At 45.3% G+C, this 576,716-nt stretch overlaps 1 protein-coding gene across 1 annotated transcript; it reads left to right on the forward strand.

The window, feature by feature from the left end:
• Positions 1-25,747: 25,747 nt before the first annotated feature.
• Positions 25,748-476,234, forward strand: LOC147726517 (sodium channel protein type 4 subunit alpha-like). The gene is made up of 8 exons (XM_086963476.1): positions 25,748-26,125; positions 70,783-70,889; positions 163,766-163,805; positions 293,840-294,025; positions 294,140-294,304; positions 455,240-455,248; positions 475,402-475,584; positions 476,196-476,234. The coding sequence occupies exons 1-8, from the start codon at positions 25,748-25,750 to the stop codon at positions 476,232-476,234; spliced, it is 1,107 nt and encodes a 368-aa protein (XP_086819602.1).
• The last annotated feature ends 100,482 nt before the right edge of the window (positions 476,235-576,716 follow it).

Here is a 576,716-nt window from a genome sequence, read left to right on the forward strand (position 1 = left end):
AAACATCAAGCATGTCATTAGTTTCCAGATAGTTTGATAACTGTTTGTTCACTAGTTTCTCCAATACTTTTGAAAGATATGGCAACTGCGAAATGAGCCGATAGTTGGCAGGATTGTTTATGTCCGCACCCACTTTTTTAAGTAAGGGAGTCACTACTGCTGTTTTCCAGATAGCTGGAAATTCCGCTTGGTCTAATGACTGGTTTAGTACTTGCGTCACTATTGGACCAATTAAGGGAATTTATTGGACCAATTAAGGGAATTTAAAGAAGACCTGTATCATATCATATTCTAACTTGGGTAAACATCTAAGAAAGACCTTGATCCCTAGTCTAATGAAATACTCTCTGATCATAAGGTACCAAGGAATGGCCCCTTCCCAAATTATTCTTCTACCCAAACTACTTTGCACAGCCCTTCATCTACATTTTTATCCTTAATATATTTGTAACAGTCCTGTATTGTAAAATCAAGCACTTCTATTGTATCTTTAACTTATGTTGGCAAAATCTAACTGGCCAAACGCAAAATAAAACAATAACATTACATTTATACTCTAGAAAGGAGCAAAGCGCAGGTTATGGAATGCTACACCAGAGCAAGATACTGCTATGCCCAGACTGAGCAGTTTTTTTGTGAAAGACCACCTATCCAGAGATACACTGTCATTTTTAGGTCGAGCGTGGACATCCCACGCTCCGCCCTGCTCACATGCTGGATTCAGGTATGGACTTGAAGCTCCGCCCCTTCTCCGCCCATCTTTTTAATTGGCTCCTGTCACTGTCCTTTGTAAACTGTGGCTTTTCATTGGTCAATAGGCTTAGTAGTCCCTTGTGTCATCTCGTAACCTCCCATCAGGACTGGCCCTCTTAAGTGCGTTGTTACTCGGTAGGCTTTAATTGCAGCCTCCAAGCACGATTTTCTTTAATGACTTTCTCCTGCCTGCCAATGCAGGCAGGAACTGCCCTCAACTGATTGCATTATTTTAAACCAGCGCGCGCCTTTCTTTTTGCGTCCCTTCCATAGTAATACTTTTTTTTTTAAAGCGCTGCTACGCGTCGCTTTAGCTTGAAATATTAGTGAAAGAAAGGTATGGGGCGCTTTTACAAACAAAAACATTTGTTCGTCAACTTGACAATCAAATGCATTTTTTTGTAAAAGCGCCCATACTGCACTTTCACTTTAATGGCGGCTTCGCACCTTTCTTTAGACACTGGTCGTCTAAAGAAAGGGCGTGGCCACCAGTAAAGTGACAGCATGGGGCGCTTTTACAAACAACCATTTGCAGTGCAATTGGTCTCAATTTGCAAGAACTTAAGCTATTGGCATTATAAATGACAATGCCTTGTAGTTATGTTTAAAAAACCAACACATAGATAAAAGGCATTGACATTTACATGTCAATAGCTCAAACTCTCGCAAATGCGAGACCTATTGCATTGCAAATGCTTGTTTAATTATGGTATAGAGCTTGTAAACACACCGCTAATAACAAAGTGACTGGGACTTTCACTGTGCGAAGGCCTCTTTGAAAACAGCTGCTTCTGCAGGCTGCAGTCATTGTCATTTGACAACATCAAATGGAACTTGGCTGGGTTACCCAGACACGGATAGTCAAGACCTGTCTGACATCAGACACCACTTATGGGACAAGGATGTAGCCTTATGGCTAAAGCGGTGTACCTCAACACTGGGGAACCCGGGTTCGAGTCTCTGCAACGACGCTCAACATCCTTTGATTCCTGTACCTAACAAAAATGAATGTACACTTCTGTAACGAAACTGGAGCTCATGGTAAACCGCTCTGAAACCTGATGTCTAGTTCGCACTATATAGAGCAACCATGGGTATGCGAAGCTGGGTGGGTGGCGCTTGATATTGTGTGCTAATCTGGACTGGTAAAGGAGTTACAAGCACTAGGATGTTATTCTGCAGTGTGCTAAGTCTGCAGTCAGAACAAATGCCAGCATCTTGTCAATAAAAACATCACCATTTGAGCAAGCATCTCCTACTTGACTGGCTTTTCTGAGAATGGAGGAGCAAATTAATGTGAGGTGGAACTTTGGGTGCATAGCTGCTTGTTTAAAGTCTGTGTTGTAAAGGCATTTCCTGCAAAATATGCAAGTGATAGGATCAAAGAAAGACTGAAATTCTTATCTATCCTAATATTCTAATTCTATCTATTTCAATGGACCCAAAAATACATTGCTTGTTGTGCATGGCAATCTCTTGACCACTTTGTATCCTGACACTTTTACTAACAAACATTTTTCCATTGCTCTGTTGCATCGCCTTTTTCAGAAATTGTGTTTTTGGTTGGCTAGGGTATGCACCTAAGCCAGGCACAACCCAACACTCTAGTCAGGGCAAGTAAGTCACACACCAGAGATAACCTGTGCTCACCCCCAGTATTTTGGCAAAGGGCAGGCTTATCCCCAGAGGTAATGTGTAAAGCGTTTATGCAACACACTCACACCAGTCACACAATGAATGCACCACCAAGGGAGACTCCACACAGGATTGTGTAAATATATGTAATATATTGTACAAAATAACATAGATCAAAAGCAACATACTGCACAAATTATGCAAATTCTGAGGAAGCACTGACCAGGCAAGAATAATGACCACATACATTATAACATCAGGTAATAAAATGCAACAGTTAGGTTATAGCAAATAACATATGAATCACAATGTAGCATTAGTACTGTGCATGCCTTGCATTTCCTGAAATGGGGCTCGTTATCCTGCATAAACAAGAACCAAAACAGTATGCGTCATAGTATCAGGGCATGTAATGAAACAGTTTATGGAGTAAGATCACATGAAGCATAATACATATCATCATGAAAACACAACACTACAGTGACACAGCACTTCTACTAGGCCCGTTAGTGTACCCAATACACCTTGGGGCATATTCTCAAGGACTTATCGCCGAGTTAGCAGCACTTTATTGCAACCAAAGTGGTGATAATTCATCGCCCCATTCACAAGCTGGTGCTAACAGCCCACATCATCAGTCTCCCCGGGATAGCAGCTGCAAAAAACATTGTCAGAATGACCCCAGCAACTAACGCTAATGATATTCAGAGTAGTCGTTCATGTGCAAAAAGCCACAACAACACCACATCACTACATTCTCAACGACCAGCCAGATCTGCAATAAGATCACAAAACAGGCGATAAGGCGCATTAGCAGCAGGAATTTAACATCTGCTCTTACCTGGTGTAAAGTCGGACGACAACCTGCACCATAACAGGGATCCCAACTCAGAGCCACACCTGAAGAACAACAGATGCCATGGAGATAAGAAGATAATATAAGAAGGTGTGTCATGCACTCATAAAAGAACAGACAGAGAGAAAGAGAGAGAGAGAGAGGTAGAGAGAGGGAGAGAGAGAAAGAGAGGAAAAGGGAGAGAGAGAGGGACAGAGAGGGAGAATGAGGGAGAGAGACGAAGAGGGAGAGAGAGGGAGAGAGGGAGAGAGAGGGAGAAAGAGAGAGATTGTACAAGGAGTGCAAGGCCAATCAGGCTCTTGGCTCATACATGCCAACTGTTGTATGTGTATCGCTATTGGTACACCATAGGTCTAAGGCCTGGCATCAATTGCAGCACAAAGGCCACATCACATTTCAAAAATGCAAGCAGTAGTCGAACTAACATTAGATATGAAAGCTCCTTTGTATCAATACATAAGGCAAAAGGACATCTGAACCTCCGACCTTGGTCTTGAATGTGGCTGGCATCCCCTGAGAGAGATACCTTACCAGATTTTGACAACTCCCACACCACAAACTGCGCTAATGAAAGACCAACTTGTCCACAGCCCACACACAATTGTCCCTGATTGAGGATGCCATTGACACACAAGTAAAAAACAACCCATACGTCCAAACGTTGCACACACATACGACTCATTGCTCCGAGCTGTGGCATTTCATCCACATAACTGCCACCGGTCTAAGGAGTGCCGGTTCTACGAGACCAACAAACGCAATGGCAGGCCATCCCGGGCACATGCACAACCCCTGTCACGTGGAACTGTACCATGCATGAATGCAGCTTCTGTTGGGATCACTACCACTGGCAGTGTTGCGTATCAGTTACCTTTTGAGTTTCCATCTTGCATACATCCCCTGCGTCCAGACCTGGTTCCACATGCACATTTGAGTGGCCCATGGATGTCTGCCTATCCAACAAAACGGTAGCTGAAATGGATTATGACTTGTCCGTGCGCCCCCTGTTAGCCCACGACCAGGAGTGCAACTGTGATACTTGTGCATGGGATGAGCTGATATTTGGGGTATGTGCTGGCAGTTGGGGATGGGAGATTGCACAAGTCATCGTGTGCGGTGACCACATCGAGGCTTCTCCCTATTGGACTGTATTGCGGTTTGGTGAAACGGCGTGGATGAAGCACAGCTGTCCAGACCAGTTAATGGATTGGCTCTCCCTCGTGTTCGTTGAACACGAGAATGACAAACTCTTGGAACTGATTGCCCATGAAGCTGCGCTTGCATTCATGGACGATTAACTACGTTCCTGCAGCCACAACTGATTGTCACCCAGAGCACAGGTCCCAACAACTTGTTGCATCTTGGAGCAATGGTTGCATATCTCACCACAACAGTGGACATGTCTGCATTCGCCTGGACTCAGAATACATGTGCGTGCACCTACGCGTTGACAGACACCTGTGCAAGGTGATGCCTTCCCATCGGTGGAGCTGCACAGCATCTTTGGCATATTCCTAAAACTGACATACTGCTGAAGGGAGAGTACACACATGGCAATGTAGTACGACAATTTACCTTGTTGGACCCTTTCACCTGCTCAACGTCAGCAGAGCACACAGTTGGCGCAGTCCTGTGGTACAGCACTATGCAGATCCCATGGGCTGTGAGTCATATCCCCTGACACGGGGCAATGAGCAGACACCAAACATCACATGACTCATCCAGCAAGGCAAGGTGTGCTGAGTGCGTTGCCATCTGTAATGATTTGTGTTCATTTTTGCCTCCCCATTTCTTGCACCTCATCATGTTCCTATGCTAACTGTCAGTGTCTTAAGCATTGGTCTGCATGTTGTGGCCCTTGCCTTGCCCGTGCAGACGCACATGTGAATAAAGTCCTTCACTAGTGATGAGTGTTGATTAGAATGACAAATCGTGTGCCTCAATGAGCATTGCCCGTACACAAGGAGGAACTGACTGACTCATTTACATAGGGGGTGAGTCCATATTGACAGCTCCACCTCTGTGAGCCAGACATTGTGGTTGGGATAGTTGCTGGTAGACCTGTGCTCTTACGTGTCTTCAGCAATGTGAGTATAGTGTTCGACTACATGTGCATTGATGTCATTTACCAGGGTGTACCTTTTAGTGCAATCAATGTCCCTTTATTCATCCATACTTTTATACCTGAGTGAACATAGACATGACACATCTGTGTGATTTGGAATGTTTTATTCACATTCTGTGGAGTGTCGGAGCTGGAGTAGTACATGGCCATGCCAAGCCCACATTACATGGTTGCCCAGTGGTGGGCCAACCTGAGTCTGTGGGGGAATGAAAAGTCCATCAGAAGAGGAATAGTTCAGTCCACAGCCGGATTGCTGTGTCATTGGTAACCAGAGCAGATATGGCAGTCCATGTTGGGGTCCAGGTGAATGTCGCAGAGTGTTTCAGAAGACAGTGGGAGGTGTTGTTCTAGGGCATGATGCATAGGGCTGAACCAGACAGGGACAGCCATATGGCAGGGATGGATGCTACTACCTTCTTCCTCACACAGTCATTACCATCCACATCTTACTCCTCTGATAAGTCTTCTGTGTCCAGTGTGTCAGGTGTGTGTGGTGGTGTATGGCTGCATCACATCAGGGGGCGAAGGTGGTAGGACTGCCTCACTATGTGCCAATGACACATCAGGGGGCGGAGATGTGTGTGTTGAAGTTCCTGCAGCAATTATCTGGGACCGGCTCTGTGGCAGCAATGGCAAGATGAGGATCTGCAGGGCATGGAAGATCCCAGCTTCATCTCGCTGGTGTTCAGCTGTGGCTCCATGGTTTCCATTGTCCTCCGCATCTGTGCCAACTCTGTGCTGTCATCGCTGGAGCCTGTCTGACTAGACAGTTCTTGAATCTGCGTAATGTCCCCAGCAATGTCAGCCAAGGATAGTTGGAGAGCATGGAGTAGACAGTGGGTTTCCCTTAGGGACTGTAAGTGGTCCCTGATGGGACTTAGACACCAATGTATGGCATCTAGTTTTGCTGCCATGAGTTCGAACCCCACCCGCAGCTGATCAGCCATCTTCTCCTGGCACCCTAACATACAGCGTTGGAATGCCATATGTTGGTCATGGGGGTCCTGTGAGCCAGCAGTGGTGGCATGCATGGCATGGCAATGTACATTGTGACTGTTTCGGAGAAGTTGGCTATTTGATGGGAGACAGTGGACATTTCGACTACATGACGGATATGAGGTTGTACTCGTACATTATCATCTCACAGTTTCATGCAATGCCAGATATGATTGGCCAGTTTCTACGCACAAGTGGGACTCACCCTGTTGCTGTTGGGTCAAGTCATATCGAGCTGTGTCTGGACCCCCAACTCCTGCCACTGTCTCCACACTGATGACTGTGGCCACCATTTCCTCCAGCTTATCCAGCTCCTCCTGTGACGCAAGACTCTCACCTCCAGTCGCCTTTGCTGCCTTCCTGTTGGAAGTGAGTTTCTGTTAGGTTTGCCTTTGCACATCATGCCAGCACCTCTTGACCTCCCTAACACTCCCACTGCATTCACGTTGTTCACGATAAACTGCCATATTTCCGTTTGTGTTGCCAATGATGCAGTGGAGGTGACGAACAGTTGATGGTAGTGTTCTATCACCTCTGTGATGATGATCCGGTCTTTCTGCGGACTGAACCCCGTCTTCCTCTTCTCCTTGCCCTTCCCCAAACATGTGATTCCTGGCTGGTCCTCTGTGGGGCTTGTGGTGTTCGGGTTGTCCTCTGCACTCGGTCCGTGTGCATCCATGGTGCTATGCAGTTTTATTTGGTTTTGGTGGGGTTTTATTTGTTGCTTTTATTGTGCATTTTCTCATATGAAGCGTGGGAATTGCAGGCCTGTCGCTGTTTGTCGCTGATTTTTGTATCTCGATTTGGAGCATCGCAACTTTTTTCGCATTCGTGTTTTGCATTTTTTAGGCGTCGCATTGAATTTTGCGCAGTCATTTGGCACTTTATCCTGCTACTATCGCATGGTACCGCTGGGTTGGGAATACAACCTTAACACAGTATTATTTTGTCACGATAGAATGTGATGTGCAAAGTTGCATTAAGCTAGTTTTGCGATGATTATCACACGTTCTTGAGAATACCCCCCTATGTAGGGTGCAGAAGCCTCTGGGCACCCATTAGATGGAGTATGATAGTTACTGTTTCCCAAAATAAATGAAGCAGGGACCTCTGTCGAAGATTCACCCGTCAAACATCCACAAGATTCAGGGGCATATTACCAACAACTAGCGATAATTTTTGTCTCTAACTTGTTTAGAGACAAAAATTATTGCCGCACATCGGCGATTTTTATCGCAGATAAACCTTGCTATTAGCAAGGTTTATCGCAAATGCGATAAAAAACGGCCACAATGCATGAATATCGCTGAAAAGTCAGCGATATTCATGCATTATCGAGCAAATGCTCTTAGCCATGTTATCCACCTCCCATTGGATAACATGGCTAAGAACTGCTCAGGGCAGGTGTTAGCTTTTGGAGATATTCGCGCTTAGCGCGAATATCTCCAAAAGTTGGTAATAGGAGATAGCGATGTTAGGGACTGTTTCCAGTCGCTAACATCTTGGCACGCCCACTTTGCATGTCATTAGTGATAAATATCACTGACATGCAAAGCGGGGCCCAAGATGGTCGCTATCTCCTTTTAGCTGTTACTAACTGGTGTTAGCGACAGCTTGGTAATAGGGAGATAATTTTATCTCCGCTTTCTTGGCTTTTAAAGCCAAAAAAGCGGAGATAAACCCCCTTGATAATATGCCCCTCAGTGCCTTAAGTGTTCCCAAGTAGGTGCAAAAGCAGGTGGGGGGCCCCACGCTGCCGAATTCTGCGAGGCGACCTCACTGGGTCCATGCAAACTGAACAAGACAGCTGCTGATCATCGCAGCCTTTTGAAGCAAAATCCGCTCTGAGCTTGCAGCTTGTTCGGGACCCCCTAGGACCTATTTGACAGCTGTTAATAACTTTCAAAGAATAACTGAGCCACTAGTGTCCTCTCCCCAGCACAGGGTGGCTATGATTCTCAACCACTGGAAATGCTTGAAACCAGCTGCTTGAAACCTGTAGGTTGACTGTAGGTATTCCTGTGAGCGGGACATGGTGAAAAATTACATTGATAGAGGTTTCCCCAGGCACTGCGGCGACTCTCTTGGAGCTTAAAGGGTGCTGCCCTGCTCTTGGGAAGGACTTTCTAGAATAGCAACGTCTTCCTGGTTCTCCCTTTGGGCCAGCGTGGGAGCTGGAGTCGGTGCACTGGGCCAACTTCCCTCAGCATAGAGTGCCCATGTGGTAGCAACAGCAGAAGGGGATAATACAATACACTCTCTCCTCTCTCCTGGCACTTGATCACAAATAGGCGCCATTCTTCAGCCGACAGAGAAACTCATGGGCGAATGGTGCAAAGGAGCTGTAATGAGGCGCTGCGCCATGGGGGAATTTCCCTGAGAGTGCCCTCTTTGCCAGAGGAGTGCGGGGCTATGATAATGCACCTCACTGGTGATTTATAAAGCACTCCTAGTGTGCTCTTTGCAGGTGAAGCCAAGTAGCAAGAAACAGCGCTCTCCACGCGTGAACCCAACTGTCAGAGAGCAGCTGGCAGCAGGGCAACAAGCAGAAAAGCAATCCAGAGATTCCGTTTGGCCACCCAGCGAATAGCAGGCAGCTGGACAACAGCAGAAGAGCAGTCCAGATGAGTCCTTTGTGCAGCTGTACATCTGACAGAGGTTCAGCCCCAGCTCCAAATCTGCTCTAAAATCATTGGGTCAGAGTCCCTGTACTTATACCATGGTGCCTAGCTTCTAGAATGTGGGAGATGTATCCAGCAAGGTATGTGAAGTTCTAGGAGTTTCAACCTCCTCCCCTGACCTGGCTCCAGACATCAGTAGGGGTAAATCAACAGTTTTTTGTGAGGGCAGGATACAGCCTCTACAAATGTAGTTGCTCTCCTGCTCCTTCTCTTCCTGCTCAGGAAAACTATCAGCATGCAGATGGATGCAGATGCCTCTCATGTCACACCCAGGCCTTCTCCTGTGTTGTGGCTTTCTTGAAAGTATTCACAAAGTGTAACTGTCACTCTGCTTTAGACGAGGATAGGAGTCAGGTTGCACAACTCTCGAGTTATAAGCTCAGAGAAATGCCCACGTTGTAAAAGTGGCATTTCTAAAATAGTAATAAAAAAATCCAACTGCACCATTCAGCAGGATTTCTCACTACTATTCTAAACATAGCAAACATGGCAATGATACTCCTTTCAAATCACAAATTACCACTTGAACACATATAAGGGGATTCTCAATACTAGTCTAGGGGAGGAATAGGCCTCACATTAGTAAGAAACAAAATACGGTGTTTGTCACTTCCAGGACATGCCACATCAATAAAGGCACATGGTTTACCTTTTACACACACAGCACCCTGCCCATAGGGCTACCTAGGGCCGACCTTAGGGGTGACCTATATGCAGTAAAAGGGGGATTTGGCAAGTAGTTTTAACTGTCTAGTCAATGTGACAGTGAACTGTGCACACAGGTCCTGCAGTGGCAGGCCTGAGAGAGGTTGGAAAGGCTACTTCTGTGGGTGGTGCACACTGCACTGCAGGCCCACTAGTAGCATTTAATTTACAGGCCCAGAGTATATCGGATACCACTTTAAAAGGAACGTACAATTAAATTAAATATGCCAAATAGATGTAAGTGCATCACACCAAATTTCAGTAGAGCAAGAGCATGCACTTCTGCACTGATTAGTAGTGGGAAAGTGTCCAGAGTTCAAAAGCCAACAAAAAGGTCCGAAAAATTGGAGAAGAAAGTAAAAAAGTTTGAGGATAACCCTGCGGAAAGGGCCTTGGGGTTGGACGAGATGGGTTTTGGAGCAGACAGGGGCTATCAGCCCCCTCTATTGGTATATGACATCAATTGCCACTGGTGTCCTAGGGACCATTCTACTAGGGATCTGCACGTTGGGCCAAGTACACCATTACCATTTGACTCTCAGGGTAACAAAGAAGAGTAAGTTAAGGGTTTTCTGGGAGGTAGTGTGGCAAAGCACAGAACTCAATAGTCTACCATGAGCCATAATAAAGTATTGTCCAATCTAGTGCTAATAAATTACTTTTATTCAGTGGTGGCTGCTGTTAACGAAAAGTGGTAGGGCAGCGACGGGGGAGAATAATGATATAAAAGGAAAGAAAACATACTTGCCACCTGCCACTCCGGTGCTCTTCTTCTCGCTCCTCTGCTGCTGGTGAACAACAGGCTCCCAGAATCCCCTATGCCAAGCCAGATGCTACTCACATGCTTGTAATATCCAGCATAAGAGAAGAGATGGGATTGGTGTGAGCAGGTTGGTTTTGCACTCACACAGGCCTGTGCCTGCTGGTCTCCACCAACTGTGCAGCTCAGGTTGGAGAAGTCTAAGTGTTCATGTTGGTGTGGCCCTCATAAGACAGCCAGCTAAACCGACATGCATACTTGCAGTGCCCATCACTGTTTCTCCATGCTGCTGTCGTCAGAATGGCCCAGATCCAAAGACTCGGCTCTCAGTTATGAAAATAAAAAGATAACATTGTTTTATTATCTTTGGTTTTTTTCATGCTTGCATCTGCCTGCTGGCTCTCAGAAGTGCTGTGACGCTCCTCTGCCATAATGGAGTAGGCACCTCTGCTTCATTTACACAGGACAACAAAATACCGCATAGCACAATTGTGGTAATCATAGAGTTGTATTCCTATGTATGATCTCCAGTAAGGCGCTTCCCCCTTTTGGCTACTGGAGTTTCCTAATGTCTACAAACCCAAGTGAAACTCTGGGGTGTAACACAGGAGTAGGCATGGATTAGGCACAAATGCCATTCACTCAAAAGTACCCAAAAGTGTAGATGTGCACTACCGTTCAATTCACCTTTCCCAATTTAATTTCAGGTTCTAAAGGTTTTAAGTTTGCATGGCTGTATTCCTTTGCTGTCTCAGTTTCTGATCCCATTAAAAGTTTAAACAGTGTGGTTACTTTAGCTGCAGTTCTGGCAGTGTTTTATATAGCGTGAACTTGACCCTAAGGTATCTGGTATCAGAGTGCTTTACACGAGCACCAGTTGCATTACAAGAGGACACATTCATGTTTATTAGGCACGGGGAGATTAAGTGATTTGCCCAGAATCACAGGATGTTATGCGTCCTTGCGAGACTCGAACCCGGTTCCCCAGATTTGAGGTTCACCCCCGTGGCCGTTAGGCCAACTCCTCTCTCCTTTCCATGGCAGCTTCGCTTTAAATGTGGAAGCTGTACCACTGGCCTCACTCACAGCTTTACCAATTGGATGCTCAACTAGGCAGTTCAAAACCATGACACACATCTTCAACTGTAATTGTCTCTCTGACAAGGTGCAGATGGGGCACTTGGATGGGTAAATGCGGCCTTCAGGTCAGTCCTTCGTAAATAGGGGCGTTCCGCTGTTACTGCTTATGCAGATCAGGGTTTCTGCATTAATGGGGACATGGGACTTCGTCAGCAGCAGCAGCACTAGTCTCTTGGACAAACGGCTTTATGCTGATAACTCAGCTCTCCTTCCTTCTCTTTGCAGACAGGCCTGTAGGCTCTAGAGTGACTCTCTGCCCCTCCAACAGAAAGTGCAGACTTTAGGTATTGTCCGTTAACCTCTGGGAGACTGGCCGTCATGCAAACACAAGTCCTGGCAGACCCAGCAAAGCACAATGCATCTCCTTGAAGCTCCACTTCCGAACCACCAAAGTGAGATTAATCCTGATGCTGGACCTTGCATAGCAGCCCGTAGTCTCTTCCGAACCTGTTCTGCACAACACATCCTCCACATAGGCCTTCACATAACAAGACCCTTGTGGACAGCATCTTCGACAATCATACAGGTCCCTGCATTGCAGCTGCACAGCTCCTCAGAATCACTACTGTGTGATGCATACTAGACGCTTCATTAACTAGGATTTAAGGTACACTGCTTAGCGGGCCTCATTTGATCCCTGTATCTGGACCCTTCTTCATCGTAGTTGGCCTGAACTTGTGACTTTGTCCTGGTCCAGCGTGTCTAAATAACCACAGTTGGTGCATTATGCCTCTAAACATTATTATTTACTTAAACGTTAAAATTGCATGTCCCTGGTATAGTGAATGGATCTTTGTCATTTTGGTTTCAATTTTTTTTTCTTGTGGTATGCTTTCACTTTATAACTGTTTGTGTGCTCAATGCATAATTTACACATTAAACCTGACTACATTTGTTCCCAATCTAATAGATGGTTAAGCACAGGTGAACAAAGTGCCTTTAGTGAGTTAATCTGACAGGGATTATGGCTGTTTTTTGAGCAGGGTTAACACCCCACTCAACCACAACCCAGTTTCTAACAGGAAAACATGCTAAGTTGATAATATTTACTTTATTGTGATATGACCCAACGCTTGGGCAACTCTTCAAGACTATGTAAAGAGAGCATAAGAAATTGGGATACTGGTTAAGGGGGTGGTGAAACCATTCTCAAGCAGCAACCACAATTCTTCTCAGGGTGTAGTCACAAGCAAACCCTAAATTAACCTCTGCTCAACCCTTGGGTAGCTTGGGACAGAGCAGTCAGGCAGGGGCCGGCTCAGACATGTGCAAGCTGTGCACCTGCACAGGGCCACCAAACCCCAGGTGCCACCACGCCAATATATATCCTTAATATAATAATCCTCTGAGGATGGATACATATTTGCGTGGCGGCCCCTGGCAGGGATTTGGGGGCCTCCGGCTCTGTTCCACTTCTGAACACCCTGACCCCCCCTCTTCACTGACCTCCGCGCTCCACCCCACCCGGACCCCTTCTTCCGGGGCCCCCTACCTACGCTCCCTGCCCAGGGCCGCCATGAGCCTAGAGCCGCCCCTGAGTCAAGCTTAACTCAGAGGCAATGTGTAAAGCATTTGTGCAACCCTTAAAATAGTAACACAGTGAACAAACACCACAAAGGATCCAACAACAGGTTTTAAAAGAAGTAGTTTTTGATAAATAAAACAAGACCAAAACAACAAAAATCCAATCAGTAGAACCAGAGACATTCTATTTTGAAAAATTAAGTAAAAAAAGTGCCACAAACCACAAAGTGCCAACTATGGATATCTGATCCTGCCAGACTGGAACAAAGTCACAAGTTCATGCCGACCTTGGTGGAACGTTGGCCGGCTATAGGGACTCAGCCAGGCCAGGTTGAACACAGTACCTTAAATTCTGGTTTGCGGTGCGCTGCGAGAATCCACATCTAAGATCCGCCGAGCAACCAAAATAAAGCGCTGGTTCCAAGCTGTGACGAGACTGAGATGTGAGTTCCTGTGTCACCATTGAGGATCCTGTCGACAAGAGCTTGCAATGCATTGCTTGGCGTTGATGATTCGCTGCGCAGTTTTGAAGATACATCAGTTCCGAGGAGCTGCTAGGGTGTGATGCAACATAGTTGTTGAAGCTGCCATCAATGAGGGATGTGAGGGCATATGCCGAGAATGCATCATGCTGTGGTTATTCTGAAGAGACTGCGACCTACGAAGGCGATGTGGGTCATGCTTAGAGTCCGATCCACTAAGCAGCTGTGATGCGTTGGTTCTGCTCAGGTTTGCATTAGCACAGCAGAAGAGGTGTGTTAGTGCCACTGGAAGAGCACCTTAGGCCCACTTCCAAGGGCAGCACTTGGCATGGTAGGCTTACAGAGTCCAGACACTGGGTTCAAGGTTTTTTGGAGCCTTCTGTCTATGAGGCTCTAGTTAGGAGGCAGGCCAATTATTACTTAGACTCAGTGGAGACCTGGGTTCAACAGATTCAGTACCAGTGTTTCTTACCCAGGCAAGAGGGCAGCAGGTCAGCACAGCAATGCAGAAGTCCAGCAAAGTGTCCACAGGGCCAGAAGTGTACTGAAGAGTTGGTGTCTGAGGTCCAATATGTATATTTGGTGCCCTTCCTCTTGAAGGTGGGAGAAGCTTCTATAAATTCCCTTTGAAGTCCCTTGGCATCCACCCTTCCCTGTCCCAGCTCTTTAAAACTACAGGAGGCATGTAGACTTTTCTGTGGAGGCAGGGCAAAGCCTATTCAAGTGTAAATAGGGCTCTGCCCAGCTCAATCTTCCCATTCTGCTAGTGGTGACCTATTGATATCTGTAGGAAGGGCTTTAGTGTAAAGGGAACAATGCGCTCTGCAGGATAAGCAGTTGTCAAGTGGACATAGGACTAGGTAACATGGTGCTAACAGGAAAGGGGTGACCCTACTAACCCCTTAACTAGTGTTTGGAACTCCAAACCCATCTCATGAAAGCCAAAGACCTGGGCACACATAAATCAAAAACAGTGTCTGTTCATATTCAATACAATTAGACAAAAGAAGTTCACCACAAGTTATTCTTGTTTCTTTTAATGCAATGTTTGCACAAAGACCAGCCAGCGGACACGTGTTTCGTCAAAGCAAATTCCACTTTACTCTTCAGGGTTGGAATGGAACAAAAGAAGCTCACTCAGTACAACAGAAATACAGTATAGTATGCCACAACTTTACAAAACAGGAAATTCTGTGAGATTATGCCATGCTTGAACCGGCAACCGTGGAAACAAAAGCAAGGTTTCTTCAATATTAGTCATACTAAGTCAACAGGTGATCAATGTGGTACCTCAGAGTGGTAAAGAGCACCATCCGAAATCCAGCGGCATAGACCGTAGTGCGTTGTTAATGCACCAAAGACAAAACAAGAATTTAAGGTGTATTTGTTATTGTTATTGTTATAGCGGGTTTATATAGCGCCGAATCACCTGCAGGTCTCAGGGCGCTTTTGACCACAAAACATAACAACCGGGATACTGAAAAAAGGGTGGAGGGAAGGGGCAGGACTTAAGCTAAGCTGAGTGCTATTTATTGAGGTTCTGAGTCATCATAAATGACCCGTGCGTGTAAAAAGAAGTGCTGCTAAAATCTTAAATCATCATGCACATACATCCAGGTGCTACCATTGTTAAAGATCCACGTGATTTATGGCGTTCTAAAACGTGAGAGACATAAAAAACACACATACGCTCGTCTTAATAGACGGAATCAGTAATCTAAAGATAAAAGTGAAATGTAAAGAGAAATGTAAAAATAAAGTTCCTCTGTAGAAAGAAACGGAGTGAATAGGGTAGTGGGGGGGAAAAGTACAAAAGAAAGTAGAAAAAATAGGAGCTTACCCCCTATCCGGTGATAATTCCAACCCGGTCGGGGTCTGAGATAACAGGAAATGGACCATATACAAGATAAAAATCAGGAATCTTCACTATGCACAAGACGGAAGGAATAATGAAATGACTGGGACAAACTCGAAAGTAAAGTGAATACACCTGAGAAGCTAGAGGGACATACCTGATATAGCTGCTTGTAGTGTGTGCTCCAGCTTTCCGATGTCGGCGTGTGACGTAACACGCCATGTCGGAAAGCCACGATGCTCTGCACATGCGCAAACGGCGGTTCGCGCTTCAGAGCAGCCGAGCAGCGGTACAGTTAGACGCTAGGCGCTCTTTCTATAACATTATCTAATAAACCATTTCAGGCAGCACAACTGCGTACGAGCCTTCTTTGGGGGTGAAAGTAAGGCTTCACAGTGGCGACGAGGAGTGAGACCTCCCACATATCACCCTCCCTAATATACAGAGGACGTAGAGGGTAGGAAGAGAGCCCAAAGAACAATGTGGATGTGCACTGGGTACCTTGCAGAAGGGTGACCCATAACTGGAAGAACAGAAAGAGCGCGGCAGAAGCGTTAGGGAGAGAGAAACACCCCACTAGTGCTCCAGAGCCAGAAGGCAAGAAAAACAAGCACTGGCGTTGCCAATAGGTCTCGCAGTAGGAAAGTTTGAGCTATTGGTTGTGTAAATGACAAAGCCCTTTATGTATTCAAAATGATAACAACAGTGAAAGGCATTGTTATTTGCCATTGTAATAGTTCCACCTGTCGTACTGCGAGATCTATTGGCAACGTGAGTGTTTTTCGTGTGTGAGTGGCGTTGTGTGTGTGAGTGGCGTTGCGTGTGTGAGTGGCGTTGCGTGTGTGTGTGGCGTTGCGTGTGTGAGTGGGGTTGCGTGTGTGAGTGGGGTTGCCTGTGTGAGTGGTGTTGCCTGTGTGAGTGGCGTTGCCTGTGTGAGAGGTGTTGCCTGTGTGAGAGGTGTTGCCTGTGTGATTTGTGTTGCCTGTGTGAGTGGCGTTGCCTGTGTAAGTGGCGTTGGCTGTGTGAGTGTGGTTGGCAGTGTGAGTGGCGTTGCATGTGGCAGTGGCGTTGCATGTGTGCGTAGTTGAGTGGCGTTGCGTAGTTGAGTGGCGTTGCATGTGTGAGTGGCGTTGCATGTGTGAGTGGCGTTGCATGTGTGAGTGGCATTGCATGTGTGAGTGTCGTTGCATGTGTGAGTGTCGTTGCGTAGTTGAGTGGCGTTGCGTAGTTGAGTGGCGTTGCGTAGTTGAGTGGCATTGCGTAGTTGAGTGGCGTTGCGTAGTTGAGTGGCGTTGCGTTTGCTATTACTTTATATTTACATCGGAAGGATGAACCGCCCAGCTGACATTACTTGAATTCAGAATTCTAACCGCAGAACGCATGTTGGTCAGTAGCAGCGTTTAACTTTAGCTCGTTGACCAATCTGGGTATTGAAATTATCAACACATTGTCAGCTTGTTGCAGTTTTGGCAATTCCGCCATGCCTTCCTTATAAGCCACCCCCGTACTATTCACATTTATTAATGTTTTAATTGTGTGCATTTTTTTTTTATAGCAGCTCAGGTTGGAAGTATTTAGAACTGGATAAATAACGCACAGCTCTACAAATTGCGGCCACTTGAGCGTACATTAGGAGCTGTTAGGAGTGGCGCTGATGACTTCCTTCTCTGCTTGCATGCGCCGTTTCTTTTTTGAGCCCTCATAAAAACTAATCTGCGGTCGGAAGTAGCTCTGAAGTTTTATCGTGATTTACTGAGCCAAGAACCCGATGCTGAGATGGGTCACTTGTAGGTCATGGGTTCGGCTGCGCAGATGAAAAAATTACGCACTTTTTAAGTGGCTCTACGAAAGAAAACAAGCATTGGCCAATGTAGAGCATGAAAAGAGGTAATTACTAGGCCGTGAGGGATGTTAATTAGGGGGGAGGAGAAGTAAGTGAGGCCGAGCCTGCTGGGGGAAGCAACAGATGGCTTTGGCACATTCCAATGAAGTCTGGTGGGGGGCGGGGGTGGGGAGCAGGCATATGGTGTTTGAGTGAGCAGCCTTTGATGTGCGAGCGAGATGTCTAGCGGAATGCTCCTATAAGAATGCTTCACATTTTAATAAAATCAAAAGGACTGGGCTAACGCCAGGCCATATAATAAAAAATAAGGTCTATTTCCTTGTTTGCTGCTGCTTGCTAATAAATTCCCGCCACATTGCTCGAGGCTCTTAATTATTTTTCAACACAGAGTTGTATTTTTCGTCCCTTGTTCACATGGCAGGACCTTTCGAAGGCGGAGCCCGGGCACGCCCTCTCAGCATACCTGCCGGCTACCGGCAGGATGTGTGTGGGAGGTTTACGGACAGGCCGTCAGGAGGAAAGATAACGCCAGCTGGATTGCACTGTAGGACATCCCAACATCCAAGTGAGTCAGCCGACAGGGATGTGTGAAGGCCCTGCTGGCGGGGAGTGAGCAGAGGGGGTGGGCGGGGATGACGCGCCAAGCCGAGGGGCTGGGGAATTCTACAGAGGGCACGAGCACAAAGGAATGACGTGCAGTGCAACACGGAAACAAGTATTCCCGCAGCTTCCAGCTTCAACAGGCACTTCGCTCCTTTCTGTCCTGTGTTGATCCTCTGCGGAACACTATGCAGGCCTAGCAGGGCTGACGTGGTTGAGAATCTGGGCGATAATAGGTTTCAGTGTACCTTTGTCCCAGAGAGCGAGGCAGGCAGGAGGGGAAAGAAAGACTTGAGAGGGAAATAGATCACAGATAAAGAAAGAGATTGGAGATAGAGAGAGAGCGTGTTGGAGAGAGATCGAGGGAGAAGCATCATGCAGGGAAAAGGGATCGAAAGAAAGGGAAAGAAAGAGGGAGCATCATGCTGGGAAATGTCCACATTAAAAGAACATGAATGGAAATTTTAAAGCTTGGAAGTGTAAACGGGAGACAGATGTTTTTTGGTTGTTAATAAGTATTAATGGTGTAAATAGCAACTCATATGCAGGTGGGGGTCAAATGGGTAGAGAGTGTTGCGGAGCCATTGTACCTCTTCTACCAGTGGTACCTGCACCCTTGGAAATGTGGGGCAAAGACTTGGGGTGGGAAAGGCCTAAGGGTATGGGTTAAATACAGCAGTGATTTTGTTTGAGTGGATTTGTGTGGGGCCCGGTGCCACTGCACCAGGTGCATAGAAGGAAGGCGTGGAATGGATTAGTAAGTGTTGTTTCATAGGCTACAGGGGGAGAGGGGGGTTCAGGGTTTTTGCCCTGCAAAGGAGGTGATAGATGGAGGTGTTACAACAGCACAGGCACGAAGCACTTTATGTAGTAAGCCACGGAGCCTGGTGCAAAGTGCATGATAGTGCGCAGCGGGGTAGGCAGCGTGTGATGGCCTGTAGTGGTACATGGAGATAGGCTCCTTGGCTAATGTAAGAAATCTGAAATGAAGCAGTAATAGGCGCTCAATAGCTCCCAGCACCGCCAAGGACCTGGTGCAACTGCCCCTCCTACATGAAGTGTGTGTGCCTGCGTGTGTGTGTGTGTGTGCGTGAATGCATGCGTGCATGAATGCGTGTTTGTGTGTGTGTGTGTGCGCAAAGGAGATGGATGGGAGAGGGAGTGGTGTGTTAAAGGGCCCTAGAAGAGTGATGGTGTGTTGTTTCAGAAGGACATGTTCCCATTATTTGTAGGTCAAAACGCAGCACCCATCAAATGTTTTACAAAGTGCCTGCTTCATTCAAAGCTGTTGACTGCAGGTTGTCTGAAATTCAACCTAGCTTCCTGTTTGTCTGGGTCTCCAGCTTTATATGTTTTTCCGGAAACACAATGTGTTAGGATGACTTTCAAATATCTTTTTTCCTGGGTAGGCTAATTTGGCTCTGTCCTGTGAAGAGGAGAGTAGGCGGGACTTACAGAAGCTTCTCCTGAATTTTTTAGGATGGAGTATATTCCTATGGAGCTGGTCTTACTGTAACTGCTGTTCACTCACCGGGAGACATGGTCAGACATTGCGGGGAGCTTTGGCACAGGGTCAGCTCGCATAAGTAACTTGATATATACAAGGGCAGACATATGAGAAGATAGACAGATATAGAGGGCTTGGATCAGATGGTGAGACAGTGAAGCTTTTTTGAGGACAGTGTAACGGTTCTGGGCTGCATGGATGATAATCTTACTTCACAAGAACTGATGAAGTGAGAAAGTTGATGCGCACGAGGAGTGAAATGTGGTGCTCACGAACAGAGCGTGAGAAGCTTTGGGCACACGAGCATTCACAGTGAGGAGTATGGAGTACTTGGTAGACAGTGTGAGCAGTGTAGGGTACATGACAGACCGACAGTGGGGGGGAGCTTCTGCACACGTACAAATTGAAGTTTTTCGGGAGCAAGACAACAGCTAGAGGCGCTTAGAACACTTGACCTGATGAAGCAGAAAGATTGATGCGCATGGATAAAAAACACGAGGTCCATGTTACTTAGTCTCAGACATATACATTTAGAGGTGTGTGCACATGGGCAGGCAGTGTGCTAGCTTGGGGCACCTTGAAAGACACTGCAAGGAGCTAATTGCATAAGACAAGAAGTTATGAATTGCTGTGGGTACATGATAGGCCACGGTGAGGTAATTGAGCAAAAAGATAGAGAATGTGAGGAGTTTGCAGTGCCACGATCAAGGAATTGGCCTGTAACTCACTGCAACTAGCACTTTTCACAAGTAGCCCCAGGTGACTTTTCTACACGAGTGTAATCTCACGTAAATCATTATTGTGTTTAGTGTGTCTCTTAGATTTCGGGTGCGGGTGCTTGGCTCTCAAATGTAACAAGAAGCCAACATTTTAGAAGGGAGCGGCCGCGCTCGTAAAAAAAAAAAAGAGCTGAGGCTGGAAGGGGTTAATATACCACAATGGCTGCATAAAGGTGAGAGGAAGACGGAGCCTCAGTGGGTCCGTAAAGTGCTGGGAGGGCGCTGGAGCAACAAAGCAGCAGGGCGTGTGGTTTGAGGAGGCCTGAGGCAGTATGGGGAGGCAGGGACATCAGACGCTGGGGCTGCCCATTCATACCTGGGTGAGAGGAGCCACAAGGCTGCATCAAACTCTGATTACCACTGAAACTGTTGGCGAGGAAGTAGAAAGCGGCACACACGAGTTTGGTGGGGGGGGGGAGGGGGGTGAATCAGATGTTGAACATGCATTGGCGGCCGCAAAATTAAATTAAAAGCATGCAGGCATGTGTGACTTTCTACGTCATGAGCTGGAGCAGTGCGTTCCTGCGGGGTGCAGAATCAAATCATGTTGCAGAGCTGGTTGGATTCAGCTGCCTAGGAAAGCTAATTATGTAACATGTTATGCAAGTGCATTCTCTGTTGTGGAACATTCTGTGGGATTACTTTGTAGTGCGATTTAGTGCATGGGGAGGGGGCATATTTACAAGGCCAGGAGAGAAAATAAAGAGAAACAAGCGGAAAACGAAAGCCGCCGGGAGAGCCTGGGTCGGGAATGCGAGCGAGGGGAGGCAGGCAGATTACGAGGGAAGCCGGATGGGGGCGGGAGAGCCTGGTGGGGGAGCCTGAGGGGGGAGGAGAGAGTGCGATGCGAGCAGCAGCAGGGAAGGCAATCAAGCGGAAAACGAAAGCCGCCGGGAGAGCCTGGGTCGGGAATGCGAGCGAGGGGAGGCAGGCGGATTGGGAGGGAAGCCTGATGGGGGCGGGAGAGCCTGGTGGGTGGGCGTGAATGCGAGAGAGGGGAGGTGAGCACACAGGAAGGTACCAATGTAAAAAGTAAAAAAATTAAACAGACAAGCGGAAAACGAAAGCCGTGCAAAACTAGATGGGCCGGCCAGCAGTGAAAAAAGTAATGTTTCGGGAGAGCCTGGTGCGGGAATGCGAGCGAGGGGAGGCAGGCAGATTACGAGGGAAGCCGGATGGGGGCGGGAAAGCCTGGTGGGAGGCGTGAACGCCGGATGGGGGCGGGAAAGCCTGGTGGGAGGCGTGAATGCGCGAGGGGAGGCAGGCGGGAGGCAGGCGGATTGGGAGAGAAGCCTGATGGGGGCGGGAGAGCCTGGTGGGTGGGCGTGAATGAGGGGAGGACTGGGCTGGGCTTGCATGCGATGCGCGTGCATGTACACGGGCACTGCATGAAAACCGCGGGGCTGAAAGCCCTTTGGTTTGAAGATGTTTTCGCCACATGAATTCTCGCTACGCTCGATGCGCTTGCGCGCATCGATAGGTCGCGAGACCTAAAAACGGCAAATAAGCGAGGTAGGAGGGCAGCAGCGCCCCACCAGGGCCCCCAGCGGAAAGTGGAAACAAGGCAGAAGGGGGTGGAGGAGAACCCCGTTCTCACACAGAGCGGGAGGAAAATACCAGTGCGGCAGGAAGCCCCAAGAACCGGGGAGAAATCGCAAGCGCGCCTAGCAGCCCCAGAAATCAAAGGGAAGAACCAGAGTGACAGGCGAAAATGAGCGCCCAAGCGACCTAGCTCACAGCACTAATCCCATTTTTGCCCAAACCCGGTCAACCCCAGATGAAGTGGGAAGACTGGAAGGAGTACTTCAAAAACTACCTTGAAGCACTAGAAGACGAAAGTAGGGAAGAATTTGGGAGTGCTAGGAGAAGACGCATACTGCTGCATAACCTGGGCCCAGGGGGAATCAGAGTGATCAAGAACATAGATCCGGCGCCCCGACTAGCGACTGACGACGATGTCTACAAGAATGCCCTGGAAGACCTAGACATGCACTTTCGCCCAGCGGTCTGTGTCTCAGTTGATCGCTTCAACTTTCAACAGAGGAAACAAGGAGAAGGTGAACCCATTGAGGATTACGTTGCAGCTTAGAGGAGGCTAGCGATCACGTGCAAGTATGGTACGCTCCAAAATGACTTTATCAAGGATCAAATTGTAATGCACACCACCAACAAAGCTGTCCAAGACAAGTTGTGGGCTCATGGGGAAGCTACGTTGAAAGAGGTAATTGCAATGGTAAAGAAAGCAGAGCTTTCAAAATGCTGTGCAGAGGCAGCGAAACGAGAGAGTGCACCGAGAGTGATGGTCAACAAGGTGGATGATGCGGAGGCGTCAGGAAGAAGCAAAATGGCGCCGGGAGAGAGCAGAGGAACCAGCAGATGGGCGGGAAAACCGGGACAAGCAGGAAAGCAGGTGGGAGGCGGCAAAGCCGCATGCTACAGATGCGGAAGCACAAACCATGCAGCCCAAGACAAGTGATGCCCGGCCTTCCGTGCAAAATGCATTTATTGCGGCCTGATAGGCCATTACGAAAAGGTGTGCCGGCGGAAAGGGAAGAAGTCGGTGGTAAAATTCATAGCACAAACGGAACCAGAAGAGGAAACTGAGGAAGTATCAGATGAAGATGATCGAGTGCTGTGCATCGAAGAACAGGTGTTGGGCATTGACAACAAACAATCGGACAAACCACGGGCGGACATGCTGACCGGGGGAGTGAAGATAAGAATACCAATAGACTCGGGGTACCCGTACACCATAGTCCAAAGATCAGTATGGGAAGAGGAATTCATGCCAAGCCTAGGCCCCAAAATGGAACACCCGGACATACGCCCGATCTCGTACATGGAAGAGCCAATCCCCATGGTAGGATACCGGAGCCTGAAGTTCGAATTCAGAGGGAGGTCTGCGGTGTGCAAACTGTACTTGGCGGAGAAAGGCCCCTCTGTGCTAGGTTGGAGAGATCAGGGGGATCAAGGGATCAAACTGGACCCAGGAGGAAAGGAACAAGTTTTGCTGACGGAATACGGCAACTGGCCAGAAGTGGAGAAGGTGAGAAGGGACTTCCCCAGAGTGTTCAATGGGAAAGTGGGAAAATTGGATAAGTTCATGCACAAGATAGTGCTAAAAGAGAACTCCCAACAAAGTCCGCAACATACCAATAGCAGTAAAAGAGGCGGTGCGACTCGAACTGCAAAGACTGGAGGAACAAGGCATTATCGAACCCATTGACAGCTCAGAGTGGTTGGCGCCCTTGGTAGTGGCCAGGAAACCTAATGGCAAGGTGAGATTTTGCGTGGATCTGCGCGAGCTGAACAAGTGCCTAGTGGTGGAGAAATTCCCTTTGCCAAGGATAGAAGAGATGCTAGCAAAAACGAGGGGGTCAAGTGGTTTTCCACGGTGGACCTCACGTCCGCCTATCATCAAATAGATTTACACCCATCCAGCCGGAAATTCACATTGTTCATCACGCCCTATGGGTGCTACAGGTTCCGCAGGATGCCCTTCGGGTAGGCGTCCGCCGCAGCGGTATTCCAGAAACGAATGAACCGCCTGTTCAAAGAGGTCGATGGCATACAGTATTTCCAAGACGACATCCTGGTCATGGGGATGGACCGGGTGGACCACGACATGAAACTCAACAAAGTACTGAGTGTCCTTCAGGAGAAAGGTCTAACGGCGGAATGGGAAAAATGCAAAATAGGCATGACAACGGTCACATATCTGGGACACGAAATAGGCGGAGAAGGGATCACCCCAAAGAGAGAAAATGTGAAGGCCATTTGTGATGCCGGAGCACCAATCAACAAAGAAGAAGTGTGGTCCTTCCTCGGCATGGCCGAGTACTATAGCAGGTTCGTCCAGCACTTTGCTACGAAGACCCACCGGCTGAGGCAGTTGGTCAGGGAGAAAACAGTGTTTCAGTGGGATGATGAGGCGAAAAGGGAATTTGAGGAGCTGAAAAAGGACATTAGCCTAGCGGTGCCGTTACACGGACACGACCCTGCAGGAGAAACGATTTTGACCACGGACGCCAGCGAAAAAGGGCTAGGTGCGGTACTAGAGCAAGAGAGAGAAGATCACACAGAGGAAAACATGAGTTTTGCGTGCAGGGCGTTATCATCCACGGAACAAAAGTTCAGTGTAATTGAGAAAGAAATGCTTGCTGCGACATGGGCCATGGCGAAATTCCGACAGTACCTATGGGGTACGAGATTCAGGTTACAGACCGACCACAAACCGCTGATCAAAGTGCTGACCTCGAGTGGACATGATACGGCCACTCCACGCATAGCCAAAATGACACTAAAGCTCTTGGACTACAGATACGACGTAGTGTACATACCTGGCACACGTAATAAAGTTGCAGATTACCTCAGCAGGTCAGCGGCCATGGAGGAAGCACCCAGTCCCGATTTGGAAAACGAGGAGATGGTAGCAGTGATGGAGAACACTGAAAAGGCTATCAGCAGACAAGAGTGGGCACAGGCGTATGAAGAGGATGAAGACCTGTTAGAAGTCAAGGTCTGCCTCATGAAAGGGTGGCCGAAAAAGAAGAGACTAAGTGAAATGCTCAGAAAATTCTATGAGGTACGTGAGGAATTAACGGTGAGCGATTCAGGCATTTTTTTGTATCGAGGGGACAAAGTGGTGCCCCCGAAATCGTTGGTAGCAATCCTCCTGTGCCAGCTACATGAAGGTCACCTAGGCATTGTCAAAATCAAAGGGAGAGTGAAACAAATGTATTGGTGGCCGGGCATGGATATTCAAGTGGAACGGCATGTGAGAGACTGCGTCAGTGCCATGATTCGGACAAAACGTTGAGACCACTGAGACCAGCACTAGGCAAATTTGAACGCCCGTGCAATCCCTGGGAAGACATATCGGTCAACATTCTGGTACCGGTGTTGGACGACCAAGGGACAGCGAAGTACTTGTGTGTCATGGTGGACAAACACTCCCAAGTGGCCAGAGGATCATGTACAGAAGGAAATGGAGTCCGATACCGTGATAAAGTTCTTGAGCTCGGTGTTCCTCAGGGAAGGGATTCCAAGAACGATCCTGACAGACAATGGCCCGCAGTTCACATCAGAGAAATGGATCATGTACACTGAGAGAAATGGAATCAAATCCAAGCACACTTCAGTGTACCACCCCGCGAGCAACGGACAAGTAGAAAGGTTCAACCGGGACTCATGGGATCCATACAAGCCGCCCTAATGAAAGGCAAGGACTGGGTAGCAGAAATCCAGAGCATGATGTGATCATACAGGATCACACCCACTTCGACTGGCTACAGCCCCTTCCAAATATTGAGGGGTAGGCACCCCTTCACAAAAGACAATGTGATTTGGAGAGTAAAAAACCCTCACCAGCAAGTGGTCACCGGCTGTGGTTCAGCACAATCTAGAGAAGGCACAGAAAGTGTACACTGAACATTACAACCAAAGGAGGAATGTGAGAGAAACGGATTTGGAAAAGGGGGAATGGGTGAGATTGAAGTTGGCAGTGATGAAAAGGAAAGGAGAGAGCAAGTACAGCCCACCCCTGCAAATGGAAGAGGTGTATGACAGAGCTGCATTACTCAGTGATGGAAAAGTGTGGTCACATGACCGCATGGCAAAGATAAACAAGATCATGAGATGGACTACAGGAGATAGAGGCAACCACTCAGACAGTACACACGAGGGTGGTGCAGACGGTGTAGACGTAGGAGATTACGACCCGGAAGGCGAAGGAGAGCACGTGATGAGAGAAGAAAGGGAAACACCGAGTGGGGGAGAGACAATGGTTGGGAGAGCTGTCACGCCCAAGAGAAGTGAAACAAGTATGCAGAGAGATGCAGTGGTGAGTCAAGCACCCGAAGGAGCTCGAGAGATCATCTCCCCGGTAAGACACACACGGGCAGGAAGAAGGGTGGTCAGACCCTCACACTTCAGAGACTTTGTAATGGAAGACAAGTGAAGGTAGAACTCTTTATTGTGTGTATAAAAAAAGAGAGATATGTAGTGTGCGCTCCCGCTTTCCGACGTCGGCATGTGACGTAACATGCCATGTCGGAAAGCCATGATGCTCTGCACATGCGCGAACGGCGGTTCGCGCTTCAGAGCAGCCGGAACAGTAGTGCAGTTAGACGCTCGGCGCTCTTTCTACAACGTTATCTAATAAACCAGTTCAGACAGCACAACTGCGTACGAGCCTTCTTTGGGGGTGAAAGTAAGACTTCACACTGCTGATAAGGGATATATCCGAATTACAAAGGACGATGGGTATATTCAGTCAATGAAAAGTCCAACGTAGAAAGTACTTCACTGTTATGGAAAAAAGTGAAGTGTCAGAAAGAGGAGTCCTATAAGGAAAAGCTCTCAGCAGCCGATAGTAAGAGAAAAGGAACTGTCTCACCCACACTTATTCTACATACCTCAATGGAGAGCTGAGGACGTGTAAGTAGGCGCCGCAATGGGGTCAAGGAGGACGGATAAGTCCTTTGAGGTGATCTGCACATAAAAAGCCAGGAAACCTAGTAAGAGGCTGAAATGTGAATATACCATGTTGGAAAAGTACAAAACAACACTCACGATCGTGTTACAAAGCAATGGTCATGTGACCTCAAAGATACCGGAATGCGGTCAGAATGCTGAAATCGGAAATGAATACAAATTAACACGATCATCACAAACTGCAAGTTCGGACACGATAAGCGCGTGAAAACTTAAAGCTGATTCTGAATCAAAACTGGGCGCATGGAAACGTGCTTATCGAAAGGAAGAGGAGACCTCATGTCTCTGCAGTGTTTGCAAAGTTGCCCGGAAGCTGGAGTAGCGGAGACCCGGACATGTGATGGAGATCGTTTAAATACAATGACTAGACCGCATAGAGCAAGTCCGGCATGGTGAGCAGGAAGTGCGGCCGTCAAAGGTGATGTCCGAACTACAGAAAATGGTGTCCTGTTGAATGGAGATTTACCAGACAGAGGGAGTCTGTCTACTCTGTCCATGAAATGTGAGTGTGTCTCGGAAATTCATGTGAAGCGTGGTATGACCCAATCAATATAAGTAAGGACCATAAGGATAAAATCATTATTAGATAAATTCACATAATAGCATGCCCCCCAAAATTACCGCACTACTAGAAGAGCAATTCTAATTAGGTAGGCAAAGAAACATATTAACAGGAAAATGAATGAAAAGACCTAATCGTCAAAATGTAATGACAGTACTAAAAGATCATTAATGGGAGTGAAGTGCAAGAAGAAGAAAGATAAAATTACAAATAGATTTATGAAGTACAAAGTAGACGGCACCAACTAAGCCGTCAAAGGTTGTAAACCCGAAAAGAAAGAGATGAACAATACTCTTGACTGCAATGTTGTAGTCAGTAGCGAAATTATTGGTAAACAGTAAAAGAAGGAAATGGTTACACGACTGAGTCCAGAAAATTACAAGAGTCAGAATATGTAATGGTAGGCATGTTAATGAAGGGATTTATTCTATAGAGTTCTTGATCACCAACAGGAGACAACAGGTGTTCCGATGGTTTATGTCTTTCCTCTCGAATCGTCAGCAAACGATCTGGGCCCCCCCTTTTTCTGCCGCTATGCCGCCTTTGGAGGTCTGACTCCCGCAGGGCTCAATTTTGAGCCCTTCGCTCTTTAACATCTATATGACCCCTCTGGCGGCACTGGCGGAGGATTTTGGGGCCCAGATCGTGTCATATGCGGACGACACACAACTCCTGTTTACCTGCGATAGGGGCCGCGATTTTGATGGGGCGTCTATCCGGGGCTGCCTTGGGGCTGTGTTTGACTGGTTTAGTCGCAACAGCCTCAAGTGCAACTCTGACAAGTCCGAAGTGCTTTTCTTCGGCTGCCCTGCGGACCCCAGATGGAAGGAATGGTGGCCTGCTGCCATGTTCCCTCCTGCCAGCGATTCAGGGGATGCAAAAAATCTGGGTATCCAGATTGACAACAGCCTCTCTTTTAGGGCCCAGGTGTCTGGTCTGGCCGGCAGGTTTTTTACGATCCTGAAGATGCTGAGAAAGTTTCTGCCGCTCTTATCCTTAGAGCACAGAAAGATCACGGTACAGGCCTTGATAGGCTCTCGCCTGGACTACTCCAACGTACTGTACCTAGGCCTCCCGGACTTCCTCCTGGCGCGTCTCCAGGTTGTGCAAAACTCTGCGGCCCGGGCCATTTTTGGCCTCACTAGGAGAGCCAGGGCCAGTGAACTTCTTAGAACCCTTCACTGGTTGCCCATTATGAAGCGGATCACTTTCAAGGCCCTGACCATTGCCTTTAAAGCCCTTCATGGTACAGGTGCCTGTTATCTTTGGAAACGGATCAGCTTCTACTTGCCTTCTAGATCCCTGCGCTCCTCTACCCAGGCCAAGGCAGTCACCCCTGTGATCCGACGTGCACGCTGTGGGGGGCGTTCTTTCAAACATCTTGCCCCCCCGGCTATGGAACGCTCTTCCTTTGTCACTCAGATCCAACACCAATCTGCTGGCATTCAGGAAGGATCTGAAGACCCTGCTTTTCACGCAATAAATCATTCTATTCTGAGCCATGCTCTCTCTCTCGTTCTACCTTCTACTCTGGATCCGTGTGGTTCTTTCAGCGCCGGGACACTCTTCGGAGTAGCCGTGCGCTATAAACGTACACCCTTTAACATTAACATTAACATTAACACTAACAAAGGCACCCGAAGAATTCTGAAAGCACAAGAGTATCTAATAACATAGATTGAGACACTGATCATGGGGCTGCGTCAGTGGGGTGACCAGATGTATAGTGCAACTGTGTGATGAAACGTAGTGGCAATGCTAAGCATAATAATCCAGAACCCACATTAAATTCAATCACTATTCATTGACATGAGAAATATTCACAACATCATCCAGACAACACCAAAATACATACAGATCTGGACTAAGGTTAATCAAAAGGCAAGACCCTAATACATAATGCGATGATATAAGTCGCAATTATTAGTTAGTATGACAAATGTGAGAATTATTGGGGAACATTATTACCCACAAGCAGCTGTCATATTAAGAAGTCATGTTGCATATTCAAATCCTGTAAGACGACAGATTGGTACAGGCATCACTTCAAGCAATTGTAATATAATATGATGCGGAATTGTTAGTTTCCTAGAAAATATTGCATTTCTGAATCACAGTTTAACCCGTGTTGGACCGACTGTAGACGCATGATGCACATTGCTTCAGTTCTGCTCAAAAGGAGTTCCCTTTTACCTCCTCTTTGGTGTTGGTCTATCCTTCCAATGCCAAAGAGCGTGAACTCCTTATGTGCGGGACACAAGGCTGCGGGTGTTGCCACTGGGTATCTGGCATCAACTTGTTTTAATGCCCTCATACGTTCTGCAATTCTCTCCTTCAATGGTCTTATTGTACTGCCTACGTACTTTTTCCCACATTTGCATGCAATGAAATAAACAACAAATCTAGTTGTGCAGTTGATATTGCTCCTAATGACAAATACCCGGTTGTTAGGGCTAGTGAATGTTTTGACCTTATGTTGGGCCCATTTGCACACCTCACAAAACCCACATTTATGGAAACCCTTAGAATGTGGAGTTAGCCATGTGTCTGGATGCTCTGTTTTGGGCAGGGTCGGGTTTAGTCTAGAGCCGAGTAATATGCCCCAATGTGTAGTCATGCTTTTTCTTAACAAGTGGTTCAAACCTTATATGCCGTGGTCATACTTACAGTAGTGTCTTTCTCTGGTGTTTTGGGTTTCGTTGTGAGAGTGTCTTCCCTTCTAACTTTGGTGATTCTCTTAGCTGCTTTTGTTAGGGTGTTTTTGCTATAGCCTCTACTGTGAAACCTGTGTTCCATGTCTTTCACACATTTGTGAAATTCAAGGTCTTCACCTTGAATTTCACAAATGTGTAAAAGACATGGAACTTTGCCACTGGATTTCGAATGGTGATCTTTACCACTCTGTGGCACCACTTTGATCACCTGTTGACTGTGTATGACTAATATTGAAGAAACCTTGCTTTTTTTTCCACGGTTGCCGGTTCAAGCATGGCATAATCTTACAGGATTTCTTGTTTTGTAAAGTTGTGGCACACTATACTGTGTTTGTGTTGTACTGAGTGAGCTTCTTTTATCCAAGTCCAGCCCTGAAGAGTCAAAGTGGAATGTGCTTTGACGAAACATGTGTCGGCTGGCTGGTCTTTATGCAAACATTGCATTAAAATAAACAAGAATAACTTGTGGCGAACTTCATTTTTCCAATTGTATTGAATAATAACAGACACTGTTTTTGATTTATGTGTGCACAGGTCTTTGGCTTTCTAGTGATGGCCTATCCAGGCACACATAAGCTCTCTACTATGTGTTTCTATCTAGGAGAAATAAAGCCCAGCAGTCAATTACACCCAGTCATACGACTCAAAGAGAGGCTGCAGGCACTAAATGGCTAAGGCAGGAAAATGGCAATTATATAAAAGTGGCATTTTCAGAATTGTAATTTAAAACTTGACTTTACCATAAAAGAGTATTTTTCATTACAATTCCAAAGACACCAAACATGAACTGGTGACCTATAACCATTTGGAAATCACAGTATATTAAATGTAATAAGGGGACTCCAATGTTGGAAAAGTAGGCCTTGTAGTATTGACAAATTATTCTGAGAGTTTTTCACTACCAAGACACGTAAAGCTTAAAATTACATGTCCTGCTATTTAAACAAGTTGCACCCTTCCCTGTGGGCTGTTTAGAGCCTATCGTAGATGTGACTTATATGTATTAAAAAGGAAAGTTTGGGCCTGGCAACAAGTTTATTTTGGCAGAATGAAATGGCAGTTTTAAAACCGCACACACAGGGTGCAGTGGCAGGCCTGAGACATGTTTGAAAGGGCTACTTTATTGGGTGGTACAACCAGTGCTGCAGGCCCACTAGTAGCGTTTAATTTACAGGCCCTGAGTAAATGTAGTACCACTTTAATAGGGACTTATAAGTAAATCAAATATGCCAATTGGGGATGAGACAATGTTAGTATGTTTTAGGAAGGGAGCATATGCACTTTAGCACTGGTCAGCAGTGGTAAAGCGTGCAGAGTCACAAGGCCAGCAAAACATATATCAACAAAATGGGAAAGGAAGGCAAAATGTTTGGGGGATGACCACCCTAAGCTGACAGGTCTGACAGTGAGTGATTTAGCTCTTCAAGAAAACGGTTTGAATGTTGCTGCCTAGGTCAGCATGCCATGTTTCCCAGGTCCAGGTGCGAGTACCTACTCCAGTCTAGTCCCATTATAAAACCATGAATACAGAATGCCGAGAAAAAAAACCTGCTATGGCGAAGCTCATTACACATGGACCTGGGATTGCAACCTTTTCTGAAAATATTTGCTGATCACACCTATTAAAATGCCACTTTCCAAAAACAAAAGAATATTGTTGCAGTAACTATCCCACTCTAGCATTTGCACAGGACACGTTTTTATTCTGTTACCCTTCTTCTCAAATTCCTCCCCCAATCCTTCTCTTATTAACAAAAACATATTTGGATGACTAGAGCACATGAGGATAAAACGGGCTAACACATTAAATTAAAATATAGACATTCGCCTCTTTAAAATTTCCATTTCCTGGTGAAGGATAGTAGTTGTAGTGCCCTTCACCATGGTTTTGTTTACATAAGTCTCCACCCCTTCTTAATTCATTAGGTGCCTCTTCTGCAGCATTTGTGCTCGTGGTCACATGCAAGTTAAAACAGGGCGCCCAATTTGGAAACTTTTCATTGATATTCCCTGGAGAACACCATATTTCCTTCAAGAAAACTTGTTAAAGTACGACTGAAAACGAATGTATTTTATTGTCATAGATATGATTTTTTCACTGACATCTTATCTTGTCTGTTTAAAAAGAAGTTTCAGGGCTATTTTTCTTAGCTTCAAGTGTGAGGAACTCATCCACAATCATGTACTTTTTCCTTTGCATGCTGGAACTTGCGCTCCAGTTTATCTCATTATAATTCGATACTACACACAAGAATGTAAAGAAAGAGCCAGCCTGCAGCTGAGAACGCTGATAACTCGACAGTGTTTTCTCACTGCGACAAAGCAATATCGCATTCATTTGAAGGGTAAGGCCAGAGACTGCCTTCACTCAAACTCTTAGCCCTACTCTGAAGAATACACAGGGAAACTACTTTTCCTGTCACATTAGTTTTTTCAGGGATAGATAATATACATTTCAAGCAGACTCCGTAAAACAAGTATCCTGCCTTTCAATTACGAAGCATAAAGCCTATGCATGTTAGAAGTGTGCACAAGGAATTTAATATGAGATGCCACTGGCTCTGTGCCAACTGTTGCCACATCAACTGTTGGCAGTTTTTCTTTGGTCATTATTTCTCTACCCCATGAGCATAATGCAGGTGCGCTGTAGAGCCCTGGATCACTGCATTAAGTGAGTATTACAAAACATAACAGTCACGTGTGCTTATGTTTGTCAGCAGCAGTGATAGATTCATTTCAACTCTGCTAATATTATCTGTCTCAGATGTGGAATGTGTTGTCCGCAGCTTGCTATCTGCCAGTGGATGTTTATGGCTGATGGTCACTTTGAGTACACTGTCTTCTGCAAGACCAATTGGCATCACAGGAAAAGTTGGCTCCACCTAGCCTTGCCTTGCCTGAGTTGTATGTTGGCATATACTGCGTTTCACCCTTTGTAGGTAATTGCACTCAGTTATTGGTCATTCTTGCCCTTGGAAATTGCCCTAAGATGAACGTGGGGATTGCTAAATTTGCAATGTCATGATTCCGGAACATTGAATGGCAGTCCATTCCTTAGAGGGGTACAGCCCCATCAATGTTCAAGTCATGGATATGTGTTGTCTTGCCACCTGGGGTCAGACTACTCCAAAACACATTGCCACACTTGCAAGTACACTACACACGCATGGGTATTGCTGGTATTGTGACTTTAAATGTCCGAGTTATGGGGACAAGAAGGGAGATGGCGTCATTGTGATGATATATCTGGTTGTGCTGAGACAAACATATTACACTGTAAGCAAACACACATGTGACACTGGAACAGTACACCCAGTTCCATAAGCGTTTGCATTCTCTACGTTTTGGTACCTCTGTTCTTGTTTTGCAAGGGTAGCCCTTGGGTGTGCCCAAGCAGGCTCCCATTGTGCCCATTAAATACTTCCTTAGGGCCTGATGGTAATATGTGTTTTTAAAGGTCTCCTTGATGTTTTTATTGACTTTATTCTGCACATGTCTTTCATCCTCACAAGATGTACCCATATGCCATGGCTTGAAGATAACAATGTCAATAGCGTTGGTGGGCCACAGATTGAGCCACCCCTCCAGCATCCTCACCCGTGCAGGCAGCTCATCTTACACAATGAGCTGTGCAATAGACACACCAACACTGTTTTTGAATCCTACATCCTGAGACTCATGCATACGACATTCCATAAAGATGACTGTAGATGAATATAGATTGGGGATTGTGTGCACCAGCACCAGTCCACACATGGGGACTGTATCCTACATTGTTGTTGGCCCATGCTTCTTTCAAATCCAAGATGGATTTGGTCTACAAATATTTCCATGATGACTTTGACACAACCACTTCTGCGTTGTTGTATTTGGAGACACTGAAATCAGTAATGAGTGGCTGAGTCTGTGGACATTTGTGTGTTCTAGGCTAATGTCCTCTGTGTTTTACTGTACACAGACGCATTGCAATGTCATACTATTGTGAGTACATTGTAGTTCTGTTGCCCTGTGATGTTTAAGTGTGTGTTGTTGTGGAGTCATGCATTCACTTTGTGATATATACATATGTGTGGTTATGGCAATTGATGTTCCACCGTAAAATGTGTTTCTCCTAGTATTTAGCGTACTAAGTGTACCTTCCTGATGATGACATTCCCTCATTGTACATACATGACATGCTATGGACTCATGTTCTGATTGGGATCACAATGATGCTCAGGCTCTCTGAAAGTAATTGGTGCACAATCTGTGATCATCTCTTTTATTCTGGCCTCTGCGCTTTTACCTGTCAAGTGTTTTTAAATAAGGCATGCTGCTGATCAAGCGAGTGGTGTGTAGGTCAGACTGCCCAGATGTGACTTGCCTCCTTGCAAGGCCCCTACATACAACACAGTCTCCCTGCACCTGCCATGACCTGAAAGTGATGGTCATGTGGGGTAGATGACCTCTGTCAAGGCATGTATGGCAGTGCAGTGCACCAAGTTGAGTATGCTTCAAAGGCTGTCCCCCGGTCTCAATGTACAACACAGCTGGTGAGCCAAGAAAATCTTGGCACCACATTGTAGTGGCGTGTTGCACACTGTGTAAGTGAGTCAGTCTCTTGGTGTGATTTGCGAAGGCCCCAAAACAGAGGCCCACAGGTGACGCTGTTGCACCAGCCCATCAACCAATTGCCAGCATAGCCAATCCAAGGGTAGGCTGAACACTTTCTGATTGGACTCAACTCCCAGAGGGCTCTACGGTCTTCAACCCCCATCATGTGTGTCATTCCAGGGTGAGACAGGTTCTCCACACACACATACAGTCCTAGAGCTGCTGTAGGTGGCTGGTCTGTCTTTTTTGCCCATCAGCCCCCCAGTATTTCTCAGCTTTTTAACGGGCCATTTAGTAGATTATGAGGCTTTGTTTGTTTTTTAACGGTTCCTAGAACACTTGCATCTCCACTCTGCCCATTCATCAATGCTGCCAGTTACTTTTGCTGCAACGGTATGCGAATGCATTTCATGGAAAATTACTTTTGTGTTTGTTTATTTAGACATTCCTGCAGCATGTACTCCACCTGTAGGTAAAGAGGCACTTGGCATGTGCACCAGTAACATTGTTCACACACACATTGCTGGGGGTATTTTCCCCCAAACCCCAGATTGCATCTACATTACTGGGGGTTTTGCCCACCAAACCCCAGATTTGCATCTAAATTGCTGGGGGTATTTGCCCCCAACCCCCAGATTTGCGCTACATTGCTGGAGGTATTTGCACCCAAATCACAAATTAGCATCTACATTAATGGGGGTTTTGCCCCCCAAACTCCAGATTTGCATCTACATTACTAGGGGTTTTGCCCCCAAACCCCAGATTTCCATCTACATTGCTGGGGATATTTGCCTCCAAACTCCAGATTTGCATCTACATTACTGGGGGTATTTTTTTTTAAGAACACATTTTATTTGTCAAATAACAAATATAGCACAGAGCACTGTACCCCAGCAACTTCTGCATACAAAATGTACATTTAACTGACTTTGACAGTTTCAATAATCAAAATAGGACAACTGAAAAGCAATACATATGAAATATCATCAAAGGAAAAATAAAACAAGAACCCCACGAACACACCCCCATCTTACTTGCACCTACTCCAGAACAGCACCACCACAAAAAGAACAGCATTGTTCACATAGACATGATCTGTCAGTGCCCAAGGGGCAGTATCGGTATAAGTATAAGCTGGAAGTGAAGCCGGGTTGGGGAATGTCCTACAGGGATAACAACCCTCCTCTGTGCTTCCCCGGTCAAGGTAAGCATATCAAAGACCCATAGAGCTAAAGCACCCCCAAAAGTTAGTCTGATGATGTAGGCAGTCGCTGGGCCGACATAGCTCGGGAGGATGTGCCACACAACTGGGACCGACGTCTGGACATGGAGCGTCTGTTCCCCCTCCCTTTCTGCGGTGGCTGTTTTCGCATCTCGCTCGATGAAGAATCTGATTTCCTCCGGGGCAGCGTGTGTGGGCGAAGACGCACCGTCTCATCTGTCCCCTGGAAGAGCTCCTCTGGTGAATCAAAGAAATGAGTGCAGGATCGGTTTACCACCCGCAGTCTGGCCGGTTACAACAAGGCATAGGGACACTTGACATCTCGGAGACGGGCTTTCGCAGCCATGAAGGACTGCCTTTGTTGCTGGACCTGTTTAGTATAATCGGGAAATATTAGGATACAGGCATTTTCAAACTGCAGAGGTCCCTTGGACCGAGCTTGCTTCAGGATAATGTCCAGGTCATGGTAATTGAGCAACTTCGCAATAAAAGGTCTTGGGCGGGCACCAGGTGGGGGTTTCTGAATCAGTGCGCTCTACTAAAAAACATTTTGACAGTGACCCCGGAGGGATCCAACTCTCAAGTTCTGAGTAAGGAACCACTCCATGTTCCCCTCCTCGCACTCCTCCGGGAACCCTAAGAAGCAAATGTTGTTGCGCCGGGCCCTCCGCTCAGCGTCCTCCACCCGGGATGCCTGTCCACGTTGGATCATCTCCAATGAGGCTACTCGATTCTGTAAAGTGTTGACCATGTCCTCCACCCAGAGACCCTCGTCTCGGTCTCCGTAATCCGCGCTTCTGCATTGCATAAGTCCTGGCGCAGCAGCATAATGTGGGAGCCAACCACCCCAATCTTGGCATCCAGGGCATCTCTCAACTGAGTGATGGCAGCCATGAGAGCAGCATTATCAGGCACATCACCAGGCGTCCCCCCAACACCACTGCAGAGGCTCCCCCGGGCCCGTGAATTTGTCCATTGCACTCTGCCTGACCGATCCTCCACCCGGTTTGTCTCTCGTCATGGCAAACTTAGGACCCCTCCCCGTCCCAGAGAATGTCTCACCTGCCCCTCGTGCAGTGCAGTCCGGATACTGCAAGACTCAAATCTCTGACAGGGGATGGAACATAGCGCACCCTAACATTGACGTCAAAGGGGTCCAGCCCAGCCAGCCCGACCTGGCCACCGATTGCTGGGCCATCAACAGGACAGAGGGGAAGGGGCCCAAGGAATCCCACACAGCCGGGGACCACACATGATAGGGGCACTACTCACCGGTCCGGTCCGCAGTCCAAAGCCCCTCTCCAACCGCTTCTCCCAGCCGGGAGCTCGAGGGGGGCCCCCAAAAACCCCACTCCACTCCCTCAAGGGCCTCCACGCAGTGCACTGAGGAGGTTGTTGCAGCCCTGGGGGGCCAAGCGGAGGCTTCGCAGAACGCTCACGCAGCCCGACCGACCGGCGAGGCAAGCAGGCCACTCCACAGGAGATGAAAGAGGTAGGGGGTCCCTCATCCGGCCGCCGGGAATCCCACGGCGTCACAGGAGGTGCTCAGGCCAAGATCCACAAACAGAGGCCCTGGATGCTGCCACATGGTGCAGCAAGCCGCTGGCTCAGGCCCTCTGTGCAGCAAAAGGGAGAGAGGCCCTGGCGAGGCCCTCCACCAGGCCCTGTGAAATCCACAATCGCCCACCAACACAATGGCCGCCACTTCCTCTATCCAACCGCACTCACAGACGACACTCCTCGTGGCCCGATTTAACCGTCAATCGTCGATGGGATGCTCCCGGAGGGTAGGGGAGGCAGCGGGAGGATGCACCCTGGCAACCAGGGAATGTTACCTAGGAGTCTATCACCTACAACAGTGGTTCCCAAACTTTTTTGGCCCGTGGCTCCCTTGACCTAACTGGCAGTTGGCCGTGGCTCCCCGCCATTTTTTCACCGGTGCGCGGGATGGAAGCCCGACTTCGGGAGTACTTCCTGTTGTCTTCCTTAAATTAATTAGGATGCAATGAAGGTATTATAATCATATTTGTAACAAAATAAAAAGATAACAGTTGTTTAATAAAAACTTGTTAAGTGAAAACGATACAAGATTCAAGCCAAATATGATTAAATGTGCCCATTCACCATTGGCACCATGGGCGGGCGTGGCTGTGTGGCATAATTTCACTGATTTCGCAGCTAGCAGGCTTTGGGCCTGTCGCTGCAGCTCTCAAAATGCGGCCGCCGTAATGAATTGACTGTGCTGGTGGTGAGCATGATGACTACTGCCTCAGCTGCTGCCAGCAGTCCAGTCGGTTCGGAGACTCAGTAGTCTGTGTCTGATCCAGACTGCGGCTGTGGCACTGGCTGGGACTGTCTGTGGTGCCAGTGCAATCGTCGCACCTGTACCATCAATGGGGTCGGCGCTGGCTGAGTAAGTGAAGTGTACTATCTTTTTGTCTTCCGGACCAGCAGGCATTTTGGCAACTTGCATCCTGCACGCGGCGCCCCCCTTTAATTTTATGAATCCCTGTTCACCCCTACACGCCTTCCTGAGCTTTTGAATTCGGACATTGTAAAACTCAGAGCTGGCCCTTATATTGCCACCGCCAGCCTTCACAGACCCTCATCGCCACCCTGCCCGCACCCAGAGTCTCTGAGACTTATAGCTGTTAGAGTCCATAACCAGCTCTGAAGAGCACCACTATCAACTGTTAGAACCCATCACTGTCCATGAAGATTACTGCATCAGGCTCATGGACCATCCCTCTGGCCCTCACATATCGTCAACACACCTTTGCTTACTCTGGCCTAGGGCATTGTGTGTGACTCAAAGGGTTAAGTTGGGGGTGTCAGGACTGTGTGCACATTACCATTTATGGGAGAAATACTCTCTGTTTGAAGTCCCAGCTGTGGGAAGGCTCTTGTTTGGTATAGCAGAACCGAAGGACGACTCAGATCTTTATGAAAATTAGGCAATCACACCCTAAAGAAAGTGGAGCGGATTAGTTGTAAAATTACTGATTATCCATTCGGGGAAACCATTTCGTGGAAGGTTTATAGAAAATGGTTTTGGTCAAACAGTCTAGGACTTAAAAGTATGTGGTTACTATTCGCTTTAAACGATGTATTCCATTGGTGCTGGCTGTTGTTTTCGGGCAGTTATCGCAGCTCGGTGGTGAACAGAAACATATCACAGGATTACCAGCGCGCCCAGACTGCCCTTCTCTTCGTTTAATGAGGGTCATTTGTACCTGTCTGCCCACCGCGCACGCAAAACAATCTACCAAATGTCTCTCCGCTGCGTCGTCTGACAGGAGCTGTGGTCCGAGGGTGGGCGCCGCTCACGGGGGGGTTAACAGATACGTTTCATCTCTAGTGCAGCAGTGATCCGGATGTGCACCTCTCACCTCAGCAGCCTCTGTCCGGCGCGGCAGTGGGGAGGTGAATTAACACCTCCAGCTACTCAGTGATTCATAGCCCGCTGCAACCTATTTCCCACATGGTGCGTGGAGGCGCAGCGCCCCGGGCTTCTCATCACGGCGCACCGGGGCGCCGCGGCGCACAGTTTGGGAAGCACTGACCTACAAGATCCTCCACCGTATCGCACACGGTTCAACAGGCTGCTGGTATAAGCCCCCCATGCCACAGGGGGGAGGAGAGTGCAGCGGGACCCGGGGCCCGGGGGAGCCGCTATCACCGACACAGTCTGAAAATCATAAGGCAATCACCGGCCCCCAGCTCAGTCACGCACGCCCCGGGCTCTCCCCCCTGCAACCCGGTATGGCCGCCGACCAGAACCGCTCTCCGATCGTTGCGGATCGGTTCTGGGAGCTCCTGCTACATCACAGATGGCCACTGGGGAGATCTCACAGCCGAGGCAACACACAGGTTCCCTGTCCCGTCAAGGCTCAGTCCGATCCAACGCTCCGGACTCCATCGACGTCGCACTGCTCCGGGTTGTTTGAGCCGAGACTTGGCAGGTAGGTGCAGCGCCGGGTCGCAACACCTCTGAGGCACAGTCTGGGAGCAAAAATGGACCGGGGAAGCAGGATAATTCAGGATTTTTGTTCAGGCTGGATGGAGCTCTCCTAGCACACGTCAGCCATGATGGCTCGCTAGGCCACGCCCCCCATTACTAGGGGTATTTGCCACACAAATTCCAGATTGGCTCACCAATCCTAGGGGTATTTGCCCCACAATCAAGAATTTGCCTAAACATTGCCAGGAATATTTGCGCTCAACCCCAGTTTTAACTCTGCATTGCTGCGAGTGTTAGACCTCCACCTCTCAATTTTGGCTGCATATTTCTGGGAGTATTAGACCACCTGCCCCTCCCTTTGTGTCTGAATTGCCTGAACTATTGGCTCCCACCCCAATTGCCTCTATATTGCTGCAAGTATTCCCCCCACCCCAAAAATTAACTTTTGTTTCGCCCCTGCTTTCTCTTCTGTTGTCTTTCGCGGGGTAGTTACGTTATTCTGTATGGGTAGCTGTTGTACTTACCTTCTGCGATGACCGCGTTGTTTGGGGTTGTAGTAGTGATTGTAGATGTAGATTATAGGGATGACATGTGCTATGGGACACATGGCTGCACTGTCTCGTTCACAGGATTTGTGTTGTGGCTCGATTTGGAGCTGAAACACTCCCCTTCAGAATGCTCCAACGTGCTGGGTGTGGAGACTGATTTGGCGCATAGGAAGTACGCATCGTTCTTGGGCATTCGTTATTGGACTTGGGAGTGCCTCCGTACAACTCCATACTGCGTTTCTGAAGGTTTCTCGTTTGAAAAATGAAGACGGAATTGGAGTGACCGAGTAGTTTGCTAAGTAAAGGATTTTGGGCATCGTACTTCGTCGTTTGTAGTAACCGGTTAACAATATGGGTCGGTTGGAACTTCCAACTCCAGACGGCTTTGTGATGGCCTCCCTAAAGACATCGAAATCAGGTCCTTAGTCTTAAAAGGCTGGCAACAGTGCACCTCCAGATCTCTTGCCAACCTCAATGCAATATAGCTAGTAATTATAAATTCATAGATTAAGGTTGATCATTTCATAATTATGGGCCTGACCGTCCTGTTTAACGACTACTGTATCAGTGAACACTACATGGCAAATGAAACACTTATAAAGAACATATCTGGGGTGGCAATCTTTACGTGGCCTTTCTTTATATACAACTCACGCCTTTGATTTAGTGGATGAAACAAGCCTGTGGTCTACTCTGGCTAATCCTCAACTCACTAAGGCAATACCTTTGACACCTAAATATGTAGCAGCGGTGGTGGTGGCCAACTAGGGTCTGTCCTTCAAACATGGCTTTAGATGCGTGTTGGTTTCAAACTTGTTAATCCTGCCTTTGGCCCATCTTGACATAAGGGCTTGTCTCCAATCTTTTGGATCTCAAGGGTAGATTTAGTAACATTTTACACAGGGTTAGCATCACAAATGTGATGCTAACCAGCACGAAATGTTTTTTCCTAATTTACTTTTCAGTGCGAAACTTGTTTTGAGCTCGTAAGTACCCTGAAAGTAATGCAAAGCAGCACAATCCATAGCTTTGCGTTTCTTAGCACCAAAGTACATTACATGGATGGTACATGGGTGTTCCCTACCACCCATGCCTCTTGATGCAAAACCCTATCTACAAACAAAAGTTGATAGGGATTAGAGCCAAAAGTTAACACTGTTTAAAATGGGGCGTAAAGAGGAGAATTCTTTTATTTCTCTTTTCTTTTCTGGCTTTGCATGTGTAAACTTCCTGTCAAAACCCATATTAGACTTAGGCACACACCTTAGAGCTATGGGCCTAAGATGTGTGCTTGGCACACAGCAGCTAAAATTAGCACCAACGATAGGGAGAGGGGCAGAGAGAGTCACATATCTGTAGATATGGCGCTCTCCTGTTCTCTTCCTGTCACGCAAAGCAGCACAGCATTTTTGTCTGCTTAGCTACGTTCTGTACCTTGGAGCTTATTTATGTGCCTTTGAGCCACTTTTGCACTGCCAGTGCATCAACTTTTGTGACGCACCAGCAGGGTAAAAAATGCACAACATTGTGTCATATTTACAAAGTGACGCATCTAGGTAGATGCGTCACTTTGTAAACCCCTGCGCCACATTGTATATGCGCCAGGTATAATGTATACAGGGTGGGCGTTCTGACGCAAGAAAGCCTCGTAGAAGTGACACAGTGTATTCTATACCAAGGTTTATCTGCGATAAAAATCGCCGCAGCGCAGCGGTACATTTTTGTCTCTAACCAAGCAATAGCGATAATTATCGCTATTGCTTGGTAATATGCCCCCATCTTCCTATAGGAATAAAGGATTTTTGGATACAAATACTGGGGCCCAGACCCCTGAACTTTAGAATTCTTTCAGATCAATAAAACTGCCAAGAAGAAGAGCTGTAGAAGCTGTGAGGAGGGACTACCACTTTGCTGTGTGCTTTGCTGTGTTGGCCTACAGTGACTGCTTCTGTCTAGGGCAGTGACAGGACTGGACTGAACTTTCTGCAATCTTCTTTGTGAGTTTCTGCAAGGGCTTGAGGTAGAGCTTGCCCCCCTGTTCAAGAAGTCTCAGGAACAACAAAGACTTCAAGCTCTTCTGCCCTCAGCACTGGGGACTGTGGGGCAGATTTACAAGCCCCTTACATCACTTTTGCGCCGCCATTCTGTCACTTTTGTGACGCAGCGGCAGCGCAAAGCTAGCGCCATGTTGCGAGGTATTTACAAAGTGACGTATCTAGGGAGATGCCTCACGCTGTACAGCCCTGCGCCACAGGAAACTTGCGTCAGGTTTCATGTGAGCGTTCTGGCGCAGGGGAGCATTCCGGCGCAGGAATACCTCGGAAAAGTGGCTGAGTGAAATCTCCAAGATTTCAATCAGTCACTTTTCCGACCCCGCTGCGTCAAAACCTTACACATGCTTGTAGCAGGCATAAGGAGTGACGCAGCACAGCTAGTATAGGGCGCCCCCGAGCAGTGCTGGAGTTGCGTCGCACTTGCGACACGACTCCAGCACTGTACCTTTACGGCATCAGATGCGTCAAGCATCTATCTATTCTTGTGCCATGATGCGCCACATTGTAAATGCGGCACATCCAAGGTGGCGCAAGAGGTGTCTGCCATGACACAAAATAACTGGCGCATCCCTGGTGATATGTAGGGATGCACCAGTTATTGTAAATCTGCCCCTAAGTGTTTTGGGCTGCAACAGAAGAAAAGCAACCCGCCGACATCTAGGATGCTGCTGCCGACTTCATGTCCTGAAGGCATGGCAGAGGGCACCACCACAACGCTGCATCGCGACACATCAGCACTTTATATTGTTAGACCTTAATTACATTTATCATATTTTTTATAATGGTATTGTAAACCAATATGGACGAGAGTATAAACTAACTCTACCTAATTCATAAAATTAAGAAAATTGGGCACTTTGTCTAAGCACTGTGCCACTTTGATACTTTGGACCTAAACATTTAATAGCGTTATTTCAAACTGATTACATGTTTGTTGAGTTGTTTACTGCTAACATCATTATTCTCGATGTCGGGGTGAATTGTATCTAAATACTGGTATGAGATAATTTGCTGTTTTTAAAGTTTTATCTCTTTTGTACTGGTTTTAATTAAGTGACAAATGAAAGATAACAGCATTATGTATGTTTTCATGTACTGTATTTACTTACAATTTAATTAAAAGATGAAGATAGAAAGCAGGGCTTGTCATATTCCTCTTTCTTCACAAGAGGCTTGCACAAACTTATTCTGATGTTCCACGCCAAGCACTCCTTTGTCAAATCACAGATTACGCTAGGTTCCCCCAGAATGCACTGGACTATTTATAACAATTGAACTTAAACACTGAAGAACTCAAAAACATTCCCATGTAATTTGTTTTTCCCAATGCATATTGGGTAGAGGATGTGTTCTTCAATTGGAATCCCTTATTTCACATATCTTGGAAACTAAGCTGTCTAACAAAATGCGAACTGGTGCAAGTGTTTATGCTGGAGGCTACATTTGTATGTGCTTTCCCACTTCTGACAGCATGTAACTAGCATTTGAAAAGGTGTTAAAAAGCTATATAGGGCCTCCCAAGACCAAACAACGTGTTCACCTGAATAAGCAGGGATAGCTCCTCTGAACCTCACAGAATATGCAGGGTGAGCTTCCTTTATGTCCTTACAATGTCAAATCCTGTTTGAGTGTCTGCCTTGGGTGCACTTGAAAGGCAGAGAACAGGATGCCAAGATAATGTTTGTGTAGCCACTATCTGGTTGCTGAAGAACTTGCTTTACCCCACCAGAATGGCCAAACAATTCTTGCGTATCTGTTGTTTGATTGCTAGGAAGAGGTCTGCTTCCGGGGTTTATTGCTATACTAAAACTCCTCGCCAGTATATTTCCCTGGATACCCCTGGACTGCAGATGCTCAGTCACACAAGCCCTATTGGTCAGTCACCTAGACTATGGCAATGCATTATTTGAAGGGATGAACGAACAGTTATTCTCCCGCCTACAGGTTTTGCAAAACCTGGCGGCCAAACTCATTTGCAATAAAGGCAAACAAGACTCGGCATCGGAGTGCTTAAAGAAACTCCATTGGCTCCCGATGCGCCAGAGGGCTGCCTTCAAACTGCTTAGCCATGACCATAGGGCTTTACATTAAACTGGCCCCACAATTCTTCAAGGGAAGATCGATTTCTATGTTCCCAATAGGAACCTACATTCATGTCAATCAGCTCTGGCTAAAACCAAACGCATCTACAAAGTCAGAACAGGCGGTCGCTCCTTTTCTTACCTGGCAGCAAAAAGGGGGAATGACCTGCCCACTGACCTAAGACATACCACAAATTACCTTCAGTTTCGAAAAAAACTGAAAACAAACCTCTTCCCTAAATCGTAACCTCTCAGCATACGCCATCAGTAGTCCTTTCTAGTACATAGCGTTGTGATATCCCTAGGGATGAGTGTCGCGCTCTATAAATGCCACAAATAAAAAATAAATAATAAAGAGGTTACCCCCTAACTGGATTTTAGTGTTAGATGTGGGAGGACACTATGATTACCAACATACTCTCTAGACACACACACCCTAGCCCTCAGACCCCATGTTTAATGTGGATAAATTCTTTTGCCATCTTGAAATTGTCCAAAGTGCATAGGGTAACCCTAAGCACTTTTACCTCATCAGCTAGAGCGCACCTAGGAGGGGAAACAACCATGACAACGCTGTCATTACAACGCAATACCTTTACAATGCTGTAATTGCAAGGCAACATCCTTTACATCGCATGCCATTACAACGCATGCCACTACAACGCATGCCATTACAACGCATTATAAGGTAAATAATTGGAAATAGTCATTTTCTCCCCTACACTATCCAACACTTACCCTATTGTTGCACTCACTGGAGTGGGAATAGTATTTGTTACCCCTAGACTATCCAACACTTACCCTACTGTTGCAGTCACTGGAGTGGGAATAGTAATTTTTACCACTACCTGTCCAACACTTACACTACTGTTGCCCTAAAAGTATTATGCATTGTAATGGTATGCGTTGTAAGTGTAGTTTCTATAAATGAGTTGTGATGGAATGTGTTGTAAAATCATGCATTGTAATGGATGTTATGATCTAAAAACTACATTGTAAAGGCTTGCGTTGTAAAAAATTGCGCTGTAATGTGTCCTATTCACCCAGGAGTCATCCCCACAATCGCTCATACCAGACTTAAATGTGGCATCTCCAGGCACCCACTTCAAAACACTCCTGGACCTGATGAAAAACAGAAGAGGACTGGACCTGCTTTCTGTGACCTGAGAGAAGTCTGAAGGACTAGACCCACTCCCTCTGGCACCCAGGACACAGAAGTGGACTCAAAGAGACATAAGACTCACTGCTTGTTAAAGCTGCACAGGAACAACAAGCTACAAGAATCCTTTTCCCGCAACTCCCCAGCTGACAAGTGGCAACTGGACCTGGACTGTACACTGGTCTTGGCATTTGCCTGACTCCTCTGAGTGCCTTCCCTGTGATCCAAGGAGGATTTAGAATTGTACTCCTATGGTGGTTTTGCACTTAAAGGACTAAAGTCAGAAGGTAAATACCTTCACAAGGATGAACCTGGTCTGTATATCCATCGTGGTCAGCAACAATTTGCATCTAAGTCATAGTATACCGGGACCATTGGCTATCATTGGCACTTTATGCTTCTTGGAGCTAATCCTACTTAAAATGTTGAAAAAATAATTTCCCCAGTTTCCTTTGTTTATCAATTTTTCTCTATTCTTCTAATTCACTTCGGGATTTTTATTTTTGAGAAGTTTGACTTTATTACTGTTTGGGTACAACATAAATACTTTACACAGAGCATGTCTGTTGTGTGCATCAGTTGTTCTGAGGCTAATGTAGTCAGTCTGGGGGTTCACCCTGACAAGGGTTGTTATTATTCCTTGTGGTGGGTAGTCACCCCACCCAAAAAAATAAAGAAATTCTATTGGTTACAGAACAAATCAAATTCCATATTTCTGTAAGAGCAGGACTGAGGACAAACTTCTGATTCAGGTGAAGAGAAGATATACAATTTTCGTGGATATATCTCATGCACAGAAATACACACAAGGCCAACATCCATCTAATCATGTTTTGAACACAGTACCTAGTAATAGTGACTCTATTATTTGAGAATCTTTTCTGCTCATCTCTACAGAGATTCTGTGAAATCACAGAACTATGCTTGGGACCATAGACCCTTAGTAGGCAGGAACTGAGTTATTCTACCACCTTAGTACACATGAGCCCGAGGCCAACTCACTATAGTGTCTCACTTGCCCTACTATACACTCACAGAGGAACAAGTGATTAGACACCCCAGAACACAACACTCCTGACCTTATCAGGAATTGCGGTGACAGAACATACCCTTTTTACTGTCACACTCGTACCTGTCCACAATAAGATCTGACAGAGACACGAGAAAAGTTTAAAATATTAATTTAACTATTGTGCTCTAGTATGCAGTATACGTGCCAAAATAAGTTAGAAGATGCCTAACACAATTACGGTCAGCATACTAAGTAATCCATACATCACAAAAGGAGCTGTCATTGCATAAGACAGGGTACCCTAACCCCCTTGCTTTCTACAGAAGCAAAGTTATTATGTATCAAAAGATCTCTGGGTGTTTGTAGTGGACCCCGTATCATGCCATGCACAGAGGAAGGTTCTACATCTCAGATGTAGTCGCCATCTCCACTGTCTGTTTGCATGGCTGTGCATACCGAGATTACAAACAGTATGTGTTCCCAAATAACAGCTGCATTTGTGTGTTTTGTACATGTTCTGAAGCCTCACAAAAACAAAATAACAAAAGACATTTTTGTTTGAACTTGTCTACGGTTTTCAGACTAAATCCTAAGAAAATACAGAAAGCAAAAATAACAGTAGGTTTTCTGTGAAAGTACAGTGTGCCACAAAATAAAATAAGTGTGCAAAGCAAAGTGAAGACTGTAACATGCTCATGCTAACATAGGGAAAACAACAATGGGCCTGCACAGGACACATGACAAGCCTGTGGACAGTTCTTTATTTCCTCTCAATTTCATGTGATGAAAACTGGAGTTACCAAACACTGCTCTTCAGAAGAAATTGCTACATACCAAATGGAAGGCAGCTCATTTTGCAATAACTGGACACATACATGTATGTATGTGTATGGTATTTCTATGGTACAAACTTAGCCAAAAGGCAGCATAGTGGTGCACTGGTCTAAAGATATTCATATAGTAAAGGAATGATGTGAAAGGTAGCAGATTTATGGATGGTTAATAAATCGAAATGTATTGTTCTTTTTAAATTAGTGAGTCTTCAGCGCTTTTCTAGATGGTTGCTACTTTGGGGCATTCATGATGGATTTGAGGATTATCTTCCCGATCTAGGATAGGTAGATTGAAAAGGTCTGCTGCTGTGTTTTTTCATTTTTACACCTCTTGGCCTGCAGTATGACGCTGTCCTCTCTGTAGGTGTGTTATGAACCTCCAGAGATGTTGAGCTTGCATGCAAGATAAACAGGATTGCTAGTCATGATGAAATATAGCACTTTACAACGTGGATTTTAAACCGCGATATCACAATGCGGCTGTTACAACGACTGCGTTGTTACAATGCAGTGCTATTACAACGCAAGTTGTTACAACGACTTGCGCTAGATGGCGCGCTGGAATTAGGAATAGTATGATTTACTATTCCAACTCCAGTGTGTGCAAAAGTAGGGAAGATGTGGGAATAGTAAATCATACTATTCCTTAGTTTAGAGCGCCATCTAGCGCAAGTCGTTGTAACGACTTGCGTTGTAAAGGCACTTCGTTGTCAAAACATGGTCGTTGTAACGACTACGTTGTGAATGTATCGCGGTATAAAATCCATGATGTAAAGGTTGTTTCCAGTCAGGATGTCTATGTACATGATGCAACTGGTTTTGAAGAAAGTGTGGGTTGGCTATGTAATGAAGTACATAGAGAGGGGTAAGATAACCTGACATAAAGGAGAAAAAGAGTTCTAGAGAAACATTTTTTGTGAAGATTGTTCTTCAACTAGTATGTGATTTATGTGTACATCAAAGGAGGGTTCTTTGTGTTGTCCAAATCTGGGTTTTATATGGGAGAAACCTATAAACTTAATAGGTTGGTTTTTAAAGGTTAGTGCAGCCTAAGGAAGTCTCAATGAAATCGGCAGACTCCCTCTTTTAGAACAGTTTGAGTAAAATATAAACTTTTTTTATTTGCTCTAGGGAAAATTTATTTGCAAAATGTGCTTGCCCATGACTACACTAAATTTCAGGGAAATTACATGAAATTAAACACAATGATAGAAAAGGCAACTAAAAATTTTAGTGGAGAATGCATCCTTGCATCAATTTTTGACACAAGGATGTGTTATGTGCTAAACAATGTACAAGAAACGCAATTACGACAAACAACAGTCATTTTCTGGTTGTTCATGTTGCTCCCATGCTATTATTTTGCTACAAACAGCAGCATAATTACACTGCATGGTGTAACAGCATAATTTCAGGAATTTTCTGTAACAAGTTTAACGCAAAGTTTCAGATATTTCAGAATTTATGCCTGTGTAATATATATTTTCCCAGGGCCTACTTACTAGAAAGGCATTTCTCAAGTCCCATATCTTCTCTAAATAATGCAGTTACTTTCAAGAGAGAAGGGTGAAATATCAGGGAGACCTGGGGCCGTCTACATAGGTGGCGCATTTTCCTGTTCTGTGCAGGGCACATCTTTCAAAAAGGGTGCCCAACACTAACCAGGAAAATGCACAGGATTATAGTGAATGAGCTGCCCCAGGGCAGCCGCAAACTTGTGCTGCTGAAGGGGCAGTGCATTCAGGTGAAAAATTGAGCGGCTGCTTAGAAGCCCCTCTTTGTTTCACTGTACAGGAAGGGGGATTAGAGATTCCTTTGTAAGTGAGTGACTGCACCCGCATGGGGCTGCCATCAGGGGTTGCACTGACAATGCACCTCCTGACAACTTCTTTGCCTCTGCATCTGTAATAAGGCACAGACGCAGAGGTAAAGGTAGATCCTCATTTGAATGGAGTCACTCTCACATTTAAATGAGGGAACGCCTTCTGATGATAACTTTATGTGCGCCTGCGCTATCGGTATTACAGAAGGTGGATACACAAGCATCTGCACACCCTTCTTTAATACCAAAGTGCCCAGGGGGCATGCAAAGCGAGTGAAAACTCCCCTTGCGCCCGCAGAGCACTCCGGGGATAAGGCCCCAGGTCTTTCATGTGGGCGGATCAGAGGGTCAGCTAACATGGGGGACACAACTAGTACCCACAAACAAGCACAGTAAGGTTGAGACTGTTATCTTGAATGCTGAGCCAGGATCCCACTGAAAGGAGCTTGTTTTTGTAGAGGTACTTGCTATACACTTCTTTCATTAAAGGAATTTCTTTTGTTCTATTCAAACAGTGCTTCATCACTTAACTTTATAAGAAAGGGTAGCAGCCAGATCAACATCAAAAGTAGAACATAGGCCCATATTTATGACCCGGTTTGCATTGCTGTTGCACCACAAGGTAAGGCAGGAGCGACGCAAACCTAAATTCATAACTTTGACTTTGAATGGCATCAAAAATATTGAGTAGTGAAAGCAATGGATATCGCAGTGTTGAATTGCTCAAGGAAAGCATTCCCAGATAACTCTCATTGTTTTTGGTACATTTGCAGATTTACCAAACCTGGTAAAGCACAAAAAAGATACGCCTCCTTAGATAAGGTATAATGAGGAGAAATACCTCATATATCTCCTCGTTTATTTCCTTTTTCTATGTGTGATGTAGTCTGTAACACCCATAAAAAGAGGAAAAAGCTTCTCCAAATTTTTTTTGTGCAAGAAGATGGCACTTTCTGCACAAAAACAATCCTGCCTACAACACAGACATCCTTGTACCATGGTGCAAGGGTGCCTGCATTAGCATTAGGTTCCCAACCCAGTGCCAGCACCACTTTTAGAAAGCTGGCATTTTTCTGTCGAACCCAAATTTGCCTTTCCGTCAGAGTCATGGGTCCCATAACTCTAATGGCTCTCCCATGGTGTGATGTGTATTCCCTCCAGACAGGTTACAAGAGGGCCTTGTGTGTGGGAAAGGGTGCTGAGCAGAATGGCCTTGGGTTATACTCAGCCCTTTCTGTGCTTCAAATGGTAACTTGAGAGTAGTGCCACCCCTTCCTGTCATCTGAGGCTACCTACTTTGTCACTCTCAAATGTAGCTTGCATCTGGGCTTGCCTGACCTTTGTTACTCTAGACTGTTTGGTGCCAAAGCCAGGGTAAGGTCAGAACTGACCAGGTAGACAATGAGAGGCATCCCACTCACAGACTGGCACTGGGTAAAAAGGTAGCACACTCAGAATCTCTCATCAGAACACTCCTGGACATATCAGCAGAAAGGACTGCCCTGGTATCTGAAAAAGGAAGATTGGACCTTCTTGCCTGGAACCAAGGATCCCCAGAAGTGACTCCAGGGGTCCTTTGGTTGCCCTCCTGTTTGAGATACAGGGTTACAATAAGCCTCCGGAGGCCTTTCATGCAACTGCCCAACTAACCCCCACAAACTGGATCAACCTGAGCCATGTTGGCCTCTACTGGAGTGCATTCTGGTACCCAAGAGGTGACAAACCATGCCCTGGACCCCTGGTTGGCATGAGAGTGTACTCCTCCTACTCCAAAACCTCAAACACTGAGCTACAGGTGAAAATCCAAAAGATCTGAGCTTTTTCAGGACCACAAATAAATTCCTCATGTCAGCAATGACCACCACATCTCCTGCCAATGCAAAGTTAAGACAACAACCTGCTCTTCATGCCAACAGCAATCGCTCCTCTGTCTTCCACCAATGTTAAGGTCCAGCAGCAACCTTCTCTTTGCACCAACAACAATGTCCTCCTGACTCTGGCCAAAGTAAAAATCAGTCTAATGCTCCTCGCATGAATGTGGACTGAGAGACAGTGACCAGATAACTGCAAGTGGGGCTTTGTGTCTTTTGGTGCTATTTTCACCTCAAAATTTAAAAATTCTTAGCTCTAGTTCCACTGAGTGGATTTTTGTCATTTTTGTCATTGTTTATTAAAATGTACTCTATTAGATGGGAACGTCCTCTACGCCCGAATCAACAAATCTCTACACAAACTCCAGACAGTCCAGAACACCGCATCCGGACTCGTCCTCAGCATCCCATGACAAGACCACATCACCCAGCATCTACAAGACCTCCACTGGCTCTCCATCTAAAAGAGTGACCTTCAAGCTGCTCACACATGCCTTCAAATCCCTACACAACACTGGACCCCAATACCTGAACAAAAGACTCTCCGTTCTCACCCCCAAAAGAAGCCTCCGCTCCACCGACCTCGCCCAGGCCGAAATCCCTCACATATGGAGAGCCAAAACAGGAGGAAAAGCCTTCTCCTACATCGCGGCCAAGACCTGAAACAAATTCCACTTCAGCATCAGACAAACCCCTACACTGCAAGCATTCACAAAGAGCCTCAAGACCTCGATTTTCCCGATAGCCCCATATCCGCTGTGCCTTGAGACCCTCACGGTGAGTAGTGCGCTTCACAAATCCTATATTGAGTGATTGATTTTTCTCAGTTTGGGATTTTTTCCTGTGTTGTATGTTCACTTCATTACTCCAGCTAATAATCCAAGTTCTTATGGATTTGAACACCACTTTTGTAGCAGGTGGCAGTTATTTTCTCACAAGGGGCTTCATGGTATTGGTATTAGCTAATGTAATTCACTTGAGAGTGGATCGCCTGCATCTATCGCTCTAACCTTCTTGTCATGGAGCTTCTGGCGGACACCACCGATTCCTGCAAATACCTCGCCCTCTGAATCTGCAGTTCCACCACCCAACTCTGCAACCTGCACATATTTTACCACCCCCCAGGCATGAATGACTCCTTCACTGACCACCTCATGGAAATTCTCACAGCAAAGAGTTCCTCCATGGCCAAAGACATTTTCCTCGGCGATTTCAACCTGCACTGGAATGATCCCAAGGATCCTCATGTCAACACCATTAAAGACCTCCTGGCCTATCATGCCCTGACCCAAGCTTGTTCACTCCCAACTCACTCGAAAGGGGCCACTCTTGACTGGATCATCTCTAAGGAAGCAACCTTCAAGCTTATCTCTATAGACCCCTGTGACTGGTCTGACCACGACGCCATTGCCTTCCTTCTACCTGGTACCCACAAGACAAGGGCACCACAACCGGTGCTTCCTAAATGCTGGGTCAGAGACACCAAGAACCTGGACCACAAGGAACTTGAGGTTCGCTGCAAATCTGACCTCCACCCCGCATGTCACATCAGTCAGTGACCTCAATGATAACTACTCTGCCAATGTGTCGAACATTCTGGATGACCTTGCCCCTCTAAAACTAAAAAGAACTCAAGTCAAAGATAGAAATCCATGGTTCACTGGATCCCTCAACAATGAGAGGAGATCCTTCCGACAAGCCGAAAGAATCTGGATACAGCACCCCTCTGCCCCTCACCTAAAACTTCTCCGCCAGGCCCGAAAAACACACAACAAGAACATCCTCAACTCAAAAAAAGAATTCTTAAGATCGGAACTAGGGAATGCCCAGGGCAGACCCCGCAATCTCTTTGAGCTGGTCAAACACCAATCCAACAAATTGGCCAAAATATCTAAAGAAAACCCCAAGTCTCTAATTTCATCCGAGGAATTCTCCTTGTTTTTGTGGACAAAATCAAAACCTTAGGTAATGAACTTAGTTCTGCCTCATTCTCTCTACCGCCCCCTGACCTGCCTCCTCCACCCACGCCGCCTCAACAGATCTTACGGAAGAATCAAGCCCACTGGACCGACTTCTCACAATCCTTTCCACCTCAAACCCGAACAACCATTTCAAGACCCGCTCCCCTCTAACTGTCTAGCAGCCGCCGTCCAATCCATTATTCCTAGCTGGACTGCGATAATTAACGCCTCTCTGGCAAGGATCAATCCCTGACTCTCTGAAAGTGGGCCAGAGTCCTCCCCATTCTGAAAAAGCCGTCGCTGGATCCAGCCTCCCCAGACAATTTCAGACCCATTTCCAAAATTCCTCTCTTAGCTAAAGTGCTGGAGAAGTGTGTGCAATTGCAGCTAGGTTTTCACATCAACAACTTCCACCTACTCGATGACTGCCAATCTGGATTCCGACCTGAATACAGCACTGAAACCCCCATGCTCCACATCGTCGATGATGCCCTCCAAGCCCTTGACCAAGGCAAAACCTGTCTTCTAATCCTCCTAGATCTATCCTCGGCCTTTGACACAGTCAACCATGGGAAGCTACTTGAACGCCCCAAATTTAGGATGGGATTAGATGACCTTTCCTTGACTGGTTTAGATCTTTCCTCCAAAACCGATCTCAGATATTCCTAATCAACGGCAACCTGTCCGCTCCCTTTTTTGTCAGGGTTGTTAGTCCCTCAAGGATCAATGCTGTCCCGCACCCTTTTTAACCTTTTTAACCTTTATTTAGAACCCCTTGCCGAAGTTCTTTGCGCCGCAAATATCTCTTACCATATATACACCGACAACACTCAGATCTACATAAAAATCTCTTCTCTCATGGAGAGTCTCTCCCTGAATGAGGCCCTTAAGCTGACCTTCCAATGAGTCTCCTCCAACCAACTCAAACTCAATGCAAAGAAAACAGAATTTCTTCTAATTTCTTCGCCTAAAACCAACGCGGAGATCCAGACATTGATTAAAGCCATCACAGCCTTAAATTGTCCACCGACCATCGTGGAGTCAGCCAAATCTCTGGGAATAACCTTGGATTGCAGTTTGAACATGCGTGACCACATCAACTCACTGGCCAAATCTGCCAGATCCCACCTGAGCTACCTATGGAAACAGAAACCCTTCCTTGACGCTCCCGACCTAAAACTGGCAGTCCAAGCACTAGTCATTTCTAGACTGGAATATGGCCGTGCCACCCTCTCTGGTTTACCCAAGATCTCCTTAGCACCTTTAAAAGCCTGCCTCAATGCAGCCGCCAGACTACCTACAGATCACATCTCTCCTCATCTGAAAGCGCTGAACTGGATTCCTCTCGAGGCCAGAATACAACTTAAGCTGGCATGCATCACACACAATGAATGAATGAATGAATCAATCAATCAGTCATGACATTTGTATAGCGCGCTACTCACCCGGAAGGGTCTCAAGGTGCTGGGTCAGAGGGGTTCGTTACTGCTCGAAAAGCCAGGGTTTGAGTTGCTTCCTGAAGGAGAGATGGTCCTGGGTTAGCCGAAGGTATTTGGGGAGGGAGTTCCATGTCTTGGCTGCCAGGTAGGAGAAGGATCTTCCTCCGGCGGTGGCTCTGCGGATGTGAGGAACGGCGGCGAGGGCGAGGCTGGTCGATCGTAGCTGACGGGTGGGCGTGTAGAAGGTCAGGCGGTTGTTGAGGTACTTGGGGCCCAGGTCATGGAGGACCTTGTGTGCGTGGGTGAGGAGTCTGAACGTGATCCTCTTGCTGACGGGGAGCCAGTGCAGGTCTCTCAGGTGGCCGGATATGTGTCTGTGTCGGGGGATGTCCAGAACGAGTCGTGAGGAGGCGTTCTGGATGCGTTGGAGTCTTTTCTGAAGTTTGGCTGTGGTTCCGGCGTAGAAAGTGTTGCCGTAGTCCAGTCGGCTGGTGACACAAGGCCCTACACTCAAACTCCCCTGCATATCTTGCACAGAAACTGGTGGTACCCGGAGGAATCAGAAACTCAAGATTCTGCCAGTGCCCTCCTACTCCAGCCTGCAAGCTTTCGGTAAAAAAAAATATAATCGGGCGTTTGCTGGGGCTGCACCAAGAATATGGAACTCCTTCCCACCCACCATCAGAAGAATCCTCTCTCTTGCACGTTTCAAAAAGGAGGCTAAATCCTTCCTCATGGGTAAATTCCTCGGCTAAACCCCGTCCCACAACCACAACAGAGACTATTGCCTCCCTCCTTCGACTTTCGACCCACCAAGAAACCTAGGGCCTGTCCTCAGCAACTGTAATATTAACTGTATTTGTATACTTCCATCCCTCTTGTACTCAGTAATCCCCCCACCCTCCTTAATTTATGTTATACTCTTGTGATCCCATGCCTCTTGTACAACTCTATGACTCCGTAAAGTGCTCTGATACCCCAACGGGTCAAGTTTGCGCTCTATAGAACACAAAAATAAATAAATAAATAAAGCAGAAAACCATGAGTTTGAGAAATGATGCACGCTCTGATCATTTGCTTAAGTAGAACAAACAATGATCAAGACAATAGGAGGTTTTTGTATAGTGCATGCACAGAAAGACACAACATGCACACTTCCAATCATCATAAAGGCACCCATGGGCACAGACCTATAGAATTTGGTAACCATGTGATGCATGGGGCATAGAGTGAGGTGCATGAGATCGGCAGTGGGTGTTGTGCTTCAGATGAGAAAAAAATGAAGTGCCATTCCAGCACATAGGGCTGCATGCATTATTGGGGCACAGGGAGGTGTGTAACAGCTGACAGACCTTGAGGCTCAGAATGATGGCACAATGTAATTTACAGAAATGGGGAGCAGGGCGATGTGCCCCAATGTTATAAGCGCTTAGAGACCCCTGGGTGATAAGGCGCTCTATAAATCCAAATACAAATACAAAATACATGATATTCAATGACATTCATGTTTTTTCAGCAGATGAATCCTTTCTTTTCTTTTTTTATTAAGGCAAGTAGTGGATACAATTAGTTAAAATATGAATATCAATAAGCAACTCAAAGTAATGACTGGAAATGGAATGTGCTCCATCATTTTCTCTTTGCATGTGGATAAAGGAAGCATGTTGTGACTGTTGTAGACCAGTAATCAAATGAAACTATTTTGGAAATAAGTTTAAAATCATGTTAGTTATAAAACCATTTAAAAGGGTAATATAGATGTTATAATTATATGTTTAAAGTGCATTATAATTTAGCAAATGTTTTACATGCCCAAAGAAAATGTAGGGAGTAAATCAGTGGAATTGGATGAATTTAAATTTAAATGCAATATGTCAGTTTGTAATATATTTACTGATTGTTTTGGAATTGGTTAGGAAATATTCAAAAACAGCCTTCTGGGCAAACTAGGCTTGCCAAGTTTAGAGATTAATGACTGTAGGAGAATGTGTTGTTTTGCATAATGACTACTATTTGACTGATGCTGCTGGTTTTCGCTGCACACTGTGACTGTGTTACCCAGGCACTAGTGTATTTGCTTTGACCAATACCACATGTTGAAGTTGGCTATACTTCTAATTTGCACATTTAATGTACCTAGAAGTCCCTAGTATATGGTACAATGTGTACCCAGAACCTGTAAGTTGGATATCGGTAGTTGACTGCAGCACCCATTGTGCCACTACTATAGTGAAAGTGCAAAATATTAATGCAGGTATACAATTTAAACTTGGCTGTAAGGTTTTAAAATATCAAATTATATCTGCCATAATAACCTCTTTTGACAGTCCTAAGCCCTCCTTTTCAAAAATCAATAGGTCACCCCTAAGTAGGCCCTAATGACAATAAGGCAGGCTCAAAGTTATTTAAACATAGGACATGTAAACATTCTGGGGCCGATTTTGATGTCGGGTGGATTTGCTTCCGCCCATCAACGACTCGGTCCTGGGATCGTTCGACACTGAGTCGGTGGTCCCGACTGACTAATTTGGATGCAACCGAACACTGTTCAGAACGAAGTGTCTGCCTGAGGCCTAGATCTGCGCGAAGGCCTGTGAAATGGCTTCACAGCTCCCCATGCCTCCTCGCCTTCCAACAGCACACAATGACCATTTATAAAACTAGATTATAAATGAATTAAAGAAATGTGTCCTGTCTCATGGCCAGCTGTATCTGCCGCCTTGTTATAGTAATCCCGTTTTTTCTCAGCCATACATATCATCGTTGGGTTACAGATGAAGCACTCAGTAGTCCAGCCTTCCTTCCATGACCAGCTCACAACATTGAGAAAAAAACTGGCCTTCATTCTCCTGTGCCCTTCGTTCACAAGAACGTATGGTGAGCATGCCTCAGAACCCCCGTGGCTGCTACTCCAAGGCCTCTGATACATATGCAAAATTCAAAATCTCAATGTACAGCATGGAGGTGGGGGGGAGACGGTGGCAAGAGAAAGGGGGCATAGGTATTGGGAAGCAACATGGAGGTTGGAGGTGGGGAGGAAAAGCAACATGCCAGAGAGCAATGTAGAGCGGGCGGGGGAGAAACACAAGAGCAAGCAAGCAAGGGAGTGAGAGTAGGAACAATAGGCGTGCGAGGAGAGTGTGGAAAGCAACACATAGGTTTTGGGGTGGAGAAGAAGCAATGGGCAAGTGGAGTCTCACAAGGGAGAGAGGTGGAAAACAGATGAAGGAATCTAATGAAGTGGTGCCTCTCAAAAAGTAAAGAGTTCCCCGTAAGCGAGCATAGGAATCAAGTAATCAAACACACTGTAAAGACACGATGATCCATGGGAGGGACAAACACAAGATTGACGAACATGCCATCAAACAAGAAGCTTAAAAATGAGAGTGACAGTAATGCCAAACAACAGTAAGTAATGGGTGGGTTTCTAGTTCCTGTATGTTCTTGGTAAGTCCACAATATATCTCACAACAGACTGAGCATGCACTGTCTAGTAGGCTCGACCTAAAATGTGATTCGTGGGGGAAATTATGTCACATTTGGGGATGGAGAAAATCATAGATACGGGTTCTGGGAGAGGTAAAATGAAAAATGATATTTGCTTTTCTGTAATGCAACCAAACCTTGATTTTATGTTTTGGTAATTTTATTTGTGAATTTCCCAAATTGAATTAATTCATCTTTGTAACAAGATATGTATAGAATTTGTGGACATCAGTGACCTTCTCGGAAGCAGGTGCATGAGGAAGAGCATACATACCTTGAGGGACCCATGAATACGAACGGATAACGCTTTCCGGGAATAACTTTTTTATTCTAAAAGTAGTGACTGCTTTTCAAGCTATCACAGGCGCAGTTGTTCAAATAGTCTCAATAAGATATTGCAAATTGTGCATCTAATATAGCTTCCACTTTGATTCCCCCCTCTGCAGTGCTCTCAAGCCTTCAAGGAAAAGACCCATGTAGCAGCTGAGAATGTTTCATAGACTGTTTAAAATGATGTTGAATGACAGTCCAGAGGTTTTGATACTGCCCTTGCACTAGAAGTCTCTAACAAAAACCTTAAGTACTCCAGACGAATTTCATTGTAGTCTCAGCACCTGAATGTCACTGTTCATTACAAGCATCATCATGGACTATATAGCACTCTATAGCATTAGGCATAAAATACTGGAACAGAACATTTGTCACATTAACGCTTGAAAGGCTAATTTTTAGTGGTTTTAAAGGTCAAACACTGTTCCATATTTCAGGTAGTCAGTTGGAGGTCAGGTGGAAAACCTCAGCTTCCAAGAATACTTTTTATTTGTTAGGTCAGGTCTTAATTAAGAGTTTAATGTGGTAGTATGGCAGTGTTCTATTTTTAGGTATATTGGAAAATAGAGAGATGGATGCTAACACTTGTGGACTTTTGCACGACGTGAGCAATGGTGTATTTTGACTATGCTAAGGTATTTTCGTCCTGGCTCTGGCTGACAGGTTGTGTGAGCCTTCATCTAGTTGTTATTTTTCCTGGAAAAGCCAACAATCTGTGAGTTGCAGTGTTTATATTTGACATAAATGAAGGCCCATTTTGAACTGGTTGAGCTTTTGAAAGTAATTTTAGATGTTCATTGGACGAGACAACCACTGGATTGGTCTGGACCTCTCAGGATAATTTAGAATAAACCATATTCTCACGTTTTCCACCTCATCTTTACACATATTGAAGATTAACCCACACAAATCGTGATGCTTCTTTCTCTTTCATTCTTTCAAATGGCTTCCACATCGATGAATAACAAATCTGTTTAATTTAAATCGGGCCAATCGCTATGCATCCATCTGTGGAGAAGATGAAACACTACTTGAGTATCACCTGCATAGTCGACACTGGATAAACTAAAACACAATAGAGGATTAGAAAGAGCCATGTGGCAGTCCATTAAGTATTCGGATAGAAATTGATGATGCTTCCCCTTTGGAAGTTCTAGCATATCCCTCTTCAAGTAGGGATTTGACCTAGATTATTTCTATTTCTGATACCCCTTACACATCCAATAGCTTATTCAGATAAAGAGAATTGTCAAGAGTGTCAAAGGTTGCTTATAAAGCCAGCAAGTTAGCGTGGATATCCAGAAGGGTGGTTTGTTGCCCTTATCGGACCAGAAACTTGAACACTAATAACCAAGGCAGTGGCGTAAGGAAACTTGCGGGGGGCCCCCCTGCAAAGTGCGTGAAGTGGGCCCCTCACACTCCGTACCCTGTCAGGAGCTCTCAGACCCACCTGTGTACAGTGCTAGAGGGGGCCCTTGAAGCTTGCGGGTACCCCCGCACCGCGGGACCTTCGAGGCTAATGTTAGGCCACTGAGACGACCTGGTGATATTTGCTTTTATTTTAGGTCTTCTTGTTTTGTAATTTAACATATTAACTCTGCCCACTCTAACAGCTCCTATATATATTCAACAAGGACGCCCCTTTATGACATGAGGCAAGGGGTCAAAGTGTATTCTTGTGTGCATAGGGAAATCGCATCTGGACATTAGTGGAATCCCAAACAAATAAGAAATTTAGTTCTGTTCCAACTGAATTGCATTAGGAAGCAAATCTGCATTTCTGACATCAGTATTAAATCAATCCATGTGCAGTACAATATAATACACAGTCATACAACAGAATAATGTGCAGATGATGCTGTGCTCACATAGTGATCATATTTGCAACATATAATATGCAAGACACAAATGCTTAATTTGAACCAGTGCCTTCCGGTGCTCGGTACCAGCACTTAATTGGTAGTGACTGTCCACTGCATGGTGGTGTTGTCTGTTTAATTTTGAGATGAGTATACAACACCCATGTTTATTAAGTCAAATAACATTGAGGATGAATGATACCATCCTCTCACACCATTATTATAGCTCTGTGTGGCCTGAAGTAGTCTGCATTGTCATACTTGTAAGAGTGTGATAGCTAGGTGTTATGTTGGTACTGTCCTTGACAGCGCTGGCAAAGGCAATGCATGGTGCAGGCTGCAATGGCCTTCCGAAAAGGGCCCGGCACTTATTCCTTTACAAATGAAGCACTGCAAGACGCTGTACAAAGCCCAATGGTTATATGTTAATCCAAATAAAAGAGAAGGGAAAAGGTTTTTTCAAATGTGGTGTAGCAAGGATACAATGGGTTCAGTAAGAGCAAGGAAAATGTCCTTTTTGACTGCTGTTGGAATAGTAACATACAGCAATTATCAGATTTTAATGAGCCCCCTCGAGCTTTGTGCCCTGGCGCCACTGCACCTGCTGCCCCAACAATAGCTAAGCCCCCTACTCTCTCATCTCTCTGTCCTTGTCTCCTCTTTCTGTCTCTCTTCTAAAGTGCCTGATGCGCCTGCTGTAATTACCTGGGGGAGCTGGAGGAAAAGGCAAAGGTGCCAGAAGTGGCCCTATGCCCTCAAAAACTGGCTTCCTATGGCTCCAACCCCCATGGGGAAATGCCCAATGGAATAAATGGTAAGTCCAGCCTTAGTAGCGAGTCCTCTTGGAGAAGAGGGTGCTTATTAAACCAGTCCCCTCTCATTTTCTTTCAGGCACATTTCCCTACATTATGCGTGCAAATACTTGGGCTTATTTAGAAGACCATTCGCCGCCGCCGCAAGTTCATTGATGCACCGGCAGTGTAATGGGCTTCCCCATATTTACAAGGCCATGTAAAGTCATCCTACATGACTTTCATATCTTTGTAAATATGTTTACCCTTTCACTCATAAGTCTGCGTGAAAGGGGCATTCCATGGGTGTTGCTGTGGGTGTTCCCACTCAACATCCATGGAAGTTGACACATTCATAGACTTACATTTTGTAAAGCTGGAAATGCGTCAGAATCCTACGCCTCCCCAGGAGAGGCGTAAGGAGGCACAACAAGGAAAAAAATATTTATTTTCCTCTTTCTATGCGTACTGCATTCTGCAGCATGCATAGAAAGAGGAAAATGCCTTCAATGATTGTTTTTGTGCAGGAAGGTGTACCTTCCTGCACAAAAACAAACATCTCCTCACTACTGGCACCGTTGCAAAATGAGGTAAGGGTGTCTGCTCTGATGCTCACGAAATTGCATACCACGCACATTGACCTTCAGCCTAATCTCATTGCCTCACTAATAGAGCAGACCCACCCACTTGGACCTACAGCCACCCTTGTCCTCTCAAGTCTATCCGTCCGCCTCCATAAAATGTCCTCTCCACCTATGCCTCCTTTGTCCTCAGGCTACCCCTCAGTACCTATCTGTCGCCCCTCTCCCATCTGATCTCAAAGTTAACTTCGTAATTACCTTTTGAGGTGGGATTGTCAATTTTTATGCCCACCCCTAGCAGACTGGCCTGTCAGTCCAGAAATAAAATAAAGTATAATTCATACTAAAAACTCCAGCAAGTAGTACGCATTCCCCCAAAAAATACATGCAGGCATCATTGTCAATAAATTACACATAGTCCTCAAATTCAATCTCCCTGTGAATTCTGTCAGTCCTTTCCAAATCATAAAATACCCTAATTTTGCAATTGGCATCCTTCTTGGCCTTGCTGAAAGTAGCAGGCCTGAAAGCTCCCATCCAAACTCTCTTAGGAGCTAGTTTAGTCAATAACAAATATGTCCTTGCACAATGGTCCTTGTATTAACCCGTTCGATGCTGATGACGGAACCGCTCCTTCATCAGCTGCGGTTGGGCTGTGCTGATGACGGAGCGGTTCTGTCATGGCCCTGCCGCCGCGCCTGCGCGGTGCGCTCTATTGAGCGGGCGGGGCCATAACGGAACCGCTCCGTCACAAGCACAGCCCAACCGCGGCTGGTGATGGAGCGGTTCTGTCACCAGCATAAGGCCGCCCCGCCCACTTAGCGCTGCGGCGGAATAGCCGCCGCAGCAATGTGGTTAAATATAACATGTTTTTTAAATTAATCATTCACCACCCACAGGAGCCCATATTCACTAATGGTATGTATATGGTTTGTGACACTTTTGTGACACAAACCTCTCACGAAGTGTTAGGGTGTGATTTACTTTCCACGATTTGTATTGGATACTATCCCAAAGTAACTCAAAGTTGCGCTGTGCACTGCTTTGCGTTACTTTCCGTCTACGGGGCATTCTGTGTTTGGTGCATGGGCGTTCCCATGTGACCACTGATAGGCTTTGATGCAAATTCTTATCTAAATCATTGGTAGAGAGGGGTTTGTGCCAAAATCTTACACCTCCTCAAGGCAGGTGTAACGAGGAGAAAGGTTTTTTAATTCTCCTTTTTTACCCCATTTTACATGTGAGCTGCATTGTACAGCACACATACACAGTGGAACAAGCCAACAAGCCTAAAAGCATAGTTTTTGTATTGGAAGGCTCTCCTGCCAGTACTAAAGCTATGTTTTAGAGAACGCACACACCCTGGCACTATGGCATAAGGGTGTGTGTGTTGGCAAATGGCTTCTATAAGCAGTAGCATAGCCAGTGTGTCATGGGCCTTGGTGCAAGGAAGGAAATGGCCCTCTGGCTACTGTAGTGGGCCCGTGCCACTGTACCTGCAGTACCAATGGAAGTTGGGATGCTTTCCTAAGGTGCACCAGCACAGATAGAGAGAAAAAAGGAACCTTATCTTAGTAGATACAGCACATTCTTTCTCTCTCCCTTTGAAACAAAACAGTGAAACAACTTTAATGCACTGTTGCCTTGTCTCTAAGAATAGCAAATTTGTGCCTAGACATTTATTGTCATGCAGCTCAGCAGCATTTATTGTATCAACCTCAGAAGGAAGAAGGCTGAGTGGGCTCACTGAAGTTTAAATGTGTGACCATGAGGACAAACACAGACTCCTAGAGTATGTCAAAAACAGGCTAGTAGAGTAGATGCATATGTCCACTGATCCAAGGAACCCATCACCTTCATTTCTCACAAATCCATTTTCATTTGTTAAAGCAACACCATTCCGAGTCACTGAGCCAAATTGTGTATTCCTAAGGTGAAATACTTAAGCCGCTCAACAATAGTAGGCAAATGACAACATTGAATTCCATTTGTTCACTGAAGCGCTTGCATTCTCTGAATATTAAACCCATCGGACTTTACAAAGTGCTTCTTCTTGGCCTGCATTCTTGCCGCATTTCACAAGGTCTTTTGACTGCACAATAGAAAATACAATTTTTGAGGCAAAGTTTCAACTCCTAACATAAAAAGGCCTGCCCCCAGCCCCAGCCACACATACTACCTAAAAAGCATACATGGGCAGACGAAATCCTCCTCACCATTTCCTTACCTTGTCCATAACCCCCGCACTCCCCCATACTGTGGAAGTATCTACCCCAAGACCAAGACCCCTGTTATCCCAATACACTTAGCCAACAAGGTTGTAGTTGTTGTGGTGGTTGTTGGCCACAGTTTTATTGGGATCATAAATCATATCTGGGTCATATGCATGTCAACACAATATCCCATAAATTATATCTGGGTCATAAACATGTCATACAACATATCCGGGGTCATAAATCATACATGCCATTGCCGTGGTCATAAATCATATCTGGGTCATAAATCATACATGTCATCATCATTTACATAAATCATATCTGGGTCATAAATCATATATGTCATCATCATTGTCATAAATCATATCTGGGTCATAAATCATACACGTCATCATCATTGTCATAAATCATATCTGGGTCATAAGCATGTCAATCATCATCTTGTGCAGATCATATCGTGGTACATTCAGTTCATAGATGGCACGCCTACCAAACAAGTTCTTTTGTTGTTCCGTTGGTATTCCTCATTGTCGTGTTACCTCTGGGACCGCCATTTGGCTGGTCACCCACGCCCTTTGCGTGTAGGGAGGGGTAGCTTCTCCAAGGAGTTAGGCCCCCAACTCGCTACCTTTATGTGCCCTGCCGTCCGGCCGGGTCTGGGCCGCGAGCGCCATCTCTGTTCGCTACTCCCCTCCTTGGCCCGGCCACCTCACCCTGCCGTGCGGCATTCCAGAATGAGTGGCCTACTTCTACACACCGCCCTGCTGGTGTGTCTCCTTATCCATCCGTTGTAACAATTTCGGCCGATGCTTGTGTTGCTGACCAGCACTGCGACAACTGCTGGTTCCTAAGTGTGGGTGGGTGGGTCCAAAACTTCAGGTGCGCCGCTTCCCCCGCTCCACGAAAATTGGGAGCTATCTGGGGGGAGCGGTGGCTTATATCCCCCCCTTCTGCTCGTCCGTTCCGTGCAGCTGGCCCCCCATTGGGGGGTTTGTATCATGCTGTCCCCCCTATTGGCTGGGGGTTCCTTGGTGCCAACAGGATGTTCCCCTGCGAGGTGTTGAGCCTTCCTGCCGCTTCTGGTCGCCCAGAACCTGTTCTTCCACTGGGGCTCGGCGTGGATTAAGGCACCGGCCCTTGAGCCCCCCCCCTTCGGGGGGGGTGCGGTGGCCTCTGCAATAACCCCCGCACTCCCCCATACCGTGGAAGTATCTACCCCAAGACCAATACCCCTGTTATCCCAATACACTTAGCCAACAAGGTTGTAGTTGTTGTGGTGGTTGTTGGCCGCAGTTTTATTGGGATCATAAATCATATCTGGGTCATATGCATGTCAACACAATATCCCATAAATTATATCTGGGTCATAAACATGTCATACAACATATCCGGGGTCATAAATCATACATGCCATCGCCGTGGTCATAAATCATATCTGGGTCATAAATCATACATGTCATCATCATTTACATAAATCATATCTGGGTCATAAATCATATATGTCATCATCATTGTCATAAATCATATCTGGGTCATAAATCATACATGTCATCATCATTGTCATAAATCATATCTGGGTCATAAACATGTCAATCATCATCTTGTGCAGATCATATCGTGGTACATTCAGTTCGTAGATGGCACGCCTACCAAACCAGTTCTTTTGTTGTTCCGTTGGTATTCCTCATTGTCGTGTTACCTCTGGGACCGCCATTTGGCTGGTCACCCACGCCCTTTGCGTGTAGGGAGGGGTAGCTTCTCCAAGGAGTTAGGCCCCCATCTCGCTACCTTTATGTGCCCTGCCGTCCGGCCGGGTCTGGGCCGCGAGCGCCGTCTCCGTTCTCTACTCCCCTCCTTGGCCCGGCCACCTCACCCTGCCGTGCGGCATCCCAGAATGAGTGGCCTACTTCTACACACCGCCCTGTTGGTGTGTCTCCTTAGCCATCCGTTGTAACAATTCCCGCTACGCCGCAGGGAGGCGCACGTCTTCCTGCGGCTCCCCCAGCTCCCGTGATTATTGTGGCTCACATGCACAATTGCGTCACCGGACGGCACCTCGCTGACTCTCATCCTTCCTTCCGTCAGCCCCCCTCGGTCGTGGCCGAAAGGTTCTGGGTGACCAGGGCAACCCAAGGTGAAAAACCGCCATACATATTCTGCGCCGACCTTGTCCGCGGCTGTGCTTTTTTCCTTTTATTTGCGAGGCCGGCCCCCTTACCCAGGCCGAAGTGGGCGCAGGATCTGCGCTCGGGGCCACTCGCGCCCAGCGCAACATTCGTTCCCTTTGGCCTTGGAGACTAAGTGATTTGCCCAGAATCGCGGGATGTTTCCTCTGGCCTTATTTGGCCGCGCCATGTCGTATGCATTTCTATTATTTATTTATTTATTTATTTATTTATTCATGTAGCCATTACTGTAATTTGGGTTCGGCTCCAAAGTCACCTTTTTAAGTCCGAGTAGGCTAGCCCAGCCTTTCATCTTTGAGAGGTCGATAACGCACCTGCCATGGCGCTGGCAAATCAAGTGATTAGCCCAGACATCGTGGATGTTGAGCATCCCTGCTGGGACTAGGCACTGATCCCAGCTTACCCTCTCGAAGAGATTGTCTAATCTAAGGCCCATTGTTTACTTCCCAGTGTATCATTTTCCATAACCGTTCAGCCTGAAAACCAAGGCAACTAGCCCTTGGTAAAAATGTAAAGTATGCCGGTGTAAGTGTGAGATTTTGCGTTTGCCTGTTATATGAAATTCCTGAATAACACCACTATGCTGTTTTGGGTAATTGTGTGCCATTCCAACTATACTTGTACGGCAAAAGGCCCCATTCGGGCTAAGAATGTGAGCAGCTGTTGTGCTTTTGCTAAATGCATTGTCACGCCAACAATTGCTCTGAAATTTCCCACAATTGCATGACAGCAAAATTGCATGAGATTTGCACCACCTCATTGGGGAAATGATGTACGCTCTACAAAAACGTCAAATGCATGGCTAGCATAGAATGACCTTGCTTCACCCTTAATAGCTATACAGGTCGTTTAAGAAGATAAAACAGAAAGTTGATAAATCATATCTGGGGCACATTGTAGTTAACTTGTGACCATATATTCAAGGCATACTTCTGGGGCGGCTCTTCTCTAATGATAGAGTAGAGTCATGCCACTTTTAAAAAGGCAGTTGGCAAAGCGTAACGATAAACAAGATTCTCATTCATTTTTTTATTTTTTAATTCTAAACTGCCGTCGGTGAAGAAACGTATTTACAGCTCTCATTAAGAGTTTTTCAACATCCATACGTATATAGCGCGTACTCGCCGCGGAGGTATTGGAGCACTTTACAAGAGCACCTGGTACGTAACACAAAGACACATTTTAGACACAATTTTTTGGCACGAGGAGCTTTGCCCAAAATCACAGGTTGTGGACACTGCCCCGATGGACCACGTCCTCTCACGTTTGGCCGGCGGTCTTAGGCCGGGGTTCCGGTTGTTCAGATTCATTCGCCTAACATAACTGAATTTTAAACGCGCATTCACTTGGGTGCTGAATAACAGATGTGTCTTGTTACCCAACTCGTACCCACTTTTTTTACACGGGGGTGCTCCTCCCCGTTGCCCTTAACCACAACCATACATTGGTCTTCCATTAGCTTTCGCCTGTCGCTCTAACATTAACCAGCCCGGGGTCCTTCAACCTCATCATCGCGCTTGCCATGTGCCACCAAATTCGTACTTCCTTTCCCCGTTTGAAATTAACGTTGGGGCCCCCTGAGGCCCGGCGCACGTGCTATAGCAGAGTGCATTAAAGATATTTAACAGCTTAACTCATGCGCTTAAACCATTTTGAAAACATTGCCGAGGGAAATATAAGCCCTGGCCTCCGTGTACTCTCCATCTCATCCTTTTTGGAATTGTTTCGGGGGTTTATCCAGCTATCACCAGCCGTAGGAGCAGTGTGATACCCGCCTGGATCTCTCAGATCTCGCTCGATCGCGCGCTGCCAGCCTGCTCCGGGCCCGTACTCACCACGCCTTTTGTCGCCGTCCTTCTCTTGCACGTTTCCGCCACGGGCAGCTGGGCTCAGTTTCCTTTTCTGGCGGCACCCTCATCGCTGGTCCCTCGTGTCTGGCCTTGGAGAGGTACAACCCTGCCACTGCTGCTGTTCTCCGTCATCCACCTTCCTTCTGCCCTTGGGTGACGAGGGGGAGGGTGGGGTCCATGTTCTTTGCCTCAGGCCTTAACCGCCGCTCTGCCGCCATCCCTTCTCGCAGGCTCAGCCGTGTCCTCGGATTTCTTTCTTCGCCCGCTGGGCGCCCCAATTCACCTCGGGTTGCTCTTCTGAGGCGGGAGGCGCCGCTTGATGATCCGGGGGAATACGCCAGTGCGGATGGCCTGTCCGGGCATTCCACCAATTCAACGCCTGGGATCCCCTCGTGGAGCTTAGGGGGGAAGCTCTTCCCACACCCTATGGCGCACTGAGTCCTCCGGCTGGACATGGATGAAAACTTTTAACCTGACCAGCTTGTCCACGTATCTTCCGTCCAAGGGGGTATGTTTTTCTCTTTTGCTCCAAAACTTCAGGTGCGCCGCTTCCCCCGCTCCACGAAAATTGGGAGCTATCTGGGGGGAGCGGTGGCTTATATCCCCCCTTCTGCTCGTCCGTTCCGTGCAGCTGGCCCCCCATTGGGGGGTTTGTATCATGCTGTCCCCCCTATTGGCTGGGGGGTTCCTTGGTGCCAACAGGATGTTCCACTGCGAGGTGTTGAGCTTTCCTGCCGCTTCTGGTCGCTCAGAGCCGGTTCTTCCACTGGGGCTCGGCGTGGATTAAGGCGCCGGCCCTTGAGCCTCCCCCCCCCCCCCCCCAAAGTGCGGCGGCCTCTGCAAGTCTGAACCCACCTTCGATTTTTTTAAACGAATCACCACCTGTTTACCAGTGCATATCCTCCCATTGCAAACACAACACCACCTCTTGCTCAAGTAATTCTGGGACCCTGGGGCCACAAGATCACTCAATCACACATAGCATGGATACCGTCCCCTCCCACTCTGAGATGTCGCACTTCCCTACCGCATGTTCCTTTCGGTTTCCCATCCTTGCCAGCATTATTCACCCCATCCCCACCCTGACAGCTTGTTGATGGTCGAGGTAGTCGCTATGTTGTGAGCACAGTTAGCTACCAGCCAGGTCTCAGTTTTGTTTTCTTTTATGCAAAAGGTCTAGGGCTTGCAGTCACCTGCTACAATGACTCACGTTAAACTGCTAATCAGAAAATGCTGTGTGCTCTTGACTATAAACCCAGGATATCACTATCAGAAAAAATGTGGTCAGATGGCTGCAGACGTCACTGAGCTCAGTAAACCGTACGTCACCCCAAGGAATAGTCTGTTTATCTGCACACAGACCACTCTGTTTTGCTTCCCACGCTGTCCCCAAGCACAGATTTGTTGGAAAGGAGAAGTACAACAAATATGGGGTCAGCGCGCTGTGACATCACAAATAGCAAGTGCAAACAACAGCAACTCATCACTGGCAGTCTGTCTTTAGAAAGCGCCACGTCGCACTAAATGGCCAACATAAAGTGTTTCCCTTAATTGTTCAATTACCTTCGAATCTTGTCCCGCCGCGGAGGGGGGCCCCTGGAGCACAGGGGCCTTTGTTATGCCGCGCCATTGGTAGTGCTGCTCCTCCCACCGGCTCTTTTTGAACGAGACTGCACTCACCCACACCACTGGCTGCGTGGCCGTGCCGCCGCGTAGGGGGCCCCCTGGAGCGCAGAGGCCTGTGTTATGCTGCGCCATTGGTAGTGGTGCTCCTCCCGCCGGTTCTTTTTGAACGCGACTGCTCTCACCCACGCAACTGGCTCCACGGCCGCGCTGCCGCGGAGGGGACCCCTGGAGCATGCCCCCCCCCCCCCGCAATGCAGGGGCTGCGGGGGCTTGTGTTATGCCCCTGAACCAAGGGCCAGATTCATCAAGGAGTTGTGTTGCCCTTGCATCATGAAAAGTAACTCAAGGGCAAAGCAACACTGACAATGATCTCTCTTCTTCATGCTGGGCCACAGTTTGCATGTTTGCTATTCTCCGAAATGTTCCATAACTCTATCAATAGGCATGTAGCCCTCATGTACAATGAGGTCTCATGTACTGATGAGAATTACCCAGCTGCCATTGTGGCACTTTGAGATGACACCTTGAACCTGAATCCCATCAGAGCCGTATTCGATGGCTGCCAGCCAAGATAGGCTGATGTTGTTCCAGTGGATCCGTCAATGCTTTCTACCCCTCCCCCACCACGTTTCTACTATCACAGTAGAATCTGTACCACAAACAGCCTCATCACGTTCTGTTTTTTCACACTACTGTACTTTGTCTTTGCACCCTTACACCCCTCTTTGTCCCGATGTTACTGTTCATGCAGTATATATTGCATGTCTATTTTTACAGAGTTCCTTGTGGTAGGGCTTACTTACCATACATATTTTGTTATCTTATTGCTCTGGCAATTAGATGTGTTAGTCTGAATCGTCAAACGTTATTCAACATGTTTTGCAGAAAAGAGGTATTGGATATTTAGCTGTAACTTAAAAAAAAGTTCGGTTGGATTCGAGTGGCCTTTTAATCCGGGCAGGCACAATGATCCCTTTCCGAGCATTTGCTCCAAATGCAAAATATATATTTACCATTTCAAATGGGATTGCAATCAAGGGTTCACCACATTCTTTAAAAAGCTCGTAAGAACACATGGAAAACATCACCTTTCTGTATTGTAATCCATTAAGAAATCCGCTTACATTTTCAATGTGTTTGTTTTTTCTGAAACGTGTATAAATATATTGTCTGTTTTTTTTGTAGGAAAAAAAGAAACACAGAAGACTGAAAACCCCAAATGGCGAACATTCAAGAAAGCTGTAAATCGAGCATTCTGTTCCTGGACGTGTTGTCCATTGTTTTTTAAGTTTCAAGAGCAGCTGTTGGCTTTTGTTTCACATTTTATTTTCAAAAGCACACTTGTGCTGTGTATTATACTCAACACCATCGTGCTGTCCATACAGTACTACAATGCGCCCTATCTGGCTGACCTGGAGAGGATAAATATGGTAAGTCTGTTCTTTCATCATTTTATCACAGTTTAAGTGCCAGGCCATGCTCAGAAACCTCACTTTACTCGTTTTATTAAAGCGCCCTCTCAGGCTGCGCTCTGTTCATCTGGGGAACTCCATGGTTAAGAGGTAGAGGCCCGGAGGTGGATTCCCCTGAGAAGACCTGGTAAGTCCTGCCATTACTGGAAGATTGAATCCAAGAGATGGCTCCTCCTGCTACCCCAGCTCTTCTTAGCCTTTCAATGTGAACATTGAAGTTGACCGTGTCAAAGGCTGTGTTCAGGGCTAGGTGGATAATGGCCACTACTCCATCTTCAGCACATATATTATCTAACCCTGGGCGCAGTACTACGCTACGCTCGTGGAGCGTGCGTAGTTTGGGGTACTACGCACTACACAACTTGCACGTAGCACAGTGCAAAAACGCATAGTCTAGCATAGTGTGGATTTTTTGCTTGCTCGTGGTCCTCGACGTCAAATTGGCGACCGCGAGCGAGCACAATCAACATCCCAGCGAGACTTTTTCCTCGTTCGCGATCAGCAATATCAAGTTGCCAATCGCTAGCGTGGAAAATAAACCTCCCGGTGAGATTCTCAACCCGGGGAGGAGAGGTATGTGGTCGCGTATGCTCGCGACCACTCGCACTGAGAAACTACCAGTTCGCGTTGAGAAAGCTGCTGCTCGAGTACAAATCTACTCGAGCGGCAGAAAATGACTGCTTGCACTGTGCAAGATGCCGTTTGCAATCATTGCACAGTGCGGACAAGCATCCAGCACTGTGCAATCAGTGCAAACAGCATTTCCCTACCGCACTACGCATTTTGCGTAGTTATGCGTAGGGTGCGTAGTGCGAAGTAACTACTCGTAGCGCTACTAAGCAAACTATGCCCAGTGCTAAAATTATCTTGTCACATCTCCGAGTTAAAGCATGGGTTGCAGGCAGTGGCACTCATAACCACATGGTAGAAGTTATATTTCGCATTTCTAAGCTCTGCTATAATCGAAACATGCAGTAACTCGGGGTCTCTTTGAGTGTATTCTCTGAAGATGCGAAAAAGAAATTCGTAGACACTTTTTGTGCCAGCGAAGTGTGGACAATGGGATCATGATATGGCCCTATATGTAACATCTGCTAGGATTCATCAGGGCAACACCAATCAATGATTAGTAAATGAGGGGGTCTATTGTTCTGTTATAATAATGGGAAAGAACAGGTAGAACCATGGTTTGCACATTATTGTACCGTTTTGCATTCTGTTTCATCATTTTAGAATATTATGTTTTTAGACAGTGCTAAATATCACACTTCTGTCCTTTCTGAACACTATTAATAACATGCCTCTCAATGTAGCCATCTCTAAAGGATTGAAGGCTGAGTATGCCTTGCCTGCGTTCAATATTTTCCCATGGGCGGCTCTTCCAAATGGGTGGAGGAGCGTCGCCCTACTGCTTTTCTGCAGTGCTTGAAGCAGAAACATAAAATGGTATTACAAATACCATTTTATTTTTCTGCTTCTCGCACTGCGAGTAAGCAGAAGGGTTTGGTTGGTGCGGGTCTGCTCTAGGGCAGGGGAGGAATGGCTTGCCCACTACAGTCTTGCGCACTCTGCCTTTTCTTCATGTAGGCTGCATGCAGCCTACATGGAGAAAATGGCCTCCCTATAGACGCCTGGCTGGTCGGCATCTCGACCAATCACAACGCTGCCTTTGCAGCATTGTGATTGGCTTAGGGGAGGGGAAGGAGGCTGCCTGCTTCCTGTTCAGGAGCGGAGCGGAGCAGAGAAACAGAGACGATTTGGGACTAGGCCGGCCACTGCTGCCACCCTGAATGTCCTTGCAGACTGCATACAGTAGCCCTACCATTTGACATACCAATGCTTAAGGATGAGGGGAGAGCCGGTTACCTGACCACCTCGGGCCCCTTGTTCTTTGTTTGATGCTGTTGTTGTTCACTGTATGGCGCTGTTGATGTGTGCCTCCTGTGCCTAATACTGTTGTGGGTGGGTGGAGTTCAGCTGCTGAAGCATCTATGACGGCTGTTGTTGCCACTGCCCCCGCTTCTTAACGCTTGCCTATTGGGAATATTTTTATTGTGCAATGGCTTCTGATTGGCCTGACCTTCTTATTTTGATCTGCGGTGATCCCTTTCCTAGAAGTGTTCATCTTCCCATTTAGCCTGCATTTCCCTCAAGTTGGGGAGGGTGCAGCTAACCCCATTCTCCTGCTAGAGGAGGGAAGCTATGCTAGACGCGCAGTGTGGGTTAATCCTCCAGTCCCTCTTTGTCCCCTAGTTATCCCACGGCCTTCGCTAAATGATTTATTCATTCATCTGTATTTTGCTGCAGTAATATTTCAAAGAATCGAGCAACTCACTGCAGTGTTCTACTTTCAAAATGTTCTCAGGAATTTGAATGGGTATATCATAGTGACAAAGATTTAAGTGACACATCTTGTGAATGATATAGTGGTCTACCTGCTATTTTCCTTTTGACATTAAAAAGTTAATTGCCATAGCATAGGCATCTGTCACAGATGTAGCTAACAACTACAACCTGATAATAGAGTGCCAATTTTGCCAAAGAATGGACAAAAACAAAGTCCACTAATGGACCACTCTGAAGACACTTGGGTTGCAGACTGCAAAATTTTGGACACATACACCAACATGAAGTCCAAATACCATGGTGGGATGTCCACGACAGGACCATGGCTCAACTTGCTAAGACCAACAAAGCACTGAAAGGATGGCACAGTGCCTTCCAAGCCACACTAGGAAGAACCCTGTTAACAAAATACACATTCCTAGAAGCTCTCATAAAAGAACAAAGCTGCCAACGACTAAAGATAGAACAGTCAGTAAACTAAATCAAACCTAAATTAACTGAAGAAACCACTGAAATGTAATAAATACTGCAATTCAAAGTCAGACTCTGTAAATAATTAAAGAGTAGACTACTAATAATATCTAGATCACTACTGTAAACTACCTACTAGTTAACTCACAACTAAAATACAACAAAAACCAACACCAGAACAAATATAAACAATTACATAAAAATCTATATTAAAAATATGAAGTGCAAAATAACATTTATACATACAAATAATTTATTTAATTTAAAATGCACATTAGAACACCAAAATAATCCATACATATGAAAATATACAATGCAGCTCACAAATTAAAACCCACACATATAAAAGAAAAGCAAACTACATATATAAAATATTAAAATATAACATTTCCAACCCGAAAATAAATATTTTGCACTTACAGTTGCGAAGCTGACGCTCGTGACTCCACCCCACTTCTAAAAAATCATAGATACAAAAAGTGAGAAATGAAAATAATTAAACCCAAAACAATGCAACAAAAATTAAATCTCTACATGACATCTATCAAAGTAATCCACGGACATTTATCAAAATAAACACGATATTCCAAGTAGAAAGCACTCTAGGTAATCTGAAAAGTCATAGAAAATAAAAAAATAATGTTGGTTTTAGTCACACCAAATTAGTTTCCATAAAAACATACATTAAAGGTAGTTGCAAATGTTGCACCAGTAAAAAACACATAACATACCCACCCTCACAAAACAAACATACCAAGCACAATGGTAACATAGCATTACTAATATACATAAATTAAAGAAAATATGACAATAGGTACATTAACAAAATACTGCTTGAAAACAATAGTGAGGCCTAACACACTACACTACATAACTTACAAAACACAAACTGCCACTAAACTAGCTTACCAAATAAAACTGACACCCGCATAACACCTACCGCAAATAACCTAAGTACAAACTTAAAAAGAGTCTTAACTTGTCTGTCAACCAGCAACAATCAATCACGACTGATACAAATGTAATTCACTTCAACATGACACTAACTGAGGGGCGTGGTCTGATCCTGATGGAGTGAGCAGCATTTCTCGGAGCTCCACTCGGCTGATCTACATCCAGCATCATCCTGACAAGATGAAGCCTGCCGAGAGCCCTAAATACCCCCTCTATACTGTTCTACTGCTAAGGGAGACACAGCAGAGCAGCAGCGGTTTCTACATGGGGGCGTTTGGGCGCCGCCCCACCTGATTTCTCGCCGTGCGAAAAGAAGGCAGAAACAAATGGTAGTTATTTATTTATAACTACCATTTGTTTCTGCCTGCCCTTCTCGCACGGCGAGAAAGCAGCGAACTTCCTGGTTACTAACTCGAGCCTCAGGGCAGGGGGGAGTGGCTTGGGGGAGTGGCTTGCCCACTGTTATTAATACTGACTGTTTGGACAGCCTGAGAGGCTGTCCAAACAGACAGTATTAGCAACAGTGGGCAAGCCGCTCCCCCAAGCGTCCTCCCACTCTTCGTTCTGCAGGATGCAGACTCAGAGAAATGACGCAGTTAGGGCAGCCGGCCGAACCAATCAGCGCCGGCTGCCATGGAGGGGAGGGAGGCTGCCTGCCGCCTCCAGTGACGACGAGAGCCCACACGACCACGTCAGACGCAGCGGCGGCACGGGCATTCTAAATCCAGGAAGGCGGGAGTCTGCACTGCAGTCTCGGGACGGGACTCGAGTCGGGAAGCCAAGGTAAGTTTTTTATATTTCTTTGCCATTTGGGCTGACCTCTGGCCTCCGCCTTGAGGGAATGAGAGTGAATGATCTTGGTGCCTCCTCCTGACCGCGCTTTTATTGGGATTGTCTCCTCACTTATGTTTAATGCAGGCTGGTTACAGTTTTGAGCATGCGTTTATTATGTGTATTGTTCTGTGATTACGGAAGACGACACATATTTGTCTACCACCAAGCCACTCAGAGAGTTCAAACTGCAGCGCCTCTTGCAGTCACCCCTTCCCGCACTCCTCACATGACACTGCCATGCGTTGGGCGGTTGGACGAGTGTCTGCTCCTGTCCCGCCTGTGTCTCGAGTCATGTTTCTGTTTCCGTGATTCGCTCGACGCTCCCATCACTTGAACACATCAGCTGGTGCGAGTCCGCGCTGGTACCCCGTTCTCTTTCCTCACGCGGTCACCTCAATGTCTCACAATGTTTATGTTTCTTTAACCCCTTCCATGCTTGTAACCAGCACACATCGAACTGCATTTTATTGTATATGTATTCAGCGCTCCCTACTTCATCACAGGGCGCGAAGCGCGTTATTTGTCTGAGACAGTCACCCTATCCTCTGCACGTCACCCCATCCCTCACAGTGTTTAAGTTCATTTATACCCGTCCTCACCGTGCCAGACTGCATCGACCACCCCTTACTGCTACGTGACGTACATACCTAGGATCCGGTACCTATTGTTGAGCCGGATCCAGACCGAGTCAGTGAAATATGCTGACGCTGTTCCTGTGTAATATGCCAGTGACAGCCCCCGATGTATCCAACATACAACATTTATACAACAGTTTGGTGCAGTCTCATGCTGCCTGGGAGCACCCTGATCCCTGCCAAGGGCCCGATCTTGGTGGGTTCGCTGTATCCCGACCTGTCCGTAAACAGGGCACGGGTTGGAATTACAAGTATTTGCCAAACATGTGTTTTGCTTAGCTCACGCGGTGAGGGCTAAGCCTAAGAAATGCCGTGTGTTTAGGATGGGGCAGGATCTTTCAGGGTAGGGTTCATCTTGTGAAACCGTGGCCCTAACTTCCTATCGTGCTGTGCAACTTGAGCGGCGAATAAATCGGTGCCATCTACAGGATTAGTATGACACACAGAACCCGTTTAGAAATGTATAATTGTTGTTTGTAATAAGGCCCTCAGGTAACAGGCGAACAGGGAGTGTGGTGCCGGCGGGGAGGTGCGCCCAGGAGAGTGAGTGCTCTGGTACAACCACGAGGAGGGCAGAGGCGAAGACGGGCCAGAGAGGGAAGAACGAGGGTGTCTGAGAGCTGCACCTCTCTTGCAGCATCTGGCACCAATCATTGAGGATCAAACAGCGGGCAGAGGTTACCAGGGACCAGGTGAGGAGAGTTTCCTTACCCCTCAACACCCCTTTCTGGGTAGCTGGCCCCCTGTGCTCTGTGGCAGAATCTCCACCAACACTTATATGGCAATATATAAATGGGCGGGTTGAAGGTAAGGGGTTCTCAGCAGCCTTCCAAACACCCTTTCTGTTAGTCACCCATGCGCACTTCGCACGCTCGCGATGTAAGACTCATACGCAACACTTACGCCCTGCCACTTTCAAATGTCACCAGCCGCCACTGTAGCAGCGATAGCAAGATGCAATTTAGGAGCGATGCTGCTGTAATCAGGTCTAATCAGCGAGGCCCGAGCCCAAAATCGTGGTGACTGCTTGGCTTAGTGGTGAATAGGGACTTGGGCACTTGGAGCCCCGGTTGAGGACTACTACAGGGCGGTGGACCCTATCTGCTCTACACCAGTAATCGAACAGCCCTGGTACTGATGGAACCTTAGCGAACCGGTCTGGAGCCACCATGTTCGAGAGTGGAGGACCTCTGCAGGGAGACACACACAGCTTGCAAGCACTGTGGAAAACTGCGAGATGCGCAGAAGAGGATGGCTATGAGCATGGCAGCACGTGCACCACAACCTGGATGCCCCCACTGAAGAGAGTGCTGCCATGTGGCAGCTTCCGTGACTGGTGCGACTAGAGGAATCGGCCGACAGGAGACCTGTTGGATTGTTCTTGTTATGAGCGGAAAGATGTGTTAGGTTCTACTCACCATGGTTACAGAATGTTGAAGATAAATTCTGTGGAATGTGGGTGCGTGGAATCCCATGGGTGACAGTTGGTTTGGGAGGAGGTTGAAGGTGCACCCAAGTGCGATCCTGCTGTATTTGTTGTACTACAAATCTCAATAAATACTTTATTGAATCACTGTCTTTATATTGGCGATGAGAATGGGATGTTGATTTCATACAGCAGGTTGGATAAGGAGCAGCTCACGTGTACTCGGCATTCTATAGGTGCAATTTCCAGACAATTATATGGGAGACTGTTTCTTCATCAGGAGATATTCTCTGCGGTGAGAGTTACAACATAATGGTACTGCGCTTTTGACGTTTGTCAGCACCATCTTTTTGTTTTTGAGGCTGCCTGGTTGCCTGACCTTGTACGTCATCCCGACGTGTGCAACCATTGTGATTGGTGCGTGTCGCGCACGCCAGCTACATATGTAAGTGGAGCTCAGGGAGATACCTTTGTTACATATGTGCAGCCATTTTGCACCTGGCTGCAAGTCACATTCAGTCTCTGCACACACACCATTTTGCTATTACTGCGACTTTGCCATATTGCGCCATTTTCATTCGGGATTAACCCAAATTGGATACCACATCACATCATCGGTGCGCACACTACACTGTGTTGTCTGCAACATACCATTGTGAGACATTTTTGGTTGGGCTCTTTTGGAATAGTGTCATCTTCATTCCAGGTTTTAAGTGCTAGTATTCCATTTATACTACAGTCAGCATAGTTTTCTTCAAATTCTTGCACCAATTTTAGGATCTACTTTATTGTATATATTACAGTGGTGCTCATATCATATTTTCACACTTCTGTGGGGATTCACACACCTTTGCGAATTCTTGTGCTTCTTTCAACAGAATTGCACTGTGCAGTGTACTGTGCAAATCACAGAATGCATTAATCAATTATACCACCTCCGAGTTTTTCACCCAACTCAACAAATCCAGAGCAAGACGTTGAGCAATGGAAAGAAGGCTTTGAGGCTTATATAGATGCTCTAGATAGAGAGTCATTCAAACATAAGAAAAGGTTTGTTATTCTAAAACATTGTTTAGGACCAGATGGACAGAAAATATTGAAACACATACAGAGGGAAGCTGTTCTGTTGGATGAAGAAGAATGAAGAAGATAATGATGGTGTTCGTGGAATATAAGAATATGTGTCTGCTATAAAATCCTTGGACATTATGTTCAAAGCCTGTAAAAACGTCATAATGAAAAGGCACAAATTTCACAAGAGGGTACAAATGTCTGCTAGGCCTTTCCCTCTGTGCTAAGTCTTATTTTGGCTATTTGGGACAGTTCGCAATTAGGCCCCTGTAGCTTTTTGACCACATAAGGGATCCACGTCAAATTTGCCCCCTTTTCTTCCAACATTATGGGGATTCGAAAGGTATCTAGGGTTTGTGGATTACTCTGGAGGGGATCCTGAAATTAGCCAAAATACAGCAAAACATTTGTTTAAAAATGTGAATGAAGTGCTGCAAATGAAAGCGTCTGTTTCTTCCCTGGAAATGGTATCAACAAAGGGTTTGTGGGAGGAGGAGCTTCGCGGGCAACCAAGATGGCCGCGTGAGCTTGGAGCTCCGAAGACCCTCCGATCCTCCGAATTAATCCTGTCGCCTATCCTGCCCCACGGAAGTGGGAACACGTTGTTGAACTGCTGCTGACACGGGACTCGTTTTCCGATTGAAGATCCGAGGTCCCTAGGTGGAATTACACCGTGTGGAAGTTTGGGGACGACGACGCCATCAGTGCCCGGGCTTGTATGGGCGACTGCGGAGCTGCTGCACGGAGGTGGTCTGGGGAGTGAGAGATTGTCCCACCTCGAAGTGTCACCCGAGTTACTCTGGAGACTGTTGGAGCTGTTCGAACGGTGCGCATGACTGCTACCTCTTGCCGATTTGGTGATCCGGCAAGGGCCAGGGGGTCTTCCCGACCGAAGTGGCTTCTTGCCTAACATGGCTGGCAGAGGTGATTCCGATAGAGGGAAGCCCTGGGTCAGCAGAAAATCATCTTTCTCCCAGTCCACCAACACAGACCGCTACGCCCACCCAAAGGGTTCGCCCGGAGTTACCGCGAGGCCTAAGGACATGCATTGGGATGTGTCGCCGGACGACTCGGCCCCAACCCTCCGGGACGTCATGGGCGCTATTGCGGGCATCAAAGCAGAGATGCACAAGCAACATGAGGTACTGACGCACAAGGTCGACACGCTGGCTATTGAAATCAATTTGATCAGGGCCGATCTGGGCAAGACTAATGACCGGGTCAAGTCACTCGATATAAAATCGTCGAGCCTGACCTCGGACGTAACGGACCTGCAATCGGAGATCCGTGACCTAAAAGCTGCGAACTCGCTGTTTGCCCGCAGGCTTGATGATTTTGAAGGACGGGCCAGGCGCCAGAACGTCCGAATTGTAGGTGTCCCGGAGGGATCCGAGGAGGACGCCACCGATCTCTTTGTTGAGAACTTGGTCCAGAACCACCTGGCCCCCGGTGGCCTCAGCAAGTTTTTCTCGGTGGAGCGAGCTCATAGACTGCCCGGAGGCCGCCCGAAGCTAGGGGCCCCTCCGCGTCCTATCATCGCCCGAGTTTTCAACTTTAGGGACAGGGACGCTAGCCTGCAGGCATCGAGGAGAGGTGGGCCGCTGAAGTTTCAAAATGCTGACGTTAACTTTTTCCCGGACTTCACCCAAGCGGTGCAGAAGCGAAGGCAAAGTTTCACGGGCGTGAAATGTAGACTGCGCGAGCTGGGGATGAAGTACTCCATGCTGTTCCCCGCGAAATTACGCATTGAACATGATGGCCATGCATTGTTCTTCGACATGCCTGAGGTGGCCGGGGACTGGCTGGACACTTTGCCTCAGCACCGGGAGGAACCCGAGGAACAATCAGAGGGGGCAGCTGGTGGCCCGGATCCTCAGGAGTAGACAATGAGTCTGCCCAGGCAGTTAGTTACACAATATTGTATTTTTTTTGCTGATATCCTTGATCTATGAATGGGGGAAACGGGGGGGATAGGTCAGCCTCCTTTCTCCTCTAGGGGCTTTTCGTAGAGTAGTTTTTGGGGCGACAGGCACACTGCTAGTTGGGGGGGCTCTTTAGTCTAATGCAGGGGTGCAGGGCGGGGGGTGGATGGGTTGTTTGTTCTCTATGTGTTCTTTGTTTCTCTCTTTTTTCCATTTCTTGGCAAGGCAACTGTTCTGCTGTTGATTCTGTTATAGCGACGCCACCCTGCAGGGCTGGCATGGGCCTCCACATTGATGGTGGGGGGTAAGAAGTTAAATGTTCTGAGTTGGAATGTTAATGGGCTGGGTGATCGTATTAAGTGAGGGGTGGTGCTGCAAATGTTTAAGAGATGCATGCCTGATGTCATCCTGTTACAAGAAACTCATCTGATTGGGAATACGTGCCACGCACTCAATAGAAAAGGTTTCAAAATGGTGGCCCACTCGGGGTTCTCTTCGGGGTCCCGTGGGGCGGGGATTATGGTGCGCATGTCACTCCCGTTTGAGGTGGAATCCAGCGTGATCGATGAGAGGGGACGCTACGTCGCCGTCACGGGTAGGTGGGAGGGGCGTACCCTGGTCTTGGTCTCTGTTTACGTCCCCCCTGGTTTGCAAACAACTACGTTTCAGGATCTTGGGGGCGCCATTTTGAGTCTGCCTGAAGCGTTGCTTATAGTTGGTGGTGACTTTAATGCAGTTGGATCTGGGACTTTAGACCGTCATCCATCCAGGGATCTTCGGAGCACGCAGTCCTGGCTTCCTGACTTCTTGGATACCATGGGACCTATTGATTGCTGGAGACTGCTTCATCCTGCTCAGCGTCAGTACTCCTTTCACTCCGGAGCGCATGGTAGCCTCTCCAGGATTGACTATGTCCTGGCATTGGCTGCCCACGCGTCGGCCGTCTCTGAGGCCCGTTTGTTGGCCAGGGGCATTTCGGACCATTCCCCGGTCTGGGTGTCCTTTGACTTTGACATCGTGGTGGCTAAGAGGGTGGTGCCAGTCAATCCGTGGTACTTCCGTAACCCTAAGACTCGTGACCTCCTGGCTATAGCCATTGAGCTCTACTTTTCTGAAAATACGGGCTCAGTAGCGTCGGCCATATCCCTATGGGAGGCCTTTAAAGCTGTCTTGAGAGGTGAAGCCTTCTCCTTAATAGCCGAGGTGTGCAGACGCAGAGATGAGGATGTGGTGCGGTTGGAATCGGAGATTGAGGACCTTGACTCCCAATTGGAGACTGATCCGACTCCCGCCCTGCTCCACGCTCTTTCCATTAAGCAGTATCGGGCCACTGCTACTGCTACTGACGCTGCCAAGGCAATGAGTAGAGAACAGCAAGGGAGGATCTACGATGTCAGGGACAAGGCAGGCAAGCTTATTGCGTGGCTTGATAAGAAGGAGATGGCCTTCCGGGTGGTCCCTGAGGTACTGGGGGAGGACGGCTTGGCCGTCACCGACCCCAGTGCTATAGTCACGGTCTTTGCCGATTACTTTGAGTCCGTATATACCTCGGCCTCTGTCATGTCCGAGGTGGACTCTGCCGCTCTTCTTGAAGAGGTGGGCCTTCCGTGTTTGTCGGGTACCGAACGCGACAACATGGATAGGGGTATAACGGCGGACGAGGTCGCACTTGCGATACGCTCTTTAAGGTCCGGTAAGGCACCCGGCCCTAATGGCCTCCTGGTGGCGCTGTATAAAATAAAGGCTGACGCCATTGCTCCGCCCCTGCGGAACATGTTCCTTGAGGCGCGCGAGATGGGTGAGCTCCCCCCGGACCAAAGACTGGCCACCATAGAGGTCATTCACAAGGAAGGGAAGCCCAGAGACCTCTGCCGGTCGTATCGCCCTATCTCTTTGCTGAACGCCGAGCCTAAGATCCTGGCTAAACTATTGGCCAATCGGCTGGTGGGTGCGATTAGCGATTTGGTCCATCCGGACCAATCGGGCTTCATTCCTCACCGCAATGCCGCCCTTAATCTAAGGAGGCTTCACGCAGTTATGTCAAGGATCAGCACGCTCCGGGAGCCGACCATCTTGGCGTCCCTGGATGCGACGATGGCTTTTGATTCCCTTGAATGGAATTACCTGTGGGCGGTTCTGGCGAAGTTCGGGTTTGGCCCTGAATTTATTAGATGGGTCAAGCTTCTGTACGCTAATCCACTTCCCAATGTTACGGTCAATGGCCAAGTATCTGCATCTTTTACCCTTCGAAGGGGCACCAGGCAAGGTTGCCCCTTGTCGCCCTTGCTATTTGCGTTGGCGCTGGAACCCCTGGCTGCTTGGTTAAGGGTTCACCCTGATATCAATGGGATACGGTGGTCTTCTGGCTTCGAGGACCGCGTGTCCTTATACGCGGACGACATTCTGCTCTACCTCACCTCTCCTTGCAGATCCCTGATTGTGGTTTGTGACGTGCTGCATACCTTTGGCAGGTATTCGGGCCTGGTTATTAACTGGTCAAAATCTCACTTATATGTTTTGAGTGGTGAGACTCCGCGACTTCCCAGGGGCTTTGCCATGCAGATTGCGAGGCAGGGGTTTAAATACCTGGACATCTATATTTCAACCGATGCCCGGACACGTTATGCGAACAACTTGCTTCCCCCTCTTGCGCGCCTTCGGCTCGACGTAGAGGGGTGGCGTAAGCTACCGCTTTCCCTGCTTGGACGTGCGGCGTTGTTCAAAATGATGTCCCTGCCCAGATTCTTGTATGCGCTCCAGAATACTCAGGACCCAGTCCCCTCCGGGTATTTTAGAGAGGTCGAAGGTTTGCAGCGGACCCTTCTTTGGGATGGTAGACCACGGATTGCTATAACCAAACTGACGTTTCCGTGGTGTGATGGCGGCATCGCTTTGCCTGATATCCGACGGTACTATTGGGCTTCCCAATTGGCCACCCTTAACCATGGTTTCTACGGGCCGGCCGATAACCCGGGGTACGCCATGGATCGGTGGCTCCTCAATGGCGGGAAGTACTACAGGGCGTTGTATTAGAGATCTCTGGATGGAGGAATGACGGCCCCACTAGGACAGCTGTGCACATAGGGAGGGCTATCACAAGGGCACAGGGATGGAAGGGGAGGCTTACGTTGGCCACCCCGCTCTACGACTCAGACCTATTGGGTAAATTGTGGCACACAAAGGGGTTTGATCGGTGGGACCTTATTGGTATCTCCAGGGTCGACGACATGATGGCTAAAGGCGAGATAAAGTCTTTCGCCGCTTTACAAGCGGAGTTTCAGTTGGGAGAGATGGAATTCTTTAGATATGCCCAACTGCGGCACGCCCTTATGGCTGTACTGCCGGAGGGTGAGAAGGTCCCTGAGTCGTCCCCGCTAGAAGACAGGGTGTTGGATGGTCATATGCCGGACAGTGCCATCTCATTGGTCTACAAAAAATTGATCAACGTCCGAACGGACCTCCTTCTGAGTGTGAGGGACCAGTGGGTGCGTGATGGAGTTGAACTGGATGATGAGGATTGGCAGTATGCGGTGTCTTCTCCCAAGGAAGTGGCAATCCCAGCTAGATTACGCTTGGTCCAATTAAAAATTTTGCATAGAGTGTATGTGACCGGCCCCCGGTTGATTCATATGGGCCACTCGGTGGACGGTCTTTGTAGGCGTGGTTGTGGTGAACTGGCCACATTCATGCACATTATCTGGGAGTGCCACGCCGTCGCCTCTTACTGGAGGCGTGTCCATGCGGTGATGCGTGAGGTGACTGGTGTTGATTTGCCGTCGGAGGCCCGGCGCTGCTTGCTGAATGTGTGGGGCCCCACGGACTACAATAATGCGCAAACCCAATGGGTCACCTTGGGAAACATGGTGGCGAAGCGTGACATCGCTCAGAAGTGGGGCGCCCCGTCACCTCCCTTTGTGGAACTGTGGAAGACCAACATGGATTGGTGTATGGTTCGGGAGAAAAAGGTGTACGTCGCCCGGGGCAAGCCCAAGAAGTGGAATATGATCTGGGGGGCCTGGAACGAGTACAGGGGTGATATCTGTCTCCCTCCCGATACTGCCCCATTGGACATACAGCTTTCTCCCTAGCCTTTAGTTCCAACACACTCATCATTTCATTGCCATCCTGGTTTCCTTTCCTCCCAATATCGTCCACTTTGTACTGCTCAGTTGCACTCTGCGGGCATAAGGCCCTGCCTTCTCCTGTGTTGGGTATTGTCGCATTTATGTACTTATTTCTTGCCTTTTCACATTGGTTCCGATGTTTCTTTAGGTTCTTTAACTCATAGGTTTGCCGTTATTATAACATAAAACTAAACCTGATACGATTTTATAATATGTACTGTGTGCACTGATCATCCTTCTTCTAATAATGCTGCCTAGCCTCTGGGATGTAAGGCTAAATAGCTGTGTGCCTTGATTTTTCAATAAAGGTTTTCCAAAAAAAACAACAACAAAAAACAAAGGGTTTGTGGGTCTGAAATCAACATTTTTCCAGTTTCAGGGACTGACAGACTTTGTCAGAAACCAACTTTTTTAACACAGTTTTGGCATTTTACTGGGATATTGCCTATTTTTGCTATTTTTTGTACTTTCAACCTTCTTCCAAATAATGGTAGAAATGGGTAAGAAAGCAAAAATTATTCCTGGAAAGATATCCATTTTAGGAAAGTAGACAACATTCCGAATTCAGCAAGTGTTCATTTGTGTAGATCCTTCAAGGCTTCTTTATAGAAACTAACAGTTGAAAATAGGATCAATTGAAAATTAGTGTAATAAAACAGCCATTTGTCCCAACGTTTTTACCTGTAACTTCTTCTAATCATGACAGATGTTTGAAAACAATATATCCTTACATATGCTGGACCTTTTTGGTTGTAGGGATGTATAGGACTTGAAGGTTCACCAAGAACCTGATGAACCCAGAGCCAAAAAGTGAGCAGCATCTTTCAATGGTTTTGTATTATTTACTGAGTATATAGCAATTAATTTGGGAAAATATAAATTATGAAAAATCAGGATGAAAGACACCTATGTATTTCTAAAATTGGAACAAAATATAGAGTTTAGAAACACTAGTATTGCACATTTCCGAACTTGTGAGTACCCATACTAGCATGAGTATTATAGGGCATTTTACAAAGTTACTTCCTTTTAAACATTGTCTTTCATTTGGAAGCCAGAAATGCATAGAAAGCCAATAGGTATTAACAGTTGCTCTACATTACCTCAACTCTCCCGATACAAATGCTACATCAGTTTTGTGGGTAGGCCTAGTGCCCGCAACAGGAAATGGCTCAAAATGCAACGTGGACACACTTCATTTTTACAGTGAAAACTGACCCTTTTTTTGCAAAGTGCCTAGCTGTAGATTTTGAGCCCTAGCTCTGCCGGCCCCTAGGGAAAGCTAGCAAACCTGTACATTTTTTAAAACTAGACACCCAGGGAAATTTGGGATGGGTGACTTGTCTGGCTTTCATCAGGTTCTGTTACCCAGAATCCCTTGCAAACCTCAAACTTTATCCAAAAAACACATTTCCCTCACATTTCTGTAGTGGAAAGTTCTGGAATCTATGTGGACCTACAAAATTCCACCCACCATGCATTCCCCAAAGTCTTTCGAGAAAAATGGTACCTAACTTGTGTCAGTAGACCTACTGGCTGCATGAGGAAACGGCACTATTCGCAACGTGTACACACCACATTTTCACAGTGAAAACAGACCCTTTTTTTGGGTCTGTTTACCCAGAATCCCTTGCAAACCTCCAACTTTGTAATAAAAAACAAATTTTCCTCACATTTCTGTGGTGGAAAGTTCTGGAATCTGCGTGGATCCACTAAATTCCACGAAGCCCATATTCCCCAAAGTCTCCCAAGAAAAAAGGTACCTCACTTGTGTGGGTAGGCCTAGTGCCAGTGGCAGGAAATGGCCTAAAACGCAAAGTGTACAAACCACATTTTCACTGTGAAAACTGACCCTTTTTTTGCAAAGTGCCTAGCTGTAGATTTTGAACCCTATCTCTCCTGGCACCAAGGGAAATATAGCAAACCTATAACTAGATACCCAGAGAAAATTCAGGATAGGGTGACTTGTCTGGCTCCCACCAGGGTCTGTTATCCAGAATCCCTTGCAAACCTCAATTTGTTTAAGAAAAAGAAACACTTTTTCCTTACCTTTCTGTGGCGGAAAGTTCTGGTATCTGTGTGGGTCCACAAAATTTCACCCACCCCGCATTCGATAAAGTCTTGCGAGAAAAATAGTACCTCACATCTGTGGGTAGGCCTAGTGCCAGCGACAGGAAACGGCCCAAAACGCAATGTGGACACACCATATTTTCACAGGGACAATTGACCCTTTTTGGCAAAGTGCCTAGCTGTAGATTTTGAACCCTAGCTCTGCCAGCACCTAGGGAAACCTAGCAAACCTGTACATTTTTTAAACATAGACACCCAGGGAAACCCAGGATTGGGTGACTTGTCTGGCTCTCACCAGGTTCTGTTACCCAGAATCCCTTGCAAACCTCAAACTTTGTCCAAAAAAACACATTTTCCTAAAATTTCTGTGGTGCAAAGTTCTGGAATCTGCATGGATCCATAACATTCTACTCACCCTGCATTTCCCAAAGTCTTCTGAGAAGAATGGTACCTCACTTGCATGGGTTGGTCAAGTACCCATGATAGGCAAGGGCCCAAAACATATTCAGGAGACATCAAAATTACCTATCGCAAAACGACCTGGTTTTGCTAGGGAGGTCCCCTAGATTTTGGCACTGAGCTCTGCAGCCATCTTGAGAAAACCTACCAAACCCACACATTTCTGAAAACTAGACACCCCGGGGAGTTCAACGAGGAATGGCTTCCGTGGATCCCCTAACATTTTCCTGCCTAGAATTCCCTGTAATTTTTATGTCTCCACAATAGGTTTTGGACGCTTGCCTGTCGCAGGTACTTGACCCACCCACAAGAGCGAGATACCATTTTTATTGGGAGACCTGGGGGAACCACAAGCAAGATCAAAAAACGTATTGAGTAGACATCAAAATTACCTATCACAAAGCAACCTTTTTGCAATGGGGATCACCTGGGTTTTTGGCCCCGGGCTTGGCGGCCATCTTGGAAAACTACTAAAACTACACATTTCTGAAAAGTAGACACCCAGGGGAGTCCCATGAGGTATGGCTTGCGTGGATCCTGCAGCATTTCCTACCATTCATTATACTACTTTCATAACACTGGAAGGGTTATACCAATTCAAACGTATGCGCTTTGCATTGGCAATGTGTTCCAGGTGTTGTTGGAGGATTTGTTTAAGGAGATAGAAGGTGTCATTGCATTTCAAGACAATGTGTTAGTCTTGGTGAGGACCATGTGCAGCATGATGAAAGGGTGTGTCAAATAATGTCCATTCTTAAGAGTAGAGGTGTGACATTAAGAGGGGAAAAGTGCAAGTTTAACACCCCTATCATTGAGTATTTGGGCTACCAGTTGCCAAGCAAGGGTGTCAAACCTTAAGCGAGTTCGGTGAAGGCTATAGATGATCTTGTTGCTTCGGTAAACAAGGATCAGTTACGATCCTTTATGGGGTTTATTGAATTTTATACTAGATTCCTCTCCAATTGTGCTGCAAAGACATACAGCATGAGGAAGCTTTCGAAAAAGAATTCCAGGTTTGAATGGTGTAAACTGTGTGATCAGGAATTCAAAATGATTAATACTGAAGTGGTACATTCTATTCCTGTGAAACCTATTGACACTCAAGATGAAACCATAATCATGACTGATGTCAGTCAGTTGGGTTTGGGTGCAGTTCTCATGCAATGAAGAGGTAACAGAGATTAAATTGTTGCATTTTGCATCGAGCCGGTCTGAGAGGAGCTGAATCGTCTTATTCAGTAATTGAAAAGGAAGCACTAGTGTGGTGGTGGAGCATTGCTCGTTTTATACCTTATCTCTGGGGAACTCATTTTATTGTATGAGTTGGTCATAAACCACTAGTGCAGTTGTTTACCACCAAAGGAGGGGAAAAAGCTATGCTTAGAATTGCTAAGTGGCAGTATAGGCATCAATAGTACATTATAGTGTTGAATATGTTTCAGGTGCCAAAAATGCATTACCAGATTTTTTATCCTGCATTACAATTTCTAAGCAAAATGAGGAGGAAGGAGAGGTGTGTGAGTTTGAAGAGGATGTGGTGTGCACTGTCGAGGGTTGCTCAGAAGGAGCCATGTCACACAAAGAATGGACAGTTGCGTGTGATGCGGATAAAGACATGTGTGAGATAAAGGAAGGCATTTTACATGGGTGGTGCAAGTGGAAATCAGAATTTTACGTTTGTAAAGGATATAAGCATGTCTTTGACGAGTTATCCATTGTGAATGGAACATTGTGATGTTTGGATCTTTTAGTGGTGCCTGAGGGAATGCTGAACAAAGTTTTAACAGTTTTAACAGAGATAAAGGAAGGCATTTTACATGGGTGGTGCAAGTGGAAATCAGAATATTACGCTTGTGAAGGATATAAGCATGTCTTTGAAGAGTTATCCATTGTGAATGGAACATTTGCATGTTTGGATCTTTTAGTGATGCCTGAGGGAATGATAAAAAAAGTTTTAACAGTAGTTAAGGAAGAGCATATAGGTATGCATACCATGAAAATGAGGATATGTGTGAATTTGTGGTGGCCTGGGTTAGATAGGAGCGTGAACCTCTACATTAGGGACTTTGTGAATTGTGCAATAAGTGACAAGTCCCAAGTTACTGTTACTAGCCCCATTGAAGCTGTGAGGGTTCCCAACAAAGCAAGGAGAAAATGAGTGATTGACATTATTGGTCCTATAATGTTATCAGGAAATTCAAAAGGGGAGCGTGGATGAACCTGTCATGATGGCAGACATGTCCTCTTAAGGCTCCGTGTTTTAGCCCGACAATCACCACCCATCCGTAACGGTGGGGCATCATTGAACAATTAACGGAAGGCTAAACAACAGCAGCACATGAGTAGACATTCTAGAAATACCAGCAGGGAGCACATGAGATGATCCGCGACCTGAGACGGCAAAGGGAGCACACATAACGGTACACAATATGGTGGCACCCAGAAACCAGTAACCTACCAACAACCAGCATCTGGGGAGGACTGGAGATGACAAGGGTTCGACTAGCAACCCAAACCCCCTGACCAGAGACACATTCGCAGAGAGGGATGAGTGAAACTGAGACCGGCACAGACACATAGCCAACCCAGTGGAGGTGGATGCTGCAGAGGGGAAACTCATACCCCGAGCACTGGTGGCTACAGTACTCTGGCAACCAACTGCAAACAAAAGTGTGGCTTTCCACTCGCAGAGAAAAGGGACAGAATACCTGTGTTCATTCCACCACAGAGGCCCAGCCATCGACCGCCATTGGGAGTCTGCCATGGTGGAGCCGACCGGGACCCTCCCCTTGATGACTGGGCCTTCAACCCCCCAGAGGTGACAGATCTCCACGGCTGGAGGAGCCTGGTTGCAGGCTTCTGCCAGGAAACCTCGGTGGGAGATGACCAGAGGTTAGCCTAACACCCCCCCGATCCACAACTCGGCACCCGACCTCAGATAGCAGAAATCTACAACCAGTAGCCCGCATCCACAGTGTGATGAAGGGCAGGGAGTGTCCCCATTTAAGAACCCATGACCCGAACTGGAGGCATATATCCAGGCGAAGAGGAGTAGTCAGGCTCAGAGTATAGGCAAGACACCGGGTGGGTGACGGCCCCGTACTCTTCTGAGCCTATTAACCCTTCACTGAGGAGTGGGGAGACAAACAATGGCCCCCTCCACCCTGCAATTCAATATAGCCCCCATTTCAAGTCACCCGTAGAGTTTAGCTACGGCTGCCACGACCTGTATTATCTACCCGAGGCCTAACCTTCACCACCTCAAAAGATGACAGCTTTCCTTACCCGGAGGAACCGGGACGTGAACCCCACGGCTGAGGGAACCCCAGAAGGTGACATCAGAAGTGAGCTTCAGCCCCACAAACCGGCAACTCAAGGTGTAGAGGAAAAGATAGAGAGCCCCTTATCACCCACTAATGACAAGGGTATAGGCGGGGAGTTCAGATCCCAGTATTACATAGGCAGCACTCTGAGACCCCGGCATATTGTGGGAGGATTGCCTGACCATATACAGACTCTTGCCCTCCCCCTTTTGGGCCGACACCACAGTTAAGGCATGTCTCAGGGGAGTGGAGTGGCAGAGGAACTCACAGGTACAACCGCCAGACACTGAGTAACAATGTTGGTAAAGTCACCCACCCCACTGGCTACAGCACACACACTGATCAGGAACCAGATGCTCGGAAAACCAACCGCAAGGTCATACCCTGCCCCAAGCAGAGGAAAAGCACGCCCTGAAAATCATCAGAGTGTCTACACCTCCCAATACATGTTGCTAACCATTTGAAGGCTGCGATCGAACGTGGGGCAGCAAATATCATCCTCCACACAAACACCTGCCCCAGCAACAGAGGACCAACGAACAGATATGGAGACCACCCTCTCAATGTCCAAATAGTTAGACAAGATACTGGCCGCAATTGAACACTTGAGAGCTACAGGATCAAATAAGAACCCTGGCCACTGCCTTCAACATCCTAAGAGATGAGAAAGCCATCTCCACGCTGCAATCCCTAGCAAAAGCATAACAGGAATCCCTACGGGATCTACACTCCCGAGTCTTGCAGCTGGGAGACAGAAAGGATCATTTAGAAGGATGCTCCCACTGGAGCAATACTCAAGTGTTAAACCTACCAGAGGAGCTGCAGGGATCTGACTCTATTAGCTACGTCGAGACCTGGCTTAAATCATTCACACCCGCCTCAGCACACACGCCCTTCTTCTCAGTTGAGAGAGCCCATTAGGTCCCGGTGTGGCAGCCGCCTTATGGGGTCCCCTCCCTGTCCGCTCTTAGCCAACCTATTCCATTTCTGTGACAGAGACCCAGTACTATGAGCTGAAAGGCAAAACAGGCTCAGCACTGTAGAAGACAAACGCATAATGCTCTTCCCAGACTGCTCTCGAGTGCATTACCAAAGATCATCCTTCCTAGAGATAAAGCGTCTCCTTTGTCAAAAGGGAATACAGTACTCATCATTATTCTCTGCATGCCTCAAAATAATACACAAGGAGGTCACAACCTTCTTCACTGATCTGAAGGAGGCTTTTGACTGGATGGAACTTTACCTGTGGAAAAAACAATGGTCAAAACTCCCTCAGAAGGTACAACCACAAGAGACCTGGAAAAGACGTCACCACAATGGGGGAAGACTCACCAACGATCCAGGTCTCAACCTCGCAGCTCAACTACAGGATCCACAGCCTACAACAAAATATTGCAGAATGCTGGAGTGCCTTGCAGGCGGCCCGGACTGTGGGATCCGTCCCGGAGATCTCGGATGAGGAAAGAGGTCCCCATATATTCACATCCGAAGCAGACCCCAGTGACTCAAGCACCTCTTGTGCAGAATCAGTGACATCTCCACTGGTGAGTGACCCCATAAACAGCAGACACTCTCATATGATGAACACTTGAAAAGACTCTTGCCCCTTTGGCTACACTCTTCCTCACATAGACCATTAAAACCCCAGCCACTTACAAATACCCATCACCACAGCCTTTAAGAATCACAAGCCCCACCACACCACCAGTTGTCCTATGTGCCTCATATATTGCAAGGTTCATACTCACACAAGCACAGCTCCCATAGTACACTAGTGTGTTTGCACTATGCTTCATTGGACATACTGCCCACTGCAGTAGGTCCCCAGCATTGGGATCATGTCCATTTACAGTTGTTACCGCCCCCCAGCTTTACCCAATCCCCAAACCAGACACACGTGGTAGGTGAACGTTACAACCAATTTTCACTTGTCACTCACAGGGCAGGAGCAACTGTGGCGCTGCGTCACCCACCCAGCACTCCCTCCGCCATTGCCACTAACACTCTGTCATGGCCCATACAACAGACACTAATTTCATCACTCTGAACATCCAGGGAATGCATACGGCACCTAAGGGATATGCCATTTATTTCTACATTAAACAACAACACGCACAAATAGCACTGCTACAAGAAATGCACCTCACCCTCAGGGAGCTAGACCGACTTCAAAGGCCCTTGTGGGGCACCTTCTGAGCTACCACATACTCAGCATATGCGTGTGAGGTGCTGATCTGGCTCAGACCCGGGGTACCCTTCTGGGAAACCCATAGTATGATAGACAAAGAGGAGTGGTACAAACTCCTCGTGGGGGTCCTGGATGGCAACAGATACTAAAAGGCAGCATTTATGCACCAAACACTAAGCAGGTGAAATTCTGGCACTCTCTGTTGGTGTCCTAGCCCAGTTCACAACATCACCATTAACCTTGGGAGGGGAGTACAACTATGTGCAAGATCTTCCCTGGACAGATTCTACCCTCCCCATCTCCCAAGTGGGGGCACAGATGGAACGGTACCACACATGGACAACTCATTGGTCCCTCCTAGATGTGTGGAGAAGCCGACACCAAACCACCAAACTTTACTCCTTCCAATCTATGCCCCACAACCTATGGATGCATCTTGAGTGATTTTTATGCTCACCAGCAGTCATCCCTCTGATTCAAAGCACAGACTACCTAGGATGGTCCTATCAGATAACAACGTGCATGTCATGGCCATCAAATGGAACCCCCCATGAACAAGAAAACCGCATCCAGAATGATCACAGAGAATGCCCACATGGCATCCTCTAGGATGCTAAAATTGGACACCTTTAAGGTAGGCATTTGAGGAGCATGTATCAGGCAGATAGCGGGGTCCGAGTGACATTAAAGCACAAGCTGCAGACAACAGAAACAAAGTTAGCCACTCGGACCAAGGCAGTGGATGCCAGCGTGGTGACTGCGACTCAGGTCGCAGACACAAAGACCTTATACGTGGAGACTCTGGCAGATCTTCGTAGATACAACTTCAAAGCATATGCAGCCAGAACACACACAAAGGGAGATCGATCTGGAGCATTGTTGTACTGGCTAATAAGTCAGGACACAGGCACATACCCAATCACAGCAACAACTGATCCCACAGGCACCACGGCTCACACACGCTGATATCTTACAGGCCTTTAACACCCACTTCACCAGGGTTTACAGAGCCCCAAGACAGGAGGCCCCAGAACTCACAGACAGATTTTTGGCCCTTCTCACTTAACCATGAATCTCCCTGTCCGATACTGCTACCCTAGATACCCAAATCACATCAACAGATATGAAACATATGATCCAAGCCCTGGCACGTAATTAGGCCCCGGTCCAAGCCGGCCTACCTTTAGAATATTATATCACATTCTCCTAGGCTGGAAGATGTACAGACCAGCGCTGGCTCGCTTCGTAAGTCTGTCCTGGTTTTTTTCCCGAAGTCAGACCTTGACCCTAAGCTATTGACCTCTTGCCAACCAATTACACTCTTGTTGACAGACTGTAAGATCCTTGGTAAGCTCCTCGTGGACCGCTACACCCAAGTCTTCTCAGCATTGGTTCACCCAGACCAGTGTGGGTTTGTGCCGGAACACGTCCCATAACATCTGGAGGCTGTTCCACAACTAGGAGTGGGCACAGCGTTGGTTTCCCTACGCGGCCTGCCTAGACCTGGAAAAATCATTTAACACCCTGACCTGGCCCACCCTTTTCACAGTGCTGCAGTGTATGGGACTGGGCTCCACGCTGCTAGCATATACAAGACCAATGTATACAAAACCTTTGACCCGAATAAGCCTTGGCCATCTCGTCTCAGCCCCTTTCCCCGTGTCAGGAGTGCCCACTCATCAATCTCCTCTTTGCATTTGCAATGAAACTTCTGGCAATCCACCTTAGGGAGAGAGTGCAAGAATGAGGCCTCCCCATAGCAGACATTACCCACAGCGTGTCCTTGTATGCCGATGACTTGTTATGCATGCACGACATCTGATAAACCTCACACCGATATGGGCAGCACTCACAGACTTTGCGGTTGTGGCCAGACTGAAAGTTAACTGGGCGAAATCCACTGTATACCCTCTAAGCCCCAGCCTCTCCCCACAGGAGATCAATGTTGGTGACACCAGGCTGCATTGAACAAGCCCCTCAGTACCTCTACCACTCTCCCAATGATCTCTATGAGGGCAACCTCCATAAGGCACTTGCAGGGATATGAGCCTAAGTAGGCTTTTGGGTGACACTACCGCTGGCCCCAACCAGAAGAATAGCCCTGGCGAAGATGCTCATAGTAGCCCACCTTCTCTACCACTTTGCAAACTTTATTTATTTATTTGAAAAGTTTTATAAAGCGCGAACAAGACCCAAGTGGGTATCAGATCGCTACACAAAGAGAAAACTGATGTTGAAGTGAAGAAACAGTATTAGTGTAATACAATAAAGCAGCATGAGAGGCACCTGAAGGATAAAAATAAATGCAGGTGCTAGGGGAAGAAGAGGTAGCAAGTGAACAACAGGTAAAAGACCAACTAGATGAGCCGAGCAGTTTCAGCATTGAATTACTACCAAATGAGCAACAAAATACAGTTTAAACCCCAAGTAAAAATGATTGTCCAGCACATATTTCAAACGCAAAGTGAAAAAAATTGTCATGCATACATTTCAACCCATAACGTAAAAAATATTGTCAAGCACGAAAGGGAAGTGTCTAGCAAGAGTCATAGAGGGTATTGCTGAAGAAGCCTAGATGGACCGAGCAGTTGCAGCATCAAACTACTTCCAAAGAGCGACAAAAATGCAATTTAAAACCCCAAGTAAAAGTAATTGTCTAGCAGCTGACATAGAGGCTATTGCTGATGAAGTTCTACCAATAGAAGCCATTTTACCTGTTTTTGTAATGAAACAGTCGAGGGGTTGGCTCTGATCTCCATTGGAAGGGTATTCCACATTCCTGGAGCCAGCCCTGAGTAGGTATGATTGTAAGTTCTTTTTTTTGTTGAATTTCGGTGGATTCAGTTGTAGGGTATTGGAGCTTCTAAGTTTCGCCTTGATCCGGAGAGCTCGAGTTTTTCTGCCAGGTAAACTGTGCTATTTAAGTGTATAGCTTTATGTGTCAGACAGGCTATCTTGAAACAGATCCTTGCTTCAATGGGAAGCCAATTAAACTGGTTTAAGTCAGGTTTAATATGATCATGCTTTCTGGCCCCTGCGATGAGTCTGGTCGAGGTGTTTAGAGTAGCTTTTGGCGGCGCTAACCTAGATTTATGAAGACCCACTAGGGTCACCAATCCATATTCTTCTTGTGAGATAACTAAGGATTGGACTGCTGACTGGAGTTCCTCGGGAGAGATCACTGACTTAATATAGAATGACAAAATATAGACTTACCAAAATATAGTCACCAAAATATAGAATGCCAAAATATCGAATTCCTATCTACAAACAGGTAAGTACAAAAATATCGAATCCAAAATATAGTCTGTAAAAAATATAGTCAGTCAAAATATCGAATTTTTTTAAATGGCTTAAAAGTAATTTAAAATTAATGAAATAATAAATATAATTAACTAAAACATTCTTAAAAATACTCAAATAACCTTAAAATTAAGATATAATTAATTTAAGTTATTATTAAAAAATGTACAATATTTTACCGTAGGATAGCAGGAGGGTAACATTTAATATTACCACTCCAGTGAGTGCAACAGTAGGGAAAGTGTTGGATAGCGTAGGGATAAAAAAATACTATTCCCACTCCAGTGAGTGCAACAGTAGGGAAAGCGTTGGATAGCGTAGGGGTAAAAAATACTATTCTAACTCCAGAGAGTGCAACAGTAGGGAAAGCGTTGGATATCGTAGGGGTAAAAATTACTATTCCCACTCAAGAGAGTGCAACAGTAGGGAAAGCGTTGGATAGCGTAGGGGTAAAAAATACTATTCCCACTCCAGTGAGTGCAACAGTAGGGAAAGCGTTGGATAGCATAAGGGTAAAAATTACTATTCCCACTCCAGAGAGTGCAACAGTAGGGAAAGCATTGGATAGCGGGAGGGTAAAAAATACTATTCCCACTCCAGTGAGTGCAACAGTAGGGAAAGCGTTGGATAGCGTAGGGGTAAAAAATACTATTCCCACTCCAGAAAGTGGAACAGTAGGGAATTCGTTGGATAGCGTAGGGGTAAAAATTAATATTCCCACTCCAGAGAGTGCAACAGTAGGGAAAGTGTTGGATAGCGTAGGGGTAAAAAATACTATTCCCACTCCAGTGAGTGCAACAGTAGGAAAAGCGTTGGATAGCATAAGGGTAAAAATTACTATTCCCACTCCAGAGAGTGCATCAGTAGGGAAAGCGTTGGATAGCGGGAGGGTAAAAATTACTATTCCAACTCCAGAGCGTGCAACAGTAGAGAAAGCGTTGGATAGCGTAGGGGTAAAAATTACTATTCCCACTCCAGAGAGTGCAACAGTAGGGAAAGCGTTGGATATTCGAAGGGTAAAAATTACTATTCCCACTCCAGAGAGTGCAACAGTAGGGAAAGCTTTGGATAGCGTAGGGGTAAAAAATACTATTTCCACTCCAGAGAGTGCAACAGTAGGGAAGCATTGGATAGCGGTAGGGTGAAAATTACTATTCCCACTCCAGTGAGTTTAACAGTAGGGAAAGTAATGATTCGATATATTATTAAAAATTTATTAAATATCAATCCCAATAAAACATTAATTGAAATTAATAACCAATTTAATATTATGTAATAATTAATTAGAAATACAACTACATATTAGTTATTAAAAATTAATAACCTATTCATAATTATTTAACAACTAATTAATTTTCAATAACAAAAACTAATTAATAATACAAATTAATACCAATTAAAAATTAACAGTAAATTAATTATCAATACACAAAAAGTATTTTTAACATGTAATTAATTACAATTACATTACTTCCCACCCTATTCCCCTATAAACCCACATCCCACTACAGAAAATACATTAATACAATTATCATAATTATCAAATATTTAATTGATACAAAATAATTACCAAATAATAAAAATTAATTGCCAATTAATAGAAATTAATTACCAATTAAAAATTAATTAACAATAAATTCAAAATGAATACCAATAAATAAATAAAAATATTTAATTAATTACAATGAAATTACTTCCCACCCTATTCCCCTATAAACCCACAACCCGCTACAGAACTAAAAAGCAAAATTTAATTAAAAATTAATAATAATTGCTAAAAAATAATATTACATTTAATATAATTAAATTACTTCCCACCCTATTCCCCTATAAACCCACAACCCGCTACAGAATTAAATTATGCAAAAATTAAATAACATAAAATTCATTACTTAAAATAAATTAAACATACATTACCAAAATTAATATACACTTTTCACACATATACTAACATACAAAACACTTTAAAAAAATGTATATTATTAAAAAATCGATATATTCAATGCCTATATTGTATACTTCGATATTTTGACTTCTATATTTTGAAAATCGATATTACTTACCTTAAATTCGATATTTGTAACCACTATATTGTGTCCATTCGATATTTTGTCCATTCTATATTTTTACTTCGATATTATGTCCATTCCATATTTTGGAATCAATATTATGACTGTTTACCCCTCGGGAGGTAGGAAGGGTTTGATTTTCCTAAGAGTGTTGAGCTGATGATTGGCACTCTTGATGGTGGCACTGATGTGGCCTTGTTTAGATATTTGTCTAGGGTGACACCTAAAGAGCAAGCAGAGTCCACCATATGCGGGGTGCAGTTGAGTGCAGAGATTTGTTTGTTCCGGTTTTGCGTGGGGGCCTTTGTGGTTACAGGGGGTAATCAGGAGAAATTCTGTTTTGAGGGAGTTGAGTAATGGTTATGTGTTAGCCATTGTTGAGTTTTTTGAAGCGCTTCATTAAGAGTTTTCATGTCATCTGGAGAAGAGATCTTCAAATACAGTTGAGTGTTATCTGCATACATGTGGTACTGAATGTTTGAATCGTTCAGAATGGCAGTTAGAGGCTCCATGAATAGATTGAAGAGCGTGGGCGAGAGTGCAGATCCTTGAGGCACCCCAATAGAGACCGAGGTGCTGGCAACCAAAGATTTGTTGACTTTAATTCTTTGTGTTCGGTTATGCAGGAAAAAGGAGAACCAATGTAGGACAGGACCAGATAACCCCATCCTATATTGAAGATTTTTAATCAAGTTATCATGTTTGATAGTGTCAAAAGCAGAGGACAAGTCCAGAAGAATTAGTAGACAGGGCGTATCTTGGTCAAGAGCTCTCAAGGTGTCATCAACAATGTGAGTTAGAGCAGTTTCTGTGCTATGACCTGCTCTAAATCCTGATTGGTGTGGATCTAGGAGCTGACATTTCTCAATGTGGTCGCAGAGCTCAGTGTGAATGCAATTCCCGAGCAATTTCACTAAAGACTTGATGTTGTTGATTGGCCGGAAGCTATTGGGATCTGTTCGGTCTGCAATGGGCTTCTTGGGTATGGGGGTGACTTGTCCCATTTTAAGATAGTCAGGCATCCTCCCCTGAAAGAGAGATTGTTGGATGATCCTGGACCAGAGAGGCAGAATGGCCACGTTGAGGTCTTAGAGCAACTTATAGGGGAGTTGATCCTTGAAATGGTTGGATGGTTTAAGAGAGGCCTGGGAATGTGACAGCTGCTCCCAATCCGGGAGCCGGAAGGTGTTCCAGCAGGCATTGTTTTTGGGAGTGAAATCTGTGGGGTAAAGTGGAACACAGACTACCGTGGGTACAGTCAAACCCAAAGAGTTCATAGACAACAGGTTAGCAGTAGCACGTTTCAGCTCAGGCTCAATACTTCTAGACTTTTCAGAAAAGTGCGCTGAGAAGTCCACCCCACTGGGTCCAGCGGATTTGATTGCAGAAATTGTACTAGGCGGTTGTTTGATGATATCAAACAGTTTCTTCGGCCGGTTTTTAGCACTCTCAAGCTGAACTCTGAAAATATCTGATTTAGCAAAGCGAATGAGTTTGTTATAAGCTCTTCTCACCTTCCTTAACTGTTTGAGACTTGTGGTGGAGGGGGCATTTCTCCGTCTCTCCGAGAGCCTCAGTTGCGACGTTCATCATTAAGGGCACCATTGAACCAAGGTTTGAATTGTTTGCAAGGAATCCTTTTGAGTTGCTTCGGAGCTGCAGAGTCGAGAATATTTGACGTGACGTTGAAGTAATGATCCGTCAACTCTTCCAAATTATTCATGTTAGTGGGAGGTTCCAGAAGATTCTTGTTCAAATTGGATAGGTTAGAGATGTTGATGTCTCTCAGATAACGAGACAGTTGCTTTTTTTTGAACGGTTGACCTTGACTAAGCAATACCTTTTCCGGAATGTGAACGGGGATTTGGTGAGGATCAGACCAATCACATGGAATGATGTTTTCAGTTGAATGATGTGGTCTTTAGCTATGATGAGGTCAAGGGTGGCACCCTTGCAGTGGGTTGGTCTGTTGCAGGTCTGTATATAGTTGAGGTCAGAGAAGAAAGTCTTAAAAGAGCAAACTAATGGATCATTAGAGTCATTCCAGTGATGGTTGAAGTCACAGAGGAAGATATGGTTAGGATGGAGGGCTGAGCTGGCAGAGATGGATTCCATTAATTGTTCTACAAAAAGACAGATTGAGTGAAACACACACACAATCTTGCCCTTGTTCCAAATTTCAGTGACTAGTAGCTCACAGGAGGACTTAGAGGTCCTTATAAGTCTGCTTCAAAATTAGGCTGGACAGATGGATGGAGGCAATCCTCCCCCCCCCCCCCCAGTTTTAATAGGCCTATCACATCTGATAATGTCATAGCCAGGTGGAATTAAAATGTCAAGTATTGGGGAGGAGGAGACATTAAGCCATGTTTCCGTAAGAATCAGGAGATCTAATCCTTGTGATAGGATGAGTTTGGGATATCTGCAGTGTGCTTCACTGCTGGTCTGCAGTTGATAAGCATTGATTTGATATGAGAACTTGCCCATCATGCCCCATGCTCCTTCTTTTGAGAGCTGGACTATGTTTATTGCCCTCATATGGAGTACAGGTCCACGAAGAGTAGCACTAAACAAGATGCTACTACCAATAAAGCAGGGAGGTCTAGGGGCCCTAACATTCTAAACATATTTTCTGGCAACACAACTACGGTGGCTGTCACGCTGAACTGCCAGACATGGCTTGGGAGAGACTAGCTCAGAGACAGGACCGATAATGATCCTGGCGCTATGCCGCCTACTCCTGCCCAGTACTCGACCACTCTCAACGCACCCACTGCGGGTATCAGTAGCTAGGTCCTGCATACAATGAGTATACTGCCAATCCTGTGGAACACAACTATACACATCTTTGTTGCCACTAATCTTCTGTATCCAGTCTGATGGCTGAAAAATTAAAAGGGAAGGAATATGCAACTAGATCATGTCTCTACCAGATAAGGTATTACCAACGGTAAGTAACTTGTTCATTAAAAAAGCAACTTTTAAAATAAATACACTGTTTAAACATAAGCTATCAATAGTTCCACAAATTACTCCAAAATATTTTTTTTTTACCTTAATGTATAATTGCCCCAACCAAGATGGTGGACCACTACACATGGAAGGTCGTGATTTCATATAATACTTAAATTATAGGTTTAGTCATGTTTTTAAAGCAAATAAATTCAAGCTTTCAGAAGCATATTTTTTAGAAAAAAATACTTTTTACTTTTTAAATGTTATATATACTGGTGTACACCATTTTGTAATTAGTATGTCATTCACCAATGAGGTGACTACACACAGGAGCGAACAGCAGCGCCCATCTGACTGATTTAATTTTCATGGCACCATCTCTTACTCTATCGCTGAACGTAAATAGCATTTTACACAAACAATAATACTCAAATTGAAAACATTTGACAATTGAAAACTATTAACAATTAAAAAAAATTCTTAGGTGCTTTTCCAAAACTGCTAAAATACTTTTCTCAGACGGAGACATGAACATTCTGTGAAAAACAAATGAATAAAAAACAGTCCTAATAACAAAGTAAGTCAGACAACTGGGAGAAGGTGCTGGACACTGGTTGGGAGGGGCAGATTTTTGATTCCCAACTCCGCCCTGTGCCACCTCGGGGAAGGAGCTGGATACTGGTTGTGTGGAAGATATACTATCCCCAACTCCACCCTGTACCAACTAAGGGACGGTGCTGGACACTGGTAAGGGAAACAGATTTACTGTTCCCCACTCTGCCCTGTTCTAACACAGAAAAAATGATTGGCACGGCAGTAGCTGTTTTTTCTCTGTGCCAACTTGAGGAAAGTGCTGGGGACTAGTTGGGGGACAGATTTACTATTCCTGACCATGCCCTGTGTCAACTTGGGAAAGGTGTTTGGCACTGTTTGGATGGCAGATTTAGTATTCCCAACTATGCACTGTGCCAACTCGAGGAAGGTACTGAACACTGGGAGAAGGGAAGATTTTGCACTCCCAACTCTGCCCTATGCCAACTAGGGAAACATGCTGGCCCAGGGAGGGAGGCAGATTTAGTATTCCCAACTCCTACCATGCCAAGTCGGAGCAAGTTCTGACAAGTGAGGGAGGGGGGGGGGTAGCATTTTTATTCCTAACTCTACACTTTGCAAACTCAGGTAAAGTTCTGGGCACTGCTTAGGGGTCAGATTTACTATTCCCAACTCCACACTGTGCTAACTCAGGAAAGTTGTTGTACAATAGTAAGAGGGTAAACTTATTGTAAGAAACTATTCTCTTTATTTTACAGCATTTTTTCAAGCTAAACATGCTGACAAGAAATCAATGTTCGCAACCAAAATCCAAACACTAAACCATCTGGTAAAATGTATATCACAAAGTGCTACCAAAAAAATAACCATGTTTTTCATTTGAAAACAAGCAAATATTTTTAATTACTGTATTCCTTAAACCAGAATTAAAAAAAATGTAATGCAAGTATATTTTAGCCATTTTAAAAATGGATTACCATTCAAACGTCAGCCGTTTCAGGAAACTAATAACAAAAACCTCAAAGAAAAATATTGGAATAGGCCATTCTAATATGTTCTGCACCCAAACTCTAGTTTCCCCATACAAAAACAAATTTTCTTAGATTTTGGAAAAAAAATTAAACGTTAATTATTTTTCCATCTACCAAAAGGAAAATAACTGCACTTAACATCTTTTCTACAACAGAATTCCAACAATGAACGTTTTTCCATTTTTCTGTCAACTAAATAATTAAATAGCTTTTTTATTCTGTTCAGAGGAGAAATTAAACCATGTAAAACATTCAATGTATATTTGCAACATATTTTCTTTTGTCTATCTTTCAGTTTTTCAACTTGGACAATATATGGCAAACTGCATAGATCTATCCTAAAAGTGGAAATAAACTGCTCAAATATAGATTGAAGACTTTTTGAGCACAGGAATCATTGGAGGTGTATGGATCTGTAGCAAAGGCAGAGCTGTTACACTCAGTGGCTTAGTTGGAAAAACACACAGAATATAACCACTATGCCTCTGCGACTTGGAAGAAAGAGCAAATGTACTGCACATTAAAGCACTTATGCCACCTCCAATGAACCCTGTGGCTCAATACTGAGGGTGGTAATCCTGTAAATCCCTATGTTGGTACTATGCCCACAATTAATAACCTTAGAAGAATGGTGCAGTGTCAAAAAAAGATGTCCAGTACCTAACTACCAAGTCCTCATACCAACTCTGAGTCTTTCAACCCTGAACTGTATCTTATCTATCACAATTAACACTGTGAAACTATCAATCAATCAATCAATCAAAGCATTTATATAGCGCACTACTCACCCAGAGGGTCTCAAGGCGCTGGGGGAGAGGGGTCCGCTACTGCTCGAACAGCCAGGTCTTGAGTTGCTTCCTATAGGCGAGGTGGTCCTGGGTCAGGCGGAGGTGGGTCGGGAGGGAGTTCCATGTCTTGGCGGCGAGGTAGGAGAAGGACCGTCCCCCTGTGGTGGCTCTTCGGATGCGGGGGACGGCGGCGAGGGCGTGGCCGGTGGATCGAAGCTGGCGTTTGGTAGCGTAGAAGTTGAGGCGGCTGTTGAGGTATCCTGGGCCTTGGTTGTGTAGGGCTTTGTGTGCGTGGGTGAGGAGTCGGAAGGTGATTCTCTTGTTGACCGGGAGCCAGTGCAGGTCTCTCAGGTGTCCGGAGATGTGGCTGCGACGGGGGATGTCCAGGATGAGTCGTGCTGAGGCGTTCTGGATCCGCTGGAGTCTCTTCTGGAGTATAATAATCTGTGCTGCCATTCAGAAACACTGCTACTCTAGGAGACAGCAAATTTTGGAAGATGACTGATACCTTCAAATTCACACCCCATACATTGACCTAGCTTTACACAATACATGCGTAGATTAGTATTACACTTTTTTATAGTTTACTTCTTCCTAAGCAATCATCAACCTGTCCTGAATTTGCACCAGTTGTCATATAAAAAACAATAAACAAATGTCCTTGGAAAATTGTAACTGATTTTCAATTACAGATGATTAACACTATTGTTACACTTCAACCAAATAGTCAAGGACGTTTTTCTCAGGTGCACCACCACTTTTACAATTACAATTCTTAATTAGAAAGTTAATAGCTTTGTGTTTTGTTTCTACTGAATGTGTGAATGACTTCTACACATCAATTATTCAATATGGTGCTTTTACACAAAGTAAGAAAAGATTGGCATCCCTTTTAGATTATTTTGAAGATACATGGATTGAATTGTCAGAACCTCATTGAGAGGGCCATGGAGAAATCAGGAACTCGTGGGCCCAACCATGTGAATTGAGGCCTTTTACTCCTTAAGTGCCAGGGCCCAACCTTTTATGAAAAAATTAGTATTTCTATGCAACCGGAAAGTAAAATACAACTTTCGCAAACAGTACACACAGTCCCCTGTGATCAGGGCTTTAGTGTTTCAAAGGTGGGCCCCTGGATTCCACTCCCCTCTCTTTAGTGGTAGAGATTATTTCCCATTCACTATTGTGGATGTTGAGGTTAATCCCAACTAGTAGTCTGAGTCACTGGAGTCCCACTCTGACTCTTTAATAAAGTAAAAAGTATTCCAGCACCAAAGTGCTTTATAACATACAAGTTCCCCTGGGGGCCTTCTGGTCCGATAATCAGTTTTACCCCTAGCAGCAGGATCCTTAGCGACAGATGTCTCTCAGTGCACCCCTTTTTTTTGGGCGGTGAAGATGCAGCATCTATCTTCAGTAAATCCTTTACATGGGTAGCGTGGAAGGGCTGTGGTCAGATGTCCTTGAGTTCCTCACACGCAAGAATGGCATCCACCCTTGCCCTGAGTGCCTCAGCTTTAAGTATGTTTGGATCACCATGCAAAGGACGCTTCTGGCCCAACAGCCATCTGAGCAGGTTGGATCCCAGTGGGACACTTCACTTTCCAATTAAATGGAGGAACTGATTCTCCACTTGCTTAGCGGAAAGTGCAAAAACAAATGATGCCATCAATGGATGGCATAACTCCTTTAACAGTTCTATCGGTCAACATCATCCCAACCTTTATAATTTCCTGGAAATTTTTCAAAAAGGAACAGAGTGTTCAGGAAAGGAGACAGGCACAATCTTCAACACACAGTCTGACTCCTCGAGAATCAAAAGAAGTAAAGAAATGTCCTGAAGTCTGTTGGGAAAAAAGCAAATAATTTTTATGTTGGGAGGTTTACACTACCTGGAAAACATTACTTACATCTTACAATGTTGTTTTAAATGCTATTTTTGAAATTGTCCTCAAAACATTTGTTTTTTAAAATGTCTTACTTGTAGAAGTGTTCTTGCTTCAACTCTTGTTGATTTTTTGACGATCCACTAATGAAGAGTCTGTGTTAATCCAATTCATGTAAATACTAACAAAACCCCCCAAAATAAGTTGTTACTTCAAAAATCACCAACCCATTTGTTTACCACACTTTCTTAGTTCCACCCAAAAAATCTCCTCCCAAAAGCCATAAAAAACTAATTTTTATTGTCAACAATGAACTTTCATAAGCCCAAGAAACATAAATCCAAATCATCCAAAATCTAAGATCTCTTCTTTTCTTAGATGTTTTCTTCCTCTTGAAAGTTAATCACATGTACAAAAACATGACATGAAAAATTCAAAAGTCGTTTCATCTAGGTCAAATCAACGATCCTTCTCTCAAAACCATACATTTAAAAAACAACAACCGTCCAGATGTGCACATAGAAACTCAGCCTGTATGGGGATGTAAAACTTGTTAAACTTAACATTTCATACATGTACACATCTTTTAACATTGACATACCTCCCTCTCTCTCTCTCCTTACAATAAAGTGCCTAACCTATATTTGATTTTTTTTTACAAAAATCAATCTTACCTGACTGCAGCTCCTCTGTGCTTTAAATCTTGTCCGCAACACTCCACCAACTGTAGAAACAGACGCACAAGCAGGAATATCAAATTTACAAAAGTAAATACTAAGAAAGGACAATGGGAAAGTGTTGGAAAAGTTAAAACAATGATTTGTGTTAAATGCTAAAAATGAGTAATTTATTATACTAAAAATATATTTTAATAAGTAAATATATATATTTCTTTTATTTGCACTTCTACTTTTAATTAAACCATTTATTGCCTGCATTTTATTTAAAATGTTTATTTCTGGTTTAAAAATCGCTTTAAATATAATACTTATTATTATTCCTAACCTTGATTATTTTATGTGTGTAAGCATTTTAAGATTTTCTAAAAAATATGTTTTATTGACATTTACATAAATATATTGTTTCTTAAAATAATATTTTAAAATAAAAATCAATACCCAACTATTAATAGCTAACACCTAAGTATTGCTAGACTTCTCTACCTTATACCCCTATATTCCTTGCACCTCATCCATAAAAACTATTATTCATATTTTTAAATGTATTTAAACAGTACTTTTAAATATAGTTTAAGTTAAACAAATAATATCCAAGTATTAATATGCTAACCACCCAGCACCCCAAATTGCCTTGCATCCCATCCTTAAATACTTGTATTCAAATATTTACATTAATTTTAGCTATACTATTTAATATATTTAACATTCAGAAATTAACATTCTGTCCCTATAATGCATTATTCCTAGTTTGAAATGTGATTTAAACAGTACTCTTAAATATATACATATATTTGTTTTATTCTTTCTTCTCAGAAAAGTAGTAATTTCACTTAATACAGAAAAAGAAAATAGCAAAACAAACTTTTCTATACATAGGACATATAGCCTTTCAACCAAGTAATTCTTAATATAAATATACCATACCTAGGAAAAAAAAGGACCCAAAGAAAAAAAGCAAAAGAAAAGCATTTTAACAGAATACTGTATTCTTAAGGAGAAGGAAAATACACCAAAATACCATATTTTCTATTGATCGATCAGCCGGCCCCAAACTTGGCTGCCCCTTCTCCTTACCCTACGGCCTTTGCATTTATACAAAGCCATCTCCAAATTAAATACATGAAACAATCTGGCATACCAAGCATCCGTTGGACGATCCTTATCCTTCCATTTTGATGCAATCAATATACGGGTTATTGCTGTTACCATGAAACAAAAACATACTTGTGTTGGTTCCAACTCTAAGGTCTCATCACAGCCTAATAGCGTCATGGTTGGTAAGAGAGACACATCCCGCCTTAAAACTTTATACAGAAAGGTTTTGATCCCCTGTTTCAATATGTTTAGTTTAATTTTGTCGGAGAACATATGGGTCATGTCTGCAGGGCCCTGTCCACAGCTTGGGCAATGATCATTTTATACCTTTTCCCCCAAGCGAATAATTTTGCCGGTGTAAAGTATAAAATAAATACTGTTTTAAAATGTTGGGCCTTTCAGTTGACTGATAAAAATACCTTCTTAGACAACATTAAAGATCTGCTTAGATCCACATCCTGATTCTCCAGTTTGCCTGCCGAGGGTGTTTCGATTCTGGTTATGTCATCAGAGTTGGAATTTATCAGGGTGGAATATAAGTCCTTGATTCAAGTTTGTTTATACAAAATGTACTCTAACAGCGGGATTCGATCCGTATTGATAATTTGCTATGCAACAAATCTAATTGTCTCCCTAATTTGAGCATACTTAAAAAACGATCGGAGTCCACACTGTATCGCTCCTGCGGCTCTGCAAATGACATAACTTCATTCAAATCAATAACATCACCTATGCTACTAATTCCAGCCTTTTCCTAAAGTTTACCTGTTTCATCATATAATGGGGCCGGAAAAACTGGCAATCGCCACAACAGTAGGTATCTCTGAAGCTTGGGGATTTCTAGCAGGTTACACAATTTTTGCCAAACGTTCCAGCCCACACTGGCTTGAAGCGTGTTTTCATTTAATAACTACCCTCTAACTACCCTCTAACTGCCTCAATAAGACCCCTGGTGCTAACCACCAATGGCTAACTCAAAGATTGAAGAAGGGGTTTCACTTTTTCATCCTCCCGGGATTGTTTCTGCCCCTGTTTTAGATTTAAACAATATAGCCATTTGCTGCAGCGTTATGGCCCAATAATAATATAATGGGTTGGGAGCTGTCAGCCTCCCTGGTCTTGTGGCAGAGTCAGAAATGTATCCTGATCTTCTTATAATTCCTGAAAAATTGTAAAAAAATCCCTTTCCATTTCTTAAAGAAAGCATTTGCAGGTTCCAGTGGGATACATCGGAATAGTTAAAAGACCTTATGGAACATTCTCAATGTATGCACACTGCACCTTCCTATAATAGAAAGATGTAAATTATCCATTGTTCTTAGATCTCTACTTATCTTTTCTATAAGGGGGGTCGAATTAATAGCCCATATGGATCCAACATCCGCAGAGATATTTATCCTAAGATAAGTAGCAACCTCCGTCTTACATGGATCCCGGCATGCAGTGGTTTCAGTACAAACAGTCCAAGTTTTGTCAGTATTCAAACCATACCCAGATTGCCTACCAAATTCCAGGGCCAAAACTTTGATCCTTGCAATTGCTACCATTGGGTCAGGGGTGGTGACAGTTATATCTTTAGCATATGCTAGCACCCTGGTGTTAAACCCCCTGACCACTATTTGTTTGATTGCCTGATCTTGTCAAATTGATCCAATAAGTGGATCTATATAAAGTGCAAAGATGATTGGAGAGCAAGGGTAGCCCTCTCTTGTACCTCGAGCTAGCGGAATCCTTTTGGACTCCCTACTCATCAATTGAATCCTTGCAAAAGGTTGTACATACATAGCTCTTGTGGCCATTAATATAAGAGGTACGAACCCCTTGGTTCTTAAGTTACCCATAGGTATGCCCATTCAACCCGATCGAAAGCTTTTTGTGCGTCAAGAAGGATTAGGAACATCTGTTCCCCTTAGGCTTCCGCTATCTCGAACAGTGATATTACCTGGCGGAAATGGTCTGTAGTCCCACTCCCTGGTTTAAAGCAATGTTGCCATGGACTCACCAGAGAGGTGATAATTCTAGCTAGTCTGAGCGCAATGATCGTAGAATATAGTTTCTCATGGATGTACATCATGACAACGCGGGCTTTACCCCGCGCTGCCATTACGACGCATCCATTACAATGCAAGTGGTTACAACGACTTGCGTTGTAGGCGCTGGATTGTGGAATAGTTTAATTTTCTATTCCAACTTCAGCCCACGTAACAGTAGGGAAGGTGTTGGAATAGAAAATAAAACTATTCCTTTACCAAGAGCGCCCTCCTGCGCAAGTTGTTGTAACGACTTGCGTTGTGATTGCAGCGTCATAATGGCAGCGTGGTGTAAAGCCCGCGTTGTCATGGCTGTCTCCCGTTTCTCATCAGCGTTTATCAAGGAGGCTGGATCCTCTGCCCCTTTCCCTTTATTCAAAAAAATGACAATGTTAGTCTCTTGCCAGGATTGAGGCGAGATCCCTTTCTGCTGTACAGCCAGGAACAAATCTAAAAGAAGAGGGGCTAGCTCTACCTTTAGGGCCATATACACTTCCATCGGGAATCCATCAGGGCCTGCCGCCTTACATGAGGCCATCGCCTGAATAGCCTCAATAACTTCACTATTTGAAATATCTTCCTCTAACTCCTGCAGGATAGGGGAAGTCACATCGGTTTCCGGGCCTACTGCCATTAATGTCTCATCCCCAGTCTGATACAAATCCCCATAGAAATCTACAAATATTTTAAGAACACATTGAGTTTCTGTAGCCATGATCCCACCCTTCCCTTTTAGCCTCAGGACATTATTTGCCGCTGCCCTTTGTCTTAATCGAAGTGCCAGGTGTTTTCCTGCGGCCTCACCATACTCGTAATTATCCCTAGCGTGGGTTTGAAATGCTTCGGCCACTAATTTGTATAAAACCCATTCATTTTTTCCTTAATCCTTATCACTCCAAGTTCTATCTGGTTCTATCTGGTTGTCGCTCCATCTGTTTTTGAGCAATAGCTGCTGTATGTTCTTCCTCACAATTGGACAACTCATTCGTTAGTTGATAAATTTTCTCCCTCTGCCTCCTCCTATGTTGTCCAACAAAGCTAACAATCTCCCCCCTTAACCCCGCCTTAAACACATCCCAGACAATTTCTCAAGAGGTGCTGAACCTATTTATATCAAAGAACTGTCAGTTTCACCCCCTGATGTGTTCTATGAAAGTCTACTTTGTACGAAGTTGTTCATGGCCCTGTACCATAATTTCCAGGATCAGAGGGTTATCATCCAACAGTGACTTAGGCAATTTCCTAATATTGGCACCCTTGATAAGGGAAGCGGAGGGTTAAAATTAATTGAGCCTAACATATTTTCTACGTGGGCATGAAAAAGATGTATAGCCTAAATCTCCTGACTTCCTGAAAGACCACATATCATCTAGCTCATGGCTAGCCACCAGAGCTCCTAAAACCTTTAAACCTGTGGCTTCCTCCCCCAGTATTCCTTTCTAGAAGGACCATTTGCATCCAATAGGATATTGAAATCACCACAAATAATAAGAGGGGATGGCCAGAAAGCCAGCTTTAGTTGTAGTTCTTCCAGCAAGCCTGGGTCATCTAAATTCGACTCGCAGACCGTGCATAATGTTATGCCACTCGATATTGAGGCGATTGCCCACCGGCCCCATTTGTCAGATAGTGAAAGCCCTCTCTTTTGCCATGGGATGTGAGTTTCTTGTAGGCAGATGATATCTACCCCCAAGGATCAAATACCTCACTTACCCTGCCTCTCTAACTCCTATCATTCATGTTTACAGAGCAAATAGTCAGCCTGCTATCACTGAAGCTTTCTAGGCACCCAACTTGATTTTCATACCATTTAAACATTACCATTCCTACCTCCCTCCTTAAATTACACCAACATTCTGCTTTAATGAGTTTTCCCCCTTCCCACCCAAGCCCTCCCTTCCCTTTTCCCCTCGTTCTTCTCAAAACATGGATTTTCAATCTTCCCGACGATTGGACCAAAGCTTCCATTTAGCATCCCCCCTACCACTCTGCGACCTGGTCTCAAGGACTTTCAGCGCCATGGTGCTCCTTCCGGAGCGAACGCCGCGCTCTATAAATACCCCTCCAAATATCCAAATATCAGCCTCCCACTCCTTCCCCCACCCCGATCTGCGAACAGACCTATCCCGGGCTGTGAAGGATGGTCGGTGATGCCCTCCCAAGTGGTAGCATATATTAAAAATGTGTATCAATCAATCAATCATTTCATTTGTAAAGCACACTACATACCGCAAGGGTTTCAAGGCACTGGGGGGGGGGCTCTACTGATCGAACAGCCAGGTCTTGAGTATCCTCCTGAAGGTCAGCAGGTCTTGGGTCTGTCATAGGCTCGGTGGGAGGGTGTTCCATGTATTGGCGGCGAGGTGAGAGAAGGATCTCTCACCGGTGGTTGTTCTTCGGATGCGCGGGACGGTGGCGAGTGAGAGGTCGGCGGAGCGTAGCTGGCGGTTGGGGATGTAGAAGGAGAGCCGTCTGTTGAGATAGGCTAGGCCGGTCTTGTGGAGGGCCTTGTGTGCGTGGGTGAGGAGCTTGAAGCTTGAGGAGCTTGAAGGATATCCTCTTGTTGACAGGGAGCCAGTGCAGGTTTCTCAGGTGGGGGTGATGTGGCGGTGGCGTGGTACGTCGAAGATCAGTCGTGCCGAGGCGTTTTGGATGCATTGTAGTCGTTTGATGAGCTTGGTCGGGGCTCCCGCGTAGAGGGCATTTCTATAGTCGAGTCTTCTGCTGATGAGGGCCTGGGTGACTGTCTTTCTTGTATCTGTTAGGATCCATCTGTCGATCTTGCGGAGCATCCAGAGGGTGTTGAAGCAGGGGGAGGATACGGCGTTGACTTGCTTGGTCATTGAGAGCGTTGAGTCGAGGATGATTCCCAGGTTACGTGCGTGGTCGGTGGGTCTCGGGGCTGCCCCCAGTGCCGGCGGCCACCAGGAGTCGTCCCAGGCTGAAGGGTTGGAGCCAAGGATGAAGACCTCCGTCTTGTCCGAGTTCAGCTTCAGACGGCTGGTCTTCATCCAGTTGCCGACAGCCTTCATTCCTTCATGGAGGTTGAATTTGGCTGGGATAGGGTCCTTGGTGAGGGAGAGGATCAGAGTGTGTTGAAGCAGGGGGAGGATACGGCGTTGACTTGCTTGGTCATTGAGAGCGTTGAGTCGAGGATGATTCCCAGGTTACGTGCGTGGTCGGTGGGTCTCGGGGCTGCCCCCAGTGCCGGCGGCCACCAGGAGTCGTCCCAGGCTGAAGGGTTGGAGCCAAGGATGAAGACCTCCGTCTTGTCCGAGTTCAGCTTCAGACGGCTGGTCTTCATCCAGTTGCCGACAGACTTCATTCCTTCATGGAGGTTGAATTTGGCTGGGATAGGGTCCTTGGTGAGGGAGAGGATCAGAGTGCCGTTGGCGTAGGAGATTGTGTTGAGGTCGTGCTTTCGGGCTACGTGTGCGAGCGGGGCCATGTAAATATTGAACAGCGTTAGGCTGAGGGAGGATCCCTGGGGTACGCCGCAGATGATCTTGGAGGCTTTGGAATGGAATGGAGGTGGACCAATCCAGAGCCTTGTCTCGGATCCCTGCGGCGTGGAGGCATGCGAGTAGTGTGCAGTGGCAGACGGTGTCGAAGGCGGCAGAGAAGTCTAGGAGGATGAGTGCTGCGGTCTCGCCATTATCCAGCAGGGTCCTGATGTCGTCGGTGGCGGCGATGAGGGTAGTCTTGGTGCGGTGGTTGCTGCTGTTGTAACGTATCTAGGGCTCTAGTGTAATTTTCCCGATAAATGCCCTTATATAGGTATAACTTATCATATCCTTATTATTATTATTATTATTATTATTTATTTTTGTAAAGCGCGTTGTCACCCGGAGGTATCCCAGCGCTGGAAACCCTAATTCTACAGACCAGTGGGCCAGGAGCAGAGAGAGCAGAATGAAGGAAGGGATGAAGATTCAGAAAGAGGGGAGGGCATAGAAAAAAGCTAGGGGAAGAGATGAGTCTTTAGCTGCTTCCTGAAGCGCAGATATTGTGATTCAAGTCGCAGGTCGCGAGGGAGTGAATTCCAGAGGCGAGCAGCTTGTACCGAAAAGCGTCTTCCTCCTGATCGGGCTTTCCTGAATCTTGGGGTATTGATGAGTTTTTCTGCGTTTGAACGGAGGGATCTAGTGGTTTTATAAGGGGTGATAAAGTTGTTAAGGACTGGGGGGCCTTGGTGATGCAATGTTTTGTGGACGAGGCATAAGGCCTTGAATTTGACTCGCTCCCTTATGGGGAGCCAATGAAGGAGTTTGAGAGCAGGTTTAGCAGATGATCTGGCCGGGGTGTTAGTGATAATCCGGGCAGCGGTGTTCTGGATTCTCTGAAGTTTATTGAGGGTCGCTTCAGGAGCGCCCAGATAAATCACATTGCTATAATCCAGTCTCGATATTATGAGGCCTTGGATTAGCAATTTTTGGGACTTGGGGGGTAGAAGGGGCAGGACTTTCCTCAGAGATTTTAGGAGACCAAAGCAGGTCCCTGCTACCTTCTTTGCTTGCGTAGCGAATGAAAGATCGGAGTCAATCCACACACCCAGACTTTTTACCTCTGTTTTTGGATCAGGGGGAGGGCCCAGACAGGCTGGCCAGATGTCCGGGGGGAGTGAGGTTCCTTTCGGGCCAAGTATGAGGACCTCGGTTTTCATCCCATTTAGCTTTAGGGCTGATCTATTCATCCGTAAGGCAGTTGAATAGATCAGCTTTCTGTTGCTTGGGGTGGGACAGAGACACCACTAGTTGTGTGTCGTCAGCATAGCTGACGACGCTCACTCCGAATGGGGTGATAACCTCCTCCAATGTGGACATATAGATATTAAATAATGTGGGGCTCAGGGAGGAGCCCTGAGGCACACCACATTGGAGGGGCATTTCGGAGGAGCGGGCGTTCTTCTCCCAGATCTGATAGGTCCGTTGGGCCAGGAAGGATGAAAGCCAGGATAGGGCTGTACCTTCCACTCCAACTCTTTTCAATCTTTCGATGAGCAGTTGGTGGTCAACGGTATCGAACGCCGCACTGAGGTCGAGGAGGATCACTGCCACTGATCCTCCCCCATCCAATAGTGCTCTGGCCTCCTCTACCGCTGCCAGGAGGGCGATGTCAGTGCCCTGCCCTGGTCGGAAGCCCGTCTGGGAGCTTTTTAGTTTATTGTTGGCCTCCAGAAACTGCGAGAGGATCCTATTGACTAATTTTTCCGCAATTTTGCTGACTCCTGGGAGTAGGGAAATGGGCCTGTAATTCGCCAGATTCTCAGGGTCGAGAGAAGGTTTCTTCAATAGGGCTTTTACGACGGCCGTCTTCCAGCTCAGGGGTACAACTCCTTGTTGGAGTGAGGCATTGATCAGATGAGTGAGGGGGGGGATGATTGTGGGGGCTACCTCCTTGAGGATCCGGAGAGGAGCAGGATCCCTAGGGGAGCCGCTCTTCATGGAGTTAAGCGTATTTCTCACTTCATCTATAGTAACTTGGCCCCACGTGGAGAGACAAGTGGGAGGTGTCGTGTATGAAGGAACGGTTTCTTCCCACGGGCTCGAGGGGGGAATTGAATCCAAAATTTATCGGATTTTATCATGGAAGAAATTAGCCAGTTGTTGGCATTTCTCCTGGTCGGCTATAGGGTCAGAGGGAAATCCCAGTCCCTGTTCTGGGGTTTTTAAAAGCTCTTTAAGGATGACGTATGATTCCTTACTGGAGCATCCCGCTTTCTCTATTCTCTCCTGAAAGAACACGCTTTTGGTTCTGCGAATAGTGGTTTTATATGTTAGAAGAGAAGTAGAGTAGATGTTTTTGTTGATTTCCGATTTGTCACGTCTCCATGAGCGTTCGGTTTTCTTGCACTCTTGGCGCAGAGCTTTGAGCTCTGGGGTGTACCATAGAGCGGGGGATAATCTTTTGGGCTGTTTAAAGGTCGTAATTTTCGGAAGCAGAGTGTCTAGGGATGAGGTGATCCACCCACTGAACTGTTTGTCAGCCATAGTGGGGTCAGAGGAAAGCTCGGGGATAGAGTCTGCAAGGGTGGCAGCCCATTTCTCAGGTGACAGTTTGCGCCATCGTCGGTCAGTAACCTGGGTTTTAAAGTTTGGGAGGATCAGTGTGGAAATTTCCCAGGAAATAGGGACCAGAAAATGGTCCGTCCATGGGAGGGTCACAGGTAATTTGGTGGTAATAGTTGCTATATTGGTGAGGATGGGGTCCAATAGGTGGCCCTTCTCATGGGTTGGCTCGTTGTTCACTAGTTGGATATTTAGTGATGTTAGATCATGCCGAAGGTCCGAGGCTACTCGGTCCGTGGGGTCCATGAAGTGGAAGTTTAAGTCACCTAGCATGAGGAAATTGGAGGTGGACGAAGCTAGATGTGATACAGATTCGATGACGGCATTGATAAAATTGCCTGGGGCACCTGGGGGGCGATAGATCAGTAGCCCTGCCAGGGAGTGGGCTGCGGAAATTTGGATGGAGAATTGACAGCTCTCGCAATCCTCGATACCGGCATTGGACGTCCTACAAGTGAATTGTTCCCTGTGAATTATAGCTACCCCGCCTCCTCTCCCTTTGGGTCTGTGTAGAGCTTGACAGAGATACCCTGTGGGGAGGGCATAATATTCATAACCATATTTAGACACAGCCAATGCATTCCAAATACGGCATGGCTACTTCCACTAAGCTCCCAGAGTACAACGAGTTCTTGAAGACAAGCAGCCTTCATCAGTACGGGAATTCCCCCTGCTTCAGTATTGATTTATCCCAGAACTCCTGGAGCGTGTAAAGAACTTCGAGTTCTTAGTGACGTTATTATGACCACCCTTACGTCAAACTCGGCACCTTCCAGGTATAAATATGTCCACATCTGCCCTAACAAACACATGGTGGTTTTGGAGCAGATCGACTAACTACTTGATTGACGCCCTGCTGTATGCGAGTGCCGAAGGAAGCCAACCCTCCCTGCTGACGCACTGAAAGAGACGCTGTCTTTTCTCCTGCCTAGAAATCCAGCTCCAGTGTTTCCCTGCTACCCTTGCTGGTTACTGGGAGATCGAGTCCTGAGAGAGAGATACAAGACCTCCTCCATTCCATACCAAGGTACGGAGCTGATTAGACCCTTAGAGAATTCTTGGATAGATTTTTGGCAGAAACTATTTAGCTCAAGCTACACCTCATTTACTTCTTCCCTTGTACTAGGCTTAGGTTAGGTACACCGGGGTAGGCGTATTTTAGATGCACCAGTTGAGTACTTTTAGTCATTATTTATCATTGTATGTATTTTATCTATTTTATGCATCTTATGGCTTAGAAACGATATTATGCTTTTACAGTATTATTTCATAATACTCATTTTACTGTACGCACTTTACTTTATGACAAGTATTACGATTGTAGCAATTCGCTTCTCTTGCATGAGAAAGAAGACTGCTCAATAAATAAAGTTTTTATTGAAAACGCTAGTCTCTCTAGTTCTCTGCACTTCTGGTGAAACGAAGCATGCACGATTGACTGAGTGAAATAGCCATCTATTGTTTCCGCGACTCTGGAGATATTCTTTATTTCAGGGGGAACAAAGTTGTCATGTTATATGGTGACTAATCCCTTGTGTATTCGAGAAAGTTTCTAGGGACCTCTGAGCTAGCTGGCACACACAATTAAGTCTAACATATTCAATAGAGACCTAGTCGACCTAAGTCCTACGTCTAAACTATCTTTAATGTTATTCCAATGCGCAGAGCCTATCGGGAATATAGGAACTACACTACATGGCGCCCAACGTTTTAATTTAACGCTAGATACTAGAGTAACTCAGTCTTGCTTTTCACACAGACCCCTTTTTCTGTAAAAACTTCAATAGACGTCTGGAGTGAGTAAAAGGTTAGTATCAGCCAAAACTTAGTAGGATGAGAATTCTATGTATTAGTATTTTTGGTTTATTCACCATTGAAGGATACAGTGTTCCAAAATATTGTGCACCTAATCTTTGTTTCCTTGAAACTTGCTCTGCAAACTTTCTGTCAGCAAAATGACAGAGAGTGACGACGAAAGGGAGAGAGCTAGAATAGCAACTGACCTATTAGCAGAGGACACAAGTCTTCAACAAAAAAACCGGGATGCAGTAATCATCCCGGTAAATGCAAGAAAGAGTGTAACTTAAAAACTAATAAATAGTGGTGTATCATCGAGAGGTGGTACAGTCATATTTGTGGTAGAGGCACATGAATATCGGCAAACAAAGGTATTCTATTCATGGATAACTTTTCCAGCAGCAAATGCTGTAACACACGAGTTCCACTACTACAAAGCAGAGGAACCTCAGCGGAATACGTACCTTTCGAGGATGTTGACATTCCACTAACTTACCGTAAGCATCAGCTCTGTTTTAATGGCGCCCTAAAACATCAAAATCACATTACCAGGCTCGGTCCACTAGGTAGACCAGGAGCCACATGGCCGGTTCTAGCCAGCTATTCACCACATCCTGACATTGAAGAAATGTCAGACAGAGAACTGTTAGTTCAACTAAAACAATTAATTAAAATACATAGACAATTAGTGCAATATATCATGCGTACTTTAACAGTCCAACCTGCTATAAAAATTCCACAGCACACCCCTCACCAGGGGAACACAAATAAAATTACACCACAGACTATACAATCAGTCATTGGTAAATTACCCGTAAAACAGGAACAAATTCCGTTCTGGTTGGCTCAAAAGATTACTCAAATAGATGCAGTATTCCCTGATAGTACACCTCATGAAAAACACAGAATTCTGTTTACCAATGGGGATCGCACCACATGTGGAGGACTGTGACACTTGGGGAACAGTCTTTGCTTCAATCTACACAAAAACGCATGGTGTTCCATCTATGGCGCTTATACCAGACGTACTAAGACAGATTCAAAATGAATATGGTCCAGAGCCTGCTTTAAATCTAGGTATGAAATTACTGAAAGACTTTAAGCAAGTCTCGGCTATACTACTAGCCAACATAGAAGGAGAAGCAGCATCTGTGGCGATCTGCCAAAAATTAAAAGAAGCAGAAATAGCAGACCAACCTTTTGAACTTGTCAGAATAATTGAATAATCCTATGAAGAATTAGGTAGAGATAGTTTGGGTGGGAAACCCCTAAAACCACAACTAACAGAAAATTCTGAAAAAACGTTTATTAAAAATAGTTTAACTACTCCAAAAAAGAAGTGGGAGGGTAATAAACAGACCACTCCCAGAGAAAAACGGTTTCAGTCCAGAGGAAAGTCTCCCCAACGGAGAGATAGGTCTCCATAACGGGAGCCCTCTGAGAAAAGATATAACCTTAGAAATAGGGATAATTTGAAAAAACCTGACAGATATCAAGATATTGATACACGTCCCTCTCAATCTTTTCAGACTTCCTCACAGAAATCGGAAAGAAGAGGACGGTCAGAACATAAAGAAGAGCGCGTCAAGTCCAAAGACAAGGAACCCGCACACAAAAGTAAAAAATCTAAATTTTCCAAAAAGAAGCATAAAGATAAAACATGCCGAGGATCCTGAGGACACAACTCAAGAATGGGGAGTGGTCCCAAACAATGCTAGTCAGTGCAGCAGAAGTGACCATAGCTCGCAAGATCCTGATGAATCTTCTGGAGACAGTGGACACGAATGAATATATTCAGGTGGAAACTGCAGACACCAGAGTTAGTGTACCCCACAAATTATATGAAATAACATTGCGTATAGAAGGGGACATTCCTAGGAAAATAAGAGGTCTCTTTTGGAACAATCTATCTAAAGGCTATGACATTCTTCTAGCTGAGAAAGACTGGCCACCAGAATTTGTTAGGGAGTGCCCACAGGGCGAAGAAATAATTATGCCTGCCTTCTAAAATCATATTCCAATCCATAAAAAATACACATATGCAAGAAAATGGGCAGTGGCCCAAGCCCCTGCATTATATAAAAATCATGTAGGATGGGATGAGGAATCCCCTCACCATAAAATCCAGTTAAAAAATCAACCTACTGCACAAAGGCAGTATCCTGTTAAGCAAGAAGCTAAAAAACAAGTCAGGGAGATCTTAGATCAACTTGAGTACCAATGGGTGATTGAAACATGCACCTCAAAAATTAACAATCCTTTGTTTCCTATCTCCAAACCAGACAATTCATATAGTCTAGTATTGGACTACAGACACTTAAACTCTTGTTGCAAAACATTTGCAGTACAAAATTCACACAGTGCAGCACTGATGAATAACATTGTGCGCAAAAAAAATAAAACATTAGATATTTCAAATGGTTTCTTTTGTCAAAACATTGCACCAGAAAGCAGGTATTTGACCGCTTTCTCAAGTATGGGGGCCCAGAGGAAATTTTGCCATCTCTCCCAGGGATTCAAGAATAGTCCAGGATTATTTTCAGCCAGAGTAACATAGTTACTACAAATGTATGATGATGAGGCATTATCTTATGTCGATGACATCTATCTAACAGACAACGATTTGGACAGGCACTTGAAAAGAGTGAACACCATTATACTTGGGTTCGCATCTGAAGGGTACGAATTCAACTTTAAAAAATCACGGATTGCCCTTGTCACTGTCTTATTTCTAGGATATGAGTTATCAAGTGAAGGCAAAAGCCTGGCAACCAATTTCTTAGAGAAATGTGCGCTGCTCCAAGCTCCAAAAACGCTGAAAAACTTACAATCAATTCTAGGTTTCCTGATGTTTGGAAGAACTTTCGTTCTGAATTACGCAGAGAGGGTTAAACCTCTCTACGAATTAATAAAACCTGATTTCAAACCAAGTAATTGGACTCACAAACACACAGAAATTTTACGTTCAATACAAACAGACATGTTAGCTAAAACAAAACAGCAAACACAAGTAAACGTACGAAACCTTGTAATCCGAGTCATCCCAGGAAGATGCGGATTCATGTACCTGACCTATAACGAAGGTGAAATGGTACCAATAGCTTATAAATCGCACTTGTACACACAAGCTGAAATAAAATTCACTTCAACTGAGAAAATTCTGACAGCGGTTCAAACTGCTATAGCAAAAGAAAGAGCCCTGGCACAGGGAAAACGCATATCAGTCGTTACACCTGTACCTGCCCTGGAGGCAGTAACAAGAGCGAGCATTCCAAATTCTAAAGCTTTACATCCAAGATGGATACAATGGGTTAATTCTCTTGCTGCAACAGACGTTGAATACGTTTTTGACCCTAGCTTGAAAACATAAGAATTTCTCCAATACGAGTACGAATGTCCTCTGCCGACCGAAATTCTGCCTCTTGAACATTACAGCTGTATAATATATACAGACGGATCAGCACAGCCCGCAATTGGGGGTAAACAAGCCTATAGTGCTGCGTGTGCTATTGTAAAAGGTCGCTGGCGCGAAGGTAGATTCACACCTATGGTCAAAAAAACTCAATCACACGGAGACTGTACAGCTCAGTGAGCTGAACTACAGGCTTTCAAGATGGGGCTTGAGAATACTGATCGCGAATTCCCCACACTAACAGTGTGCGATTCGTATTACGGCGTCCAGTTTTACAATTAATACTTGCAGAACTGGGTTCAAAACGGTTTCAAAGATGCGAAAGGTGGCACAATAAAGCATAAAAAGCTTTGGGAACAAGTAGTTCTTTTACAGAAAGAACTACGAAAGACTCATGTGAGTCATTAACGTGATGGCGTTCACGTTGCAGGGATTTCATTGGCTGATAAAGCCGAAAAGGCAGCTGTCCACACGGCTTCCGTAGCTACAGTTAAGCGTTCTAAAAAAAGAATAGACAGTGAAACGCTACTAGCAGTAAAATCATCAATGGAAGGTAACTATGTGGCGTTACCTATAAAATATCCACTCGGAAATACATATATAATTGATGTAAACTCCGTTCCTTTTGCTCAAATCCCTGGAGTGGGGGACAGAGTAATTCCAAACAGGAAGCGGAGAGTTTTCTTGATTCAAGAAGCACACATGGGAGTGGGTCTGAGGCACCAAGGGATTTTAACATCCCTAATAGAATTACAACTAATGTACTGGTGGCCGGTAAGGAGCGTGCAAATTTATAACTTTGCAATGGATTGTCAAAACTGCAACAGATATCGCATTTATGAACCGGACCAGGTAACTGGCAATAGCATAGTCAGTCCAGCCCAGACACCTTTGTTAGAAAGCATTAGACTGTCTACATGCAGGCGTCCCTACGGACGAATGCGGCCCCACAACTACTAAGACAAGATTCATTTGGATGTGGCCCAGCGCTCGGCTGACGCCAGAACTGTTATAAAAGATTTGCAAGTCTTTATCGCCACATACTTAATTGGCACTCTACATTCTGACCAGGGTCCTGCGTTTAGCTCTCGAGCTTACAAGGAGGCTTTGGCCAGCTTGGGCGTTGCATTGCGGTGCTCTAGTCCCTTCCATCCTGAGGGAAATGCGGTAGTGGAAAGAAAAAAACCGTGACATAAAGCAATCTATAACAGCGAGGGTATTAGGTTCGGGTGACGGGTGAGTCAAACATCTAATAAGTGTCCAACGTAGTCTAAATAATCTGCCAAGAAATTCTCTGGTTGGAATCGCTCCGTATGAACTTTTGTTTGGTACTAGAATGATATTCGAAGATCTCGATCGTCAAACTTCAGTGGTGGAACAAAAAACCTTTGATATCAAAGATCGTTTGGCTGTTTTACAGGACTTAAATGAAACAAGAAGAAGTCTGAGTAACACAAAGCAAAAGCCAATGACCACTGAAGAAAAACCACCTGTCCCAGCAAGACCTGTCGGATTTCAAAGATTAGGGATCTGGGCAGAGAAAAGATCGCGGTGAAGAAGGAATTTGGGCCTTCTTACAGGAAAGCAGTACCTGTCTTAGCAATCAACGGAACAAGATCAGTAGTAATACCACCCCTTGCTGGTAAAAAGGAGAACAGAGTTGTATCAATCGACCCGGTAAAACCACAACCATGTGGCCAATAATAAGTAGTAGGCCCAGTGGACTCCCAAGATGTAGCAGAAGACCAAACCTTGCTACAATTCAAGAGGTTCAAACTGAAAGACTAATCACATTTGATAAACCCGCAGTGAATAAAAAAGGACTATGCAAAAAAGCCATGGAACTTGTGCCTCTTGAAACCCAAATTGCAACAGTTCATCAAGAAACACTTGTCTACAATGATGTAGCCTCGGACTATACTAATATGATAAAAGAAGATGCAAATACAAAGATTAATGAAAATCCTGAAGCAATTCCAACAATTGACAGAACTGCATCTGGCTATTTCATCAATTTCGATGACTTTTCTGAAGATCCTAGTGAACATGAAGAAAAGCCAGCAAACAAAACACTCAAAGAAAAAAGAAAAAATTACAGAACTCTTTCATCAACTTGGAGAAACATATCTAATTTCACCGTGGATTGAATTGTGGATTGTGTTAGGTGTACTTTTCCTCCTGCTCTAGCTCATTTTGGTGTTATGCTTCGGAAGAATGATTGATGGAAAATACAGTACAATGGACACAGCAAGTCAGAACATCAACTTGGTCCTGAAACCTCACAAGTCATCTCATGTTGAAAAAAGAGACCTGTCATCAGTAAACATCACAGCCATTCCTATACCTGGTGGTGTAGTGTGGAACGCTACTGTTTACAACATCTATGGCCCGGTTGAACTCGTGAAATATCCACATCAGTTAAAGGTTTCTTTATGCGACTTTGTCTCACCAGAAACTTTCTCTGATGATTGGGACTTTGAGACTATTAATAATATGATGTCTGATTTATAAATGTCAGCAAAATTTACAGATCATGATTATTTAAAAGGTTCATCTGATTATGAAGGAATGTATTGCTTTAATCATTTTGGGCACCACTATTTGCATAAATCTGCAAAACCTAGAAATGTTTTAACTTATAATCAATGGGAACATTGTCCAACACCTCCAAAAGGCAGCTCAAAAACATTTTATGAGAAATGTTCATACTTCTCAGGGTTTAATGTCACAGATCCAGAAAAGTTTTATTTAAAAAATATGAATAAGACAGGAATGAAAAATATGTTACCCAATACGAAACTGATTTATTCTGCTACATTTTATGAAAAATTGTCTACATTTGGTTTTGAATTCTGGAAAGATAATATTGAAACAAAAACAATCTTGAGTTCAAAAGATTGGCAAGTACAGGGATTAGAATCATTGGGCCCGATTCACAGAATGAACTTAAGACTCAATCCTAAACTTACTACTATTTTGGTATTCACAGAATGCACTTACTACTTTTGGTATTCACAGAATGAACTTACTACTTTTGGTATTCACAGAAGTTAGGATTTTGTCTTAAGTCTGTCTTAAGTTTGTCTTAAGTCTGTCTTAAGACAAACTTAAGACAAAATCCTAACTTCTGTGAATACCAAAATTAGTAAGTGCCTTCTGTGAATGCCAAAAGTAGTAAGTGCATTCTGTGAATACCAAAATAGTAGTAAGTTTAGGATTGAGTCTTAAGTTCATTCTGTGAATCGGGCCCATTATTCAGAGCCTGCATGACCCCAGAACAAATAATGTTCCTGAATGACACCATTCAACAAACAACCTATCTTGGCCTAGCCAAGGTAGAAGATTTAAACAACCCGTCTATACCAAAGCCTATGCCTGATAGAAATAGCACTACAGATGAGGGGTTAGACGTGTCCCATATTTTACATCAATACAGAACTAATCCTGATTGGAAAAAATGTTTAATCTGGCCACAGACACTAATAACTGTCAAGATAGATTCCTGGACAAAACACAGGGGTTCAAACAGAACAGGCCAGACCCAAGATATTCCCAGAGACAACATCCAGGGATAATAACAACATATAGTGTAGGAAAACTATGCCTCGAATGGCTACAGAAATCCACACTACCTGAAATTAAGCAAACACTTGACTTTACTTAAAGAAGGTGCTGACTTGCGGGATTTCTTATTGGGACCTTGCAAACAGTGTCAAAAATGTTTCATGTACGCCGGTATATATGCTGCTTACAACGAAGGTTGGAAAGTAACGCAAATTGAAACTGCTGAAAAAATACGAGAAATTGATCGTATTCATTTGGAAAAATCACTGTCTTTAGTGGACAATGGGTTAACGACTCTGTCCTCCAGAATTTATTCTTTGGACAGCATTGTATCATCTGCCATTGATTTAATAAAACAGGATATGCTAATGTTACAACATGGCCAGTCCCAATTACGTTCTATTGTACAGTTAGGCTGGACGTTACAAAATCTGCATTCAGGCTACGTGCCTTGGCGTCTAATCCACACAACGTCATTATTTTCTATCTTTAACAAATCTCTTTGGCACAAAAAGTGCAAGACTATACGGTGCTGAGCATTGAAAAACTAGAAAGATTACCATTAACAGTTTCCGAGAAACCTGTCATTGAATGGATGATACATGGTACCATAACAATACCAATAACGAGATTCCAGTTTCAATACTGCCTACAGCATATACCAGCAGGCCTGTATGAAAGGTTGAGTAAAGGACACATTAAGTTGACCTGGAAATTACCTTACACACATAGATGTTGGAGTTGGGGTAACAAAGAGGTATTTCTTAGTGGAAAAAAGTGTGAAAAATCACTAAGTGGTACACTGACTGGGAAGGGTCCAGGACTCTGTTGTCTTCGAGGTATCAGGTTAGCTGTCTGTTGACGGTTTTCTCTGTGACCTTGGCCAGGAAGGGGAGCAGAGAGATGATCTGGAAGTTCTTGAGGTCTCTTGGGTCTGCCTTAGGTTTTTTGAGTAGGGCGTTGATCTCGGCGTGTTTCCGGATCTCTGGGAAGGTCGCGGTCTCGAGGGAGTGATTGATGATGTTGCGCAGGTAGGGTGCGATGGAGCTGCTTGCTCTGTTGAAGACGTGGTGCGGGAATGGGTCTGACAGAGAGCCAGAGTGGATTGTGTGCATGGTCTTGATGGTGTCATTGATGCTCACGCTGGCCCAGGCCAGCAGGGGTCGTGGTCGATGGTGTGTGGAGGGTCTGTTGTGTTTCTGTCTGTTGGGTCTATTTGGGTGTTGAAGCTGTCGTGAATGTCTGCTATCTTGCGGTGGAAGAAGTTGGCGAGGGAGTCACACAGGGCTTGCGACGGCGGGATGTCGTTGGTGTTGGAGCTGGGGTTGGAGAATTCCTTCACGATGTTGAAGAGCTCCTTGCTATTGTGTGCGTTCTTGTCGAGGTGGTCTTTGAAGGAGGTCCTCTTGGCCGCCCTGATGAGGTAGTGGTGGTTGTGGATGGCGTCCATGTGTGCTGCGTGGCTGTCCGTATGTGTGTATGTGACTTAACTGATACCCCCTAGTGACCCCGAATATTACCTAGCACTTTAGTTTTTAGTGGCCAACTGGTCATACTAGGGACCTTAATACTCCCCTAAAATATCCTGTGAAAAGTAGTTTTAGCCCCCAAAAAAGGAAGAGACAAAAAATAAATTGACAAAACAGAAGAAAGAACCGATCAATCAAAACTTGTTCTAGCTAAATCCAATAGACTCAAAGTCATAATCAAAGTCACACAATCATATCCCCCTGCGTTTAACAACTGTTTTACTTTGATCTCTGAAGTGAAGAATCAAGGGTTTAATCATTTGGAGCAGGCGCCAGTTACGTTTAACTGTTATATGGCAGAAATCAAATCTGGTCTAGAGAAGAATGAAAACCCTTCTGACGAGCACTGAGCTTCCAGTTTTGCTTTTTCAAATACATTTTGTCTCAGCAAGAAGTTTCCAAAGTACACCAGAAATGCCCGTGGCGTGGCGTTTGGGCTGACTGGCTTTTTGAGAGTGAACGAAACTCATTGTGCCCTTTGAATTTTGTGGGACCAGTTCCAGCCTTCTTGATCCGGAAAAGAGTTCTGCAACAGCTGAACCATGTACATTTGCGCATCTGAACCCTCATTTCCTTCAGGAATTCCCATAAGTGGCAGATTGTTTCGTCTCTGATAATTTTCGTTTTCTTCTCATTTCCACTGGATATCTATAAATTGTGCTTTGTGACCTTCTACTTGTCCCTTGGACCCTGCTATGCCCATCTCCAGGGAGGTTGTTCTTGACTCCAGATCTGTCATCCGGTCCCTCATGGCGTGACAAGTTTTAGTTACTTTCCTTTCTGCACCCTGTAGTTTGCGAGCTGCAGTCTGTGAACGTCTGCTTTCCAGGGGGGCTTCTTCTCTGTATGCTACTACACACTGCAGAATGGACTCCAATGTTTGGGGTGTTGTGGATTGACCGTCACTGGGGGTCTAATTGATATCCCCAACCAGTTGTTCCCCAAGAGTATAGCCTCACTTCAAGCCCCTTTGCCTCTGGTTGTCTGTTCTGCCGACTTTGGTGTGTGTCTTTCGGGTTGTGGCGATGGCCACTAGTACCAGGAACACTATGCATCTGACCAGGTGGCATCTGACAGGGAGAAGAAATCATTAGCCTCCAAATCCATTTCCTTTTCACTACGTGCACAAGAACTCCTGGGGTTCCTGGGGTCTCCCCCAAGTTTTTGCTTTCCCCATGGCTCCTGATTAGAAATAAAAATTGAGAACGGTATTTGAGCTCAAGTGGTCACCTTGTCACACCCAGCATGATGCGTGCACATGGTTTCAGATGAGGGGCAGGCCTGAGAACATGTTGACTGGGGGCAGTCTGAGGGAAGGAGAGCAAAGGGGGTGGACCTCAGCAGAGACTGGGAGAAAGTCATACCCCATGGGAATTATATGCCTATTTGTACAATGTAGTGTTAGTGTAGCCACTGGATTTGAGACAGTGAGACAGACAGTGCCAGCCCTGAGACAAGAGAGCTTGACTCTCACGGCTTGCTACTCCACTTGGCATGATAGCGATCTCACATGGGAATGAATGTGTGGGATTTGTCAACAGGGCCTGTACATAGTCCCAACAAGTACCAGGAAACAAAGGCTGCTGATGGGTTAGCTCAGGCCTGCAAGCTCTGAAAAGGCAGTGCTGTTGTTAGGGCACATGCTATACTCAGCACCTATGAGTGCTTCATATGCTGCACTTTCGCTGATTGCATTCCAAGTCAGGGGGTCCAATTATTGCTTGCATATAGTCTGCATTATAAAGAATAGCGCCTTGGGGCCAGTGCATAGATTGCTATTGTGGTGCATAACCAAAAGATTCCTTTTGTCTTTTGTAACATACCCTTCTTAAAGCAGAATTGGATATAAGTATGTAACATACTCTCACTCAATATCATTAGCACTTCAATGATAAAATGGATTCTTGGGACTGATGCAGAGGTGACTCACACTACCAGGAAACCTAGTGACTGTGACAAATTGAGTTTTTGGTTGAGTGGGGTGTGAACCCTGCTCAAGCATCAGCCATAATCCCTGTTAGGGTGAACCACAAAAGTCACTAAATTAACTTGTGCGTACCTCTTTGGTAGCTTGGAACAAAAGCAGTCAGACTTAACTTAGAGTACTGTACACAAAGAGTAGTAAAGTGAATACCCAACACAAGAAGAAATCCACACCAATTTAGAAAATAGAATATGTTTTGCTAAATTATTTGACACCAAAATGACAAAAATCAAATCAGTATAACTGGAGTTCTGAAATTGTAAAATGTATTGTGAAAACTAGCACCTAAATAATCAAAGTGCCAACCACAGATATCTATTTGCACGAGATACGCTCAAAACCGAAAAATATGGCTGACCGTAACTAAACACTAGTTGGATACAAAAAGTGGGTTTTGCCTTGTTGGCACTTCCTTCATACTTCCTTCAGACAAAGCTGCCAGTGGTGTCCCAGGAGGAGGTGTCATGGTTGGGGAGATGGTGGATAGAGTCGCAGTGAAGATTTCCACGTTAGGACTAGGGGCCTGATTGTGAGTCTGGTGGTCTTGATCCTTTGTCTGGTTCATTATGGGGCTGCTTTTGGGATCTGCCACTGAAGCGCCGGCTGTGCCAGGTAACCACCGACAGGGCCTATAAAATATGCAAGGTTGGACCACCACGGTCCACCAAGAATATTGTGAGTCTCCCCTCTGTGGCCTTTTTATGGCTGGCTCACCGCCATGAAAATGCTGGAGGAGGGGAAATAAAGGGGGCACTATAGGGCCCCAATACCCCTGCTCCCATGGGGATGCATTCAGGTGAATTTGAAAATATGGAACGATCGCACTCCTAGTTCAACAAGTGGGTAATATGTTCATCCAAGTGGGTAGGTGCTGTTTGGTGTGCCCCACTGAGTATTGGGGTCCTAAACTCACTGTAGCATTATCCTGAATGAGGGTAACGTCCCCAAACGTACTCAATAAAGAAAATTGTGAGGTTGATATAATTTGATTAGTACCAAATAAAGTTTTATTCAAAATTCTTTAGGATTATATTTTCATTGTTCTTTTCATTGAAATGTTATATTCACATCCAAACGTTTGTATCAATATTCTATATACATGCCCAATGCATTTCGGGCTCTAGGCCCTTCTTTAGAGGCTCGAAATTCTGTGCAAACAAAGGAAATATCCATCAATTTATTAGAGCCATTACATATGAGATGTTCCTCGCATATACATTTCACCATAGGAAAATCCCTTATAGCCCAGTGATGCCACGTAGAAAACAATGTGTAGGGGTAGTTTAAAAAATATGCCAAACATTCAAAAAGAACATGAACATGAATCGTTATAAATGTCCTCCGTTGTTTTCAACAACTGAAAAATAGTGAGGGTGCATTTAAACAAGCGAAGTGTCGAAAATGTAAATAACATGTAACAAAATGAATACCTTGAAGTAGGTCTTTAGTATCATTCATAAGAACGTATATGATGCTCAATCACGAATCTTAATCTAAAATACGAGAGTACCGGTAAGCAAACGAGGGTAAATATTACCTGGCGTCATACTATTTAAAGAACGTGAAGAAATCGTAGATCAGCCGGCCCCTATGGAAACCTAGCAAACCTGTAGATTTTTCAAAACTAGACACCCAGGGAAATCCAGGATGCGGTGGCATGTGTGGCTCTCACAAGATTGTTTCAAGCATCAAACTTTAAATAAAAAAACTAATTTTCCTCATATTTCTGCAATGGAAAATTCTTGAATCTCCGGGGAGCAACAAACTTCCTTCCACCCCTGAATTCCCTCGAGTCTGCTGGTAAAAATAGTCCATCACGTGTGTGGGTGGGCATAGTACCCGACATAGGAAACGGCCCAAAGTGCAACATTGATACATCACCTTTTCCCACTCAAAACTGAGCCCTTTTTTTGCAAAGTGGGTAGCTGTGGATTTTGGGCCCAAACTCAGTTGGTACTAGGGAAACCTAGCAAACCTGCACATTTTTCAAAACTGGACAACTAGGGGAATCTAGTGAGGGATGACTTGTGTGGCCCTCATCAGGTTGTTTTAAAAAGAATCTCTTGTTTTACCCAGAATCCCTTGCTAACTCATCACGCGCAACTAGCGCCAGGCACTCACCTTTTCTGGGAAACTCGGCGAGCAGCGGACTTAGCGCTCACTCGCTGTTGAACTCTCCCCTGCCTTCAAACGCCAAGCCGGCGAGAATTTAGGCCACGCCCCCGAAGGCCACGCCCCCCTGACGCTGTATTTAAGGCGCTGCTTACAAGCGACCTTCTTATCACGAACGCGCACTCCTGAGGCGGAAGCCGGGAGGTTTTAATAATTGTTTCTTGTGTCACTGAATAATCTGTTTTTTAAACTCATCACGCGCAACTAGCGCCAGGCACTCACCTTTTCTGGGAAACTCGGCGATCAGCGGACCTAGCGCTCACTCGCTGTTGAACTCTCCCCTGCCTTCAAACGCCAAGCCGGCGAGAATTTAGGCCACGCCCCCCGAAGGCCACGCCCCCCTGACCCCTATATCATGTGCTGTCACCGGAAGCGCAGCGGACGAGCGCAGCGGGAGCGCCGTTTGCGCGCCGAAGGCGCACCTAAGGCAAGCCCGTCTGCGCCCGTCCGCGCCCAGCCGGGCCTAGGGCCAGAACCCCTGCCGGTCCAGATACCCCTTCGGGTAAGCTACTCACGCCGCGACCTCCTTAGTCTTAGACCCCCTATTGATTCTACATGTAACAATATCTATGATCCAGATGGCCCACACAATATATGTACTCGCTGCCGCCCTGTCCAGCTCAAGCTCCCCTGTCGACCTACTTTGCCCACAGCTCTCAAATTAGCCACCCTGAATTGCCGCTCTCTCCCTAGACATGCGTTGCTTATCAACCATCTCATTGAGGATCATGAGCTTGATATCCTGTTCCTCTCAGAAACATGGATTACAAACCACTCGGACTCAGACGTCATCCTGGCTACCCCCCCAGGTTATCTGGTTCAATCCCAACCCCGCCCTCTGGGTAGAGGAGGAGGCCTGGCGATTATCTACCGGGACCACCTTACCTGCAGAATCCACGACGCCCAGATCACGGACTCTGAAAGCCTCCAATTTTCCATCCACATAGGTCCAACCCACACGCTTGTGGGACTCCTAATCTATCGCCCCCCTGGCAATATGAGCTCTTTCGCGAGAGCGCTCCTTGAGACCATTGCATCGCAAGCCCACTCCACCCCCAACTTCTCCATAATAGGGGATCTTAATATACATTTCGATGACCCCACAGATACAGGAGCGACTGAACTGATTGGAGAACTGGCAACATTTGGCCTCTACCTAGCTAACTCTGGTGCTACGCACACTAAAGGCCATTTGCTTGATCCCATATTTACGAATGACACCACTCTTCAAGTCACTAAGTCCCTTCCCCTACCTTGGACGGACCATTTCATGGTCCCTTTCCGCATTTCAGGAGTAGCCAAGAAACTCCATAAACCCACCACCTACATTAAAGATAGAGCATGGGCCAAACTATCCCCAGATGATTGGACCAAAACACTGAATCTATCGATCCCGACTCCCTCGGAAGACCCGATCACCGCGGACAGTAAATTTAGAACCTGGATCACCACCTCCCTTGACTCCATTCTCCCAATAAAAACTCGGGAAAATAAGAACCATAAACTAGGATCCGCTCCATGGTATACCCCGGAACTCCGGGTCCTTCGCAAACAATGTAAAAAAGCCGAACGGACATGGAGAAAAGACTGGCAGCACGCAAGTAAAGTGGAGTATCAACAAACGGTAAGACTATACAAAGGTTCCCTAAAAATCGCCAAAGCCTCTCACTATGATACCAGGATTAAAAACGCTACCAATTCGGCAAGGGAATCATATCTCATTGTTAAAGAGCTCCTGAAAAAATCTGTCCCACCCCCATCTAACACTACGCCTGTGGACAGAAGTAATGAGCTGGCCAACTATTTCAACGCCAAAATCGACCGCATCTTAACATCGATGCCCCCTCTCAGTCTACCCAACAACCCGAATACCGAGGGTCTCTCCGATTATGCAGTAAACAGTACGCTCCCTCAGCTCACCTCCTTCAGAGCAGTTACCAGAGACGAGGTTGAATCCACCTTAACCAAATTGAAAAGTGGATCCCCGTTAGACCCCGTCCCGATCAGATTCCTTAAAACCATTGCCCCAGTCGTAGTTCCCACAATCACGGAGCTCATAAATACATCACTCTCTCAAGGCTCGGTCCCCCCTAGCTGGAAATGTGCAATTGTCAAGGCACTCCTTAAAAAATCCCAGCTCGACCCTGCCGACATGGCGAACTACAGACCTATTTCTCTCCTCCCTGGTACCAGTAAGATGGCTGAGAAACTAGTCAATGGCCAATTGTCACGCTACCTGGAAGCCAATAACATCCTACGGCAGTCCCAGACGGGTTTTCGCCCAGGTCATGGGACGGACTCTGCCCTCCTCGCTGTCATCGAGGAGGCGAGATGCATCCTGGATTCAGGAGGATCAGTGGCAGTGATCCTCCTGGACCTAAGCGCAGCCTTCGACACAGTTAACCATCGTGTCCTTCTCCATCGGCTAGCTGCTGCAGGGATTGCAAACTCAGCGCTTAAGTGGATAGAGTCCTTCCTCTCAGGGCGATCGTACCAGGTGTGGGATGGCGAATTCCACTCTGCCACCCTCCCCCTTACGAGTGGAGTCCCCCAGGGGTCCTCATTAAGTCCAACCCTATTTAATGTATACATGGCCCCCCTTGAAGATGTTGTCATCCCCTTTGGGATTAAAATAGTTAGCTATGCCGACGACACCCAACTAGTCGTCTCACTCTCCCAGTTGGACAAACACCCGGACACTCTCCAAAACTGCCTTAAAAATATACACACCTGGATGTGCGAGTCAGCACTCAAATTAAATGGGTCCAAGACTGAGGTCATGCTTCTGGGCAAGCAGTGGTCCACCATCCCTCCCTCGGTCTGGCCAGACGTTTTCGGAGAAATCCCCACCCCGAAACAGGAAATCAAAACCCTAGGGGTCTGGCTAGAGCCCGAACTATCACTTAAGACTCAAGCCACCAAAACAGCAGGGACCTGTTTTGGCCTAATGCGCTCCATCAGGAAGATTCTTCCTCTCCTCCCGCCACTATCCAGGAAACTCCTAGTTCAGGGCCTGGTACTCGCAAGGTTGGACTACTGCAACATGATATACCTCGGAGCACCAGAATCGACCCTCGCCAAACTCCAGCGAACGCAGAACGCAGCCGCCCGGCTACTCTGGAATCTCCCATCTAGAGCATCAGCCAGGCACGCAATCCAGGACCTCCACTGGCTTCCTATCCGCCAAAGGGTCGACTTCAAGACCCTTTGCACTGCCCATAAGCTGCTTAACGGTTCCGGCCCAAACATCTTAAGAAACCTGGTTACCCCTTACAAAGTCTCCAGGTCTCTCCGCTCGGAAAACGAGAGTCTGGCCAACGTCCCTAGGCATAGAAAGACACGCTCAGGTGGCCGCCGCTTCTCAATCAATGCCTCCACGAGATGGAACGCCCTCCCCCGTACCCTCCGACTGGAATCCAACCACCTGCGGTTCAGAAAGAAACTGAAAACGTTACTGTTCCCTAAATAAAAAAATAAAAAAAAAAAAAAAAAACTTCCCCCCTATCTGCCCTCAGGTTCGCCTTCAAGATTTTTTAGCGCGGGGATGCCCTCGGGTCACCATGCGCTGTACAAATCGTTAAAATAAAATAAATAAATAAATAAACTTCAAACTTTGTTTGACACATACATTTCCCTCATTTCTGTGATGGAAAGTCCTGGAATCTACGAGGACCCACAAACTTCCTTCCACTCAGCATTGCTCAAAGTCCTTCAATAAAAATAGAGCCTCGCTTGTGTGGGTAGACAGGAACCGGCCTAAACAGCAAAGTGGATGCTTCACATTTTTCCACTCAAAACTGTCCCTTTTCTTCCAGTGTGAGTGGCTGCAGAATTTGAGCCCTAGCTCAGGCGGTACCTGGACAAACCTGGCAAACCTGCACATGTTTTAAAACCAGAGAACTAGGGGTGCCATGCTTCTACTTTGCATGGATCCCACTAGGTTTTCTTACCCACAATGTTCTGCAAACCACTTTTCCTGACATCACAGATTTTTCTTACATATCTGTGATGGAAACTTCTGGCATCCACTGAAGCCCCTGAAATTCCTGCCACCCAGCATTACCCCAATTGTGCTGATAAAAATGCTGCGCCACTTGTTTGGCTGGGCCTAGTGCCCGACAGGTATTAATCAAACCAATGTCAATGGGAACCCTTACAAGGGGATTCCCATTGACATTTGCATGCCTGTGGCGATCCCCAAGCAGGGTTCTACTGGGGAGATGTAACATTGGAAAGGGGAAGTTCCCCCTTTTCCAATGACACCTGTCCCAAAGGAATCGGTGCTCGGTGGGCTGAGATATGCCCCATACGACTGATTCCCTCTTATTTCAATGACATTATTGGAGGAAATAAATAAAAAAACAATCAGGCTGCTCTGGAAGTTCTTCCCAAGCAGTCTGATGAAAATAAAAGGACTCCCTCTGGTGTGCCAGTGGCCCTTTATAATCCTCCCACACGCACTACGGATGGGTAGCGGAGCTGTTGGCCGCACTTAAGAGGTTATTATGGAGGAGTGTGGCTCAATGGTTAGAGCGGCAGACCTTGATGCAGAGTTCTGGCCAGGGACCAGGGTTCGATTCCCGCCTCGGCGGGTCTCTGGCTCATAAATTCCGCTGACTGGATATTCTCGCCTCGGTGCCTATTCTAATCATGGGTCCCACGCTGCAACTCTGGGCAATAGCTTGCTTAGCCTCCACAACGGCCCCCTACAGCGCTGGGGATGCCTGGTTGCACCCCGGGGATGCCCAGGAGTGGACATTTCACGGGGAAAAGCCAGGACGGGTTCCCTAGCGGTATGAGTACAGCGCCAGGACACACTGCTTGCCGGGGTATCAGTGCGCTTTACAAATACGTCTACATTTACATTTACATTTACATTATTATTATCATCATCATTTTCATAATATAATTGTTGTGGTTGTTACTATTATTATTATTATTATTATTATTATTATTTTAGTTGTTGTTGATATTATTATTTCTTTAGTACAAAAGGCTGAAAGTCAGCTAAACCAGTCTCTAAGCCAGATACAAAAACATTCCTTCAGCCTACATTTCAGGGGGTATTGACCTGTAGTTATTCAGTGTGATAATCTACATTCATTCAAAGTAGGTTTGAGGCAGTGATATGTACAACATCTGTAGGATTCGTAATAAAGTCATGACCTTGTAGAAAGAAATCCTAAGAATTAATAATACTGTCACCGATCTACAACTGCAATTTGGTCCACTTGTTTTATTGGTGGAGGAGTGATCTTAAAGGAAATTATGTCAAATTTGTATTTAAAGTTTTTATACCACACTGTAACGAAATGGGAATTAGTGTGATTTACAGGGAAGCAAACATAGAGACCAAATTCTATTTAGAATGAAATTATCAAGTTACATAAAAACTGGAAGAAGGATTAAACAGGAGCGAACAGCGTTGGCTAATTACTGCTGAATTGTTTCAAGACTTTTGGCTTTTCCAAATTATACCTCAGTGTTCTCAAAGCAGCTATTATATGAAGGTAGAATAAAGGTCCTTTCAATCTTCTGGGTTAATAAAAAAAGGCTGTGCACTGAAGTTAGGTGCAGGGCCATGCTACAACAGCATTATGGTAATTCCTGTAATAGCCAGCACTAGGACTAAACTTTAGCAGTTTTGTGAGCCATATCAGCCCTTGGTCCTCAGGGAGGGATAAGCTTCAAAATACGGTTCATGTCACTGATTACTGTTTCCTTAAACTGACTCCTCGTGGAGCATGCCTAAGCCTGATAATAAATATTAAGCAAGTATTATCAACACTTTCAGTCATGAATAAGGTCAAATTCCTGGATCAGGCATAAAGTGACACAGATTCTGGTCAGGCATGTATCCCAGATTGCCCAAATGGTGCAATCAGATATATTTTTTGTCTTCTTCCCTTCTTCATCCCTGCAGAACTGCCAACCAATACTTAACAGCAGAGACAAAGTTCCTGGGGCCTCATTTATGAGAAATTACGCATCGCTGCGTGAAAGCAGCGATGCGTCACTTCTCGGTGCGCACTCCTTACGACATTCCTGATGCGTCATATTTAATGTATGACGCATCATGTCGCAAGGAGTTACAGATCTTCTTAGTATTTCTGACATATCTGTAAGCGCAAAAGTGACGCATTGCTGGAGTGTGTCACAAAAGTGACGCAACTCCAGCAATGCGTCCTTTCACATGGGGTAAGCCCGGGACCAGGGTTCAATTCCCCGGCCCGGCGGGTCTTGGGCTCAAAATTCCACGGACCTGATAATTCTCGCCTCGGTGCCTATTCCAATCATGGAGTCCCACTCTGCAACTCTGGGCAATAGCTTGCTTAATTTCCACAACGGCCCCCACAACGCTAAGGATGCCTGGCCTCCACCTTGGGGGTGCCCAGGAGTGGACGCCTCACAGGGAAAGCCAGGATGGGTTCCAAGGCGGTATTCGTACAAGCGCCTTGAGACCCTTGCGGGTGAGTAGTGCGCTATACAAATATCAATTTACATTTACATTTACGCATCTACCTAGATGCGTCACTTTGTAAATATGGCGCAACAACGCGCATTTTTTACACCACTGGTGCGTCACAAAGAGTGATGCACCGGCGACGTAAAAGTGACGCACAGCCTCATAAATGAGGCCCCTAGTGCCGACCACTTGTATTTATTGGTCATCAATTCCTGACAATTGTTTTATAACCTTAAGAACTGCCAATAAATTCATTTTACATAGGAGAAGGTTGTAGTAAAAGCAGTACTTGTGGAAAAGTCTAGTAAAAGAAATACATTGTTACAGTAAGTCTGGCAAATATGGGGATATTACTACAGTTATCTTCCTTGTAATGAATTTGGAGTGTGTGAAAAGTATCACCTATAAAGTTATTACTCTTAGCTTCCATCTTGTAAAGTTAAGTATATTTGAAATCTCTGATTTAACAGTTGAATTTTGTATGTGTGGGTGTGTGGTCTATACACAACTCTGTATTTGTAAGGAATTCTCTTTAGAAGAGTGTGATTTGTACACATGGATATGTTGTACACATTTCTATAAGTGTGGACCTACATTTGGTATGCTGTGCCATGCTAGAGGTGTAGCTATGTATGAAGGGGGAGTGCTTTGCAGCCCTTTCTGTTCCTGTATGTGGCACCAATGTAACTACTCTGCCTCGGAGTGGAATCCTAGGAGGAAGCCTGGGATTGCATTTATAGCATTTTCAAAAATTGTAGAATCTCCAATTCAGACATCCCCAATCATCACCATTTTAGGATACACCAAAGAAATCAAAACAGTACATAAGAAATATTTGGCACTGGGGCTATTGATAGCCAAGAGAAAAGTTACCTTTAAACAGGGGAGAGCAACAGCACCCAAATTTGAAGAATGGTTACAAGACCTAATATTATGGCAAGAAAAATCACTTAGTTATGCAGAATTACTCCCACCTACTTCTAAACCAAGGGATATATTGAAACCCCCTAAGACTTATCTCCTTGCTACAACAGGCGACAGATAGACTCCTGCAGATGGTGAGATGCGTAGGAACAACACAGAGATAAAATGCTAAATTATGTGTGCTGCCCCTATGCAAATATACTGTTTAGGTGCATCCGATGTTTTAGACTCACCAGTCAATAAGAACCCCGGACAGGGTAAACTCAATACAGACACCCCATAACAGAGTGTTGCCATTTGCCTGAATTGCAATGAATACTATTTACTAGAGAATCAGGACACATATTACCAATGATGCTTGTCGATATGTAAAGCTGTAGCAGGAAGATGTACATAAGTTTTAACTGTATTGCAAAAACTGTGAATGATATGTTTTTGAAAAGTTGAATAAAAGATTAAAAAAATAAGTGAACTGTATCTGTTAGAGGGTATGTGTTTCAGAGGTTAGTGGTGAATGTTTTGGGAAGTAACAGAAAAATGAATTAGTGCCTCTTTATTACATTGTGTATTTTATTGAAAAATAACAGTATAGTCTTGTGGAAAGTTGCAATGAGGAACTAAGAATGTTTTACATGCCTAAACATAATGTACAGAATAGATACATCTGTTATTTTGCATTCTGGGAATCATAGTACTTTTAGTAACATTATTTAACAGAAATAGTATAGTGAGAAATAAGATGAAAATATGTCATCCGCCTCTACATAAATTCGAAAGAAGTAATACTAAGTATTGGGAAGTATTTGTCAATGTGGTTTTTACCTTATGTGACTTCTTTACATGTGCTTTGATGGTGAGATATGTTTTTTGTGTTTGCACAAAGCTAGATATATGATGGGACTTTTGAGGTAACAAAATGCAGAGAGGTATATATTTTTGAAAAATGGCTTGAAGGTGTACATCTATTATGAAATCGCATATATGTTTACATGGTGATCTATGTTCAGTAAGGCTGATGAAAATTCCGAGGGGGAGATTTACAAGCACCTTGCGCCTTTTTTACACCGCCGTTGCATCACTTTTGTGATGCAGCAGTGGGCCAAAAGATGCTCCATGCTGCGGGGTATTTACAACGCGATGCATCTGGGAGATGCGTCACGTTGTAAAGCCCTGCACCAGAAGTAGGTGTACCTGCGCAGGAACGCCTTCCAAAAGCGGCTGAGTGAAATCTACAAGATTTCACTCAGTCACTTTTGACCCCATGCTGCCTCAAAACCCTGCGCCTGCTTGAATCAGGTTTAAGGATTAACGCAGCATTGTAAATATAGGGCCCCCAGAGCATTGCTGGAGCTGCATCGCGCTTGCAACGCAACTCCAGCAATGCGCAGCCTTTACGGCACAGATGCGTCACGCATCTGTGCCATTTTTGCCACATGGTGGCGGAACCATGGCGCACAATAACTGGCACAATCCTGCTGATATGCAGGGATGCGCCAGTTGGTGTAAATCCGCCCCCATGTATATGGTGAGGGAAGTGTTTTTCTTTAAACATGGTTTATTTAAAATTGAGACTGATTAATAGTGCAGAATGCCTCAAAGGTTCTTGTGCTAGCTTCATTTCGAGTGTAGCTTTTGTTTGAGATATGCTGAATATATGTTTTAGAAGTAGAAGACATATTTGAGTAGAGAAGTGGGTTTGCCATTCACAAAAGGTTTTGTGCTTTGAAAAATCTCAATATGTTGTTTTCCAATTTAGAAACTTACTGATGCATGTACACACTCAGTAACAAAGCAATGCATGTTTCTAGACAGCCATGTATGCACTTTTATATCAAGTGTAATACCTAGATTTCACTCACACATTGCTCAAAAGAAAAGCATATATACAGTAAAACAGATAGTTTGATAATGACAGAAGGAGATAACCAATGAGTCGGAGATATAGTGACAACGGTAATGTATCTAACAGTAAGAAAGGTACTTTTCACAGTCAATCAGGCAGAATTCAGGCACTCATGCAATCAGTCAGCCACTATTCAAGGAGTCATCAAATCAGTGATTCACTTTCCATGGTATTATTCAATTTCTCAGACATGCACTCTTGCAATTGAGCAGGTAGAAACTATGTAGTTATTGAACTATGCAGGCTCTACTCATATATTCATTCAATCACCTATGTACTAACTATTGACTTATGCAAGTATCGGGGCTGTAACTATGCAATCAATATAACATTTGAGCAGAACCTATGCAGCCATCTAAACACTCACTTACTACCCATGCAGTCATTGAAATACTAGGGCACATGTGTGCATCCATGAAACTCTCAGGCTCTACTAATGCACTAATCTAATTATGTAGGGAATACCACTATAGTAGACCTATCACCATTCCAGTACCTATGCAGTAATTTAATTAAAAAGGCAATAGTCTTGCACTAATACAATCAACCCAACAGTATACTTACTTCATTCAAGCTTTAACATTGGAATCATGCGATCACTCAGACATTTAGTGATAAATATAAAAAGTGTAGAAGAAAGAGAGATGTAGTGAAACAGAAAGAACGAGTTGATAGAGCAGTTGATAAGGCCTTGGGTTTGAAAAGGAAGGTTTCCATTTTGATTCTAAATAGAATGAAGACTCTTGACAAAATAATGTTGAGCATGAGGAGACAAAACCAAAAAATAATATCAGTGAATAGATGTAACTGTTGTACAGTTTGTAGTGGAAAATGGACATATACTACTTCTACAGAGCCTTTCTTTAATGAAGCAAACCATCTCAAGAATAACAGATTATTTCATGCTATTGATTAAAGAGTACAATGTTATGAAATGAAGATTGGTAGTCTGATAGAAAAATAGGTGATGGTACCTAGAATGTAGAAGAAGTTATTGCATTAGAAGTACAAAGAAGGCATAGTGAGAGCACTGCATCCAAATGGAATTGTGATAGTGTTTCTAGTATTAGACAGCAAGTCATTGATATATTAAGAAACTTCTTACGTAGATTTCCAAGGCAAAGTTTAAAACACAAAATAGGTTGTACCACTCAACAAAGCAAACTTTAGGTAGGAGTCTGTATTATGTTAAAACTCCTGCTATATGTTTCAGAGAAATGAACAGAGCACTTTTGCATGGTAGTGTGGAAGATGTAGAAAAGGTTTGTGGGAATGTTCTGTTTTGTTTATTTGGTCCTGAGCAGGTTTCTGGGGTAAATATAGAGTTGTTAAGAGGAGAAGTTGCACAACAAGATGCATATATTACAGTTGATAGTTTTAAAGAAGATATTACAGAATATGACATATTTTGTATATGTTGTTGATGCACTTACTGCAAGATTTAAACAAAGACTGTTGACTTATATTTAAAAAGTGAAAAAGTAATTCATGAAAACTGGCTAAGGTTACCTGTGGATTTATATGTAGAGGGACGGTTTGACTTGTCTCTAAGGAAGTTATATGTAAGTAGTGTTACAATAAATTAGAAGGTAATAAAATGAACTACACATAGATATTAGATACCCATTTTGTAAGATAATGAAATGCCTTCTAAGGTAGAAAAACTATGAAGGGCCAAAAAGAAAAAAATCAACATCTAGTATTCATTGCAGCATTGCAAAGGGCTGTTATGGACTGCTCTCCAGCACTGACTACAATTCCACAATACATTCAATATTATGCCTTTGGGGAAAACTGTGGAGCCAAATCTTGAAGTTGATATTGGACCTTTGAATAGTGACGTAAATAATTAATTTACTCTCTTAATTTCTATGCAGGTAAGTACTTAATCAATAGCAACTCAATCGGAATGAAAAAAGACAGAGTCCGTGGTGTTAGAGTTTCTAAGGGTTTTATTCCTCATAAAGGAATGGTCAAGACCAGGATATCATGTTCTGACCACCACAGGGGTGTCAGAAGGGATAGAGCAAACATTATTGACATTACATAGCTTATATACTTGATTTATACCATAAGAAGTAATGTAAGAGGCGTAACAGCTGAGAGAAGGCAAGATAACAGTATACACGTGTTACTAGTACGTAATCAAGAGGCGTAAACTAGGCGTGAATCAGAGGTGTGTGCTAGAAACGTCACTGACAGGTGACGCAAGTGGGTGGCACCAAGGGATGGTGCTAACAGAATTGTTGCAGTGTCAGCAGAAATCGGAAGCTTGGATGCGCGCGCAGCTGCATGACGTGTGATTGACGGGGTGCAGGGGACTTGACATTTTACACTGACGGAAAGAGACAGAAGTCTGGCATGTCAGACCAACTTGTACTTTTATCGTATCTGATATCTGATGTTTAGGAACCATACTATCTGGGCGGAAAGGTCTCTAGGGCAGAAGCTATTCTATGCTAACTGTGGATGCGTGTATAAGCGCCTAAGTGTCTGCATGTGAAGCGTGGGGGCACGGGGCCTTCCATGGAAACATGGTAACAGAGGCTATGAATTACTTGCATTGAGACAGGTCGGCCCTTTGGCTCTGCAGCTGGAGAGGATGTTTACTGGAGCTAGTAGGCAGGAATGCATTCTCGAGGAGCGGAACAGATAACTCGAAGGTTATAGTCAGTCTTGGCAGAAAGCGGGCTGAGCTGAGCGCGAGGGGCCGCGCTGAAAGTAAGTCAGAGTTCACGGGTACAGAGGTAGCCTGGGCAGAGGCTGTCAGAGTCAGGAAGCCAAAAGAGGCTCGATGGCAGAAATCAGGGCCTACTCTGCCAGAGCAGGGAAACATGTAAAGTGTACTACAAAAAGACGGTGGCATAGCATACTTAGGAACGGACTATATAATCCATTCAGGGTAGATCTGAAAGAGGACAAGTTAACGTTGGACGCAAATGTATTTGCGTCTTCATAGCTGGTACAGGAGGGAAGTTACATGCACTTTAAGCTGGTACATGGAGTCGGTGGGGTACGCGCTAAGGAACATAACATGACCAAAAATTTATATTTCCTCATTCCCTCCTTGTTCCCTACGGACCCTTCATGATATATCGATCCTCATGAATCGATCAGTTTGTTCTTGCAACATCATTTGTTCTCCTTTCTTTCGTTTACGTTTTGAGAGAAAACTGGAGTGTTCAATACAAGAGGTGGCACACAGTCCACAAATCGCTGGCCCACACTGCAGGCACAGGCAGAAACTGAATACTAGGACTAGGCCAATGCCTAGGAAGGATAGGATCTTCCATCCCCAAGCTGTTAACGTTGTCCAGAACCAACCGGACCAAGTCCAGGTGCCTGTATTCTGATGTATCTGATTTGCAATTTTATGGAGACGGGTGATAACTTGATATACAGATGGTGCGTTTTGTGGTATGAAAACACAGCAACTTGACCCGATGACCTTACAGGCTCCACCTCTATCTGCCAAGATGACGTCAATAACAAGACTATTCTGAAGGACAACAACCCGCATGGCGGACTGCTCTTCTGTTAAGTTACCTAAGGCGGAGGCAGTTTCATTCACTACTGCTTCAAGTGTTCTAGTTAATCTGCGTATTAATTTACTATTCTGAACAGGGCCTAAAAAGAAAAAGAATCCTTTATTAAAGTCGGTGTACTGTTCCCATGCCGTTTCTGTGTAGTCGACAAGTGGGATATCTCTTCTGGGTCTATTCTTTACTAGATTGGTATTTTTATGGTAATCAGGAGGAGCTAGAAAAACAGGTGGCAGAAGGAATGCAATGTAACAGGTACCATCCCAATCTGGAGGTAGACGTATGTATGCGGTATGACCACAAACAAAGTAAGAGTGACTAATAGCTTTGAAAGACGATTTTCCATGATCACTGAATTCGACCACAGTAGTGCATTTACTATGACCTAAGTGTACTGAACCTTTCTTTTTGATACATAATTCACCAGTGACTGGTAATACTGACATAACGGGTAGAACGGGTGTGGCTTCGGAGTCGATAGTGAGAATCATGAGGCTAATTGTATAATTACCTAATCCATACACTTCATTTTCTAGATCAGTTCCTATTCTAGTGGGGAGTCCCTCCTTATCTGGGTAACAGACGTCTAGTAGGACCAAGTTCAGATTTCCCCAAACCCAACCCCCATCGAAAACAGCAATATCAGGATCTAAAGAATTAATTATTTTAAACCATGCTCCACAGGAGCCATTGTGAGTGAACGGATACGGAAAGAGAGGCAGGGCTCCCTTGTAATTCTGGTAGGGAGGGAGTCGGCCACATATCCAGCAATTTGTAGCATTGTTAGTTTGATGAGAATGATGTAGCATACTAATGAATGTATTGTTGCGCAGCGCAAGTCTGTAGGAAAGCTCGTGTGGAGGTAACTCACTAAAAGTGTGTTCAGCAGAAACATTGTAGGCAGATTGTTCACGCTTGAAAATAGGATAATAGATAGGCAAAACGATACTGACAACAATAATTAAAATACTCAGAATAAACATGATTAATAGTGTCACTATACAGTGACTACGAAGTGATTTGCAGTATGTACGTTTCTTTGCTTCTCTCTCTCTCTCTCTATCTCGATCTAGGGGATACATGTCAGAAACTATTTAACCGATTCACCTAGGGGAGGACTTAAACAATTAAACTGTCTGACTTGCTAGATCGTAATTTCATGCGATAATTTTCTTGAGGAGTTTTTTCTCGTTCAGATTCTGTAAAGTCTTTTTGTTCGACACAGTCTTTGGTGGGGGTGGACGAGTCTCGGTCAGGTTTCAGTCCAGAGAATTTTTTTATATGACTCGTGTGAACCCACCCCTTTCTTCCTTCTATTTTCACTGCCGTCCTTGTTGTTAGAAGAACGGTCTTCGGGGACTTCCAGCGGGGCTCCAGCGGACTCTTTCTATCGAAGTTGCGGACGAACACAAGGTCGCCAGGACGGACGTCGTGTGGCTTTACATCAGTGTTGTCAGGGAAGGCTGCGGCAACCTGTGAACGACATGATTGGAGTGCAGACATCAAGGAGGCAAGGTAATCTGTCAACATGTTAGAATCAACATCAGTAATCTTTTTCGGAATGGGCGTCCCCCACATATTCGGTGGTCTGCCAAAGACCACCTCGTACGGGGATAGCCCTGATCTCGAATGGGCGACCATCCTCATGTAGAATAGTGCCAATGGCAGGGCGACTATCCAGTCGACCCCTTTCTCCTGACATATTTTGGCAAGGCGGATCTTTAGTGTCTGGTTATGCCTTTCTACAAGGCCTGCGGCTTCGGGATGTCGGACACAATGGAACTTCCACTGGTATCCCAGTAATAAGGAAACTTCTTTCATTAATGCAGATGAGAATGGTTGACCGTTATCTGAGTACACGACACGGGGCAAGCCGTATCGTGGGAAGAATTCACGAACCAGCTGCTTGGCAGTGGTCGGAGCAGTGTAATCTGGGACTGGGTATGCTTCGGTCCAGCGGGACAGAGCACAGACAATTACGAGAACATATTTAAATCCTCGACAACGGTCCATCTGGATATAATCCATCTGGAGGACTTCAAAAGGGTGATCGGGAGGATGAAATCCACCTTGCTCTACAGGGACGCTTTTTCCTGGATTGAACTGACAACAGATCATGCAAGTACGCACTTTCTGTTTTGCTGCTGCTCGTAAGTGTTTATTGTTCCAGAGATTTTGTAAACTGTCTAACATCGCTTTCTCCCCTAGATGTGCAGGACTATGTGCTGTATTTATCATAACTTGAACCATAGAGTCAGGGAGAAACCATGTAGATTTTCCCTTCGTCATCCAACCTTGATCTGTCTGGATCCCTCCTAGTTCGATCCATTTCTTTATTTCTTCTGGAGTAGCATGTGTCTGAATGTCGATAACATCTAGTGTGGGATCCCTGACTGTCATACAGTTTGTCGGATCTGTTGTCATTGTCGTATCAGTTATCTGAGTGTGGGTCAGTGCTGTATGTTTTGCTGTCTGGTCTGCCAGGTCGTTACCCTGGGAAACAGAATCTGTGACTTTAGTATGTGCTTTACACTTCATAACGGATATGGCTGAAGGCAGATGTATTGCTTCTAACAGTGCTTGAATGAGAGGACCGTGTTGGATTTTGGCACCATGAGAGGTCAAAAAACCTCGTTCTTGCCACAGCATGCCGAAGTCGTGTACGACTCCGAACGCATAACGGGAATCAGTGTATATGTTGACATTTCTGTTCTTGGCTAGAATACAGGCTCGGGTCAGAGCGATGAGCTCTGCCGCTTGAGCAGACAGTGTATCAATACGATGTGTTTCTTTAACTTCAGTTTCAGTGGTCACGGCATACGCGGCCACTAATTCTCCTGTATTTGTTCTCATACATGAGCCATCCACATAAAGTGTCAGGTCTGGATTTATCAATGGAACATCTGTTAAATCTCGTCGGGGCTTTGTTACTGCATTAATGATCTCTATGCAATCATGCGGAGCTGGATCTGTCATAACTGTAGGTAACAGTGTTGCTGGGTTCAAGATACTGCAACGTCTGATTTCTATGTGTGGCTGGAATAGTGTCAATTCGTAACCTGTCAGTCGTGCTATAGTCAAGTGTTGAGTTTGGGTTCTGTTTAAAAGAACCTCTACAGAATGTGGAACTTGTACTGTTAACTGATGACCTAGAACAATTGAATCGCTCTGTCTGATTGCTAACGCTGTTGCTGCTACTGACTTTTAAACACGCAGGGAGTGCCTGGGCTACTGAATCCAATGTACTTGAAAAATAAGCACAAGGCTTATGTGAACCTGCTTGGTCTTGAGTGAGGACAGACAACGCTGTACCATCACGTTCTGTAACAAAAAGTGTAAACGGTTTGCTGTAACATGGTGTCGCCAAAACTGGTGCTTGGCATAATGCTTTCTTTAATTCCTCAAAGGCTTGTGTATGTTCCTGAGTCCAAGGGAGGGCAGGCGAAGTTGCTGCCTCCTGCGTCGTTAACTGAATGAGTGGTTTAGCTAGAAATGCATATTGAGGAATCCATTGTCTGCAGTACGAGGTGAGGCCTATAAAGGCCCGCACTTCCTTTTGCGTCTGGGGTCGTGGTATATTTACAATTAACTGAATGCGATCGGGAGTGAGCTGTCTCCCCACTTTGGACAGCAAGTGACCCAAGTACACAACTTGCTGAACACAGAATTGTAGCTTCGAAGGAGACACCTTGTGTCCCTTGTCGGCCAGGAAATGTAAAACTGTCAATGATGCTTGTTCACATTCGGGCTCACTTCGTGCGGTGATCAGTAGATCATCGACGTATTGCAGTAAAGCGGTGTTAACTGGCATTTGAACACAATCTAGTTGTCTTTTCAGTGCTTGACTATAGATGCTGGGGCTTTCTGTGAATCCTTGAGGTGCGCGGGAAAATTTGAAACTTCGTCCATTTAAACTGAATCCGAAGAGATATTGGCTCTCCGGATCAATAGGCACACTGAAGAAAGCGTTCTTGAGGTCAATTACAGTAAAGAACGTTGCTTCTGAATCAATAGCAGTCAATAGGGAAGAGATATCGGGGACCACAGGGAACTGCGGTACGATGCACTTGTTCAGTTCTCGAAGATCAATCACCAGCCGATATACTGGCAGTGCATTGCGGTCTGTACGTTTAAGAATTGGAATGATAGGTGAATTACAGATATTGGAGTCGGTCTCTACGACCACTCCCTGGACAATAAGCTCTTCAATGATTTTCAGTAAAGCCACTACAGCATCGGGTGGTAACTTGTATTGTCTGATTCTGGGTAGAACAACTCCTGTCTTTAGTGTAACACGATATGGAGTGATATGCATACAACCTACGTCAGCTGGGCCTTTTGCCCATAGGTGATCTGGTACATTTTTCAATCTGACATCAAATTCACGTAAAACATAATGACCCTTGAAATCCCGTAGAAAGAGTCTAACTCCCTCCGGGGAACAGCATATTATAGCTCCTAGAGCCTTCAGTGTTTTAATTCCTAACAGATTTTCTGGACATGATTTCGTAAGTAGCAAATCTGTAACTCGGGATAATGGACCCACAGCTAATGGTACTGGTTCCGATACTTCATTTACAATAGGCTGTCCTGAAAAACCAAGGGAAACATTCTGTGAGCCTGAGAGGGGTGCCCCTGGGACTTCATTGTGACTGATTGTAGTGCGACTTGCCCCTGTGTCAATTAAAAACTTTCTGTCTTTTCCCAATACGTGACTGTGTACATAAGGACCTTCTTGATCTACAGGAATTTCAATAAGAGGCAAACCACCTTCCCTCTCTAGGCTGTTTCATGTATATCGGGGGTAATCTGGATATGCAGATTGGGCATACTGGTACATCTGTTGTGAAACTTGCTGAGTCGCGGCAATGGGCTGTGGCTGCGGTACTGCTACTGTCTGTGCTGTGTGGGATGGAGCATGCATAGGCTGTGTATTCTGCATCGGCTGTACATTTTGTGAAGTCTGTTGCTGGACCTGATCTTGTCTAGGCGGATGCGGTCTTTCTTTAGTTTTACCTGTCGAGATGTTGTGTTTCAGGACTGGGCATTCATGTACATAGTGACCTGGCTGCTTGCAGTAGTTACATGTCCCTTTAACGGGAGCTGTAGAGTGATTGGTCTGGGCCCCACCTTTTCTTTGACCGTCGGCTGGGACCGTCTGAGCTACTAACATTTTCATTTTCGTGTCTTTCATACGTTTCTGTTCCTGATCTTGTTCTTCCCTAATTCTGTTCTGATGATATTGTAACATTTGTAACATCTGGGATGGCGTATTTGCCTGCCAAGTACTTTCAACTTTGTACACTCTATTTTTAACTAACGGTAGGGAATTCTCGACTAATTTTGATACGAAAAGGTGTGGATATGACTCGCTGCTTGGTTGTAGGCCACTATTTATAATGAAACATTTCTCGAATCTTGAATAGAAGTCACTAGTATCTTCATCTTGTTTCTGTTTACAGGACGAGATGGCGTCCCAATCTTCCTTTCTAGTTGTCAATAATCTTGGCAAAACCTGTACTATTAATCCGGGCAATGCTTTAGTCCTATCCCCAAGGCCTACCCCTGGGATTCGTTTGCTTTCTTCGTCTTCTATTTCCGCCCATGCTATCTTTGTCTCTCCCACCTCCCAATCCTTTTCCTTTAATTTCTCGTAAATGCCCGTGGGCAACAGTACTTTTAACATTTTCATAATATCATCATACGTGTAATCCCCCATCAGTAACATGTCTTTAAGCTCTCTGTGAAAACCTGCAGGGTCTTTATCATGACACGGGACTAATTTCTTCATTTCTAACAGTTCTAACTTAGTCAGTGGTGTGTGGACATACACACGCTTCAAAACTTGATCCGCACCCATAACTGGGTGTACTTCTCGTAAGGGGTTCTGACTTTCAATGCCACTCAGGCATTGCATGTGGTACGTTTTTCTTTCTGGAGGCGGGGGGGGGACATATTCAGAACTTATAAAGGTGTTATATTTACGTCGTTGTTCTATAATTATTTGTATTAACTTGGTACTGAAACCTCTCCATCTATCCATGAGTAGTGCTTCTAATGTTTCGTGTAAGGGACCTGGATCGGAATGGTTGTTTCTGAACTTGATGAGGAGGTGCTGAATCATATATACACCTGCTAATTTCTGCTCGTCTGGGGAAAGGTTCAAGAATGTCTGTGCTAACGTATCGTCATTATATATGTCTGGGTTTTCGGCCCATAACACGGCTGACCGGGCTAGTTCCTGTTCATCCATAGAATTGAGTACATGGTACCCCATTCGGTCTCGAAGCCTTTTATCAGTTTCCTGGAACTGATGTTCAGAAGAATTCGGGTTTGTTAAAGCAGAGAGAAAAACTCTCTTGTTTTCCGGACGGATGCCTTTCCTAAGGTAGTTTCCCTTACCTACATACGCTATAGTATCTGTAGTCCTTCCTTGTTCTGTAAGTTCTTCTTCCTCCTCGGAGGAAGCTTTATCATTCCCTTTCTGATGTGCCGTTATCACTGCCCTTCTAATTTTCTGGTACATACTGGCTATGCAAGCCCCCTTGTCATGTTTTCCTTCGGCTATATTTTGACCCCACTTTGTTAGTCCATCTAATTCACTTTGATCTGTCTCGGGCCTGTCTCGTTCTCTTATTAGACAATTTATGAAAAATCGTAATATCTGTGCTTGAATGTCAACTTTCTGTTTATCCATGGCATCCTTGATACTGTCAGGGTCTTTCCCTGTCTGTATAAACTCGTATATTCTATCGAGACGCTCCTTCATTCCTACATAGCATAGCAAGATATCAGTGGCAGATCTTAATCGTAGTGATGCCAATATCATTAGATCGTTTTTTCCGGGTACTGGATCATATCTGCAAACTGACATGTTTTCCTTTAATGCGTCAAGACGCGTCAAGTGGGGAGACTGGAAAGGATTCTGCGTGTCCCTTAAATTGAATCTGTGTGTTAATGGCGGGGTCTGAGGACCCGCCGTCGCACCTCCTGAGGCGGATGCTTGGGCGTTATCTCTCCGCGGAGTCTGTATCTGAACTTGAATTTGTCGTTTAGTAGGATCAGGTAGGACCTGTTTCGGTAGGTCAATCTTGAGTGCGGGAAGTGGCGGAGCTGGCGGAACAGGGGAGGTCTGTCGCGGTACTGGCAGAACATGATCTGGGGGCGTAGTGCCACCCCCTTCCCTGTCGGTAGGCAGGGCACGAACAGGCAGATTGGCGTAAGCTGGTGCTACATCCTCTAAATATGAATTTAGGAATATGTCTTTAGTAGTTTTATGCATTACTTTAGTTGGAACTAATGGTGACGGTAAGTTTTTCGGTATGTCTGATAGGGCCTCAGGCGTACCTTGGGCCGCGAGATACATTCCGTTTACAAGATTGTTTCGGGCACGGTCTATTTGTTCTGTCTTTACTCGTATCCCTTCAATAACTAATTCATTTTCTTGGGCTTTTTCTGATTCTTTAAGTCTGTCCTCTCTACGGAGTGCTTTCTCAGCACGCTTATGTGATTCCTTACGCCAGAATTCTATGGCGTCTTTCTGGGATTGTCTAGCTTTCTTTTTCCATAATGCTTCTTCTACCTTCATGATGCACTCGGCATCCCATGTTCCAGTAACAGGCCATCTGTGTCTTTCGTCTAGGTGTTTGGTGTAATCGGCCCATAAATCTAGATATAATATGGCATCTATGCCATGCTTGTGGTACATAAAGTTACCTGGAGTGTCCCTAGGGGGAATAGGAATTTCTTCCTCCAGTATCCCTTTCCTAGTTCCTATCTGCTTTAATTTGCTGAAAAACGGCATCTTGCTTACTTATTACTGAATGCTCAATCCTTATTCCTTAATACTCTTGACAGCTAGTTTATACGAGAAACACAATAATACACATTTAAACAGTCACATTCATACCACGACATTAATCACATAAGAACATTGAAGACATAGATGACTACCCCCCTATACTGGATGTACTGCTCAACAGTACAGATACACTGATGTAACAGTGCAGAAATTCGGAATACTAGATATACTGCTAAACAGTACAGATACACTGCCTAAAAACAGTGCAGACCGGACTTGCGTACCCAAACCCGTCTAGATACGACCCAGCAATGGTACTCACCGGGAAGCACGGAAACAGAAGGCCTCGGAAAACTCGACTGGACTCGACTCGGTACTTCGGAAAGCTTCGGAAAACGTCGGAAACCTGGTGGGCCTCTTGACACCTCGGACCTTGCTTCTTTCGGCTAGGCTCTGGTCGGGATCCTCCGCACTCCTCACCGCCTCGTCTGGGCACTGATCGCAGTCTTCGTCACCTCCTTGGGTCAGAGGGAGATGCAGGAAATCCTGCCGGTACGCGTAGGTTCCGTCTAACTGACGGCAGGGGACAGAGCTTGCAATGCGCCAACCGGCGCGTGAGGGCTCCCTATTCGGGCGCCAAAATGACGTAAATAATTAATTTACTCTCTTAATTTCTATGCAGGTAAGTACTTAATCAATAGCAACTCAATCGGAATGAAAAAAGACAGAGTCCGTGGTGTTAGAGTTTCTAAGGGTTTTATTCCTCATAAAGGAATGGTCAAGACCAGGATATCATGTTCTGACCACCACAGGGGTGTCAGAAGGGATAGAGCAAACATTATTGACATTACATAGCTTATATACTTGATTTATACCATAAGAAGTAATGTAAGAGGCGTAACAGCTGAGAGAAGGCAAGATAACAGTATACACGTGTTACTAGTACGTAATCAAGAGGCGTAAACTAGGCGTGAATCAGAGGTGTGTGCTAGAAACGTCACTGACAGGTGACGCAAGTGGGTGGCACCAAGGGGTGGTGCTAACAGAATTGTTGCAGTGTCAGCAGAAATCGGAAGCTTGGATGCGCGCGCAGCTGCATGACGTGTGATTGACGGGGTGCAGGGGACTTGACATTTTACACTGACGGAAAGAGACAGAAGTCTGGCATGTCAGACCAACTTGTACTTTTATCGTATCTGATATCTGATGTTTAGGAACCATACTATCTGGGCGGAAAGGTCTCTAGGGCAGAAGCTATTCTATGCTAACTGTGGATGCGTGTATAAGCGCCTAAGTGTCTGCATGTGAAGCGTGGGGGCACGGGGCCTTCCATGGAAACATGGTAACAGAGGCTATGAATTACTTGCATTGAGACAGGTCGGCCCTTTGGCTCTGCAGCTGGAGAGGATGTTTACTGGAGCTAGTAGGCAGGAATGCATTCTCGAGGAGCGGAACAGATAACTCGAAGGTTATAGTCAGTCTTGGCAGAAAGCGGGCTGAGCTGAGCGCGAGGGGCCGCGCTGAAAGTAAGTCAGAGTTCACGGGTACAGAGGTAGCCTGGGCAGAGGCTGTCAGAGTCAGGAAGCCAAAAGAGGCTCGATGGCAGAAATCAGGGCCTACTCTGCCAGAGCAGGGAAACATGTAAAGTGTACTACAAAAAGACGGTGGCATAGCATACTTAGGAACGGACTATATAATCCATTCAGGGTAGATCTGAAAGAGGACAAGTTAACGTTGGACGCAAATGTATTTGCGTCTTCATAGCTGGTACAGGAGGGAAGTTACATGCACTTTAAGCTGGTACATGGAGTCGGTGGGGTACGCGCTAGGGAACATAACATGACCAAAAATGTATATTTCCTCATTAGGGTCTCTGCTTCCTTGTTGTTGTGCTTCTATTAAAATCTATGGTCCTTCAGCTTAGTGTTGCCTTCTTGCTGCTCACTATGAACTCGACTTATGAAACATGCCTTAAATATAAAAGGAGGAAAAAAAATGGCATGTATGATTTTTGGTGGCATTGTGAATAGCTGTAACGCACTGCTTCCCACCTCTTATAACATCATTACAGTCCATGCAATAAATGGCCATTCTTGAAAACTGTGGAGTTATATCTGTTTTAGTAGTCTGTACCTCTGAAAGGACTGTCTGGCCGGGAATTGTTGCTGCTGCCACTGATGTAGATATATACATGAATGTCATCCCACATGAGTCCAAAAAAAAGTCTCCAGCCAAAATCTAGCACCTGCTTACAATTAAATGTCTAGAAAAGAATATTCAAGTAGGAGGAGTGGGTGTACACTTCCTATTCATTTTACTGAAAAGTACATTATCCAATGATATTCCTTACTTTCCCACTCATGTGATGTATCCAGATTGTGCATTGCACTAGTTTTGCTCCAGTTTTTTTTAAATTCCCCATGGGTTTGGGTAACAATGGGTAGTTTGATGGGTGTTTGGTAGTTATGTTCTATTTGTGAGTTCAGATGTTGAGTTATTCTTTCAAGCTGTTCTTTTTTATAACTGTTATTAAAATAAAGTTAAATCAATATGTTACTATACAGCTAGACTCAAAATTGGTGTAAAATATGTTTATATATCTGTTTTTCACATTGTCATTTGTATTCCTAACCTTTGTTCCCTGTAACACTGGTACCCGTTGTTAACTAAAGTTAGAATTAGCAAACCTAACTGAGAGAGGCTGACTGCAGGAGGCAATGGAAGGCACTGAGGGTCCGACTTGCTTTTGATTGGGTTTGAAGGGAAAATACACAGACAGTCTCCCTCTGCAGGACGGACTAGCTTTTTTCTGCCTTCTGACTGTCTGAGAGCCAGCAAGGGAAAGTGAAATAGGGTGCTGATTTAAACAGACTCGGTGCATGCACACCAAAGCATGTACAGAGTATGCTTACTAAATGTGACCCGACCTCTCAGACTCACAGAGCTGATGAAGCCGGGTCACATGCTTACTGGCGAGCCCCCTACATAGGTAACTATGAGGAGAACTCTTCAATTGATTGCAAGCCCCAGGCAGTATTGGGCTGAAGGCTAAAGTGCCTGTGGCTGCAATCTAAATTGATTGCTGACCTGCATCATCTGGGGGAGGTGCACGAAGTCCCCGAACAATGGCAGACCAGGACTCGATCAATGTAAGCCCTGACTTAGCCAACAAAGTTTCATTTGAGGGCATATGCGCTGTGCGCATGTGTCAGTGAAAAAAACAACCAATAAAACGCGAGTAAAAGTGAGGGCCAGAAAGGCTTCACTAATTTCCTAATTACTATTATATCATAATAGTATTTAGAAAATTGCTATGTTTATGCTGCAGAAAATAGGGGAGGCTCAGCCCCAAAGCTCTAAGCAACCAGTCGCCACTTCTGACCCTACTGCTCTGCAATTAACAAGAATATTTTCACAATGACCCACAATGAGCCCTCAGCCTTGCTCTGTTTGGCTCTTCAGTGAGTGCCACCACCGAGGTTGCTGGACAGTCTCAGTTTGGTGGTGCCCGCTGCCTGTAATGGCCTGTGTGTTGTATGTAGCACGATGGTCTTTCATCCCCTGTTGGTTCCTCCAGCCCACTCCCACATTGGTGGAATTGGATTGATGATCATAGTAGTTAACCTGCTTAATACATAGATACATTTTGGTAGTTTGTTTTAAAACCAGGACATATACAAAAGAGCATGTTGGGTTTTAAATAATTTGGATTATTGTGTTTTTTTTTGTCAGTGACAGGGACGTATAGACACAGTACTGTGCACTGCCCGAGGCACGGAGATAGAGACAGATAGAGACAGAAACAGACAGATAGACACAGAGACAGACCGAGACAGGGACAGGGACAGAGAGACGGTGAGGGAGACAGAGACAGGGACAGACAGAGGCAGAGACAGACAAAGGCAGAGACAGACAGAGGCAGAGACAGACAGAGTCAGAGACAGTCAGACACAGAGATAGAGAAGCAGAGAGACAGAAAGATGGAGACAGAGAGGGGGATGGTGGGAGACAGAGGGAGGGAGAGGAAGGGAGACAGAGGGTGACAGAGAGAGGGAGAGAGAGGGAGTCAGAGAGAGGGAGACAGAGAGAGGGAGACAGAGAGAGGGAGACAGAGAGAGAGGGAGACAGAGGGAGGCAGAGAGAGTCAAGGGAGACAGAGGGAGGGAGAGGGACACACACAAAGGGAGACAGACAGAGGGAGATAGAGGCAGGGAGATAGAAGGAGGGAGATAGAGGGAGGGAGATAGAGGGAGGGAGAAGGAGATAGATAGAGGGAGACAGAGGGAGGGCGACAGATTGACGGTGACAAAGAGAGAGGGAGACAGAGACAGAGGGAGATGGACAGAGGGAGACAGACAGATGGAGAGAGAGAGAGAGGGAGTGAGACAGAGGGAAGGACACAGAGGGAGGGAGACAGAGAGAGAGGGAGACAGAGGGAAGCAGAGGGAGTCAAGAGAGACAGAGGGAGGGAGACACACAAAGGGAGACAGACAGAGGGAGATAGAGGGAGGGAGCTAGAAGGAGGAAACAGAGACAGATAGAGGGAGACAGAGGGAGGGAGTCGGGAGACAGAGGGAGGGTGAGCGAGACAGACAGACAGAGATAGAGGGAGGGAGACAGAGGGAGGGAGACAGAGGGAGGGAGATAGAGACAGACAGAGGAAGACAGAGGGAGGGAAACAGAGGGAGGGAGACAGAGAAAGGGAGACAGAGAGAGAGGGAGACAGAGGGAGACAGGGACAGAGTGAGAAAGAGGGAGAAAGACAGAGGGAGACAGAGAGAGGGAGGGAGACAGAGGGAGGGAGACAGGGGGCGACAGACAGAGGGAGACAGAGAGAGGGAGGGAGACAGAGGGAGGGAGGGAGACAGAGGGAGGGAGAGAGATAGACGGAGACAGACAGAGGGAAACAGAGGGCGGGAGACAGATAGAGGGAGACAGAGGGAGGGAAATGTGTGCATGCCGGGTCTGGTAGCTCAGTAGATGAAGGCGTCCACTGCAGGGGCCTGTGTTCAACCTCATGGTCACAGTTTTTTTTTTACTCTAGCCCGGCACCTTCCCCCACTGACCCTGCCACCACAGGTGCGGCCCTCGGCTCCAAACCACACTGTCAATTTGGCCCCAAGAGAAAGTTTGTGAATACCCATGATCTACACTGAATAAAACCCGTTTTGTTTTCTGCCCTTCCCCCTTACTTGCTTGCAACTCCATAATACTATTTTTTTATCTAGTTTCACTTTGGGCCTGCCTACTCACTAGACATGTGACTCATCTGATCTACCTGCCCTGGAGTCACTCACCACACACCCACCCCGCAAGAACATTTCAACCAATGGAAACTACAGATTTTTATTCATGTAGTGTTGTGGTGCTACAAAGCCATTGCGGGATTTAGGTAACGTGCAAACTACTCCTCCTTGGGGCTCCGTAATTTACTATCCTGTCACTACAACCCTTCACTGTCTTTTAAGGAAGATGATTATACCAATTACATTTTACACGTTTTTCTTCGTTACATGTGCCCTGTGGTTACTTTTAGCCGGTGGTCTCACCCTCACTCTTTTTTTGGGTACTGGCATTTATTTTTCCTCATCTCGTATTGACCGAGAGAGAAACACACCAACTGGAAAGAAGGAAGAGAAAGACAGGAAAACAGGTACAAAAGGAGAATGCAGAGACAGGCAAGAGTGGAAATTGGTATTTTGCTGCATCTTTTTGTCTCTGTATCCAGATTTATAATACAACAAGTAACATTACACCTACAGCAGTAAAATCTTATAATGGTACCACCATTGGAGTCTTGTGCTTTTCTAAACTCGAAGTGTACTTGCCTGTGTCACCAATTCATGTAATGGCGTGTACATCCAAATTGCAAACCTGCCTTACGACCCTTAACGTAGTGCTGTATTTGTGGAAATGCCCTGTCTTTTCATTGTTTTATGCAAAATTCTGGAGTGATATTTGGCGCTGAACCCACACACGCGGTCTGGTTCTTGGCGCACATACCCATGGCTGCAGCGCACAGAGACCCTACACTGCCGCAAAAAGAGGAAAAAAATTAGAGGGAACATTGTATGCGACTAATGATGTCATTGCGACCTCTGTTGTTGCTGTGAAGGTAAATGCATTTGTGATTTAGTTATTTCGCCAAATGAAGACAAAGGGGAAAGTTACATTAGAATCTTACTAAATAGCTACACTGAAACCTTATGTAAAACATGTCTATATATGTGTTTTACACTTTGTTAAAAACACCCAGTATTCGCAATCTGTCCTTGGCAACGGCACTCATAGAATCATACAGGCACTCCTTGGGCAATCATCAAGCACATCCTTTCTCCGTCACTCTAGAAACGTGCCCACTGGCATAGTACTAATTGGGGGGGTTAAATCTCCTTGCAATTGATGATATTTGGGGGCCAAGTATCACTCTTTTTGCTTCCAGCAAGTCCATACAGTCAGTTTGCTAAGAGGTCATTGGAGGCGACACCCCTTGTCTGCACCACTCTCCAAACATGTCTCCTGGCACACTACTGGTTGGGGAATAAAATTGTCTTGGATGCTAAAGGACCTTGGGGACCAAGAATCCCTCCTAGTACTTTCTAGAAGCCCTACTCAGTGGGATTCCTGAGAGCTGGTCAGAGGCCGTCGCTTTCTACACCATGCTGCAAAAACTACTTTAAAAAAAAAACAAGGAAATTCACAGAAAAAAAACAAAGGTTACAGGTAATTTATTGTTAGGAATTAGCATTTAATTTTTTTAAATGAGTAACTGTATTGTCCCTGTAACCTTTGGTTTTTCAGTGAATATCTAATGTTTTATTAATCCTTTTTCCTAACGTAAACAGCACTGAAACCTTTGTTTTTTCATTGAACATTTATTTTATGAGTTGTTTGGTAAATTTTACAGATTACTTTTGGAGCATTAACCTTTGGCTGGAGTATTAGCTACGACAAAAAGGATCGATAAAGGGCTGTGACTTTCAATCAGAATATGAATTTGAAGAATAATTGATAATTCCAGTCAAGAAAGGCAGAAAGTGTGCAAATTAAGCACTGCTTTCGGCTGGGGTTGTTGGTACCAATTACAAGATAATATAAAAAAAAGTAATGTTGAGCTCCTGCTCCCTGCACCCTGCATTTTATTAGGTCGATAGACTGTTCCCCGTAAGACAAAAGTTCATCACAATAAATGCATAAAATGTTAATTTCACTGACATGAGGATCAATTTGTGGGTGCATCACTCCTTTAAAGAGTTGTTTGGCAAATTTTACAGGTTACTAATGGAGCATTACCCTTTTTTTGTTCTTCAGGGATAGTAAATAAGTTCCAAATTAGAGCTTTTTTCTTCTTCTCTGGAGGGTCTTCAGGAATGAAATCTCTTTTTGAAGAAAAGCTGGAAGATGAGTGCATTGCTGTTATTATGGTGATCTTCTTTCTATTTGACAGGATTCTCAGAAGAGATGGTCCTTCTTAGGAACTCAAAGTAGAATGAATAAAAAGGAAGGGATCTTTGAGCACTTGGAATAGGAAGTGTTATGAACTAATACACTATAATACGTATACTTTCTGGCTTTTTTCAGTTAAATATTACATTTCTTTTACAGATTTAAGTACTCAATTTTGTGTAGCATGAAGGCTTAGACTCACCCAAATGATTCTTCTAGATTTGGAGTAAAGACTTGCAGATGATAAGCCATCTGAACATTCATAAGCTCCAATTTCTCGATGATATAACATTTTTAAACTGTAACTATATAATTTTTTAGTTAGACTTTTCTTGTAGGAAATCTCTTTTCACATCTCCTTCAATTCTATCTTTTCTCATTTTGTTATGTAGGGTGTTAGATATCGAGCAACAGCAACAGAATTGTCTGCAATATATTGAATGTCTATGTTAGCATTCCACATGGACAAAATGACTGGTTTGTAGACATTTATATATTTTGACTTTTCATTTCTTTTAAGTTGTATGTATTTTTGGAGGCTTTTTTGTGATAGTATGTGGCAAAGATGACATAAAACTGTTCACTCTTCCTCACAATATTACAGGACGTGGAAATCCAAAACGACATTTGGTGCAGAACTTGTTCTTAAATTTGTAGTTTCGATGACAGTATTTCCCATAACGATGGCTTTGTAATTGTAAGACTTGTTGTTTTAAGTCCTTATCTTGTGTACTTTCCGGTGTATTACATCTGGCATATTTTCCAATAAAAGACAGCACAGTATCATCTGTCTCAGTTGTAAATTTGGGAGCATATTTGATTCATATTAGCATATGTGTGTGAGGAGCACCTTTTGGTGGATACTCTTTTCTCCAAAAGAAATCCAAAACCTTTCCAAGAGGAGAATTTTGTTTTATTGGTGATAAAAGACATTATAGCTTTGAATCTATGATTGAAATACCTGTATACATTAACTGGATCCAAAGAGCACAGTTCTCCAGGTGTCATGTATTCAATATTATGGGGCAGATGTATCATCCGTTTTTTTTGTCGCAAACGCTGCGATTCGGAAAATAGCAGCGTTTGCGACAAAAAAAACGGGATTTGAAATGTATCAAGCAAAAAGCCTCGCAATATTAAGGAATCGCATATTTAGCGATTCCTTAATATTGTGAGGCTTTTAAGAAATAGCAAAATGCGATTTGTGATTTGAAATGTATTAAGCACTTCAGTGTTGCGATTTTTGACTAAGAATTCGCAAATTACCATCACCTTGTAGTTGGTGGTAATTGGCGAATTCTTTTCAAAAAGCACTTTTTTAAAATTCTAAAGGTGCCATATGACGCTCATACATGCCCTTAGGGCATGTATGTGCGCCATATGTGTACACATATCAATTTCAGGGGTGCAGCAGGGTGTCCTTAAGACACCCTTGCACCCTTGAAATTATTCTCAATTTGCGATTAGCTAATTGCTAATCGCAAATTGAGAATAACTTCCCATTCCTTCCTATGGGCCTCCTGGCCCATAGAAATGAATGGGAAATTATTCCTTAATTGCGATTAGCAATTTGCTAATCGCAATTAAGGAATTTTAAGGAATCGCTAATAAATAGCAAAATTCTACATACATACCATTTTGCACTTCTCAAATAGCGATTCCTTAACAATCGCTATTTGAGAAGTGCAAAATGGTATCTTGATACATCTGCCCCTTAGTATCTTTGGATTTGTGTCCCGAGGAAATTGAAGTAAATCATCCCAAGTGTACTCAGCACAGCTCACGTACACATTTTTATAATACTGATGAGTTTTTTTAGTAGATACGTTGCCTTTTACACTTTGCTAACATTCACTAATTCTTGCCAGATTTTCATACTCCTAGTAGGAACGCCATTAACAAGAATAACTGAAGGTTGATCTTCTTCATTTTCTACACCAATTGTTTCAATTTATTTATGAAAAATCTACAGGCAAATATACAACTCTTCCCTTTAATCCTTTTTGTAAATCTGAAGGAGGCAATTTTCCTGTCTTAGGCTCCATACGAACAATAGCCTGAAATGGTTGCACACATTGAATAAGAATAGACTCGTAGGTATTTAAATCCATTAGTTCAGAAGGAATAATTACAAACTCAAGATTATTATGCACAGCTCTAGCAGGCATTTTGTTCTTATCTAATTTGTTATAACAATATTTATAAATACTCTGATCAGAACCCAAATCAGAAGAATTCTCTACCAACAAATACGTTGCGAAATGCTTCCATTCATTATTATTTTCCTTTTTAAATACAGATGAACATTCCTGGTTTGATTTTTATAATGAGTTTGTTGAAAACAAATAGAAGAATAATTTGGGGTTTGAAGTGAATTCACCTTAAACTTTGTAATATCTAGCTCAAAATTTTCTACAGTAGAACATTGTACATTCTCTTTCACATTTTCTTCTATTAATATCTCAGTTTCTGCACTGTCTTCCTGAGGACCAAAGTAGGTAAGCTAAATTTCATGAGTAACATTCGTTACATCTGATACAGATGCACGGAAAAGAGTACTGTTCAACTTGTTTTAACATTAGTGCTGGAACTTTTGCGTAATACAACGTTCTGACTAATTTCCTCATTTGAGTTTGATGAACTGGTAACATTCTGAATTGGTGAAAAAACTTCCGCATACCTTTTTTAGAAAGACAAGCTAGAGAATTACCTTGCAAACCAGTATTTTCTCTCACTCTACAAGACTGTAGTCCTTGCAACATCTTATTTTTTTGTTTAACACTTTTTTAATATAGTTATGTAAGAAATTGCATAAAACAATCAATAGAGTCTTGAGTTTAAATAAATATATTTTATTTATCTAGTGTTCACTGGAGCTTTAGGACGTTTCCCTAAAATTTCCTCAGCTAACAACTCTATTGCATTTCTAGGAACAATGTTGTCTTTCACAATAGCACAACCATTTCTAAGCTCGTAGGCACGACCACTAGTGTCAACTGCATGTAAGAAATCATTACTCTGAAGATAGCTGTCATCATTAAAAAAAGGCTCAGAACTTGAACTATGGTTCCATTCACCCAAAAAAACCTCTGAATTTTTTTTTCTGTTAGTTACTCTTTTCCACTTTTGCCCTTCATTAAAGGGATTGGTTTTTCTAGTGATCGAATTGTATTGATTACTATAAAAAATTTAAAAAAAATCAATTTGAAAACCTTGTCAAGTAGATTTTTTAGTTTTCTTTTTCTTATAAAATACGTTTTAAAAAAAATCTTCACTTTCTTAATTAAATTCGTCACAACTGTATTATAAAATACAAGAATAATTGATAACCCTAACCAAGAGAGGCAGTAAGTGTACACATTTCTTACTGCGTTCGGCTGGGGTAGTTGTTACAATAAAAAAAGGCTTGATAAAGGGCTTGTACTTTGAATACAGGTATGAAATAGAAGAATAGTTGATAACCGTAGCCAAGAAAGGTAGCAAGTAGGTGTGTGTACGTGTAGATGATGTGTTGATTGATTGGAAGATGAATAATGTAAAAAATAAGAAAGGCTGCAAGTGTGCAAATTAGCTGGAGAAGTAGTTACAACAAAAAGGCTAGATAAAGGGCCTTGACTTTGAATCAGAATATCAAATTGAACAATAGTTCATAACCTCTGCGAAGAAAGGCAGTAAATGTGCAAATTGCGCACTGCCGTCTGCCGGAGTAGTATGTATATGAAAAAGGCTTGATAAAGGGCCTTGACTTTGAATAAGAATATCAAATTGAACAATAATTGATAACTCCAGCCAAGAAAGGCAGAAAGTGTGCAAATTTCCTACTGCCTTCGGACGGGGTAGTTCTTACAACAAAAAAGCTTGATAAATGTGTAGTGACTGATGTTGAGGACAGCGATGCTCCTGTTTCTTGTTTTTGATGAGGTTGGTAGACTATTTCATGTAACACAAAAGTTCATCGCAATAAATGCATAGAAATGTAAGTTTACCACAATCAAGATTAATATGCGAGTATGGACTGGTTGACGAAGATGCTGTTGCAGCAGTTGATGTGCTTGGTGGAGCAGCAGGTGGGTTGCACTTCAATCTTTGTGTTGCAGCTCAAGCAAAGTTGTTGGGCTGCAAGTTCTTCATGTGTCGCACTATATTTGCTGTGCTAAAGAAGTATTTTTTGTATGGATCACCCTGTGAAAGAGTTGTTTGGCAAATTTTACAGATTACGTTTGGAGTATTAACCTTCGGCTGGGGTAGTAGCTATGACAAAAAGGTTCGATAAAGTGCCTTGATGTTCAATCAGAATATGAAATTGAGGAATAATTGATAATCCCAGCCAAGAAAGGCAGCAAGTGTGTCTCTAAGGCAACACAATTCTGTGGAGTGTGTTGATGCGTGGTCCAAGCACGACGCATTGGTAGCAAAGTCTTTAAAATCAAGTTTTCTAATGAATATTGGTTGTCCATTTACAGAAGTTGAAGTACATCTTTAAAAAGTATGATATATTTTTTTCTAAATAAGTCATCTCATTCAATACGGTCACGTGGTGATGAGTTGTGGTGCAATGAGTTAGTAATACCTTTGGTGCTGAGCTTGAATGTACCTTGTGATGATGTGTGGTCGGGGGGAGGTACAGTAATTGAAGTAATGTCTTTTGTTGATTGAATTCTGTATCAATTCCATTTAAAAAGACAGTATGTCTCACTCTGACATAAAACTATTCACTCTTCTTTGTGATGATTTATGATGCACTGAGTAAGTAGTATCTTTGGCGTTGAGCTTGTACGTTTCCTGTGCAGTGTAGATTGAAGGCAGTTGTTAACAGACATAGGCGAATGGTTTTTGTCACTTATTTAAACAAAATGTGAACACATATAGTAGAATTGTGTCTGCAATAAATAAATAAAGGCTGAATTTCCTAGTGTTCAAACTTTAAGAAAACCTGAGGACATTGTGCAATTGTCTCTGTTTCAAGTAAATCAAGATTGTATTGAATGTTTTCTGTAGTGCTGGCGCTCTTGGTATCTGGTTGTGAACTCTTCTGAGTGCAGAACCGATTTAAGCACACATAATGAAGAGAAATTTACATGCAAAACTCAATTGAAGTTGTGAACCCTGCTGTCCGTAATGTACATCGAAGGTACTAATTGACACAAACATCGATGAATGCTATTTTGTACAGTTAACAGAATGTGAGGACACAGTATAATTGTCTCTGCCTTAAGGAAAGCAAGGCTGAATACAATGCTGTACTTAATGTAGAAGGTAAACTGAATTCAAGTTGTGAACCAAGCTGTCCGTAGTGTAGATTGAAGGCCTTTGTTGACACAAAGATGGATGAATGCTGTTTTGTCACAGTTAACAGAATCTGAGGACACAGTACAATTGTCTTTCTTCAGTTTCAGTTTCATTTTGTCTTTATTTCGAATAAAATTCATAAAAGACAACATACATTACATAATATTTTAAAAAACTACTTCAAACATGCCCACAAATTATATATAAAAAAAAGTGTAGCAACAATCAACATACAATCATTTCATGACAATTAATTTAAAAGGGTTTTCAATTTCATTGAACGGATCAGCCACGCCCACCCCAGAAATTTGGCTACGCAAATCACAGACATTTCAGTTCGTATATCATGTAATTTCAGCAGGGCTTCACGATGTCCCCCACAATTCAAGGTTATACATATAGGTTTCAGCCATTTCAATCGAGGGGATCGATATACTGGGCATGCAAAAAACAGATGGCCAATGCTTTCTACCTGGTCGGGACAAAAAAACATTTATTGCTTGCATTCTTCGGCCACTTCGTAGTAAAGGAGTTGATGGGCAATGTACCTACCAGAAACTGATGATACAGTTTACTGTCTAGGGTTTTGCAAATCAAATCCCAATAGGGCTCAAGGGACGGTGTTACCTTATGTGTTAAAAAGAGTCCCGTTAGACTATTGTCCGACGGGACTTGTCTTTCTTAAATAAAGCAAGGCTGAATTTAATGTTGTCCTTAGTGTAGTTGGAAAGGTGAATTTAAGTTGTGAACCCTGCTGTCCGTAGTGTAGATTGAAGGCTCTAGTGAGCACAGTTATAGATGAATGCTATTTGTGACATTCTTTTACAAAATCGTAAGACATAAAATCCATTAGTCTCTACATTAAATAAAGCAAGGCTGAATTGAATGTTTTCTGTAGTAGTGGAGCTCCTGCTATCTAGTTTTGATTTTTACTGGCCACAGAATATATTGAAGGTAGTTGTCAGCACTGATATTGAAGACAAATTTAGTTCCAAAGCTGAATTCAAGTTGTGAACCCAGCTGTCCGCAGTGTAGATTGAAGGCAGTTGTTGACACAAAGATCGATGTATGCTGTTTTGTCACAGTTAACAGAATCTGAGGACACAGTACAATTGTCTGTCTTAAATAAAGCAAGGCTGGATTCAATGTTGTCCTTAGTGTAGATGGAAAGGGGAATTCAAGTTGGGAAATCGGCTGTCCGCAGTGTAGATTGAAGGGTTTAGTGAGCACAGTTATAGATGAATGCTATTTATGACATTCTTTTACAAAATTGGAAGACATAAAATCCATTAGTCTCTACATTAAATAAAGCAAGGCTGAATTTAATGTTTTCTGTAGTAGTGGAGCTCCTGCTATCTAGTTTTGATTTTTACTGGCCGCAGAATATATTGAAGGTAGTTGTCAGCACAGATATTGAAGACAAATTTAGTTCCAAAGCTGAATTCAAGTTGTGAACCCAGCTGTCCGCAGTGTAGATTAAAGGCAGTTGTTGACACAAAGATCGATGAATGCTGTTTTGTCACAGTTAACAGAATCTGAGGATACAGTACAATTGTCTGTCTTAAATAAAGCAAGGCTAGATTCAATGTTGTCCTTAGTGTAGATGGAAAGGTGAATTCAAGTTGTGAACCCTACTGTCCGCAGTGTAGATTGAAGGCTCTAGTGAGCACAGTTATAGATGAATGCTATTTGTGAGATTCTTTTACAAAATCGAAAGACATAAAATCCATTAGTCTCTACCTTAAATAAAACAAGGCTGAATTGAATGTTTTCTGTAGTAGTGGAGCTCCTGCTATCAAGTTTTGATTTTTACTGGCCGCAGAATATATTGAAGGCAGTTTTCAGCACAAGTATTGAAGACAGATTTAGTTCCAAAGCTGAATTCAAGTTGTGAACCCAGCTGTCCGCAGTGTAGATTGAAGGCGGTTGTTGACACAAAGATCGATGAATGCTGTTTTGTCACAGTTAACAGAATCTGAGGACACAGTAAAATTGTCTGTCTTAAATAAAGCAAGGCTAGATTCAATGTTGTCCTTAGTGTATATGGAAAGGGGAATTCAAGTTGGGAAATCGGCTGTCCGCAGTGTAGATTTAAGGGTTTAGTGAGCACAGTTATAGATGAATGCTATATGTGGCATTCTTTTACAAAATCGGAAGACATACAATCCATTAGTCTCTACATTAAATAAAGCAAGGCTGAATTGAATGTTTTCTGTAGTAGTGGAGCTCCTGCTATCTAGTTTTGATTTTTACTGGCAGCAGAATATATTGGTGGTAGTTGTCAGCACAGATATTGAAGACAAATTTAGTGCCAAAGCTGATTTCAAGTTGTGAACCCAGCTGTCCGCAGTGTAGATTGAAGGCAGTTGTTGACACAAAGATCGATGAATGCTGTTTTGTCACAGTTAACAGAATCTGAGGACACAGTACAATTGTCTGTCTTAAATAAAGCAAGGCTAGATTCAATGTTGTCCTTAGTGTAGATGGAAAGGTGAATTCAAGTTGTGAACCCTACTGTCCGCAGTGTAGATTGAAGGCACTAGTGAGCACAGTTATAGATGAATGCTATTTGTGAGATTCTTTTACAAAATCGAAAGACATAAAATCCATTAGTCTCTACCTTAAATAAAACAAGGCTGAATTGTATGTTTTCTGTAGTAGTGGAGCTCCTGCTATCAAGTTTTGATTTTTACTGGCCGCAGAATATATTGAAGGCAGTTTTCAGCACAGGTATTGAGAACAGATTTAGTTCCAAAGCTGAATTGAAGTTGTGAACCCAGCTGTCCGCAGTGTAGATTGAAGGCGGTTGTTGACACAAAGATCGATGAATGCTGTTTTGTTACAGTTAACAGAATCTGAGGACACAGTACAATTGTCTGTCCTAAATAAAGCAAGGCTAGATTCAATGTTGTCCTTAGTGTATATGGAAAGGTGAATTCAAGTTGTGAACCCTACTGTACGCAGTGTAGATTGAAGGCACTAGTAAGCACAGTTATAGATGAATGCTATTTGTGAGATTCTTTTACAAAATCGGAAGACATACAATTCATTAGTCTCTACCTTGAATAAAGCAAGGCTGGTTTGAATGTTTTCTGTAGTAGTGGAGCTCCTGCTATCAAGTTTTGATTTTTACTGGCCGCAGAATATATTGAAGGTAGTTGTCAGCACAGATATTGAAGATAAATTAAGTTCCAAAGCTGAATTCAAGTTGTGAACCCAGCTGTCCACAGTGTAGATTGAAGGCAGTTGTTGACACAAAGATCGGTGAATGCTTTTTTGTCACAGTTAACAGAATCTGAGGACACTGTACAATTGTCTGTCTTAAATAAATCAAAGCTGTATTCAATGTTGTCCTTAGAGTGGATGGAAAGGGGAATTCAAGTTGGGAAATCTGCTGTCCGCAGTGTAGATTGAAGGGTTTAGTGAGCACAGTTATAGATGAATACCATTTGTCACATTCTTTTACAAAATCGGAAGATATGGAATTCATTAGTCTCTATTTTAAATAAAGGAAGGCTTGATTCAATGTTTTCTGTAGTACTGATATGCTTGTGGTATGAAGAGGTAAACTCTGTTGTTCATAGTGTACATCTGAAGGTATTACTTAGTATAGATATTGAGGAATGTTTCTTGTGCCATCCATTAATAAAATTGTGTCTGCCTTACATAAATGAAGGCTAATTTGAATGCTGTGCATAGTGTAGATAGAAAGCTGAATTTAAGTTTTGAACCCTGTTGTCCGTAGTGGGGATCGAAGGCAGTAGTTGACACAGAAGGGAGGAATGCTTTTTGTCACTCATTTAAACAAAATCTGAAGACATACAGTAGAAATATCTCTAAATTAAAAAAATGAAGGCTGAATTTCCTACTGTTCAAACTTTAAGAAATTCTGAGGACATTGTGAAATTGTCTCTGAAAGGCAGCAAGTATGCAAATTTATCACTGACTTCGGCAAGGGTTGTTGATAGTACAAAAAGGGCTTAATAAAGGGCCTGCACTTTGAATTGGAATATGAAATTGAACAAGAGTTCATAACCCCTGCAAAGAAATGCAGGAAGTGCGCAAATTTCCCACTGCTTTCTGCCAGTGCAGTATCTACATGAAAAAGGCTTGATAAAGGGACATGAGTTTGAATTAGAATATGACATTGAAGAGTAATTGATAACCACAGCCAAGAAAGGCATGAAGTGTGCAAATTTGCTATTGCCTTCGGCCGGGGTAGTAGCTGCACCAAAAAGGCTCGATAAATGCTGTTGAGTTTGAATCAGAATATGAAATAGTTTCTACTGAGTTAGTGGTACCTAAAACAACAACGTTTGTGGAGCTTGCGAAGATGTGTGGTCCGGGCAAGATGTACTAATAGTAATTTTTATTGGTCTTGTGAATTCTGGCTTAGTAAGGGCAATTGACAATTTTGTGTAGGTTTGAGGGAGATTACTTTATTTGGTACTGTACTTTATACGTAATGAATGAAGAATCAGTTAAATTCTGGCTGAATACGGACATGTGGTGACGGTAGGAAGTAGCAATACCAAGACTTCATGACTACGTGGCATTGATTACAGCTGCACAATATTGGTAATTTAGTGTGTGTGAATGCAGCGATGATAAGTGGTTGAATGAGTTGGTGGCACCTGAGGGAACAAAGTTCTGTGAAGTTTGCGATTATGCGTGGTCCAAGCAGGTAGCAAAGTCTTTTTTTAAGCAATATTGGTTGTCCATTCACAGAAGTAAGTTGAACTATATGTCCAAAAAGTAGGATATTTTTTTTGGGTAAATAAGTCATGTTATTCAATACGGTCCTGTGTTGATGATTTCTGGTGCACTGAGTTAGTAATACCTTTGGCGCTGAAGTTGAACGTACCCTGTGATGATACATGATCGGGGGGAGGAACAGTAATTGAAGTAATGTCTTTAGTCGATTAAATTCTGCATCAATTCCATTTAAAAGGGACAGTATGTTTCACTCTAACATAAAAGTGTTCACTCTTCTTGGTGATTATTTATGGTGGAGTGAGTAAGTAGTATCTTTGGCGCTGAGCTTGTACGTTCCCTGCGCAGTGTAGATTGAAGACAGTTGTTGACACAGAGATAGACGAATGCTTTTTGTCAGTTATTTAAAGAAAATGTGAAGGCATATAGTAGAATTCTCTCTGCATTAAATGAAGGATGAATTACCTACTGTTCAAACTTTAGGAAAATCTGAGGACATTGTGCAATTGCCTCTGTTTGAAATCAATCAAGATTGTATTGAATGTTTTCTGTAGTGCTGGAGATCTTGGTATCTAGTTGTCAACTGTACTCAGTGCAGAAATGATTGAAGGCCGCTCTCAGCACAGATACTGAGGAGAAATTTACATCCAAAGCTGATTTGAAGTTGTGAACCCTGCTGTCTGCAATGTAGATTGAAGGTACTACTCGACACAAACATCAATGAATGCTATTTTGCACCATTAAAAGAATCTTAGGACATAGTACAATTGTCTCTGCTTTAAATAAATTGAGAGTAAAATGTCATACTCTGTTTTAAAAATGTGCTGCATTCTTAAATGCACAAAGGCAAGCATTAACTTTGATACCATGCTTAGGTCATCAATAATGAGAAGTTTCATTTTCGTCAAGACTCTTGAAACTTTACAACTAGCTTCTCCAGATAGCTTGTGGTATTGTACTTTGTTGTTATGCTCCATAGGTTGTATAAGTAAACAATGTAATGTAGGATTGGATATTTTAACATTTGGTCATATTTTGAATTTAAGGAACTTATTACAAATATGCAACAAGCAAATGATGCTGAATATGGAACTATTCTACAAGAAATAAAAATTAGAGAAATGACTGAACATGGCAAAGAAGTTTTACAGAGACGATTACTTTGAAATTTGTTTCCAAAAGAAAGTATTGTTCTTGAAATGGTAGCTACTTTTAAAATAATTGACAACCCCAGGGAAGAAAAGCAGCAAGTGTAAAAATATAATACTGCCTTTGGCCAGGGTATTAGCTACAACAAAAAGGCTTGATGAAGGGCCTTGAGTTTGAATCAGAAAATGAAATTGAACAATATATGATAACCCAAGCCAAGAAAGGCAGTTAGTGTGCAATTTTTACATTGCCTTCGAACCGGGCCATAGGTACAACAAAAAGGCTCAAAAAAGGGCTACGAGTTTGTATCAGAATATGAAATTCACGAATAATTGATAACCCCAGCCAAGAAAGGCAGCAAGTGTGCAAATTTCCCACTGCCTTCGGCCAGGGTAGTAGCTACAACAAAAAGGCTCAATAAAGGGCCACGAGTTTGAATCAGAGTATGAAATTGAAGAATAATTGATAACCCCGGCCAAAAACGGTAGCAAGTTGGTGGGTGTTATGTATAGATGATGTGTTGATTGAGTGGAAGATAAAAAAGGTGAAAAATTAGAAAGGGTGCAGACGTGCTAACTATCCACTGACTTGTTAGGGAAGTGGATCTTTGGATTTCCACCTCATTATTCGGATAGGGCGTCATATTTTGCAGTGGGATGCTAAGAAATGGCTACCACATCAAAGGAAGCAATGTAAGTGCATTAAGTTACCACTGTGTGCGGTAGGGCTGAAAAATTACAACACCGGGCCCATTTCAGGGACTCTAGTTTGAATTAGAATAATACTAGTGAAGTAGTGTGGCTCACTGGTTAGAGGCGGCAGACCCGAGAGCAGAGGACGGCCCGGGACCAGGTTTCGATTCCCGACGCGGCAGGTTTCTGGACCAGGGTCAGCGGACTCGATAATTCTCTCGCCTCGGTGCCCACTCTGATCAGCGATCACACTCGGCAACTCTGGGCATTAGCTTGCCTCATCTTCACTAACGGCCCCATCAGACCGCCGGGGATGCCTGGTCTCACCCTGGAGATACCCATTAAGGGACCATCTCTCAGGGAAGCCAGGAAGGGTTTCGCAGTGGTCGAAGCGCGGGGACACGCCGGTGCGCGTAAAAACCCAGCGCTATATAAATGCCCCTATTATTACTTGGCAAAGGCTGTAAGAAAGTTAGCAGGTAGGTGTGTTTGATGTAGTGGATGCAGAATAAGGTGAAAAGGAAGAAAGGTAGCAGATGCGGAAAGAACCCACTGCCTTGTAAAGGAAATGGGTTTTTGGTTTTCTAGTGCATTACAGACTGTGAGTCGGATTCCGCAGTGGGAGCCTGAGAAACGGGTATCTCATCTAAGGAGTTAAGCAAGTGCACAAAGTGCACACATTGTGCGGAGGAAAGGACGCAAGTGTGCAAATTACCCACTGCCATTCATGGGTAGTAGTTACCAAGAAGGTTCAATAAAGGGTCTGAACTTTGAATTACTTGAAGAATAATGGATAACACCAGCCAAGAAAAGCAGCAAGTATGAAAATGTCCTACTGCCTTCGGCCGGGGTATTAGCTACAACAAAAAGGATCAATAAAGGGCCTTGACTTTTACTCAAAATATGAAATTCAAGAATATCTGATAACCCCAGCCAAGAAAGGCAGCAAGTGTGTAAATTTGTTACTGCCTTTGGACAGGGTAGTTGTTGCAACAAAAAGGCTCGATAAGGGGCCATGACTTTGAATCAGAATATAAAATTCAAGAATAATTGATAACCCCAGCCAAGAAAGGCTGCACGTGTGCAAATTTCCCATTTGCTTGTGCTGGGGTAGTATCTACATGAAAAAGGCTTGATAAAGGGCCTTGACTTTGAATCAGAGTATCAAATTGAACAATAATTGACAACTCCAGCCAAGAAAGGCAGCAAGTGTGCAAATTTCCCACTGCCTTCGGACGGGGTAGTTCTTACAACAAAAAAGCTTGATAAATGTCTAATGACTAATGTTGAGGGCAGCGAGGCTCCTGTTTGTTTTTGATGAGGTTGATAGACTGTTTCACGTAACAAAAAAGTTAATCGCAATAAATGCATAGAAATTTAGGTTGAACAAAATCAAGATTTATATGTGAGTAAGGACTGCTTGCTGAAAGAAGATGCTGTTGCAGCAGTTGATGTGCTTTGTGCTGCAGGAAGTGGGTTGCCCTTCAATCTTTGTGTTGCAGCTCAAGCAAAGTTGTTGAGGTGCGAGTTCTTCACGTGCCGCACTATATTTGCTGTGCTAAAGAAGCATTTTTTGGATGGATCACCCTTTGAAAGAGTTATTTGGCAAACTTTAAAGATTACTTTTGCAGTATTATCCTTCGGCTGGGGTAGTAGGTACAACAAAAAGGCTCGATAAAGGGTCTTGACTTTGAATCAGAATATCAAATTTAACAATAATTGATAACTCTAGCCAAGAAAGGTAGCAAGTGTGAACATTTCCCACTGCCTTCGGCCGAGGCAGTAGCTACAACAGAAATGCTTGATAAAGGGCTTGCACTTGTAATAGGAATATGAAATTGAACAATAGTTTATAACCTCTGCAAAGAAAGGCAACAAGTGGGCAAATTTCCCACTGACTTCTATCGGGATAGTATGTACATAAAAAAGGCTTGATAAAGAGCCTTGACTTTGAATAAGAATATGAAATTGAACAATAGTTGATAATCATTGCGAAGAAAGGCAGCAAATCTGTAAATTTCCTACTGCCTTCGGACAGGTTAGTAGCTGCAACAAAAAGGCTCGATACAGGGCCTGCACTCTGAATACAGATATGAAATAGAAGAATAGTTGATAACCATAGCCAAGAAAGGCAGTGAGTAGGTGTGTGTACGTGTAGATGATGTGTTGATTGAGTGGCAGATGACTAATGTAAAAAAATAAGAAAGGCTGCAAGTGTGCAAATTATCCACTGCCATTCACGGGTAGTAGTTATCAAGAAGGCTCAATAAAGAGCCTGTACTTTGAATTAGAATAACAAACAGAAGATTTGATAACCATAGAGTATACTAGCTCTTTTTTAATATTGGTAGAGTTTTCTTAAGCTTTTTTTTACACATGAACGGCAGGAAGTGTGCCAATTACCCACTGCCATTCACGAGTAATAGTTACCAAGAAGGCTCAATAAAAGGCCTGCAATTTGAATTTCTATTACAAGAAGGATAATTGATAACCCCAGCCAAGAAAGGCAGCAAGTGTGCAAATTTACCACTGCCTTCGGCCGGGGTAGTAGCTTCAACACTAAGGCTCGATAAAGGGCCTTGACTTTTAATCAGAATATGAAATTGAACAATAATTGATATCCCCAGCCAAGAAAGGCAGTAAGTGTCCAAATTTACCACTGCCTTCGGCCAGGGTAGTAGCTACTTCAAAAAGGCTCAATAAAGGCCACGAGTTTGAATCAGAATAGGAAATTAAAAAATAAATGATAACCCCAGCCAAAAACAGTAGCAAGTTGCTGTGTGTTTTGTGTAGATGATGTGTTGGTTGAGTAGAAGATAAAAAAGGTGAAAAATTAGAAAGGCTGCAGACGTGCAAACTATCCATTGATTTGTCAGGGAAGTGGATCTTTGGATTTCCACCTCATTATACAGATAGAGCGTCAAATTTTGCAGTGGGATCCTAAGAAATGGTTACCACATCGAAGGAAGCAATGTAAGTGCATTAAGTTACCACTGTGGGCTGTAGGGCTGAACAATTACAACACTGGGCCCATTTCAGGGACTCTACTTTGAATTAGAATAATACTTGGCAAAGGCTGCAAGAAAGTTAGCAGGTAGGTGTGTTTGAGGTAGTGAATGCAGAATAAGGTGAAAAGGAAGAAAGGTAGCATATGCGGAAACACGAAGATGGCGACTGGAGAGGAGCTCGGGATGTGAGCTTCGCACGCTTGGGATTACCGTGTGCATTTTATCCCAGTTAAGCCCCAGAAATAGAGTGAAATAGAGTGATTAAGAAAGCTAAAGAAACTGGAAAACAAAGAAAAGAAACAGGTTTGCAACCACTCACGTTTGGAAGCAGGAACAGAGCACTGGAGCCTCAAGGAGAGATCATCGATTCCCCTACATGCCGCCCTGGTAATCTGAGAAGGGACCATCCGCGTCCCCGCTGGAACACTAAGAAAGATTGCCTGCCTCCCGGCTTGCCGCCCTGGGAATCATCACGATCGGAGGGGAGTGGAGCACTGTACCACGAGCGTCCCTTCATCCCCCGCATCAGACTGTGCATTTGGGATAACGGAGGGCAGTGCGGAGAGAGTTCTCTGCTGGGGAGCTAATATCTGGAACATCGAGGGTCGGGAAGCGCCCGGATCTGTGGCTGCGAGGGAGTTCGTAGGACGGAGCGTCTGCAGCGGCTACCGCAGTGAGGAGTCCTCGGAGTGCCCTGTTCATCTGGAAGTCATCTGGAAGTCATAAAGAGGAGCAAGAAGGGGTGCATCCATTACACCGTGAGGCTCCGGTAGTGACGGCGTTCACTCAGAGGTTAGCCTGCGCCTTCAACGTAGAGCCTGGGAGTGAAATCGCCATATGACCCGCCCCTCCTCCCTCGGTGAAGTGAGGCGAAAATGCACGGAAGAGGCACAGAAGAATGCTGGGGAACAGGCAGTAAATAACTCTGGTCCTGGAGTGGAGTTTAACTACAAAAAACCAACGGTGAGCCATTTTAGTTTAGTTTCGAATTGAGGGTTAATTAGTATATTAGTCGATCTGTCTGAGGGAGAGTGGCTAATGAGGGGACTATTCTCTCCGATTCTCTTCCACCTCACAGAGCTACTGAACATTGAATTAACCTGTTATGTAAGGATAACACCATTTTGACTGGGGGAGCTGCCTAAACTACAAAATGGAGTTGGGCAAAAACTAAGATAGGACAGAAGTCTTCTTTAGAGTAAATTGAGTGGAAACTGAAAGTGGACTTTCTCCATCAGGAATCGGGTCCACAAACAGAGACAACGGACGACTTCCATTTCTGTACCTATGGGGGCAGCCATCTTGGTAGAGGCAGTACTTTGCTAACAATAATTACCTTGAGTGCTAAACCATGACTGGGCATCACTTTAAAGCGGAAGGAAGTAACTCTTTTTCTATAATCTACCCACCCAGACTTTCTAAAAATGCATCAAAAACATTTAAACAAAACCTACTAAGATCTAACCCTGAAATGCTAATATTAGATCCCTCCATGAACTCTAAAAAGGGTATGATTATTAATAACCTTATCTTCTTCACCACAAAAATGGCTAAATGGAGAAAGACTTTTAATAACTCGCTGAAAGTACAGGAAACTAAAAACATTCCTTATGGAACAAAATTGCTCATCACACCCGCCCGAAAACTAAGAGCAACATTAAGTATAACATGTTACAAAAATGTCACGGTTCTCATCTAGTCTGCCAACAAAGATCCCGAACACTTTGACAAATTTTTTGACACATTAAAAAACAATGTCAACTACGACCTCACTGCAGGAAGTAACCAACTTAATCGGAACTCTCTAGTCACGGCCGCACAGGGGAACCTAACGGCTGAATCCGAAGAAAGCACTGCGAAAGATCCCCAACAGTCAAACCAAATAATATTAATGGATGACATTAACACCAAGGAAAAGCCTCAGCCTTTGAATCAGGTAGACAGGATATGGCAGGATAATAATAGTCAGGTGATGGTCAGGACGTCAAATGACATAAACCACAATGTTGAACCCCAATCGCAGATATGGGTCAGGGCATCAGGTGATATAAACTCAAACGTTGAACCCCAATCGCTACTTATAGAACCCATCGCCCCGAACGCTGATGAAATACAAAATGGTAGGATAAAGGAATCACACAAGTTGGGTCACGAGGAATTAAATAACACTTCCTCCAATGTCGAGCCCCTGCAAGTGAACTTCTGTTCCGATCTAACTATAACAAACACAGTGCCAGCAGAGTTGGGCAAAGCCAACCCTACAACAGAGAAGAAAACCTTAACCTCCACTCAAAATAGACTAGACTCGGGAAAGCCTAGATCCACTCATACAAAAGAGGATCCTGATCTCAATCATCTCTATTCACAATCAAATAAGACCTACAAAGCCATGCTTGCAGCCATCAGAGACATGAAGAACTTGCTTAGCTTATCAGAAAATTGGTTGGCAAAAATGGAGGCCCTTCAGTCCTCCTCTCTTGTAACAAATGATAATCGCCGCTCTACTCCCTTAGCGACGTCAAACAGAATATGCCGCCCACGCACGCAACTAAACTACCTGACAGACAATGAGTTGACATCCATTCTATCCACATATGACCCTCTCCACACTTCGCAAACTAAGTTAAATATAAACAATATCCAAACTATCGTATCTAATATGGATAGAACATTCCAGGTTAACAATAGAATGGCCAACACAAACAACCTAAAAATAGTAACTCTAATGCCTGAAATGTTAGATCCACATATGACTAATTCCCAGAAACCCTTTCGTTGCATATTACTCAACTGTCGATCTGCAAATAAACACGCAGCAGACATAGCCGACCTCATACTAAATCATGAAATTGGCGTTACCATTTTAACCGAAACTTGGCTTTCCGACGCATCTTCCCCTTGTCTGGACATGTTAGTTCCCCCAAACTACCAGATTTTGAGACTGCACAGACAAATCAGATTGGGGGGAGGCATCGTGTGCATTCACAGGTCAGACATTACCATTACCAAAACTCATTCGGACCCGTTAGAATCTTGTGAATATCTAGGCATGTCTTTAAGATCTGCGGACAACCAAAACTGTAAACTCCATGCATTCTACCACCCGCCTGGCACAAAGACTAAGTTCCTAGACCAACTGATGGAAATCATTACCGTCAACTCTAGTCCCCTGTCTAATGATATATTCCTAGGTGATTTCAATATTCACTGGGAGAATCACGCTGACAATCAAATCAAACTTTTTAAAACTTTCCTGGAAGAACAATCCTTAGTCCAGGGATGTCATCTCCCCACCCATTCCAAAGGTTCAACGTTAGACTGGATCATAGCCAAAGAAAAAGGAATTGAGAACATCACAATCACACCATGCGATTGGTCCGATCACCACATAATTACATTTGAAATTCCTCTGAGAAAAACTAAACCGACCTCACAAGCTGTTAAGCCAAAAAAATGGACCAGGGACACCAGAGGAATCACCATGGAATACATAGCAGCTCATTGTGAAAATGAATTGCAGACACCCAAGAACATGATTGATGTCAATGACCTCACTTTGCACTATAATAAATCAATTCTAAGCATTATCGAGGAGGTCGCCCCTCTAAAACTTAAAAGGATCTCTGACAAAGACAAAAATCCATGGTTCAATAGTTCCCTAAACGAAGAAAGACGTTCACTCAGACTCTCTGAGCGTAAATGGCGTCAATACCCTACCGCATCAAACTTATGCCAACTGAGACAATACAGGAAAGCTTATAACAAAAGCATCCTTAAATCAAAAAAAGACTTCTTTAGGAAAGAACTAGACAATGCTACAAACAGACCTAGGAAACTATTCGATATACTCAAAGAACAGTCGAATAAATCTGTCAAATCAGCACCGATCTTCGCCAAAACAAGCTTAAATAGTGAGGATTTCTCAGCCTTCTTTAACAACAAAGCTAACACTCTAGAAATGGAACTTAAAAAATCAGCAGATGACTTGGAAAGGGAGAAAGGTTACTTGGATGAACCACAATTCCAACAAGAAGATGACATTCCAAAAAACAACGCGCGATGGTCAGGGAATTAGACATTTCAAAGATCATTGCATCTACTAAACCTAACAACCATTATAAGGACCCCCTTCCAGAAAAGTGCTGGTCCTCACTTAACCACTTGTTAATCCCATCGTTGACTAAGATCATAAATGCCTCTTTATCTCAAGGTCAAATCCCAGACTGCCTAAAAACTGGGCAAGTCTCTCCTCTTCTAAAAAAACCAACTGAAAACCCTTCCGATCCAAACAACTTCAGACCTGTTACTAACATCCCTATGCTTGCCAAAGTTCTGGAAAATGTGTCCAGCAACAATTGAGTCTTCACATCTCGGATTTCAATCTTCTAAATGATTACCAATCAGGGTTCAGACCGAACCATAGTACAGAAACTGCAATACTGCAAATAGTAGATGACGCACTAAGAGCTCTCGATCACAATGACACATGTCTCCTAATACTGTTGGATTTATCATCTGTGTTCGATACGGTAAATCATGCCAAAATCTTGGATAGGTTGAAAAAGAGAATGGGGCTAGATGGTTTAGTACTTAAGTGGTTCAGCTCCTTCTTAGAGAATAGATCTCAAAAATTCATTATCAACCAAACCCTGTCAGGGTCTACCAGAAACACAATTGGAGTTCCTCAAGGCTCTACGTTATCCCCGGCGATTTTCAACCTTTATGTAGAACCACTAACGGCTATACTACAAAATGCGAACATTGCATTCCATGTGTACGCTGATGACACGCAACTTTACATCAAGGTGAATTCAACTGAAGACATAAAAACTATGAACCAAGCCCTTACGAGTACCCTCCAAAGGCTAACCCTAAATCATCTGAAGCTAAACCCGCAAAAAACTGAATTATTACTGATTACACCTCAGAAAAGTAAATTTAAGTCAGCAGAGTTGTCCAACTTTATCACAGCTCTAAAATGCACCCCGAAGATTGTCGACTCAACTAAATCCTTAGGAATTACTCTTGACAAAAATCTGAACATGACTGCACACATTAACACAATGGCAAAGAACGCCCGTTTCCACCTAAGCTACCTGGGAAACTAAAACCATTCCTAAATAAAACAGATCTGAAAAACAGCAGTCCAGTCACTGGTCATCTCAAGGATAGAATATGGGTGCACTACTCTGGCAGGGCTTCCTAAGATCACAACAGCCCCTTTGAAAGCATGTCTTAATGCAGCCGCAAGACTGATATCAGGATCAAAAAAGTACGACCACATCTCCCCCCATCTGAAAGTACTCAACTGGCTACCCTTCGAGGCAAGAATTCACTTCAAGTTAGCGTGCATCACCCATAATGCATTGCACCATAAAACTCCGGTCTACCTTGCACAAAAACTCATGCTGTCAGGAGGAAACAGAGGCACCAGGAGCAAAGACAATCATCTTCTGCAACCAGCTCGTTTTCGTAAGAAAAAAACGTATGACCAAGCGTTCTCTCGGGCAGCACCACGAATTTGGAACGCTCTCCCCCCTAGGATTAGAAGAATTCAATCCACCGCAGCATTCAAAAAAGAAGTGAAATTGTTCTATATGGGAACATTTCTACAATGAGTCCTGACATCATTAACTCTGGATATAATCTCTCCATATTTGTTTCATTCACACGCCAACATCTCTCTTCATTCTTTGGAGAGGGCACATTTGTAACATACATGGTGGGGTGATTTAATTGCACTTCAGATATATCTGTTATACGCTTTCCCAAAATGTACTGTTGTAAAGAGTTTGTTTGTTTTCTGCAATCTATGGTTTTTATGGTTCTATTATTGAGACATCTCTGTAAAGCGCTCTGATACCCCTTACAGGGTCATGTTCGCGCTATAAAAAACACAAAATAAATCAAAATAAAAAAATAAACCCACTGCCTTGTAAAGGAAATGGGTGTTTGGTTTTCCAGTGAATTACAGACTGTGAGTCGGATTCCGCAGTGGGGGCCTGAGAAATGGGTATCTCATCTAAGGAGTTAAGCAAGTGCACAAAGTACACACACTGTGCGGTGGAAAGGACGAAAGTGTGCAAATTAACCACTGCCATTCATGGGTAGTAGTTACCAAGAAGGTTCAATAAAGGGTCTGAACTTTGAATTACTTGAAGAATAATTGATAACCCCAGCCAACAAAAGCAGCAAGTGAGAAAATGTCCTACTGCCTTCGGCCGGGGTATTAGCTATAACAAAAAGGCTCAATAAAGGGCCTTGACTTTTAATCAAAATATGAAATTCAAGAATAATTGATAACCCCAGCCAAGAAAGGCAGCAAGTGTGAAAATTTCCAACTGCCTTTGGCCGGGGTAGTAGCTACAACAGTAAGGCTCGATAAAGGGCCTTGACTTTTAATCAGAATATGACATTCAAGAATAATTGATAACCCCAGCCAAGAAAGGCAGCAAGTGTGCAAATTTCTTACTGCCTTCAGTCGGGGTAGTTGTTACAACAAAAAGGGTCGATAAAGGGCCTGCACTTTGAATACGAATATGAAATAGAAGACTAGTTGATAACCATAGTCAAAAAGGACAGCAAGTAGGTGTGTGTATGTGTAGATGATGTGTTGATTGAGTGGAAGATGAATAATGTAAAAAATAAGTAAGGCTGCAATTGTGCAAATTCGCCACTGCCTTTAGCGGGGAAGTAGTTACAACTAAAAGGCTCGATAAAGGACCATGACTTTGAATTAGAATATGAAATTCAAGAATAATTGATAACCCCTGCCAAGAAAGGCAGCAAGTAGGTGTGTGTACTTGTGGATGATGTGTTGATTGAGTGGAAAATAAAAAAGGTGAAAAAGAAGAAAGGCTACAGATGCGCAAAGTACCGACTGCCTTGTGAGGGAAGTGGATGTTTGGATTTCCAGTCCATTATACAGACTGTGCGTCGGATTCTGCAGTGGGAACTTGAGAAATGGGTAGCACATCTAAGCAACCAATGCAAGTGAACAAAGTACACACACTGTGTGATAGAAAGGACGCAAGAAAGGTAGCAAGTGTGCAAATTTCCTACTACCTTTGGATCGGGTAGTTCTTACAAAAAAAAAGCTTGATAAATGTCTAATGACTAATGTTGAGGACAGCGATGGTCCCGTTTCTTGTTTTTGATGAGGTTGAAAAACTGTTTCACGTAACACATTAGTTGATCGCAATAAATGCATAGAAATTTAAGTTTACCAAATTCAAGATCAATATGTGAGTATGGACTGTTTGCTGAAGATGCTGTTGCAGCAGTTGATGTGCTTGGTGCAGCAGCAAGTGGGTTGTCCTGCAATTTCTGTGTTGCAGCTCAAGGAAAGTTGTTGGGGTGCAAGTTGTTTACGAGTTGCACTATTTTTGCTGTGCCAAAGGATTATTTTTTGGATTGATCACACCTTGAAGGAGTTGTTTGGCAAATTTTACAGGTTACTAATGGTTGGTGTGTTTCAGTTAGTATTTGTCTGGACTTCGCTGGAATCTTTAAGGGACACATTAGGGCTTAGATAATACAGACATACTTTGTACTTAGTGACATCCAATTCTATTTTATGATGAACGGTTGAATTCTACATCCGCCTTTAGGACCAGTGGGAGGTTAGTATTTTAAAGTGTTTGACAGGTTACACTACATGTGTCCATGCAGCTAAAGAAAACTTAGCATGGTTATGCATGGGCACCCTCTCACACAAAACGCAGTACTCAGTATTCAGGATTGTAAAAGCTTGCAATAAGAGTGACTGATGAGTTTATATATGTCAGTGAGAAAAGAAAAACAAGTACGCTTGTTTTACATTAGAGATATACAGACCTGAAAGAATATGCATGTCAATGCATGACATCTTTTTTGAAGGTATGGAAGAAAGCAGTGAAAGGGTGTTTAGAAACAATACTGTCCAGCTTAAAAAGTGCTTGTTGTTCTTTTTGTTGAGCGTAAACACACCTTTTTGATTATGACCATGGAATAGTGGTGTAACTATATCATAGATTCTATTGTCAGATATCTACCATAGTGATAGTGGAAGTACCACTACTTTTTAGACTACCATTGAACAATCATGTGTAGAGGAGCAGTATTGCTTCTTGACTTTCAAAGAGGAGGAATATTAAAATTTATATTTCAACACCTAAACAAAATATTTGGTGAATTTCAAAAAGAAAATTAAGTAGGAATGTTAGAGGAAGTCTGGTCCAACTCTAAAAGGATTGTGCAAATCGTGACAGGTGAAAGAAGTTTGTCTCAACATTAGTTTTTAACATAATTCAGACGCAACACTAGATTGCAGGAGTGTGCAAATGTCTACTTAGACATGTTGTATGCGATCATATGATACCTAAAAAGATACATTTTTTACATATCTAACCAGTAAAAGGTAAGTAAGATTTACATTTGGTTTTATAAAGTCAAGGTGGAGTCATCTGCTGCATTCCTAACATTGGGCATGTTGGCAAGATAGGGAAAAGTAACTTGTTATTAAGATTGCATTGTTTAAACGTCAATAGCTTTTTGAAATGAAAACTTATATGTATTTACATGGTAAACATAGTTATTTCTCATCACTTACTGTAAACGTGGTAACGACTCCATTCATTTGAAGGGTGCATAGTCAGCTTTCCAACATGGTGGACGTAACTCTAAAAAGACCCTTGCAAATGCCTCAGTTATCTGAGTGAGAGTAACATAATTTCTGTATTATACAAATGTGAACTGGAGAGTTAATGCGTTCTAAAGACTCCAAGGACTTAGATCACATAATTTTTAAATTCTGCATTTAGTCATTGAGGGTACTTACCATTAACTTTTGCATGTATGTTGTTGAAGTATCTTGGTTGCAGAGAACAATACTTTTCAACAGACTCTAAATGTAAAAAATGATGTACATTAGGACATCGTAACAGCAATGCTAACAATTAAAAACTTAGTTTGCAATATATTATGCATGAGTCTAGGTGTTTTTAGATCCAGGATTAGAGACAGTTACAACTGTTGCAAACATATTCAAATGGCTTTATTACAAACAATATTGAAAATTCACAAATATAATGACAATATCTTACTATACTATGTCAAAAAGAAATGATTTGTCTTTATCTATGGAAGATCTTGTATGAAAAAACAAAATAGAGAAGAATCCAATGTTGAGTACAACACTAGAGTGTGAGACCTTATTTATCATTGAAATGTTAAAGTCATACGTATATATTACAGCTACATCAGAGCACACTCTATTATTATATCTGTAATCCTAAACACAACCCAGGTCAGTCCAGAGAACAGAGATCACTCTGGGGCAGTCTCCCACCAGAAGTACACTGGTGGGAGACTGCCCCAGAGTGATCTCTGTTCTCTGAACTGACCTGGGTGTGTTTAGGATTACTGATATAATGATAGAGTGTGCTTTCTGGTGGGAGACTGCCCCAGAGTGATCTCTGTTCTCTGGACTGACCTGGGTTGTGTTTAGGATTACAGATATAATGATAAAGTGTGCTCTGGTGTAGCTGTAATATTTTTTTGTTCTGGGCGATCTTTGGTCTTGAATATTATCGTTACCCTGGTGGGTGGGTACCCTGGTAGGACTCCTAACTTTAGGACTCCTAAATGCCTTCTGTGTATACCAAAAGTCTTAATATTAGGATGTTTCTCAATTTAGTAGTAGTAGTAAAGTTAGGACTCCTAACTTTCGGACTCCTAAATGCCTTCTGTCAATACCGAAAGTCTTAAAATTAGGATTTTTCTCAACTTTTCTACTACTAAACTGAGAAAAATCCTAATTTTAAGACTTTCGGTATTCACAGAAGGCATTTGGTAGTCCTAAAGTTAGGAGTCCTAACTTTACTACTACTAAATTGAGAAAAATCCTAATTTTAAGACTTTTGGTATTCACAGAAGGCATTTAGGAGTCCTAAAGTTAGGAGTCCTAACTTTACTACTACTAAACTGAGAAAAATCCTAATTTTAAGACTTTCGGTATTCACAGAAGGCATTTAGGAGTCCTAAAGTTAGGACTCCTATTTTCTGTGAATACAGAAATGAGTAAGTGGCTTCTGTGAATACCAAAATGAGTAAGTGCCTTTTGTGAATACCAAAATGATAGTAAGTTTAGGATTTTGTCTTAAGTTAGTTCTGTGAATCGGGCCCTATGTGCTGTATGGTCAGTAGGGAAACATCCTTTACAACGGAACTTTTACCACGCAGTGCCTTTACGACGCAACTATTACAACGCAAACCATTACTTACAACGCATTGCGCTGGGGGGCGCTCTAGGATAGGGAATAGATTTAATTTTCTATCCAACACCTTACCTAGTGTCCACGGGGACTGGAGTTGGAATAGTAAATTAAACTATTCACTATCCAGCACCCCAAAGCACTATGCGTTGTAAAGGTTTGCGTTGTAATACTTACGTTGTAAAAGCATGCGTGGTAAAAGCATGCATTGTAATGTCATACATCCTGGTCAGTACAATACTGAAGCAGAAGTGTGATAGTGTTTACTGGAAGTGTAAGGATACAGATTGGGGAATTGAAGGTATAAAAGACAAGTTTGCCGATGCATAGAAGATTACATGCATAGTCTATTGGGGTTTTCTCATGAACTACTGAACGGATTTACTCCATTTAACAAAAAACACAATCTGCAAACCGAACTCTACCTCTCTGCCAAATTTCGTGTAATTACATTAGTGTATGCATATGGTACGATGATAAAAAAAAAACAATGTTAAAGGAATTATATAGAATTCAATTTTAATATATTGGAGAAAAAAATAATTAATGAAAAAAAATATTTTTCAATTTAGTTTTGTTATTATTTTATATTAAGAATATGAAATATAATGTAAAAAATGAAATAAATATAAATATTTATATTAAAAATGTAAGAAATTGGTATAAAACAAAATAAGTATAATTATTAATACATTTAATATTTATCAATTACAAAACCTTTGAAATTCAGTGAAAAAACCATATTTTTCACACCCGTTATATTTAGGAATTAGCATTTAAAAAACCTTTGAAATTCACTAAAAAAAACATAGGTTTCAGCCACGTTATAGTTAGGAATTAGCATTTAAAAAACCTTAGAAATTCACTTTAAAAAACCATAGGTTTCACAGATGTTATAGTTAGCTGGACATTTCACTCATACAAAACCATAGAAATTCCCCCGTTATAGTTAGTTCAGCTAACTATGACTCGCGCGCTCCTTTCCCCACCTGCATCACGTAGGATTTTGTATTGTTTATGGCTAGGTCGCGGCTAGCCATGAACCCGTGAAAGGCATCGAGTATAGTTTGTAGCCGTTTCGGAGTGCGGGCTAGAAGGACGGCATCGTCCGCATACAGCAGAACGGGCAATCCCCGACGTCCCACATAGGGGTAGTCTGCCCCTGTGTCAACCAGTGCTTCTTCAAGGTCATTTATATAAAGGTTAAAAAGAAAGTGGGCCAGGATGCACCCTTGCCTGACCCCCCGGCTAGTACTAAAATGTCTTGTTACCGTGAGATCCATGGTGTATCTAACGTTTGCCTTTGTGTCTCTGTGTAGATCTTTTAGGAAGTTCACCAGGTGTTGCTCTACCCCCATGGCCTCCATGGACTGCCACAGCTTTCCCCGGTTGACACAGTCGAAAGCCGAGGAAAGGCCCATGAAGGCCATGTAGATAGTCTCAGGACGTGAAAGGGTGTACTTACCCAAGATCAAATAGAGGTTTAGGCATTCGGCCAAGGTTTAGTGCCCTGTGCGGAATCTGTACTGGATGTCGGAAATAATCTCTTTCTCCTCCGCCCAGGTAGTCAGCCTCTTTAATATAATGCCCCCTAGAACTTTTACAATAGAATCAATTAGGGAGATAGGCCTATAGTTTAAAGTACAGTTTCGATCTCCCTTCTTGAATACGGGTACAATTGTTGATAATCCCCAGGAGGTAGGACGGCCCTTTTCCGCTGCGGCATTTCCCACTGCTGTTAGAATTGGGGCCCAAAATAGAGGGCTAGATTTAAATAGATCTGGGGGGATGCCGTCTGGACCTGGGGCCTTCTTGTTTGCGAGGTTGTTAATTCCATCCGTCATTTCCATTACTGAAAACACCATAGAGTCCAACCCCAGCATCTCTTGTAGTTGGGCTGGACATATAACGGTATCCTTAAAAATTGTGGTAAAGTGGGACACCCATTCATCCTCCGTGATATTTGAACCCGCTTCTTTAACCTCTGACTTTAATAAAGGTGAGCGGTTAATTGTGGACCAGAATCTTGAACTGCTTGCTAGGGTCAAAGGATCTAAAAGCTCCTTCCAAAGCGCATTTTTCAACTCCATTTTCCTATTAGCCAGCACATTTTTATAAGTTGATCGGAGTGTGCGGATCAGGAATCTATCCCGGGGAATTGTTTTAAGGGCCATCTTCAAGTCTCTGGCTGCTTTAGAGCAATTGTGGCAGAACCATTTAGGTTCTCCAGATGGAGTTTTTCTCCCCGGGGCATGTAACATCTTTCCTACGTGAAGGGCAATACTTTCGAAGGCTTTAAGAACTCCTTCGCCCAAGGATACAGTGCTAAGACAGGTTGAAAGTTCAGCAGGGCAATCTTTCTTAAGTCTGTCAAGGAAGACGGGAGGTATGACCTGATTCCATTTAATACGCCGCCCTCCATTTATAGGTTAAAGAATATTTCCTCCTACGACTTTATCCTTTTTTCATAAGATTCCCTCCTAACAACACACAGACTGAATTGTGATCGCTGTGTGCACTCGTTATTATACAAAAGGCCAAGAGGAGGCTCAAGTCTATAAAGGTCCCATGATTTCCACCTTTAAAAGTGTGTTCCTTTTGTGTAGATCACGGTGGTGCAATACTCATGGTAAACAAAAGGTCATGCTCATCTAGCATGAGGTTCAACGCATTTCCCTGTTTTGTTTGATCAAAATGTAACCCCGTTATTGTGCGTCAACCCATGGTCGCTAAAATCTTTAACATAGGGTCGCCGCAAAGGTGTACGTTAAAGTCGCCTGCAAGTAGCAGGTTCCTTCTTGTTGGTCCCACACACTGGGTAATAAAATTATGCAGTTCAGTAATCCTACATCCCTCGCCCTGGTTACTTGCGTTATAAAAGTTTATCACACGCAGGCTGCTATCTTCTTTCCCCAAAATAATGGCCTGGATTTTTCTGTTACCTGAGGAAAAGGCCCTTATGCTGCATCTTAATGCCAGGGAGGTAAAGATGACCAATCCTGCTGATGCGCGGCCGCTATTTGAGCTTATTGCTGGAACACAGAATGATTTATAACCCTCCAATGGAGTATTGCAGTTGGTAGCCCATGTTTCTTGGAGACAAATAATAGAGTGTTGGCTTACAAACTGCACCCATAAGGGGTCTAAAACCTTTCCTGACAGCCCTACAACATTCCATGAGAGAACATTAAATTCTGAGTCAACCTCTATGGTCATGGGAACAGGCTTTCTAGGTAAATCAAGTTGAGTTGTTCCAAAGTGGTTAACCTTACCGGAACCTTATACTGGGAGCGGGAAAAGATGGCGGCACGGCGATGCGGAGCTAGCAAGTTGGCACACCCCCACTACTGTTTTCTGTGTTCTTAACACTGGTTACTGTTTATTGAGGGTGGGATGTGTGGGAGGGCGACAGGCCTTCTCCCACGGATAGTTGAGACCCGGATTGGGATGCAACTGGAAGGGGAGGGAGGTGGGGAGGGTGGTGCGGGATGGGGTTTGGTTACAGTTTACCTCATGTTGGGGTGTTGGGACGTTGGGGAGGGAGGGAGACAGATGTGCATGAAGCAGCGAGTTCGAGAAAGTTTACCCTTGCTACCATCCCGGCCCTGGGGTCCGGTACTCGATAGTCCTCGTGAAATACAATGGCGAGTACACTAGCTGCACCAAACGGTGAAGGCGCCGGGGTTAAGGCGCTAACCTGGAATGTGAACGGACTGGGTTCCAAAATTAAGAGGAGCCTGGTTACTGCATGTATTAAGCGAGTAGCACCAGACATCATCTTCCTTCAGGAAACACATTTGAGGGGGAACCGCTGTGCTTTTCTAGCGCGCGGGCAATACATAGTCCTGGCGCACGCTGGATACATCATGGACTCACGGGGCGCTGCAATACTCATTAGGAAAACGACACCTTTCACAGTAACACGCACATGGTTGGACCCACAGGGCTCATTTGGCGGGGTGCAGGGGACATGGAGGAGGCGCAGGTACACGCTGCTGTCGGTCTATGCTCCACCCAAATTACAAGCACGAACAATGCAGGAGATCACGACCATACTACTAGACACGGCTGACACGGTACAGATTATGGGGGGGGATTTCAATGACGTGATGTGCACGACGCGCGATCGATCTGGGAACCCCCACACAGTGGCTGCAGAGACTGCTTTGGCGCGTAGAATGGACACAATCGGTCTCACCGATGTTTGGCGGTGGCTCCATCCTACGCAGGAAGCTTACTCCTTTTACTCTGGGGCCCACAAGGTCTTCTCTAGACTAGATTACATATTCACTTCGAGACAGGAACTCTCGGCGGGGGACTCGGCAGACTACAGGGCGAGGGGTATCTCGGACCATTCCCCGCTGTTCGTACACATAGGACGGGGAAGGGGGAGAGGTCAGGCACAGTGGCATATGTCGCCATGGGATATACAGACTCCTGAAATTCTAGGGGGCATAAGAGCGGATATCAGAGTCTTTGTGGCGGAAAACGAGGGATCGGTACAGTCCGGGGTTACACTGTGGGAAGCCATGAAAACGGTGTTGAGGGACCGCTTCTAATCCAGGGTAGGGGAGGCCAGAAGGAAACGCACTGAAGCCATAGCGAAGGAGGAGGCAAACATCTTGACCCAAGAGGCCGAATATCACAGAACGAAGGAGGAGGTAGATCTCAGAATACTGCTAGACACTCAAAGGCTGTATAGAGAACTAATATCATTAAATAAATAAATAGTGGTTATTCAACCAGTAAACCCAGATACCAATCTGCTGATCAGGGATACACAGCATTGCATACCAGCGCCGAGACGCCTACGGGTATTTGCACGCGCTCTATAAATATCATTAAATAAATAAATAAATAATCACGGATGAGGCGCGTACACAGGCGCTGGCCACCCTACATCGCCTGTACGATGTCGGCGACAAATCCGGGAAACTCATGGCATGGCTGAGCAGGCGGGAGCGAGCTGCCAGGTGGGTGGATTGGGTTGAGCTCCCTGGTACGGCGCGGGCGTCCACGGACGGCACTATAGCAGAGGCCTTTGTGACCTATTTCGAAGACTTTTACAGGGCTAGAGACCTAGGGGACCGCGAGGTGGTGCAGTCGTTCCTGGATAACATGGAAGTTCCGCAGTTGACCCCCGAAGATAGTGAGGCTTTGGAAGCCGACCTGTCCCTAGATGAAATTGCAGAGGCGATGGCTGCCCTGAAACCGGGGAAAGCTCCGGGACCAAATGGTTTCCCGGCGGAGTTCTTCAAACGAACGGGGGACCTCCTTTTGCGTCACTTGAAGTCGTTATATGCGGGTGCGTTCGACTCCGGAAGCCTCCCGCTGGACCTGGCCCTAGCTACCATAATCCCGATCCACAAGGAAGGCAAGCCCCGAGGAGACTGTTCCTCCTACCGCCCAATCTCCCTTCTAAATATTGAGACTAAAATCCTGGCCACTATTCTGGCAAGGCGCCTACGACAGGTCATAACGGGCCTGGTCCACCCTGACCAGTCCGGGTTCCTGCCGGACAGGGCCACCAAACTCAACCTGCGGCGCACCCACAACTGGCTCCAGGAAGTCTGTGACAGAAGTGAGCCACATTGGTTCCTCTCCTTGGACGCAGAGAAAGCATTCGATGCGGTCCACTGGCCTTTCCTAATGGGGACTTTCGAACGGTTTGGGTTTGGGCCCAAGTTCCAGCATTGGGTGCGACTTCTATACTCGAAACCTAGGGCTAGAGTGCGAATAAATGGGCGACTGTCGAGAGAGTTTGCGATAGAGCGGGGGACGCGACAGGGGTGTCCGTTATCCCCACTCCTCTTTACCCTCACGATTGAGATCCTTGCGATCTGTATCCGGCTTAATCGAGATGTGACTGGCTTCCACTGGGGGGAATCGGCCACTGACCAGGAGAAGATTTCCCTATACGCCGATGATGTACTGTTGTACGTGACAGACCCGGCTAGGACAATACCAGCCTTATTCAAGGAACTAGGCGACTTTGGGGCAGTGGCCGGACATACTACAAACTGGCATAAGTCGATCCTCTACGACCCACAAGGTGCACCGCGAGGGGAGGGACTGCCTGAGCTGCTCATCCACACCACGGTAGGCTTCCGGTACTTGGGGGTCTTTATCACCCGAGAAAAGCGGCGCTCCTACACAGACAATGTCGACAGAGTTTTGGTGGCAGCAAAGGCGGAGATGGATAGGTGGAGGCCGCTCCCGCTCACCATTTTGGGCAGGGCCGCCCTGTATAAAATGATCCTGCTACCGAAGTTTTTATACGCCCTCCAAAATGAGTACTATCCCTTACCGGCTCTGACAGTGCGGAAAATCCATTCTGATCTCCGCTCTTTTTTGTGGCTGGGGAAGCAGCCCCGGGTGGCACTCACGACTCTGCAGCGCCACCAATATAGTGGGGGAATCTCATTGCCTAATCTGGAGGCCTATTACTGGGCGGAACACCTTACTCCGATCAATGATTGGATACACGCCCCGGCTGATCACCCCACCTATGCACTAGAGAGATCTAAATGGGGCAATAGGACGGTGCTACACTTCTTATATGGGGGGAGAGGGGGCCGCCAGCTCCTCCCTGCGACTAAGATTACCCTGTTGGCGTGGCGCAGAGCGACGGTTAGAATGGGCTGGCATGAAAGGCCCACCCGCCAAACGCCCCTATGGTCATGTAGGTGGCTGACTGAACTGAACAAACTACGAGGGTTTCAAAGATGGGACGACATTGGCATCTCCACAGTTGGGGATGTCATAGCAAGGGGGGAACTTAAAACCTTCCAGGCGCTGCAGCAGGAATTTGGACTCCAGAGAACCCAATACTATAAATACATACAGCTGCGACATGCATGGGGAGCACAAAACATATCTCTCACAGACATACCCCAGTTTGCACCACTCGAGGGCCACCTACTGCAAGAACAGATACAGAGGGGGGCGGTATCCATGACCTACAAAACACTGACAAATAACATGTTGGGTGATTTACAGGCTCTCAGGGAGAGGTGGGAGGCAGATGTGGGCACGCTGGAGAACCTGGATTGGGAACTCATACTCATGCACCCTCGAGAAGTGGCCATAAAATCGAGGCTTCGCCTCATACAGTTTAAGGTCCTTCATCGGGCCTACTTTGACAGAGTGAGGCTCTTCCGGATGGGGAGGGTTACCGACACCACTTGTCTACGATGCCAGCACCAAACAGGCGATTTCTTTCACATCATTTGGGGGTGCACAGTGATACAGGAATATTGGGATGAGGTTTTCAATTAATTGAGTGCGATACTGGAGGTAGAGATACCTAAGGACCCCAAACTGGCGCTTTTGGGAATGTCCATGGAGGTGGATATCACGCGATACTTACTCATTTTTCTGCTGCTGGCCCTGGTAGTCGCAAAAAGAGATATTGAAAGATTGTGGGGGGCGCCTGGGAAACCCAATCTGGAGGACTGGAGAAGAGGTCTAGATATGTATATGGCAGCTGAACGAGTTAACTATAAAGCTAGAGGGTGCCCACGAAAATTTCGAAAAATATGGGCTAAGTGGAGGCACTACCATGGATTGGAGTAGGAGGGTGAGACCGATCGGGGAAGAGGGCGGGTGGTAGGGTGGATCACCGGGGTGGTGCGTATGTCGCTGATTCCAGCATTTGTACCCCCGAAGGTTTCGGGCCATGGGGATTGCTTATACTCATTGTCACACAACTTAGAGGGCCGAGGGAGTCACGAGGGTCGGGTGGCGTGGTAGAGAAGGGTGTCACGCTGCTTGGGGGGGGGGGGGGGAAGTGGAGGGCGGGAAGGGGGGCTTCGAGGAGAGGTCTCTCAGTTAATGCCTTTACTTGTAGTTGATGGGGGGCGGGGGGGTTCGGGGTGAAAATGAAAAATAAGTTTGTCAAGATGAATGCTATGTAACTGACTATTTCAAAAGTTGCGTAATGGCGGGTAGAGCGGAATGTTGATGCTCCCCCGCGGTGTCTTGTTTCTTGTACTTATGATTCGCCTGATGCAACAATAAAAAGAATTTATAAAAAAAAAAAAAAAACCTTACCGGAACCTTCTTCTGCTGATGGTGCCGTTTTGTCAGAGATAACATCAACTGGATTATTAGAACCTCTCACGGTACTAACCAGGGGTAGGGGATGTACAGGCAAAGTGCTAGGTCCATTAGGAGGGGGGTAGCTAGTTGGATTACCACACAGTCAATCGCAATCATTAAGGCCCGAGAGGGCATTAAATCTGTTTGTGACCTCCATATGCGGGAGATGTCCTGGTCCACCCCTCATCTGGACTCCGTTGGGCCTCAGAGGTATTGTGTCCCACCCATCTGGTCTTCTACGGTAAGATAACTTGTTAGCGAACATCCTGTTCCTATTGTTGAAAGCACCCTGCTGCCCTGGCCTATAGAAAAACCAGAGGGGCAATATTTCTATACCCTGTCCCCCCTGTGAGGTACTTCCCTCTACTTCCCCAAGTATCCTTTCCACTGGTACCGGACTGTTAAAGTTTATTACTATACAGTCTCCATCTCTGGTTTTCCTAGAGTATCCCAGCCAGGCTACTCGTCGGGCCATAATTATGTTATGCCCTACCATTTGGCCTCCTACGGTATTTCGGGATAGCCAGTATGTAACCTTGTTTTTGATCTGGGAAAAGTCCTCTCTTTCTCCTTGACAGAGGGGGGGACGTTTCCCAGGACTATCACTAAAGGGGTGCTTTGTGAGGGTAAGTCTAGGATAGTTTGGTTACCCACACCCATGGCCAATTTATTAGTCAGAATAGATCCCTTAGTCAGTGAGGCTGGTTGTGTGCCCTCTTCATGACGTATCTCAGGTGCCCCCACAAGACTGCGACTTCCCTCCGTGCCCTGAGGTCTGTCCTTTATGTCCACTGATCTAATATCCCCATTAGTCAGAGTCCCTCTTTCTATTGACGTTACAGGTTGACTGGGAATGAATGCAGGGGATTGGTTAATATCGATCCGTTTGCTTGGGTGTATAGCTTGTACCCCCGACCTCTTGCTAACTGTTAGGGAGTGTAGCAGTTGGGTGTTATCTAATGTGGCCTGTTGTAACTTGCCTAGGTTTTCATTAATTATTTTCAGTCTCTCGATGAGGGGGAGCATTAGGGACTTTACAATCTGTTCAACCTGCCTTATCAACCCACCATCTCCCTGTACGGTCATTGGCAATCTTTTCAGCGGCCGATGATTGCAATTATTAGATGGAAGGGGAACACTCTTAATCTGGGTAGAAGCGGTGGCCTGTGTGTAGTTATGTGTGCCTGATGGGTTAGAAATTTTGTTCACTAGTTTGGGGATCTTTGCCCGTTTTCCTTTCTGTCCACCCCTACCCGCTTTCTTTTCCTTACTAGTTTGGTGCTTGTGGTTATCGTTTCTACAGCGGGACATACATCTATCTTCGTGGGGGTGTCTTACAAAGCCCACTTTCCTCGTGAGTGGTATTACTATTCTGTGTACTATTCCCCAGGGTGATGATACTTTCTGTATCCGACCCTCTGTAATCTCTGGCAATCCTACAACAAGACATTGACTTATTCGATTTTCAGGAGTTATGCAGCTCTTGATAGTTCCCAATGAGGATTGTTTGGAAAAAATTTCGAATGAGAGACGATTTTCGGTGTCTGCTATCTCCCAATCAAGGGCAGCTGCTGCCCGGGTGATATAATTATCTATCTTAAAAGGCACCACAGGGCGTGTTTGAACACATCACCTCAGGCTCCGCCCCCTCCAGTCACCACTGTGGAACACGCCCTGTGGCACGTTTTAAGTTGGGGGATTAAGTCCCTTTGAATCCTGAGGGTTCCTGGGTCCAACTAGCCCATCAGGTACCTCCAGTAAGTGCCACAGAGCTGCGTCGCAGAGAGGTGTAAAAAGGGACATGGCCTGGATCACCTCTATGCAACGCAGGCCTCTGGCACTTACTGGAGGTACCTGGTGGGTTAGTTGGCCCCTATGGGCCCTCAGGATTGAAGGGGAACTAATTCCCCAACTTGAAATGCGCCATAGGGCGTGTTTGCACACATGTCACTTCAGGCCCTGCCCCCTTCTTTCGCCACTGTGCAAACCCACCCGTGGCACGTTTTAAGTTGGGGGATTAAGTCTTCTTGAATCGTCAGGGTCCCTGTGGTCCAACTAGCCCACCAGGTACCTCCAGTAAGCGCCACAGAGCTGCGTTGCAGAGAGGTGATCCGAGGCCACGCCCCTTTTTACACCTGCTTTACCGTTTAAGTGGCGAGCGATCTATCAGAGTTCAACTGTGCTACTGCTTAGCATGTTCTGAATATTTTCTACATTTGCACAAACTGCCTGCAGAAATATCCTCGACAAACCTTTGAAAAAGGACTGAGGCACTTTCATAGGTCTGAATGGAGGGCTCAATTATGTGACATCTCTCTAGTGAAATACTTTTCCTCAGTCTAGAGGCACAAACTATGCTAAAAGCGAAACCGTGAAACTGCAAGCAGACACCTTTGTAAAGGAGGATACGAAATGAGGCACTGCATAAATTCCTCATCATGTAGGGGGTCATGCTGGGATAGTGTTTTAGGGTTTAGGGTAGCGCAGTGGTGCTTGAGTAGTGTAGGGGGTCGTGCCTGGATTAGTGTGTTAGGGTTTAGGGTAGCGCAGTGGTTTTGGGATAGTGTAATTGAAACAATTAGAGGTTTACTCCTTAAACATTATTGCGGACACTTTAAACTTCTCTCTCAGTTCTTCCAGAGTTCCTACACTCTGGAAGCACGCTATGGTCAGCCCACTTTTGAAAAAACCCACAGCCGACCCTGAGATATTAGCCAATCACCGACCCATATCACTCTTACCAGTTTTTTCGAAACTGTTGGAAATACATATTCACTCTGCCTTGACCCATTTCACCGAAGAAAATTCTCTCCTTCATCCATCACAGTCTAGCTTCAGGGCAGGTTTTTCCACCGAGACTGCTCTGCTTGGGGTAACCGAGAACATCAGGAAACTCCTAGATGAGGGTCAAACAGTCGCACTCATTCTTCTTGACTTGAGTGCGGCCTTTGACACCATCTCGCACAAAAAGCTACTCAATACGCTCAGAAGGAATGGCATTTCTGACATTGCTCTTGATTGGATCAGGTCTTTTCTGACAGATCGGACGTTTCAAATAACTTCCCCCCTTGCTTGTTCTGAAACGTTCAGCGCCCCCCATGGAGTACCCCAGGGCTCTATTTTGAGCCCCCTACTTTGTAATCTGTATCTCCGTCCTTTGGCAGATGTAGCGGACAAATCAGGGCTTACCCTCATGACCTATGCTGATGATTCGCAGATTATTTTCTCAATGTCTGAATCTAACCCTTCTGCTCCTTTGTCTCTTAAGCAAGGTCTCCACGATATTTTCAGCTGGATGTCTAACAACCAGCTGAAACTAAATGGAGAGAAAACCGAGGTCCTCCTCTTGGGGAAAAACCAAGACTTACGGAACTCCACACATTGGCCTTCCAGATTGGGAAAACTCCCCAAGCCAGCCACCCATGTACGTAATTTGGGGTATTTGTGGATAATGCTCTCTCCATGAGACAACAGGCCAACAAGGTTGCTGGCCTTTGTTTCACCATCATAAAGTGGTTAAGAAAATTCCTGTGGATGTTGCCTCCCGCGAACCAAAAGACCGTAGTCAATGCCCTTATAACTTCTCGGCTTGACTACGGCAACATCCTGTACCTTGGTTCAGATCAAGCTGTAATCAGGCGATTGCAAATGGTACAAAATTCAGCCGCCAGACTACTTTGCAAGATCCCCAAACCCTCCAGCGTATCAAAACACCTGAGGGACCTTCATTGGCTCAGGGTTGAGAACCGGATCAGGTTCAAAGCCCTGAGCTACATGTTCAGGATTAAAGTCGGCACAAACTAGCACGAATGGGTGCGAGGTCCTTCTCTCATTTAGGACCCACCCTCTGGAATGCACTACCTTCACACCTCCGCAAGGAGGAGAACTATGCCATGTTTAGGAGAGGCATCAAGACCTGGTTGTTTGAGAAATAAATCCTGCATGCTCCGTTTTCCACTACACCTATGTTTTACTGTGTCTTGGCGCCGGGAAACCCTTGTTGGGTAGCTGCGCGCTTTATAAGTGTGTATAAAATAAAAATAATAATAATAATAATAAAATAATAAATAGGGGGTTGTACCAGGGGTAGTGTTTTAGGGTTTAGGTTAGCTCGGTGGTGTTTGGGTAGTGTAGGGGGTTGTGCCAGGGGTAGTGTTTTTTGGGTTTAGGTTAGCGCAGTGGTGTTTGGGTAGTGTAGGGGGTCATGCTGGGGGTAGAGTCTTAGGGGTTAGGGTAGCGCAGTGGTGTTTGAATAGTGCAGGGGTAGTGTTTTAGGGTTTAGGGTAGCGCAGTGGTGTTTGGGTAGTGTAGGGGTCATGCTGGGGGTAGTGTTTTAGGGATTATGGTAGAGCAGTGGTGTTTAGGTAGTGTAGGGGTCGTGCTGGGGGTAGATTTAAGGTTTGGAGTAGTGCAATGGTGTTTATGTAGTGTAAGGGGTAGTGTTTTAGGGTTTGAAACATTGAGAGAACATATTTGAACCAGTTGTTGAAAGGTTGTGCAGATTGATGCTGGGGTGGTGCTGAGTGGTGCTGTGGTGGTGCTGAGTGGTGCTGTGGTGGTGCTAAGGGGTGCTGTGGTGATGCTGAGTGGTGCTGTAGTGGTGCTGAGTGATACTGGGATGGGGCTGAGTGATGCTGTGGTGGTGCTGAGTGATGCTGTGGTGGTGCTGAGTGGTGCTGTGGTGGTGCTGAGTGATAATGTGGTGGTGTTCATGTAGTGAAGCGGGTCGTGCTCGGGGTAGTGTGTTATGGGTTAGGGTAGTGCAGTGGTGTTTGGGTATTGTAGGGGTCGTGCTGGGGGTAGTGTTTTAGGGTTTAGGGTAGTGCAGTGTAGTGTTGGGTGTTGTTCTGGGTGTAGTGTTTTAGGGTAGCGCAGTGGTGTTTGTGTAGTGTAAGGGGTAGTGTTTTAGGGTTTAGGGTAGTGCGTTGGTGTTTGTGTAGTGTAGGGGTTGGTGTGGGAGTAGTGTTTTAGGGTAAAGGGTTGTGCAGTGGTGTTTGTGCAGTTTAGAGGATAGTGTTGTAGGGTTTAGGGTAGTGCAGTGGTGTTTGGGTAGTGTAGGGGTTGTGCTCGGGTAGATTTAGGATTTAGGGTAATGCAGTGGAGTTTGTGTAGTGTAGGGGGTCGTGCTGGGGATAGATTTAAGGTTTAGGGTAGTGCAGTGGAGTTTGTGTAGTATAGGGGGTCGTGCTGGGGCTAGTTTTAGAGTTTAGGGTAGTGCAGTGGTGTTTTTGTTGTGTAGGGGGTTGTGCTGGGGTGGTGTTTTAGGGTTTAGGGTAGTGCAGTGGTGTTTGGGTAGTGTAGGGGGTCGTGCTGGGGTAGATTTAGGATTTAGGGTAGTGCAGTGGTGTTTTGGTAGTGTAGGGGGTCTTGCTGGGGGTAGATTTAGGTTGTAGGGTAGTGCAGTGGTGATTGTGTAGTGGTTGTGGGTTTGTGCTGGGGGTAGTGTTTTAGGGTTTAGAGTAGTGCAGTGGTGTTTGCGTAGTGTAGGGGGTAGTGTTTTAGGGTTTAGGGTAGTGCATTTGTGTTTGTTTATTGTAGGGGGTTGTGCTGGGGGTAGAGTTTTAGGGTTTAGGAAAGTGCAGTGGTGTTTGTGTACTGTAGGGGGTAGTGTTTTAGGGTTTAGGGTAGTGCAGTGGTGTTTCTGTAGTGTACAGGGTGGTGCTGGTGGTGGTGTTCTTGGGTTTAGGGTAGTGCAGTGGTGTTTTTGGTTGTGTAGGAGGTAATGCCCACCAGGAATTTAACTGGAAGTCTACTGCTGGTATTGAAAGTGATTGCTCAGTCTGCATGTCAGAATTTTCAAATTAAATAGAAGAGGATTTGAGATATCTCTTAAAACATGCCCTATTTTTTCTTTCTACAACACTAATCATAATTTCTATGACAAAATTAACCCCCTCATTTTGTTCCTTTTTAAATTAAATGTTTTAAGTGTTACCAGTTTATTCCAATCAAGATGATTTCAGGTGTGCCATAATTTTGTCATAAGTAAGAGTGTTAGCGCTCTAGTTGTTCTTTAGAACACTCTGGAAAGCTGCAGTAGAAAACAAAGGAAACAACTGCCAGGGTGCTCCTGTTGAAATATAATAGGAAGATATTTGAGATCTCACTTAAAACATGTCCTAATTTTTCATTCTACAGCACTAGCCATAATTTCTAGGACAAACTGAACCCCCTCATTTTATTCCTTTTTAAATTAAATGTTTTAAGTGCTACCAGTATATTCCAATCAAGATGGCTTCAGGTGTGCCATAGTTTTGTCATTATTAAGACTGTTAGCACCCTAGTTGTACTTTAGAACACTCTGGGAAGCTGCAGTAGAACACAAAGGAATCAACTGCCAGGCTGCTCCTGTTGAAAGATAACAGGAAGATATTTGAGATCTCACTTAAAACATTTTCTAATTTTTCTCTCTACAGCACTAACCATAATTTATATGACAAACTAAACCCCCTCATTTTGTTCCTTTTTAAATTAAATGTTTTAAGTGTTACCACTTTATTGCAATCAAGATGGCTTCAGGTGTTCCATACTTTTGTCATAAGCACGACTGTTAGCGCTCTAGTTGTTCTTCAGAATACCCTGGGACATTCTGTCATTGGGCTATACTTGGGGAACATCTGGGTGATATTTGTGCTACATTTGGGCTCTTTTGTCTCTGGCGGCCATCTTGGGAAACTTATTTGTTATGAAGTTTCCTAATTTCCTCATTTACTACATTCTGTTCAGTAGGAAATACTTTCAGTGTTTTACACTCTAGTTCCTCATTAGATCACTTTAGTAAAGCTACTGCTCACCTGGGAAGTCTGCTGCTGGTATTGAAAGTACATGTTCCAGTCTGCATGTCAGAATTTTTTTTAATGAAATAGAAGAGGATTTGAGAAGTCACTCAAGATGTGCCCTAATTTTTCTTTCCGCAACTTTAATCATACTTTCTATGGCAAAATGAACCCCCTCGTTTTTTTCCTTTTTAAATTATATTTTGTTAGAGTTACCACTTTATTCCAATCAAGATGGCTTCAGGTGTGCTATACTTTTGTCATAAGTAAGGCTGTTAGCACCCTAGTTGTTCATTAGAACACTCTGGGAAGCTGCAGTAGAACACAAAGAAATCAACTGACAGTCTCTGCCCTTGTTGGATGTTCAAGTTTTACTGAGAATGTCAGACTTCATTTTCACATGACTGAGAAAGATAATGTGAATTTACAGAAAATATGCTCTCAGGTTTAGCTTATAGATCGCCTTCCAAACCTCTGTGGGAAAAGCATGAGAAAATAGTTTTCTCTCAAACATGATTCATGATATCCCAGCAGAAGGCTTTTTCACATGGTAAAATCACCTTAGAACACACCACAATTCCTAAAATGAGTATGGTACCATCAACAAATGATTCATAATATAGCTAAAGTCTTAAAACATTCTATTAACTACAATGCTTTTTAACGAGGTGCTATCATGTATATTGGTCCCAAGATGGCTGGCAACATTTGTTGGATGCAGCGCTGACAGCCAATCAGATCTCACGATGAGATGTGTTGTTAGGTTCTGCCCAGATATATATTCTTTTTTTCCTTTAATAGCTAAAAAACTACTGAACCGATTTACACCATTTAACCAAAAAGCACAAGTGTGAACCAAGGACTACCTCTTTGCCAATTTTGGTGAAATTCCATTCAGCTGTTCGGGCTTTAGCCACAATGAATTGTTCCTATGGAAAATTGCATGGGGAAAACACGTTTTGGGACCCCCTTTTTTCTCTGCCCCCGCTTCACGAATCACCCCGAGAGTCTCAGGATAGGAGCGGACCGGAGCTGGCCATTAGTTTTCAAATGTTTGCGAAGATTCGTCAACCGGCACCAAAGTTATTCCAAATAGAATGTTGCGGATTTCCTATAGAAAATAGGCCCTACAACTACCTACAGGGCGACCCCCTGTAAGTTATATATATAAATGCTCCAAAAGCTTTCTCCCATCCGGAAAAAGGCAATAGCACTCACAGGGTTAGATTTACGCAATCTCTTTAATTCACAGCGCTTCGAAACAAACGCGTTTCACGGTGGTCTTCCTCAGCATTTGCGTTCCACACTGCACATATTCGTGCATCATGGAAACAAAGCAAAGTTTCACCACAATATTCGACGCCATCTTTGAGTGTACACAATACACACAAGTCATCAGTAAATACTTGATTGAAATATTTGCCAAATTGTCTGTTCAACTTATTATTTTAAAAGACACACATTAATACCCAGTGCTGTAATATTTGCACTGTTACTTACACATATTTTTCTGCATTTTCTTTTCTTGGTCTTATTTGATATTCACTATACACGCGCTGCAAATATATGACTGCAATATTTATGTTATATGTTATACTTTATTTTTTTATAGCGCACGGCTACTCCAACGGAGTGTCCCGGCGCTTTGATTTACATCTTATTTTTACACAAAACAGCTCATGTGTCGCTCCACAAATACTAATCGTGCCGTGTATCGGCAAAAACCAGTCCCAGGAAAGAAAGGAAAGGTTCCTCTGGACTTTCTAATGGTAGATATAGGACTGCCAAATGTCCTTATTCAGTGTTTCCCTCTTAGTTCTCAATCGCGCCATGTATCGGCTATTGCATAAATACCCAATTCATGTTACAAGAAAAATAAAATAAAATAAAAGCAGTGGTTCATTTTTTGTGTGTAAAAGAATCATATAGATATCAGTGAGAAAGATTATTTATATACACTTCTTAGATCCCTTGTGCAATATTAATTCTTCCCCACTATTTGGAGTTCATAAATCGACAATATGTTGTGACTCCAACCTTTTCAATTTTGCCACTCTGTCGCCTCCTCTGATACTAAGATGTACAGAATCCAAGCTGAAATATTGTAGCTGATCTCTATTGCTGCTGTGTTTAATAGCAGTGTCTAGCGATTTGATAACTTAGATCCTTTTTTGCTATAGCACGCATGTGTTCCAGAACCCTTATTTTTACATTATGTACAGTTCTTCCAATATACCTCAGGCCACAAGGGCACATCAGGCAATAGACAGCATAGCTGGTTTGGCATGTCATACATTTGTTGATGGTCTTCCAGTTTGTTAACCCTTTAATCTTGTATGTCAATACTCTTTTGGGGAAGGCACAATCTTTGCACTTGCTGCATGGATAAAAACCTCTCATTTCACTCAATGTGCCTTGTTTTGCTGGGATCACATCTAAATGGCTATGGACCAATCTGTCTTCCAGTGATCTAGCTTTCCGAAAGGTTATCTAAGTAACTGGCGCGATATCCATCCCAATAATCAAGTCTGTTTTTAAAACATGCCAGTGTCACCGGAGGATATTTCTCAACGAGTCGGCATCCTCTGAATAGGTGGTAATTAATCTTAACTTGCCCTCATCCTTTTTTCTCTCATTACTGACTTCTTTTGCACTCCCTATTAGCTTTTCTCTTTTGGTTTTACAAACTTTTTCTAAATTGTTTTCCAGTAGGTCTCTATTGTAGCCCCTAGCCATGAATCTTCCAAGGCTCTCTTTTGCTGCGACAGCAAAGTCGAACTCACAATAGCAGTTGCGTTTTAACCGCAAAAATTCCACATAAGGTATACTGTTTTTTAGTCTTATGGGAAGGCTGCTTGTAGCGTGCAACATGCTGTTGCCCGCAGGGGGTTTGTGATACAAAGCATTTGAGATTCTACCATCCAATATCTCAACCTTGAGGTCAAGATAGTTCACTGCCACTAAACTCACTTGCCCTGTAAATTGTAAGTTGACTTCATTGTTGTTGAGATGTTTGATGTATTCTTCTGCTTTGTCGACCGACCCCCTCCATAGCAGGAACAGGTCGTTGATGTACCTATACCAGGTTACTATTTCTTTAGTCCAGACCTCATTAGCTGGAGACCAGGCCAAAATGTTATTCAGTAGGCAAAATTCAATTAACTCAATTAGAATGTTATTTTTCATAAATTTAAGTGATATTTTTCTCAGAAAGAACTTGATTGCATTCAGTCCATGTCCATGATCGATGCAGGCCTACGACATAAAAACTTTCTTTTTCAAGGGGACCTATCTAGGCAGGTCTCGGGGGCCACAATGGGCACCTGCTTCGCCCCCAGCTACGTGAATTTACTTGTGGGCTGGTGGGAGGAGCAGCTAATGAGGTTTGGACTAAAGATATATATATATATACAAACAAAGTTCTCCTTGCGGTGGAGGCACACTCAGGATCGTTGATCAGGTCACATGTGCATAGCCCCTTAGAATTTGCTGCTGACACATTTCAAGCATTACGCCCTTCCTCATGGGTATCCTGTGCAGCAAAAGAATGGTGGTCAACAACCAGCGTATTCCCTCTTTAATTTTTATTATTCCTGATTCAATAATTATTGTGCATTCTTGGGCTGGTAGTTGCAATGGGGTACTGCCAAACCATTTCAAGCTTTTAAAAACAATCAATATTGGGGAAACAAAAATGCCACATGAGAAATGCAATTGCAATACCAGGCATCTCCCGCTTTGCCTCACCGCTCGAACTCCAGCGGCAGTTAAGAGCCTGAATGTGGGTGTGGTGCGATTTCAGCATGTGCAGTGTCATGGGATGGCAGGAGCTCTAGTGGTGGCTTGAGTATGGCGTTGGCCAGGGGAGGGGGGGAGGCAGCAAGCATAGCGGCGTCCCGAAGTGTCTTGTTGTCAATGCGGCAGGGTTGGGTCATGTCATCTCAAGTTATCCCCTGTTCCAGACAGGCTTGTTGGAAGGACTTAAGGAGATCGTCCGAGAGTTTCACAATGGGTAATTTCCGGAGGCCCGCTGTTTCCTCCCGGAGAAGTACCGCGCTCTCTGCCCGCGCCCAATTAGTGAAGGACGTGTACCAGTGCCGGATGTGTGGGGGGCGCTGGCTTTCCAGTGCTTGGTAAGTAAGCGTTTAGCTTTGATCAGACCCATATCCCAGAACCTTGCCGGTACTTTGTTCAGTTCCGTGCGTTTGTAGAGCCCCAGGATGCAGGCCTCCCATGTTCGCGGCACGTGTTCGTCCGTGCATTGCGTGAGTAGTGTCGTGACCTCGTCCCAGTATGTTTGAATGCTAGGACATTGCCAAAGCATATGAAGGATATCCGCTCCTATCAGGGTACAACGCTGAAAGGCAGTGTCCGCGACTGCGTAGTATCTGTTAATCTTATCAGGCTCGGTGCAAGATGTAAAACTGGATAATCTTAAAGCGGGGATTCGGTGGGATGTTTGTCGGTCCAGCCAGTACCATCGCCCACTCCTTGTCAGTCCAATCCCTTCCTCTATCGACTGCCCACTTCTCCCTTAGCTGCAAGGTGGAAGGTTGCGTATGGATCAGTAGGGCCAGCGCCAGCCAATGTATTATGTGGGAGCCGTCGCCCATGACATGCAAATACTGCATGAGGTGATGCATCGGCAGCTCCTCAGACATATGGCCCCAGGTGGTGGTCAATGTATGCATGAGGGATGCGTGTAATAGGGCTCGCGGCGAGATCTGCAAAAGAAAGTAATGTCCCGTCCGTGTAGAGGTCTCCCAGCGTTTCCACTCCCACCCGTGTCCAGCTGGCTAGTAAGGCCTCTGACAGTGTTCCTTTTGTCTCGGGAGTGCCCAATAGAGGGAGTATCGGAGCATATGGCTTCGTTGCCCGAGTGAGCCGTAGACATCGAAGGAAACACCTGCGCGCTACCGCCAGGTGCAATTGAAAAGGACAGGGGGATTGCGTCAGAGGATGGAACAATGTGCAAACCTGCGTCTGGGTCCAGGTGGTGGAATCCGTGGCAGTGTCGCCCAGGTGCTTACCGCAAAGCCATCCCGACACCCATTGCAGCTGCTCCGCCAGGTAGTACAGTTCCATGTTGGGAACTGCCAGGCCTCCCAATTCAGTTGTCATGTATAGTTTTGTCAGTGCCACGCGAGGTCGGCCCGCGTTCCAGACGAGACCGCGAAGTAGGACCTCTAGTTCCCGAAACACCTTGTTGGGGACATACGTCGGAATGTTGGCGAAATAGTACAATAGCCTTGGTAGGATTATCATCTTAGCTAGCGCCACTCGACTAGGCACGTTCAGGGGCAGGGTCTTCCAGAAGCCGATTTGGGCACGAATAGAGGCGATCCCCCGCATCAGATTCCCCTCCAGGACGTCTGTTGGGTTCCGGTAGATGTGGATTCCTAGATAGCGGAATGTAGTGGGGTACCACTGTAGCCTCCCACCGCCAAGGCGGATATCGCCTTCAGACGTGTCCGGGCTGAAGGAATAGGCTCCTGACTTGGACCAGTTGACTCGCAATCCCGACATATTCTCGAAGGTTCGGAAAATGTCAGCTAGAGACCTTGGGACATTGGTCAAATCCTTGACATATAGCAGCAGGTCATCCGCGTACAGGGAGACCACATGAATTCCATCAGCCATCGGGATTCCCCACTCATCTCCCTGTGTCCGGATAGTCGTAGCCAGGGGTTCCATGGCCAAGGAGAACAGCAGGGGGGACATGGGGCAGCCTTGCCTGGTACCCCTTCGTACACGGATGGCGTCGGAGAGCAGTTTGCCGGTACGGACTCGGACCATGGGTCTGTGATAGAGCAGTTCGAATTTTTCCATTACCGCCCTCAGGAACGGCCACTCCACAGAATCAAACGCTTTCTCGAGGCCCAACACTAGGCACCCCGCTCGTGGACAGCGCCGGACGGCTTATTCCTGTAAACGGAATAGGCGACGGATGTTATAAGAGGTGTGTCGCGCTGGGACGAAGCCGTTCTGGTCGAGGTGCACCAGGAGCGGGACCAAGGGAGCCAGTCCCTGGGCTAACGTGGTGGCAAGTATCTTATAGTCCGTGTTCAGGAGGGCCAGGGGGCGATAAGAGCCCACTCGCGGGCCATACCTGCCAGGTTTAGGAATGGATATCAGGTTGGCTTCATTAAGCGTGGGTGGGAGAGAGGAGTCCTCCGCAGCCGCGGCGTACACCTTCAGGAGTTCCGGGACGAGAATGTCTGAGCCAGCCTTGTAGAATTCAGTCGGTAGCCCGTCAGGGCCAGGGGACTTGCCATTGTACAGGTTAAAGATGGCCTCACGAAGCTCCTCCAGTGTAAGTGAGGCCCAAGCTCGTCTTGTTGCGCAGTGGTCAGATGCGGCATTGGAAGGGGGGAAAGATATTCCGCTATGTCAGGGCGTGGGTCGTGGAACTGAGAGCGATATAGAGCGTCGTAGTGGGCCGTGAACACTTCATGAATGTGGCGCTGTGAGTACAGTAGTCCCCTCCCGTCGACATGTATCGCCGCCACCGGGGCTGCGCGATCCTCCTGCGAGACCAGCCAGGCCAATAATTTGCCAGGTCTATCGCTCAGGTGGTGTGTACGTGCCGAGGGGGCGGCGTAATTGATATTGCGTAGCCTTTCTAGGAGGCGCGTATGTTCTGCCTGAGTTTCCGCCAGCGGGTTATCAGTGCCATTGACCGCGTCTTGTTCCCGACTGAGCAGGCTGGTCTCGAGTCGTGTTAAGTTACCCTCTAATTGTCTCCGCATGTGCCTTTGTGTACCCAAGCAATGCCCACGAATCACGGCTTTAAAGGCATCCCATTCAATCTGGGGGGAGAATGCTGTGTCAGAATTGTCTTCCAAATATTGGGCTGTTTGCCTGAGAAGTGAGTCGCGGAATGCCGCGTCTTGCAACAGCGCCGGTTGGAGCCGCCAGGTGGGGATGGGGGGGTGTGGGCGTTCCCAAGCAATGGTCAGGAAGTGTGGGTTATGGTCTGAATGTGTGCGGCCCATGTATCTCACGTCGGTAACAAGCGGGAGGAGTTCAGCGGTCACCATGAATCTGTCCAGGCGCACGTGTAGGTCGTGTGCACCTGAATAATAGGAGTATACTTTCGTCGTGGGGTTGTGAGCCCGCCAAGCATCATGGAGATTCCACTGCGCGGCCCAGTTGAGTAGCGCCTTCATGGCACTGTGTGTCGGCGCGCCAGCTTGGGGTGGGGAGGAGCGGTCCAGTGACGCATCTAATATGCAATTATAGTCACCCCCCAGTATCCACGGGATTGCGTGCCAGGTCGCCATTGTCGTGGAGAGGTGCGTGAGGAAACCGCCCTGGTCAGTGTTTGGGGAGTATATGGAGGCCAATACCACTTGCTGCCCATCTAGTCTACCCTGGGCTACCACATATCTGCCTTCAGGGTCTATATGTGTATCCGTGACCGCCCAGGGGGTCCCAGGACGGACCCACAGGAGAGCGCCGCGCGCAAAGGAGGAGTATTCTGTGGCATAAAGCTTCCCACGCCACTTGCGATTTAACGCACGCACCTCTGCCCTGTTCAAATGCGTTTCTTGGAGTAGTGCTATATGTATCTTATGACATTTCAGATAGGAATAAATCTGGTATCGTCTTGCCGGTGTGTGCATGCCCCTGACATTCCAGGTGCAGACCTGGATTTCAGCCATATTCACCACTTGTGTATAACCCGCACTTGCCAGCCTTGCCCAGTCCTTCAGGTGAAATTCTCCCCAGGTCCTCCGATCCCATCCCCGCTTCCAGACCACCTCCAGCTGCTAATACAGTATGTATTGACCCCTTTGGGTGCACATGGGTAGGAAAGAGAGGGGATGTATAAAGCCAAGAAAAGGCAACATAATAATGAATACCAAAAGGTCGGTTGCGCAACATGCCTCTGTCCAAACACTCAAGTGAGCTAAAGTGAACTATACAGTTCTAGGGGGTATCAATTGGCTGGCACAGCAAAATAAAGGTTGACAGTACTGTTCATGAATCGAATGTCTCCTCTCCCGCGCCGAAGAGGAGAGGCCGTGGCTGACAGGTAGACCCAGGTGTACGCCCGCCCAAAGCGTTGGAAAAAAGTCTGTCCAATGCCAGATGGCGTAAGGAGAGTTCCCAAGAGGGGCCGCCGCTATAGGGGCCAGAGCATGGGTTGCCAGTGTGTATGGGGACACAAGTGCGAAGGCGGCCCCGCCGAGGCAGAAGGCAGGGCTGTGTGTGCGTCTCGTCGCCACTCAATTCCTCGGGCGGGGGGGATCTTCACATCAGTTGGATCTGCAAATCGCTCACCTCAGGGCGAGCTAGAGCTGTATCAGCACAGCCGCGCCGGCCCAGTGCTGCGGGGAGGGAAGCTCCAGGGTCCCTTTCAGCCGAGAAGGTCTACTGTTTGCGGCGTGACATTCGGGGGGTCTGTAGACTTTTGGGAGTCCGGTATCCCGTAGATTGCCTCATCGTCACTTGGAAACGTGGTTGGGCTGGCATTAGGGGCAAAGGATGGAGTCGGGGAGCTGCTGATCTCCGTAACTTTGCGTAACGCATCACGCTGCTCCTGTAGGATCAGGTCCGCTGGCGTAGGGTGGGTCGGCGTCTCCTGTGTGCGAGGGTGTGGATGTTCTACGCCTACGGAGCCGCCTCGACCCTCATGCGAGTGACACTGTGGTGGACCCCTGCGCTAAGCATGGGCGAATTTTGCGAATCTCGCGTTCGCGAATTTTGCGGATTTGCGAACTCGCAATCCGCGAATTCTCGCGAATTTGCGGATTTTTTTTTTTTGTGTTTGCGCGGGTTTCTGCCAGTTCGCGAGGGTTTTGTACAATGTCGCAAATTGCGAACTTACCTGTCGGGTCGCAAGTTTCGCGAACTTGTTGTTTCTACGTGTCCAGCCTGTTTGGGACACTCTTCTTCATCACTGCCACTCTCTGTCACCACTGCCACTCTCTGACTACTCATGCCACCCTCTGGCCCACCCATGCCACCCTCTGTTTCATCACAGCACCCTCTGGTTGTCCAGTCAGTGTACATTATTGTGGCAACGCAAGCACACCTTCCCTGCCTCAAGTGACCTGAATTAATTTGGGGCTGATTAATGTGTCACAGAATATTTTTTTAGCTGGCACCTGCTTCCTTAGTGCTTCCTGATTAGTGAACTTTTGCACTTGCTAAGTGCTTTCATTGTTGCAAAATTAGTTACAACACCTGCCCTGCCCCAACTGACAATAATGAATTAGGGGCTGATTAATGGATTTGAACTGCCAGCCTGGCTCCTGCTTGTCTCCCTTAGCTGTAATTCAGGACCTTTGTGGCATATGTGTAACTATTCTGAGGTTCAGATCAGGGTCACATAATAGTTGCAACTGGCAACTGAACTCTGGAGGGGCCCCTCAGCAAGCACTACAGGAAATGGCTACTAATGATGAGCCTGAACTTTTGAACCTGGTAAGTAGTTTCAGTTTTGATTAGATCGTATTTCTGCAATTTTGCACTTATTCGCGGGGCGCGAAGTTGTACTGGGAAGCCGCGAACTCACGCGAACAGTGCGAGCAGTGCGAGCAAAATCCGCTGCTCGCGGATTTGCGGATTTTGCGGGAGATTCGCGAATCTCGCGGATTGCGAATTTCCCGAAAATCCGCAAAATCCGCGAGCGAAACGGATTTTCCGCCCATGCTTACCCTGCGCTATCCTAGGCGTTCCAGCCATTCCTCCATCCAGCCAGGCCTCAAGTTCCTCGGGGCTAGTGAAGAAGTGTGTTTTATCCTGCGCCACCACCCTTAGCTTGGCGGGGAAGAGTAGCGAGTACTTGAGGTCCGCCTGTCGCAGCCGCCGCTTCACCTCCAGGAAGGAGTGCTGTTGTCTTTGCACCTGTACAGTATAATCAGGGAAAAACATCACTGTGGCATTGTCAATCTGGATGTCGCCAAGCTTCCTGGATTCCCGCAGGATTGTGTCGCGGTCCCTGTAGTTGAGGACACGAAGAATTAGAGGTCTGGGGTTGGAACCAGGAGGGAGGGGTCTCGTGGGTACTCGGTGTGCTCGTTCCACTACGAAGTGGGGTGATAGTGTGCCCTCCGGCAGCAGGTCTCGTAGCCAGTCTTCCACTTGTCGAGTGGGGTCCGCCCCTTCCCATTTTTCGGGGATGTCTACTAGCGAATGTTGTTTCTTCGTGCCCGTCCGTCCGCGTCCTTAGCACGTTCCTCCAAAAATTCCGCCCGGTTAAGCAGGTCTCGGATATGTTTGTCGGCTTGGCTTACCGTGGGTTCCAGTGACGCCACTGCTCCCTCCAAGGTTGTAGTGCGGTCTTGTAGCTTCTTATGTTTGGCCTTGAGGTGGGTCAAGTCAATGGCCATGCTGTCGATCTTGGTCTCCAGGGAGGTCTGCTGAAGGGATTCTTCCAGCCGTTCCATGATGGCCAGTACATTGTCCAGTTTTGATGTCACCTGCTCCGAATCCATCCTGGTCATTGATTTGGGCAGTTTCCCCTTCGTCGATGCGCCTCCGGTTCCGGTCCTTGTTTTCACCCCCCCAGACATGGGCCAGGTGTGGCAGTTATACAGGTCCTGTGCATAAGAGGGGCAGCCCCAAACGCAGCACCAGGGGGCGATTATGTAGTCTTCCTGATGGTCCAGGCGCGGCACCACACAGCCCGCGTGATTCCGTGTCTATTGGATCGGCGCCAACACCTGTGTCCACCAGCGAGTGTACAGGTGAGCTGGGCAGGCAACGAGGGCACTTCGTAAAAGCTGGGAGGGGTTTCCCAAAGCGTAGCTCCAGGCGTCAGTCACACAAGCGTCCAATGGGCCGGTATCTTCAGACGCGGGTCGGGTGCACAGTGATATGAGCTACGGTAGCGCCAGGCAGCCTTCGTGTCTCTCAATCCAGCACCAACGGCTACCTGGGGATGTGAAGCGGGGCAGGGCAGGCGATGATGGTGCACCCCCAAGACACTGGCGAGTCTATATGGTTCTGCGTTAGTTGATGTGGATGGTTTGTTCTGTAGCACCCGGGAGTCAGGCGTTCGGGCGGACATGCCTAGCTGCGCTATCTGAGAGGGCCACTTCTTCACTTTCAAATAGACCGACCTCAGGGGTACCCAGGGGCTCCGTTGTCGCAAGATCTAGGGCTCCGTTCCTGAAGGGCTCCGCTCAGTATGTCACCTCTTCGGGCATAGCGCGGCGTGTTCTGTTAAGGCCAGTTGGGCACCTCTACTAGTCAGGGGGAAGGCCGCCCCTGTCGTCGTCAGCTTTATTGGCGTGGTCCACTCAATGGCTCCTGGAGTAGCGTGTCTGGGCACTGGTGTGGTGTAGGCGGATGGGCTACGTCGTAGGGTAGCTCCCCAGGCCCGATGAGTCCTCCGTGGGTGCAGGCCGCGGCGTCTCGTCACCTCTATGAGGCACACAGGTTTGGCCTGCTTTTCCAGTGCAGTGCAGCCTCCCGTGGCAGCGCCAGCCTGAGAGTGGGTAATAGTACGGGGTAGGGCGCCGGGCCCGTGCAATCCCGGGGGGAGGAGGACAAAGGAGGCCAGTCCATCCGTAGCCGCAAGCGCTGCAAAAGTCAGCAGCGGGGCATGTAAGTTCCGCCCCAAGACCCAGTGTGTTCTGGGAGGCCTCAACCTCACGTAGTTGAGGTGTACGGGGCAGGGGGCGGTCGTTTGCTCCCAGGTGGCATTTCACTTGCGCAGCGTTGATTCCGCCAGCGTGTTAGAGGCAGCGGGCCATGCTTCGGTGGGCTCAGCCAGTCTTTCCGCCCAATCATTGCGGCTCACCTCACATCCCCGCTCCGGTTGTCCGCAGAGATCGCGGTCCTGCCCCGGGTCCAGGTGCTCCACCTCTCCTCCGATCCGGCGCAGTTCTACTCAGCGGCGTAGCTCAACGGGGGACCAGCAGGTACTGGAAGGTCGTCCAGCAGCGCAGGTTCAGGGAGCGGGGAGAGCCGTCCAATTCCCCTCCGCAGGTGTCACAGGCTATGGTGGGGCCCAACTTCAGGATCGAGGCCGCGGGCTCACGTAGGTGGGTGTCCCGTGATAGCGGCACCAGGAGCGGCAGCTGGTCTTCAGGTGGTGCCGGTGCGGGGCTCCGCCGGCGATCGTCCCAAAATTCGGTTGGTGGGTGGGCAGGCGTCTTCCTCGGTCTCGCCCGCAGTTTCGGCTCAGACAGGATATCTGTGTCGGAGAAATGGCCCAGGAAAGGGGAGCTCAGGCCGGAGCCCTACCCTTCCATGTCTGTCTCCATTGCGTGCCAAGCCACGCCCCCCCAAAGAGGGTGCTTCATATTGGGAGGAGCTCCCTCCAGGCTCCAATCACAGTAACAGTGCCGCTCCATGGGACACCCGCCCACCAGCAGCACAAAGCAACACTCTCACCATCCTCTGCCTGGTGCAACTCCCCAACTGGGGAGACAGCAATGCAACCCGAACTAGGCAACACCCGCGGGAATTCGGCACCAGGTCAGTCGCTCCTCTACCTGCACCAGATGCTCTGCCTCTGTTTATAGGACATCCCCAGCAATCTGCTCAGCATCTAAATGTCAGGAGCCTGCCCCACTTCAGCTGCTCACCACGTATCACCACAGGAACCTGCCCGGAACCGCCATTTTGAGAAGTCAAAGCATCCGCGATCGGCAGCTGCTTATTCAGTCTCCACGGGTGTCTCGCGGCTAGAAATAACACCAGGGAGATGTGGCATGTTCACAGATTCATTGTCCCCCCCTCTTTATCAAAGATGCCAAGTTTTGAACAGGATAATTGGCATATTGAGGCCCCGTACGGCCGAGCTACCCTAAAGTGCAGCCATCGTGCCGTGGGCTCTCTTGCACACCCAAGTTCACAACTTCCTTTTAGTAAAAGGACAAAAAGTAAACTTCTCTTTCTCAAATTGTACTAATTGTACATGAGTAGAGCCTGAATATTTCCTTGTTAGTCCCATTTGAAATATTTTGATGTAATTTCACATAGACATGTAAGAATACCTAAAAGAGCAGTACTTATTTCAAAATGCCTTTGTGTATAGGCTCCTATGCGTATAAAATCTCCCAATATATGCTGATAAGACAAGAAGAAAAGTAGTGAGGAAATATAAATGTTATGGTCAAGTAATGTTCCCTAACGTGTACCCCACCGTCTCCATGTACCAGCTTAAAGTGCATGTAACTTCCCTCCTGTGCCAGCTATGAAGACGCAAATACATTTGCGTCCAACATTAACATGTCCTCTTTCAGACCCACCCTGAATGGGTTGAATATCCCGTTCCTAAGTATGCTATGCCAACGTCTTTTTGTGGTGTACTTTACACGTTTTTCAGCTCTGGCGAAGTAGGCCCTGAATTCTGCCATCGAGCCTTTTTTTCCTGCTTTCTGACTCCGAAAGCCTCAGCCCAGGCTGTCTCTGTACCCGTGACCTCTGCCTTACTCCCTGTGCGGCTCACGGCGCTTAGCTCAGCCTGCTGCCTTCCAAGACTGTATTCAACCTTCGAATTATCTGTTCCGCTCCTCGAAAATGCATTCCTGCCTACTAGTTTAAGTAAACATCCCCCCAGCTGCAGAGCAAAGGGCCCGGCCTCACTGTCTCTGTGCAAGTAATTCATAGCCTCTGTTACCATGGTAGGCCCATGCCCCTCGCATTCTCATGTAGACACTTAGGCGCTTATACGCGCACTCACAGTCAGTATAGAATAGCTTCTGCCCAGAGACCTTTTCCGTTTAGATAATATGGTTCCCAAACATCAGATATCAGATATGATAGAGGTACGAGTTGATCTGACATGCCAGACTTCTGTCTCTTTCCGCCAGTGTAAATGTCAAGTCCCCTGCACCCTCCAGTTTCACGTCAATCACACGTCATGCAGCTGCGCGCGCATCCAGGCCTCAGATTTCTGCTGACATTACAAGATTCTGCTTTGTTGCCACCCACTTGTGACACCTACCTGTGACGTTTCTAGCACACACCTCTATGTTCACGCCTAGTTCACGCCTTCTAATTACGTATCACTACCACGTGTGTGTTTTATCTTGTTTCTCTCAGCTGTTACGCCTACTGTATTGGTTTCTATAATGTGACTTAAGTATATAAGCTATGTATTGTCAATAAAATATTGCTCTATCCCTTCCTGCACCCCAGTGGTGTCAGGAACATGATATCCGGTCTGACCATTCCTTTTTAAGGAATAAAACCCCTAAGAACTCTAACACCACGGACTCTGCCTCTTTCTTTCCGATTGAGTTATTATTGATTAAGTACTTACCTGCATTGAAATTAGGACGGTAAATCAAATATTTACCACATTATTTTGGCGCCCGAATAGGAACCCCTCCCCCACCCCACGCGCCGGTTGGAGCGTTGCAAACTCTGTCCCCTGCCATCAGTTAGACGGAACTACGCGTACTGGCAGGATTTCCTGTATCTCCCTCTGGCCCACGGAGGTGACGAAGACTGCGATCAGCACCCAGACGAGGCGGTGAGGAGTGCGGAGGATCCCGACCAGAGCCTAGCCGAAAGAAGCAAGGTCCAAGGTGTCAAGAGGCCCACCAGTTTCCGAAGTATCCACGTGTCGAGTCGAGTCGAGTCCGGTCCAGTCCAGTCGAGTTTTCCGAGGCCTTCTGTTTCCGTGCTTCCCGGTGAGTACCATTGCTGGGACGTATCTAGACGGGTTTGGGTACACAAATTCGGTCTGCACTGTTTTAGACAGTGTATCTGTACTGTTTAGCAGTATATCAGTTATTCTAGTTCTTGCACTGTTCTCAGCAGTGTATCTGTGCTGTTTAGCAGTACATCCAGTATAGGGGGGGTAGTCGTATATGTCTCAAATGTCTTTCATGTGATTAATGTCGTGGTATGAGTGACTGTTTTAATGTGCATTATTTTGTTTTCGTGTAACTAGCTGTGTTCAGAGTTAAGTAGCAAGGATTGAGCATTCAGTACCAAGTAAACAAGATGCCGTTTTTCAATAAGTTAAAGCAGATAGGAACTAGGAAAGGGATACTAGAGGAAGAAATTCCTATCCCCCCTAGGGACACTCCTGGAAATTTCATGTATCAGAAACATGGCTTAGATGCCATATTGTATCTAGATTTATGGGCCGATTATACTAAGCATCTAGACGAGAGACACAGATGGCCTGTTACCGGAACATGGGATGCCGAGTGCATCATGAAGGTAGAAGAAGCACTATGGAAAAAGAAAGCCAGACAATCTCAGAAAGACGCCATAGAATTTTGGCGTAAAGAATCACATAAACGTGCTGAAAAAGCACTCCGTAGAGAAGACAGACATAGAGAAGAATCAGATAAAGCCCGAGAAAACGAATTAGTTACTGAAGGGATTCGAGTAAAATCAGAACAAGTAGACCGCGCACGAAACAATCTCGTAAATGGCATGTATCTTGTGGCCGAGGGTTCGCCTGAAGCCACTTCAGAAATACCGAAAAATCTGCCACCACCATTGGTCCCAACTAAAGTAACTCACAAGACTACTAAAGACATATTTCTGAATTCCTATCTAAACGATGTAGCACCCGCTTACACCAATCCACAGGCCCACGTCCCGCCTACTGACGGTGACGGAGATGGCAACCCGCCTCCAGACCATATCCCGCCATTACCGCAACCAGGTTTCCCCGTTCGACAGCCCATCGTTCCTCCACCTCCACCACTTCCCGCACCTAAAATTAATATACCAAATCCGCTTCTACCTGATCCTACTAAAAGACAAGTTCAAGTACACATACAGACTCCACAGAGGGATAATGCCCAAGCCTCTGCCTCAGGAGGTGCGACCGGGGGTTACCAGACCCCGCCAGCAACACACAGATTACACCTTAGGGACATGCAGAACCACCTTACGCCCCAATCACCCCGTTTCGACAAACTCAAAGGACCACTTTCAGTTTGCAGATATGATCCAGTACCCGGCAAAGACGATAGAATGTTGATAGCATCGCTACGCTTACGACAAGCTACAGATTACCTAATATTATTCTCAGGAATGAAAGAGCACCTAGATAGAATATATCATTTTGTCCAGACTGGGGAAGACCCTGACAGTATTAAGGAGGCCATGGCACACCAGAAAGTTGACACTCAAGCATATATACTACGTTTTTTCATAAATTGTTTAATAAGAGAACGAGACAGGCCTGAGACAGAACAGGATGAACTAGAGGGACTCAACAAGTGGGGTCAAAATATATCCGAAGGAAAACATGATAAAGGGGGTTGCATAGCCAGTATGTACAGGAAAATAAGAAAAGCAGTGATAGAAATACACGAAAAAGAGAAAGAAAAAGCTTCCTCCGAGGAGGAGGAAGAACCTGAAGAACCAGAAAAGACTACAGATACGATAGCGTATGTAGGTAAGGGAACTTACCTTAGGAAAGGCATTCGTCCAGAAAGCAAGAGAGTTTTTCTCTCTGGCATATCAAAACCGAATTCTCCTGAACATCAGTTCCAAGAGACTGATAAAATGCTTCGAGAACGAATGGGGTACCATGTACTCAATTCTATGGATGAACAAGAACTAGCCCGGTCAGCAGTACTATGGGCTGACAATCCGAACATATACAATGATGACACAGTAGCGCAGACATTCCTGAACCTTTCCCCAGACGAGCAGAAATTAGCAGGTGTATACATGATTCAGCACCTCCTCACGTTATACAGAAACCAACATTCTGATCCAGGTCCCTTACACGATACATTAGAAGCACTACTCATGGATAGATGGAGAGGTCTAAGTACCAAGTTAATACAAATAATTCTAGAACAACGGCACAGATACAACACTTTCTTAAGCTCCGAATATGTTCCCGCTCCGCCCCCAGACAGAAAAATGTACCATATGGAGCGTCTGCATGGCATTGAAAGTCAGAACCCCTTACGAGAAGTACATCCAGTTATGGGTACCGATAATGCCTTGAAACGTGTGTATGTACACACACCTCTGACCAAGTTAGAACTATTGGAAATGAAGAAACTAGTACCCTGTCATGATAAAGACCCTGCAGGTTTTCACAGAGAACTTAAAGACATGTTACTGATGGGAGATTACACATATGAAGATATCATGAAAATGTTAAAGGTACTGCTGCCCACCGGCATCTACGAGAAACTTAAGGAACGAGAATGGGAGGTGGGAGACAAAAAGATTGCATGGGCAGAAATAGAAGACGAGGAAAAACTTCGTACCCCAGGGCTAGGCCTTGGGGAGAAAACTAAAGCATTACCAGGTTTGATAGTACAGGTTCTGCCAAGATTACTGACAACTAGAAAGGAAGACTGGGACGCTATCTCAGCCTGTAAACAGAAACACGATGAAGATACTAGTGACTTCTATTCAAGATTCGAGAAATGTTTCCTTATTAATAGCGGCCTTAAACCAAGTAGCGAATCGTACCCGCACCTTTTTGTATCAAAGTTAGTCGAGAATTCCCTGGCAGCAGTTAAAAGTCGTGTATACAAGGTTGAGAGTACATGGCAAGCAAATACGCCATCCCAGATGTTACAAATGTTACAATACCATCAGAACAGAATTAGAGAAGAACAGGATCATGAACAGAAACGTATGAAAGACACGAAAATGAAAATGTTAGTGGCCCAGTCGGTTCCAGCCGACGGCCAGAGAAAGGGTACGACCCAGACCCAGAATTCAGCAGCTCCCGTTAAAGGAACATGCAACTATTGCAAGCAGCCAGGCCACTACGTACATGAATGCCCAGTCTTGAAAAATAATATATCAACAGGTAAAACTAAAGAAAGACCGCGTCCACCTAGACAAGACCAGGTCCAGCAACAGACTTCACAGAATATAGAGCCTATGCAGAATACAGAGCCTACGCATGTTTCATCACATACAGCACAGACGGTAGCGGTACCACAGCCACAGCCCATTGCCGCGACTCAGCAAGTTTCACAACAGATGTACCAGTATGCCCAATCTGCTTACCGCGATTATCCACGATACACATGAAACAGAGTAGAGAGGGAGTTTGGCTTGCCTCTTATTGAGATTCCTGTAGATCAAGAGGGTCCTTATGTACACAGTCAAGTATTGGGAAAAGACAGAAAGTTTTTAATTGACACAGGGGCAAGCCGCACAACAATCAGCCATGACGAAGTCCCAGGGGCACCCCTCTGAGGCTCACAGAATGTTTCCCTTGGTTTTTCAGGACAGCCTATTGTAAATGAGGTATCAGAACCAGCCCCCCTGGCTGTGGGTCCATTATCACGTGTTACAGACTTGTTACTTACAAAATCATGTCCAGAAAATCTGTTAGGTATCAAAACATTGAAGGCTCTAGGAGCAGTGATATGTTGTTCTCCGGAGGGAGTTAGACTCTTTTTGCGAGATTTCAAGGGTCACTATGTATTACGAGAGTTTGATGTCAGATTGAAGAATGTACCGGATCACCTGTGGGCACAAGGCCCAACCGATGTAGGCTGCATGCACATTACACCATACCGTGTTACACTGAAACCAGGTGTTGTTTTACCCCGAATCAGACAATACAAGTTACCACCCGATGCTGTAGTGGCTTTACTGGAAATCATTGAAGAGCTCATTGCCCAAGGAGTGGTCGTAGAGACCGACTCCAAAATCTGTAATTCCCCTATCATTCCGATTCTTAAACGTACTGATCCCAATGCACCGCCAGTATATCGGCTGGTGATTGATTTACGAGAACTGAATAAATGCATTGTACCACAGTACCCTGTGGTTCCCGACATCTCATCCCTATTGACTGCTATTGATTCTGAAGCAACGTTCTTTACTGTAATTGACCTCAAGAACGCCTTCTTCAGTGTGCCTATTGACCCAGAGAGCCAATACCTCTTCGGATTCAGTTTAAATGGACGAAGTTTCAAATTTTCACGCGCACCTCAAGGATTCACAGAAAGCCCCAGTATCTATAGTCAAGCACTGAAAAGACAACTAGATTGTATTCAAATGCCAGTTAACACCGCTTTACTGCAATACGTCGATGATCTGCTGATCACCGCACGAAGTGAGCCCGAATGTGAACAAGCATCACTGACAGTTTTACATTTTCTGGCCGACAAGGGACACAAGGTGTCTCCTTCGAAGCTACAATTCTGTGTTCAGCAAGTTGTGTACTTGGGTCACTTGCTGTCCAAAGTGGGGAGACAGCTCACTCCTGATCGCATCCAGTTAATTGTAAATATGCCACAACCCCAGACACAAAAGGAAGTGCGGGCCTTTATAGGCCTCACCTCGTACTGCAGACAATGGATTCCTCAGTATGCATTTCTAGCTAAACCACTCATCCAGTTGACAACACAGGAGGCAGCGACTTCGACTGCCCTTCCTTGGACTCAGGAACACACACAAGCCTTTGAGGAATTAAAGAAAGCTTTATGCCAAGCACCAGTTTTAGCGACACCATGTTACAGCAAACCTCTTACACTTTTTGTTACAGAACGTGATGGTACAGCGTTGTCTGTCCTCACTCAAGACCAAGCAGGTTCACATAAGCCTTGCGCTTATTTTTCAAGTACATTGGATTCAGTAGCCCAGGCACTCCCTGCGTGCTTAAAGTCAGTAGCAGCAACAGCACTAGCAATCAGACAGAGCGACTCAATTGTTTTAGGACATCGATTAACAGTACAAGTTCCACATTCTGTAGAGGTTCTTTTAAACAGAACTCAGACTCAACACTTGACTATAGCACGACTGACGGGTTATGAATTAACACTATTCCAGCCACACATAGAAATCAGACGCTGCAGCATTCTAAACCCCGCAACATTGTTACCTTCATTTATGACAGATCCAGCCCCGCATGATTGTATAGAGATCATTAATGCAGTAACAAAGCCCCGACGAGACTTAACCGATGTTCCATTGACAAATCCAGACCTGACACTTTATGTGGATGGTTCATGTATGAGAACAAGTACAGGAGAATTAGTGGCCGCATATGCAGTGACCACTGAAACTGAAGTTAAAGAAACATATCGTATTGATACACTGTCCGCTCAAGCGGCAGAGCTTATTGCTCTGACCCGAGCCTGTATACTAGCCAAGAACAGAAATGTTAACATATATACTGATTCCCGTTATGCGTTCGGAGTCGTACACGACTTCGGAATGTTATGGCAAGAACGAGGTTTCTTGACCTCTCACGGTGCCAAGATCCAACACGGTCCCCTCATTCAAGCACTGTTAGAAGCAATACATCTGCCTTCAGGCATATCCGTCATGAAGTGTAAAGCACATACTAAAGTCACAGATTCTGTTTCCCAGGGTAACGACCTGGCAGACCAGACAGCAAAACATACAGCATTGACTCACACTCAGACAACTGACGTGACAAAGACAATAGTACCGACACATTGTATGACAGTCAGGGATCCCGCCCTAGATGTAATTGACATACAGACACATGCTACACCAGACGAAATCAAGAAATGGACTGAACTAGGAGGGATCCAGACAGATCAAGGTTGGATGTTAGACAGTTTACAGAATCTCTGGTATAACAAACACTTACGAGCAGCAGCAAAACAGAAAGTGCGTACTTGCATGATCTGTTGTCAGTTCAATCCAGGTAAAAGCGTCCCTGTAGAGCAAGGTGGATTTCATCCTCCCGATCACCCTTTTGAAGTCCTCCAGATGGATTATATCCAGATGGACCGTTGTCGGGGATTCAAATATGTCCTCGTAATTGTTTGTGCACTTTCCCGTTGGACCGAAGCATATCCAGTCCCAGATTACACTGCTCCGACCACTGCCAGGCAGCTGGTTCGAGAATTCTTCCCACGATACGGCTTGCCTCGTGTCGTGTACTCGGATAACGGACAGCCATTCTCATCCGAACTCATGAAACAGTTTTCCTTGCTGCTAGGATATCAGTGGAGATTCCATTGTGTCCGACATCCCGAAGCCGCTGGCCTTGTAGAAAGGCATAACCAGACACTAAAGACCCGCCTTGCTAAAATCTGTAAAGAGAAAGGGGTCGACTGGATAGTCGCCCTGCCAGTTGCATTGTTCTATATGAGAATGGTCGCCCACTCGAGATCAGGACTATCACCGTATGAAGTGGTCTTTGGCAGACCACCGAATATGTGGGGGACGCCCATACCTAAGAAAATTACCGATGTTGATTGTAATATGCTGACAGATTACCTTGCCTCCTTGATGTCTGCACTCCAATCATGTCGTTCACAGGTTGCCGCAGCCTTCCCTGACAACACTGATGTAAAGCTGCATGATGTCCGTCCCGGTGACACGGTCCTAATTAGGAACTTCGACAGGAAAAGTCCGCTGGAGCCCCGCTGGAAAGAGCCGAAGACCGTCCTTCTTACAACGCGGACCGCTATCAAAGTGGAAGGCCGAAAGGGGTGGATCCATACGAGTCATATAAAAAAATGTAACGAACTGATGCCAGAAACAGACTCGTCCACCCCCTCCAAAGACTGCATCGAACCTAGTGACTTTAAAGTTCCGAAACAAGAGAAAACTCCCCAAGAGGAGTACAGATTGAAACTTCGATCTAGCAAGTCAGACAGTTTAATTGTTTAAGTCCTCCCCTAGGTGAATCGGTTAAATAGTTTCTGACATGTACCCCTAGATCGAGATAGAGAGAGAGAGAGACAACTCAAGAAACGTACATATTGCAAATCACTCCGTAGTCACTGTATAGTGACATTATTGATTATGTTTTTTCTAAGTCTTCTGATTATTGTTGCTAGTATATTGCTTCCCATATACTACCCTATCTTCAAACGTGAACAATCTGCTTACAATGTCACTGCTGAACATTCTTTTAGTGAATTACCTCCCCACGAACTTTCTTACAGACTCGCGCTGCGCAACAACACATTCATTAGTATGTTACATCACTCCCATCAGACTAACAATGCTACAAACTGTTGGATATGTGGCCGACTCCCTCCCTACCAGAAATACAAGGGAGTTCTGCCCCTCTTTCCGTACCCGCTCACTCACAATGGCTCCTGTGGTGCATGGTTTAGAATAATTAATTCCTTAGATCCTGATGTCGCTGTTTTTAAAGGGAGCTGGGTTTGGGGAAACTTGAACTTAGTTCTGCTTAATGCCTGTTACCCTGACAAGAAGGGACTCCCCACTAGAATAGGAACTGATCTAGAAAATGAAGTATATGGATTAGGTAATTATACAATTAACCTTATGATTCTTACTGTTGAATCCGAAGCTGCACCAGTTCTCCCTGCTATGTCAGTATTACCAGTCACTGGTGATTTATGTGTCAGTAAGAAGGGTTCAGTACACTTAGGTCATAGCAAATGTACTACTGTGGTCGAATTCAGTGACCAAGGCAAATCTTCCTTTAGAGCTACTCGTCATTCCTACTTTGTTTGTGGCCATACCGCATATATCCGCTTGCCTCCAGATTGGGATGGTACCTGTTACATTGCATTCCTTCTGCCCCCTGTTTTTCTAGCCCCTCCTGATTATCACAGAAATACAAATCTAGTAAAGAATAGACTCCGAAGAGATCTCCCGATTGTCGACTACACTGAAACGGCATGGGAGCAATACACAGATTTCAATAAAGGATTCTTTTTCTTCACAGGTCCCGTCCAAAATAGTAAACTAATACGCAGATTAACTAGAACACTTGAAGCAGTAGTGAATGAAACTGCCTCCGCCCTAGGTAACTTAACAGAGGAGCAGTCCGCCATGCGGGTTGTTGTTCTTCAGAATCGTCTTGTTATTGACGTCATCTTGGCAGATAGAGGCGGAGCTTGTAAGGTCATCGGGTCAAGTTGCTGTGTTTTCATTCCAGAAAACGCGCCAACGGTATACCAAGCTATTACACGTCTTCATAAAATTGCAAATCAGATACATCAGAATCCAGGCACCTGGACTTGGTCCGGTTGGTTCTGGACAACGTTAACCGCTTGGGGATGGAAGATCCTATCCTTCCTAGGCATTGCCCTTGTCATAGTATTCAGTTGCTGCCTGTGCCTACAGTGTGGGCCAGCGATTTGTGGACTGTGTGCCACATCGTGCATTGAACATTCCAGTTTTCTCTCAAAACGTGAAAGAAAGAAAGAAGAACAAATGATGTTACAAGAACAGACTGATCGATTCATGAGGATCGATATATCATGAAGGGTCCGTAGGGAACAAGGAGGGAATGAGGAAATATCAATTTTATGGTCAAGTAATGTTCCCTAACGTGTACCCCACCGTCTCCATGTACCAGCTTAAAGTGCATGTAACTTCCTTCCTGTGCCAGCTATGAAGACGCAAATACATTTGCGTCCAACGTTAACATGTCCTCTTTCAGACCCACCCTGAATGGGTTGAATATCCCGTTCCTAAGTATGCTATGCCAACGTCTTTTTGTGGTGTACTTTACACGTTTTTCAGCTCTGGCGAAGTAGGCCCTGAATTCTGCCATCGAGCCTTTTTTTCCTGCTTTCTGACTCCGAAAGCCTCAGCCCAGGCTGTCTCTGTACCCGTGACCTCTGCCTTACTCCCTGTGCGGCTCACGGCGCTTAGCTCAGCCTGCTGCCTGCCAAGACTGTATTCAACCTTCGAATTATCTGTTCCGCTCCTCGAAAATGCATTCCTGCCTACTAGTTTAAGTAAACATCCCCCCAGCTGCAGAGCAAAGGGCCCGGCCTCACTGTCTCCGTGCAAGTAATTCATAGCCTCTGTTACCATGGTAGGCCCATGCCCCTCGCATTCTCATTTTTTTTTTTGTAAATATCTTTTTATTGCAGCTATGATGGATAATTACACAGTACAATTTATGCCATTCCCCTTGATGCTCAGTGTGAGTTCCGCTCCCACTCCCCAGTATCACACAGCCATTCAGCTCGCACCCCGGAGGTCGAGCGGCGAAGTCGTAGGTACCTAGGAAACTGCGTTAGAACATTCTGTGCGTGGCTACAGCCAACAAGTGGATGGGAAACGGCAACGCTGCTTTTCGGACCTAACACTCCCTCTCCTCTGTCCCAAGTCCAGTTGAGGCCAAGAGTTCCTGTGCAACTCCCTTGAACATACCCCCCTCCCCTTCCCCTAAACCCCCTCAACTTTTCCTACCCCGCCATCCCCGTCCAGGATTCCCCCCCCCCAACTTTCCCTGCCCCCTACCCAGCCCCCCCACCCCCCCAGGTGTGCCAGAGTATCACCTAATTGAACTCTCAACCTTGTCACCAAGATCAGACCCGAAGCATGGTACCAGGATCCGTCTGCAATCATCCGTACAACATCTCGATGGAGCGCAAGGGCAGTGCAATAGCCGAGCGGGTCTATGCCGCCCCCCCGTCAGGCGGGCGTCCCTCTGGGGCCGGGCTATGTACCGGGGATTCCTCCTCCTCCTCGTCCAGGAGCGTGAGATCTAGGACCAGCCCCTCCCACGCCCTGGCCCTCTCCAGTGCCAAGTCATTGTCTATCCTGAGCGCAGCTCGCAGGCGAAGCTCACCCTCACATCTAGCCCATTTAAGCAGTTCAGCCTTCCAGCGCTCTACCACGGGGCCCCGGGACGCCTTCCACTGGGACGTAATGGCCCGCTTCGCCAGGAGAAGCCCCAAGTCCAGGAACTTGCTAGTGACTTTGTTCTTTGATGTGTGTGGGAACCAATGTAGTATGCAATGTGCCATGGTGAGTTGCAGGTCCCTCTCCGTCACCTCCCTCAGGACCTCCACCACCTCCCCCCAGAAGGGCCCCAGCTCGGGACAGGACCAGAACATGTGTCGGAAATCTGCGGAATCCGCCGGGCAGCGCGGGCAGGACGCTGAGTGAGCCGGGAAGTACTTATGTAATTTATCAGGGGTCAGATACGCCCTATGTAGGACATAAAAGTGCACCAGCTGGAACCTTGCGTTGCGCGTGCCGTTCCGGGCCCCCTCCAGTATACCATTCCAGGCCTCTTCGGGGATCTCAGTCGCCAGATCGGCCTCCCATTTCGTCTTCAGGGTCCGCAGCGGAGCGGTGGATTCCGAGACCATGCGTCGAGTCAGGCACGTGACCGCTTTGACCGTCCCCGCCATCATTACGACGTACTGACATCCCAGGGACAATGGTGGCTCCGAAATGCCCGCCCCCCAGTGTTTGCGGATCGCCGCCGTTAAAGCCGCATGAAGAAGGAAGTCCCCACCCGCCAGTTCGAAGCGGTCCTGCAGGAGGTCGAAGGGCAACATCACTCCATTTTCGTACAGGTCGCCTATGGATGACAGCCCCTGCTGGTCCCAGCCGCTCAGCCCGCGCCACGAGCCTCCATGCGGAAGCGCCCCGCAGAGTCTAAGCGGGATCTCTGGTGCGTAGGGAACCGTAACACCGCATCTCCGGCGATATCTGTTCCAGCATTTCCGGGCCGTCGCAAACTCCTGGGTGAGGTGGAAGTCCCCCATCGGCAGTCCCAGGACAATCCGGGACAACACCTGGACCGGACCCGCCGGTTCTCCTGCTCCATCCTCCCCCCTCCTGGCCCGAGCCACCCACTGTGTCAGCCATTGCAGCTGCGCCGCTAAGTAGTAGAGCTCGTAGTCCGGCACCGCTAGACCTCCTTCCGCCCTAGGGCGGAGAAGCGTGGCATGGGCCACCCTGCGTCTTCCCGACCCCCACAGGAAGCCGATGACCATCGATCGCAGCCGCCGAAAGTAGCTCGCCGGGATCCAGATCGGGAGGGTCCCGAAGAAGTAAAGCAGCCGCGGGAGGGTTACCATCTTGAGCAACGCCACCCTGCCCATAAGTGACAGTGGGAGCGTGCCCCAAAAGTCGAAATTCTCTCTAGTGTGCCGTATCGCCGTACCGATATTGCCCTCAAGGATATCGGCTCTGTCATGGAAGATCGAGGTGCCAAGGTATCGCAGGCTCCTCTCTTCCCAGGTCACTCCCTCTGTAGTTTGCGGGCATGCCCTCCGTGGGCGGGCCGGGAATAGGTGGGACTTCTCCCAGTTCACTCGGAGGCCCGAGATTCTACCCAGCGATTGCAGGAGGGCCTTAGCTCCTCGCAGGGAGTCCGTCGAATCCGCCAGGAACATTAGCAGATCATCTGCGTATAGTGCGATGTGGTGGTCTTGACCATAGACGTCCAGGCCCCGATACGCCTGCCCCAGCCGGGCCCGAGCCGCCAGCAGCTCGACAGCCAAGGCAAACAGCAGGGGGGAAAGAGGGCAACCCTGACGGGTGCCCCTGCCCACTCCGCACATCTCAGAGATGATCCTCCCCGTCCTGACCCTTGCCGTCGCGTTCGTATAGAGCAGCCTCGTCCAATCTACGAAGCCTTCGCCCAGGCCCAGCGCTCGCAACACATGGAAGAGATACGGCCATTCCAGGCTGTCGAAGGCCTTCTCCATGTCGACAGCAAACACCACTGCCTCATCCCCGTCGTAAGTGTCGGCCTCTAGTATGTGCAGGAGTCGCCGCACGTTAAGCGCTGTATTGCGGGCCGGGATGAAGCCCGATTGGTCCGCATGTACCAGCATGGGCATGTGGGGGAGCAAACGCGTCGCCAAGATCTTGCTCAGAATCTTATAGTCCAGGTTGAGCATGGACAGTGGGCGATACGCCGACCTGTCCCATGGCTGCTTACCCGGCTTCAGTAGGGGGACTATCAGCGCCTCTCTCGTGGACGCCGGGAGGCAGCCTAGCCGCCTCGACTCGTTGTAAACCCACGTCAGCCGGGGCGCTAGGAGATCCGTGTAGGTGAGGTAGAATTCCGTCGGGAATCCATCGGTGCCCGGCGTCTTATTTCTTGCCATGCTTTTGATGGCAACCCGTACCTCCCTCTCCTCAATCTTGTCCCCAAGTCGCTTTGCGATCCCCTCCTCCAGCTCCGGTAGGTCAAGACCCTCCAGAAAGGCCCTAAACTCCTCCGCCGACGGGAGGACCCTGCTGCGGTAGAGCTCTGTGTAGTAGTCATAAAACAATGCGTTAATTCCCTGTTGATCGAACCTCGCCGCCCCCGCCTGGTCTCGGAGCTCAAGGATGACCGAGCTTCGACGGGACGGGTTGGCCAGCCAGGCCAGGAGAGCCCCCGATTTGTCGCGTTCCGAGTGCGCTCGCGTGAGGTAGGCCTTGTAGTCAAAGCATCGGAGACGCTCCACTGTCGCCGCCACCGCCTCTCGCGCCCCTAGCAGGGCCTCGTGAGTGTCCGGCCGCTCAGGTCTCGCCCTCTCTAGTCTCCGCAGGGTCTCGTCCTCTCTCTCGATGTCTTCCAGCAGCGTTCTCCGCACTCCCGAAGCCGTTGCAATGCACTGGCCCCGAAGTACCGATTTGAAGGCATCCCATTCCGTCGCGGCCGACCCCGCCGTACCCGCGTTCTCCTGGAAATATGCCTCAATGCCCGAGGCAATCGTGGCACGGAAGAGCTGATCGTCCAGCGCCTCAGGGCGGAGCTTCCAAGCCGGGATCCTCGGGCGGAGCTGAGACCAGCGCAGCCGCATGAGGAGCGGGTTGTGGTCCGAGATCGAGCGCGTGAGATACTCACTGTGGCACACCTCCGCGTGCACGTCCTGCGAGCATAGTAAGGCGTCAATGCGGACATGTAGTTCGTGGAGAGCGGAGAAGAAGGAGTAGTCCCTGTCCGACGGATGGTTAGCCCTCCAGGAGTCAACCAGTCCCCACCGGCGCTGCCAGGCCGAGCGCGCGAGTGCAAGTTTACCAGCTGGTGCATTCGGAAGGGGAGGGTGGGACCTATCCAGGTTAACGTCTGCCACGCTGTTAAAGTCGCCGCCCAGGAGCAAGGGTTCCACCAGAAACTGAGCTAGTTTATTGGACAGTTGTGCGAGGAATGCAGGTTGGTCCACATTTGGGGCGTATATGCAACCCAGGTTAAGGTCCCTCCCGTCCAGCTTGCCGCGCACCATTATGTACCTCCCCTCTGGGTCAATCACCTGTCGTGTGCATTGGTAGGGAATCCCCGCCCGCACCCAGATGGCCACCCCCCTAGCATAAGCGGAGTAGCCGGTGTGAAAGACCTGCCCCCTCCAGCGCCGCTGCAGTGCCCTCCCTTCTTTGTCCAGCAGATGGGTTTCCTGAAGGAAGGCAATGTGTATGCCCCGCCTGACCAGGTATGAGTGGATCTTATGACGCCTGTGCATCGAGTGCATCCCCCTTACGTTCCATGTGAGACATCTATAGCCTAAGTCGGATCCCATGGCGAAGTCTGCCAAGCCCCATCCACTCCATTCACTCTCCCGGCAACCCCCCCAGCACGCCTAGGTCCCCCCCCGTCCCCCCCCCAACCTGCACAATCAAACTACCCCAACTCCCACACCCCCGGACAGACAACCAACGTGGAAACCCCATCCAAACTCAAGAATCAAAAAGCGTATCACTACATAGTAGGGCTGGAGTGGCAGCGATACCGGCTCCAGACAGGTCCGAAGCCCCCCGCCCCCGCCCCACTACCCCTAACAACAATCAGGAGAGGCCCCCCGACTCACCCCGTCCCCCACGGTGCCAGTGCGAAGTCCCGGGGGGGGCATCCGCATCCCACTGCAGAGCGTCCAGAAGCGGTCCCCCCCCCCCACCTGCATGTCCCATTATCTTACTTGTGCGGCCTAGGTCTCACGCTCCTCCTCAGCCAAGGATACCTTCCGCTGTCTGGGGGGTCACCACCGGCAGGTCCGTCTCAGAATGTTCGTGCCCACTGCTGGAGCCAGGTCTGAGAGTGCTGTCCTTCGACTGCTCAGATGCGCTGCTGGAGGGGCTGGCGTCCCCCTGGCTGATGGCCGCCACCGCTTGCACCGCCTTGGCTCGCTCCTGCTGCCAGCCCGTTGGGGAGCCAGATCGTCGCGTCGGTGTCCCTTCGGCGGAGTGTCTCCTGGGGGGGGTCTGCGGCGTGGGGCCCGCGCCCGGATCCCCTCTCGCGTCCAGCCAACTCCAAGCTTCCTGCGGCGTCAGGAAAAAGTGAGTGCGATCCCCATCGACCACCCGCAGCCGCGCCGGGAACAGCATAGCGTAGGGCAGGTGCAGTGATCTCAATTTTCGTTTGAGCGCCAGGAAGGAGGCACGCTGCTTCTGCACATCTCTGGTGAAGTCCGGAAAGACCATGAACCTGCTGTTCTCTATTCTCAGGTCCGGGATTTCCCTCACCCTCCGCAGTATGTGGTCTCTGTCTCTGAAGTGCAGCAGCCGCAGCACAATCGGGCGCGGAGGCACCCCCGGTTTGGGGGGACGCGCAGGGACCCTGTGTGCGCGCTCAATGGCAAAGAACGGCGAGAGTCCCTCCGGGGCCACCTCGGATCGTAGCCAGCCCTCCAGGTAGGTGACCGCATCCCGCCCCTCTGCGTTCTCAGGGACTCCCACCAGGCGGAGGTTATTGCGCCGAGAGCGTCCTTCACTGTCCTCTGCTCGGAGCTCCAGAACCCGCACCTTCTGGGCCATTACCGCCAATGACGTTTTGAGCTCCGCCACGTCCCCTGGCAAGGTTTTCAGGGCCACCTCCGAGGTCGTCACCCGCTCCTTCAGTTTCCTGTGGTCGTCCTTCAACAGGCTTAGGTCCGACCCTATGGTGTCCATGCGCTTCTCAAGTGCCTCCCGCGACGCCACAATCGCCTGCATTATGTCCCCCAGAGAGGGATCCCGTGGGCGGGTCGAGCTCCCGGCCCCTTCCCCCGGCGGGTCGTCCTCGGCGAGGTGCCCCGGGTCATCCCGCCTCAGGGCCTCGAAGCCTTTCTTCCTGCTGTTGCCCCGCACCATCCTGGTGGTCGGTGATCGTCAAGCGCCCCTGCGGTGGCCACCGATGCTCTCCCTCACTCCGTCCCTGGTCCGCCTCCGGTCCGCCGTGCCTTCCGACCACTGGGCCTGCGTCTCGTGGGGTCCAGTTCAAGGGCCAGTCTCCGCCGGCGTCGTGTGGCACCAGTGCCCCTGGTCCGGGCACCTAGAAGGCTAAGGCAGGGTAGGCACCGATGAGAACCTGGTCCGCTGTGCTCGGACGCCCCCGGTCAGGCAGGCACCTCTTTCCGCCCGGAGCTTCAGGGATTCATGGGGGTGGGGAGTTAGCACCTCGTCTCCTGTTCCCCTCTTCGCCCCCCGTGTGCGCGTGCCGCCAATCCACAGTGGCACAGGCTCCCTGGCAAGGCCGTCACCGGGATAGCAGGACAGGTGCCCCTCGTAGGTCCAGGCCTCCACTCGGCCCCTACAGCCCCGCAGACAGTCACCCAGCTCAGGTAGGCGCCTCGTGACAGGGGGGGGGAAGGGCAGTCAGTCCCTCAAACTCCGCTCTCCCCAACGCCACCACCAGGAGGTCGGGTCGTGTGTTGTGCGCTGGTCCAGCGGTCCACGCAGCACCAGGAGCTCTGTCGCCGGCTGCCAACGCGGTCACTCGGTCTCCGCCGGCGCCATCTTAGGGTCAGGCAAGTGCGCCGACTCCCGTCCTTCAGCGTCGCCCGCGAGTGTGCCAGCCAGGTCCCCTCACCTTTGTCCGGTCTCCGGGGGTTGTCCGCCGGCCAGCGGTCAGTCGTCCCCGCGTCAGGGGGTCCTTCCTCGCCTCCTGGAACCAGCCGCCAGGCACTTCAGGTCAGGACGGCGGCCGCCATTTTGGGCGCTCTCCTCTCCGGGAGCCGCGCTCGAATCCTTAAGTCCAGGGGGGGTGTACACAGGGGCCCCCAGTCCACCAAACTCACCCTGCGTGCCCCCGTTGCCCTCCTATGTACTTTTGGGGGGTCTGGGTGCGAGCCGGGGTTCAGGATATGCGGTGGTGCGAGGCGGGCACGGAGGAGCTCCGGAGTCCCGCTTCCACCTACATCGGCGCCTTAGCCACGCCCCTGCCCCTCGCATTCTCATGTAGACACTTAGGCGCTTATACACGCACTCACAGTCAGTATAGAATAGCTTCTGCCCCAGAGACCTTTTCCGTTTAGATAATATGGTTCCCAAACATCAGATATCAGATATGATAGAGGTACGAGTTGATCTGACATGCCAGACTTCTGTCTCTTTCCGCCAGTGTAAATGTCAAGTCCCCTGCACCCTCCAGTTTCACGTCAATCACACGTCATGCAGCTGCGCGCGCATCCAGGCCTCAGATTTCTGCTGACATTACAAGATTCTGCTTTGTTGCCACCCACTTGTGACACCTACCTGTGACGTTTCTAGCACACACCTCTATGTTCACGCCTAGTTCACGCCTTCTAATTACGTATCACTACCACGTGTGTGTTTTATCTTGTTTTTCTCAGCTGTTACGCCTACTGTATTGGTTTCTATAATGTGACTTAAGTATATAAGCTATGTATTGTCAATAAAATATTGCTCTATCCCTTCCTGCACCCCAGTGGTGTCAGGAACATGATATCCGGTCTGACCATTCCTTTTTAAGGAATAAAACCCCTAAGAACTCTAACACCACGGACTCTGCCTCTTTCTTTCCGATTGAGTTATTATTGATTAAGTACTTACCTGCATAGAAATTAGGACGGTAAATCAAATATTTACCACAGTAGGGGGCAGATTTACAATTACTGGAGCATCCCTGCATATCGGCAGGGATGCACCAGTAATTGTGCGCCGCAGCTCCGCCACCCATGATGCGCCGCATTTACAATGCGACGCACCATGGGGCAAAAACGGCACATATGCGTCACGCATCTGTGCCGTAAAAGCGGCGCATTGTTTGAGTTGCGTTGCAAGTGCGACACAGCTCCAGCAATGATCAGCAGGGCCCTATGTGCACAATGCTACTTCAAACCTTACATGTCAATTAATCAAAAGGAGACTAGCTAAAAATGGGGTTGGCATGATATTTATATTATAAGGATCATGGTGACTCAGTATTGTTTTGTCAATTGGTGGTGGCACCTGCTGGGTGTCTTTTAAAAGCCCTCACCCACCAACCTAGTTGGTGGCATGCTTCATCATCGGGCCCACCCAGTGACACCTAGCGTGTCCCGGGTGTGCTACGACGCCTGATTACAGCGGAGCAGGTATGTCACTGTGTGTGCGGTGAAGGGTGATAGGTTTGTGAGTTTAAAACGCCTTGGCGGGGGTCCCAGTACCCAGAGGGTAAAGGCACTTTATTAACTGGGCCTCCGTCAGCGGTTAAAAATAAGGCTGTGGGACGTTAGAGGCGAGTTACGACCTCCCACGTCCTTTAGAGTGTCAACATGTTTCAGCCAGTGCCTTATCAATATGCTGGCTTTCTTGAGGACAGATAAAAAGGTGTGTGTGATTAAAACTAGTGGGTGTGTAGTGCAGGCTATGTGTCTACACGCCCTAAAGTGTATCTAACTGTGAGAGGGGGGATTCCCTTCTCAAGATCACGCTAGTTTTAGGTTGTTTTCTCTTCAAGGTTATTGAAGTGGCAAGGGGTTGACCAGGATTTCTGGCCAGCGCCGGCTTTGGACCTGTTGTGCCTCCTTCGCAGAACCGGAGGCACAACAGGTCCAAAGCCGGCGCTGGCCAGAAATCCTGGTCAACCCCTTGCCACTTCAATAACCTTGAAGAGAAAACAACCTAAAACTAGCGTGATCTTGAGAAGGGAATCCCCCCTCTCACAGTTAGATACACTTTAGGGCGTGTAGACACATAGCCTGCACTACACACCCACTAGTTTTAATCACACACACCTTTTTATCTGTCCTGAAGAAAGCCAGCATATTGATAAGGCACTGGCTGAAACATGTTGACACTCTAAAGGACGTGGGAGGTCGTAACTCGCCTCTAACGTCCCACAGCCTTATTTTTAACCGCTGACGGAGGCCCAGTTAATAAAGTGCCTTTACCCTCTGGGTACTGGAACCCCCGCCAAGCCGTTTTAAACTCACAAACCTATCACCCTTCACCGCACACACAGTGACATACCTGCTCCGCTGTAATCAGGCGTCGTAGCACACCCGGGACACGCTAGGTGTCACTGGGTGGGCCTGATGATGAAGCATGCCACCAACTAGGTTGGTGGGTGAGGGCTTATAAAAGACACCCAGCAGGTGCCACCACCAATTGACAAAACAATACTGAGTCACCATGATCCTTATAATATAAATATCATGCAAACCCCATTTTTAGCTAGTCTCTTTTTGATTAATTGACATATAAACCGGGGATCTGGACTAGCTATCTGGTCCTCTCTCTCCCTCTTGATACACGCACTTCAAACCTTACGCCTGCTTCAAGCAGGCGCAGGGTTTTGACTCAGCATGGGCCCAAAAGTGACTGAGTGAAATCTTGTAGATTTCACTCAGTCACTTTTGGGAGGCGTTCCTGCGCCGGAACTCCTCCCCCTGCGATGGTATGCCACTTCTAGTGCAGGACTTTACAACGTGATGCATCTGGGAGATGCGTCACGTTGTAAATACCCCGCACCATGGCGCATCTTTTGCGCCGCCGCTGCGTCAAAAAAGTGACGCAACGGCGGCGTAAAAGTGGCGCAAGGGGCTTGTAAATCTGCCCCTAAGTGTATAGCTTTTAGTGTTTCTTCCCACATACGCACAGTGATTTGTGCGTGATTAATATGTCATAATGCTATTAACCATTCTTCCCAGACAAGTGAGTGAACGCTATTAATAATGTTATAACGAAAAATCTGTATGTAAAGAAATTTAGAGGTGCTTATGCTTTTTATAACTGCTCTCCGATGACAGCCGCTAAGATGGAACCTTACAACTCGATAATGTTGTTTATACTGTGTAATGCCATCTATGTGCTGAAAAACCTCCCTGTACCCTGGCGTCATCGTTGGCAGAACCTGTGTGTGTCATTTTGTGCATTTTCTCGTTTGGTGAGAATTCAATTTCTGAGAATGTCAACTTTCTGTTATATTTATTTACCACATCAGATGGTGAGACAGTGAGATAGTGCAAGACATTAAACTTGTTAATGAATCTGTGAATTATGAGCAGCTAATAGCTTGCTTCTATTTTGATGGGTGGTGCTAAGTGACAAGAAGCTGCTATTTATGTTTGCCAAAAATATGAAATGTTAACTTGTTATTTAATCCAAAGGAATTTATTAAGAACATATGGTTACATGCTTGACTGAAAAGAGCGCTAGGTCTTATTTCATGCTGTAGAACAAATCTATAGTCCTTTTGTCATCAAGGATAAGTGTTGCCAAAGCCAGTGTGTTTTTGCTCAATAAGGCTGTCATGTTTAGGATGTTGGTGAGTTCAACCACAACCACAATGTTAACCCATAGAGGGGTGTTTTGAATTGTTCCCTTCCGGTACGCCTGGAATATTTGAGAATATGACATAGGGACCAAAGCAAATAAATAGCCTTGGACGTCATGACCCAAGACAGTGAAACACAAGCACCACATCCTGTAATTATTTGCAATAGCTTGCTACATGGCCGTTTGCATCCACGAGGAGCTTTACTTTAGGTGAGCGTGCAACAACTGGCGATGAGGCGGTCTAAACCCGCCGCCTCACCTTGAGACTACTGGATGTCGACTGCTTCCCCTCGCCCAGTGGTGGCAGCCTGTCCAGGTTGGCTGTGCAGTCTTGCCGGTTTGGTTGAGGTGCTTCTGCGTAAGAGTATTCAGCTGTCTATCCTGCTCCGACCTGAATGCTGTCCCCGTGCACATGCCTTGGAAGTCACTCTGTCCCTCCTGCAATATCCTATCGAGGCCAGGCTGCACGTGGCCTGTTGCCGTCCTGCTGCCACTAGGGGCATATCCTGCTCATCCGGCCGTCTGCCGAGTCCGGTGAGTCTGCCTGCCTGCCACGAGCCATGTAGGAGGTGTGGGAACTTAAGTTCTCATCCTTTTCCTGGCTGGAAATGGCCTGATGTGGGTCTGATGACCTCCTGCCCTGGTTGCAGCTGATCATGTACCCTCTCTGGTTTTGTGGATGCATGGAGGTCGGCAGGGTTGCTTTTGGATGCGTGGAAGGAAACTCTTTTGTTAAGGTATTTTTCAGTGTTGTGGAGAGATTTGTAGGTGAGAGTGAGTAGCTTGAAGGTTACTCTCTTCTTGACGGGGAGCCAGTGAAGGTCTTGCAGGTTTTGGTTGATGTGCTCATGTCATGGGATGCCAAGGACGAGTCTGGCTCCGGTGTTCTGGATGGTCTGGAGTTTGTGTACCAGGGATTTGTTGATTCCGGTGTAGAGGGCGTTTCCATAGTCCAGTCTGCTTGTCATGAGTGCGTGGATGACAGTCTTTCTGGCTTCAAGGGGGTCCACTTGAAGGTCTTGTGAACTATGCAAAGGGTGCTGAAGCAAGTGGAGGCGTTGGCGTGAGTGAGGAGTCAAGTATGATGCAGAGGTTCGGGTGTTGTCCGAGGGGGTTGGGGTTTACCGAGGGCAGTGGGCCACCAGGTGTTGTCCCATGCTGAGGGGGTGGGTCCAAGGATGAGGACTTTTGTCTACTCTGAGTTGAGCTTCAGAGAGCTCCTGCTCACCCAGACTGCAACTTCTTTCATACCCTCCTGGAAGCTGAGTCTGGTGGCTTCGGGATCCTTTGTGAGGGAGAGGATGAGCTGGCATAGAATACTATGCTGCGTCCATGCTGTCTGACGATGGCAGGAAGGTGGGCCATCTAGATGTTGAAGAGCCTGGGACTGAGCAATGATCCTTGGGGTACTCCGCAGTTGATCCCTGTGGGTACTGAGAGAAAAGGCGGGGGTCTGATCCTTTGTGATCTGCCAGCAAGGAAAGAGCGGAGCCAGTCAAGGGTGGTTCCCCGTATGCCAGCGTCATGAAGTCTGGCTGGCAAGAGTGCAGTGGGACACAGTGTTGAAGACTGCGGAGAGGTCTAGTAAGATTAGGGCCTTGGTCAAGGAGTGTGCAGATGTCATCTATAGCAGCAAGGAGGGCGGTCTCGGTGCTGTGGTTGCAGTGGAATCTGCAATGGGAAGCTTCGAGGATGGCGTTCTCCTCGGTGGCTTTAGTTGCGAAGGGTAGGAGAGAGAGCTGGGCCGGTAATTTTTCAGGTCCGTCGGGTCTGCAGAGGGTTTCTTGAGGAGTGGCTTGACTTCTTTGCGTTTCCAGTCATCGAGGAAAGTGCCGATTCGAAGGTGGTGTTAATGGTGTGTCGTAGCTCAGGTGCTATGGTAGTGGCAGCTCTGTGGAAGACGTGTGGCAGGCAGGGGTCTGTGGGATCTCCTGAATGGGTTTTCTTCATGGTCATGGTGGTATCTTTGTGGTGACCGTGGTCCAGACGGTGATAGTGAGCTGGCTGTCGTCGCTGTAGGAAAGGGTGGTTTCTGGAGTCTCTTCACTGAAGTCATCTTAGAGAGCCTTGATTTTCCACTGGAAGTAGGAACTGAGCTTGTTGCAGAGATCCTGGGAGGGTCTAACATCCGTGGCTCCGCTGGGGGGTTTGGCGAATTGCTGGATGATGCTGAAGAGTTCCTTTGAGTTGCTGGAGTTGGTGAGGATTTTGTTCTGGATGAAGTTCCTTTTGGTGGATCTGATGAGTTGGTGGTATTCCGTCATGGAATTCTTGTATGTGGTATGGTCTTCATTGTTTTTGCTGTCTCTCCATCGTTTTTTGAGGCATCTGCAGGTGCATCTGGATTCTTGGGGGCCGGTGGTAAAGAAGATGGCCTTCAAAGGGCATTGTCTGTTGGGGTTGTGGAGGGGTGCGATCTTGTCTGTGCAGTTGGTGATCCACCGGTGTAGCTCCTTGACTGCAGAGTTGGAGTTGTTTGAGGTGGGGGGGGGGGCGTGGATGAGGTGCTCCTCTGTGACCTTGCTCCAGTTCCTTTGAGGTGGGTGTGGGGTGGGTTTGTGAACGATGGCCGTGTTGAAAGAGAAGTGTACGCAGTGGTGGTCCATCTCCCTCCTGCGAACATAGGGTGCAGAGTGTGTCTCCTGCTTTGTGGGTGAGGGTGGTAACGAGTTGTTTCAGTCCGATGTTGGTGAAGTTGTCCTGGAGGGTGGTGGATTCGGGGTCACTGAGGTTGTCGAGGTGGAAGTTCAGGTCTCCCAACAGTATGTAGTCCATAGAGACAATGGCGTGGGGTGCAATGAGGTCAGCGATAGTGGTGGTGAAAGAAGCACGAGGTCCAGGGGGTCTGTAGGCGAGGGTGCCGCGAAACGTAGTTCTGCGGCTTGTCTTGATCTGGAAGTGGAGGTGTTCAGTCGTGAAAGGGGAGTTGCTCGTGCTAAAGGTGGAGAGTTGGAGGGAGCTCTCCTGAGCAGTGGTATCCATCAGGAATGGCGATGCCGATGTTGAGGTGGAGGAAGCGTTGGTCCGGGTTCCTGTGAAGAATGCAAGACGGTGTTGAGGAGGTCCCAGGTCTCTACAATATGTCTGTGCAGAGAGCGCATCTTGAGGAGGAAGCACTTTTGGGCTTCGGTGGTGCTGGCATCCGGCGTGGGTTCAGCAGCCGTGGGGGTGCAGAGAGTGGTGAAGGATTGTCAGCAGTGTCGGCAGGTGAACTGGTTCTGCGTGGTTTTCCACAAAGACAGCTGGCCATTGTTGTTCCTTTTAGGGTTGAGTAAAAGAAGGACAGCTGAGTGGTAGCGGTGGGTGGTCGGAGAGGCAGGGTCCCTGCCGCTATCGCGGGTGGCTAGCAGACGGGCACAGATGGGCATGGCTTTGACTCACCAGCGGCGCACCCCCTGGGCGAGGCTGCTGCACGTCTGCTGTGCAGCAGCCATTATATAGGGATGGGGAGGGAAGCGCAGGTGGGACTCAGGAGTGGGAGGCGGCAGTGGGAGGGCCAGTGGGGGCAGCAGCGGAAGGAGAAGTTGATGAAACAGGTACGGAGGACACAACAAGGGCACAGAAAAGGCAACTTAACAAAAAATAACATTTATGAAGCAGAAACTCAAATACAGGCAACTTAACGCTCACCAGGCATAAAACGAGTAGACAGGTCTCAAACACCTACGCACTAGGAGAGGTAAGGAGGCAGCGGTAGCAGTGGGCAGAGTCCCTGACCAGGAGATCAGAGGTCTTGCTCATTGAAGAAGCTCAGGGAAAATATCCTCCAAGTCGTGGGAATGCCAATGGGTGACATATTAACCATGGGTAGGTCGAAAGAACTATGCAAGTTGCGAGCAGCTCATATGGAGGTGGCACTACATCATCAGGTCAAAACAGAATTGGTCAGCAGTCACTGTCAGAAACCTTGACAAGTGGTAGTCTCGTACCAAGACAATTAAAGCATCTGAGACTTGCTATTGGTGCAGAGACTCCTACCCACACAAAGGGACTTGTCCCGCACAAGGGAAGCGATGCTTAACATGCAACAAGCTGAACCATTTTCCTAAGGTCTGTCATTTGCCTGCATCCCTAAAAGGTCAGAAACCCCAAGTGGTTAATGACCTACACACACCAGATGGCCCAGAGGAAGCAGGGGATATGGATAATGATGATGTTGAAGGTGTGATACTTGCCATACAACCTAATCGACGCCCCAAAATCAAATTCTGAGCTGCAGTGTTCTCCTAGGCGCTGGTTGACACTGGGGCTTTCATCAACATAATGGCCCAGTCCCTGATGCATACTCTTCCAGTACAACCCAATCTAAGACCAACCACTACAAAGGTGTTTGCTTTCAGATCCACTTCTCCTCTTCCTCTCGCTGGAGTATTCCCAACCGACATTGCTCATAAATCTCGCTTGACTCATGCCAAATTATATTATTATTATTATTAATATTATTATTATTATTTAGCATTTGTAGAGTGCATAGCTACCCGTAGGCATCACAGTGCTAGCGGATAAACAAGGGAAGGGGGCTTACAGTGTCAACGAGGGTAATGGGTTATAGGCAAGACTGTTGGAAAAGCCACGTCTTGAGGAGTTTTCAAAATGAGGCTTTGGGATGCTATTGAGTTGCCGTACAGCAAAGCGTCTTCAGCTTGTGGAATTTGCTTTCGGCATACACCAGGAAAGCGTAGAGAATCTGGTGATGCAATTGTCATCATTGTTTGAGAACATAGGATGCCTCACAGACCTTTTTATAAACCTGCACATCGGTCATTAGATCCAGCTGGTGGTCTTGAAACATCGAAGGATGACCTTTCACCTTAGGCGAAAGGTGGAGGAAGAATTGACCAAGCTGGAACAGGTGGATATCATTGAGAAGGTTGAAAGCCCCACGTCGTGGGTGTCCCCAATTGCTGTAGCTCTTACACCTAAAGAGCCAGGAGAAGTCAGAATATGTGTGGATATGCACCTACCTAATCTGGCTATCAGATGCGGAGCGACACTTGACACCCACCGTCAACGATATTGTATCTGAAGTCAGGGGATCAAACTGGTTCTCAAAGATGGACTTAAGGGATGGCTATCACCAGCTAATGTTGAGCCTAGAATCTCAAGTGATCACCACATTCTCCACTCATATGGGATTGAGTAGTTACAAACATCTCAGTTTTTGAATCTCTAGTGCAGCCAAAGTTTTCAGGACACCATTTGAAGTGCACTGGCTGGCCTAGATGGAGTCCTCAACGTCAGTGACGACATTCTGGTCCTCGCTCTGTCACTTTTTGTTTATTGTTTCTCCCAAGAAGGGGTATTACTGGATCCTGTCAAAGTCCAGGACATACAGGCTGCCCCAGCTCCCACCACTGTGACTGGAGTGAGAAGTTTTCTCAGTATGGGCCCACGCTGTAGCCGATTCATCCGCAATCTCACTGACCTCACCGCCTCCTTGCTAGAGCTGACAAAAACCAACACAGCCTGGAAATGGATGTCTATTCAGAAGGAAGCATTCCAGGCCACAAAACGAGCTTTGTCAGCTGATAGAACTTTTGTTTACTTTGACCCTAACAAAGACTTTGAGCTGTTTCTCGATGCCAGTCTCACAGGTCTCAGAGCAGCGTTATCCCAGAAACAGATCAACAGAGACTCCAGTGGCCTATGCCAGCTGAGCTCTGACGGAGACCAAGCGACGCTATGCTCACATTGAGAAAGAAGCAATTGCTGTGCATTTGGGATGCCGTCATTTTTATCTATATATGTATGGCCAGACTTTTGTAGTGCACACTGACGACAAACCCATCATCGATTTGTTCATGGGACCTTCTTTCAAACCCCCCTCTTGGATTGAAAAAATGATTTTACAAAGAAACACTATCATTTCACAGTGCTTTTTCACTCAGGTTTTCAGAACGGTGCAGACTACCAATCCCGGCAAGTCAGGCCCGTGGCCGAAAGTGAAGAACGTGATGCAGAAGATGTGGAAGAAAATGTGCATTTTGTTGTTTATTGCTGCCACCCACTCCCTATCTCTCTGGAGGAGATAATCAAAGCCATTTTGACTGATGAGTGTCTCCAACTGGGCATTTAGACTTAGCTGTCTGGAAGGTGGTACACCTTACTGGACAGGGCCACATATTGCACAAACAATATGAGGATGACATTAAACCTCATTTCACAATGTCCGCATGGAGCTGGTGGTGTCTCATGGGGACATCTCTGCCTGGTGATTCCTGCAACCCTGAAACAACGAGTAGTAGACCTCATACACTTGGTCCATCAAGGGGTGAAAAAGACCAAATCGCAGCTGTGATGCAAGGTTTGGTTTCCCAATCTGGAAGTCCTTGTGGAGCAGACTGTGCACCATTGCTCCCTGTGCCATGCTGCTGGCTCTTCTGACTCACCCGCACCGATTATCACACAAGACACCCCACCGTTTCTCTGGCGACAAGCAAGCACTGACTTTGGTAGTCTGCCTGATGGTCAAAACACATTAGTGGTCATTGATGATTTTTCAAAGTAACCCAAAGTTAAGATCATGGAATCCACTACAGCCAGTCAAACCATACCTTTTCTTGAGAAGATCATGGCCACCCATGACCTGGTCAAGGAATTGAGTACTAACAATGGCCCCCCTTTCTCCAGTCATGAATTTTCTGAATATTTGTGATCCAGGGGCATTCTTTACGGAAAAATCACACCCAGGTGGCCACAAGCAATGGAGAGGGAGAACGCTTCATGTATACGCTCAATAAGGTACTCAGAATTGTGCAGGCCAATGGACAGAATAAGGACTGTGCTCTCTATGTCTTTCTAGGAGAGTATCTTCTAACCCCTCATTCGACGACTCACGTCAGTCCAAATTCTATATGTATGAATCGGCCAGTGGGTAAATGTCAAATGTAAATGTCAAGGTATTTGTAGAGCGCACTGCCACCAAGCGGTTTCCTGGCGCTATTACTCATACCGCTCTGGAACCTGTCAGGATTGGAACAGCAGGATCACCGATCGCATCGGCGTATGCCATGAACTACAGTTCCAGGCATGCCTGGGACGTTTGTAGCGTGCCTGACGTGAAGCACGCAAGTTGCAGGAACCAAAAGCGGCTCTCGAAGAGAAGGCGGGGCCGATAATTCTACGGGATTCCCTGACGCTGTTTTGGCTAACGTTTCTTGTTTACCGAGAAGATTGTCTCCATGTTTAAGAGCGGCGAGTAGAGAGCCCCGCATTGGATCGGGTTCTGGAACTATTTCTTCTCAGAGTTATCGTTTCTTCATGGGAGTTGTTTTTTCCTGTCTGTGCTCTTTCGGCAGAGAGAGCGGGAGAATAGCGGTTCCCAGAGGGCGGAATCCGATTGAACTGTAATACGTAACTGTGACTGGTTAGAGTTCTTGTTGGTCGGGGATCCGGCCAGCCTCTTAATCCTACGGACAGAGTATTGTGGATTCACAGTGAAGAGTGTGCTAATTCGGACACATGTTTGTGCTATTTACTGAAGAGTAAGCGGGAGGTGTTAAGAATTGATTAACCTTTTCCTGCAGCGATTATCATTTCCTTACTTGCACATCTTTATTTGCTTGCACAGGAGTGACAGACTGGGGGAGATACAAAAAGGGATATATCGATCATCAAGCCATGAATAACTAAATGTATAGGTATGTTGTGGGTGCTTTAAATAAGAACTAGTTTAGTATCTAAGTATAGGATACTGGGGAGCCCCTGCACAAGGCAGGATATTCCACCCATTTTCTGCCAGCAGTCCTTAGTGGAACTGGCAGGGGACGCCCTTCTGGTGGCCTCCTCATTTGGGTGGCCTCTGAACTTAATTGCAGGGTTGTGGAGCGGGATACCAAATGCCCGGACCTCCTTAACATACTGCTGAAAAACCCCCAGGGCCGAGTTATCTTAAACATCTTTAACATTTACGCCCGAGGTACAAAGGGGGGTAGAGAATCCCCAGTAATAACTTGCCTAGAAGCCCAGCTTCGCTCGTCACATTACAGGTTTTGTACTTTGGTGGCGGGCGATTTCAATTGCACCTTCGAGCCCCTGGACCTCGACATCCTAAAAGATCAAGAGGAACATGATACTAGGTGGGGGATTCCGTCCCTTGAACTTAGCCCTATCAAAAAGTGGACTGAAGTGGCCCTTCAAATCAACTCCATATGTATGGAGTTTGGCCTGAGGGCTGCTAATGGCAGGACTGGGTCTGATAAAGAAGGGGTTCATACCTACAACAGGCCAGGGCACACGTCACGAATCGATTACTTCCTCCTTGACGTACACCTGTGGAGTATGGTTGAGGACATGGTGATTATACCATCCGTAGAGAGTGACCACAATCTCCTCTCTCTCACCTTGTCCCACAGGTGGCTAATTAGCCCTGTGACCAGAACTACTCGCAACCCCGCCCCGGACCTGTCAGTGGTTTCTAACTGTGGACGGCGGTTAAAGTGGGCGAAGCTGGCACTTTCAGAGGAGAAAACTTCTGCCATTAGGCAGCTTCTTGCCTCAGCCCTAGATAATCTTGACCCCCAAGAGGATGGGGTGCCGGAGGTGGCCTCTAGGTTCTGCACTATAACCCAGGCCATCAGTGACCTCTTTGTAGCTCGGACTAATTCTAACAGAAGGAAACCGTGTTCACGGGCTAGACAGGGCTGGTTCAACCAGAAGTGCAGGGAGGCGAAGTTGCTTCTTATTGAAGCAGTTAAGTCCAAAATTCCATCTAGGACTAGGGTGGCCAGGCGGCACTATGCACTCTGCCAAAAAAACGCTAAGTTGGAGTGGGAGGATAATTTCTGGCAGGACCTCCTGGCTGCCAGTCGCGGGAAAGACGCCAAAGGTTTTTGGGATTTGGTGGGCAACAGGAACCGTCCTGACGACACACTGAGGACCTGTACCATCAACGCCCAGACATGGTTCTCCCACTTCCAAAATCTTTATTCTGCCGTTGAAGGCCCATTAAATGACCCCTTCATTTTCCCTCCCTACACCTTAGCTCGAGACCTGGAACTTTTTTCTGTTTTGGATGTCACAAAGCAGATCAAAACCTTGGTACCATTAAAAGCAGCTGGTCCGGATGGCCTGCCAGGCGACATCCTCCGAGCTTATCCTGAAGAATGGGGGGTATTAATTTCTGCACTTCTTAATGCAATCATTGAGGGAGGTCTTGTGCCAGATTCCTGGAGAGGTGCCGAGGTAGTCCCCATATACAAAAAGGGCAGCCGGGATCTACCTGGGAACTATAGGCCCATAAGCCTAATAGACTCGAGCCAGAAACTGGCGGGGAAAGCCATTTTGGGGAGGATCTCTCAATGGGTGGATGAAAACCACATCCTGTCCGACATGCAAGCCGGGTTCCGTTCAGGCACTGGAACTATCGAACAGGTCTTTAGGCTCCTGCTATTATACTGGAAGGTGGTCGAGCTAGGCAAAGGCAGTCTTTACTTGGCTTTTATTGACCTAAAGACTGCCTTTGACCTGGTTCCTAGGGAGGAACTCTGGAGGGTGTTACAAGGACTAGGGATGCCCCCATATATACTAAACGTCCTTATCAAACTGCATAACAACACCTATGCCCAGGTTAGATGGGGGTTGAACGGGGAAAAGACCGACAAGATCAGGGTTGAGAGGGGAGTAAGGCAGGGTTGTGTCCTGGCCCCCACCTTATTTTCCCTCTATATCAACGGGGTGGTAGATCACCTACTCGGCGAACCAGCAGACGCTCCCATTCTGGGAGGCGTAAAAATTCCAACTTTGCTGTTCGCCGATGACACTCTCCTCATCTCTAAAACCCCCCAAGGTCTCCAGACACTACTGAACCGCTTCCAGGACTTTTGCACCACCAGGGGACTTGTCATCAACGTGGAAAAAACCAAGTACTTAGTAATGCATCCACCTCGTAAACTTGGCCGTCCTCCCATTCTGAACACCACACCCCTTGAAAGAGTGGCAGAATTTGATTACTTGGGAATCCGTTTAAACAATGCAATGAGCTGGACCGCCCACATCAATAAAATGACAATGGCTCATAAAAGGGTGAGGGGGGGGCCCTCCTCAAGGAGTTTAACAACTCAACAAAACATTGTGTCGCCCCTCTTTTAGATATATATAAAGCACGTGCGGTTTCTGCGTCACTCTATGGAGCTGAACTGTGGGGCCTAGGCAAAGTGGATCTACTGAGCAAGGCTGAAAACAAATTCATTAAAGACCTCCTTGCCATTCCACTGAGCAGTCCGACTATTCCAGTCCTCATGGATGCTGGCTGTAAAGCAATAGGGGATCAGGCCCGCCTTCGACCCCTCCTGCTCTGGGCTCGCCTGTGGAGGGTACCGGAGCTAAAATCTTATGCTGATGGCCTAGCAGAGGTGATGCACTCCGACGGTTGGCACCGCATCAAATGGCTGAAGGAAATTAAACATCTTTTAGGGGACCTTGGCCTGGACTCCTGCTGGCTTAGCCACTCCGCCCCTTCAAAGGAGTCCCTAAAAAAACTTTATTGGGAGTGGGTTTGTGCGAAGCGCATCAGCAATCAGCAGCACTGCAAAACCACCGCAGCCTTCCTGCTGATAAAAGATGTCGTCGCCTACGAGCCGTACATGGACATAATAACAATTGCCATGGACCGGTCCTTGTACATTAAATTCCGGTTAGGAACCCTACCCTTGGCCGATCTCTGCTCCAGGTGGAATAAATCCCAGCCCTCAACACGCTACTGTGCCCTTTGTCTTGATAAACCTGAGACGGTGCCACACTTTCTCTTTGAATGCCCGGACTATGGACGCCCCAGATCACGTTGGCTTGGACCTATCTGCAGAGAATTGGGTACCCGTCAGTATTCTGTTGCCCTTCGGATTCTTTTAACCAATACAGCCCCTCCCATTGTATGTGCCGTTTCCAAGTTTTTAAAATGGGCCTGGTTGATTAGACTTAGAAGACTGTCCATTTCAATTTAATCCTTTTTTAACTAATTTATGCTCACCAAACGTGTTTTACTCTTTTTCCTAATGTTCAGTCATACTTTTTCGACATGCTGTTTTTATCTTTTGTACTGCTTTTATGATATATGCATATCGAAATAAAGCTATCTATGGCTATAGTATCTAAGTATAGGATATTTTTCACCTATTATATGTTCTTCTGTTTCAGTCGATGAATCTCTGGTCTCACCTCATTCTTCACCCCTGCTTTACAGCATTCACCTTTTTCTTTACAGGTAGGGGATAGGATGGTATATGGTTCTGTGATATAGTGTTCTTACTGGTATGGTATACGAAGTATAGGAGAACAGGTGTAAAGTGTCAGCTCTTGTCGTTTCAGGTCTCCTTCCCTGCCGCCCCTTTCCTTTCCTTCCCTCACGTGACTATCCTAGTAGTCTGTGCTATATTTCCAGACTCCTGGGGACGTCGTGAGGGGGATGGTATAGGTACTTCAGCACAATCCCGAAGGAATACGCAGGTGGAACCTGACAGAATTATCGGCCCACGAATATAACCCCTTCTTGGTTGTGCTGAACTATACCATGGCTACTTTAGACGATGTTATTGCGGCTCTAGCATTGGTCCAAACGGAATTGTCTGCATCCAATAGGGAAGTTGCGGCGTCTAGAGCAGAAACCGCCCAATTACGGGCTAGAATGGATAGGCTTCAGTCCAATCCATTTGATGCGGGAGGGGGGTACGGCTCAAACACCCTCTGTCGTTGTTGAAATGCCCAATCAAATGCCATTGGCCCCCCCTGAGAGGTTGTATGGGGACAACAAGAAGGTTCAAGTGTTTATGACACAAGTAATGTTGCACTTTATGTGCAAGCCAAAGATGTTTGCCACCAATCAGGCCCGGGTGGCTTTTCTGATTTCCTATTTAGGGGGCGAGGCAGCACAGTGGGCAGTCCCTGTGGTTCGGCGTGATGACCCTCTCCTGTATGATTGGGATGAGTTTCAGGCCGAATTCGAAAAAACCTTTGACCGGAGAGCCGAGACCTTTTCTGCAGATCGGGAATTGCTAGTCCTGAAACAAGGCAATATGGACCTGGTAACATATCTCAATCATTTCCGCTGATTAGTGGCAGAAACTGATTGGCCCGAAGTCAAGCAATTTGCTCTATTTTATCAGGGCTTAACTGATGAATTAAAAGATGTATTGGCACACATCGATCCACAACCCCGGACATGTACTGCTCTCATCGAACTAACTCTACGCCTAGACCACAGAATGAAGGAGCGGAAAGGGGATCATAAGGTAAAAGATCGTTCTGTGGTACCTTTGGATTGTGGAGGGGCAGGGGAGAAATCGTCTGGGGCCACTGAACCGATGGATATAGGGGCAGTGCGGGCTTCTTTGACTGTGAGAGAAAGAGAGCATAGGAGAAAACAGGGTCTATGCCTTTATTGTGGAAAAAAGGGGCACTATCTCCGTGATTGTCCAATAAAGCCTAAAACAGAAAGATACAGAGCTGGGCAAGCTGCGGCAGGAACAAGTGACAAAGGGTCTGAAAACTACCAAGCTTGAAGGTGGACGAAGGGGTACCTTCAAGTAAACACGTTATCCCTTTCATCACGCCAAGAGAGGTGCAGGAGAAGAGCCATATGTTTCTTGACTTGATTATGGTTATTAACTCCAAAGAAATTGCTATCTGCGCTATGGTTGATTCTGGCGCAAAAGGATGCTTCATGGACAATACAGAAGCCGAACGATTAGGATTGAGGCTTATATCCAAGATACATCCCGAAACGGTGTACGCAGTGGACGGAAAGGAATTGGAAGCTGGTCCCATCAAATACCACAGGCCAGAATATGAACTTATTTGTAATACCTCTCATAGGGAATATCTGTCCTTTAATATTATTCATGCTCCACAATACGGGGTGATACTGGGACTCCCCTGGTTGAAAAAACACGCACCCACCATACATTGGTCTTCGGGAACGGTCCAGTTCACTTCCAACTATTGTTTCTCAGTTTGATGGTCCCTCAGGAGTTCTGGCCTCTGTCCAACATGTAGCCACTGCAGCCGAGAAAGACGTGGTGCTACCATCTTGTTACCTGAAGTATGAAGCAGTGTTTAGTGATGTTCAGGCCGAGGCGCTCCCACCACATCGGGAGTATGACTGCCGAATAGATCTTGTTCCAGGGGCGGTGGTTCCGAATGGAAGAATTTATGCGCTCACTATACCTGAGAACGAATTCCTGCGGACTTACCTGGATAAATACCTGGCGTTGGGCTTCATCCGACCCTCCAGATTCCCGGCAGCGTCTCCTCTATTCTTCATACCCTAAGCTAACGGGGAGAAAAGGTGTTGTATTGATTATAGAGTTCTCAACACTGTTACGGTGAAGAATCAATATCCACTGCCGTTAATCCCAGTACTTTTGGAACAGGTGCGATCTGCCCGCATTTACACGAAGTTGGATCTCAAAGGCGCTTACCATCTCGTTCGCATTCGTCAGGGAGACGAATGGAAGACTGCCTTTAAAATGCGGTACGGGCTTTTTGAATATCTGGTGATGCCCTTCGGGCTCTGTAATGCCCCGGCCGCATTCGAGTTCTTCTTAAATGAAGTACTGAGGGATTTTCTGGACCGATATGTCGTGGTCTATATTGACGACATCTTAGTTTATTCGGAGACCACAGAAGAGCATATAGAACAAGTGAGTCGGGTGTTACAGGCATTGATGGCTAACCATTTGTTTTGCAAAATCACGAAGTGTGAGTTTCATGTTACCATGGTAGGATTTCTAGGCGTGATGCTCACTCCGTCTGGGCATATAATGGCGGAAAGGAAGGTCAGAGCAGTGATGGAGTGGCCCCGCCCCTGCAACATCAAGGACATCCAGAGCCTGTTGGGATTTGCGAATTTTTACAGGCGGTTCATTCAAGGATTTTCTGCTATGGTAACACCTTTAACCAGACTCACACGAAAAGACGTTCCATTCATATGGGATCAAGCTGTTCAACAAGCCTTCGATCAGATGAAGGTCGCATTCTCCACAGCCCCGGTTCTTCGGCATTCAAACCCTGACCTTCAGTTTATTGTAGAAGCTGACGCCTCAGAAGTTGCCATCGGAGCGGTGCTATCTCAAAGACAGGAGACCTCGGGACAACTGCATCCTGTAGCTTTTTTATCACGGAAATTAACCCCTGCGGAAACCAATGATACCATCGCGGAAAAGGAGTTGCTGGCGATACGGGAAGCATTCCTGGAATGGAGACATTGGCTGTTAGGAGCAAAACATCAAGTGATGGTATATAGCGACCACAGAAACCTGCAATTCATGCGTGCGGCACGTCATTTGACTCCTCGTCAATTGTGGTGGATGTTATTTTTTGAGGAATTCCGGTTTATCATCACTTACAAACCAGGGGTTCAGAACAAAAAGGCGGACGCACTGACTAGACAGGAGAATCCTGAGATGCATACCATCAAACCTGTTAGGGCTATACTCGATTCCTCTAAGGTGTTGTGTGTCACCAGAACTGACGATTTCTTGTTGGGTGTGAAGACGGGAGCACAATCATGTGTATGGAGAACTTGGTTGAGGCATCATCAGGAATGGAAGGTGAAGCAAGGAGTGCCTATGAAGGGAACGCAAGTGCTCGTACCCACGAAAGCCCTACGAAGGACTGTATTTTCTTGGTGTCATGAATCCCCTTCTGTAGGGCACACGGGATATGCAAAGACTCTTGAAAAGGCGTTGAGACAGTTTTGGTGGCCTTCCATACGTCCGGATCTATTGAGATGGGTGACGGAATGCTCCCAGTGTGCCCGGATGAAGTTGGATCGTCAGCAACCACAGGGACTGCTTCAGCCTATGCCCACGCCGGAAACCCCTTGGGAGAGGTTCTCGGTGGATTTCATAGTGGGCCTCCCCAAAGACCAGGGGAATACTGCCATTATAGTAGTTGTTGAATATTTAACGAAAATGGGCCACTTTATCGCCTGTAGCAGGGTCCCCACAGCTGGACAGCTAGCTTATCTCATTTTGATTCACGTAGTCAGATTGCATGGACTCCCAAGGGTGATAGTGTCTGATAGGGGTGCCCAATTTACCGCTAGGTTTTGGAATAGGTGGTGTTCAGAGCTGCACATAACATCGTCTCTATCCACGGCCTTTCACCCACAAACTGATGGTCAAACCGAACGTCTGAATCAGACACTCAAGCAATATCTACGCTGCTATGTGCAGGAGAATTCTGATTCATGGGTGAAATGGCTTTGGGTTTCAGAAGTAGCCTACAATAGCACGCAATACTCTTCCACGCTTCACCCTCCTTTCTTTAGTTCCTATGGACACCATCCCAGGTTTAACCCCCTGTTGCTCCCAAACACCAGCAATAAGATGCCAGACGTTAGGGAGAGGTTGCTGCGGGTGCGCCAGGTGCTCCTTGCCACTCGCAGAAATCTTTTGCATGCCAAAGCCCGGTATAAGACGCAGGCCGATAAAAGGCGCAGGCCTTGTCCTACCTACAAAAAGGGTGACTGGTGTGGTTGTCCACAAAACACATAACGTTTAAGAGACACAGTGTGTTTAACCCTAGGTTTATTGGGCCTTATAGGGTGGTGAAGCATGTTAATCTGGTGGCTGTGAAGCTGCGTTTGCCTGCCCATTTTCGGATTCATCCAGTCTTCCATGTGTCCCTGCTGAAACCCTCTCGCTGTCCTGTCCGTAGAGCTCCCTTGCCCGTCTGGGTCCTTCAGGATCAGGAGTATGAGGTTACGGGAATTCTTGATTCTAAGTGGGTGCGGGGGCACTTGTGGTACCTGCTGTCATGGAAGGGCTATGGGCCAGAGGAGAACTCGTGGGAGCCTGCCCGGGGCGTCCATGCTCCTGTTTTGGTGGCGCGGTTCCACCGTCTGTATCCGGACAAGCCTGCTGCCGATCGGCGCCCCTTGTGAAGGGGGTGTACTGTCAGGATTGGAACAGCAGGATCACCGATCGGCATCGGCGTATGCCATGAACTACAGTTCCCGGCATGCATGAGACGTTTGTAGCATGCCTGACGTGAAGCACGCAAGTTGCAGGAAGCAAAAGCGGCTCTCGAAGAGAAGGCGGGGCCGATAATTCTAGGGGATTCCCTGACGATGTTTTGGCTAACGTTTCTTGTTTACCTGTAAGATCGTCTCCATGTTTAGGAGCGGCGAGTAGAGAGCCCCGCATCGGATCGGGTTCTGGAACTATTTCTTCTCAGAGGTATCGTACCTTCTTGGGAGTTGTTTTCCCTGTCTGTGCTCTTTCGGCAGAGAGAGCGGGACAAAAGCGGTTCCCAGAGGGCGGAATCCGATTGAACTGTAATACATAACTGTGACTGGTTAGAGTTCTTGTTGGTCGGGGATTCGGCCAGCCTCTTAATCCTACGGACAGAGTATTGTGGATTCACAGTGAAGAGTGTGCTAATTCGGAAACATGTTTGTGCTATTTACTGAAGAGTAAGCGGGAGGTGTTAAGAATTGATTAACCTTTTCCTGCAGTGATTATCATTTCCTCACTTGCGCATCTTTATTTACTTGCACAGGAGTGACAGACTGGGGGAGATACAAAAAGGGATTTATCGATCTTCAAGCCATGAATAACTAAATGTATAGGTATGTTGTGGGTGCTTTAAATAAGAACTAGTTTAGTATCTAGGTATAGGATATTTTTCACCTATTATATGTTCTTCTGTTTCAGTCGATGAATCTCTGGTCTCACTCATTCTTCACCCCTGCTTTACAGCATTCACCTTTTTCTTTACAGGTAGGGGATAGGATGGTATATGGTTCTGTGATATAGTGTTCTTAATGGTATGGTATATGAAGTATAGGAGAACAGGTGTAAAGTGTCAGCTCTTGTTGTTTCAGGTCTCCTTCCCTGCCGCCCCTTTCCTTTCCTTCCCTCACGTGACTATCCTAGTAGTCTGTGCTATATTTCCAGACTCCTGGGGACGTTGTGAGGGGGATGGTATAGGTACTTCAGCACAATCCCGAAGGAATACGCAGGTGGAGCCTGACAGAACCCTTCCTGTCTTTCCCTGTGAAGTGTCCACTCCTGGGCACCCGCAGGGTGAAGCCAGGCATCCTAGCACTGTTGGGGCCGGTGTGGAGGTTAAGCAAGCTATTGCCCAGAGTTGCAGCAGGAGGCCCATGATTAGAATAGGCAACGAGACGAGAATTGTCAGATCCGAGGAAATTGAGCCCAAGACCTGCCGAGGCGGAAATTGAACCCTGGTCCCGGGCCAGAACTCTGCATCAGGGTCTGCCGCTGTAACCATTGAGCCACACTCCTCCAGTGGGTGATGTCCTTTCTTATGTGGAAAAGCTGTCAGCTGAGCACCAACAGGTTGTTGAGAATTTACAAAAGCGCAGAACATGAAATGACCATATGCCCGGAACTCATAGAGCAGATTTAAATTCAAATGGGTGAGCTGGTGCTGGTTAAAAATAAACGTTCCAGAAGAAAGTTCACACTACCATTTGAACCTCACCACTGGAGGATGCGAACAGTGAAAGGATAATGGTTACTGCTCACAGATTTGTAGAGATTATAACAAGGAATGACTTGTTCTTCAAACGTTTTTGAGCCCTTGCAAGTGGATTTGGAGAAGATGTAGATATCTCGGATGATGTGGCAATGCCTGTGAATGAAGAACCAGTTCCTGGTGAGCTTTCTGCTTCACCTGCATCATCCGAGGAGGTACCCTTGCTGTCCGGAGCTGAGGGAGGTGGTCTGCCAACTATGATGGTGGATCTCGGCCTGTTGCCAACTGCTGTTGTGCAAGAGGAGCAGGGGAGAAATGCCAGTCAGCAAGAGTAGGAGAGGTATCATCTTTGACCCTATCTGACAAGATCATCTCATTTGAAGGACTTTTTACTGCACTGAATTGTATGTGTTTGTTCTCCACTCTCGCTCGTGCTCTTTCTCTCTCTTACTCTCTTCCTATTTTTTTCTCTCTGCTGATCACTACTGCTGGGGTTGTATTTATTTTGTTTTCTTTAAGTTGTGGGTAAAGAAGGACTGTTCTGTTTAGGATGTTGGTGGGTTCATCCATCATTTTAAGTCATAGACTGTTGTTTTGATTTGGCCCATTACCGTCCGGTCGGATTAGTTGAGATCATGACGTAAGGGCCGAAGGACACAAATTGCCTTGGGGGTCATGACCCAAGACAGTGAGACACAAGTGCCATGTCCTGTAATTATTTGCAATAGTACACTACATGCCAGAGAGCACAACAAAGACGAGCTATTGACTTTGCCATCGCTTTTTGGCCATTGCATGTGAACCCTGAGCCTCAAGATGCATGCACACTAAAGGCCGAAATTTTGCAAACCCATTATAAAATTATAGCCAATGTGCTTATAAGCGTTCCCTGGTCAAAAAGGAAGATCATCCTGGCGTCATTTTGAAGTCATCTGATGACGTCAGCTGAGCTATTCCTGTAATTATCTGGGGACGTCATCCCAAACCATCCTGCAGTATGCCTATAGGAGAAAATATTTAAATGGGATGACTCTTACTGTATTCACAACACCTATTCCAGGATGGTGTTCTGTTGACTTCCACTGGCAGGGAGTGATTACCTTTTACAACTCCACGAATACTGTTTGACAACTTTGGGATGAGTGTGAATTACTCCAGGATGGGCTCCAGACAATGTAAGGATGATTGTGGACTATTCTTGGATGATCCTATTACCGCTTTAGGATGGAAGTTGATTACTCTGGAATGATCCCATGATAATTTCAGGATGAGTGTGGATTACTCCAGGAGGATTTAATGAGAACTCAAAAATGAGCATAGATTATTTAGGATTATATTAGGACAACTACAGAATGAGCGTGGATTACTAGTCTAGATTACTAGACAATGACTACATCAGGTCTTTAAGACGGTTAAATACTCTTGCAGGATTTAATGCCAACGGCAGGCCAAGTGTAGATAGTACCCAGGTGATTTGATTTAATGAATAAATTAGAGTGGCTGCGGATCACTAATACATTTATTACGGGCTGGATTATACCTTAAAAATTCCATGATACAAGCACATTAGCTGACTGCCAGTATTCCCTTGCAGGGTCCCACTATTAGTTTAGGAATATGGATTTGCTGGTAGGGACATATTTAGAGAATCACCTACTCATTAAACCTTCCTGTCAAAAACAGGACTCTTGGATGCAATATGCCTTCTTTATACAATACCATGAGTTATTTGCAATGCCATAAGTTCTAAAGTAAGACCTAGATTTACAAAAGTGTCACCTAATGCAGCGCAACACCAAACTTTTCTGCGTTTCATCACAGGGTGAGAGCAGGAAAGTGCCATGTCTACCCCTCTCCCTTGCACCGCTGCACCATTAGACAGTCGAGCACCTTGCACACACATTTGCACTATGGTGCAAAGGTGTCTGCAAGAGTCTAGTTTAGGTTTTGTACTGGAAGGGCCCCCTTGCAGTACAAAAAATACTATACCTAGAAAAACCTGAAAAATGTTCCCATTGTGGATGAGTATTGTAACAAATACCAATTTGTTCTGGTTTATAAATCCTGAAAAGATTTTACATCAAGTCCGCTTTATAAAACTTAAGCAAACCAAACACAAAACTTCCATTTACCTGGTCCCAAATATAAGATCAATATTCTCCTACTCTGGAAAAATTACTTTCTCAGAAACATTCCTTTTGGCCAGCTTTGTGCTGTAGAAATACCATATGCGTACAAAAGTAGTGCCTTCAACAATGTTATACTTTGCATTCAGATAAGATTAACAACTTGTGCAGCTACTCCCATACTCCTGTCTCACTGGGACTTGCCTTACTTTGAGGTACAGAGCATTATATGAAGCTGTTTAATGTGGTGACCAGAAGCAAAAGACTACAAAAAGTAATATCTAACCCCTTCCATGCTGATGACGAACCCCAGCCGTCATGCACTACGGTGCTCATGTGCTGATGACGGCTGGGGTTCGTCACGGCCCGCCCCTGTTCGTGTTGTTTACAGCACACCAGGGGAATCGCGGCCGCATGGAAAGGGTTAAATGAAAAAGCATCAAAGGGGATATGTTAACATGCAATTTTATTGATCTAAAACACACCTTTGGCCCCATAGGAGCCAGGATACTGAACAAGAGAACATAAAGAAAGTCCAGGACACTGTTGAAGAGGGGGTAAAATGCCAGAATACCACAAAAAGAAAAAAAAGGCTTAATGAAAGCCAGCAACTTCAATGTTTGTTTTTAGATTCAGAGTTTTCTTTAGTCCTCTTCCAGTATTCCAAATCTTTACAGCCAGCTTCCTTTTCATAGTTCTGTTGTCCAGTGATGGCCGGCCTTCATCCCTGCACATAGACTTCATAAAGTCTGGAGGAAAAAGAAGTTAACATACATCAGTATCATATTAACACCACTATTTTAGGTTTTTAATAGGACTGGGCTGCCTTTAAAATGTTCCAATCCTTTTATTTCATTTAGTGTGCCCGATGAGATATGGTTACAATGATTCATAAGTTTAACATTAAGTTACTTGGTCAAAGAGGTAATGGTGAGAGCAAGGCATTGATGAAGAGGTGGGCGGGAAGTAAAGAAAGAAGACTCACCTGTCCAAGTGAAGATACCGCCGCTGTTCACCAGACGCTGTCACTCTTCCATTGCAAACAGAAAGCAATCAATACCAGATTTCATTTACAAAACCAACTCTACTTACAGTATTCTTTTTTTTAAAAATTTTTTTTTTTTACTTTATTGTGCAAAAACAAGAGAATTACAGATATGGGCCTACAACCACAGGGGTCGGCCGCTAGTGTTTGTCAAATAAATACTCGGTGAAGAGGACAGCAGTCAACCTCGGTAGGTCCAGCAGAAGTACAGGATACACTTTCGGCAACACAGAATGTATGCAGGATACAAAATTTAAATTTTTTAAAAAGGAACAAAGAAAAAACAAGAGAACAAACAACTCAAGGTGAGAAACATTCTAAAAGAAGTCGAGCTCAGACATTGGGAACCTACCATGACGGATAGGGAATCAGGAGGGCGTTGGGGAGCACCAATGGGGGGGGGGGGGCAGTGGGGAAGTCAGGACAATCGGATAGAGAATATGAGAATCAAGGAACTTCAGAGGTCAGGCGTCTGGGATATCTATGAAGGGGGTGTACAGATGTTTCCTCGGTACGCGTTCCACTGACCCCAAATTGTACTCCACGCTCTAGGCTTGCCCCATGCCAGATATACCGTCTTCTCCCTGAACATGCACCAATCCATGTTCTCCTTCCATACCGACAAGGTGGGAGGCCGTTGGGAACCCCAGAGTTGTGCGATGTCCCTATTGGCAATCATGTTCCCAAGTGCCACCCACCGGGTCTGGGCAACGTTGTAATCATTCGGCTCCCACACATTCAACAAGCATCTCTGAGCCGCAGGCAACAGAGCAACCCCAGTGACACACTCCATCACAGCATGCACGTGGCGCCATTAGGCAGCGACCTCTCGGCACTCCCAGAGGATGTGAAGGAAAGTGGCACTCATTCCACAACCGCGCCTACACAACCCATCCGATGAAAAACCCATAGCCACCAAACGAGGACCAGTGACATACACGCGGTGAAGAATTTTAAGCTGGACAAGGCGGAGACGGCCGGAATGGCAACCTCTTTAGGGGAGGACAGTGCAGACTGCCAGTCTTCGTCGTCCAGTTCCAGCCCATCACCAGTCCAGGTCTCCCTGAGATGCACAAGTAGATCTCCGCTATTGGTAATCAACGTTTTATAGATCAAGGAAATCGTACTATCGGGCAGATGACCATCAAGTATACGGTCTTCAAGAGGGGAAGATTCAGGGACCATGGTACCGGCCGTAAAGACCGACAGCAAGGCATGACGCACCTGCGCATATCCGAAGAACTCCCGCTCACTCAACTCGTATTCAATCTGAAGCTCCGAGAACGATTTCACCGCACCTTTCACCCAAAGATCACCCACTCTACTAAGTCCAATCTTGTCCCAGTTCTCAAAACCTTTCGTCATCCAGAGGCATCCCAATCGTTCCAAAGCAAACAAAGGGGTCGCTTGCGTCAATCGATCACTCCACCCCATAGCCACGTTAGCATCCTTCCAGACACGCACTGCAATTTTAGTGGGTCCCGTGAGGTTCCTTCCCGCCGTCCGAGAGTAGAGTGCTCTGTTAAAGTCGCCACAGGGCAACAGGCATTTATCCATGGCATATGCTGGATTCGGCCCAGGTGCGTATGTAGCATGGTTAATGGCGGACAACTGGGAGGCCCAATAATACCTCCTGATGTCCGGAAGTGCGATACCCCCGTCGTACCAGGGGAGGGTTAGTTTTGAGAGAGTAATACGCGCTTGACCGTCCCAAACAAGTCTCCTCTGTAGTCCCTCGACCTCCCGAAAATAGCTAGCTGGAATAACATCAAAGGAGTTCTGGAGCGCGTAGAGAAACCGGGGTAAGGACATCGTTTTAAACAGCGCCGCCCGACCAAGCGGGGACAGCGGCAGTCTGCGCCAACGGGCCACATCAAGCTTCAAGCGCCGGAGAGGAGGAAGGAGATTGTGCTCGAAACGGGCAGCCGAGTCCAACGATGTATAAACCCCTAAATATTTGAAGCCAGAAAGAGAAATTTGAATGGGGAACCTGGTAGGCAAGGAAGGGAGACCACCAGAGATGACATAAACACACGACTTAGACCAGTTGATAATCAACCCAGAGTTTTTGCCAAAGGAATTTAGGACATCAAAAAGGACGTTGAGGGACTTGCGAGGGGAGGTAAGATACAGAAGAATGTCGTCTGCATACAACGACACCCGGTCTTCAAAGTCCAGGGTCCAACGAATGCCCTTTATGGAGGGTTCCCATCGGAGCCAGGCCGCAAGCGGCTCCAGGGCAAGAGCAAAGAGCAGGGGGGACAACAGACACCCCTGTCTAGTACCCCTCCCGAGAGCGAAGGACTGGGAGACCCTACCGTTAACAACCACCTGAGCCAGCGGATCCACATATAGAAGCCTCACCCAACTAATGAATCCCGCACCGAAGCCAAACTTTTCAAGAGTGGCCCAGAGGTACGGCCACTCTATCGTGTCAAAGGCCATCGTGGCATCTAATGAAGCCAAGATGGCCGGTTCGGACAGAAGCTCCGCCCTCGCGAGAACCCCATGAAGGCACCGCAAGTTTAGAGCAGTGTTCCGGTGCGGGATAAAGCCAGATTGATCTGGATGGATCAGGTCACAAATAACAGTGAGGAGGGGGTTGGCAAGAACCTTAGCAAGAATCTTAGGCTCAGCGTTAAGTAAGGAGACGGGCCTGTATGAAGCACAACGGTCACAGGGTTTACCCTCCTTAGGAATTACCACTATAGTGGCCAGGCGCTGATCAGTAGGGAGAGAATCAAGATCACGCGACTCCGTAAACATGTCACGAAGATATGGTGCGACCTTGTCCTGGCGAAGTTTGTATAGTTCAATGGGCAGGCCATTTGGCCCCATGGCTTTGCCAGAACGGAGGGAACGAATGGCAGTCGCTATCTCGTCGACAGACAACGATGCCTCCATACTCTCCCGATTCTCTTCAGACAGGCAGGGCAGCGCGATGTCTCTCAACAAAAAACGAGAGTCATCCTCGTCCCTGTCGGACACCGGGGAGTAGACCACACGAAAATAGTCAGCAAAACATTCCACAATCTCACCAGGGTCAGTAACCTCCACACCATCAGGACTCAGAATCACAGGGACAACATGATTAGCTCTCTCCTTCTTATTGAGCCAGGCAATCAGCTTACCCGCCTTGTCACCCACGTCATACAATCTGCCTTGCTGTTCTCTGTACATCGTTTTGGCTGCCTCTGTAACAAGGGATTTATAATCAAACTGTTTCAAGCTGAGGGCGTGGAGTTTATCCCGGGTGACACCCGTGTCGAGGTCATCTTCTAAGTCCAATAGTTCAGCCTCCAGACTCTCGACCTCCCCATCCCTAGCTTTCTCAGTCTCTGCTATTAAGGATAGAGCGTGTCCGTGAATAACAGCCTTAAAAGCTTCCCAAAGGGACACCGAGGATGAGACAGACCCCTCATTCTCCAGGAAGTAGTGGTCAAGTGACTTCGTGAGGCTGGCGCGGGTCTTGGGGTTGCGCAAATGCCAAGGGTTAATAGGGGCGACCCGTCCCGCAGTATGTAGACCCATATCAAAAAGAAACCATACAGGAGAATGATCCGAGATACCCCGGGCCAAGTGGCTAATTTCCCCAATGTAGGAGGACTTGACAGCGGGCATAAGGAAGTAGTCTAGCCTGGAGAGACTCCCATGAGCGCCGGAGTGAAAGGTATAGTGACGTAGCGTTGGGTGCATTAGCCTCCAGCAATCCACCAGACCAAAGGTGTCCAGGAACCCACCGAGCCATGATTGAGACGCGGGAGGGTCCCTGGGGGGGTGACGATCCAAGTCGCCGGAAAGCACCGAATTGAAGTCCCCGCCCACAAGGAGGAGACCATCGGGGAGCCCAAGTATCAGCCGACCAACATCTGAGAAAGTAGAGGTCTGGAGGCCCGGGGGTACATAAACAGAAACCAAAGAGAGAGTCTTACCCTCCCACCTACCAGTGAGGGCGGCGTAGCGCCCTCTGTCGTCAAGAGTGATGTTGTCGATCTCAAGGGGGAGGGAAGACCGGATAAGAATACCCACACCCCTAGAACCAGTGGTGAATCCGGAATGTGCAACCAGTCGGTAACCCCATCTATTCATCGCGTGACACACATTGCCAACTAGATGCGTCTCCTGCAGAAGTACCACATCTGGGGACAAACGTTGTAAATAATGCAGAACAACACCCCGTTGGATACGATCACCCAAACCATTGACGTTCCAAGATATAAGTTTCAGCCCACTATCCCCCATTCCCAAACATGTCGCATGGGGCTCCCCATGAAGAGCAGGACATTAGAATCAGAGAAAGAACCAATACGCCGCCTTGAGAAGGAAAAACACAAACACAAACCCCCCCAACCTCCCAACTAGAACCCCTTACAACTCCCCCTCCCTGCACCCCCGCAGAAGACTAAAAAGCCACCCCAAAAGGCAGTGTGACTGTCGCCCTAACAATCCCATTCTACAAAAAGACTCCGGAGGAGGAAAGAGGCCCGTTCCCACCCACCACCCAGAAGTGGACAACTACAGGGCAACATAAACAAGAAAGATAGTACCCAGCTGAACAAAGTCCAAAGTTCATAAATCAGGGACCGAAGAGTCATTTATGCGTAGGCTCACCACCCTCGGCACCGCCAGGGTGCTCCGTACGATTTCCTCGGCCCGGCAGGGAATCCAACCAGTCACTCACACTGTCAGGTCGATCAAAAAAGAAGGTCCGTTCCTCATACTCCACTCGAAGCCTGGTAGGGAAAAGCATGGCGTATTTGAGGCCCAGGTCCCGAAGACGTCGCTTCACTCCAAGAAAGCCCATCCTTTGTCTTTGCACCTGTTGCGTGAAGTCCGGGAAAAAGTTAATCGAGGAGTTTTCAAATTTCACAGGGCCATGAACTCTCGATGCCTGCAAAATCGCATCACTGTCTCTAAAGTGAAAAAGTCTCGCAATGATAGGCCTCGGAGGGGCGCCCGGCTTGGGTTGACCGCCCGGGACTCGATGTGCACGCTAGACCGCGAAGAATTTACTCAAGCCAGAAGGAGCAAGATGGGTGAGGATCAGATACTCGACCAGGAGATCCACCGAGTGTGTCTCTGGGTTTTCTGGGACCCCAATGACGCAATTGTTGTTGCGTCTTGCCCTATTCTCATAATCCTCCAGCCGATGGGACATTTGGTCATTCACCGATTTTAGATTTCCGAGTTCGGTTTGGAGTTCCGCCACATCGGCCGTGAGGCTGGAGGTCTTCAGATCGAGTGATTTGACCTTTTTGTTCGTTTTAGACAGATCGGCCCTGATCAGAGTCACATCCACGGCAACCGTGTCAATTTTGCTAGCCAGGGCCTCGTATTGCTGGCCGATGGTTTCCCTCATGCCGGTGATGGCGCCCATTATGTCTTGCAGGGACAGCTCAACAGGAGCAGAAGGGTCGTCTCGGGCGTCCTCCGGGGTACGGCTGGAATGCCCAGGGGAGCCTTTGGCTTGGGTATACCGATCCATAACATTTGTCTGGACCGGTCCACCACGAAGAGACGTCTTGGTCTTCCGCTTCTCTGCTTCACCCCTGCCCGCCATACTGGAAACTGCTCCCCGGAGGGACCCACACGACCTGCTGAAAATGGCTGCCGACAGTCCGGGCGCCAACAAGACCACAAGAGCTGGCTCGTATGACCAAGAAAAAGTCACAATGCAATTCACAAGGGATGTAATAAGGAGGCAGTTCAGACACTAAGTGGAGGCTGGACTGGTCCCCAGCCAGGCGAAACGGTCTTTCAATCAGACCATGCGGGGATCCGGAAACAGAACCGAAAGTAGAGATGCGCCACCAGAGAGGCCCCACGGCCGTTGTTGTTCAACTCCATCCCGGATCCGCAAGTAGCCAAGACCCCGGCACAGCCTCCAGGTGGGCCATAAAAGTTCAAAGTGCCATAACTTCGGTCGCCGATGTCCGATTTCAGTTCTGAGAGGAGTTATGGACTCAACCGAGGTTTATCTTCGAAGAGCTGTCCAAGAAATCAGGATATCGTCAGGATAAATTGCGAGGAGTAGCAAGGGTCCGGGGAGCTCTGTGCTCACGCGACCATCTTGGATGCCCGCTAAGCTCCTCCTCCTTTACTTACAGTATTCTTATTTGGAAAACAGTCTAAAAAGTTACCATACTGACCAGAAATCCCGATAGGAGTTTACAACCAATTGCTAGGAACAGGGCAACTGATCTAATTATTAGGAGAGCTGAAATTAAATCCCAACTCAAGGCTATGCGCCAGATTTGCATGTTATTTGTAGCGCAAATTCTCAATGAGTTACAACCCCTACCCCATTGCTCTTTTACAGACGGCCGTCAGTTAAGTGTGAAGGAGCCGGTGTACAATAATATGATCCAGGACTACATCTGCAAACATATATTATAACACTGTCTTTATATTCATGTTTTTTCATAGTCCTAAATCAATCAGAGTGGAAATTGTGCCAGTAGTGGCTGGGTGTGGTTCTGCTTGGGCAACAGAATCCCCCAATACCAGTTGACAAGTGCTAAGAGAGCCATGAGGTCATGCTTAGTAAGAGCAAAGCAAGTCAAGTTTTTCCCATGGCACTGTTCACCGCCATGTGGAATGGGGAACTGACCACACTCATGATTATTAGGAACAGGGCACAACTGTGTTCCAGGACCATGGACAATGGATATATAATGTCAGGTCACCTGTTGCTATTTCTGTTTTCAGGTTGTAAGTTGCTTAGTCTTACTGGGTGAGAAAAACTTGGAAAAACTAGGGGTTCACTATATATTAGCACATGGACATACTTTAACATTTTTGCCATGGTAGCATGAGAAAGGTAATATTGCTGCAAGGGTTCAAACATTTTTGTAAGACTACATCTCAATGTACAGCCACGGTTGCAGTGGCTATCACATGGCCAAGTGATGGTGCAGGTCAGAAATAGATGTCAACGGCATCCAGAGACAGGAGGGAGATATCCTGTGTGTTCTTTTCCAGCTTGGGGAAGTGACATGTTCGGCATTTAACAGTTAACTGATTCAATGTTGTCCCTTTACAGTTGCATGAATGTGGCACCAAGCCCCTCCACCACTCATTTAACCCTTTCGATGCTCATGACGAGCTCAGCTCGTCATGATGCACAGTTGAGCTGTGCTGATGACGAGCTGAGCTCGTCATGAATAAAGTAATAAAGCAATTTCCAGCACAGGGGGGGAAAACGCCTAGCAGCCAAGGTGTTAAACAAATCTGCCTCTGGAAATACTATCAGGGCAGAGTGATAGCTTTCCAGGATACCAGTGATCTATCTGTTCCATAACTATCAAAGCATTTCAAATTCGTTGAACAAGGATCCATTCTACATCCTCCTAACAGCATCTAAAACAGGTAATACTGAAGATGGCAATAATCTATGACACAAAAGCTAGTTCACAAAAAACAAGGCCCTAAACACCCAGCATTAGACAGAACAAGCATTTACAATGCAATGGTTTCGCCTTTGGAAAAGTTAGAGTTATTGGCATTGCTCATGACATTTCTTTTTTTTTTTAACTTATAAATAAATGGCATTGTTATTTACATTGCCAACAGCTCTCTCAGCCCACACAGCCCTCACAGCCCACACAGCTCTCACAGCGCACATAGCCCACACAGCCCACACAACTCTCACAGCCCACACAACTCTCACAGCCACACAACTCTCACAGCCCACACAACTCTCACAGCCCACACAACTCACGGCCCACACAACTCTCACAGCCCACACAGCTCTCACAGCCCACACAGCTCTCACAGCCCACACAGCTCTCACAGCCCACACAGCTCTCACAGCCCACACAGCCCACACAGCTCTCACAGCCCACACAGCTCTCACAGCCCACACAGCTCTCACAGCCCACACAGCTCTCACAGCCCACACAGTTCTCACATCCCTCACAGCTGTCACAGCCCTCACAGCTGTCACAGCCCTCACACTTAAGTTTTTAAGGCACTCCTGATGCAGCAATATTTTACCTGAAAATCCCGAAAGCATGGAGTGTGATAATTTCCGGTTATGGTGTTACCCTTCCATTAGGAGACTGCCCTGAGGGTTTTAGAGTTATTGCTGAAATTGTTATTTTTACATTTCAGCATTTGCCTTCGACACTCACGGCTATATTACATGGACACACTTTGCCAGGTCTTACCTAGTGAAAAGTGTCCTTGAATAAGAATCAAGATTCCGCCTTTTAATTGTAGCTCTATATGTACATATTGTATTTCAATTTATTGCTCTCAATATCTTCCTGTATCTTTTTACTCGGCTGAGAGGATGTCATTATCAAACCTATGTAGAGACACAATGACTACAGCATTAGGAGTAACCTAAAAATCAAAAGAAAAGTTTGATTCGCTTTCTAAAAGTCAGTGTGTGAAACACAACAGGCCTGAAAGCACTCGTCTGTGAGGTCACTACCTCTTCCAGGCTCATCACAGGTGAGTAATGTTCAACACTGCCAACACTGCGAATGGAAGAAAATAGAAAACCCCTTCCACTCCTAAATCAAAGAACACATTCCTGAATTTCCGATTAAGGAAATTTCACCCGAAAATCAAGACAAGAGCTACACTGCTAAGGAGTACCCGCCTTTTAACTACAGTAAAATGAGCCTGAAATGTTGAGCTCTCAGGGCCATTATATTAAATGTGGCCTTACCAGGCACCTGTCAAAGATGATGAATGGATCAGTGTATTTTTGGAACCCGTCAAAGTTAGATTAATAAGAGAAAGAGTGCAGAGTGTTTGATTACCCATGCTGGCTGAGACACCACTTACATGTAAAATACAGCAGCAGTGGTTCCACACAGGCAGTGGTTCCAGGCAGCTTTGTGTCGGTCAGAATCTAAGAACGAAGCAAGATCGTTCTTAGGAGAGTCCAAGTCCACAAGGGAGGTGGCCAAGCGCATAGAAGGGAGCAGGGATGGGGTATGTGCATCTTACCAGCCTAAAAAAAAAACTTGCCATTTTGAATCGGAGAACAGGTGAATGAGACTGACAGGATACCAGTTCTCCGGATGGAGTTTTTTTTACTATTATTATTATTTGACATTTGCAAGGTGCGTGGAGTGGCACGGTCTGATATCACAGCACTATGGGTTGTTCAGGGATAACTGGCACGTTTATGAGGTGGACCATTGCAAGCTGGTGGCTCACTAGGATTGTGGGCATGTGTGAACGTCCAGTATTGTGAGTAGTGCCACTTTACAGAACTACTTGAAAGATAAATAGCATGTTTGCTCTTGTGAAAATTATATGGTTTTGGCATTTTGCAAACACCTGAAGAGGTGGTGATACAATTCTATGACAGAGAAATGGTGCTCGCAATGGCAGTATTTGACAAGAGAAAGGCCTTCACTGTGAAAAGGGAGAGGTGGCTGCTCTCCCTCTCTCTCGAGATACCAAGCAGCTCAAACTCTCTGTGAACACGTTGCTGCTAGAAAAAGAAAAGGCAGGCACTTCTTGGCCGAGGACGTAAAAGCCAGCCACAAGCAAACAAGGAGCGGATGAGGCTCCACAGATCTTTGAAAAAAAGCAAAAGTATTTTAAAGCGCCACAGTACCTACTAGTACAGTTTCAGAGGTATGAACGCAGAAGTAATTGATTTAAACTCTGCAACTTTATGAAACAATCTCTCATATTCCTAGCAGTTGACAGACCACCAGGCTAAAAACACTGAAGATATGTGAACCTTGCTGTTGAACTGCCAGGTGTAGAAGACAAGGATTCTTCCAGTTATTAACAGGGTGCCTCTGTCCTAAGGAACAGGATGAATGGTTTAAACTGAGACAAAGTTCACCCAGACTGAATGAAGTCTGTTCTACGATGGGCAGACTCTTGCACTGCTTAAACACCCCAGAGCTGAGAAAGGCACCAGCTCAGAAATACCAGAAGCCGGGTTCACTCTTGGTTGCGAGTGACGAGCGGCGGAGGTGGTCTCTTCAGAGGACCCTGTACTTATCCCCCGTCGTAGATGTACACTTGGACAATCACCATTCTTCCATAAGGCCAGAGCTGGGATCTGCCACTCTACTGTAATGGAGAACACAAGTCATGATTTTATAAGGAGTTCCTAGTCCAGAGCACTATACTGTTCTTTTAGTCTTCAACAGTTCATCTCACACAGTTCACCAGCATGTTACACTTGGCATGGGACAAATCATCTACAGGTCACCCAACACCTGAACATAATCACAATACCCTGAAACAAAAGACAATGCAGAACCTGTACCCAAACATCTATACACACCTCGCTGAAACCTTCTACTGATCTCCTCAAGAGACTATCTTTGCATTTCGATCTTCTGACAGAATGAGGCCGTTTCTGCACTCCCAGAGCTGGCATATCAAAGTGCCTTCACCACGTAAGTAACCTGCCTTTAGAACGAATTACACTGTCAGACAGCTGCAACATCACTGAGCCCCCTGGCATGTCAGAAGTGGAAATCTCATTCAACCAGAGGCACCAAGCAAGAGAAGATTGCAGAGGAGCTCCACACCTCATTACTTTGACTGGTGTGGGAGGACCCCTGAGCAGCAGCAGCAATATGGACTCCCTTCAGTGAGAGTTTGTGAACCGACTTGTGAGTACATCTACCCGAGGCTCTAGTCGCTAGTCACTTCAGTGACTACTGGACGCCTATTCACATATAACGGTTAACACTTGACACATGTTTCCCCGACGAATCAACACTCATGTACCGCTTTCCCATATATCTACCGCCTGAGTTGTGTTGTTTTGCTGGTCTTTCTCTGCTCCCTGCCTTGCCAGCTGGCAACTTTCTCCTCAATCAAGCATGACTGATGCACTGGTAGGGCTGGCTACTTTTTGTTAATTTGATGTTAGCAGATGCTAATCTTGGGACAATTTCACAAGACTGCAGCCGTCTGCCACTGTTTTTTTTATTTATTTACAGAGCTGCAGGAAAATTGCAGTGCCAGCACACACAGATCCAGCAGTGAGAATTGGTGGATTTTGCCTACTACTTTCTTTGCTTGAATGTTTCAACCGCCCTTATGTCCTCAAGCAGGACACCCACAACCAGGCAGTAACACCTTCAGCAAACAGCTGAACAAGCTAAACTGCAAGGGGCAGACGGATTGGGTGGTTAAAGGAGGGGAAAACATAATCAACACTTCACTTTTCTGAACAAACATGGATATCAGATACAGTAATTTACACCGGGCAGACAGTTTGGCCACAATGAGGCAAAGTGCAAAGCACACTGGGATAGGAGGTAGACACACACAAACTTCATTGTTTCAACAGAAACAAATAGCTATATAAACAACGCCTTATTCACGTCAAAGAGTTGAAAAAGCTGCAATATTTCATAATAACTAGGACAGCCACAAACACCAATAATGGGACAGTAAAAAGAGCATTAGTGGAGCGAAATGTTGCTGGAGCAGGCAGGCATGATTTGGTTGAAGGAATACACTGAGAAAGACAAGCAATCAATAACACTCAAACAAATAATGCTTACAATAGGAAAGAGAACACAGTAAAGACACTGAGGCATTGTCTACAATGACAACCGAACAGGGATCATTCATGATGGGAAATTTACAACGAGGAAAACAAGTGAAATACAATTACACTAAAATATTCTGAATTAGGACAAGGAAACGCATACACCGGAGTAGGGAGACACAACACTGGACATAGACACACACAAGATTTGTCAATAAAGCATCACTGGGGCAATAATATACTAATAAAGTGACAAGAGACCTAACATTGGACACTGACACTTTTTAGAGTTGCCAGTACAGCAACAGAGGGGCAATGATATACTGATACCAGGATCAGGGGTACACTAACATGGAGACTAGGATAACAGGCATGCAGTTAACATTGGGACCGGACACAGGGATACACTTACACGTGATCAGGGAACAAATGGACAATGGCACATATAAGAGGGGATATGCCTACACTGGGAGAAGAAGCACATGGATTTATGTACAGGCAATACACAGACACACAGAAAGCAAAAGGTCCCGGGGTACACCCATCATAGAACAGGAGGCACATACTTTGCGTCAGAGGATGAGCAAGGACCTGACAAATCATTGAGAACACAACAGATAATACTGAATAGAAGTGTAGGATTTTGATTTGAGGCAAAAACACTAGAGCAACAAGACAATGGAGCAGAGAACACCAATACTTCAACTAGGGGACATGATATCCCTTTCCAAGCAAGACATGCATCAACTGTGGGCCAGGGAAAACACCACAACAGAATGGAAAAGAACCAACTCTATAACACGCAATGCACTAATAATGAAATAGGGACGGGACAGAAGGAAGCAGACATCCAAACAGTGCTCAACACTCGAGTGGCTGTTGGTAGGAGGATGCAAGACCAAACTGGCCTCCCCTTCCCCACCTCCCCTAACGGACCTGTGCTGGGGCGTTGGGAGCAGAACTACTCGTGGGAGCCTGCAGCCACGAGCCTTGGGGATTAGGAGATAGAGATGGTGCGGGTGCTCGAGGTGTCGGGATCTGGGGGTTCTGGTAAATTGGGGGTGAAAGTCCTCGAGGTTGCGTCCCTTGTGCACACTAGTGTCTCTCCCATGTTCGTGAGTCCAGCCCCGGGCTCTGGGTCATTGTCCGCTCCCCCCGGTCTGACTCGTGCTTCACACATCCCAGGACCCAAGAAAACTCCACACACATGCAGAGCAGAGATCTCACCTGGGCGGCATGGCGGAGGGAGGGCTGCGACCACGGCAGGTACGGAATGAGTGTGCCAGCCTGGGGCACCCTGGGCACAGCCGGAGCTCTGGGACCCGCCGAGGAGCCGACAATCCAGGAGAGGAAAGTGCTGAAGAGCCAGCGAAGTGCAACTGAGAGCAGCAACTGGAACCCGGCGGAATGCATCCCAGGGCAGTGAGCCGGCGGGTCCTAGCGCCAGACGGGTACCAGGCTGGCTCTTCGGTGCCAGAGGGCTTGGACAAGGCGCACTGTGCAACGCCAGAGGGAAAGATGGGCAAATGCAAGAGAGGCCAAGTATGGGGAAAGTAAGACTTGCCCAGAACCAGAGCATTAAAGACTACTCAAGCAGGGTGGCAATACTGGCACTGAGCCAGAACCAAAGCTGGCACGGGATCGTGAATGAAGGGGTCAGCGGCTGCCACAGAATAATGGGGAACAGGACTGGCACAGAGAGAATTAGCAACGCTGAGACGCAACCGAGGGATAACACTGGCACCGCACCAGGGCATTAAAAACCGGCACCGGCGGGGGAGGTGCGTCTGAGCGAGGCCGAAAAGATAAAACTCACAGGGCCACGGAAGAAAGTGGCAACGACTGCCATGGTACAAGTGGGGCATACCGGTCACTGGAAGGGGTGGCAAGGCTGAAATAGAACCAGGGGTTAGAAGACTGGCACTGGACCAGAGAAGCACCAGGGTCACGTAAAATGTTGCGCCTTGCCTGGGCTGTTGACTGCTCACCGGTGGAAACCGCCCAGCTCGCCTCAGGCTCCCGTCCACAGTTGTTCCTCTGCCGGCTAGTCCCTGCAAAAGCATCACCAACCCTGAAAGTGGTGCAACAGTGGAAGCCGGGCAGCATCTTCTACGGAGCTTTGTATGCCAAACCCCTGACCGCGATTTTGGCCCGCCCACATCGGTGCAGCCTCGCTGCCCGTATCGGGCGCAGTGCTGGCTGGCGGGAAAGACACGGAAGGGGGGGGGGGGGAAGGGAAAGACACGGAAGCGGGGCGGGCGGGAAAGACACGGAAGCGGGAGGGGGGGGCGGGAAAGACACGGAAGCGGGAGGGGGAGGGGCGGGAACGGCGGACAAAATGCGGAAACATACAAAGTGGGGGGGGGGCGGAACGGCACAGACGACATGAGACAACGGACGGCGGGAGGGAGGCGGGAAACGGCGGGAGGAGGGACACAAGGCAGGACAGCAGCAAACACGGCCCGGCCGGACCAGACACGGGGGCGTTCCCGGCGTCGCGTGACGTCGGCAAAAGCCAAAGAATCTCGGGAACGCCCCCGTGTCTGGTCCGGCATTGACGGACGCCTCTCTGTTCCAATGGCTAGCCTCCATTTATGGAGCTAGCCAATGAAGCAGAGAGGCGTGTTCAAGTCACCCATACTAGAAACTACAGATTTCTCTGGAGGAGGAGCCTAACGGCTCCGCCCCCCAGCGAAACCTAAAAAGGCTCAAGGAGAGCAGGGTGCGGGCATTGTCAGGCAAGCCAGCTCCTATTGCAAACATGGAGCTGGGTGGAGTCAAGTGCGGCTAAATTGGTTAGTCTGTGACAAGAACGTGGTTCTAGTTCAGTCACAGATCTGCCTAGCATTATCTCGCACTCCTTTTGTGTTGTCGACCTACCTGCTCGGTCCTGTTGTCCCGCAGTCAGTAATTTGTGATACCTTGATTCGACGTCTCTGACATGTTATGGCTCCTTCACGCAGGTCTTCCTCTTACAGGTCGTTGATCTCTTCTTCCGGGTTCCTGTCCGCATCCATGTTCCCTCTCCGGAGGTACCTGCTTGTGTAGCTCTGTTTCTTTGCGCCTCTCGTCCTGTACAGAATACAATGAGAGAAGAAAGATATATTTAACCAAAGAATCCTCGTCTATCAGGTATATGGTAGGATGATGATGTTATATATGGTTAGAAGGACATAGTTACTTTATCAGATCAACGGAGAGTGGAAAAACAGTTATTCTTTTGCTTCCCTTATGAAACACGGGCTGGATATAAAGAGAAAACTTTTTGTGTAGATTTTTCATATTACATTCTATCTAGGGAATTATGTTTTATGCCTAGTATTAATTAGGATGTATATTTTGGGGGTCTAATTGAGTGCAGAAAGAAAAAACAGAAAGTGGAGAAGGTCTGAGGGGGGTACGAGATTAAAGACCTGACAACACCCTACCCCTATTGGACTAATGGAAAACACATAAGGGGGGCTAAGGTCGATAGTGGCCTCAACCGTCTAACGTGCACTCAAAGCAAGAAGGTATAGACTGTAAGAGTGAAAGAGGAGAACAAACGTGAACCCATCAGCCCACCCATTGGCGGCACTTCATCATCTGGGTTTAGAGAACACCTGCCTGGTGTCTACTAGGTGTCTCACCTTGAAGGGAATGTGAGTACAGAAACTAATATATGGTACACCAGTGATGGAAAGTTAGATAATAGTGTCTGGAGAGCTGTGGGAAGTGTGGAAAAGTTGCAGTGTTGAAAGCAAATGTGCTATAGAGAGAGTGGTGAGATAAAATTGACTAGCATGGTGCCTAATAAACCTTTATTCAGACGGTCACCATGGTGCCAAGATTAAAAGCAGAGTGTAAATGGATGTAAGTATATATTACCATTTGAGGATAAATCATTCGGTCGACATGTTTGTTCTCCTCTTTCACTCTTACAGTCTATACCTTCTTGCTTTGAGTACACGTTAGACGGTTGAGGCCACTATCGACCTTAGCACCCCTTATGTGTTTTCCATTAGTCTAATTGAGTGCTACAGTGGCATTTGTTAAGGTTAGTCTCTCTCAATGTTTTTTGCAATTATACATACAACTTCTTTTACGATAAGGTTAGTAACTAAGCTCACAAAAAACGGCCACTGCCCATTCTGCAGAACCAGGCAAACAAAGATGTGGGCTCTCAGCCATGCTGCATAACCATGCTAAGAAAAAGCAGGACCCTTGTCGAAGGTGCATAACATAGGCTCAAATACAAAATACCAGTGCTTAGCTGCATTGAACACATTTAATTCATACTACATACACTAGATGTGGGGCACTGATCTGTGCCAGACACAAAAGCTCACATTTATAATGGGTCACTGGTCCGTGCTTCATACTCTGCTTCACCCACAGAACTAGACTACGTTACACAGTAACATTTAGGGGACAAAAGAACAATAAATAATGCCACTTTTTTTGGTTTGTGTTCCGGTAGGGGCTAGTGGAGTTACAGAAGGACAGTATCACAATGCAAAAGTGTACTTTTTGCTTTTATACACACTTTTTCCAATATAAAAATAATTATTTGGGCCACCGCCCTGACTTGCCTCGCCTCTTGTGCAATTTAAAAGGTATTTTATTTTCCTTTCACTTTATAAACATAATTAACTGTGTGCTGCCACAGCAAATGTCAGTTTTAACTCTGCAACAGCTAAAATGCAACAATTGTTGCACTGATTAGGTTTACCCAATGTGTGCTTGCGAATGGCATGATCTCTGGACAAGGCCTCTCCCAGAAGCCAGGGTGGGCGCGGCATGCTGTATGGCGTCTCAATCATACCCATCCGTTGCAGCTTGCTGACTGCTGTGGAGGAAAGAAAGGACTAGGAAAGAAGGAGGCTGTGTCTGCGCTACTGCTGCATTACTTTATTACACACAGAATGGCAAATGCTGTCAAACAAGAAGCATGGCATGGTGAAGAAGGCACAAAGCAACAAAAATTAACCTAAGCAATGATGGGGAAAAGACGACTGCTGTAGGGGCTGTGTGCGCTCGTATGGTGGGGGGAGGGCTTTGAATGCGAAGCAGAAGGGGAATCAAAACGGGCAGAAGCAGCGACTGGAGAAAAGCATCAATAAAGATCCATTCAAAAGTTCTTACACAAAGGCTATAAGGAAGGCAAGCACTAGTACACTGGTGCTCCTGAGTTTTCAAAGGAAGTGAAGCATTGGCTGTGGGAACAAGACAGGAGGCAGCTAAGAAGTTCAACGCTGGAATAAACCAATTGTAGGCAGGAATAAAGTGGTTGTATCGATTACAGATGGTCTTGCTTGCAGCAAAGCTTTCGTGCTGCCAAAGCTCAACCTAAAAATGCATATTTATTAACTATACGAAATAAAAACAAACACTTTAGAAAAACATATACAAATGATTTACATTACATAGAAATATTTTGCAGGATTTCCCAAAACCATTGAAGATAACCATTGTGTTGATTTTGCTGGGGTTTGTCACATATTGAGGGTCAGTATGGTGGCTGCCCCCCCCAGGCCTCCTTTTCCTGCCTCAATGTGCTCTGTAGCACCCACCTTGCAGGTATCAGGGACGTGTTTTCCATTTTTCCATCTAGCCCTTTATATCTGAACAATTTATCTTTTACAGATATTCGGAAGGACGCAGAGGGTCGGGGTAGAGTGGAATGGAGTAGGTGATTTGGAGTTGCGTGGAGTGGATTGTGGTAGAATAGAGTAGGGTAGATTGGTTTAGAGTGGAGTGGGATACAGTGGATTAGATTGTAGTCTGGTATCATGCCAATGTGTTTTAACCCTGTTGTGCACTAGCTTGTGATGTGGAGTGTTGCAGTGTGGAATTGTGAAGAGCGGAATAGAGTGTTGTAGAATGGAGTGGCAGATAGTATCATGTATTGGAGTGACAGAGTGGAGTTCAGTGGAGTGGCACAGAGCAGAGTTACTAATCTGTTGCTGCATAGTTGAAGTCCTTTTGTGAAGGTTGATGGGTCACCTTTCTGTAGCCTATTGCTGTATTTGAGTTTTAAAGTAGTACTAATGGAGTAAAACCCTCGCTAAGCCAGTGTCAAAAATATGTCACAAAATGTGCTGCATTTGTCTGCAAAATTTGCCTTTTCTTGCCACATAAATTTGTCAACTATGCCCCATGATTTGGTCCTCTTCAGCTGCATAATTCCAGTGGCCCCTACATACATTGACAATTTCCTGAGATAATGGAAATACAGTTGCCTGTTGATTGTCAAATATTTACCAGCAGCAGCAAATAAGAGGAAAAATGTTTAGTGGTGAGTAGTGTTACTAGGATGAGTTGTGAGTGGGTGATGGTATAGTGAGCAAGAAGCACAGTGGCTTTGAGTAGGGTCTAGCAAAACAGAGGGACAATGAGTGGTTTTGTTAATGACAGATTAGGGTAAATGTTAGTTAAGCATGTAATATATGCAAAGGAGCTAGTTCTCTTTGCTGGGAAGATTGACAAGGTATAGTGATTGAGAGGCATGTGATGCTGGAGGAAGGAGTGCAATGCAGGTTGCATCAGGGTTATGAGAAGAAACTATATTACAGGAACATCTCATATGGAGTCCTACGCTTCATTTAACACAAAGTATTTTGAGAGTTACAGTCTTGGATTAATTTTAGCGAACAAATTGTACTAACAAAGTGAACAATTTGCAAAAGCAAAGCCAAGAAACAAATGTGTGTCAAGGTGAAATGATGTTTTATAATGACCTGGCCCAAGTGCTTAGGCTGGGTTTTCTAGATGAGGAATATAGAATTTCTGGGAATGCTTGGTGTAAGGTTGCTGGGGTGGCACTGGATGATATGCTTCTAGTACTATGAATGAGTATTACTGTAGGGCTATAGTCTACTGGGCCAGAGGTTAAACAGTGCAGGCGCAATGGTTTTCTAGGTGACAGTGATAAAGCTGGATGTAAATAAAGGGTACCGTGACCGCGCGATGAAAGGTATCCAGTGGTGGGCATTAGCATGGCGTAGAAGAGTGGAGCACACTGCAGAGGTGAAGAGCAAAGTGGTGTAGAGTGCAGTGATGTAGAGTGCAATGGTACAGAACAGATTTAGAGTGGAGTGAAGCAATGCATAGTGTAGTGGTGCAGGGTGCAGTACAGTTGAGCGATGCAGGGTAAAGTGCAGTGGTGTAGCGTGCAGGGACTTAAAGTGCAGTCGTGCACAGTAGGGCGGCATTGAGTTCAGTGGCAGAGAATGCAGTCTTGCAGAGCCGAGTGTCAGAGTGCAGCGGCACATAGTAAAATAGTGGTGCAGCTTAGAGGGCAGTGGTGTTGAGATCAGTGGCAGAGAGTTCAGTGTTTCAGAATAGTCTGTCATAGAGTGAAGTGGTATGTGGTAGAGTGGCGTAGAATACATTGGCATGGAGTCGAAGGGCCTAGAGTGGGAGTAAAAGGTTGTTGAGAGCAGTGGTAGAAGAGTGGTGGTGTTATAGAGTAGTGGTGTCAAGTGGTGACACAGAGTGGGGTTGTTGAGTAGAGTGTTGTGGCGGGGCAGAGAGAGATAGGGCAGAGAGTAAAGTGACGTGGAGTGGCATTGAGTTGTAGAGCAAACAGTCTACAATCCTTCTGAGACTGATAAATGGAGAAATATGAGCGTGTAAAAGTGACAACTGTAAGATATAGCGCTTTAATGAAGGCGGTATATAAAATATTTATACTTTGGTGATAGCAGACCTTTAATGTAGTAAAAATCACCATATGGTACCCTAACTTCACTGCTGAATCATTTGCAATGAGACACTAATAGGACTCCTTATGTGATATCAATACGAGGCAAGGAGCCTACCTGACTTCATAGCTTCATTTTAAGTCTGGTATTTTATATATATATATATATATATATATATATATATATATATATATATATATATATATATATATATATATATATATATATATATATATATATATATCTTTACACAAAGTGACCTCAGGCCATGCGAGAGCGCTCAGCAGTGTGTGCTCTACCCAGGGGTCGGATCCTGACCCAGGAAAAAAAATTTTGAACAAAAGAGGCGGCACAATCAGGATATCTTCTTAAGCCTTTTTAATCAAGACTTCACCCCACCAACGCGTTTCGGACACAACTGGCCTTGCTCACGGTTGGTTAGTCCCTCTATTGTGTTGTTATTTATACCAACCCATAGCTAGCCATTTAGGAGGCATTATGGGATATGTAGTTTCATTGCTTTTCAGTGACAAACAAATTAATTAAAAGAAGGAAAGCCTTTGCGTGCTTTTAAGTTACTGCACTTTGGTGACTAGTAGTTCACTGTGGCTACATAATATAAACCAATTCTGGGTTTAGTACCCCATTCTTTCATTGATGTCTCTTATTACTCAGTCATTGTTTCCAAGTTGAGGGTATAGTACCCAATGTCATTCCGAGAACATTATTTATTCCGTGGCTAACTACACAGTTTTGGGAGATTGGAATCTCCATTTCAATTCCCCCTCAGACAATATCGCCAAAGAGCTATTAGACGACCTAGGAGCCCTGCAGTTGTCCCAGCTGGTCACAGCTCCAACTCACGAGAAGGGCAACCTGCTTGATCCAATTTTCAGCAGCTGCAGCGAGCTGACTGTCGACCCTCCTATCCCCCTCCCATGGTCGGATCATTTTCTGATACCGTTTTCCTGGGCAACCTACAAGGTCCCTCAGTTACCCCCCCGGACTACACTTAGGAGAAACTGGTCAAAACTCCAGTTGGAACCCTGGCTGCTTAGCCTGGACGCCGCCCATCCGCCTCCCTGCTCAGACCCTAGTGTAGCAAACGAAAACTATGTTAGCTGGATCACTAACTCACTAGACACGATCCTCCCTCTCCAGAGATCCTCATCTAAAAGAATGCAGAGATCAGCGCCCTGGTTCTCTGACCCTTTAAGAGAACTAAAACGTCGTTGCAGGCAACGAGAGAGAGCCTGGCGTATGAATTTTCTCCCGGAAAAAAAGGACCCATATAAAGGGGCAATAAAAACTTACAGAGATGGAATCAAGACGGCGAAAGCAACTTTCTACTATGGCAAAATCCTAGAGGCCAAATCAAAACCCAGGGAAATTTTCCAGATAATAAAACACTGCTCGAATGTCACCACCGCCCCCCCTCCGACTAAAACCCAAGATCAATGTGACGAGCTTGCGGACTTCTTTCACAATAAAGTCCTGAAAATTTACTCCACCTTTCAAACAGGAGCCACAGTTTCAGAGATAGGTGACCCACCCTCCCCTAGAATACTCCCTCCCTCCCCTTGTCCAGTCAACCCTCGAGCACTTCCCTCCCTTGGACCTCGACACCCTCGGTAAAATGGCACGGCAAGTCAAATCGGGTTCTCCACGCGACCCAGCCCCACCAGAAGTTCTGATGCAAGCACACGAAGCCACCCTGCCTGTTATCCTGGAACTCCTTAACACATCCATAGCCTCATGTGTTGTTCCTACAGTATGGAAACAAGCCATGGTGCGGGCGCTGCTAAAAAAAACAAACTTGAACCCCGACGATTATTCCAACTATCGTCCCATCTCTCTTCTCCCTTGGGCTGGCAAGGTGTTGGAGAAATATATAAACGTCCAACTGGTCCAGTTTATTGAAAATCACTCCCTACTGGATACATCCCAGACAGGGTTTAGGCCGAAACATGGCACCGAAACCGCCTTATTAGCGGTCGCCGAGGAATCTCGAAGGGTTCTGGATCAGGGAGGATCAGTGGCAGTGATCCTCCTTGATCTAAGCGCCGCCTTCGATACGGTCAGCCATGCCACCTTGCTGAACCGTCTCCAGGATATCGGAGTCTCTGGCGACGCTCTAAGGTGGTTCGGCTCCTTCCTGTCCGATAGATCCTTTCAGATCTTCGATGGTGACACAATATCAACCAGCAAGCCCCTCAGCTGCGGAGTACCACAGGGTTCCTCTTTGAGCCCTGTGTTATTCAATGTCTACATGAAACCACTGGCTGGAATCGTCGAACCGTACGGCATCAAAATTGTGTCGTACGCCGACGACACGCAGTTAGTGGTATCATTGGCTCAAAAGAACATCAGTCACCCCCAAGGAGGCCTGCGCAGTTGCCTAGAGGATATCAAGGAGTGGATGACCAGCTCCTCCCTTAAATTAAATGGAGATAAAACAGAGCTCCTGCTTCTAGGCCCAGCCTCGCCAACATCTTTTATCTCCTTGTGGCCCCAAGCCCTGGGCACTCCTCCCACCCCCAAGGAAAGTGTCAAGAGCCTAGGAGTGTGGCTGGACAGCAAGCTGTCCTTTTCCACCCAGGCTACCAAGCTGTCCGCCACCTGCTTCGGTATCCTCAAAATTCTAAGGAAGGTCCTTCCACTTCTGCCTCCAGAAGCCAAGAAAGTAGCAGTCCAAGGCCTCATCCAGTCCCGCCTTGACTCAAACAATGCTCTATACGTGGGGGCTCCCGAGATGACTCTCCGGAAACTCCAGATAGTGCAAAACTGCGCAGCACGCACCCTGTTAAAGATTCCACGAGCCCAGTCAGCCAGACCTGCACTGAAAAGTCTTCACTGGCTGCCAGTTAAACACAGAGTGTCGTTCAAGGCGTTGTGCATCGCACACCGGGCATTCTGGAAAACAGGACCCGCTATTAACAGCAAGCTTATCATTCCCTACCACCCAAACAGGAATCTCCGCTCCTCTGAGGCTCTCCTGGCAGTGGTTCCTCGGGTAAAGAGAGCCAGATCCGGGGGTAGGCTGTTCTCACTGAACACCGCTAAACTATGGAACACCCTCCCCCTCTCACTCCGTTCCAACCCGGACCTGCTGTCATTCCGCAAAAAGCTGAAGACGTTACTATTCACCCAAGCCTCCAAGCTCTAAGGCGTCACGTCTCCTGTCCCCTCGATTCTTACCCCTAGCGCTTGGACGCCCCCGGGCAGCAATCGCGCTCAACAAATCTATTTCCATTCCATTCCATTCCAGATGGATATGCAGATCCTCTCCAAAATTCATCCCTTTCGGGTGTTTTGTTCTGAGTCTGACTATCATACGTGACTCCATTTGTCGCAATCTTCGAACCACATCACCACCTCTCTCCATTTTGTCCAATACTTTTGCCCCATAGAAATGCATTTGTCTCCAGTCTCCTTTTTGGCATGTACTCATATGTTTAGCGGTGGCATATTGCATATTGGAGTTTTTTACCGCTCGGATGTGTTCCAAGATTCGTTTTTTCAACATACAGGTTGTGCACCCCACATACTTCATTCCGCATTTGCATTCAATAACGTATACAACGTTTTTTGAGGTACATGAGATTTGTTGTTCAATTCTCATTAACTTCCCATCTGGTTCCTCAATCACTTTCATACTTTTGCCAATTTTACAAGCTTTGCACGAATTACACGGTTGAAACCCTTTCCGTTGCATTTCCAGCCAATTTTGTTTCGGTTTTTCCTGAAAGTAGCTTTTGACCAACAAATCTTTGAGAGAGGTGTTCTTTTTGTATGTTATTAATGGTGCTTCACCGATGGTAGTGCCAATGTCAGGGTCTCCTGACAGTAGATGCCAGTATTTTTTCCTTATGCGGGCAATATTTCCACTTTCTTTGCTGAAAGTCATTATGAGTCTGGGAGGTGTGTGGGTTTCCGTTTTTTTGGGCTGTTCCATTAATGTTTGAGTTCGTGTTTTCAAGTCAATTTTTCTTTTGCATTTTGTTAACACTCTTTCTTCATAGCCTCTTGCTCTGAATCTGCATATACTCTCTTGTATAACTTTCTCTGCATCCTCTGGTACCGAACAATTTCTCTTGAGGCGTGTGAATTCTCCATACGGAATGCTTCGTAGAAGGGGTGTGGGATGAAAACTCGTTCCATGGAGCACACTATTCGTTGCTGTTTTTTTACGAAATAGAGTGGATTCAAGCTTATCATTGCAGACATATATTTTATTGTCCAAGAAGTCTATTTCCTGTGTGCTCGTGTTGCATGTGAACTGTAGTCCCACTTCATTCTCATTTAGTTTGTTAAAATAGGTTTGAAATTGATCGTCCGTACCATGCCAAATAATAAACAGGTCGTCGATATAACGGACCCATAATATTATCCGTTCCAGATCTTGTTGGTTTTCTTCATTCCACGCTATAGTCTTCTCCTACCACCCCATTGTGATGTTAGCATAGTTAGGTGATAGAGAAATGCCCATGGCGGTACCACAGATTTGTCTGAATAATTGTTTGTCAAAAAGAAATACATTATTCCTCAAGCATAGATCAATCATCTTGATTAGCATTTTCGAGTGGTCCAGATATATGATGTTACGCTGTTTGAGATAATACTCACATGCTTGCATTCCAATCTCATGACGGATTGAAGTGTAGAGTGAGACTACATCAATGGTGACTAGCAACTATTCTGAGTTCCAGTTCACATTCATCAGTATTCTCAAAAAATCACCAGTGTCTTTGATATACGAGGGAAGACTTTGGGCAATAGGGGCTAGAAATTTGTCAACATAGTTGGAGATGTTTTCATATAATGATCCACACGAGGAGACAATTGGTCTTCCTGGAGGGTGATTTAAAGTCTTGTGAATCTTTGGGAGAAAATATATACAGGGTGTTATTGGATGGTCAATGGTTAAATATTTTCTTTCTTCTTCATCTATTAAACCTTTTGTAAACCAGATTTCCAGGTGCTCTTGTAATTCTCTCTTCATATTCACATATGGATTGATTTCCAATTTTTGGTAGTTATTTTCTTGATTTAGTTGTCTCATCGCCTCACATATGTAGTCTGATGTCCTCATGAGTACAATATTGCCCCCCTTGTCCGCTGGTTTTATGGTGACTTTATCATTGTTCATCAGTGTTTTGATGGCTGCACGTTCAGTTTTTGAAAGATTTTCACGTGTCTTGTTTCTCACTTTGGAAAGACTGTCCAGTTCCTTTACTATTGCCTCTGAGAAAAGATCTATTTTGTTACCTGGTGATAATATCGGATAGTACCTTGATTTTCTTTTTAATCCGGTAGCTGGTCTTTCATCTGTTGGGATATTTAGCTCCTCTAACAGTTCCGCATCTGATATACAAGTGCAGTCCAGGTCAAATAGTGATTCAAAACTATTTCTCAAGTCTGGTATGTCTGCAATGGTATTAAACAGAACATTATCCGTGTTCTCTTCCACAGTATTAGCAGGCTCGGTTTGTTTTCCAGCGTGTACCTTTGCTAATTTCAACTTCCTGATATATTTATAAAAGTTTATTCGTGTTTCTGTGCAGTCAAAGTGAGCTTCAGGACAGAATGACAATCCTTTATTTAAAACACATTTTTCTATTTCTGTTAGTTGGTGGTCTGAAAGATTTACTATTAGGTTGGCCTCGGATTGCGATTGCGGAGGGGGTACTGACGTTTTTCTCCGTTTGGTCCTGTGGGTTTTTCTAGTGCTGGTGCGGGGGTTGTCTGATTTTGTGACCCCCTGCCTCTTCCTCTGTATCTTTGGTTGGGGTATGGTCGCCTTCCCCTTCCTCTTCCCCTTCCTCCGCCTCTCGCAATGCTCTTTTCCAAATTGACCAATTCGACCTCCTCTAAAACAGACCAGTTTTTTGACTGGTAGGTACTCCGTGTTGAGCCATCATCACTGATGCTGGATTCACTTGCACTTGATGCTAATTTTTGCATAGGATAGTTCTTTTTTAGATTGTCATATTTTCTGGCAAATGTAAGAATTCTGCCATGAATGTAGTCCTGTTCGTCTCGTTGGAATTTACGCTCCTTCCGTTCTTCAATCTCACTTTCGTAGGAGTCTAGTCTGGTTTCCATTTCCTTGCGTAGTTTGGCAACTTTCTCTTGGTTGGTATCATTTGCTATTTTGTCTTCCAACTCTTTTATTTTTTGTGTAATCTCATCCACCTCAATGCGTGCATGCTTTACTAGAATGCGCATCATATTTAACGAACATTGAGTATTGTTGTCAATCCATTCTTCAATCAATTCTTTCTTTACTTCAGTGTGCGTCGGCATCGTGAAAATTCTTAGGCCACGGGGAATGCGTTTCACTTCCAAGTATTTTTCCAGGGCAATTGCTTCCCAACTTTTATTAATCTCTTTTTTGTACAATTTTTCTAGAGCATTCAGCTGTTGTGTCACAATGTTTTCTAATGTTACGGATGTTGTCGAGGTTACTGGAGTTTCATCTGGCTTGGCCCCAGTTTTGAACATCGTCGTCACTTTGGAAGCTCTTTTAGCTATACGAGCCTCCATGATTTCAGTTTATTAGCGTGCTGCACACTTTTAACCTTCAAGGGTGAAAAACCATTTACAAGTCTGTGTCGCTTTAAGACTGTTTAATCATGATCTGACAAACTCCGCGATCGCAGAAACGTGTTGGGTTTACGTTGGCTTGATATTTGCATAAAATTCTTCAAGCTTCTCTGGCCCGTGGATATTATTGGAAAGAGTGCATCATGTACCTGATCGTACGATGTGGAACTGATGTAATACAGGGTAACCTTGGATCCTGGTGTACACTGACGCAGGAGTGCCCCAGTAACTTAAGGAGGTGGAAAGGTGAGGGATTTGGAGGTGGCTCCAAATCCCTCAGACCGGCGAAGCAAAAACAGGAGACGGACCACAGGATCTGGCCACAAGATAATTTACTGGCACAGGTAAACAGCAATGATGCGTTTCGGGCTTCGTGAGCCCTTGATCACATGCAGAGCAGTTACATTTTTTTATCATTTTTATGCAGTGAACACAAGTGCACGCCCCCTGACACGAACTTCTTCCAGGTCACATGACCATGGACACTGAGGAAATACTGTCCGAAGTGGGTTTTAAAATGATGCAAATTACAGCTGATTTTTCATTACAAAAATGCCGCATTGCATTTATTGGAATACATAAATGTATAACATCTAGTAAACGCTCATAAAATTCAAAACCCACTATTTGTACAGCCACTTCTCTTAAAAGTCACCCATATAACAACCAATGTCTTGCAGCATAAATGCATGTAAGTTGTATGCGATCTCAAAGATGTAAAAACGTCTAAAAAATCTAAATGGACTCAAAGTACTTCATGGCAGGATGAATCCTTTCCCTTAAAGAAATCTCAATACAAATAAATATGCAACATTAATGAATCCATTCTGAAGCAACGGTAGAACTGCAGGGAGGATCTTATCAAGTTAAAGTGCATAAAAAAATGTGTCTTCACATCTAACATGTGCTTCGATTGGAATTCCATAGAGCATATTATCAAGCCCATTATCGCCGCTTTATCGGCCGTTTTCGGCCGATAAAGCGGCGATAATTTTAGCGCACAGGCTTGATAATATGCCCCAAAGAGGGCTAGAAGGGAAGTGTCTAGAAACGTATAGTGTAGCGTTTCTGAAAAGCGCAAACTGTGTTTTATTTAAAAACACACAAAAAACGGCCCCTCGCGTACAAAGACACAGGGACTCCTTGCAGCAGGGTGCAAAGCAGGCTCTGCCTGGGCCGTGGTCGACCCCCTCCCCCCCGGTCCCGACCTCCCGCGGCATGGATCGGGCTGCACCATGAAAGAAGAAAAGTGCTCCAATTCTTTGGTATTTTTTTCATGGGGCTGAGGGTGCAGGTGAGACGTGGAAATGAGGTGGGTGTGATTTCCCGCCTCACCTCAACTTTAAAGTACTCTGCTGCTCTTTTGTTTAAAAGGCGGGAGCCCGCCATTCTTTAAGATGCCGTGCTGTAAGGTCTCGGGCAAAATGAATGCGCAAAATACATATGGCACCACGGAATCTGCGGTGTGGGCAGAAAAACCTTGCTGCATACTTGGATTAGGTCTATGCACATTGTTGGGCCACTAGGCCGGCTGCTGGCCCATGTTTTTTTAGCTGTACCAAGGTAATTCCTTTCAGGGTAATTGTGCACACACTCCGGTGCAGCACTACGTTAGTCTTCTCACTCGGGCCAGTCCGCAGACTAGTACAACTCAGCTTCTCCTTCCGGCCCAGCCGGGGATGGCTGTGGCATGGTAGGACTGGATCCTACAAAAATTAGTCTAAAGGGAGCCTGTAGTTCTACTCCGAGGCAGGAAGGGCTGGGGAAATTAATGCAAGCAAGTAATGAAAGCGGATGGCGACAGCGGCTGAAATTGAAGCTGCAGGAACACAGGGGCATATTATCAAGCCTGTGCGCTAAAATTATCGCCGCTTTATCGGCCGAAAACGGCCGATAAAGCGGCGATAATGGGCTTGATAATATGCTCTGTGGAATTCCAATCGAAGCCCATGTTAGATGTCTTCACATCTGTGCAAACCCCTTAATTTCACCATAACGACATTTAGAAAGCTATGATTTTGTCTAATCCACTGGTACTCATGTCATTCTGTCTAAAACGCTGCAAACCTCATCTTAAAATTTAAAAATATTAAGCGAAAAAAGTGAATGGGTAACAGCTAAAAAATACAGCAACTAAAAGAGACTTAGGGGCAGATTTATGAGGCCGTTGCGCCTCTTTGCGCCGCAATTGCGTCACTTTATTTGACGCAACTGCGGCGCAAACAATGCGCCCTATTTACAACGTGACGCATCTAGAAGATGCGTCACGTTGTAAAGCACTTCGCCATAAGGAGGTGTCCCTGCGCAGGGGGGGGCGTTCCTGCGCAGGAACGCCTCCTGAAAGTGGCTGAGTGAAATCTATGAGATTTCACTCAGTCACTTTCAGGGCAATGCTGCGTCAAAACCCTGCGCCTGCTTGAAGCAGGCGTAGGTCTTGACGCAGCATTGTGCAGATGGTGTACCCCCGAGCCTTGCTGGAGCTGCGTCGCACTTGCGACGCAACTCCAGCAATGCGCCACATTTCCGGCACAGATGCGTCACGCATCTGTGCCGTTTTTGCACCATGGTGCGCCGCATTATAAATGCGACGCACCATGGGTGGCGGAGCTGTGGCGCACTGTGGCGCACGTTAACTGGCGCATCTCTGGGGATGCGCCAGTTAACATAAATCTGCCCCTTAGTGATGACTAGCCTTACAGTTAAAGCAAATGTACTTTTTGATATAGGAAAACAGCCTCGCATTTATTTACCACCCTCCAGCACGCCTGACTCATTCCTGTTGCGACCAGATCCCTGCAGCAGAGCTGTGGGCGCTTTAAAGTCAGATATAAAAGGTGCAGGAGGACGCCTAAATGCTTGAAGCCACACAAGGGGCTCTTCGCCAACCTGCCCCGCCCCTTTTTACCCTGCCAACTTCAGACGGACTGTGTTTCAAAAGTGTAATCGGATGAGAAATCTTTATTGCTTTTGTCACCATGTGTCGTTTTTTTATGTTTTGTAACTACTTGCATTTAGATTAATTCATGTTTGATATAGAGGCAGCCCGGTGTCAAAATTGTACAGGTATTTCTTTCATATCTGGTTGCATGGCAGCATGTGCTGCATTTTTATTCGTTTAACCGTGTTTTTTTGTTTTTTTTTCTCTTTTATACTCATTCGCCTACTCGCCACCCGTTTCTACTAACGATTCCACCACTGGGTTTTTTATCTCATAAGCTGGTAAGAGGAGAAAGGCATAAACCTCACCTGTTCTTGAGTCTGGCCACCGAGATAACCAACCATTCCAAGCCAGCTAACTCAGCCGGTGTGTCCACCTCATCCTCTATTATCGACCTGGGGTGACCCATAGTAACTACCAGCGAGATAGGCAGAGGCCTAATCATCGGACATCTTCATTATTTACATTATATCTCATCCTCCCCAAATCTACCTTACCCAAAACATAAAAGAAAAGGTACCCAAAACCCACGTTTTTTCTTAGTGTGATCTGAAATATCAAGCTTGGCTGTATATCTCATAGCCAATATCCAGTCAATTACTTTGGGGGAGAGCGGAGAAACCCTCAGCTTGCATAACTCTCTACGGGCTAATAAAATATCGTAATCTGAATCTGTAGATATTTATATCTTGAAAAAACTTGCCCCCACATTTGCTGACATTGACCCCAAGTCACCAACTTGCCCTCCTGGAACAAATCCTTCCATCTCTGAAGTAGGCCTGCCCTCTTTAGCGGGAGAGCCAAGGCATCCTTTGTCCAAGAGGGAGATCCAGGAGAATCCCATAATGGGGCCATGTAACTAACATACGGTAACTTTAATAATCTCCTTATCTTATACCATATCTCCGCCAAATCTCGAAGGACCTTAAGCCTGACCTTCTTGAGAAAACTAAGGGTCTGCAAATTTATACAAAAAAACAAAATCTTTATAGTCGCAACTTTTTAACATCACACTAAATAATCCTCCAATCGCTGACGTAGTCAGGGTACCCAACAGCATCCTACAGTTTTTTAAGCAAAAGGCCCACGCGTACATTTGCAGGTCCGGGCCGCCAGACCTCCTTTACTAACTCTCCTCCTTAGTTTTTTCCAGGAGAGGCGTGACCCTTTTGATGCCCAAATAAATTAAACTAGCTCGCTCTGCAATTTGGCCAGCCATCCCTTTCTGAACCCTAGGTGGATAGTCTCAAACAGAAATGTAACCTTCGGCAGGATCACCATCTTAACTAGATTGGTCCGGCCATATAGGGACAATGGTAAATGCATCTTTCCCTTAAGAGTGGCCAAAACTTTTTCTTTATCTTAAAGAAATTTACTTTAGTAAGGTCCCCAATGATTTGGGTGATCCTAACCCCCAGGTATCTCATTTCTGTCTTGCTAACTAACCCTTCTGTATTTAGGTTCCAAGCCATGATCTCGGTTTTGTCCTGATTTATCTCGTAGCCTGAGACGGCCCCAAATTCCTTAGTTTTTTTTACAAGGCCCTCCAAAGACTGATGCAAATTAGAGGAATAAATAATAATATCATCTGCATACAAGCCCATTTTTTTCGACCAGTCGCCAACCCCAAAAGGGGGTATCCTATCCGAACTCCTGATTCTACAAGCTAGTGGTTCTATGTATAAATTGAATAACAAGGGTGACAGGGGACACCCTTGTCTTGTCCCACGCATTATTTTAACAGACTGGGTTAATATGCCATTAACCAGGACACGTGATGTCGGGCAGCAGTACAGAGAAAGGAGGGACTCAGTACAATTTTTCCCTATCTTAAGATGTTGCAAAAGTGCTTTTAAAAAAAACAAATTAAACCGATCGAAAGCCTTGGCGGCATCCAAAGCAATCACCCCCTAGGGGAGTTCATGAGCAGAAGCCATATCTATGATACTAATATGAGCGAAAGTTAGTTCTTTCGAATACCACCCCTTAATAAAGCCTTTTTGGTCCTGATGGATCAACTTGGGAATAACCCTACTCAATCTGTCTGCCAAAAGTTTTGAAAAAAACTTGTAGTCACAATTTAGAAGTGATATAGGTCTGTACGTATCCATACACCTAGGTGACTTTCCTGGTTTAGGTATCAGAGAAATCGTTGCATCATTCCAAGAGCTGGGTATAGCTGCTCTACCAGTAAAAACCTGATTAAACAATTGACACAATGTAGGAGCAAGCACGTCTACCAACACTTTATATACTTCGACCGGAAGGCAATCGGGGCCTGGTGCCTTCCCCCTTTTACTCTCTATAATGACCCTGACCACCTCCGCTCGAGATATTTCCTTATTTAACACCCCCACCAGGACACCAGAGATGGGTTCCATATTTTGTAGCCTCCCCTCCATCTCAGATTGTCTTGGACATAAATCTTCCCTATATACACTGTAACAAATTGAAGTCCTTAAGTCCAGTATATGAAACAGATTAGGTTTATTGAAGAAAGATTCAGGTCATGTAGATAAAACAGAATAAAGTATATCCAATAATAGAAACCCCACCAGGAGCAGATGGACTTCAGCTCAGCCTCAGATGTAACTGTCCCTGCTTTCAAGCATACACAATTGGAACACTAAGTGACATCATAGATGCCTGCTGAGCAAGTAATGACAAACACTAAAGAAGGACAGAGAAGAAATGAAAGGAGGATACAACATACACCTACAAAAAAACTCGTGGAAAGCTTCTGCTATTCCTCTACTCTCTGTTATAATAACTCCAGAATCTGTCTTTTTAATTGCCTTTATTTGATTCCGTACCAAATCTTCTTTAGCTTTCCACGCTAACAGTTTGCTACACCCTTCCCCGTAAGAAAAGTGGGCCAACTGACTAACTTCCCATTTTTCCTTAACTCTTTGTGACAACACTGTTGTTAATTCTAGCTTTAATTCAAACAGCTTATTGTTTACCTCCTCATTCATTGTATGGCTCCCCAGCCTTGTTCCTTTAGTTTCCCATGACCAAATTTCCTTCTCTAAATCCAACACCTTCCTGTAATACAATCTTCTCTTCTTAGTGCCCTGAGCTCCCAGTCTCCCTCTCAGAAACGCTTTGCAAGTGTCCCATACAATCTCTAATTTAGCTGACCCTTCATTTTTATCTAAAAACACTTGTATCTCATCTCTTAGAACTTCTAGATAGTCCCTGTCGAAGAGGATTGTGCGATCCAGTCTCCAGGTTGAAATCAAACCCTACACCCCCAACTCTAGATTCATTCCAACTGCTGAATGGTCTGAAATATGGGCACCTAGATGTTCCACCTTCGGAATCCAATCCTTCAACCTCACATCAATCAAAAAGTAATCTGTACGAGACCTATAATTATGTTTTTTATTATGAAAGGTATGTCGGGGAAAACATGGTGGCCGGCTAGGTAGCGTGTCGCGGACGACGGGAGACGTGGCGGTGTAAAGAAGGAGTGCTAGGGTAGAAACTGGCCATACAAGGAGCACAGGAGAAAACCGCTCACCTTCAGAGAGAGTTGGGAGAAGGTATAGGGTTCGGAGTTCTGTGAAACAGCTTTTTTGCTGGCGGCAGTCGGTAGCGCATGGCGGAGGCTGAGGGGTCCGGACGGCTTTGGACGGAGGCAGAGGAGGAGGAGCCGCGTCTAACTGCAGAGCCGCGGAGCGGGAGCTGGAAGAGAGCGGCATTGGAGTTAGGCAGAGGACGCCGGGCGGCAGCTAGGATCTTGCTGAGAGGTGCTGGGGGTCGCGGGAGAGGAGAGGAGCCTCTGGCAGTTCCTGCGCTTAAGGTAAAGGGTGCGATGGGAGTTGTGGCAAGATCCCCCACATTAGGTTCAGCTGGTAGAGGTTTGGCTGTAGTACAGGCAGGGATTACGGGAGGAAATAGCAAGTTGGACTGTAGAAAGTCGGTGGTAGGTACAGAGCACCCCAGGTACACACTAAGAAGCGCAAGGAGGGGCATAAGTGAAGCATCTCTGGACAAGCTGAAAACCCTGCCGAAGAAATCTTGGAAGGGCACGATTAAAGAAGCTAAGAGCTGTAAAGGGGGGGAGCTGGACACAAAAAAGGGAAAGCAAAAGGGGCTAGATTATAAGGTAACTACAACCCGTCACTCAATTCATATTTTCAAACCCATCCCAAAAGCATTAATTTTGAAAGCACACCCTACACAGTTGAACCAGGGTCCGGATTCTGGAATAGGTGAAAAGTTTACACAAAGTGCTCTGAAGAACGCAGAAGTGCAGGACCGGTCCCTGCATTTAACCCCTAATCGGTTTCAGGCTCTTGCGATAGGGATGGAGGAGGAGGCGGAGATTGTGCAAGACACTGCTGAAATGGTTAATGTAGATACCCCACCGCAGTTGAATATGGCACCAGCAGTTGGAGGTGGGCTGGATGTTGGGGGTGCGGGGGGAGAGGTCCTGATGATAACAGATAGCCCTTTGACAGATTATGAATGGCTGGAAAAAGCTTGGGTGGACCCTGAGATAGATAGCTCGGACTCTTCAGTTGTGGCGCTTCTCAGAAAATTAGAGAGAGATATCCATCAGGGTTTTGAGGCTTCTAATAAAAATCAGGAGAGTATAAGAGCCTCTTGTAGTTTACTGGAAGCTAAGCTCAACAAATTAAGCACCCGCACAGAAGTCCTGGAGTCAGAGGTGAAAATAATGTGGGAGAGGATTTTAGATAATCACAAAGAGATTGAGGCTATTAACACCTTGGCTGCTAAGGGTTTTCCCCTCCTGTGTTGAGCCTCGTCGAACCCCATTGTTCATGACAAGGTCAGCTCGTCATAAGCACAGCTCCACTGTGCCTCATGACGAGCTGAGCTCGTCATGAGCATGGAAGGGGTTAAATTCAAAGAGCGAGAGAATGAGGAGAGAGTTGAGAGACTTGAAAATATGCAAAGGGGAAATAATCTCAAAATGTTGAAGTTACCGGAAGGAAAGGAGGGGTCGGATATAAAGAACTATGTAGTGCAGCTGCTTAAGACTGAGTTACAGTTAGAGGAAACGGAAGAGGTACTGTTGCGTGATACTCAGAGGATTCATCGAGATCCTTTCCGGTTGAACCCAAACCGCTCTAAACCCAGAAAGATACTTGTTAACTTCTTGACTTATAATTTGAAGGAAAAGATTTTGGCATCTGCCCTTAAGAGGAAGAGTATAATGGTAGATGGAACTGCAGTGGATATAAGGTCAAATTTATCACCCGCTACAGCAAATAGGCAATGGGAGTTAGGGAAGAGTATGGAGCCGCTCAGAGCATTGGGGGCTACGGTCCAATTAAAATTCCCAGCTTTTCTAAAGGTAATGTGGCGGAATAAAATGCATACGTTTCAGGGAGTTGAGTTGAAGAGGTGGATGCCTTTTTGGAACAATGTCAAGGGGAGTAGTAAGTAAGTAAGTAAGGTGGAGGTGAGCAGATTAAGGAAGGTCAGATTACTGCCCGGCACTGATATTGGTGTGTCATGAGATGTAGGTAAAGTGTGGTGCACCGCCACTAGGGACATCCACAAGGCCATGGGCATTTTGGTTGGGTTTTCCAGGGGTGGGGGATAGGGGGGGGGTTGGTGGGTGTTGGATGTGGGGTAGGGAGGGGGGTGGAGGGGGAAGGGGGGTGGGAGAAAAGGAAAAAATATCCTCAGGAGCATCCTTGCCACCAGAAAGTAAGAGATATGGGTTAGCTGTTATGAGTGGGGTTAACTCCATGGAATTAAGGTTCCTTACATGGAATGTTAATGGTTTACAAGTGAAGTCTAGGAGACAGCTGATTTTGAAGTATTTAGAGGATTCCCCTGCTCATGTGATTATTTTGCAGGAGGCGCACTTGTCTGATAAGGAAAGCAAGGAGATTTTTTCTTCTCAACGCTGGATTGCTAGTGCTTTTTTTACACCCCAAGAAATAGTTACAAAGGGGGTGGCAATTTTGATTAGGAAAGAGGTTAACATTGCTATGGAAGATAAGGTAGCACACAAAAGAGGCAGGTGGGCGATCGGGAAACTAAGAGTGGCAGGGGAAGTGTTGGTAGTCGTCGGGTATTATGGGCCAAATCTAGATGACGAAACCCCTATAGATGAGCTGGCCGGGGAATTACTAGATTTTTCTGGGAAAATAATTATGGCTGGAGACTTTAATGCGGTGTTGAACTGTAAGCTAGTCAGGTCGGAAAGTAGCAGAGCTGGGGTAAACGGTAAGATGTCGTCCAGAATAAAGTTGCTTATGGAGAATAAAAGCAGGTTAGCAGTTAGGATATACCTTTCGTTTAACCGTGTTACTAGACTTCCTACTCTAACTTCATTTATTTACATACGGACAACATCGCCTTTATATTTTTTTGAGCAACAGAGAGAGGGTGTGGCATAACAGCTACAACGGCTGCTTCGAAGCTTGGGAACCGAGTTCGAGTCTCAGCGTCAGCTCAACATCCAGTAATACTGAGCAAATCACTAATGTCTCTGTTTCAACAATTAATGTGCCCATCTGTATGACATTGTGATTTATATTTGTATTTCACAGCAATAATGATAATAGTGTAAAAGGAACCAACAGGGTTATCGTGCTTGTTTTAATGAGAGAAGCATTTAGGTTTGCAATTTGTACAAAAATGAAACAGATTTAACTTTGGATATGAAACATATGTGATGGCCAGACAAAAACAGTGAGTGGTCTAATCATTAACCCCTTCCACGCTGATGACGAGCTGGGCTCGTCATGGCGTAGCCTCCTCGCACGCTGATGACGAGCCCAGCTCGTCACGTAACATGCATTTTAAAAAATCTCAGCACAGGAGCGGAATTCCGCTAGCGCGCATGAGGTTATATAGTGCTAAAAACGGACCAAATGCAGTGACATGAATGACACTTGACTAGACTGCTTACAGGAGCGCTGAGACTTCCTTCCCTTACAGTTATTGGCCACTCCACTACAGGCTTCTCTGATAAAAGAGTATAGCCAGTTCCAGAGCTCTCAAGATTTGCTAGAAACTCACAGAGACCAGGGTTTTAAGTGGGCCGGGTCTCAAGGTGTCTGAGAACCAGCAGTTTTTTAAAGGGGGCCTCGAAACGGGTTTCTATCAGGCTCTGTTCCGTCCCTGGCACAGGTGGTCCGATTTTTTTTCCGTACTGAAGTGACAGCAGTTTCCTGTCACTGCAGTTCTGAAAAAAGTACCAGGGCGCAAAACAGCCCAATAGAGACCCATTTCGAGACAGCAGGCACGTCGATGTGTGCTGCCCATGCTGCTCACTTCTCACTAGTGGAGAATTTAGGGTATGACGTCATGCCAGGTGAACGTTGTGGGGGAAGGGAAATCCTTTAAAGAGTCATTTTCTTTCTGGATTTCCCTTCTCTTTCTGAAAGACAAGAGCAGCAACATTGTTTTAGGGGGTACACAGACAAAATATCGATTTTTAAATATCGATATACAAAAATATCGAAGTTTAAATATCGATGGGACAAAATATCGAAGGTAAATAATATCGACAGTCTTAATATCGATATTAGTATGATATCAGTAATATCGAAGTTGTAAATATCGATGTCAATAATATCGAAATTAATAACTTCAATGTTACTAATATCAATTTTTAAATAAATTTAGTGTATTTTATATTGTATTTATTATGTTTTATTATTTTTTTTAATGTAATTTAATTAAATATTGTCTTTTACTACTGTAGCGGGTTGTGGGTTTATAGGGGAATAGGGTGGGAAGTAATTTAATTATGTTAAATTAATTATTAATTAGTAGGAATTATTAATTAATTAATTGTGAAATAATTTTAAATTATTTTTAATTAATTGATTAATTGATAAATATGTTCTGTAGCGGGTTATGGGTTTATAGGGGAATAGGGTGGGAAGTAATTTAATAATAATTAATTAATTGATATATGTTTGTACATATTTTAATTAATAATTAATTGGTAATCATTTCTATTAATTAGTTAATTAATTAATATAATTTTTTACATATTTATAATTATTAATTAGTTGGTAAATAATTAATAATAATTATTTAATTACATTAATTATAGTAATCTTTTTTATATATAATTTATTGTTATTCTTAATTAATTAATTGGGAAAAATAATATTAATTATTACATTAAATTAATTACAGCAAATGTGCTAATATATTTACTTTATTGTTATTGTTAATTAATAATTAATTGGTAATTAAATAATATTAATTAATTTTGGGTAAAGGAGTATTTTTAGGGTTCAGGGTCAGTTTTCAGTTTTTGGGTAAAGGGGTATTTTTAGGGTTCTGGGTCAGTTTTCAGTTTTTGGGTAAAGGGGTATTTTTAGGGTTCAGGGTCAGTTTTCAGTTCATGGGTAAAGGGGTATTTTTAGGGTTCAGGGTCAGTTTTCAGTTTTTGGGTAAAGGGGTATTTTTAGGGTTCAGGGTCAGTTTTCAGTTTTTGGGTAAAGGGGTATTTTTAGGGTTTAGGGTCAGTTTTCAGTTTTTGGGTAAAGGGGTATTTTTAGGGTTCTGGGTCAGTTTTCAGTTCATGGGTAAAGGGGTATTTTTAGGGTTCAGGGTCAGTTTTCAATTTTTGGGTAAAGGGATATTTTTAGGGTTCAGGGTCAGTTTTGGGTTTTTGGGGTACAGGCGTACAGGGTAAAAACAAAAAAAATTACATTAAATCAAATAAATTACATGAAAAAAATTAAAATTAAATTAAATTATTAAGTGTTTTATTTATTTTAAATGTATATGTATTCGTTTTAATTTTGTTTTAATATTTTTATTTAATATTTGTAAAATTATATGTATTTTAAAATTATTTTTACATTATTATTAATACATTTAAAAAAACGATATTTTTGATTCCGATATTTTTGTACTACGATATTATTTTTTCGATATTTTTGTACTTACCTTAATGAAGATAGGATTCCGATATTTTTGCTGTCGATATTTTTGCTCCGATATTTTTGCATTTCGATATTCTGTCTGTCGATATTATGTCAGACATTCGTTTTAGGGTCACCAGGGCTTTATTTTGAAGCTTTTTCAATTTTATATGTAACAAACCATAGTTGCAGCTTGTTTATCATATGCAATAATAACAGTTGACAAAGCCAATAGTCCTTACTTGTTGTAAGTATGATGTTAGTTTTTGTATCACATATCTGGATGCAATAACAGAAACAGTGAAATACAAGTGGGGCGGCACACTATGCTAAACAGAGATTTTTAGTGGAAGTGTTTTAAAGACATGCTCCTAATTAAACTGACCACACCCCTTTGAGAGGCCCCCCAGTTTTTTCATCCCACTTAAAGCCCTGACAGAGACCATCAGCTTTCATCACAAGATCTGTAGCCCTGTTTGTGCCTCTATGAAATCGGGCCTACAAGTCCAAAATGAAGAACCATGACTACAAGAGTGCCTCATGTGTGGACCAGGGAAAACGTGAGCGCTGTGCACTAGCGATGGTGTAAGCAGGGCACACGTCCTATAAAAAGAAGGGGGGGGAATGACCAAGTTAGGCAGTATGCAAGTGACATCATGGCGTGTGCTATCACAGCACATGACATCACGACGGGTGACATTCCATGTGGCATCAAAGTAAGTGACCTCACTGGAAGTGATATCAGATACTAAGATCTCACACATATATTTATCAGGTGTATCATGAGTACATTTAAGTGCACTATGATATTTAACAAATGAGGGCTGGAGTCGGGTTGTGCCAAAAAAGTGGCGCAATCCTGACACAAAATCTGGGCCTCAACGAATACATTTTTTTTAAAACTCACCCACTGTTCTTGGGGGATGGGATTGTTGAACCTCTATTTTGTTGCTACCTTCTTCGGGTTTTTTATTCATGATATCGCAACACACATGGTGTGAATTTTATACAATATGGTGAGCATAAATGCACCACTTAATTATGCACTAGTGGTCTGATATGTATATTACATTGATTTACACATCTGACTCAAAGCTTACTTTATGTTTATGTAATGTATAGAAAACAATAGGTCGTGCCAACAGACAGCTAAAGCTTGGAACTATAAATCTTTAATTCAGTGAGTGCACTTGGGGCTCTGAAGTAGTAAAATACAGTTTTCTGAAGCATGAAATGTTTGTTGGTAGACACTATATGTTGCTTTCTGACAAACAAATGCTATTTACCTCTGAAATCCTTCAATAGCTTTCAGTTAGAGGTAACCAGAGGTGGAAACTAGCTCCTCCTCTAGTATACCTGATCTCAGAGGTCATTATGCAGTGTTGTGTCTTGAAATTAAATGATATAGATTGATAAAGTGCACACATACCAAAGAGTGGTGAGATGCTAAAGAGAGGAGAGCTCCAGAGAGAAAGTCTTGCGAAAGAACTACTATCCCTAGGAAAATCACAGGCCAGAAATTAGAGAACGAAAAGTCAGGTCTTCAATGCTTTCCAAATGCTGTTGTGTTCCTGAAGATCACTGATATCGCATATAAGTGAATTCCAAAGTTTTGCTGTGGTCATGGAATAAGCCCTACTACCCTACTTGGTCTTCCTAAATTTAGGCACAACTACACAGTTGTAGCTAGCTGAGCGAAGATGTCTAGTGGAGGTGTTTCTCTGGAGCATCTTAGTCAATACTCTGGGACCGATATTTTGCACCGCTCTGAGAACAGCACATATGCCTTAAAGGTGATACCCTTGTTAGCAGGTATCCAATCCAATTTTGAAATCCCCGCTGAGACTGACTGGCATTTGGGAATATCAAGTATCAGTCTTGCATCCACATTTTGCACTACCTGTAGTTTAGCATTTGCTGATCTATTGATCCCCAAATAGAGTTCATTGCAGTAGTCTAGCCTGGAGGGGATCAAGGCCAGAACTCCCTGCGTGCTGGCTTCAAAGAGAAATAAGGGACCACCAGTGTCCTGATAATCCAGAAACAAGTGAATACCTTACAGTTAAACTAAAGGGCAAATGATAAAGGGTATCTACAAGTATTCTAAGATTTTTCGCAAAGTCTGCTGGTTGGCATTACCCCCAGCATTTCTGGCCACCAGGAATTATTCCAGATGGAGGGCTGCTTGCCAAAAATAAAGACCTCAGTTGTGTCCTCATTAATTTTGAGGTAGTTGTTATCCATCCAAGTGGCTACTGTCTGCATACATTTCTTAAAGTTGGCTGCCTTGGCCTCCATGTCCTTGGTGATGGACACATTAATTTGTGTGTCATCAGAATAGGGTAGGATCTGCAGTTTATAGGACCGTATCAACTTAGCCAGCTGGGAGACATAAAGATCAAAAAGAGTTGGGCTCGGGGAGGAACCCTGAGGCACCCCGGATAGCATAAGGATGGGACCAGAATCAAATTGGTTCATAACCTCCTTCTAGGATCTATCCTTCAAGAAAATCTGGTGCTGACTTGGAAACCCCCAGATTACACAGTCGGTCGGCCAGCAAAGAGGGAGAAGTAGTCATCGTTAGATTCTGAAATTTCTAATCTTTCCACTTACCTTAGCCTCTTAACAGCAGATTGATGGTTTAGAAGGGGCAAAGGAGTCAACCCAGTGATGTTATTTAATAAAACAATTTACAATTTTGTTTCTGCTACCACTGGTATTTTTGTGTTTAACATCGAAGAAACGCTGATTGAATTTAAATCTCATGAGCATGGCCTTCATGCCACCTCTTTATTTAACTAAATTTGGTGGTAGTTCTCAAATCTTTCTGTGCCCCAAATTTAGATTTAGTTGCACAAAACATTAGATTTGCAGACACAGTTGCAGTGGTGCCTGCTAAGGAACAGGGGTGGTGAGGCGGGGGATAAAAAAAAATAACACTTACCTGTGAATGGCCGCCACCTCTTTTCCATCCTCTTCTCTTCTCGACAGCACAGAACGGAAGCACACAGGCTACTATACGACCCTGCTGTCATCAGCATGCCAGCACCATCGTCATTGGTCTGAGCAGCCTGTTTGGCCACTCAGGCTGTGCCTGGGAGCCTGGGACAGTTCTCCTTCTGGTTGTGTAACATAGCTAGGTGGAGTAATGCTAAGTATGCATGTATGTTTGGTCGGCCCAAGACGTCCAGCCAAACTGACATGCGCACTTATGGAGCACATATTTCCTCCTCGCCCTGCTCTGACAGCCAACCCCCACCTCGCCACAACCTAGTTACGAGTCTCCACTGAAAGATAAAACGATAATAACATCAGTTATCACCATTTTATTTTTCCTTTTTTAGACCCCTCATAGAGCAGTGTGAGTTTTACATGTATTACGCCACAGTGGTCTTCAACATGAAAATGAGATTAGATATGACCTCAATACGGAGTCCATTCAGTTCCTAAAGTCAAGTAGTGGTTACAGTGCATGCACGTGCAGCACATAGAAGTCCCACAGTTCCAGCACAACTTCTTTTGTTCAAAGTAATTAGAGAGAAATTATGCAAGCATTTCCATTTGAGAAAAAGTAATAGGTGCAAATACGGGCAACCACATAATTGGCGTTTGCACATTTTTTCGCAAATGTAATGAATCCTTTGCACGGATCCAAATCAACCTTGTCGAATTTCCACTTGTGCCAGTTGTAGTCCTGGAATCTCTACGAGTAAAGCTCAAACTGCACTACCTCTGACTTATGTACATTTGTGTATGATTACTTTAATGAAAATATATATTTTTGAATGCGCAATGATTATGTAATTTACTTTTTGCAGGTATTATCAATTGTGTTTGTGGCAGAAGCAGTGCTAAAGATGATTGCCCTAAATCCATTACCATATATAAGAGATGCCTGGAACGCTTTTGATCTCTCGATCGTCTGCCTCAGTTTAATTGACTGGGGGCTGTCATCACTGAATATTGCAGCCTTCAGTCTGTCAGTAATGAGGTCCCTGAGAATGGTAAGTGCAATTTGTTATATTTCTCAACACATAGTAATTTTTTTTCAAGCCATCTCGAAATCATTTTTCATTTTTCATTTTTCAGTTCCAATGAGGATTTTATTTTTATTTCAGCTTCGAATATTCAAATTAGCAAAAAGCTGGAAAACGCTAAATATGCTAATAACAGTCATCTTCAGCTCTTTAAAAGAGATGGGAAACCTGACAATGATAGTTGTCTTGGTCATCTATATTTTTTCTGTGATTGGAATGCAACTAGTTGGCAAGGATTATCAAAATGTGGTAAGTACTATGCAATATCAGGTTAAGCCTTTCAATACCCACAGCAAATAAGGATGCGTTTGCACACAGATAATTTGCAGACAGCATGGATTTCAAAGGCTGTTATTCATCCTTCTACATATATCTAGGATATGCGGCATTAGTACAATACGAATAAAAATATGTTGCACCATGCATTATGATATACTTTACATGAAAGGACAATGTTATATATATATGGCAAAATATGTATATTGTATTTATATATATCAAATAAAATCTTTACAAATGTGAAATAGTATTAGCATTTGAGAAATGTTAACAGCTAAGCGAAATACTCTTGATTTTCCCCACACATTTGTAGTTTAAGAACAAGAAGAATATATACTGAAAACAAATGTAAAAACTAGTAAACGTAATGACAACCTTGTAGCACACACATTAACCCATAGCCCTATTTTTAATGGCAACATTTTATATATTTTTGGAGAGTAAGAACACGGGTACAAGTTGCCTTTAATTCGGAAACTGTATTCACCCTATCCTGATGATCCCTGAGACCCCCTTGAGAAATGGGATATTCCCGGGCGAATAAGAAACACCACATCAATCTCTATGGTTATTACTGATCCCAGATATTCTTGGTTGTAGTAGCACTTCATACAGCACCAGCACCTCCATTCCATACCATTGGAATGCAGTAAATAGTTTGATGGATTTTACGAATGAGATCAAAAACTTTGGAAAATGCAACTTGACTGCCGTAGCAAATCACTGCATTCCCTGCTAAGAACATGGACCAGATGGAAGCCTGCCATTTCGGGGTCTGACGTCTGGCACTTTTTCTGAGGGATCATGATCACATCCAATTGATAATTATCCTGGCTAGGGTTGCCTGGATCTTTGTTATGAAGAAACTCCCTGCGCTGTGTGATCAGCAGTAACACTGCCTCTGTTTGACTATTTTACAGACACCTGGAAAGTTTTCCCAATACCTTTCAATCCTCAAGATAACTCTTTTACTAGCTCCTTGTTTGTATTTATGCCTTGCAGATTTTGCTAGTTGAGAGTACCATCCTCCCATTGTTAAAGTGGAATACACTCTACTCTACAGGACAGGCTTTGCGGAGACTGATAGTCGATGGCAATGACAATCCATTTGAGTAGTATCCCTCGGAGAGGAGCCTGCTGTGTCTGTACAAATTGTGACGCGATTGCCTGAGTGCTAGTATTTGTGTGCCTTATGCCTGGTTTCCTATGTGAGGAGTCTGGGTATTACAACCTGTGGCAAACATGTGTGTTGTTATATGATTTTGTTATAGCTGTTTCTATATCTGATGAATGTAGGGATATTGTCATCTATAACCATTTGTAGTAGAAGATTATTTTGAGATGGATTTGTGATGAAGTGTTACATATAACAGCTAGTATGCGATTTTAAAGTGCATTTTTCCTCTACATATATAAGAGATACAGTCATGAATGGTGTGAATTCATGAGTGTGTGAAACAAAAGAGATTCTTATTTGTTTTTTATTAATTTTGAAACCCTGTCCCTTTTGGATTAGAAGGGCACCTCACCCAAATTTCAGGAGTCTTGGTATGTGCATAGAAGATGAATGTTTCACACAAAAGGAACCTGACCTAGTATATGGCCCTTTTGAAGGCAGGGGCCCCCAAGGACTTTCTTGGGAAACCCTTTTTCTTTTAAATTGCTAGCCAGCACTACCCAGCTCTGCCCAATCTGCCCTGTGATTCTGCATAGAATTACCCGAATTAGGCTGGCATCTTGCTCTGGTTTGCTGACTGTCATGTTAAAAGAAAGCATCACTCTTGATTGGGACTGACTCTCTGCCATACAATATTACAATAACACCCAGAGCACTCCAACGCCTTTTATAAGTACTTCAAAATGAGAGCACCTCTGTTTATTTTACATGATTCAATGGTCCAACTTGGTGTGTACATTAGAAGACAGCCTGTCTTATCATGTGCACACAACATTGGACCATTGAATTCGTTCGTTTATTGCAGACGAGTCAAAGGTCCAACTTTGTGTGCACATTAGAAGACAGCCTGTCTTTCTAAAATGCAAGCAAAGTTGGGCCATTGAATCGTCCACAATAAACGGACCTGCTTTCATTTTGCAGATCTTAACGAATACTTTGGAGTGCTCTGGGTGTTATTCTATGATTGTTATATGCAGGAGTTTATTCTCATGTATGATGTACATCACCATGGTGGCATGGAGTCACTAGCCCATTGAGCACACTTGACGTTAAATTGTTTGATTTATATATCCTTTGCCTGGGAAGTGCCAAATGCCTATATACCACTACCAGCATTTTGTGTTCATGGCTCTCTGCCACATACCTCCAATCAGAATAACATTGTTGGTTCTGTAACAAATGCTTATGATCATTTTGGACTATACTAAACACCTCTACAAACCAAATGAGAGAAAATGCCAAGTACTAAACTTTTGTGATGATGCCTAGACTAAAACTCCACCTGAGGATGTGACAGAATTATGAAACCTATGTACATTGGAGCATGGGAGTGTGTCAAGTATGATAGCTGCCCCCTCACAGCAGTCTAGGGCAGCAAGCTCTCATCATTCTGCATGACAAAGAATAGGAGAAAGCCAGCATAAGAACCATGAGGAATCATATTCTGGGTGACCAGGTCTGGATTACAAGGAAAGAACTGTTGCATGCTGCCAAGCTTTTTGAGGTTGCAACTATTCCAAAATATGGAACTATCTGTGACGATTTCAAAACAATTAGTTTAAATGAGATCTGGTTCATATTTGAGTTAAGTTTAGGTGCACTTCATACGCTTTGAAGCAAAAGGTTCAAAATATATATTTATTTTGCCAGAGACATTAATTAAAATCACTTGACCAAATATACATTTGGCTGGGTGCTTATTTTCGTCACATGGTTCACCCTTACTACAACCATCTGTTCAGCAGTTTATAAAAATAATAATTTTAATGAAGACATTGCAGGAAACATTGTTGACATTTTTAAAGTCTTCTCTACTTAAATGAAATTCATTTATCAAGTCATTGTTCTTATGATAGTTTTCTTAGACCTGGCAGCCTACGTGGTGGTCTTTCCCCAAACCTTTGCTTTCTCGCATCCTATTTATTAAAATTAATTTTTATTGACCTTACAAGTCTGTGCACTCTACCACTGCTTATCTATGCAAAAGTGCTTGTGCGAACCCCAGTACACTCAAAAAGAACCTTACACTAGAGTTCCTTCGCCGCAGACTCCATGGAGCCTGAGCAGGGGAAAAAGGAAATTCCAGAACCATCTTTGGGGGTGGTGGGTGGAAAACTCTAGAAGATTCTTCCTCTTCAAAGCTGGCACAGGTATGAAAACAGGACCCTCAGACACACTGTTCAGTCCACTTCTGGACCTGCAGAGGACTCCCAGAAGGACTGATTTGTACCACAGAACACTGCCCTGCTTGAGGCATGATTTGTACTTCAGAGGACTGGGCTGCTGCTAACAAAGGACTGCCCTCACGCTTAAAGCCTGCCTTGTACCCCCAGGGAAGTACTCTGATGCTGGAGGCCTGCCTTGCTGTTTGATCCCAGGACTACCAGAGTCATTCCACGGGGTGATTGGCTGGCCACTTGTTGTTCTGAGCTACAGGGACATAAAATGCTCCAACAACCTTGAGCCCACACCTAGATGCTCGCTGAAGTGAGTCCTTCCCTCCAAGTCGAAGTATAAACCTACAAGGGAGCTCTTTCTATCAGGTGGAGGGATCTCACTTTAAAATTGCCTTTGGCACCATATGGTTAATACCATATGGTTTATCAAAATGGGAACCCATGTATGGTTAACTTCAAGAGGTGATGCTGTTAGAGGTTACGCTTATCTCTGGCATCAAGGGGTCAACATATTGCAGCCATCAAGATACCTAAAAAGGTCAGTCGGCTTTCTTCAGGACCGAAAGTTTGATCCCTTTACAGAATTCTAATTAGTGACATGATAGTCTGCACAAGGTATCCTCCTAATTTGAGGTAATCTTACGCATTAAAGCTTTTACACTCATACAAGCATGCTATATATACACACCAGAACTGATAAAACTGCTTAGGTTGGTATCGCTAGGAACAAGAAAGATATAATTTAGTGTCATTATTACTAGGTCGTAAGCATATTGTGCCTTGAAACATGCAGTGAACTTTGGCCACGAGAACCAATTCATTTTTGCTGATGGTGTGGTGAATTCAAATGTGCACTTACACCTATCCATATCAGTGCAGATTAAACTGATATACTCAGTTGCGGCCCATGCAGGTAAGAGCAGTGAGGCGGGTGGGGGTTTACTCGACAGACGACGATGAGGAGAAAATTAAATATAATAATAATTTTCCCTCATCTGTCGAGTCCCCACCCCACCCCGCCTCACCACTCTTACTAGCACGGGCTGCTCCTAGATATTCTGAATGTGAATTAAAGGGATTTCATATTGCCAGTGTGTTTCAAGGAGTGTATCCTTATGGTGTAATTTGATCAGATCTAGGGTTAAGAGTCGGGCAGACCTGCTATGGGGCATTAAAATACCCTAGTGAGTATTTAGTAAAAGTACATGACACATTAGTAATTAATAAAAGCGTTTTGCTAAGGACCTTATTGTCAAACAATAAAAATGAAGCCAGAGAGTGGATAAGCATTGGTAAACAGACCCTTCTGAAAAGCAATTCCTCATATCAAACCCCTCTGTTTCGCCTACTTCATCAAAAGTCAAAGTCCGGTTGTACACTTACATCAGGTCTTCCAAATCTTGCATGTTGCCTGTCACAGGTCGCTCTCTGTATTTAAAGCATGCCTGTGTGCCCCTGTTGTAATGGCAGATTAAGGCCAAGAGAGACTGAATTGATATTATGGGCTTAAGAATCTACAAATTATGAATCTGTTGTAGGTAACAGTGATTGGCTGATTTGTGCAGGACAGATGGTAATGGTAGCCCCAGTAAATTATAGGCAAATATATGGTCTGTGTTTCTTGTGGTTATAATAAGTCTGATTCCACCACACTTTAATATAAATATAATTTGTTTTTCCAATTGCAAGTCATTTTCTAAAAACAATAGCTATCATGAAGTCAAATATATTGTCCTGTACATGTAAAAAGGACCAGTCATTGGAGAAACATTAGAAAAAGGGAAAGTAAAATTAACAATAAAATGTAGGTTAATATGTGTACATATTTTCAGCCAAAACGTTTGAACCTGGGTACAAGTGAAATGCATGAGCATCAGATTACCATCCATTGCCGCACTAGACCAATATTTAGTTTAATTTATTGCTTAATTTTACACAGTGAACACAAGGTATTAATCTATTATACACAAAGAAACAAAGAATAATGTTTGTTTGTGTGGTGTCGTGCTCTAGTTGTTTGGGCAACGCACCTCATTGTTTGCTGGGACTTCTCGCGGCAGCCATTTTAGGTGCCGAACGCACGAGTGTCAAAGCGCAGAGTTTTCCCGGCGCTCGGTAAATGAAGGCTTGAATCAGCACAACAGCGGCTCTGAGAGTTCATTACGGTACAGCTGCATCTTACAAATTGGCGACGAGGCTCGGTGGGGTGCCACTGCGGATCCACGCATGGCGGCGGGTGGCTTGAGTCCCACGGTGCTACCATCAGCCTGTACCCGAGTGCGGCAGAGGATACAGCAATCCCTGGCATCACAGCGGGTGGCCACACTCCCGCCAGTGGCCCGCAGGCAGCGCGTGCCAGCGCAAAGACCTTGATACACGCAGGCAGCCGCCAGCTTCACGAAAAGAGACAGACAGAGCCCCAGACCCCGCCGGCAGCAAGAGAGGAGGCACACAGCGACCCAGACTGGGTGGGAGTGCAGGACATGCACTGTCCAGCAGGCAGCAGTTGCTCCACCCGGCGGTAGGGCAGGTACGCCCATAGGAGATCCCAGATCCATGTGGAGCCAAGGGAAAGCTGGGACTGCAGCCCCAAATTAACCATGAGTGCCCTGTCTTACACTGCGGTGCAGGTTTGCACACACAGGAAACAGCACAGTAGGGGGCACTGATCCCAGCCCGGATACTTAGAGTCCGGCCAGCCAGCAACAGACACCACACTCGACGGTGGGCGCAGAACACTGGCGCACCAACGCTCAGCCCACGAGGGTGATAACAACCCTACACCCACGCAGACACCAGAGCCCAGAGAGAGGCAAGCCCCGGGGAGACTGCCAGGAGCAGCAGAACACTCACCACCACCGTCACTCAACGCATCCAACATGTGCGCTCAGACTTTATCTCTCACCTACCCATTTCCCTTCTTTCCCAAAACAGGCGACCCAGCAATACCATGGGAAGATTGGAAGGGTTATTTCCTAAATTCCTTATCAGCATTGGAAGAGGAAGGGGAGGGAGCCATCTCCAGCTCACAAAGGAAGAAAATCCTCCTATACAACCTAGGCCCAGAAGGTCTCAGGGTATACCTCTGTGGTGTAGTTCCTATATTCTCAATAGGCTCTGCACATTGGAATAGTATATCCTATAGATGAGACGTAGGACTGAGGTCGACTAGGTCTCTATCGAATATAATAGACTTGATTGTGTGTCCCAGTTAGCTCAGAGGTCACTAGAAACTTTCTTGAATTCACAAGAAGGGATTAGTCTCTGACAACAGCATAAACATGACAACTTTTTGCCCCAAGATAAAACGTATCTTCAGAGTCGTGGAAACAATAGATAGATACTTCACTCAGTCAATCGTGCATGCTTCGTTTCACTAGAGGTGCAGAGAAAGTCGAATGACGGGTGTTTTCAATAAAAGGATTTAATGAACAGTCTTCTTTCTCAAGCATAAGAAATGAACTGCTACAATAGTAAAACTGTTTGTAAAATATAATGTGTACAGTATAAATAGTAGAATAAAATCATACTGTAAGAGCATTGTATGGTCTCTAAACCATATATAAATACATACATAAATAACAGAGGCTAAAAGTACTCAACTGGTGCTTCGAAAATACGCCTACCCCAGTGTACCTAACCTAAGCTTAGAACGAGGGAGGAAGTAAGTGAGGTGTAGCTTAAATGTAGTATTCTTTTACCAAGAATCTGCTCAAGATTTCTCTAAGGATCTAATCAGCTCCGTACCTTAGTTTAGAATGGAGAAGGTCGGTCTCGGGACTCGATTTCCCAACACCCCGCAAGGGTAGCTTGGAAACACTGGAGCTGGAGTTCTCGGCAGGAGAAAAGACAGCGTCTCTCTTAGTGCGTCTGCTGGAGGGTCGGCTTCCTTCGGCACTTGCTGTAGCAGGGCACGTCGGGCAAGTAGATAGTCGAACTGCTCCAAACCACTGTGTGTTTGGTTGGGCGATCGTGGGCATATTTATACCTTGAAGGTGCCGACTTTGACGTACAGTTGGACATAATAACATCATCAAAGAGTCTCAGTTCTTTGAAAACTCCATGAGTTCTTGGACAAATCAATATTCAAGCAAGGAAGTCCTCGGATGCTGAGGCTGAGTTTTCCAAGAAATCGTTGTGGATTTTCGGAACTAGTGGAAGTAGCCCTGCCGTATTTGGACTGAATGAGCTATGCCTAAATATGGTTATGATTTGTATGCCTATATAAGGATATGGTGATTTATACCTATATAAGGGCATGAATCTGGAAACTTTCAATAGGGTCCTAAAATGATACATAACAACTCAACCTCGTGAAGAAAGCTAGACCCCCAAAAGACACTAATGTGTTTCAACACACATTCGAGGACCTGGACTCCCACTACCGCCCAATAGTATGCACCGCAATAGACAGGTTCAACTTCTACCAATGGAAGCAAACCAGTGGAGAATCCATAGACGAGTATGTGGCGGCACTACAGAAACTAGCAGTGACGTGCAAGTTCGACACACTACATGACAAACTCATCAGGGACCAGAGCATAATCCACACGGTAAACACGACAATCCAGGAAAAATTATGGGTCAACGGAGATGATCCCCTTAAGGAAGTAGTAGCACTCGTGAAGAAAGCAGAACTCTCTAAGCGGTGTGCGGAAGCAGCTAAAAGGAAAAGCATTACAGAACCCCGGTGTGTAAAGTATCGGACAGCAGCACACAAGAAACGAAGCATTTGCACACGTCGCAAGGGGTGAGTAACCAAAAGAAATACCCGTCCAAGTTCTCAGAACTAAAAGAAATACCCGTCCAAGTTCTCCAAACCCCAGAGACCGCAAGGGGACAACAAGAATAACTGCTACAAATGCGGTACCCAGACACACGCGGCCAACGATAAAGGGTGCCCATCCTTCAGAACCAAATGCTCATACTGCGGAATTATGGGACACTATGAAAAAGTATTCCGGCGTAAGCCGAGGAAGACAGAAGTGAAATACGTCACACGGGAATTGGACAGAAGAGGTCGCCGAAGAAGAAGGAGAAGATGAAGTGTTGTGCATAGACGACCAGATACTGGGAATTGACTGTACAAGATCCAGGAAGCTCGCATGCACAATGTCGATCAGAGGTATACAGGTGACCATGGTAGCTGATTCAGGCTCCCCATACACAGTCATCCAACGCAACGTATGGGAGCGAGACTTTGAACCCACAGTGTACAGTCCGCTCAAAATCCTACGGGGCGTGACCCCTTCACGAGAGACAATCTAGCATGAAAACAACTCACCATCCAAAGCAAGTGGTCTTCGGCAGTGGTACGTCGCAATCTCGACAAAGCGCAGGCCCTATACACAGAATATTACAACAAACGACACAATGTCAAAGAAGTCACTCTGGGAAAGGGCGAGTGGGTGAGGGTGAAACAGGCCGTGCTAAGGAAGAAATTAGACAGTATGTTTAGTCCACCGTTACAAATAGTGGAACCATACACCAGGTCAGCCTTCCTTAGTGATGGCAAAATATGGTCGCAGGACAGGATGGCAAAATGTAACCAGATCCTGAGGTGGGAAAACCCTACCAGAACGATTCCAACTACTCTGGAAGGAAACAGTCCACAAGAAACGACACAGGCACCTGAAAGTGTGGTGCAGGGTCCAGCCACGATGAGCCACGGAAATGATAATCTGGACAACCAGGAAGGGAGGTATGGCGTGGACGAATCCTGTCAGCAGTCCATTCCTCAGAGCCCAGGTTTCAGCAGGAGAGAAATGACGCAGCAGACCAACGCAACACCTGACAGAGGTCTCCCGGTGAACGTCCAGCAAGCGGACATTGACACTGCACCCACACGCACACGCTTGGGCAAACTGGTCAAGTTGCCAAAGAGATTCAAAGGGTTTGACATGAAGGACAAGTAAGACTACTGCATCCTACCCATTTGCTCCCCCCCCTTTCTCCCTACCTATCCTGTTCCCTTCATTGCAAAAGGGGGGAGAAATGTGGTGTCGCGCTCTAGTTGTTTGGGTGACGCACCCCATTGCACCCCATTGCACCCCATTGCTTGCTGGGACTTCTCGCGGCAGTCATTTTAGGTGCAGAACGAGCAAGTGTTAAAGGGCGGAGTTATCCCGGCGCTCTGTAAATAAAGGCTTGAATCATGTAATCTGAACTTTTAACCAGACATGGTTCCATAACTTAATAGGCCAAGAAACAATCAGGTCACTGTCCCATAATAATTCAATTGTAGATTTTAATACATCCTTTGTATTTGTCCTTAAATGGTTAAGTGCAGAGGACAACATTTTCACATCTTCGACACTGCCTTGCAGGTCGGAGGACGTGAACATTTCGTCCTCTCTCTCAGGGGCGGCTCCTCCATAATGGCAAAGTAGCATCGCCCAGCTGCCCAGCTCCAGTAGATGGTAACTAAAATGATAATAACACAATGTTATGTTATGTTATTTCTCACTGTTAGAGTAGCGCAATGAGGATAGGGCGGGGTGGGCATGGCAGGGAGGAGAAGTAGTGTGCACTTATAAGTGTGCATGTTCGCACAATTATGTTTCCCCAATCCAGTTGTGTTCCAAATCCAGGATAGAGAAAAACTCCCAGGCACTGTCTGAGCAGCAAATGAGGCCGCTCGGACTAATCTTGAAGCTGCTCTCATGCTATGTATAGCATGAGTATTTACAACAAGGGGTGGTGAGGGACAGAGTCTCTGAATTAAACAGAATACTCTCACCCAGTCAAGAGATCAGGGCTAGATCCAACACCGTTTTTTAGCTCACTGCACCATCCCAGTTTCAGAACCTGGCTGTATGCAAATTAGTCTGTTCCTGTCCCAGTGCATGATGGGAACAGGGCAAACCAAACTACAAAAGCCAATTCTTACACTGGGAAGGAAACAAGCTACCGGGGACCGGTTTCTGGCATTTCAGCCTCTTCGGCCCGGCTTGCTTGAATCCTGATGGTGCAATGAGCAAGGGACTCACATCTGAGTATACCCTTCCACGCTAAGGGTGGACAAAAATATTTACAACAAGGGGTGGTGAGGGACAGAGTCTCTGAATTAAACAGAATACTCTCACCCAGTCAAGAGATCAGGGCTAGATCCAACACCGTTTTTTAGCTCACTGCACCATCCCAGTTTCAGAACCTGGCTGTATGCAAATTAGTCTGTTCCTGTCCCAGTGCATGATGGGAACAGGGCAAACCAAACTACAAAAGCCAATTCTTACACTGGGAAGGAAACAAGCTACCGGGGACCGGTTTCTGGCATTTCAGCCTCTTCGGCCCGGCTTGCTTGAATCCTGATGGTGCAATGAGCAAGGGACTCACATCTGAGTATACCCTTCCACGCTTAGGGTGGACAAAAATATTTACAACAAGGGGTGGTGAGGGACAGAGTCTCTGAATTAAACAGAATACTCTCACCCAGTCAAGAGATCAGGGCTAGATCCAACACCGTTTTTTAGCTCACTGCACCATCCCAGTTTCAGAACCTGGCTGTATGCAAATTAGTCTGTTCCTGTCCCAGTGCATGATGGGAACAGGGCAAACCAAACTACAAAAGCCAATTCTTACACTGGGAAGGAAACAAGCTACCGGGGACCGGTTTCTGGCATTTCAGCCTCTTCGGCCCGGCTTGCTTGAATCCTGATGGTGCAATGAGCAAGGGACTCACATCTGAGTATACCCTTCCACGCTTAGGGTGGACAAAAATATTTACAACAAGGGGTGGTGAGGGACAGAGTCTCTGAATTAAACAGAATACTCTCACCCAGTCAAGAGATCAGGGCTAGATCCAACACCGTTTTTTAGCTCACTGCACCATCCCAGTTTCAGAACCTGGCTGTATGCAAATTAGTCTGTTCCTGTCCCAGTGCATGATGGGAACAGGGCAAACCAAACTACAAAAGCCAATTCTTACACTGGGAAGGAAACAAGCTACCGGGGACCGGTTTCTGGCATTTCAGCCTCTTCGGCCCGGCTTGCTTGAATCCTGATGGTGCAATGAGCAAGGGACTCACATCTGAGTATACCCTTCCACGCTTAGGGTGGACAAAAATATTTACAACAAGGGGTGGTGAGGGACAGAGTCTCTGAATTAAACAGAATACTCTCACCCAGTCAAGAGATCAGGGCTAGATCCAACACCGTTTTTTAGCTCACTGCACCATCCCAGTTTCAGAACCTGGCTGTATGCAAATTAGTCTGTTCCTGTCCCAGTGCATGATGGGAACAGGGCAAACCAAACTACAAAAGCCAATTCTTACACTGGGAAGGAAACAAGCTACCGGGGACCGGTTTCTGGCATTTCAGCCTCTTCGGCCCGGCTTGCTTGAATCCTGATGGTGCAATGAGCAAGGGACTCACATCTGAGTATACCCTTCCACGCTTAGGGTGGACAAAAATATTTACAACAAGGGGTGGTGAGGGACAGAGTCTCTGAATTAAACAGAATACTCTCACCCAGTCAAGAGATCAGGGCTAGATCCAACACCGTTTTTTAGCTCACTGCACCATCCCAGTTTCAGAACCTGGCTGTATGCAAATTAGTCTGTTCCTGTCCCAGTGCATGATGGGAACAGGGCAAACCAAACTACAAAAGCCAATTCTTACACTGGGAAGGAAACAAGCTACCGGGGACCGGTTTCTGGCATTTCAGCCTCTTCGGCCCGGCTTGCTTGAATCCTGATGGTGCAATGAGCAAGGGACTCACATCTGAGTATACCCTTCCACGCTTAGGGTGGACAAAAATATTTACAACAAGGGGTGGTGAGGGACAGAGTCTCTGAATTAAACAGAATACTCTCACCCAGTCAAGAGATCAGGGCTAGATCCAACACCGTTTTTTAGCTCACTGCACCATCCCAGTTTCAGAACCTGGCTGTATGCAAATTAGTCTGTTCCTGTCCCAGTGCATGATGGGAACAGGGCAAACCAAACTACAAAAGCCAATTCTTACACTGGGAAGGAAACAAGCTACCGGGGACCGGTTTCTGGCATTTCAGCCTCTTCGGCCCGGCTTGCTTGAATCCTGATGGTGCAATGAGCAAGGGACTCACATCTGAGTATACCCTTCCACGCTTAGGGTGGACAAAAATATTTACAACAAGGGGTGGTGAGGGACAGAGTCTCTGAATTAAACAGAATACTCTCACCCAGTCAAGAGATCAGGGCTAGATCCAACACCGTTTTTTAGCTCACTGCACCATCCCAGTTTCAGAACCTGGCTGTATGCAAATTAGTCTGTTCCTGTCCCAGTGCATGATGGGAACAGGGCAAACCAAACTACAAAAGCCAATTCTTACACTGGGAAGGAAACAAGCTACCGGGGACCGGTTTCTGGCATTTCAGCCTCTTCGGCCCGGCTTGCTTGAATCCTGATGGTGCAATGAGCAAGGGACTCACATCTGAGTATACCCTTCCACGCTAAGGGTGGACAAAAATATTTACAACAAGGGGTGGTGAGGGACAGAGTCTCTGAATTAAACAGAATACTCTCACCCAGTCAAGAGATCAGGGCTAGATCCAACACCGTTTTTTAGCTCACTGCACCATCCCAGTTTCAGAACCTGGCTGTATGCAAATTAGTCTGTTCCTGTCCCAGTGCATGATGGGAACAGGGCAAACCAAACTACAAAAGCCAATTCTTACACTGGGAAGGAAACAAGCTACTGGGGACCGGTTTCTGGCATTTCAGCCTCTTCGGACCGGCTTGCTTGAATCCTGATGGTGCAATGAGCAAGGGACTCACATCTGAGTATACCCTTCCACGCTTAGGGTGGACAAAAATATTTACAACAAGGGGTGGTGAGGGACAGAGTCTCTGAATTAAACAGAATACTCTCACCCAGTCAAGAGATCAGGGCTAGATCCAACACCGTTTTTTAGCTCACTGCACCATCCCAGTTTCAGAACCTGGCTGTATGCAAATTAGTCTGTTCCTGTCCCAGTGCATGATGGGAACAGGGCAAACCAAACTACAAAAGCCAATTCTTACACTGGGAAGGAAACAAGCTACCGGGGACCGGTTTCTGGCATTTCAGCCTCTTCGGCCCGGCTTGCTTGAATCCTGATGGTGCAATGAGCAAGGGACTCACATCTGAGTATACCCTTCCACGCTAAGGGTGGACAAAAATATTTACAACAAGGGGTGGTGAGGGACAGAGTCTCTGAATTAAACAGAATACTCTCACCCAGTCAAGAGATCAGGGCTAGATCCAACACCGTTTTTTAGCTCACTGCACCATCCCAGTTTCAGAACCTGGCTGTATGCAAATTAGTCTGTTCCTGTCCCAGTGCATGATGGGAACAGGGCAAACCAAACTACAAAAGCCAATTCTTACACTGGGAAGGAAACAAGCTACCGGGGACCGGTTTCTGGCATTTCAGCCTCTTCGGCCCGGCTTGCTTGAATCCTGATGGTGCAATGAGCAAGGGACTCACATCTGAGTATACCCTTCCACGCTTAGGGTGGACAAAAATATTTACAACAAGGGGTGGTGAGGGACAGAGTCTCTGAATTAAACAGAATACTCTCACCCAGTCAAGAGATCAGGGCTAGATCCAACACCGTTTTTTAGCTCACTGCACCATCCCAGTTTCAGAACCTGGCTGTATGCAAATTAGTCTGTTCCTGTCCCAGTGCATGATGGGAACAGGGCAAACCAAACTACAAAAGCCAATTCTTACACTGGGAAGGAAACAAGCTACCGGGGACCGGTATCTGGCATTTCAGCCTCTTCGGCCCGGCTTGCTTGAATCCTGATGGTGCAATGAGCAAGGGACTCACATCTGAGTATACCCTTCCACGCTTAGGGTGGACAAAAATATTTACAACAAGGGGTGGTGAGGGACAGAGTCTCTGAATTAAACAGAATACTCTCACCCAGTCAAGAGATCAGGGCTAGATCCAACACCGTTTTTTAGCTCACTGCACCATCCCAGTTTCAGAACCTGGCTGTATGCAAATTAGTCTGTTCCTGTCCCAGTGCATGATGGGAACAGGGCAAACCAAACTGCAAAAGTCAATTCTTACACTGGGAAGGAAACAAGCTTGCTCATTGCACCATCAGGATTCAAGCAAACCGGGCCGAAGACGGCTGTAATGCCAGAAACCGGTCCCCGGGAGCTTGTTTCCTTCCCAGTGTAAGAATTGACTTTTGCAGTTTGGTTTGCCCTGTTCCCATCATGCACTGGGACAGGAACAGACTAATTTGCATACAGCCAGGTTCTGAAACTGGGATGGTGCAGTGAGCTAAAAAACGGTGTTGGATCTAGCCCTGATCTCTTGACTGGGTGAGAGTATTCTGTTTAATTCAGAGACTCTGTCCCTCACCACCCCTTGTTGTAAATATTTTTGTCCACCCTAAGCGTGGAAGGGTATACTCAGATGTGAGTCCCTTGCTCATTGCACCATCAGGATTCAAGCAAGCCGGGCCGAAGAGGCTGAAATGCCAGATACCGGTCCCCGGTAGCTTGTTTCCTTCCCAGTGTAAGAATTGGCTTTTGTAGTTTGGTTTGCCCTGTTCCCATCATGCACTGGGACAGGAACAGACTAATTTGCATACAGCCAGGTTCTGAAACTGGGATGGTGCAGTGAGCTAAAAAACGGTGTTGGATCTAGCCCTGATCTCTTGACTGGGTGAGAGTATTCTGTTTAATTCAGAGACTCTGTCCCTCACCACCCCTTGTTGTAAATATTTTTGTCCACCCTAAGCGTGGAAGGGTATACTCAGATGTGAGTCCCTTGCTCATTGCACCATCAGGATTCAAGCAAGCCGGGCCGAAGAGGCTGAAATGCCAGAAACCGGTCCCCGGTAGCTTGTTTCCTTCCCAGTGTAAGAATTGGCTTTTGTAGTTTGGTTTGCCCTGTTCCCATCATGCACTGGGACAGGAACAGACTAATTTGCATACAGCCAGGTTCTGAAACTGGGATGGTGCAGTGAGCTAAAAAACGGTGTTGGATCTAGCCCTGATCTCTTGACTGGGTGAGAGTATTCTGTTTAATTCAGAGACTCTGTCCCTCACCACCCCTTGTTGTAAATATTTTTGTCCACCCTTAGCGTGGAAGGGTATACTCAGATGTGAGTCCCTTGCTCATTGCACCATCAGGATTCAAGCAAGCCGGGCCGAAGAGGCTGAAATGCCAGAAACCGGTCCCCGGTAGCTTGTCTCCTTTCTGGTAAAGAATTGGCTTGGTAGTTTAGTCTGCCCTGTTCCCATGATGCACTGGGCCAGGGACAGACTGATTTGCATATAGCCAGGTTCTGAGCTGGGATGGGGCAGTGAGATAAATAACGGTGATGGATCAAGCCCTGATCTTTGGACTGGGTAAGAGTGGTCTGCTCAATTCAGACACTCTGTTCATCACCACCCCCTTTTGTAAATCGATTTTGGCCACTATAGGTGTGGCAGGGTATACTCAGACATGAGTCCCTTTCTCACTGCTCCATCAGGATTCAAGCAAGCCGGGCCGAAGAGGCTGAAATGCCAGAAACCGGTCCCCGGTAGCTTGTCTCCTTTCTGGTAAAGAATTGGCTTGGTAGTTTAGTCTGCCCTGTTCCCATGATGCACTGGGCCAGGGACAGACTGATTTGCATATAGCCAGGTTCTGAGCTGGGATGGGGCAGTGAGATAAATAACGGTGATGGATCAAGCCCTGATCTTTGGACTGGGTAAGAGTGGTCTGCTCAATTCAGACACTCTGTTCATCACCACCCCCTTTTGTAAATCGATGTATAGCATGAGAGCAGATCTTGGATTGGGTGGGAAGCCTGTGCCTTGAAGCCCATCTACCTCCGCCATGTACGAGAGGAGCAATGAGGCAGCCAGCATCAGTCAGTGAAGCAGCAGGTAAGTCTTTTTTTTTTTTAGCCCCCCCCCCCGGCCACCCTACCACTTTAGATGGGCAGTGGCCATTGCTCCCTCTTAAGGAAGGAAACTACTTTGGTGTTCTCACCAGAAGTATTTCTTTTTCAAAAATGTAACTAGAACTACAAGGGAACAGCTTCCTCTGCAGTGCTGGTGTTTCGTTTATAGCAGTAACAGGCAGGTTGCCATGCATGCTGACGTCAATGCTTCTAAAAGTGAAAAAATTAAATGCGCTGGTGACCAGTCTGTCTTGGTATCGCCCCATGCCACCATTCTTAACGGTCCAAAAGGACCCTGTGAGCAGAAATTCCACTAGAACCAGGGCTGATCACCCTGAACCCAACAATTTCTGGCCCCTGGAGAGTATATTAGGGGACATACCCCAACCTGCCTACCCAGGGAGGAGCAGAAAGCCACTAGATGACAAGGATAGATTTGGAGAAAAAAAGGAATGGGGACCAATCCTTTCTGTCATTGGGCTATACTCCCCTTCCCTAAAGCAGAACAGCGATCTTCTCTGTCACCTCCACCCACTGGGGTTAAAGACATTGAGGCACTTATCCCACTGGGGTCTGAATTTGGTACAAAGTATGCAATACCCACCAGGGTTTTTCACGGTATTTAAGTCTTGGAACTTATACAGACTACCCTAACCATGATGACATGTTGATGACGCCCACTTAGGCGGGACTTTGCAAATTGAATAATATGGCGACTTTGACCAACATCGATGTCTCCGTAATTTTGTTGAAAGCCACTAATCAAGAGCTATAGTGCTCGAAACGCGTTTGGCAGATTACAAGAGGGAAGTGTGAGGGTCAGCTGTGGCTGCTGCTGCTGGAGGCTGTGTGCAGTAACACTTCCACGAGTGACATCTCCATTGGGGCAATGTGGTATGTTATATATATATGTATATGTTATACCTGGCATCTTTGGCGTCTTTTCCCCTGTCTTTTTGCCTCTGCCTCCTGTATTTTTTGACGCTGTGCTGGATTTCGTTTTCGCTGGTTTAGATGCTTTGGGCACTTTGCCACTGCTGATCAGTGTCAAAGTGCTAGTGCTCCCTGTGTCAATTGTTATTGTAATTGGTTATCCATGATTGGCATATTTGTATCACCAAGAAGTCCCTAGTAAAGTGCACTAATGTGCAAGGGCTGGTGATCCAAATTCTACTAGTGGGCCTGCAGCACTGGTTGTGCCGCCCACGTGAGTAGCCCTTAAAATGGTATCTCAGGCCTGCCATCGCAGTGCCTGTGTGCAGTCTGTGAACTGCCATGTCCACCTGGTCAGTGTCCCCACTAACCAGGCCTAACCCTTCCCTTTCTGTACACATTGGTCACCCCTATGGAAGGCCCAAGGTACCCCCTTGGGCAGGGTGCAGTGTATGTGAAAGTTAGAGCATGTACTAGTGCAGGTGGCATGCTCTGGTAGTGAATTACAGACATTTTCATTTTTTACTATTGTAAGGCTATCTTGCCCGTAGGCTATAATGGGGAATGCTGACTACAGTGGTTACCTGCATATCTTCCCATAGGAGCAAGATAGGACTTAAACGTCTGGTATCCCTGAACTCAGAATTTAATAACTTATCTTTTAGGAAAGGAGGTTTTAAATCCTATGTTTGAGAACAGCACTTTTAGAAAGTCTTGGCCTGTTTGTGATTTGACTGTCTGGTTTGTGAGTGACAGGGGCTGGGTGGCTCCCAGTGGTCCATCCCTAGGCGGAATAGCTCCATCTGCATCTTGAGTGGTGTTAGTGGGTAGCACCTGGGCCTGAATAGGGCTGTGCCTGCCTTCCACAATGCTGGCTCCACCTCCTGCTGGGTGGCTGACGACCCTGCCCCTCTCTCTGAAAGGAAAGGAGAAGCCAGGAAAACAAAGTGCTCAAGGAACATCCAGAACTGGTGCAGACCGGGCTCAGAGCCCTCCTGCCAAAGGGAACAAAAACTTCTACGGGTATAAGTACAGGACCCCAGACTACAGAAAATTAGATCATCCTGGAATCAAGAAGGAACCCCTGACAAGGAGAAAGCTGGAAGACTGAAGAAGGAAGGCCGTCCTGCTGTGTGCTTGTGGATTGACCTGCAGTTGCTTTACTGCCAAGGAGAGTGCGAAGGACTTTGCTTTGTTCTGTGTCCCCTTGCTTGAAGGAATCTCCAAGGGCCTGAAAAGAGCTGGCTCCCTGTTAAGAAGTCCCAGGAATAAAAGGACTTCACCCCCAGCTTCCCTGAACTCTACTGAGAGAGTTCTGTCCTTCCCAGAGTGCTTAGGACAGTTGTGGTGCCTCTGGAAGTTGTAGCTGTACTTGGGAAGCTGGAAATCAAGATGGTAAAGACTTTCTGCAAAGTTTCGCACATTGCTCCCTTGCGGAGCACATCCCCGTCAGTGCGAGGAAATTCCCGCCACCGAGAAGATCGAGATCGTCGGAGCGCCTGTTGCCGCTGCAAGAATCCACGCATCCTTCGCTTGCAGACGGCATCGCTCCGGTGTGGGAAGAGTACCATCACTGCGAACATCTCTGGAGAGCCTGTCATCACTGGGTGAGATTTTCGCACCCCCTGCTTGTGGACCGCATCACGTCGCTGCAAGAGTTGTCGCAGAGCCATCGCATAGAGGGGCTTCGAGAGACGAAGATCGACTCTGTGCCGCGCATCGCCGCCACACCTGAGATCGTTGCCATCCCAAAGATCGTCGCATCGTACCTTTTGCGAGCCTCTTCCACCGAAACCTGCGCACCGTAATCCACGCAAGGTATCGCATCCCTCCCCATACAGTCATCGCAACACACCCGCTATGTCTAGCGGGGGTGTCGCATCGCCTCCCCAGGGTCTCAGGAGTGATGCATCACTTTTCAACGCTGCAGCTTTCACTTGGAACTTTTCTCGCATCTAAAGGTACTGTTGGCTAAAACATGACGCAACTGTGGAATATTTTAATGCAACCATAATAACTCTTTTGAAACCATACACTTGAAACTGTGTATGTGTGATTTTAGTTGTTTTGGTCTTGTGTAGTTTAGATTAAATACCTTTATTTTTTTAAGCTGTTGTGGAGTCAGTTTGTGGTGTTTTCACTGTGTTACTGTGAGTGTTGGTACAAATACTATGCACATTGTCTTCAATAAGCCTGGCTGCTCGTGCCAAGCTACCAAGGGAGTGAGCAGGGGTTATCTGAAGAGTGTTTCCTCCTTACCCTGACTAGAAGCAAGAGTCCCTATTTGGACAGTGGTACCTACCTCTGCCAACTAGCGACCCTCCAGTTCTAATTATATATATATATATATATATATATATATATATATATATATATATATATATATATATATATAGCCTGCGAACAACGCGTTTCGGGCTATTGAAGCCCTTGATCACATGCAGCTAGCGTACTGCGCCATTACTATTTTTATATGCTTTTAGTGAACACCCATTTTCGCTTGTTCCGGTCACATGACCTTAGACAGAAACATTAGACTTCTTTTCTGAAAACAATGCAAACATCCGAAGAGCAAAATTAATGCATGTAATGTTAGTATAAAAACAGTGCATTTAAACTGAATGTATACAAATCAACAACGAAAAAATCATCATATTCATTGTATAAATACATAATTCATTTACGATCATATTATAATATATATTAGAAATTCACAGAAAAAAACATAGGTTTCAGGGACGTTATAGTTATTTGGGCATTTCACTCATACAAAACTATAGAAATTCGGTTGTTATAGTTAGTTGAGCTAACTATACCTCGTGCCCCCGCAATGCACAGCTGATGATGTCACATATTACATCATTTATGACATGGTCGGTGACATCACTGATGACATCTCAACCTTTAACTGGTGTAAGGAGGGTGACTATCTACTGCGTGAATTAGCCCCAACTCATAGCCACATCTAATGACCAACACGTGATAGAGCTACTGATCATGCAGCTCTGACACCCAACAAGGCAACAACACCCAGCGCCACCACCAGCAGAACCTCCCCCGGGATCATCACCCTGCTACTACCACAGAGGCAGGGCAAAACAGGACAACGGAACTTCTCAAAATACCATGTCCCCTCAGCCGCACAATAGCTGAATGTCGGGAGAAATGGCAACCAACCATATATGAAGAAGGCAAGTCGCCTATCAATAAAAATGCACACAATGTTATGTTATATTTAATTTATACAGTGCACAGCTACTCGAAAGTGTCTCGGCGTTAGCTTCAGGAAAGAACCAATGCGCACAAATCAGCGACTAAAAAATCAACGCATTCAATTTTTTCTTAAAGAGCAATCGGTCCTCTGTGCCCCGAAGAGCCAAGGGCAGCGTGTTCCAAGCCAAACTGGCTTTGCGCACAAACAAATTTCTACCAAGTCTTTGGCGGTTAAACCTAGGGGTCTGTATCTGCAGCTGTGCAGATGAGCGCAGCTGTCTTTCTGGAGTATAAAAGACGAGCCTCTTCTGCAAGTAAATGGGACCTAGCCTATGTGCGATAGTCAGCATTTTGAATTTCAAACGAGATTCAACTGGGAGCCAATGCAAGGAACACAAGTAGGGGCGCACACTATGCCTTAATGCCAATCCCAAAAGAAGTGTGGCTGCTGAGTTTTAAACAACTTGCAGTTTCTTAGTAAGAAAACCCAGACTGCCTACCAATAGGGCATTGGCATAGTCTAATCGGGACAAGATGAGAGCACGGACCACAGTTTCTCTGGCACTACCTAGCAGAAGGGGAAGAAACTACCAGGATTTTCAAGGTGCTAAAGCAGGTACCAGCCAGCTTCTTTACTTGTGTGGAAAAGTTCAGGTTTTAATCAAACCAGACGCCAAGATTTTTTGCGGCGCCTTTGTCCGCCATTGACAGGGAAAACTGGGAGGCCAAAAGCCATTCCTTAAAGTCCGAAGTGAACGAGCCATAAAGAAGCACTTCCAATTTTCCTTCATTGCATTTCAGCTGAGCTTTGGCCAGCCACTAAAAATCCGAAGGCAGACAGTGTTGGGCTGCCACTACCGACTCATCCTCCTTGCTCCATGAGAAGAGAAGCTGGGTGTCGTCCGTGTATGCCATCACTTTCAACCCTAATGACTCCGCAAGATAGACCAGTGGGGTCACATAGATGTTAAAAAGCAAGGGGCTTAGTGATGACCTTTGCGGCACCCCGGTGGTTACCTGCATAGGCACAGAGGCACTTGGAGGAAGACAGACCTGCTGTGACCGACCTACCAGGAAGGACCTGATCCACAGCAGGGCTGAGCCAGAGATACCTATCTCTGCTAGACAATCAAGGGGTGGTGTACAGTGTTGAATACTGCCGAGAGATCTAGCATAACCAAAGCCGCTCTCCCTCTGGCATCCAAAAACTCCTGAATCGCCTCTGTCACCTCTAACAAAGCTGACTCTGTGCTATATGAAGCACAGAAGCCAGATTGTGCCCGACGCAGCAAGCCAAACGCCTCAACATAGTTGTTAAGTTGGGAAGTGACCACTTTTTCGCATACCTTGGCCAAACTTGGTAGGAGCGAGATAGGGCGATAGTTCTCAGGAAGCAGAGGATCGAAAGACGGCTTTTTAAGAAGAGGAAGAATAAGCGCCTGCTTCCATAACAATGGAACATGCGCCTCTCAAAGCGACTGGTTAACCATTAAATTCCCTTCTGCATTAATGGTATCTGCCACATCCGACAGAAGCCTGGCAGCACACGGGCCATTGGGTGAACCTGACTTTAATGCCTTAAGGATCGTAAGAGAACTGGGCAGGTCGACCGCTCTAAATGTTAGAAACATGGAGGCAGAAGCTGCCATCGGCCCCGCCAGCAGCCCGCCCCTAAGCTTCCAAGAAGAAGTTGAAAACGTCTCTTGAATGCCAGGTGTAACGCTGATGTGCTGCACAGACCTCACTATGCAAAGCACAAACCTCTCCATGTGGAAATATACTATTGATACTTGTAGTGTAGTGCACAGTGGATGCAACCATGTTACCTCAGGCAGTGGGGAAGATCTCAGTCATGTAGCTGTGTTGTCCCCCCTGGAAGCGGAAGCGGAGTGGGCTGGTCCAGCGTACGTCACTCCAGCCAGCGTAGCAGTATGAATAAATAGGCCAGACCCTGGGCATGGTTCACTTGTGGGAAGAACAATGAGTCTGCAGAGCAGCGGCCTCACCCTGGCACGTGGCTGCCGCTACGACCACGAGCCTCCTCCACACAGGCCCCCTGCGAACCCAGCGGCACAGCACCGCAGACTTATGTCTGTACCGACCACTGCCTACACTGCAGACAGCAGGGTTCACAACTTAAATTCAACCTTGATTTATTATTTGCACAGAGAATTGTACTCTATGTCCTTCTTGTCAAAAAGAAATTACAAAAAGCATTCCTCGATGTCTATGCTAACTACTGCCTTTGATCTACACTGCGGACAGCAGGGCTCACAATTCAGATGCAGTGGCAATTGCAGGTGATGCAGTCCAGTTTGCAAGACATGTTGGTCCCAGTGCAGCCCGCCGAGACCATGCATTATCGCAGGATGCACACACTCTGTGTGCTTCAAATGCTACTAACTCACTGCACCATAAGTCATCTCCACGCGGGCTTATCAAGGCAAGACATTGTCCCAGTGCGGCTTGCCGGGACCACGTATCATCGCAGCGTGCGCACACGCCTAGTACTCCAGGTGCCAGTAACTGTGCAGCTCAACTCAATGCCACGTGGCTGTGCGCCCATCCTGACCGCTGCCTGCGACCTACACTGGGGTTACACGGTTCACAATTCAAGATCAGTAGTGACGTAAATTGTGAAGGAGACTATAATGGGTTAAGAAGACCAAATGCTCCCAATCTGTGCAGCTCAAGTCAACGTCAATTGCCTTTGCTGACTGCTGCCTCCGGCCTACACTGTGGAAAACTGGCGACACATGGTGCCAACTAACCCTGTTCAACACAAGCTGATCTCACATATGTAACTGTGTCCTGAGTCCTGAATAGCAGTGACTCCAAGTCCGTAGCAGCCACCACATCACCAGACTTCCTTCGATCAGTGAGGCTTATTTTGATATGCAAGACCAGCCACACGTGGTGCCACTAACTCTGTTCAACTCAAGCCGATCCCACATATGTAACTATGTCCTGAGTTCTAAATGGCAGTGACCCCAAGTCCATGGCAGCGACCACAGCACCAGACTCCCTTTGATCAGTGAGGCATATTTCCCTATGCAACAGCTGCGACACGTGGTGCCACTAACTCTCATTAACACAAGCCGTTTCCTCATGTGTAACTGTGTCCTAATGGCAGTGACCCCAAGTCAGTGGCACCAACCACAGCACCAGATGCCCCCTGATCAGAGAGGCATATTTCCATATGCAAGGCCAGCGACACATACTCCCACTAACCCTCTTTAACAAATGCCAATCCCACATGTGTAACTGTGTCCTGAGTCCTGAATGGCAGCAATTCCAACTTCGGGGCAGCAACCACAGCACCTCACTCCCTTCAATTAGTGAGGAGTATTTACAGATTGAAGTCTGCCGACAAGTGGTGCCACTAAACCTGCACTACGCAGGCCGGTGGGGCCACCAAAGTGTGCACATGGATGTGGGCCCTTCCTCATCGCTATCTCTGGCCTACACTACGGTCAGCAGGCCTCACAATTCTGATACAGTCTCGATTCCACATGACGCAGTCCAGTAGGCAAGACACATTGCTCCCAGTGCGACCAGTCCTCATCAAACATCATCACAGGCTCATACAGTCTCAATGCTTCTGGTACCACTAACCCTATTTAACACAAGCCAATCCCACATGTGTAACTGTGTCCTGAGTCCTGAACAACAGTGACCCCAACTTCGTGGCAGCGATCAAAGCACGAGACTCCCTTCAGTCTTCTTTGTTGTTCATTTCTTTAAGTACATTTTTTTTTAGATACAAATCTATACATGACTAAAATTCTTCTTTTTTCCAACAACACAGGGACACTTCGGGCCCAAGAAAGTTGTTGGGGGTATGTTGGTAATGTAGGAAGAGGGTATGTTACCTGCTAATGTGGGGAGAGGGAGTGTCAGAGGGGTATCACTCACAGAAAGAACTCTGATATGATTTCACAAATGCCTCGGACAGATGCCAGCTGATGGACTGAATCACAAAATGTTTTTTTAATACTTATGTAGTGTAAGTTAGGAACAGTTCTGACCCAGGGTCGCAAAGGGACAGCTGCGGGCTGTCTGCTCAACTCCAGGACACAGTACTGCGAGCCGTCCGCCTCATTGTGTCTATCCCTGCCCTGTTCTGTCGTATGCCACGCCACTCCACACCATACCACTCGGATTACGTTCCAACGTTGGCCCCACATAGCTACCTGTCGCAGGCGTACTCACTGTTGGTATGCAGGTCAGGGGTCTAGTTCTCAACATCTCACGACCACACCCTGATGGGAGGTTTGCACACACACCACACCCATCCGGCACATGCGGCACAGGCCATGTGACCATGCAAATATAATAAATTGACAACGTCACTTCCTTTATTGCCAGTGCTGGCTGACTGATGACATCTCAACCTTTAACTGGTGTAAAGAGGTTGACTATCTACTGCGTGAATTAGACCCAACTCACAGCCACATGTAAAGACCAACATGTGATCATGCAGCTCCGACACCCAACACGGCCACGACACCCAGCGCCACCACATTCATAACCTCCCCCCGGACTACCACCCTGCTACTACCACCGAGGCAGCCCAAAACAGGACAACAGACCTTCCCAAAATACCATGTCCCCTCAACCGCACAATAGCTGAATGTCGGGAGATATGGCAACTAAGTATATATGAAGAAGGCAAGTCACCCATCAATAATAATGCACACAATGTTATGTTATATTTAATGTATACAGCGCACAGCTTTATGGCCGTCAGCGGCCTACCATCCCCCTTGGTGCAGACTTCATAAGCATAGGATTAGTGCCACCCCAAACTCATGTGGCCATCAGGAGCCTAGCACCACGTGGCACAAACTTGAGTTCCACAGGCTAAGCGGCACCAAACCCTGATGTGGTCTCCACCATTGACGACTCAAGACTCAGCGACATGTGTGAGATCTGCCGGGCCGCGGAGAAGCTGATGTGGTCTCCACCATTCAGGACTCAGCGACATCTCTTAAATCCGCGAAGAAACTGATGTGGTCTCCGCCATTCAGCACTCAGGACTCAGCAACATCTGTAAGATCCGCGCAGAATCTGATGTGGTCTCCGCTATTCATGACTCAGGACTCAGCAACACCTCTGAGATCGCTGGGGTTTTGACGGGGACACATGGAGTCCACCCACTGCTGCACACTCCGCTGGCACCAGGTAAGTATTTGCTCATGGATACACAGAGGCGACAGTCACTCTCTCTCTCTCTCTTCCCTCTCTTCTCTCTCTCTCACTCTCTTCATTCCTTCTTTCTGTCTCTCTCTCCCTTCTCCTTTTCTCACTCCCTTTCTTTCCTTCCCTCTCTTTTTCTCTTTGGCTTGTTTTTCCTTCTTTGTTTCTCTCTCTCAGTCCTTTGATATTCGCATTACACATGTCCTTATTTTGTGCTTTATTTTCCAGGCTCTGTCGTCGACATCCATGGTCCCCACCGGAGTCTTCCACCTTGTTGTTTTCTATTATATTTGTAACATTTTGTTTATTGGTTTATTTTTTTATATATATATATTGTTAAAAAATTAAAATTTGAAAATAGTTTATGTTTATATATGTTTATAAAAAAAGAAAGTTTGATAAAAAAAATTATTAACCTTTTTGTTTGTTTTCTTAACTGCTGTGTGACTTTCTTGTTCTTATTACTGTTATTTGCTGGTATCCAACATGGTGTTAAATTTTGGAGCACTTATCGCGGGAATAAGGGTGATCTCTGAAGTTTGCAACAACTTCTGAATACTGTGTTAGATTTATCTCAACTTTAGTTACATTAAAGTGCTGATAATGAAATGCAGAGTAGCCGTGCCAGTGGAAAAAGACACGAGTTGCACCTTTGCTATTTATTCTAAATACTAAAATCCTGTATTGAATTGCACTGAGGTAGTCCCTGCACTTACAGTGTACACACAAAATCAATGAAGAAATCTCATTGTATTTATATTGATTAGGAATAGTGTGTCAGGTGCTAGATCTTGATGGGATCCACTGTCCAGTTCTTATATTGTTCTGCACACGAAAATATGACACCCTATAACTTACAACTTAGGACCGCTATTTTAAGGCCAGGTAGTAGCAACTCCCGGACCATCGCCAAAATGTATTCTCCACACAGCTGTGACGCAGCGGCCAGACCATACCACTCTGCAGCACAGAGCTCTCGCTTTGATCACCGGCTTTACTCATCCATAGGGGTGAGTAGTTTGCACTTTACAAATACCCTATTTATTTACCTTTGAACTCCATATACAGCACCCCCTAAGCACCATATACAAGTTGGACAGGTGTGGCACAGCACCCAGAGTACATGACTTCACAGCATAGCACACATGGTGTAGGCTCACGGTTTCATCCCTGAGTCCAGCAGCAGCTCAATTTAGCAGCATGACACTCTAGGCAATACCTCACTTAATTTCCGTACCCAGCACTTTCAGACCGGTAGGGGTCAGTAGTTTAGCGACTTTACCCCGACTCCGGCAGCAGCTCAGCTTACACCCCCAGCTCCATCAGACTCGTACTAGTGAGAAGTTTGAACTTCACAAATACCAAATTGATTTGATACGCACAAATGTACCTTCACACTCCCTGTATAACACCCCCTTAAGCACCATACACAAGTTACATTGTCCGAAAAAAAAGTTCACCCGAGTAGGTATAACTACATGCTCACACTACTTGGACAGATGTGGCACAGCGGAAAGAGCACATGACTTCACAGCATATGACTCACAGTTTGGGCTCACACTTTCAACCCCGAGTCCGGCAGCAGCTCAGCTTAGCAGCATGAGACTCTAGACAGTAACTCACATATTTTCCATACCCCAGGACTTCCAGACCAGTTCGGGTCAGTAGTTTGTCCCAGTAGTTATAAACACATGCTGACACTACTTCCACAGGTGTAGTGCAGCGGCCACGAGAGATGACTTTACAGCATAAGACACACAATTTGGGCTCCCGCTTTAATCCCAGAGTCCCGCACCAGCTCATCTTAGCAGCATCAGACTCTAGGCAACACCTCACAATTTCTGTAGCACACCACTTTCACACCAGTATGGGTGAATACTTCGCTTCGCACCCTCTCTATTGCACACCCTAAACACCCCAGAGAGGTTATAGTGCTCCTACCCTCCTCTTTCCCACTTTTTTCACCCATTTTTTCCCCTTACTCGCTTCAACAGAATCACAAAATGGCGGACAACACTTACTAGTTGCAACCGCCAGCACTGCTCGCAGCCAATCAGCAGCAAGCTTGTGCTCGTAACGCCTCAGAAATCTGATGGCAGAATTCCCAAATATCGATTTCTGTAAATTTTTATATTTCTCCAAAAGTACTGAAGAAAAATTTACACAAAATAAATAAAAGCGTGTTTTCTAGACCAAGACCTTTCTCCCTGCCAAATTTGGGGTAATTCCGTTCACTCGTTCGACCTGTAGCCTTGTGTAAAGTTTGAAATTAACATGGAGAAAACAAGTTTTGTGACTCCCCTTTTATCTCGGCCCCCCTTGACCAAACACCCCAAAACTTTCACCATCGGAGCTGTTATGGATGAAGAATAAGTTTTGAACATTTCATGAAGATTCATCAAATGACGCCAAAGTTATAAGCAAAAGAAAAAATGCTCTTCCTATGGAAACTTGGTTCTAACTATAACTACCTACTTGCGACCGCCAGTAGGTATTATATACGTATATAATATATATTTTGTGATCAAGGGCATTCGTTTCCCGAAACGTGTTGCAAGGTGCATGATAAGAAAAAGAAAATAAACACAGCTTGAATGCAGTTGACCTGGAGTCCGTTTACTCTGTTCGCCGAAAGGAGGTTCAGGAGTGGTTTTTGTTTTCGCATATATTTATATATATATATAACCTGAGAAGCGGTATGCGGGATTCCGTCGAACAAAAATTGCAGATAGAGAACCAACGGCAGCAGTTACATTGTGTAGGCAACAGCGGACTACAAAGCCCAGCACACCTTGGGAGTCAGCCAGCCTTGTTAGGCGACCACAAATTGTATTGTATTGTATGTGTACTTATATAGCGCGGTCCTGTCACCCCAAGGGCATCCTGGCGCTTGAAATCAACGTTAACACCACATACGCTGCTCAGACAACCCTGGGGAAAAGATGGGTTTTCAGGGCTTTTCTAAACGGGAAGAAGTCCCCTTGGCTTCTTAGGGACAGTGGCAGGGAGTTCCAGAGCTTGGCCGCTGCGACACTGAACGAACGGCCACCCATCCTCACTCTCTGGAATCTCTGTACCACAAGCAGCTGAGCCGAAGAAGAGCGTAAGGACCGCGAACAGGAGTACCAAACAAACATATTCTGCAATGGAACCGGGCCTTGTCCATGCACCGCCCTAAACACTAAACATGCAGCCTTGTAACAGATGCGTAGGTGCACAGGCAGCCAGTGTAGATCCCGTAGGGCTGCTGCTGAAGAGCTATGATTAGGGCGGGAAAGAGCCAGCTTGGCGGCCAAGTTCTGCACCCGTTGCAACTTCCCCAGCAGTGTTTTTTGGAGCCTCCAGAAGTAGCGCATTACAATAGTCAAGACGACTCAAGATGGTACAGCGCACTACTTCAGGCCTGGCCTGCTCGGGGAGAAGGAGCAGAACTTTACGCAACATGCGTAGCAGCATCATGCACGTGGATGTGGTCTTGTTCACGTACATATCCAGCTGCAAGTTGGGGCCGAAAATCACCCCCAGGTTGCGTGCCGACTCAGCAGCTGACACAATCTCGGGGAATGTCGTGGGCCAGAAGTTCTCCGGGAGTTCACGAGGAATCCGGTCCGTGGAACAATACAACACCTCGGTCTTTGTACTATTAAACTGCAAGGAGTTGGACTGGAGCCAATCCGCTGTGGCAGACATGCATCGGTGGAAAGCCTCCAGCGGGACCGCGTTCTTCCCTTCCAGCGAAAAGACCAACTGGGTGTCATCAGCATAATTAAATGCGGAGATGCCAAATGATTTAATTAGTTGGACCAGAGGGCGGAGGTAAAGGTTAAAGAGTATAGGGCTGATGGCCGAGGCCTGGGGTACCCCCTGCCCTACTCTCCGCACCTCCAAACTTAAAGGAGGCAACGCCACCACCTGCTGCCGATTGTTCAAATAAGAGACCAGCCAGTCCCTTGCACATGCCGTGACCCCGCACTCCTCCAGCCTCCTGATGAGGGTACGATGGCAGACCGTGTCGAACGTGGCCGACATGTCGAGCAGCACCAAAAAGGCTGCCTGCCCACTGTCGACCCGCGAACGTAAGTTGTCAAGCACGGTCACCAGCGCGGATTCCATCCCATGTGCTGGGCGAAAACCAAACTGTGCCTCATCGAGCCAGATGTTTTCTTCCAGGAAGCCAGACAGAGAACGGGTCACTAACTTTTCCATGATCTTAATGGGGAAGGGGAGCAAGGAAATCGGTCTGTAATTAGACAAGCAGGCGGGGTCCATGGTGGATTTCTTAAGGAGCGGAGAAACAGCTGCCAGTTTCCAGCACTCCGGAACCGTTGCGGTGTCAAATGACTGGAGGCAGATGGAGTACAAAGGCTGGAAGAGTTCATCCTGAAACACTTTCCAAAATGTAGGTGGCAGTGGATCAAGAGGGGAGCCAGATGATACCATTTGTGCCACACTACAAAACTCCTCAAAGGAGGGGGTAGGGAAGCAGCTCAGCTGGGGTCGACTGAGCACAGCGTCCGGAGCTCCCAAACTGAGGGCATGTCCACTCAGCTGGGGTCGACTGGGCGAAGTGTCCAGAGCTCCCAAGCTAGAGACAGGCCTGCTCCGCCGGGGTCGACTGGCTGAGACGTCCAGAGCTCCCAGACTGAAAGCATGACCACTCAGCTGGGGTCGACTGGATGAGACCGCCGGAGCTCCCGAGCTAAGAGCACGGTCATTCGGCTGGGGTCGACTAGGTGACACGTCCGGAGCTCCCAAACTGAGAGCAGCGCCGCTCAGCTGGGGTCGACTGGGCGAGCCGTCCGGAACTCCCAGACCGGGGGGGGGGGGGGGGGTAGGTGCTGGACTCTGTAAACCTTCCAAGATTTTAGCAATCTTCTCTTCGAAGGCACTCGCCAGGGAGTCGCACAGAGCCTGCGACGCAGGGACATTATTGGCCGCGCATGAAGGATGGGTCAGGTCTCTGACAATTTTGAACAGTGCTTGTGACTTGTTGGAAGCCTGATTCAAGGTGGCTTCCAGATAGGACGCCTTAGCCACCTTGATCTGTGCCTTGTATTCCTGCAATGACTGTCTAAAGATGGCCTTCAAAGAATCAGAATACTGTTTCCTCCACGCCCTTTCGGCACATTTACAGCTCAGCATTAACTGCCGCATGTCATCCGTGTACCAGGGGCAAGCCCGATTCAGCCTACCCCTAGACCTGCGGAGTGGTGCCACCTTGTCCAAAGAGTTCAAAATGGATCGCATAAGGCGGTATAGCTCTCCTCAGCCGAATCTCTCAGACTAAAATTGTCCGGTAGTAGGCTTGGCAAGGGCGGGGATTTTAACAGTCGGGACCAGGGCCTGCCCAACTTGGCCTATCTGGACCCAGCCTCTACCGAGGAGTAATCCTCCAAGTAGAGGGAAAAAGCAACCAGTGAGTGATCCGTCCAGTACTGACAGAAGATGTCATTCACCGTCACTAGTTGAGCGTCTGCAAATACAAGATCCAAGGCATGACCCTTCCGATGTGTGGCAGAACGGACAAGCTGTTGCAGCTGGATGTCATTGCAGGCTTGGCACAGAGTGGAGAAGGCACTGTCCAGTGGACCACCCGGCCACAGATTGAAGTCCCCTAGGACCACCAACTTGGAGTGGGTGTTCGAGAGGTCGTAGATCAGGTCAATGAACAATGGAAAGCACTCTCAGAACTATCAAATGTGCTGGGGCGGTTGTCCCACCTGCTAAACCGCGGCGTGCTCTGCCTTTGAGAAAGGTCAATGTTTGTGACCGAAATGCATTAGGCAATGCCATCTCTGCATAATAGCAATTAAATGCTTCAAACACACGGAAAGAGAGTGACTCATCTTTTCCTCACGGAGAAACCTGGTATATATATATATATATATATATATATATATATATATATATATATATATATATATATACAACCAACAAAGTTCCCTTTGAAGGAGATGCCACACAGAGCGACTTTTTATACCTTTAATTCTGAGGCATTAGGTAAGTCCAGCTCCCCTTCTCAGATCCAAATATAAGCCAAACGCGTTTCAGACTTTGGCAGTCCTTGTTCACTGGCAGTAGCGGAAACAGCAGTCTCTTGTGGAACACCTTCTTCAATTCTTGTGCCCTGCCCTGATAGGCGTTCTCTTGGCTTCTGCAACTAAGCATCCTGCTCATTGCAGTTCTCCACAGAAAATCATATCCCCCAGTGGGTGCCGTAGTGGCATCTTCTTCAAAGGGAAGTACATGACAAATGCGATGATGGGCAAGTGCTCAATGATGGTAGTCGCAACAGTGCCCGAGACTGGAAGAACATGTACAATGTCTAGAGTTGTCAAAATAAGAAGGCAAGTGCCCCTGTAATCCACGTGGGTGGTGGTGACTGTGGTCTGTAATGGGATGAAGTCCCAGATGACTAGGCTCAAGTCCGAATGTGTGTCTCGCAACTCATGCTCACACTGCCCATCAATCAACCGTGATTAGTGATAATAAGGGGAAAAGGGTAGGCTAGCCCATGATGAGTGAGTGCCGGTGTCTGGGCCCCTTCCTTTCTTCCTGCAAGTAAAGAGAGAGAAAACAGAATACATTTAAAAAAGTTTGAAAACAATGCAGTATTTCTATCTCTAATGCACAGTCCATTGTAACCGGACTCTGGGATCTGGGATGCTGCCCTTGAACCGCCTGCAGAGTAAGAAAAACTGGAGAAAACTCAAGACTGAACTAGAGAAAGGATAGGGAAAGCTGTGGGAAATTGGCAAGTCCCAGTAAATCTTTAAGGTGTATTGCCAGTTCCTCATCATGATTGAGCCCCCCTGGGTCTTTGGTCTGAAAGTCCACAATATATTTAGATTCTTTCTGCTTCAGTTTCAGCACTCTATTCCAACCCCTGGGGTTGTTGGTGATTTGTTCCAAGATGAAGAATCTTAGAAGGGCAGGATTGGAGTAATGGTTGTCCCTGAAATGGTCTGGTACACATTTCTTGGCCATAAGAGTGGTACTGCCAATGTACCAGTGTTTGCACTGGCATTCTATTATGTAAATGACAAAGGTAGAGCTGCACGTTAGGAATTGACAGATTGCTTTGTCAACCTCATTGTAGGTGGTCTTGCTACGGAAGTTACTGTTTCTACAGGCCTTACAATGGCTGCAGGAGAAAAATCCCCTGAGACCATGTTTGTGCAGTGGGATATGTGGTGACATCACTGTGCACCAACAGATCTCTGATGTTTCTGCCTTTCCTGTATGTGATACTGAGCCGTGAGGGAATATTCTCGCCAATGATGTTGTCGCATTTGAGAATATCCCAGTTCTTAACAATCTTTTGGATATTTCTGGAATCTGAATTAAATGTCATGATGATTCAGGTGTTGTTTTCACAGTCTGTGGTGGATTCCACAAGTTTGACCGAAATAGTAAGAGATCTGGACACCCCATCTGCTCTTTCTTTGGCTCTACGTAACACCCAACTGGGCTACCCTCTGGTTCTATAACGGGTTAACATCTCTTCACTCTCCAGCTGATAGGCAACCTCTGTGTTACAGTTCCTCTTTGCCATCAGCAGCTCTCCATAGGGAATACTCCATTTCAGAGTCTCAGGATGACTGTTGAAGGCATGTAAGATAATGTTGACCGCAGTGGTTTTTCTGAATAGTGTGGCATGTATATGGTTGTTCTTGATGTCAAGCTTTACATCCAAGTATTCTGCCTCGGATTTAAAGATGCTGCCTGAAAGGACAATGTTACAGTTGTTAGCGTTCAGTTTGGTCGATGAATTCGGTCACCTCCTGTTCACTGCCCTTCAAGACAATGAACAGGTCATCAATATAGCGCATCCATGTGGTCACATGTTCGAGGTGTCCCGCATAGTCAGGGTCGGCAAATACCTCTTCCTCCCAGCAACCCATGTAGAGGTTCGAGAAGCTGGGAGCGAAGCACGAACCCATTGTAGTACTGACCACCTGTCTATACAGGACACCGTTGGACAGAAAGATATTGTTGCTAAGACAATATTCGATCATGTCTAATATCATCCTACTATGTTCCCTGTAATGTAGTGGCCTGGATTTGTGAAAGTAGCCACATGAATCCACTCCTTGATGATGATCAATGATGGTATACAATTATTCTACATCAAGTATGATGAGTAGGGAATCCTCTTCCCACTGAATGTCCTGGATTTTCTTAAGAAAATCTTTGGTGTCCCTGATGTAACTGGGCAACCGCGTGGCCCAATCCTTGAGGAAGTAGTCCACATATTTGGAAACATGTTCCAACACACTTCCCCTAGGTGACACAATGGGACGTTCTGGTGGATCAATGGGGTCATTGTGAAGTTTGGGCAGTAGGTAGAGTATAGGAAGTATTGGATGATCATTTTTGAGGTACCAGTCCTTTTCCCATTCCAGGATGCCCTTTTTCTTCCATATAGTAATTTGTCCCAGATACTTGTGATACTGTTATTATATATTTCTGTTGAAATAGGTACATATAACCTGGTATCAGTGAGTTGTTTTAATGGTTCAGCAATATACTTGTCCCTATCCAGTATCACAACATTGCCACCCTTGTTCGCTGGACGGATGACAAAGTTGGTATCCTCGGTAAGGGACTTGAGTGCCTGTCTCTGAGTGTAGGTTAGATTGTTATTGGTACTTTTGAGGTTCGTCTTCTTATGTCTGAATTTACACAATGCCTTGCTGACACTCTCATGATATGTGTCTATATTATCATGGGGAAGGGTGGAAAGAAACGTTGATCTGGATCTGAAACCTGAGAGGGCACAGTTGTCCATGGTCAAGTCTAGATTATCCAAGACTTGAGTGATGTAAATCTCACTGCTGTTATCAGGAGCGGGCTCTAATGGGTTATCACTGCCTGCTCTGGTGTTCTCCGTGCTCTCCTGTTCTAAATGTATCATGTTAATGAGGGTATCAATGTCCCCTATATTGACATTGTCAAGGTGTCTGGGAGCAAGGGTTGTTGTTCTTCTGTTCTCCCCACTCTCTTCAATTTGTGCCACTTTTTAAATTTCAGTTTTCTGATACATTTTAATAAATCACTTCTGCCATCCGTATAGTTGAATGATTTAGAAGGACAAAATTAAAGTCCCAAACATAAGGCCTTTTTTCAATGTCACTCATCACTCTTTTAGACAGATTGATCTCAGTCTTATTGATCATTTCAAGATAAACTGGAGCGAGTTCGGTTGTTTCCCATGCCGAACCTTGCTCTGCCTCTTCTGCCATTGTTGTTGTAGTCTTTTTCTTCTGTTTCTCCATTTCCCCTTCCTCGGCCTCTCTGCCCCCATGCCGGAGTCTCCTTTCTTTGGTGCAGGAGTCTCCTTCATCGTCTGCCTGCTCCGGCGTAGATGGCAAAATTCCTCTAAAAAATTCACTGGGCGGGTTGTGTGATCTGTATTCGGAACAACTTCCACTGAAATGTCGGATTCAGTTTCATTTACTGTGGAGACCAAAGCTGTCTGATTTTCATCCTTATGTCCAAGGGTTGTTGTCAATGTATCCTTTTTTCTGTACAGATGGTGGTATTTTCGACTAAACGTAAGGATTCTGCCACTCTCATAATCATTGTAATCCCGGTCGAGTTTTCTTTCTTTACGCGCTTTGCTATCCTCTTCATATTTTTTAAGGCGATCTTTTATAGTATTTATTGCCCTTTCCACAGTCTCAGCCCCCGTGACTTACTTGAGTTCTTCCATTATTTCTTATATCTGTTTCAATGTGAGGTCTCTGTCAATCCATGCGTACTACACCAAAACCTCCAGCATCCTTTTGGAACTCACAGTGGAGTTCTCTGACCTCTCAGCGAGCATTGCAGGATTAGGTGTTTCATATGTCGGTGTGGTAAAAATCTGTAAACCCCTGAAAATCATTTCTTGATCTATATAATTTTGTGGAGAAATGGCTTCCCACCACTTTGATATCTCCAATTTTTTAGGTTTTTCCAGCTTATATAGTTTGTAATCCATTGATTGTGTATGGACTGTCCCTATCTCTATTCCAGTCCTTGGTTTCTGTCTTCTTGTAAATAAGATTTGGGCTGCCGCTCTTCTATCGTCTCCATTGTGCACTGCACCCTTGTAAGTCCGTAATGCCCCTGTATAATTACAGGTTCTTCGTGCTGTGTGTCAACTTACGCCCAAATGGATATAGGGAAAATGTACAGGTCATCACTGGAATGGCTGGTTATGTTGTGTAAAGACATGCAACAATGCACGCCTCTGCGTCCCCTCTATAGTAAGTTATAAATGCTGCTGCAGAGTTACGAAGAGGGTTAATGAGGAGTCCCCATGGCCCTCATGCCGCTTCCCGGGGGGTAAAAAGAACATTTTATTATAAATTAAATCATTAAACTATTTAATAATATTAAAAATTCAAGTTCCCAATACAGGCAATGCAATAGTAAGGAAAGTGTTGGATAGAGGAGGGGTAACAATTATTATTCCCACTCCAATGAGTGCACCAGTAGGGAAAGTATTTGATAGCGAAAGGGTAAAATTTACTATTCCAACTCCAATGAGTGCAACAGTAGAGAAAGTGTTGGATAGGGGAGGGATTAAATGTACTATACCAACTCCAGTCAGGGCAACAGTAGGGAAAGTGTTCGATAGCAGAGGTGTAAAAATTACAGGGGCATATTACCAACAGCTAGCGATAATTTTTGTCTCTAACTTGTTTAGAGACAAAAATTATCGCCGCACATCGGCGATTTTTATCGCAGATAAACCTTGCTATTAACAAGGTTTATCGCAAATGCGATAAAAAACGGCCGAAATGCATGAATATCGCTGAAAAGTCAGCGATATTCATGTATTATCGAGCAAATGCTCTTAGCCATGTTATCCACCTCCCATTGGATAACATGGCTAAGAACTGCTCAGGGCAGGTGTTAGCTTTTGGAGATATTCGCGCTTAGCGCGAATATCTCCAAAAGTTGGTAATAGGAGATAGCGATGTTAGGGACTGTTTCCAGTCGCTAACATCTTGGCACGCCCACTTTGCATGTCATTAGTGATAAATATCACTGACATGCAAAGCAAGGCCCAAGATGGTCGCTATCTCCTATTAGCTGTCACTAACTGGTGTTAGCGACAGCTTGGTAATAGGGAGATAATTTTATCTCCGCTTTCTTGGCTTTTAAAGCCAAAAAAGCGGAGATAAACCCCCTTGATAATATGCCCCACAGTTCCCACTACAGTCAGTGCAACAGTAGAGAAAGTGTTGGATAGTGGAGGGGTAAAAATTACTATTCCCACTCCACTGAGTCTAACAGTAGAGAAAGTGTTGGATAGAGGAGGAGTAACATCACTACTCCCACTCCACTAAGTGCAACTTTAGGGAATGTGTGGGATAGCAGAGAGGTAAAAAATACTATTCCAACTGCAGTAAGTGCAACTGTAGGGAAAGTGTTGGATAGTGGAGGAATAAAATTTACTTTTTGCAATTCCTGTGAGTGCAACAGTAGGGTAAGTATCTGAAAGAGACACGTTAGTGATAGATTCCTTACCTTAGAATATCCCCAGGCGTCAGACTGGATCCGGAAATTTTTTGCGTAGCAATACCCCTGCGCGCTGTTAGGCGTCGTCTGCGGCTCCGCGTCCGTCGTCGGCGTCGTGAGCGCCGGGATGACGTCATCGGAGTATATAGACGGCGCCCATGCGCGCTGACGTCAGTTCTTCTTTTTTCCGCGCCAGCTAGCGCAGATCCGGAAGAAGCTCTACCCCCAGTCACTTTTTGACTGAAAACTTTTTGATCTTTTTGATCCTCTAATTCGTCGATTCTCGACTATCGGTGCCAGGGATGCCCGGGTTCAAGCCTTGCTCGAAGTGCGGCCGACTCATGTCGGTCACGGACCCCCATCGCCGGTGCCTGAAGTGCTTAGGCCTCGACCACGACGATCGAACCTGTGACGACTGCCGGGCCCTGACGTCGAAGGCTAGGCGGGAGCGGTCCCGCAAGCGTCTCGAGCTGAGGCAGTCGGCCCCGCGCCGCTCCAGGTCCCGGTCCCGGTCCCACGGGAGGTCGAGGGACAGGTCGCGAGGTCGGAGTCATCGACGCTCCGGGAGTGGTCACCGATCGTCTGGATCCAAGTCCTCAGGTAAGAGGCATGAGAGGTCGGAGCGACACCATCGGTCCTCCGACCCGCCCCGACGCTCGCTCGATGCGGCCGGGGGTTCGGGCGACACCGCCCACGCGGCTCCGCGGGAGTCGCAAGCGTCGCCGCCTGCCCCACACCTTCGGGTCCCTGGGCACGGCGCGTCGCAGGAGGAGGTCGAGAGGTACCTCATGGCCATGAGGGCCCTCCCTCCTCAGTCGGTTCCCGTGGCGCCTTCGGGCCGATCGGCTCCGTCTGGAGGTCCTTCCGGGTCGGGCGCTTCGGCCCCGACGACGTCGGGTGCTTCGGGCCCGGCGCCGCTGGCGACTTCGGTCCCGGCGCCGCGCGACCTCGCTGGATCCGGCTCCGGATCCGGGACCTCGCCGGTCGACCTTACGACCTCACCGGCGCCGTCCCTTCAGGTGTCGTCCCCGGCAGCCGTAGTGGTTGCCGACCCCAATGCTTCCTACGGTCCGCCTCAGGCGTCGGAGGGGCGCCGCTGGGCGCCGATTCCGTCGGCCGTCGGAGAATTCTATCTCCACGAGGAGGCCCTGGCTGTTCATCCTGGTCTCCAGGAGCTGGGTGACGAGGAGCAATGGGAGGGGTCCGAGGACCCTCTGGCACGTGATTGCCAGTCACATCAGGACTGGACATATGAGCTTGGGGAGGCCAGTGGTATTGACACCTCGCCAGACACTGGATTTACATCGCCCCCGACTGTGGCTTCGGAGGCGGGTTCTGCTTACAGCGTAGTGTTGACGAAGGCAGCTAAGGCCCTAAACCTTGAGCTCCCCGTCGCGGCCGTGAGGACTAATCTCCTCACTGAGGTGCTCAAACAGCAGTCCGGCTCCGCGGAGCCCCTTCTGCCGTTCAATGAGGCCTTGTGTGACGTTCTGCTGGGCACTTGGTCCAAGCCCGCCACAGGTCCCCCTGTGGATAGGAACGTGGCCAGACGCTACCGCCCGGCACCGGGCGACCCTTGCTTTTTGTCCACCCACCCCACCCCCGAGAGCCTGGTCATCCAGGCCTCCACTTCCCAGACCGCATTCCCGACGGCCCCGCCCGATCGGGAATCCAAGAGATATGAGCAGTTCGGGAAGAAGGTCTTCTCGTCTGTGAGCCTAGGGCTCCGGTCAGTCAACACCAACTGTCTCTTGGGCCGCTACACCCACACTCTGTGGGACACGGTTGCGGAGGTGCTGCCACAATGCTCTGAGGAGGTCAGGGCTAAACTCAGCCAAACCCTTGCGGACGGCCGAGATGCGGCACGATTTTCCATCCGGTGTGGGCTGGATACCACGGACTCACTGGGCAGGGCGATGGCAACGACGGTGGCGGTTCGACGCCACGCCTGGTTGAGGTCCGCCAATTTCTCGGCCGATGTCCAGGCCACTCTCCTGGACATGCCGTTTGATGGCCGTCGCCTCTTCGGCGACAAGGCAGACCATGCGCTGGAACGTTTTAAGGACTCCAGGGCCACGGCCAAGTCCTTGGGCCTTGCGGCCCCACGCCAGCAATCGGGTGCCTTTCGCTCCTTTCGTGGCCACGGAAGGGGCGCCCCACCACGGACCGTCAGCCACGCGCCGCAGAATGTTCAGCAACGCGGTGGCGGCCGTGGGAACCGCCGTGGCGGTGGTCGGGGTCAGCGGCGAGGCCAGTCCACACCTCCCTCAGCAGCCCCCACCTCAAAACCTTCCTAGTCCGAGTTTTCAGGCCCATGTGACGCCTGTGGGAGGCAGGGTTCGCCATCACCTCTCCCACTGGCATACAGTCACTTCGGACAGGTGGGTGCTGCAAATTGTCCGAAGGGGTTTCTCCCTCCCCTTCGAGTCTTCCCCTCCATCCATGCCACCTCAATGCCACCGTGTGTCGGGGGATCACTTGCGACTTCTGCAAGAGGAAGTTTCGGCCCTCTTGGCCAAGAGGGCCATCGAGCGCGTTCCTGGGCCAGAAGTAGGACGTGGCTGTTACTCCCACTACTTTCTGGTACCCAAGAAGGGCAAAGGGGGCCTACGCCCTATCTTGGATCTGCGGAACGTGAACGGCTTCCTCCGTACGGAGAAGTTCAAGATGCTCACTTTGGCTCAGGTCCTGGCTGCCCTGGACCCAGGAGACTGGATGGTAGCGTTGGACTTGCAGGACGCCTATTTCCACATCCCCGTCCTGCCGGCCCACCGGCGTTACCTGCGGTTCACGGTAGGCCACGAGCACTTTCAGTTTACCGTGCTCCCCTTCGGCCTTACCAGCGCCCCACGGGTGTTCACGAAGGTGATGGCGGTGGTCGCAGCCCATCTGCGCAGGCAAGGGGTGTCAGTCTTCCCCTACCTCGACGACTGGTTGTTGAAGGCGGGCTCGCCCCAGACAGTCGTCAGCCACCTCCAGACTACGGCCGACCTCCTGCACTTGCTGGGGTTCTCCATCAATGTGCCGAAGTCACACCTGTGTCCCTCTCAGAAGCTCCTTTTCATCGGAGCGGTTCTCGACTCGGCGCAGTTTCGGGTTTACCCACCCGAGCAGCGGGTTCGGGATATTCAGGCTCTGATTCCTGTCTTCGGGCCGTTATCCCGGGTCTCGGTCAGGTTGACGCTGCGGCTTCTGGGACTGATGGCCTCCTGCATCCTTCTGGTGCGTCACGCCAGGTGGCGGATGCGGGCTCTGCAGTGGGACCTGAAGTTTCAGTGGGCCCAGCATCAGGGCAACCTGTCCGATCTTGTCCTGATCTCGGAGGGCACTGCGAGACAACTGCAGTGGTGGCTCACGGACCGCGACTGGGTCAGTGGCAGACCCCTCTCTCTACCCCAGCCGGAGCACGTAGTTGTGACGGACGCGTCCCTCCAGGGCTGGGGAGGCCACATGGGAGAGGCGGAGATCAGAGGCCTCTGGTCTCCGGCGGAGTCCCGGCTCCACATCAACCTTCTGGAGCTGCGGGCGATTCGTCTTGCACTGAAGGCATTCCTCCCCTCTGTCAGGGGGAGCGTGGTGCAAGTGTTCACCGACAACACCACCGCCATGTGGTACTGCAACAAACAGGGCGGCGTGGGGTCGTGGACCCTTTGCCAGGAGGCTCTGCGCCTCTGGCAGTGGCTGGAACATCAGGGCGTGACTCTGGTGGTTCAACACCTGGCAGGTTCTCTGAATGCCAGGGCGGACGAACTCAGCCGCCGGTGCATGATGGATCACGAATGGCGTCTGAACTCGGACGTGGCGCAAGGTCTCTTTCGACAGTGGGGAGAGCCTTGGTTAGATCTATTCGCCACAGAAGAGAACGCGCAATGTCAGCAGTTCTGCGCGTTGGAGTTTCCAAGGCGGCACTCGCTCGGAGACGCTTTTCGTCGCGAGTGGAGCTGCGGCCTGTTGTACGCCTTTCCGCCTATACCACTTCTGCCCAGAGTGCTGAAGAAGATCAAGCGCGACCGGGCCCAGGTTATCCTTGTGGCTCCGGACTGGGCTCGAAGATACTGGTATCCCGAGCTACTCAGCATGTCAGTCGATCCCCCGATTCGTCTGCCTCTTCGGGAGGACCTTCTGTCGCAGCAGCAGGGGACGGTCCTGCACCCGAACCTGTCCAGTCTCCACCTACAAGCTTGGAGATTGAGCGGCGGCAGTTGAGGCCATTTGACTTGCCTCCCGAAGTCTGTGACATCATTCTGGCAGCCAGGCGTCCCTCCACTAAGTCGGTATACGCCTGCCGGTGGAATAGATTTGTGGCATGGTGCGCAGCAAAGGCTGTGGATCCCCTCTCTGCACCCCTTTCGGAAGTGCTGCTCTTTCTTCTTTCCCTTGCCCAGCAGGGCTCTGCTCTGGGCACTCTTAAAGGGTATCTCTCTGCTCTTTCAGCCTTCTTGAGGCTACCTGATCAGCCTTCTTTGTTCAAGTCCCCTATAGTGAGTAGATTTCTGAAGGGCATCACACACATGTTCCCTCCTGTTCCTTTCGTGATGCCCCAGTGGGACTTGAACCTTGTTCTCACCTATCTGATGTGTGCTCCCTTTGAGCCACTTCATAACTGTCCTCTTCGCCTCCTTACGCTGAAGACGGCCTTCCTGGTTGCCATCACCTCTGCCAGGAGAGTGAGTGAGCTCCAGGCTCTTTCTTCTTCTCCGCCTTTCCTGTCTGTTCACCCTGATAAGGTGGTGTTGCGTACACGACCTTCCTTTCTGCCCAAGGTTGTCACGGCCTTCCACATCGGGCAGTCCATCACCTTGCCCACCTTCTTTCCGCCTCCGCACCCCTCGAAAGAGGAGGAGAGGCTCCACCGTCTGGATCCAAAACGTGCGCTCTCCTACTACTTGGACCGCACTCGCCAATTCCGGGTGGATGACCAACTCTTCGTTGGTTACGTGGGCGCGAAGAAGGGAAAGGCTGTACACAAGAGGACCATCTCCAGGTGGATCATCTTGTGCATCCAAGCATGCTACTCCATGGCGAGGAAGGAGCCCCCGGCTGGATTGCGGGCTCACTCCACTCGGGCCACGGCAACGACAACTGCCTTGGGCCGCGGTGTCCCCCTGCAGGACATCTGTCAGGCAGCCACGTGGGCCTCGCTGCACACGTTCGCAAGACACTACTGCCTGGACAGTCAAGTCCGGAGGGATGGCTTCTTTGGCCGTTCCGTCCTCCAGGACTTTCTGGTGTGATATTGGTTCGCAGACCCACCACCACGGGGTTGGTATTGCTGGGGTATCTATTCTAAGGTAAGGAATCTATCACTAACGTGTCTCTTTCAGATGCACAAGTTACTACTTGTGTAACGATATATCTGTAAGAGACATTAGTTAGTGATAGATTCCTTACCGCCCTCCCATCCTCCCCGTTCTGCGAACCGATATTTAGGGTTAAGGTCATCCCCTTTCAGGGCCCTAGTTTCATGGCACCAGTGTTAGTTCTATCATGGCTCTGCGTATCTGGCGCGGAAAAGCTGTGTTATCAGAACTGACGTCAGCGCGCATGGGCGCCGTCTATATACTCCGATGACGTCATCCCGGCGCTCACGACGCCGACGACGGACGCGGAGCCGCAGACGACGCCTAACAGCGCGCAGGGGTATTGCTACGCAAAAAATTTCCGGATCCAGTCTGACGCCTGGGGATATTCTAAGGTAAGGAATCTATCACTAACTAATGTCTCTTACAGATATATCGTTACACAAGTAGTAACTTGTGCGTTGGATAGAGAAAGGGTAAAATGTACTATTCCAACTACAATGAGTGCAACAGTAGTGAAAGTGTTTGATATCTGAGGGATTACATTTACTATTCCAACTTCAGTCAGTGCAAAAGTAGGGAAAGTGTTGGAAAGCTGAGGGGTAAAAAAAAATGACTAATCCCACTCCAGTGAGTGCAACAGTAGAGAAAATGTTGGCTAGCAGAGTGATAACATTTATTATTCACACTCCAGTCAGTTCAAAAATCAAATCAAAAGAAATATTTACAAAATCAAAAACAACTACGAAAACAAAATAAATACATAAATATATAAATATCTTAAAGATTAAAAGACAAATATATTTAATAATAAAAATAAAAACACAACAACATTATAATGTTAATTACATATGACAAATACCTACAAATATTATATAAAGTAAAATAAAAAATAAACTTCGAACAAATAAATATTTTAACTAAAACATATTTACAAAAAAACATTAAAACATTAATTATTAGTAATAGAAATAAAATAAATACATTTATGTAATAATTTATTCCATGAATGTATTTATTTTATTTCCTACCCTATAACACCACTCAAATCACAACTCACATCTAATTTTTTTAAAGTACGTCCATAATTAAAATAATGAATTACCAATTAAAGAAATATTATTAATTAAAAAAAGAAACTAATAAAAGAATTAACTTCCCACACTTTAACACTTGGTTGCTGTAGTGCAGAGTCAGGTTCACCAGAGCTCCTCTTTGGTAGTCTTCATGCGCAGCAGGGTCTTGGCTTGAACAAGCCTGTTTGCAGTCACAAAGAGGCCAAAACTTCAGGATTTCACAGTTTTTTCACAGGGGGAGCTCAACTGATGCAAGCCAAGGGTTCAAGGCCTGGGGGTATCGATTGAGTAACAGAAACTCACTTCAGCAGAGGCCAGCAGGGCTCAGGCAGGTCAGGTGCAGTTCATGGCAGTTCCATTGCAGCAAGACAGCTGGGCAGTTGCAAGGAGGAATCTGGAGATTGTTGTGTCCCTGCAGCTCATACAGGAAGTAAAAGGTCAGCCAACTGACTCTTGGAGTCACCCAGGTTAGCCTCAGATGAAGGGAGCATGTCCGGTCTTCCTTCTCCGAGATTAGGGCAATACTCAAGCATCAGAGCTGCTCTCTGTGGGTCAAGTCAGTCTTCCAGCTGCAGGACAGTCCTCTGGTAGTAACAGGGCAAGCCTCTGGGGAGCAAGACAGGCCTCAAGCAGCAGGACAGGCCTATAGGGAGCAAGGCATTCCTTCTTCTGTAACGTCCACAGATCTAAGAGTGTACTTTGAGTGTGGCTCTGGAGGTCAAATATTTATACCTAGTTTCAGCCTTTGTAGCGGGGGTATTCCCCTGCATCTGGTCCTGGAAAGTTCTTCCCTTCCCCTGTCAAGACTCCAAGAACTCCTGGGTGTCAAAAGACTACTGTCTGGCTCCTTTGTGTGTGCAGGAGGCGAAGCCCTTTTAAAATATGCGTGGAGCAGCTCCACCCCCAACCATCCTAGCAGGATCTCTCATTCTGTCCACACCTAATGCCCTTTTGTGTCACTGTTTGGAAGGAATACACAAAGTCCAACAGCATAGCCATTCATAGCCATGTGACCCAAGATACTAGTAGAAGGCACAAATGGCTATGACAAGAAAACATATAGGTAATCAAGTGGTGGAATGGACACTTGTAACTGCTAGACCTTTTGGTTAGCATGGAACACCCTCATAAACGCAATGTTGTTCGAATGCGGTATATTACTGTACTCCGCCCCACATTAGCGTTGTGGCATTTATCATTGGATGTCCAATTACGTGCTGTATGCCAGCCTCACCCAGAGGCAACCTCAGATTCTGGCAGCAGTGTCCAGAGAAAAAAGATGTTAAAATATGAGGGACAAATGTTAAAAAACAAAACTTAACCTGAGAAGGACTTTATTGAAAAAGGTTAAGAGTGTCCTTAAAAATAGTGGGTATAGGTATGAGAACAAGTTATTGGATCTCACTATACTACTTTGTAAATTACGTCAACATGTTTCAGCTCCCTAGCGCCCAGCCGGGTCTGTGGAGCCTTCGTCAGGAAAAACACACATAGATTACTTAAACTACTTGTGTAGTAATTGGCAGTGTCATAATGCGGACACTGGGATAATTGCTATCAAATCTGTAGGAAAAGAGAAAAGGAGGAGTCAAGCAAGTATTTGCAGAGAAGCTTGTACACATGCATATCAGCACACATTTTATGGGATACAAAAAAATTCTTTTTGTGAACTTGCAGCTTATTTTACAGCTAGTAATTCAGAGAAATGGTTTTAACAGAGGACATCATGTGTGGCCTGTGCCTACTGGGCGATCTTAACAGAATCTTAAGCACAGTTATCATATGGTAGAATGAGGTTGTTGTTAAGTGTGCACTCATATTCTAAAAATTGTAGCAATCTTCTTGACAAAAGATTAACTATTTTATGGGCAGGAGTCGTGCTCATATATTGTCACAAGACTGACTAGCGGAAAGTCACATTTAACCAATTATTGAGTTTATACCATTGTTATTACAACTCGCCTATGTTTAGCACTATTCCTTATAGATGAAGGTATTGTTGGATACCAAAGCACCAAACTGATCAAGAGGGGTTTGAATGTCTGTCTGAATGACTAGGGTGAAAGGCAAACTAATACGGATTACGCGCTTGGGCAAACCGTCGGGGAAAGGAAGCATATTTATTTAATGCCATTCTACATACCTTTAATGAGAGTACGTGGTTCCTCAACGGGGGTGAATTCTACCGTTATGGATTAGAGCTGGAAAAAGGGGGGGGCAACATAGAGAGTTTAGTTGCTCTGTGCAAATCTTTGTTCTAAAAGCGTGACCGGTCAGAAAAGGGAGAACGCCAAACTTACCCGCACGTGTAGGTAAACCGCTGCTTGTGCTGACTCTGCCCCCTGATACCAAGATGGACGTGTTCCTATTCGTTTATATCCGTCACAGTAATGACGGTAGAAATAGGACTACGAAGGGGTTGTGTTTACTCTCACTAAACTTTATTAGTAGGGAGCGTGCATGGGAGACAGAGGCATTATGGATGTATTTATCAGCAGCGCTAGGTACAACGTGTTAGTGTATCATGGGACTTTTCTAATGCTAGTTTATTTGAATGGAAAGCACGAAGTGATCGTGTAGAATAGTTGCTCGACATGTAGTCTAAATGAGCAATATTAATAAGGCGTTAATCTGACTCACTTGCAGGTCTATGGCATAGGAGATGTTGCACTAATTTTTTTTAAAAACGTTTTACAGTAGATGTTTGTGTATTGTTTGCTGATAATGGCTGATAATACCCAGGGTGGACCTTTTTTAAGCCAGAAAGGTTTTTTCAGGTGAATTGGTACCAAGGTATGTTATCATTTAAACCCGTCAGATGTGCGTTAAGACGGTTCACCCATCTCTGTTCTTTTTCGAACAGACTTTTTTCTGGATTGTTTGTTTTATCTGTCAGCATTTCAAGAATTGTCCAGCGTAGTTCTTCACAGTCGTGGTTCGCTTCAATAAAATGGGAACACAATTTTGTGGTGTTCTTTTTTAATCTGATGTTACTTTTGTGTTCTCCAATTCGTGTTTTCACCTTGCGACATGTCATTCCTATATATCGCTTAGCACATGGGCACCAAATCATATATATTACATGAGTGCAGTTGCAATTTGTATGGTGTTTTTGGGTCCATGTAAGAGTGTCAGTGAGTTGTAAGGTCTTGGTGGTAGTGGTTAGTTTACACACTAGGCAGGTGCCGCAGGGGTAATGGCCGGTTACTGGCATCAGGTTTGTGTCTCTCACTAGTGTAGATTGTTTGCCTATACGTGGATGTGTGTGGATTAAGACGTCTTTCAGATTTTTAGTTCGCCTATTGGCGAACCTGGGTTTAGGCCAGTTGAACTTCCCTGTGGTGATTATCTGCCAGTTCTTTCTTATCAGCTTTTGAACTTCATAAGTTGCAGGGCAGTAGGTTATTACACAGGTAACCAGATCAGGAATGGGTTATTTTGGGTATTGTTGTAGGAGACATTCCCTTGGTTGGTGTTTTGCACGATTTTTACATTTCGCAATAGTAGATTGTGTGTAGTCTCTTGCTTCTAGTTTTTTACTGAGTATTTGAGCTTGATGGTTGTAATCGCTCTTTTTGCTGCAGTTTCTTTTCAGCCTTAAGAACTGACTGTAAGGGAGATTGTCTCTTAGAGGCTTCGGATGGTAGCTTTTATATGAGAGTAAACTGTTCTTTGCAGTGGGTTTTGTATAGGTTTTCGTTTCAATTTTCTCATTTTCAATGAAGATGGTCAGATCCAAAAAGTCTAGTTGTTTCTTATCTGAAGTGAAAGTGAACTTGAGCCACGTGTGACGGCCATTAAGCCATTCCATGAACAGTTGTATATCTTTCTCTGTATTCCAGATTAATATAATGTCATCAATGTATCGTTTCCAGTATAAAATACTGGAAACAAAAGGGTTGTTCTCATTGAATACAAAGAGATTCTCAAAATTGCTGACATACAATCCCGCTACTGAGGGGGCAAAAGCACTGCCCATGGAAGTACCATGGCATTGTAGATACAGTTCTCCATTGTACTCAAAAAAGTTCTCTTGTAAGGCCAGCACTCTAATACAATGTGTCTGGGCGTGTTATGTTTCCATTCCTCCATGTATAGTAAATCTTCTAACATCTGGAGTGTATCCTCCTGTGGTAAACTTGTATATAATGATTCAACATCCAGCCCTACAAGTAACATAGTGTTGGAATCAAATGGTCTGTCTACAATTTGGACAAGTAAATCTCGAGTGTCTTTTAGATATGTCTGTGTCTTCTGTACTAGAGGCTTTAAATATTCGTCCGCAAACTTGGATAATGGCTCCAAGATCGAGCCTATTCCCGAAACAATCGGGCGTCCTGGTGGTGGGGATTTGTTTTTATGAGTTTTTGGGAGCGAATAAAAATATGGAGTTCTTGGTTCTCTCGTAGTCAGGAAATATGCTTCTTTCTTGGAGATCCACATATGTGTCTCAGCTTCGTGGAGCATCATTGCTATGGTATTCTGAAGTCTTTCTGCTGGATCAGTCTCTATTTTCTTGTAGAATTTCTGGTCTGACAAAAGGGCTAGGCACTGCTGGTTATAGCCTTCTTTGCTCAGTATCACCACTCCTCCACCCTTATCTGCGGGTTTGATTATTATGTCATCCATATGCTGTAATTCTTCCAAAGCTAGACGTTCTTTTTTTGACAAATTTTGAAAAGTATGTTTCTTTGTGTCCAAATTGTCAATACCTTTAAAAATAGCCTGCTCAAAGGTCTGTATTTCTATTGGAACAGCATTTGGTGGAGGGTTGAATGTTGACTTCCTTCTCAGAGAGGTGTCTCCTTCGTTCTGTTGTATTTCTTTTCCAGTAAAAAAGGCTTTTAATTTTAAAATTCTACAAAATTCTGAGATCTCGCATTTCAATTTGAAGGTATCCAGCGAAGGTGTCGGAACAAATCCCAGGCCTTTATTTAGAATCTTCACCTGTTCTTCTGTTAGAGTATTGTCTGATAGGTTCCCTATTAGTGACCCGCTTTGCTCGTGCTGGGCTGGACAGATGTCATGCTCCTTGTTTGTACATTTCTCTGCTGGTCTTGCCAACTTAGGGTTTTTCTTCTTCCGCGCGGTTGATTTTGGCCCCTCGATAAAAAAGGCTGCTGTTGTTGGTGCATATTGGTGGGAACCGACATTAAATGGTTACTCATCTGGGGCATTTGTTGCATGTCTTGAGTATATGGATTCATCCACCCTCCATACTGTGGGATAAACGGTTGGAAGAAGGGCATGTTGTTACCAGGATAGTATGGTCTTTGCCATCTGTTGCCTCTCCGCGGACCACGATGGCGAAAATTGTTGCGTCCCCTTCTGGGTGTTTGATCATCTGAGCTTCCATCAGAGGCCTCAGAGGAATTCTAACCAGTGGAATCATTATCCGATCCTGGGTCTGGCGCTGTGTATTCTTCCTTGGAATACGGGTGCATGCGTTCCTGGCTAAATTTCTTTAGGTCTTTGCCCAATTTTTGTAATTTGTTTTGCATGATGAATTCTTGTGTATCATCCATCTCTTTATTAATTTCTTCCAGCCTTTTTTTATAGACCGTCGGATTAATACCTTTTTTAAGTTCGTTTTCACACACCTGAATCTGTGCCAGTAGGGCTTCTGATTGTCTTTTTGCTGTTTTGACAATAAGTACCAGATAGTCCAAAGTACACTTCCATGAGATGGAAGACCAGTCACGGCGGAAAGCTAAATCATGTAGGAAAATTCTGGGTGCATTATTGACCCAGAGGCCTCTTGGCGCCGATTTTGATCTTAAATATTCAGTCATGATAATACCATGCATTGCTGTACGTATTTGTTCCCTTTTCTTTTCAGATAAATTGTCCCAATCATCTGTTTGGGCTAGAGCTTGGGTCAGATCCGCATTCTTCAGTAAGGGTTGTGCTGCAAGGATCTCATCTATGTCGTTCTCAGTAAAACTAAGGCCACAATTGTCCTCCATAGTTTCACTTTCTCTGAAAAGATTATGTCCCCATGTTGCTCAAGTTTAAACAACCGAGGTACAAGGTTCTCCCGCAGCTGCACACTGCTTAATACTAAGTTATCAACTGGAGGGGGGGGGGGGAGGAATTGATTGTTGTCCATTCATTTCCCCATTTATAACATATAGGTAATCAAGTGGTGGAATGGACACTTGTAACTGCTAGACCTTTTGGTTAGCATGGAACACCCTCATAAACGCAATGTTGTTCGAATGCGGTATATTACTGTACTCTGCCCCACATTGGCGTTGTGGCATTTATCATTGGATGTCCAATTACGTGCTGTATGCCAGCCTCACCCAGAGGCAACCTCAGATTCTGGCAGCAGTGTCCAGAGAAAAAAGATGTTAAAATATGAGGGACAAATGTTAAAAAACAAAACTTAACCTGAGAAGGACTTTATTGAAAAAGGTTAAGAGTGTCCTTAAAAATAGTGGGTATAGGTATGAGAACAAGTTATTGGATCTCACTATACTACTTTGTAAATAACGTCAACATGTTTCAGCTCCCTAGCGCCCAGCCGGGTCTGTGTAGCCTTCGTCAGGACAAACACACATAGATTACTTACACTACTTGTGTAGTAATTGGCAGTGTCATAATGCGGACACTGGGATAATTGCTCTCTAATCTGTAGGAAAAGAGAAAAGGAGGAGACAAGCAAGTATTTGCAGAGAAGCTTGTACACATGCATATCAGCACACATTTTATGGGATACAAAAAAATTATTTTTGTGAACTTTCAGCTTATTTTACAGCTAGTAATTCAGAGAAATGGTTTAACAGAGGACATCATGTGTGGCCTGTGCCTACTGGGAGATCTTAACAGAATCTTAAGCACATTTATCATATGGTAGAATGAGGTTGTTGTTAAGTGTGCACTCATATTCTAAAAATTGTAGCAATCTGCTTGACAAAAGATTAACTATTTTATTGCCGGCCCTGGCAAAGATATGTGAAAAAGTTGCATTCACACAGCTGGACAAATTTGTTGAAAGCTCTCAAGCTCTTCACCCTGCGCAATCAGGCTTCAGAGCTGCTTTCAGCACAGAGACGGCTCTAGTCGAGGTTTCTGAGGCCATTCGGGAATGTCTGGACGGAGGTGGCAGAGCGGCTCTGATTTTATTGGACCTCTCTGCCGCCTTCGATACGGTCCCTCACTCCCTCTTACTTACCAGACTAGCGGCCATAGGCATAACTGGCTCCGCTCTTGGCTGGTTAACATCTTTTTTAGATAACAGGTCCCAGCAAGTGTGGATGCCGCCTTTCTCCTCCTCTCCCAAAAAACTTTCTACTGGTGTCCCACAGGGCTCCACTCTAAGCCCCCTGCTGTTTAATATATATATGACCCCCCTCATTTATCTTGCGGAACAGCTAGGAGCCAAAATTATGGCCTATGCCTTTTGTTTACATGGCCCAAAAACAACTCGGACACGTCGAGAGTCCAATTCTGGTTATCATCGGTTTTTCGCTGGCTGGCTTGTGCCCAGCTTAAATGCAATGAGAGTAAATCTGAAATCTTGCTGTATGGTTCCTTTCCAGATAACTTTAGTGACTCTCTCTGGCCCACCGATCTCCCATGCCCCAAATCCATTGGTGGACCTGCAAAAAATCTAGGAGTCTGGTTTAGTAACAATCTCAGATTTGAGGACCACCTGAAAAAAACTTACTGGAATCTGCTTCTCCACCCTCAAAACCCTGCGCAGATTTCTCCCTTTGCTCCCGAGAGAGGCCAAGGAGACGGTCATTCGCGCTCTCATATTATCCAGATTGGATTATGCGAATGCCCTCTACTGTGGACTCCCAGCCTATCTGATTCACCGCCTCCAAGTCATTCAAAATGCTGCGGTCCGGCTGCTGTTTAACATACCCAGAAGATCTAGTGTCCGTCAACCTCTTAGAGATCTTCACTGGCTCCCAGTTGCTCAAAGGATCCTATTTAAGATCCTCGTGCTAGCATACCGAGCACTCCATCAAACGGGTCCAGCTTATCTGAGAAAAAGATTTTCCCTTTATGTTCCCAACCGCCCTCTTAGATCAAGCAATCTCCACCAAATGACTGTGCCAAAGTTTAAATATAGCAGGCTCGGCGGCCAATCCATCTCTGTCAAAGCAGCGAGAGCTTGGAACACCCTTCCTCTTCATTTGAGAACATCCCCATCCATCATGGCGTTCAGGAAAGGCCTAAAAACCCACCTCTTTAACATCACTGCCTAACGGATGTCCCTCTATTCTGCATGTAATGTGATCTGTCTCCCCTTTCTCTCGCGCCAGGATACTATACTTTTTAGTAGCAGAGCGCGCTACAAAAGCCTCTATAATAATAATAATAATAATAATAAATACATCCATAATGTCTCTGTCTCCCATGCACGCTCCCTACTAATAAAGTTCAGTGAGAGTAAACACAACCCCTTCGTAGTCCTATTTCTACCGTCATTACTGTGACGGATATAAACGAATAGGACCACGTCCATCTTGGTATCCGGGGGCAGAGTCAGCACAAGCAGCGGTTTTCCGCTAGTCAGTCTTGTGACAATATATGAGCACGACTCCTGCCCATAAAATAGTTAATCTTTTGTCAAGCAGATTGCTACAATTTTTAGAATATGAGTGCACACTTAACAACAACCTCATTCTACTGTACTGTTCTACTGATAACTGTGCTTAAGATTCTGTTAAGATCTCCCAGTAGGCACAGGCCAGACATGATGTCCTCTGTTAAAACCATTTCTCTGAATTACTAGCTGTAAAATAAGCTGCAAGTTCACTAAAAGAATTTTTTTGTATCCCATAAAATGTGTGCTGATATGCATGTGTACAAGCTTCTCTGCAAATACTTGCTTGTCTCCTCCTTTTCTCTTTTCCTACAGATTTGAGAGCAATTATCCCAGTGTCCACATTATGACACTGCCAATTACTACACAAGTAGTGTAAGTAATCTATGTGTTTTTGTCCTGACGAAGGCTCCACAGAACCGGCTGGGCGCTAGGGAGCTGAAACATGTCGACGTTATTTACAAAGTAGTATAGTTAGATCCAATACCTTGTTCTCATACCTATACCCACTATTTTTAAGGACACTCTTAACCTTTTTCAATAAAGTCCTTCTCAGGTTAAGTTTTGTTTTTTAACATTTGTCCCTCATATTTTAACATCTTTTTTCTCTGGACACTGCTGCCAGAATCTGAGGTTGCCTCTGGCATACAGCACGTAATTGAACATCCTATGATAAGTGCCACAACGCTAATGTGGGGCGGAGTACAGTAATATACCGAATTCGAACAACATTGCGTTTATGAGGGTGTTCCATGCTAACCAAAAGGTCTAGCAGTTACAAGTGTCCATTCCACCACTTGATTACCTATATGTTATAAATGGGGAAATGAATGGACAACAATCAATTCCTCCTCCCCCCCAGTTGATAACTTAGTATGACAAGAAAACACCAACTTTCTAAAAGTGGCATTTTCAGAATTATGATTTGAAATCTGCAAACGAGGCAGAGGTACACTGCAAACCAGACAGAGAGAGGTACACTGCAAACCAGGCAGAGAGAGGTATACTGCAAACCAGACAGAGAGAGGTACACTGCAAACCAAATCAAACAGAGAGAGGTATACTGCCATGGGAGTATTCCTTAGCATACTGGAGCAAATGAAACACAATAGAATATGTATTTTTGTGCATGTGCGTGTGTTTGTGTGTGTGTGTATGTGTGTGTGTGTGTGTATCTGTGTTGGGGTTGACAGTAGGAGTATTTCAAATGCAGGATTTTGGTAGAGTTACTCTTTTAGAAAGAGCAAATGTTACTGATTTCGAGTGTGTCTACAAAAGGATGGTGCACTCCTCGGTAGTACTGCCAGAGCCTCTGCTCTCACTTAGTCAAATGTATGCAGTCTGACGCAATCTGTTGCTGAGTGACGCACTCAGACACTCAGTTAAATGTACTTGATGACTTTGAAGTCAAGTCTCCGTGCTGCAGACACATGTCACGGCTTGGGCGGTTCGAGGTTGCAGAGCTCGTAAAGTGGCTCTTCCTTGGAGAGCAGCAGTCGCTGTCTCTACAGTGCTGTGCTCTGTCTTTGTGGTTGTATGTTGATGGGAAGTCATTCACCCTTGCCCCAGGGAGTGCAGCACGTGCCAGTAAGGGTCATTATGGTTAATGAGGTAGAGTGCCACATGCCGCGCGAGCGCAGTGGAGCAAACTTCCAAACCTGATCGGCTGATCCCTCTGCTTAGACCGCGCTGCACTTCACCGGCTGTCGTGCTGTGGTACATAAATAGTTACAAAAGGAAGTACTCACTGTGATGGGACACCTCGATCACCCAGGGAGTATGCCTGTCTGGGCAACGCATCTATAGGGGCCATGACTTCCTACAACATGCCGCACGGCCCAATCACAACTCTCAGATGGTGACATAACAAAGGGGGCTACAGCCCTCAGACTTGAAGAAAGCAGGCTGGGTCCAGGACAGGCAGTGATGGTGTATCCGTGCGAACCATCGCCTCTGCTCGACCCTTGGCTCCAGCTCTCGGACTTGCTAGGGCTTCTTACCTGCTGCAGACCTCGATTTGCACTGCGCCAGGCAGGCTGACTAAACAGACCGCCTCTAGCAATAGCAGACCTAATGACTTAAGCCTGACGATGCATAATTATGTGGTGGTGCCGTAATGAGCACAATAAGCGCTTCGACGCCTCGTCAGGGGTAGAAAGCGCCATATGAATGCAATCAAATTTACATTTACAAGTATGCATTAGACTGGCCCGCGAAGCATGGCACTTATCAGGGCTGTGCAGCCTTGCCATTCACCATGCTGCCTTTCAGCTCGCTTTGCGCTGTGCACTTACAACATACATACAAATGTGCATACATCTTGCATACTCTAGAGTCTCAGTTAGCCCACGTTTTGCTCGGGGATGTAGGTATTAGAGCCGAGCCACACAAGCACACTTCAACCCAGCCACTGCTGCAACAACCAGGGTCACTCAGCAGGAGCAAGAATTAGCTGCTTCTGAACAAGTCCCTGTGTTCCCCTGTGCATCGTTCCCCTCTTTCTCTTTGTCAGAACCTCTGTCATCTCACTTTATTTTTCAATGTCTTCAAACTCCCATGTACTCCATTTTCTGCCTCTTCCTCTCTATGCCTTGGTTTTCTCTTTCGCTCTCTCACTCGAGGATGCCCTTTCTCCCTCCCACGCTTTCCTTCACCCAGTCTGTGTTCAGAGATTTCCCGTTGCTGTATTTCAAGCCAATGTTGCTCATTCATTCAGGATTCAGGATTTTCTCGGTATTCTGTCACTTATAATTTTATACTTACATTAATTTGCAAAACTACAAATATCAGAATGCAAAATCATACCTATATGAACCGGCCCACAACTGTCTTCCTTTCTCTCGATTCTCCTGCATCTTTGCCTCTCGTCTCTCCTTTCATTTCCAGTCTGGCAACATCCTTCCCTTCCGCTCGGTTTGTCTGTATTGGGTTTCCATCTGCTGCTATTCTCCCACCTCCAAGTCTTTATTTTCGTCCCCCTCCAGCAATGCGTCACTTTTGCGCTTACAGATGCGTCAGAAATACTGACGTATCTGTAAGTCCTTGCGACATGATGCGTCATACATTAAATATGACGCATCATTGGTGTCGCAAGGAGTGCGCATTGAAAAGTGACGCATCGCTGTTTTCACGCAGCGATGCGCAACTTTTCATAAATGAGGCCCCTAGTCTTTAGCCTAAGGCTCTGCGAGAAGGGAGCAGTGCGGAACAGCCAAGTCAATGATTACTGTGCTAGCATTGTGAGACAATGTGGCAGCATGTGATAACTTTGCAGCCTTCCTTTAGGAGCCAATTGCCGCTCTTACGCAAGGTGTATTAAGTGCTCATCCAAGAATGAGGTAGCGCAGCAGAGACAACTAGCCTCTTTGGGCCCGATTCACAGAACTAACTTAAGACAAAATCCTAAACTTACTACCATTTTGGTATTCACAGAAGGCACTTACTCATTTTGGTATTCACAGAAGGCACTTACTTATTTCGATATTCACAGAAGTTAGGAGTCCTAACTTTAGGACTCCTAAATGCCTTCTGTGAATACCAAAAGTCTTAAAATTGGGATTTTTCTCAGTTTAGTAGTAGTAAATTAAGCACTCCTAACTTTAGGACTCCAAAATGCCTTCTGTGAATACCGAAAGTCTTAAAATTAGGATTTTTCTCAGTTTAGTAGTAGTAAAGTTATGACTCCTAACTTTAGGACTCCTAAATGCCTTCTGTGAATACCTACATTCGTAAAGTTAGGACTTTTTCTCAGTTCAGGAGTAGTAAACTTAGTCCTAACTTTACTATTCCTAAACTGAGAAAAATCCTAATTTAAAACTTTCGGTATTCACAAAAGGCATTTAAAAGTCCTAAAGTTAGAGGAGTCCTAACTTCTGTGAATACCGAAATGAGTAAGTGCCTTCTGTGAATACCAAAATGAGTAAGTGCCTTCTGTGAATACCAAAATGGTAGTAAGTTTAGGATTTTGTCTTAAGTTAGTTCTGTGAATCGGGCCCTTTGTTTCTCTCACTTCCACTTGAAGTGAAAAGGCATACCCCCCTGTCACCAGTGGGCGCTCCTGCACCCTAATCAGAAGAGGAGCATTCAGCGTTTCATCCTGCATGGCTCCAGCGTGGGGAAGATGTGCAAGATGCTGCTTGTATGATGCTGTAATGACAGAAATTAGTTTTCATGTGGGTTTTTAGGCATTATTTTAAGCAATAGCAGACTGGGAGCTGAGCTTGGCAGCATCTGAACATCTTATTGTGTCGTCGTTCTGCTCGTATGAATAATCGTGCAATACAATCCCCCAAAGAGCTGCCACGGCATCACTACCAAGGAGGCACATGTACCTGTAGTGTTCTTATAAACAGAAACGTTATTTATGATGGTGGAAGTTATAAGGCGCCAGCCAGGAACTCGCACAAGGCACAGCACCTGCCACGTGACGCCCGCAAAAAATACTTTTGGGGGCATTTTAGACAAAGTATTTACTGCGCATTATCAAGTGATAAACAGTTCTGTAGAATCTCCTTATATAATTGCGTCTCGAGCCTTAACCAAATTCAAATCTACCCTAAAAGGGGTTGCAGCGCTAGTGTGTCAAAGCTGTAGGTAAGTACTAATTCTTGATGTACAGAATACCCAGGAGTACATTGAAGAACACTCATTAGACATTTGACACAATTTTTCTACTGTCTGCAACACAGAAATATCGATATATCCCCATATATCACTTCCATATGTGACTGCAGAGATACATTTATTAGCTTGTTAGATCTTAATCACAGCCTGCAGCGGTTTCTTTTCTAGCCTGGAAGCAAAAGCTGAAACTGAAATATCCCTCATAAACATATTATTCTTAGTGCCAACTATAAGACGCCAAGTACACAAAGAATTAAGGGAGTAGTACGCTTTAAGATTACACATATTAAAATATTTGCACTTATGTAACTCACATGTATAATATATGAAATCTGTGGTGCCCATGCATTTGTGAAAATAGAAGATGCTCACATGTTCTCAGTGATTTTTATGGAGCAGGGTCCAAGCATATATGCAATTCACCCATATCTAAGTCAAAGGCCTAACTCGACACGTTCCTTTTTCAATCTGTATTGATGTTAGCATAGGTGCCAGGGTTCTATCCTGACACGTTTTGCTTTTGCACACAAACATATTTTCTGAAAGCCGCCATCTGGATTTAAAAGCTCTGCATCAACTACTGTATTAATAAAATCCTTTAGGGATTATTTTTAAAAATTCACTTGCATACATTCATTAGTGGCTCTACCCAGAATGTATTTGAAGGATAAAGAGTGCATTCTTATGCCCAAATTGTGGATACCTGCAACGGTGTACAGTTCTGGTTGTGCATTTTTTTATTATTACTTGCAAAATGGTCTTGTGTGCATTTCTGTATGCAGTGGCTTCAATTGTGCTGTGCCTGTAAGCGTTTGCTGCGACTTGCACTACCACACTACCACCAATTGCAGCTATTGAGCAACATAACAGTGTGAGTTTAAGGAATGCAGCAGTCTGCTCATCTTAGCAAATGTAAGGCAAGAATGATGGAGGGCCTCTTAGGATGACTGCAAGGCTCCTAACTTGGATGCAAGCTAGATGAGCCTGACTTCAGACCTTAAAGAGGCCCTGAAAGACATCAGGAGCTGAGATAACATAATTGTTCACACAGCTCTCTGATGGATGTCACATGAGGATTTTCTGAGTCCCCAGATAGATCATGCAGTATGTGTTTTCTCTTTTGTACTGCCAGTCACCAGTGTATTCAACTGTCTAGCCTTTGACCGTGTCATGTATGTGCATGTAACTTGCATGATCGAGGTAACTGTAAGCAGCAATACTACGTGTCTCTCCTCGGAGACTCGGACATCTTTCAAGTGCTCACCGACCTTTTTCCCCAGCACCCCCCCAAGGGGCAGCAATCTGAGGGGTAGCCCCGGGCGCCACAAGCTCTAGCTACGCCTCTGCGGCTACTGCATCAGTGCGTGAAACAGACACCTTTAATGACATGTATGCCAAAGACATGTGTGAGCCACTGCTTAAGGTGTTAAGACACATCATGAAGCTGATAATTATTGTGCAAAGTGATACGAGGCTTCCAGCAACAGACAGCACGAGAGAAGCTGCACCTCCTTTCCTCTCAGAAATACATCCTAACGCTGCATGGAATGCCTCTCCTGGGCTGGGCTGGTGGGGGCGGAGGTGAAGGGGGAGGCGACAGCAGCACAAGCAGGGGTGTCAGCAGGGAGCGGCTGTAAGCGGAGAGAGAGCCCTAAACAGCAATGGCTTTCTCACTTTTGGAAACCACTTAAAACACACTTTTAACATCTCTACTTAAGTATTGAATATGCTCTCGCCTCCTGAAACCTATCACAGAGGTAATAAAATGTCATTCTAACCTGGGAATTGATTTATAAATTCCATGTCAGATCCACATTTCTACTGCTTTATTATTATTGTTACTACTATTATTGATCAGTCTGTAAATGCCATAACATTCAAAATCGTTGTGGTAGTACAGTAAGAAGTACAAAAACATCAGTACATACATTACATGGACATTATAAACAAATAACAACGTTTTCAATAATTTAACATTGCTACAGACTAGTCAGTAATAACATTTGGGCTAATAACACTTTCATTTTACTAAGAAGCATGTCACATGGACATCAACATGAGCCACACTCTTATGAGCAACAAGATATCAGGACATACACCTCTGAATTAAATTGGGGTTACTTTGTTATATTAAATTGGGGTAAAAACACTTATACATGTGGAGGGAACATTTTTTATATAATTAGTAGGGGTCGTGTGGCAAGGTTTTAAGTTGCCTTCTCGTTACAATCCAGGCAGTCAGGATGTCGATTGCCACAGACATATATATTACAGATTTGACTGTTCTAAGACTAAGGGCCTCATTAGGGCCTCATTACGATGTGACTAGGAAAGCCCCCAACCGCAGTCACATTGTAGGTTTCACATCCAACCACGCATTACAATGCAGGCAGTCGAAAGTGAAACTGACCGGTCATTCCGGCTGGATTCCGACTGGCTCCTTGAGCCAGTCGGCCAGTCAGAGGCGTCACCGCAATCTCTAAAGACGGCGAGTCCGCCATCGGGATTATGATGTTGGATTCTGACAGACTTTCCATGCTGGTCTTTCCAACTTTCCGGGTTGGAAGCCAGGGGGACACCTATTGTTCCCCCCTGTGAATCTCTGCCACACAATGGGCCCGATTCACAAAACTAACTTAAAACAAAATACTAAACTTACTATCATTTTGGTATTCACAGAAGGCACTAACTCATATTGGTATTCACAGAAGGCACTTACTCATTTTGGTATTCACAGAAGTTAGGAGTCCTAACTTTAGGACACCTAAATGCCTTCTGTGAATACCGAAAGTCTTAAAGTTAGGATTTTTCTCAATTTAGTAGTAGTAAAGTTAGGACTCCTAACTTTTGGACTCCTAAATGCATTTTGTCAATACCGAAAGTCTTAAAATTAGGAGTTTTCTTAATTTAGTAGTAGTAAAGTTAGGACTCCTAACTTTCAGACTGCTAAATGCCTTCTGTGAATACCGAAAGTCTTAAAATGTGTTTTTTTCTCAACTTTCCTACTACTAAACTGAGAAAAATCCTAATTTTAAGACTTTCGGTATTCACAGAAGGCATTTAGGAGTCCTAAAGTTAGGACTCCTAACTTCTGTTAATACCGAAATGAGTAAGTGTCTTCTGTGAATACCAAAATGAATAAGTGCCTTTTGTGAATACGAAAATGGTAGTAAGTTTAGGATTTTGTCTTAAGTTAGTTCTGTGAATTGGGCCCAGTGAGTGCAGGGATTGACAGAAACTCCCATTGGGGTGGTGCGGTCACATTGTAATAGGGGTGTTGGGATTGCCGACCAGAGGTAGGTCGGTCCGAGACCGCAATGATGTTGGGCATTGTAATAACACCCTAAGTGTAAGTGCTCTTGAACAGGATACAATCAGGAACTGCTTACTCAATGGTACAAGGCATTTAAAACATAAGTGATATTTTTTGTGCTAAATAGCAAAAAAATAGCTAGTGTCTTGTGGCCTCTAAAATCACTGAGTTCAGAGAAAAGATAGTTGCCATCGAATTTAGCTAGTTTACTGCTTAAATCTTATTGTTCAAAATGTTCTTTTTCAGCTATATTTATTGTGAACAAATATCCGTAAGATATGCCAATCATGTTTGATGAAGATGTGTGATATAAAAATGTATAAAACTGGTAATTAATACACATTTTTTTATTGAGCTTATGGAGAAAATTTTTTGCAGTGTCATGTTTTCATATATTTTCATAGCCACATTTCTGGCAAGCATTAAAGGAACACCACTCATCGCCAACCTCAGTTTGCTCCTGTTTAAATCAGAGCAGAGCTCACCTGTTTTGCATTACGGGCTATGACCCTAAAGTCAATAGAATCACACCAGAGATTATACATTTTTTTTTTAACTTCATGGTGTATTGTTGGAGTTCATGAAAGAAACTGACCGCTTGATATAAACCTGTTGGTTTATTGTCAGCTACCCGCTCCCTCCGTGCTTCAAACTCAGCGCAAGTGAACACAGACCTTTTAGGATGAGTTGCAAGATGTATTAATATAAACATTAACATTAATCAAAGAAGTGTGTTGCCTAAAACCCTCTTTGGTTTGTACTTGGGGAATCTTCCCAAGATTTTAAAGGGAACATACTCATTTATTTTAAAGATGGGAGACACACAGATCCCTTGCTTATTGACACCACCTGTTATTAATGAATTATTGGATTTATAATCTAAATTGGAGACTCTCTGCAGCTACTGTGAAGTAAATCACTTAGCAGTAAACATGAACAAAGAAAAATCTTGATTCTAGAAGTGAGTGCATATAAATACCTAGTTTTGGTTACTGGTTAAAGGAGTGAAATCCTACTCAAGCAGGAGCCACCATCTTTGTCAGGGTGAAGTCGCAAGCAAACCCCAAATTAATCTGTGCTCAACCCTCTGGTAGCTTGGCATGGACCAATCAGGCTTAAATTGGAGGGAATGTATAAATTATTGTGCAACAATTCAAAAAGTAATAAATGTAAACACTGCACACAAAAATCCCACCCAAATTAGCAAAATAGAGTAGATCTAATACATAAATCAAGACCCCAATGACAAACATCCAATCTGTAGAACCAGAGATATGCAATTTAAAAAAATGTAAGTTAAAATAGTGCCAAAAAGCCCAAAGCACCACTTGCTGCCATCTGACCGTGGGGGACTGGGAGAAAGCCACAAGTTCAGGCCAACCTTGATGGTGTGCGGGTCAAATACAGGGACCAAGTTAGTCATGCTGAGAAGTTACCTTCTCAGTCCAGTGCAAAGAGTTCTGTTCGCGGTGAAGGGGGCCGCAAGGAGCAGGGAAGTGTCGAGGATTGTCAGCAATGTAGCACAAAGAGCAGGCCTGGAGCCACAGACGTATTGTATTGCTGTAGCATGGAGATACTGTTTTCATTGCGAACAGCTGGACTGGTGCTTCACTTTGGCGCTCCACGCGACCAGTCGATGCTGTAGCAAAAAGGGTGTGGCTGATGGAACTTTGACCTGGTGGGCTGTGCAAGTCACAAGGTTTCAGCACCATTGTGCCCATTTGCCTGTTGCAAAGAGTTAGAAAGCTTCAAATCAGCCTCTCTTGAGGCCACATCACTGGTTCAGGACCTGGGCGGTTCCACTTGGTGGTCAGGGGAGTGCTCCAGCTGGATCTGGATGTTGGTTCAGGTGGTTGGGAGCTTTTTATGTGCCTGTTGCTCTAGCAGACTAGCCCTTGGAGTCACTCTGGGAGTCTTGGGTTCAGGTGAAGGTCCAAATCCCTCTGACTCAGGCAGGTGTGCAGCAGGACAGCAATCCATCCACCCATCAAGGTAGTGCTTTCAGAAGCACAGCCGTATTTTTTCCTGGCTAAGTCTGTTCAGGCCCCGAAGTGAACTGAAGAGTTGGTGTCTCAGGTAAATATTTATACTTGGTGGCCTGTTCCAATTCGGAAATTACAACTTATTAAATGTAATAATGTAAATCCAATTTTATCTTAAAGGAAATGCAGGCCTTGCAGTACTGAAAAACAAATGTAAGAGTTGTTCATTATCAGGGCACATAAAACTTAAAAATATATGTCCAACAATTTAAATACACTGCACCCTGCCACCTGGGCTGTCCAAAGCCTGCCCTCGGGGCGATTTATAAAAAAAGGATGATTTTTGGCAAGGGAGAAATGACTGTTCAAAACTGCACATACAGGGTTTAATGGTAGGCCTGAGACATGTTTAATGGCCTATTTAGATGGGTGGCACGATAAGTGCTGCAGACCCACTAGTTGCATTAAATTTACAGGCCTTCTGTACATGTAGCAAATGTAAATGTAAATGTACAGGAAATTATATAGCGCAAATCACCGAGCGGGTTCTAAGCGTTTGCTTAGGGAACCTGTCCTGGTATTCCCCTGTGAGATAACCCCAGCAGGGTATCCGCAAGGTGAAAGCCAGGCATCCCGCTGTGAGGGGCCGTTGTGGAGATTAAGCAAGCTATTGCCCACAGTCGCAGAGTGTGAACCCGGGAATTCAGTAGGCACCGGAGCGAGAATTGTCGAGTCCATGGACATTTTAGTACTCAAGACTACGCCGAGCCGGTAATTGAACCCTGGTCCCGGGCTGACCTCTGCTTCCAGGTCTGCCTCCTCTAACCAGTGAGCCACATTTCTCCACCACTTTACTAGGGACTTATGAGTAAATGAAAAATGGCAATTGTGTATAGGCCAATGTTACCATGTTTTAAATAGGGAGCACATGCACTTTAGCACTTGTTAACAGTGATAATGTGCCCAGAGTCCTAAGGCCAGAAAAAAACGAGTTCAGCAAAAATGGAGGAGGAAGATAAAAGGTTTGGCGGAGGACTATCCTATGGTTGACAGGTCTAACACCGAGGTTTATTGTTTCCTAGAATTTAAAACTAGAAAGATAATCTTGACACCGTGGTTGGTAGAAAATATTGGTAATATGAGGAGCATTAGTTAAGTTCAATTATGGTGAATTTTCACTGACCTTGTTGCTAAAATTATATTAAGGCAAAATACCTTGACTGGCCCTTTATGGATCAGAGATATTATATGGAGATCCAGGAGTGACTTGAGAACATTTGGTGAGTTGGAGTTTGAAACATGTTTTAAACCTGCCTCCCTGCCTGATTCAAGAAATTATGCCGGGTGTGCATATATAGAAATTCTTTCATAAACTAACAGTGAACATAGACACAAGATATTGTGTCTGTTGGAAATAAGTTTGCATTACATGTATTAAGCCATATAAATACAAGTAGAGATCAGCATATCCATCCTAGCGAGATAGAGGTATGGCAACCTTTCCTGGGGAAAGATGCCCTGAAAAAAACAGAATCACAAAGTTTATGGAAAAGGTCATTGATTATTTAACGCAATACTATCAATTCATCTGACAATAATATAATTAGGAAATGAACATCTCTTTCCCTATATTGACCATTTATCTATCCGTTACCTAGGAGTTAGAGATGTTACAGTTTTTTCTAGGGTGTAGTCCTATATACACTTTAGAACCAGGATGAAAGTCAATGATGTAATTTGTATGTGTATGCATATTAGCAAGTATAGAAGTGTCCATAAGTTATTGTATTACCCTCTGTTTTCAATAGGACTGTTCCTATCCTTAGCTCAGAGGCACCAGTCTGCACAATGAACTGCTTTGTATAGTCTGGAGCCTTGAGAATTGGTGCTGAGCACATTGCCTCTTTCAGTGTCTCAAAAGCCTTTTGACAACTAACTGTCCAGTTTTCCATTTTGGTCATCTTCTTGAAGGTGAGGTCTGTGAGGTTTGTCACAATGGATCCATACCCTTTCATAAACCACCTGTAGTACCCAGTCACGCCAAGGAATGCCCTGACTTAAGTCTCGGTTTTTGAGCCTCCTAGTCCAGGATGGCCTGGATCTTGGGTTGTAAAGGATGCACTTGGCCTCCACAGACAAGGTGGTCTAAATATACACCGGTTCCATGCCCTATCTGGCATTTGGATGCCCTGATAGTTAAGCCTGCAGCTTGAAGGCCTTTTAAAACCTTCCCCAGATGAATCAGGTGATCCTGCCAGATGTAGCTAAAGACAGAAATATCATCAAGATATGCTGCACTAAAGGCCTACAATCCAGCAAGGACATGGTTCACAAACCTTTTGAAGGTGGCAGTGGCATTCTTTAAACCAAAGGGCACAGCAGTAAATTGATAATGCCCATCAGGTGTGGAGAATGCTGTTTTTTCTTTGGCTCCGGGTGCCATGCAAATCTGCCAGTACCCTGCAGTTAAGTCAAAGGTACTAAGAAATGTGGCTGTACCCAGTTTGTCTATAAACTCATCGGCTCTTGGGATAGGGTGAGCATCTGTCTTGTTGGCAGAGTTGAGTCCTCTTTAGTCCACACAGAACCTCATTTCTCTCTTTCCACCCTGGGGATTAGATCCATTGGGCTGGCCTAAGGGCTCTCAGAGGGCTCAATAACCCCAAACCCCAGCATCATACTGACTTTAGGTTTGATGCTCTCCTTAACTTGGTCAGACTGCTGATATATTTTGTTCTTGACAGGCACACTGCCCCAAGTGTCCCCATCATGGGTACACCAGTATGTCTGAACAGGGGTCAAGGAAAAGAGCTTAGTATACTACTGTAAGATTTGCTTACAGTCATCCTGCTGTTGGGCAGTGAGGGTGTCTGAATAGACAACTTCATCCACTGACCCATGTGTGGTGCTGTAAGAGAGGAGGTCAGGGAGAGTATCACTCTTTGTCTCCTGATCCTCATCAGTAACCATCAGCATAGATATGTCATTCCTGTAATGGATAAGCTTAAGGCGGTTCACATGGAGCACCATTTTGGGGGTCCTGCTTATGCCCAGGTCCACCAAGTAGGTGACCTCGCTTTTCTTTTCTAAGATGGAGTAAGGGATCTCTATCTGTCTTGGAGAGCCCTTGGTGCCACAGGCTCCAGAACCCACACCTTTTTCTCCTGGTTGGAATTCTGTCTGTGCAGCTTTTTGGTCATATCAGTGCTTCTGGTACTCCTGGTTGGCCTTAAGATTTTTGGAAGCTTTTTCCCTGTACTTTGTCATTCTGAACCTTAGGCCTGGTACACATTCAACAATATCCTGTTCTTGGAAAGGCTTCTCCCAACCCTCTTTAACAAGACAGAGTGGTCCCCTGACAGGATGGCCAAACAGACGTTCAAAGGGGGAACCCCCTACTTCCTTCTGAGGCACCTCCCTGCATGTGAAATCAAGCATGGCAGGAGGACATTCCATTTCCTTTTGAGTTTTTCAGGGAGCCCCATGATCATGACCTTCAATGTCTTGTTGAACCTTTCAACAAGATCATTGATTTTGTGGGTGGTAGGGTGTAGCAAACTTGTACTTCACTCCACACTCTTTCCACATGTGTTTGAGGTATGCAGACATGAAGTTTGACCCTCTGTCTGACACAACCTCCTAAGGAAACGCTACCCTGGTAAAGACACCAATGAGGGCCTTGGCTACTGGAGGAGCTGTAGTAGTCCTAATGGCATTTGCTTCAGGATACCTCGTGGCGTGATCCACTACCACAAAAATAAATGTGTTTCCTGATGCTGTGGGAGGTTCAAGTGGACCCACTATGGCCACACTGATCCTTTCAAAGGGAACCCCAACCACTGGTAGTTGAATTAAGGGGGCCTTTGGGTGTCCACCTGTTTTGCCACTGGCTTGACAGGTGACACAGGAGCTGACAAATTCCTTTACTTTCTGGGTCATATGGGGCCAGTAAAAGTAGTTGACTAGCCTAAGTCTTGCTTTGACCAAGATGCCCAGCTAGGGAGATGCAATGAGCCAAAGTGAGTAAGAACTCTCTATACACTTGAAGCACTACCACCCTCCTAGTGGCGCCAGTGTTGGGGTCTCTAGCCTCAGTGTACAGGAGTCCCTCCTCCCAATAGGCTCTGTGCGCACCACTGACATCTCCCTTTTCCTGTGCAGACCTGAGTCTTTTGCTGTTCAGTAGCTGGTTTCCTAGCCTTATTACCTTTTCTCTTGGAAATTTGGGCCATTCTTTCAGGCTCCAACACTTCTTTTTCACTGCATTTTCGTCTCAGTCCTCTAGTCTTGATGCACGCAATCTCAGGGATTTCCAGCATTGCTCCATGGGTTTTCAATTCTACCTCAGCCCATGCTGAGGTCTCCAGGTAATTTCCAAGCAGACAGGCAGCTGGAAGCTTGTGAGAGACAACTACCTGTTTAAGGCCAGTCCCCCCCCCAGTCTAATGTCACCATAGCCATGACATGGTTAGTAGTAACACTGTCAGCAAAAAATTAGACCTAGGTCTACCAGATGTTGATGTAGCTTTTTAGTCCTGCAATTACTCAAAATATTTTCTTTCACAGAAAGATTGTAAAACCCATTGAAATCATGCACAGTGTTTTCAGTTAACCATCCATCTAGTGTCTTAACGAAGTCAATCCAGGATTGGTTTTGAGTTTTATGGGTCCCACTGAATCTCATTCTATATTCCTTAGTTGTGAGTCCAAAGCCCTCAACCGAAGTGTTCTTCATGAGGTCATAAGGCCCAGCATCTGCCCCGGTAGGAGTCAGGAGTCTTTTCCTGCAGTTACCAGTGAACACTTCTCAGAGGAGTGCCCACCCCAGTGTGACTTTCTCACTTTCCTCATTTTACAAGCCCTCTTAAAGGATGTGAACCATTTAGCGATGTCATCACCATCCTCAAATTTGAGGTCAATCCCTTTGGGGATTTTGGGATCATATGACTGCTCTCTGTCTCTATTTAGTATGTTGCTGCCACCATTGATGGGAGCTAAGCGCATCTCTGCTCTTTCTTTCTCCAGAGCCAGGAGTCTGGTCTCCAGATCTAATCTTTGGTCAACCTCAGTAAGAGGTTGGTCTCTACATTTAGGCTATCCTTAATGGATTCAGTAGTACCTGACCCACCTGGGATCTAGGTGCTGTGAGCTGTATTCTTGGAGTCAGGGGCACAGGGACCCCGTTTCCCTTGCACGTGAGGGGGTTGGAAGTTATTCTCATCCCCTCCATCCTCTTCCCCTTCTGAGAGGTCTTCACCTTGTTCAGAGGGGTGGTCCTTAGCATTCCCTGCCAACAGCTCCTGGAGCCTTTGTTTGGAGGGATGGTACCCCATGGTAATATTTTTAAGTTTACATAGAAACCTTAACCACATAAATGCTGAATGGAGATACGGGGGGAGGTTGAGCTCCTCAGCCATATCTTCTTTGTCATTGGTGATGTTTCCACTAACAGTTGGGTTCTTGTTAAGGGACATTCTAAAAACAATTCTAGCCCCTCTCACCCCTAACTATAGTGAGAGTTTTCTAAAATTCGGAAGGTACTTAATAAAGGTCCTAACAAGACTTTCAGTATTTTGAATAAAAAATTCAATTAAAAAATCTGAATTCTAAAGTCAATTTTGCAGTTCTGTCGTGTGATCTGGTGTTGACCAAGTTAGTCCAACAAAAGCAAAGTTGTATATCCCACCGCTGATCTACCATTGCAGGAGACTGGCTCTGTATATGCTATACCAAAGTAAGGTATAGTTTGCACTGAGTCCAGTGGATCCCCGAAGGTAGACAGAGGTTAAAGTAGATAATAAATTGCTCTCTATGGGGCATATTATCAAGAACGGCGATACAATTATTGCTGCTTTAGTGGCAGGACACTGCAGCTAAAACAACAGAAGCTGGGCTGCTATGGGAATTCGCAAGGACATATTATCAAGCCCATTATCGCCGTTTTAGCGGCAGTGTCCTGCTGCTAAAGCGGCGATAATTTTATCGCTGTTCTTGATAATATGCCCCTATGTGTGGTAGTATGGGCGAGCAGTAAGGCTTTATTAGAGGGTAGTGTTAAGCACTTTTTTGCACAACTCACATAAGAAATAATGTAACACACTCATAGACTGTACTCAGACCAATTTGTTGGTATGAAAAATATTATTTACTTATATTTATTTTCTAGAATTAAGCCTGGCCTCGTACAGGTCAGTAGAGAAATACTTTGCAAGCATATGCAGTTTAAATACAGTTTAAATGCAATGAATTAGATACAGTGTAATTATTTTGTATTTACAGACATTCAGAATTACTTTGCAAGTACTTTTCTTATGCAGATAGGGGGATATGTATGAAACAAATTTTTAGTCGCAAATGCTGCGAACCGCAAAAAACAGCCTTTGCGACAAAAAATTGGCAAAACGTGATGTATGAGTAAAATCGCCTTAGGGCATGTATGTGCGCCATATCCGCACAATTGCTCATTTCAGGCTTGCATCAGGGTGCCCTTATGACACCCTTGCACCCTTGAAATTATTCTCAATTTGCGATTCTCAAATTGCGAATCGCAAATTGAGAATGACGTAATGGAGGAAGGTATTCCTTAATTGCGATTTCGCAATTTGCTAATCGCAATTAAGGAATGCAAAGAAATCGCAAAAAAAATTGTGCATTTTTAAATACATCCCCTTTTGCAATTCTCAAATAGCGATTCTCAAAAAATCGCTATTTGAGAATCGCAAAAACTGATTTTCATACATATGCCCGTAGGTATCTGTAGATAGCGACCTGGTGCATTTCCTGATGGAAGGAAAAAGGAGACAGACGGGCAGATTTACAATAACTGGCACATCCCCAGGGATGCGCCAGTTATTGTGCGCACCAGCTCCGCCACCCATGGTGCGCCGCATTTACAATGCGGCGCACCATGGGGCAAAAATGGCACAGATGCGTGACGCATGTGTGCCGTAAAGGCGGCGCATTGCTGGAGTTGCGTCGCAAGTGCGACGCTGCTCCAGCAATGCTCTGGGGGGCCCTATCTGTCCAATGCTGCATCAAGCCTTACGCCTGCTTCAAGCAGGCACAGGGTTTTGACGCAGCAGTGGCCTAAAAGTGCCTCCGTGAAATCTTGTAGATTTCACGCAGGCACTTTTGCGAGGCGCGCCTGCCTCGGAATGCCCACCCTGCGCCGGAACGGCCACATGTGGCGCAGGGCTTTACAACTTGACGCATCTGCCTAGATGCGTCACGTTGTAAATGGGTCGCAGGGATGCGCCACGTTTACGCGGCCGTCGCGTGACGCAACTGCGGCTTAAACGTGGCGCAAGTTCGACATAAATCTGCCCCAATGTGTTTTGCAAAGTCAACACAGGTTTTACAGTATTACTCACAAAGCCACGTTTAGTCTTGAGAATGCAAACCTGGGTTCACGGGTCCGTGGGCAGGATTTGTCAAATGGGCACTTGAGTCATACCGCAAGTGGCACAGAGGCGGCTTGGTGCAGAGTGCAGGGACCACAGGTTAGACAATTGGCTAAGCATGGTTGTGGGTTGAGAAACTGCGGTGAGCAAGCCACTAGACTGGTGAAACAAAAAGCTACTTGGGCCAAGGTCAAACCAAGAACTACACCACCAGATGCATAGAGGCAGCTGGGTGTAGGATGCGGTCTTGGCTGATGTTGTGGATTCAGTCGAGGTTCCTTCAGAGTCGGTAAGCTGCTGATCAGGTGAATGGGGACTTTAGAGACTTTGTTTTGTGACCGCAAGACCGTCACTGTTGCTTTTCCTGGACAGCTTCAGTTATGGAGTCGGACAGGGTTTCTCCTTCATTATGCGGTTGAGAGGACCTTCCACTTCTTAGCTGCAGGTTTGATTAAGGAACTTATGGAGGTTTGGGGTCACTGGGATTCAGGCTAGGATCGCTGGGGGGACCTATTTAGGGTATTGGGTCACTCAGGCTCGGGGCACTGGGAGTGGAGTGGTGGAGAATCACGGAGTCGGCCAGAGTCAGCATTGGTTACCGTTAAACAAGTCCAGTGCTCACGGGATACAATGTCTTTTTTATTCACAAAGGCAGGACAGGTTCTCTGGGTTTTTGAGGACTGCTTACTGCAGGACACACCCAGATTCTGTTGGAGGAGTCTGAGGTTGGAGCAGACCGGTAGGACTGGGACCATGTCAGTTGGTGCCCTCCTCTTCTTTTCTCTGCACGGCTGTTCGGTCCTTCTTCTTCTTGCTTCATCTTTTCCTCTCTGGTCTGAGGAGACCAGGTTCAGGGTTGTCCCTAAATACTAAATGTAGGGGTGTTTACAGGTAAGTTTAGGCAGGGACCAATAAGTCTCTTCCTTGGGATTGGTACACCCCCTATTATGTCACTCTCCAGGGGGAGGGGACGTAAGCCTGGTTGACTGGATCCCCCACCTGCAAGATGGTGGGGACTGAGAGCTGTGCTTTCCCTCAACACCCACACCTGAGGGTTTGGGTTGGCAACAGTGGGTACACCTCTCCTCCTAAATTGGTTTTCCCACTGATTCTCTCGCACAAGGTGGGTGTCAGAACCAGCAGGGGGCAGTTGCTGGGAGTAGCAAATGGCAGGGGTAGGCTCAAAATGGTGGCAAGCCTTTGATGCTTCCCCTTCATGGAACTTTCCCATCCTGGGAGATGAGGCTTGGCACCTCCTCCCAGGATGTGCTTTGTTTCAGGAACTCAAGAGTGGCAGGCTTTTGACCAGGAGTCCAGTAACATGTTTGGTGGTCGCAGCTGCCGAGCAGCTACTCAGCTAGGACAATAGAACTAGGTTGTTTTTAAGGGTAATCTTTAAGATGGTCTCTGAGTGCATTTTCCATTAAATTGCACACTGGCATCAGTGTGGGTTAAATGTGCTTAAATCTTTGACACCAAACTTCTCAGTTTTCAGTAAAGCCATCATGGTGCTGTGGAGTTCCTAATGTCAAACTCCCAGACTATATACCCTTTATGGCAATACTGCACTTACAATGTCTAAGAATTGACTTAGACACTGTAGGGGTACAGGGCTAATGCACCTGTACCCTCACCATTGGTATAGTGCACCCAGCTAGGGGAGTTACTTACTTATGCCAGGGCAGTGGATTGTAGACAACGCACGTAGGCATGTGTGTTATGTTGACTCTTGACCTTATTCTGCACCAAAACATGTGGTCTGCAATGGCAGTTTGTGTGTGTAAAGGAACATGGCCACTAAGTGTGGCACAATAAGTGCTGCAGCCCTTAGAGATCTTCCCTGGTCATAGTGTCCTTGGAACCTATGGTACCTTTTACAGAGTTGCCAATTGGATTTTGCAACAGTGCAGTTTAGGACAAGAACAAAGGCTCTGAGTACCCGTTTGGAAGGAACCCAGGGTACACTCAGTCAATGTACATCCGCATTAGGCAAGAAGAGGGGGGCAACCATGCAAAAAGGGGCACTTTCCTGCACATTGGCAACAGGGGCAACCTTGATGGGTACCTCTGCCATTGGAAATGGGATCAGATAACAATTATTTAATCCAGATCCACCATGAGGGGGCCATAAAAAGAAAATATAGCAGATGCAAGGTAGGGTCCAGAATCCCAAGGCAACGTAAGACTGCAATTAAATATGGCAACTCAAGAGAACCAAATGCTTTAGTGGCAACAAGGAAGACAGCCACTGCTTCTTCTTCTGGGAGCAGCTGATGTAAAGGCAAACAAGGTCTGGAGATTATTAGAAGCAGTGCGGTTGGGAATAAAACCAGACTAATCTGGAAGGACTAGGCTCACAAGCAGAAGAGTTAGCCTGTTTGCCAGCACTTTAGCAAGGATTTTTGCATTAGTATTTATTAGTGAAATAGGGCAATAGGAGTTAGAACACTCAGGGAACTTGTCTGGCTTTAGTAGCATGATGAGGCTGCTTTCCCATGCGCAGGGTGGCAGAACACCAGTGTGCAGGGCTTCACCATAAACCTGCAGCAGGCTGGGGCATAGAGGGGTGTGAAAGCTTTGTGAAGTTCGAAAGGGAGGCAAATGCTCCCAGGGATTTACTGTTGGGGAGTCCCTCTAATGCCGCAGCAATTTCCTCTAAGGTTGAAATGAAATGAAAAGAAAACATTTTTGTATAGCGTTCTACAGCCCAAAGGCCCCCAAATTCTTTTGAAGTGAAATGTGAAGAGCTGGAAAGGCAAAAGATTGATGACATGGCAGGGAATCTTGACCAGGGGAGAAAGTGAAAAAATCATTAATGAAACAGCCATGTTTGGAGGGCTTTCATAAAGGTGCGAAGATCTATACATTTTTTTCAGGGAAAGTTACGGGATCTGCCGGGAACGCTCTACCAGAACTTTCTAGCCAAGCCGGGGTAAAGCGATCAAGGTTGGTTGTGAGGTCTTCAGCATCGTGGGAATGCAGGGGACCAGGTCGATCACCCTCCCCATAAGCATGCACAATGTCATATTTATGAGAATACAGGCTAGCATGGTCTGCAAGGGTTCCACCAAGTGTGGGCTATAGGAAACCCCAGTTAACGTTCTGGTTGATGAAGGGGGGGTCTCTAACAGCTTTAGATGTCACTTTAGATCTTTCTGGTTCGAGAACTGCTTAGAGATGCACATCCTCGTAAGGTATACTTTTTATTTAAATTTTTTGATTGTCATTTTTTTTAATCCACAGAGGATACATATATCATGTAAAAAGACAAAAAAGAAATAAGTGTAACAGTCAACAGATACATTAATCCTCTGCTACATCATACCATTGTGTCTAATGGGCTTCTAGAGTCAGTTTAATCCTAGTCTCCCCCATCAGAGAGAGCCATTGATAGTAAAGCAGCGATAGGCATGTGACAATACATCAAACAGTGAATTGAGGCTCAGTTGGCCACTAGTGGGCCTCCAGTGATTGTTTGCGTGGGCTCCCCCTCCAAAGTCAGGGGGGCCGTGCAGTGATAGAAAGGCCACACCAAGGCATCATTCAGATCTGCCATTTCACTACAGTTGTTGAGGGAGTGCGTGAATGATCTCGGCATAATATCTACAAGCGTCTATTCAAGCCACTAAGATGAGATGGTATCATCTGCAGCATCTGAGGCTTAGCTCAGAAGATACGCCTCCAGCGGATCCTATAAGTCTATGGGTCTTGAGCTGGGGGTCAATAATTCAGCATATACAGTATGCTGGGTCTCTGCAATATTTCAGATCTTGCAGCCAGTTCTTAAAATCGGTGCCCTTGACCCTACCATATTTACATGCCACTCCCATCTTGGCCAGAAGCAGGCTAAGCAATAAACATTTTCGAAATGTCCCCTGTGTGTCCCGACATCCCCACCAACAGCGCTAGAGTGATTGATTGACCAGTGATTAACGATAGCACCACCTCAATCTCCCACTAATTGAACCAAATCTGATAAAACGCCCAGGCCAGGTGGAGGAAGCCCGCTCTCTCCATTCCGCACCTAGCGCATCTGTCTTCCGAGTGGAGATGATATTTGTGTAATATTGCAGGAGTATAGTATATCCTGGCCGGGATTTATAATGGATAATGTGGAGCATACTGCTCGATGCGATGCACCCTGTCTGCTGAGAACGGTAAAGCCACTGTGCATCAGTAAGGGGAGTTTCCAATTCCAGATCCCACCACTCTCGGGCACTCCCTCCCATGCTCAGCATCTCCAACTGCTCTGGGTGATACAGGAGGGAGACCAAGGGGCAGATTTATAATGAATTGAATGAGTGCGGAGTTAGCCTTAACGCTGCACTCCACCACTTCAGAAATGCAGGGCTGCACCATATTTACAACAATATGGTGCAGCCATGCACTTCCCCTTACGCTGGCGCTAAAGTTATCAGCCTAGCGCCAAAGCAAGCACCCTGCACCATAATGCCAGAGTGTCAGCACTGAGGGGAAGATTGTTTATGTGCAGGAAGATCTCCCTTCCTGCACTAAACAATCTTTAAATTATGTTTTGTAACTTTTTGTGTGCTGCTGAATGCAGCACACATAGAAGTTGCAACACGTTTTTTAAAATTGTTTATATGCAGGAAAGGTGACCTTTCTGCTCATAAACAATCAATGTAAATTGTAGCCCTGTTCAATGGCCAGGTGCGGCATGAAAGGGACAGGCCTGTACCAGTGAAAATGTTCTAACTTGCTGGAAGTTGAGCATTCATCTGTTTCTCTGCCGCTGTCAAGTGAGCAGGGAAACAGATGAATTGCTTTCAGACACAGGAGCTACATGTTTAGCAGCTCCCTGTGTCAGAAAAATGCTGGCTCCTACTGGAAGCCGGGACCACGGTGGCCTTCAGGCTCCTCCACAGGTCCCAATACAGACTGGGTGGCTTTAGGGCACCCAGAGAAACATGGCCAGGCCACGGGGTATAGGGTCCGTGGGGCCAGATCAGTCATGGAGGAGGGCCACACAGCCTCCTCATTTCTAAATGGCTGGGCCCCGGGGATGGGATGACCCCCTTCCCTATTACAAATATAATTTTAAAAAGGTAGCCTCCCCTCTTAATATTTTTTTTCAAAGACCAGGCTCCAGGGTTTAGGGTTCCCGCAGCCCAATCGGCCCCAGTTGGGACCACATGGCCCTCCTTGCATAAAAAAAATGCTTTTTGGCTATGTGTGTATGTGACTGAATGAGTGAGAGACTGGCTTTTTAAGTGAGTGTCTGGTTAATTGAGTTGGTGTGTGAGTGGTTGTATTGGTGACTGTGTGAATGACTGTATAGGTAAGTGAGCAGATATGACAGTACTTGTATGGATGTGTGAATGGGTATGTAAAAGGTTGTGTGGGTTTGTGAATGCTTGTATTGGTGACTAAATGGCTATGTTGAGTGGCTGTATGGGTGTGTGAGTGGGTGGTTAAGTGGCTGTATAGGTGAATAAGTATGTGTGTGAGTAGCTGTGTGGGTGAATGTATGGTTGTATGGGTGAGTGACTGGTTTCATGAATGTCAATATAGGGAGGCGAACGGTTGTGAGAGTGACTGTATGGGTGAGTGAGTAGGACAGTGAGCATCTCTAATGAGAAGTGGCTGGTTGTGTGAGTTCTCCTATGGGTCTCTGAATGGGTATGCAAGTGGTTTTCTTGGTGTGTGAGTGGGTGTATGAGAGGTTGTACGGGGTGTGAGTGGATAGGTGAGTGGTTATATGGATGATGTTATCAGTGATATCATTTGAGATGTTATCAGTGATGTCACTGACCATGCCATGAGTGATGTAATATGTGAGGCCATAAGCAATGCAATGTGAGTGCATATAGTTAGCTCAGATAACTATAAATGACTTTTGATTTAGCTAAGCCGTCATAGGGGATTCTGGGCCTTCAGTCCTGCTGTTTAGTAGAGATCTTCCGAAGGCTGATATTCGGGTCAAAATTGCACTTAGTTTATTCAATCCGAGCCCTGTGGATGTGTTACGAGCTCCAATTCTCTTTAATTTGTTCCAGGTGATTGATAACTTCAGATGCATTTTTTCATTCTACTTTGTCTGCCGTAACTGAGTGATGGAGAACTAGGTTCCATTTAGCAATGTGGCAATATATTGTCTGCATGTATATATGAATTTAACATTTAGCACATTTTTAAGCATGTTTTATTGATATTGAGTATTGGGTAGGCTGCATGATTTGGGGAGCTTTGGCGCATCTCTCTGACAATAACTTTATCTGAGACTCCAATCTCGATACTCTCATCCTCCGGGTAGGGATCACACATTTATACATTTATGTTTTGTATGTGATATTCCTATTTCAGGCAAAACAGGATGGCTGTGAATTTTGTTGGTATTTGTATGTATACACTTTCTGCACTAGGCATTTTATTTTTATGCCATGATCAGTGTGTTTTTGCTAGTTAGGGTGTCACTCACAAAGTCTGCTTTCCATGTTTATTGAAGCCTCTGTGAGGTTGGAGGGCTATATATAGTTGAAATTATATGGCGCCAAAACAGATTGATGAAGCCTTGTGCACAGGTGAAATGATTGTCTCTTTCTGTGCAGGGGTCGTGGGAGACCTGAATTTAATAAACAATACTTATTCTAGGTCCTAACTATAACTACCATACAACTCCGCAAGGAATAGGCACGTACACAAGGTCCGAATAAATTACCTACTGGCAGTCAGTAGTTAGGACCTAGTTTCCATAGGAAAAGCGTTTTTTCTTTTCCCTATAACTTTGGTGCCAGTTGACGAATCTTCCCGAAATTTCCAAAACTAGTAACCTCCTGTTTTGAAAGTTTCGGGGGGATTCATCTATCGGGGGGAGAGAAAAAAGTGGGGTCTCAAAATGTGTTTTCCCCATGTTATTTTCTATAGGAAAGTTTAGACAAAGCTTTAGGATTCAAGGGGACTTAATAGGGATGTTATAGTAAGAAATGAGCATTTATAAAACCTTAGAAACTACCTAAAAAAACATAGGATTGAGGCACATAATAAATAGAAATTTTTATTTAAAAAAACCTATTGAAATTCACTAAAAAAAAACATAGGCTTCTGGGACGTTATAGTTAGAAATTAGCATTTAAAAAAACTGAGAAATTCACTGAAAAAAACATAGGTTTCTGGGACGTTATAGTTAGTTGGACATTTCACTCTTACAAAACCATAAAAATTCCGCCATTATAGTTAGTTCAGCTAACTATAACTTGCACCCCCGCAATGCACTGCTGATGACGTCACATATTACATCATTCATGACATGGTCAGTGACATCACTGAGGACATATCAAATGACATCACTGATGACATCATCCACGTGAAAATCTGTTGCACCTCCTCACACTCTAATATAACCTTTGATACACCCACTGTAAAATACAGACTACCATTTTCGAAACCATCAACGCACCAATACCAGTTTCTACATATGCGCTCACTGATTCCTAGGTCTACACAAACATCCACTCATTCACCCATACAATTACTCATACATACAGTCACTCATCAATACAACACTATCATATGCACTCATACTCCTATACAGACACTCACGAACCGCCACAAATCCATGGAGTTACTCACACACCCAGTCAGTCATGCAAAGAATCAATCACACTCCAATGTACTCACATATACAGTTATACACACACCACCTCACATATTCATACAGATACTAACGCATACTTACTTTCTTATACAATCACTGATACAAGTACACACTCATCCATACAGCCACTCTCACAATCACTGACTCTCACGTATAGTCATTTATATACTCCAACTCTCACATACGCTGCTTTTTACATATGTAGTTACTTACTTGTAGCTACTTAGACATGTACCACTGAGACATCCATTCACTCGCCAACACACTCATACACACACTCACACACCCATGCAGCTGTTTCCACATGTACTCTTGAACCCATACACCCAGTGAATCAACTACTCACACATCTATGCATAGAGTCACACACCTCCCACCCACCCACACACACAGTCAGTCTCCCATACAAATACTCAGGCAACCAATTATTAACCAATATAGACACTCATGTAGCTACTGACCAGCCCATGCAGCAGCTTACACACCAACAGACAGACTGATACAGACAGTCACACAGTTTAGTCAATAACTCATGCATTCCGTAAGACACATTTAATCACTCACTTATACAATCAGTCACACACCTACTAAATCCTCCATCCAGACACTATACACCCATTTATTCTTCAATACACCTTGGCATATATATAAAACATATTTGAACTTTACAGAAACACACAGTCACTGGATGATGTCATCAATGATGTCATTTGAGATGTCATCAGTGATGTCATCAGTGATGTCACTGACCATGTCATGAATGATATATTATGTGACGTAATCAGCAGTGCATTGCGGGGGCACGAGTTACAGTTAGCTGTACTGACTATAACAGCAGAATTTATATCGTTTTGTAAGAGTAAAATGCCCAACTAACTATAACGTCCCTGAAACCTATGTTTTTTCAGTGAATATATATATATATGTGTGTGTGTGAATGTGTGTGTGTGTTGAATAAGAAGTAAACAAGGGACTTATGTTTATTTTCAAAAATTAGTTCTCAAACTGTAATACCACCTTGACAAAATGGTTCCCATTCTAAAGCGTTCCAACGTATGCTTTTTGTTGACCAGTTGATCCTTTTCAAGACTCATTGAAATTATTCATCCAGTTCATATATATCTGAAGCACTGCATCGCCTTTGTGTGTTTGGTGGGTCCTATACAAATACCTTTAATAAAATAAACCTGCAAAATAGAAAAATAAAGAAGTTTGTTAATAAAGGATATTTGTCAACATTCTGATCAATTTAAAAACACTATGGAGATTGCTATTGTATTCAGTCAGTCAAAAGTCTTTATTCAGCTGAATACAAGTCATAAAGGAGAGCATCATAAAAACAACATTTCCTCAGACAAATTCATAGTAGAGTAAAATACCAGCAAATAATCATAAATCCATGATAATGATGATTGTAAATAATGCAAATTATATGTGAGACAATGTCATACTATCTTTCCACGCAAACATTCATGAATGGACATGCTGATCTGATCAATATAAGCCAAATACAAAATGATCATTTTCCAACAATGTTCCGTTGCCAGACAGCCGTAGAGTTATACTTATACACCATTAAACAAATGTATTAATTATTTAGCAGTTGAAGATGGTTTTATGCGGCCCGACACTTACGAATGTTTAAAAATCGTTTAAGCGGTTTCAAAAAAGCACGTCTTGGTTCTCTATAAAGATTTCAAAAGAACATAAAATGCAAGGTACACTGGACTGACTTTGAATAGCAAGGGCACAATTTCAAGTTGGCATCACAATGTGCGTCACCTGGGTATGACACCAGTAAATAGGAAGTTCCCATCCTAAATCTTATCAAATGAAACATTTTGGTGTGCCTAAAGTAAAAGGAGAGGTACGGCGCAATACCTGGTTTACAAATCGATAATGAGTGGTCAACAACCCTTTTTTTACCCCTCTCCAGGTTATCTCTAGCTGAGTACAGGTGGGTTAAAATTTCATTTTTCAACCTGGCCCTTGGTATTTTTACTATATTACTAGGGCTTTCAGGACAATCAGGGAGTCCTAGTTTCTCAAGAAAATCACTAATATAAGAAAGCCAAGGGATTTTCCTGAAATGATCCAATTTTAAACAATCTAGAACCAGGGCACGGTTCCAGGCTGCTTCATCTTTCGCCAAAATGCTATGCCATAACATTAAAGGGGCTGATTGTATACAGAATGACAATGGGATCACACCCAATTCACTGTGGCAAATGGTGGCAGCTGTACTTGTGGGAACTGCCAGAAGTCGTTTCATGAACGTGTTCTCTGCCCTCTGTAGGATATTGTAGTCATACTCCACAGTTTAACAAATATGTGCTCTCACATGAAGGCTCTGTTCATCCACTTTTCGGCTGTATACATTGTTGAATGTACATCCTATGCAGCACAGTTACCTTTCTAAAATATATCACTGAGCAAAAAAGGAAATGGGCCCTAACACACTATGATTCAATGACTGGGTAAATACTGAGTGAAGGAAACTAGATTTGAGGGAAAAAAACTCAGCCTTGATGTGAGCTTTGGCTGAGCTCCCATAATTAAATAATTTAGTGGCAAATGCAAACGCTGGTTTGTGTGTGACATCCTGGTTTTACTCTTGGAAGCTTGGCTCTGCAAAATGTTTCCATCAGAGAAAATGCATGTAAGAACACCAGTACCAAAACAACTCTAGGAATCAAAAGGATAACACTCACAAACCAATTAGTTCAAAAGACAATTCAAATTGCAGATACATTAAACATATCTGACTTAGGAATCATGAGATATTATTAAAAAAACATAAATTGGAAATGTATTGATATACTTAATGCAGTTTCTGTTGTAAGAATTTAGGTCAACAATGCTCTGGCTGTGCTTTTAAAATTGTTACTAGGGGGAAGTATATCATTCCCTTTGATTTTAAATCAAATAATGCCCCAATGAATGGTTTTCAAAATCATGTCACTTGTGTGTGCTTGTAGCAAACGTTCAATCAATCAATCAATCAATCAATCAATCACAGGCATTTATATAGCGCACTACTTACCCGGAGGGTCTCAAGGCGCTAGGGGGGGGGGGGAGTGCTGCTACTGCTCGAATAGCCAGGTCTTGAGCTTTTTCCTGAAGGAGAGGTGGTCTTGGGTCAGGCGCAGGTCGGTCGGTAGGGAGTACCAGGTCTTGGCGGCCAGGTAGGAGAAGGACCTTCCTCCTGTTGTTGTTCTTCGGATGCGGGGGACAGCGGCGAGGGCGTGGCTGGCTGATCGGAGATGTCGTTTGGGAGCGTAGAAGTTGATGCGGTTGTTGAGGTAGCTAGGGCCTTGATCGTGTAGGGCTTTGTGTGCGTGGGTGAGGAGGCGGAAGGTGATTCTTTTGTTGACGGGGAGCCAATGTAGGTCTCTCAGATGTCCGGAGATGTGGCTGTGTCGTGGGATGTCGAGGATGAGTCTGGCTGAGGCGTTCTGGATCCGCTGGAGTCTCTTCTGGAGCTTGGCGGTGGTTCCGGCGTAGAGGGCGTTGCCGTAGTGCAGTCGGCTGGTGACGAGGGCCTGGGTGACCGTCTTCCTGGTCTCGGTGGGGATCCACCGGAAGATCTTCCGTAGCATGCGCAGGATGTTGAAGCATGAAGAGGAGACGGCGTTGATTTGTCTGGTCATGGTGAGGGAGGAGTCCAAGATGAAGCCCAGGTTGCGTGCGTGGTCTGTCGGTTTGGGTGCGCTGCCCAGGGCGGGGGGCCACCAGGAGTCGTCCCAGGCGGAGGGCGAGGAGCCCAGGATGAGGACTTCCGTCTTGTCTGAGTTCAGTTTCAGGCGGCTGGTCGTCATCCACTCGGCTACGTCTTTCATCCCTTCGTGAAGGTTGGCTCTGGCGGCGGCGGGGTCGTTGGTCAGGGAGAGGATCAGCTGGGTGTCGTCGGCGTAGGAGATGATGTTGAGGTTGTGTTGGCATGCGATGGCCGCGAGGGGGCTCATGTAGACGTTGAAGAGGGTGGGGCTCAGCGAGGATCCTTGAGGGACGCCGCAGATGACTTCGGTGGCCTCTGACTTGTACGGTGGTAGGCGGACTCTCTGTGTTCTTCCGTCGAGGAAGGAGATGATTCACTCGAGTGCCTTCTCCTGGATTCTGACGTTGCTGAGGCGCTGCACTAGGGTGCGGTGGCAGACAGTGTCGAATGCCGCGGAGAGGTCTAGGAGAATGAGGGCCGCTGTTTCTCCGTTGTCCATCAGGGCTCGGATGTCATCGGTGGCAGCGATGAGGGCGGTCTCGGTGCTGTGGTTGGCTTGGAAGCCAGACTGTGAGGGGTTGAGGGATCCATTCGTCTCGAGGAAGGCGGCCAGCTGCTTGTTGACGGTCTTCTCGATGACTTTGGCTGGGAACGGGAGGAGCGAGATGGGGCAGCAATTCTTGAGTTCGGTGGGGTCCGCTGTAGGTTTCTTGAGTAGGGCGCTGAGTTCGGCGTGCTTCCAGCTCTCCGGGAAGGTGGCGGTGTCGAAGGAGGTGTTGATGATGTCCCGCAGGTGGGGTGCAATGACCGCGTCGGCCTTGTTGATGACGTGGTGAGGGCAGGGGTCGGTCGGAGATCCGGAATTGATGGAGTCCATCAAGCGGATGGTGTCTTCGGTGCTGATCGGAGTCCAGGCGCGGAGGGTGGTGGTGGGGGGCGGTGGTTCGGTTGTGCCGTGCGTCGGTTGAATGCTGAAGCTGTTGTGTATGTCCGCGATCTTGTTGTGGAAGTAGGAGGCGAGGGAGTTGCAGGGGTCTTGCGATGGGGTGATGTCGTTGTTTCCGGCGTTGGGTTTGGAGAACTCTTTGACGATGTTGAAGAGTTCCTTGCAATTGTGTGCGTTGTTGTCCAGCCGGTCCTTGAATGCAGTTTTGTTAGTGGCGCGGATCAGTTGGTGGTGCTTCCGGGTGGCAAGCTTGAGGGCGGTCATGTTGTCCGGTGTTGGTTCCCTTCTCCAGGCTTTCTCGAGGGCTTGGCAGTTCTTCTTGGAGCTCTTGAGTTCGTCGGTGAACCATGGGGCCTTCTTGCTGCCGGGTCTGCTAGGCGGGGTCCTCAGTGGGGCGAGTTCGTCCGCGCAGTTGTTGATTCACTTCGTGAGGTTGTCGGCGGCCTGGCTGGGGTTCGCTGAGCTGGCGGGGGGGTGCTGGCTCAGGGAAGCGGCGAGCTGGTCGGCTGTGATCTTGTTCCAGCTTCTTCGAGCAACCGGTTGCTGGTGGTGGTGGATCGTCGTTCTTCTGAAGGTGAAGTGGACGCAGCTGTGGTCCGTCCAGTGGAGTCCGGTGGCGTAGCTGAAGGCGATGTCTTTGCTGGATGAGAAGACGGCGTCGAGTGTGTGTCCGGCGAGGTGGGTGGGGGTGGATACCAGGTGCTTGAGTCCGAGGTTGGCGAGGTTGTCGAGCAGGGTGGTGGTGTTGCGGTCGTTGTTGTTCTCCAGGTGGAAGTTGAGGTCCCCCAGGAGGATGTAGTCAGCGGAGGGGAGGGCATGCGGGCTGACGAAGTCGGCGATGTCCTCGCTGAATTGTGTGCGTGGTCCCGGGGGTCGGTAGATCAGGGTGCCTCTGAGGGTGGTCTTCGGGTCGGTGCGGATCTGGAAGTGTAGGTGTTCGACGGTTTTCAGGGTGTCGTCGGTGTTGGTCGTGATGTGGATGGTGTCCCTGTGGATGATGGCGATGCCTCCTCCAGTCTGTTTGACGCGGTCTCTTCGGTGATCTTGTAGCCCTCTGGGATGGCGATGGCGATGTCGGGTGCTGAGGAGTCGTTCATCCAGGTTTCCGTGAGGAAGGCGACGTCAGGAGCTGTGGTGTCGAGGAAGTTCCAGAGTTCGATGGCGTGCCTGTGGACGGATGCACTTGAGGTGGTTGCTGCTGGTGTTCGGCTTGGCGGGTGCTGGTGTGGGGCAGGTCCGGATGCAGGTGAACTTGCAGGCGTGGCAGCTGAAGGGTCCGTGGGTGCGCCTTGGGGTGGCTCGGTAGCATCCAGGGATCCCGCCGGTGTTGAGTGCGTTGAGTTCGGTGGCGTTGTAGGACAGTCGGGTCGTGTTCGGTCGGTGGGGGCCAGGGGTCCTGGCGCTGGGCGCGGTCCAGACGCGGACGGGCGCAGACGGGCTTACCTTTGGCGCGCCTTCGGCGCACAATCGGCGCGCCCGCTGCGCGTGACCGCTGCGCGTTCGCACGGTCGCCATATATGGCGAAGTGCGAGGGAGGGCGGAGCAGCTGGGAGGCAGGAGCCAAAGAAAAGTGGGCGTGGTTAGCGGTGGTGGCAGGATGCGGGGAGCGGGTAGGGAGGAGACCGGGGGGAGCAAGAACCGGCAAAAAGTGAACAATAATCACAATACAATACAATACAAGTGAGCAAAAGCTCAGCAGGCGGAGGGGCAAACAGCAGGAGAAGGGGCAACAAGTAAACAATAATCGCTATACAATACAATACAAGTGAGCAAAAGCTCAGCAGGCGGAGGGGCACACAGCAGGAGAACGGAGCCGGAGCAGCGAGGCAGGCAGGCGGGAGGCACACGCAGCAGCTGGTGGCGGTGCGGCGCGGGGGGTGTCCTAAACTAGGACACACTCACCTGCGTCACACGGTCGCCATATATGGCCAAGTGCGAGGGAGGGCGGAGCAGCTGGGAGGCGGGAGCGGGGAGGGTACAGAAAGAAAAGTGGGCGTGGTTAGCGGTGGTGGCGGGAAGCGGGGAGCGGGTAGGGAGGAGACCGGGGGAGCGAGAACCGGCAAAAAGTGAACAATAATCACAATACAATACAATACAAGTGAGCAAAAGCTCAGCAGGCGGAGGGGCAAACAGCAGGAGAAGGGGCAACAAGTAAACAATAATCGCTATACAATACAATACAAGTGAGCAAAAGCTCAACAGGCGGAGGGGCACACAGCAGGAGAACGGAGCCGGAGCAGCGAGGCAGGCAGGCGGGAGGCACACGCAGCAGCTGGTGGCGGTGCGGCGCGGGGGGTGTCCTAAACTAGGACACACTCACCTGCGTCACACGGTCGCCATATATGGCCAAGTGCGAGGGAGGGCGGAGCAGCTGGGAGGCGGGAGCGGGGAGGGTACAGAAAGAAAAGTGGGCGTGGTTAGCGGTGGTGGCGGGAAGCGGGGAGCGGGTAGGGAGGAGACCGGGGGGAGCGAGAACCGGCAAAAAGTGAACAATAATCATAATACAATACAATACAAGTGAGCAAAAGCTCAGCAGGCGGAGGGGCAAACAGCAGGAGAACGGGCAACAAGTAAACAATAATCGCTATACAATACAATACAAGTGAGCGAAAGCTCAGCAGGCGGAGGGGCACACAGCAGGAGAACAGAGCCGGAGCAGCGAGGCAGGCAGGCGGGAGGCACACGCAGCAGCTGGTGGCCGTGCGGCGCGGGGGGGTGTCCTAAACTAGGGGGGGTGTCCTAAACGTTCAGCGGAGGATAGCTCATTAGACACCATAATACAGATTTCAGTGGAAGACAGCCTTTTCAACCACTCTTTCCTGGACTTTTCGTAAAAAGTACAGTTCTTGCGGGGGTAAGCTCTTTTTGTTTTCTTGGTCTATGAACATTAGCGTCTTTCATATATTTTCAAGCCGTCCTCTTTTCTGTGGAACAGCATTATGCCAGCTTACCTTACCCAGAGAGCAGCATTCAGAATTTGCGATTCAATAGACTGATCTAGAGTTTGAAAGACAGACCATCATTCCACAGTATTAGATGATCTGATTCGTCCATCAGGCTAACTGGTAACCATCCTCCTTCGTTAGGGTTTGGCCTGACGAACGCCCATTCATCATGATTAACAAAAGTACGTAGGCTGAACTTTAGTTGTCCTTCATTGCTACCCCATCCATCATAGATTCCACTTTGGTATGATAGACATCTGTCTGCCATATTTAGAGATGTCCATAAAAAAGTGTGGGACAGGGGGACCCTCACAACAAAGGACATTGATGAAAGACAGTGTTTCTCCAATGGAGGGCGTGTCCATCAGCCTTGGCAAGTATGTCCATCAACACACATTTGGTCAAAATATGCTCACCAAGTAGTTCCAACTAACAAAAGACACGTCATTATCCACACAACCTATTTATTTTTTTTACAGAGTTTTATATACCGCAAACTTTACCCGCAGGTATCAGGTATCCGAGGGCCTTACATAGCACCAGTTGTGTTACATGAGGACACATTCATTTTTGTTAGGCATTTACTACTCACAACCAGCAGCAGAGGTACTTCTTAATTATCGCATATTATCTAGGTAAAAAGATAACCAATTCTGGGAAGATGAGTTAACTGTCATGGTGAATGAGATAATTAGGACTGAGCCCCAGTTGTTAGAAGCACTGGTCTAGACAACAACCGTGGGCAAGAGATAGTAAATATGGAACAGAATTGTTGATAAGGTAAATGCTGTTTCCAGTTCCAAGGAAGGACATCGATAAGCTATGGAACTACCTGCGGGGGACAGTCCCTTACATCCAGGGCACATGAAGAGATCCTGGAAACTGGCTGTGGGTCTTCCAGGCCTTTCGACATCATGCTGTGGGATAGGAATGTGTTGTCCATACTCCACACTGAAGGCATTGTGGAAACTGCAATCAAAGTGGAGACTGGCAAGTACAAACACCATCTCTTTTGCAATACCTATTTATCATACTTTGCTCTCTGCCACCCCTAATCCGTGATGCAAATGTCTACACTAAGGACAACCTGTCCACACAAGTATGAAACTTGATGTCCGTCACAACTCATTATATTTCTCTATGTATTAAAATTATATTTTTTGCTGACTTTGACCAAACATTCTCCTTAAACCACCTCATGCAAGAAACACAAACAGGTGTGACCTTACATTTGGACAACAAATCATCCCCCATGGAATGACAATACCTATCACATTAGTCATAACGAGTTAAGCTCCAACCACTCTTATTATACTCACATAGCACCTACGCTCTCTCCTGATATTATACGATATCATACAAAGATATTACAAGTCGAAACAGATGAATCCATGTCACTAGGATAAAACTGTTGCAGTTCAGGGTTTATCTCTGCAATCTAGGAGTTTATTTCCATTATTTTCTTTTGCCTTTGAACAAACACACAATGAAAAATGATTTTGATTCAAATGAATTTAGAAGGTGAAAGCTACGGAAGGGAAACTTAGAGTTATAATGAAGTTGATCCACTTTGTCATTTAAGTAACACACCACTTTAACACACATTACCTCACACATGGCATTCATTGCATAATACGATGAGCCTTGAAAAGTGCATAACTATTTTTGTTGCAAATACACATTCATCTGCTCATTTATATATGAGTAGCTATCAAGCGAAATATATATGTCACACAAAAGCACTGCAAAGTAGCCTGTGTCAGCGGACCAGGGTGGTACAGCTGTCTCATTCAACTTTGGCACAACACATCTCTGCTAACAACTGATTGTCAGTCAATTGGACACATTTGTCAGCTGATGCCCATATATTGTTTGTCAGCCTGTAGGAAAAATACTGTCATAAATTGTACGTAAGCAATGAGTTGTTAAGCGGCACCTGCACTGTGTATCTAACAAAAAAATAAAACTTTACAAAAGGGAGTTATTTGGGTTACAGGGAATCATCAAACCTAGATGTATTTAAGTAAAAAATGAAAGGAATTGATATTGATTTGCACATCATTTTGCTCAGACGCAAACTTGAATTACACAAAAGTTCCACAGATATGCTACAACTGACAACGTCAAATCAAGTTCTACACTTTGACACACAGACAGCATTTATCAGGTAAGTGTGATTAAACTCATTTACTTGATCACTCTATGAGTGAGAGGAATTGTGCTATGACATCTCATTGAAATTGTTAACTGTGTACTGTCATAATCTGGGATAACAGTCTGAATTTTGATGCAGTGCCAAAGCCTCAAAGGTGAATCGGTTTAGCCTATAGTTCTTAATGATTTGTCTTCCCTGCATGGTCTATGGATCGGGACATGATTTTTATTTATAGTCATTACAGTGTTTTCAGGGGTGGTTGATGAACATATCTGTAACATATGAGTGCAATATGTTAATGGTAGAGGTTCACCAAGTTTCAATATGAGTGGAATGTGTACATTTTATAGGTTCACACCTGTTTGATGGACAGATTTTAAAAATATTATATTTAGGTGCGTGTGAAAATGATTTGTTTGAAATAAAACATATTTTAAAATAAGCAATTAAATCCCTATTGTTTTTTATGACAAAATTTATATTGCAATTTATTAATTTATTTTTCTATTGAGTTTTTACAATTCTGTCAAGGTTGCCAAATATTACATGGTACATGGTGTTTATCTATTGTTTGCAATGGGGATGTTCCAGTTATAACCAGAAGCAATATCATGGATGCCAGATGTTTCAGTCAATAACATGCTGCTAGGCCACCATTTTGTCAGGCTAACTCTAAGCCCTATGCTTCTAATGTTGTTTTTGTTGGTAGACCAAACATGGCGGATGTCTCACATATCTGTAATGGATGAACAGCTAGTAAGTGAAGTCCGAAACTACCTTTTCTGGAGGGCACTGTCTGACATTTGCTATAATGGTCCAAGATTGATGGAATTCATCATCCACTATGTAAGTGGCTGCTGATGGAAATTCTGTCAAGCAGAAGTACTGTTTTTTAAGCCGATTAGGTAATTTGCTCTCTATTCGTCAAATGTATCAGAACTTCTCTCCTGTTGCTGCCCAACTACTTCTGCTGTTACCCATCATTGCTGTCCGCACGTGTGGCTATGTGCCCAACTTCACTCTTGAGAAATTGGACATCCTTGTGGAGTGGACCCTGCCCAACTACATCCAATTACATGGGACATCAGTAAGGCAGGTAAGATACATACATGCATATCAATTACAATTACATTTATTTTGGTAATATGATTATTGTGAGTGATGGGACACACTGATTCTAATGTATGTAATAGCACATCCACATTGTTCCAAACTCCATGATCACACACATTGTGCTTCACTCACAATCTTCTCATACGCAACCTGCACACAAATGTATATTTCTGCCTTGGGTTGGTAACATTTTAGTTAGAGTACTTTGACATTGCTTTACAGAGCAATATTTCCAACACAGCACCCTGGTCCACTGCCCAGCTGTCACAAGACATATAGATATCGGAGTACAATATATATATATATATATATATATATATATATATATATATATATATATATATATATATATATATATATATATATATATATACATACATACATACATACATACATACATACATACATACATACATACATACATACATACATACATACATACATACATATATATATATATATATATATATATATATATATATATATATATATATATATACATATATATATATATATATATATTAGAACTGTTTTCCTCCAAGGGAAGAAAGTTGGTCACACCTTGTAAAACTCTTTAAAAAGGCTGCTTTATTTATGGAACAACAAGCGACTGAAGGCTGAGTCCTGACATGTTTCGTTCCTCCTGGAACTTTCTCAAAGGGTAAGCCTCGCTCTCTGACCTGTTTCACGCAACTCCACAGCTCGATGTTGCCGCATCCATTTCGTTTGCCTCCAGTGGCCTTTATTCAGGAATCACTTCCGTTTCGAAATGCGTTGTGGTACTTGTGGTTGCGCATCAGTTCTAGACCTTTTAAATGTGCAGTCCGGTGTTGTTTCAAGGTCTTCTTTCTTTAGTTACGTGTCCAACTCGGTGTTATTTGAGGCTGTTGCTGATTTCGGACACCCATCCGGAAATGCAATTTAAAAGGGCTGTTTAATTTAAAGACCCTCCAGTGGGTAGAGCGCTTTGCCGCTTTGTGTAGTGTGGGCGCTTGTTTGTTAGAAGTGCTCCTCCGTTGTGGCAGCGAGTTTCTGTGGGTGTATATATATATATACTACTATTATAAAGAGAGAACAAAAACCTTTGAGCAAGGTAAACTCGAGAACCACAGCGCCAATCCACACACCCGATACATCGTTGAAATTGTCAGGGTGTGCAGATGGACATAGTCTATCAAAAATAAAAATTAAACGTAAATTAAAAAATGTAACTCCCAAAAAAAGTAGTCCCCTGAAAGTAGCGCCGGCCGCAACGTTGCGCTGGCCGCGACGTAGCGCTGGTCGCGATGTGCGTGATGACGAGGAGGAGCGGCGGATATGGAGCGGCGGTGAAGTGAGGAGGGCAGGGAGGAGCGGCGGCTCAGGTAAGGCAAAGGCAAGGCAGGGTGGGAGGGGGTCGGGACGGGAGGGGGCAAGGGGTGGGCCCTGCTTCCATCTGCTCCGTCCCCGTCCCTGAATACAACAAAAAACCAGCATTAGCGGCGGCTCAGGTAAGGCAAAGGCGAGGTGAGACGGGGCGGGAGGGGGGCGGGCGGTTGGCCTTGCTCCCATCTGGTCCGTGTTGCTAATAGGTGTCTTGGCGGCTCATGAAAGGCAAAGGCGAGGTGAGGCGGGGCGGGAGGGGGTCAGGGCAATGTCGGGGCGGGCGTGGGCCGGGGCGGGCGGGGGCCTGGGAGGGCGGTTGGCCCTGAAGCCTCATTGCCCCCAGACACCGTCAGGGCGGGCTGCTAGTATATATATATATATATATATATGTATATATATATATATACACACACCCTCACATACATATATATTCGCCAGTAGGTAGTTATAGTTGGGACCTAGTTTCCATAGGAAAAGCGTTTTTTCTTTTGCCAATATCTTTGGTGCCGTATGACGAATTTTCGCTAAATTTTCAAAACTAATGCCTAGATCAGGTCAGCTCCTGCATTGAAAGTTTTGGGGTGATTTGTCAAGCAGGGCCCGAGAAAAGAGAGGGGGGCCAAAATGTGCTTTCTCCATGTTATTTTCCATAGGAAAATTTAGATAAAGCTACAGCCCGAACTGCTGAACGGAATTACACCAAATTTGGCAAAAAGGTAGCTCTTGGTTCAGAAAGCGTTCTTTTTGGCAAGTGAAGTAAATCCATTCAGTAGTTCCTGAGGTATTCATATTTTACAAAAATTGTATAGCTGGTGACTGCGGTGGATCTGCGAACCCCCCCTGAGCATGCGCTTGACTCTGGCTGTAAACAAACCAGAAAGTGTTGGCAGCCATCTTGTGACTCAGTTGAACTGAGTCACAAGAAAAAAGGACAAAAAACATGAAAAGGGGGTAGGGTAGAAACACCCTGACCCCCAAGGACTGCTCAGGGGATACCACAGGGCCCCACAGGCCCTAAAAAAGCATTTGTAAAAAATATTTTCCCACTGGGTGCACAAATCCGGACAAAAAAATAAAAATTAAATGAAGCGCGGGCTCCCGTGTTTCGTTTTAATAAGCACCCGGGTGGGCCAGGTCCTGGGGGCAATGTGCCAGATATATGCGGGGTCCGTGCCGGCCCGCAGCCCCAGGGATCGGCACCTCCCTTAAGGCTTTATTATGTATGGGTGGGGGGCCTTATAGGCCCCAAAGCCCCGGGAACCGTCACCTCCCAGGACTTTCGTCAATTATGGCGGGGGCCTCGTGGGCCCCCCAAGCTCCAGAGACCACCACCTCCACGGGCTTTGTTTAATTATGGGCCAGGTGCCTCTTCCTTGCAGTTTGTTAAAATCAACACTTAGAAACTTTCCTGGCGAAAACCAGACAATGGATTCCTATGGAAGGAAATACAAGTTACTCGTAAGTACGGTTAGATTTACTTTTCAGGATCAGTACTGGGCTAAAAGATGCAGCACTGGGTTCTTTCCTGATAACAGGTGAGTAAATCAGAATTCGTTGTTGGGATGATTTTAGGTGAATATTTTAAAGTTCGAAAACTCCACATTAAGAAGAATTTCCAAGTGAAACAAGTCAATGTTAGCCTATGGAAGGAAATTCAAGTTACTGGTAAGTATGGTTAGAATTACTTTTCAGGATCCGTACTGGGCTCAAAGATGCAGCACTGAGGTCTCTTCTGATAACAGGTAAGTAAATCGTAATTCGTAGTACATCCAGTAAGCGCCACAGAGCTGCGTAGCAGAGAGATGTAAAAAGGGGCACGGCCTGCACCACCTCTCTGCAACGCAGCGCAGTGGCGCTTCCCAGAAGCACCTGATGGGCTACGTGGCCCCTATGGTCCCTCAGGTTTGAAGTGGAATTTTTTCTCCAACTTAAAACGTGCCACAGGGCGTGTTTGCACACATCACGTCAGGCCCCGTCCCCTCCCTTCACCTTTATCTAAACACACCCTGTCACTGTTCTAACTTGAGATATTAAGTCCCCTTCAAACCTAAGGGGCCCTAGGGTCAAACTAGCCCACTAGGTACCTCCAGTAAGTGCCATAGAGCTGCGTTGCAGAGAGGTGTAAAACTAGGGCGTGGGCTCTGAACACCTGTCTGCAACACTGCTCCCTGGCACATACTGGAGATACCTGTTGGGCTATTTGGCCCTCAGGGACCCTCATTATTAAAAGATAATAAATTCCCCAACTTAAAACACACCAAAGGGCGCGCTTGCACAGTGGTGAAGGAAGGGGGCGTGGCCTGAGGTGATATGTCTACAAACACGCCCTGTGCCGCGTTTTAAGTTAGAGAATTCATTCCCACCAGGTACCTCCAGTATGCGCCAGGAGGCTGCGTTCCAGAGAGGTGTTCAGAGGCCACACCCCTTTTTACAACACTCTGCAACACAGCTCCGTGGCGCTTACTGGAGGTACCTGGTGGGTTAATTGGCCCCCAAGGACCCTCAGGATTGACAAGGAATTAATTCCCCAACTTAAAGCGCGCCACAGGGTGTGTTTGCACACATGTGAACTCAGGCCTTGCCCCCTCCCTTCACCAGTGTGCAAACGCGCCCTGTGGGGTGTTTTAAGTTGGGACGTTAACTCCCCTTGAATACTGAGGGTCCCTGGGGTGCAACTAGCCCACCAGCTACCTCCAGTAAGCGCCACAGAGCTGCGTTGCAGAGAGGTGTTCAGAGGCCACATCCCTTTTTACAACACTCTGCTACGCAGCTCGGTGGCGCTTACTGGAGGTACCTGGTGGGCTAGTTGGCCTCCAGGGATCCTCAAGATTGAAGAGAAATTAATTCCTCAACTTAAAACGCACCATAGGGCAGTAGTGTAGGGGGTCGTGCCGGGGGTAGTGTTTTAGGGTTTAGGTTAGCGCAATGGTGTTTCAGTAGTGTAGGGGTTCGTGCCGGGGGTAGTGTTTTAGGGTTTAGGGTAGAGCAGTAGTGAATGTGTAGTGTAGGTGGTCGTGCTGGGGGTAGATTTAGGGTTTAGGGTACTGCAGCGGTGTTTGTGTAGTGCATGGGGTCCTGTTGGGGGTAGTGTTTTAGGGTTTAGGGTAGTGTAGTGGTGTTTGGGCAGTGTAGGAGGTCGTGCTGGGGTAGTGTTTTAGGGTTTTGGGAAGTGCAGTGGTGTTTGTGTAGTGTAGGGGGTCGTGCTGGGGGTATATTTAGAGTTTAGGGTAGTGCATTGGTGTTTGTGTAGTGTACATGGGGTCGTGCTGGGGTACTGTTTTAGGGTAGTGCAGTGGTGTTTGGGTAGTGTAGGAGGTCGTGCTGGGGTAGATTTAAGGTTTAGGGAAGTGTAATGGTGTTTGGGTAGTGTAGGGGGTCGTGCTGGGGTAATGTTTTAGGGTTTAGGGTAGTGCAGTCATGAATGGGTAGTGTGGGGGTCGTGCTGGGAGTAGAATTAGGGTTTAGGGTAGTGCAGTGGTGTTAGTGTAGTGTGGGGGTCGTGCTGGGGGTAGTGTTTTAGGGTATATGGTAGTGCAGTGGTGTTTGGGTAGTGCAGGCGTTCGTGCTGGGGTAGATTTAGAGTTTAGGGTAGCGCAGTGGTGTTTGGATAGTGTAGGGGGTCATGTTGGGGGTAGATTTAGGGTTTAGGGTAGTGCAGTGGTGTTTGTGTAGTGTAGGGTGTCATGGTGGGGTAGATTTAGAGTTTAGGATGGTGCAGTGGTGTTTTTGTAGTATAGGGGTCATGCTGGGGTAGTGTTTTAGGGTTTAGGGTAGTGCAGTGGTGCTTGGGTAGTGTAGGGGTCGTGCTGGGGGTAGATTTAGTTTTTATGGTAGTGCAGTTGTGTTTGGGTAGTGTAGGTAGTCGTGCTGGGGGTAGATTTAGGGTTTAGGGTAGTGCAGTGGTAGTGTTTTAGGGTTTAGGGTAGTAGAGTGGTGTTTGTGTAGTGTAGGGGGTCATGCTGGGGGTAGTGTTTTAGGGTTTAGGGTAGTGCAGTGGTAATTGTGTAGTGTATGGAGTAGTGTTTTAGGGTTTAGGATTGTGCAGTGGTGTTTGTGTAGGGAAGGGGGTCGTGCTGGGTAGTGTTTTAGGGTTTAGTGTAGCGCAGTGGTGTTTGGGTAGTGTAGGGGGTCATGCTGGGGGTAGTGTTTTAGGGTTCAGGGTAGTGCAGTGGTGTTTGTGTAGTGTGAGGGCTCGTGTTGGGGGTAGTGTTTTAAGGTTTAGGGTAGTGGAGTGGTGTTTGAGTAGTGTAGGGGTAGTGCTCATCAGGGAGTTAACTGGAAGTCTACTGCTGGTGTTGAAAGTGATTGTTCAGTCTGCATGTTAGAATTTTCAAAGTAAATAGAAGAGGATTTGAGATCTCTCTTAAAACATGCCCTCATTTTTCTTTCTACAACACTAACCATAATTTCTATGACAAAATGAACCCCTCATTTTGTTCCTTTTTACATTAAATATTTTAAGTGTTACCAGTTTATTCCAATCAAGATGGCTTCAGGTGTGACATAATTTTGTCATAAGTAAGACTGATAGTGCTCTAGTTGGTTTTTTAGAACACTCTAGGAAGCTGCAGTAGAACACAAAGCAATCAACTGACAGGCTTCTCCTGTTAAAATATAACAGGAAAATATTTGAGATCTCACTTAAAACATGTCCTAATTTTTCTTTCTACAGCACCAACCATAATTTCTATGACAAAATAAACTTCCTTATTCTGTTCCTTTTTAAATTAAATGTTTTGTGTTACCAGTTTATTCTAAGCAAGATGGCTTCAGGTGTGCATAATGTTGTCAATAGTAAGGCTGTTAGCGCTCCAGTTGTTCTTTAGAACACTCTGGGGAAGCTGCAGTAGAACACAAAGGAATCAACTGACAGTCTCTGCCCTTGTTGGATGTACATGTTTTACTGAGAATGTCAGACTTCTTTATCACATGCCTGAGAAAGATAATATTAATTTGCAGAAAATATGCTCTCATTTTAGCTTCTGGAGCACCTTCCAAACCTCTATGGGACAAACATAGGAAATAGATTTTTCTCAAACATTATTCATGCTATCCCAGCAGAAGGCTTTTTCACATGGTAAAATCACCTTAGAACACACCACAATTCATAAAATGAGTATGGTACCATCAACAAATGATTTATAATGTAACTTAAGTCTTAAAACCTTCTATTAACTGCAATGCTTTTTAATAAGGTGCTATCATGTACATTGGTCCCAAGATGGCTGCCAACACTTCTTGGATGTATTACTGACAGCTAATCAGAACTCACAATGAGGGCGTGGCTCGGACAGCAATGAGAACGGGAGCCTGAGTCCGTTACCTCCACCAACCTGAGGGAAACAACCGCGATTATATTAGCGAAACAACATCATTGAAACCGGCAAATTGCAAGTAAGGACATCGGAACACCAGGAGCAGGCACAGGTGTACGCCACCACAGCCAATCTGAGCTGCAAGCCGAGAAACAGCCTCAACACCAGACCAAGATAGGCACACAGGGACGAGAAAATGGCGCCGCACCGGAGCTAGCCCGAGAAAGGAAAGTGGTCAGACATCTGAGAGAGAGAGAAGAACGGGCAGCAAAACAACTCCCCTGAGCTATCAGACCAAGTGAGCGCCAGGAGGGGGGAGAATGAGAACATTAGTCGCTGGAAAAGGGCAGCAACCACTCGCGGCGAAAACGAAACTGAAGGTGCATACAGGCAGTGGCCATCTTGGCCGGAACAAACCCATCCAAGGCCAAACGATCAATAGCAAAAGCACAGTAGACGGAATCGAGCGTCTTCAACAATGTGGACACAATCATATGAACGCATCAAAACAGACTGGTCCTGTGAGGGTAAACAGGGGCAACGGATGAAACGGCAAACGCAGAGAAAGAAGGAAACAATTAGCGTGGCGAAAACGAAACTGAAGGTGCACAGAGGCAGCGGCCATCTTGGCCAACAAACAACAAGCTAGCACAGTCTAGCCAAGTGATTACCAGCAAGTGCAACGCCGGGAAAGGGGGACCAATTATTATGGCGCAAACAGAGCGGAAGGTGCACACGGGCAGCGCCCTACATAGCGAGGGCACACCCACCCAGGACCAACGATTGACGGGCAAACGCACGGAGATCATACGCTCGATGAGCATATCACAGAGGACAGAAAAGATTGACATGTACTCAGGCCATAAGCAGGCGAACACGCATAACAGACCACACGAGTGAGGGCAATGTGGGGCAGAAGGGGGCAACGGCGAAAGCAGGAAAAGAGAATCAACTACTATGGCGGAAACAGAAACGAAACCAATAGTGTACACAGGCGGCGGCCATCTTGGCGAGAACGCACCCAAGGACAAAGGAGAGGCAAGCAAATTGCACAGAAGACACAAAGGAGCAATCGCCACTGCGGCCACAAGCTGGAAAAGGTACCTAACAGATCAGACAAGTGAGTGCAACCAGGAGCAGCAGGTGGCAACGGTAGCAACGCCGGGAAAGCGATAGAACTAGCGAGACGAATACGAAACTGAAGGTGCAGACAAGCAGCGGCCATCTCGGCAGGAGCGCACCCACCCTAGGACAAAACGATCGACGGGCAAACGCACAAAGCACACAAACGGGCAATCATCCCTGTGGGCACCAGCTGCGAATGTACCCAACGGACCAGAGAAGCGAGTGCAATCAGTGCCAGCATGTGGCAACGGCATTAACGCCGGAAAGTGAAGCACTACCGAGGTGTATACGAAACTGAAGGTGCAGGCGGGCACCATCCACTGTGGCTGCAATACACCCATCCAAGGCCATACATCCAGCGCGTGAACAGCACTGTGAAGGAAACAAGCGCCAAGCACGGTAGGCAGAAGCACGCGTGCTAACCAACGGGCCAGACAGCAGGGCAAACGCCGATGCAGAGTAAGCATTTGGGAGTAACGCAACCAGCAGCGCGAACAGGCAGGGGCCTATCCTACAGCAGCTCACACCCAAAGCGAAAGGAAAGAAGCACGCACACATGAGTGAGGCGAAGGGACGCCCCACAATATCACCCAGGACACGGAAGTACCAAAGCAAACAAGGCAAAGCGCATAGAACGGGAAAGATAACCCCGCCTCAAGTCTTCTTGAAGCGGAACTGGCGGGAGCAAAAACAAGAACAAGGTCCATCCGAGAGCCAAGCAGATACAGACTAGACCACCAGCACACAAGCAAAGCCCCACCGGGCCCACTGGGAGAGCACTCTAACTCGGCCGCACAACGGAAAGGAGGCAGGCTAGACAGCTACTTAGCCAGAAGGCGCCTCAGCGAAATGTCAAACCAAGAAGGAAAAGGAGCCAACGAGGTAAAGAAATATAAAAACAACCCTCCAGACTCGCCCTTGAAGCTCAAAAACTCTGGACACAATCCTCAGGAAAGTCAACGAAGGTAACGAGGTTGCTAAGTCCACCAAACAAACAATCAACAACATGCAGCTAGAGCTAGCAACTATAAGGGCAGACCAACACAAGGGGGCGTGGCTTGGACGCCGATGGCGATGGTCGCCTGAGAGCTCGGCTCCGGGACTGAGCCCGCTTTTATCCTGAAGATCGAGGATTTTGGGGCGCCCCGACCCCCACAAATCGAAGATCGGGTTGAGGCCGACCTGGTGAGGCACCTGGGGGTACCCGACAACTGAACATTCTGACAGAAAAGCGAAGTTGCGGAGGAAACGGAGCGGAGCCTAAGATGGCGCCCGGACCCTCTCGATAGCCTTGCCGAGACCCTTGGCCCGGAGAAGCCTACCAGATCTGCTTGAGCTTTCTCCACATCTCATGCTCCCGAGAGGCGACCATCCGGCTGGCGGATTGGGAGTGTCTGGATGCCGTGGACGTCCCTGGACTGATTGATAGTCGCTCTTCTCTCGGCGCAGGCTGATCGCGGGCGGGCAGAGGCTCTGATCGGCACGACAGCACCACTCGAAACGATCCGCTGTATCCCGCCGTGAGCCTGAATTCGCTGGGTCCCAGGGAACCTTATGGGCGGCACTGCGACTTGGCACTGTAGGACTTCCAGCCGAACTGTTGGCTACAACTTGAGGTCTCCCTCGACCCGACGGGCCTACGCCGCTCGGCGCTGATCGCCCCCGCTTCCCCCTTGGTGGCCTCCGGGGTCTCAGCGGTGGTTCATCCCGAGAGATCGGAGAGGTGATAGGACTTGGCGAGGACGATCGAAGATCCTCTTCAACACGACCGTACACCGAGGGGACAACAGCCACCGCCCATACTTGGTGGACAGCCTGCCGAGCTTTCTCCCGCGGGACACGTCCGCCATGGGAAAACCGAGGGGACCTAAAGGAACTACCCCGGCCGCCTCGGAGGCGCCGGACAAGGACGATCGAGGTGACCCGGAATGTTCTGGAGGCCCTCACCTACAGCAGCAATTTGACCGGGTCCTGGAGGCGATTGCAAATACGCGATCTGCCCTACAAGAAGACATCGCCCAGGTTGCGACGAGTCTGGGCCTCCTCAGGGCGGACCATGGTAAGCTCTCAGACAGAGTCAAAGAGGTGGAGAGCTCTGTGAAGGTCCTGGAGCCGGCGCAGAAGACTCTGGCTGCTGCGATGAAGGATGCCCTGTTCGAATCGATGACTTAGAGAGACGGGCGGAGGACGCTGAAGGGCGTAACAGGAGGAACAATATTCGCGTGGTGGGCCTACCGGAAAAGATAGAAGATGGCGACATGGTGGCCTATCTAGAAGCTTGGCTCCGGAATGTGGTGGTGCCGGAGGGTCTGTCCTCCTTCTATACCCTGGAGCGGGCACACAGAGTGCCGGCGAGACCACCGCAACAAGGCCGCTCCCCACGCCCAGTGGTGGCACGCTTTTTACATTTCTGAGACAGGGATCTACTCCTCAACGCTGCCAGGCACAATGGCCCTTATCAAGTGGAGAATAGCCAAGTGAACATTTTTCCGGACTATACTTATGAGACCCAATGAAAGCGGACCTCCTTCCTAGCGGTCAAGCGTGAACTTCGGAGCGAGGGTATACAATACTCGCTCCTCTTTCCTGCGAGGCTCCGCATCATCCTTGACGATAAGACCCAGTTCTTTGATACCCCGGAGGACGTCTGTACTTGGCTCGAACTATATAGGGCTGGTAAAGATGGTTTCGGATCTTCCTTCCAGTCGACTTCGGAAACCGGACAACAACGGCGGTCCAAGAGACTTCGGAGCCGCCGCGGCAAACCGGGCAAGCCTTCTACAGCAGAGACCATGGCTGAGCGGCGAGGAGTGTTGGAAATGGTTTCCAACCTATCTGGCTCCCAGGGCGGCCCCATCGTTGAAGAATCGGAGCCGGGCGGCGAGGGGGCTCGCTCGGACACGGAGGACTCAGAGACCGATAGTGTTCCCTTGCCAGTGGTTACTCCGGACTCGGCTGAGGGCATGCTGGATGGGCAGGGATGAACTCGGGTGAGCTGATTCCATTTGGGTGGGGGTTTACCGGGGGGGATGTGGAGGTTGCAGGTCATGCTATGAGCCATTGGAGGGGTTGGGGGGCCCTGATCTGGCTGACACTTTTGATTGAGGGCTCGAACTAGTCTCGGTAGACCGAGACTCGATGGCCCATTACTGGCGCCCGGCCCGCACTTAGCCCTTAAGGCTTCCCTGCGGTGACGACCGCAGGATTAGTCGGGGAACAAGGGGGTTTTCCAGGGACACGGTTTGGATGGGAACTAGATGGTGCTATTTGGGTCCTATTCTGGGGTGGGTGGGGAGGGGTCTGTTTCAAAAGGGAGTTTGGTTGCTGTTGGGGGGGATGGCCGCCATTAGTGTTGTCTTGAATGTTGCCTGTTTTTTGCTTGAGCGTTGTTGGGAGAACCCGGGAATGACGATATGGGACAATGGCTGAGATCGCTAATGTAAAATGCATCACTTGGAATGTGCGGGGGCTTCACACTATGTCCAGACGTCACAAAATTCACGCTTATCTAGTGCGTAGAGGGGTGCAAATAGCGCTGCTGCAGGAGACACATCTCACCAAGGCGGAAGGGGCGGCGCTACAGCATAGATGGAGAGGGCAGGTTTACTGCACTACGTACTCAGCTTACGCGAGGGGGGTGCTAATCTGGATAAAAGCTGGGGTTCCCCTGCAGGTTTCCAAATCGGTGGTAGGTCCGGAGGGTCGTTACGTGGCTATCTCTGGCACATTGGGGGGTAGGGCACTGAATATTTGTTGCGTTTATGCACCTAATGTGGACCAGCTCGCCTTCCTCTCCGGGTTGTCGGGCTCCTTGGCCCATTTCCTGTCAGGAACCCTCCTACTAGGTGGTGATTTTAACTCGGTGGTGGATGTCGACGCTGACCGTTCACACCCCCCCTTCCGGACTCCCCGGTCCGGCGGGTGGCTAAAGGTAGGAAGGAGTTGCAGACGCATTGGGGGCTGACGGATATTTGGTGTGCGCAACACCCCGACACTAGAGACTACTCATTCTTTTCTGGCCTGCACGAATTACATGTACGACTAGACGGGTTTCTGGGGTCGGCGGAATTGGTGTCCGCGACAATGCGCTCTGAATATTTGGCTAGGACCATTTCGGATCACAACCCCCTCCTAGCGGACTTCCGTTGGTTTCCCGGGGCCCCTAATGTACCTACTTGGAAACTGCGCCCCGAGATATTAGAGGATATAGTCTTCAGGGCGGACCTGGAGGACAAAATTTCTGACTATTTTGCGACCAATGGGGGCACTGCTGGATCGAGGGTGTCGGAGTGGGATGCATTCAAGGTAGTGGTCAGGGGCTATTGTATCTCTAAGAAAGTGGGAATACGTCGTGTCATCCTTGATGACCTGGCCATTGCGGACCGGAAGCTCCGCGAGATGGAACTTCGCCGCCCCGGCCATCCGGAACTTCAGGAACATACTGCCGCGGCGAGGGAGGAGGTGGCAGCGGAGGTCGAAAGACTGCGCTGCTTTGATTATAAAACCTTTACCACCAGGTCGCTAACGGAAGGGGATAAGTCGTGCGCGCTTTTGGCTTGGTTGGCCAATCCCATGCGCCGGACCTCCCTGACGACGTCTATGCGCACCGCGGAGGGTCTTGAGGTGCACACCCAACCGGAGATACTAGATTGCTACCAGCGTTACTACGAACGGCTGTACCGCAGTGACCTGACCCGAGATCACACCCTGATCGATGATTATCTGCAATCCTTAGAGATTCCCGCGTTGGAGCCCGACATGGCGAAGGCCCTGGGCACCGATATTGAACTGGGGGAAATCCGTAGCGCCATAAAGGGGATGGCGAGAAATAAGACCCCGGGCCTTGATGGGCTCCCCGTCGAATTTTACTCCACCTACGTAGACCTATTGGTGCCCCGACTGTTAGTGGTCTATAAAGAAGCGAAGCGCTTGGGACGACTCCCCGGCTCGATGTGTGAGGCCTTAGTAGTTCCCCTCCTCAAACCTGGAAGGGAGTCAGCTGACCCAGCGTCTTATCGACCGTTATCTATGTTAACGGTCGACTATAAGATTCTAAGCAGCATACTGGCATCGAGGCTGCTGGGACACATGCGCTCCTTGGTGCACGAGGACCAGGCGGGATTCATCCCAAAACGTAACACGACCATGAATATTCGCCGGTTGTTTCGTCTGCTGGAGGAACCTCACACGGAGGCCCTGTGCCCATTGGTCCTTTCGGTTGATCTGGAAAAGGCTTTTGATAGCCTAGAATGGGACTATTTGCGCAGAGTACTACTGAGCTTCGGTCTGGGAGAGGGCTTTATCAGGTGGACCACGGTGCTTTGTGCCTCGGCGTCGGCCAGAGTGCGGGCAGGTCCGCTGATCTCCCAACAGTACCCAGTAGAACGAGGCACGCGGCAGGGATGCTCGTTGTCCCCACTGCTCTTCGCATTAGCGGTGGAGCCACTGGCGTTATCAGTTCGGTCCGGAGCTTCTTTCGGCGGACTGCGGACCTTGTCTGGACAGCACTATATCTCTCTGTATGCTGATGACCTGCTGCTCTTCCTTGAGAATTCAGGTACTGCTTTAGACGGGGCTGCAGAGGCTCTGACAAACTTCGGGGAGGTCTCGGGCCTTAAGGTGAATTGGGTCAAGACCTGTCTGTTCCCAGTTCGTAGGGGAGAACCCAGACACGAAACCAGCAGAGAGATTAGGTGGGAACCTAGCTGCCTCAAGTACCTGGGGGTGTACGTGTGCCATGACCCCGCCGACCTAGACGGCAAAATAGCCCGCTGTATTCGCGCGTTGCGAGGCAACATGGATTTCTGGGCTACCCTGCCGCTTTCAGTGGCGGGGCGCATAGCACTGTTGAAAATGGTGGCACTACCCCGGTTGATATACTATTTTAGAGCGCTTCCGATTTGGGTCCCGCCGGCCACCTTTCGGCTCCTGAGATCCATAGTGGTGGGGTTCCTCTGGGGATCGGGCCGCCGGAGAGTGGCACTCAAGACCCTGATGAGACCAAAGTCGGAAGGCGGCCTAGCGGTGCCAGACTTTGAAAAATACTATCTGGCAGCTCAATTGCAGACCTTCACCCAGGAGATAGCGAGAGAGTTCCGTGGCCCGGAGGATGGGAGGGGCAGGGGAATGCCCAGACATGTTATATCCTTCATCGCACTACGCCAGCGCTTAGCCCTGCAAGACCTAATGCTCGAGGAAAAGACTATTAGGTTGTGCTGGAATCGCGCCCACGCCCGGGGGGAGCTAAAACTCCCATATGCACCCGAAATGCCGCTGGGGTTGTTAACGGCCTTACCGCACTGGTCGCGCCTAGGGCATTGGGAAGATGCAGGATTGCAATTAGTGGGGGACCTTTATGAAGACGGGGTGTTACTGCCCTTCCAGGAGATCCTGGACCGCTTCGACGTTCCCCGAGGCGACTTCCTCCTGCACACAGCTCTGGTTCGAGCAATTCAGACGCACTGGAAAAGTGGTATGGAGGAGCCGCCTATGTCGCCGGTGTGCCAATATGTTATGATGTCCGCGGGGACTGTCAAGGCAGTCACGTGCTTGTATAATAGATTGATTAACGAGGGTTTGCCCCCGCTCACCACACTGCGGAACCGTTGGGAAGCCGACATAGGAAAAGAGATACCGGAAACGACGTGGACACAACTAATGCGCCGAGCCTGGAAGGGAGCGCGCCACGCTCGGTTTCAACTGGTCCATTTTTATATACTCCACAGGGCCTACCTGACCCCGGCGAAAATCCAGCAATACTTCGCCACGGACACGGCGGATTGCCCCAGATGCCGAGCACCAGAGGCAGACCTCATCCACATGCTGTGGTCCTGCCCAGCGCTGTCTTCATACTGGCTTTTGATCGAGGACACTATTAATAGGGTTACTGGGAGAACCTTGACGGTCGACGCAGCGGTGGGGATCCTACATTGGTTCCCGCATACCCCTAAAAATAAAATATCAAGCAAATTTATAGACCTAGGGCTCATTCGCTAAAAGAGAGATAACCAGGAATTGGAAGGCAAGAGTTGGTCCAACAGGAGCTAAATGGCACAACGAACTTCTGAAGTGGGCTACAGGGGAGAGCACTCTACGATACCAACGGGCGAGGCGGCAGCAAAATGAGAGGGCGCTAGAAGCAGCGTCGGAATGGGAGACATTAGTGCAGGCCCTGCGAGATTACTGCGCTTCCAGCGATTCTGAGGGTGATGACGCAGCACAACCTGAGTCCCGTTAGACGTCTAAAACACTGATCTCTACCCAGCCACATAGGGTTTCTTCCCACAAGCTCTTTCTACACGTACCACACACACTGATGGCGGGGTTGGGTGGGGGGAGGGAGCTGAGTTGTGCGACTGTTGGGGAGGGTTTGTTCCGTTAGGTTGATTTAGAAAAGCAGACGAAGGCCGCTGGATTATCCGGATCAGCTTCGACTTTCTATCAGATCCCCACTTGCGTTTTTGTGAGCAGACGCCGCCCGACCCTCGGGTTGTGGGCTGAATGGCTGTGTATTCAAGATGTTTCCTCACGGGGGATCGGATGTTCCTTTTTTACTTCCACTGCAGATATGTTGCTGATCTAACATGTAATTTTGGCTAATTCCTGCAATAAAAGTATATTTAAAAAAAAAAAAAGGGCAGACCAACACAACACAAATAACAGGATCGACACAGCAGAATCGCGAAACAGCGACATCGAGGATGCCAACACTCAGTCAAGCAGAACTCTCGGTCTCTAAAGCCACCAGCAGCCTACAGAAGCTGCTGGCTGAGCAAGATGACTGCACAAGAAGAGACAACATAAGACTACTCAGTGTGCCGGAAGGGGAAGAGGATAAGCCAGGATCCTGCTCAGCCCTCATAGAGGAGCTCATCCCAGGAATCACCGGTCTTAAATTTGAGAGACACTTCGAACTGGACAAGGCTTATTGTGTACCAGCGATGAAGCTCCAAAACGCACGTGACCCACACCCAATCATTTGCAGACCTCTTAGGTCACAGCAGACGGAGACAAGTTTGCAGTGGCTAGGAAAAACCAGACCCTAAAGTGGAAAGACAACAAAATAATAATTACACAAGACTTCTCACGCCAAACCCTCGAAATAAGGAAAGGCTTCCTGGCACTGAGGGAAAGAATGAGGAAGGACAACATCACTTTCAGCTTCGCATGCCCGGCAAGACTGAGAATCGTAGACAAGGGGCACACCCTGATCTTCGACGATCCGGGCAAACTAAGAAGACACCTCCGCGGCCCTCCGCCGGAGAATATGGAGGAGCAACTCTCAGACACTGCGAAGAGGAGAGTGTCATTGGACAACACGAGTGCAACGGACCACTCCTGCAAAGGTCAATAATCATGGACACAAGAGAACTCAAATCACGAGATCAACAACTCTACCTCAAGCAACCATTCTACCTCACTGTATAGTTTTTATCTAGAACCTCAATTTGCAAAAGAAGACGGTCCTCAGGGCACTGGTCCTGCCTCAAGGGTAGCACGCCTACCTCATTCAGCCTGGGATGGGGGGAACCCAACAAAGCAAAGACATTCCTTATGGACCAAATGTATATCCTTTGCTAAAGATCCCTGGTCAAGCCTGGGGCCAAGACCCTAGATAGTTCATGAAGAAACCCTCGGGGGGAGGGATGGGGGAGGGAACTTTGCTGACGCATGCCCAATTTTGGAAATGCGGGGGCAGGAGGGGAGGGGAGGGCGGGGGGCAGGATGGCAGGGGGGGTGGGCCAGTACGGATCATATACTTCTATTTCTTTCTCTAATTCTCACATTCTTAACGGACATACATACCCAGCCAGCACGACTATCAGACCAACCCGACTTAGGCACACAGGGACGCACCAGGAGAGGGTGGGATGGACCAAAATGTAGGGGGGGCAACCCCCCATAGACAACACCAAGTAAGGGCGATTGGAAGCACAAACCATGACAATACATAGCAACTCCCAGCTACTCTCAGACCTAAAAATAACCTCACTCAACGTTAAAGGGCTCAACCACCCGAATAATAGACTACCTAACTAAACTAAAAAGCGATGTGTGCGTCCTTCAGGAAAGAAAACTTTCCGAAGAGGACGCACAGCGCCTAAAGGTGAACTGGGTAGGGCTAACCCTATGCTCGCCAGCCATTCACAAAAAGAGAGGGGTAATAACGCTAATAAATAAGAAAGCCAGACTGACCCTACATGAGTGCCATGCGGACGACGATGGGCGACTGCTAATAACCAGTTTGAAGCGTGGGGAGGAAACTGTACATATCGCCAGCATCTACGGCCCAAACACAGAGGACGAGTCCTTTTGGGGGGGGGGGACAAACTTGGCAGTCTCCCCCAATATGAGCTCCTGATAGTAGCAGGAGACCTCAATCAGGTACTGGATCAAACCATAGACAGACACCCACAAAGAACCAGCCACTAGACACAGTCTCGACACATACTTAGGAACCTATGCGCCAAACTCCACCTCAGGGACCCATTGAGACTCCAAAACCCAGACTCCAGAGACTACACCTTTTATTCCCACCCCTACAACTCATATAGCAGAATTGACTACATCCTGATCTCAGCCACTGACACCCACCTTATAGAACACACAGAGATTGCGCCAAGAACAGTGTCAGATCACTCCCTCATCAGCCTAACACTAAGCGGTCGTCACAACGAACAAACAAGCTGTAGATGGAGATTCAACAGCGATGTCATTAGAGATCCAGCTAATGCTGCCGCCATAGAGGAAGCCATTAAAGACTATCTAGAAATCAACGACAAGCCAGACATAGACAAAGGAGTACTCTGGGATGCTATGAAGGCCACAATAAAGGGGAAAATAATAAGCATCAAGTCTAGAATGAATAGGGACAGGAACAAAACAATACTAGAATTAGAGGGGCAGATCAAAGACCTGGAGATGCATCACAGCGTCAACCTAGCCGACAGAAACACACTGACGACCCTGACGAGGATAAATATGAGCTCAATAAGATTTTAAGGAGAGAGCAGGTACATGGATAAACAGGTACAAAGCCATAAACCTCTGTTCAGCGAACAAAGCAGGCAAGGCCCTGGCCTCATACCTTAAAAGTAAGCAAAGACAACATGCCAACGCAGCCATGATTGACGCCATCAGGACATCTCAAACATCCAACAAAGAGATCCTCAGGGTTATTAAAGAATTCTATGAGGAACTATACAAAGAAGCCAAAGACCTAAACCCAGATGGGGGAGCGACCCTCCTAGGCAAGCTTAACCTACCAAAGCTAACAGAGGCCCAACCCGCAACACTAGCGCTAGACATTACAGGAGCAGAAATAGACATGGCTGTAGCGGCCCTAAAGGATAACAAGACACCGGTGCCGGACGATTACACAACCAAATTCTACAAACACTTCCTCCCCCTAATTAGGAACTCAATGAAAGAGTTTTGGCACACTGCATCAAAGGAGGGAAAATAACAAACTCAATGGCGGAGGTCAACATCATAGTCATTCCCAAAGAAGGGAAAGACACACAATTCCCGCAGAACAACAGACCCATCTCTCTAATTAACGTAGACTGCAAGATATACGCAAAAATATTAGTGGGGAGACTTAACGCACAGCTCCCAAACCTCATACACAAAACGGAGGTGGGCTACCTTAAAAATAGACTATCCCAAGACAATACAAGACTCCTATGCCACATAGTTTACCATGACTCTACCAATACGAATCCAGCAGTGATGATCGCGTTAGACGCAGAAAATGCCTTCAACAGAGTTTCATGGCCCTTCCTTGACCAATGCATGCAGAAGTTTTGGCCTAGGTGAGAACTACAGGTCAATGGTGATGGCGCTATATAAGGACCCCAAAGCCCGAGTTGTAGTGAATGGGGGCACATCTAGGCCCTATCGCTAGAAAGAGGCACCAGACAAGGCTGCCCACTCTCCCCAGCACTGTTCTTACTGACCCTAGAACCCCTACTGGCCATGATCAGAAACAACGCCAAGATAAAAGGGATGAAGGTCAATGGCAACACGGTCAAACTTGCAGCATACGCCGATGACATACTCATCATGACAGAGAACCCTGAGCCCTCGATAGATGCACTAATGAATACCATCGACGTATATGCCAAAGTAGCAGGGTACAAGCTTAACAGAAGCAAGTCCGAATGCAAGCCATTCAATTTTCACACCGCCAGGGATGTGTTAGGATCCACGGGCCTACACTGGCAAAAGGGAGCCCTAAAATACCTAGGTATCTATTTTGACAGGGACCTCAATTCATCCAAACCACATACAGTAAAGGGGACCCATGGGCAATTTAATGACCGGCTCTGAATACATGCCCACCTAACATTAATCACAAAAGGGTATCAGAGGGTCAAGAGTGAGACAGGCTAATTAACAGAGACAGAGACGGTGTAGCGCTCCCACTAGCCATATGACTGAGAGAGGAGTGATGTAAAACATGCCAGATCAAGATCAGTGTCTGGTCTCTGGCTCCCATCAGTCACCACCCGGAACCGCCCTTCATCATTTGGGGCTCCGAGGACCAACACTATACTGGATCTTGGTTTTACAGCAGAAAGGGATGAACCTTCCTGTTAGTTAGTAAGTGTTGGTGTTCTGGTAGAGACCATATGTGTTGGTAAAGTAACTGACAGGGATAAAAAAGAGAGTGTGGTGTGCAGTGCAAGGAAAACCAGGAAGAGTATAAGGGAGTGAGTAAAATTGGTTTTAAGGAGCAAAAAGATAATTTAATAGGGTGTAACTCCTAGCACCAATATTAAAAAATAGCCAAGACAGGGTAAAGCTATGACCTGTCTAGTGGTGTAACGTGGTCGACATGTTTCAGCAAATACTGGCCAATAGCCTTGCTTTCTTCAGGACATCAAATATACGGCTACTGCAAACAAGACACCAAATGTGACAAATAAGTGAAAAAGTTAAAATGAAGGAACGACACAGAAAAGTCACCTGAACCTCCAGGTGTGTCTGTTCCGGATCTTCTCACATGATCAGCAGTGGGCTGAAATAAAAAGCATGGCATGAGCTGATATCCCATACCTGTCCGAAATAAGCCTGTCTATTACACCTGTTGCAATCATCAACGTAGGTGTAGTCCATGTCTCGGGATCTGAACAAACACACTGACCAGACTAGTGTATAACAACATTCGTGGAAATTGAACCATTTCAAGTTTCACAGGATGCTTCTTACCTGGTTAGTAAGAAGTATATACCTCACCCCGCCTGGCTACGGCTCAGGACTGGTGAAGCACCGCTCTAAAAAGGTGAATAAATTCAAAAGCAAGAATCAACCACCATGTCATGCCTGGACTTAATCACAGAGAGCAATTATAGATGCTAGCAATTGGTGTAAAGCGGTGGAAGATGTCATGTCCGCTTGTAAAATAAAAGATATATCACGTTCTTAAGCTGTTGTTACATGCTTCCTTCAGTTGCAGAATCTAGTACCCAATGAGCTGTGCAAACAAGAAAGACCATCTAATGTCCTTAACCACACACAAAAGAGAATAGGTGCCCCGTAAGTAAAGGGCCACCAGACAGCAGAACACAAACCCAAAACAGAGCAACCCGCTTAAAAGCGGATCGCTTGCCGAAAATGCGTATTGCAGCTCGGAACAGTTACCAGATCCTGCAGTACTCACTCACCTATCCGTCGGTACTTCCTAGCGGCATCTGTGCCGTCTGGGGAGGTACCGGCGGTCTGATGCCGTTGAGAATATATCCCGTCTGTCCTCATTGGTCACAGCCGAACACGTGACGCGCCATTCTGTGCGTCATGCGTCCGAGATGATACGGAGTCCCTGATAGGGGCAGCGTACCGGCCGAATCTCCAATGACAGCTCAATGAGTTGTAAACAGTCAGATATAGGGAGCTGAGCCTACGGAACTATAAGTTTATTATAATATTTATATTTGTAATTATGGCCGAAAAACCGGGGTGGTGCAGCCGCGCAAGCAGCGTTCTGGGCATCATCTTGCAAACTAGTGATGTAAGGAACTAGCCAAAGCGGCGCAATGCGTGATGTCGCTATGGCAACGATACTTGTTTGCGACCATATCGAAAGTCATCAGGTTATGTGCATCATTTAATGATGTGGTAAAGGACATGGAATGAAAGAGTTTCATACTAGCATTGATATATGTAGCACAGTTACACAGCGGTGTATCTGCTGGATAAAAAAGCTACTGGGACATATTATTAAAAGTCAAGTTGTCACGCTAAGTACACCTTCAGAAGATGGTTCAAAACGATGACCAGGGAATGTCATCATTCAGCCCTGTGCGATCGCTCCCCAATCTCAGCACCCATTTCTGTTCTTTCTTGTGCAGAAAATTACTCACATTAGTGATGTGAGAGGGAATGAACGGTTTCTCTAAGACCGTCCATTTGAAAGAAGTGGGTGAGTGATTTAGTGCAATGAAGTGGTTAGTGAGCTTGGTAGCCTGTCTCCTGCAATTAATGGTACTCCTGTGCTCAGATAGTCGCACCTTTATTTTACGGGTGGTCATCCCCACATACCTAAGATTACATGGGCAGGTTATGAGATAGATTAATTTATCGCTGTTGCAGTTGGTGAACTTCAGCTGTCTCCAGGGCCTGGAAGTCCCGATGTCTATCTCTGTTGTTCTGGACGTTTGGGCACACAATTGGCAAGTGCCACAAGGATGGTGGCCAGACACTGGGGGTAGATCCCAAAGGGTACCTATTGCTCTCGGAGTATCATCGGGGGGTCTGGTGTGTACCATTTTGTCCCGCAGATTGGGTCCCCTTTTAAAGGAGAATAACGGTTGTGAAATCGACTGCGGTCCTGAGTTTAAAATGGACCAGCGTTTCTTGACCGCTTTCTTAATACTGTGGGACAATGTGCCAAAGGTATGTACAAAGGTCAGCCTTTCAAGAGGTGCTTTAGGAGTGGTAGGTTCTAGTAGTGCTGCCCTATTGTTGTTACTGGCACGTTTCATGGCTCGATGTACCAGGCGGGGAGGATATTTCCTTTCGACGAGCTGGTTTTTAAGTGCAGAGGAATGTGTTCTGAAAGCAGTGTCAGAGGAACAATTTCGTTGGACTCGCAAGAACTGCCCAAACGGAAGATTGTCCCGCAAGGACTTGGGATGGTGACTATCATATAACAACAGAGAATTCCTGGACATAGGCTTCCTGTATAATTCGGACTGTAAACCCGTAGGTGTGGCCTTAATCATCAGATCAAGAAAGGCTAGCTGGTTTTCGCCAATCTCAACCGTGAAACGTAGAAAAGCATTCCTGCTGTTCAGCCAAACCAGGAAGTCTAGACAACTGTCTTTGGAGCCCCGCCACACCACCAATATATCATCAATATATCGTCTCCATGTTCTTATTTGTTCACGATATGGGTTGGACTCATTTAGGACAAACCGTTGTTCGAAGTAGTGTACGTAAAGGTTTGCCAGGCTGGGGGCATAAACGCTCCCCATGCTGGTTCCAGACACTTGTAAATAGATGTTATCTTCGAACTTGAAGAAATTCCTCTTCATGGCTAAGGTGGCACAGGCCATGATAAAATGTACTGGAGTGATGGTGTCTCTCTCGGTGGTGTCAAGTAGGGAATGGATGACCTCAAGGGTTTCGTCCTGGGGTATAGAGGTGTATAACGCCTCTACATCAAACGAGACCAAAAGGTCCGTATTGATGTCGAAATTGAGGTCAGGTAATAAGCGTAAGACGTCGGTGGTATCCTTGAGGTAGGTTGACATAGTTTGGACCATAGGGCGTAAAAAGTGGTCGACAAACGTCGATAAGGGTTCCAGAACGGACCCAATGCCCGATATGATGGGTCTACCTGGTGGTGGGCGTTTCTCCTTATGCACTTTAGGTAGTATATAAAAGTAAGGAGTCACAGGATGTTCAGTATTGAGAAACCTGGCCTCTGGCTCAGTTACCCATCCTTCGTTCAGTGCCTCTTCTGTCATATCACGAATCGTCCTCTGAAGATCTGGTGTGGGGTCTTGGTCCAAGAGGCGATAAGATCTGACATCGCTTAATTGCCGAAGACCGCCGGTACCTCCCCAGACGGCACAGATGCCGCTAGGAAGTACCGACGGATAGGTGAGTGAGTACTGCAGGATCTGGTAACTGTTCCGAGCTGCAATACGCATTTTCGGCAAGCGATCCGCTTTTAAGCGGGTTGCTCTGTTTTGGGTTTGTGTTCTGCTGTCTGGTGGCCCTTTACTTACGGGGCACCTATTCTCTTTTGTGTGTGGTTAAGGACATTAGATGGTCTTTCTTGTTTGCACAGCTCATTGGGTACTAGATTCTGCAACTGAAGGAAGCATGTAACAACAGCTTAAGAACGTGATATATCTTTTATTTTACAAGCGGACATGACATCTTCCACCGCTTTACACCAATTGCTAGCATCTATAATTGCTCTCTGTGATTAAGTCCAGGCATGACATGGTGGTTGATTCTTGCTTTTGAATTTATTCACCTTTTTAGAGCGGTGCTTCACCAGTCCTGAGCCGTAGCCAGGCGGGGTGAGGTATATACTTCTTACTAACCAGGTAAGAAGCATCCTGTGAAACTTGAAATGGTTCAATTTCCACGAATGTTGTTATACACTAGTCTGGTCAGTGTGTTTGTTCAGATCCCGAGACATGGACTACACCTACGTTGATGATTGCAACAGGTGTAATAGACAGGCTTATTTCGGACAGGTATGGGATATCAGCTCATGCCATGCTTTTTATTTCAGCCCACTGCTGATCATGTGAGAAGATCCGGAACAGACACACCTGGAGGTTCAGGTGACTTTTCTGTGTCGTTCCTTCATTTTAACTTTTTCACTTATTTGTCACATTTGGTGTCTTGTTTGCAGTAGCCGTATATTTGATGTCCTGAAGAAAGCAAGGCTATTGGCCAGTATTTGCTGAAACATGTCGACCACGTTACACCACTAGACAGGTCATAGCTTTACCCTGTCTTGGCTATTTTTTAATATTGGTGCTAGGAGTTACACCCTATTAAATTATCTTTTTGCTCCTTAAAACCAATTTTACTCACTCCCTTATACTCTTCCTGGTTTTCCTTGCACTGCACACCACACTCTCTTTTTTATCCCTGTCAGTTACTTTACCAACACATATGGTCTCTACCAGAACACCAACACTTACTAACTAACAGGAAGGTTCATCCCTTTCTGCTGTAAAACCAAGATCCAGTATAGTGTTGGTCTTCGGAGCCCCAAATGATGAAGGGCGGTTCCGGGTGGTGACTGATGGGAGCCAGAGACCAGACACTGATCTTGATCTGGCATGTTTTACATCACTCCTCTCTCAGTCATATGGCTAGTGGGAGCGCTACACCGTCTCTGTCTCTGTTAATTAGCCTGTCTCACTCTTGACCCTCTGATACCCTTTTGTGATTAAAGGGACCTCAATTCAACACTTGAGCACAATGAGAAATCTTTAACAAACAAAATAAAAGACAGGCTAGACACGTGGTCCGCCAAGTACGTCAGCTGGTGGGATAGGGTAGAAACAATCAAAATGATGATAACCCCTATGGTTAACTACCTGCTGAGCATGCTGCCACTAATAGTTACAGAAGATTTTCACAAAAAACTGAACACCATGATTAACACGTTCCTCTGGAAGGGTAAAAAAGCCAGGATTAGCTACCAGAAACTTAGGCTCAGTAAGGACCTTGGGGGGCTCAACGTCACAAACTTTAAGACCTTCCAGACAGCCTGCCTAGCCAGACAAGGACGCCAGAACAGGGTTATACGCCGGCTTGGCTGGAACTAGAAAGAGCCCTGCTGGGTGGCCTAAACCCTGCGGCCCTCCTCACTGCTAACAAACACCCGGAAGCTAGCAACACAATTCTCAGGAACACCAAAAACGTCCTCTTACAAGTAGACAAAAGAATGGAAAAAAGCATAAAAAATACAAAATGGGAATCCATTTGGTTCAACACAAAAATAAAATACAAGAACAGCATACTCACCTTAACCTCCTGGCTCCAGCGAGATATCCACACCCCATCCCAACTAGAGGAACGCGGATCCTCATCCACCTTTGCCAGCCTACAACAGAAGCACGACCTCCCAGACATAGAACTATATGACTTTCTTAACATTAAGGCCGCAATCACCAAATCAGGGCTAAGCAAAGAAGTACCAACAATAAACCAATACCTGGCAAACCTCAACAAACTTGGGCACCAAACGTCATACCTATATAAACTACTAAGGGCAAAAACATCTAGATTTGCAGTAAGGCCATAGAATACTGGGAAACATTACACACCGGGCTCTTTAGCGAGAGAGAAAAAGCTCACCTTTGGTCCTCGGCAAGCAGGAACAAAGTCACCACCACACTGGCACAAACAAAATTCTGGCTCCTACACAGAGCGTACTGGACCCCGGCACGCCTAGAAGCGGTCAGGCTCATAGACAACGAACTATGTTGGAACTGTCAGAAACAGAAAGGAGACCTAGCACACATGATTGTCCACTGCCCTAAACTGGGCGAAAGTAAGAGATTTCATCTATAATGTAACAGGGTACACTCCACAACTAGACCTCCTCAGCATAGCAAATGCCTTCATGGCCCCAGAGATACACTCTGCCAATGACAGGAGCCTCGTTGACCTACTCCTAACGGCGGCAACCAAGACAATCCTCTCTAACTGGAAGGACACGGGGAGGGCCACTTTCAGAGTCTGGTTCAACTGTGTCACCTTCCTAAGGGGTGCGGACAACATAACAAAAAATCAAACACCACAAGTTGGACGGGGCAATGAGATGTGGCTCTCCCTGGACAAATACATTGACAAAACCGCCTGAACGCACCACACCGCCAGACACCCTCATGGTCTCCCCTCCCCCAACCCCCCCCCTGGCGCCACCCATCAGCAAACTCTGTAGTCATGCAATCCACAACACACCACATTAGTGTCCGTTTCTCCTTTTCTTCTTCTCGTCTTTCGTCCTACTTACCTCTATACACTATCTCTTCCGCCCGACGGGGGCAACGCATATGAACCTGTATGTAACGCCGAGGTTTCAAGCTGTTTATGTATAACCATCACTCAAGCGCCTCAGCAAGCCAGTATGTATCATTATCCATGCGTGTAACTACAGCAAACCAGTTTTGCCTTCGTTTCAGCTTACTCTGTACGGTTTTGTAAAAATTCTTCTTATAAAATCTTTTGAAATACAAAAAAAAAAAAGAACTCACAATGAGATGTGTCTTTTTTTTAGCTGTCTGGAGAGATTTCTTGAAAGAGACGATGAGCTGGGTGTCATCTGCATATGATACTAGCAGCCCGCCCCAGCGTTGCCTGGGGCAGAAGGGGGCTGGGGGCTGCATTTTTAGGCCGGGGCCAGAAGGTGGCTGGGGCAGTATATTGTCGAGCGGTGCACCCGCCGACTCCCTCCCGCCCCCCCGCCTCCAGCCTCCCGCCCCCCCCACCTCCAGTCTCCCGCCCCCCGCCTCCAGCCTCCCGAGTACCGCCCGACTCCCTCCCGCCCCCGCCTATTTACTTTTCTTACCTGACCCGCCGCTCCTCCTCTTCATGTCGCCACCACTGCACCGCCGCCTCTTCATGTCGTCGCCGCCGCTACTCACTACACCACTGCCCCGCCACTCCTCCATGACGACGCCGCTCCTCCATGACGCTGCCGCTCCTCCTTCGTCATGACGCTCGTCGCGTCACGGCCAGCTCTAGGTCCCGGCCGGCGCTACTTTCAGGGGACTACTTTGTTTTGTAAATTAATTTTTTTTTTTGCTTTTTTATTTTTATTTATATAGCCTATGTCCATCTACACACCCTGACGTTTTCAAAGATGTATCGGATGTGTAGATTGGCGCTGTGGTTCCCGAGATTACCTCGCCAAAAGGTGCAAGTTCTCTCTTTATAATAGTAGTATAGATTGGGACGAAACCATGGTTCCTTAAAAGTGCGGCCAAGGAAGCGATATGGATGTTAAATAATGTGTGGCTTAAGCAAGACCTCTGGGGCACTCCCTTGGTCAGTTCTTTAGGCTTAGAACTATACTTCCCCAGATTCACTGTATCGAATGCACCGGAGAGATCTAACAGCATCAGGAAAGTGGATTGAGCACTATCGCAGGCTAGCCTGATGTTATCTGTGACAGCTACCAGAGCTGTTTCGGTATTATGTTTCAGCCAAAAGCCAGATTGTGATGGATCAAGGCTGCCTGCCGATTCAATATGCTCTGACAGATGTTTATTCATGTGCTTTTCCAGCAGTTTGCTCATAAGAGGTAGGAGAGAGATTGGACATAAATTAGAGAGGTCTTCCATAGGAGTTTTGGTATTTTTCCGGATCGGAATGATCTGTGCCGCCTTCCATGCCTAAAGCAACTGTCCTTCCTTCATTGACAAATTAAGTAAAGAGCGGATTGGGGCAGCCAGCTGTTTAGCGAGTGAGGATGAAATTCTGGCAGGTATAACATCAAGTGGCGAGCCTGTTTTCACATTGTACATTAAGGTTTCCACCTCCTCTAGAGTTAGAGGAGGGAAGCTCACCAATGGGTTTGCCTTCAGAAAAGGTGGATGTTCTATATTTGCCGCACCCTGTGAGCTGCCTGCAGAGGTGATCTTACTATAGATGGTATCTATTTTCTGTATAAAATAGTCAGCAATTTTATCACAGAGGATTTGAGATGAGGCTTCCTCACAGGCTTTGGGATCAGTAAACATTTTAAGCATCTGAAACAAAGCTTTAGGTGTATTCTTTAGCCTGACTAAGCTGTTGGGTAATATGGGATTTCTGGGCACCCTTTATGTTTTTGTTTTACTGGGTAACAGCTGTCCTATATTTCTCTTTGTCATCAGTAAGATGAGTCTGTCGCCAACGTCTCTCCAGATTTTTACAATGCTCTTTTCCATCACAAAGCTCAGGTGTAAACCAGGCTGCTTGGGCTTGCCTGGATTTATTCACTCAATTTTTAATGGGGCAATCTGATCAATGACTGCTTTAGCCGCCTCATTAAAATGTGCTAGGCCCTCCTCTCATCGACATTCCTGGGTACATTGTCCCATGAAGAGGTAAAGACCTCTGAAAAGGAGTCTGAGGTGATGTGAAGCCATTGTCTATATAGGGACTGGTGATCTAGGCTGTGTAACTCCTGTCCTCTGGGTTCCTGTATTTGGAAGTCAATGAGTGAATGATCCAACCAATTAAGTGGCTGTGGGGCTTTACATGAGAGGTGGAGTGAGTTGGAAAAAACTATGTCTAGGGTATGTCCTGCTCTGTGTGTCGGGCCATCATTGATTTTAGTTAAGTCCAGCGTGGCCAAATCAGCCAGAAAAGATGCTGTCTCCGCATTGTCCTGGCACTTACTATGTATATTAAAGTCTCCCAACAGCATAAAGTTGTTGGAAGAGATCACATGAGGCGCAATCAGTTCCATCAACTGGAGTGAGTATTCGGCAATAGGACCCGGAGACCGATAGACTGCTCCTTTCCAGCTGTACTGTGAAAATAGATCCATCCGAAATATCAACATTTTGATTTTCTCGTTACTCCGTTGTTCCAGTATTGTAACCCTCACCCTGTCGGTGTGGATTATAGCTATCCCACCGCCTACTTTAGACTGCCTATCTAATCTCTGAATCTTTTAACCTTCTGGAATTGCTATGGTAATTGAGGGAGTGGAGCTTGGTTTTGGCCAGGTTTCAGTTAGAAGCCTAGATCTGGTTTCTCTGAGTTGAGTAAGTCCCATATTTTGATTGCATGCTTAGGGAGAGATCTTAAATTGCCCCTGAATCCCTTCCAGCTCTGCCTGGAGCAGGCTGGTGCCTGCCCTGGATTCTGTCTTATAGTTTTCCTTACGAGTGAGTGTCTCATATTAATGCAAGGTTGACCCAAAAGTATAGGTTCATCTAAATTGAATGACTCATGATCAGGTCCTATACTCTGGTACCTGCAGCGTATACACGAGAAATGGCCTTCCAGAGAAGCGAGGCGCCTCACCTCATTCAGTATAGGAGGGTGGCACTGACATTGAAGGTTTTCCCTGAGGTGCACCAGGTCTCTCCTGGAATATTTTCATTTACAATCAGTACCTTGTTCTGGGTTAAACTGAGCGGGGGTCCTAGCTCCTGGCGACGGTCAGGCGCGCACGCTGCACATGTCCTCTGACCTCCGTTTTGCATGTGTATTTATGTAGAAGTTGTCAGACTAGACCGCCAACCTTTAATCAGCCGGTAGTTGCCTCCCTCCACTCAATCGGGACCAAGACCCGTGGTGGACCGGGGAGAGCAACTCAAGAGATGGCAGTACACTTCAAATTAGATATTTACGCAGTTGACTGTCTCCCCACACTTAATCAGGCACAAATATAGGGTACAGTTTTTTAAAAATGTGAACGACGCTCCTTAAAGCAAAGTATTTAGTGCAAGAAATGTCAGTTAGCATTTAAAATGGCAGTAGCAAAACTTAATGCGTCTCGCAGCTAGCGCCGAGTGAAAGTAACTGACTGACGTGCGTCTGCTGCGTGCTCTGTTTTGCATGTGTTTTTATGTAGAAGTTGGCGGACTAGACCCCCAACCTCCACTCAGCCAGGAGTTGCCTCCCTCCACTCAATCGGGACCAAGACCTGTGGTGGACCGGGGAGAGAAACTCAGGAGATGGCAGCAGACTGCAAATGAGGTATTTAAGCAGTTGGCTGTCTCCCCACACTTAATCAGGCACAACTATAGCGTACAGTTTTTTAAAAATGTGAACAACGCTCTTTAAAACAAAGTATATAGTGCAATGACATTTCAGTTGAGCATTTAAAATGGCAGTAGCAAAACTTAATGCGTCTAGCAGCTAGCGTCGAGTGAAAGTAACTGACTCATGTGCGTCCGCATTGCCCAGGGCAAGCAGGCCCTCTCTTTGGCACAGAGCAGCTATGTCGCTGAGCAGGGCAACAATAATCTGAGTGATGATACTGATAGAGGGCTTGGCACTATCTGAACCAAGGGTGGCCATGGCTGTGGACGTTCATTCCCAACTGAGAAGGTATTAAGAATGGTGCATATTGTTATTTCATTGTGTGCTTGACGCTTAAGATTATAATGTTTTATTTGTGGACAGGCTATTCCCCGACATTTGGAATGGAGTATCTCCTACATAAAACCTAAGGACCCTGTTCTGTTTGCCAGACAGTGTTATTCCATCACAAAGTGTCATATATCCCATACACGTAATTATAAGCCAAATACTATATAATGCACTTGTAATAATATGGACATCCTATCTGTTGCATTGTCATGGAGTAACAACCAAAATAAATCAGCCCGAAAGTATGGTATTAAAGGGCATCACACAACATTGAGTGATGGCCAAAGTAAAATAATTATAAACAATTACCAACAATCTTAAAATACAACACTGGTTTTGAGATTGTTTGACATGTTACTCCCTCACATCCACCTTACTACAAGTTACATAGTATATCAGGCACTTATAATAAGAGGGACGGTATATCCATCACATTTGGAATGCATCAAATTCTGATCATATATGCATAATAATGTATATAAATAATATTTACCATGGCATGGTTATGAATAGTATTTTAAAAAATGTATCTTATCTCCCTATGTGTAGGTCAGAACCCGCCACAAGAACAAGATCGGGTGGGCCACTGCTCAACAAATGATCTCACAGGAGGTCCACAGCATCGACTGCAGGAAAAGTTGGAGAACATTCGGCGGTGGACCCACCTCATCGCTCTAACTAAATATGGAAGGTTCCTCAAGCGGAAAAGGTGGGTGTGGGTGTAGCTACACCCCTTGATGAGTCACATTTTGGCAGTGGCCTACCCTTACTTGGATGGGGAGCTGAAGGCATGGAACCGCAGTAAGGGGGTACATTTGTTTACGTGAAAAAATATGCAATGTTGTTCTTAACCCTTCTTTACAGTTTTCCGATTTTAATATTAGGGACAAACTTCAATGGTATACTCATGTCCATTTTGCAAGTGTTGTATATAATAATGGGGAGGATATAATAGACTTTTAATTCTTGGGTGGTGTACCTGTTACATTAGTCACGGAGGAAGCCTATAAAAGCCTGAATATCAGGTCCTTGGCATCTCCACATTGTTTTCAGTGATGTAACTAACAAGGTTTAATACATTTCTGTCTGTAGCTATGCTTCCTAACATGAATAGAAATCAATATGTGCAATAACTCATGTATGCATATCCTAAATTACAAGCATGTTTTTAATGCTAAATGGTCTGATTTATAGTTTGGCGGTTCTGTTATTACATCACAAAGATGACTAACATGCAGTCTACCTTATTACAAGTGCATTAGGGTGTAATGAAGATGAACAAGATAACTGTAACATTTGTGACGCAGAAACTAATAAATCAGGCCCCTAGGAAATTATGTATTTGTAACAATGAAGATCAGATGTCTGGCAAATTACTGATGCATTATGTTCTTAAAAACTGGAAACATCAAGTGTTTCATGAGACTCACACTCCTGTGGCACATGTAAAAATTATTTCTTGTTTTCATATTTCTTTGAAATGTGATAATTTGCCACTAATATGCTATTAATATTATTCTGTGGCATGGATAGTGTCCCTTAAACATCCAGGTCCTGGACAAATGTATATGCACATTCACTGCCTATAAAAGCAAGTCTTCTTTAAGAACTATGCTATATTTGTTACATCACAATAGAACACCAGGAGGCCAGGGAACAGTTCTTTCGGAAACCCTAATCAATTAGTGTGTTCCCTTTAAGGTACAAACTCAAAATGTCTTCAGGCCTAGTACCCCTGTTAGGGATGTCCATGTGGTTGGACCACTAGGACTTTAGGGATCTCCTCAGGACTGGGAACTGGCGTGTGTATGTGCAAATTATGATACAATGTATACAAGTACACCAAATTGATGTGCCACCTGTGAGAAAGTCATTCCTTTTGCCTTGATCACCCTCATTCTTTGACTGATACTAGTGGTTACTGATTCTGATTGTGTCCTGGGCCCTGCTCACCATTAGGTGTAATTGCAATTGGTATGAAAGCCTATCCTTAAGCTATTCTATGTTGGGGCTTGTAGGTCTAGAGGCCCAGAAGATGTAATGCACTTAAAAGTGCACTGCTGTGTTGCCTGATGTCACTTTAAAAGCCAGCCCTGCTTTGCAGTCTGCTTTCTAAATAAAACTATGTCCAAATTCGATTTTGGAAATAAAGGTACCTCTGAAGACTTAAACTAACTTAATTTTACATACAAGTCACCCCTAAGGACGACCCTAGGTGCCCCACGGGTAAGGTACTAATGTTATAATAAGCAGAGACATTTATAAAAGATGTTTTATAAGCCCTGGTGAGTGAAAAATTGCCCATTTAATTTTTTACCCGTGCAGTACATTAGCTTGACAGAAGAAAGTAGGAGAGATTTATTAAACTGTAACAAAGGCTAACTATTGTCAAAAGTAAGCTAAAATGATACTTCAAAGTGCCTAACGGATAGAATAAACCCAACAACTTGCCAAGGTTAGATTTATCATAACTATTACAGAAGATAAGTTATAGAACTCACTTTTTCTGATGTGCCTGAATCCAGCTCTAGAGCAGCCTCTCCTGATTGGCTATCCTTTGACAAGCTGAGCCAAATTGCTCTGACGAGGTGTAGTATTCTGGGTTTAGTGTTTATGTTACTGCTCTTCTCTGCTCCAAGCTACTCAGCCAGTGTGAGTGTTCCAGGTTAGAATGGGAGTGTGATTGACATGGATGGAATGCTTGTGTGACTGGTATGAGGTTGGCAGTTGGAGTATGGGCTGAGTAGCTAGGAGGCTGCTCCTGGTGGGGCTGCTTGTTCCAACTTGATACTTCTTGTAAACTTATTTATGGCTTAATAAACCTACTTCAAATCTCAACTACGACTGCCTCAGCTACATCATTGCATGTATGTATGGACCTACATACTACATTATTTTTGGCGACGATCTGGAGCCTTTCCTGCGCAAAATAGGCCTATTAACATGAGCTGGGAGTGTCCTGCAACTTTTGTGGAACAAGCAACAAGTATCTGAAGAAGAAAGAAACTCATCATTCACGCGAAGTAGCCCCGCCAGTGTCAAGAAAACCAGACAGCCCAAGATCAGTAGTGTCATGTCATCGCTGTTTCTTAAAAAAGAAGCTGTCAGAAGAGCCAACTTTACAAACAAGGTTTCTGCGTAAAAATCAACAACAGATCTGCCTACGTGACGCAGAAGAAACAAAACCTGACATTGTGCCTTGTAAGCAACAAACTACATCTTCTGCCTATTTAGCAAGCAGTGTCAGCAAAGAACTTGCCTTTGGAAATAAGGTATTTTATGACTGACTGTGTTTATTGGCCGGTGAAGTGTTGCTTGACACGGACACACGCTGTAGTGTTGCTGACTGTCATCTTGTGCTCTCCTTTGTGCTAGCGCTGCACTTATGAGAGAATTTCTTGTGCCATTTCAAACTCTATTTGCGTGTCTTTGCCAGTTTCATCTGCCCACTGGCGTTCTCACAGTTGAACAGTTTATTGGTTCAGTTACCAGTGTCCCTGCTAAAATTGGGGAAGAGCGACGCTGAGAATAAACAGTAGGAATTTTCTTTTGTTATTTACATCACATCGTATGGCATGTCAGCGTGACAGTTAAGTTTCCTTTCAAATTTGAAAGTGGCTCGAGCAACTTACTTTGAGCGCAGTGCCGCGCGGTGCTTTTCTTCAGCCTGCTGTGACGTCTTCAGGTGTCTTCGTCATTTATGCTGCCTTAGGACGTTTTGGTGCAGGAGCGCGCCTTAAACCACCCGGCTTGCGTCACCTGAGCGTGCCGCCATCTTCGGATTTCTATGAGCTGGTTAACTGTTTGACTCCTGTGCTCCGTGGTGTTCTGCCTGCAAATGTTTTGAATAAAGTTTTCTCTTCAGCCTCTGAACGTTCTATTGAGCCCCGTTTCTTCAAAGATTCATCCGTCGGAGTCCTTGTCACCGCACTTTCAACCAAGCTTTTCGTTTGGGGAAAATATTTCCATTTCAAGAAACGGGACATTTTACACAAGATTTTGCGCAAATATGCCTCGGATGTGTTTCTCCGAGGTGTTGTCTTTTCAGGGATTCTGCCGGCTTAGTTCTGTTTTGCCAGCTTCGCCAGCAAGGTACTCTTCCGCTAGCAAGGTACTGTTACTCAATTTTATTGTTTTAGTCTCGTCTGCTGGAAGCTGCATTCTCCTGCAAGCTCTGTTTAACGAGGAACATTGCGTGTTTAAACTCCTGCATTTTTCTACTTGTAATCCTTCACCAGAGGTTTACTTTGCCTATCTTCGTGCCACGTTTCTACTTTGTTCTGCTGCCATGTGGCATTTTATTGTTCCTTACATCATGCCTGTCTATCATCCCGGTGACAGGCACACCTTTGACTGTGGCTACTTTATGTGCATATTTTTAACTTACAGAATGCTCAATTTTTGAAATGTATAAGTAATGTGACATTTTACTTATGTTGGGTTCTCTCACCCTTATGTCTACACTGCATTTACGCTTGTGTTACTTCGTTTAGGGTTCACTGACCCTCTTTTCCCTACTTTAGTTTGGTACATGAGTTCTCCCACTCATGTTTGCGCTAAGTATTAGTTAAGGGTTCTCTCACCCTAATTTGCATTATTGTATCCCTTTTTTTGGGATGGGTTTAGGTCGCAATCCTATTTCCCCTCATGGTTTTACCATATGTTAACCCTCATGTCTGGGTTATAGGGTCAAGTCTTTGTTTCCGACTTTACCCTCTCTTCCTGTGTTGGACACCTTTGTTGTACGTTGATTGCGTGCATGTCGCACTGTGCGAATTTCTCTTTTGTGTCCAGTGTGTAAGACGTCCTGTGCATCACATTTTTGTGTGTAGTCATTATTTGACTCACTTTGTCTTGTGTAAGCTTATTGTGCTTCACTTTTCCTATGTGTTTGTTTGACACATTGTGCTGCACCTTTTTCGTGCCGCTGGTGTTTTGGGTTTTGTCCTTTTAACACCTTCATCTATGGGTAGCCCCATATTTTGAGTGTTCCTCACATGAGGAGTGGAATTGTTTTGCCACATTGTGCTGCACTTTATCGTGCTGCGTGTGTTTTCTTGGGTAGCCCCATATTTTGAATGTTCCTCACATGAGGAGTGGAATTGTTTTGCCACATTGTGCTGTACTTTATCGTGCTGCGTGTGTTTTCTTGGGTAGCCCCATATTTTGAGTGTTCCTCACATGAGGAGTGGAATTGTTTTGCCACATTGTGCTTCACTTTATTGTGCTGCGTGTGTTTTCTTGGGTTTGTCCCTGGTTACACCCTCGTTCATGGGTTAGTCCCATGTCTTCTTAGTTACTCTCTTGAGGAGTGGCCTTGTTTGCCACAGTCTACCTTCGTGAAGACGTTTTCTTCATGTTAGGTCTTGCTCATTTGTTGTTTGTGAGTACGTCTCTTATATTTCATTTTTCTTTTCTTCAGTATTAAAGGAGGAGGATGGTGTCAGTGTTAGTGTCTACTGTCTCTTTCTTCCTTCTTTCTTGGTTTTTTCTGTTTTCCCTCTCGTGGTGTGAAGTCTTTCTCATCCCTGGGTTTACGGATTAATATTACGATTGTTTACTCTGTTTGTGGATAGTTTTCTTCTTCGCTCTCTGGTTCTCTTTTGTTTTCCAATTCGAGAGGGAGAGGATGTGTAGTATTCTGGGTTTAGTGTTTATGTTACTGCTCTTCTCTGCTCCAAGCTACTCAGCCAGTGTGAGTGTTCCAGGTGAGAATGCGAGTGTGATTGACATGGATGGAATGCTTGTGTGACTGGTATGAGGTTGGCAGTTGGAGTATGGGCTGAGTAGCTAGGAGGCTGCTCCTGGTGGGGCTGCTTGTTCCAGCTTGATACTTCTTGTAAACTTATTTATGGCTTAATAAACCTACTTCAAATCTCAACTTCGACTGCCTCGGCTACATCATTGCATGTATGTATGGACCTACATACTACAGAGAGCTGCAGTGGCACACCAAAAGGCAGGAGGTGGCTGGGTAGCCAAACTGGTCTTTAAATAAAAAAAGGCAGTGAGGACAGGAACCAGGCCCACTTCCACTTCCTGCATCCCTAGCTGGATGGGAGCAAAGTATTAGCAGAGGGGCTGGAAAGGGAGTTTTAGGGAAAGTTAGCTGTGGTAGCCAGATCTGAAGCTCCGGGAGAGATGTTCTCCATTTTGGTTTTCAAGGAACAGGGCTTTCTGAGGCAAGAATACACCACCCTTCAGGGGAAGTGGTCATCATTGAACGTGGCACCCTGCACCCCATTGGTCAGTGATGCTCCCCTGCTTGCCAGCACAGAAACCTGAATAAATATGGGAGAACTGTCCAGCAACTCAGATCCCTAACTGGAAGAAACAAGTAGAAGCACTGCCCTGCTGAACCCCTAGTCTGCACAAAGAGGACTGCACTCTGAAGGACTACACTGCTGCACACTTTAGGCTTCAGTATAAGAAGGACTTTGCCTCACTCTAAAAGTTTGAGGAGTGGACTCCCTGAAAGGAACAGGTTTAAAGACTCCTCCTGCATCATCTCCACCAGAAGATCCCAGCTGAAAGGGTTTCATGGACTTTTTAGGATTTGGCTGGGTACATTGTGGGTCTTGTAGTCCCAACTTCCCAAGGTGCAACTCAGAGATTCCATTGCCTTGGATTGGTGTTGAGGACCCTTCAGGAGCCCAAAAGGACCTTCTTTCTGGAAGAAGATTTATAAGTTTGGGATCATATGGGGACATTTTGTGAAAAAGCTTCAACAGTTGACCAACCAGTCATCAAGAGTCAAGCATTTGATGACAAACCAAGACCCAGGCTGACATTCAGGTACTTACCACTGAAAGCTCATGAGCTTCAAAACATCCAGGATTTCACAGAGGCTTCACTCTAAAGTAAGCAGCAGTCATCTGCTCTCAGCGAATGATTAGATGACGGTTGCACATCCTGTGTCTAAGAAATCTTTGGGCTAAAGTTAAATTAGTTTAATCCTCTTAGGTGCTCCTGTGTATCACCTCCTGATCCTTGAGATGTGGGATACAAATACAGACTTAACAGCCTCCTGCGAGGAGAAAGCAGACTCTGTGAGCACTCTTGGCGAAGTGATTTGTCGCTTCAAATTTTCATCCAATTCAATCAATAGCTTTACGTATTGTTCAAATCATAGATTCCTTTATTTCAGGTTTTCCACTTTTTGTTTTGCTTCATGCATTCATCTATGTAAAATTCATATGATTCTTCTCATATACAAATCAATAGCAGGATCAATCAACACATTACATAGATGCCCAATGCATTTCGGGTGACTGCCCTTCGTCAGGGGAATAAGTCCTACAAAAAATGTATTTACTGGTCAATTTACTAGTCCAGGATTATAGATGTGCATCTATATCTTAACACCCCAATTTTTGTGTATATTATATTTGTGTGTGCAGATAACTCATATCAAACGTGAATGGTGCAGAATAAACTGTATGTATCAAAAATGCATTGGGGCACCTATATAATGTGCTGATTGATCCTGCTATTGATTTTTATATGAGAAGAATAATATAAATTGTATATAGATGAATGCATGAAGCAAAATGAAAAGTGACAAACTTGAAAAAAAGGAATCTATGACAGGACTTATCCCCCTGAGGAAGGGCAGCTGCCCGAAATGCATTGGGGAACCTATGTAATGTGTTGATTGATCCTGCTATTGATTTGTATATGAGAAGAATCATATGAATTATATGTAGATGAACGCATGAAGCAAAATGAAAAGTCGAAAACTTGAAAAAAAGGAATCTATCATTTGAACAATACGCAAAGCTATTGATTGAAGTGGATGAAAATTTGAAGCGACAAATCACGTCGCCAAGAGTACTCACAGAGTCATTCGCTCTCAACCTTGCCTGACAAGAAACCTAGCTCAAAGTTAAGAGCGAAAGCTCAAAAAAATTGACTATGGGCCGGATTTGAGTGAGGCGGTCAAACTGCTTACTCGCCATGGCGGCGGTCTCCCAATGAATGGAGGCTGAGAGGCAGATCGCCACAATGGAGTGCTTCTCGCAAGCAACGCGGTGGACTGAAATGCTGGATATTAGCTCGCCAACCCCCTCACTGCAGAGGTCTCCCACCCACCCAATTACAAAAATACTGCAGTTCTGTTGGTTCTCTTGCAGTGGTGCTCCGACGGCAGGGAGCCATTGCGAGAAGCCATTGCAGTTTGCACACAGCAAATCAATAGAACAGTGGCAATTGGATTGACACAAATACAGCACACCTCGGCTAATTGGAGCCACATGCATAGCACACTATAAAACACACCCCACTCATACCATGATCCCTTTTCACTCCACAGCACAAGAGCAGCCACATTTGTTTGGATTCTAAGTCCAACCTACTCCTCTTAGTATGAAAAGGGAAATGTGGGACACAGTAATCTGCAAAGTGAATGTGGTAGCACCATTCCACACATGCAGGGGAATATTAGGAAGTGAAGAAACAACCTCAGGACCAAGGTACTTAACCTAGCCTCTAGGCAACACCTGGTGGCCCTGAGGACTGGTGGTGGCCCTCTCAACACACTTATGCAGTTAATATCCTGGAAGGAGTAAGTCATCCACTCTGAAGGCATTTATGGAATACCTTAGGGAGCAGAGTCTGTTAAGTGTCACTTCACAAACTCACATGAAACCTAAAAACCCGCTCCCGTCACAAATTAGATCTCAACAATGTGTGTAGTAAATATTTCCCTAACTTACAAACTGGAAATGATCAGTGCCAGAGGTGAAATTATTCCTGTATGAATGTGTTGTGTTGTATATAGGCTATGTTGCAGCAAGCCTCACACCATGCCATGATGCCTGTAAGTATATTAGAATTAAAATATCCCCTGATACATCTGATCTTACCCAATGTAAAGGCATACCTCATACCAGCAAATCAATATCTACAGGTATGACACCAACCATTTAGATATGGCTGGCAATATGGTATTAAAATATCTTCAATTACCATGATGCCCTGTATCAGTTATCCAAAACCAGATCTATGTTTCTATGTGCACAATGTCAATGAAAAAACAACTGATCCACAGTTCCCATGAAGTGGACACGCTACATCCGATGCACTCCATATCACTATACTGTCCTATCTGTATCCCTGGTCACATCAACTGGAATATACCATGTCTTGATGTATGACACAACAAGTGTGTTGGGCCAACATAGAAAGCCAGTAGCAAAAATCTAAAGAGGTGAAGTGGCATATGACTCTTTGACTCGGCACTGCTCACATGAGTACAAATGGCAAAGACAAACAAAGTTGTGTCAACTACTGTCTTGTACTCAGCTGGACCTTTGAAAATGTAACATTACCAAACAGGTATCTAAAGTGTTGGATAGAGTGGATGTTAAATGTCATGTACATTACATTAACCATCCTACAACTCTGGACAGGTTATGGGCTGCCTATCCAAAATACTTGAGTACGCAATCTCCAATTGTTAGAATAACGTACATGGAAACTGAAAATATCAAGACATTAATCTTCACCGATTGCTTTTCTCCGTCTAAATCTCACTAACCATGTTACAAGATCAGAAGGTACATATCACACATCAAATTATAACAACATGCAATGGATTGTTGATTATCGTACTGTGTGATGTTTACATCACCATTGTGATGTGTGATGGTTGAAAAGCCCTATGTCTGACTTGAGTTGCATGCACATATCAATGCAAGTTTTCTATTCATGATATCCATGATACATGTGCCAATTGGATCATGGAAATGAGCAGATACTTGCATAGGCTTTAGTGGATGGGCAGTATATGTGTACTTGATGTAGCATTTGAGGATGTTTTTAGATATGTGTAAAGTCCCACATGTAACTGAGACAATACCATGGATCGTAAAACTGGTGTCTGGAAGCTACATATGACTCACAGACACCTTCAGAGTGTCACACACCCATGAGGTGAAGTATTTGATAGCCACAGTGTGCATTGTAACATATTGATTAGCTTGGATCATGAGTTTGATGGGGCATCTGTGGGCCCAATTCACAAAGATAATCTGAGATGATAGTTTAACTTTGCAATTTTTTGTACTCACAGAGGACATTTACGAGTTGTATCTTTACGTACGCAGTCAAATTGGAATCTCCGGCTTGGGCCGTACTCTTTACACCCAGGCCGTACTCTCCAGCTTGGGCTGGATGAGGTGCAATCAATAGGCCAGAATGCAATTTTTACAAAAAGAAAGTTTAGAAATGTGTGATAAATGTTAGAGGAGGTGAATAAAATCAGTTTAGGCAGGGAAAAGTGTGTGGCCAGACACTACATCATATTCCATAAAAGTTTGCTTCTTTGCTTCATGGTACATGCAGTCCACAATGTGTACTTCCCTCACTGTTGACAGTACTAGCTTAGTGTTGACTGTAGTGTTGACACTACAGTCAACAATGGTGTGTGGTTTTCCATAGATAATCACCTGCCATACTGTTAGAATGTTCTTGGCCTAGATAATTGTAGTGGGCAGCATTAGTCATTACAGGATCTGATTATGATTGAGCACAGTCAACATATACATAAGAACCTAAGAATGAATGTCTTAATGGTGTGTAGCCTGTGGTAATGACACATGTAGTGTGTTAAGTGGTAATGAATGTAGCTGCATACAAGATGTATTTAGACCAAGAAGTTGCCCTTACCCTAGCTTTCCAGATCTGTTTCATAATCTTTCCCATCCGTATAGGTCAACGCCCATCAAAAGCAAATTATCTGGAAAGTCATCATCCCGACAGAGCTGACCCAGGGGGTGTATAACCAGCACAGTATCCACGGCAGGAAGAGTTGGGAGGACCTAAGACGTGCTACCTGCAAGAGTGCCCAAGGATAGCCTGCCAGTCCTCCTATCATCCAATCGTGTGCACCAGACCCTCACCCCCACTAATGAGCAGCATACTGGTGGTGGCCTATCCGGAGCTAGATGGGCAGTTGATGGCCCAACAGCAGCTGCAAGGGAGTAAGTGCTAGCCATATTCCTAAATGTGACATTGGCTAATTTGTGTGTTATAGGCAGGTGCTTGCCTATATATATTGAGGGTTGCCGACGTGCAAACATACAAACATTTTGGTGGTGTAGATCTGGTAGGAGGTGCATGCTGATGCACTTTGCCTGTTGTTTTCGTGATCAGGAACATAGCGTCCAGCCCCTACCAATTTACTGTATTTTGCAGAAACATGAATGAGTACAGTATTCACTCAGATAATTTTTTATGTAGTAGTGGAGGACAATTGTCCCAACAAGGACAGTAGCGTCCATTGTCTCAGGGATGATGGTCACTCAGTACTCTGTCTCATTTGATGTTGGCCCTCTGACATACATCATAGCCTATAGTGCACTTTTGAAAGAGGGAATGAGCATTGCTTCCTCTTGATGAGTGTGGAATTGAAAGTAAACAAGTATAACAGACATTACTGGTGCCATTACTATTAGACTGTACATGTTTTATTGTGCACCTTTCCCTGTTGTATTGTCTTGTGCACTACAGTTGCATACATGATCTACATGCCTCCATTTGTTTATGGTTGATTCCATCTTAATTGTGTGTGAAGGCAAATCTGTGTCAGCAACTATGTGACTGTACATATTGCATAAACATAGCAGCATGACTTTTACATCATTCCATCAAGATTTGGCGTATGACCATTTGATTCTTGCATAGCCTTGTGTGGAATCTGTACTAAGTTTCATTTTGAGGACCTAATTGACGAAAGCAGGGTACTAAGATATACAACAAGTCCCAAAATGTACAAGGTGTTCAGATATCCTACTAGCTACATGAGGATGGAGATCCCAAAACTTCAGTAATGCAATTGTAGATGTTTGGGTGTCTGACTTCACTGTGAGGAAGTGTTTACATTTTGGGTAGCATGCATGCATGTCCTCATGCCAATTTATCCACAAACAGGTACTTGTAGGATGAGTTTTCTGAATGCTTGATAAATGTTCTGTGATCAAAGCTGTTAACAAAGTGTGTCCTGGCACATGCAATAAACCTATTTTGTTTTCAATTTCAGCATCATCCCAGAAAAGTGGAGAAGACATGGCCAACATCAATAGGGTAGCAGCTGGCCACAGTGCTTCTGGTCAGGAAACATCAAAGACTGATGGAGCCAGTGGCACAAAGTGTGAGGGGGTACCACAGAGGAGGCAAGCTCAATTGCGCCATCTTCAGCAGAGTCATCCTCCAACGTTGCTGGGCCCAGCGGACTAGTACCAACATCTTCCTTGTCTGCCACCCCACAGTCAATCTCCACTCTTTCTGTTTCTCCCCACCCAACTTTCCAGCCCTGCTCCCCTCATAGTGTAGCAGTTTCCTTCGCACCAAGCACTTTCACCCGCCTCTGAGACCATCTTGGTCAAACAGCACTACAGAGTGCCATCCAGGGGTTAGGCATCCATCTGCAGCAAATGGTGGCCTACCTGGAAGACATCCTTGGTGCTCAGTCTGCCCTACAGAGATCCTTTCAGACTCTTGCCTCCTCCCTCATGACAGCCTTCCACCCACCCCAGTCTCCCATATCCCGTCTCCTTCCTCTGCCCCATCCCTTGCCTTATTCCACAGCCTATCCCAAATACACTCACATCTTTGTATGTATCCATACCAACAGACACATGCACCAAACACAAGCAAAAGCACCACAAGGAACACAGGCATACATCCAGACATCACATACTAATCAGCTCAACCCCAGCATTCCCATTGATACCACACCTGCACTAACAGACCCATCATCCACACCCAGCATTCCCCCAAGCCCCACACCTGCACACACAGATCCATCCACCGCACCCAGATTGCCCCTGACACCACACATGCACACACAGACCCATCCACTGCACCCAGCATTACCCCAAGCACCACTACTGCACACACAGACCCAACCAGCACACCAGGCATCCACCCAAGCACCAAACCTGCATACACAGACACATCCACTACACCCAGCATTTCCCCAGATACCACACTGGAACACACAGAACAATCCAACATACTCAGCCATCCCCCGCACATCACACCTGCACACAAAGACCCATCCACCACACCCAGCTGTGACCCAGACACAACACTCAATCACACAGTCCCATCCACCACTCCCAGCATTGCCCAAGAGACCATACCCACACACAGAGACCCAGCCACCACACAGCACCCACACCTGCACACACAGACCCATCCACCACACCCAGCATTGCCCCAAACAGCACACCCACAGACACAGACCCCTCCACAGCACTCACCATACCCTACCCATCCACCTCATACACCAGGTGAGAATACACATCCACACACCTGCACCAACACCACCAACACCAACACCCACACCTGGCACTTCCACTCCCTTTACCTCCCAAGCCCTATACACTTGTGACTATCCAATCCCAGTTCACATCTGGAATACTTCTTTGCCCTTGGACTTATGCATGCGAGCCACAGAATGTTCCCTCCCAAAACCAAGGAACAAACTCCCACATCCCAACCCATCCCTTCTACTTCCCAAACCATAACTCCCAAGAAAACATCCCCCTCCCACAAAACAACCCCCTTCCAAAATCCCAATCCACCCCTCTCAAGAAAAAATCACCCCACCTAAATCACAAACCACCACTCCCAACAACAAATCGATCATTCCTAAATCATAAACCATACCTTCCAAGGAAAAATCGACCCCTCCTAAATCCCAGCCTACCACTCCCAAGAAAAAATCAAGCCCTCCTGAATCCCAAACCGCCACTCACAAAAAAAAATAGTCTCCTACTAAATCCCAAACCACAACTCCCAAGAAAAAAGTGACCTCTCTTAAATCCCAAACCACAACGCCTAAGGACAAATCAACCCTTTCTAAATCCCAACCTACCACTCCCAAGAAAAAAGCAACTTCTACTAAATCCCAACCCACACCTCCCAAGTAACAATCAATCCCTCTTAAATCCCAAGCCAACACTCCCAAGAAAAAAATCATCCCTCCTAAAGCCCAAGCCACTACTCCAAGAAATAAATAACACCTTCGAAATCCCAACCCACCACTCCTGTAACCCAATTCACCCTCCCCAACCCAAATCCCCCCCTCTAGCTAAACCAAGTCCCCCATTCCCAAATGACATCTTTCAGGTGTCTGGGCTACCCACTCGATGCACTTTTCTGCGGAGGTTCTCCTAGCAGTGCTTTGATTGGCAAGTTATGTTGCACAACACTCTGCTGGTCCACAACAGGACACATTTGGACTAGCCATGGGCCTTTTTAACTACCATTCCCTCCTTTATGGGACAACAAATGACAGTTGTCCTAACATTAATTATTTTGCAATTTAATGTTCCTGTATAGTTGGGGATGGTGGTTATAGTTGTACTTCTTTACCCCTGATTATTGTGCAGTTTTGGAGAGGATTGTATATTCTGGCCTTGCAAACACTGCTGGAGTCACACAGGACAAGGGGACAGATACAATGGATGGAAATGTGGGATGAATTAAAATTGGGACTGACATTGAATTGTATGGGATATAATGTGGTGAGTGTTTCTGGTTGTTTTCGTCAATGTAAAAATTATTTAAGCTGAAGTTCTCTTAACGATGTATATTGTATATGTGTTTGATGAGTACAAGCTAGTTATTGCTTTCGCTACGTCTCTGAGTGTTTTTTTGTGTTCGTATGGTGGAATTCCTTTTTGGAGATTGTTTATTATTGTGTGTACCCTACACGTAGTTGATGTTTCTGCACAAAAATGCAGTTACTGCTGTGTTTCCTTTCATACTTTGACATTACACATATCTGCATGACAGTTGGCTATGCTATTGGTTGTCCCTAATGTACTTTCCTCCACAGGTACTGGGAGCACGGAGTAGTTTTGAGGCATATGCAAAGTGGACTGTGGCCCAGGCACTCAGGCTTTCAGGTTTACCCCTGATAGTATCATTGCTGTTCTGCAAGGATTCTTCATATTGTGAACTTTACATGCTTCTTACCCTGCTCAATTTATATCCTATTGTCATGACATTGACAGTCAGACTCCTGCAGGGAATCAAAGCCTTCCTTTGAGATGAAAAAGTTTAACAAGGAATATATTCCCAGTCTATGGTAAAGGCTTAAGTGCTAAAATGTCAAAACTACATCTTCCCCATGTAAGAAGCCTTTTGACTAGCAGCTTGGTTGGATGAAGCAAGCTTCTTGTCAGTATTCCAATTTTGCTCACAATGAAGTAGCTCCTAATTGAGGACAGGAGTAAATTTATCCATAAAACTATACACTCCAGGGCATCACAGTATTTGGCACATTAACCAGTTATCGCAGGTGAACATAAGGAAATGAAGAGCCCAGCTAGACACCCTAATCATTGACTACCAAACATTTCAAAAGAAAATAGAGCATATTATCAAGAATGGCGTTTAAAATTATCGACAGTTTAGCGGCTGAAAACTGCTGCTAAGGCGGCGATAAGGGTCTTGATAATATGCCCTTGAGAATTCCAATAGAAGTCCATGTCCTGTTGTGAACATGGGCTTCTACTGGAATTCTCAAGGGCATATTATCAAGCCCTTTATTGTCGCTTAAGCTGCAGTTTTCTGCCGCTACACTGGCGATAGTTTTAATGCCGTCCTTGATAATATGCCCCCTGATTCTTAAGCAATCTTTTTTTTTGATCAGCTGCTGTGAAGTGGTGTTTTCTGATGGTAAACTAAAGCTATTTTTTTTGCACAGGTCAAAATGCACTTTATTGAAATCTTGGTCTCTGGACTTTCTCAGAGTTTAGACTGCAGGCTGTAGATAACATTCTTCAACTCTATTTTTTATTTAGCCAAACTGACTGAATCCCTATAGTGTCAGCATCTGCAAAAAGATGCCAGCTAATGCGGGCTTTGTTTGAACAGGAGTTATAAAATGGAGCATAATGTTCTTTTATGTAAGCATTTTTTTTTATTATTTTGCAGAAAGCACAAGTAAGTCACTTTATTGAAGGCTTAGGGGCAGATTTATGTTAACTGGCGCATCCCCAGGGATGCGCCAGTTAACGTGCGCCACAGTGCGCCACTGCTCCGCCACCCATGGTGCGCCGCATTTATGATGCGGCGCACCATGGTGCAAGGCAGTGAAGATGCGTGACGCATCTCTCGGCGCACGGGCGGCGCATTGCAGGAGTCATGTCGCAAGTGCGACATGACTCCTGCAATGCACAGGAGCCACCCCTACAATGCATGGTGCGTCACCCTTACGCCTGCTTCAAGCAGGCGTAAGGAATTGACGTAGAAAGTGGCTGAGTGAAATCTCATAGATTTCACTCAGCCACTTTTGCGAGGCGCACCTGCCCCGGAACGCCCACCCTGCGCCGGAATGCCCACAAGCGGCGCAGGGCTTTACAACGTGACGCATCTGCCTAGATGCGTCACGTTGTAAATCGATCGTAGGGATGCGCCACGTTTACGCCGCCTTGCGTGACGCAACAGCGGCGTAAACGTGGCGCAAGGGACTCATAAATCTGCCCCAAGGTCTCTGGGCTTTTACCTGAGTTTGGACTGGGTGGTGACGTGTTGGGCATACAGGAAACACCACTTATTCTAGCTGTCAGTTAGACCAGTTGACTTTGTTCGAACAGCTGTTGTGAAATGGTGCTTTCTTTTGCTTTATGGGAGCAATTTTATTTTTAAATATGAACAAGGCATTATTTTAAAGGCTCGGTCTCTAGGCTTTTCCTGAGAAGTGATGTGCAGAGTAAACACCCTCGAATCTATTGGCTAGTCATCCTACTGAATGAAGACTGTACTAAGGAATATCAACAACACAAATATCAGAAACTGATACCACAATATTGTAGCCCAAAATCTTAAAAATATATTGAACTATGTAAAATGATAAAATAGCCAAAACCCAAATATAATTGATAAAACTACTGAACACTAACAATATACGCAACCCATAATATTTCACTCCTATATTTGACTGTAACAAACAATCTAAATAATTAATATTAAAAGAAATCAATATTGAAAATATGGTTGATATTTTATAATATAACACAGAGTACAGTATGTCCAAATTAACCAGAAAAGAAAACCCCTGCTAACATACCTAGTTTACACCTACAGAAACAAACTCAGCAGCAGTGAATGTAGGGGCATATTACCAACAACTAGCGATAATTTTTGTCTCTAACTTGTTTAGAGACAAAAAATATCGCCGCACATCGGCGATTTTTATCGCAGATAAACCTTGCTATTAGCAAGGTTTATCGCAAATGCGATAAAAAACAGCTGCAATGCATGAATATCGCTGAAAAGTCAGCGATATTCATGCATTATCGAGCAAATGCTCTTAGCCATGTTATCCACCTCCCATTGGATAACATGGCTAAGAACTGCTCAGGGCAGGTGTTAGCTTTTGGAGATATTCGCGCTTAGCGCGAATATCTCCAAAAGTTGGTAATAGGAGATAGCGATGTTAGGGACTGTTTCCAGTGGCTAACATCTTGGCACGCCCACTTTGCATCTCATTAGTGATAAATATCACTGATATGCAAAGCGGGGCCCAAGATGGTCGCTATCTCCTATTAGCTGTCACTAACTGGTGTTAGCGACAGCTTGGTAATAGGGAGATAATTTTATCTCCGCATTCTTGGCTTTTAAAGCCAAAAAAGCGGAGATAAACCCCCTTGATAATATGCCCCGTAGTTACTAGAAATGCACCAAATACTAATTGAATGGTCGCTGTGGGAGGGCACTTATTTTAAAATTTCGAAGTGGAAAGCATCACTGAGCATATTCATCCACCAAATGTGGCAGAAATAGAGGTCACAAATATAAGTCAAGACCTGGTGCTCCACGTAGAACAGTACTTAAAGTGTACACCCACAAAATCCTAACCCACTACGTAGCACTACTACAAGCAAACATTCCTGGAAAGAGACACTATGATAAAATAACAAATCCAACCCCTTGAACCTTTGCAGAGATATATATTCCTAACAGCTTACTTCTTGCTGATACTGAAGAGAATTTCCTACTGTAGGAGCATAAAGTAAGGAACAACAAATTGTAATGTTTGCTACAGAACAAAACAAGCAAACATTAAAATAATGCCCAGTGTGACAAATAGAGAGAACCCTTAAAATATTCTTACCACCTTTCTACCAATTCTATACCATTCATGAACAACGACATGACAATAATATAGCATTGTTATTTCTATTACTACCCAATAACCAATCAAACATCTATTTAAAAATGATTATTGAAATACAATATGCACGCACCAGTCATGCACACAATAAAATATTCATAGATTTTCAGTTTGCCATTATACACACAATTTACAAATACAAAGGGCACTAGTTTCATTATGCTGGAGCCACATGGCTCCAACTAAAAAAACAAAATCCTTAAGTATTGAAAACTTCACAAATAGAACATTCCAATGTTTGCTTCAGCATTTGTGCCACCCAAAGATATTACAACCTGCTAATAGCTTCTACATTTACAATGAAAATGTAGATAAACTATACCCACTCCTAGTTCACTGTGAGGACACCTGGTGTGGTTGCCTCCACCACTCTGGAAACAGACACCAAGTGATGAAACCAATACAAAAGCAACCTGAAGTAAGAATCAAAAACAAACCATGGAATAGAAGGGCAGAATAACTAATTACAAATGTCAGACACTATCCAACCATATAGCAGTTCATTAAAACATTACAAAAAGGACACAGCTACCAAAACTTAGGAATTCAACAATCCCTTTCAGAAGCCCTGAAACGAAGAGTAACCAAACAGCTTCTACAGATCAATTACATTCTTTGAAAAATATAACCCTATACATAAAGTAGCTAACACATGATAATTGTAAATAGTTACAACTATATTAATACATATACATTTGAACAAAATAATATAAGGCAATGACAATCATATAAAACATTCCCCCACCAAAAAAATAATAATACTTCTCACAATTCAGTACAGCTAGGGTAGCCCAAAAAACATGCAAAGAACAATACAAAATCAATTTTTAAAAGTAACTGCATTAAATAATATATCTTGATACGTTTGTAAAAAAAACATAAAATTAAACAAGTGCAAAAAAAAGGCATAGTAGTGAAACTATTTTTAAAAAAGGACATACTAAAATATATCTCTGAACGCAAAATCAAAAAAGCCACATCCAAAATAAAATTCGTCTAAGGGCACATCTTCTTGCCTGTAATACAAAAAACATAAAATATATCCCACCAAACATTGCCACAAATACCATTAGATAAAGCAAATACATTACATCCACATAAGCAACATTTATAAAACATAGCACATATAATAAATACATCATAAACTACAACCAGTCACAATAATCATAATAAGCATACAAACATAGTAACTTACCTACCACCAACTAAAGTAACTGTAGCTAAATGTAGCACACTAATGTGACATATATATAACAGTTTTAAAACGTTGCAATTTACATGCACCTACCAAATACCGTTACACCAAACTGACAGCTACATTCTACATAGTGCAATAAATAATAATACCGACCTCAAACACACATGTAACTACACCAAAATATGGTTACAAACACTAAATACTAACAATAAAGTTAAGAAGAAATGGTAACATTTAAAATGTCTTTCTGTAACTGACAACACACTCTGTCCCCTCAAACTACAACTGCTCCAAATTCGCACTGAGGAAAATAAGAATAAAATTATATAGATGCAGTAAAAAATCTTAATGTAAAAAATAAATAAACTAGAATTACGTAAATATATATGAAAAAATACAAAAACATACTGTTATTTCCTTAAAGATGTAATTGAAAACAAAACAATGCAAATCCGTTAAATAAAACATTAACAAGTCTATGCTATTTTAAACAGAAAGTACAACATATATGTAAAATGTATGTGTGAAAATAGCAATATATTTTCATATTCATCATCATCAGCATTATTCAGTTTTTCCAGTCATAAAGGCATAAAAGTCATATATATAATTGAATAAAAATATATCAAAATAGACAAAGCTATGCACTGTATATAAGATCCACTAATTTAAAACATATAAACAGTATTGAAATGAAAAACACTATGGCAAATAAGTTCATTTTATCCAATAAATACATCCAACATACCACACAGGAATAACCCAAAGAAAAATATACTGTACTATGAAAAATAAATAAAATGTTAAAACAACAAAAGGATTTGTTTTTACTGTGAATAAAATTAAAATGATGGCTCATCATATAAAATGTAAATTGGATTTATTATATTTATTTCAACAAAATGTGTTTTGAAGTATGAATTAAAATAAAAACAAATGCAAAAAAATATATCAACCATAAAATACTAAGCCGCTGTCAGCTTCATACAGAACACCACAACAACCTACATATGCAATTTTGCTAAAAACCTATAACACTTCTACTAACATTATCAATGTGCAAAAAGAACAGCATAACAATTATACCTGAAAATTTGAATTTATCAAACTACAAGGTATGTAATCATACGTCACTATAACCTACGCTGGGGAAAATAGTAAACATTTAGATATAGCGTTCCTTTTCCAATCTAAGAGATGTTAGGAAAAGTGTTAGACAGTAGTTGATTTAGATTTACCATTCCCACTCCAACCTATGCTACATTGATGAAAGAGTTTGACATTGAAGGGTTAAGATTTACTATTCCCACAACAATCTAAGAAAGTGTTGAACATTTAGAGGATGCGATTTAGTATTCCCATTGCAATCTAAGCCACGCTAGGGAAACTGTTAAATATTAGGCACCTGGTTACGAGTTTGGCGGTGCGTGAATGGAGCAGGGTGGCGCACCACCTCCCTGCTCCTGCAACGCCAAACTTGACCACAAGATGCTCGCCAGATTACGATCGATTTCTCTTTGCCTGGCTGGTGGCCCTTTGGCATTCCCACTGCAGTGCTTTCAAAAAAGACACAGCAAAGGGAACATCAAAGCAAGTTTCTGCATGGCATGGACTGCTATGTCCATGCTACGCAGGAATTCGGCCTGCATGCACCAACATGCATGGGGCAAGGGGGAGCCTGTAGGGCCCTCTTGGTTTCCTGACCACTAGCAGTCTCAAAGAGTAAGAACCTCCATGAGACCGCTGGCGGTCAGGAAACTCATGATAAGTGTTCAACTTGGCCTTTTATGCAGGGTCATCCCTGAACTTTTTGCCTTCCTCCTATACTTTTTCTGACCTGTTGTTGCCTGTTTTATGACTCTGGGCATTTGACCACTGCTGATCAGTGCTAAAGTGCATATATTCTCCCTATTGTAAATTGATGTATGGATTAGTCCATTGCAGAGCCTGTGTGCAGTCTGGTACTGTCAGAACTGGTCGCTCCTCTCGCAGCTCGTCCCTCCTGTGCCAGCTATCTGTGCATGCGACCTGCATTCTGTGTCTGATATGGCGCTCTCCGTGCCAGCGACCTGCTATCTGTGCCAGCGACCTGCTATCTGTGCCAGCGACCTGCATTCTGCCCGGTATCGTTGCCTGCATTGCTCAATTTTGTGCCAGCTATTTGTGCCAGCGACCTGCATTGTGTGCCATTGATTGTGCCAGTGATTGTTTTTTTGTGCCTGCAACCTCGTTCTGTGCCAGTGATCTCGCCCAGCATTGTTGTTGTGCCCTTAGCCCGTCCCTGCAGCTGCTCCCCCGCGGCCCCACCCCCGCTCCCTCCAGCTCCCACTGACCCTCCACACTAGCCACCCCAACTAGCCACCCCGCTACCGCCTCCCAGCTGCTCCTCCCTCGCCCCGCCCCTTCCACTCTCCACTTATGACAGATGCACATGCGCCCAGCGTTAACGCACAGCGGACGCGCCCTATGCGCGCCAAAGGTAAGCCCGTCTACGCCCTGGCCACGCCTGGACCACGCCCAGCGCACGACCCCCTGGCCCTCACATTATCCACTCCTCCACCGCCTAACGTACGACGCCGCAACCCTCACTGCGCTCAACACCGGCCGCCTCCCCGACTGACACCAAGCCGCCCCTGGACGCACCCATGGACCCTTCACCTGTCAATCCTGCAAGTTCTGCTGCATCAGGACCCACTCTACATCCACAAACGCCAAACAGAGCTCAGACAGTAACCACCTGAAATGCATCCTACTCAACACTCGATCGGTCCACAGACACTGCATCGAACTTTGGAACCTGCTGGACAACAATACGCCGGTCGTCGCCTTTCTTACAGAAACCTGGATGAACGCCTCATCAGCTCCCGACATCGCAATAGCCATCCCGGACAGCTACAAGATCATCCGAAAGGAACGCATCAACCAGACAGGAGGAGGCATCGCCATCGTCCACAAGAACACCATCCGCATCACGACCAGCTCCGACGATACCCTCACAGCCGCCGAACACCTCCACTTTCAGATTCACACCGACCCCAAGACCACACTTAGAGGCACATTCATCTACAGACCACCAGGACCCCGCGCACAATTCAGCGAAGACATCACTGACTTCATCAGCCCACACACCCTCCCCTCCGAAGACTACATTCTACTAGGGGACTTCAACTTCCATCTGGAAAAGAACAACAACAACAACACCACCACCCTTCTGGCAACCTCGCCAATCTCGGACTCAAACAACTAGTAAACACCCCCACCCACTACGCCGGACCCACGCTCGACCCAATCTTCTCCTCCAGCAAACACGGCTCCTTCAATCACGTCACAGGACTTCACTGGACGGACCACAGCTGCGTTCACTTCAGCTTCAGAAAGACTACTACCCACCACCACCCACAACAAGTCCCCCACAGAAACTGGAACAAACTTACCACCGACCAGCTCACCACTTCGCTAAGCCAAAACCTTCCCGCCAAATCATCGGACCCTAATCAAGCAGCCATCAATCTCACACAATGGATCACCTACTGCGCTGACGAATTAGCGCCCTTGAAAAAGCAACACAACAAGCCAGGTAGCAAAAAAGCCTCCTGGTTCAACGACGACCTCAAGAACTCCAAAAAGAACTGCTGCACCCTCAAGAAAGCCTGGCGAAAAAACCCAACCACAGACAACATGACCGCCCTCAAGGACGCCACCCGCAAACACCACCAGCTATTCCGATACACCAAGAAATCTGCATTCAAGGATCGACTCGACAACAACGCCCACAACAGCAAGGAACTCTTCAGCATCGTCAAAGAGCTTACCAATCCCAGCGCCGACACCAACGGCATCACTCCCTCTCAAGACCTCTGCGACTCTCTAGCCTCGTTCTTCCACAGTAAAATCGCTGACATACATAACAGCTTCGGCGACCAGTCCACTCCCCTCACCACCGAACTGAAGCACCCCACCACCACCCTTTGCGCCTGGAACCCGATCAGCACCGAAGACACCTTCTGCTTGATGAACTACATTCACTCCGGATCCCGAACCGAACCATGCCCCCATCACATCTTCAACAAGGCCGACTCCATCATCGCACCCCAACTCCGGGATATCATCAACTGCTCCCTCAACCCGCTACCTTCCCGGAATGCTGGAAACATGCCGAACTCAGTGCCCTCCTGAAGAAACCTACAGCAGACCACACTGAACTTAAGAACTACCGCCCCATCTCGCTCCTCCCTTTCCCTGCCAAAGTCATAGAGAAGGCCGTCAACAGTCAGCTCGCCGCCTTCCTCGAGTCCAACGACTCCCTCGACCCCTCACACTCCAGCTTCTGAGCCAAACACAGCACCGAGACCGCGCTCATCGCAGCCACAGATGACATCCGAACACTACTCGACAATGGGGAAACAGCTGCCCTTATCCTCCTGGACCTCTCTGCAGCATTCGACACGGTCTGTCATAGCACCCTTGTATAACACCTCAGCAACGTCGGGATACAAGGAAAAGCATTGGATTGGATCATATCATTCCTCGCCAGAAGAAGCCAGAGAGTCTGCCTCCCCCCATTCAGATCAGAGGCCACCGAAGTTATCTGCGGCGTACCACAAGGATCATCGTTCAGCCCCACCCTCTTCAACGTCTACATGAGCCCCCTTGCATCCATCGCATGCCAACACAACCTCAACATCATCTCCTATGCTGACGACACACAGATGATCCTCTCCCTCACCAAAGACCCAAACACCACCAAAACCAACTTACATGAAGGGATGAAAGACGTAGCCGAATGGATGAAGAATAGTCGTTTAAAACTGAACTCAGACAAGACGGAAGGCCTCATCCTAGGATCATCCCCCTCTTCATGGTACGACTCATGGTGGCCACCAGCCCTAGGCAAAGCGCCCAAACCAACGGACCATGATCGCAACCTAGGATTCATCCTAGACTCCTCCCTCTCGATGACCAGACAAGTCAACGCCATCTCATCATCATGCTTTAACATCTTGCGTATGCTCAAAAAGATCTTCCGATGGATCCCCACCGAAACAAGAAAGACGGTCACCCAAGCACTTGTCACTAGCCGACTGAACTACGGAAACACCCTCTACGCCGGAACCACAGCCAAATTACAGAAAAAACTCCAACGCATTCAGAACGCCTCAGCCAGACTCATCCTAGACTTACCCCGCCACAATCACATTTACGGTCACCTGAGAGACCTTCATTGGCTCCCCGTCAACAAGAGAATAACGTTCCGTCTCCTCACCCACGCGCACTAAGCCCTCTACGACCTAGGACCCAAATTCCTCAACACGCGCCTAACCTTTTACACCCCCACCCGCCAACTACGATCGTCCAATCAAGCCCTCGCCGCGATTCCACGCATCCGAAAAACCACCATGGGAGGAAGATCTTTCTCCTACTTAGTGGACAAAACCTGGAACTCTCTCCCCACCCACCTCCGCCTTACACAGAACCACCTATCCTTCAGAAAACAACTAAAAACTTGGCTATTTGATAAATAACGAACCCCGCCCTCAAGCGCCTTGAGACCCTCCGGGTGAGTAGTGCGCTATATAAATTCTTTACTTTACTTTACTTTACGTTGACTGGGCAAGTGCACCCACTTGCCAGTCCCTAAACCTTACCATTTCTTCATGTCAGACATCCCTATGGTAGGCCCAAGAGCAGGGTGCATTGTAAGTGTAAGGTAGGACATGCCCTGGTGTGTGTGGCATGTCCTAATATTGAATTACAGCGATTTTTGTTTTTCACTATTGCAAGGCTACCTGTTCCTCATAGGCCAGAATGGGCAGTTAGATTTTTACATTTTATAATCCTAACTGACTCAGTGGTAGATATTCGACTTTAGTATGCCTTAACTCAGAATGATAAAAATACATCTTTTAGTGAAGTTGGTTTTAACAATCTGTGTTTTAAAATACCACTTTTAGAATGTAGGTATTTTTTTGTCTAAGTATCCAAGTCTTCTTGGTTGTGTATTCCTTATCTGGAGTTTGAGTGCTCGAGGGCTGTGCTTTTCCTCCGCAATGCTGACTCCACCTACTGTGGGGCATCTGATGTCACTTCCCTGCACTGTGAAAGGAGAGAAGGAGTCATGTCAACAGAGTGCTCCAGGGCTGTGCCTTTCCTCCACAATGCTGGCTCCACTTCCTGTGGGGCGTCTGATGTTTCTGCCCTGCACTATGAAAGGAAAGAATGAGTCATTTAAACAGAGTACTCCAGAACTGGTTTGAATAGGCAAAGGTTCCCCTGCCCTCAGAGGACAAAGAGTTTTGGGGTATAAGGATTGGGACCCCGATCCCAAGAAATCAGATCACTTTTGGACAAGAAGAAGAAAACTTTGCTGAGGAGAGGAACCTGAAGAACCTGAGGAGAGGCTATCCCTAAGCTGAAGTGCTGCTTGGGGGATTGGCCTGCAGTGGTTGCCTGATTGCCAAAGAAAGGAAAAAGGACTTTGTGTGCACTTTATTCAACTTGTGAAGGATCTCCAAGGGCTTGAGAAAAGTGCTTGCCTACTGCTGAAGTCTCAGGGACAACAGACCTCAACCCCCAGCTCCCCAGAGTTCTTTGGAAGTGCCTGCTGCTGCTTTGGGTCTACTGAGGGTCTGCGTGTCACAAGAAGCTGGAAGCGCCATTCAAGAGGGAGAAGCGTGTCGGCGTCACATCCGCTGGCCTCGCATTGTGAATGTCGCCGCTGTAGCTGTCGTATTGTACCGCATTGAGAGAAGCATCTCGCAACGAAGGAGAAGCCTGTCGCCGTCGCTGCTGCGTCACATCTTGGATGTCACCGCTGTAGCTGTCATGTTGCACAGCATCAAAAAAAGCGCCTCGCATCCACAGAGAAGCGTGCCACCGTCAGAGCTGCTGCCATCGCATCACACAACAAGGGTGGCGCCACTGCAGTTGTTGCATTGTGCAGAAGCGTCTCGCAACGAAGAGGAAACGTGTCGCCATAGCTGCTGCTGCCGTCGCATCTTGGATGTCGCTGCTGTATCTGTCGTATTGCACCGCATCGAGAGAAGAATCTCGCAACGAAGGAGAAGCGTGTCGCCATCGCTGCTGCTGCCGTCGCATCTTGGGTGTCACCGCTGTAGCTGTCATATTGCACAGCATCAAGAAAAGCGCCTCGCATCCATGGAGAAGCGTGCCGCCCTCAGAGCTGCTGTTGTCGCATAACACAACAAGGGTGTTGCCGCTGCAGTTGTCGCATTGTGCAGAAGCGTCTCACAACCAACGTCGGAGAAGAGTGTCGCTGCCGAAGCTGTGGTCGTCGCATCACGGAACAAGGGTGTCGCCGCTGCAGCTGATGCTTCGAATCGAGACTTCTCGCATTGGAAAAGTGTGCCACATCTGGAAGATCATCACGTCTTTATTTTTTTGCACCGGAACTTTGCCGCATTTCCATCGCGGCAACACTTTTGTTGTGGAAGCGTAACGCATTGTAAGGTGCACTGACTCAAAGTGTCGCATTTTAAGAACTGAACAGAACTGAGCTAAAACTACCATTTAAAGTACAGTATTGTGGATTTTTGTCTTCTATGGTCTTGTTTTAAATCTAAATAAAGAATACTTATTTTTTATATAAAACCTGTGTGGTGTCCATTTGTAGTGTTGTCCCTGGATTACTGTATGTGGTCACAAATGCTTTACACAATGCCTCTGAGATAACCCTGTCTGCTCGTGCCAAGCTACCAAGAGGGTGAGCAGGGGTTATTTTAGGAGTGTACCCTTTTACCCTGACTAGAGGCAAGGGTCCCTATTTCTCACAAGTACCTACCTGTGCCAACTAGAGACCCCCAAATCTAACAATAAGCATAGTGGTGCTGCAGCAGTGGCTCTCTGGCAGGTGCGGCGGTTCCATTGCCAAAGTTGTACTAGGGTGGTTGGACCTCCGGTGCAGCAATGGCCGGACCTGTCTACTAACCGTCAAACTCATATCAGCCCTGAAGAGATTTAGATGTACTATTCCCACTTCAATCTATTGTCTTAAAGAACTGACACTTTGGAACCGACACATCACCGCAGCTGAAGTGTGGAAAGATCAAAGCATTCCCTTGACTGCGTGGAGAAACCCGGCGCATTGTCTACCGTCTACTAAACTACTCGGCTTGGTGCATCGTCTTCGGGACTGGTGCATCACCACCACTGCATGAATGAAAATTGTTGCTTCACCTCAACTTCGGTAGTAACAGCTACACATCCCTCAGCGACGTCCTGCATCGCGCTGTTGTGACCAGGATAAAGGTACTTAATTCAGCAGGCCTAGGGTGGCTCCTGTATCTGGACCTGCTCCATAATGGTAGGCCTGAGTTCTTGACCTTCCCATGGTCTAGCTCACCCAGATAACCCCCATAGGCGCTATTTTTACATTTAATCTTTAAAACATCATATCTCGACTTATACTTTTTTGTCTTGTTTTATATATTAAATCACAATCTTTATTTCCAAACTGACACAGGGGGCTTTTGGGGTGTTTTCACTGTGTTACTGTTTGAAATGTTGCACAACTAATTTACACATTGCCTCTTAGGTTAAGCTAGACTGCTCTGTGTCAAACTACCAAAGGGTGAGCGCAGGTTAATTTATGGTGTGTATCTGATGTACCCTCACTAGGATTGCGATTGCTGCTTTGACAGAGTGCATACTGCTGCCTACCAGAAACCCAATTTCTAACAGTTGCCCACTAATGGGGTTGAGATTTCCTATTTTGACTCCAACCAAAACTATCAAACACCCAAATGAAACAAAAAAAATAAAAAGCTTTATAGTACAATACATGAAGTTAATCATTAAACATATTATGATAAATAACAATGTATATTAAAAACAAAAATACCATTAAATGCATTTGTCTTAAAAATGAAATGTTTAAATATGTAAAAAGCTATAAATATTATAAACATATTCAATATTTATATAAATAAATATACTAAAGAATGTATGTGCCTAATTTTAAGTTACATTCTTAAAAACAATATTACAAATATTAATGTATTATTATTTCTTATAAAATTTGTAAACAACGCATACATTACATCATACATTATTTATAACACACACATACATATAAATAGTTTTTTCTTTTAATTAAATGAAATAATTAATTTCAATTTTTTATTTGAATAAATGTGTGGTGTATCCCTTCCAATATTATGATTTCTTGTGATTTGTATCAATGGTTTGCAACTGCAATAGCGATCACAAATCATGGATAAACTACCAACACCTCAAAGGAGGTGATAACCCATTCGCAAATACGAAGGCATCTCTTTGGGCCCCTTCCACTTTGTCAATGTTGTAAAAAAACATATTTTAGGAGTAGGCAGTGGACCCTGAGTCCACAGCTTACCTTAAAGCAAAGTTTGTGAAACTTTCTTTTTAAAGCATCTCATTAAAAAAATTGCTTTATACTGCCCCAATTCTATCCCAACTAAACAACCAGAAAGCCGGTACTGCAATTGCAATTGGAAGAAAATTCCCTACGCGCAAAGAATTAAACTAAGTTCGGGGCAGTAACACAGTCCATGAGTTCAATCTTTTTATTTTTGTAATTGATTTTAGAAAAGAATGGGTTAGTACAAAGTTTACCAAAAAATTCAGCAATTTCAAACATAAACAATACAAGGACCACTATTCATAAAAATGACATTTTCTTAAAACAAACATTGATATCACAATGATTACAAACACATTAAGTGAAAACAGCATCCTAACATACCAAGTTGATCAACATTTTAATCATCACTCAATCTCTCTCACACAACATACACACACAACTATATGTACAACTGTAATGTCACAAATTAGTTATTTGGACACAAATGAATGGGGGAAAAAAGACAATAAAGAAAGCACCATAGACAGAAATTCTGGAAAATACAATTAAACCTATTCTCATATTTTGCAATAAAAGAATGATTACATTGGGTGGTCTTATGGTGACGTAGAATGGTCAATTCTATCCCAGCAGGCCACCATCCCAGTGATAGCAACGTCACATAGAGGTTCACATTTTATAACGTACCTCAGCATCTAATTACGGCCCTAAATGAACTGGAATGTTGCCAACCTACATGGGACGTGTATGCTCAGACATGGGTCCAGTGCTCTCCATGCCACTGGAGTCAAGCTATCCTGGCTGATGAGGGGTGAAACCCTGAAACCTATCCTAGGATGCTTGTTTCCAATCCAGGGAGGACCTGGCTTGGCAGTTCAGGCTGGACTGTTCCCATGAGGCACAGGGTCAAGACTGATTTGCATATAGCTGGGTTCAAACTGGAATGCCATGGTGAGCAAAAAAACGATGGATTTAGGCCCAGATATCTATTTACTTGGGTGAATGTATGGCATTGTTCTGCATTCTGTCCATCAACTGTTCTTTTTGCAACCAACATGTTTTAACATATGTTGGTTCGCAAAAAAACAATGCATTCAATAATATTGGGTTAGCACATTATGACCACATTTTCATAATGTATTGTATGAGCCTAAGGCCCTTTGTGAACAAACATTTTAAAATGTTGAATGTTAATGATAAATGAACAAATAATGGCATCTTAGGAAAGCCACCTTTAACATGATTTTGTTAATTGTACCTTATCAAAGGATCTGTTGGACAGTGGGGGATCTCTGCAGGGTTTTATGAAAGTGGTTCATGTCTTTCCTTTTGATTTTGATTCTCTTAACAAACTCCATTTGGGTGGGTTGGATTTAGGAGTGGCAACTGACGCAGCAAGCAAACCAGTGGTTGATTGTTCTAATGAAAACAAAGAAGCTGTGTTATTGATTTATTATCTAATATGTGTACTGCAACCGGTGCATCACCTGCCTCTTTGTTGGGCTTGTTGTCACTGATGGAATGCCTGTGGATTCTTCTCCGTGGGGGCAGTGGATCTCAGGTCCCAAGCGCTCTTGCGACAGGCCCCGCTCACGCTGCACCAGACGTGCCCAGAGGTGCTTCCCTTTTTTTGCCTGGGGTGAAGACCCCGGCCAAGAGTGGGCCCATTGTTGCCCATCCATTGCCAGGCAAGGCTGGGCTGGGCTGGGCCACGACTCTTGGTTTTCATTTCTCCATCAGGCATAAATGCTCAGAGGTACTGTTTTGTATTTATTTATATTTCCTTTTTTGGGCTGTGCATTCCTGTGGTGGTGTTTTGAAGGAGGTTTTGTGTGCTTCCCCCTGAGTGTTTACACATCTCTTCCCCCAGACATTGTAACAGAACAGTTTATGGACACTAGGGTTGCCACACCTAGTAGTTACGGGGAAACAGTGAGCCATGATTCCGACACTGGTTTTCAGTGCAGCTGCCACATGTGGCTTGCCCTGCTCTTGGTCCATGGCCATCATCTTGACTATATTCATGCAACCGTTCTGTTTATTTAAATGAGCCATATCTTCTACACAGCTGAGTGCCTACAACAAGCTGGCAGCAATGTCATAATGGATAAATAATCACAGCCGTTTGCCTACAACCCAGACGCCGGCGGTGTTAGCGGATCTCTTGAAGGAAAACAGAAAACTAAAGAAAACAAACCCCCCAACTAACATAACGCAGAACCCCATGCACTCCCCCTCCCTCCCCTCCCCTCTCTTTCCTCCTCTGCACCAGTATTACAGTGCTCCAGGCAGGTTACCCGTTCTATCTGGGCATGCCATCGTGGAATGGGTGCGCTCAAGCTTGTGTTACGGGTAAGGTTCAGTGTTTTCTCCTTCAGGATGGGAAGAGACGCATGATTCCTAAATATTGGGGCAGGTAACCTTTAAAAATTTAGTTGACAGTATATGAATGAATGGGAACCAAAACTTAGTGTAGCTCTCCTCTTTGTGATCTGCCACCATTGACAATCGTTCCATTGCCAGGTTTAGCCAAAGCCTATGTAGCCATGACAGATGGTCTGGGACAGTCTGTGTGCCCCATCTGGCTAAGATTATCTGTCGCTCAGCCGCAAGGGCCATCTGTCTGCCTTTTAGGGAGCGCAAAGGGAATGTCATTGCGGCAGGCAAAGTAGTCAAATGCTTGGCACATGCCACACTATTCCACACTCGCATTGTAGGTGCTGTTACTGGAAAAGAGTATAGTCCCCATGCCCTGTCTTTATGCAGGAGCCAAAACTCTCTCCAGATGTTAACCCCAGCCACCGTCTGGTCCATGAAGGTCCAGTGCTTTTCTGACAAGGGCCGGTTCCATTCAATTATATAGCATAGATGTGCTGCCTGTAGGTACTTATAAACCAGAGGCACCCCCAACCCAGCCTCTCACTTTGACGGTGACATCTGTGTAAGGGCTATGTGGAGTTACTTGCCTCCCCAGATGAATCTACTCATGACAAATTGGAGCCAGCAAATTAATTTCGGAGGTGAAACCAGGGGTAAGGTCTGGAAGGTGTATAGAATGCGCAGCAAAAATGTCATTTTAAAAAGCTGCAATTCTCCCGAACCACACCAGCCCTCAACATCCCTAGCTGCTCAGGGCCTGTGTGATTTTAATCGATAATAGCTGCATAGTTTAGAGCCAGAGTCTTGGGTATAGTGGGGGCTAATGCAATGCCCAAATAGGGCATGGACTGTTCAGCCCATGTCAGTGGGAATGATCTTTTCAGCAGTTCTTTATGGACATGGGCTACTGAGAGGTTCAAGACCTGAGATTTACTTAAGTTGACTTTGAATCCCGAGACCTTCCCAAAGTTTTCCAATTCTGCTAATAGGGCCGGGAGAGACGTCTGCAGCTGCGTGAGAGAGAAGACAACATCGTCAGCATATAGACTGATAGTGTGAGTGTCAGCTCCAAGCCGAACACCACTGATCGGGGGGTCATCACGAATGCTTTGCTCAAATGGTTCAAAATATAGTGCAAAAAGAAGCAGTGAGAAGGGGCACACTTGGCGGGTGCCTCTTGCGATAGGAACCTGTTTGAGGACACTCTGTTGACTCTGACAAAGGCTCTTGGAGAATTGCATATGCAGCTAACACACTTAAAGAAACACTTCTGAACCCAAAGTGTCGCAGTGTTTCGAAGAGGTAATACCACTGCATGTGATTGAATGCTTTTTCAGGATCGATGGATAAAAACACTGCCTCTCTCTGCGATCGGTGTATGACATTCATGAGGTGGAGTAGCCTCTTTGTGTTGTCCCCACCTTGCCTGGTGGGAATGAAGCCGGACTGATCCGGGTCTATCAGCCCCGCCATGAGTGGGTTTAACCAGGCCACTAGGATTCCAGCAAATATTTTGGCACCCATGTTCAATTGGGAAATAGGGCGGTAAGAACTGCAGTCCGTCAGATCTTTTGCTGGTTTTAGAATGACAGATAATGAGGCTTGTAGCATAGAGTCAGTTAGTGTGCCTGTTTCCAAGAAAGAGTTGAATAGACGTGTCAACAGGGAGGATAATTCTGGGCAAAATATTTTGTAAAATTGTGCTGTGTACCTGTCGGGCCCGGGGACTTATGCAGTTGGAGAAGTGCAATTGCTGATATCACCTCCTATATACGGATTGCCTGATCCAGCTGCTGTGCATGAGCTGCTGGGAGTATGGTCACCTGTATGTCTCACAAATAAGTGCTAGGTGGGATTTGGGTTGTGTCCTGCTCAGAGTACAGTGGTTGATAAAAGTTGTGAAAGACTTCTGCTATTTCTTGACACGCTTGTACTTTGTCACCGTTGACATTATTTATTACACTGATCGATGTCGCTAGTGTCTTTGCTCTACGCCTTTGTGCTAGCATTCTCCCACACTTCTCACTACTGACAAAAGAACTTGTGGCATAGTCTCAGGAGAGAGTATTTGGCTCTGTCTAAGTCAAGACATCTCAACAGAAGCCTTTTGTTCTCTAGCCTTCTCCAGACTCTGGGTGCCCCCATTCGCTTATGTATCGATTCCAACTCTGCCACTTCTTGCTCAATGCCCTGCCACGTCTTGAGGCGTAGTTTATTTTCCCCTGCTGATATCACAATGCATTTCACTCTAATTACTAGTTTGCATCCCAGGCTGCAGCCAAGGACACTGTCCCCACGTAATTGATGGACAGGTTGTCTAGGATTCTTGCTCGGACCTTTTCCGCCACTATTTTGGATTGCAAAAGACTGTCCCTCAGGCGCCACCCACTGGATTAGAAGAATGAGTGGCCTGATGTAGTGAGACTGTGATCATGGCATGGTTGGAGCGAGAACGTGGCTCAATAGTAGGATCAAAGAAGCTTGAGGCTAATGTTGAAGAAGCTAAGAAGTGATCTATACAGGCAAATGTGCGTAGTCTCTGGTGTCTGGATGATGACTGCAGCTCATATCTTGGAATCCAAAGTCTGCAAGCAAACGCAATCGAAAGCTGAGAAAAACCCTGTCTGCGTGTGTTGTTGTCCAGAACGATCTAGAGTGTTATCCATAACCAGGTTGAGATAAATGTTTCCTGCTGTGTGTTTGGGGTGTATATGCTGACAAGCATGATTTGCATTGATGCCCACTGAAATCTAACTGCTAGTAACCTTCCTCTGATTTCTGCTATGGTGTGCATTAACTTACCGCCACATTTTGCGCTAAAGAGGATGGCAACCCAATCGGTTTTTTGGGATGTATTGGAGGACCATAGCTGATGGGGGAACCTCTACCTCTCCCGGAGTCGCACTCCCTGCTAGTTGTGTGGGCCGCGGCCTTGGAGCCTCTCCTGCTTTGTGCCCATCGGTGCCCTTCTCAAGCTTCACTGCTCTCGGTGGGGAGGGCGCTGTTGGTCTCAGCGATCCTCACTTTCCTCTGTTGTTTTGATTAGTTCTCGGGCCGCGGGGAAAAGTTATGTGCTGTGCTGATCTGCCGCGCAGCATCCAGCGAACCCTTTGTTGCTTCCCTTCTGGCCTGCCTACGAAGCCTAAGGAGTCCCCACACCGTCTGTCAGGCCCCTTGGCCATAAGCAAGCATGGCTTGTTGGGCCGTCCCAGACTTCCGTCCTGGCTATCACAGCCCACCACGCCAGGGATCCCAATTCACCCTGGCCGGGCGCCTACCTCCTCTAAGAGGTCCTAGATGGTGATTTCCATTGCTGCCTCTTCTTACAGCACTCTGCAAGGGTCAGGTTGCTGCTTCCGCTCGGCTTTCAGCTTCTCTACTGTTGCACAATTACTGTGCTCGGGTAGGCTATCGGGGATCTCCTCGCTCTGAGTAACACCATGTGGAGCTGCAGGTTTCAGTGCCACACTAGTAGGCCCTACTCTGCCCCACTCCCATCCGGTGAGATTTCAGGGTTCTGCGGCTCAGCGATCACAGTATGGGGGCTGGGGCAATGCACCAGGTCTCTGTCATGCCCCTTTCTTTGGAACGCACCTCGCACCGTGCAGCAATGTCAATGCTAATTGTCGGCAGCACCGGGGAGACTCCAATGCAGGTCTCACCTGGGTGCCATCTTGGCCACGCCCCTCTCTTGCCTATTTTGAAAGTGTACGAGGGACGACCCAGCATGCTACCGTCCGATTTCTTTATTGAACTCAGCTGCCAAAGTCAAAGGCAAGGTGGTACTGGATTGCCTAACCCTAAATTTAGACAATGTTAACGTTATTTCAGACCGGCAGTGTGGTTTAGGCAAAGTAGAGGGACTCTGTACCAATGCATTAACTTGCATATGGTTATGGAAAAATATGCTATAGCCAAAAGGGGACGTCTGCATATGGCATTAACAGATCTAATCTCTGCATTCGATCGTGTTAACAGATCTAAGCTCTGGCCCTCCCTAAAAGAGTTGGGTAGGCGAGCACATCTGGTGGCCTTCCTACACAGTTCCCATTCTAATCTCACAGCTTCCTAGAAATATAATACGAACGATTCTGTATCAGCTTCTTGGGAGGTTAAGAGAGTGGTCAGGCAGGGGTATATTCTAGCCCCACTACTGTTTACCCTCTACATTAACACGCTAGGGGACCTACTATCAGCAGCCTATGAAGATATTCCTAGGGCTAGTACCAAACTTATCCCCGCACCGCCTTGTTGTATGCAGACAACGCTATGTTACTTGACCGGACAGTGGTAGGACTGCAAAGCCTTTTATATGCCTTTACTGATTTTAAGAACTCCCTTGACCTCTCAATTAATTTTTTCAAAATCATATATTATATCAACTGTCAGCACAAAGTAACAAGTTTTTCTCCAAGGGGCAGAACTCACCAAAGTTTATCCCTTCCCCTAATTGGTGGTGTTGTTTAATGAAAGGGGGTCATGGTAGGGACAAAGAGCACTTGAAAAGAATATCTTGACAAGGACAGTGGGATCCACCAAGGACATTGCCAAGAGACTAGAGGCCAAACCCATACCTGCCCTACTAAAAGTTTATAGCGAAAAATGTATACCTATGGCCACCTATGTTTATGATATGTGGAGATACCAAGACGTCAATGATTTTCAGATGGCTAAGAACAAATTTCTTCGTAGACATCTTGCTGTTCCACATGTTCTCCCTTTTCTATGGTACATGAAGAGCTTGGCCAGAGTTATATCTCTGACTTAACCACAGTTGCACCAATAATGCGATGGCATAACATTTGGTTAAGCCCTGTTCCTACCCTAAAACAGCTTGTTTTAGTGGACTGTATTGTATTGAACTTGAGTAAACTAGTTGGGTTTTGTGCAGGAAAAGCTGAGGAGGTTAGGTCACCATGTGTTGTTTAAGAAACCAAGGCGGTTGCGCCATAGTGATTTGAGGGATATTAAACATGTGCTTCTTGCCTGGAGTATGGGGGAATGGGAAGATAAGGAACTTGCCAAGCCCACAGTAAGGCAATATATAATATTTAGGGCCTGTCCTTTAGGGCAGCCTTATTGGTCTTTTCTTAATAACACCCATCATCGTTTTCTCCTACCCAGAGTCAAATTTTATTTTAATAATTGGCTCTTAGCTATTCACAGAGGCTTTTCAAAGCAGGTGCCTTAAAGCCCTGTCCCTGCCATCACTTCCTCAGAGCAAGATACTTTGCATTGTATTTTCTTCTGTGACTTTTATAGTATTTTACGGAAAAATACATTTTTCCATTGATAAGGAACTGTAATTTTGCCAAGTGAGGACTGCCATGATTTACTTATAAATGTTGTTTTCACACTTTGTCTGTTTTGGAGTCGCAAGCTTTCTCTCAGGAGCACTAAGACACAGGAAGATGCTGCACAACGAATAGATAGCTCCATTTGTTTCAGTGAAAGATGAACTATGCATATATTATTAATTGTGAGGTGTCTTATAGACAGATTCTGATGTTATACTTTCTGTCCCTGCATTACCATATTTGCACTTTATAAGCTCCAATTTTTATAGCTCTGATTCTGTGTTTTGTACTTTGTTCTAAATGCTATGTTTCAACTCCTGTTATCAAATGCTTTAGATGTTTTTATTTCTACCAAATTGGTAATGCACTTGTGTCTGTTTTAAATTGTCATGTACTAAACTTGATTTTAGGCACATATGCTTTACTCAATGCACTTTTATGGTCTTTGATAAACGAATAAAGATTTATTGACTGACTGACTGATGATGCAGCAGACTCTTGAATATATATTAGAAGCACTTGTATCAGTTAATCATACTCAACCAGATAACACATCATTACCTGAAGGAATTAAATCGGATGATAGTTATCAGAGAGAAAATTACTAAATCAGAAGCAGTGTCCTCTACCATGGATGGGGATCATGTGAATGATGAGTCTTCTCAATGTAAACAAACAATTTGCAGTTAGCTTACTCAGCAACCATAATTAAATATGGGTTGTGGTCAATGATATGGTGCGACATTGATGCATAGATGTTCAAGATTAATATTCTTGTTAAGTAACATTGGGGCATATTATCAAGGAGGTTTATCTCCGCTTTTCTGGCTTTAAAAGCCAAGAAAGCGGAGATAAAATTATCTCCCTATTACCTAGCTGCCGCTAACACCAGTTAGCAACAGCTAGTAGGAGATAGCGGCCATCTTGGGCCCCACTTTCCATGTCAGTGATATTTATCACTAATGAGATGCAAAGTGGGCGTGCCAAGATGTTAGAGACTGAAAACAGTCGCTAACATCGCTATCTCCTATTACCAACTTTTGGAGATATTCGCGCTAAGCGCAAATATCTTCAAAAGTTAACACCTGCCCTGAGCAGTTCTTAGACATGTTATCCAATGGGAGGTGGATAACATGGCTAAGAGCATTAGCTCGCTAATGCATGAATATCGCTGACTTTTCAGCGATATTCATGCTTTACGGCGATTTTTACCGCATTTGCGTTAAACCTTGGTAATACCAAGGTTTATTTGCAGTAAAAATCGCTGCAGCGCTGCGGTAAAGTTTTGTCTCTAACCAAGCAATAGCGATAATTATCGCTATTGCTTGGTAATATGCCCCATTGTCTACAAATATAAAGTCACATCTTTCTTTGTGTTTTTCCATATTTTCTGTTTGCTTCTTTCATGAGTATTTATTCAACAGCTAAAACTCCATAGAAACGTTCAAACCCTTCTTGCCAACATGTTTTTCTTTCCAAAAAATGATTTCGTTGTAACTTCATGAGTTTAGTAGTAATTAAAATATTAATAAATATCAACACATTATGCAATATCCACGATTCCAAATCACGGTGGCATGATTATTAGAGCTCACCCGGCATATTTCTATAGTGGTCGTTATTTCATCCATAGTCCCTAAATAAAAATGTGTTTACCACAACATGTATTGTGCCAAACCTCATGAACAAGAACTATGATAAAATCAACAAGCACCAGCACAATTCATTAATGCCAATAGACTGATTATAGCATGCCTTTTTAATAATAACCCACAATAGGATATTATATCCAAATCATTATATTGAATTACACAGCAAACCTCACCTTTCAATTATTCCTGTCAATAAACATCATTTAAAGTATTTTGTATTGAAAAACGCCCCTTACCGATGAAAGAGTCACCAAACATTGAATACCATAAAAGCATAAAAGTCATACATAAAATACAATAAAAATATCCAAAAATACACAAAACTATGCACTACATATAATATCCACTAAGTAAAAACATATAAAACAGTATTGAAATGAAAAAGCTAGGGCAAATAAGTTCATTTTATCCAATAGCTACATGCAACATACCACATCAGAATAACCCAAAGAATTTCATTTGCGGCATAACTAAAAAGACAAACGTATGCTTCACTATCCACTGACTTAGCTCTTGTGACCTATTTCCACTAAATATATTTAGCAACAGCACAAACTACCACTTCCCTTTAATCCATGTTCAAGAGTCTGAGAAAATATCTACCAGTTAGCTGTCTACATATTGGGATAATCCAGATATGCCTAGGGCAGGCCTACCCAGGGCAAAAAAAGATAGCATGTGAATGGGTCTCTTTTGCCCACTGGCAAAGGAAACTGATGGTATTCCTACCAACATTGCTCTTCCATTTGGTGCAAAAGGAAAGCAGAGGTAAAGTGCTGTATCTTAACATGTCAAAATAACTTCCTGGCAGCTGAGACAATATGTTTTGTAACATAACTGTGCAAAAAAATATGTACAGAGATTTACAAAACACGTATATAAATGACACTGTTTAAAAATTATTTAAATTGTAGACTCATGTAAAAACTGTTTTACGGGGTGTGGCTTGGAGAGCCAACATGGCGGATGCAACCTATGCGGGCACGGCAGGTCCATGCCGAAATCCTTCCATAATCTACCTTAAACCGGTTTGGAGGAACCTGATGCTGGATGCCGAGCCCCAAACAACAACCGGAGTGCTGTTCCCAGCAAGAAATTGAGCGGAAAACCCAAGGAACGAACGCGCCATACGTTGAGGGTACAGAGCGCACAAAGTGGGCGAGGCCTATTGTGGGAAGTTTCAACTCGGATCCTGTGATCCCCAGCCGTGGCACTATGGCCAAGCTTGGGACCTGTGCGAGCCCGGGAGGTGAGCAGTGGCGCTAGGAATGGGGGGCCCCTGTGGCGAGTGCCGGGTTGTGGCCTCAGCCGGAGGCTGAGCCAGTCCTGTAGTAGGAGTGGGCCTGTCCCCCAAGTACTGTCTGCCGCCTCGAGAAGGTATCAGCATAGGCCTCCCGGCCGCGCCCATATTGCGGTCGTACCCGGATGGCCCCCCGGGCCTGGAGAATTTCTCAGGAGATGATCCTGACTCAGGAGGGCGACATATATTGAAGTGGGGTGCAGCACACTGGTCCTAACGCAGCCCACGTGTAGAGCCTGCATGTATTGCCGATCAAGCACATTAGCCTTTGCCGCGTTCTGCCCCCGCCCGAATATATCATTGCCTGGGTGAGACTCAGCTGCTGGCAGAGGTGGAATCTCGTGGCGAAGAGTGGCAGCAGCATGATGTAGCGGCTGAGACCTCTCCCCCGCTTGAACTTCGCAGAGCACAATTGGAGGCACAAGGAATTAGACAAATACATGTGGGGTAAAGAGGAGCAGCCGGGCTCCTAAAGTAGCCACATAAATCATGGTGCCTCCGTTCCCCTTCTTAATATTGCGGAAGGTGCGCCTGAATCTTGGAGCCTTGTTTATGGATTTGGAACCTCCAACCCAACGCCTTTGGGGGAGGCACTGTGGGCAGGTGGTCCTGCGAATTTGGTTCCCATACAGGGCCTACTTGGCGGGTGGTCGTGGGCTGTGGAGGCTGCCGAGCTAGGCTCGATGCGACTTGTGGCTCAGGGTATGCTCGATTCTGAGAGGGCCTGCCTGTGGTGCACCCCTAGTGTGAGTCCTATGCAATTCTCACAGAGCTCCCCAAAGCTGTTCTTATCTCCCCCCCACCAGTGAAGGCAATAAGTTTGTGTAGAGATTCTGAAGAGCCCTGTGCCTAACCCCCCCCCCCCCCTTCGTCTACAGTTATGGGCAAGGACAAACGCAGATGGGCAGCCCCTAAACAGTGTACCCTTGATCATCACACCACATCTACTGGGGGTGCTACCGAGGGAGACTCAGGAGGGGGGGTGCCGGACAATGAGGCTCTCCTGGCAGCGATCAACTATTCCAGAGATAAACTAGATGCAAAAATTAGTGCTGTGGGATCTGAAGTTCCTTTCTTGCGTCAGGACCTAAGAAAGGCGGTGGACCGCATCATTTTGGTGGGTGCAGTGGGGAAAAAGGGCTTGTGTCTAAATAGGTCTACGAGGTCCAATCCTGATGGGCTGCTGCAGAGTGGTGTAGTCAGAGCCACTGGAATTAGGGTTGAAAAAACTATGCAAAAAGAAAAGGCAAATTATGCAGAATAATGTGGCATATTATTTACAGTATTACTTCATTAGTTTGTACTTTTTTCACATGGTAATACTGTTTAGGAAAATATTTTACCTCATTAGTATAAGTCTGGGTGGTGAACTCTGCTGGGCTCGTGGAGTTTGCAGTTTTCTGTACTTTGCGTTACGCGGAGCTCGTGGAGTTCTGAAAAACTCTGCTTCGCGGAGCGGAGTTTTTTCCCTCGATTGCATTTGTCAACATCAAGTTGGCAAGCACGTGTGAGGAAAATACACCTCCCAGTGAGATTTTCCCTTGTTCGCAATCGTCAACATCAAATTGGGTTGCGAGAGCATGGAAAATCAGCCTCCCAACAAGATTTATCAACGTGGGAGATCAGATTTCTCATTGCGAGTGGTTGCGTATGCTCACGACCGCTCGCGTTGAGAAACCGTCCATTTACGCTGAGAAATCTGCAGCTCGAGTAAAAATCTCAAGCGCAGAAAGGAATCAGGGCCCGCTTGTGCTGTGCATGGTGCTGTTCGTGATGATTGCACAGTGCGGACAAACACCTGGCACTGAAAATCAACACAAACTGCATTTATCTAATGCACTCCACTGCTCGCGGAGCTCCGTGTAGTGCGGTGGAAGGTTTTTTTGCTCGTAGTGGAACTTTGCGCACTATGCCCAGGCTTACATTAGTACCAGTTTAACAACCAAATACAGAAATAAGCAAATGGTAACAATTTAACCTTTGTCAAGGGTCTTCCATGGTGTGGGACCACATGTCACCAAATTTTAGTAACTTTTGAACCATTTCAGCTAGGAACTATTTGCTTCTAAAATGTGCAGCTTATGTGCCAGATGATTGATTATTTGGCAAATGTGGCAGATCTATAATTATGCACAAAAAGCCACAGCATTGCATAATTCTAGTGGCTCTGGCTTTAGTGTTAAAGACAAAACAAGTGCTTTATATATTTAGTAATAAAACTGTACCTAATGCAAGTATTTTTATGAGTATCCATTAAAAGGACACTTTACAGAACTCAACACTCTTATGTCACGTGTCATCATGAAACTTCCAGTGACTCCATCAATTAAGGCTTACACTGGGTCTCAAGCAGCCCTTACATTTGGTTTTTAACCAATTGCACACACTTACATTTCTTTCTTGTTGCAGGCACCTTGATGAGAAGGCCTAATTCTTGTTTACCTCGGTCCCGCCCTCTCAGCACTTGAGAGCCCCCCAATTTTCACTTTCACCCAGAGGCACTGCAATGTCCACATTAACCTTTCAGGGATGGCTGATACTTTTTTGTTTCACAAAAAGTATGGGAACTGGTTATGAAAACATAAGAACATGGGTCCCCACAAATCCTGCCCACTTCGACATGCAGATATCCTTTCCGGCAAGTTAAAGGGCAGCCTGCAGGGTTGCATTTAGAAGCAGAGCAATGATCATCCAGACCCCAGTGACTTCGGAGTGATGGCCCACGAGAAAGAGGAAAATTGTGAGATCCATGGATAACATCAAAGACATGGCTCATAAGAGGGGTGCTATCTAGGGGCTATTTTTTCCATCTACAACTTGAAAGACATATGGGAAACATATGGGGACTGTTTTTTAACCTCTTCCATGCTCATGATGGCTGGGAGCCTGCAAAATGCGATGCAGGGAGCGCTACGAAATTCGTTTTATTTATTAAATTGTTTACTTACCTCCAATTATCCATATTCCGGTTTTTAGCAACCCCCACCCTGCCCCTCCCCGGCCCCGCCTGTCTGCCCCACGGAACTCCCTCCACGGGCCGTGGCTGAGTCATAGTTGATCTCATTGCATCTAGTAAGCATTCTAGGGAAGGAGGTCTGTATAATATTGCAGCAATGGTTACTTGAGCTAATTCTTTATCGTTTCACGTACCTTTTTCAGATGTGTTAGGGTTACTAGTAAAACTTGAGACTCACGGATAGGTGTAGGAGTCAAACTATTCCATAAGTAGGGGGACAGAAATGATCCGTCAAAATATCCTTTCATCAGTAACATTGATCCTCTATCTAAAGTATGTGCTGGAGTAGTGGGTAAACGCCTGATATCTTGGCCTGTCAGAATGGGTATAGTACCTTATGAAAATTGTGGTTTTTGAGAAATCTATTCACCTGTTGACTATTGCTTGGACCTTTTGACAATTGCCCAAAAGTCAATTGAAGTAGCAAGGTAGGTTTTTATGCTACTGTTTCATAGACTTTCAAGCATTCAGCCTAATAGATGATGAAATATTCTGAGGTAAACATCAGCACTGGGAAAATCCATCATGGCTCTTAGTAAACTTACAGACACTTCATTAAGATAACTAGACCAGGGTGGAATTTGAATGAATTAAAACAACGGTGTGAGTTAGCCCCTGCAGTTTCTGGATTGTATTTGGCAGATTTAGCTGAGATGTTTATTAATATCCGGACATACTCTCAATGTAAAGGCCAAGGTCATGCCCGGCCACCCTGACTAATAGATGTGGATGATCTTCTCAGCATGTACCATAAACACTTGAGCCTAAAGAATAAATTTGGAGAGGGAGAGAGTGTGTGTGTGTGTGTGTGTGTGTTTGTGTGTGTTGTGTGTTTTTGTGTGTGTGTGGCCAACCCTCTTTGAGGGCCATTTCCTATAGTGTCAACAAGTGTGTCAAAAAATGAACTGCACAGTTATATTTGCTTTGGTCCACTTTATAACCTACCATGGTATCAAAGGGCTTTTGGTGTGAGAATAGTAAGGGCACACTCTATTACTGTCAATTTTCCAGTTGTCAGCGATGTGTGTGTCACTCGTAGACATGCCAGAAGGAAAAAGGACAATAGAAATAAATACGTTTGACACTTCTCCTGATGACTGAGAAACAATCTTGCTATCTTGTGATCTCTCAAAAATCCATACATCAATGAAAATATTTGGTGTGACCTTGACTTCAAGGAGAAGGAGTGGACTAAGCAATTATACTGCTGTCTCCATTAATTAGTTCTACAGTCTTGTGATATCTTAACAATACCTACAAGTGATTTTACAAATACCCTTCTTACTTATCTAAACACCCCACTGTCCAAAATATATTTTGGATACTTCAATGTGCAGTGGATCATTATTGTTATAGGTTAAGCGTTTCAAACAAGAGGTACTTGCATTGAATAGTATGGGGTGTGAAGTTCAGTTCAATCTACATGACAGAAACTTTAACATGATGGGGTTGGTAGGGTTGAAACATTAAACAAAGAAAATGTTAGCTTGCAGAGCCAAACTAGGAAAAACAAAGCAGCCCTGGTAAAAATAAAACTCAAACCAGCCCCGTTCTCTTCCTCTCCTAGCACAATCTGGCTATTGTGATGCATCCATTCTCTCTTTTCTCCCTCTCTGATTGCTTTTTCTCTACCTTCCTCCTCTCTCCCTCCATATTTTGAAGATTCCCCATGCTTGCTGCAATTAACCATAGGGGAACTGAGGAAAGTGACTGAGGCGCCAGAGGTGTCCCAAGGCTTTCAAAATGGGTGGAATAAAAGGCCTTTCTCAACAGGGTAGCACCCAGTGCGACAATCTTTGTTAGCGTCACACCATTAAAAAAAAACCATAGGGGCATATTATCAAGCCTGTGCGCTAAAATTATCGCCGCTTTATCGGCCGAAAACGGCCGATAAAGCGGCGATAATGGGCTTGATAATATGCTCTGTGGAATTCCAATCGAAGCCCATGTTAGATGTCTTCACATCTAACATGTGCTTCGATTGGAATTCCATAGAGCATATTATCAAGCCCATTATCGCCGCTTTATTGGCCGTTTTCGGCCGATAAAGCAGCGATAATTTTAGCGCACAGGCTTGATAATATGCCCCATACTTCTCCACGAATTACCTCACTACCCCTCTCCACCAGTGCCACTCATCTCTTCATAGCCCCTCTATCGTATGCATTGTAGCGCTACTCAGTCCTGTGTAGGTTGTCAGATTTCTTTACATCACACACATTATACAGAGAAAATGAATCATACATGTGTAAATCAGTCTATAGGTAAGGAATTTCATCATCCATACTAGTTGGCCGCATATTATAAGAGTGTTTGTTCTTGAGAAGCACAAACTTGGGACTTAAAACGTACCACAGTGGTGGACTTTACTAATAAGAATGTATTTCTACCCAAATTAACCCTTTATGACAAGATAGGCTAATGAAAGACGTGGAAAAAACATAACATGCTACCATATACAATGCTGTTTGCAAGCAGCTTTTTAATGACAGTTCATAGCTCACTGTGTTATAGAAGGGTTGTATATATGAACTTCAAGTAACAAAAATATCTCTCTGCCAAAAGCAATAACCTACTAAGCTATCCACGTCAAATTCAGTTCTGTGATTCGTGTGGTTACACATTCTTTGCAGCAGGAGCATTGACGTTCTTTTCTACTTTATGATGACTCAAAACGGCTACTAGACAAAACTCTGATCTCTCTCCAGCAGGAACATTATCACAATATTTACAATTTTGATCCACAGTTATATTGAGTGCCTTTGGCAGAATCACACAGTTTTGGTCAAACTAGGTTTAGAGCTCAGTTTTTTGTTAAAAAGCCATTACTGTTGACACTAGGCTATACAGCCAGTTGATTTTACTATGTTTATTACATTGGAATATCAACTTGTTTACTCGTCCATGTTTCTGAATAATCTCTGATGAGCATTACCGGATTTTTCCGAGCCGATGTTCATTTTACAAAATGTTAAATGCTATTCCAGACCACTTAAAAAACAAATATGAACCACTGCTGCCTGCCCATGGCTAAATAAAGAGAATGCCTGACGCAGCCAATCAGATTTTGTGGTCAGTACTTTTACTAACAGTTTAGCATGGCATATGAAGTTATGATTCCAAACCTGGCATAGTAATTATAATTCTAAATATATATGCTGGAATGTATATCTTTAGAGCCATGTTCGGTCCGTGAATAAACATTACCACTGAATACCTGTAGCAAAAGGTTTGGGTACAATTGAGTGCCGTGATCATGAGACCAAGCGGTGTCCCTCTAATTTAAGAAGAAAGGGGCATATTATCAAGGGGGTTTATCTCCGCTTTTTTGGCTTTAAAAGCCGAGAAAGCGGAGATAAAATTATCTCCCTATTACCAAGCTGTCGCTAACACCAGTTAGTGACAGCTAAAAGGAGATAGCGACCATCTTGGGCCCCGCTTTGCATGTCAGTGATATTTATCACTAATGAGATGCAAAGTGGGCGTGCCAAGATGTTAGAGACTGGAAACAGTCGCTAACATCGCTATCTCCTATTACCAACTTTTGGAGATATTCGCGCTAAGCGCGAATATCTCCAAAAGCTAACACCTGCCCTGAGCAGTTCTTAGCCATGTTATCCAATGGGAGGTGGATAACATGGCTAAGAGCATTTGCTCAATAATGCATGAATATCGCGGACTTTTCAGCGATATTCATGCATTGCGGCCGTTTTTATCGCATTTGCGATAAACCTTGCTAATAGCAAGGTTTATCTGCGATAAAAATCGCCGATGTGCGGCGATAATTTTTGTCTCTAAACAAGTTAGAGACAAAAATTATCGCTAGTTGTTGGTAATATGCCCCAAAATGCCTTATGGGTAATGTGAAGTAATTTAAAATCAGAGGGGCATATTACCAACAACTAGCGATAATTTTTGTCTCTAACTTGTTTAGAGACAAAAATTATCACCGCACACCGGCGATTTTTATCGCAGATAAACCTTGCTATTAGCAAGGTTTATCGCAAATGCGATAAAAAACGGCCGCAATGCATGAATATCGCTGAAAAGTCAGCGATATTCATGCATTATCGAGCAAATGCTCTTAGCCATGTTATCCACCTCCCGTTGGATAACATGGCTAAGAACTGCTCAGGGCAGGTGTTAGCTTTTGGAGATATTCGCTCTTAGCGTGAATATCTCCAAAAGTTGGTAATAGGAGATAGCGATGTTAGGGACTGTTTCCAGTCGCTAACATCTTGGCACGCCTACTTTGCATGTCATTAGTGATAAATATCACTGACATGCAAAGCGGGGCCCAAGATGGTCGCTATCTCCTATTAGCTGTCACTAACTGGTGTTAGCGACAGCTTGGTAATAGGGAGATAATTTTATCTCCGCTTTCTTGGCTTTTAAAGCCAAAAAAGCGGAGATAAACCCCCTTGATAATATGCCCCATTGTTCTTTTCGAAACAGTGAATCACTGCCTCCCTCTACTCTTCGCATTCTCTGCTGCGCTGCTGTTAGAATAAATAATTTCTGCTGGGAGTCAGTTTCTCAGACTTTTTGATAAGGGGGCACCTTTATATTAGTCATAAATTGTGGCTATTGTGAAGCCACGAAGGCACAACTTTTCCTGGAAGTATCAAAAGCTAGACATGCAGTGCTGTAGTTAAAACATTATTACCATAATAGAGCAGTTTTATAAGATCCCGACTGAAAAGTGAGCAAAGTGTGTCCGACATTTATAGCATATTCCTAAGACTGCATTTCAGCAGACGAATATGCAAATGTAGCTCGTTATTACAATTGTATATTCAGGTTCAATTTTCAGAATGGGCTTTATGTTGTGTTGGCTTAAATTATACAATCTTTATCCTCCTTAACTCTGATCCAGTAGCAACACGTTGTGTTATTCTGGATTCATCATTTTGTTGGCGATGTCTTTCATGCCGGATGTGTGCAGGCTCCGCAAACACTTTGATAGACAGACAAACAAACAGATAGGTGGACGGACGGACAGATGGACGGATGCATGGATGGATGGATACATCCTTCGGTTTGGAATGGTTAGGTTTTGTGATTGCTGCTGGCTGTGAACGGAATAAGTATTAGCTCCTATTATATTTTATGACAGTTCATCTCAGACAAGTGTCCTTGTAGTTCTATATTAACTCCTTAAACTGCTTAGGCGACCCCCCCACCCCCCCCATTTGTGGTGGGCCCTTTTTGGCTATTTGGGGTAGTTCACGCCTAGGCCCTCTAACAGCCTGATTCATGATCGGGCCGTTTTGCGAGGCTCAAATAGCGAATCATAAGGAATCGCTATTTGAGACTCGCAAAACGGTAATCATGTAGGAATCGCAATATTAATTGCGATTCCCACTGATTCCTTATTAGCGATTAGCTAATTGCTAATCGCAAATAAGGAATAACTCCCCATGCATTCCTATGGGCCAAAAGGCCCATAGGAATGCATGGGGAGTATTCCTTATTTGCGATTAGCAATTTGCTACTCGCAAATAAGATAGCGATTTAAAGGGTGCCAGGGGTGTCCAAAGGACACCCTGTAGCACCCCTTAAATGCAAATTGAAACAGGTGTTGCGCACACACATGTCCAAAGGACATGTGTGTGTGCAACATGCAACTTAGAAAAATGCTTTTAAAAGCATTTTTCTAAGTTTTTGCTATTTACCGAGAGGTCTGACCTCTCGGTAAATAGCGGCCCAAAATTGCATTTTCGCAATTTTCAAAAGCTTCATGAATTGCATTTAAGGAATCTCAAATAGAGATTCCTTAAATGTAATTCCTCGCAATTTAGCGATTTAGCAATTACCGATTTTTGCATTTGGGATGCTGAATCCCAAATGCAAAAATCGCACTCGCAAAGGGCCGGATTCTCAGAATCCGGCCCTTTGCGAGCCGATTTAGCCTTCATGAATAAGGCTGATAGCTTTTTGTCCTCATAAGGTACCAATGCAAATTTGCATCCTTGTTTTTTACACCATACTGGGGTTATCCAGGGTTTGTGGAGTCCCCATGAAGGGACCCAGAAAGAATGCAAAATATAACTACTTTTTGAATTTGGGGGGAAATATTTAAAACAAGGGCTCTGGATAAAAGTGTGTGAATTGTTTTCTTAAAAATGTCATTGACTAACGGTTTGCTGTGTTAAAGCCACTCTCATCCCAGCTTTCAGGAACATGCAAAGCGAACTAAAAAACCTAAATGTTTTCCACAATTATGGCATTTTTTCAAAGAGGTAGGGCATTTCTCCTATTTTTGTGCTTTTAACCTACTTCCAGTTTGTGAGGGAAAGCATTGCAACACTCATAGGTGATCCAGTAAAGCTATACGTTTCTGAGCTATAGACACAATTCTGCGTTCAGCAAGGGGTCATATGTGTAGATCACTCAATGTTTTCCCAAAGAAACATAGGGGCAGATTTACAATTACTGGCGCATCCCTGCATATCGGCAGGGATGCGTCAGTAATTGTGGACCGCAGCTTTGCGACCCTGGATGCGCCGCATTTACAATGCAGCGCACCATGGGGCAAAAGCGGCACAGATGCGTCACGCATCTGTGCCATAAACGCGGTGCATTGCAAGAGCTGTGTTGCAAGTGAGACGCAGCTCCAGCAATGATCAGGTGGGCCTATCTCCACAATGCTGCATCAAGCCTTACGCCTGCTTGAAGCAGGTGCAGGGTTTTGACGCAGCATGGGCCCAAAAGTGACTGAGTGAAATCTTGTAGATTTCACTCAGCCACCCCCCTGCGATGGAACGCCTTCTTCTGGCGCAGGGCTTTACAACGTGACGCATCTGGGAGATGCGTCACGTTGTAAATACCCCGCACCATGGCGCATCTTTTGCGCCGCTGCTGCATCACAAAAGTGACGCAACAGCGGCGTAAAAGAAGCGCAAGGGGCTTGTAAATCTGCCCCTAACTGTTGAAAAAAAAGCAAATACTGAAAATGAGAAGGAAGAAGCGGCAGAAGTGAGTGCTCTACAATCAAAAGCTGTGGTCTTCAATCAATCAATCAAAGCATTTGTATAGCACGCTATTCACCCGGCGGGTCTCAAGGCGCTTGGGGGAGGGGGGTCCGCTACTGCTCGAACAGCCAGGTCTTGAGTTGCTTCCTGAAGAATAGGTGGTCTTGGGTAAGGCGGGGGTGGATGAGGAGGGAGTTCCACATCTTGGCAGCCAGGTAGGAGAAGGATCTTCCTCCCATGGTGGCTCTTCGGATGCGGGGAATGGTGGCGCGGGCATGGCTGGTAGAGCGTAGCTGGCGGGTGGGAGTGTAGAAGGTCAGGCGGTCGTTGAGGTATCTGGGGCCTTGGTTGTGGAGAGCTTTGTGTGCGTGGGTGAGGAGTCGGAACGTGATTCTCTTGTTGATGGGGAGCCAGTGCAGGTCTCTCAGGTGTCCAGAGATGTGGCTGTGTCGGGGGATGTCCAGGATGAGTCGTGCTGAGGCGTTCTGAGTGTGCTGGAGCCTTTTCTGAAGTTTGGTTGTGGTTCCGGCATAGAGGGTGTTTCCGTAGTCCAGACGGCTGGTGACTAGTGCCTGGGTGACCGTCTTCCTGGTTTCTGTGGGGGGCCACCGGAAGATCTTGCGTAGCATGCGTAGGATGTTAAAGCATGACGAGGAGACGGCGTTGACTTGTCTGGTATTCGAGAGGGAGGAATCTAGGATGAAGCCCAGGTTGCGTGCGTGGTCCGTCGGTTTGGGTGCGCTGCCCAGGGCAGGGGGCCACCAGGAGTCGTCCCAGGCAGAGGGTGTTGATCCCAGGATGAGGACTTCCATCTTATCTGAGTTCAGTTTCAGGCGGCTGTTCGTCATCCACTCGGCTACGTCTTTCATCCCTTCGTGAAGGCTAGTTCTGGCGGTGGCGGGGTCACTGGTGAGGGAGAAGATCAGCTGAGTGTCGTCAGCGTAGGAGATGATGTTGAGGTTGTGTTGGCGTGCAATGGCTGCAAGGGGTCTCATGTAGACGTTGAAGAGGGTGGGGCTGAGTGATGATCCTTGCGGTACACCGCAGATGACTTCGGTGGCCTCGGATCGAAACAGGGGGAGGTGGACTCTCTGTGTTCTTCCGGCGAGGAACGAGATGATCCATTCCAGTGCCTTCTCTTGGACACCTGTGTTGCTGAGGGGTTGGACTAGGGTGCGGTGGCAGACAGTGTCGAACGCTGCGGAGAGGTCCAGGAGGATGAGGGCCACTGTTTCCCCATTGTCGAGCAGGGTTCTGATGTCGTCAGTGGCTGCGATGAGGGCGGTCTCGGTTCTGTGGTTGGCTCGGAAACCGGACTGCGAGGGGTCAAGGGATCCGGTCGTCTCGAGGAAGACGGCAAGCTGTCTGTTGATGGTGTTCTCGATGACTTTGGCAGGAAAAGGGAGGAGCGAGATGGGGCGAAAGATCTTGAGGTCGGTGGGGTCCACTGTTGGTTTCTTCAGTAGGGCGCTGAGCTCGGCGTGCTTCCAGCTCTCCGGGAAGGTGGCGGTGTTGAAGGAGATGTTGATGATGTCCCGCAGTTGGGGTGCGATGATGGAGTTGGCCTTGTTGAAGACGTGGTGGGGGCAGGGGTCGGTTGGAGATCCGGAGTGGATGGTGTTCATCGTGTGGGCTGTGTCTTCGGTGGTCACCGTGGTCCAGTTGCGGAGGGTGGCGGTGGGGGGCGTTGGTTTGACGGTAGGGTGCGTGGATGGTGCGCCGAAGCTGTTGTGGATGTCGGCGATCTTGCGGTGGAAGAACGAGGCGAGAGAGTCGCAGAGGTCTTGAGAAGGAGTGATGTCGTTGTTGCCGGTGCTGGGGTTGGAGAACTCCTTGACTATGCTGAAGAGTTCCTTGCTGTCGTGGGTGTTGTTGTCCAGTTGTTCCATCAGTGTTTTCTTCTTGGTAGTGCGGATGAGCTGGTGGTGCTTGCGGGTGGCTTGTTTGAGGGTGGTCATGTTGTCTGTGGTCTGGTTGAGGAGCCAGGCTTTCTCGAAGGTGCGGCAGTTCTTCTTGGCGTCCTTGAGTTCGTCGGTGAACCAGGTGGTTTTCTTGCTTCTGGGTCTGCTGGGAGGGTTCTTCAGTGGCGCGAGGTCGTCTGCGCAGGCGGTCAGCCACTGTGTGAAGTTGCGGGCTGCTTCGTTGGGGTCCTTTGTGCTTGCGGGCGGGTTCTGGCTGAGGGAGGTGGTGAGCTGCCCGGCGGTGATCTTGCTCCACCTCCTGTGAGGAGCCTGTTGCGGGTGGTGGTGGGTCGTTGTTCTTCTGAAGCTGAAGTGGACGCAGCTGTGGTCGGTCCAGTGAAGTCCGGTAGAGTGGCTGAAGGTGATGTGTTTGCTGGATGAGAAGACGGGATCAAGCGTGTGGCCTGCGTAGTGAGTGGGGGTGTTGACCAGTTGCTTGAGTCCGAGGTTTGCGAGGTTGTCCAGCAGGGCGGCGGTGTTGCGGTCCTTGTTGTTGTTCTCCAGGTGGAAGTTGAGGTCCCCTAGGAGAATGTAGTCCGCGGAGGGGAGGGCGTGCAGGCTAATCAAGTCCGTGATGTCTTCGCTGAATTGTGTGCGTGGTCCCGGGGGTCTGTAGACGAGGGTGCCTCTGAGGGTTGTCTTTGGGTCGGTGTGTATCTGGAAGTGGAGGTGCTCGGCAGCGGGGAAGGTGTCGCAGGAGTTGGTCGTGATGCGGATGGTGTTCTTGTGTACGATGGCGATGCCTCCTCCGGTCTGGTTCACGTGGTCCCTCCGGATGATCTTGTATCCGTCCGGGATGGCGATGTCGATGTTGGGCGCTGAGGAGGCGTTCATCCAGGTTTCCGTGAGGTAGGCGACGTCTGGTGATGTGGTGTCGAGCAGGTTCCAGAGTTCGACGGCGTGTCTGTGGATGGAGCGGGTGTTGAGCAGGATGCACTTTAGGTGGTTGCCGCAGGTGCTCGGCTTGGTGGGTGCGGCGCAGGTCCGGAGGCAGGTGAACTTGCAGGCTTGGCAGGTGAAGGGTCCGCAGGTGCGTTTCGGGGTGGCTCGGCAACAGGCGGGGGTTCGGCCGGCGTTGAGTGCGTTGAGGGTGGCGGCGTCATAGGTCCGTCATGTGAGCAGGCGTCGTCGGGGGCCAGGGGTCCTGGCGCTGGGCGCGTCCAGGCGAGGACGGGCGCAGACGGGCTTGCCTTTGGCGCGCCTTCGGCGCACAATCGGCGCACCCGCTGCGCGTCCGAGCGGTCGCCATTTAAGGCTAAGTGGGGGGGAGGAGCAGCTGGTAGGCGGGAGCGGGGAGAACATGGAAAAAGGGGGCATGGCCGCGAGAACGGCGGCGGTAAGCAGAGAGCGGGGCAGGCAGGCAGAACGGGAAAGGCACAAAATACAACAACTTTAAAACAAAATTACAACAAAACAGCTGGGGAACAGTACAGTGAGGCAGTGGTAACAATACCAGCTAGGGAGGCTGGCAGAACGGCAGAACAAGACTGCGAGCAGCAGCGAGGGGCACACGAGGGGCACACATACAGCTGGGGGCCGTGCGGCGCGGGGGTGTCCTGAGAACAGGTCACGTTGAGGTTGTGGTTGTGGGTTTATAGGGGAATAGGGTGGGAAATAATTTAATTGTAAATAAATAAATATTATTATTCATTTATTGGTTTTGGTTTGTTATAATTTTGAATAACATTTTTAATTGTTAATTAATTAATTGTTATTTGGTAAATAATTTGTATTATTAGGTAATTATTTGTTATAATTTTTTTTTTTTTTTTTAATTGATTATTTATTATATTATATAAAATTGTTAATTACTTTTAATTAGTTTATATTTGGTATTAATATTTAATTTATATTTATTCATATATGAAGTATTTACTTTCCCTACTGTTGCACTCTCTGGAGTTTGAACAGTAATTTTTACCCCTACGCTGTCCAACGCTTTCCCTACTGTTGCACTCTTTGGAGTAGGAATAGTAATTTTTACCCCTACGCTATTCAACGCTTTCCCTACTGTTGCACTCACTGGAGTGGGAATAGTAAGTTTTACCCCTACGCTATCCAATGCTTTCCCTACTATTGCACTTTTTGGAGTGGGAATAGTAATTTTAACTCTCCCGCTATCTAACGCTTTCCCTACAGTTGCACTTTCTGGAGTGGGAATAGTAATTTTCTCCCCTTGCGCTATCCAATGTTTTCTCTACTGTTGCACTCACTGGAGTGGGAATAGTAATTTTTACCCCTACGCTATCCAATGCTTTCCCTACTGTTGCACTCTTTGGAGTGGGAATAGTAATTTTTCCCCCTACGCTATCCAACGCTTTCCCTACTGTTGCACTCACTGGAGTGACAATAGTAATTTTTACCTCTAAGCTATCCAACACTTTCCCTACTGTTGCACTCTCTGGAGTGGGAATAGTAATTTTAACCCTCCCGCTATCCAACGCTTTCCCTACTGTTGGACTTTCTGGAGTGGGAATAGTAATTTTTACCCCTACGCTTTCCAATGCTTTCCTTACTGTTGCACTCTTTGGAGTGGGAATAGTAATTTTTACCCCTATGCTATCCAACGCTTTCCCTACTGTTGCACTCTGTGGAGTGGGAATAGTAATTTTTACCCCTACGTTATCCAGCGTTTTCCCTACTGTTGCACTCTCTGGAGTGGGAATAGTAATTTTTACCCCTACGCTATCCAACGCTTTCTCTACTGTTGCACTCTCTGGAGTGGGAATAGTAATTTTTACCCCTATGCTATCCAACGCTTTCCCTACTGTTGCACTCCCTGGAGTTGGAATAGTCATTTTTACCCCTACGCTATCCAACGCTTTCCCTACTGTTGCACTCACTGGAGTGGTTATAGTAAATTTTACACTTTCCGCTATTCTACAGTAAAATATTGTAACTATTTTATTAATATTACGTTTATATATATATGTATTAACAAATTAATTTGGATTTTTTCTTTACTTACATTCATTATTTATTAATTTTAAGGTTATTTAAGTATTTTAAGTATGTTTAAGTTAATTATATTTATTGTTTCCTTAATTTGTAATTAATTTAAATCATTTTAAAAAAATCGATATTTCGAATAACTATATTTTTTACATCGATATTTTTGATTCAATATTTTTGTACTAACCTGATAGGAGGTCGATATTTTGGTGTTCTATATTTGTACCTCGATATTTTTGTAACTCGATATTCTTGACCTCGATATTGTTTCAGTGATCCGTCCCAGGAACCACAAACTGCCCTTGAAAAATGAAACAAAACGTTTAATTTTTTTTTTTTTTTAATGCAACACGTTTTCCTTTAAGGAAAATGTGCTGCATTTAGAAATAACTGCTTTATTTAAAAGCAGTCCCAGACATGGTGGTCTGCTGAGCCCAGCAACCATACCTGGGAGGGCCTGCCTTTCCCAATGGGGTGGCAAATTGTGAGAGGCTCATTAATATTCATGAGCCTCTCTATTTGCCACCCCATTGGGAATCACTAACAGTGTGACAAACACTGTTGTACATTGGAAATAGAGCCTCGCAAATTGCGAATCGCAAAAAACTCGCAATTTGCGAGGCCCTATTTTCACGGTCGTACATCTGCCCCTTAGTGAGTTACCAAAGTGGCCAGCGAGGTTGGGCAGCCAGTTTCAGGATGAATCTCCCACAGTAGGTGGCAAGACCAAGGAAATGTCTGACTTCCTATGTTGTCACAGGGGTCTGATTCTCTGATGTCAATCACTATATCGTGATCATACGGATACTGTCCCCTGAAAATATGCAACCATAGAACTTCTCCTCTTGGTGTATGAAATTATATTTGACCTTGTTGCGTGTCAGATCCATTTCTGTGATCCTCTGGAGCATAGCTGCGGGTTACCATTGTTGTTCTTCAATGGAGGATGCACAGATTAGAATGTCATCACTAACGTTTAAGACTCCAACAAGGCCTGACAACATCTCCCACACTGACTTATGGAATATTTTTGCTGCCAATAAAATTCTAAAGTTGAGACGACAATATCGACAGAGGCGTTAAGAAGGCCATGACATAATGACAGTCTTCACTCAGCCCTAGTTGTTGATAGCTGGCATTTGGTTCTATGCTCATGAACCAGTGGGCAACATTAAGATTGTGAATTAGGTCATCAGTTGATGGCGTGATATATTTTTCCTGCCGAATAGCCTTGTTCGGCATTCACATGTCAATGCTGATGGGGATGCAGTTGTGTTGTTTGGACTTGTGAGCTAACACCATTAGCAAGACCCAAGTTGTGGGACCTGGTATTATATTGATGACTCCAAGGTCTTGTAATTTCTGCAACTCAGCTTCAACTGCCAGGAGGAGGATTAACGGAATTCACTGGTGTTTAAGTGTAACACGACAAATTGACTTTTCGATGTGCAGAGAAACAGATGGTTCACAAAGCTTTCCTAGACCTTTGAACAGTTGTGGAAACTGGCTAGCATGCTGGTGATATCCTTGGTATGAATTGCTTTGGCAAAGTAAAAAAAATTGTAATTTTCTGCAGTGGAGCAACTGAGCAACGCCTCAATGGTGCTGGTGGCAACAAAGAACTATGGGGCATATTACCAAGCAATAGCGATAATTATCGCTATTGCTTGGTTAGAGACAAAAATTTACCGCATCGCTGCGGCGATTTTTACCGCAAATAAACCTTGGTATTATTAAGGTTTAACGCAAATGCAGTAAAAATCGCCGCAAAGCATGAATATCGCTGAAAAGTCATTGATATTCATGCATTAGCGAGCTAATGCTCTTAGCCATGTTATCCACCTCCAATTGGATAACATGGCTAAGAACTGCTCAGGGCAGGTGTTAGCTTTTGGAGATATTACCGCTTAGCGCGAATATCTCCAAAAGTTGGTAATAGGAGATAGCAATGTTAGCGACTGTTTTCAGTCGCTAACATCTTGGCACGCCCACTTTGCATCTCATTAGTGATAAATATCACTGACATGTAAAGTGGGGCCCAAGATGGTCGCTATCTCCTACTAGCTGTCGCTAACTGGTGTTAGCGGCAGCTAGATAATAGGGAGATAATTTTATCTCCGCTTTCTTGGCTTTTAAAGCCAAAAAAGTGGAGATAAACCCCCTTGATAATATGCCCCTATGTGTTGCATGAGTTGTTGGTGTGAGAGAGAGAGCAGCCAAATGATCCCCCTCTAGTGGAATGGGCGCGTTGCTCCCATAAGCGACTATCTTGGTTTGGCTGGGTACAGACAGGGACACAGCTGCAGGGCAATAAACTATTTCTTGCTCATCATGTTGACAGAAGCATCTGTGTCAATTAGGGACGCAGCAGGTTGGTCTTGGTCACCCGTGCACGTCATGGGTCCTTATCATGCATGAGACAAGGAATACCTATTCTTCACTGTCCAAATTTATACAGTCTGGGGAAGTCGGGTCGACCCATTATCTGATGCTGGAGCAAGCATCGATGATAGAGCTCAAATCCTTTGGCATCTGGCAGGGTCTTTGGAATGCCATGCCGGAGCACAACAATGTCCTTGTCAAATGCAAGCAAAGCGGTTAAGGCATTGAGAAGTCCACACTTCCCAGACAGTCCTGCAGTGCCTTCATCAAATTGCCAGAGCACCTACAGTGTCTTATGGTCAGCGACGTGCATGACCTCTCAAGAACTGGGTGCAAGGCACCTGTTCTCCTCTTAGCACTGATACTACTCTACTTTGATGGATTTGGGGTTTCTCATCTCCAAATTGGGTGGGATCGCAGTGAGTTCCATCTTCATCATTTCAGCCCTTTCATTGGATAGCTGGTGAGACCGCTACTGTTAGGATATCCCCAAGTTTGATGTTCAGTTGTTTGAAAATGTTGTGCACCCTTGTTCTAGTTGGGCCTTCAACTCCCTTTATCTGAGGGTTGTCTTTGATGCACATGCTGACGACCCCATATACCCATCCATAAAAAACATCAGTGGATTTTCCATTCTGCTGCCTGACATGGGGCAGTTGGAATCACTTGAAGTCAGGGTTAATTTTCGGGTCAAAGTGCTTGTTATGTGCCGCTACTGCTTGTCATAATAGTTGTCTGCTCCAGTGTCTGGGAGACTGTGGAACTGGTATAACGATGAAGTAGCAACCTCATGACTTCATTGTATGTTTCTCTCATGGCTTTAAAGACGTTGTTAAGTTCTTAAGATGCTCGACCATTTGCATTATACTCCAGCACATCTAGCTAAAATGACGACAGGGAGCAGTTCTCTCGGCTGGGAGGGTGCACGGAGGAGGGGTCTCTCACTCATATAATCTGGTCTTATCTCAAAATAAAATCTTTTTGGACGTCGATATTATTGCCTAATAAGATTCCCTGAAGTAATTTTTGGGGGATTCCCCATACCAGAAATGCTTTGGGCAAGTTCATATCTCACTCCTTCTTCCGGCCACAAACAAACCTTAGTGTGCCTTTGGGGACAGCAACTTCTGCCCACCAAACATATATGAGTTACAATGTGAGGAAAAGGTGTAACTTAAGCAACGGGGCCTCCTTTTGGACTACTTTAGTGGATACTTTAAAAAACTATCCAGCCCAAACGTTTCTGAGCCCTAAAGTTGCTATAACCCTCAAAGCTACAGGACTACTACGCACCAATATGTTGGTGCCACGAAGGCCTAAGAAGTTCAGACGTAGTTGCACTTAACACCTATGGGGGAGAGAATTCAGACACTGGAAACTTGAATGTTTTCCTTTTTATAATCCAGGAATGGTGTGGCGGGTGTAGGGGGAGTTATTTAGGGATAGCCTGTTGTTCAATGGCAGAGCCTGAGATATACATTTCTGTGGTTCAATGGATAATGAAACATCGTAACAAAATATTAATACAAATGTATTCAAACCTACAGAAGTTCTGGCGTGGTGCTGCTGTTGTTGGGTCACTCAGTTTGCCCAACAAGGGAAAGTGGGTTGCTCTTCTCCATAGAGTCAAACAGGAACACCCCACCAGATGGTCCCTCTCACAATTGCATCATGTTGAGGCGCCTGGTATGCAGGGCAGCTGGTATCTCTCCTGTCCTGAGCAGCAACTACATGCTTCCCATAGGTGCTATGATATGGCAGACTGTCATCTGTGGTTCAGCTGAAAAAGTGTGACGTCTAGGCCTACACCTTCAGGAGGGATATGACAGCTGCAGCCAGGGGGCGATATGAAGGAAGGTGGTGCGTGAGGTGGCGTCTAAGCTGGCACACCGTGAGCTGAACTGGGTTATCTGTGCACAGATAATTTAACACTTGGTAGCAGTGGGTTATACTAACTTCTCATCCAATAAAATGTAAGGCAATATAGCACAAAGTACACAATGTAATAGTAAAGGACCAAATGTAAATGGGTTTTATATCAAATATAATTCCAAGATGTCCAAGAGCACACACTGGTAACTCATTAACCATCCGCACGAAATATGTATTTTGGTCTTTTTCCAATTCCATAATAGAAGGTGCTTTAAAGTAAGTTCAGCATACATTGGTGAAACATCTTTATTGACTGGTAGAAATTATACGTAAACAGGATCAGTAATGAAGTGCTGTGATCCGATTTTATTGCGGACTTCATAAAATACAGGTACCAGTTCTGTGATGAGATATATATGCATTTGAAAACTTTTTAAAAAGGAGAAACAACAAACGTGTTTTGTCTAAGCAACTTTTTCAAGGCTGTAAGATATATATATAAAAAGATAACGGTTAGCATATTAAAGTACCCGGAGGTGGGAGGGAGTGCATTGTTACCAAAAGTCATGCTGAAAATAAAAACAAAGAAGTGATATCAGGAAGGGTTGTTTGTAAATACTAAGAGGAAGACTATTCCCAAAGTAGATTTGTGAATTAAGTGTGAGAAATATGGTGTGCAAAGAACGGAATAGGAGCATCCGTAAAAGTGTAGCCGGATTACCAATGGTATTGATTGTAAGCACATGGTGGATGGAAAGTGTAGCAAGCAAGTCACTTACAGCCTGGTTCATGAATGGGCCGTTTTGCGCGGCTCAAATAGCGAATCATAAGGAATCGCTATTTGAGACTCGCAAAACGGTATTCATGTAGGAATCGCAATATTAATTGCGATTCCCACTGATTCCTTATTTGCGATTAGCTAATTGCTAATCGCAAATAAGGAATAACTCCCCATGCATTCCTATGGGCCAAAAGGCCCACAGCAATGCATGGGGAGTCATTCCTCATTTGCGATTAGTAATTAGCTAATCGCAAATGAGATTGCGAGTACAAGGGTCCCAGGGGTGTCCAAAGGACACCCTGTAGCACCCCTGCAATGGAAATTAACACAGGTGTTGCACACACACATGTCCAAAGGACATGTGTGTGTGTAACATGCAACTCAGAAAAATGCATTTAAATGCATTTTCTGAGTTTTCGCAATTTACCACGAGGTTTGACCTCGCGGTAAATTGCGGGCCGAAATTGCGATTTCGCAATTGGAAAATGGATGATGAATTACATTTAAGGAATCTCAAATTGAGATTCCTTAAATGTAATTCCTCGCAAATATGCGAATTAGCAAATAGTGATTTTTGCATTTGGGATGTTGAATCCCAAGTGCAAAAATCGCACTCGCAAAGGGCCAGATTCTCAGAATCTGGCCCTTTGCGAGCCGATTTAGGCTTCATGAATTAGGCTGTTAATCACTATCTCACTTAGTGTCCCAAAAAAGAAAACCATGGATCTGACTGGATACCTTAAATCCATTAATGAGTATGTTAGAATGAATGGTGTTTGTTAGGTAAACAATGTACTGAAAAAAAATGTTATAAGGAATAAGTAACAATAACTACTCAGTCAGATTATATGTAAAGTAGTATATGCAAAGCATGAGACTAGTACTCACCGGAAGTTGGGAAAAACTTCAACTAGGGTAAGAGTGATGACATGGTATGTGTCTTAGTACGTTGTAGTACACAGATGAATGGATAGGTAATCATTGTTGATAATAATTATGCAAAGTAGCAGTAACAAGTTGGTTGTTGATATCACCTAGGAGTAAAAAGTCTTTTGATGGTCATAGCAAGGGGTGCGGTGAGGTCGGTGAAGTGAGTGCAGGGCCCTTATTTATGAGGCCTTGCGTCAGTTTTGCGCCGCCAGTGCGTCACTTTTTGTGACGCACCAGCGGCGTACAAAATGCGCCTTGTTGCGCCATATTTAAAAAGTGACGCATCTAGGTAGATGCGTCACTTTTTAAACCCCTGCGCCATATTATACCTGCGTCAGGTATAATGTATGCAGAGGGGGCGTTCCTCCGCAAAAAGCCTCGTAATAGTGACGCAGTGAAATCTATGAGATTTCACTGCGTCACTTTTAGGACGCTGTTGCGGCAAAATCTTGCGCCTGCCTCACAGCAGGCGTAAGACTGACGCAAGCCCTTTCACATGGGGCTTTCCCCATGTGAAAGGACGCATTGCTGGAGTTGCGTCACTTTTTGTGACACACTCCAGCAATGCGTCACTTTTGCGCTTACAGATACGTCAGAAATACTGACGTATCTGTAACTCCTTGCGACATGCTGCGTCATACATTAAATATGACGCATCATTGGTGTCGCAAGGAGTGCGCAGTGAAAAGTGACGCATCGCTGTTTTCACGCAGCGATGCGTCATTTTTCATAAATAAGGCCCCATGTGTTTTATAAATGTTGCTTCTGGGACAGTGTAGGAGGTCTACTTAATGGTGTCTCTGTGGATAATGGCAAGTCCTCTTTCTGGTTTTTGGGGTCATTCCTGGTGCAGGATTTAGCATCCAGTAGGGATTGCTGTGGTGATGTCCGGTGCAGATGTGGGGTTGAGCCAGGTTTCGGTGATGAATGGGCGGTCTGGTGCATTGTAGTCAATGAGTTCCCAAATCTTGGTGGAGTGCTTGACACGTGAGCGTGTATTAAGGAGCATGCATGCAAGTAAGTGTTGTTGTGCCGGGTGGGTCTGTGGTGCTGTGTGAGGTCCTCAGTTCTGACTTGGTCAGGTGTGTGCTGTTTGTGTGGGCAGTGAAAGCGAGTGTGTGGAGGAAGGTGAAACTTCAATGCCGGCATGCAAAGGGGCCCACCCTGGACTGAAGTGCAGCTCAGCAGCAGCATTCATTGCAGCGTATGGAGTTGAGAAAGTGGAATTCATTGGTGGTATAGCTGCGGGAAGCATATGGACCAAGGTTCTTGGTGCTGTGTGTTGGAAAAAGGCACGGACAGGCACAAACAAGCTTGCTTTTGGCGAGCCGGTGGCATGCCCACTTTGCAACTGCACTGCAGCCTTCATTAAATAGGGCCTTGGAGAGAGAGAGAAGCAGGGGGCCATAGGTAGTCTCAGCAAGAGTGGAAAAGCCTGGTAGGGCGAGGGGGAAAGTCCAGCGGGAGCAGCAAGGCCAGAAAACATATTTAATGGAGGTTGTTGAGGGCACAAACTAACAGAAGTAACAAGATGCAAGACAGAGCAGTAAGAGGAGCAAAGGATGCAACTGGGGACAGTTGAGAGAAACAAAGAATGAAGAGCCTTTACAGAGTCAAGAGCAGAACAACCTGCAAACAAGAAAAACAGCAGAAGACAGACACCAAAATCAGTCAGAAGGGCAAGGTCATACTGAAGCAGACGAGAGGCATCTGGGCACCTGCAGATGAAGAGAGAGGGGCTGGTTTTGATATTTTTTACCAGGGCTGCTTTTCATTCCCAGTCTAACCCTGATACCGGCCCATTTTGCATCCGACTTATAATGAGGTGCTTGTTACGGTCTAACTTGACAATGCAGTTGTCGCCAGATACCTTTGTGTTAATCAACAGATGAGGGGCTTTGGTTGTTGCTTGGATATGAATTTACCTTGAAAAAACTAAGACAAGAGGTGTTTGGCAAAACGGTTGGTTTGAATAAACACTGTCGCGGGGAGTGCAGCATACAGATAAGGGTCTGATAACTAACTCAAAGTATAATCGGTTATAGGGTCTTTTCATACATTTCTTGAAGCATTCATTTTTAAGGAGAGGAATGCAGGGCTATTCATGGAGCCATGAATAATTCCCACCTGATAACAAATGCAGGTGGGTCACAACCTTGTGTGGACATAGCGAGGGCCAGTAAGTAACGTGTGGCATAGGGAGCGTGTCATAACTGCATGTGCTATGTGTGCACAGTGGCATCTGCCACAAACAAAAAGTGGTGGGGCGGTTGGAGGGGGTGCATGGGAAGCGCGGGCCATTGCGGAGGAGCTGCCCCAGAGTGTGTGCTATATGCTGATTGGCTGAGTGTTCCTAACTTAAAGTGGCATCTAACTTTGTGGTGTTTTAGAAACTGGTGCCCCTCGGTCATGTACGTTTTTATTCGGGACCAATCTCCCTGCACCATTGTGGTGTGGGACTAATCTGGGTATTTCCTGGTCAAACTATGTGCCACCACACAAATACATATCCATTCCCATGCTATTTGTAATGCTTCACAATACCATACAACATTCTTTTAAAGCCAGACCAGTTGGCATTGCCAGTGCTTGTTGATAAGTAGGCCAAATAGTCTGTTTTATTTCTCACCTCTTCAAGATAAATTCGGGTATGCAATCCCTTCGCGTCCGCTTTTATTTCTCAATTTAGTCGAATCATGGCGCATTATCAACTATCATTGTAAATATTTCTGCAATAGTGCAGCTATCCAATTCAAACGAATTGTAGGCATTTGAATTACTTTTACCTAGGTCTGTTTTCAAAACAGTCCGAAATCTAGATCCATCCACACATATTTCTCCCCTCGTAGAAAACCTAGTGGCGCTTCACGTGCGCTCCCTCTCAATCCCTTCCTGTCAGTTTGCATGATAGCATGTTTATCACAACATGCTGGAAACGATATGAAGCAATTTCTTACAGTAAAATGAGCTAAAACAACGCGTTTACTATATTGTTGAAGATAATATTAGACTGAGGACATTTTCTGAGGTACTCATAATGACGCACATCGAAATGAATGGCACAAGCTGTCCTTACCATTAATGTTTGTTTGTTTTCTTTTAGCGCGCATTTGATGACTTAAAGATCCCCAGATGGAATTTTACTTCTTTCTACGCATCTTTCTTAATGGTTTTTCGGATTCTCTGCGGAGAGTATATGGAACCTCTGTTTGACTGCATGAGATGCTCCAATGCTTATTTTTGCATACCTTTATTCCTGATAACCTACGTAGCAGGAAACTTTTTGGTAAGATGTGTTCATCATAAAACGGTATTAGATATACGTAGAAATGCTTATTTAGTTTGATAAACTAGTGGCCAAATTAATTTGATCGTGGTAAGTGACTGAGAGAGGTATGATTTTGTCCAAGTTACATGTTGGACGGGAGTGAGCGCTATTTTGTTTTTAATTGTGTTTGAAAGAGCACCTCAGTGCAAATTAGAACCACATGGACAGTTTGTGTAACTCTGCTCCAGATATGCCTTTTTCTGCATGTGCAGTGCCTGCAATGTTCTGCTTTATTGTCCACTTGAATATTTTCATAGTGCTCTGTATAGAAATTCAAAGCATTGCTTGTCTTGCCTTAGAATCAATTTCAGCATATGCTCGCCACCCTCCAGATATAAAAACAAAAAACTTGCTTCTATGTTCTTTACTGAGTTGAACCCTTATTTTAAACAGCCACCTCACATTTTTAAAACATGTTCTTATTAATGTATTTCATATTCATTTGCATACAATTGTATTAACCGTACACGTTTTAGAAGATCTACGGCCTTCATTATAACCGAGGTGGAGCAAAGTTATATTATGATTTTATGAGTTAATTTCACACCACTTGATTAATTGTTGTTTAGTTTTTCATCACCCCTTCATACAATGATTCTACTTGCTAGAAAAACACTGGGGCATATTATCAAGGGGGTATATCTCCCCTTTTTTGGCTTTGAAAGCCAAGAATGCGGAGATAAAATGATCTCCCTATTACCTAGCTGTCGCTATCACCAGTTAGCCACAGCTAGTAGGAGATAGCGACCATCTTGGGCCCCGCTTTGCATGTCACTGAAATTTATCACTAATGACATGCAAAGTGGGCGTGCCAAGATGTTAGTGACTGGAAACAGTCGCTAACATCGCTATCTCCTATTACCAACTTTTGGAGATATTTGCGCTAAGCGCGAATATCTCCAAAAGCTAACACCTGCCCCTGAGCAGTTCTCAGCCATGTTATCCAATGGTAGGTGGATAACATGGCTAAGAGCATTAGCTCGGTATTGCATGAATATCGCTGACTTTTCAGCGATATTCATGCATTTCGGCCGATTTTTATCGCTTAGGAGATAAACCTTGATAATAGCAAGGTTCCTAAGCGATAAAAATCGCCGCAGCTCGGTGATAAAAATATTGCCGCTAAGCCAACATAGCGATAATTAAACGGCACTGCTATTCATGTTCTGTTGCATTTATATTTCCTAGTGAAAAATACATTCTCAGGTCCATTTTGGATGAAAGGAGTAATTTTGGCCCTAAGAATATAGGGCCTCATTTATGAGGCTGTGCGTCACTTTTACACTGCCGGTGCGTCACTTTTTGTGGCGCACCAGTGTCGTAAAAAATGCACCTTGTTGCGCCATATGTACAAAGTGACGCATCTAGGTAGATGCGTCACTTTGTAAACCCCTGCACCATATTATACCTTCACCAGGTATAATGTATGCAAGGGGGGCGTATTGACGCAAGGAAGGGTCATAGAAGTCACGCAGTGAAATCTGTGAGATTTCACTGCGGCACTTTTAGGACGCCGTTGCGTCAAAATCTTGCGCCTGCCTCACAGCAGGCGTAAGACTGACGCAGGCCCTTTCACATGGGACTTGCCCAATGTGAAAGGACGCATTGCTGGAGTTGCGTCACTTTTGTGACACACACCAGCAATGCGTCACTTTTGCGCTTACAGATACGTCAGAAATACTGACGTATCTGTAACTCCTTGCGACATGAAGCGTCATACATTAAATATGACGCATCAGGAATGTTGCAAGGAGTGCGCACTGAGAAGTGACGCATCGCTGCTTTCACGCAGTGATGCGTCATTTCTCATTAATGAGGCCCATAGAGCTAAGTTCGGAATTACTCTTCTTGCCAAATTAAGTGGAGTTGAAGCAAAATGATGCAAGATTTCACTGCTGCAAATTACCTGTGTTACGGCAAAGAGCAGAAAACAAGGCAGATGGAATAAGCCATGTTAGTCCTATTAGCCTTGGGGGGCTCTTTCCCTAAACTTTTTGCCTTCCTCCTCCATTTATCCAGACCTCGTTATTGCTGGCCTTAGAACTGAGGGCACTGTACCACAGCTAACCAGTTCTAAAGTGCATGTGCTGTCTCCTCTAAACATGATAATATTGGCTTATGCCAAATTGACATATATTATTTACGTACAAGTTCCTAGTAATGTGGTACTATATGTAGCGAGGGCCTGTAAGTCAAATGCTACAAGTGGACCAGTAGCACTGATTGTGCCACTCACTTAAGTAGCCCTTTAAACATGTCTCAGACCTGTCATTGCATAACCTGTGAGTATAGTTTTACCTACAATTTCAACCTGGCAAACAAACCTTTTCCCAGACCGAAACCTTCCCTTTATATACATATAAGTCACTTGCAGAGTCGGCCCTGGACGACCCAGCCAGCAGAGTGCAGTGTATTTAAAAGATAGTGCATGTACTTTTAAGTTTTACATGTCCTGGTAGTAAAAAAACCTCTTCAATTAGTTTTTCAATACTGCTAGGCCTATCGCTCCGATAGGATAACATTGGAGTTACATTATTACATTTTAATGGTGGAATTTCCAAACGGGAAGCAATAACCAGTTAATATTTAGTGTCTTTTGGAATTGTGGCAAAGAGCCTTATGTTATGGTGAAGTCGAGTTTTTGACCGCAATTATAAAAAGCCACTATTAGAAAGTTGCCATTTTTCTGCCCTTAGATCTTGTGCGCCTATAGTCTGGCCTGGGTCACATGACTGGTTGTAATTCTCAGTTAGAGATTGGGAATTCATCCTAGACATTCGCCCAATTTAGGGTTAGGTGTCCCAGGATGGGGCATCTGCTGTCACGATGGGGGTGGAGGTGAGCACAGCCACACTTACATCTGAATAGGCTGTGTCCTGTCTCTAACGACCATGCACTGTCACTCCAGCCAGCTTGGAATGAGGGAAGGCAGGACATTCCATGCACTTCAGAGCCACTGCCTAGAAGCTTCTCTCCGCCTTCCAGAACCATGGGACCATGGTATAAAAGATGGACCTCAGGCTCCACCACTACAGTACACTTCTGGACTTGTGGATACTCTGCGGGGAAGGACTGCTGTGCTGATAAAGTACTGGCACTCTGCTGGAAGGCACTCTGCTGGACTCCTACTTTGCTTTGCTGACCTGCCGCCTGCTGCCCTGTGAGAGAAGGACCAAACCTGTATCTCTTGAACCTAGAGTGATCAGATCAGTTGGCTGGCCTCCTGATCTGAAGCTTCAGGTACACAGCATGCTTCAAACAACCTTACATCTACACCTGGACTCTGCCATCTGTGAGTTTCCCTGCTAAGCGGTGGCATCCTCATCCTGGACCTTTGATAGTGGGCCTAAGATGCTCTGCGAGTCTGTGAAACCAGCAGAACTTCCATCTTTTCTGCTGCACGGTGCAAACCCAAGCAGAACTGATGCATCACATCAGCTGTGTGTGTTGAACCCGCTGCAAAGCCCAGTATCACATTTCAGCCTATTGCTGTATCAAAGCCACCACTGCTCAACACATCCTCAGCGCTGGTCATCACATCCCTCATCAATGGCAGCCTCAGTGATGGTGAAGAACTCCGCATCGCAGCCCTGCAAGCTCGTCAGAATCGCCGATTTGCCCTGCATGTGCACTTCATCATCGCCGCTGGACTTCGCATCGCAAGCCCTGTTGGTGGGTTCCTTAATGATGATGCAGGCCCTCGCATTGCAGCCTCATCGCATCTTGGAACTAGCGCATCGCCCGGCTGTGTGGTGCATCTTCAAAGCAGATCCAGGCAAAGCTACACAAACCAGGTTTGAAGTTTCTGTGTTAAGCGGGCCTAACTGGGTCCCTGCAGTCGGCCTGCACTCCATGAAGGTCAGCCTGAACTCGTGACTTTGTCCCATCCGGTGCAAACAAATAACCATACCTTTTAGCACTATTTTTTACTATGGTCCAGATGTACAATGTTTTTTTGTGTGCGCCAATAGGTTTTAACCAGTTTGCGCCCACAAAAAACCTGTGGCCCATGTACTAATCCTATTTTGCGAATCAATAGGATTAGCAACCCGCTGTTAGGAAGGGACGTTCCAGGGGCGTCCCATCCTAATAGCAACTCCTAAGCTATGTAGGTATGTTTTGTGTCCACAATTGTGGTCGCAAAACACTCGCAGTTTACCACCCTTCTCAGAAGGGTGGTAAAGCACTATCAAACTGGAAGGGGACCCCTTCCCATTTGTGAATGCATGTGGAAATATTTTTTAAAGTCTGGCAGTGGTCCCAGGGACCACTGCCGGCCCTTAAAAAATTAAACTGAAAAGTTTTATTTTTTTCTTTAAATGCATTTTTTTTAAACTTGCTTTATTCTAAAAGCAGTCCCAGGCGTGGAGGTCTGCTGACCCCAGCAGACCACCATCCCTTGGAGTGCCAGCCCTACCCAATGGGGTCACACAGTGCGACAGCCTCATTAATATGCATGAGGCATGCAATTTGCGACCTCATTGGGAATCGCAAACAGTGTCTCAGACACTGTTGTGCATCCCAATTAGCGAGTCGCAAATTGTGAGTCATGAATGCGACGCAATTTGCAACTCGCTAATTGGCAGGTCGTACATCTGGCCCTAAAATATTTAAAATTCAGTATCTTTAGTTCTACTAATTGATTTTTTGTTGTTTTCATCTGGTTTTATTAATTACATTCAGCTCTATTTTCTGACCTGGTGAGGGATACTTTTGTGTGGTGTTTTCACAGTTTTACTGTTTGAAGTGTTCCACAAATATTATACACATTGCTTCTAAGTTACGCTTTACTGCTCTGTGCCCTGCTACCAGGAGGTGTGCACAGGTTAATTAGGGGTTTGCTGGTGCCTTAACCAGGTACGGAAAGTGCAACGATGGGTGACAGCCAGGTGCACGAGAACACTGTAATTAGAAGTAGAGAAATGCAGAAAAACATCAGAGGTGGCGAGAACCAGATATATAGAGAATATAATCACGTTTTCCAGACCCGAGTAAAGAGAACCATGTGACCTCAGCACCAGTTTCCACAACCCAACCAGAAGCACAGGTTGTTCTTACGAGGCTGGTGAATCATGTCGGGCTGACTCAATAGCCGTGGGCAGTGGTTAGAATAGTGACGCTTTTTAATGGCTGCTGAAAAGAAGGGCAAATATGACACTGCCACCTTCTTAGAACCACCACCTCCTTTCGAAATAACCATAAAAGCTAAATATTGGTGATTGATTGACTGCTGGATTGAAACCTTCAATGGTTTAATTGATGCGCTGCAAGAAACAAATGACAAAAATAACATTAAATATCTTAATAATTTGGCAATGAAGGAGTGAAAGAAGTGATAAAAATACTACCACATTGTGATGAAGTGACGCACCATCAAGTCATAAAGCTGTCTAACACCAACTTCAATCCAATGCCAAATTTCGAATATGAAAGGTAAATTACTACCTGTTTGATTTATGTTGACTTATTTAGATATACACGTTTTGGAGTGTCATCAGCTGCCAAACTCTTTCAAGATGTCATTTGTAGCAAAATACACCGAGTTACAAATGCTTTCAATGACAGTGATGACATACTGGTTTTTGGGGCCACGCGAAAGGAACATGATAATGCACTAAGCGTGTTGTATACTTACTGATGTAGGTCTCACTTTAACTGCAGCAAAGTGTGAGTTTCATAAAACAAAACTCTCAAGTTCTTTGGTCATATCTTTTCTGAAAGGGGGGAATGACTCCAGATCTAAATAAAGGACACGCTTTGTCATCCCCTTCTCCCCCACAAGATGTAACTATGCCGCAATACTTCCTTGGCATGGGCAGTTATTGTTTAAGGTACATTGCCACTGAAAGTGCCCCAATGTAATGCTCCATTTAGATGGTCATGTAAATGTGAACAAAGTTGCAAGAACGTCAAGCATACGATTGAGAATGCCACTGAAATGCCATACTTTGATCCAAAACTACAAGCGAAGATTGTTGTTGATACCGGCCCACTGGGGTTAGGTGTCAGCAACATGGACATCCTCATGCACTAATACACATTGGGGGAAATTCTCAAGAACAGACGATAATTATCGCCAACCTAGATTAACGCAATTATGCATAACACGGTCTATCGTGGGAAACTAACAGTGTGTTAACGGCGTATTCTCAACACGCCGGCAACAGGCGATAGTTTCCCGATAAGGCGTCAAATTTCTGTGTTAAAATTACTGAGACGCCGATAGAAAAGGAAACCCGAACGTGAAAAAGTGGCGATGGGCCCAACACCGATAAAAATAACAGGGATAAGCAACGCCAGGCTTTCTATTCCCACATCATGTTGAGAAAATCACCATAAGAGCTGCAAAGGAAAAAAACACAAACCCAAACAACTGAGAAGCACCATGGAGGAACCTGGAGCAACTGCAGAGGCCACCCAGAACCCCACAAACTCCCCCCCCCCCCCCCCCCCCCCCCCAGGGGGACTATTCAGGGACCTTGGGGAAGGAGAAGGGCAAGGAGAAGAAGAAGAGCGACCAGCAATTCAGTCCGCAGGAAAACAAGATCCTGATTACGGCATTGATAGAACACCAACAACTGTTTATCACCTCCACTGTGTCATTGGCAACTAAAGATGCGATATGGCAGTCCATCTTGGCCAAGGTGGGTGCAGTCGGAGTGAAGTGCCAAGAAGTGCTGGAATGATGTGAAGTGCAAAACCAAGCTGAAACTCGCTACCAACCGGAAAGCAGCAATGTAGACTGGAGGTGGGAGTCCAGCGCCACAGCAGGAGCTTGATGAGATGGAGGAAATGGTGTCCACAGTCATCAGTGGGGAGACGGTGGCAGGATTTGGGGGCCAGACACTGCTCAACATGACCTGACCCAACAGCAACAGGGTGAGTAATGACCAGGGACTGGGCGGACCGGGGGAGATGGGCACAATGGCACACATGTACAATTAAGTATAGCACAGTGCACACTCACAATGACTCTGGATCATGTCACTGATCTCCTCGGCATGCTGCAGCAAACACAGAGAAACACCAAGTAGGCCCCCATCAACAATGTGCCCAGAGGGGGCCCTCCACACACATCACTAATCTTACAACAAACCCATGCACATGTGCTGAACCCAGCAAAGCTGCAGGTCCATGAGCCACACTGACAATCCAAGCAACACTGCATGACAATTAGCATTGCTGCAGTCCAATTATTATGACATGGTGCACGCCACAACACTGAGGTGGCTAAGTGTGGACCACATCCTTAAAGGAGCAGGTCACACTCTGACATATACACATGCACAAACAACCCCTGAAATCATTCCCCTTACTTCCATGTTGCTCATGATGTGGGACATGAGTCACAGGGTGCATCTCTGCATCAGGGTGGTTCATATTTGCTCCCAAATGACACTCTGTTGTCTTTGAGCACCAATGACGGCCTTCATGTAATGTTTTTGAACACATGTGATACGCTGAATCAGAAGTTCAAAAGTGTGCAGAAAGAACTTTCAGTTACCCCAGAAGGCATTATATTACGAGGGTCAAGAATTGCTATGTCTGAGAGCATGAGACAACAAGTCATTGAACTGGCACATGAGAGACATAGCGGAGTTGTTGCTATAAATGAGCCCTCTGGGACCAAGTGAGGTTACCTTGTCTTGATGCAAGAGTTGAAAAGCAACTAAAGGCATGTCTATTGTGCAACTGCTTGTCATCCAAAAAAACCTGCATCCGTTTTTCTTTCTTTGGTACCCTTGACAATGTTCATCATCTAATTGTAATTGTTTGGCAAAGACTCCTGTTTTGAAGATCTGTTGTCAACCAATCACAGCAGTCATTGAGAGATTAGAAACTATTTCTGCAACATGGGGTGTTCCTTCGGTTCTGAAATCTGACTATTGCCTACCTTTCAATAGTCGAGAATTTAAAGATATTCTTACTCACCTAAATGCCAAGCATCAGAAAAGCACCCCTCTCTGGTCTCAGGCAAATGGTGTTGTCGAGCAATTTATGAGCACACTCAAGAAGAGCATCAGAGCTCTACACAGTAAAGACTTGAAATCAAATCAGTACTTCACTCTACTCTTCGTGCTTACAGGTCAACTCCTCAGGTGAATGCCCTGCCACCTTAATATTTGGGAAAGCCATTGAAATCAAATTGTCAAAATGGACCACTGAAATATCTATTGACATTGACAAACTTTGCACTACTGATTCGTCTTGCAAATGCAAAATGAATACCTACGCAGATAGACACCACTCTGCTCAGAGTACTGTGTTCGAAAGAGGAGACCAAGACTTTGTCAAGCAGAAATGGAAACACAAGTCTGATTCTCCTTTTGATGCTGAGCAACTGAGAGTTGTCACTAGCAAAGACCATATAGTGAATGCTCATATTCCCGGAAAGTTCACAGCAAGAGATTCTTATTATTTCAAACACCTGCCTCACGGTTTGCTGACTTTAGATGTTCATAGTGACACTTTTCCATCTAGGAATCAGGAAAGCCCAAAGAATGCAGCTGTGTTCTGTGTCATCTGTGCCTCACGCAGATGCCTCTCTCATGTCTCCTCAACCTCACGCAACGAGATCTGGACGATTAATTCTAGCACTTTTCGACAACTCATTTGTTATGATGTACATGTGTATTTTTGCATACTTTTTATTTAACAAGGGGTAGATGTAGTGTTGTGTGTGTTAGAGATAGTAGGTCCCCTCTCGACCCTGATGGACTCTGTGCAATAATGACTTAGGTAATTGGGTGTGGTTACGAAAATTCATGACAAAGTACAGGCTGTTAACAGTTACACTCTGAAGAATAAAGATGAGTAATACCGAGCTCAGTGTGTGGTCTGATCATTTACATGTATCCTGGCTGGGGAGGATGCTACAAGAGGCACCTTGAAGTTCCAATAACATTTATAGGTGATAAAGGGTGTGAGAGCCAGAGAAGTACAATGCTCAAGTAAAAGACAAAGAAAGAGAAAGGGGGGCACGCATTTCAGTGCATTGCTAAGTCACAATTGTTTTTTTAAATGAAGTAGTCGATGAAAGCTAAATTCTTCAGGGGCACGACAAAATTAGAAATAGGAAGGAAGGTCTTCAAGAGCTGGGAAGTGAGATCGACATGAAAGCAGTTGAATGATGATTTAGAGGCAAACCCAAAGACTACTTTAAGAAGTATTGGTTATAATGCTGACTGTAACAGATATCTACAACTGGCTTTTGCTTTTTTATTTCCCTGTAGGTGCTGAACTTATTTCTTGCTGTCTTGCTAAATCGTTTTTCTGCTGATCAGCTGACTTCAAAGCAAGAGAAAAAGCCTGTGCATTTTAAAAAACAAATTCGTAAGATAATCCTTTTAGCAAGATTTAGAAAATCAAAAAAACTGTATCCTGGCAAAATGAATTCTGAAGAAAATATCCTCTCATCCTCAATGAACACTCTAAAAGATGAAGAGTTGGGGAATAAGAATGTTGCATTTGTGGGAATTACCTTTAACACAGGATCCATGGCACCAGGTAGGTCACATTTGTTTATCCTGTAGAGTAAAAACAACTAATGCATATTTATATGAATTAATTATTATTGTGTCGTTGTAAGCACAGCAGGTGCTAACACCAAAATGTTATTTTGTTTGCATACACACAGTATACATAGAAAAAAACACTGAACAGCATTACAAATGTTAATTATGTTATATTGAGAGAAGAGAAGATAACAGATAACATATATGTTTCATCTTATAGTGCATCTCGTCACTTTAATTTTTTTTAGGAAGCTCAGAATTGTTGTAGATGCATTTTTTGCTATGTTGGGCTTATGATCTCTGGATTTGTACTTTAGTGGGAATTGTTTTGTGTCATCTTTAAATGTTTATGTTTGTATCACTATGGCTTGTGCATTGGCTTTTATCTAAAGGTTCTAACTGCCCTCTGTAAGTTAATGTCAGGATCCTGACCATATACGTGACATCCCTGTTTGGATTCTGTCTCTGTAATAAACATACCTTCCACTTTATACATTTTCTGTCCATGATTATAGTTCTGAGTTCAGGGGCATATTTAGGAGGGCCTTGCCTCATGCTTGTACCACGCAAAGTGGTACGTGTACAACGCAAATCCCAAAGTCAAATTTATGTAGTCACGCAAAGCCACTTAGTGTGGCTTTGAATGGCTTCACATATATGGAGTAATACATCGCAGCGCAAATCACTGCATTGACCAATTCTGCTCAAGGGAGGCATCCATGGACATTGCAGTGGGTGTTCCCAAACAACTCCTGTGGTTTTTGAAGCATTCCCAGATTTACTAGGACAAATTAATCATGGACAATTTGTATGGGAACATCAAAGAGGTGCCGGCATTTTAGGATGACATTATGGTGTGGGCAAGCACAGTACTAGATCACAATTATATGCTGCGTAAGTTTTGCACATCTGTGAGAAAATGGTTTATTAGTTGGAGTGGATTTTATTTATTTATTTATTTTTTACATTTCTAGAGCGCACTGTTACCCGGAGGTGTCCTGGCGCTAACAGATTAGGCTGGTGTGTGTGGGTCAGGAGCTTTAATGAGTGAAGAGCCAGGTCTTCAGTGCCTTTCTAAAGGACAACAGATCAGGCAATTGTCTAATGTAGAGGGGTAGCCTGTTCCAGGCTACTGCAGCGCCTAAGGAAAAGCTCCTGCCTCCCCATCTTGCTTTCTTGACTCTGTGTACTACTACCAATGCCTGCTGCCCAGATCTGAGGGATCTTGCCGGCTTGTACCAGAAAAATAGTTCCTTCATGCATCTGGGGCCCAGATCGTGCACTGCTTTAAAGACCACACAGAGCGCCTTGAAAGTAATTCGTAATTGATTCCAATACGAGTAATAAAGTCAGTATCTTGCTATGTTCAGTCAAAGGTTTCACTAATTTTAAACCTGATCTGAGCCCCTTGTAGCTGTGGCACAGAGCAGGCAGTCTTAACTTTGAGCACATGTGTAAATCATTCAGAAGTACTTAAACAGTTACAAAGTTGATAACAAAACACAGGAAAAATCCAGCTCTAATTTATGAAACTACAGCAGAAATCAATAAACATCCAACAAGGAGAACTGGAGATGTGAATTTTAAATATTTAAGTGAAAACAGGGCCAAAAAGCCAAAATGCCAATGGTAGTCAAGGGTTGTGGTAGACTAGACCTAGGCCAATCACAATGGAACGTGTGTAGGATACACCGTGCAGATTGGCCTAGTTAGTGCCTGGAAATAGGAACATTTGAAAATGTTTGTAGATCATAATTTTAAAATTGACTGACCTTAAAATTCAGTTTGAAACTATGGAATTGCTGGTGTAATACTTTTCAAAGTTGATCCCCTTGAAGGTCTCGAACAAAAGTTTGCACAAACAACCTCAGAGTACACTTCCAATGATCCTATGATGTCAGAGAAGCATGTATTAACTCTCATGGTGTCAGAGCAACAGCAAAATTCAGTCTGGGATCAGTTACCAGTGTCCAGATGGGAATCTCACAGTAATGTCCTTTTCAGCTTTTTTATGTTCCTGCTTCATGTTTTGTCTTTGGTCCTTTTCCCAGGTCACATATGGCAGGTACAGCAGGTTTAGTCTGCCTCATATCCTTTCACAAGTTCAGCTGTATTATGAGGATGGCTGGGTAAGAAAGCAACTTTGTAGGGTTCAACAGCCTATGGGTGAAGACACCCTACGACACCCATAGTTCCTCTCTGACTGGTAGAGTAAGGCTCCAGGGCCTGACCTACCTACTTTTGCAGTAGTTCCTGTTTTTTTGCAAACAGGCCAGAAATGCAATTGGGAGGACAAATAGAAGATGACAAAATTATGTGGCCACACTAACCTTGGGTTGGAATTACGGGGTGTGAGTGGGGAGTGTATTATGGTAATCCTACTTTCCTCCCACATCTAACACCTATTTCCAGTTTGAAGCAGATGCTGTACCAACATCAAACCCAGAGATAGATGTCTGGTAGGGCAGAAGAGGGAAATTCAACAACACTACAGGTGATATATAAGAATTGTCCTGGCATCCTGTTTGCTCCCTTTGAAGGATGCAAAAACTTTACATGTGCTTCAGAAACACTAGTCAAGTAGTTTTTGACACTTGCACGCCAACAAGAGGGGCAAAGTCTCCACCTTGCATATTCTCTTGAGCTCAGAGTAGTCTAGTCATGTCTGCTCATTCAGGACAGCCTATTGTGTGCTCCTACGAGAAATTGAACACCTCATTCCAGTCTGAGCACTGGATGGACGTAGCTGACAAGCTAATGCCTATTAACCTCCTGCAAGCTCGGGAAGGTGACTTTATAACAATTACTTTTCTAAAATCTCTAAATATTCGACTTCACCATTGAATTGAATTTTGAATAACTATTAAAAAATAGTAGTTTATGTATTTTTCTATCTGGTCCCTTTCCTGAGTAAACAGTAGTAGTATTCTACTTTGCACTCAATTATTTTGCATAGGGCAGTTAAACCTGCCACAATGAAAAGAGTTTTCTGGGCCTTGTCCAGCGCCTAATTTGTAAAAAAAAAAATACATGCAGGGCACTTGTCTGGAAGCCACTGCAGCTTGCACCATCCATTGCTCCTGTCAGTGCTGCCAATGATAATACACACTCAACTACTAACCATCACACTAACAAGTATGCCAATTCATACTATTTCAGCCTCCCAAATCTCAAAGGAATGGCTTGGGTGGCAGTTATTAGTCATTGTCAATGTATATTTAGTTAATTAACAATTGTTGTTTTGCTCATCCATAGTTAAGCTGACTGTCATAATAGCTGGTGTCATAATAGCTGGTGCTGACATTTAAGTACCAGTGACGAGCACCTGAAACCACCGGCTCAAATTAAGCACTGTGGGGACTTTAACATTCATTTTCTATGTGTTCCACATTAAAATACATTGCACCCTACTTTGTGGGCTACACGGTCCAAACAGGGGTGACTTAACATGCACTCTGCAGGTCTAAACCGCAGCAGTCAGGGCGCAATGGTAGGCCTGGAGTCATGTTTTCCCTGTCACACTAGTGGATGTCATAATAAGTGCTGCACTCCACAGGTGACATTTAACTTTCCATGCCATAGGGGCAGTTTCTTTACCATATACTATTGTTTTTTTAGGAGAGTTAATTAAAACGCCAATTAGAGGTTAGCATATTCTACATGTTTGGGGGTGCTAAGAGCACACACACTGGGCAGTGGACAGAAAATAAATGCATGGTTTAATCAGATGGGTTATCTTGGTCAAAATAGTCTCAATAACTAAAGAGAAGGATTGCTTCAAGTCCTTTTTAGGAATTAGTGAATATTATGCATAGTTCATTTGTGGTTATGCCGAGAGTATTGAAACATTAAGTATGATACTGAGAAAAGGTAGAAAGTATGTTTAGGTTAAGGGACAAGATGAAGCATTTGTACAAGTTAAAGATTAGGGACCTCATTTATGAAAAGTGACACATGGCTGCGAGAAAACAGCAATGCGTCAGTTTTCATTGAGCCCTCCGCGGGACACCAATTTTGCCATATATTTACAAAGTGACGCATTATGTAGCAAGGACTTACAGATACCTCAGTTTTTCTGACGTATCTGCAGACGCAAAAATGACGCATTTCTAGAGTGTGTCACAAAAGTGATGCAACTCCAGCAATGGGTCATCACACTTGGGCAAGTCCCATGTTAAATGTTTCTGCGTCAGTCTTACGCCTGCAGGTGTAAGATATTGATGCATTTGAGTCCTAGAAGTGGAGCAGTGAAATCTTATAGATTTACAGCGTCACTTCTACAACCCTTTCTTGCATCGGAACGCCCACTCCCGGCATACATTATACCTAGCGCAGGTATAAAGTGGCGCAGGGGTTTACGAAGTGACACATCTACCTAGATGCGTCACTTTGTAAATATAAGGGCCCATGTATAAGCCCATTGATTGTGACTGCACCAGTTTTAAAACCATATGTGAGTGGTGTAAAATGCACATTAACTGCTGATGGTAGTTCTGTTAGAATCACAGCATTTTTCTTCAAAAGGTGAACAACAAAAAGAACAATGTAGTGTGTATCAAACATGTTTTGCATCGTGCCTAAAAAACATTATAGCACCATCAAGAGAGCGGCACAGCCTGTGTGTGGGCTGTTGAGAAATGTAAAACTAATCTCTAGTGGTCTTGTTTTAATTTTGACATGCATGACAAGCAGTTGGTGTACTTGATGAGTGATATTGGTGTGGGAGCTGGCTGTCCCTAGTAAGGAGTGTAGTAAGGAGTGGACAGATGCAAATTGTAATGATTGCAGTTTGTAGTATGTTTTGTAGTGCTGCAAAACATCCTGAAAAAATGCTCGTCACAATCCCTTTAAAGAGCTTAAACTACCACCTCTCCTGACTTTTTCTCTGCAGAGATCTCCACCACGAGTGGGGAGTCTCTGCACACATATGTCTATGCTTTAGTAATTATGGTGGAAGTAACTGAGGGGAATTGCTGGAAATCTGGAATACTTTCTACTAAAGAGGAGCAGACCTAGGAAGGGTTGCAGAGGTCTTTAGAGAGGGTTGTCCAGCACAGTGCTTAATTTGTAAAATATTAAGTGCAGGTTCTCAAATTTGTTTGAGAGGCCAGACTCACTTCCCCTCGGCCCCACCCACTTACTCTATCAGTACACATATATCCCCAACTGGCACTGATGAAAGCAGATGTAATAGTGTGAAATAATCTATCCTGCAATCCTAGTTAATGTACAGGGTAGGTGGTGTTCCCCACAGAGCTGGAAGTAGGAAAGTTGTGCATGTGTGCCACTGCTTTAATAATTGGGTTCCTTTTAAGTAGTTGCGATAGACACCCAAAGAGGATAGAGGGATTCCTGCTTTGTTGCAGTTTCCTGTGCAAGGGTGGGCTAAGTAAGTTGCTTTCAGGGCTGGAAAGGAAGACCCTTTCTAGAAGTAGCCTCCTAGACACCATTGAAACAGGGTAACTAACCCTTACAATCTAGTGGCTCAGCCCCTCTGTGTATTCAAACCCTGTGACACATACTAGGGGTAGTTTCATAACACTTGGAACCACATTACATTTTGGAAAATACATATAGTAATATGGTTGAACAGTTACGTTCAGGGTTATTTATTGTTTTGGTACCTGTATACATTTATTGTTGTCTTTTTTAGATTCTCACACTCTGAGGCAAACAGCGAGTTTCAGGTGGCGGGATTTCTATAGAACACCACATAACACATGATCGGATGATCGGATAACTGCTCACCAAACTATGCTGTGGCCCCATGAAGGCAGAAGGTTGAAGAGATGAGATCCCTTGCATCAGTGGCTAGATTGCTTTGCTGTAATGCAACCAACCTTGGTTTTGCAGCTTTTTTGCATATAGCGCAAACTCACACCAACATGAGCACCAGTTACATTACACAAGGATAGGTCCATTTTTGGTAGGCACAGGGAGATTAAGTGATTTGCCCAGAATCACAAGATGTTGAGCTGATGCCATTTAATTTATGCAATGATTAAAACCTGCATTTATCTCTTTGCCTAGCACCCTACCTCATTATCTTGTATCCACGACGGTGACTCATGATTCCTTACATCATGAGATTTTATAATCTGCTGGACGACACGCTGCTTGTGCAGTTTGCTGGGGCGGACAAAACACAGTGGGGACATTGATCACATTGGTCAACTTGGGACCCTTGACCGTTCAACTCCAAGAAGGGCCATGCTAATAATTATTTGCGATGAAAAAACAACACTGGGTGTGGGCTTCCCACAGTAAGGCCAAGCCTCATCAATGCAACTAAACAACCAGAAAGCCAGTACTGAGACTTCTATTTCAATGGGGTTTCCTGCGCGCAAAGAATTAAACTAAGTGCGGGACAGTGACACAGTTCACAGATTAGATCTCTTTTATTTATGAATTACACTTTTTGAAAGGAATTAGTTGGTTCAAAGTTTACCAAAAATTCAACACAATATCGAACACAAACAATACAGGGACCACTATTCATAAAAATTAAATTTTCTTAAAACAGACATTGATAGCACAACAATTAGTGAAAGAATTAGTGAAAAAACATGCTAATATACCAAGTTGATCAACATTTACTATCATAACTCATTCTCTCATGCACAATTGTAATGTCACAAACTAATTATTTGGATACAAATAAATGGGGAAAGAAAGAGAGCACCATAGACAACAGCTCTGGAAAAGCAAATCAGCTTATTTTTATAATTTCAAAAAAGAATAGTTTGAATTTGATGGTCTTATGGTGTGGTAGAATGGTCTACGCGTTTCAAACCCTTAATAGTTTGTGGGGTTCTCATAAGGACCACATAGCTGGAAAAGAGAAAACATAAGGGCTGAATCAGAATTGGGAAGAGATATATATGGTGGTTCTAGCCGCATGGGCGCGCCTTCGCTTCCTACCTTGTGTGAGAACTCATACTCTGAATAAACACCCGGACGTTGGCCGACTGCAAAACAAATTCATTGGGAACAATAGATCAGCCTAACATCAAATAATACGACACTACTCTGCCAGTATTAAATATGAAGCCAAGGTTGTACTTACATACACAATGGTGGGGAACAAAAGAATTATCTGTTGGTACAAAAAATACTATGATTGATGATGGATGGACCAGTTACGGTCTCTGGACAGAAACCTCCCCATGTAGTTTCTGGCACTGTGTACTTCATCTTGATAAGGCAGATGGGGTAAAATTAAAAAAAGTCTACGCACTGTTCGGCACACAGTGCCAAATCCAGCCCAATCAGTGATCCAGTGGGGCTTTTTTCCTGCACAAATGAGGAAAATGTCACCCATTTGTCTGTGATATCACACATTCTAGCAACACTGAACACAGGCATGGATTTACCACATGTGTGGTATCAGCTCATCATCGGGAGTCTGGAGACCGTGTGAAGTGTGCCTATATCGCATGTGACACACATTGCTACTGTGTTCGTTGGTACGTGGCAGGCAGAAATGTCAATAGACCATGAGAACTAAGTGCTGTTGCTAAGCAACGCACAAATTAAGGACCAAAAGTTGCTCTAGGCCACTGGTTAAAAAGAAATTTGGGTTGTGCAAACTATTTTTATGCCATTTAGTATGGGATGTGACCGTAATGCCTTGATAATCTATGTCCAGAACCCTGTCAATCGAATTACTATAATGGTGCAAGTTGATTTTAAATAAGGGTTTAATAGTGGTTGTCCCTCAGTAACTGGACATGAAGTTGGTGCATCACTCCATGTTTAGTTAAGTAATCCACATATAACAACACATTTCAAAATTAAATCTCTGCACTGGAAACACGATCCTTTTTCAGTTCTGAAAGATCTGGCAAACGTACTAGTAATTGTCAGAACAGGGACCATGCAAACAACCCAACAGATAAAACTGCAAGAAAGTTGGCAGACTGCTGTGATGTCATGAGTGATGTCATGAGTGATGTCACTGATCATGTCATAAGTGATGTAATATGTGACGTCATCAGCAGTGCATTGCGGGCGCGCAAGTTATAGTTAGCTGAACTAACTATAACGGGGGAATTTCAATCGTTTTGTATGAGTGAAATGTCTAGCTAACTATAACATGTGTGAAACCTATGGTTTTTTCTGTGAATTTCTAAATTTTTTAAATATCTAATTCTTAACTATAACGTGGCTGAAACCCATGTTTTTTTCAGTGAATTTGCAAGGTTTTTAAATGCTAATTCCTAACTATAACGTTTGTAAAACCTATTGTTTTTTAGTGAATTTCAAAGGTTTTGTCAATGATAATTTTTAAATGTATTCATTGTTATATTTCATTCTTTTTACACTGATTTACAACATGTATTAATATTTTTTAAGTTATATTTCATATGTTTAATGTAAAATAATAACAAAACTAAATTCAAAAATAATTTCTTTATTAATTAATGTTTTTTCAATACACTAAAATTCAATTCCATATAATTCCTTTTTCATTGTTTTTTTTGGGGGGATAATTGTACCGTACGCGTACGGTGATCACACCATACTTTGTACGGCAAATCGTACTCTGCGCGTACCCTGCGCATACATTACGAATGCGCTTTGACGTTACGCGTCGCATCAACGCTTCCGTGTGACGTCATGTATGGCGCCCCATACGCGTACAGCGCAAAAGTTTCTAATTGTTTAAAAACATATATTTATGTATTTAATGTACATACTAAGGGAAGACATTATCTGGGATAATCATGAAAATAGTTTTTTTTAACTTTTAATAAGCGTATATTACTTTTGAAAGCAATTACGAAAATCGTAACGGTATGTCGTATGTACTTGCAGCGTAAGAGCACCGTAAGCGCACCGTAAGCATACGCAAAGCCATGTGACCATAAAAGGAGAGTTTTGATTGGTTCATAATACTTCCTATTCCAACTGTTGAAAGACCCCTCCCTTTTTGATCATTCTACTAGGTCTTTTTCAAAAGAAGCCTCTATTCTGTGGAGCTGTAGTCCTTTAGAACCAAACTGTACAATGGCTGCTCTTTTTCAGACTTCATCAGAACATTCCTTTGAGGAAGAATTTGTTGCTGAGCCGCCACAGAAAAAGAGAAAAAAAGTTTTTATTTGCAAGTTTTTTACATATCCTGAGGGACAGAAAAAGGTCAATGCACAAAAAGTAACTTGCAAGATCTGTGAGGTTACTCTTTCCAGTGGTGACCAAACTAAAAAGTACTCTTTCGGGAGAGCTAGCATGGTTCGCCATGTCAAAAATTTGCATCCAAATAACTATGCAAGGATGGCAGCACAAAGGTTGCAGGAGATTCCTCAACCTGCAGTTCCTAGTACCTCAACTGTACCACCACCTCCTCCGAGCAGTCCGTATCCTATTATTGTGCCACAGTTTGCGGATCTCACAATTCATTGCAAATTTTGTGAAGAATTACTTTGTTACGGTGAGCAGTCTATTGACCTCATTGTGAAGAGGAAAGAAGAGCACCATTGTCCAAGACATTAATTTTTTTTTTACTTTTTTGTTCCTGTTCCACAGTTTTTTTTGTTTCCAGTTCCATTTTTTGGGTTTAAAAAAAAAACAGTTGTTAAAAAAATACAAAAAAAATAGAAAACTAAAAAGACAAAAAAACTGTTCTTTTCAGAACTACCTTCACTGGTCAAAGAAATAACTATATTTCTATGTTAATATGTAAAAGTTTGTCAGAATGAATGTGTAGTTCATAAATGAATGAATGAATACATTAGTAGTGTATGGTGAATGTGAAAGTAGAGAACTATAAGGAAGTCTACAGTATAAATCTATACGGAGTTTACTTATAGTATACTGTAGTATATTCAAAGCACTTGAATGTAACACATGTGCATAAATATGTTACAAGTCCATGCTTCCCTTTGCACTGCTGGTGAAACTGTGTGGGTGAATTTGTAAGTGGTAGGGACAGATTTACAACCTCCTTCTGCCTCTTTTACACCGCTATTGCATCACTTTTCTGATGCAGCAGTGGTGCAAAAGATGCATCATGGTGTGTGGTATTTACAATGTAATGCATTTGGGAGGTGCGTCACATTGTAAATTCTTGTACCATTCCTACCTACATGGAGAGTTAGGGAGCGTTCCGCCACAGGAACACCTCCTAAAAGTGGCTGACTAAAATTTACAAGATTTCACTTTCTCAGTTTTGAGCTCATGCTGTGTCAAAACCCTGCACTTACTTTAAACAGGTGTAAGGATTGATTGAGCATTCTAAGCATAAGGCTCCCACAGCATTGCTGAAAATGTGTTGCACTTGCAATATAACGCAAGCAATGAGCCACCTTCATGGCAAAGATACATCACATATCTGTTTCGTTTTTGCCCCATGGTGCACCACATTGTAAATATAGCACATCCATGGTGGTGATGTCACAGTAAACAATATCTGGTATATCCCTGGGGATATGCCAGTTATTGTAGATCTGTCCATTACTGTATTAATGTAGTAAATAGATTACTACACACTAACCAATGAGTCACTACAAAAGTATAACAGGAGTGATAGAGTGTTTGGTGGAAGTGTAAGGATACAGACTGCGGAATTGAAGGTATAAAAGGCAAGTTTATAGGTGCATAGAAGACTGCATGTATAGTTTATAGGGGTTGGAGGCAGTCCATGGCCTAAGGCGTACTGTGCTCCATGAGTATTTAGGAAACTTACTGAATGATAACAGCTCTGCAAGGAGAATTTCAAGCTGAATATAAAACTGCTTCACTTTTAGCACAGTGCATAGATAACCACTTACTGCTGAATACCTCACTACAATACTGAAACAGCAGTGTGAAAATGTTTAGTGGAACTGTAAGGATAGAGAGAGTGGGCAATTGAAGGTTTAAAATGCAAGTTTGCAAGTGCATAGAAGAGTGCATGCATAGTTTATAGGGATTTGAAGCAGTGCATGCCCTAAGGCCTACTTTTCCCCATGAGTACTTGGATACTGGCTGAATGATTACAATTCTGCAAGGAGAGTGTCTAGCTGAATGTATAGCAGCTTCACCTTTAGAACAGTCTATAGATAAACACTCTGGGCCGGATTCACTGAACTAACTTAAGACAAAATCCACAGAAGGCACTTACTCATTTTGGTATTCACAGAAGGCACTTACTCGTTTCGGTATTCACAGAAGTTAGGAGTCCTAACTTTAGGACTTCTAAATGCCTTCTCTGAATACCGAAAGTCTTAAAGTTAGGATTGTTCTCAATTTAGTAGTAGTAAAGTTAAGACTCCTAACTTTAGGACTTCCTAAATGCCGAAAGTCTTAAAATTAGGATTTTTCTAAATTTAGTAGAAGTAAAGTTAGGACTCCTAACTTTCGGACTCCTAAATGCCTTCTGTGAATACCGAAAGTCTTAAAATTAGGATTTTTCTTAACTTTACTACTACTAAACTGAGAAAAATCCTAATTTTAAGACTTTCGGTATTCACAGAAGGCATTTAGGAGTCCTAAAGTAAGAAGCCCTAACTTTACTACTACTAAATTGAGAAAACCCTAATTTTAAACTTTCGGTATTCACAGAAGGCATTTAGGAGTCCTAAAGTTAGAAGCCCTAACTTTACTACTACTAAATTGAGAAAACCCTAATTTTAAGACTTTCGGTATTCACAGAAGGCATTTAGGAGTCCTAAAGTTAGGAGTCCTAACTTTACTACTACTAAACGGAGACAAATCCTAATTTTAAGACTTTCGGTATTCACAGAAGGCATTTAGGAGTCCTAAAGTTAGGAGTCCTAACTTTACTACTACTAAACTGAGGAAAATCCTAATTTTAACACTTTCGGTATTCATAAAAGGCATTTAGGAGTCCTAAAGTTAGGACTCCTAACTTCTGTGAATACCGAAATGAGTAAGTGTCTTCTGTGAATACCAAAGTGAGTAAGTGCCTTCTGTGAATACGAAAATGGTAGTAAGTTTAGGATTTTGTCTTAAGTTAGTTCTGTGAATTGGGCCCATACTGCTGTATGGTTCACTACAATACTGAAACAGTAGTGTGAGAGTGTTTGGTGAAAGTGTAACAATACGGTTTCGGGAATTGAAGGTATAAAGGGCAACTTTGTAGATGCATAAAAGACTTCAAGCATCGTCTATATGGGTTTAAAGTAGTTCATGGTCTAAAGCCTACTTTGTTCCATAATTACTTGAGTATTAACTGCATGATTACAGTTCTGCTAAGAGAGTGTATGACTGAATTTATAAGAGCTTCATTTTTAGCACAGTGCATAGATAAGGACATTCTGCTGAATAGCTTAGTACAATACTGAATCAGAAATCACAGAGTGTTTGCTGGAAGTGTAAGGATACAGACTGGGGAATTGAAGGTATAAAACACAAGTTTGCCGGTGCATAGAACAGTACATGCATATTCTATAGGGGTTTGAAGCAGTCCATGCCCTAAGCCCACTTTGCCTCATGAGTACTTGGATACTGGCTAAATGATTACAATTCAGCAAGGAGACTGTCTAGCTGAATGTATAGCAGCTTCACTTTTAGAACAGTGTATAGATAAGCACATACTGCTGTATGGTTAACTACAATACTGAAACAGCAGTGTGAGAGTGTTTGGTGAAAGTGTAAGGATACAGACTGGGGAATTGAAGGTATAAAAGACAAGTTTGCAGTTGCAAAAAAGACTGCATGTAAAGTATATAGGGGTTTGAAGCAGTCTATGGCCTAAGACATATTTTAATGCATGAGTACTTAGGTACTGAGTGGATGATTACAGTTCTGCAAAGAAACTGCCTGACTGAATTTATAACAGTTTCAGTTTTACCACAGTACATAGATATGCAAATACTGCTGAATGGCTCACTACAGTATTATAACAGTAGTGTAAGAGTGTTTGGTGAAAGTCTAATAATACAGACTGGGGCATAGAAGCTATAAAAGACAAGTTTGCCAGTGCATAGAAGAGTGCATGCGTAGTCTATAAGGGTTTGAAGCAGTCCCTGCCCTAAGGCCCACTTTGCACCATGAGTACTTGGGTATTAGCTGAATGATTACAATTCTGCAGGGAGAGTGTCTCAAACCATTATTATTATATAATAATAAATGTATTCTTGTAACATCTCATAATTTATTAGAGCTTCGAAAATAATTTCATCAGGTAGTTCATTTTCCTGGTTATCAATTTCAAAAGTCATATGATCAGACTCGATGTCATCTAATGCTTTCACAAAATCAGCATCCAAGGTTTAATCTAGAAAATCACAGCTGATATCTGCAGCATTCATTTCTTCCTCTTCATTCTCGCTACTCGTAAATGGTATGTTCAGCTCTTCTATGACACTGTTACTAATTTCGAAACCGTCTTCCATATTGTTTTGTTGATTTTCCAAACTGAATTTCTTATGTTGTAGGTCCTTGTACAAAAACATAAACACTTCATTTTATCATTTTTCCTAATACAGAACACAAAACTAGCTTTATCAACTATTTTGCCCTTTAAGAAATATTACACAAATACCATTCTCAACTACTTTATAAGAATATATAAATATAATTATTTATATGAATGATCAGTTTTTAAAATTTCTTACATTTTCAAACCAGCACTCCTTATCACTATAGGAAAAAACCCAGGCTGTTATAATAAAATGCAGTACTAAAAAAAGTACAATATGTCTATTCACCTTCCCTGTTCCAAACTAGTAGATGTGTTGTAGTAAAATGTAAAGAATACTGGTACACTCAGTATATATATATATATATATTAAGTTTTTCAAATGTATATATATGAGATACAAACCATCTTTACACACTGATGTACTCCATCCATGTTTTGTTACTTCAACTCTGTAGAAGCACATTTCATCGGCCATTTTTAACAGTTACTTATACTTATTTTAAACATAATAAATAATAAAAAAAATTATATATTATAAAATTAGCATCTGTGAAGACAAAAAAAAACAGTTACAATATATCCTTTACAACACAAAATAATTTATAAAGCATTTCATTTGCCTTTTTTGCTGTTCTCAGAATATATTGGAATTCACTAGAAACAGTGAGTTCAATAGTACTCATCGCATAACAACAGGCAAAAAAAAGACAATCAATAAGATTATCTTAAAAAACCCATTCAACATTTTCAATAACAATCTAAAAAATAGAAATAAAACATATGTTAAATGTCTTTTTCAAACAGCAATTTCTTACATAACTATGAGATATCTCAAACAATCTTAAAATACCACAATACATACACTGAAAACAAAGTTACTTTTAAATATATGCTGACAAAATATACAACAAATAGTCCTTAACCTCTTGGCTGCTAATGACACGGGTAACTCGTCATGCACTTTTCATTGATTTCAATGGAAATTAGAGGAGAATAAGAAAATGGCATTAGCAGTAAAGGGGTTAATAGTTTTACATATTTTTCCTCATGGCCAAATAGTATATCTCAAATTCTTAGTAAAGAAGTTCCTCAATAGTAATCTCAGAATCCGTCTCCCACCTTTCTGATCCAAAGCCACCGACATCATTTGCAACATCCCCCAGGGCTTATCCCTCAACTTGACGCTATTCAACATCTACAGGCACTCTCACACAAATGACCCGCCATCACAACCTGAACATTATCTGCTAAGACAACGACACCCAACTCATCTTCTCACTCACCAAGGAGCCACAAACTACAGAAAGACGTAACCAACTGCATAAGGATCAACTCTCTAAATCTCAACTCGGACAAACACCTACAACGACTACAACGTGTCAAAAACACATCCGCCCGACTGATCATTGTTGTCCCCTGCCCAACCACATCACTCGATTTACAAAAGGGGGTGGTGATGAACAGAGTGTCTGAATTGAGCAGACCACTCTTACCCAGTCCAAAGATCAGGGCTTGATCCATCACCGTTATTTATCTCACTGCCCCATCCCAGCTCAGAACCTGGCTATATGCAAATCAGTCTGTCCCTGGCCCAGTGCATCATGGGAACAGGGCAGACTAAACTACCAAGCCAATTCTTTACCAGAAAGGAGACAAGCTACCGGGGACCGGTTTCTGGCATTTCAGCCTCTTCGGCCCGGCTTGCTTGAATCCTGATGGAGCAGTGAGAAAGGGACTCATGTCTGAGTATACCCTGCCACACCTATAGTGGCCAAAATCGATTTACAAAAGGGGGTGGTGATGAACAGAGTGTCTGAATTGAGCAGACCACTCTTACCCAGTCCAAAGATCAGGGCTTGATCCATCACCGTTATTTATCTCACTGCCCCATCCCAGCTCAGAACCTGGCTATATGCAAATCAGTCTGTCCCTGGCCCAGTGCATCATGGGAACAGGGCAGACTAAACTACCAAGCCAATTCTTTACCAGAAAGGAGACAAGCTACCGGGGACCGGTTTCTGGCATTTCAGCCTCTTCGGCCCGGCTTGCTTGAATCCTGATGGAGCAGTGAGAAAGGGACTCATGTCTGAGTATACCCTGCCACACCTATAGTGGCCAAAATCGATTTACAAAAGGGGGTGGTGATGAACAGAGTGTCTGAATTGAGCAGACCACTCTTACCCAGTCCAAAGATCAGGGCTTGATCCATCACCGTTATTTATCTCACTGCCCCATCCCAGCTCAGAACCTGGCTATATGCAAATCAGTCTGTCCCTGGCCCAGTGCATCATGGGAACAGGGCAGACTAAACTACCAAGCCAATTCTTTACCAGAAAGGAGACAAGCTACCGGGGACCGGTTTCTGGCATTTCAGCCTCTTCGGCCCGGCTTGCTTGAATCCTGATGGAGCAGTGAGAAAGGGACTCATGTCTGAGTATACCCTGCCACACCTATAGTGGCCAAAATCGATTTACAAAAGGGGGTGGTGATGAACAGAGTGTCTGAATTGAGCAGACCACTCTTACCCAGTCCAAAGATCAGGGCTTGATCCATCACCGTTATTTATCTCACTGCCCCATCCCAGCTCAGAACCTGGCTATATGCAAATCAGTCTGTCCCTGGCCCAGTGCATCATGGGAACAGGGCAGACTAAACTACCAAGCCAATTCTTTACCAGAAAGGAGACAAGCTACCGGGGACCGGTTTCTGGCATTTCAGCCTCTTCGGCCCGGCTTGCTTGAATCCTGATGGAGCAGTGAGAAAGGGACTCATGTCTGAGTATACCCTGCCACACCTATAGTGGCCAAAATCGATTTACAAAAGGGGGTGGTGATGAACAGAGTGTCTGAATTGAGCAGACCACTCTTACCCAGTCCAAAGATCAGGGCTTGATCCATCACCGTTATTTATCTCACTGCCCCATCCCAGCTCAGAACCTGGCTATATGCAAATCAGTCTGTCCCTGGCCCAGTGCATCATGGGAACAGGGCAGACTAAACTACCAAGCCAATTCTTTACCAGAAAGGAGACAAGCTACCGGGGACCGGTTTCTGGCATTTCAGCCTCTTCGGCCCGGCTTGCTTGAATCCTGATGGAGCAGTGAGAAAGGGACTCATGTCTGAGTATACCCTGCCACACCTATAGTGGCCAAAATCGATTTACAAAAGGGGGTGGTGATGAACAGAGTGTCTGAATTGAGCAGACCACTCTTACCCAGTCCAAAGATCAGGGCTTGATCCATCACCGTTATTTATCTCACTGCCCCATCCCAGCTCAGAACCTGGCTATATGCAAATCAGTCTGTCCCTGGCCCAGTGCATCATGGGAACAGGGCAGACTAAACTATCAAGCCAATTCTTTACCAGAAAGGAGACAAGCTACCGGGGACCGGTTTCTGGCATTTCAGCCTCTTCGGCCCGGCTTGCTTGAATCCTGATGGAGCAGTGAGAAAGGGACTCATGTCTGAGTATACCCTGCCACACCTATAGTGGCCAAAATCGATTTACAAAAGGGGGTGGTGATGAACAGAGTGTCTGAATTGAGCAGACCACTCTTACCCAGTCCAAAGATCAGGGCTTGATCCATCACCGTTATTTATCTCACTGCCCCATCCCAGCTCAGAACCTGGCTATATGCAAATCAGTCTGTCCCTGGCCCAGTGCATCATGGGAACAGGGCAGACTAAACTACCAAGCCAATTCTTTACCAGAAAGGAGACAAGCTACCGGGGACCGGTTTCTGGCATTTCAGCCTCTTCGGCCTGGCTTGCTTGAATCCTGATGGAGCAGTGAGAAAGGGACTCATGTCTGAGTATACCCTGCCACACCTATAGTGGCCAAAATCGATTTACAAAAGGGGGTGGTGATGAACAGAGTGTCTGAATTGAGCAGACCACTCTTACCCAGTCCAAAGATCAGGGCTTGATCCATCACCGTTATTTATCTCACTGCCCCATCCCAGCTCAGAACCTGGCTATATGCAAATCAGTCTGTCCCTGGCCCAGTGCATCATGGGAACAGGGCAGACTAAACTACCAAGCCAATTCTTTACCAGAAAGGAGACAAGCTACCGGGGACCGGTTTCTGGCATTTCAGCCTCTTCGGCCCGGCTTGCTTGAATCCTGATGGAGCAGTGAGAAAGGGACTCATGTCTGAGTATACCCTGCCACACCTATAGTGGCCAAAATCGATTTACAAAAGGGGGTGGTGATGAACAGAGTGTCTGAATTGAGCAGACCACTCTTACCCAGTCCAAAGATCAGGGCTTGATCCATCACCGTTATTTATCTCACTGCCCCATCCCAGCTCAGAACCTGGCTATATGCAAATCAGTCTGTCCCTGGCCCAGTGCATCATGGGAACAGGGCAGACTAAACTACCAAGCCAATTCTTTACCAGAAGGAAACAAGCTACCGGGGACCGGTTTCTGGCATTTCAGCCTCTTCGGCCCGGCTTGCTTGAATCCTGATGGAGCAGTGAGAAAGGGACTAATGTCTGAGTATACCCTGCCACACCTATAGTGGCCAAAATCGATTTACAAAAGGGGGTGGTGATGAACAGAGTGTCTGAATTGAGCAGACCACTCTTACCCAGTCCAAAGATCAGGGCTTGATCCATCACCGTTATTTATCTCACTGCCCCATCCCAGCTCAGAACCTGGCTATATGCAAATCAGTCTGTCCCTGGCCCAGTGCATCATGGGAACAGGGCAGACTAAACTACCAAGCCAATTCTTTACCAGAAAGGAGACAAGCTACCAGGGACCGGTTTCTGGCATTTCAGCCTCTTCGGCCCGGCTTGCTTGAATCCTGATGGAGCAGTGAGAAAGGGACTCATGTCTGAGTATACCCTGCCACACCTATAGTGGCCAAAATCGATTTACAAAAGGGGGTGGTGATGAACAGAGTGTCTGAATTGAGCAGACCACTCTTACCCAGTCCAAAGATCAGGGCTTGATCCATCACCGTTATTTATCTCACTGCCCCATCCCAGCTCAGAACCTGGCTATATGCAAATCAGTCTGTCCCTGGCCCAGTGCATCATGGGAACAGGGCAGACTAAACTACCAAGCCAATTCTTTACCAGAAAGGAGACAAGCTACCGGGGACCGGTTTCTGGCATTTCAGCCTCTTCGGCCCGGCTTGCTTGAATCCTGATGGAGCAGTGAGAAAGGGACTCATGTCTGAGTATACCCTGCCACACCTATAGTGGCCAAAATCGATTTACAAAAGGGGGTGGTGATGAACAGAGTGTCTGAATTGAGCAGACCACTCTTACCCAGTCCAAAGATCAGGGCTTGATCCATCACCGTTATTTATCTCACTGCCCCATCCCAGCTCAGAACCTGGCTATATGCAAATCAGTCTGTCCCTGGCCCAGTGCATCATGGGAACAGGGCAGACTAAACTACCAAGCCAATTCTTTACCAGAAAGGAGACAAGCTACCGGGGACCGGTTTCTGGCATTTCAGCCTCTTCGGCCCGGCTTGCTTGAATCCTGATGGAGCAGTGAGAAAGGGACTCATGTCTGAGTATACCCTGCCACACCTATAGTGGCCAAAATCGATTTACAAAAGGGGGTGGTGATGAACAGAGTGTCTGAATTGAGCAGACCACTCTTACCCAGTCCAAAGATCAGGGCTTGATCCATCACCGTTATTTATCTCACTGCCCCATCCCAGCTCAGAACCTGGCTATATGCAAATCAGTCTGTCCCTGGCCCAGTGCATCATGGGAACAGGGCAGACTAAACTACCAAGCCAATTCTTTACCAGAAAGGAGACAAGCTACCGGGGACCGGTTTCTGGCATTTCAGCCTCTTCGGCCCGGCTTGCTTGAATCCTGATGGAGCAGTGAGAAAGGGACTCATGTCTGAGTATACCCTGCCACACCTATAGTGGCCAAAATCGATTTACAAAAGGGGGTGGTGATGAACAGAGTGTCTGAATTGAGCAGACCACTCTTACCCAGTCCAAAGATCAGGGCTTGATCCATCACCGTTATTTATCTCACTGCCCCATCCCAGCTCAGAACCTGGCTATATGCAAATCAGTCTGTCCCTGGCCCAGTGCATCATGGGAACAGGGCAGACTAAACTACCAAGCCAATTCTTTACCAGAAAGGAGACAAGCTACCGGGGACCGGTTTCTGGCATTTCAGCCCTTGCTCATTGCACCATCAGGATTCAAGCAAACCGGGCCGAAGACGGCTGTAATGCCAGAAACCGGTCCCCGGGAGCTTGTTTCCTTCCCAGTGTAAGAATTGACTTTTGCAGTTTGGTTTGCCCTGTTCCCATCATGCACTGGGACAGGAACAGACTAATTTGCATACAGCCGGGTTCTGAAACTGGGATGGTGCAGTGAGCTAAAAAACGGTGTTGGATCTAGCCCTGATCTCTTGACTGGGTGAGAGCTTTCTGCTTAATTCAGAGACTCTGTCCCTCACCACCCCTTGTTGTAAATATTTTTGTCCACCCTAAGCGTGGAAGGGTATTCTCAGATGTGAGACCCTTGCTCATTGCACCATCAGGATTCAAGCAAACCGGGCCGAAGACGGCTGTAATGCCAGAAACCGGTCCCCGGGAGCTTGTTTCCTTCCCAGTGTAAGAATTGACTTTTGCAGTTTGGTTTGCCCTGTTCCCATCATGCACTGGGACAGGAACAGACTAATTTGCATACAGCCGGGTTCTGAAACTGGGATGGTGCAGTGAGCTAAAAAACGGTGTTGGATCTAGCCCTGATCTCTTGACTGGGTGAGAGCTTTCTGCTTAATTCAGAGACTCTGTCCCTCACCACCCCTTGTTGTAAATATTTTTGTCCACCCTAAGCGTGGAAGGGTATTCTCAGATGTGAGACCCTTGCTCATTGCACCATCAGGATTCAAGCAAACCGGGCCGAAGACGGCTGTAATGCCAGAAACCGGTCCCCGGGAGCTTGTTTCCTTCCCAGTGTAAGAATTGACTTTTGCAGTTTGGTTTGCCCTGTTCCCATCATGCACTGGGACAGGAACAGACTAATTTGCATACAGCCGGGTTCTGAAACTGGGATGGTGCAGTGAGCTAAAAAACGGTGTTGGATCTAGCCCTGATCTCTTGACTGGGTGAGAGCTTTCTGCTTAATTCAGAGACTCTGTCCCTCACCACCCCTTGTTGTAAATATTTTTGTCCACCCTAAGCGTGGAAGGGTATTCTCAGATGTGAGACCCTTGCTCATTGCACCATCAGGATTCAAGCAAACCGGGCCGAAGACGGCTGTAATGCCAGAAACCGGTCCCCGGGAGCTTGTTTCCTTCCCAGTGTAAGAATTGACTTTTGCAGTTTGGTTTGCCCTGTTCCCATCATGCACTGGGACAGGAACAGACTAATTTGCATACAGCCGGGTTCTGAAACTGGGATGGTGCAGTGAGCTAAAAAACGGTGTTGGATCTAGCCCTGATCTCTTGACTGGGTGAGAGCTTTCTGCTTAATTCAGAGACTCTGTCCCTCACCACCCCTTGTTGTAAATATTTTTGTCCACCCTAAGCGTGGAAGGGTATTCTCAGATGTGAGACCCTTGCTCATTGCACCATCAGGATTCAAGCAAACCGGGCCGAAGACGGCTGTAATGCCAGAAACCGGTCCCCGGGAGCTTGTTTCCTTCCCAGTGTAAGAATTGACTTTTGCAGTTTGGTTTGCCCTGTTCCCATCATGCACTGGGACAGGAACAGACTAATTTGCATACAGCCGGGTTCTGAAACTGGGATGGTGCAGTGAGCTAAAAAACGGTGTTGGATCTAGCCCTGATCTCTTGACTGGGTGAGAGCTTTCTGCTTAATTCAGAGACTCTGTCCCTCACCACCCCTTGTTGTAAATATTTTTGTCCACCCTAAGCGTGGAAGGGTATTCTCAGATGTGAGACCCTTGCTCATTGCACCATCAGGATTCAAGCAAACCGGGCCGAAGACGGCTGTAATGCCAGAAACCGGTCCCCGGGAGCTTGTTTCCTTCCCAGTGTAAGAATTGACTTTTGCAGTTTGGTTTGCCCTGTTCCCATCATGCACTGGGACAGGAACAGACTAATTTGCATACAGCCGGGTTCTGAAACTGGGATGGTGCAGTGAGCTAAAAAACGGTGTTGGATCTAGCCCTGATCTCTTGACTGGGTGAGAGCTTTCTGCTTAATTCAGAGACTCTGTCCCTCACCACCCCTTGTTGTAAATATTTTTGTCCACCCTAAGCGTGGAAGGGTATTCTCAGATGTGAGACCCTTGCTCATTGCACCATCAGGATTCAAGCAAACCGGGCCGAAGACGGCTGTAATGCCAGAAACCGGTCCCCGGGAGCTTGTTTCCTTCCCAGTGTAAGAATTGACTTTTGCAGTTTGGTTTGCCCTGTTCCCATCATGCACTGGGACAGGAACAGACTAATTTGCATACAGCCGGGTTCTGAAACTGGGATGGTGCAGTGAGCTAAAAAACGGTGTTGGATCTAGCCCTGATCTCTTGACTGGGTGAGAGCTTTCTGCTTAATTCAGAGACTCTGTCCCTCACCACCCCTTGTTGTAAATATTTTTGTCCACCCTAAGCGTGGAAGGGTATTCTCAGATGTGAGACCCTTGCTCATTGCACCATCAGGATTCAAGCAAACCGGGCCGAAGACGGCTGTAATGCCAGAAACCGGTCCCCGGGAGCTTGTTTCCTTCCCAGTGTAAGAATTGACTTTTGCAGTTTGGTTTGCCCTGTTCCCATCATGCACTGGGACAGGAACAGACTAATTTGCATACAGCCGGGTTCTGAAACTGGGATGGTGCAGTGAGCTAAAAAACGGTGTTGGATCTAGCCCTGATCTCTTGACTGGGTGAGAGCTTTCTGCTTAATTCAGAGACTCTGTCCCTCACCACCCCTTGTTGTAAATATTTTTGTCCACCCTAAGCGTGGAAGGGTATTCTCAGATGTGAGACCCTTGCTCATTGCACCATCAGGATTCAAGCAAACCGGGCCGAAGACGGCTGTAATGCCAGAAACCGGTCCCCGGGAGCTTGTTTCCTTCCCAGTGTAAGAATTGACTTTTGCAGTTTGGTTTGCCCTGTTCCCATCATGCACTGGGACAGGAACAGACTAATTTGCATACAGCCGGGTTCTGAAACTGGGATGGTGCAGTGAGCTAAAAAACGGTGTTGGATCTAGCCCTGATCTCTTGACTGGGTGAGAGCTTTCTGCTTAATTCAGAGACTCTGTCCCTCACCACCCCTTGTTGCAACCACATCACTCAGCACCTGAGAGAGCTACACTGTCTACACATCAATAAGAGGATCTCCTTCAAGCTCCTTACCCTCACTTACAAAGTATTCTACAATACCAGTCCAACCTACCTTAACAGCGGTAATCCTGAAAGGCCAAATTTTGTTCCTAAAATGTTGGCTTTAAAAATATTAGGTAAGAATTTGGTAACTCTTTAAGAAAACGTTGTTTAAAAACCAATTGACTATGATTACAATATATCCAACCTTTCAGACATTTTAAATAAACAGTATAATGTCCAGATGATGTAGAAGGTCCATCATGAAAAATAATTGCTACAGCTACAAAAGTTCTTCCAGATATTGATAGTTGAGTAGCTACAAATATTGTAATTAAAGTTTCCAATTTTCTTCCATCCGCTCTACACCGCTGCAGCATTAAGATTACATACTGTCCTTATCACTGTATAAATAATGTTGATGACATTTCTGATTTACATTGGCTACACTCCATGTTTTGACTTGCTCCTCTAACTAGATTGTCAAAAGATACTGATTCACAGTCTGGTAAACGCAAATATATAAATCTTTCACTGTCTGTTACTACTACATGTAAATAAACAATTTTATCAGACATGTTGCCATTTATAAGAAAGGCCAAAAAGGTTTTCAATATCTATACCTTCATCTTCTAATACAACAAGCATATACATTAGAAATTCCTGACAATCTTGCTGAATATTCTGCATAAATTGAGTACAACCAGCACATATGTCCAAAAGATTTCGAATATCAGAAGCACTTTGTATTTTACTTTTATCACTACTACATTTCTCATAAACAGAATACAACAAGGAACAGAACCTTTCTTCACGATTTTGAACAATTTGCTGTTGTAAACTTTCAAGAAAAAAACAACATTAACAACTACATTAGCATAGCAGTTGACACCAGAACTATTTTCAAACTGATAACCAACATTGTCTTCAACACTATCCTTTTTCTTTTTGCTTGCAATCACAACTTCATCTGTTTTTTTTCTTTCTCTACAGCTTCACTACAGATATTCTCAATTTTTTTTTCTACCTACCACATGCTTTTCAAATACTAGATATTGACCTAAATTGGGTGCATATTATCTTCTTAACCTATTATACTCTTTCACACAATCCAAATCTGCACAAATTATTGTCTCATCAAAATCAATCAAGTACAATCCAGATAAAGTTCTCACTTGAGATAAAGCAACACATGCCATACCATGCCATACCTTCTTTAAACACGGTACTTCCAATATTCACTAAAGCACTATCTACACTTAAACTTTGAGATTTATGAATGGTCACCGCATACGCCAAAGAAATAGGAAACTGTTTTCTGCGAACATACAAATCTTTTACAAGCAAACACCGAGCTGAACAACGACTAAATTGTGGTACTTCTTCAACTCCATCAAATTTGATTTTCAAAAATTCAATACCATCTCTATTTACATAATTAACGAAATCAACAATTTTACCCAATGCTCCATTTACTAAACCTTTTTTCACATTCAAATTACGTCATAAAATTAGTCTACAATTTACACATGCCTATAAATTCTTTTCTAAACTAGCAGTTTTACTTAGCAATTTCTCTAAAGAATCCAATTTCCTCTTCAACTTTTCGGTCAAAATATTAGTGATTCCTTAATGTTCTATTTTATCAATAGCTTCCAATGTAATAATTTCTTCATTTTTCAGCTTTTAAATTTCTTCATTGAATATAGAACATTCACACTGTGTTGGCATTAAGCAGATTACAGATTTGTTTTCTGCTATTCTCATATACATTTTCTCAGGAACAATATTTTCATTTGGAAACAAATTGGAAAGTAATCGTCTCTGTAAAGCTTGTTTGCCATGTTCTGTCACTTTTCTAATTTTTATATCTTGAAGAATACTTCCATAATCTGCATCATTTGCCTGTCGCATATTTGTAATAAGTTCCTTATATTCAAAAAATGGCCAAATGTTAACATTTCCAATGCTCCCCAAAGACTTTCTGGTATCTTCATGCGCCAGTGTTTTAAACACTGGTTGTCCTTTTACAGGAGTAAGTTGCACTAGATCTTCAAAAACTATGACAGGCTTTCCTCCAAATAATATGTCATAGTCTGTTTTAAGAATTTTCTGCATTCTTAAATACACAAAGGCAAGCATTAATTTTGATACCATGCTTACCTCATCAATAATGAGAAGTTTCATTTTCTTTAACACTCTTGAAACTTCACAACAAGCTTCTCCAGATAGCATGTGGTATTCCAATTTGTTTTCCTGTTCTACTGGTAGCATTAATAAACAATGTAAAGTAATTCCTTTAATATCGTATGCCGCCAACCCAGTTGGAGCAGTGACAACACAAGACAAATGCGACTCAGTTGTTTTCTGTAGATAAGTTGCAATTACTTTAATTAAAAAACTTTTTCCTGTTCCAGCTTGTCCACTAACGTACATTCGGATAGGTTGAAATGGTGAGCAAGAGCACTCTTTCTTTTCATGAAGTAATCCACGGCTGATCTGTTCTCTCACTTGCTCATATATTTGTTTCTGCTCAACATGTAGTTGTTCTTCCAAGTTTCCTAAGTTTGTTACATCTTCTTGAGCTTCATATATAGCTGTTTCCACCTCTTCCATAGCAGTTGCTGCTTCATTTAGAACAATTGGTTCTCCTAGTTGATCCTGACTAAACGGAGCAGAAGTTTGACTGTCTTGAGAACTGTCTCTAGCAATCTCAGGTGCAATTGTAGCTTCTTGCTCAATTTCATTCAACATTTTCACATAATTAGCAAAAACAGGACATTCTATAGTATCTTTACTTGTGTTAGCTCTCAAAATCTCTAACTAATTCCAATTCTGAACGTCGTGGCTTGAAAAGTTACAAAAGAGCTAAGTAGTAAAACTCCCTTTTGTCAGGACTTTCGCAACTCAGTTTACGGTGATTATTCAAATGTCCTTTTCTTTGTTTTACCAAACATCCTTCAGAACCAATCACGGCATATATACCATTATTGATGTTTTCTGTAATATTCCATTTAAAAAATATAGTTTTGCAGCACTTCAAAGAGACAAATGTTCTCAAGATGATGACTTCTATTTGGATAATATGTATCCAACATATTTTCACAATATCTGTACTTTCTGGCTCTTTTTCAGCTAAATATTCAATTTCTTGTACAGATTTAAGTACTCGATTTCATGTTGCAGCAAGACCTAGACTCACCAAATGATTCTTCTTGATATAGAGTATAGACTTTCAGATGATAAGCGATTCGAGCATTCATATGCTCCAATTTCTCGATGAGATAACATCTTCAAACTATAACTATATAATTTCTTACTTAGATTCTTCTCGTGGGAAATCTCTTCCCACATTTCCTTCAATTCCGTCTTTTCTGATTTTCTTATGTAGGATGTTACATATCGAGCAACAGCAATAGAATTGTCCGCAACATATTGAATATCCATGTTAGCATTCCACATGGACAAAATGACTGGTTGTTGTCATTTATGTATATGGCCAGGATGCCCGCCACCCCCTCCCAACACAATCCCCAAGGATGGGAGAAGTCGGACACAGGTTTGAACTTTTGGAAGGCGGGAGGGAGTCACCCTCCCGGCCGTATTTATTAAAATATGAAACAAAATTTAAAACATTAAATAAAAGTTTCATAATTATGTACAATTTTACATTTATTACATTTCGATGAAGACATGTTCTTTGGCTAACCTTAACAGATCTCTAATACAAAGGTTTCCTAGCCGAGTCTAACATCCTGCAAATGCATCCATTCTAAATTAAAATTGTACATCCTAGCATTAAGGGCCAACGGCAAGGTCTTAACCGGTGTCAGATCCCTACTACCAAAACTCTCGCCCTCACGGTGTGAGTGGCGCATGCGCAGAGGACTCTACCCTCGTTGCCAACTGTAACTTCCCTTGTCGTGGTGGGGGCCCCCTTTCCACTCGACGCCATCTTAAAGGTCGTCCGAGTTCCCGTGTGAGGTTTCTGTGGTAAGGACAGCATGGACTCCCCCCCATCCCCACACTCTCTATCCGCCATCGCGGATATCCGGCCCCCGGGAAATTAGTAGGAGGGGCATCTAGCGGCCTCCCCCCTGGGAGGGGCCTATGGCCGTCTCCCCCTAGGCGACCCATCCGAGTGGGTGCAGCCTTCAGAGCACAGGAACAAGAGGGCGCTTCTTCGGATTCCCGCTCTATTTATTCTTCTGCGGGAGGGCGTGTACCCTCCTCCGGTATGCCTACTGGGCGTGGTCTTCGTTGTAGGTGTCTAGGACAACCCCTCTTGGGTGGGAAAAGGCGCGCCCCGGCTATGCCGCTTTGGGCATACCAGCCGAGCCACGCCCCCCGCCCAAAATGGTTTCCCGGGGGGATCGGGGCACCCAACCATACGTTCGGGGGGACCGGGTGGTCGCCCCTTTCCATTTTGACTCTTCATTTCTTCTTAAGTTGTAGGTATTTTTTGGAGACTTTCTTGTGATAGTATGTCACAAAGATGACATAAAACTGTTCACTCTTCCTTTCGATATTACAGGACGTGGAAATCCGAAACGACATTTGGTGTAGAATTTCTCCTTAGATTTGTACTTTCGACGACAGTATTTCCCACAACGATGGCTTTGGAATCGTAAGACTTGTTGTCTTAAGTCTTTATCTTGTGTACTTTTGGGTATATCACATGTAGCATATTCTTCAATAAAAGACAACACAGTATCATCTGCGTCTGTTCCAAATTTGGGAGCATCTTTGATCCATATTAGCATATGTATGTGAGGAGCACCTCTCGCTTGATACTCCTTTCTCCAAAAGAAATCCAGAACATCTCCATGAGGAGGATTTCTTTTATTGGTGATAATAGACATCATAGCTTCAAATCTATGATTGAAATACCTGCATACATTAACTGGATCCAAAGAGCATAATTTTCCAAGTGTCTTGTATTCAATATTTAGTATATTTGGATTTGCCTCTCGGAGAAATTGAAGTAAATCATCCCAAGCATATTAAGCACAGCTTAGAGTATGGAACCATGTAGGAGTTCCTAAGTTCCTTAGCATACATTTAAGTTCTCCATGACGACGGTACCAGTTCTCATTAGTACCATGCTGACATGCCATGAGATTAATTAGCTGAGATTCCAAAACATTATCTTTCTGCTGTACTTTATTGATAAATTCCTTTCCGAAACATTTTGAAGATGTACACCTGTTTTCAATATATGGTTTACTGCATAAGAAAGACCAGACAAATCACTCTCAAACAAAAGATGAAACATACACGCAATACATTGTCGAAATCTTGGATCTTCTGCATACAATCTTAATGTCCGGTATTCAGAGGCAGGAATCTGCACAGGTCGTTCATCATATCGTCCTCCTTTTCCTGTGGGAAACAACTGAGGGAAACAGCAAGCTTCCAAGGTTTTTTCCCATACACGAATGGGACTTCCCTTTGCTTCTTTCATTTGGAATAACTCTATAGTATTGCCCATCACTTCTTTAGAATGAAGTGGATGAACACTATAATGTTTGTAGATTTCTTCAGTTCTGGACACATCCACTTTTTCAATTTGTCCAGATGGCGAGTCACTTTCTTCTTCTACAGTTATTTGTTCTTCTCTCACATGCACATTTTTATAATATTGATTATTTTTTACCAGACACAATGTTGCCTTTTTCACTTTCCTAACATCCACTAACTCTAAGATTTTCTTACTCTTAGTAGGAACGCCATTAACAAGAATAACTAAAGGTTCATCTTCTACATTTTCTACACCAATTGTTTCAATATTTTTCTTTAAATCTAGATGCAAATATACAACTCTTCCCTTTAATCCTCTCTGTAAATCTGAAGGAGGTAATTTTCCTGTCTTAGGCTCCATACGAACAATAGCCTGAAATGGATACACACATTGAATAAGAATAGACTCATAGGTATTTATATCCATCAGTTCAGAAGGAATATTTACCAACTCAAGATTATTATGCACAGCTCTAGCAGGCATTTTGTTCTCATCTAATTTGTTATAACAAAATTTACAAATACGCTGATCAGAACTCAAATCAAAACAATTCTCTACCAACAAATAAGTTGCAAATTCCATCCACTCATTAATATTTTCATTTTCACTTTTTAAATACAGATCAACAGTCCTGGTCTGATTTTTATAATGAGTATGGCGACAACAAATACAAGAATAATTTGGCCTTTCACCTGAAATCACCTTAAACTTTGTATTTTCTTGCTCAAAATTTTCTCTACTACAATGTTGTACATTCTCTTCCACATTTCCTTCTAATAATGTATCAATTTCTGCACTGTCTTCCTCAGGACCAAAGTTACTAACCTGAATTTCATCGCAAACGTTCATTACATCTGATACAGATCCACGCAAAAGAGCACTGTTAACTTTTTTAACATTAGTGCTGGACTTTTTGCATAATACAACCTTCTGACTAATTTCCTCATTTCAGTATGTTGTACTGCTAACATCCTGAAATGGTGAAAAACACTTCAACATACTTTTTTAGAAAGACAAGCCAGAGAATGACCTTGCAAACCAGAATTTTCTCTCACTCTGAAAGGGTCTAGTCCTTGCAATATCTTAATCTTTTGTTTAACACTTTTCTTAGCATTGTTATGTAAGCAATTGCGTAAAAAATCAATATATTCCTGCCGTACACTACAAATACTACTACAATTCCAAGTGTACACTGGATCTTTAGGACGTCTCCCTAAAACTTAATCAGCTAACAACTTTCTGCATTTCTAGGAACAATTTTCTCTTTCTCAATAGGTCAACCATTTCTAACCTCATAAGCATGACCACTGGTGTCAACTGCATGCAACAAATCATTACTCTGAAAATATCTCTCTTCATTAAAAAAAGGCTTAGAACTTAAACTATGTTTCCGTTCACCCAAAAAAACATCAGAAAAATTACTTCTGTTAATTACTCTTCTCCACTTACTTTTGGCCTTTATGAAATGGATTGGCTTATCTAGTGATCGAATTCTATTGATTACTAACATAAACACATTTTCTTTCAATTCCAAAGCTTTCTCAACTACATTTTCTATACGTTTCTTCTTCTTATAAAATGTTTTTCTTTTTTACATTTCTTCACTTCCTTGATCAAATTCAACAAAACTCTATTATAAAACAATCTTTTTCTAATTTCCTGAAATTGATTCTTCCTCCTCTTACTATACACTGTTTTTTACAAGATGAATTCCCATGGTTGTTCTCTTTTCTCTTGCTTTTAATTTTAGTTCCAGATACACAATTTGTATTTTTAACATTGTGCACACTACTCCTTATATTGTATAAGGTCTTCAAAAAAATCTTCGTTCTCTTACCAGAACTTTTTTTCTTTTTGTTCACACATTGTTGTTCAGGTAAATCTTGTGGATGACTTCTCTTTAAATAATAAGCTTTATTACGTTGTTTCCTCTTTTCACTTTTTGAAGGCATGATGAATTTCTTTTACTGTTGATAAATAGAATCTGTAATAAAAAAATATATAACATTATAAAAAAAGAATTAAGCAGTTCATCTGCTAAGCCCTACTTCACTGCATCAATACTTGAGTACTGACTAAAAGATTACAATTCTGTAAGGAGAGTGCCTGACTGAATTTATAAGTGCTTCAGCGTATGAGGACACACACGCAGTATGAGGAAACAGGGAAGAATATGAAGAGAGAGGAGTGAGAATGAAGAAATAGAGAGGAGTATAAAAAACACACAGATGTGGATAAGTAGACAGGGATGTATATGAGGAAAGAGGGAGAAGAATCAGAAAATACAGGAGAGTATAATGAGAGGGCGGAGTATGAGGAAAGGGGGACAAATGAGCAGAGAGGGTGGAGTAACAGGAAAAAAGGGGGGTATGAGGAGAGAAGAAAGAGTATGAGGAGAGAGAGAGAGTGTGAAGAGAGAGAAGGGAGAATATGGAAAAAGAGGCGAGTATGAGCACAGACAGGGGGACTATAAGGACAATGGGGAATATGAGTAGAAAGGGAGGAGTAACAGGACAGAGAGGGGAATATGAGGACAAGGGGGAGTATGAAGACAAGTATCACTATGAGGAGAGAGAAGTGAGAATAAGGAAAGAGGGGGAATATCAGAAGAAAGGGGACAGTATAAGCAGAGAGAGGTAGACTGTAAGTAGAGAGGGGGAAAATATGCAAAGAAAAGGCAAGTATAATTCCTTAGCGTGATTCTAGACAAAAAATATGCATTTTACCAAAACACATTTACTACTCTAAAACGGTTAAGTGATTGCACACATTCCATTTATATAACTACTACATTTCAGTGCACAACCCTGACTCATTTTTGCAAATACATATGCAATTTGCTACATTATTTTTGCCAACATTACATCCAAAAAGTGACACAATAGAACAATAAAGAGGCACAAAGTGCTTATAAATCTACACAACAGTTTTTGCAGCAGTGAGTGGAAGGAGTAAAAGGAGACAGGAGAAAGTATAAAAACAAGGGGGATTATTATGAGACAGGGGACACAACAAGGAAAGAGGAGGACTATGAGGAGAAACAGAGAAGTACGAAAACAGAGAGGAGGAGTATGAAGACTGAGGAAATATAAGGACAAAAGGGATTATGAGGAGAGAGGGGGATGTAAGAGGAGAAAGGGGACAGTATGAAGACAGGGAGGAGTATAAGGGGAGAGGGGGTAGAATGAAGAGAGAGGAGGAATATAGGGAGAGAGGTTGAAGTATGAGCACAGAGAGGGAGACTATGAGGACAGTGGAGAATATGAGTAGAATGGGGAATATAAGCAGAAAGCGAGGAGTAACAGGACAGAGAGGGGAATATGAGGACAGGAGGGAGCATGAGAACAAGGAGCACTATGAGGAGAGAAAACTGAGAATAAGGAAAGAGGGGGAATATCAGACGAGAGGAGACATTATAAGCAGAAAGAGGTAGACTGTGAGGAGAGAGGGGGGAGATTATGGAGAAAGGGGCAAGTATAATTCCTTAATGTACACGGACCATCAGTGTGATTTAAGACAAAAAAATATGAACCATACATTTGACCAAAACACATTTACTACACTAAAACATTTAAGTGACTGCACAAATTGCATGTATATAACTACTACATTTCAGTGGACAACCCTGACTCATTTTGCAAATACATTTCCAATATGCTGCATTATTTTTGCCAACATTACATCCAACAAGTAACACAATAGAACAACAAAGAGTCACAGGGGACTTGTAAATCTGCCCAAGAGTGTATGCAGCAGTATATGTATACTGACTGTGGGATTGTTAAGAGGAAGGTATGATGACAGAGGGGGGAGTAAGAGGACAGAGGAGGGAGTATAAAAAGAAGGGAGAGTATTAGGAGACAGAGGAGACAATGAGGACAGAGGGGGAATATTAGGACAGGGGGGACTATGAGGACAAGGAGCACTAGGAGGAGAGAGTAGTGAGAATAAGGAAAGAGGGGAATATCAGAAGAGAGGAGACAGTATAAGCAGAGAGAGGTAGACTGTGAGGAGAGAGGGGGGAGATTATGGAAAAAGGGGCAAGTATAATTCCTTAATGTACACAGACGCTCAGTGGGATTCTAGACAAGAAATATGAGACCATACATTTTACCAAAACACATTTACTACACTAAAACAGTTAAATAATTGCACACATTCCATGTATATAACTACTACATTTCAGTGGACAACCCTGACTCATTTTGCAAATACATTTCGAATATGCTGCATTATTTTTGCCAACATTACATCCAACAAGTAACACAATAGAACAACAAAGAGGCGCAAGGGGCTTGTAAATCTACCCAAGAGTATATGCAGAAGTGTATGTATACTGACTGGGGAATTGTTAAGAGGAAGGTATGATGACAGAGGGAGGAGTAAGAGGACAGAGGGAGTATAAAAAGAAGGGAGAGTATTAGGAGACAGTGGAGACAATGAGGACAGAGGAGGAATATGAGGACAGGGGGGACTATATGGACAAGAAGCACTTTGAGTAGAGAGAGAAGTCCGAATAAGGAAAGAGGGGTAATATCAGAAGAGAGGAGACAGTATAAGCAGAGAGAGGTAGACTGTGAGGATAGAGGGGGGAGATTATGGCTGTGTCGCCCCCCTTCTTTTCCCCTTTTTTTGGGCCCTGGTGACCTCATCCCCCAGGCCTGACCCCTATTTAAAAAAAAATATATTTTTTAAACATAATGGGGAAGGGGGCCGCGTGCCCCCCCTCCCGAGGCCATTTCGGCCCCGGGAAGCCCATCTCCCAGGGCATGGCCTTTTTTTTGTTTAAAAATATATATATTAATATGGCCCCGGGTACCCCATCCCAAGGGGCTGGCCTTTCCCTTTGCTTTTGACAGGGGAGGGGGCTGTTTGGCCCCCTCCCGGGCCACTTCTGGCACCGGGGACCCCATCCCCCAGGGTCTGGCCGCTCAGATGGGGACCGGGGGGGAGCCGCAATGCACCCACGGTCCCTGCCTGCTCCCGGCCTCCTGCGGGAACCGGCATTGCTTTTCCACAAGGGGAGCTGCTGACATGCAGCTCCCTTGTGGAAAAGCAATTCTCCTGTGCTTCAGTAAAGCAAATGCAGGTTTCCCTGCTCTTGCTTCAATGAAGCAAAGCGGAGTTTGCTATGACAGCCGCACTTCTACCCTTCCTGCCATAGCAAGCAGCAGGGTCCCAGGGGTGGGCACCCCGGTACAACGCAGGAGCCTGCCTAGGGGGGGTGGCGGTCTCCAGGGCCATTAAGGGCTCCTGGAGGGGGGCCACGCGGCCCCCCTCCCTTTGTTAATATAGCCCTGGGGAGGCTACGGCCCCCCGAATTTAAATAAGTATGTTCCTCGGGGAGGTGGTGGTCCCCGGGGTGAATGGGGGGCTCTTGCCCTCTCACACATATATATATTTTTTTTAACAAGAGCCCCTGGTAGGTGGCTGTCCCCGGGGTTGCGGGGGCCATGTGCCTCCCGCATCCAATTAACAATGCCCTGGGGAGGTGGCGTCCCTGGTGTAGCGTGGGGGGGTGGGCTCCCCATGCATTATTTCTGCAATAAGCCCCGGGGATGTAACGGTCCCCCCAGACACAATCTGCATAGCCCTGGGAGGTGGGGGACTCCTGGGCTGTGGGGGCCCCCGCGGGCCTCCACTATTATTTTCACACAATGCCCCCAGGACCTGGCCCACCCGGGGGCCTCATTAAAATGAAGCACATGAGTTACATATATGCATAGATAAATGTATACATCTATAATTAGATGCATATATAGGTATTTATAATACTAATAATCCAACCTTATGATCATTGGAGAACTTTCTCTGCTTGGATTTCTAGTAGAAGGGATCCAAATTCTGCAGATGCCAAGTGCAGTAGGTTCATTCTGCCTGATATGCTATAACAAGTCCAGCAACGTACTGAGGAAGGCCGGGTGTGTGTCCAGCTATGCAGGGTTCACCATTCGGTGGGTCCATAAGCAGCCCTAGTTCCTCTCTGACCATTAGAGTTAAGTCTGTGCGCACTTAGGACACTTGGCATCCCCTTTCCTGTTGACATTCATAACACTATGAGGAGGAAATTAAACTTCGCGCAGCGTGTGCCCACAATAAAAAGAAGCAGCATGCTCACCACATTTGGGCGAAAAGCATGCTTGTCAAACCGCAACCAACATCGCACATCTCACGGCGGATGTTGACATAGGGTGCTTTGAACCTTTATACATGTTTTTTATTATAATCATGTCCACCATAGTTGCAACTAAATGTGTATTGCATGCATGTGTATGAGTGTCCTTGCACGTATAAGTGACACCTAGGGCCAGATGTAGGTAATTCCTATTTACCTACTCTTAAATACCGAATCATACCGATTCGGTATTTAAGAGTAGGTAAATAGGAAGGGGGCAGATGTAGGTAATTCTTATTTTAGAATTACCGAATCGGTATGATTCGGTATTTACCGATTCGGTATTTACCGATTCAGTAAATACCGAATCGGTATTTCCTATTGGTTCCTATGGGCCTTGAAGCCCATAGGAATCAATGGTAAATACCGATTCGATATTTACCGAATCGGTAAATACCGAATCCTGCAAGGGTGAACGGGGTGTCACTCTGACACCCTGTAGCACCCCAATTCCAGGCTTGTGTGCCATGTGGCACACATACATGCCCTAAGGGCATGTCTGTGTGTTACATGGCACAGGTGTACATGCACAGATGTGCATGTACACCTGAATTCGGTATTTTACCACCCAATTGCATTGGCTGATAAAATACCGAATTCTGAAGGCCTACATCTGGGATTTACCGAATTGGTAAAATTACCGATTCAGTAGTTTACAGAATCTGTAAATTTACCGATTCGGTAAATTTACAGATTCTGTAAAATAATGGCCCCTACATCTCAAAAACCAATTACCGAAATCGGCAGTTACCGACCGGTAATTGGCGACCTACATCTGGCCCTAAGTGTTTTCAGCACCATTTGGGCAAAAATGGAATGGCAGTTAAATACCATACAGAGCCTACGTTTACAAACGTTCTCATATATGTTATATGTTGTATTGTCCTGTCTATTCTCTTTTTTATAGGTATTTTACCATTGATGGACCCTACACCATGGTTTGTCCATCTCAGCATGCCATCCACAACTTAGCGCGTGTGCTAAATATGTATTGACACGTGGTGATATTTTTATCACTCAATTTTGCACTTGACACCACCATTCACTAGAGAGGTCCTGAGGAAAGATCCTTTATTTTTACCGTGATCTGAAACATGTTGACCAAGGGATAATTCAGACACAACTAGTATCTATGACACATTATCCATCTTGTTTATTCATTTTTTTTTAATATACCCTGGGTCACTGGGAATAAAGTATTCGTTAGTGAGGTTCCCAGATGTATTTTTAATTCTAAGTTCACTGCACTTTATCACTTCATCACACATACCATCCCAAAAAAACCCGCTTCACTGTTATCAGGTGCCGTAGCACAGCTGGGTAGCATTCGGCTACCCAGCTGGAAACCCGATAATGAAGCATGACACCAACCAGGTTGGTGTGTGGGGGTCTTTTAAAAGCCCATTCAGTGTCCTACACTAATAGGCTGACCTCACCACTCTTCAGTGGTCCGTCTCAATTGTTTATTACATTATTATTTTGGGCCAAGGATGACCTACATACTGTCCTAACTCTCCCCTTTGTTTACTACAGTATTAGGCAGCGTACAGCTGCGAGATTTCTACATATAAATACAAACCCACCATAAGTCAATAACCATGGCGGAATACCAGGGTCTCACCTTCTATGAGGAGGTCATAGATGACATCCTGTCTGGAGCACCTTTATTGGCAGATCTAAACATTGCAAAAACAATAGCCCAGAGTTCAGACTGAGAATCACTTACTGAAATGAAACAAAACCACATTAGAACAATCCTACATGGAGTAATCCTTACTGAATACCTCAGAACTAACACAGCACCCAGAGGACTGATCGTCACCAATGCCCCGCATCTTTTTAGATGACCCAGCTTTCCAGAGAGACTGGGCAAAAATTGCCTGGCACTGCACCAGAGATTGGATTGTTTTAATAATACAGATGGCAAAAAGACTCTCAGATGCCATTGTTATAGAAATCAAACCACTGAGAATCAATTCAAGACTACTTTGATGGCCTACAAGAAAAGACTAGATGAAGTCAATAAAAACATACAAGATTACAGAGAGAATCTCACACAGTCAAAAATCCAAAAGTTCCAACAGGATCTCAAAAAATGTTCATACTCAAGACCTACCCTTATTGTGAAACTGATTACCAACCACCTAAACACAATGACTCTTCAGGTGGATCTGAAGACGAATCATCAGACAGCAGCTCTTCCAGTACCAGGAATTATTGCAATCGACAGAGAAGGGAGAGGTAGATCGAACAAATGGCAACAACCATGGCCACAAGGACCAGTAGGGAACCAGATGCATTTCCAACAGGGCTTCCAACAGATACCACCACAGTTGATGTTTGGCTAGAACCCCCAATTTGGCCTGATGCAAAATCCATATATGAATCAACCACAACGCTTTCCTTTTTTAGGGACAGGGCGCAGAGGTCGGGGCAGACGCAGAAGACAACAACAAGTACATTGGGAAGATGAACAAAACCAAGGTGCACACACCAGGAGCCAGTCCCTGGAACAGCAACCAGGCCCGAGCACAAGCAGGACTTAGTAACTAACTTCTCTACATATGTCCTAACCTAAACTGAAAAAGACCTTTTAAACAAAGGCCTCAGCTTCGTACCTACAGCCAACTTGGACAAGTTTCTCCTACATTGCGAAATGGCAGACTTCTTTCGAAAATTGAAGTTGAAGGCTTTTTTTCGCTAATCAACCAGCTATCGAGAATACTCCGGAACAAAATGCTGGAGACGGATTTCAAAATTAAATCCAAATTCATACCACCACCAAGCACAATCCCTTTTAAACTAACTACTTTTGAACAAGCAGTTTTTAAAGATATTGGGAACCTCCCCGAACAGAGAATCTTCAAAAACAGGAGTAAAAGAGAATTTGAAGCTCTGGTTACACTAAGGTACAATGACAAAATTATAATCAAGCCAGCAGACAAGGGCGAATGAATAGTCCTACAGAACAAAGAGGATTATTACAAACAATGTTAACGTCTACTGAATGATAGACGTAATTACTTACCCCTATGAGAGGACCCGACAGACAGGTTAAAATCAATCATTAATGACCTGGTAAACACAGCAGAAGTTCAAGGTGATATCAGCAAAAAAGAAGCTCACGCCCGATAGTATCGAGTATCGGATCAGTTTTAGAACCACTCTCAAAGTTTTGTGATTTCTTTCTTACAACCACTGGTCAAGGCCACCTCTACTTACCTACAAGACACAAACAACCTACTGGTACAGATAAAGGATTTACATTTCAACCCAAATACAGCTTTTCTGGTAATCCTTGATGTAGAAAGCCTCTACACCAGCTTGCCACAAGACGATACCATAAAAGTTCTAGAATCCTCCCTGAATGAGGGCACATGGGAATTTGTAACACCAAAATCCTTTATCATAAAATGCACTGAACTTGCACTAAGGGAGAACTACTTTGAAGAGGAAGGCCAACTATACTTGCAAACGTATGGCACTTCAATGAGCAGCACATTCGCCCTGAGTGTAGCTAGGCTGTACGTTTTTAACTTTGAAAAAACCTACCTGTTCAATCCCAGCACACCACTTCCACAGCACATTCTTTTTCATAAAAGATAAATAGATGACATCCTCCTAATCTGGAAGGGAAAAGAGACATCCCTAAATGATTTCCTTAGTTGGATAAATGAATGTGATACCAACCTAAAATTTACCAGCACAATCAGCAGAAACTGCATCACTTTTCTGGACCTACATATTTCCCACTCCAACGGCAAACTGGAGACAAAAACTAATTTCAAAAATACTGCCAGAAATTCACTACTACACTATACGAGTTTTCATCCGCGAACACTAAGGGAAAACTTACCTTATGGACAATATCTGTGACTGCGCAGAAATTGTAGCAGTATAGCAGACTTCAAGAACCAAACTCAAGAGCTAACCACTAAGTTACAACAATGAGGGTACCCTGACAGAATCACAAACAGAGCAGAAAAATGAGCATGCAATCAAAACAGAGACAGACTATTGGAACAAGTCCCCAAAGAAAACCTCTGTATCCCTTTGATATGCTTAGCCACCTGCAACCCAGTTTCCTGCAAAGTAGGAAAAATCATACAAAAGCACTGTAAAATTTTAAACACTGGGAATCGACAATGGGAAAAACCACTCTTTTCATACAAAAGAGGTAAAAGTCTAAAAGACAGCCTGGTCCACACAAGACTGCAACAACTGAACAAACCAAAAAACACTATACACAACGCATGGGGTCTCCCCCGGGTCACTGGCCATTACCTTTGCGGTGATTGCAGTGTGTGCCATCTAACCTGACAAACCAAAACTCGTAATCTAGAAACAGGCAAAGTATGGTAGATACGCACACATACGAACTGCAACACAGACAAAGCCATCTACCTCATTACCTGCCCACGCGGATTGAGGTACATAGACATGAAGAGCCGAAAAATAAAAACAAGAATCTGTGAACACAGAAGTAACAATCCGGTGCAAAACAAATGCAACCTGCATGACAAATCATTTCCTGGAACAAGGTCACACTACAAATGATATGGAGTGGGTTATAATTCAACATCTAGAAATAGGAGGTACCAATATCCAACAACAGCGGCTGGAAAAAGAAAAACAGTTGATTTATCGTCTGTCAACCCACATAAGAGGTTTAAATGATAACATACCATGGAACTGTCTAAGCAGACAGTAAGATCAGCTTCACACTTTACATTCCACTAATGACAGTTCAAGAATTATAACCCCAAACAAGAAACGATCCACCTAACCATGTAGTGAAAGTATCGACCAGAGTTATGATATGAGGGTGATATTATAGAAGTGCCACAACAGAGATTTCTCTGAATCCTACCACGCCTATTAGCAAACAAACGACCTATTAATAAATCCATTGTGATAGTATTTTTTCTGAAAATAATTTTGCTTTAAACACATCGTTTATGTCTCACGGCTCATAGTATCAACCGGCTCCATCACGTAATACCATAGCACTGCACCATTGTATTAGAAGCAGTCCGAGATTGAAGAGGAATAGCCCATTGCCCCGACAGAAATAACAGTGCCTTTCCGGCCCCTCGCAGCCCGTCATCGTGCTGCGTCACGCTATTAGGCCAGTTGCGCATTAAGAATAACTAACAAGGGGGCATATTACCAAGGGCCATTATCGCTGCATTAGCGGGAATTTTTCCCGCTAATGCGGCGATAATTTCATCGCCCTATTACCAAGCTGTCGCTAACACCAGTTAGCGACAGCTTGTAGGTGATAGCGGGCATTTAGGGTCCCTCTTTGCCTGCGATAATTATCACTAATGACATGCAAAGTGGGTGTGCCAAGATGTTAGCGACTGAAAACAGTCGCTAACATCGCTATCTCCGATTACCAACTTTTGGAAATATTCGCGCTAAGCGCGAATATCTCCAAAAGCTAACGCCTGCCCTGAGCAGTTCTTAGCCATGTTATCCAATGGTAGGTGGATAACATGGCTAAGATCATTAGCTCGGTAATGCATGAATATCGCTGATTTTTCAGCGATATTCATGCATTTCGGCCGATTTTTATCACTTAGGAGATAAACCTTGATAATAGCAAGGCTCCTAAGCGATAAAAATGGGCAAAGCACGGCGGTAAAATTATTGCCGCTAACCAAGCCTAGCGATAATTATTGCTTATGCTTGATAATATGCCCCAAGCAGTCTAGTGCTCTGAGTGAGGAGACGTTGTTTCCATGTCCTCACGCACCGCGCAATCGACATGGGTGCTCGATAAGCCAATAACATTTAAAGACCCTACGGCTCCTCTTCCTGTGAGGCACATCCCGTTGCAATGGAGACCGAAATAGGTGCATTTGCGGGCAAGCTCCAAGACAAAGTAAGGTTTTTCCATGTTGTAATTCAGAGTGGCACAAGCTCTTCGTTTTCACATTAGTGTTTTTATACCCGCCATTTACGGACCTAGAATGTTCATCTAATTGCTTTCATTTTCACGCAGGGTCAAATATAGGAACTCACCCCTCCCTGGAACGAAGCGGCTGGAAAAATCCTGTGACTAACGTAAATTATACGGCAATATCCCTTTTTTTCTGTTTCACCAGAGAAAGCAGATATTAACAGCACGCGCAGTGCGCCCGCTCAGTCACGCTCAGAAGCGGCTTCTTAACCGCTAAACTCTGTCACTATCACTTATATTTAAAACGATAAGTGACATTTCCATCGGCGCGGAGTCGTAAGAGAAGGAAATGAAACTTTGTGCAGCACGCGCTCGCAATAAACAGAAGCAGCATGCTCACCACATTTGGGCGAAAAGCATGCTTCTCAAATTGCAGGCAACATCGCACATCTCACGCCGGCTGTTGACATAGGGTGCTTTGCACTTTTATGCCCGTTTTTTATTACATTTTATGGACATTGGGACACAAACTCAATTCAACTGCTTTGGCGCCTCTCGACTTTTTGTGCGGATGCACCTGATTTGAAGGTAAAACCATCCCTTCCATTTGCTTAAGTAGTCAGTGTCAGCCCCAAATCCATTATGTTAAAACTTATGACTACAACCCCGCTCTCCTGCAGGTTGACATCCACGGTTCTGATGACATTCCAACTAAGAGATTTCAAGACCAAAAATTCATTGGTCATATAAGGTATGCTGCATCCTTTGATGCGTTAAATTTACAAGCAATCTTGCTCTCTATGAGAGACGAATTTTATTTAAATAATTCCCTCTTTTTTCTTTAAACAGTACCTGCGGATAAAATTCCCCGCCCTGATGAGAATCCGATGATTAAGACATTGGGATTCGAAACGCGTCGGAATGAAGTCACTTCTGTTTTTTGTGGAAATAATTGACTTTGTCTCCATTCCTGTTGTGAAAATACATGAACTTTAGTTATATGGTAACAGGAATGTGGAGTGGTAATGAATAAGGGTTATACCCCGGAAAGTCTATATACAAATTGATGATATTTGTTTTTTGCGTACTGTTCTTGTGGCAACTGTTCTATTCCACTGTGATAATTCCTTTGAATGCACATTTATTTGGTATGTTCTATTTCGTTTTTTCACATTAATTGTACATATTTTTTTGCTTGTTCTTTTGCAAACAATTATGCTTGGCTCAATATGGGGCTCAATGTGAAGTTGATAATGTATCCTCCTGCCTTCAGATGCTAAACATACAACTAAAAAAGTAAATGACATAAATTAAATGTCTGGGTGAACTAATCAATTGTGGTTTTCCCTTTGTTATGCATTAAGTGCTTTTGTGAAATTATCTATAGAGGCATAGGTAAAATTCCCCCCTTTTTTGATATTGTAACAGGCCCGACCTACCCTCTATCCCACAGGGCCATACCCCCCCCTTTTCTCCGATTTTTATTACAAGCATGTCCACCATAGTTGCAATTAAAAGTGTATTCCTTACACGTATAAGTGACACTGAGTGTTTTAAGCACCATTTGGACAATAATGGAATGGCAGTTAAATACAATACAGAGCCTATGTTTACAAATGTTCTCATATATGTTATAATTTGTATTGTCCTGTCTATTCTCTTTTTTACAGGTATTTTGCAATTGATGGACCCTATAAGACGGGTTGTCCATCAAAGCATAACATGCACACCTTAGCGTGTGTGCTAAATATGCATTGACACGTGGTGATATTTTTACCACTCACTGTTTCACTTGATACCACCATTCACTAGAAAAGTCCTGAAGAAAGATCCTTTAATTTTACCGTGTTCTGTAACATGTTGACCAAGGGATAATTCAGACACAACTAATAGCTCTGACACATTATCCATCTCGTTTATTCATTTTTTTAATAAACCCTGGGCCACTGGGAATAAAGTTTTGGTTAGTGAGGTTCCCAGAGGTATTTTTAATTCTTGGTTCACTGCACTTTATCACTTCATCACACATAACATCTCAAAAAAACCCGCTCCACTGTAATCAGGGGGGTAGCACAGCTGGGTAGCATTCAACTACCCAGCTGGGAACCCGATGATGAAGCATGACAGCAACCAGGTTGGTGTGCGAGGGTTCTTTTAAAAGCCGATTCCGTGCCATACACTAATAGGGTGACCCCACCACTCTTCAGTGGTACGTTGTTTAGTACATTATTATTCTGGGACAAGGATGGCCACATACTGTCCTAACTCTCCCTTTTGTGTACTGCACTAAAGAACTGCTGCAATCACTTGACTTTGTTTCCTTAGCTCTGATGTCCAATTCCTTTAAACTCAGCTCATGGGCCATTCTCCTTTCCCCCATGGAAATTCTTCTCCTCTAAGGCTCTCTCACCCTTTGCTTTCTCAAGTGTGCTTTGCTCTGTATCCCCCCTCCAACTTTAGTTCGACAAGTTCCAACTTTTATTTTTCTCCTCCCTCCTGTCCACCTGCTCCTCTGGGTACAGGGCCGGGTGGGAACCCCTACTCCTACAGGATGTTGGACCCCTGCTCCATGGGGAGACCCAGACTTTCATTTGAGTCCTGGTTCAGCTCCTCCTAATCATTCTGAGGTGCGACTGTTGCGAAGGCACTGCGCCGAGTTTCTACATGCTTTAGAGGCAATGTGTCGATCTTCTCCAAACAGTGGTGGCGATGCGTTGGTTTTGAAGCTGCGGTTCTGGAAGCAATGCATGGGTTCAGGCAGATGATGCACTTTATACTCACTTCCAAGATCCAAGGACTGGGTTGGCACCACTTGGCAATGCAATTCCTGCAACAAGCAAAGTCTAGGTGCTGTTTGTAGGGTGAAGAGAGGTCTTTGATATCCCTGAGACTTCAGAACAGGAGGCAAGCCTACAAGCCCTTGGTGATACTGATGATCTGGGATGTAGAAGTACAGGTCTAACGAAGCAAGCCAGCACAACAAAGCAGTCCAGCACAGTGGCAGTCCCTCCAGCAGCATAGCAGTCCTTCTTTCTGGCAGAATGTCTTCATTTCCAGAAGTGTTCTGAGTTGGTGGTGCCAGAGCTCCAGTGGTTATACCCAGTTGGGCCTTTGAAGTGGGAAGATTTCAAAGAGAAGAGAAGTGCACAAGTCCCTGCCTTTCCTGCCCTGGCTCCAGACTCACTAGAGGGAAATTGGTAGCCCTTTGTGTGCAAGTGTCAGATTCTCCCGTCTAGCCTGCCTAGTGTTGCCCATCAGAATGTGGATGGCCTATCAGTCACATCTAGGCTCCCCTTGTGTGTGGCTGACTAGAGGGAATCCACAAAGCCAACTGTCTCCCACCCCAGATGTGTCTTCCGATACAAGCTAAAGACACCAAATGGGTATAGTAAAAAAAATGCCAACTTTTCAAAAGTGCCATTTTCAGAATTCCAATTTAAAATCCAACATCATTATAAGTTGTATTTTTAAATTGTGGTTCCCGCGACACTAAATGTGGGGTTCCCACCTCTTCCCAATTGTAAATTTTACTTTTAAAATGTAATAAGGCAATCCCAATGTTATTTTATGGGAGAGATAGGCATTGCTGTAGTGAAAACAAATGTAAGAGTATTTCACTACCAGGACATGTAGAACTTAAAAAGTACTGGGCCTGCTTTTCAAATACACTGCACTCTGCTCATGGACTGTCCAGGGCCTACCTTGGGGGTGACCTATATGTAATAAAAAAAGGAGGGTTTGGGCCTGGTAAATGGGTTAACTTGCCTGGTCGACGTGGCAGTTTAAAACTGCACACCCAGGCTCTGCGGTGGCAGGCCTGAGACAGTTTTAAAGTGCTCCTTAAGTGGGTGGCACAATCAGTGCTGCAGGCCCACTAGTAGCAATTAATTTACTGGCCAGAGGCACATGTAGTGCACTTTACTAGGGACTTATAACTAAATGAAAGCCAATGTTACCATGTTTTAAGGACAGCGCACATGCACTTTAAAACTGATTAGCCATGGTAAAGTACCCAAATTCCTAAAGCCAGCAAAACAAGATCAGCAAAAACAGTAAAAACAGGAGATAGTGCATCAATGAATTGTCTGATATAGAGATTCTTGAAGGAGGGAGTACAGACTGATTTGGCTGCAGGAATTCATTTGTGATAAGAAGAAGTCTTTGTATATATCAACACTACTCATACCAAAACAGGGGTTTCTCCATTTGTGTTGTTAGGGGGGATTAATGAAAGAACCATGAATAAACTATGTTCTCATGCAGATATTTGTTTTCCTATTCCTGTATTGCATCTGTGACAAAACAGCGATGCAACATTTCTCAGTGCACCCTCCTTGTGACACGATGGATGCATGATATTTACTGTATGGCGCATCATGTCGCAAGGAATGACAGATACGTCAGTATTACTGATGTGTCTGTCGGCACAAAACTATCATTGCTGGAGTTGCGTTGGAAGTGTGTCCCAACTCCAGCAATGCAGAGGAGCGGGTTATCATTATAGTACTGCGTCACCCTTATGCCTGCTATGAGGCAGGCGTGGTGTTTTCACGCAATGGCGTCCTAGAAGTAAAAGACACACGATTGATGGACGGAATGCAGAACAAATCAAAACATTCACCCGCAGTCAAGTGATCTGGGTTAAATCCAACATTGTTTTGCTCACCATGCCACCCCAGTTTAGACCTGGTCATATTCAAATCATTCTTGACCCTGTGCCTCATGGGAACAGTGCAGCCCGAACTGCCAAGCCAGGTCCTCCTGGACCGGAAACAAGCATCCTAGGACCAGTTTCGGGGTTTCACCCCTCATCAGCCAGGATAGCTTGATTCCGGTGGCACAGTGAGCCCAGGCCCCACGTCTGGGCATACCTGGCGCACTTAGGGCAAGAAAGCAAAAGACACACAATTGATGGACGGAAAGCAGAATAAATCAAAACATTCACCCCCAGTCAAGAGATCTGGGTTAAATCCATAATAGTTTTGCTCACCATGCCACCCCAGTTTAGACCTGGCCATAAGCAAATCAGTCTTGATCCTGTGACTCATGGGAACAGTCCAGCCCGAACTGCCAAGACAGGTCCTCCCTGGACTGGAAACAAGCCTCCTAGGACCAGTTTCGGGGTTTCACCCTTCTTCAGCAAGGATAGCTTTGGCACAGTGAGCCCAGGGAAAACAGACAAAATATCGACTACAAAATATCGAATGGACATAATATCGAGTACAAAATATAGGCTGGACAGAATATCGAATGGACAGAATATAGACATCAAAAATATTGTTTTGAAGGTAAGTAATGTAATATTGAAATTTCAAATATAGATAGTCGAAATATCGAAGTACATAATATAGGTTAATAAAAATATCGAACATTTAATAATATCGATTTTTTATAGTGTATTTTATGTGTTAACCCCTTCGATGCTCATGACGGAACGGTTCCGTCATGAGGCACAGTGGAGCTGTGCTGATGACGGAACCGTTCCGTCATGACCACACCCATTATCATTGTTCCTCAGCACCGGAGGGGAATATGTCCAGCAACAATGTGGTTAAAAGTGTTTATTTATGTTATAATGTAATTTAATTAATGAATTTAATGTTATTTAAATTTTGCGTAATTTAATTCTGTAGCGGGTTGTGGGTTTATAGGGGAATAGGGTGGGAGTAATTTAATTATAATTAATTAAATATGTAAATGTATTTATTGGTATTTGTTTATAATTATTTGTTAATTCATTTTTATTTTGTAATTAATTACATTTTAATTGCCAATTAATTGTATTTAATTGATTAATTGATAATTATGTTAATTTAATTAATTTAATTTTTGTAGCGGGTTGTGGGTTTATAGGGGAGTAGGGTGGTAAGTAATTTAATTATAATTAATTAAATATGTACATTTATTGTTATTTATTTATAATTAATTGTTACTTAATTTTTATTTTGTAATTAATTACATTTTAATTGAGAATTAATTTTATTTAATTGATTAATTGATAATTATGTTAATTTAACTAATTTATTTTATGTAGTGGGTTGTGGGTTTATAGGGGAATAGGGTGGGAAGTAATTTAATTATAACTAATTACATATTATAATTTTATTGGGTATTTATAAGATTTTAATTGTTAAGTAAGTTTTTAATTACAAATTAATTAATTGTTAATTTGTAATTAATTAGTATTACTAGATAACTAATTGTAATGATTAAATTAAAGTAGTATTTGGAATTAATTACTTTTTATATTATATTATATTGGTAATTACTTTTAATTAATTTTTTTATAGATATTAATATATATATATATTTTTAAATAATATATGAAGTATCTACTTTCCCTACTGTTGCACTCTTTGGAGTGGGAATAGTAATTTTTACCCCTACGCTATCCAATGCTTTCCCTACTGTTGCACTCTCTGGAGTGGGAATAGTAATTTTTACCCCTACGCTATCCAACGCTTTCCCCACTGTTGCACTCTCTGGAGTGGGAATAGTAATTTTTACCCCTACGCTATCTAACGCTTTCCCTACTGTTGCACTGTTTGGAGTGGGAATAGTAATTTTTACCCCTACGCTATCCAACGCTTTATCTACTGTTGCACTCTCTGGAGTGGGAATAGTAATTTTTACCCCTACGCTATCCAACGCTTTCCTTACTGTTGCACTCTCTGGAGTGGGAATAGTAAGTTTTACCCCTACGCTATCCAACCCTTTCCCTACTGTTGCAGTCTCTGGAGTGGGAATAGTAATTTTTACCCCTGCGCTATACAACGCTTTCCCTACTTTTGCACTCTCTGGAGTGGGAATAGTAATTTTTACCCCTACGCTATCCAACGCTTTATCTACTGTTGCACTCTCTGGAGTGGGAATAGTAATTTTTACCCCTACGCCATCCAACACTTTCCCTACTGTTGTACTCTCTGGAGTGGGAATAGTAAGTTTTACCCCTACGCTATCCAACCCTTTCCCTACTGTTGCAGTCTCTGGAGTGGGAATAGTAATTTTTACCCCTGCGCTATACAACACTTTCCCTACTTTTGCACTCTCTGGAGTGGGAATAGTAATTTTTACCCCTACGCTATCCAACGCTTTCCCTACTGTTGCACTCTCTAGAGTGGGAATAGTAATGTTTACCCCTACGCTATCCAACCCTTTCTCTACTGTTGCACTCTCTGGAGAGGGAATAGTAATTTTGATCCCTACGCTATCCAACGCTTTCCCTACTGTTGCACTCTCTGGAGTGGGAATAGTAATTTTACACTTCCTCTATCCTACGGTAATAATATTGGATATTTTTCAATTATATTATGTTACTAAATATATTTATATATATGTTTTAACAAATATGATTGTAACATTTTTTTTTTATAACTTTCATTAATTATTTAATTATTATAAGGTAATTTAAATATTTTTAAGTATATTTTAGTAAATCATTTTTAATAATAATTTAATTTAACATTGTTTTTAATAAAGTCGATATTTTTACAAACTATATTTTAGTAAACGATATTTTGTACTCGATATTTTTGTACTTACCTGTTTGTAGATACTAAGTCGATATTCTGTCTGTCGATATTTTGTCATCGATATTTTTGGTAGTCGATATTATGTCCCTCGATATTATTTCACTGATTCGAGCCCAGGACCCACATCTGGGCATACCTTGCGAACTAAGGGCGAGAAAGCAAAAGACACACAATTGATGGATGGAATGCAGAATAAATCAAAACATTGTTTTGATTTGTTCTGCATTCCGTCCATAAAATGTCTTTTGGGCCCTAGAAGCCACTTCTAAGAGGCTTTGATGTGGAGTAACGCCCACCTGATGCAGGTATAATGTGGTACAGGGGTTTACAAAGGGAGGCATCTTCCTAGATGCATCACTTTGTAAATAGGGCACAAAATGGCACATTTCTTATGGTGCCAGTGCATCACAACAAGTGACGCAAAGGCGACACAACTGTGTCGCAAGCGCTCATAAATAAGGCCCTATAAGCCTCATTCAAAGATTAGTGGACAGAGTACTGTCTGTTGGGATGTCGAACCACTTTTACCTCCAATATCTAAAGGGTACTCTGCCCACCAAATTTAGAGATTACTGCCTGTCCTGCACTCATTTCTCTACGTTCAAAGAAACTGCCACAGAGGGGTTCCTTTCAATGTATTAAATGTTTGGTGCACTACATTATTTTGTTTTTCAAAAGCAATGTCCAAAAACAGGAGTTTGTTCATGAAAAAAATAATCTAATGACCACCAGACTCTGGAGGTTTTCTTCCAGAGTGTAGCACCATTATTATTGTTTTCCTGTTCCTTACTGCTAGGTTTTCTTGAGGGTGACGGTTAGGAGAAAAAAGCGTTAAACCATCCGACCTAAATAGGATGAACAATGTAATGTCCTTCCTCCTGCGGCCCCTACTGCATCGAGCATTCTGAAGGAGTATTCTGTTAATGGAGCCAACGGGGGCACCAGCAATGGAATATTTACGATTAAGCCGTCTCTAAATGAAGCACCCAGACACACAGTTTGACAGGCAGGGTACTTCATTGCATTTGCAACGGAGTGCATTGTCTGACAATCTCTAAATTTGGCCCAATATTACGTATTTTATTCATTTAGTTTTCGAAGCCTTAATTAGCATTTTATTTGTAAATTCCCTTAATTTTTCCTTAAGATGGAAATTGTATTGTATGTGCTTACCGGTATGTTTTGCTATGTTGGTCTTGCAACCGCTGGATCTGTATTCTATTGAGATTTGTTCAGTGTCATCTTTGAATGTTTCTGTCTGTTTCTCTAGGGCTCGTGCATTGATTAGCATCTTATGGCTCTAACTGAACTCTGTCACCTGGTGCCGGGATCTTGTCCAGATGTGTAGCCTTTCTGTGGACTCCTAACAATCTATGGGATAAATCAAGGGTCTTCTTTATCCGTTTTCTGTCTATTATTCCACTTTTCAATAAATAGTGTTGAATAATAAATATACCTTTGAGTTTAATCCTTTGTCTATGTTGCCAGGAAAAACCTGGTGAAATGAATGCGTGTGCGGGGATGGGGAGGTGTTCGTAGGAAGGGGGTGTTGGGCTTGGGGGCACAAAATGGGAGAAATACCGGTGAGATCAAGGACCAAACATCAACTCCCACGGTAAATCCTCATTTTCCAGTTAGAAGATCAGAATACTATACTAATTCTGCAAGCGTAGCTTATGCAGTATTAAACTTTTGGTGCGGTTTTACCATCTTACTCGATTACACATGCTACATTTTATGTCGAGAATAAAAGAGCAATTCAGACAGAATTTCTATTTTGTTATTATTATGTTTTTTAAGGTGCCTCTCAACACACCCTGCAGTGTTTTACCCGCTCAAATCATCGGATATTTTGAATGTGTACAATGGAAAATCATTTCTAAACAGTTTTTTTTCTACAAACCTTAGCAACAAATGCACCGTTACACTACTGCTGTAATATTGAATAGCGTGCTCACTAATTTATGAGGACCTGTTAACTGCAGTCTCAACTGGGGAGAAGAGGCGGCCATTTTCCTAAATCATTTAGTGTAGGGAAGATGCTTGGCATATTAGGGTTTGGATATATATATATATATTAGGGTTTGGATATATATACATATATATATATATATATATATATATATATATATATATATATATATATAGAGAGAGAGAGAGAGAGAGAGAGAGAGAGAGAGAGAGAGAGAGAGAGAGAGAGAGAGAGAGAGAGAGAGAGAGAGAGAGAGATTTTCTCCATGTACCAGGTAGCAGTGTTTTTGACCGGATTGCAGGAAATCAGCACTTGCCGGAAGACCTTGAGGCATTTATCGGATGTCTTTTTTAAATAGGGCTCCTCTAAGCACGAGAGTGCAGTAGACAAAGTCAGCTCGAAGTAATTGCTCACTGACGTATGCGATCAATTTTCTTTAAAAACGTACTCGAGCAGTGACTCAGGCAGTGTGTTTACTGCTCATCCAAATGCCTCTTCAAGGCGGATCCGGTAAGAGGGGTAACAAAGAGAGCAAGAGGTCGGCGCGCTGCGTTTTGTTTGGTATCAAAGAAAGTGAACACTGAGGGGTAGATTTTGAAACATTCAGCGCTGGGGTAGCATCACAAGAGTGAAGCTAACCACCACAAAATGTGTTTTTTGGAGAATTTATTTCAAACAAGTTTTGCTCTGGAAAGTTCCCCTCAAAGTAGCACTGCTTTGCGTCCCTTAGCGCCAAGGGGTTTATACATGGGTGGTACATGGGTGTTTCCATGCAACTACTCTGCCTTTTGACGCAAAACCCTAACTACAAACAATTGTAGAGAGGGTTGAGCACCAAAGTTAACACTAACAGGAGAAATGTTTTCATTTCTCCTTTTTTTCGACTTTGCATGTGTGCCACACAGTGCAACACATATACAAAGTGGGAATTGCTTTAAAACGTGTCTAGGCATGGTATTTTGTACAGGAAGGCTAGCCTTCCTTTACAAAACCTATGTTAGATTCCCACCCACACCCTAGCGCTATGGCTCTACGGTGTGTGCGTGGCGCTCGGCTGCTGAAATCAGCGGCGGCCCTAGGGAGGGATGAGGAGAGCGCCATATCTCTAAAGTTATGGCGCTCTCCTGCTCCCGCCCTGTCATGCAATGCAGTGTAGCCTCTTTGAATGCTGCACTGTGTTCCATGACTTTTTTGACAATCTGCCCTTGCCAGTGCTAATTTAAGGTGGGTCAGAGGTGTGTATCACAGAGAATGAGATCTAGGGAGGGCTATGTTAAATCGAGGGCTAGCTCAACAAACATTTCTGAGTCGCACTATTTCATGTTCTTTTTACCGTAATATGAAAACAGGATTCTGGAGGTGGTAATATGTGATAAGAACATGTGTATGCATTTGTTGTGTGGTATATTGCAGGAGTGATGTCTCTTATTTGTTGTGCTGCTGTGGTTTCGTGCTGCATTACTGCAATGTGGTGTTGTTGTATTGTACTAAAGTTGTGCTGCTTTTTTTAAACTATTTTGCTGTGATATGCCATGTCTTGTTTTAATTGTGTTTTGTTGCCTATCCAGCAGAATGTTCAAATGTTTAAGTAGGAGAGTGTTACATGCATAAAGAATTGAAACATCTGATGGATCTTTCTTGTAAGAGATTCTTTCTCATTTTCCTTGCCTCAACAAAATGTATTTGCTACAGGGACAGATTACATTCCGAAGAGATGCTATTTTCCATTGTGCTAGTTGTTAGAAATGGGGGTCTCTAGTTGGCAGAGATAGGTACCTTTGTCCAAATAGGGACCCTTGCTTCTAGTCAGGGTAAGGGGATACATACTTTAGATAACCCCTGCTCACCTCTTGGGTGCTTGGCACGAGCACACAGACTTATCCTAAAGTCAACGTGTAAAGTACTCAAAACACACAGTAATATAGTGATAACACCACAAATGGACACAACACCAGTTTAGGAAAAATAAAGTGTCTTTATCTAAATTCAACAAGACCAAAACGACAAAAATCCAACAGACATGTAATAAGAATTTGACTTTGAAAAGGTTTCAAACAACTAAGTTCATACAAAACTAAGGATGCGTGATTTCTAACAAAGTACCTGTAGATAATTCAAAATTCACAAGGCCAAACAGCCACAGACAGGGGAAGCGTTGAAAAACAAAGAGATTAATCAGTTCCTGAGACTATGGGGAGGCAATACGTCAGTTCTGCTGCATGCTGGAGAAGTGATGTGTCAAGTCTGGTCTGTAGGGGGAAGTGATGTGTCGACTCCAAGACAATTCTGGTCCATGGGTGAAGCATCGGGAAACCTTGCACACAGGTGCAATGCATGGAAATACCGGATGCCGCGGGGGCGTGGGGCGGCGCTGGTTCAGTTTCTTAAAACTGCGATCCCTCCGTGCGTCGATTCTTGCAGCAGCAACAGGTGCTGCATGCATGGAAATTCTTCTCGCACAGCAGTGCTGCTTCGGAAAAACAGCCACAAGAATAGCGATGCGTCGATTACTTCAGTTCATTAGGTTTCTTGCAGCTTCCAGCAGCAAACACAACCTCATGAATGCCCGGAACTGGAACAGGCAACTCCTGGCAAGTTAGAACTCTCAGCAGCAGAGTCAGGGGAGCTGTGGGTGAAGTATCTGTGTCCCTGAGCCTTCTGAACGGGGGCTATCACACACAGGCCCTAGGAAATCTTCTTCAAGCAGGTTCAAAGCAAAGATTCAGTCTTTGTCCTCTCCTTGGAAGAAACAGCCACTGCAGGCCAACACCACACAGCACACAGCAAAGGGGCAGTCTCCTCCTCACAGCTCTTCAGCTCTTCTCCTTGGCAAAGGTTACTCCTGAGTTCAGAAGTGATCTAAAGTTTTTGGGTTTTGGGTCTAATACTTTCCAAAATTTATTTTTTCTCGTTGTGCAAGGGTCTCTTAGCCCAGTCAAAACCAGTTCTGTCCTCACTGGTACAGTTTGACCACAGGGAGTGGAGACAGCATTGTGCAAGGAAGCCAGGCCCTATTCAAGTGCAAGGAAATCTCCTCCCACTACTCTAAATTCAGCCAAGGTATATTCATCCCAGCTCCTAGTCATCCAGAAAGGGACAGGCACACCTAAACTCCTCCAGTGTCTGTCTACAGTGCATGCACATCCCCAGCCCCTATCACTCCAAAACCAGAGAGTCAATACACAAACAGGCAGAAGCACACAGAATGGTTAACCAAGATAATGCCTACTTTCTAAAAGTGGCTTTTGTAAAACACAATTTAAAAACCATATTTACTAAAACATGTGTTATTTAATCCTGAGTTCAGAGAGACTAAACTTTATTTCTCTCTCTTGTCCCAATGGGAAGTTATACTTGTAAGATGTGAGAAAGTATTTACCTTTCTATCCTATGAGGCAGATAGTCTTTCAATAATGAAAAATGAAATTGGCAGTATTTCACTATCAGGACATGTCACACACACCAGTACATTTCCTACCTTTCACATACACTGCACCCTGCTCAGGGGAGTACCTTGGGCCTACCATAGGGGTACATTACATGTAAGAAATAGGAAGGTTAGGGCCTGGCAAGGTGCACTTGCCAGGTCGACATGGCAGTTGACTTACTGCGCACGGACTCTGCAGTGGCAGGTCTGTAATACATTTTCAGGGCTACTCGTGTGGGTGGCACAATCCGTGCTGCAGCCCACCCTGGCACACTTCAGTGCACTTTACTGAGGACTTACCAGTACATCAAATATGCCAATCAGGGAGAACCAATTGTAACAACAATTACACAGGGAGCATTTCCACTTTGATACTGATCAGCATTGGTAAAGTGCCCAAAGTATCTAAGCCAGCAAAAACAAAATCCAGTACTGCATCAAAATTTAGGTGGCAGAGGCAAAAAGTGAGAGGAAACCACGCCAAAGATGCCAAGTCTAACACTAGTAGTAAGTTTTTGTTAGAGGCCAGAAAGAGTCTACCAGCCTGCCTCTCATAAACATGTAGACCTCTGCAAGCAGGGGTGTGCATACACCCCACAAAGGGTACAACACAATGAAACTAATATGTAATTCCTTAGTTGCTCCCTTTACTGGACCACTTAAAGACCAGCAGAGCCCAGAACCTAGCACTGTTCTACCTCCTTCACCACTGAGAAGTCCAACAGTTGAAGAACACATTCATCACCAAAGCTAAATAAAATTCTAAGCAGCATTAGTATGTTCAGTTTGACCAGATAAATGCGACAGACAGCTGCACTCCCTCCCCAGAGCGTCTGTCATTGATACAGGGGAGATACTTAAAGGAGTCCCTATTAGCCTTAACCGCAGGTTGCAATTAGCTCAAAATCAGACAGCTGGGCTGGTTTTTTGTTAGCCTAGACATTACCACACTAACGCTTTGATGGAAAAGCTACAATGGCTTCCTGCAGCTCAGAGGACTATCTTCAAAACACCTTGCATTATTTTCTTATCTTTTCATGGTGAAAGCTCGGCCTTCTTGTCCTCTAGAATTCAGCGCTACACCCCTTATTGCCATCTTACAAAAGCCCACCTGAATGCACTAACTGTTTCTAGAAGTGAAAGGAAGAGCCTGAGATGGGTTAGGTTTTCAGCATTTGCTCCCCACACCTGCAATACTCTTCACTCTGACATTAGAACTTCGGGCAATTAAGTGGGATTTAGGAAACTCCTAAAAACCTGGCTGTTGGCTAACTTTTTTTATTTATTTATTTTTTAAAATATTTTTATTGAAACAAATTCAGTATAGACACAGTACAATGTGCATTATCCAGGTGCTGTTATACATGCAATACTAGACCAGTCAAACAGTGCAATTCTCAAGCGTATTGGCTGTTGAAACCTGCAAGCATCTTTAAAGGACATTTTCAAACCATTGTCTCACCTCCAACCCGCTGGGTGATTCCAACCCCCGCCCCGGGGACGCGACAGAGGTTTACACAGCCACAGGGAACAGGGGGAGAGGGAGAACAGAATGAATATGACAGAGCAAGAGGGGGGGATAGGTAGCTAACCAACACCGGCGGCCACAGTGGACTCAGGGCCGGCGGGGAGCGTGGGAGAGGCAGCATCGCTGTAATGGGGACGGGAGAGCAGATAGGCAACCAGGGGGCCTTAGATGTCTACAGGCATTAAATCCCAGAATTCCGACATGAGGGTCTGACACCGAGAGGCGTCCTCCAACCAACTCTCAACCCTGGGGGGCGGGACGACGGCCCCAGCACATGGCCACCTGGAAAGGGCTTGACGAAACCGAGGAGGCACAGAAAGGGATCCGGACTTACCACCGCGCCTGTAATGTCAGAAATTACGGAATAAACCGACTGCCAGAAATCCGACACCCTAGGGCAGAGCCAAGCAAGATGGGCAAAATCTGCCATCGGAGCAGAGCAACGCATACAGTTCTCACCAACCAAAAGCCCGAGCCGGTGGAGCTGCACCGGGGTGTGGTACAGCCTGTGCAGATATTTAAAATGGATTAAACGGAGTCGATAATTGGGCGATAGCTTCTTGGTATGGTTACAACTATAGAGCCAGTCCCCCTGCGAGATGTCGGTGCCGAGATTGGCACTCCACGCCACCCGAGCACGATCGGAGGAGATGGGGGCAGAAACCAACGTGAGTGCATATAGGTGAGTAACTAGTTTACGCGAGGACGAGGAAGTGTAAATGAAGTCCAGAGCTGGCATTGTGGGTGGGGACAGAGGAAAGGTAGGGTGCAATTTCCGACAGGTGGCATGCAACTGATAATAGAGAAGCCTATCTGATAGGCCCGAAGCGTCAGGGAGAGTGTAAAAGGTGTTCCCCGGGTAAAGATCCGCAAGTGCCAAGAGGCCTAGATGTCTCGCACTGGCAGACAAGCTGGACGTCTGGAGTGAGGGGAAATCAGGGTGATCTACAATGGGCATAGAGTGAGAGGAAAGCATGGGAGCGACGGAGAACCGGCACAGGCCTGACCAGGTCCAACGAGCGTTGCTACCGTGTTGATCTCAGACAGGGGACGCACCGCTGGCACAAACAGGGCTGTGGAGAGGGGCTAGGGAGACGCCACATCCGTCTCCACCGGGACGTGCTTCTGATAAGGAGAGGGGTGAATACAAAAATGCAGGAAACTAGCCTGAGCACACAAGGCGTAAAGCTGGAAATCAGGTGCGCCCATCCCGCCAGCGGCCATGAAGCAGAGTGAGGATGTCATAAGCGACTCTCTGCTGTTTGCCCGTCCAGACCAAAGAAATTATTAAGGAGCATAGTTTTCGGAAAAAAATGGGAGTTGGGAGGAATGGGAACATTTAGAAACAGATAAAAGAATTTAGGGAGGACAACCATTTTAGCAATTGCGATCCGGCCTGCCAGGGAAAGCGAAATTGGCTCCATGATGGAATCCTAGATTCCAACTAATCAGTGGCACAGCCAAAGTTCGATCTCCAGAGCTCGTCCAGGTACCTGCTGATCCAAATCCCCAAATAGCGCGTGGGGCCAGAGGCCCACACAAAAGGAAAGTCAGGCGTAAAGGGAAGAGTGGCGTCAGTCAAGGGGAACAGAACCAACTTGCTCCAGTTCACCTGTATCCCGGACAGGCCACCAAAACGAATGATTTCACGGACCAGAGGGCTAAGGCTCTCCTGAGGGTCGCGAACATAAAGCGTGACATCGTCCGCGTGCATAGATACTAACAGTGAACGGGAAGAAAACCCGATGCCTCTATGGGTGTGGTGCTGTAGCAATCGAGCAGCAGGGGTTCCATGGCCACGGCAAAAAGCATAGGCGACAACGGACACCCCTGGCGTGTGCCTCTTATGATGGGGATAGGGTCGGAGATCTGACCGTTGACACGGAGGCGCGCCATGGGGTTGGTGTAAAGGAGTTTACTATAAACAAGAAGGGTGTGTGGGGGTCAAGGGGAAAGTTTTATGACCTGACTGCTCACTCCCCAATTACAAGATACAAAACACAGAAGAGCAGATCAAGTCTAAGAAAAAATGTAAGAAAAAATGTGTGCCTACAACAGTAGCCGTGTGGTACTGGTGGTGCATGCGTGAGACAAGGGTTGCCAGAACCATTGGTTGGAAGTCGAGGGAGGCTGACACGATTCCCATCAGACCACCCATGCGGTGGAGTTTGCGTCATGTGGGAAAAGTTTTGTCATGCCGTCCCACAACCGACCATATAGTGCCGGTGCAGGGATGGATGTAAAAGATATCATCATAGGCATGCATCCTAAAGTGATGGAAAACTGAGAAGAGTGCAGTGCTCAAATAATAGTGAAGATGAAATTAAAAATTTAACAGTCCGGACTCCTGGAGGCATTGCGACAGAAGTGCGGGTGTCAAAGATTAAAAAGGCACGCTGGGTAGCATGGCTACCCTCTAGCGCAGTGCGATATGGTCGACATGTTTCTGCTTAAGGGCATCTCGCCCAGCTTTCTTCAGGACCGATGACAAGAAGTCAGCTACTGCAACTACATACAAAGTGTATAGATGATGAATAATAAACCTGTACTGACAAAGTTACTTTTATATCGAGGGTATGAATACTTAAGTGTCCACTGTAGGGAGAGAAATGAATCTTCTTCCCAGCTTTGTGTGGGTGACGAGCCTCACCTCACCCGGCAACCGCTCGGGAGGAAGAGGCCCCGCTCTCTCCGTCGGTACCTTAGTACTGTCAGTGAGCGGAAGTGGAGGCGAGTTTAACCTTGCGGAGAAAAAGGTCACTAAAGCCCATACGGGGCAAGACATAAAACAAAAAGGGCCACACCAGCGTGTCAAACGCCTTCGTAGCGTCCAGTAAGGCGGCAACGGCCAGTAACTTGGAATTATTTTGATGCAGGACCGAAAAAATGGTGCAGAGGTTGTGCGAGGTGGCTCTGCCGGGGATAAACCCTGATTGGTCGGGGAGGGCGACAGTGGGCATTAATAAGAGCAGCCGGGAAGCAATCAATTTGGCAAAGATTTTGTTGTCAATGTTAATTAGGGAAAGAGGACGGTACGAATCCCGACTTTCCGAATGATTATCGGGTTTCAGAAGTAGAGTTATCAACGCCTCACGAAGCGAAGGCGGAAAAGAGCCATTATAAAGTGAATCATTATACATTGCAGCAAGGTATGGCACCAGAATGTTCGTATAGGTTTTATAAAACGTGGCAGGGAGGCTTGTTGAGTCCGGGGCCTTATCCCCAGGAAGACCACCGATGGCGGCCAGTATCTCCTTACTGGAGAATGGTTCGTTGAGGAATTTGCGGTGGTAGTCCTCCAGCCAGACTAGTGCAATTGAATCGATATATTGATCGAGCTCCCGACTCAGGAGGGGAGGACCAGCAAAGTAGAGCGGGGAGTAGAAGTCAAGAAAGTGAGATTGAATTTCAGCCGGGGAAGGGGTTCTGCCAGTGCCACCATCACACAGGGCCGTAACATCGGAAGCAGCACGCGGAGGACGAAGAAGATTGGCAAGTGTGCGGCCCGGGCAGTCCCCCTCACCAAAGCGGCGCGCCCGACCCTCCCTGCCCAGAAAAGACAGTTCACGGCCAGCCTCTTCTGAAAATTCAGTATGCTTTGTACGTAGGAGGGCAAGCTTTTCAGAACTGAGGCAGGCCACCTGGCTCACCTCCAAGTCACGAATCTCAACCTCAAGTCTTGCCAGAGTGGTGCGGATAGAGCGAAGCACCCCGGCCTGCCTATAAATACATTCCCCCCGAATGACTACTTTAAATCCCTCCCAGAGGGTGGACGCAGAATCCACAGTGCCCGCGTTTAGATCAAAATAGGTTGTAACCGCTGTCTGGATGTCCGCACAAAAAACTGTGTCGCGAAGGGCATTAGGAGGAAGGCGCCATGTGAAGGCCCGACATGGGAAGTGCGGAGGGCGAATGCGGATCTGCACCGGCTCATGATCGGAAAAAGTCTGAGCCATGTGAGCCGCATCTATGAGCCAGAACAGGGCGTCCGGTGTGGCCAGCCAAAAATCAATGCGAGACCAGCCACCCCGGGCTCCAGTGAAGCAGGTGCCCTCCCTCACCGTGGGGTGTGAGTGGCGCCAGACATTGTGAAGAGCGTTGCCGGAGAGGATAGAAAGGAGAGCGGCCGTAGCACGCGGGTTGGACGAGGAGGACCCAGATCTGTCTAAGGAGGCAGAAATAGCAACATTGAAATCACCCCCCCAGAGGATAGCAGCAGGCCAGCATGAAGAGATAAGGTGCCAAACGTTTGTAAAGAATTCCGCATCATCACAATTGGGGCCATAAACCGTGGCGAGTGTGACTGGTTGCGCAAAGAGCACGCCATTAAGTATCACGTATCTACCCTTAGGATCCTGGATCACCCGGATAGTCTGCCAAGGAAGGCCCCGCCTCACTAAAACTGAGACCCCTCTGGCATAGGAAAAGTAGGTGGCAGAGTAGCCTTCCCCCCAATATCGGGAGCGCAGCCTAGAAGTAGTCCCGGGCAGCAGGTGTGTCTCCTGCAGGAGGCAAATATCCACCCTATTACGCTGCAAGTGAGAGAGGATTAAACAAGCTTTACGATGATCATTCAAGCCCCGGATATTCCAGGACCAGCACACTACCTCAGCCATGGGGGAACAGAGCAATCAGGTTCACCACCCAACCCACCAACGGGCCACAGAGGGAGGCAGGACAGGCCCCTGGGACCAAGACAATAAGGCCGGGGAGCGACACAGCCACACATGTGGTGGATACAGGAGCTAGAGGACCAGGCAAGAAGGTGGGCCCAACCCGGGAAGGGGATGGAGGGAGGACGCACCAGCAAGTGGCTGGCAGGCAAGGACCAGAGTGTGCAAAACTGCCGCAAGTAGCACGGACAGAGCGTGTGACAGACCAGGGAGGAGGAGGCATGGTGGAGCGGGGCAAAGGCCAGTGGAGCAACAGGTAGACCCTCAGCCCGCGGCCAGCAAGCAAAGACAATGTATGGTAATAGGCACTGAGGAGCTTTACCCCGCAGGTAAAACAAGGAGAGCCATAGCGATATGCACAGTACAGTGTCAATAAGAAAGCAGCTGATAATAACAACAACAATCAAAACCGCGGCTAACCAGGACCACCTTAAACCCAGCATAGGAGCGATGGATAAGCACTCAAAATCATAGTAGAACAGTAGCTCAGGGGCGACCTGAAGCCGCATCCTCAATAGAGGAAACAACTTTTCCACCACCCCACCCTCCACCCTCCCCCCTTCCCTGCAGAACAACCCCAAATGCACCATCCCCAACCACCCCGCACCCATTCCAACCCCCCACCCCACCCACCCCAGGAGCCCACAACTAAGAAACAGAGGAATTATGGGGAAAGCGGGAATCATCCTGTGGGGGCATGGCAGGGCTAAGCGTACACCCCTGCAAAAAAGCAGGGTGGCCAAGCAAAACAATCATCAGACATCAGTGAAAAAGGATCACAAACAAAAAAACAGTGAAGAGTGCACTACTCAGTCATTATCTCTGGGGCGACCAGCCCCATCAGGTGGAGACTTGGAGGGAGAAGAGCGGGTCTCTTTGTCCAGTTTCTTGGCAAACGCCAGGGCCTCTCTAGGGTCTGGGAAGACAAGCGGTTTGGACCCCTGGCGGACCCTCAGCTTCGCCGGGTAGGTGAAGAAGGCGTTTGGCAAGGAGGAATTCTCTCTGAGCGGCCTGCACCGCGAGGGTGTAGTCAGGATAAAAGGATAGTGCATTGCCCTGGTGGGTGATGACCCCCCTGTCTCGTACCGCCTGGAGAATGGCGTCCCGGTCCCGGTAGTTCAAGATCTTGGCTATAATGAGACGCGGGGCAGTCCGGGAAGAGGGTGGGGGCCCAGAGAGCGGTGAACCCGCTTGATGATGAAAACGGAGGACAGGGCCTCACTAAACAACTCCCTAATCAACTGCTCCACGAAGTCCTCCATCTTGGAAATATTTGTAGATTCAGGTAGGCCAGTAATGCGTAGGTTACACCTGCGGCAGCGGGCCTCCAAGTCCTCATTCTTGTCCCGGATAACATCGAGAATCTTGTCCATCTGTAGCAGTTTCTACCGATCCTGAGTGACAGCGCCCTCCAAGTCAGAGACCCTGGTTTCCACATGTAGAAGACGATTGTCATGAGAGTCCACCCGGGACTTCACCGTATCCAGGCGGGCCGAGAGTTGATCGAGCTGAGCGGCGATCCCCTTCTCCGTGGATTTGACATCAAGCATGATGGCCTTGAGATCATCCTCGTAGAACTGGGGGACCTCCATGGAACCTGTAGACTCGGCACCCTCAGCGCCCGCAACGTCCTGGCGGGAAGATCTGTGTAACTCAAAGGCGAACTTGGGCTGTTTAGGATCGCTCTTCCCCATGATGGAACGTCTCAGCCAGCCCGTGACAACCCAGACAGAGGCAGAGATATCAACAGCACTACAGCCCCAAACAGCAAGAGGCAGGAGGGAGCGCACAGTGGGGCAGGAACAACCATGCCCTTGACCAGAGGTGTATTAGAGGCTCCCCCCAGGAGCATCGATGAGGGCCCGGGCCGGGGCAGCACCACCCCGAACTCCAAGCGAGCAAGCCAGTGATGGGAAGCGTGCAGCGGATGGAGGAGCGGGGTACACAGTCAGCCGACCGGGCTGCACCCCTCGGAATTAGGCCCCTGTGGTAAAGGGGCACCACCACAGTGGTCTGGAGGTAAGTGCCAACGTGAGGCTAGGATAACAGTCCACCCATCAGTCTGCTGGCAAGCAGAGCGGCCACACTCCAGCAATGACAGCCGCCAGCAACCCCCCGCAAAGGTGGGATCACAATATGTAGACGCGGCCACAGCACCGGCGAGAGCGTAGAGTAGGGTGCAAGGAGCTCCAGCAGTAATCCAGGGACAGGAGCAGCAGACAGGGAAAAGAAGGCAGGGGCCGCCGCAGCGACCCAACAAAGGCCCGCCTGGGCAACCCGGGAGGGAAAGCAGGCAGGGTAGCAGCGGTGTCCCAGCGGGGCCGGAGCAGCCTCCGCACAAACCGCAGAGTCAGCGAGGGGCCCAGCGCCCGAACAGGAGGCAGCAGCCGGCCCGACCCAGACAGCGATGAAGAGGGCTCACCAGATCCGGGCCCACAGGCGCTTTGGGCGTATCCGCAGAGCAGGAGCAGACTGAGGTGGGTGAGCCACAAGACCGGGCCCAGCAGCGACCAGTACGGGAGATCTCCAGTAGTGAGGCAGCCGTAGATCACCAGGGTGCCCACTAAGGCAGTAGGGTCCCCCGTCAGGCAGGGCAGCCAGCAGGGACGTCCCGTCAGGGCAGCAGCGGTGCTCACTCTGCCCCCTCCCAGGAGCGGGCCCTGGAGCCAAGCGTCAGGAGGGAGCGGCGGACCCCGGCCAGGCCTCGCTGCAGGGCACCCCAGCAGCACGATGGCCGTGATGAGCAGGCCCCGAACCACCCGAGTGCAGGAGCCGGCACCAATCGAGGGGGGGAACAACCAGCGGGGGAGAGGAGGAGGGCCAACCGCCCCTACAGCCGAGCCCCGGCAGTTCCGCACCCACGCGGGGCTAGGATGGGGAAACTAGGCCCCCGCAGGGCCGCGGCGCTACCCGGCCTGTCCACACGGCAGGCGGCCCCTAGCCCCCACCAGCGACCCTCCCGGGCAGATGCACAACTCACCGCGGGCGTCGGGGGTCCGTCGATGCTGTCCAGCAGCAGCCCCACAGCAAAGTCGTCAGCCGGGAGCCACAGGCCCGGCGGAGGCACAGCCAGTCAGCAGCACTGAAGTCCGACGTCGCCCACGAGGAGGGAAACCCAGCCGAGGAAGCCCGCAGGGACGCCGAAAACAGCCAGGTATGTGCAGGGTGAGCCCCAGAACCGGGGTTCAGCAACGTAGTGCAGTTCGTGATGCAATGCCTGCAGGATTATAATGGATAAATGTGCTTAGCCGGCAGAGCCCACTCAATGTGCGGCCATCTTGCAGCCGGCCAAGCCACGCCCCCGGCTGTTGGCTAACTTTGATACTAGTTGCTGTCTCAGAGGCCTCACAAGCAAAAATACCATCTTGCTTGAGGTATCCAATTTGAGAACTACATCTGCACAGGAACTATCCTTAACTTGTAACCCCTCTCCCATCTGGAACTTTTTACTGGTCGGAATAAGAAAGACGCTCTTCAGAAAGCATCTCAAAATCCAGCTTTTACACAAGCTCCTAAAGTAATTTTCCCTGAACATAAAAGCCAAGAGAACCAGTCAGATCTGTGCAAATGCTGTCAGTGAGCTTGAAGTTGAGTTACAAGTAAAGTGCCCTGTTACCATTGCTGTCATAAAGCACTATATAAGATTATTAAAATAAAGTAAATATCTGACAGCCATGTAAAATATGTGATCTGAGGGAGAGCAGATATGATAGTGCATGCAGCAATCTGCAGTGAAAGGCGAGAATCTCATGATTAAAATGATTAAAAAGCACAGGTATTCGCTTCGCGAAAGAAGCAGTCAGATAACACAAAAATACCACCCACGCTGAAATAAGATCACAGAGGACATTATAATAAGTGAAGCAGGGCCAAATACACAAATTATTTACCAAAAAGCAAACCATGCATTACTCAATATTTACCATATGCACCTGCTCCTATAGTTTAGTTAGAATTATCTGACAAATCAAAACAGTATCAAACAGTGATCTCTTAGCAAAGTATATACAACAATGCATTTCTTTAGTACAGTAAAGTTATGGGTTGTGCATGCAACATATCTCCTGGTACGAATATCGCATCCACTACATCGATCTACCACTATATCGTAACGTAAATATATAATTACTGTTCTTAAATCCACCTATACTTTCCTACTTGTGTAACGATAGGTAGAGCTAAAAACAGTAAATGTATACTTAACTTAACACGTATCAGAAGATCAATGCAGTGGATGTTACAGTTTTGTAGGTTGGCATTGTTGACCTTGATTTATTTATTTATTTTTATTTATTTTATGTTCTTGTAGAGCGCCTGATTCGACCCCCGGAGGGGTATCTCCGCGCTTTGCCAGTAGGAGGAATACAGATTGTGCTGGTCCATGTTCAAGAAGTGACTGATTGGATTGAATAAGTGGTTTTTAAATGTTTATGAAAAGATGGGTTTTAAGGGTTTTTCGGAGGGTAAGGTGGTTGGTGATTTGTTTCAATGTCTGGGGCAAAGAGTTCCAGAGGACAGGTCCAGTGTGAGCAAGGGCACGACCTCCCTGCCTAGATTTTTTTATTCTGGGTACCTGTAGAAGCTGAAGGTTACTGGAGCGTAAGGAGCGCCCTGGGACGTATGGTGAGAAGGCTTTTGTGAGGTACTTGGGCCCCGTACTTGTCAGACATTTAGGAACGGTACATAGGATTTTAAACTTAATGCGTTGCCCCACTGGGAGCCAGTGTAGTTTAGCCAATAGGGGGCGGGAGGGAGTCCTAGGTGGAGCGTTGAGGACTAGTCTTGCTGCGGTGTTTTGGACTATTTGCAGTTTGTTAAGTTGTTCTTCATTAGTTGATAAGAGAAGACCATTGCAATAGTCCAATCTGCTAATGACTAAAGCCTGGACCAAGGTCTTCCTATGTCTGTCAGGTAAGTATGGAAATACCCTTCTCAGCATTCCAATGGCCCTGAAGCAAGTGCCGGCAACTTGGTTTACATGATCTTTTAATGTTAGTGCTTGGCCTAATAGCACTCCCAAGTTTTAACGGTTTGTTTGGGACTGGGAACAGGTCCCAGTTCCAAGGGCCACCATTCGGACAATTAGCAGTGCCATGACACCCTTGAAGCGTTCCTTTCAGTTGTTTTCAGAGTCCGTTTGTTTGAGTCCGTTTATCATTTACTTTCTTACAGCATAGGACCCCCCTGTTCCATTGCGACTTAAGTGAGTTTGGTTTCTCTTGTCATTTTCACACACACTGTGGTGTAGGTGAAGGGTATTTTGAGTAAGCAATGTTACCACTACATTTTTGCAATGATTTGTACTATATTGAAGAGAGTGATGTTCTGTATAGTTTGATGAGTTATCAATTGAGAATCATATTCAGTTTACAGGCCCCCGACGAAGAGCTCATTCGAGCTCGAAATGCATTAGGCATAAAAGACAAGTCGCCAAAATCCAGATTTGGATCATCTTATGTTTAAATCTTGTGTTAAAATGGGACAATATTTCTGATTATTATTGTAAAATGTGACAATTTATTTCCTGTTGAAATATGTGGATAAATACATTCATTTTGAAACTCAATAAGTGTTAAAGTATTTATAAAAGCGCAGCGGTGTTTCGCAAAAAGCAATACTGCGCAGAGGTTAAGTGTTGCATACACTTAAGATAAGGTCCACCATTCGGGGGACCATAGTGTCACTGCCGCCCCAAACAACAGTACTTCCGTTTTACCTACATTACACTGTAGGCAGTTCTTGGCCATCCACTCTGACACTGCCCTCATTCCATCTGCAAAAGATTTTTTTAGTGCAGGTGTAAAGGTTTTAAAAGGGAACAGAAGTTGGGTGTCGTTGGCATATGACACCGGGGTGAACCCAAAGGATCTCACTAAATCAGCCAGGGGGGCCACGAACACATTGAATAATGTGGGGCTTAGGCATGAGCCCTGTGGCACTCCCTTGGTGAGCTCCCTAGAGATGGACTTATGGGAGCCCAACCTGACTTCTTGAGAGCGGCCTGAGAGAAAACTCTCCATCCAGGACAGAGCCACACCCCCTAGTCCCACATCCCTCAGACGACCGAGAAGCACTTCATGTGACACTGTGTCAAAGGCAGCGGATAAATCCAACAGCACCAGAATCATCGACCCCCCTCCATCCAGCGTCATCCTGATGTTATTGGTCACTGCCAGGAGGGCTGATTCGGTGCTAAGGTTGGGCCCGAACCCAGATTGTGATTGGTCCAGGCCCTCCGTTGCCTCGATATGTTTAGATAAGTGGGTGTTCACGTGCTTCTCAGTCATCTTACTGATGTGTGGCAAGAGGGAGATGGGCCGGAGGTTCGAAAGGTCTGTCCATGGGGATGCCGCTTTTTTCCTTATTGGGTTCATCACCGCTTTCTTCCATTCTATTGGGACTTGTCCTACTGTCAGTGAGATGTTCATCACCGACTGAATGGAGGGTCCTAAGAGGGTGATCAGAGGGGCGACCATTTTAGCAGGGAGGAAGTCATTGGGGGACCCAGATTTTATGTGGCTGATGAGAGGGGGGAGATCTATGTCACCGATTTGCGGGAAGGATAGTAATACGTTTTTGTTTTGTATGGGTGAGTTGTATGGGGGGAAGATCGTATTTCCTACGCTGCTAGCGGCCATAATTTTGTCGTAGATTAGATTAATTTTATCCTCAAAAAACACCGAGATCTCATCACAGAGAGTTTGGGAGAATTCATCGGGGCTCTCACAGGCTGTGGGTTTGACAAAGCTCTGCAGTATTTTAAACAGCTCCCTTGGACTAGTACCCGCCTCTGTTAGTTGTTGGGTGAGACTGTTTTTCCTAGCTTGCTTTATGTTTTTATAGTAGGTTAACTGGGCCTCTTGATAAATTTGCCTTTTCTCCTCAGTTTTCGATTTCCTCCATGCTTTTTCCAATCGCCTACATTTCTGCTTCTCTGTTCTGAGTTCTTGTGTATACCAGGTTTCTTGCTTGGTAGAGGGATATTGCTTATGAAGCTTTAGAGGGGCCAGAGTGTTGATGGCTAGCTTAAGTGAGTCATTAAATTTTGCTAATGCAGTATCTGCTGAGTCCTTATCTGTGAAAATTGGTTGTATCCAGCTTTCCCGCAACTTTTCCACCGATGTTTTGTGCCACTGTCGACGCCAGATAGGCGGGAGTGGCGTTTTGCGCAATGATTTAATTGGGCCTATTAATAGGAACTCTATCAGAAAATGGTCTGACCATTGGATTTCTTTAGCAGGTGAGCATCTTATTTTAGTGCAGTTAGAGAATAGTGAGTCTAAAGTATGACCACCCATGTGGGTAGCACCGTTATTCATAGCTTTTAACCCCAGGCTAGATAGATCTGCAGTTAATGCGATTGTTTCGGGGTGTGTCAGGTTGTCCATGTGCACATTAAAATCTCCTAGGAGGATGAAATCCTCATTGGATTTGAAGTGTGGGGCTTATAACTCTAGAAGGGAGAGAGCAAAATCCGGATTGGATCCTGGTGGGCGGTAAGCTAAAGCACCTTTCCAGGAGATGTGGCCTGCTGAGGCGATTCTAAAGATCATTATTTCCAGTTGTGGACAGGACCTTTGTTCTAGTATTGTTACTTTGAGTATGTCCCTGTATATGATGGCTAAGCCACCACCTATTTTGTTGATGCAATCAAAGTGTAGAATCTTGTAGCCCGATGGAACCCCTAGTGTTATTGCTGTAACCGTGTGAGGTTTCATCCATGTTTTGGTTAGAAAACAGATATCTGGCTGTGTGGTGTAAACAAGATCCCATACCTGATGCTGATGCTTTGGGAGAGACCGAACATTTAAAAGAAAACACTTCAGTCCCTCCAGGGGTGCTATCTTGGGAACGTTTTCATTCGTGCTCATCCTTACTGCAGATGATTGGAAGCGACATTTTATACATGAAAAACAGCCCTCAAGACGTTGCCAGGGTATTTGAGTGCAGCATTCTCCAGAAGGTTTTAAATCTAGGAGGGTTTGGGCGGAGTATCTGATTTTTCTAGTACCTGTAATACCGGAGTCCAAAGGGGTAGAGCCCATTGCCCCTATGCCTTGTCCTGTCGCAGACGGGCAGCTCTTTGGCTGGTCTTCGGCGTCGCTTCGGCGCCGCTGCGTGCGATCGCTGCGCACTTGCAAGGGGGCGATGGCTAAATAGGCCAGCGAAAAGCATACACTAGACCGCTAACCGCTCAGGAAGAGCCCCCACAGGAAGTGCCTGGCTCTCCCTAACCCGCCCTCCGCGCAACGGTATTGGCTACCGCGTCGGACCGGGGCGGGCAGGAGTGAAAGACGAGCACATGCTTCCTTTGCTGACAGTGAGTGTTTCCTCCCCCTTTTACTCAGGATTGGAAGAAAGGTGGTACAGATAGCGTCAATCCAGCAAGTGTGGCGTTTTTAGAGTGAGTGCTGATTAAGTGAATTTAAAATTTTTAAAATTGAAAGTCAAAGTAAAAAGTTCCGTTTTTCAAATCAACAGAACACCATCGTTTTTAAATCAACAATGAGTTTAAAAGGTATACAGGCAATTTAATTCTCTTACATGCAGCAGTTCTTAGCACAGCGCAAGGCACATTTGTATTACCTTCAGCGAGCAAAGCGGAACGGGGACTCTGCCACCGTCACCCTTCCGCAGCTTCCAGATGATTAAGCTCCGCCTAAATAGGCCTGCGAAAAGCATACACTAGAGCGCTAACCGCTCTAGTGTATGCTCTTGATATATTTCTATAGTATTTTTTTTATGTATTTTGTAAAGTGGTGCATACCACTCAGTAGTGGCTTTGGAGAGGGGGTCGAATGATTAGAAAATTCATTCGGGTTTCACTTCAGGGTCAGAGAAGGAACCTATAATACAATGTACAGCATAGACTGATACAAAAGTAAGTACACCAATAAATGCAACCAGTTAAGGAGTTAAATGTATTTTACAAGAAGAGTGAGTCCATATGTCCTGGTGGGAATGGGCCAACAAGTTTTGCGCGATTGTAGACGGGCCGACCTAACTGATGTGTAATGTGAGGTAATGATGAATTTAGAACCAAAAACCTAAGTGGAGCAATACTTGCTTAAGGCTTGTATGAACTTGAGATGGCAACTTTCTAGACTGAGATAAAAGGGAAGGGAATTCCAGAAGGAAGAGTCTTGGATGTGAAAAGACCTGAGACACTGAGATAGTTAGCAGTCATGCAAGATAGTTTAGCATCACTAAGCAGAGAGCTCTAATGTTGCTCTGTACTTTACCAAGAACCGGAGCAGGAGAGACTCGGCCCATCTCACTCAGGCTAAGCAATAGTGGGAAATAGTATTCTTAGACTCGCTGGAGTTTCATGAGTGAAGTGAGAAGGAGATCCTTCCACCGCTATTGAAGTAGTGGGACTTCATCGCTGTGAGGATAATGGTGATTGTCTGGGAGCAATAACATAGGGGCAGGTCCCTCTTCAACAGTCGAAAGTGATGGAATGCCAGTTGGAAAACTGTATTTTTTCCGGGATGAAGGAGTGATTGTCACAGAGAATCGCGCCAATGTGACAGGCCTTATCTAGTAGGGTTGGAGAGGTGCCTAAGTCTAAGAGCCAAGTTAGGTGTAATAGCACAGGATTTACTGAGATCAAAACTGGAATTTCAGTTGTGTTGGCATTAAAGCAGTTGGGCTTTACTGGCGTTTTATTCTATTGGACAATAAGTCTGGCATAAATAAGGATTTTTTTTAATTTCGCTAAAGATTTTAGATGTGCATGTCTGCTGCACTATACAACATACATGCTAAGTGGGAACAATTTTAATGTTTGTCTCAGGATAGTATTTTGTACTGGAATGGTAGCTTTCCAGTACAAAACCTATGTTGACATGACGCAGACACCTTTGCTCCATAGTGCCTGATTGTGTGCCTGTCTATAGAGAGAGCAAGACTGCACCATATCTTAGTACACTTGGCAACTTTGGTTTCTTGAGTTGTTAGTAAATCTGTAAGGCAGAGGTTTTCCAACTGTGTGGCGTGCACCCCCTAGGTGTCTGTGGCTGCATTCGCAGAGGGGGGGGGGGGGGGGGGGGGGGGAGGGGAAAAATGTATCAGCAATGACTTGTAAATGAAGATGGCCTGGAAGCGCGACCTTGGTTATTGATACGTTTTCAGACTGTCTATATGTATATGCAGAGATTGAAGTGCATAAAAAGAGGAGAACTATAATCTTGAGTTGCCAGGGGCACAGGCAGTAAGAATGGCGTGTTGGGATCAAAGATGTGGCTAAAAAGAACAACATACTCAGTCAATATTTTGGTATTTTGTGCACTTTGAAGTAACTGCAGGTAAAAAAACATACATATACCTGAAATGAAAAATAAATGCAAGTTAAACTAATCAGTGGAAAATGTACTCGTACATTATGAATCCTGTGCGTGACCTGAAACTCAAAGTTTTGAATCCTGGTTGGTGCAGTGTGTAATAGTGACTTGTGTATTTTCAGCACTATGAGGTCCCAGCCAGTGGCAAAAAGCAATGGGCATATGTCAATCATTATTTATATTTACTTTAATAAAAAGTAGCCTTAAAGCAGCCTTAAAGTTTTGTGGTTTACCAATTGCACGGAGCTAAAAAGCATGAGGGGCCAACTACATCCAGGGCCACTGGAATTATGTGGCAGGGGAGTACCAAGACATGCGGCAGGTTTGACTAAATTATGTGGCCAAAAACAAATTATGTGGCGTAATGCAATACTTTTTATGATAGTATCACTGGGGTCCAGGGACCCACTGTATCACAATTATGACTTTCCTTCTCTGAACAAAAGTATGGGGGTTCAGTTTCATTGGTTACATTACACCAGAATGCACTTTTGATGCAAAATGGGGGAAGAAACACATTAAAGCTATTTTTTTCTAAAAGGGAGGAAATGTGGCCTAACACTGTGAGATGCTGACTTTGGAACTGGGGAACTAGGTTCAAGTCCTAGCGTCAGCTCGATATTCTTGGATTCACTCCCCGTGTCTAAAAAAATTAAAAGATTGATCCTGACCTTGGACAATGTTTCTGGTGCTCATGTAAAGTGTTCCTGTGCCCTTGGGCTGAGTCCACTATATATAAAATTGATGCACAAATTACAAAAACGGGACAGAGAACCTACTTCAAGATTGGGGTGATAATCGGGCATGGCGGGTAAGGGGTGAAAGAGGCAAAGGAGATAGAATGCTACTCAGTGCCACTTATATCATTAATGCACTATGTGCAGTTGCATTGGGGCGCATGAGTGCAGTGGACTCACAACACCCAAATAATGGGGAGCACATTTTTTCGGTCAATTCCTGTTTTGTTTTTTTAAGTTCAAAGAGTTTATTAAGTATTAAGAGGTGTCAATACAATATGCATATGTGGTACAGAAAAGCCTCTGAAAACGTAGCGTGAAACACGGAGCCTACTTGAACTATATCAGTGCCTACCTGTTTTCGCCTGAGGATTCGCTTGTCCAACGCAGCACCCTTGTCTCTCCCCCCGCTGCAGCGAACGTTCATCTTGCTGCCGCCGAGCGGGGGAGGGAAAACTCCATATCCCAGCAGCCTACACTCACGCGACCGGAAGTCGCATAGTCAACAGCGCGCCAGGAGGCGCTTAAAGCAGCGTATCACTCCCCGCGTTGCGGGACGCGCGCGGGACGCCCAGACGAAGGGCGGACAGTCTTAGACAATCCGAGACTGTCCGTGACTGGACTGGGCCAGGAACTTTGCTTCAGGTGTACTGCAAGCCTCACATCTTACCGTCGATCACCATCAGGTACTGTGGTTGAGGGTCACCGGCTTATTGATTCCACTCGTGAAATATTGTTATATGAAAGAGAGTTCAAAATGTCTAAACAAAAAGCCTTATCTGCACCCAATAACACTATGGATAACTATTTGGTCCAGGTTGTTGCTAAAATAAATAATGACAGAAGGTCCTTCCTGGGTCTGACCCACTCTTCTATTATCGATTCAGCGGAGCAAATTCCAGATAACCCATTGGAGCTGGATCACACTAACGAAATTTCTGCACCCTCTCAGCCTATTTCTGATAGTTCTATGCAGAATGCACCAGCTAATGCTAATGTGGATAATAATGGTGAGGTTGATTCTGATGTTATTGACATTGAAACTGCTGAGAATGAATCCCTTCCACCAGCGCCTGTGCCAGCACCCAGAGTGACTAGAGGGAACACTAAAAAACAGCCAAGACGAGTGGGTCTGTGCTCTAGCATAAAGAGACCAGCCACCCCACCTAGGAAAAACGATATAGATGATCCTGGGTGTGACGATGAGGGTATCTTGCTGAGGGATGAAGCCCAACTCAAGAAACTAGCGAGCATGCTGGATTTAAAAATAAGGGGGATCATCGAGCCATTGATTGCTAAGATTGACCACCTAACAGACAAGGTCAACAGATTAGAGGGTCTCTTAAAGAACACCTGTGATAGTTTAGGTGACTTACCAAACCAGGTGTTAAGCAAAATTGATCACCACGAAAAAATGGAGGGGGCTGTGGAGGGGGGAGCTGAGATGCAAGATATGAATCCTGCCCTAATCCCACATCTATCCTCAGGAGCGAGTGGCCAACCTACAGAGGGTCCCCAACCTAGATCAGTGGGGCATAATGTATCTAGCTTTGAACCTGGCCCGGTGGAGCTAATAGTAGAGGCGTCCCCCCTGGTGCTGGTTCTGGCCAATGTGCCACCCTTGAAATCAGGACAGATAGAATCACCCCAATCCTTACTAAGCAAAGCATTAAACTGGTTGTCTAATAATATGTCTATGTCTCCGTGGGGTAAGCAACAGCTTTCAGATGAACTAGTCTCAGCTAGAAGAGTAGAATGGATAGGGAACAGCCAGAAAAGATTTGCTGGTGACTGTGTGGTATTGAATTTCATAGGGCCCGATGTACTGCCCAATATCTTGCAGAATCTGTTTCCCCCACAACATAGAACTGCAGAAATAATCCCACTCACTCTTGATTTTTTCTATAGTAGAAGGGGAATTATTGCAAATCCAGGTGTGCTAAGGACCAAATGATCTGTTGTATCTAATAGAAAGGCCAGGGGTGGTCAAGGTAGTGAATGGGGTTTGCACCTTGTAAACAGATATGCAGCACTGTCTAATTTGAATGAGTTTGATTGACTCAAATGTAGCACACTTATGGATGAAAACAACCTTAAGGTGATCAATAGCCCAAGTATTGTTAAAAGTAAGTATTTACTGGCTACGTCACCAGTAGAAAATAAGAGGGTGCTCCCTGACACTTTCACTAGGAGAGGGGGGACGGACGTCCCTGAAAGGCATATAGAAAATGGCTTTGAGAAGGAAATTGGCTTGGCATCTGGGTCCCAACTATCTAATTCCTTAAGCACCCCCCAATAATAGTGCCCCTCCAATCACCTCTACATTTTGAGAATCCAAGAAAACCTACTTGCCTAGGACAAGAAGGCCCAAACATTGATAAATCCAAGCTCACCTTTATCTCCTGGAATCTTGCTGGCGTAGTGAATAAATTGCTCTCTCCAGAATGGTGTGATTTCATTGACCAGCATGAAATTATATTACAACAGGAAACTTGGGGGCATATTACCAACAACTAGCGATAATTTTTGTCTCTAACTTGTTTAGAGACAAAAATTATCGCCGCACATCAGCGATTTTTATCGCAGATAAACCTTGCTATTAGCAAGGTTTATCGCAAATGTGATAAAAAACGGCCGCAATGCATGAATATCGCTGAAAAGTCAGCGATATTCATGCATTATCGAGCAAATGCTCTTAGCCATGTTATCCACCTCCCATTGGATAACATGGCTAAGAACTGCTCAGGGCAGGTGTTAGCTTTTGGAGATATTCGCGCTTAGCGCGAATATCTCCAAAAGTTGGTAATAGGAGATAGCGATGTTAACAACTGTTTTCAGTCGCTAACATCTTGGCACGCCCACTTTGCATGTCATTAGTGATAAATATCACTGACATGCAAAGCGGGGCCCAAGATGGTCGCTATCTCCTTTTAGCTGTCACTAACTGGTGTTAGCTACAGCTAGGTAATAAGGAGATAATTTTATCTCCGCTTTCTTGGCTTTTAAAGCCAAAAAAGCGGAGATAAACCCCCTTGATAATATGCCCCATGGTCTTTGATACCAGTCTATCGCCAGGGATATCTAAATTTTTATATTCCGGCCATAAAAAACCTAAAAGGACGTCCATCAGGAGGCTTGCTGATTTGGATTTGCCAATCATTACACTGCACAATAGAGCAAGGGTTCATGGCAACACATGATATACTGGCAGTAAATATAAAATGGGATAATGGTCAAGGGTTGGCTGTTTTCAAAATATATGCTAGGAGAGTGAAGGGGGGGAATACCTCTGAAGTTATATCCATCCTTGACCAAGAGTTGGAAGCGTTGCCAATGGACTTATCCATTGTTGTAGGGGGGGACTTTAATACCACCTTTGAACCTTTGGGAGAAGAGGACAAGTATCTTGCCTAGGAGGAAGACAGTAAATGGGGAATTCCCCAGCTTGAGGTGGCTACGATTAATAGATGGAGTGCCTTGGCTATCCACACCAAAAGCCTATGTCTAGCAAGGGGCCTGAGAGCTGCAAATGGGCGTACATCGTCTGATCGCCAAGGGAGTAATACATTCGACAATGGCAGGGCAACTAGCAGAATAGATTACTTCTTGGTGGATATCAGGGCTTGGGGTAAACTGCTAGACATGACTGTGGTAAATAGGGTTGAAAGTGATCACAATCCTCTTTGCTTGGTTTTCCAACCTTACCAAGAGGTTATAGGAGTAAACAACTTGGAAGATAGGGTGACCCTAGATGTTGTATGTTCAAACAACCAACGACATTTAAAATGGGGGAAGTTAGTAGAGGATCCTAAAAGGGTTGCTGAGCTCAAGAGAGTGGTGTTAGAGGAAATAAATAATCTAAGACCTCTTGCTAACAAACCTAATTTCCCAGAAATTTTGACAGAGGCCCATATCAAGTTTTTTAATAGACTGCAGGGATTCTTCTTAAAAACAACAAAGTTAAACAAGACTATGAAAAACCAACCAAAGCAGGGGTGGTATGACAAAAACTGTAGAATAGCTCGCCAGAACCTGAGTAGTGCACTTAGGATGGGAAACTCTGAATTAGTAAGGAAGGCTAGGGACTCATTTGGAAATGCATTAAAACTAGCCAGGAGGCAGTGGGATGAGGAATATTGGGGCGAGCTGAAGCTTGCATGTGCGGCCAAAAATCCAAAGCAATTTTGGGCTACTGTAAAATGGGATAGGGGCGGAATTGCTGCCCCCCCACAAAATCATTTTCCCAAAAACAAGTGGACTGAGTTTTTTAAGCCCCAATATGCTTGTAACCTGGCTCCCGAAAGCTATACTCTGCCACCCACCGTCTATTACAACCATCAAGTATTTGACGTAAATGATGTTAGCATCGCTTTGGATTGTGTGACAGGGGGGAGAGCGCCAGGTATGGATGGCATCCCTGCAGATGTCTTTTTAAGTGATCAAGAAACATGGTGCCAGTATTTCGTATGGTTAGCCAACTCAGTGGCCTTAGGCGCAGAAGTACCTTCTTCCTGGAAGGGTGCGGAAATAATCCCAATATTTAAAAAAGGCGACAAATCTCTCCCAAACAATTACAGACCCATCAGCATCATAGATTCAGCACAAAAACCGATGGGCCGATTGGTGCAGAATAAGCTGCAAACATGGATAGCATCTTGTCCCCATACCAAGCGGGTTTCCGCCCCTTAACTAGTTCCATCGATCAGGTCCTCTATTTTATTGCCCTTTATTGGAGGAATGTGACCTTGATAAACAGCCCTCTTTATGCTGTCTTTGTTGACTTGAAGTCAGCTTTTGACCTAGTTCCAAGACCAAAGCTATGGAGGGTTCTAGATGAAGCCTGTATAAGCCCAGAACTCCTTACACTTCTGGTTCGTCTGCATGAAAACAACTATGCCAAAATCAGGTGGGGTGCCCAGGGCGAAGTAACTGAGCCCTTCCCTGTCGAACGTGGTGTGAGGCAAGAGTGCGTTCTGGCCCCAACACTGTTTTCAATATACATTAATGGCATAGTGGATTATTTAAAAAGATCTCCGACAGACACCCCAATATTGGCCGGTGCCCACGTGCCTGTCCTCATGTTTGCGGACGACACGTTAATACTTTCCCGCACCCCAAGCGGTTTGCAAAAGGCAGTCAACGCTTTTGGTGAGTTCTGTGAGATTCGTGGACTAGAACTGAACGCTTCCAAGACAAAGTTCATGTGCATGAACCAAAGGTCGACATACAAAGGTGTAATTACTTACAATGGTATCCCTTTAGAACAGGTAGAGGCTTTTACCTACCTAGGTATAACACTCCAGGGCAACATGAGATGGGATACTCATATTGATACGGCAGTTCTAAAGTTTAATCAGCTAGCAGGCGTAGTAGCACTCAAACATCGAGCCTCGCTGACTAAACCAGTGAATTGTGCTCTTGTGATTTACAACATGAAGGTAATTAGCGCATCTCTCTATGGTTCAGAATTATGGAGATTTTCAAATCTAAAAAATCTGTCATTAGCTGAGAATAGGTTTCTACGGCGGTTAGTAATGGCTCCACAAAGCACTCCTATTGTCCCTTTATTGTATGACTTGGGAAGAAAAAGTGTAGAGGACCTAGCTCGTCTGCGCCCCCTGCTATATTGGCGACGTCTAATGGTGACCCCGGAACTTTCCCACTATGCTGCAGCATTGGCAGACGTTATCACCATGGACCGTTTCCACACCATTTTGTAGCTAAAGGAACTACGGGGGTTGCTGGCTAAGCTGAAGTTAGACCATCTCTGGGGAAACACGGATACGTCATGCTTTCCTACTAAGGCAAACTTGAAGAAACTCTATTGGGAGATGGTATACTCTACAGCTTATCGCTCTGGATGCAGCTCCAATCTAACTGGCCGTTTCCTGGACATCAAAATGGTCCCACTCTGTGAAACCTATTGGGATATCATCGAAAAGCCACAGGACAGAAAGTTGTATTTCTAATTTAGATTTGGAACCCTCCCAGTCAATGCTTTCACAAAACACTGGTCATCAACAAGGGATGAACATTGCTACCACTGTAAAGATCAAATCGAGAATGTTTCCCATGTGTTGTTTGCTTGTCCTTTATATGCAGGTCCACGCCGCAAATGGTTAAAACCAGTGTGTTTGAATCTGGGGACTCGCAGGCAAATAGTTGAACTCAGAATATTAGAAACAGATTGCACACCTTATTTTGCAATTGCAGTCGCTAAATTCCTCGGCTGGGCATGGGTAATCCGCACACGTCTGTTACTGGGTAAAACAACCTAATGATTTATGGTAACCATGTTTCTCTTTTTTATCAAATGTAAAGATTGTAATGGAATGATTTTATACTTCTTATATTAATTTCGTCAGCATTAATTGTTTAATACTTGTTTTTATGAAAGTATTTTAGATTAGTATTTATTGTATAGTGTTAGGGTCAAAATGCTTTTATGACAGCTGTCGAATAAAGCTTTGAAAATTGAATTGGTACAGAAAAGAAGCAAAAACAATCTAAGAAAACATTGCATGAATAGCAAAAGGCATACTGGTGACGAAGGCAGGATGAGGTTATACAATAAAGGATAAAATGGATACAGTAGTAAAAACTATTTAGACAGAAAAATACTTAGGAACAGTAAGGTCAATCAAGGAGGTTTGGAGACTTTTTGTTGAATGGGTGATAAATGAGATGAATTCTTAGCACAGGTATCAAGGAACAATGTTATAGGAAGCCATAAATTGGTGTGTTTCATTGCCATATTGAGAGGAAAAACAAAGGCAGTATCTAACCTATGATGATGACAAACATTATACCACCATGCTTTAAATGAGATATTTGCAAAATTCTTCCAGTTAACCGTAATTTGTTGGAATGCAACTGCTATCAGTAAATCAATGATTCGCACATCAAAAGTGACGTGATCCCAACAGGGAGAGAGACTACCTAGGAATATGCGAATAAAAGAAAAAGGGATTTGAGTGTGAAAAATTTCATTGATTTGGGTCCACATTTGCCTCCAAAAATCATGAACGATAGTACAAGGAAAGAGCATGTGGAATAGAGTTGCAGTGGGTGCAGAGCAAGACCAGCAGGAGTCAGGGACAGAAGAGAATTTCTTACTAAGCAAGTGTGGTGTAAAAAGAAGCCTATTATAGATGAAAAATAGTGTCTGTTTTAAAGTAGCAGATCTAGAGGATTTATGAATCTTGGCCCACAACTTATCCCACAAAGAAATAGGCAAAGAAGTGGCAAAATTGCATTCCCATTGCTCCTCTACCTTGGACTTTGGACGAGGAGAGGGTATGGCACGAAGAAATGCATAGATGAGAGAGGCTTTAGAAGAAGTAGCCAACAAGGAGTGAAGTTGTGAGGTAGGATTAGGAGACGAAGAATGATTGTGAGATTGCTGGAGTTGGGTGTAAGTAGACAGGACCACTTCTTTAAGTATGAGATATTTACGAGCAAAGGAGGCAGGAAGGTCAAAAGAGTGGCGTAATGTTGAAAAAGATAAAAAAGTGGAATGAGAAAAAAGCTGAGAGACCCAAATTAAACCCCTCTTCCTCCAGGATTTCCAGTAAAAAGGTTTGTTGTTGATAAGGCGACTTTTATTATGCCAGATGGTAGTGGATAAAAAATCAGCTACAGAGGATGGAGGGGCAGGGGAGGAGGCTAAGAGCAACTTGACAGTAAATCTGTGTATGGGAATGGATGATAGCTGTGGTTTATGAGAGAAAGATAGAAATTCAGCAAAAGTGAAGGGAGAAAGAGAGAGACGCTCTACAGTAACCCATAAAGGACAAGGTTCATCAGGATGTCGTAACCAGAAGGAAGCCTGGCGTAAAAGGAAAGCCCTATGGTATGTTGGAAAGTCAGGAAAGTTAACACCCCCCTCTGATTTAGGACGTGTCAGTCTAGAAAGGGACATGCAGGATTTTTTGCCCGACCAGAGAAAAGAGGAAAGAATGGAATTAATCTTCTTAAAGAACTTCATGGGGATAGGATCTGGAATGTTGAAAATAGTGTATAAAACGATGGGAGATAGCATCATTTTAATGGTATTGAAGCGTCCCCACCATGAAAGATAGAGTGGATGCCATTTGGCGGTGAGGTCGGAAAGTTTCTGGATACATTTGTTGAGACAAAGTGAGACCGTGTCTGCTATGGAGGGAGTGACATGTAAACCTAAATATTTGATGTGGGAGGAACTCCAAGTAAAATTAGAAGCAGCAAAATCAGGTTTAAAAGTATATTTCGTGAGGGGTAAAATTTCACACTTGTCATTGTTCAACTTGTATCCAGAAATCTTCAAATATTCATATACTTCGGCAAGGAAGGCAGGGATAGAGACAGCAGGATTGGAGAGAAAAAGCAAAATGTCATCTGCGTAGGCAGCGAGTTTAATGTGAGAGTGTGATGTCTGAAAGCCGTGTATATCAGGATTTTGTCTGAGTTTGGAGAGAAAGTATTCCAAAGCTAAATTAAAGAGAAAAGGAGATAAAGGACAACCTTGTCGCACACCTCTACCCAACTCAAAAAAGGAGGAGACTAGACCATTTGCACAGACTGCTGCTCTGGGGTTGGAGTAAAGAAAGGAAATTAGGGAAACAAATTTGGGACCAAAACCGAACCATTTAAGGGCAGAGAAAAGATAAGTCCACTCTACTCTATCAAACGCCTTCTCCGCTTCCAAGGCAATAGCCGCCAGAGAATCTTGGAAGCGTGGAGATTTGGACAAGACGTTAAAAAGAAGTCTGGTGTTATCAGTAATATAGCGACCCTTAACAAATCCAGATTGCTCGGAGCCGAGTAATTCAGGTAAAAAGGGATCTAACCGAGCTGCCAGGGATTTAGCATAAATCTTATAATCAATGTTAACAAGGGAAATTGGTCTATTGTTTTTACAGTATCGAGAGTCTTTCCCTTCCTTAGAGATGATACAAATATGGGCATCAGAGAAGGTACCTGATGAGCTACCAAGGGTAACAAAGGAGTCTATAAGGGAGTGTAATTTAGGCATTAGCAATTTGGAAAAATGAAGATAGAACTCGACAGTGAATCCATCAGGCCCTGGAGCTTTATCTTTCTTGAGAGAATTAAGGGCAGAAAGTAACTCTTGCTGGGATATATCCAATTCCAAAGAGGTTAAGTCAATGGGAAAATGGTCTGGTTGGTGGATATTAGAGAAGAAATCAGAGAGTGATTGGGGAGTAGAATGGGTCTCAGATGAGTAAAGTGTAGAGTAAAAGTGGGAAAATTCGTCTAGAATATCATTGTCTTTATGCCTAAGAACAGCATTGTCATCAAATACAGATTCAATATTTAATTTGTTGTGTTTGATTTTCAAATAATTATCCAGAATTTTCCCTGCCTTATTCCTTCCACTGTAAAATTTTGAGCTAGATTTCAGTAGGTAAAGAGACGCGTCTTCTGTAGATTTTTTATTAAATTTCAACTTAGCGTCAATAAGTGCTGTCAAGCTTTCCTTTGAGCGAGAGGTATAATAGGAGTGCTCCAGACCCTTGATTTTGTGGTGAAGGTCAGTAGTGTATTTACGTGCAGATTTCCGCTTCTTAACCACATACTGGATAATAAAATCCCTAGCCGTGGCTTTGAATGCATCCCAGATAGTGTGAGTGGGAATAGAAGGGGTATCGTTTAAGGTAAAATATTCATTACAAAAGTCAATAAAAGAAGTGGTGAATTTGGGGTCTAAGAGTAAGGAATTATTGAAACGCCACCTTTTAGGTCCAACGACTTTAGGTAAAATATCAATATTATTAGAAACTGGGCCGTGATCAGATAATAGAATGGGGCCAAATTCTGCATGAGTAAGAGACTGCGAGAGATGATGGGATACAAAAATGTAATCAATGCGTGACTGGGAATGGTGAGAGGGAGAATAAAAGGTAAACTCTTTGGCCGTTGGATTACACAAACGCTAAGCATCCATAAGTTTATGCTGCAATACTGCGTGAGTAAAGAGCTTATGAGATTTGTTTGGAACAAAGGAAGCTTTAGAATTACGATCCAAAAAAGGATCAAGGGGTTGATTACAGTCACGTGCCAAAATAAAATTATCATCAATGTGAGTGGTGATGCGAGTAGACATCTCGTGCCAAAAAATTGGGTCACCACCTGTAGGGGCGTAAACATTGAGAAAAGAGAGTGGAACACCCCTCAAGGAAAGCTTAACAAACAACCATCTACCATCAGAATCCGATTCAGTAGCCAACAAGGAGTAAGTAAGAGATTTACGGACGAGAATAACGACACCATTTCGCTTACCATCTCCAGTAGCAAAACACACCTCTCCCACCCAACCTCTTTTAAGCTTAACAGATTCCGTTTCAGATAAATGAGTCTCTTGCAATAAGGAAAAGTCCACATTCAATTTAGCAAGGCGAGAAAGAATTCGTTGTTTCTTAATGGGAGAGTGAAGACCTTTAACGTTCCATGAGACAATACGTACTGACATTAAAAACCAGTAGAAAAAAGATAGTAACTACAATGAGAAGAAACCTCATAGCAAAGCAAAACAAGAAAAGATGAATGAAGGAGAAGCAAAGGAGATGATGAGATAGAAAATAAATGATGAAAAAGAAACTGAAAATGATAGAGAAGAAGTGACACCTTTAAGAAGAGAACAGGTAGAAAGAATAGCAGGAAAATAGAACAAGAATAGTAAATAAGAAATGACACCTGTAAGCAAAAGATAAAGGGGGAGGGTAACATGAAAGGGGAAATGGGATCAGAAGCAGAAGCGAACATGACAAGAAAGGAAGGAACTGGTATTTACAGGGAAGGAGAGGAAGGGATCGTTACCAAGGAAAAAACCAAACGTGAAGGTAGGGGTGTGGGAGAGCCAACTGGAGGAGACAAGACGTCCGGGCCAGCGAGCCGTCAAGCCCGAATAACAACACGGAACGCGTTATATGATCTGTGAAGAACAAGAGGAAAAACATTAGGAAAAAGGAGTAGAAAAATTTAACATATAGAAAACAGGGCAGTCAAGAAAGATTATGATGAGATATGAACAACATAACTAACATGAAGAACTGATACAAAATGCAAAGGAGGTATATTATGTCTGATAAACTTATGAACGGAAAAACAAGAACCCAAAAACAGATGAACTTCAACAGGCTGAGAGAAAAAGTCACGGAGGGAAGGAGGAAGAGGAACCAGAAGCATCCATGTCTGTAGAACCGCAGGAGTTCAGAAATCTTTGAAGTCGCACAGGATCCTTGTAAGTTGTTGTCTTGTTGTTATAAGTGACTCTAAAGAGACAAGGATGAAAAAGCCCATATCTAGCGCCAATGGATCTAAGGGCAGGCCACATATCCAGGAAGGCTTTGTGGCGATTAGCAGTAGCTTTGGCATAGTCCTGCGCAAAGAACAAGAAGGACCCAGACCATGTAAGCCGTGGAAGTGCCCTGGCTGCGGAGAGGACTTTTAAAAGATCGGTGTATTCTAGAAAATACATAATCACGCCTCTAGGTCTCGTTGAAGCTGAAGTAGATGAGGAGATTCGGCCCATCCTATGAGCATGCTGTATATTGAGCACAGTGCTGTCTGGAAGATGCAGAAGCTTGGGAAGGAAGGATTTGAAGAAAGTGATGGGGTCATTCCCCTCGCATCCCTCCGCAAGGCCGTAAAGGCGCAGGTTGTTGCGTCGATTTCGGTTTTCAAGGTCCTCAACTTGTCGTTGAAGAGAGGAAATTTGAGAATGCATATGAGATACCTTGGCGGCTGATTCCTGAAGGGAAGAAACACTGCATTCCACTGACGTGACTCTCGCATCCATTTGTGCCCAGTTGTCAGTCAAGACTTGTAGCTTAGCATTAGTTTCCTCCATGAAAGGTTGAAGTGCTCGAATCTCTGTTAGCAATAACTCCATGGAGACATTGGATGCCGAAGCCGACTGTGAGGGTGGGTCTTTTTTAGCCTTTTGACAGTAGTTTTCCCAGCGGGCTGAGAAGAAGGCTCCATATTTGACTGTGGCATAGAAGCAGAAGGTGTCTGAGAAGCTTCCAATTGGGCCAACTCAGAGAAAAGTTTAGAGTTTTTGATAAAAGTGCGCTTCCCAACCTTGTTAGCGCAGTACGTTGTAAGCTTGCCCATAAGAAACAGTCTATATAAAGAAAAAACAGAGCCAAAGGACCCCCACAGCCTCCACGAGGTAGAAATGACAGAATGGAAGCGAAAGTACACTAACTGAATGCACTGTAATAAGAGACAGCCAGCAGGAGTCAAGGGGCCATGTCCACGAAGAGGTGAGCACAGATGATAAGCTTCTGTACAGGCAGAAACCGTAACTAGTGAGGAAAGCACTTAACCTTACAATTCACCAGTGCATACAAACAGCGACAGAGGATGAGCGAACATTAAAGCATGCCGTGAGGGAGAGAAGTCCAACACATGCCACTGAGACACAGTGGTGAAATGGCATTCATGCGTTGCGAGGAGATGAGGAAACGCAGTCTGAGTCACAAAATGGCCGCCGTAACATGAAGATAAAAAAAACAGCTTGCAAGGATATAAGAAAGGTCATACCATGTTGAAAAAGTCCATTCAGGAGAAGAATATCAGCCCACCATGTTGAGTGCAAGAAACGCTGAAAGTACAGGACGTTGTAGGGAGCAGGAGCACAACGTCTATGCGCTCGTCATAAAGCCATGATTGCACAAAATGGCGGCTGCGACCGTCAGAGAGCCGCGTCGCAGGAGTCACGCCACCGAAGGAAGGAAAACTGCCGAAATAGACCTCAGAAAAGGTCTCAATCCATTCCCCAGGTCTTTAGAAGCTGGAATATTCCGTTTGCGGGAGCAGAGAGACGCGTGTACCACTGTTTTCTCCCGGCCGCGACGGAGCGCTCACACCAGCGCTGCCATCCGTGCCGGGCGCTTAGCCACGCCCCCTGTCAATTCCTGTTTTCGTTTGATGAGTTTGCTCTATATATCTCACATTATTGTGGATTATAAACTGCGGGAAAAGTATCTATGAAATTATCTCATAAACTCCACCCCACTGCTCATCCCTGCTTCTCCAGGTTTGGAGGGGAGGGCCTGACTTCAAAACCTTTTGCTTTGGGGCTCAGAGCAAAAAACAGTTTGAAGACCTCTGCTGGAGGGTCTCATTCTGAAGGTGCTAGGTTTTCAGTCCACATTCAAACATAGGCTGTTTATGACATGCACAATTTATCTTCCCATTTAAGAAATAAATAGATGACTGCCAAAAAGTAGAATTGGCTAACAGACCTGGTGGGGAAAGGTAAGACTTATACAAAATGTATTAATTAAATATATGTTTTAAAAATGTGTAAGATATGTTTTTAACATCAACCCAAGTTAAAATAAATAACATTTGCAAATCAATAGTGATAGTAGTGCGCAACATTGTTCTGACCTCAAATTTGTAATTCTAATGTGTCATCCCTTTCAATTTAGCCATTAATATCAGGAATATAGTGACCAAAGGCGACGGAGACTGTACATCATGTGGACCAGCATGTCACTGCCACACTGACCATTTCACTCCGGGTTCGCTGCCTCAGATTGAAGTATCAACAGTCAGCGCTCTGTGTGACACAACATCATTCACACATGAGGGAGGCAAAGGGACGACTCCATTGGAGGTAACCACCTATGAGGTGTTAAACAATTGTAATTGAAACTCTCTCTATTGAACTTTGACTGCATTGTTTAACATATTGCTTGACCAGCAATCGTTATAGGCATTATGACATCTAGAACAGAATTTCAAACTGCTGTTTCTTATATCACAGGGTATTTTACTTTGAGCTGGAACATTTTATCAGGTTAGTGCTGCTTAATCTGTGCCTCTGCAATATATCAATTGGTTCCGGTCTCAGTCCACTGGGACACTAAAGGCTGCATGCCCCAATGTGCACACCGCTACACTAGTGTGTGTTCTCTTAAGCATAAGTTTTGTCTTGAAGGAGACACTTTCAGTACAAAAACTATGCTTTAATACTTTTCTCACTTTGTAAGTGTGCTGTAAAGTGCAGCACACATACAAAGTTGGAAAAAGAAGAGTTTTAAAACTTGCTCCACTCTTATGCCTACCTCAAGGAGACTTTCAGGCACATGCATCAAACTCAAAAATAGCGATTCCTAAATTGCGAAAAATAAGGAATCGCAATTTAGAAATCGCTATCTGCAATGCATGAAGCGGTAACGAAAAAATACCGATTCACTGAAAATCACAAAAACGATTTGTGAGATCCCAAATGCGAAGCGCTAAAACAGAAAAATACTATTTGCGATTTCTCTTTTAGCAAAATCGCAAATATCTAAATTGCTATTTGCGACTTGAGACCTCCTATCCCGGACTACACCAAAAACCCAGCGTGCGCTTGATAACGGCACGCAACAAGATTTCACTAACAGAGCAACCGCTCTGCAACAAGAATCCATTGAAAGCCAGAATTACGCACAACGCTCTGCACACTGGCTGTAATTTGAACAAGACGTTGCCCCTCCCAGAAGGATGGCCCTCTGGGAGATGTAGTTCCTCTGATATATGCCCAGTTTCCTAAATGTAGCAGGCACAATCAGTCATGGCCTGATAGTGGTTGGGTAGGGGTCAGTAGCGTGAGTGGGGAATGTAGCAGGCACAATCAGTCATGGCCTGATAGTGGTTGGGTAGGGGTCAGTAGGGTGAGTGGGGTTGCCGTAGACAGCTTTCCTGAGATTGGGAGATTGGGGTACACAGTAGCCATTAACATTGCACTGTTTCACATCACAGATGCAGCTGAGACAGACTCTGAAGATAGTGATTGCCTACACATCTCTGAGACACCTGCTGAGTCTGATGTGGAGACTCCAGTTTCCCCAGCATGCGCACCACCTGCATCCACAAAACGCAGAGCCCAGACCCCTTCACTGCAGCCAATAGAATCCATGCTGTCTCCTGCACCCACTATAGGGACCAGCCAGCCTTGTGCGGCAACACCACCTACACCACAGGAATAAGGTCCAACATGGATGGCGGCGCAGTTCAAGGGCCCGTATTGCTGCACATGAAGACCAGGCCTCGAATGTGTTTGGTGGCGTAGTGTCCCAGATGTTACGCTTTCAGCTCCTGCAGGGAAGACATATGGGCTCAATACAGCTACAGATTCCCAAACTTGCAAAGCACATCAGCATAATGACAGACAGTGTGCGTGAGCTGACCACAGCGGTTGTTGAGGGGAATAGGCAGACTAACTCAAGCCTACTGGAGCTCACCCGGGCAATGCTTGTGGAACAAAGCACAAAGAGGAGAAGGCATTGCCAGAGTATGATGCGCATGCCAGCCTATACAAGGGCCAACAACAAGCTCTGCAACACCACTGTGCTGCTGGCACGTCGCTCCCCGGCCACGCAAATCGATATGGGCCATTGCTGTGGGGATGTTGCCATGGCCCTAGGACAAGTGTCCACTGCTGTGGAACATATCCAGGCCGGGACTGTTGGTGGCATCAACTTGACAGGGGAGGAGGGGAGTGAGGAGGCATCCAGTCTTAGCAGCCTGTTGGTGCCAGTGACCTCTGCCAGTAGGCGCAGTTCAAGGCAGGGGAAAGGCATCTGGGGGTGCGTGGCAGGAGGCGCTAGCCAGGCATGTCCTCCTTTGTTTGGCCATGGTGACGTAACCATGGTCAATGAGATCCTAGTGATTGCTATCCAGTGAGGGGAATTGTTCATTTGACTTTATACCTCAATGCAATCACAGTTAAAATTTGCACCGATCTCTGTGTGGCTACACATTGATACGTGGACTCGTGTTAATAAATACTTTTGTGTTCACCATTTAAGTGTTATGTCTCATTATTGCCTACTTCAGAAACAATGTTGGGTGATGTGTGCAAGTCTCCTTTGCCCTTCTGCTGAGTTTGCCACATGCACTTGTCGGTGTTGTGCGGGTGGTTGGTTGTCCCCATCAGACTCACTGTCGGACATCTCGATGTGTATGCCTCTTCTGGTGGCAATATTGTACAACATGACACATGCAGTCACGATCCGGCAGCAGGTCTCTGGACGGTACTGCAACTCTCCACCAGTTTTGTGGGGAATGGGAAAGCGACTTTTCAGTGCGTTCAATCACATTCCGTGTGCTGATGTGTGCAGCATTGTACCTCTGCTCATGTGGTGCGGCTGGGTTGAAGTATGGTGTCAAAATGTAGTTCCGCACGGCGTATGCGCTGTCACCTACAGGGTCGAAAGCAAAGGGATAGCCACAGTTATGCATTTACATTTGTTTGATTAATGTTGTAAATAGGTATATGTGTGTACCAAGTAGATGTCCTTTGCCAAATTCACACCTGAGCAGACGAGTGTGGATGCCACTGTGTAGGAATATATAGGAATCATGGGTGCTTCCAGAGTATTGTGCCACGATGTCCGTTATGATATTCTAAGCATTCCACACTAGATCTAGTGACAGGATTTCCTGTTCCCGAAGATGTATTCATTAGCTACTGGGGGACAGATAGGGACATGCGTACAGTCTATGTAGCCGAACACATGAGGGAATTGTGCTACCTCGTAGAAGTCTAGTTTTATCTTATTCAAATCCTGTGGGGTTGTGGAGAAGGTGATGTGGGTGTGGATCCTTGTCATCATAGCGTCAAGGAAGGTTTTGAAGAAGCGTGAAAGTGAGCTTTGTGATATCCCTCCAGCTACAGCTACTACCCTCTGGAAACTGCCTGAGGCAAGTAGGTGCAGGCAACATAGGACCTGTACATGTGCAGGGAAAGCATGGGTCCTACGGGTCTGGCGCTGCATTAGAGGTTCCAATTCTGCAATTAGGTGCATGATCATGGCACCGTTCAGCCTGTACTTATCGTTGATTTCATCCTCTGTTTGTCCCAGCAATGTGATGCGCACTCGCATGCGTATTCTCCTTCTGCGCTGGGCTGTTGCATGGATCCTCATCCTCCTCGCCATCACGTAGAGTGCTGCCATTGTGAAAGGCTTCAGGGGCCTTCAGTCAGTTTTAAAGGCTTTCTAATTAGTGGCACCTGTGCAATTTTTTTCTTACTTTACCACCTGATTGTGATTCCCCTTTATTCTGCACTTGCTAATTTGCGATTTTCCTGGAAATCGCTAATTGTGAGTGTACATGCATTGCATTGCGATTCTTTAATTGCTAATCGCTATTTGCAGTGGCTGTTGTGTGACTCGTTATTAAGGATTCGCATTATTGGTTCTCGCACACTTTGCGAGTCTTTATTTTTGTGAATTCGTTGTTTTTTCAGTATTTGGGTTCTTTCATTGGAAAGTGTTGTTTTGCGTTCGCTAATGGTCTGTTTTAGCGATTCGCAACTTTTGAGAGGCATTTTATGCTTGATGCATGTGCCTGATAGTTTTTGGGCGCAAATCACTGTCTATAAATGTTAGAAAATAAGGATTTGCGTCACAACCTATGAGTGGCTGCATGGGAACACCCATGTGCCACCAATGGTACGTCCCCTTGCACTAAAAAAGTGCAAAGTAGAGCTTTGCGCTACTGTGTTTAACTTTGGGCAACTTTGAAATACAAATCATGATTAACATTGGAAGGTGAATCCCAAGACAAAACACTTTGGGGCAGATTTATGTTAACTGGAGCATCCCCAGGGATGCGCCAGTTAACATGCGCCACAGTGCGCCACAGCTCCACCAGCCATGGTGCGCCGCATTTTATCTCATAGATTTCACTCAGCCACTTTTGCGAGGCGCACCTGCCCCGGAACGCCCACCCTGCGCCGGAACGCCCACAAGCGACGCAGGGCTTTACAACGTGACGCATCTGCCTAGATGCGTCATGTTGTAAATCGTTCGTAGGGATGCGCCACGTTTACACCGCCTTGCGTGACGCAACAGCGGCGTAAACGTGGAGCAAGGGCCTCATAAATCTGCCCCTTTGTACTTAGTTTGATGCAAACCTTGTTTTCACTCTTTAGTAAATCTGTGCCTAAGGAACTGACAGCCTGATTCATCATAGACCCGTTTTGCGAGTCTATAATAGAGATTCATAAGGAATCGCTATTACAGACTCGCAAAACGGGATTCATGTAGGAATCGCAAAAAGCTTTGCGATTCCTACACAATCCTTATTTGCGATTAGCAAATTGCTAATCGCAAATAAGGAATAACTCGCCATTCATTCCTATGGGCCAAAAGGCCCATAGGAATGAATGGGGAGTATTCCTTATTTGCGATTACCAATTTGCTAATCGCAAATAAGATAGCGATTTGAAGGGTGCCAGGGGTGTCCAAAGGACACCCTGTAGCACCCCTCAAATGAAATTTTACACAGGTGTTGCACACACACATGTCCAAAGGACATGTGTGTGTGTAACATGCAACTCAGAAAAATGCATTTAAATGCATTTTTCTGAGTTTTCGCAATTTACCACGAGGTCTGACCTCGTGGTAAATTGCGGCCAGAAATTGCGAATTCGCAAAAAAAAATTGGATGATGAATTGCATTTAAGGAATCTCAAATAGAGATTCCTTAAATGTAATTCTTCGCAAAATTGGGAGATCGCAATTAGCGATTTTTGCATTTGGGATGCTGAATCCCAAAAGCAAAAATCACACTCGCAAAGGGCCAGATTCTCAGAATCTGGCCCTTTGCGAGCCGATTTCGGCTTCATGAATAAGGCTGTGAGTGACTTGCATTTGATATAAGGCAGTGTGCAACCAAGGTTGCTATTCTGCGTTGTGTCAAAGGGAGAGAACAGTGCCATTTCTGCTACAATATGATGCCGTTTGTTTCTCCCCATCCACTGCCACACTTTAGGCGGCCTTGCGCCACACATGTCTAAAGTACGTCTAGAATGATATCTAGAACAGTTTTTGTACTGGAAGGATATTCTTCAATTAAAAAATACTGAGCCTGATTCACAAAGGTAAATTTACAATTTTGTGTAAGTTTACTATTTTTTTTTCAATTCACAAAGCAATTTTACGAGTAGTATCTTTACAACTGCATATCTTTTTCTGTGCACAATCTCTGCTATGAATGCGGAGAACCCGCAGTCATAAAGATGCTAGCCATAAAATTCCTTTGTGAATTGCAAAAAAATGTAAACTTACACAAAATATGTACCTTTACCTTTGTGACTCAGTTGCTTTATGCGTAGACATACTTCCAAGATTTCCAAGTTTGGAAGTGTGCTGTCCTTAACAGCACACATGCGAAGTTTGAAAAGTTCAGAAAAAAGGAAAACCTTCTTCAGCGTTATGCCTGTTTCAAAAAAGCATACACTATTGCCACAATGCCAGTCTACCATCTTTTTCATAGATAGGGTTCTGCATTGAAAAACACCGGGGCATATTATCAAGGGGGTTTATCTCCGCTTTTTTGGCTTTAAAAGTCAGGAAAGCGGAGATAAAATTATCTCCCTATTACCTAGCTGCCACTAACACCAGTTAGCAACAGCTAGTAGGAGATAGCGACCATCTTGGGCCCCACTTTGCATGTCAGTGATATTTATCACTAATGACATGCAAAGTGGGCGTGCCAAGATGTTAGCGACTGAAAACAGTCGCTAACATCGCTATCTCCTATTACCAACTTTTGGAGATATTCGCGCTAAGCGGGAATATCTCCAAAAGCTAACACCTGCCCTGAGCAGTTCTTAGCCATGTTATCCAATGGGAGGTGGATAACATGGCTAAGAGCATTAGCTCGCTAATGCATGAATATCGCGGACTTTTCAGCGATATTCATGCTTTGCGGCGATTTTTACCGCATTTGCGTTAAACCTTGGTAATACCAAGGTTTATTTGCGGTAAAAATCGCCGCAGCGCTGCGGTAAATTTTTGTCTCTAACCAAGCAATAGCGATAATTATCGCTAATGCTTGGTAATATGCCCACAGATAGTTACATAGGAATACCCATGTATCACCCATGCGATGCCCCTTTGATGCAAATTAGTACACAGTACTATCAGGGTCGGACTGGCCACTAGGCATTTCATTCTAAACAATCAATCCAAAAATAAATTGCTTTAAAGTATGCTTCAAGCTTTTGTCATGGTATGTGTCACTTTGCACCTGCACAAAGGTTTGATAAATGTGGCCCTAACTATTTTTTAACGGCATGTATAACAATTGCTTCTGCATAGAGGCTGTTATGAATTTGGGTCAAAAGTTCTTCCATTGACATGGGAGGAGCAGGTTGCCACCCTTTTTGTAAACTCAGCCCACTACACCAGGCCAACAGCTTTTCACAGTCAAGGCTCCGGAAAGAGAAGTTGGCTTAAAAAAACAAAAATGTCATCCTCCTGATTCATCAACGGGCCGTTTTGCGAGCCCCTAATAGCGAATCATAGCGATTCGCTATTAAGGACTCGCAAAACGGCATTCATGTAGGAATCGCATAATAAAATGCGATTCCTACTGATTCCTTATTTGCGATTAGCAAATTGCTAATCGCAAATAAGGAATAACTCGCCATTCATTCCTATGGGCCAAAAGGCCCATAGGAATGAATGGGGAGTATTCCTTATTTGCGATTAGCAATTAGCTAATCGCAAATAAGATTGCGATTTGAAGGGTGCCAGGGGTGTCCACAGGACACCCTGTAGCACCCCTCAAATGAAATGTGACACAGGTGTTGCACACACACATGTCCAAAGGACATGTGTGTGTGTAACATGCAACTCAGAAAAATGCATTTTTTAAATGCATTTTTCTGAGTTTTCGCAATTTACCGCGAGGTTTGACCTCGCGGTAAATTGCGTCCAAAAATAGCGAATTCGCAATTTTATATTGGGTCATGAATATCATTTAAGGAATCTCAAATTGAGATTCCTTAAATGTGATCGCAATTTGAAAAATCGCAATTTTTTGCGATTTCTCAATTTGCGAGTACATGACCCAATGATGAATTCCTAATGCAATTTTTGCGGGCGCAAACGGCCGAATTCTGCGATTCGCACCGTTTGCGCCCACAAAAATACTTCATGAATCTGGCTGATAGTCCCTAGCACGCTGGAGGTTTGCTTCTAGGGAGTGGATCAATCAAGCATATTTCACGCCCTGGGCCACCATGGTGCACATGGTTTTTCTGAGCATGAAATATACTGATAAGAATTATGTTAAAAGGACCACTTTAAAGTGCCCCATCAAACAC

This window comes from Lissotriton vulgaris, chromosome 3_1 (assembly GCF_964263255.1).
Source record: "Lissotriton vulgaris chromosome 3_1, aLisVul1.2, whole genome shotgun sequence".
Classification (NCBI taxonomy): Eukaryota; Metazoa; Chordata; class Amphibia; order Caudata; family Salamandridae; genus Lissotriton; species Lissotriton vulgaris.

What these genes read in the sequence shown, in the direction of transcription:
- LOC147726517 (XM_086963476.1), top strand. Translation starts at nt 25,748, where the DNA reads ATGAAAAGGAAAGGAGAGAGCAAGTACAGCCCACCCCTGCAAATGGAA. An exon ending in TCCTTAGTGTAGTTGGAAAG is followed by an intron (nt 163,806 to 293,839) that starts GTGAATTTAAGT and finishes TACTTTTTGCAG; the next exon opens with GTATTATCAATTGTGTTTGT. An exon ending in ACGTAGCAGGAAACTTTTTG is followed by an intron (nt 475,585 to 476,195) that starts GTAAGATGTGTT and finishes ATTGTTGTTTAG; the next exon opens with TTTTTCATCACCCCTTCATA.